At 37.2% G+C, this 576,716-nt stretch overlaps 2 protein-coding genes and 1 long non-coding RNA gene across 4 annotated transcripts; 1 reads left to right on the forward strand and 2 right to left on the reverse strand.

The window, feature by feature from the left end:
- The first annotated feature begins 757 nt into the window (after positions 1-757).
- On the forward strand, positions 758-482,962 carry HMCN1 (hemicentin 1). Of its 2 annotated transcripts, XM_064594231.1 has the most exons (107): positions 758-1,519; positions 117,399-117,469; positions 135,488-135,646; positions 137,053-137,175; positions 182,278-182,449; positions 185,030-185,136; positions 198,938-199,058; positions 199,960-200,223; positions 201,478-201,622; positions 205,144-205,265; positions 218,431-218,706; positions 236,388-236,529; positions 237,674-237,801; positions 240,061-240,174; positions 246,342-246,500; positions 253,456-253,650; positions 256,230-256,325; positions 257,698-257,825; positions 259,144-259,288; positions 262,625-262,737; positions 264,467-264,626; positions 265,214-265,382; positions 268,131-268,258; positions 269,786-270,058; positions 270,626-270,721; positions 273,235-273,429; positions 274,699-274,829; positions 274,995-275,142; positions 277,106-277,232; positions 280,045-280,199; positions 288,251-288,529; positions 289,029-289,310; positions 290,036-290,144; positions 291,101-291,270; positions 292,451-292,605; positions 301,172-301,295; positions 321,770-321,871; positions 322,688-322,864; positions 323,553-323,704; positions 324,866-324,989; positions 329,239-329,414; positions 337,654-337,750; positions 339,687-339,809; positions 341,176-341,337; positions 342,968-343,249; positions 345,240-345,407; positions 350,939-351,052; positions 351,631-351,717; positions 361,716-361,907; positions 363,488-363,661; positions 364,939-365,052; positions 365,965-366,110; positions 370,036-370,186; positions 371,568-371,762; positions 373,493-373,606; positions 378,257-378,444; positions 380,345-380,441; positions 386,877-387,038; positions 387,740-387,853; positions 387,972-388,174; positions 388,473-388,554; positions 388,662-388,793; positions 389,333-389,482; positions 392,221-392,380; positions 394,609-394,733; positions 394,962-395,145; positions 395,744-395,841; positions 396,978-397,256; positions 401,543-401,739; positions 404,927-405,008; positions 406,391-406,527; positions 411,472-411,613; positions 412,646-412,790; positions 413,173-413,300; positions 413,601-413,757; positions 416,097-416,218; positions 416,413-416,577; positions 418,194-418,301; positions 418,719-418,856; positions 418,987-419,121; positions 422,610-422,879; positions 425,484-425,674; positions 429,107-429,320; positions 431,132-431,266; positions 431,667-431,857; positions 433,650-433,731; positions 437,827-438,096; positions 439,034-439,204; positions 439,338-439,508; positions 444,666-444,836; positions 444,994-445,164; positions 446,016-446,186; positions 446,358-446,528; positions 449,931-450,080; positions 450,372-450,509; positions 451,687-451,808; positions 453,188-453,425; positions 459,014-459,076; positions 460,125-460,244; positions 462,234-462,368; positions 465,205-465,318; positions 466,057-466,182; positions 467,642-467,770; positions 469,690-470,040; positions 473,659-473,778; positions 479,659-479,785; positions 481,496-482,962. In XM_064594231.1, exons 1-107 carry the CDS (start codon positions 1,252-1,254, stop codon positions 481,860-481,862), a joined length of 16,908 nt encoding a protein of 5,635 aa, XP_064450301.1. In that variant the 5' UTR covers positions 758-1,251; the 3' UTR covers positions 481,863-482,962. The 2 variants fall into 2 exon arrangements, with proteins under 2 accessions (XP_064450301.1, XP_064450302.1); XM_064594232.1 differs by lacking the exon at positions 469,690-470,040 and having other exon boundaries at positions 759-1,519.
- LOC135364728 (uncharacterized) lies at positions 446,066-481,176 on the reverse strand. The gene is made up of 3 exons (XR_010412322.1): positions 481,038-481,176; positions 480,684-480,739; positions 446,066-446,202 (listed from the first exon to the last, which is right to left on the reverse strand). It is a non-coding gene; the product is annotated as an uncharacterized LOC135364728 (long non-coding RNA).
- Positions 482,963-531,477: 48,515 nt separating the features above from the next.
- LOC123845388 (large ribosomal subunit protein eL39-like) lies at positions 531,478-531,725 on the reverse strand. The gene has a single exon (XM_045876158.3). The coding sequence runs from the start codon at positions 531,717-531,719 to the stop codon at positions 531,564-531,566; it is 156 nt and encodes a 51-aa protein (XP_045732114.1). The 5' UTR covers positions 531,720-531,725; the 3' UTR covers positions 531,478-531,563.
- Between the last annotated feature and the right edge of the window lie 44,991 nt (positions 531,726-576,716).

Raw genomic sequence — 576,716 nt, forward strand, 5'->3', positions numbered from 1 at the left:
GGGGAACACCTTTTTAATGGATCTTTGGCTGAGACTTGGCACATGGTTGTTCTATGGGAGGAAATGTGAAATGGGGATATTATTCTGCCTCACCATGCTAAGAGGAGGATTCAAACTGCTCAGGAGCATGAATTTTGATGATGGAATTAAAAAAAAAATCAGTTTTCTCTTCAGTATGCACTCTTTCTCCTCATCCATTCCACTGGACCCTCATCCAGTCTTCACATCCAGCTGCCTTCCCTTCTATCTTTCCTAACTACAATCAGTGGCTCCCCAGTTCCTGCTGTCCCTCTCATTTCCCTCAACAGCCCCTTTCCTTTTCCTCCCGCGACTGGCCCATCCAGCTCTCTCCTCCCTCCCTCCGCAGTCCCTGAGGAGATCAAAGAGTGACAGTGAGGCTGCCTCCGGGAGACACGTTTCCAGCTCCCCCTCCCGGCTGGGCTGAGTTGTGGGCTGCGAGACCGGAGGCTGGGCCGGGGCGTCTTGGCTTCGGGGGGGGAGGGGGGGCGGATTAGGAAAGCGGTGTCTGCAGCAGGACTGCATCCAAGAGAAAAGTAAAATCCCTTTGTCCTAGTTAGCGTGGTGTCCCCTCAAGTTTGGGACTTGGCCGCACATTCTTGAGAGCCATTGTTCGCCCTGAAGTTCTTAGGTCAGGAGCAGCGCCGGCGGGAGCGGAGCGGACACTGGGAGCGCGTCCCTGGTACCGAACTGACCCTAGCGTCGGCGGAGAGAGAAGTCGCCCTCCGGGAGGGGGGCTCCAGCGCCTAGGGTGGGGGGCAGCCGCTGGCCAATCAGGAGGCGAGGCCGCGCCGGGCTTCCCCTCCGCGCTCGCGAGCGAGCGGCGCACAGTGGAGAGTTGGGAGCCTGAGTGGCCGGCCGCGGCGGAGAGCGGCGGCGAGGGCGGCGGGACTCGGCGCGGCGCCGCAGGGCTCGGAGCGGCCCCCGGGGCATGGGCCGGGCGCGCTGCCCGCTCTCCGCGACACGCCGCGCGCGCCCGCGGGCACCTAGCCGGCCCGGAGGAAGCTGCGTCCAGACAAAAGCTGCCGCATCTCCGCCCGCTCAGCCCCTGCAGGGCTGCGGGGTTGGTGCCCGTCCCCCTCGGATTGTCGCCTCCAAACTTTTGCTAGTTCAGAGAGCTTTCGAGAGCCTAATGAGTTGCTCTGAGAGGAAGCCCCCCGCGTGTTGTTAAGGAGGGCTAAGCACCGTGCTAAGGCGACCAGGAGGAAAAAAAAAAAGGGGGAAGACAAGACAATGATTTCCTGGGACATTGTCCACACCGTATTCCTGTTTGCTCTTCTTTATTCTTCCCTAGCTCAAGATGCAAGCCCCCGGTCAGAGACAGGGGCTGCGGAAATTCCCGAGGGGGCCTCCACCTTGGCTTTTGTGTTTGATGTGACTGGTTCCATGTATGATGATTTAGTTCAGGTGATCGAAGGGGCTTCCAAAATCCTGGAGACGTCTTTGAAAAGACCTAAGAGACCACTTTTCAACTTCGCTTTGGTGCCTTTCCATGATCCAGGTAAGGGAAATATTTATTCTTTGTGTTTGTTATTTCTCATGATTCCCTTATGTCTTATGCTCCGAAATTATTTCAGTGTTAGGAAGTTTCCAAACCTGTTTTTTTTTTTTTTTTTTTTTTTCTTTTAATGTGTAGCCGAAAACCATTGTAACAAAGACTTGCTCTTTGGCATCTGGCTTGGCTCCCCGGCTCCTCCTCAGGTCTTGTAGGTGCTTGGGCAGTGACCCCCAAACCTGGAAATGTGGAATTGCAGTAAAAAACCAGACCCCAGAGTCCTGAGCAAGGACGTGGAAACTGGAGTTCATTGACTTTTTAATTTCAGAGCTAAAGAATGCTTAATTATGAAGGCAGATTTGGACCTGGGTATCCAGCAGCGCTGCTCTGAGAGCTCCCATCCCGGTCGAGAGCACTCAGGACAACTCTCACATGAGAGGGGGAGGAAAAAACCTGTTGTGTGAGACGCAAGGAAGCTTGTAATTACTGGTGGAACCGAAGGGATGAAAATAAGAGAGAGGCCATTCATTTCTTAACTGAATCTATTCATCTTTGCCCCCAAGTCATCATTACTTCGGTTCTCAGATGGGTAGAAACATTCTGTCCACGTCTCATCCAATAGAAATGCATGTAATTTGGTTGTCGGTGCTCTTTTAAAGGTAGTTGAAGCAAATTAACTGTACTTTTCCCCCCAAAGCCATGGCTTTCAGCTGCTCTGAGGTAATATGATCCTATTTACTTTTTTCAGTTGCTATTTCAAGTGGCACCTTTCTGTGAGGCTCAGAGGAGCCCTCCATGTCATTGCCAAGGGCAGCATTGCCGGGGGGGCGGGGGGGCGCCCTGGGGCTCGCTGTCTGACAGCCACCTGAGTTTCATTAGCACAAGTCCCTGCCCGGTTGAAGAAATACAGCAGTGGTTTCTTAAAAGTCCTCCCCCACTGTTCTCCCACATTTTTCCTGCTTTGAAAGTCTCTCTCTTCACTTAGAAGACCTTGCTTGACACAACCTCTTCACAATGGGAGCTTGATATTGAGAACCTCAAATTCTTTCCTTGTGCATTTTGACAAACATATGAGTTCACATTATTGCTAGGTCTTAAATGTGGCAGGTTCCAGCTTTCTAAAAAAAAAAAAAAAAAAAGCATGGGGAGAAATTTAGAGGGAAAAGGAACTTTCTGGGATTGTTTTGTTGTTGTTGTTCTTCAAATGATGAAAATAAGAACCTAACATACTTTTCTGGGGCATATAGAAGAGTAGGGTAGGTATTTCTACATTGATTAAGCACGAAATGGTTTGCATATTTGAATAAAGAATTAAATGGTCCTTTACTGTTTTTACTGTCTTAGTAAGACACCTCATGTGTTATGTTTTGATTTATTAAATGTCAAGATGCCAGTTGTGATGCGGTTCAAGACTTTCGCTGTTTTGGAATAGCTTAAATATGTTTTTTCTATGGGGCTATAGCTGAAGTTGGCTAAAAAATAAAGTAAAAATTGTTTTCTCTAATTAACATCACAGTTTACTCCAAAAGACTCTTACAAAATGATGTTGGTGCAAACAACACAAAAATCACCTCCAGTCATAAGTGGAAACTGGATCACCATGATATTTTGATGTGATATGAAAAATCATTGGAATAAATTGTATTGTGGTGTGCCACTTTCCAGTTGTTACCAAATGGGAAGTATGCTGTAGTTGACTTTCCTGTGGTACTTGGCATGCTATAGCTTTTAGAAGTAATATGAGAAAATGATTAAATTGGTCCCATAAAATTAATTGCATGTATAATTCCGCAAAATTAGCTTTATTGTGATTCAAAGTACAGAGAAGTGGCCAAGTGTTTATGTTGTCTAAGACTATTTAAACTATTTTTGAAGATAAAGAGGGAGATAGAAATTAAAACATACTAATAACCTTTAATTTAGTTTGCTAATTCACTTTACTGGATTATGATATTATCTTTGTGTGACATTTGCGTGTTTGTGTGTGTATGGTGTGTGTAATCATTTAAGAGTTTTTGATTCTCTTGTTCTTTTGATTGGTGATCAGCCTGGAATGGCAGAAAGAGCCTTGAATGGGGATTGGCTGTTTTACTAAGTGACGTTAGAAAAGTCAATTTAGGGCGCCTGGGTGGCTCAGTCGTTAAGCGTCTGCCTTCGGCTCAGGTCATGATCCCAGGGTCCTGGGACCGAGCCCCACATCGGGCTCCCTGCTCGGCGGGAAGCCTGCTCCTCCCTCTCCCACTCCCCTTGCTTGTGTTCCCTCTCTCACTGTGTCTCTCTCTGTCAAATAAATAAATAAAATCTTTAAAAAAAAAAAATAGAAAAGTCAATTTACTTGTTTCCTTGACTATAAAATGAGAGAATCGGATATGAGCAGCTCTAAGTTCACTTCTTTTTTTTTTTTTTTTTTAAAGATTTTATTTATTTATTTGACAGAGAGAGACACAGTGAGAGAGGGAACACAAGCAAGGGGAGTGGGAGAGGGAGGAGCAGGCTTCCCGCAGAGGAGAGAGCCCGATATGGGACTCGATCCCAGGACCCTGGGACCATGACCTGAGCCGAAGGCAGACGCTTAACAACTGAGCCACCCAGGCGCCCCTAAGTTCACTTCTGACTATGACATTTTATGGCTGTCTGTTTTACTTGTGGTTGTTTTTCATAGCTCCTAACACATATCCTTACCGTTGGGTGCTACAACTGACGAGAGAAATAATGGGTGGACTTTAATACAATAATTATAACCTTGACTACTTACAGCTTTTCAAAGCTGGGTAAGATCCGAGGTATACTCTAAGGCATTTGACAAAAATCTTTAGGCCTTTGTACACGATTGCTTTGGGCTTCTGCATTACGGTTTGGCTCAAGGTGTGTGTGTGTGGGTACAGGTAAAAATTAAAATACATAGAAAACACAGGCATACGTGAGGCAGAAGTGAAACAGTTTAACAAGGAAGTGATAAAAGTCATTCAGAAAATGTGCATGTAAAGAAGCCGGTGTCAGGAGGACCCAGAACACACCCATGGTAGGAGGAAGTACCAGAGAGGACGAGGATCATGAAAAGTCAAGCCAACCTTTTGATGCTGACTGTGGTTAAGATGGGTTTTTCACTTCCGTAATAACATTTAGTGTATTAATTTTTAACAGCTTCACTGAGATATAATTCCCTTATTATATAATCATTCATTTAAAATGTGTAATTCAGTGGTTTTTAGTTTATTCACAGGTACATGCAACCATCACCACGGTCTGGAACATCCTCATCACCTCCAAGAGAAACCCTGTGCCTTTTACTTATCAGTCCCTTAGCTCCCTATCATCACCCTCCCAGTGCTAAGCAAGCACTAATTTACTTTCTGTCTGTAGATTTTCCTGTTCCGGCCTTGCATCTGAATGCAGTCATATAATATGTGGTCTTTTTTGACTGGCTTCTTTCACTTAAACATAATGTTTTCAAGATTCATTCATGTTATAGCATGTGTCAGGATTTTATTCCTTTTAATGGCTAAATGATATTCTATTGTGTGGGTATACCACATTTTGCTTATCTATTAATCCATAATGGCTACTTAGGGTTTTGGCTATTATGAATAGTGCTTCTATCAACATTTATGTACTAGTTTCTGTGTGGATATATGTGATGTTGTAATTTATTAATAAATATATATTTGGTCTTCATTCCCATTTCTTGCATAGAGCTCCTAAAACCCTTGTAATATCCTAAGTGATGAGAGCCATAAAATTGCCTTTTGTTATGTTAATAGAGTAACTTTTTAGATCCCACCTAAGGATAGAGGCTGGTTGCCAGGAGATTCAACCATGTGATTAGAGGGTTGGAATTTTCAGTCCCACCCCAGACTTCTGGGGAGGAGTGAGGGGTGGAGGTTGAATCACTTGCCAGTGGCCAGTGATTTAATCAGTCATGACTATGTAATGAAGCCTCCATAAAAACCCAGTAGGACAGGGTTTGTATTGCTTTGGGGCCATTCACATGAGATTTGGGGAGAATGGCACTCTCAAAGAAGACATGGAAGCTTCACACCCCTTTCCGCATACCTTTCCTCATGCATCTTCTCCATCTGGTTGTTTCTGAGTTATATCCTTTTATAAAAAACTGATAATCTAGAGAGTCAGTGGGTTCCCTGAGTTTTTTGAGCCACTCTAGCAAATTCATCAAATTAAGAAGGGGGTCGTGGGAGCCTCTGATTTATAGCCAGTTGGTTGGAGGTACAGGTAACAATCTGGACTTGTAGCTGGCCTGGGGGTGGGGTGGGCAGTCTTGTAGAACTGAACCATTACCCTGTGGAATCTGGTGGTGTCTGAGAATAGCTTGTTGTGATGTGAGGAAACCTCCCCATCCCCACATTGACATTGAGTGCTCACAATACAGAAGAACGTATGTTTTCATTTCTATTGGGTACGTACCTAGGAGTGGAATTCCTGGATCATAGTAACTCTATGTTGAATTGTTTGAGGAACTGCCAGACTGTTTTCCAGAGCATTTATACCATGTTCCATTCCCACCAGCAGTGTGTGAGGGTTCTGATTCCTTCACATCTCATCACCACTAGTTTATTATTGAACTTGTTGATTCTTACATTTTAATTTTTGCTGTGCTTTTTACGACACTCAAAATTTGTTTCTTTCTTAGCACACAACTTTCTGAGGAGGGCTGATGGTTTTCCTCTAATAACAGCTCCTTTTATCATCAGTCTTCCAATTCTCTCTGTAAGACAGGTACTAGAGACAGAAGAAAGAGAATGGGGCAGTGTGGATAAATGAGTCTCTTCATGTAAAGAAAAATTCTCTTTCATTATGTCTCTGGTTTTTCCCCAGGGTATCTTTTATCTGTCTTCATTCATTCATTCATTCATTCATTCATTCATTCATTCACTCACTCACCTATTATGTCTCAGTCTCATCGCTTCAGACACTGGGCATACAGTTGTCTGAATAAAACAGACAAATGCTTCTGCTCTCATAGAGCTTATATTCTACTGGCAGAGGCCACCGGCAATGAGGAAAATAATTAAAATATATATGATATGTTTGTTGGTGGTAATTGGTCTGGAGAAAATAAAAAGCAGAAAAAGAGCATGAGGAGTTTGAAGTGAGTTGAGTGTGTTGATATTTAAAATGTGGTGGTCAGAGAAGCTCCCCATTGAAGAGGTCACATTTGAACAAAGACTTGAAGGAGACGAGGGAGGAAGCAATGAGGATATCTGAGGAAAGACTTTTGCAGGTAGAGGAACAATAAATGAAGTGTTCTGAACATGGCAAGAGCATCCTGACATGTTCAAGGAACCACGAAAAGACCAGTGTATCCAGAGCACAGTGGGGGATAGGGAGAAGTTAGGAGGTGAGATGAGAAACATGGTGGGGCACACCATGAAAGGGCTCATAAGCCACTGTGACTTTGGCTTTTCTCTAAGTGAGATGCAGAGCCATTTTAGAGTTTTGAACAGAGTAGTGACAGGATGTGACTTATGCATACATGTAAATCATTCTACTGTTTGAAAATAAAGGAGAGCAAGGGCAGAAACAGGGAAGATAGGAGACTATCATTCAGGCACAAGAGGATGGTATATCGTGGGTGAATTTGGTAGCTGTGGAAGTTTGGGGAGAGAGTTGGATTCTGTATATATTTTGAAGATTAAACCATAAAGATTTAATGATGTGTGAGGAAAAAGAAGACAAGGCTGATGCTAAGGATTTGTCTTGATTAAATGGAAGCATAGCATAGCCATTTACTGAGATGGAGAAGAATGAGCAAGAAGCAGGTTTGAGAAAATGTTTGGGAGGATGAGGCTTTAATTTTTGGATATGGTTAAGTTTGAGATGTTTTTTGGTACCCAAGTGGAGATATTAAGAAGGCAGTTGGACATATGAAATTAAGGTTCAAGAGAAGAGGTCTGGGTCAGAGATATAAATTTGGGATCCAAAGGTATACATATAGATATTCAGGGCCGTGAGTCTAGATGAGCCACTGAGGGACTGATTACTTGAAGAATAGTAAAGGTCTGAGGACCCAGCCCTGGGACAGCAATTGTTAGCAGTCAGAGAGATGAGGATGAACCAGCAAAGTAGCCTAAGAAATTGAAGTCAGGGAGGGAAAAGAAGAGTACATTATCCTAAAAGTCAAGAGAGGAAAGTATTTTCAGGAAGAAGCACTAATTGGTTAATTAAGAGGAGGCTAGAGAATTGGCTAGTCAATTTAGCAATATGGGAGTCATTGGTGACTCAACAACCATAGTGAAGTGTAGTGATGGGAGTGAAAGGCTGTTTGGAGAGAATTCAGAAGAGAATGGGAGAAAAATAATTGGAAATCTTTGGAATTATATTGTTTCCAACTACTGGAATGGTTACTTTGTTCATGAAGCGAAAATTGAAATTAGTTTTGATAAATGATTCAACCAGTATTTTACAAAGTGCAAATTCAACGTATTAGAAAGAACATCCAATTTGGAACTGAAGATTTGTGTTATTTTCCTTATTCTGTCATTTGAGCAAATCATTCAACCTCGACAGACTTCTGTTTCTCTATTTATAAAATTAGTGCCTTGGTAGGTTATTAAAGTTTGTGATTTTTAATGACTGTAATATGGTGAAAGATAAGTGACTGCAAAGGAATTCAGAGTAGCAAGGACTTGATTCATTGGGAGAAATATCAGCTTACTTTCTCTGTACTTAAAGAGTTTCATTGTAATAAAACCTGTGAGCCCTCAGTGACTTTGTATGTTTCTTTCTGCAAGACCTACAAGGTGTTAAGAAAGCACTCTAGGACTTTTATGAAAAGATTCTCTTAGAATATTTTTCTGAGCAATAACAAAATCACTGGAAGCCATAATGAATAGAAAGATTTTTACAAAGAAAATATTGCACATTTAGACTTTGAAAACAAATTTATATGAACTAAACTTCAAATTGAAATATTTTGAGTTCCAGTATGTAGAGGAAAAAGAACTACAAAGCTATTAGTCTCCTTTTGCTTCTAGCATATTCTACAGGAAGAAGGATTTTCATGAGGAAAAGGATTGGTCTTTAAAGTCCAAGAGAAATCCAACCAAAGGCAATGAACTAACATTTAAGAGTGAGAGATTTTGTTTGGACAATGATAACTCTCTTTCCTAGGATGATAGAATATTTTAACCCGAGAGAGTACAACTATGTCACTGGATGTTTTCTGAGGGTATCTAGAGGTGTTTTTCTATGTACAATGAAAACTTTCTCCCAAAATATTAGGACCAAATTTTGATAAATCAAATATGTTAAATGTGTTAGGGATGTTTCTATTTAACCAAATCCTCCTGACTCCCACAGAATGGTGGGGTTTTTGTTTTCGTTTTTGTTGTTGCTGTTAAGTTGAAGAGCACCCTTCTGATTGATTGTTGGTAAGTCAGAATTTGGTTTTGCTTATGGTTTGTCTCTGGTCAAGCAAACAGTACCCATTCTCAGTGGTCTTTATAATTCTGCTTACCTACCTTTTTCTTTGACTAGACATTAATCTCCTTGGGCAGGGACTGCCCCACTTATCTCACAGGCCTGGAACACAGTAGACACATAAAAAAATGTTTCATGAGTGATGAATGAATGAATGAATGAATGAATGCTGGAAACAAGAACCAGTGATTTCTCTGGGCATTTTAATCTTTGCCTTTCATTTCTGTGACTTTACTTTCTATTTTTTAAAGATTTTATTTATTTATGGAGATTCCTCAAAAAGTTAAAAATAGAGCTACCCTATGACCCAGCAATTGCACTACTAGGTATTTATCCAAAGGACATAAACATAGTGATTCAAAGGGGCATATGCACCCCAGTGTTTATAGCAGCAATGTCCACAGTTGCCAAAGTACAGAAAGAACCCAGATGCCCATTGACAGATGAATGGATAAAGAAGATAAGAAGATGTGGTGTGTGTGTGTATATACACACATTTTATGTATATAAATAATGGAATATTACTCAGCCATCAAAAAGAATGAGAGCTTGCTATTTGCAATGAAGTGGATGGAACTAGAGGGTATTATGCTAAACGAAATAAGTCCGTCAGAGAAAGACAAATATATGATTTCACTTATATGTGGAATTTAAGAAACAAAACAGATAAACATAGGGGAAGGGAAGGAAAAATAAAATAAGATGTAATCAGAGAGGGCGACAAACCATGAGACTCAACTATGGGAAACAAATTGAGGGTTGCTGGAGGGGAGGTGGGTGGGGGGATGGGGTAACTGGATGATGGGCATTAAGGAGGGCACTTGATGAAATGAGCACTGGGTGTTATATGCAACTGGTGAATCACTAAAATCTACCTCTGAAAATAATAAAACACTATATGTTATTAAAGTGATTTTAAATTAAAAAAAGATTTTATTTATTTATTTGACACAGAGAGAGAGAGTGCATGAGCAGGGGGTGGGGCAGAAAGAGAGGGAGAAGCAGAATCCCTGCTGAGAAGGGAGCCTGATGTGGGGCTTGATTCTAGGACCCTGGGATCATGACCTGAGCCGAAGGCAGACGCTTAACCAACTGAGCCACCCAGGCACCCCATGCAACTTTTCTTTTTAAATCATAACAATCAGAAGAACAAAAATAAACAACATAATGATTTACTAATTCAGCCTTTTTGGTGATACATACGTCCCATCTAACAATGAGTATGATTTGGAGGTATCATTGTGATCCAGGTAGTGCCTGAGTCTTTGGGTAGTCATTGAATGTTTGTATAGCAGGTGAATTTGGGGAAGGGTGGATTTCTATGCAGTCTGGAATGGCTCAGCTGAATTACCTTCTATTTTTTACTAAACTGGCTGCAAAAGTGTCACAACAAATAAATTAATTTCTAAGGATCACTGTAAATAAAAGATTCACATTATAGGTAGTTCTCAGAAGTCTACAGGGATTTTCACTCAACCTTGGTTTTATTTTTTCTGATAAATCTCCATGAGGATTCCCATCTCTATGGAGAATAGGAAAAATTTAAAACTGGACTTATGTCAAATGTAAGGTGAAATCATATCAACTTTCCCTACTTGAGTGATACTACAGTTAAATAAGACAGTATATATGAAAATCCCTTAAAAGTGGTATAGAATCAGTGGTGTTGCTCTTACTGAATGACTCACATTTGTCAATAAAGATTGAATGGGTGCTGCAGAGGAGCCAATTATTAAGAAAAATAGTAGAATATTTATACAATAAGACTAAAAAATTAAATAGAAAAATATCCCCTTGATAATGTGGCTATTAACCTCTGGGCAAAGGGCAATTCAAACAAGTTCAAATGTAGTACTATTCTAATAACATTCACTGCTTGAGAAGCATGAGCTCTTTGCTGCACTGGTCCCTTGAGCCCTTGACCACTGCTTTATAATTGGGAAACCAGCAAGAGAATTTAAAAATCCAAAGATAAGGCATCATATTCATTGATTCATTCATTTATTCACTTACTCATCGGTCAATAATAGACTTCTTACTATTTGTCAAGTACTGTGGTAGGTACTTTTGATCCAAAAATAATGAGGCATAACTTAGAAGAAGTTAATAGTCTCTGGGGAGAAGAGCAAGAGTAATAGCAATATTATATACTACAATACATTTTATAGTGGAAAGAAACACAGGGGGCTGTGTGAGCCCAGAGCAGTGCCCCTGATTCAGAATTCAAAAGGTGATGGACCCTAAAGTGTTTCTGGAAGTATAGCCTGAGCTAAAACCTGAACATAGTGCATGAGTAAAAGTAGTTTAATCAAAATATTAAGGAGTTTGGATTTCATCCTGAAAGCCATCAGGAGCTTGGAAGGATTATAAGTGAGGAGTGACATAATTGGGTTTTCATTTTAGATCTCTGTCTCTTGGATGGATTGGAGCAAGGCATCCTGAGAGCTGAGAGCTGAGAGCTGAAATCTGAGGCAATCACAGTAATTCAGGGGGGAAATATTGAGGTGACTTGGATTAAGGAAGAAGGTTATAGATTTCTGAGCTATTAGCAAAGTCCAACGGACTGGACTTGGCCCTTAGAATATGTGAAAAAGGGAAATATGAATTCCTGCTTAGGTTAAAATATGAAATTGGCAACAATTGAAGAGAAAATGTATGTAAAGTTAACTTTAAGAGATACCATTACTCTCAGGCCAGTAGTCTTGATAATAAGCTCCTTATACATTAAGTTGACTAAAATAAAGTATCAACCAAAAGTATGGGGGGGTCAACAATGAAAATGAGAGTCACAGAAACAGCTAAGTCATTGTACAACCAAGTTCTTTATTTTAATTGAGGTATAATTGACATGTAACATATTGAATTCAGGTGTACAACATAATGATTTGTTATTTGTGTATATTGTGAAATGATCACCACAATAAATCTAGTGAACATCTGTCACCATACATAGTTATAAAAATTTGTTTTCTTGTGATGAGTACTTTTAAGATTTACTTCTCAGCAACTTTTAAATATGCAATACAGTGTTGACTCTAGTCACCATGCTGTACACTATATTCTCATGATTGACTTATTTTATTACTGGAAGTTTGTACTTTTTGACCCCTTCACCCATTTGACACCCTCCGCAACCCCCATTTGGCAACCACCAATTTGTTTTCTATATCTATGAGCTTGGTTTTGTTTTCCACATATAAGTGAGATCATACAGTATTTGTCTTTCTTTGTCTGACCAATTTCACTTAACATCATACCCTCTAGGTCTAACCATGTTGTCGCAACTGGCAGGATTTCCTTCTTTCTTATGGCTGAATAATGTTTCATTGTATATATACCACATTATCTACTCATCCATTGATGGATATTTAGGTTGTTTACATATCTTGATTATTACAAATAATGCTGCAATGAACATGGGTGTCCATGTATCTTTTTGAAGTAGTGTTTTTGTTTTCTTCAGATAGATACCCTTGTGGTATTGCCGAATATTATGGTTGCTCTATTTTTAATTTTTTGAGGAACCTCCATACTGTTTTCCTTAGGGGCTGCACCGATTTACATTCCTATCAACAGTGCACAAGGGTTCCCTTTTCTCCACATCTTTGCCAACATTTGATATTTCTTGTCTTTTTGATAATAGCCATTCTAACAGGTGTGAGATGATATCTCATGTGGTTTTGGTTTGCCTTTTCCTGATTACTATGATGTTGAGCATATTTTCATATACCTGTTGGTCATCTGTATGTCTTCTTTGGAAAGATGTCTATTCAGATCCTCTGCCCAGCTTTTAATTGGATTGTTTGGGTTTTTTGCCAAGTTCTATCTAGGGTTCAGGATGTTAGTTCATTCTACACTTAAATAACCAGTCCACCCATCAGTAACATTCTAACTGTGGCAATAGACTGTTTATCTTTATAAATATGTAATGATGTCATTACATATTTGGATCATACTATTAACTCTCCTTGTTTTGATTGCATGCTCACTGAACAGCCTCCTGTTAATTTAACCTAATGCACTTTCCTTATGGGGAGAGAATGCTCTGGTCAGACTTGCACATACATCAGATTCTCTAGATAGTTGTATTCTTCGCTGGTAACTCATATTTTGGCATACCAGTTTTATGCATCAGTTTTTATTGTTTAAAATATTCTGACAGTGTCAAGTTCAAGTTTTTGAGTTTGTAAGTCTGAGGAGCCAGACCTTGGTTGGTAGTGAATTTAACAAAGTAAATGTCTCCCTGTGTGGGTCTGTTTGGGTGGCCTGTCTGTCTCCAGGTATCATTCCTCAAGCATCTCCAAGTGTCAGTATTAGTATGAATAGTGCCAAGTAGCTGTTCTGTCCACTTGAAACTTATATAGATGACAGCTGAAGCCATTGGAATAAATGAGATCATCCAAGGAGAGTATGTACACTGAGAAAAGAAAGAAGACAGGGTAGAACAATGGAGAACACAAACATTTAAAAGACAGAAGAAGGCAAGTTCATAAAGGATTCTGGAAAAGAGAGTCCAGGAAAATAGGAAGAGAAACTTGAGTGGACAGCATTTGGAAATCTAAGAGGTAATTAGTTTTAAGCAGGAGAGGTTGCTAATTCTGTCCATTTATAAGGTTACAGAAAATAAAGGCTAAACTGACAGGCTGAAGTGGACAGTTCATTGGGGTTATGGAGCCATGAGGCTGAAATGGGTAAGAAAATGGTGCTAGCAAATGCAGTCTATTTCGTGAAAACTAACATTGTGGTTAAAAGCATGGGCTGTGGAATCTGATGCTTGGCTCCATCAATTACTTGTTGTATGATTTTAACTTCTTGGTGCTTCAGTTTCAGTAACTAGGAATTGTGAGAATGTGAGGATTGAAATAATAGATGTCTCAAACTTAGCACAACCCTTTGCACACAGTAAATTCTCAGTAAACATTAGTTATTGGGGCTTAGCTTTGAAAAATAACTTTTTTTTTTTTTTTTAGAGGGGAGAAAGGAGAAAATGCTTAAGTACTGCTGGAAAAGAGTCAATAGAGTAGAAGAGATGGAAAATGTCAGAGAGAACAGGTAACTTATGAAACCAGGACTTTGAGGAAGCAAGAGGAGATGGGATTCAAAGTAGTGGGATTGGTTGTTGGTAGGAGAAGACCTTCAGTTCTTTAGTGTGATAGAAGAGAAACAGATCACAGACAGGCATGGTCATGGATGCGCTGGTAGGTACGGATGCAGGATCTTAGGTCACTTCTTGTCCGATGGACTCTTCACTCAAAGAAATAGAACAGATAGTCATTTGATGAGAGGAGGGAAATGGCAGAGGATAAATAAAGGATTTTAGAAGAATAATGGAATTTTGGAGGTAGAAGGTGACTATAGGGACATATAGATTGTTTCTCAGGATGAGTTGTGGTTCAGAAGATGAATTTATAATGCTTGTACACTGCCTAGCTATGTGATTTCTTTAGCAGCTCTCAGCAGTTTGGGCATAACTGCTGAGGTTGACCACTGGTTGATCCAGGACTGGGATTTTGTTGAGCAGATGTCACTAAAGAAATAGGATATGGTTGAGAAGGATATTGATAAGAGAAAGACTGAAGTGACAGAGCATAGAGTCAGATCTGGATATATTGGACTGACAAAAGTTGAGATTATGCTGTGAAGGACAATATGACAAGGAAGCTGAGGTCATTGCTAAGAATAGCCAGAGTGATTGATCATAGCTTGCATAGCAAAGGAAGTTTGACTAGAATGAAGACTGTGGGACTGAGATCAAAGAACTTGAGTCTGCAGAGTTGAAGGTGGTTGTTAAAGTAACCCAGATAATAATAGCGCTTAAAATGGTGAGGATGATAGTAAGTCAGGCATCAAATTTTTGTTTAATAAGAATTATTGAGTAGTCTCCAGGTTAGAGGAGGGTTAGAGGGTGTCATAGGTGGTATGCACCCCAAAATGGCAGGTGTTTTCTCTGAAAGTAGAGAAATAATGGATTGGGAATGGGTCTGCACCCATCTCCTGTCCCTGGTGTATCTGAGGTTTCGGAGAATGAGCAGACCCCGCTAGGGAGGACTGTCGGGGAGGTGGTGCCATCCAAAGACAACTCTGTTTCAGCTAAAGTGGGAGGTAGATGGAGAGCTGTGTGGGAAGATGAGTTGGGAGGTTATGGGATTTGTGAAGGCATAGGATAGTGAATGAATGGGTCAAGAGAGGAAACAGAGTAAGTGAGAAGAATTGTTTGCATTTGGGGCAGAAACCACAGACAATTGTGACATAAAGCAGGGTGGATACGCTAGTTGCAAAGTCTAACCAAGGCTTGTATATAAATTTAAGATACCAGGTCAGGGCCTGGGAGAGTCGGAGCCTAATGAAGTTAGCTGTTGGCAACTCTGAGGGCAGTGTGGCTGGTAGGGACTCCTGATGAAACATCTCATCTCACACGTCTTATTGACACAGGCATAGTAGCATAACTTTTATTTCTTTTTTTTTATTATGAAAAGATTTTATTTATTTATTTAATTGACACAGAGAGAGATAGCGTGAGAGGGAACACAAGCAGGGGGAATGGGAGAGGGAGAAGCAGGCTTCCGGCGGAGCAGGGAGCCCGATGCAGGGTTTGATCCCAGGACCCCGGGATCATGACCTGAGCTGAAAGCAGACGCTTAACCAACTGAGCCACCCAGGCGCCCCATAACTTTTATTTCTAATAAGAACAGCCACCATTTTATTTTTTTGAGTCATGACTATGGACCAGACACCGAACTAGATACATTGCATGCTTTATCTCATTTAAGGCTCACAAAAACTCTTGAGTGATAGATGTTATCTTTATTTTACATATGAGACAACTGAGGCTTATGTGATATGAACTCTCACAAATGTACAAAATCTCCTGAAAAAGAATAGCTTTCGATAAATTATTTTTTTGCCACCTTCTTTTATTTTGAGAAATGTATGAGATTGAGGGAGTTTGCCCAAGAAAGCGTGGCAAAGGGACACTGTGTTAGTCTGCTAAGGCTGCAATAACAAAGTACCACAAATTGGGTGGCTAAAACAACAGAAATTTATTGTCTCAAGGTTCTGGAGGCTGAAAGTCTGAAATCAAGGTGTTGGCAGGGTTGTTTCCTTCTGAGGGCTGTGAGAGAGAATCTGTTCCATGCCTCCCTAGCTTCTGGTGCTTTGCTGGCAATCTTTGGTGTTCCTTGGCTTATAGATGCACTGATCTCTGCCTTCATGTTCACAGGGTGGTCTCCCTGTGTGAAATTTCCCTTTTTTATAAGGACATCATATTGGATTATTGGCCCACCCTACTCCTATATGATCTCATCTTAACTAACTACATCTTTTATAACCTTATTTCCAAATAAGGTCACATTCTGAGGTGCTAGGGAATAGGACTTTAACATGAATTTTGCTGGGACACAACTCAACCCATACTGAGACAACTCAGTAATTAACATTAAGAAAACAAAAGTCCTTAACTCATACGAGTCAGTTTGTTCTAGAAATTTCTGATAAGTGTTTGTATCAGGGAGTATCATGGATTCTAAGCTCTGATCTCTTTTTGGATAGGAATGGGGTTCTCCTTGGGAATTATGGAGAGGGGCATTAATATGTTGGGGTGCTGTTTAAATCCTTAAAATAATTTGAATTTTTTAAAAAAAAGTCTCTGCAATTTACTCTTAAATCATTTAATACTTGAGATCATTTACTCTGAAAACATTTAATTAAGTTTTATTGGGTTTTTTTTGGAGATGTTGAGACATTTAATTTTGAAACGGGGAAAATTATATAGGAGCTAGGAATTCTGAGGATTATGTGTGGGTTCCAAAGTATTTTAAGTTTGTATACCTCTAGGTTTCTTTTCTTGGAAACTTCAAAGGCACTAATTGGAGCAATTTTTCCACAGCACCAGATCTCTAAGAGCTTACCTTTAAGCACTGTTTTATAGCCGGTGGGAGGAGTTCCTTGAAGTTCTCTGGCTGGAAGGACTGATTACCACTGAAAATGCCTCAGGGCAGTGGTAGCTGTTCTTGCCAAGATCTGACCGGGGGAGGCTGGTTAAATGAGACTTATGGGTGATGGAAAGAAATAAATTTATGAGATGGCTCTTGTTCTTTAATTTTTTTAACCAGGTAGAAGGTCGAGACAACACGTTATTTCATGAAGCAGTAGAGAACAAAATTCTAAAAGATATTGTAGCATCTGGAATATCAATTTTTAAGATTCAAAGTGAAATCTGTTTTGTTTTTTGTTGAATTCTTATTTTTACTTCAAAGCCCTTTGCCAGAGCACACAGAAAACCTCATTTCTATTGTTTCGTATTCCCCAGAGGGTCTTCTCTGCTCTTCTTAGGTGAACGTGTTCAACACCCCCTGGATCAGATGATCACACTTTTGCCTTTAAGTTTTCTCCTAAGCCACACCCTATGTTGGAATGTCTCCCTGTGTGCCAAACATTTCCGTTTGTCTAATTAAAAGATTCTTCAAAATTTTACCTCTTCCAAGGAATTTTCCTGGATTACTGGAAAAGTGTCATTCAATATTGACGTCCCCTTTTACATTTATTGTATGTTTTATGGACTTAATTTATGCCTTTGATAACTTCACTGCTTTTCTTCTTCTTCTACATTATAAAAGAAATTAACAATTGACTTATCTTTTTTTTTTAAAGATTTTATTTATTTGTTTGACAGAGAGACACAGCGAGAGAGGGAACACAGCAGGGAGAGTGGGAGAGGGAGAAGCAGGCCTCCTGTAGACCAGGGAGCCCGATGCAGGGCTCGATCCCAGGACCCTGGGATCATGACCTGAGCCGAAGGCAGATGCTTAACGACTGAGCCACCCAGGCACCCCAACTATTGACTTGATTTATCTTGACAAAGTAAAATCTGGTAGAGTTAGACAGAATTTATAGCTTTTGAGTGAATGGATTCTAAAATCAAATAGACCAGTGTTTGATTATTAGTTAAGTTACTAAGTTCTCAAAGCCTTAGTCTCCTTACCATTAAAGTGAGAGTAACAGTCATACTTCCTTGTCAAGTTGTGAGAATTAGAGAGGAAAATGCACTAAAACATTTGGTATGAAGCCTGACATAAAGTCAGGACTCAAGAGGAGTTTTCAAAGGAAGTAACACTTGACATAGAGTCAAAACACCTGGGTGCTGGCTTTGTAACTGGACAGGTCCTTTGACCTCTTAGAACCTGTTTCCTTCTGTCTAAAATAAGGATGTAATCACTAGTGTGCTGTTAAATGGTAAACCACTGGCTCTGGCTCTGGGAGTGGGGAGGGGTCCTTATTTGTAGCATTTGACAATTTCCATGGTGTAAATATTCTGCCAGGGCCAATTTCAAACTACCACATGTTGTCATTGGATGTGGAGCTGTGAATAGATGTGCACGATTGTCTCACCCACCGTAACACAAAGGGGAATATTTATGTTTAAATGAGATGGTATTTGTGAAAGGACTTAGTAATAGGTATTCACCAAATGTTAGCTTAACTTTCCTTGGAAAAGTCCTTTAGATGGGTAGAATTATTGAGTGTAGAATTAATTCTATGACAGGAAGCAGATTGAGCATTTTCTTCTCCATGACAATTTGAGAAATTGCAACAGTAAATACCCGGAGATGCCAGGCAGACAACACTAATGCAGAATTGGAACAGGAGGAACCTACTGCCTTCTTAAATGTTCACTGGGGCATCTCCCAGGGGTATCTCACATTTATTAGCACCCCCTTCCCACACCACATGCATCTTTTCCTGTGTTCCCCAACTCAGCAAGGGTGCTACCATTTTCTCACAGCTGTTTCAGACAACACCCTTGGAGTCATCCTGGACTCATCTCTTTTAAACCCCACATCCAGTCACTCTGCAAATTCTTTTGGCTCTGTCTTCAAGTCTTAGTTTGACCACTACTTATCCCCTCTACCTCGAGTTGCTGGGAATGGCCAGCAATCCCTGTACCAATGGATGAAAGATGACTCCAAACTTTGCTGTGAAAGAGAGGAGAAGGCAAGGGGGTCAATTTGACGCTCAGAGAGGAAGACCCTTTGCTGTTCTTTACTCTCGCCTTTATTGGTTCTTCAGGATAATCATAAATTTTGATCACTCTTTCTCAAGCATGGGATGTGTGACAAGGGGTCTTAGTGGCACTAGGAGGATCTGTTTGGAAAGACAGGATATGCTAATCTGCTTGTTCTACTAGCCGCTAAACATAGCCTAGGGGACAAGGCATACATCTCTTAGATCACAGGGCGGTGGCTGTTTGGGCTAAGAAAGCTTTGGGGAAGGCAATTCCCCTGGCAGAGTGGTCTCGCAAGCCTCGGCATTCCAGGGGCCTATGCCCTTCTCCAAAACCTTCCCTGCCCCCAGCGGCCTCCGTGTTACATTTTAGCAAGCCAGGTATTATGGATGATTTCATGTTCTACATTAACCCCAAACACTGAGTCACTTTAACTGGTCTCCTTGTTATTCTCTCCAGAGCTGCCAGAGGAGCTTTTAAAATGAAAGCAGCTTGTATTATTCCCTACTCCCCTTTCTGACCTACTCCTTATTCACTTCATTTTTAGCATATTGGCATCTTTATTAATTCTTACAAGCCAGGCACACACCCTCTCTAGAACCATTGCTCTTGCTGTTCCTTCTTTCCCCAAAATCTTGATTGACTTATATCATGACTTCATAAAGCTCTTGGCTCAAGGTTTCCCCCTCAGAGAGGCCTTCCCTGTCCACCAATCTAACATAGCTCCCCATATGACTCTGTCCTGTCAACCTGCTTTATTTTTCTTTTTATAGACTTAGTCCTGCTTGACGTCAGAGATGATGTGAATCCATTTATTTGAGGTCTAGCTCCTCCACTCAGTATAAACTCCATGAGGCCAGACTTAATTTTCATGACTGAATTCCCCAGAGCCTAACAAAGAAGGCTCCCTGACATATAGAAGGCACTTAATACGTAGTTATTTAATGAAAGGATGAATTTTTGTAAATGTTCCATGTGTACTTGAAAAGAAATTCTTTAATTGTTGAGTGCAAACCTTCAATATTTGTCCATAAGATCAGGCTTAATTATGTTATTCACAAATCCTATCTCTTTATTAGTTATTGCCCAATTGATCTATCAGTTTTTGAATAAGTTATATTAAAGTTTTCCATTGTGATTGTGGTTTTGTTAATTCTCCTTGTAACTCCAGTTAGTTTTTGTTTTTAAGAACATGTTGTTAGGTGTAAACTGGCTCAGGATTGTTCTGTTCTTAGTGAATTGTCCATTTTAACATTAAATATATGGTCATCTTTATCTCTAATACTTTTGCCTGTAAATACATTTTGCTTGGTATTAATAATGCTGTTCCATATTTGGTTGGTATTTTTGATATGTATCTTTTATACTTCTCTTATTTTTAAACTATTTTAATAGTCAAGTTTAATCCTATACTTTTATTGTGATTATTTATATATTTTGACTTATTTTTATTATCTTATTTTGTGTTTTCCATTTACTGTGATTTTTGTTAATCCTGCCCCCCCTTTCCCTGCTATTAAATTGAATTATTATGCTATTAGTTTGGTAACTATAGATTATATTTCTCTCTTTTCACCACTACTCTTAATTTAGTTGACTTAATGAAGTTAATCAGTGTCTATGTTCCTGTTAATACAAAAGCCTTGAAATGTTTTATTCTGATCATCTTCTGCCTACCCTCCATAGTATTAACTGGTTTATTAGATCCATCCTGTTTTTAAACCCCAATGAGTCATTTTTGTTTATATAGTCAGTGTTTATATAGGTTTGACTTGTTTACTAATTTCTTTATTCCTTGTTACTTCTAGCTTCCCACTCCATTTTGGATTCTTACATGTTTTTTTCCATTCTTTCTTACTTTCTTTACATTCTTTAGTAGTTGTTTTCAGGAATTGTATATATAAGTGGGTGTTGGTTTGCAGCCTCAGGAGTTTCCGGAGTAAAATTCTGAACTAGCCCCCATACACAGCAAGCAAGGAAAGACCAAAGAAAGAGTCAGGCTACTCCAGATTGGTAGGTGGCAGGTTTAATAAGCCAAGGGAACTTATGATACTTGTCTTGGGCAGCAGCATGTTTAGTTCTCTACACCTGGCCCCCAGATTCTTAAGAGTTTATGTAGAAGCCTTAATGGGGTTCAGTCATGTATACAGTTCGGATGGTCTCAATAACACATTATTCTCTCAAGGCTTCATCTTTGAAGTAGCTCTTCATGCAGGAACAGTGGGCCAAATGTACATTACCAGGACAGGGAAAAGGTGAAAAGCCTCCACCTTGCATTTCAACCTGTAGTCACCTGCTCTCCATGACTTCCTTCAACAGTAGGAAATCCTTTAGGTCTTTTTTTTTTTTTTTTAGAATTTATGTATAGCATCTTAATTTGTGATTACTAGGTCAGTTAGTATAGAATTTTGTATCTAACTTAGCCCATTGAAGATATTCTTTTATTGTTTTCTGACTTCTTTTGTTGTTGATGAGAAGTCTTCTGTCAGTTTTTCATTCCTTTTTAGTTAAGCTGTCTTTTCTTTCTGGTTATTTTAAGATGATCTCTTTGCTTTTCTGTTTCTGCAGTTCCTTATTTAGTGTCTAAGCATGGATTTGATTTTGTTTTTTCTGCTTGAAACCTGGTTTGCCTTTCTAACCTGAGGACTTAAGTTTATATCCAATTTTGGATAATTCTATCTTTCCAATATTTCCTCTCTTTATTCTGTAATGTCCTCTTTATAAAATCCTATTGAGTGTACTTTTGATCTTTTCATTCTATTCACCAAGGCTCTTTATCTTTCTTTCATATTTTCCATTTCTTTTTCTCTCTTTGGTGCATTCTTGGTGATTTCCTCAAATTTTGTGTACAGTTCACTTCAGCTCTATTTAATCCACTCTTGAAGTCATCCATTGAGTTTTCATTTTCAATAACCATAGTTTTTTATTTCCAGAAGTTTCATTTGGTTCTTTTTCAAATCTGCCTATTTTATTTTGTATCATATGCTCTTCAATATTATAGTCTCTTTAATATTGTTGTATTATTTCTACCTCTTAGAGTGGCACAAGTTCTCCCAAGTATTTGGTGTACTTGACTCTCCCTCATTGTGGTTTGTTTCCTTGTGTGGTTGCTAATTGTTGACTGTGAATGCATCTTTAGCAGGGAGTCTAGTGTACCCTGGATTGTGCACTACTGGTGTTTACAGAGAGGTTTTCATTGGCTTTTGTTGCGGTCCTAAAGTTAGTTTGTGGGCTAATTTTTTTTGGCTTTGGATTCTTGTACCATAGATCTAGTACAACTCCTACTAGCCCTTATATGTTTCTGGTTTAGGATTTAAGTTTCTCTCAGGAGATTTATTCTCCCCCATTAGAGACCTGGATAGATGGCAAGTTTTCTTGCCAATTTTCTAGATAAGTGGGAGGAATTTCCTGATCTCTGTTTCACTGATAGGGCTGAGCTTTAAGCAGGGTACTCTGTTGTAATTCTCTGATCCAAAAGAGGCTGATACCAAGAAAACTGTACCTACATGACATTAAAATTTTGGCAGCCAAGCCCTATATCAGGATCTGATACCCTCTTTTGCTGCCATGTAACAATAGAAGTTTAATTTTGGTTTGAGTTTCCTTTTTATTTTAGGTAACTGGAAGATATCTCATTATTTTTATCATTTGAGTTTGGCTCTTATATTAAAAAGGAAACTTTGTATTTTATCCAGCATTCCTGTTTTGTAGGGGGAATGCCTTCCATGTCAGCTTAGTCTGCCACTTCTCATATCTTAATGCTTTTCCTTGACTCTCTATTTTTTCCCATGTACAGATTTCTCCCACTTAAAAAAAAAAAAGATTTTCTTCATAGTAAAATATTTGCCTACAAAGAAAACTCTAGGCCTAGATGATTTCTCAGGAGAGCTTTACTAAGTATTCAAGGAAAAATAACAATTTTACAGAACTACTTCCTGGCAATAGGAAAAAAGGGAACACTTTTCATGAGGCTGGATAACCCTTGTACCAAATAACTAATATTAATAATACAAGAAAGAAAAATTGTAGGTCAACTTCCCTCATAAGTCTAGATGCAAAAATTCCAAATGGATATTAACAAATCAATCTAGCAATATGTAAAAAGAAACTTATGTAATGACCAGGTTGTTTTTATGCCAAGATGAAAAAGATTAGTTTAACACTAGAAAGTAAATCATTATAACTTATTATATTAGTATGTAAAAGGAGAAGAATCATATGATCATCTCAATAGATTCATTTGATAAATATCAAATGTTATATATGCATTCATTTTCTTTTTTTTTTTTTAAAGATTTTATTTATTTATTTGGGAGAGAGAGAATGAGAGAGAGAGAACACATGAGAGGGGATAGGGTCAGAGGACGAAGCAGACTCCCTGCCGAGCAGGGAGCCCGATGCGGGACTCGATCCAGGGACTCCAGGATCATGACCTGAGCTGAAGGCAGTCGCTTAACCAACTGAGCCACCCAGGCGCCCATATGCATTCATTTTCAAACAAGGAAACAAATAGCTCTTAGAAAACTAGGATATACAATAACTTTTTTAATCTAAAAAAACCTCATTAAAAAACCCTCTAAAATAATTATCATATTTGATTGTTAAGCTAATTTTTTTCCATTGAAATTATAATCAAGATAAAGATGAAATAAAGTTTAACTACATTATACTGTATGTATACCAATGACTCAGTTTTCATTTCCAGTATTATTTATTATGACTTCTCTATTCCTCATGATCAGTTTAGATCAGTTTTTCTATTTCAAGGAAACAGCCTCTGGTTTTTTGATCATCTCTAATTTTTTTGTTTTTGTTTTGTTAATTTGTGGTCCTATCTTAATTACTTCTTAGCTTCTACTTTCCTTAGTTTTGTTCTGTTGTCCCTTTTAATTTCTAAACTTAAATGTTTATTTTTACCTCTCTTATTTATAATAGAGATATTTAAGGCTTTTAACTTGAATTCGTACATTTGCTTCTTTTGTTGAAGATTAATTGACTGTGTAATCATGGATTTGTTTCTGGGCTTTCTATCCTATTCCATTGATCTGTGTTCTATTTTTGTACCAGTACTATGCTGTTTTGATTACTACAGCTTTGGTAGTATAACTTGAAATCTGGAATTGTGATATCTCTAACTTTGTTTTGATTTGTTTCAAGACTGTTTTGGCTCTTTGGGGGTCTTTTGCAGTTCCCTGCAAATTTTAGGATTATTTGCTCTAATTCTGTGAAAAATGCTGTTGGTATTTTGATAGGGTTTGCATTAAATTTATAGATTGCTTTGGGTAGTATGGACATTTTAACAGTATTTGTTCTTCTGGTTCATGAGCATGGAATGAATATCTTTCCATTTGTTTATGTCATCTCTAATTTCTTTTATCAGTGTCTTCTAGTTTTCAGAATACAGGTCTTTTACTTTCTTGGTTAAGTTTATTCCTAGGTATTTTATTGTTTTTGGTGCATAACCATCTCTTATTTAAGAGTGTGGTTTTTAGTTTTTCTGAACATTTTTTTTTCTTTTTTTTCTATTTAAAAAGTTGTTGAGACTTCTTTTGTGAAACTGTTTGGTCAGTTATTATATTTGAATATGTTTGAAAATCAAGAGTATTCTCTGTTTTTTGGATATATGATTTTTTAAAAAGATTTCTATTTATTTATTTTAGAGAGAGAGAGCTGGGTGAGGGAGAGGGAGAACCTCAAGCTGACTCCATGCTAAGCATGGAACCTGATGCTGGGCTCGATCCCACAACCCTGAGATCATGACCTGAGCTGAAATCAAGAGTCGGATGCTCAACCGACTGAGCCACCCAGGCACCACATGGTGGATATGTGATTTTTTACATATATTTTAGATAAACTTATTGTTGCATAGAGTCAATATAACATGGTGGTTAGGACACAGGTTCTGGAGTAGACTTCCTGGATTTCAGTCCTGCCTCTGCCACTTACTAGCTCTGTGCAACTGGGTTGTGGATAATGGGGGTTCTGGTCAGGGTTAAATCGATTAATATATAAAACGTTTAGGACAGTGCCTGGCACATATTAAGTGCTACAGAATATGGCTAAAATGCTGTTGTTCAAATCTATATTTCCAATTACTTTTATGTGCTTGCCCTATCCGTTTAAGATAGAGGTATGTTGAAATCCCTCATAGGATCTGTGTTTTTCTCCTGGTACTTTGACCAGTCTTTACTGTCTTTGTTGTAATGCTATGATGTGTGCATATAAAATTATTATAATATTTAATTGCTGGACTTACTAGTTTTTAGTATTCCTTTTAATGTAGGGCCTCTACCTAATCCATGTACCTTTGTGGAGAGTAGAAAAAGGCACATCCTGTGCGTCAGGCAGCTTGACCTAAGGCCAACTCAGGAGGTTGTTCAGGAGTGTCTCTGCCAAAGAGCGTCACAACTGGCCAAAACCTATCTCAGGCTGTATTTCATTGGTTTTCCACTGGGGGGTGCTGCCAAGCTTCAGGGTACAGTGCTGGGGTAAGAACTCAACCTTTGCCACTGTGAGACCATCATGTGCTACTTGGACATTCCTGGATGAGGCTGGGAAACCTAGGGTGTAAAGCCGCAAGTATTGCCTTATCAGCTGGCAGAGGAAATCATAGCTGCTCTGACGACCACACCTGGAGTTCAGGAATAGTCTGAGGACTGTGGCAGGCCAGGGTAGCCATACCTGATGAGAACTGGAGGAGATGGGGAACGCCATTATTCTCTGGGGCTGGTGGGGTTCCAGGGAGATAGGAATGGGAATGAAGGGGCTACCCATGAGCAAAGCAAACGCAGACCAAAATTGTTATCTCCTGTTCAGCAGCCTCCGAAAGCACGGCACTTCTAGAATATCAGATCCATCAGCTGGACAGGAAATGCTGTCCAAATGAAGGTTTGTCAGTGGAAGTTAACAAGACAGTGTGAGTGGCTTTGGGAGATGGAGCCTGGAGAGATACTTTTTTTTAAAGATTTTATTTTATTTATTTATTCATGAGAGACAGAGAGAGAGAGAGAGGCAGAGGGAGAAGCAGGCTCCTCGCTGAGCAGGGAGCCCGATGCGGGACTCGATCCCAGGACCCTGGGATCATGACTTGAGCCAAAGGCAGACTCTCAACCATCTGAGCCACCCAGGCGCCCTGGAGAGATACTTTAAGCTAGGATTTTTATAGGGCATCCAGTGGTGAAATTCTGGGAGAGGAGAGAATTGTGAAGGGCAATAGACATTTTAGTTTCTTACTGTTCCCTTTTAAACATTCATTCTTCAGTCAGAGACCTCCGGTTTCCTGTGCAAACCTTTTCTGCCATTGTGTCTTTACGCCTGCCTTTCTCATAACCCTACAGAGATACTGGGTCATAAATGACACTTTTTTATCTCAGAAAAAAACAAAACAAAACAAGGAAGGTGTGATACCAATATTTACTTCTGCAATTATTGTGAGGATTCAATTTAAAAAATTAAGATTAAAGTACCTAGATGTAGCAGGGGACCAAGACATGTGAATTTCTTTCTACTTTTCTCTCTTTTGGTTGTCCTTTTTTTGCTGCCAGTATTTTATTTTATTTTATTTTATTTTATTTTATTTTATTTTATTTTATTTTTTAAGATTTTATTTATTCATCTGAGAATGAGAGAGAGAACACGAGAGGAGAGAGGGTCAGAAGCAGAAGCAGACTCCCCGCTGAGCAGGGAGCCCGATGCGGGACTTGATCCTGGGACTCCAGGATCATGACCTGAGCCGAAGGCAGTCGCTTAACCAACTGAGCCACCCAGGCGCCCTTGCTGTCAGTATTTTAAATGGTTAGGTGAAACAGTGTTATACACCCACCCACCCACACTCACCCACTCACACACTTTAATTGAACATGTTTTATTCTGATTCCAAAATACAGTCTGGATCTGCCCCCTATAGTTGCCACTCCCAGCGTTCTCTCTCTCAACTTCTGCGGGAGCTTTCTTGCTGCTGATCTTGCCTCTGTCCACACAATAGCCATGGTCATCTTTTAAAAATGGAAATAAATAACATTAGAAACCTTTCTGCAGCTTCCCCTAGATTTTATTTTAGTTCCCCTTTTCCCCCATAGATTTTAAATAAAATGTGAATTTCTTTCTGTCATCTGTGAGGCCCTATGCGATCTGGCCCCTGAGTATCTCTCTCTGCATTCTTCTACCCTTCCCCTCTCCATTTATTCCAGCTTTTTACGAACCTTCTGTTATCCTCAGCTCATTCTCATTTCAAGGCTTTTGCGCTTCCTAATTTCTATGCCAAGAATGTTTTCAGTTCTCAGCTCAAATGCTAGAAACAGAGGGGTCTTTCTTGCCCACTTTATCTGAAGTTGCTTCTTCCTGTCCCAATTTGTCCTCCATCAGATTTCCCTATTTTAATTTGTTTGAAACCAATTGTCGTTATCCAAAATTATCATCTATGTCTACATGTATATGCTTATTTGTTGTTTTCTTGCTCTAGAGTGTAAGTTTCATCTATCCTGATCATGGATATGTTTCTGAGTCCTTAAGTAGTATCTGGTATAAGGGATAATGACAAAGTACATTTGCTTAATGTGTGAGTGAATGAATCAATATTATTTTCTTCATGAAGTCTTTTCAGAGTACTCCCGCTGAAGTAATTCTTTTCTCCTTGGAGTCCCTTTTGTATTTCATTTGCATTACTCACTATATGCATCACATTATTCTTTGCATTTGTTTACTTATGGATATTGTAATGTATCCTCTACTAGACTGTACAGTGCTGGAAGGCAGATTTGGAGGGCGAATGTTTAATAAATAGTTGAACTGATGAATCAGTTACAAACAATAAATTCATCCTTATTTAAAACACTGATAGAAGAGGAATCCTGAATATGGCTATGGTCTGGCTCACTGTCACTTCTCAGCACCCTTTGATAGTTGGGGCTTTCAGACTGTATCTAGGCTTGTTGGAAGATATATACATTCTCTAGGGATGCTCTCCACATACCACACTCTTTCTCAGCCCTGTTAGGTTTGTAAAATTAATTCATTCTTTATTCATCTATACATAGCATCTCAAGCAGATTACCAGTTCATAGCTTGATTTTATTCTTTGAATGTTAATAGCTGTTCTACTTTTGAAACCAGAGAGTTATAATTTCCATGCTTGACAACATTCGTGATTTAAAAAACCTTTCCATTGTATTCCTCTTCCTTCTTCTCCTTTTTTAAAAATTAATTTTTGACTCAGTAGAGAATAAAATTTGGTAGGCATCTTCATGTAGTTTAAAAAAAAAAATCCTTGTATCAGATCTGTGAAGTAGCTGTTACTTCTGCCATTTTGTAGATGAAGATCACAGCTTGTCCACTCCACAGGTGGTGGAGGTGGGATTCAAACTCACGTTTCCTCCTTCTGAAGCCACAACTCCAGACTAACTCAGAAGTGTTTTTTGGAACTATATCAGTAGACAAAACAGCAGAGACATTACTGAGGGCCATGGTTAGAGATTTAGTAGCACAAATTACATCTATTCCTTACAGGGTATAGCTATATTGGAAGAAAAATGTAGACATGTAAGCATAACTTACCAGGACCTTTTTTTTTTGTACTGTCTATGTAGGATTATAAACACTTGAGAATGTTGTCCTTTCCCCTAGTTCCTTCTTGCCCTATGAACACACTTTCACTGTTTTAGCTATAGCAGTAATGTGAGTGCACTGTACAGATGAGAATTGTGGAAGGATCGGTTCCGTGCATGTTGAACTTTGCTTTCGTTCCTTCCTTTCCTGGGATGTTTCCTGGAATGTTAAGACTAGGGTATTATAATAAATTGGTTATTATATTAGACTCAATCCTGACCTAAAAATGAAGGGTCATCAGGAAAGAAAGTTCTTTTGAATATGTTGTATATATATTTAGGGAGATTTAACAAAAACAATATACTTCAAAAGAGATGATTTGAACAGCTATCCTTCAAGTCATGACAGCACCATTTTTTGGGTGATGAGCAAAATTGGAAAACAATGGTTTTATTTCAAATGCTAAGGATTACTTTTACTGAAATTTAAATCCACTAACTTGTGAGCTTTTGAAGGCATGGAATATTCATCTTTATATATTTATCCTTTATTTTAAGACATGGAAATATAGTAGGAATTCAATGCATGTTTTTCAATGACAAGATGAAATAACACTGTTTTAGTACCCTTGATATGGACTTGTATATAACCCACCAGTATCATCCCATGATTTTGTTAGTATGAAACACTTTCTGTTGTATGTCATGGGGTTATGAATATGGAAGATTTTTAAACATTGCAAGTAATAAAACGCAGAGGAGTAGACTGATACTGAATGTATTTAATTAAAGCATTATTAATAAAACCAGTTGTCACTGTACCATAATAATGTGAAAGTAACAAATAATATAATTCTAGTTGATACAGAACAGATAATTCTCTTCTTTAGAGCTACCTAGTTGGTGAACAAAGTCATATTTTGGGGTGCTGTATTATCAATTTCCTCAGTTACAGGTGGGAATAAGATAGAGATTAGATGTGAGGAAATGGTTACCCATGGCAGATATTTCATATGTACAGCTAGAATTCAAAGTCTGATAAACAGTCCAGGAAACAAGCAAGTCCAGATATCTGGTAAGTCTAAGAATTAAGTAGTTTAATCCAGGAGCGAGATCAGCAAGTTAGATAGAATATTCCAATAGCCAACTCAAGTCCAAAACCTGGAAGATAATACACAGTGGAACTGAGTGTGAGAGAAGCCAGGGCTTCTAGACAGGCAAGCCCCTGAGTTGTTAGCAGAGGACTTGGGTTTCTAGGGATACAGTGACAATCCCCTAAAATGGAGGATGGTACTCATGGTTTGGAGGCAGATTCGTTTTCTGACAATAATTCACTTATTCATTGATTCCTAAATGCTTGTTGAGTGAGTATTCTATGCCTTGTACAAATATGTGGTGCTTAGAATGCAACAGTTAACAAGCCAGACAGGATCCTTTTCCTTAAAGGGCTGATAAAGTTTGGAGTGTCATGTTAAGAAAATAAGAATTATAGTATGACAATAATATAAAATACCATATAATAGTTTGTAGGAAATCCAGATTTTGTGGAAATAATACTAATAACTAACGCTTATTGAATAGTTACTGTGCATCAGGCACTATTCTTAGACTTTATATGCATTAACAGGTTTAATCCTCACAACAACTCTATAAAATAAGTATTAATATTATTTATATTTTATGTATGAGGAATTGGAGCTTCAGAAAGGTGAAGTTTTCCTGCTCAGGACCTCACAGCTAGTAAATGGTAGATGTAAGTTTTGAAATCCATGTTTCATTTCCAGAATCCATGGTCCTAGTCATTACATCCTCCCACTGCCCTACTGTCTATTAATTTATCAGATCTTCAGTGGAAGGTGGGTGTGGGTCTGGGACAAGGAGCCAGGAACATTTCCCCAAGTGGGGACATTGCTTTAAGACCTGGGTGAGGGAGGGGAGTAGTTGGGGAGAAAGGTAGGTAGCACAGGGCACAGGGGAAGGCGGGGAGAGAAAACATGTTCAAGACTCAAAGGCAAAAAGGAGATGGTAAAATTGGGGAGCAGTTAGATAGGTAAGGTTGAGTGGTCGAGCTGTTTTTGTTGGCTGATATGTGAGTTTCAACATGAAGTTAGTAGGTTCATGGAGAGAGAGGCTTTTGACTGTGGACACATAAAAACTAAAGAACATGATCAGGAGAATGAAGTGGGCAGGTGGAGTCTTAGGAGAGAAATACTTTACTATTAATAAGACCATAAATCCTATATAATTAATCTCAGAAAAAGAATGCTCAATTTAAGTGTTTTAGCATGAGAGGAAGAATTAGCGGTAAATCTGAAGGCATGTCTTAAAACAGTTTCCACCTTTAAAATTGTGTGCAAAGGATAATTTCCTGGCCCGTTACCCTGTACAGACAGGCTGGCAGCAGGCATTTCAGTTCTACCAGCTGTATGGGACCAGAATTTCCACGTAGAATACTTTGTGTGATTTGTGCCCTAGGGAGAAAAGAAGGGAGGAGTATTTTACAATGATTTCCTCTGTTTCTAGGGGAAGACTTAAACCTTACCCAGCGTTTCAGTTCTGTCTGGAAGGGTATAACTGACACTAATAAAGGGTTTTTGTTTTTTTGTTTTTTTTTTCTGAGAAGTTTTAGATGTCTCTACACTTAAAAGAAAAAAAAAAACTGCAGTAATTTGCTTTAATCATGTTCTAGTTTCAGCAGGAAAAGGTTTGCAGATGTTACGTAGGACTTTCGTTTAGAGACGCCTGAGTGTATATGGCATGTTTTGAGCACACATCATCTGGGTATTTGTAACTTGTGGCAAGGTGCTCCGATTTTGCGTGGACACTGATGTGATTAAAGTGAATGAAATTTGTGCTTGTGTTTTTTTAATCCTAAAACTTTAGTTGTCATAGTCGTGGTTCCGAGTAAACAAGAAAAGTAGGGAAACTAGTTGCTGCCATGCTATCAGTCTATCGGTAACTAAGCAGAGGAAACAGAAATTTCACCCGTCCTAGTGATGAATTCAGAGAGTCTAACAAGACAAGCTGAATAGATTTCAGCAATACTGACATAAGCGTAAGATATGCCTTAAGTGAATCCATTTTAACACTGGTTTGGATAATAAAAGTGTTAACAATATCCTAAAGGAAAAAATACACGAGGAGCCTGAATTGAAAGCTTTTAGTGTAGAAGAGATTTAGATGTTGGCTAAAACCACAAGATCCCAGATGTTTTAATACCTAGGATGTTTATGTAAAACGTTTTAGACTTTTAAAGTGATTTTGTTCTTTCCTCTAATGGTATTGTCCATCTCCTTCTTATCTTCTTCAAATGATACAAGTTTCTCCCTTGGTTAACTTACCCTTTATTTGCACTCACGGTATCATAGCCCAAAGGTTAAGGAACAGAGTTAAGAGAACAGAGGAGATCTGTCCCCATGTGGGAGGTTGTTTGGGAAAAGGTCAGCATTGAGTGAGGAGTACCTGGGCCCCCAAACCCAGGGATACTGGTGAATTGATCAGGCCTGGAGAGATTCCATTTTCTACAACAAAATGTGAGGGAGAGCTGCTACCAGATATGGTATCAGATGCCTGAGAACTAGCACTGGGGCCGCCAGAGATAGACTGATGACCACAAAGATGAATACAGGCCGAAGGGAAAATTCCAAGGGTGCCAAGTGTGGGGTCAAGAGCTGGCAGGAATTACAGAGGAACAAAGGCAGATTCCAAAAATTTAGTTGCTGAGAGAGAGAGACAGAAGGAGAGAGAGGGAGAAGAAAAAGCAAGTAAGTAATAGGAAGCAAAATTGGACGTATACAAAGAGCTAAAAGGAGAACAAATACTGAAATATGATTTATTTAAAATAGGTGAGTGACCAGAAATAACAACAATAGCTGCTGTTTCCAAGCACTTGCCAAATACTGGCACTATTCTAGGCATTCTACATCTTTTTATTTCATTTAATCTGCTCAACAAACTCTTTGAGGCAGGTGCTACCAGTTTACCTATTTTACAGGTAAGGAATCTGAGTCACTGAGCCAGGAAAGGGAGGTACGGGGAGGAAAGAGACCACGTCTAGCTTCACACATGGAGTAGATGGGGAGCTAGGATTGAGATGTCAGCAGTGAAAACTCAGAGCCTTCGTTCTTCAGCGATGATGCAGTCCAGCAGTGGTTCTCAAAGGGTGGTCCAGAGACCTGCAGCAGCCCAGCACCTGGGAATTTGGTAGAAATGCACATTCGCAGGCCCTACTTCACAAACTGCTGGTGGGAGGCAGCAATCTGTGTTTCAGCAGTCCCCCAGGCGATCGTGATTCTCTCTGAAGTTTGAGAACCCCCGAGGTCGAGCGTAGGCCCACAGTATCCTGTGGTTTTCTAGTTCTTCCTGGCTCTATGTGGCCCATCGTAAAAAGCTCCTCCTCTTTCTGTGGTTTGGATTGTTTAATTGCTTCTGGGTCCTGTACACCCATACCCTTGTAACTACCCTCAGTTATTTGAAGTAGCTTGAGCTGTGTTTGTTACCTGCAATTAAAAGATATAATTAAAGCAGACACTTCACACACCTGGAACAAGTTTGCTTTAATGAGACTTATTAAAGCTGGGTTAGATTCTCTTTCTGGAAACATAGTGGGATAGGATACTCAGACCAGTCATGTCACTGAAAACAGCTAAAAACCTGAGATGAACACATATAGAGTCTTAAAAGCGTCCAAAAAGCTAAAAACTAATAAGGAAACTCCAGCCAAAATCTCAGAGGTAAAGGAGAACCCAGAAGGGTCGCTGGAGCATTGAAGGCATTCTGCTGGAGGACATTGGCCAGGTATTATTCTAGGTTGCAAAACCTGGTCATCTTGAGTTCAGGGCCCACCCATGGTTGGGAGTTTAAGAGGGAACATTCTCCCTGCATAAAGCTGAGTCCCCAAGGGCTGTATCCTCAGGACAAGGGTGAAAACTCCCTGCCCTCGAATTCCAAGGGGACTGCAAGAGGACTCACTTTAGTGCTGGATAAAAGAGGGCACAGAAACCAAACCAAGGTGAAATAAACAAATCATTGAGAAGTTATAGCCAAACACTGATGTTTTCAAGGCAGTGCTGTTTAAATACATCTCAGCGAGGCAGTTCCAAGAATGCTAGGTGTGAATTTAGTTTAAGGTGGTCATGAACTGGTAGTGCCCCTGTGTGTGCCTAGTAAAAGCAAACGCAAATCCTAGGCCTCCAGGAGTGCCCACAGTAGTTCCATAAGGAAAATAGGTTAATCACAGTAAAATTTAGCCAGGCACCAAGGACAAGAAGCAGCAGAAACAACCAACTGCCAAAACAGACCCGTAAAAAAGGTAAGGTTTTAGATTTGTCAGATCGTAAAGCACAGTCCTCTCTTTAAAGAAATAAGATAAGCTTGAAAATATTTTTTGAGCGAATAGGGAAATAAAATGCTAGCAGATTTGAGAAAAAAATAGAATTTAAAGAAAAGAAAAAAATAAACCAAGGGACTGATGATAAAACATGAATGTACACTATTTTCTACTCTGAATATAACTTTCTGTATTTTTTTGCTAAGAGCATGTTTTGTGAGATTTTACACAATTAACTTTCAACTTAAATTTATTTGAAAATGAATAAATTGCATGCTTAGATTAATATTTAAATTCTAGGGGCGCCTGGGTGGCTCAGTCGTTAAGCGTCTGCCTTCGGCTTAGGTCGTGATCCTGGGGTCTTGGGATCGAGCCCCACGTCAGGCTCCCTGCTCAGCAGAGACCCTGCTTCTCCCTCTCCCTCTCCCTCTGCCTGCCACTCTGCCTACTTGTGCTCTCTATCTCTCTGTCAAATAAATAAATAAAATCTTTTAAAAAATTTTAAATTCTGAATTGTCTAAATGTAAAGATAAAGTGCATTGTACTTACATTAAATCTGTGTTTCTGTTTCCACATCCAACTGACATATTAATATTGATATAGATGTATGAGCAAGCGCTCCAGAAGATTAAGCAATGTCCTAATTATTGGTCTTGATTATCTGAATGTATCGCAAATACTTGTGGATTTTGAAACTGACTATTTCTGTTAAATAGTGTCAGTTCTCCATTTTATTATCAACTTTAAAGTGTTTTAAAGAGTATAAATAACTTTGGAAGAGATGCAGAGATATAACCATAGAGTCAGTTTTATAAACTTGCAAGTGGAAAGTTTCTGGACTCCACTAGCATGCTGGTCACTCATCAGTAACACAATCTGTGTTCCCCAGAGAATAATCTCAATTTTTAGGACTGGTAGAACTTACAGCTGAGGCTTACTGTGTGGAAAGGATCACTGTTTTCTAATTGTGAGTAAATGTATCTGCAAACATTGGATATGTAATATCCAATTCAGCCCTAGAGATGCTAATTATTCTTTAAGAATGTGGTAATGAGATGAAAGATACTGTGTACCAGCAGGCAGAATAGATCATATTTCATATCATTCATTTAAATCACGGCATTCATTTTCATTACAAGATAGAGTTAGCGATAGAAACGGAGGCAAACTATGGGGAAAGTAAAGTTTAGCAAGTACGGACAGTAAGCCACACAATAGTTGGCTCTTGAAGTGCTGATCTCATTTACTTGCAGCCAGACTTGTTGAAAGATGACTATCAGAAGAAAAACAAAAATCCCCTCTGTGGTGCAATATTAATGTTAATAGCCGCTAGCAAGGAAAAAACATAAAGTTCAAGTTAAAGGTCATAAAAGTTAATTCTTTTGAATGCAACATAAAGCCAGGGTGAGGGGGTGAGCTATGATTTCCACTTTTGTATTACTATTCCTCAACATTCATTTACTGAATAGCCATCATGTCAAAATATAAAGGAAGAAGCAGACCTTGTCCAGAAAGCTTGCAATATGTGTAACCAAGGGCCAGGGGATGAATCTCCCAGGCAAGAGTAAGTTGGCATCTTACCGTTAATGAATGTTTTCATGTCTTGATTTGCATTCCATCTTCCTTCTCCTCTGTTTACTTCAGTCACAGATTAGAAGGCAGGCTGGGAAAAGTAAGAACTTTTAGAGAAGATGGCAGATTTGTTCCATAGGAAAGCGCACATAGAAAGGAGTAGGAAAAGGTGGCATGGCCTATTGTCACAACCTCTGAGAAGAGGAAAAAAGCAGGAAAGTACACAGGTAAACCCTGAGATTTGGTGCTTAAGAGCATGGTGGAATCCAAAGAATGTGTATTTTTATGCTACATCTGCCACTTGAATGAGCGAGTAAACAAGTTTAAGGATTTTGGTTTAAGTTCCACAAGTTGATGTATACAAATGTTAGAATATCTAAGTCTTTTAAGAAATTAGGGCATTCGTCACATACTCTCAAAGTGAAAAGAGCCAGTAGGATTTCATGGACGAAGCATAGACTCTGAAATGAAACATATGAAGAAATGAATTAACCTTTTTTTCTCATAGAAAAGATGAAAGGAGGGGCACCTGGCTTGTTCAATAGAGCATGTGACTCTCGATCTCAGGATTGTGAGTTCAAGCCCCATGTTGGGCGTGGAGCCTACTGAAAAAAAAAAAGATGAAAGGAGATATAATTTGTACAATATCTGACACAGAGCAGATTATAATCCTAAAAGGAATAGAAAAAGATTTGAAAATTGTATGAATTAATATAATCTTAAATGCTTGATTCTTGAGGGAAATTTTATATTATACCTCCTTTGATATCACTGTGGCTAAGAACACCCTTTCCAGATACTTTGGGAATGAAGAAAATTTTTACATTGAACTATAAAAATTTATAATATGTGCTTAGGTGAAAGAGTAATCTACCTGATGAGAAATATTTAGCCTATCATGTAAGAAGAAAAGTAGCAGGGTAGAGAAGAGACTTGATTGTTAAGGAATGTGTATGAGCCCCTATATTAGTTAGCTTTTGCTGTGTAACAAATTATCCCAAAACTTAGTGGCATAAAACAACAACCATTTACTAAAGTTCACAGTTCTGTGGGTCAACAGTTTCGGCTGAGCTGGGCTGGTAGTTCTTTTGATCTTGGCTGGTCTCACTGATGCTTCTGTGATAAGCTCCTAAGTCAGCGAGGGTCTGGCTACTCTACGATGACCTCAGCTGGAATGGCTTGGACTGCTAGTGGTGGTGTTCCATCATTCAGGATCTAGTTGAGGCTTCATCCAAGAGATATGAGGGGTTCCAAGAGAGCGAGGAGAAGTGTGCAAATCCTCTTGGAATTGGCATACTTTCACTTCCACTGACAGCCTTAATAGCACCAGTTCATATTCAAGGTGGGGGAGATAGATTCTGCTTCTTAGTGGGAGGCAAAGTCATATTGCAAAGGGTGTGCATATAGGTCGTTGTGGCCATTTTTGCAAACTGCTATAGCAGGGAAGTGAGTTCTAGTAGATTTTATGATGAGACAAAAGAATTTGAGAAGGAATGACAAGAGACTGATTCCCAAACCTAACCATTTTCTGAATAGAGGTGGTTAGAAAGGCCTGTAAGGGTGATAGGGAGCTTGAGAGGAGCTGTGTTTGCAAAATATACTGAAGAGAGGAGCAAGCAGGGATCTAAATTTTTCAGAGAGATTATATATTAGAGTTATTCCACAGAAAGAAGAAAATTATTAAATTTTATTTTATTTTATTTTTTAAAAGATTTTATTTATTTATTTGACAGAGAGATAGGGAGCACAAGTAGGCAGAGCTGCAGGCAGAGGGAGAGGGAGAAGCAGGCTCTCCGCCGAGCAGGGAGCCCGACTTGGGACTCGATCCCAGGACCCTGGGATCATGACCTGAGCCGAAGGCAGACGCTTAACTGACTGAGCCACCCAGGCGCCCTGAAAATTATTAAATTTTAAAGAAAAAAACCCAAATTATTTAGCTTTAACCTATAAAGTAGAGAAAAATACATCATTTAGCTTTAAAGTTTAAATTCGATGAAAATTAGTCAAGTGGACTGTATAAATCTTAAAAGAGAGAGAGAGAGAGAGAAAAGGGCCACATAAAGAAAAAGAAATTCAGATTCTGTTGAGAAACATAATTATAATTTTTTTCCCTTGTAGAAATGTAGTGCTTTTGTTCAATAAGGCCTATTTTAGATTACCTACATGCAAGCAGGACTTTCTGAGAAGTCTGATCTTTTGTACTCGTAAACAGGATGGGATGTGGGGGAGGAGTAGAGTCTTGCAGCCCTACAAAGCACCTCCAGTTCCACAGTGTGGGAATACGCTTTACTCTTTTTCAGGTTTTATACTCTTTACATGCTCATAACTGATATTCAGTTGCTTCCTCTGTAGAGCAGTCATTTAGCAGCAACTCTCATTCTATTCCAGCTGATTGAGCAGGAAATGAAAATAAAAGGGACATTTTAAGTGCATGACCTTATTAAGGCCATATTTGTGGTCACCAGACTGTTAAAGGCAATAGAATCACACCACACCCAGCTCAGCTCAGGCCCTCTGATTACCTCTTGCCCCTTTTCTTGGTGCCTGCAGCAGTTTTGGGTCATTAGAGATGAGAGCTAGATCCTGGGTTGTTCCTGGCAAATGGGGCTAGGTAGAAATCTAAGGGACAGAGAGGACAAGAGCCACATTATAGCACTATTGTACAAAATTTGCTTTGGATATGAGATTTAGTAATGTGCTCTTGGGGCACTAATTATATCTCTTTAAATAGACTTAAGAGATTGATTTTATGTGTGCACAAAAAGAGGAAGCCGTTGGGACAGCCGCATTCCAGAATCGTGATTCCCTTGCACCATGGCCAATAGTCTAATGCTGTTAAGGTCCTTTATAAAGGACGGGAGGGTCAGCAAGTTTTGGCAGATAACCATAGGTGCTTGTTCACCCTGACCAGACAAGGTAAATGTCCAGATGGAGGGCTTCCTTCAGGGTGCCAGAAGCAGCTAATTATAGATTTTTTTTTTTCCCCGGAGTGAAAGAAACTTCATCAACTGCTATTAGCTAATCCATATTCTTTTGGACAATGCCGATGAAGCTAATGACTGCAGTTCTGAGTCAATTCCAAGCGCCTAATACTTTCTAAGAAGTGAGATCAAACTGGGCCAGTGCCTCCAACAAGCTATATAGACCTTCCTCAGTGGCAGTCCATCCACACACTGGCCTTTCCTGAAGATGGGTGCTTTGTGCTTCCTGTGCTTGAAAGCACATACATGGACGATATCTAATTGTGACATAGCCTCTGTGGTTGAAATTAAACTTTTAAAAAGTAATATAACCACAGTATAGAAGATAATGAAATTATAAAGTTTAGAAATTGCTTATGTTTTGGCATAGCCATTATCTTTTTTTTTTTTGGTATATTTAGGTAGAACATTTCCACATATGATTTTTTTATAATAATTGTGACTGGAACATAGGTATCAAGTGTCACAAACATCTCTTAATGTTTTCACATAGATGTTACATGGTCTTCTGAGCTAATTTCATTGAGTGAATGTAAAAAGAGGTAATCAGTCTTTTATGCTGGATCTGTAGATCACTTCCATTTTTTTCTTGTTTATAAAGAATGATATAGACACATCTTTGTGCTTACAGACTTCCTTCTGGAATTTTGATTATTTGCCTGGCAGATTCCCAAAGTAGGGCCTCTGTGACAAAGAGAACATACATCTTTATGATTCAACATATATTGGCACATTGCTTTTCCAATTTACAGGTTTTCTAAATTCTGTACTTGATATTTATCTTCTACTCAGGCATCCTGTGTAGTAAGGAATATAACAGCAGACTAAAAGCAATTATGCCTGTTAGTGACTCTCTCCGGCTAGTCTCCATTTACCATGACTTCTGTGCTTTGTACTCAGTTTCTACCTTGGTTTGGCTTAAAAAACAACACAACACAACACAGCGCAACACAAAACAAAAGTTCCCTCTTGCCTTCTAGAAATGTGGCTTTTCCTTAGTTTCTCAGACCTGGTTGCTTTTCTAGTTCGGCATCTCTTGGGATCTAAGGATACCCCACTCTAGCCCCTGTTCTTAGAGATCCCGTCCATATTCTGTTCATCATTGGAGGTGAAGTGGAGGAGGGATTTGGTCTCCAGGAATGCACATGGGTGGTGGTCTCTGAATCATGCAGAGAAGTGGAAACCACTATCCCTCTTAACATTTTAATGATTTTATAGGTGATATTGTATTTTTATTTGTCACACTGATCTTCACTCTTTTGACTTATTTGACCATGAAACAAATATTTATTAACATTTTATATGGTATATTAATTTTTCAGAGGATTTACTATTAGTAGAGATAGTGTTAAGTAATGAAATTCAGCCAAGTAAATTTGAAGATCTAATTGGCTTTATTAAAGATTGATGAATTGAGCAGCATCCCATCTAGCAAGTAGAGAGGCACGCCACCGAGGAGTTGTATAGAATGGAAAGTTTTTATAGATGGAGGGTGGGGGCAAGAAAATTATTAGCAAAAGAAAAGGATTGTTCCAGACCATGCTGTTCACTAGGGGGAAAAGTAACTGTCTTATCATGCAGATTACTTCATCTTTCTTTGGGGGATGGAGAGGACCCAGGTAACAGACTCATTGGTGCTGATGGAAAAAAAAAAATCCTGACTGACTGGTTAAGGCCAAACTTCTTGGGGAGGCTGAAACTGCAGTTAGATTGGGTATTGAGTCCAGGGTTTAGGAACTCAGTCTAATTTGGGGCCTGTGGTTTTATTTTTTTTAGCAATATTTTTAACTGAGTGATTAGACTTAGTCCCTGGGACTTAATAATAATTTTGGGTACATATACTGAAATCAGTTCAATTCAATTCCTTTATTTCGGTAGCCCTTCATTTAGAGCTGTCCTGTTATGTTCTAAGCACTGTGCCAGAAACTGTTGATAAAGACAGATAATACCTCATCTTTAATAGCCCATGATCTAGCTGTGCAGACTGAATAAAGCTGTAATATGATACATTAAGGGCCTCAGTGAGAATTACATTTTTTTTCTTAGTGCTTTTTTTCTTATGCTATATATTCCCATAGGAATACAGTTGTTGGAGTAATTAATTTTCTCGTGAGGAGAATGGAAGTCACTAATAATGCCTAGGAAGTGGAAGGATTCAAAGTGACTGGTGTATCAAATGGTGTGTCTGGTTTGAGGAACAGTAATACTCTGGAGTAGCTAAAGAATAAGATGAGGGAAGGGGCTGGAGTTGAGGTTGCTGCAGTGGGCAAGGGATAAATCAGTAAGGACCTTGAATGATGGCTGAAGATGTTCAGTTCAGTTCTGTGGATGATGAGTCATCCAATGGTGTTAAGTTGGAGATTGATTTGATCAGATTTGTTATTTAAAAGATAACTCTCCAAATTTAGGAAAGCCGATGAGGCAGGAAACATAGTGAGGAGGTGACCATTGAGGTATTTAGGTGACAGTGGAAATGAGAGAAGAGAACAGATCTATGAGATGCTTCATCATCCATATTGATAGGAACTGTTGGCGACTGGACATGGGCAATAAGGGAAGTATCAAGATAACTCCAAGCTTCTTAGTTTGGACCACCAAGTGTCTAGACAGTGATATGTTAATCAATAATGGAAATTCAAGAGAGGAAATATATTTTGGAGGTGGGAAGTAGAAAACAAGTTTGGTTTTGGACATTGTATTGGTTACTACCGATTGCCTAGTCAACATTTATTTCCTACCTTCTTTCTTAGGAGAAGATAACCCTTATTTGTGTTCTAAGGATATATCATGGTTCATCTAACTCAACAGTTCTCAACCAGGGGTGATTTTGCCCCTGCAGGGGACATTTGGCAATGTCTGGAGACATTTTCAGTTGTCGCAAGTGGGGAATGCTACTGACACATGGTAGGTGGAGGCCAGGAATGCTGCTGAACTTTCTCCAATGCATGGAACCGCCCCTTAGAGCACAGAATTATCTGACCCTGAATGTCAATAGTTCCAAGGTTTAGAAACCTTGTTAATATCGTAATCTCATTCCATTTGCCAGTGATTGGTTTAGGAATAAGCATGGACCTCATCCAACGGGACTTCTATATAGTTTTTCTCTTAAGGAGGTGAAACACTTCTCTTTATGGATGATCTTATGTTTGAATGTAACACCTAGGATTGTTGCATCCACCAGCTACCAGCCTGAGGATGAAGCCCACATGCAGAAGAGGGCAGAGCCAAGAAAAATGCGAAAAAGAAGATCCAGAGTCTTGATGGACATCTAACAGTGCCTGTAGCCTGCTCTATCTCTTGTTCCATGGGGCTGTAAATTTACTTATAGTCTAAGATAGAATAAGTAGACGTTTCCTATTACTTGTAACTAAAAGCATCCTGATACCACCATGTTGAATTGCTTATGGATAACTCAAAATGGTAGTAATTAAAGTGTTGAAAACATGATATTGGAGTTTTGCAAAAGGTTAAGTCTGGAGTTAGAGCAGGGAGAGTTCAAATAGAGGGGATAGGTCCAGTCATGGAACTGATGACCTAAACCAAGCAGGTCTTAGAGAGCAAGAAAAAGACAATGAGAGTAGAATCTTAGAACACAGCTCTTAAATTGTGAGTCTGAGAAGAGAAAGATTAGTAAGACCTGTTGAAAGGAGTCAGAAAAGCTATGGAAGCACTGAAACTAGTGAGAGATGTGGTATGATAGAGACAACCTGCTGTCTACTGAGAAGTTGTGCTTTTTTGTTCCATGCCATGGAATCATCACTGGGATGTAGGTGCTCAACTAGAAACTATATTTCCCAGATCCCCGCTAACCCTTAGAAAGTCGAATGGAAGAGAATTTGTTCTTTAAATTTTGGACGAGTTTTGAGCACATATCCCAAGCATAAGGGAAAAAAAGGCTCTGGAGTGGAAGAGAAACATTGATAAAAAGAAGGTGTGAGTGATAGATGGCTTTGGAAAAGATGTGGAGAGCTGCGTTTGAATTCACTGAAGGATGGTATAGGTTTGGAAAAGAAGCAACATTAACATAGTTTGTCTACTACAGTGGGGCAAATGGAAACAATATAAATGAAGAAAAGGGCAGTTGAAGGAGTTCTTGGCTAAAGTCTTTTTTCCCAGACAATTGTCTGCTGAGAAGGAGGCAGAAGCTGGGAGTATAGTGCTTGCAGTGAGTGATAAAGGTTTGGAATACCTACTTTTCGGCAATGGAAAGGGAAGCAGAGGAGAAATAAATTAATGGATTGCTGAGCAGCTGGAGTTGAATCTCATAAATTTGTGATGGCTCCAATTAGCATATTTATGTGATTCCCCAGGCGATGCTCAATGACCTTTGAAAGAAAATAGTTATGCTAATCTAAGATTGGGGATTGGTAAGAGGAGTGGAATAGAAGGTAAACTGGCAAAGGAATGATTGAAAATGCTGGTAGAATTGTTGAAATTATTGAACATCACATTGTCAATAGAAACACTTCCAGATAAATCTGCAACTTGGGGTGTTGAAGAAAACATTAGGAATGATGAATGGTTAGAATGGATCATTTAGCCATCAGTCTTTCAGGGATGAGGCTTATGGGGTGGGTGGGGGGCTTGAACACTTAAAAATAAGAGTGGGATAAAGTGTAATTGAAAGTGAACAGATCACTTCTTGGATGTCCTCTGTTTCACAAATTAACAACATTTTGAAACATAATTCCGTTTCAAAATTCACTCACTTTATAGGTAAAGAGCTTCAGAGATGCCAAGGGCTGATACCCAAGGCAAGGTAGCTTTTAATGACTAGACTGATACTATAACCTGGATATCTGTTCTCAGCTAAAAGGAGCAGTTCTGGAGTATATGAAAGAAAGATACATGACAAGGCCTATATGAAAAATACAAGAAAGGGAATAAGTAAGCTTCTTCAATTAAACAAATATTACAAATTCCTCATTTGCCTTAGGGAATTATTTCAAAAATATATAATTTTTTAATCTGCCATATTATAGAAGTTCTGGTAGGCTAGTCACATCTATACAGGCTGGCTCCCATGGCCTGGGAGGGGCGTGCTTTGCAGGGAATCTGGATGAAAGCCAGGTGAGGCATTTGTTTAGGAGTCAAGTAACAGGGTGGCAAAAAGTCACTGGAGGGAAACAAAAGGGGATTTGATGTAACTAATTGATTGTGAATGTAGCCCGAAGCATGCGAATTGGGGGGAACTTCACAGTCCACTGGCTAAGTATGTGCTTTCTAATCAAGAGGTTAGTGTTCTTGTGAGTCCTGTTTCTCTTTTGAATGGGGCTTATTCATTGGGGGAATTATTGGGAACATGTGTTTATTAGGCTGGGATGGTGAAAGCTTTAACATTGTTGAAAGAGGTCAGCTGTGTTACTCAACTGCTGCTGTAGACTAGAGTAATTGACAATGGCGCTGATCGCAGTGGACTGTATAGAGTAGTTGTGTTTTTCCCTTCAGGTTTTATTGACTGTTCTATATGTTGAAATGTAATGCTGCGAAGTCTGGGTTTGTTTTTATACGTGAACCAAATCATGGCTCAGAGCATACGGTTTACTAGGTGATAAGCCGTTGGTATTTCCTGTTTATATTGATTAGTAGGTCTAGTTTATTGTTTTCATATTTAAATTCCTTGTAAGCTCACTCTAGTTTTCTTCTTAGAGTTGTTTATGAACCTTTAAATTGTCTGTCTTGTGTATTTTAATAGCTGGAGAGCAGAGCTGTCTTTCTGCATTCTGATTAGTTTGTTTTTAGGGGCCATGTGCTTTCTTCACTCTTTGGGTGGAACGTTGGTTGCTGTCATTGACTTTTCCCCTCCGTACACGGGCAAGTGATGAACAAGCCCTTCAGGTGGCAATTAACTTTCAGTATCAATAATTGTATAGGTTTTTTTTCTTTTTCTTTTTTCAGTCTTCACTCAATGAAAATAGCCATACAGTAATGTGGAATAAATACAAGAAAATAAAAATCTATTTTTTAGCAACTATATTCTCATGTCTTTCTTTTTATGTAATTAAAAAAAAAAAAATCTCCCTAAGGATGAAGCTTGATTCATTAGGCCTCTGCTGGAGGTAAATTGTTTTGAAAGCTTGGTAAAATAAATAGGGTTATTATGGAAAAAATATATAAGCTTTTACCATCAACAGATGCTGTACTTATTCTAAAATAACAGAAAGCATGAGTCCATAAAAATTGCATAATATAAATGGCACGTATTCTGGTTGCCTGTTTAGGATGCTTGCTTTTCTTTTATCTCCTTCCTGGCAGAATACTCACTTTTTATAAGACTACAGATTTACTTTCAATAATTGCTGCTTTTATTTGGTGAACTCCACTTTTTGTATTACTGTTAAGAATAGGGTCTGCATTGCCTTTGAAAGTATGGTTTGCTCAGAGCCAATTAAAAATCAGTGCAAGAGAGAGTACAGTCATGGAACATGTCTTACTCTTTTGACTTACTCTTAAAGTATAAAACTGAAATCAGTAGATCAATACAGGAAAATACTTATTATTACAGTCTTAATTTGCATAATTTCCAATACTTGGAAGCTGCTGTAAGTTTCAGTGCTTTTTCCCATCCTTCATTTCTGCTTTTTCTGTTTGGCTGGTTGTCTGATAAATATAAGGACATAGAGAAGTGGGAATGAAGAGAAGAGTAGAGATGTGGATTTCTTGCTCTCTCTCCATCTCCCTCTGTTCAAAGACATTAATACAGAGCACTTCATCTTCTGAATCCTCTATCAGGCATTTATTGGTTGCATTCAATAACTCACTCTCCATAATCTTACAGTTGTGTTACAAAAGGTTCTGCAATTTCAGATGTTTGACACAATGTTAAAGTAGGATTTTTGGGATCCCACTATACACAATTCTGGTGCACCATGCCATTTCTTCACATCTTATTCATGTTAGATGCAGGCAGCTTCATCACCTTCTGATATGTGATGTGGTCTTGATGAATTATCCTTGCCTTCACCTTATCTGAGGTTTATTTATCATGTCTTTAACTGCTCTTCCAGGACTGGATATACTGAGTCTTCAGTAAGCTTTTCTTTGACCTGATAGTGGGGGCAGGGGGTGGAGGAGGAGAAATAAAATTTGAAAGGAACTGTGGCTGGGATGATGATTGGTGGACCAATCTCTGTTTGCCTAAAGGCTATTGAGAACACAGAGGCTAGGGTTTCCTCTACCTCTTTGGGAACTTACTCATTCCTGTGGGTTTCCAATCCTTTCCCAGATTTAAGGTGAACTTCCGGAACCTTCACAGCACTCAAAGGTAATTAACCCTACATGTCCGCTTGCCTTGATTTGCCCCAGGGGCTCTTATTCCTTTCAGTCAGTGAAGGAGAAACTCTGGGTTTTGGTCACAGCCTGTTAGTTCACAGAGGGGTGGGGACTTCCATAGGGACCCTCTGTGTGTTCCTCTCTAAAGGGTCTCCCGTTCCTTCAGAAAATCATCTTATCTTCCCTTTTGTTTTTCCTCCTGGCAGATCCCTCTTTATTGCTGGAGATTTTGTGGTTGGTTTTCATAGTTCTGTTTTCTTACCCATCTTTCTTTCTAGGCAGGAAAAAATGAGTTGGTCGAACTCAGTGGAAATTTCTGAGCCTGTGATACAATGTGGGGTAGGGAGTCCTTATTTGTGTGTGTGAGGGGGTTCCAGATCCTTTTCCTGGGCTGTCCATTTATCTCCTCAGCTGCTTCTTTTATTCATTTATTTTAGATTTAAAATAGTATAATTTACATGCAGTAAAATGTACAGATTTTAACTATATGGTTTGATGAATTTGACAAATGGATGTATGTTGCCATGTTATCCATAATGCAATCAAGACAGAGAACATTTCCATTTCCCCAGAATGTTCCCATAATTACGCCCCTTCTCTGCCATTCCTCCCACCGTACAGGCAACCATTTTTTCTAATAACTGTCATTACGGATTAGGTTTGCATATAAGTGGAATCATAGAGTATAAACTCATTTGTGTCTGACTTCTCTCACTCAGTTCAATGTTTTGTATATATCAATTCTTTTTCATTATTAAGTAATATTCAATTGTGTGACTATACCACAATTTGTTTATCCATTATTCTGTTGATGGACATTTAAATTGCTTGTTGGTTTTGGCTATTATAAATATTCCTACACAAGTCCTTTTGTGGACATCTGTTTTCATTTCTTTTGAATAAATATCCGGAATTGCTTGGTCATAGAATCAATATATGTTACTCAGGCTACTTCTTTAAAAAAATAATTGGGAATATTAGTGGAAAACATGGGAATGTTGTCCACTCACCTCTCTTCCTCATTGCTCTGGTGTACACAGGATGTGTTTTGGGATGACTGAGCCACTTTCTAGAATCTTCACTTTCTCTCTCCTCTGGCCACATTTCTTAAAAAGAAAATGGCATTAAGATTGTGCCTCCTACTTAGTTTGATTGCTATGGTATATTTCTCGGTCAGTTTTAATAATTTTCTTTTTTTCCTCATTTGTTAGGTTGATGGGGGAAGGAAGGTTCTGAGATCTGACTTTAAACTGCTAGTTTTCCTTCAAAGTCCAATTTATAGTAGAGGAAATATTGAAAATTACTCAACTCATTCAGAGTCCTTTTCCCTTTCATGTTATATATATTTTTCTCAAAGCAGATATATGTTTTAAAACCAAATTTGGCTTTGTTCTGCCATCTTGCCCCAGGAGTCCAATAATTCTGTTTTGAAGGCCAAATAGGGAAATTTTTCTGCGGCATGACAAATAACATCATGTGTGTGACTGATAGGAGACTCCTTATCCTTCAAAATCAAATACTTCATTAACATGAACAAATCCTAGGACAATTCTGAGAAAGATTCCTCTTCTTTAGCGGGATGTTTTAAAAACACATGGATCATCTCCTCACTTATGGGATTTTAAGTGATTCTACTGTGAATATACTTGACTTTAAAACAACATTGCCTACTGGATAGATGTCTATAATTATAAATTGGGTGACCTGATGCCTAATCCCATCTGCACTTATCAGCTGTTGTTGGCAAGTCATTACTTTTTCTGTGATTGAAATCCTCAATCAGAAAAATGCTGCCTGTGTCCTCAGGGAATCCCACGTGGATTAACACAAAGATGTCTGGAAGACACTTTGAGATATTTTAAAAGAATGCATTGTGATTTTATAACATCATGGCAATGTTGTTATTTATCTGGCTCCAAAGAGGCCTCTTTTAGTTTCCAAATCGAAGGCCCAGAAATCATTTTCCCTAACATGAGGTTTTCCATGGAAATGCAGAAAACAGTGTTTGGAACTTTGCGTTTATGCATATTCTTCTGTGTTTTCTCGTCATGCCCATTATTTTGTATTTAGCCATATTTTTTTTTCCTATTAATGATCACCCTTATTCTTCTGTCATTTATTTCTTTGTGGAGGGCTATGTGGCCAGTAAGAAACAACCTTAATTTTGGTTTAGTATGAAATGCACATGGGCAAAGGGAGGCTGGGCTTTGTATTAAAAATGGCGTCTTGGCTCTCTTTGCCTCATCTGGGGTTCTCTTGTATCTTGGCTTTCTTTGACTTCCTTGGAAATCTGTTCTATGGCTCAGTCTGGTTCCAGCAGTTGCAATGTATCATTGTGCAAACCTTTGCTAGCTGCAAGTACCCTCTTAAAAATGTATTTAACCACAGATTTCAATCTGCAAATTATTAATGTTAAAACTATTTGAAGGACACATTTCCAGATACCAAGCCAACATGAAGCTTTTACATAAATCAAATATGGCAGAACCAAATTAATACTATTGAGTTTTCCCAGCCTCTAGGTTTGGGCAATAGCGATGGCCTAATTACCCGTTTGTGGTTAGCATCATCATATCCTATACCATGTGTCACCCCAATGCTGCATTTGCCAACATTGCATATGGAGCCTTTTCGCCTTCAGGCTTGTTAAAAGTTAAATGTGGAATGAAGGGATGTGCTTTTTTGACTTGCCTCTGGCAATGTGAGATGACTTTGTTTTTCAGTGCTTTCTTTTTCTCTTCCTCAGTTTCAATGTAATGTCACAAGTTAAAATATGTTCCTTTAAATTTGAACCTATGAGGTGTATGTGTGCCTGTGTGTGGTAGAGTAGGAGAGAGAAAAAGGCATGGGAGGACCATGTTATATGTAAGTTTTCTTGATGAAAAATCAGCCTAAAAGGCCGATTGAAAAGATCTACCTTCTGGTACTCCCTCTGTCACATAGGAGAGGAATGACGTGAAGACTGGGCTTGAAGGTGGCAGAGAATGCCCTTCTCAGAAGCTGCTTTAAACTCCAGCGGGGCTTGCTCTCTTACTGTGGCTAGGGAGAGTGGGAATCGGCAGTGACACACTGCGTTGGAGTCTGGAGAGATTGGCAGGAGTACACCCAGGGCCCAGGGATGCCACTTGACCAAAGCACATGGTGTGCTAACATTGGAAAATCAACTGCCGTGATTTTGAGAGTTCATGGGGAAGTGTGCTGGGGAGAGAGTCACCACTGTGGGTACGAGGAATACAGAAAACCATAAGAATCCGCAACACGTCTGTTGTCGTTTCTCAGATCTCCTTGGCAAGTCCTTATTCTCTCTGTGCCTAAAATCCTCCGTTAGCAAAATGCTAGAGTATGTTTTACCTGTGTATCTCGGGGTAGAAGGAACAAATGCTGGGAAAGAGGGAAGGAAGTGAACATTCCTTGTGCTTATATACATTTTCTCTTTTAGTCCTGTGTGATAGTGTTTGTTTATACCACATTGCAGATAATAAAGTAAAGCTCTGAGAGGTCAGGTAACTTACAGAAGGCCAAACAGCAGCAAAGTGGAAGCTGGAATGCTGGCCCAAGTGTTTGGATCAATATATACTAAGCCTTTCTCTCCCATTCACTCTCCAATACTGATATCTAAAGTAGAGGTCTGTCTATATTGAAAATCACCTTAGCTTGCTCTCTTCTGCAAGCCATAACTCAGAGAATTCCATTGAATTGATTTTAGGCTAATGGTTTAATGAGTTTGAAATGTATGATATTGTCTTCTATTTTGATTTTTGTTTTTAAAAGCCTCCAAGGCTTATTGCAAAGTTTTGACATTTCCCTAATGCCAACACAGCAGACAGAAATAGAACATAGTTTCATTTTTGCATTTGAGTGACGTTATAAAATACTCAATTCACATCTCTATACACATATGTAAGGCATTGTGCCCAGCCTTCCCCTCTCCTCACTCCGTCTCCAAAAAAAAAAGAAATAGTGAAAATTAATATTACATTAGAATACATGGTGGTTTCTTTTTTCTTTGTGGAATATGTAAAACATGTAGAACCTGAAATAGAATTTACTGTTGACAGATAAATGCACAGATCAGCCTTTAAATAATAGATGTTTTAATCTATACTAGAGGTTTGGTTGGAGTTTTGCTATATTGTTTAAATTAGCCCCACAGTTTAGAGGGGGCTTTTGTAGGAAGCCATTGTAATTTTCATCCTTTAGAGGGGCTTTTGTAGGAAGCCATTGTAATTTTCATCCTTTAGAAACTGGTATTTTCATGAGCTGAAGTTAAGTGTCTCAAGGGAGAGTGGAATATCACTAAAACATTTCCTGAGCTTGCTTGGGCCGTACATTGGTATGCCCAAATCTGCTCTTCGAAGAACAGAGCTTTTGTTTTGTTTTGTGAGGAAATGATCTTGCCCCGAAATGCAATTTTTCTTTTTAATGGAGATTAAAAAAAAATGTATTCAGAATAAATCGTTCAAGTAATTTATTCAGTAAAGATGTTTCATATCAGATCATGGGGATTTTATTATTTTTATTTGCCTTTTAATACATATGTAATATAGCAACAAATTCAAAATATTTGGTTAACCCAAGATTTTCTGAAAAATTATGAAATAAAACTTCATAGGCATTTTGAGATAGAGAAGTAAAAATACTTTAACTACACTTGTTTTTATTAGAAATTCAGAGCCTTCTAAGTTATTTTTATAAAATTAAAATTCACATACAATATTCTTTACAATTTTTCCACCAGTGGTATCTATCAAGCAATAAAAAGCAGTCATAAACAGGGCACCTTATTGGATATTAATGTAACTTGACAGACATTTATTTTATGTTCCTAGCTTCGGCAGCTGGGTGAATGAGTTTTTTGTTAGTTAAGGGAAGGAACAGAGTGTGTGAGAAAATAGCCAGCTGTTTGGGTCTTGCTAATTTAGTAGTTTTTGTAATCACACAAACTAGTAATCACAGAGACACTGGCAAATAGGTTTAGCATGATATGGTGTTCAGACCTCAATATGTTTGGGTAACATTTTGAAATCATTATAATTTCACTATGATATAATAAAGAATGCTTGATTACATTAATTATATAGCATGTCATATACACTGATTACTTTGTGATTTTGTGAAATATCATTGTAATTGTTACACAACAGAAATATCATTGTAACTTTTAACTGAATTATGCCACCAATTGCAGCAATTGGATGACATATGAGGTGGCTGTTTTCTCTACCATGTTTCTAAGTGGTGGCCGTGTATGTGATTGTGGCCCTGTGATTACACTAGATGTACCTTGTGGTGACCTTTCAATCGTTTCAGGGACCTACCCTGGCCGTTGGCAGAGGCAATTTTATTCGGTATCTCTTGGGTCCTGTGGGCTTAGGCAAAAAGCCTGTGTTCCAGGGTCAGAGACATTCTCTGAATTTGCTGCTTTACTGGTACACTCATTAGCTCTATGCTTTTTTCTTCTTTCTTTTTTTTGGTCCCATTTCTGGGCTTTACCTGCTAAGAACTATGGAATCTGCCCGAGTCTTTCTGTTTTAAAGACCTTCAGTACTTGAGTATTTGTCAGATCCTTAAAAATATCTGTTCTGGTTCCATTCCTCTGAGACACTCTTCTTCATTCAGTTCTGATTGGCTCTTCCAAACAGTTCCTCCTATCATTCATGAAACACACACACACACACACACACACACACACACCCTAGTCTCCTGATCAAAACAAAAGCAATAAGAACAAAAACTTGCTGTTCCAACCTACCAGCTCCTTCAAACTGCTATTTTAATATCATGCATTCCTTCATTGTCAAATTTATTGAAAGCACATTTTAAACCTACTCGAAATTTCCACTTCCTAATCACCCCTTCCTGTATTCTTTGTAATAAAGCTACTCTTCTCCAGTGGTCGCCAACATCATGCTTGTTGCCAAAGCAAACAATGATTTGGTCAGTTTCATTCTCCTTCCCTTTTTTGTAGACTGTGATGCTGACTCTTTCCAGAACACTGTCTTTATGCTTGATTTTCACACCACTGTTTTATCCTGCCTTGTGGAAGGAGCTTCGTGATCAGACAAATTTGATGGGAATCTCAAACTCTCAGTGTGATCCTTATTGTCTGCAAATGGGCACCTTTTTTAATTGCCAGGCCTCTAGATCAGGAGGCACAGAAGGAAGAGTGGAGAGGAAGTGCTGTTTGATGTTTGATGACCTGATGAAGGCCTAGATCAGTGCTTTTCAGTGGGGCCTCATCAGCCTTTGGGGTGGGACAGTTCTTCCTTGTGAGGGACTCTCCCAAGCTTTGTAGGATGTTTGGCATTCCTGACCTCCATGCACCAATGCTGGTTGTACTCCCCACTGTGCCAATCAAAAAGTACTCCACACATTGCCAAATGTCCTCTGCAGAGGTGACACTGTGCTGGGTGAGGGGAAGTGGGAGGTTATGGTCAGCTTTTTCCTCTGAGAGTCCTTAGCATCCCATATAAACTCTTCCTCACTTCTTTTGAGAGGCTAATGTAGTGTGTAAGGTCCAGCATCATTTATTTCTATTACCCCTGCCATAAAATGTACACCTCCCATATTATCCTATTCCTACTCTTCCCCCAATTTTTTTTTTTTTTTTTTAGTTCCAAGTCTCTGTTGATGTGGAAATGTTGTGCTTGAGAAGCTCCTGCTCATATTTTGGATTTGACTTAGACTTAAACTCCTTGACCCCCAGATATAGGAGCTGCTCCTGTGAGCTCCCTTACCACCTGCAGAGCATTTATCATATTGGAATCCACAGTCCATTTTCATATCTGTCTCTCTCAATATGCTGAAGGACAGACACTCCATCTTGTTCATGCCTATTATAGTGTCTGGTGCATAGTAGGTCCTCAATAAATATTTGCTGTTAATGTGAATAAAACAAAAAGGAAGGAAAATATGGTAAGAATCAGAAAAATGATTAGGTAGAAAGGAAGTGGAAAGAGCTTATGTTAACTGGCCACAGGTATTGGGGTGATGTGGGTTATGTTAAGAAGTTGAAGTGTGGAGGGAAATTTCCCTGCTCTGTTACCTGGACAGAGCCAACAAGGAATAAATGGGTGATGAAGGAGCACATGCTCCCATTTGAGCTTAGAAAGACACTCTTGTAGTACATTTAACTTTTTTCAAAAAATTTATTTATTTGAAAGAGTAAGAGTGAGCACGAGGCGGGGGAGGGGCAGAGGGAGAGGGAGGGACAGACTTGCCGCTGAGCAGGCAGCCCAGTGCAGGGTTCTGTCCCAGGAACCCAGGATCACAAGCTGAGCCGAAGGCAGACCCTTAACTGACTGAGCCAGGTACCCCTAAACTTAACTTTTTATGCAAGTAATTTTCAAAAAACCCCAGAGCAAGATTGAAGAAAAGAAATGTAAAGTTGAATTCAGAAATATGGGGAAATTGTGATTCTTCAGAAAGATTTCCAAAGATCAGGATTGGGCAAGAAGGAAGAGTTAAGGTTTCTCATAACAAAAGTAAAAAAAAAAAAAAAAAAAAAAGGCAATGAGCTGTACGTCTTTAATGCAGAGATTTAGATGGATTTTGAGAATTTGATTTTTCATAATCTCTGAACCGCTTACCTTATCATATCTTTATATTTTAAAAATAAACCCTTATTTTAAAATTTAGCTTTTCTAGTTGCCAGATTACATTCTCAAAATTCTATTCCATTTTCTCTTATGAGCATGTCTTCAGTTCTCTAACCATTTGCTTTTTGTAGCTATCATTGGTTGGCATAGCTGGTTTGTGTAGAAGCCTTTTTTCCCTTAGCCCATAGATAGATATTAAGTGCTATATTCAGTGCACACAGGCACATCTGCTGGGATTTCTCTGGCCTTAACTTTATTGATGCATGTAAGATTTTATGTGGCTCAAGAGACTGGATACCAGTTTGCTTTCCTCGTAGTATTCTAATTTTGTCAGTACAAACTTTGTTCTGTAGCTAATAAACCAAATCATTGGCCGAGGGTCTTTGTATTTTTCTTATTCTGTAGTCAGGAAAGCTAGAAAAGAGACCTTTGCCTTAGGACATTACAGTTAATTGTTCTTATATCTCTTGTTTGGACATAAAAATTTAGTGAATGCCTAAAACCAGATGAATTTCTATTTTTTTCTGAATACTTTTTTTTGCTGATTTTATTTAGTAATTTATGAACCATTAACTGCCAGAGTATATTTATGTCTTTGTATAAGAAGAAAAAATTGGAGTACTCAGGACTGAATTATCCATGATTGGTTCATATATTCAGATTGAATGATATAATTTTTAACACATCATAAATGTGCAGAATAGTCCTAAATATCTCAAGCAAACCCGTGTAAATCCTGAGCTTACAACAGGTGATTTGCTGTCTTTTGCTCTGGGATATGCTACCCAGGGATAGGCCAAGATGAGATAGATAGATGGATAGATGGATAGATGGATTGACTGACTGAATAAACATTTATAAAATGCATTGTATAAAATGGAATGTATGTTCCAGGCAATGAAGTGTAAAGATGAGTAAATAGACATGAAAATATGTCAGTAATAACAATTCAAAATACATGCAGTAGAAATATAGAGGTCATTTTATTTTATATTTTTTAAATTTTTTTTTAAAGATTTTATTTATTTATTTGACAGAGAGAGACACAGCAAGAGAGGGAACACAAGCAAGGGGAGTGGGAGAGCAGGGAGCCCGATGCGGGGCCCGATCCCAGGACCCTGGGATCATGACCTGAGCTTCAGACGCTTAACGACTGAGCACCCAGGCGCCCCTAGAGGTCATTTTAGAAGGACAACTCTGAAGATAGTGGTAACATTGGTTGGCTCTCTTGGTAAGGGGTCATCACCATGCTAATAAGAGCAATTATTTGTGCTTGCATGGACCATGTAGTCTAAATCATTGAGAATTACTTAAACTAACATTTTAAATGCTGATTGATATCAAAAGAAGACTGAAATCAAATATTGAAACTAATAATTTTTTAAAGAGGGGAAAAGGAAACATTTTAAAAATCATCCAGGTTTTAGAGTGGCATTTTTCAAATATGTGCTTCCGTGAAGATTCTGGTATATTCCAACTGGGGGTTAAGGGTTGCATTCCCTTTTCCTCCCATCAGTTGAGAATCACTGCTTGTAATGTGAGGTATTACTAATTGTCATATTACTAATTGAAGTGTCTTGTGCAGATGGACCAAAAGAATGGTTCAGAACTGGTAAGTTAAGTTTTAGTTGAGAACGATCAGAAGGTTGAGCCATAGGCCCATGTGTTCCAAATGCTAATAATTTTGGACTCTAATGGCATTAATTTACCACTGCCAGTGTTGTTTCTTGATTTCTTTAAAACTTCCTGATAAAATTCAGCAGTTCTGGGAAATGTTACTATTTGCCTCAATTATCCCATGTTTTGTTTTTATTTGATATGTTCTATTGCCACTTTTGTCCCCCACCTCCCAAAAGGAGAAAACTTTTTCAAACACTAGTTGAAAATAGCATGGCACTCAAATAAGTCTGTAATGCAACCACATTCCCAGGCCCAAATGATGTATTTAGCCATGTCTTTTTTTTTTTTTTAAAGATTTTATTTATTTATTTGACAGAGAGATAGCGAGAGCAGGAACACAAGCAGGGGGAGTGGGAGAGGGAGAAGCAGGCTTCCCGCCGAGCAGGGAGCCCGATGTGGGGCTTGATCCCAGGACCCTGGGATCACGACCCAAGCCGAAGGCAGACGCCTAACGACTGAGCCACCCAGGCGCCCCTGTATTTAGCCATGTCTTATTGGATGTATGCAGGACATTGATTTAAAAGAAGTGTTATAATAACGTTGCCAAAATATGACTTTTGTAAAGAAAATTAAAGCAATACCACTGTATTTAGAATTCTTAGATTAAAACCTTGGTAGGAGTTCTTAGATTAGAACCTTAACTTTTGGAATATTTGTATCAGTCTGACATTGTTTCCATTTCCCATTAAAATCCACTCTGTATTTCTGGGAGCAGCTAGAAGTCTTGACTTTCTGTTGAAGGAACAATGTTGTATATGCTGCATTGGAAAGAAGTAAGCACACCTTAATGAGCATACTCCACATTGGACTTGATACAAAACATCCCACAACCGAGTGTCAAATAAATAGGCTTTGGAAGGTAGGAGTAGTCATAGTTGAGATTGTGAAGTTTCTTTCCCATGGTAATTGGCCACTCTCTGACAGAAGCTCTAGTGCCTTTGACTTATAACTTTCTGTTGCCAACCCAAATATTTCAGTTTCCTCGGTGTCCAAGAAATATACATTTTTATCTTGTTACTTCATAGAATCACGGAATCCTAAAAAAATAAAGAGTCATTTCAGAATCTTTTCTCAAAAAAACACTTTTTTTTTCCCCACGAGGAGCTGCATGTTGAGTTGGTTGTATTACAAATCATCAGTTTCTTACTGTTGAAGTGACCTAGTAGTAACATACTAAATTTGGTGCCCTCATGCCAAGGACGCAACTCAAGAAGTCATGATGAGCATTTGGGTGCCAAATTCTACTTTACACTTCCTCATAGGAATGTCTTGAGTGCGGGGTTGTCTCCTCATTGCCTAAAGTTCTCAGAAAAAGATGTGATCTCTGTTTATATTGATAGGTCATAAAGAGGAGCATGTCCACCATATGAAACATAAGCATTTTCTCACCTCTGCAATCCTAGAAAAAGAACTAAGAACTACTTAAGATAAAGTACTGCTTAAAGAACCAAGGTTTTGGGGTTTCCCTTTTAAATTGCAACATTGATTTCTTCCTCTTATAGGTTTTAAAAGCCACATTAAGTAGCTTCAATGAAGGTCAAGGACTGTGTCTGTCTTGTTCCCTACTGTATTCCAAGGTCTAGCATATAATAAGTATTCATTAAATATTTGGTGATTGACTAAATGAATAATAATGAATGATGTTAGTGATGCCTGCCATAGTTAGGTCACCTTATTTTTAACTACGTATTGTAAATCATCCAGTCATCTGTTTAGTCTTTAACAGTTCCAACCTTTGATTTCCTCCTCTGTAAGTATGACTAATTTATATTATATTATGATATGATATGATATGATATGATATAATATGGTATTATATTAGTTGTTTTGAAGATTAGTGATAAGTACCTATTACATAGTGGATACTTAAATGGTAGGAAATCTTATGAATAATTATAAATGGAACAATTACAATTTTAGTTATTTCATGTTTGTATTGTTTTACAAATGAATTAGATCTTTCATTATTTATTTATTTATTTTTAAAGATTTTATTTATTTGTTTGACAGAGAGATAGCACAAGCAGGGGGGAATGGCAGGCAGAGGGAGAGGCTGAGCAAGGAGCCCGATGTGGGGCTCGATCCCAGGATCCTAGGATCATGTTCTGAGCTAAAGGCAGGCATTTAACTGACTGATCCACCCAGGCGCCCCGAATTAGATCTGTAAGTAAAATTTTGTGTGTCAAAGTATTTGAATTAACCATATCCAATTTGTGAAATGTTTTACTATTTACAAATGGTTTATGTTAAAGAGAAAGTGTCTACTACTGAAAATATGTTAGGCCATGAATGAGACATGAATATTTGAAAATATCTCTTCTATTTTATTTTTGTGGAAAATACAGCTTTTAAAAAATATAGATTCATATGGCTGTGGAAAATAAACTACATTGCACAAAGTAAAAAATGAGCTGCTTTGGGAACATTTAAAAATAAAAGAACTACATCAAAACAGAAAGGCACAGAAGCATAGCACCTGTTACAATACTTGGTACACAGGAGACAATATTCGTTTCAGTTGAATTGAGTAGAACGACTCCTTACTGAATGAAAATCATGTACTGCTACTATGAAAGACTTGCCTGGTTAGAGTTTGGTCACTAATTCAGAATGATTCGTGTTACTGATGAGTGCCAAAACAGAAAAAGTCAATTGGCTAAGATATTATCACTTGCGTGCTAAGGAAAAAAAAATGTTCTAGAGAAATAACAGCCAAACGACTGGATACATTATTCTTCCATTTCTTAGTTGAGTTTTCCAACAACTGCGGTTGTTCTGATGGTTCAATGCTCTGAGTTTCTAGTTTGGTCATTTACTCTTATTCAACAAATATTGCTTCCATAATGTGCTAGGCACTCACTTGGCATGGGATGGTTGAAAAGCAAAAACAGATGCAGTCCCTTCCCCCTTTGGCTAACAGTCTTGTGGAGTGACCGATATTGATTAAATAGTCAAATTAAACAGTTGAAAATGTAAAATGCAACTTAAAGTATGATGTAGTTGAGGGATTCAGGCAAGACTTTCCCAAGGTAGTGAAGACAGAATTAAATGCCAAGGAGGAATAGGACTTAACCAGAGAAGAGGGTAGAGGGAAAAACCCTTCAGAGTAAGGACACAAAGGCTAGGTCCTGTGGAATAAAGGTGTGTAAGAGAAACTGAAAGGTATGGAGATAATAAGGGATTGGGAGAGAAGGTAGAAGCCAGACCATGGAGGGGGGGGGCATTGTATGTAGTCTGTGTTTAAGAGCTTCATCTTTACCCTAAGAACAGTAGGAAATCACTAGAAGGGTTTAATTGGTAGATGATGTAATCAGACTTATGTTTCAGAAAAATAGTCTTGGCTGCCTGTGGGAGTGTATTTGAGAGGAGTTCATAGTGGTTGATGGAAGAACTGTGAGTAACTGTTGCCATAGTCTAGGTCCTCTAAGAGATAAAAGATGGTAGAGCTAGGGACTAAGATTGTGGTTGATGAGATAGGGAAAAGTGATAAGATTCAAGAGCTGTTTTGTGGGCAAAATGGATAGTGTTTGGTGATGGTTTAGGTGATGGAAGAGTCAGGCTGGAGGTGCTGAAAAATAACCCCTAAGTTTTTGTGTTGTGCAATTGGCTGAATGTAGGTACTTCATAAGAGACAGGGAAGAGAACCAGATTGGAGAGGAGAGGTAAAATCATAAATTTTTCTTTTACATATTGAACTCCATTGTAACATAGAGACATTTTAGTAAAAGTGTAGACTAGAGATGTACATTTCTGAGTCACCATTGCATAGGTTTGAACTGAAGTCATCGGCATGGATGAGATCAGCTAGGGAAAGTATAAATAAAGTGGTCTAGAGATGAGCCTTTAGGAATTGCAGAATCTTTACTGGCCAAGTAAGGAAGAATGAACATGCAAAGGAGAGACCCAGAATCAATGATAAAAGAGGAGGGAAAAAACCAGGACAATATTATGTCAAGGTCACCAGGGAGAGAGGGTGCTTCAAGATAGAGGGAGTCATGCCAAATGCTGTTGAGAGATCTTGCAAGATGTAGACTGAGAAGTGCTTATTTGATTGATGGTGATGAAGGTCACTGGTGACTTGACCCAGAGCTGTTTTGGTGAAGTGTTGGAGGAAGAAGCCAGATTTGACTCAAGTTGAGCTTCAAGTGGAGATGAGGGAATGGTGAGCGTAGACAAATATTTTGACAAGTCTGTCTATGGAGGAGAAGAGAAAGATAGGATGGTGGTGGAGGAGAATAAGGGGAACAGTCTTTTTGTTTAAATTGGAGAAATTTGAAAGCTTAAAAGTTAATGGCCACTATAGTTAATAATACTGTATTGCATGTTTGAAAGTTGCTAGGAGAGTAGACCTTACAAGTTCTCAAAATGAGAAAAAAATTCTTTAACTGTGTATGGGGATGGATGTTAACTAGACTTATTGTGGTGATCATTTCACGAAATATACAAATATTGAATCATTTTGTTGTACCCTTGAAACTAATAGAATACTGTATGTCAATTATGCCTCATTTAAAAACAAAAACAAAAGAGCAAGTAGCAGGAAATAAAAAGGTAATGGGAAGGAGAGAGAGCTCTTAGATATATATAGTAGAGAGACTGAATAATCCAGAAAATAAGGCTCCTACTACATGTTTGGAATTCATTCTTTGTCTTTGGTTCCTAGAATCTGATTGCTTATTTGCAGCAACCTTTAGGGAGAGGAGTGTCAGAATTCTCTGTGAACTTATAAACACCCCAAAGTGACCTTTACACAAAAGAAGTGTCCTTTATATTAAGTGCCTCCACTAAAATTAGCAGAACCAAGCAAACGAGGAGGAAATTATTTTGGGGAGTAAAAATGATAAGAAATAAAAGGAAAGATAAATTCCTGTAAATGAATTTTAACTTTCATAAACCCCTTCAAATATGTATGTGTGTGTGTGTGTATATATATATATAACTATATAGGAATTTCATTATAAACACTCACTGTTGTAACTTAAGTCTATAGAAGCAAAGTTGAATATTTACCTGTGGAATTGAGGCAACATCTGGTCATTTAAGTGAAAGATCCATTATTTTTTTTCAATAGCAATTTTTTTTTCCAGTCAGATTTACCTTCCAAAAGAATTTGTGGTGGAAAAAAGAAAAGGAGTTGAAAAGCAAATTTCTAACAGCACATGTCCTCCCAGCATTTAACGAATAAGGTAGAGAGGTACAGTGTAGGGAAGATAGTTGCGGTGTTGTATTACAGTGTTGTGTGGCAACACGTGGTAGCTACACTTGTCGTGAGCGTGGCAAAACATACAGAGATGTCAAATCACTATGTTCACACCTAAAACTAATGTCAACTACACTAAAAAATATTTTAAAAATAAAATAAGTGAGTAAAAAGAATGAGACAGAAAGGATGAGGCAGAAAAGGTACTTTTGAATAGCCAATTCAAAGAAAGAGGGAAGTAGAATTAAGTAGAATTCCAGTTGTTTTTAAGTTTTCTTATACTACAGATACTGCTTTTTATGCCCATTTTTTTTTCATTTATGTTGTAAGCTTCTTACCCTCTCCTGTAATGCCCACTAGTTGTGAAAACTTAGGTAGTAAATCCACCCTTCAGTTTTGTCATCTATAAAACAAAGGGATTGGAAGAGACGACATCCAAGTTTCCTTCTGATCCAAGGTTCCGGGATTCAGCAAACTTTAGTCATTGCTTCTTTTTTTTAAATTTAATTTAATTTTATTTATTTTTTATTCTTATGTTAATCCCCATACATTACATCATTAGTTCTAGATGAAGTGTTCCATGATTCATTGTTTGTGCATAACACCCAGTGCTCCATGCAGAATGTGCCCTCCTCAATACCCACCACCAGGCTAACCCATCCTCCCACCCCCCTCCCCTCTAGAACCCTCAGTTTGTTTTTCAGAGTCTATCGTCTCTCATGGTTCGTCTACCCCTCCGATTCCCCCCCCTTCATTCTTCCCCTCCCCCTACCTTCTTCTTCTTCTTCTTTTTTTTTCTTAACATATATTGCATTATTTGTTTCAGAGGTACAGATCTGAGATTCAACAGTCTTGCACAATTCACAGCGCTTACCAGAGCACATACCCTCCCCAGTGTCTATCACCCAGTCACCCCTTAATTATTGTCCTCAGAATGTGTCTTCTTGGATCCTTAAGTTATCTGTCAACAAAAATAAATTTTTTGTCTTTATTTCTGAAATACCTCTCTTAGAGCCCCAGATGTATGAATTGATACAGAGAAGAGAGTAATTTTTACTTATCTCTTCCCACACCTCCTAAATCAGCTGGGTCAAAATGAATTTGCAAGTCAGTGTACTTTTTTTTTTTTTTTTTGAGGGACAGAGAGAGAGAACGAGAGCACATGTTCCTATGCTCCTGACAGTGCAGGGTGGGGTGAGGCAGAGGGAGAGGGAGAGAGAGAATCTCAAGTAGGCTCCATGCCCAGCTCCTGAGGCAGGGCTTGATCTCACGACCCTGAGAACGTGACCTGAGCCCAAACCAAGAGTCGGCCACTTAATCGACTGAGCCACCAAGGTGCCTCTAGTCAGTGTATTTTTTATGTTCATTTGAAAACTAAATTGCTAAAGAATGCACATATCATATACTCTATGCTTTCAAAATCAATTTTGAGTAGTCAAAGTATGATATTATGTATTATGTGGTAATTCCAAAAGTAAGACTAATTATTAGCTATTGAGTACCACAAAAATAGCACTAGCACCACCCTTATTTGGTATAATGTCTGCTTACTGAAACATTGACATCTTTGTGCATTATAACTGCACTCACCACAATTCTGATGTTTATTGAGTTGTCAGTTTGTTTGTTTGACAGTCTGCTGGAATAGTTATTACCTAAATTTAATGTCTAGATCTTTTTCTTCTAAATACCATGAGAAGGCTTCACCGACTAAAAACAAAGAAAGGCTGATTGACATAACAGTCATGGTACATCTTCACCTCCTACAAGATTTCAGGAGTGGCCATGGAACCCCACAACCCAAGGTCCTCATGAAATTTTGTTATACTTGTAGATGTTTAAAAACACTTTTATGACTTTCAACTCAAAGCTTTCATGTGCTTGAAAATGGGTTATTTTAGCACCAAACAGACCTCCTATTACCTCATTATTCATCTGTTAGTCTCACCTTTTGGACGTTTCTTAAATGTGTCCTAACTTTGACCTGATTCTGCGGAAATTTTTATTTATGTCTTAATTGTTTCCTGTCCTGTCTGCAGCAATTCCTCTTTTTATTGTCTTTCTAAGTCTTTGCTCTCTCAACTTCAGAGGGGTCTTAGGAGTGTTATGGTGAGTGTACGGATTCCTGCTCTTGGAAAGAATGTGCATTGTATTGAAGTAATGTCTATTGACCTAGTGGTTTTTTTTTTTTTTTTTTTTTTTTTAACTATACTATTTCCCTGTTGGCTTGTTATGATCGGTTAGAAACCCACGAGCCTAGCATTTGGAAAGAATAGTACATCTGACAGATTCAACTGGAAACTGTATCCTGAATCAATTAGATTTTCAGTGGGGAAAAATTTTTATGGTGGCAGATTTTCCTCAAGTTTATGGTAGACTTTTATTTGAGTTTCACTTACCTAGCTTTAGATTGAGGTGTAAGAAAAGTATGTGAAATGTAATCACATTTCTCTTATTCTAAAGATACTAAAATACTTTTCATAGTTATGATTAGAGTAGGATTTATAATATTTTGTATATTTCCAAAGTATTTTTTAATTAGTAATGCAACCCCACCCCCAAATATACTTATGAAGTGAACAGCTAACAGTTTTGTACTCCCCATTCTGCAGTTATCCAGTGGAGAGGCTCAAGTTCAAATATTTTACCTCTGCATTAGTAAAAATGTCATTGTTACCTAATAACATTTAGGTAGAACTGTCAATTTTTTTGGTGCATGAGTTGAAAGTAACTGATTATCAGATAAAATTTGATTGACACTTCCAAACTTTATGGGAAGTATTGTTGACTTTTTGTCACATCTTGTTATTAATAACAAAAAAAGGAACATGTGTATTTTATCTCCTTCAAAAAATCTTTAGGGAGGGGGGCCTGGGTGGCTCAGTAGGTCAAGCATCTGCCTTTGGCTCACGTCATGATCCCAGGGTCCTGGGATGGAGCCCTGCATAGGGCTCCCTGCTCAGGGGAGAGCCTGCTTCTCCCTCTGCTGCTCCCCCTGCTTGTGCTCTGTCGCTATCTCTGTCAAATAAATAAATTCTTAGAAAAAGTATTTAGGGGAACATCTTATTTTTGTGAGAAAAAATATTTTAACCATTTGATCTTCTTGTGAATTTATTCTGAGAAAACAGGATTTTGCTGTACTATACATGCTATTTTTCTCTCTCTCACTGTCTCAATCTCTGTCTCTGTCTAACTCTGACCTATGGTTAGAAGTTCAAAAAGTACCTCTGATGAGTGTGTGAGCAGCACGGCATGCCAGGCCTGTGTTCTTCCTGAGATACTCGAGTATTAGTAGAGCCAATAGTCGAGCTGATCCTGGCGCAGGCAAAATATGTACTTTAACCATTACTGTTCAGTGCAACATTCATGATTGTGGCATGACTCATTTTCTGTTAAAAAAAATGGGGCTTACAAAAGAGAATCTTGTCATTTTTATTCGTGGGAACAATATTCCCCCATTGCAGAAGAGTTATTCTAGCTGAAGAAGTTAAGAGCTGACTATGGAGCGAATCCAAGCACAGCAAACTTGACATCATCATCATCATCATCATGGGTAACTTTTATTGAGACTAATTGAGACTTCTTACATACCAGTCATCACTGTTTTAACTCATTTAAATGCACAATAACTCTACGATGTGGTTCTCTTATTTTGTAGATGAGGGAACTGGCAGTAAGAGGTGAAATGCTTGAACAGGGAGAGAAATGGGATTTGAATGCAGTCTAACTCTGGAGCGCACATTCTTTTTTTTTTTTTAAAGATTTTATTTATTTGACAGAGAGCGACACAGCGAGAGAGGGAACACAAGCAGGGGGAGTGGGAGAGGGAGAAGCAGGCTTCCCGCCGAGCTGGGAGCTCGATCCCAGGACCCTGGGATCATGACCTGAGCCGAAGGCAGACGCTTAACGACTGAGCCACCCAGGTGCCCCTGGAGCGCACGTTCTTAACCAGTACACTTTCTGCCTCTGGTATCTTGGGAGTGCTTTTCTCAGATTTACGCTGTGTTAAACCTTTAGCAGGTTGAACAAGAGGAGTTTCATTCAGCAGTATTTACCAAATGTCTCTCACATATGTTGTCATTGTTTCTTGCTTCATTTATCTTTTACAAACCATCTTCTTAGAAAGAGCTTTTTATGTTTCAGAGTTTGAAAATTAAATGTAACCCACAATGAAGATTTGTACTGATGTAGTATTATGAATACATACATAAAATGTCCACTGTGTTCTGGTTATATTTACCTTATTTGATGTGGCTTAATGTAGGCAATATATTGACAGGGTCGAATTAGCCTTGTTAGGAGAGACTTCTCATTCTTATTTTCTGTCTTATGATTTTTTTCTTAACGTGTCATCAGTGAAACAGTTGGGTTTTTTCCTCACTGATTGAAAATACTTAAAATTATGCATTGATTACAATAGTAATTAGTAAAAGGATGAATGTTTAAGGTTTGAGCTACTTGGATGTTGAAGATTGTAATATAAGTAAGACCAGTTTTCTGTTAGAAGAAAGTCCTTGTCTGGACTAGTTCGGAACATTCAAAAACCTTGAATAACATGAAAATTTTTAACACTTCAGTGTGATTGTTTCCTGTTGGAGATTACATAGTCCTTGCAAAATAGTTACATTTTGATACCAAAGAGTTAATATTCAGACTTTTTCATCCTGCCACTCCTCTACCCAATAGTTCCATGTAATATTTTGGCTCCATTTAGCTGTTATACATTCATACAGTTTACAAATAAGAAAATAGATTACTTCTTGGAACATGAAGAATAAATCTAATTGAGGAAAGTGAACTAGCACATTCATACATGTACTCACATGTACCCACACAAAACACATTCATACACACGCACACATGCTCACGTACACTTACATACATATATACAAATTCACACAAGTGCTCATACACACACTAACCTACAAATACCTACATGTGTGCTCACACCGTTTATGTTTACACACATGCTCATACACATACATACACAGTAAAAAACAAATATACACATGAGCACACAGATACATAAACACATGTGCACACATGCTTATACACCCATATATTTGCAAGTAAGACTAGTTTGGGCCAAAAGGCTATTCTTGGGTGACTGTTTTGGTGTTAGGATATTCAAAATCTCCTTTAAATAAGCCTTCCAATGTTATTTATAATTTGTGAGAACCTTGCATTCCTGTCTTAAGATCACTTTTTTTTTCATGTTTATGAGCTTTATATCTTTACATTAGGTCCTTTCTGCAAAAATTCTTTTATGACAAGAAGACTTTTTTTCCCCTTGCAGTCTGAAAGATAAGAGATAACAAATTAAGTGTATAACTTTACTAGTTTTCTAAAAAGTAAATATCTTGGAAACATTATTATGTTCAGAAAAACAAGTGACAAATTTTCTTCTTTAAAACGTTTAAGGAATGGAACTTTCTGATCCGATTTTTGGATGTTGAGAGACAGTTCTGGTTTGTATTGAAATTTCCAAATAATTTTGAAAATAATTGAAAAATCACTTAAAACCCAACAATTTATTTCTGTTTTTATTATTGTTTGTGTTATGGAAACTTATCAAATTTTTGAATAAGTTGTGGTGCTTCCTACAAAATTATTTTTGGGGGGAATAAAGCTACAGCTGTTCAATCCCTGTGACTTGATAAACGATGTGAAATGAGGGAATCCTTCAACATTTGACTTTCTCTACTCTTCAGGCATCTGAATGACATGAGAGGTTACTGTTCCATTTTTCTTGGTGGATCTATATTTCTTTCTTTGACTCTTAAAGATGTGATGGCATCCAAAATGGATCTTTGGGCAACTCGTACAAGAGTCAAAAGTATTCAGAAGGGAAATAGCAATAGGCAGTATGTAATGGATTAGCTCTTTGGAATGGATAGTTATTAATTTATACCAGACACTTGTTCAAGGTTACTTTACCCACCCTCCTTTTCTGTGATTCAGAGCCAAAGGATTTGAATGGGTAATTACCTTTTGTCAGATTATATTTGACTTACCTTATGATACCACTTGGTATGGAATTTTTCTCCCAAAGGACATATAAGCACTTTATTAACATCTCTTTCATTCCTAACATATGTCTAAGAATAAGATAGAGGCCAAGTATTTGCCTTCACCATAGTAAAAACCCCATTTTACAGACAGGGTTGGAGACTAAGGACATTTTCTGGGAAACAGATTTTGGCAGTTTTCCCCAAGAATTTTAATTTTGAAATAGTCTCTTTTATTAAGCTTTGTTAGTAAGAATCTTTAAGATACTCATGATTAATAAAATGTGTTCTCTTTCTTCTCTACTCCATTAACAATTATATATATGTGTATGTATAATTATATACATACGTATATACATACACACACATGGGATTATATATATCACTGAAAATTCATAGACATTATATATATGTATGTGTCATAGCTTCAGGCATTCCTGAAATGTGTAGTATGCATTTTGTATTCAGTTGGGTGAAGATAGGAGGATAATGTTGCTAAAATGGTGATTCTTAGCCTTGCACAGTTAGCATTTCTGGAAATAACATTAAGTAGGATCTTAACATACTTTCTGATATATGGATGTTGGGATTAGCTGGTATTTAGATTTGTCTACACTTAGAAGATTTAGTAAATTATTTTCAGTCACTACTCACTACCCTGAAAGGTTTAAGATACTTTCTGAAGCACTTCAAAGTCCTCCTGCTACCCACTAGAAACTTCAAAATATTTGTTGAGGAATTTAGGTCATCCTTATAGTATTCTTTTTGTCTTTGGTATCAATTTTTATTCTGTAATCTGGAATTCATTTGGCCTTACTTATTGTAACTTTTATCTAGTGAGGAGATTAAAGGTGAGGAAATAAACTCTTGAAAAGGTAAGCTCATCATTGAAGCTCTTTTCAGGGATCATTAATAATTGAAAAATAATCTTTTGACACTTCGGATGTAGCCCTGAAAACACAAGAGGATTAGACTAATTTGAGTCTTCATCACCCTGTTAAAGGGAATGAGGAGGAAGAGATAGTCTGCAGTTATATTTTCCAACCTGGTCCTCTTTCCTCTGTCAATGTTTCCATTTAGCATCCATGAACTCTTAGTATGTTGATAGGGTAGCTGTGTTATAATTGAATTTAGAAAGTTGTCCTTATGGATTGAGACAATTCTGCATTCTGCACACAGAGTGTGGGACGAGATAGAAGTGAAACTTATCAAATATCAACAAACATTTTAAGTTTAAAAGGAAAAAAATTATTTAGCCCAATAAAAAGATTCAGAGTTAGCACAGTAATGACTGAAAGTGAAACTCAAATATAAGAAAACTTGCATCAGTGTTTTACTTGTTGAATATTTTTTTCTGATTTGACAGTGAATATTTAAATATGGGTAGTTCTGTACATTACATAAAGATGGATCCAAACCGCTGTGTATAGTAAAATGAAATATTTCATCCCATAATCTATTTATGGGCAACTTTAAATATGTTCCTAGAGTGACAATTGAATAAATCCCAACTTAGTGTGTTTGTGTGTGTGTGTGTGCGCGCGTGTGCGCAGAATGGCAAGACCATGAATTTTTCTCAAGATTATTAAAATGTATAAAGTACATGGAAAATAAGTTAAAGTTGAACAAAGAAATATTGATCGGAAAATATCAAATATATAAACTCATGAACAGTAAACTGGTAAATTCCAGTTTTCAAAGTTCAGCTGGGTGGTGGTTTAAGAAAAAATATTCAGACATTTCAACATTGTTTGCTTATGGAAAACATTTGCAATTTTGTTAGAAAGAACAGTGTCAAAAAACTAAACATTTTTCCTTCAACATCTGCATTTGCTTATTAAAAAATACCCCACACCCCCAATCTCTCAAACAAGTTAAGTTTGTCACGAAATGTTTTTCAAGTGTCATGAAATTCAGTCTCAATTTTTTTGTGCATCTATGAGTTTTAGTTTATTCGTTGATTTCATTTCTACATGTCCTTACATTTAGGACTTAAGATAGGAATAGTTTTTAAAAGAATTTTGAAAAAAATGCTTTTGGGTTCTCAATCTGAGCAGGGGCTTCTGGAGGGACAGAGTAGATTCTTTTTTTTAGGCTCCTCAAAGAAATATGTGTGTCCTGCCCTCAATGGGTGCTTTTTCTATTAAAATTCATGTATCTATTTCGGGCTATGATATATGCCATTCTCCACATATCAGGCTGCTCGAAATAGGGAAATATGATTTGGTAGAAAAGTGTGAGGGTCTCTTGGTGTAACCTGTTTTTCCCATGGATCTGGTGTTTGGGAGATCTCTGAAGTGAAGTCTGTATACTAGAAAGAAAGGGCAATGTGATCTCTCTCCTGTTCTGAAAAGATAAATGTATATATAAACACATAAGCATAAACCTTCACTGGATTGTTTTAATAAAAAGATTGAATGATAATGCTGAATATACCGAACTAACCTAACTACAAGACCTTCCTTCATGGCATGATTTTTGCATGCCTTCTTGGCATGATATTTCTCCCTAATACTTGTTAGATATTTTAAGATTGTCTCGATTAATGAGATGAACTAATTTCTAGGGCATTTCTGTACAAATTGTGATGTTAGAGAAAACTGGAGACAGATTTAATAATGTTCATGAAGGTCATTTATTTTCAATTTAAAGCAGACCCTATCAATTAGAGCTAGAGTACCCAGCTTTTAGTAACCCGATCAGCTAATATCTAGGTAGTATATAGTTGTTTCAGATGGTCAACTTCAAAAAATTTTCATCTGCTTAGTAATATATTGTTATTTTTAGGGCAAGATACAAGTGATGATAATAAGGAAGGAAAGGAATGAGAGATTGGTGAATGGGCTGATTGCTGCTGTGTCCTGTCTAAATTACTTGGCTAATTTCCTCTCAATATATTTCTGCTGAAATATTAATTTTATTATTATATTTGACAAGTTTGAAAAACATACACACACTCAAACCAATAGAAAACACATATAGAAGAGACTGGACCATCTTAAGAGCTAACTGACATGAAAAAATGAGTATAATTTTGGCTTAATGGGATTGTTTCTTAAATAAAAGATGTGTTGCCATATGCATTTCCAAGAAAAATTAAAGTGATTTCTTATTATAAAAAGCCTTTTAGCTTTTTCACATTCTCTGCTTATCTATTGGTTATACAACACATAACATTTGAGATCTATGAAGTGAAGTCTGTATTTATGATCTGTTTCCCATTATAGAGCCCACTTTGTGAATTTTTAAAGGTAAATATTTAGTGCAGATTTTAGGCTTTTCAAACAGTTCATATATTTGTACATAAAGTAAGAATAATTGAATAATTAAGGGAAAGTATTGAAAATGTTTTTGACGATTTAGTTATCCACTATCTCTTAATTATCACAATATTGACACTTGCTTGTAATATATGAATATATATTGAATATATAAATATATCATAGACCTATATACACTTATTCCTTCATTGATATGCATCATGCTCAGTGGGTTGGGAATGAGTGCTAACTCCTTTTTTATGTAATAAAGAAAATATATAGCATAAAATTTCCAAATTTACAATACTGTAGTTTCACAGAGGTAACTATTGTGAGTTTTCTTTACACAGTGTACTTGGGCACACTGTTCACATGATTTCCTCATGAAAGCATTTCCTGATGATTTCCTTACTGCATCTGATTGAAATGATAGTGATAATCTGAATAAGGATTTGTTTAATTATTGTGCCTCAACGACACTCTAAGTCCATGTCTGCTTTGCTCAGTTCTGCTTCCTAGAAGAACTAGGGACTTGGGACTATAAAAGGTAGGAGCTTAATAATATTTGTGAATGAATGAATCAGTGAATAAATGGATATATACTTAATTATATAATTTTTGTTCATTTATTAAAATTGAAACATGGGTACATGGGAACAGGCTAAATTAATTACCAAGTTTTTATTTGACTGCCTAGTTAAAATGAGAAAATATGAGCCAGAATAGAAACTTAGTACGCTAGCAGAATAATTTCTATTTAATTTTACTTTGGGGCAGGCACATTTTAAACAAGATCAAATTCTAATTACTCTTGCAGGATATATGTAGCTTTGGGTCAGCTTTGAGTAAATGTAAATTTAATAAGCCTAACCTACAAAAGGTTTTTAACATGGATCTGCAATTACCAGTAGGTGGCGCTGTATTCCAGTGCTGAATAACAAATGGACTTCCAGAGGGTTGACTCGTGGTAGGACCACAATCCTGGGGAATAATTTTGTAAGGAATTTTGTGTATTATGGTATGAAGCACACATCTTAAAAATCTGTATATAATAAAGCCATAATTTGGAGTTTAGTAGAAAAAAATTTTTATTCTTTTGCATTATTTTTGGATTTGGACCTTGAGTTTGATGTTTGGTAAATTGTTGTAATTTTGCTATGTTACATTTGATTTACTTTGAATGTACAGTAACAAAATGCACACACCAGAAACTGAGACAGAAGTGGCTGCACAACCAAGCTTAGATGCATCCTGGTGAACTAGTGAAGAATTGATGAGTAGATGAATAGGATAAGGAGTTCACTCAAAGTGATGGAGAAACCGTAGTGGAGTTTTAGATGTTGTAAGTTCATGTAAGCATGTTTGGCTCACATGTGACTTCTCCATTTATAGCATTTTGCTATTCATTGCTGAAGATACTGAATATCGTTCTGAGTGATAAACTGGAATTCTAAAAAAGTAAAAAAAGAAATTTTAGATGTGTACAATCAAGTTTAACCTCTGTTTTGAAGAGAGATAGATGTAGAACCTGACAAATTGAAAATGGAAGAGACCTTCAAGTTTGTGTCTTGTCTTCTCTTCTTAAACCAGTAATCAATAGGGTATTCTTCTGAAACAATTGCTGATGACCATAGTTTCTGATTTAAATGGTTTATTTTCTTGCCCTTTATTATTTATTTATTTTTTTAGAGAGGGGGAGATGGGAAGGAGTAGAGGAAGAGAGAATCATAAGCAGGCTCCATGCCCAGTGAGGAGCCCAACGCGGGGCTCGATCTCAAGACCCTGAGATCATGACCTGAGCTGAAATCAAGAGTTGGATGCTTAACCAACTGAGCCACCCAGATGCCCCATTATTCTCTTGCCTTTTAAATAGATTATGTTTCTCTGAAACATCTATGTGCTATACAGTTGAAAATTAGTGCTAGAAACAGGGTGGGAGAAAACTTCCCAATATACTGGTTTTCATAATACAATAAATATTAGTAATAGACAAACAATTAAAGCTGAGTTCTTTCGAGAAATCACCCCCAGTCCTTCCTAGATATAGTTGAAGTTCATGCTTCTTGTTTAACAGTAATGTAATCTAGTTAGTAGAAGGCAAATTTGGTGTTTAGTGATAATCAGTTAGCCACTGAGGACTCACCTGGCAACAAATGCTTCTATTTTATCTTTCCTACTTATTATATCTTAGGAGGTTATCTTTTAATTATAGTGTTTTACTTAGTATTTATTGAATATTATAAAACTAGAGGGGTGCCTGGGTGGCTCAGTTGTTAAGCGTCTGCCTTCAGCTCAGGTCATGATCCTGGGGTCCTGGGATCGAGCCCCAAGTCTAGTAGGGGCTCCCTGCTCAGCGGGGAGCCTGCTTCTCCCTCTCCCATTCCCCCTGCTTGTGTTCCCTCTATCACTGTCTCTCTCTCTCTGTCAAATAAATATCTTAAAAAAATTAGAATAATTTAAGGGTTGTGGAAGGGAAAAAAAAGAGGATTTCTTGCTAAACAAAGAGAAAGTGAACATTCTTATTGGTTAGACAAGAAAAAAACAGGCTTGAAACCAATGGCAAATAAAAGAGCTTTCTATCAGTAATTTTACATTTATCATGATAGATGGATCACTCAAAAACGCTTACTAGATAATTTTGAAGAGCAGTATCCTAAGAATGGTCTAATTAATATTAACATATTGTTTGACATAGACCTTGAGGAAATGGGGGATGAGAAATGACTTGTCAAGTCCTAAGTTTTGGGTTTTGTATTTATTTATTTTTATTTATTTTTTCAAAAGATTTTATTTATTTATTTGACAGAAAGAGACACAACGAGAGAGGGAACACAAGCAAGGGGAGTGGGAGAGGGAGAAGCAGGCTTCCCACAGAGCAGGGAGCCCGATGCGGGGCTCGGTCCCAGGACCCTGGGATCATGACCTGAGCCGAAGGCAGACGCTTAATGACTGAGCCACCCAGTCGCCCCAATTTTGGGTTTTTCAATATAAAAAGTGGGTGTATCAATTGTTTACAAATTGAACAGTTGTTCTTATTTTCTTTTTCTTGATAGATAAGTGCCTACAGTCATTTAGTATTCTTCTAAGTGGATACTATGTTTTATCATCCACACTACCTGGAACTATGCTCACTTGTAGAAGGGCACTCCAGGGAGATATGTAAATGAAGGAGTGAATTTCTTTTGAATAGGAGTTTCAAATTTCTACTTCCATTATTTAGATTATTTGCTGTGGGGGTAATTTTGCTAGTGTTAAAAGCATAAGAACAAGAGGTCTAGATCTTACTACCAGCTTTAACATGTTAGGTATGTGACTTAGGAAAAAAAATGACTTTAGTGTGCCCAGTACAAGTCAGTGGGAATGTTATGCAATTATTTGTTTTCTCCAATTTTAAAAATGCACCTACACTAACCCATGAAAGTGTAACTGACAGAAATGCTTTACCAACCTGTTTATCTGTGAAAACAACCCTTCAGTTTTGAGGCTATTGCTTTTCTTATAGATTGACACTTCTCACAACTTGGCCACCTAAGACTTGCAGATGTCTGGAATTCTTTGCTAAAATATTTGCTATTTTAGGGGCGCCTGGGTGGCTCAGTCGTTAAGTGTCTGCCTTCGGCTCGGGTTGTGATCTCAGGGTCCTGGGATCGAGCCCCACATCGGGCTCCCTGCTCGGCGGGAAGCCTGCTTCTCCCTCTCCACTCCCCCTGCTTGTGTTCCCTCTCTCGCCAGGCCTCTCTCTGTCAAATAAATAAATAAAATCTTTAAAAAAAATTAAAAAAAATAAAATATTTGCTATTTATTTATTTATTTTATTTTAATTTTTTTGTAGTTTTTAATTTTATTATGTTATGTTAGTCACCATACAATACATCATTAGTTTTTGGTGTAGTGATCCACGATCCATTGTTTTCGTATAACACCCAGTGCTCCATGCGGTACGTGCCCTCCTTAATACCCATCCCTGGGCTAACCAATCCCCCCTCCCCCCTCCCCTCTAAAACCCTGTTTGTTTCTCAGAGTCCATAGTCTCTCATGGTTCATCTCTCCCTCCAATTCCCCCCCCTCATTTTTCCCTTCCTTCTCCTAATGTCCTCCATGCTATTCCTTATGTTCCACAAATAAGTGAAACCATATGATAATTGACTTTCTCTGCTTGATTTCTTCCACTTAGCATAATCTCCTCCAGTCCCATCCATGTTGATGCAAAAGTTGGGTATTCATCCTTTCTGATGGCTGAGTAATATTCCATTGTATATACGGACCACATCTTCTTTATCCATTTATCTGTTGAAGGGCATCTCGGCTCTTTCCACAGTTTGGCTATTGCGGACATTGCTGCTATGAACATTGGGGTGCATATGGCCCTTCTTTTCATTACATCTGTGTTTTTGGGGTAAATACCCAGTAGTGCAATTGCTGGGTCATAGGGTAGCTCTATTTTTAAATTTTTGAGGAACCTCCACACTGTTTTCCAACGTGGCTGTACCAACTTGCATTCCCACCAACAGTGTAAGAGGGTTCCCCTTTCTCCACAACCTCTCCAACATTAAATATTTGCTATTTTATATTGCAGAACACCACTTTGATTTATTTATTATAATTTCAAATACTACTGTGTATTCCATAACTTGGTGATAATGCTATTTTTCTTAAGCAATATTGAACCCATGAGACTGTGTAATGAATGTATCTGGGAGTCAGAATCCAGGCATAAATTCATGGACTAAGTTTAGCATAAGGGAAAATTGGGACCAGTTGAGTGAAAAAGTCTTTTGCCATGACCAGAAAAATTCCATTTTGTTCCCTTTTAAAGGAAGGGCACCTAGCATGATCATGGATTGTGTCACTATCTGTACAGATGGAAGGTTGAGGGACCTGAAAGAAGGACAAATTATAGGCAGTTACTAACTCAGATTTGTCAATCTATATGCTAAGCTGACTTTGTGAAGTGGTCCATGATACCTCCTTCTACCATGTTAATGCTTGAAAAGTAGTCACTATATATCAAAGGATGCTTGTAATATTTTAATTGGAGAGGAGGTTCCCAGAATTTTATAACCATAGCTCGATCCCATCCCACTCATCCCATTGTGACTTCCCAATACCTATTCAATTTATTGGTTATACGAAAACAGATTAAAATTATTTACTTATCTACACTTTGCCATTAACAGAATAAATTTTAGATGATGATGGATGACTTCTATGTCCTAATGTCAGCTGCATCTGGTTAGTAATAAAGATAAATTGGAACATAATATGGAAAAACCAGTGGTCAATATTGGGTAACATCCTAACAGCAAGAATGACTCAGTACGTTTGCTGCAATGTGGGTGCTGAGGCATTAAGTACGTCTTGTCTTAGAATTTTGTGAATTTGGAAACTCCATTAAGGTAAGCCCCTGGAATTGAATACATCCATGGGTCTCACTGAGGGGAAGCTGAGAGACAGAAAGAAGTAGAAAGTGACAGGGGCTTCATTGTTGACTACCACATATGGTTTAATGGCCAGCTACAGGGCTTTCTTGATGCTGTGGCCTGGACTTCTTTCTTGTCTATGGTTAGACCTCCCTCCACCTCCCAGTGGGGAAATTCCATGAGGGCAAGGGATTGCTAGTTGCTGTTTTTTCCACCTATATTCAGTGTCTAGAACAGTTCCCAGGACATAGTAGGAGCTCAGTAAGTGTGAGTAAATTGAATAAATGAGTTTGCTGAGAGATGTTCTGTGCAAGGTGCTTTTCTAGGTGTGACAGGAGAAACAAAGATGAATGAAAACTTCTTTCTTCAGCCAACTCTGAGCCCAGCAGGGAAGACATGTTGTGTATACAAAAGATAATGCAGAATATCCTTGAGGTTACACAGTGGACAATGAAGTTACTGTGCCTGGGAGGTAGGAGTAGAACTGCAGAGCCCCCCTGTGGTAAGGGATGTTCAGCTTGGCCCTCAAGGAGGAGTGGGCAGCAATAGGCAGTGGTGGAAGGGCTGCACCCAGGCTAATGGGACAGTGGGAACAAAGACAGGGGTGGAAATTTCAGAGTTATACACAGAGAGGTTGGGCCCTGGTTGGGGTATGCAAGGACACAAAGTAGGAGAGAAGGCTGAAGGTGAAGGCTGGGGCCAGATTCTGGAGGGCTGGCAAAGCCATGATAAAGTAGTTCATGTTTTAGGCAGTGAAGATTTTACTTACAATTAAAGGTCTGTACGTGTTTGAGAGTCATGATAATGGTCGGTTCTACAATCCCAAAGGTACGTCACTGTCCACAGTTTATGCTTCTTAGCATATTATATAGTTTCAAAAAATTGTTCATTTGTTCCAGCCTTAAATTCATTAAAGCCTATGCCATATATTTAATCTATTTATCATAAGGTGACCCAGGAAAGGCCCAGCCTTTCATTAGTCAGTGTGTGGATTTTGAAACATAGGAAAGGAAGACAGAAAAGCCTAAAAGTCGTCATTCTGTGTGCAGCACAAAGAGCTGTTTTGGCTCAGAGAAGCATGGGAGTTGGAAGGCAAATGAATCAGGCTTAAATACTTTTAGTCTCTTACAGCTACTATTTTCTCTCTGATGATGGTGGCTTTACCTGTATTGTTTTCCCCTGTGAGTCTCCTGCATTTGGCTAAATCTAACTCTTCCTTCAAAATTCAGATCATTTTTATCTCTTCTCAGTTTCTTCAGGAACCTTCTTTTAACTTCCCCACCTCTGTGAGGAGGGTCTACCTCCATCTGTACATATCCTCTCTTCATATTTCTTTCATTGTTCGTAATTATCTTTGATTTCAGGAATTGATCAATCAATCCAGCATTCCAAGCCTTGAAATTGATCGTTTAAACTGCCCTTAAATACTTTGAGCGGCAGAATGTCTCATACCAGATTTAATTATTAGAAAAAATCCTCATCATATTGAGCTAAGTCTATTTATCTGTTTCTTTTACTGATCATTTTAAGTTCTTTTCCTTCTAAACGACATGAGTGTAAGTGTTTAGAGATGGTTATCCGTTTCTAAATATTCCTATGAAATGGTTTCCAGATTAAGATATCTTGCAACCTCTACTGGGGGTATTTACCCCAAAGATACAAATGTAGGGATCCGAAGGGGTGCGTGCACCCCGATGTTTATAGCAGCAATGTCCACAATAGCCAAACTGTGGAAAGAGTCAAGATGTCCATCGACAGATGAATGGATAAAGAAGAGGTGGTATATATATACAATGGAATATTATGCAGCCATCAAAAGGAATGAGATCTTGCCATTTGCAACGATGTGGATGGAACTGGAGGGTATTATGCTGAGCGAAATAAGTCAAACAGAGAAAGACATGTATCATATGACCTCACTGATATGAGGAATCAGGAAACAAACTGAGGGTTGTTGGAGTGGGGGTGGGGTGGGAGGGATGGGGTGGCTGGGTGATAGACATTGGGGAGGGTATGTGCTATGGTGAGTGCTGTGAATTGTGCAAGACTGTTGAATCATAGATCTGTACCTCTGAAACAAATAATGCATTGTATGTTAAAAAAAAAAAAAAGAAGAAGATAGCAGGAGGGGAAGAATGAAGGGGGGGAAATCGGAGGGGGAGATGAACTATGAGAGACTATGGACTCTGAAAAACAAACTGAGGGTTCTAGAGGGGAGGGGGATGGGGATGGGTTAGCCTGGTGGTGGGTATTAAAGAGGGCACGTACTGCATGGAGCACTGGGTGTTATACGCAAACAATGAATCATGGAACTAATGATGTAATGTATGGTGATTAACATAACATAATAATAAGAAAAAAAGAAAAAAAAAGATATCTTGCAACCTGATAGCCCTTCTCTGGATACATTAATTGGTCACCTTCCTCCCTCTCTTAAAATGGGTAATTGTATACAGTTGTCCTGTTGTGAATCAAATAGAACTGAATATAGTTCTATTTACTTTCTTTGCTGTAATACAATATTTTTGTTAACCCTAAGATTTTTAGCTTTCTTTGTTAGTGATCTCATATTATTGACTGATACAAAGCTTGCAATTGGCTAAATTCTGAATATATTTTTTATAAGAATTGAAATGGTATGTGCCCAATAACTATGGTTTTAGGTGAGTAAATGAATGGCAGCAGTTTAACACCATTTCGTATTTTTGAAAACATGTAGAATGTAAGACTTATCCTAACTAAATTCCTTTTTTTTTTACAGATTTATTTATTTATTTTAGAGAGAGAGAGTGAGCACGAGGAGGGGGGAGGGGCAAAAGAAGAGGGAGAGAGAGAATCCTTGAGCAGACTCCCCTTTGAGCACAGAGCCTGACTTGGGGCTTGATCCCAGGACCCTGAGACCTGACCTGAGCTGAAATCAGGAGGTGGCTGCTTAACCTACTGAGCCAGGCACCCCCTACCTAAATCCCATTTTATTTTTTTCTTAAACATTTAAGATGTTTTTTTAAAATTTTTTTATTTTGTTATGTTAATCACCATACATTACATCATTAGTTTTTGATGTAGTGTTCCATGATTCATTGTTTGTGTATAGCACCCAGTGCTCCATTCAGTAATGTGCCCTCTTTAATACCCATCACCAGGCTAACCCATCCCCCCACCACCCTCCCCTCTAGAACCCTCAGTTTGTTTTTCAGAGTCCATAGTCTCTCATGGTTCGTCTCCCCCACCGATTTCGCCCCCTTCATTTTTTCCTTCCTACTATCTTCTTTTTTTTTTTTTTTTAACATATAATGTATTATTTGTTTCAGAGGTACGGGTCTATGATTCAACAGTCTTACACAATTCACAGTGCTCACCATAGCACATACCCTCCCCAATGTCTATCACCCAGACGTCCCATCCCTCCCACCCCCACCACTCCAGCAACCCTCAGTTTGTTTCCTGAGATTAAGAATTCTTCATATCAGTGAGATCATATGATACATGTCTTTCTCTGATTGACTTATTTTGCTCAGCATAATACCCTCCAGTTCCATCCACGTTGCAAATGGCAAGATCTCATTCCTTTTGATGGCTGCATAATATTCCATTGTATATATATATACACACCACATCTTCTTTATGAACTCATCTGTCAATGGACATCTTGGCTCTTTCCATAGTTTGGCTATTGTGGACATTGCTGCCATAAACATTGGGGTGCACGTACCCGTTTGGATCACTACATTTGTATCTTTGGGGTAAATACCCAGGAGTGTAATTGCTGGGTCATAGGGTAGCTCTATTTTCAACTTTTTGAGGAACCTCCATACTGTTTTCCGGAGTGGCTGCTTCAGCTTCCATTCCCACCAACAGTGTAGGAGGGTTCCCCTTTCTCCGCATCCTCGCCAACATCTGTCATTTCCTGACTTGTTAATTTTAGCCATTCTGACTGGTGTGGGGTGGTATCTCATTGAGGTTTTGATTTGGATTTCCCTGATGCTGAGTGATGTTGAGCACTTTTTCATATGTCTGTTGGTCATTTGGATGTCTTCTTTGGAAAAATGTCTGTTCATGTCTTCTGCCCATTTCTTGATTGGATTCTTTGTTCTTTGGGTGTTGAGTTTGGTAGTTCTTTATAGATTTTGGATACTAGCCCTTTATCTGATATGTCATTTGCAAATATCTTCTCCCATTCTGTCGGTTGTCTTTTAGTTTTGTTGACTGTTTCTTTTGCTGTGCAAAAGATTTTTATCTTAATGAAGTTCCAGTAGTTCACTTTTCCTTGCTTCCCTTGCCTTTGGTGATGTGTCTAGGAAGAATTTGCTTCGGCTGAGGTCAAAGAGGTTGCTGCCTGTGTTCTCCTTTAGGATTTTGATGGACTCCTGTCTCACACTGAGGTCTTTCAACCATTTGGAGTCTATTTTTGTATGTGGTGTAAGGAAATGGTCCAGTTACATTCTTCTTCATGTGGCTGTCCAATTTTCCCAACACCATTCGTTGAAGAGACTGTCTTTGTTCCATTGGACATTCTTTCCTGCTTTGTCGAAGATTAGTTGACCATAGAGTTGAGGGTCCATTTCTGGTCTCTCTATTCTGTTCCATTGATCTATGTGTCTGTTTTTGTGCCAGTACCACACAGTCTTGATGATGACAGCTTTGTAATAGAGCTGGAAGTCCGGAATTGTGATGCCGCCAGCTTTGCTTTTCTTTTTCAACATTCCTCTGGCTATTCGGGGTCTTTTCTGGTTCCATACAAATTTTAGGATTATTTTTTCCATTTCTTTGAAAAAAGTGGATGGTATTTTGATAGGGATTGCATTGAATGTGTAGACTGCTCTAGGTAATTGACATCTTCACAATATTTGTTCTTCCAATCCATGACATGGAACGTTTTTCCATTTCTTTGTGTCTTCCTCAATTTCTTTCATGAGTGTTCTATAGTTTTCTGAGTACAGATTCTTTGCCTCTTTGGTTAGATTTATTCCTAGGTATTTTATGGTTGTGGATGCAATTGTAAATGGGATTGACTCCTTAATTTCTCTTTCTTCTGTCTTGTTTTTGGTGTATAGGAATGCCACTGACTTCTGTGCATTGATTTTATATCCTGCCACTTTACTGAATTCCTGTATGAGTTCTAGCAGTTTTGGGGTGGAGTCTTTTGGGTTTTCCACATAAAGTATCATATCATCTGCAAAGAGTGAGAGTTTGACTTCTTCTTTACCAATTCGGATGCCTTTTATTTCTCTTTGTTGTCTGCTTGCTGTGGCTAGGACTTCTAATACTATGTTGAATAGCAGTGGTGATAGTGGACATCCTTGCCATGTTCCTGACCTTAGGGGGAAAGCTCTCAGTTTTTCCGCATTGAGAATGATAATTGCTGTGGGTTTTTCATGGATGGCTTTTATGATATTGAGGTATGTACCCTCTATCCCTACACTCTGAAGAGTTTTGATCAAGAAAGGATGCTGTACTTTGTCAAATGCTTTTTCTGCATCTATTGAGAGGATCATATGGTTCTTGTTCTTTCTTTTGTTAAAGTATCACATTGATTGATTTGTGGATGTTGAACCAACCTTGAAGCCCAGGGATACATCCCACTTGGTCATGGTGAAGAATCCTTTTAATGTACTGTTGGATCCTATTGGCTAGTATTTTGATGAGAATTTTTCATCCATTTTCATCAAGGATATTGGTCTGTAATTCTCCTTTTTGATGGGGTCTTTATTGGGTTTGGGAATCAAGGTAATGGTGGCCTCATAAAATGAGTTTGGAAGTTTTCCTTCCATTTCTATTTTTTGGAACAGTTTCAGAAGAATAGGTATTAATTCTTCTTGAAATGTTTGGTAGAATTCCCCTGGGAAGCCATCTGGCCCTGGGCTTTTGTTTTTTGGGAGATTTTTGATGACTGCTTCAATTTCCTTGCTGGTTATGGGTCTGTTCAGGTTTTCTATTTCTTCCTGGTTCAGTTTTGGTAGTTGAAACATCTCTAGGAATGCATCCATTTCTTCCAGGTTATCTAATTTGCTAGCATATAGTTGCTCATAATATGTTCTTATAATTGTTTGTATTTCTTTGGTGTTGGTTGTGATCTCTCCTTTCATTCATGATTTTGTTGATTTGGGTCATTTCTCTTTTCTTTTTGATAAGTCTGGCCAGGGCTTATCAATCTTGTTAATTCTTTCAAAGAACCAGCTCCTCGTTTCTTTGATCTGCTCTACTGTTCTTTTGGTTTCTATTTCATTGATTTCTGCTCTGATCTTTATTATTTCTCTTCTCCTGCTGGGTTTAGGCTTTATTTGCTGTTTTTTCCTCTAGCTCCTTTAGGTGTAGGGTTAGGTTGTGTACTTGAGACCTTTCTTGTTTCTTGAGAAAGGCTTGTATTGCTATATACTTTCCTCTTAGGACTGCCTTTGCTGCATCCCAAAGATTTTGAACAGTTGTGTTTTCATTTTCATTTGTTTCCCTGAGTTTTTTTTAATTCTTCTTTAATTTCCTGGTTGACCATTCCTTCTTTAGTAGGATGATCTTTACCCTCCATGTATTTGAGTTCTTTCTGACTTTCCTCTTGTGATTGAATTCCAGTTTCAAAGCATTGTGGTCTGAAAATATGCAGGGAATGATCCCAGTGTTTTGGTACTGGTTGAGACCTGATTTGTGACCTAGGATGTGATCTATTCTGCAGAATGTTCCATGGGCACTAGAGAAGAATGTGTATTCTGTTGCTTTGGGATGGAACGTTCTGAATATGTCTGTGAAGTCCATTTGGTCCAGTGTGTCATTTAAAGTCTTTATTTCCTTGTTGATCTTTTGCTTAGATGATCTGTCCATTTCAGTGAGGGGGGAGTTAAAGTCCCCCACTATTATTGTATTGTTGTCGATGTGTTTCTTTGCTTTTGTTATTAATTGCCTTATATAATTGGCCGCTTCCGCGTTAGGGGCATAGATATTTACAATTGTTAGATCTTCTTGTTGGATAGATCCTTTAAGTAGGTTATAGTGTACTTCCTCATCTCTTATAACAGTCTTTAGTTTAAAATCTAATTTGTCTGATATCAGGATTGCCACCCCAGCTTTCTTTTGGTGTCCATGAGCATGGTAAATGGTTTTCCACCCCCTCACTTTCAATCTGGGGGTGTCTTTGGTTCTAAAATGAGTCTCTTGCAGACAGCATATCAATGGGTCTTGTTTTTTAATCCAATCTGATAGCGTGTATTTTTTGATTGGGGCATTTAGCCCATTTACATTCAGGGTAACTATTGAAAGATATGAATTTAGTGCCATTGTATTATTGTAAGGTGACTGTTACTGTATACTGTCTGTCTTCCTTTCTGGTCTATGTTGCTTTTAGGCTCTCTCTTTGCTTAGAGGACCCCTTTCAATATTTCTTGTAGGGCTGGTTTTGTGTTTGCAAATTCCTTTAGTTTTTGTTTGTCCTGGAAGCTTTTTATCTCTCCTTCTATTTTCAGTGACAGCCTAGCTGGATATAGTATTCTTGGCTGCATATTTTTCTCATTTAGTGCTCTGAATATATCCTGCCAGTCCTTTCTGGCCTGCCAGGTCTCTGTGGATAGGTCTGTTGCCAATGTAATGTTTCTACCATTTTAGGTTACAGATCTCTTGTCCCGAGCTGCTTTCAGGATTTTCTCTTTGTCTCTGAGACTCGTAAGTTTTACTGTTAGATGTCGGGGTGTTGACCTATTTTTATTGATTTTGAGAGGGGTTCTCTGTGCCTCCTGGATTTTGTTGCCTGTTTCCTTCCCCAAATTAGGAAGTTCTCTGCTATAATTTGCTCCAATATACCTACTGCCCCTCTCTCTCTTTCTTCTTTTTCTGGGATCCCAATTATTCTAATGTTGTTTCGTCTTATGGTATCACTTATCTCTCGAATTCTGCCCTCCTGATCCAGTAGTTGTTTATCTCTCTTTTTCTCAGCTTCTTTATTTTCCATCATTTGGTCTTCTATATCACTGATTCTCTCTTCTGCCTCATTTATCCTAGCAGTTAGAGCCTCCATTTTTGTTTGCACCTCATTAATAGCCTTTTTGATTTCGACTTGTTTAGATTTTAGTTCTTTTATTTCTCCAGAAGGGATTTCTCTAATATTTTCCATGCTTTTTTCAAGCCCAGCTAGTATCTTTAAAAACGTCATTCTGAACTCTAGTTCTGACATCTTACTAATGTCCGTATTGATTAGGTCCCTGGCAGTTGGTACTGCCTTTTGTTCTTTTTTCTGAGGTGATTTTTTCTGTCTTGTCATTTTGTCCAGAGGAGAATAGATGAATGAGAGAACAAAATGCTAACAGGTTAACAATGACCTCAGAAAAATATACACTAAACAAATCAGAAGAGACCTGAAACTAGGGGAAAAGAAAGAGAAAGAAAGAAAAAAAAGAAAAAGGAAAAAGTAGAAGATTAATAAAAAAAAAAGAATATGATCAGATATGATCAGGCTGGTGCATAGATCAGTGCCATACACTAGATTTTGGGTGTATTTTGGTCTGTTAGAAGAAAGTGCCTCCCCAATTTTTTTTTTTTTTTAAGATTTTATTTATTTATTTGACAGACACAGCAAGAGAGGGAACACAAGCAGGCGGAGCGGGAGAGGGAGAAGCAGTCTTCCCGCTGAGCTCCCAAATTTTAAAGAAAGAAAAACTTATATATGTACAAAAATAAGGGTAAATATGAAGAAGGGTTGGGATATGAATGTAAAAATGAAAATTATAAAAGATTTTATAAAAGGAATTGGTAAGATAAGAAGTTGGTTGAAAAAAGAAAGAAGAGGAATTTAAAAAAAAAGGGGAGAGAATGTGATCAGGCAGGAGAGTAGAACAAAGCCATACACTAGAGATTTAGGGTATATTTTGGTCTCTTAGAAGAAACTGTATCCCCAAATTTTAAAGAGAGAACAACTTTATATATATATATATATAAATACACCAAAAATAAGGTTAACTATATATATATATATTTATATATATATAAATACACCAAAAATAAGGTTAACTACTATGAAGGGATAGAATATGAGTCTAAAAATGAAAAATAAAAAGATTTTTTAAAAAAGGTATTGATAAGATGTTGGTTGAAAAAAGGAAAAAAAATTTAAAAAAAAGAAAAAGGAAAAGAAAAAAAGAAAATTAAAAAAATTAACTTTGAAAGACTAAAGAATCAGGGGGAGAAAAAGCCCTGAATTCTATGTGCAGTATTCCCCTAGCACTAGAGTTATGCTGTTCTCATTGATCAGTAAAATTGGTCTTGGCTGGCTGTTCTTGCTGATCTTCTGGGGGAGGGGGCTGTTGCTGTGGTTCCCAAATGTTTGTCGGAGGCAGAATTGCCCTGCCCTTGCCAGTCTGGGTTAAGTAATCTGCTTGGGCTTGCTCTCTGGAGCTTTTGTTCCTTGCAAGCTTTCCGTACAGTTTTGGAGGCCGCGAGTGAAAATGGTGGCCTCCCAATCTCCGCCCAGGAGGAGCTGAGAACTCAGGGCCCCACTCCTCTGTGCTCCCCGAGAAAAGCAGTCAGTCACTCCTGTCTCCCCCGGTCTCCGGCAGCACTCCGTGCTCCCCCAGCCTGTGACCAAGCGTTTCTATTTCTGGCACCTGACTTGGTGTGGAGTCTCCAAACCCGTGCCGCTCCTCCTGGGGGAGGAAGGTGAGTCTCCCTGGATCTGCCGCTTGTTGGGTCCCTGCTGGAGGAGCAGTGGCCTGACTGTGTGGGGGATCATGGTTTATGGCAACCCCGAGCTGAGAGCCCACGCCTTGGCTCCGTCTCTGCAGCTGGCTTCCCTGCTCCAATACCTGGGAGCTCTGCCGCACTCAGGCACTCCTGGTCTTTCTGTGACGTCGAGAGTCCTGAGACCACACTGTCCCAGCTAGGGTTCCACTCCCTGCTTAGCCAGTGGAGTGACGTCCCTAAGTGGAGCGGACTTCTAAAAGTTCCGATTTTGTGTCCCGCAGCTCTATCACTTGCCAGTAGCGGCTGACAGAGGCTCCCTCCCCCGTGGTCTATCTTCCCGTATATCGCCTCAGATTCACTTCTCCACACGTCCTACTTCCAGAAAGTGGTCGCTTTTCTGTTCAGAGAGTTGCTGCTATTCTTTTCTTCGATCTCCTGTTGAGTTCGCTAAATCCCATTTTAAATTTTCATGTCATTGAATCTGAATAACTTAAGAAATATTGCCAACTTTTTTCTGAAATCAAGATATGTTATGCAGTTTCTTGATCTATCACTGTAGAAGCCATGTTTAAAAAAGGAAGTGCAACTAGTTTGATATATTTTGTTTTTTATTTGTATGTAACTACATCTTTTTCTATGTATTCATGGCCATTTTAGACATTTTCTTGAATTTATTTTTTTAATTTTTAATTTTTTGACATTTTGTTGAATTTAAGATTAAGTTTACCAGTTTATATATTCTTTCTGGTACTTATCACTTTTTCCTTCTGTTTTGAAAATAACATTTTTCTCTATTTGACATTATCTATTATATTTTCTCATTGTCCATGAATTCTCAGATATTACATAAATCTGTATCCTTGGTTGTGTTCTTTCGAAAACTGAAACAGTTTAGTCAGAAATTGGAGAAAAATATCTCATTTGAATTGATGGATTGTTTTTCCTGTCTTTCCAAAGATTTTGCACTAACTTCTCTGATTATAATTTTTTATAACTCCTTATAATCTTTTTAAATATTTTGCTTTAAAAGATACTCTTATTTTGTTTGGAAAGAATTGGAGAAAGAAGCACTCATAAAAATTTGTCCCAAATATTTAAAAACAAGCAAAATCCAAAACAAATGAAAGAATTATATTGAACCACTGGGTGTTTTCACAGTGGAAATAGTCAATAAAACAATTCAGTAATATGAACCCTAACCAAGACTCTGAAGTGTAGTTTAATTTTCCTTTTAGCTAACAATTATTTTGCCATACAGCCTGTTTATCATGACCTCTTAAAGGTGTCACAAGACACAGGAGAAGAAAATAAAAACCTGGAGAAGGAGCAGGAAGTAGATGAAGTAGCAGAAAGGAAAAAAACACAATGAAGTGTGATAAAGGGGGCCAAAATATACTGGAACCCCTGCCAATGGGCTGACAAATATGTACATGCTATTTGCTTTTGATTTGAAACTGTTAGCAGAGGAAAGTGTTGATGTCATCTCTGAGGTTACTTTGTTTTTATATTCCAAGAAACAAAATTATCTTGGGGCATGGATGGATCCCAAGTGAGATTAGCCTTCTCTTTCATCTCACCTGGACCACCTCACTGGACGGTAGCTCCATTTTTATTACACAGGGGTGGTTAAAGTTTTTGAGCCATGCAAGTAAGTATGTGGGATTGAATTTTACTCTATTCATTTTATTACCCAAGGCATTCTTCATTCATGTCCTTTGAACTGGAATTTAAAATTATGACGCTAGACAGCCCTCCAAAATAGATATACTTAGTTGGTAGAACAGATCATCAACAAATCTAGATCAAACTAGTCAGAAGAGAAATCTAGATCAAATTCAAAATGACTTGAATTTCAGAGTCACCTTTCTCTCCCTCTGAAATTGAAATTCTTTTCTTTAGTACAAATAGGGCTACAAATAGTCTATTTTAAAACATAGTCTGGGGGCACTTGGGTGACTCAGTCAGTTAAGCTTCTGCCTTCGGCTCAGGTCATGATCCTGGAGTCCTGGCATCGGGCTTCCTGCTCGTCAGGGGGACTGTTTCTCCCTCTGACCCTCCTCCTTCTTTTTTTTTTTTTTTTATTCTTATGTTAATCCCCATACATTACATCATTAGTTTTAGATGAAGTGTTCCATGATTCATTGTTTGTGCATAACACCCAGTGCTCCATGCAGAATGTGCCCTCCTCAATACCCACCACCAGGCTAACCCATCCTCCCACCCCCCTCCCTTTTAGAACCCTCAGTTTGTTTTTCAGAGTCCATCGTCTCACATGGTTCGTCTACCCCTCCGATTTCCCCCGCTTTATTCTTCCCCTCCCGCTACCTTCTTCTTCTTCTTTTTTTTTCTTAACATATATTGCATTATTTGTTTCAGAGGTACAGATCTGAGATTCAACAGTCTTGCACAATTCACAGCGCTTACCAGAGCACATACCCTCCCCAGTGTCTATCACCCAGTCACCCCATCCCTCCCACCCCACCCCCCCCACTCCAGCAACCCTCAGTTTGTTTCCTGTAATTAAGAATTCCTCATATCAGTGAGATCATATGATACATGTCTTTCTCTGTTTGACTTATTTGGCTCAACATAATACCCTCCAGTTCCATCCACGTTGTTGCAAATGGCAAGATCTCATTCCTTTTGATGGCTGCATATTATTCCATTGTATATATATACCACATCTTCTTTATCCATTCATCTGTCGATGGACATCTTGGCTCTTTCCACAGTTTGGCTATTGTGGACATTGTTGCTATAAAGGGGTGCACGTACCCTTTCGGATCCCTACTTTTGTATCTTTGGGGTAAATACCCAGTAGTGCAATTGCTGGATCATATGGTAGCTCTATTTTCAACTTTTTGAGGAACCTCCATACTGTTTTCCAGAGTGACTGCACCAGCTTGCATTCCCACCAACAGTGTAGGAGGGTTCCCCTTTCTCCGCATCCCCGCCAACATCTGTCGTTTCCTGACTTGTTAATTTTAGCCATTCTGACTGGTGTGGGGTGGTATCTCATTGAGGTTTTGATTTGGATTTCCCTGATGCCGAGCGATATTGAGCACTTTTTCATGTGTCTGTTGGCCATTTGGATGTCTTCTTTGGAAAAATGTCTGTTCATGTCTTCTGCCCATTTCTTGATTGGATTCTTTGTTCTTTGGGTGTTGAGTTTGATGAGTTCTTTATAGATTTTGGATACTAGCCCTTTATCTGATATGTCATTTGCAAATATCTTCTCCCATTCTGTCGGTTATCTTTTGGTTTTGTTGACTGTTTCCTTTGCTTTGCAAAAGCTTTTTATTTTGATGAAGTCCCAATAGTTCATTTTTGCCCTTGCTTCCCTTGCCTTTGGCGATGTGTCTAGGAAGAAGTTGCTTCGGCTGAGGTCAAAGAGGTTGCTGCCTGTGTTCTCCTTTAGGATTTTGATGGACTCCTGTCTCACACTGAGGTCTTTCAACCATTTGGAGTCTATTTTTGTGTGTGGTGTAAGGAAATGGTCCAGTTTCATTCTTCTGCATGTGGCTATCCAATTTTCCCAACACCATTTGTTGAAGAGACTGTCTTTGTTCCATTGGACATTCTTTCCTGCTTTGTCAAAGATGAGTTGACCATAGAGTTGAGGTCCATTTCTGGGCTCTCTATTCTGTTCCATTGATCTATGTGTCTGTTTTTGTGCCAGTACCATGCTGTCTTGATGATGACAGCTTTGTAATACAGCTGGAAGTCCGGAATTGTGATGCCGCCGGCTTTGCTTTTCTTTTTCAACACTCCTCTGGCTATTCGGGGTCTTTTCTGGTTCCATAAATCCAATTTTAGGATTATTTGTTCCATTTCTTTGAAAAAAGTGGATGGTATTTTGATGGGGATTGCATTGAATGTGTAGATTGACATCTTCACAATATTTGTTCTTCCAATCCATGACATGGAACGTTTTTCCATTTCTTTGTGTCTTCCTCAATTTCTTTCATGAGTATTTTATAATTTTCTGAGTACAGATCCTTTGTCTCTTTGGTTAGATTTATTCCTTGGTATCTTATGGTTTTGGGTGCAATTGTAAATGGGATCGACTCCTTAATTGCTCTTTCTTCTGTCTTGTTGTTGGTGTATAGGAATGCCACTGACTTCTGTGCATTGATTTTATATCCTGCCACTTTACTGAATTCCTGTATGAGTTCTAGCAGTTTTGGGGTGGAGTCTTTTGGGTTTTCCACATAAAGTATCATATCATCTGCAAAGAGTGAGAGTTTGACTTCTTCTTTGCCAATTTGGATGCCTGACCCTCCCCCTTCTTGTGCTTTCTCTCTCTGACACTTTCTCTCTCAAATAAATGAGTAAAATCTTAAAAAAAAAAATAAAACATAGTCTGTAAGTATATATTTAAGTTTGTGGTACATGTTTTTTGTGGATTTGGGATTTAAGGGATTAATACAATTAAACTTAAGCTGAAGGCCATTAGCCAAAAGCATCTGAGACATCAGAGAATACTTTATGGGAAATAGTATTGACAGAATATGTAGTATTTTCTGGCTGTGAAGTGCTTACAATAAGATACATGTGAAATGGACCATTCACTGCCTTCAGCTGGGTAAAGTTACATGCTCAAGTAGATATCAGCACACTGATTTTTATATATGCAGTATTTATATAGATATTTTTCTTTGTCAGTTCTGATAGTCAGATTTCAAACTTTTAAAATCAAACACTACTGATAAAAATATTGAGTATATATCTGTAATATATATATATTAACTTACAAGTCACATGCAAGTACCATTGTTCTAATAAATTATGTTAACTATAAAACACAAAAACTTATACATGGTTGAGATAAATATGAACAGAAATTTCTTACATATGCATGTTTTTGTTCACCCTTTGGAATATATGTACCTTACAATAGAGATTAACAATATAAAGGATTGTATTCTCTGCCATAATCTCACTAAAGGTACATATATTGAGAGGAATTCTGAAGAAGTTAGCTCCAAGTTTTGTTTTCTCTCTTTTTAAAATTCATAGTAACTCTAAGTCATTAGGTATTTGCCATATGTTTGATCTAAGGGAAATGAATTGTCTTATTGGTAGAAAGGTTTAGAAAACTCATATTCTGTCATATATTAGTAAAACTAATAATAACCAAGTTTATTGGAATCCCTACTGAGTTGCAGACAGCAGTAGACAGTTTGATTTCCCAGAATCTAACTCTTGCAACCAAACCAACTTTCTAGAATATAGTCCATTTATAATACGTATGAGAATTTGATGACAGTTATATTCTGTGTATATGTGTGTATGCATGTGACGACTAGATTGCAGCCCTGGCTTGGCTCAGAATTTTCAGCCTTGCTGAGGTTGTGGGGTCAGTCTGATTGTACGTTACATTTTAAATTTTTTTAAGATTTATTTATTTATTTGAAAGAGAGAGAGAGAGAACACGAGCACGCAGGCCTGAGTGCTCGGGAGAGGGACAGAGGGAGTCTTAAGCAGACTCTGCACTGAGCACGGAGCCAGACAGTGGGCTCTAGCTCACCTCCCATCCCTGAGATCACAACCTAAGCCAAAACCAAGAGTTGGATGCCCAACTGACTGCACCATCCAGGTGTCCCTGATTATATCTTACTTTTTGAGCTGAGGAAGATGCTTAACAGAAGGGCCTGTCTGTGGTCCCTTTCTGCGTGGCTAGCTTGAGGAGGGCTCAGGAAAGCCAAGGAAAAGACTGGGCATTGGGGAAGTGCTGGGCAGGCAGAGTGGATTCTGTAGGGATGAGAGTATGCCCTGCCCTGGGATGTGTAGCTCTTACCTGTTAATTGCTTTGCTGTATTTTAAGCTTTATGTTCTCCATGGTGCCAGGAGCCCCAAGCATATTAAAACTAGGTGTTCTAGCTCCTGCCTGCCTGGTCAATATTCTCATTAACCTGAAGGATTTGAAAAAATGTTCAGTGTAAATTAAACCCTTCCTCGCACAGCTACATTAAGGTACTTAATTTCCGTTAGAATATCCAAGAGTGTATTCTTGACTGCTAATAGAGTTTTAACTAAAGGGTCAAATTAAAAAAGAAATTTTACTTTAGGCTAGCCATTAGGGATTATTCTGTTGTTGAATCTGTTTCAGTGAGATTCAGCGGCCCATTGGTTGCTTAAGAGGAGGTAATGCATCCAAAATAAATAATATTTTAGCTGAAGATATGGGCTTCCTCATTTATGATTTCATAGTTTTAAAAATTGGTCATGTTTTTCTTGATGGAAAACATCCATGTAGTGGGCAAGAAGTATCCCATTTGACAGAGAATACTTCAGATTCAGACTTTTTTGTTTGCTTTTGAAAGCAACTCATGTTTCTTGTAGAAAACTTGGAAAATAAATATAAACAACAACAAAATCAGTAGAATTCTAACAGTCATTGGTAAAATTTGGTATATTTCATTTGTCAACTCTCTCTCCCCTCCTTTCACTCTTTTCTTTTCATTTCAAATGGAAGTTGTATGGGATATTTTATTTTATATTTCACCCCCCATGCCCAGCATTATATTGTGAGTATTTGCACAAGGAATTAACCTTATTCTGAAACATTTTTTAAAATATTACATACGGACCATCTTTTATTTCATTATTACCTATTGGGCATTAAAGGGGATTTTTTTTCCCTCCAAAAGAGAATATTTGATTAGATATGATCGTTTCTTCAGAATAATGTGTTCTTATCTTGAGGCATATTATTTTATGGGAAAAGGTAGTTCATTTTTTTCCCCTTACAACAAAATTTTAAATCTTTATACTGACATTTTCACAGGTTTCCTGTCATATCCAGGGCACATGGAAAACAAGTATGAAACAGTGGGCAACATATAAAATAATTGCTCTTAGGAATTTAAAGTGCAAATGATATTTAATGGCAATTTCATAGCTATAAGTATCAACTGATATTTTTTGTTGTTCTTGTTGCTTCAATCGACTACGAATTTGATGTTGCCTGAAATAACTACAGATTTCTGGCAAAGATGCTTATTTTTAGGATGGAAGTTAGTCATGGTCTTCCCAGGTGCCATTTCTTGGCTTTGTGGTTTCAGCAAAATCCAGGTCAGGTCTATTGAGCAGTTTGCGTGACGGAGTGCCAGAAAATAGGACCAAAGTAAAATACCCTATTCTGGAAAAATAAACCACCCAAAGGACTTGCTTGTCTTTCCTTATTTCTTTTTATTTCTAAATTAAGAACTAACATTTAAGCAAGAAACATTTTCAACTTAGAATTAAAACAATCCAGACTTCTAGAAACAAGTACTGAAATTTCCTAGATTGATAGTGCAGTCCAGTGTGTTATTATATTTTTATTGCTTTACTAAAATGCTACTCTTTCCATTTTTTTTTCTCCCAAACATATGTGGGCACTTTGGAACTAATAGCAAGTAGCTACTTGTTTGTTTGATCACCTTCATCAACATTTGGTGGTGGGATTGACAGCATGTCTTTGATAGAGATGGGGGTGGATGTGGAAATATACTCACTGTGAGACTTAGTAGCAATATTATCATTAACTCACATATCGTGGGTGCTGGGCTTTACATTTTAATTCTCTTAACAACCCTGGGAAAGTCTATTCTAAAGATGAGGAATCTGAGGCTAAAGGAATTGTTCAGTGGGTTGCCCAAAGTCATGCAGTAAGTGGTTGAGCAGGTTTGGAGCAGGCAGTCCCTTTCAAACTCCATGTGTGTAACCACTACACATATTGTCCCAGATGAAAGAGATCTTGTCTCTTCCTGTCCAGTGGCTTTGTTTGCACCACACTTACCTCACACAGTCTTGTTTGCACTTATTTGGTTCATTTTTATCTTCCTACTAAATTGTATGCTTTTGGGATCAGGGATTGAAAAAAATGGGCATTCTCAAATTTGTAACCCAGTAAAATACACCCTGTCTGCAAGCTGTGCAATATCTTCTAATAGCAAAGTAATAAACACTTATGTATTAACACTTATTGTGGGCTGAGCTCTGGCTAGATCCTAGGGGTAAATGGACACATACATTAGGTGTAAGCACATTTGGAACTGTAAAGACTTCTGGAATTTTTCAAAGGAGAAGAGCTCACCTTTATTGAATGCCTATTTCCTACATTGTTTTATATGCCTTATCCCATTCAGTTCTAACCAATCTGTCAGAATCTTTCAGATAAGGAAACTGAGACTCTGAGATATTAAATAGCTTGTTATAGCTAGTAAGCAGCAAAGCCAGAATTGGTATTCATGTTTGTTTTATTCCACAGCCTACATTTTTTCCAAGCCTTTTAATTCATCAGAGCAATAGATCTATTTTGTTAAAAAAAATAGTACAGAAAACTTTCTGAGTCCTTGCCAAAGTTAGGTCTTGCTTCTACATTGTGGCCAAAAATAGAGGAAGAAATAAGTGGAACATTAATATCTATTTAAAGCTAATTATTTTATTTTGTTTTATTTTATTTTATTTTATTTTTTTAAAGAGAAGGATGTGCACATATGTGCGGGCAGAGTGGGGGTGGGTTGGTGGTGGGGGGAAGGCAGAGGGAGAGAAAGAATCTTAAGCAGACTCCATGCCCAGCACAGAGCTTGAGGCAGGGCTGGATCTCACAACCCTCAGATCATAAAAATCAGGAGTCCGAGGCTTAACTGATTGAGCCACTCAGGTGCCCCTACTTAAAGTTAATTTTAACAGTTGATATATCCTTGAGAAAAACTGAGTAGAGTTTTATTAATGATTATATTAGCTCTAAATGCAACAGAAGAAACAAGAACTAGTTCTTGATGTCATTCAGAGTCAATAAATACTTACTAATAATCTACTATGTATTATGAACTATGCTAGCTGTTTACATAGGTGTTACCCACACAGAAACACTGAGGAAAGGTTATTTCCAAGTCTATTTTATGCACAAAGGCACTGAAGCTAGAGAATTGAATAACTTACCCAAATTCACACCACTAATAATGTAAGAACTGGCATAGAAACACAGGTCTTCACTTGAAATACTGTGTTCTATTATTGTGATTCTCTTTAATGCCATCTTTAGAGGATATCCATTGAAAATTTTTAATAAAACTTTATTTTGAAAGAACAAAAGATTTATACAGTGCCTTGTTTTGAATGGCAAGAAAGATATGGTAGCAATTGTTAATTTCTGTCTGTAACTGTGTTTGAAATATTGGACCAGGAATTTTTATACATGTTGCAAGTTTAAAACATCCATGAAATTATGTCAGTTCTGTCCAAAGTGAAACATTTGTAATCTCGCTCTCAGATTGTCATTTGAATGTTCCTGTTTGTTATTTATGTTACGTTTATTCAAAGTTTATTTCTTAGGTAGGAGGTGTATCAACATTCTTAATCTTTGTCAAATCCATTGGCAGGCACCTGCATAGTAGTGTTTGGTCAGTTGCTTAGAGGACAAAACCAAACAGCATATTGGTTGTGTTATGATGGGCTTTGTGGTTTTACAGTTTAGGAAGTCCAGTCCTCATTTGACAACATGCAACCATTTCTGTCCTAAAATTTTTCCTCCTATATGTAACGAGTGGTTTAGAAAAAGCATTTGGAGGAGACTAAAGAAATTTAGATTCCAAAACAAAGAAATAATGCCACAATTGAATCAAGCAGGAATTATTTGGTTTCCACAACAATTAAACATTTTAAAATTATCTTTGGAGAATAGAACTAGTTTGAGTGTGGTTTGGAGGAAAGAACATGGGCTATTACATCAGATAGATCCAGGTTAAAATCTCTGCTCTTCATTTGTAAAATGGAGATAATAATACCTAGATGCAGGGCTGTTTGCAGGAGAGCACAAGAAAATAAATGTATGTGTATGAACAGTGCCAGACATGAAGCAGATGGCTATCATTATTTCTGAGTACTTCCAACTAAGTTCCTAAACATATAAAACATGTGGATTTTGAGAATATTCAATATTTAAGACTAAAAACTAAAGAATTTAGAATAGGACCTCTGATTTGAATGTGGTGGTTTAAAGTCACATTATCTTATCTTCTTCATGGAAAGTATCCAAAACAACAAGGTGAATGAGAAACAAACATGTAACCTTTTTTGGTGAAACTAGGAGACTGCTAAAACCCCAGATCCCCCCCCTCCAAAAAAAGGAATTTCTGCCCAAAGCTGTGGACACTGTGCAGTAGGCTGGAGAAATGGGCAAGAGTGGAAGACAGAATGCAGCTGCTGCATTAAAGAGGGTTATTTTTGAAGACGAGGGACACACACTGAGGTTCAATGTCTGAGCTCCATTTTTGTACCAGGATGCATTGGTGCATTGGGTGCACCAGCAGAGGGTAGGGGCTTTCTCAGACCCAGTTTGGTTGTCAGCAGTCAAGTGAATGGGCTAAGCACATGAAAACATAGCCATAGGGGCGCCTGGGTGGCTCAGTTGGTTAAGCGACTGCCTTCGGCTCAGGTCATGATCCCGGAGTCCCTGGATCGAGTCCCGCATCGGGCTCCCTGCTCGGCAGGGAGTCTGCTTCTCCCTCTGACCCTCCCCCCTCTCATGCTCTCTCTCTCTCTCATTCTCTCTCTCAAATAAATAAATAAAATCTTTAAAAAAAAAAAAAAGAAAACATAGCCATAGTTTCTGCAAACAGCTCTTCTCTATTGCAGCAGAGAAGAGGATATTTAAGAAGACTGCCACAGCTGCTATGTTCATTGGCTGAGGAAATGTAAAAGGCAAATAAATATACAAACTAAATCCTTTATCATGAGAAAAAGTGCTATTATCCTGGAACATGTCCCTGGACTCCTCCCCTCCCCACATGAACCTCCAGCAAACTGTGGCATAGAAAAAAACATATCAGTTTCAGTACTACAATATAAAAGTAGAACTAGCCCAAGATCTCTTAAAAAAAAAAAAATTACAGGGAAAAATATGAGGAAATGAGGGGAAAACCATTTTAAGAAAACCATTTTTAAGAAAAGTTTATGAGAAAAAATATAGCAATTTGGCTGTAAAAGAGACAAAAATTATTGATCTTTGTGCCATAAATTTAAAAATAAAACAAAACCTTAAAGAAATAAATGTCTCTGAAGGATTAGTGCAAATCAAAAATACAAGAACTCAGAAAAGAGATGGTAGGTAACAATGGAGAGGCTCGAGAAAGAAATGGAAGACAAAAATAAAACCATCATAGAAGTAAAGGTTTAGTTGGCAGGAAAATAAGAAAAAATAAACATTACTGAAAACAGCAAAGATCTAGAGGATGGATGTGAAAAAATTGAGCAAAATGAAATAAATTTTCAAAGTTTAAAAGGATTAAAAATAGTAGCTATAGAAGAAAGGCAAAGAAAATCAAGCATGCACATTACTGGAGTCACTAAAAAAGAAAAACAAAACAGAAATTATGTAATGAAGGAAATATTGAAAGATACAAATTAAGTGCACTTCTATAAAGAAGGCTTGAGTTTACATGTTGGAAAAGCATATCAAGCCCAGTGGGAATTGCCCCAAAGCCATCAACATGGAAACATACCCAAGTTAAATGGCTTAACATCAGAGGTAGTGAAAGAATTCTTTGGGTGACCAAGAAAGAAGTCACATGTAGAAGAAAAAGATTAATGTGACTTTAAACTGCTCTGTAACATATTCAATGCTAGAAGATAGTGGAACAACATCTACAAAATCTCGAGGAAGAGTGTGACTTAAGAATTTTATAACCAGCAAAAATGTTAAAGTACAAAAGCAGTAGTAAACAGTTTTGAACATGGATAACTTAGGGAATATTGTTCCCCTGAAACATCTTCAGGAATTTTTTAGAAGCTGATCTGTAGTCCTCCAGGAGATGTATGAAAACACTACAGCAAGAGTACTAGCCATGAGCCCTGGATCCATGTAACTCTTTGACTAAGAGTAAAACAAATGTGGGCATGAGGGCAACAGAAGAGACTATAATGTTAGTTGTGCTGACAGTAGAAATAATAAAACTTACAAAACTGGGACAATGGAAGGCAAGAAAATGGCAGTTAAAATAAGTACATTTATTTCAAATGCACGTTAAAAGCAAGCTAAAGTTGTGCCTGCATGGCTCAGTTGGTTAAGCTTCCGACTCTTGGTTTCAACTCAGGTCATGGGTCGTGAGACTGAGCCTCGTGTCAGGCTCTGCGCTGAGCATGGAGCCTGCTTAAGATTCTCTCTCTCCCTGTCCCTCTGCCCCCTCCTCCACCTCCTAAAAATATAAATAAATAAATAAATAAATAAATAAATAAATAAATAAATAAATAAATAAAATTTTTTAAAAAGCAAGCTAAGGTCATGGTCTTGATGATATAAGGCAGTATTTGTTATAAGTCAAATTAACTTTAAATGAGTCAAAAAGAACACTTTATAATGTCATTCGAGATAAAATAATACTTTATAAGGGACTGAAACATTCACAATGAAAATGTAACAGAGAAATATATCTCCATACCACTGAGAGAACAAAAGAGTATAAGCAGAAGAAATAGAAGCCACTTAGAGTGAGGAATCTTAATTTTCTTCCATAGTTCTTGACAGATCAAGCAGACAAAAATATGTAAATCTGTAAGACCTAGACAACATAATTAATAAGGTGGATCTAATTGATATTTAAAACTGAAAACAGAGAATACATCTTCTTAAGTGACCATGGAATGTTAACAGAAACCAAACATTTACAGTACCACAAAGAAAACTGCACTAATCACAATGCAACAAAACTAACGCAATAAAAATAATAAGGGAAGAAAATTTAAAACCACACTTCATCAAATTTAAAAATCTCTTAAAGTCATGTCTGAGAGGAAACCTAAATAGAATGGTTAAAATCTAAAATAAATATAATGGAAGCACAGGATACTAGAATCTGTAGTATGCAGATAAAAAAAATCCCAGAAGGAAAAGTATAGATTTACTACTTTTAGTAGTATGTTAGGAAGTTAGAAAACAACAACAACAGCAACAGCAAAATCAATCCATGGAAAGCAAAATGAAATAATCAATACACATGAAAGCAGAAATAAATGAATTAGATAAGAGATGAATGGAAGTACTTCTTTGGGAAAAGTAAAATGTCAGCTAATGAAATAAAAAATGTAGAGTGTACAAATATATAGAAAGGATAATAGGGAAAATCACTTCAAAATGCTGGAAATTGAAGCCATGAGAGATTTTGTTTTCCAAACTCTAGGTGAATAATTTTTAAAAAGTGAATAAAGTAGTTAAATTTCTAGAGAGAGATAATTATCTAAAAGACTCTAAATGTACAAAAAACAAAAACAGACAAATTAACTGGGAATGGGGGTCGTTGGGGTAGAGAGATCTACGCCCCACATGCATCATCAACTAGCTCTGATGGTTTCACAAAAGAATTCTACCAGACCCTTAAAAACCCTATAATGTTAATGGTATTTAAAGTGTTCCAAAGAACAGGAAAAGAAAACTTAACAATATTTAAAATGGTGCTAGCATGATACTGACATCAAAATTTAATACAGATTATACTTAAAAGAAAACTTTAGATCATTCATATTCATGTTCATGCAAATAACTATGTGAAAATCCTAAATAAAATGTTGACAAACAGAATGTAGCAGACATTAAAAGAATAAAACCTCCTGATTAGGGGCGTCTGGGTGGCTCAGTCGGTTAGGTGTTTGACTCTTGGTTTAGGCTCAGGTCGCAATCTAAGGGTTGTGAGATGGAGCCCTCCCTCCGCCTCAGTACTCATCATGGAGTCCGCTTCAGATTCTCTCCCTTTCCCTCTCCTTTCTCCTCTGCTACTCTCTGCTCTTTCTCTGTCTCTCTCTAAAATAAACAAACTTTTTCTTAAAAAAAACCCATCCTGATTAAAGAGGTTTATTTCAGGGAGATAATGATTCAGTAAATAAAAGGAAATCTGATGTGGAGAACAAAGGCAAAAGAAAAAACAAACTTCTTTACAACTTAAAGCCCATTGACAAGTATTTGAGACAGGCAGAGTGACCTTCCTCAAGGAGCTTAGCTGCCTGAATGTTAATACTTAGCTAGAGGCAAAAGGCAACCTTAGCTTGACATTATCCCAACCTCCAGGATCCTATAAAAATCCCTTTGGAAACTTCCTTTATCTCTACCTCCCCAACAGATATGTTAGCAGTCATCCTCCAAGCATATGGCCCACTGATAAACACATGAAGGGTCTCATGACTCAGGTTCTGCACTGACCATTTGCACCTGAACCCCAACATTTCACATCAAATCTATTAACATTACATTTAAGGAGCAAAGCACATGTTTATATTCATACTTGTGAAAAGGCAACAAAATTTAATGTTCAGACTTAACAAAAAGGAAAACCTCTAGTACAATTGGAAATAGGTATTTTTCTTTATCTGGTAAAATGTATCTATTTCAGTCCCAAATCCAGTATGATCCTTAATGGGGAAACATTAGAAGCATTGTTGTTAATCTCAGAAATAGACAATGATGTCCATTATTACCACTATTATTTAACATTGTTCTGGAGTACTAATACAATTAGACAAGAGAAAAAAATCAGAGATATAAAAATGAGAAAATGTTTGCAGCTTATATGTTTGTGTACCTACAAAACCAAAGGAATCAGGTGAAAATTCTTTTTTTTTAAATTTTTTTAAAAGATTTATTTATTTATCTGACAGAGAGACATAGCGAGAGAGGGAACACGGGGGGAGTGGGAGAGGGAGAAGCAGGCTTCCCGCCGAGCACGGAGCCTGATGCGGGACTTGATCCCAGGACCCTGGGATCATGACCTGAGCCGAAGGCAGATGCTTAATGACTGAGCCACCCAAGCACCTCTTAGCTGAAAATTCTTACAAAGAGTTAAAAAATTGCAAACAGCAGTGAAAGAAAAAATTAATACACAAAATCAATGACTTCCTATATACAGAATTACAGCCATTAGGAGACCCAATGAAAGAAAAATGATATTCAACATAAAAAAATATATAAAATAGCATTAAGCTTAACACAAAATGTGCAACCTTCTATATAGAAAAAAGAAAAAAAAAACTTTTTAAAGGCTTCTAATGTTCCCAAAAGAATACTTTAATATTTAGAATAATATACCATGGGAAGCCTTAGCATCTTGTCAGTTTCTCCTGATTCATTTTATAAATTTTTTAAAAATTGTATTGTTATGTTAGTCCTCATACATTACATCATTAATTTTTGATGTAGTGTTCCATTATTCATTGTTTGCATATAACACCCAGTGCTCCATTCTATACGTGTCCTCCTTAATACCCATCACCAAGCTAACCCATTGCCCCACCCCCCTCCCCTCTAAAACCCTCACTTTGTTTCTCAGAGTCCATAGTCTCTCATGGTTCGTCTCCCCCTCCGATTCCCCCCCTTCATTTTTCCCTTCCTACTACCTTCTTTTTTTTTTTTTTTTTTTTTTAACATATAGTGTATTATTTGTTTCAGAGGTACAGGTCTGTGATTCATCAGTCTTACACAATTCACAGTGCTCACCATAGCACATACCCTCCCCAATGTCCATCACCCAGCCACTCCCTCCCTCTCACTTCCCACCACTCTAGCAACCCTCAGTTTGTTTCCTGATTAAGAATTCCTCCTGTCAGTGAGATCATATGATACTTATCTTTCTCTGATTGACTTATTTCGCTTAGCATAATACCCTCTAGTTCCATCCACATTGTTGCAAATGGCAAGATTTAAAAAAATTTTTTTTGATGGCTGCGTAATATTCCAATATATATATATATATATATATATATATATATATATATATATATATATATATATCTCACATCTTCTTTATGAATTCATCTGCCGATGGACTTCTTGGCTCTTTCCATAGTTTGGCTATTGTGGACATTGCTGCCATAAACATCGGGGTGCATGTACCCATTTGGATCACTACATTTGCATCTTTGGGGTAAATACCCAGTAGTGCAATTGCTGGGTCATAGGGTAGCTCTATTTTCAACTTTTTGAGGAACCTCCATACTGTTTTCCAGAGTGGCTGCACCAGCTTGCATTCCCACCAACAGTGTAGGAGGGTTCCCCTTTCTCTGCATCCTTGCCAACACCTGTCATTTCCTGACTTGTTAATTTTAGCCATTCTGACTGGTGTGGGGTGGTATCTCATTGAGGTTTTGATTTGGATTTCCCTGATGCCGAGTGATGTTGAGCACTTTTTCATGTGTCTGTTGGCCATTTGGATGTCTTCTTTGGAAAAATGTCTGTTCATGTCTTCTGCCCATTTCTTGATTGGATTCTTTGTTCTTTGGGTGTTGAGTTTGATGAGTTCTTTATAGATTTTGGATACTAGCCCTTTATCTGATATGTCATTTGCAAATATCTTCTCCCATTCTGTCAGGTTGTCTTTTGGTTTTGTTGACTTTTTCCTTTGCTGTGCAAAAGCTTTTTATCTTGATGAAGTCCCAATAGTTTATTTTTGCCCTTGCTTCCCTTGCCTTTGGTGATGTGTCTAGGAAGAAGTTGCTGTGACTGAGGTTGAAGAGGTTGCTGCCCGTGTTCTTTAGGATTTTGATGGATTCCTGTCTCACATTTAGGTCTTTCAACCATGTTGAGTCTATTTTTGTGTGTGGTGTAAGGAAATGGTCATTCTTCTGCATGTGGCTGTCCAATTTTCCCAACACCATTTGTTGAAGAGACTGTCTTTTTTCCATTGGACATTCTTTCCTGCTTTGTCGAAGATTAGTTGACCATAGAGGTGAGGGTCCATTTCCGGGCTCTCTGTTCTGTTCCATTGATCTATGTGTCTGTTTTTGTGCTAGTACCATACTGTCTTGATGATGACAGCTTTGTAATAGAGCTTGAAGTCCGGAATTGTGATGCCGCCAACTTTGCTTTTCTTTTTCAATATTCCTCTGGCTATTCGGGGTCTTTTCTGGTTCCATACAAATTTTAGGATTATTTGTTCCATTTCTTTGAAAAAAGTGGATGGTATTTTGATAGGGATTGCATTAAATGTGTAGATTGCTCTAGGTAGCACTGATATCTTCACAATATTTGTTCTTCCAATCCATGAGCATGGAACGTTTTCCATTTCTTTGTGTCTTCCTCAATTTCTTTCATGAGTGTTCTATAGTTTTCTGAGTACAGATTCTTTGCCTCTTTGGTTAGATTTATTCCTAGGTGTCTTAAGGTTGTGGATGCAATTGTAAATGGGATCAACTCCTTAATTTCCCTTTCTTCTGTCCTGTTGTTGGTGTATAGAAATGCCACTGATTTGCATTGATTTTATATTCTGCCACTTTACTCATTTTATAAATTTATGTGACAATCACAAAAACACAGGATATTTTGGGACCTAGATAGACTGATCTAGAGTTGATAATGGAAAAATATAGAAGCACAAATAGCCAGAAAATTCAGCAAAAGGGGAGCAATGATGCAGAATTAGCTCCACCAGAGATTAAAACTTATTAGACCTCAATTATTAAGACAGTTTGGTTCTGGGCATGGAGGGAAAAATCAATGGAAAAAATATAGAGTACATATGTGAATTGCAGTGCATATATCACTGGGGAAAAATAGATTTTTCAATAAATAATGATGAGCCAACAGGGTAGCCATCTGGAAAAAAATGGATCCATACCTCTAGCTCATACCAGAAGAAACTTCAAATGGATCGTGGATGTAAATATAAAAACATAAACCATAAAAGTAATAGAAGACATCATGGGAGAATTCTATATAACTTCAACATGAAAAAGCTTTCCCAACTATGATAAAAACCAGGAACCATAAGAAAAGGAGTAATAAATTTTACTTACTACATAAAAGAAAACTTTCTACGTGGTCAAAATTGCTTATAAGAAACATCAAACTAGAAAAAAACATAATTTAATTAACATATAAAGAGTTCTGCAGATTGACACAAAAATGCCAACAGCTCAATATAAAAATGGATGGAGTGTATGGACATTTGTTTTATACAACGAAAATGAGAGTTCTTCCCTAGGTAATGTAATGTTAAGCAGCTGCTCTCCCCATTATTTGTCTCAGTAGCTTGCTTATTTCCATCTTTGTACTTATTCTAACCTATTGCCATTTTTTCTGTTTGCTTGTTTGTTTTATTCTCCTTTTTCTCTCTAAGATTGTGAATTCCATGGGGAAAGGAATCATGTCTGTCTCCTCTACAGTTGGTTCCCTTGTGCCAAGCACAGTGCTGTCAGATATTAGGTGCTTAATAATCCGTTCTGTTCAATTTCAGTCTATTTGTTCTTTAGAAAATTGCCTTCTACACATTCTTCCTTATGACCTGTACCAAACATATTCAGCTGGTTTTTTTTTTTTATCTTAAACTCAGTAGATGGGTTGAAATTTATAGAATTCGAAATAAGTTACATAAATTCACCTTGTACAGCTACATATTAGGCTTTCAATGGTTAGCTTCAAGCACAGGGCATGGTTACCTAGTAGGGACTTAAAAATTATTTGTTGAATTAAAAAATGTTAGAGGAATAGTATTTCCCAGAAGAGATCTTAAATTTTTGTCAGGTTATTCTTTGGCAGAGTGTATTTTTCATTGATAACTTCTTTAGAGTATTAATTCAACTTTAGTTGCTTTGAATGTTCTTCAATTAATTCATTGCTTTGACATTATTGATTTCATTATCATGATGAGATTCATATGCATCATTAGAGATAATGTATGTATGACTTCAGAGTTTTATCAATATTCACTATATCCCTAGTGGTTTTTTTTAGGACTAAGTGCCACAATTGTTTTATTTTAAGAGATTTTGTAATATTTAGTATTTTCTTTTTCTTACATATTTTTCAGATACTCCATACTAATATTTTCCAATTTGTCCAGACATCACACTTCCTTTTCATTTGCTTTTATTACTTAATTACTTAAATGATAATTGCTTAAATATTCACCCCTTCTAAAATTGGTCATTTCTTTTTTTTTTTAATTTTTTATTCTTATGTTAATCCCCATACATTACATCATTAGTTTTAGATGAAGTGTTCCATGATTCATTGTTTGTGCATAACACCCAGTGCTCCATGCAGAATGTGCCCTCCTCAATACCCACCACCAGGCTAACCCATCCTCCCACCCCCCTCCCCTCTAGAACCCTGTTTGTTTTTCAGAGTCCATCGTCTCTCATGGTTCGTCTACCCCTCCGATTTCCCCCGCTTCATTCTTCCCCTCCCGCTACCTTCTTCTTCTTCTTTTTTTTTTTTCTTAACATATATTGCATTATTTGTTTCAGAGGTACAGATCTGAGATTCAACAGTCTTTTTTTTTTTTTTTAAGATTTTTTTTATTTATTTGATAGAGAGAGAGACAGCGAGAGAGGGAACACAAGCAGGGGGAGTGGGAGAGGGAGAAGCAGGTCTCCCGCTGAGCAGGGAGCCCGATGCGGGGCTCGATCCCAGGACTCTGGGATCATGACCTGAGCCGAAGGTAGACGCTCAACGACTGAGCCACCCAGGCGCCCCTGAGATTCAACAGTCTTGCACAATTCACAGCACTTACCAGAGCACATACCCTCCCCAGTGTCTATCACCCAGTCACCCCATCCCTCCCACCCCACCCCCCACTCCAGCAACCCTCAGTTTGTTTCCTACAGTTAAGAATTCCTCATATCAGTGAGATCATATGATACATGTCTTTCTCTGTTTGACTTATTTCACTCAACATAATACCCTCCAGTTCCATCCACATCGTTGCAAATGGCAAGATCTCATTCCTTTTGATGGCTGCATAATATTCCATTGTATATATGCCACATCTTCTTTATCCATTCATCTGTCGATGGACATCTTGGCTCTTTCCACAGTTTGGCTATTGTGGACATTGCTGCTATAAACATCGGGGTGCACATACCCCTTCGGATCCCTACTTTTGTATCTTTGGGGTAAGTACCCAGTAGTGCAATTGCTGGATCATATGGTAGCTCTATTTTCAACTTTTTGAGGAACCTCCATACTGTTTTCCAGAGTGGCTGCACCAGCTTGCATTCCCACCAACAGTGTAGGAGGGTTCTCCTTTCTCCGCATCCCCGCCAACATCTGTCGTTTCCTGACTTGTTAATTTTAGCCATTCTGACTGGTGTGAGGTGGTATCTCATTGAGGTTTTGATTTGGATTTCCCTGATGCCGAGCGATATTGAGCACTTTTTCATGTGTCTGTTGGCCTAAAATTGGTCATTTCTACGATATCTGTGTGTTTCTGTTTGGACATTTATTATAAACACAAGTATACATACAAATGTTTATATTTTTTTCTCTCTTGCACATTAAACTACAGATTCTTGAAGATAGACTGTAATTCCTCTATATTTGCTATAGCACCTATTTTAAGGTAATGATTTGTATATACTGTTCAAAATCATTGTCTGTGTATTTCTGTAATATCACCATTATCAAACAGTGAGGGTCACTGTTCAAGGGATGGAGATTCAAAATGTCACAATTACTGTCATCAGAGCAGTTATAATCTAGCTGGAGGAGACAATATGCATTATTGTCTATAGATATATACATTAATTAAATTAATGTAGCTATCTACTGCTGCCCAGAAATTTATTCCAAAACTTAGTGTTGTAACAGAACCAACATTTTTTATATCACACTTTGTTGAGTTGGAATCCCAGCACGCCTTAGCTAGGTCCTCTGACTCAGGGTCTCTTGCAAGTCTGCCATTAAGGTACTGGTTTGCTTGTAGTCATTGTATGGCTTGACTGGAGAAGGGTCCACTTAGTTACTGACATGGTTTTTGGATTGAGTTCCTCCTGAGCTGTTGGACAGAGAAGGCCTTCAGGTCCTTCATGGCTGTTGGCCAGAGGCTGCCCTCAGTTCCTTGCCATGTGAGCCTCCCTCTGGGAAAATAGGGTAGTGCACATGGGTAATTTCCATCAAAGAGCAAGAGAGGGCATGCAAGACAGAAGCCATAGTCTCGTTGTAACCTAATTTTGATAGTGATAGCCCATCACTTTTGCACTATTCTCTTCATTAGAAGAAAGTCATTAGGTTCAGCCCATACTCAAAGAGAGGGGATTGATTACACAAGGGTGTGAATATCAGCTGGTGGGGATCATTGTAGGCCATTTTAGAAAATGCCTACCACATCTGGTAAGTAAGCAGTTAAGACATGTCATTAAAAGAATTCAGAGGAATGATCTCTAAGGGTTCAGACATTCAAGAAGGTGTTCCTAAAAAAGTTGAGACCTGAGTTAAATCTTGAAGAAAAGTTTGACAAGGGGGGAAACAGAGTTTTATATAGAAAAAACATAAACTAAGGTATAGAGGTGGAAATTTTTCTAGATTACTTTGGGAACAGAGAATAGGTAGTATAACTTGACAGTAGTATTTTTATGTAAAACATTAGTGATCCTAAATCAGAAAACTATTTTCTCTTTTTGGTAAATGCTGCTTTTATCTCAACTTTGTTTGGGGGTATTAATGGTTTTAAGTATCAGAGAAGTAGAAATTAAAGATCAAGCATATTTCTGAAACACTTTTTATCATGAAATTTTAAATTCTGAAATGTATTTAATGACAGATATGGTAAATGATGTTCTACTGTCTCCAAAGGCAAGAAAGTAGAGGTTTAGTCACCTAAAAACTCATTTAAACACAATAAAAGTTTGACTTTTCATCTTATGAAAAGGAAAAACAAAATTTTGTAGGAGGCATGGCTTCTAATAAGAATGTACTTTACTAAAAATAAAATCTTAAAAAGAATGTACTTTACTTACTAATCTTTTTTTGAGATGGAAATGCAAATTCATTAAATCAGCTTAAAGTGATAGGCACAAGAAAAGTATCATTTTTTTTTTCTAAACTCCCAGATTGAAGTTGCTCTTTGTATTATAGTAGATGTTTACTTAACCCGTCATGGTACCTAGCATAATGTCTTTGATGTTGTCACAGAAGTTACAGGTAGTAGTGGCAGTAGCCACAGCAGAGTTAGCCTGTTTAGTCCATTCCAGGCATTGCACCATGCATGCTGTCCTCATTAGACTCTCACGACAGCTCTGGTGTAAGTATGATTATTATTCTCATTTTATAGATGAGGAAACTGAAAGCCACTGAGATTAAGGAGCTTGACAAAAACCAGACCAAACCAGGCCAAAAACAAATATATGGCAGAGCCTTGATTCTAACCCAACTAGTTTTGATTCTAGTGCTAGAACTCTTAACCAAAGCAGTCTATGCCTCTTAAGACCAACATTTAGTAAATATGGGCCATGTAAATGAACAATTTCAAATCAAAGGACACTTTCATCTAGTCTATGTAGCTTTCTGGTGGGATCTGGATCAGCACCAATCTAAGCACTATTAATCATTGTGGTTGGGGATTTTTGTTGGACAAATCTCCCTTTCAGTGTCTCTGCTAATTGTTATTAATGGATGCCTGTAAAACACATGTTAATTATTACATTTTGGTTTGAGTACAGACTGTACAACAAAGAAACAACCCCTGCCTTTTGGAGTTCAGGTTTTAAAGAGAAGGCTTGATATAATCAGTTAACAGGAATGCTCTTCAAAGTGAAGTAGAGAAGCATGGGAACTTGGAGCATAGGTATTGAAACCCTGTGGTGATAAGAAAAGACTGATCACCATGATACCAGAAAAATGCAACAGAATGTCTCTTGTTCCTTGTCTGTAGTTTTTGGAAAGTATTGGATATGTGACACAGCCTTTTGGTATCTGTAGGGACACTTATGCCTGGCCTTGCAATTGCAGCACTGTGTTGGTGACCTGGGAAGAGAGGGAGTGGGATGGCTGCTATGCAGAAGCCTTCCCAATACCAAGCATGGGCACCAGGTGCAGGTTTGTTTTGGGTTGAAAATACATTTGGAGAAGATTCACACTGGAACAAAGTAATTAACTTCATCGACCTTAATGAGACTGTGGTAGCTTTCAAATAGAGGAAACTTTTAGCCACCGACTAAGGTAAATACTTTGAACTTCATATTAGGAGAAGTATTTACATTTAAACTGGATACTCACATTGATGATTCAGTTTCACATTCAACATTTATAATTATACTGAAAGGCGCCTGGGTGGCTCAGTCGTTAAACGTCTGCCTTCGGCTCAGGTCATGATCCCAGGGTCCTGGGATCGGGGCCCGTATCGGGCTCCCTGCTCCGCAGGAAGCCTGCTTCTCCCTCTCCCACTCCCCCTGCTTGTGTTCCCTCTCTCGCTGTGTATCTCTCTGTCAAATAAATAAAATCTTAAAAAAAATAATTATACTGAATATTTTGTATTTTTGATATTTCTCCTCTGAAGCAAAAAAAGCAAGACAGATACACATGGGTGTATGAATAGACACACATCATTGCAAGAGTGTGTAGAGCAAATAAAAATCAATAATAATAATAATAGAACCAAAATATGACTGTGGTTGAATTTCAGTGTTACAAGTTTGTAGAGTGTCTTATTTCATTCAATCAAAAGGAATTCTTTGTATATTCAATAAAGACTGACAGTAGGAAGATGACATTGCCAAGAGTTGTGCATTTAAAAGAAAGATGGAAGTTTGAAGTGAGAGAATTGAAAAAGAATACTGGATCCAGACAATGACTGTTTTGATTAAATTCTAAATATTTCACCTTCAAATATTTCACTTCACAACAGTAACAGATAATGTCCCAAATCAGTGCTTTCCTTGTTACCTTGCCTAATGCCAAAAGATATTTTTGTGCCTTTTCCAGAGACCATTATAAACCAATTAAGATCCACAAATTCATGAATACGACCAAAATTCATGAGTATAACCTCAAGCTTGTATGTGCTGGAGTGAAATTTTTCTCTCTTTAAATAATGGGTACACTAATTTGAAAATTTTCTGATGAAAGAAAATAGTTCTCATTATTCCACTTATTCTGAATGTCAATTTTTACTCTGGTGTGACCTTTCAGAATTTGTCCTTATGCATAGCTGTTTATATAGTTGCAATCCAAGTATATATATTTTATGTTTTACCTCTCTTTATTTAGTGTTAACATGATAAGCTGTTACTTGTGTTTCTACATAGAACAATAGTTAATTGCTACCCGATATTATTTAGAGATTTATATGTTTCTAAACATTTTTCTATTTTGACATTATTTGTTGATATCTTACTTAGGTCTGTGTCTTTTTATTCTCAGGGAATTACAACAAAAAGGGAAATGACTTTATCAGAAGATACTTTTAGGACTTATACCTAAAATGCGTATAACTATAGTACATTTCACAAAAGTGGTAACCACTTATAATCTTACCAAATGTATACATATTCCAGGTTGTGTTACACTTTGAGTGATAATCTTAAAAAAAAATCCTTTTCTTTCTTACAAGGTACTTTAAATTGGTTCAAGTTTATCTCTTTCACTATAACTAAATATGAACATTTGCTTATGGTCTAATTTCTTTGTTTTTCTTCTCTTAATGAATTTCCTTTTTATGTAGTGATTGGTACCTTTTTGGTGCAAATTTGAGTGATCTCTTCAGATAGTATAGATTTTAATCTATTTTAATTGATGACATAAATGTTGCCAAATCTGGCTTTATTTATTTATTTTTTTTAGATTTTAATATTCATTTGATTTTTTTTGTTTTTGTTTTTATTGACGTATAGTTAACACACAGCATATGTTAGTTTTGGATGTACATAGTGATTTAACCACTCTATATGTTATTCTGTGCTCACCGCAAGTATAATTAATTTTCATTTGATTTCTATATATTCATATCTGTCAGTATTTCCCCTTGTGATTTCTTCTGTTTCTTTGAAAAGGAGAATATTATTCTTCTGTATATCACATTTATATTCTAATTTGGATTCAGTTAAAATAATTATAATGGTCATATTGAACCATTTAAGCCTATTGGAGCTTACTTTACTATATACTATAAAATAAGAATTAAAGTTAAATATTTTTAAAATAATCCTATTTTATGTATCTTGTCTTCAGATACTAGCTTGTATGTATATTATTAATTCTTTTCCAGTTATTATATACTCATTTATATACCAGCAGTTCTGTCTTCTTAGTTATTGATGCTTGTGATGTCCTTTATTTTATTATCAATTTTCATTAATATAATTGCCCATGTGCTGTTCAAAATAAATTTAAGAATATTGTTGCTAAGTATTCTAAAACACATAAACAAAAAAACTTTTTTGAGATTTTTTAAATGTATTTAATCCATAAATTCTCAGAATGCATATATTTAAGCATTTAGCTTTCTTTTATATAACAATGGTCTTTTTTCATAAAAAAATCTTTTATATTCTTCAATAAGGAGTACTACCTAATTCAATGTCTTTTTTTTTTAAGATTTTATTTATTTATTTAACAGAGAGAGACACATTGAGAGGGGGAACAAAAGCAGGGGGAGTGGGAGAGGGAGAAGCAGGCTACTTGCTGAGCAGGGAGCCCGATGCGGGCCTCGATCCCAGGAACCTGGGATCGTGACCTGAGCCGAAGACAGATGCCTAACGACTGAGCCACCCAGGCACCCCTCAATGTCTTGATAAACCTGGAACACTTATAATGTTGCTGGGATTGTAAATGAATAGTTCCTCATTTAACCTTCCTAAGTCTGGCTTGTGTGTGTCTCTTCTAGCCAGTTGGAGGCACCATTATACGAATTGTATAATTTGGTTCCGTCCATGCACAAGTTAAATGCTCTGGTATTTGCATTTGAAACTGGCATTGTACAAAATAAGCGTGGATGGTAAAATCTATGCTAATAGTTTAAACCAGACTTCAGAGAATTGCGGGGAGGAGATGAAGATCCTTCAGGCATGCCACCAGGAGGGATCACCCCCAGGCACCAGGATACCTGTGAGCCAAGTGCAGACTCATGCTGGCCCTTGAGGTCCTGCCTTGGGCTGCAAGCTGAGCTCAGCATCTGGCCAGATGGGCTGTGGGATTGCTCTTCCCACCAGATGTGGGACAAACACTGTGCTTCAGCCTGGGGGCGGGGTCTGGTCACTTGAACCAGACAGCTCTTCTCATGGCCCCAATCTTTGGCAGACAGGTGGCCCCCAGGGATCTTTAAACCTTGGCACTGAGACATGCTTGGTACCTGGGTTGGGAGTATATAGAAGGTTTGCCCCTGCTGAGACATGGCTTTCGGTGGCCAGGGCTCCCAACCCTCCCCATCCTCACATCCAGGTCCCTGCTGGGGTGGATGGTAGACAGTGACAGCTGTAGAAGCAGGACCAGGGTAGGGCCTGCAGGGGTGGGAGGTGGCCGTGAACCTGTCCTCAGAAGTAGTGGCAAGCAGGACCACACATGAGCCAAGGCTCCAAGTGCAAACTGCATGTTCCATTGTCCCACTGAGCTTCACTTACAAAACACAAATTCAGAGATAAAATTATTTTAAGACAGTTGAATGCAAAGCATTCTCAACGGAGCAGGGGCCTCTGAGAGCAGGGCCATGTACAACTGCACTGGTCTTAAGTCCATGCAGTCAGCCCTTTAATTTGAAAGACACACCCAGACATTTCTGATTCTGCTATGTCTTTCTCTCTCTTTTTTTTTTTAATTTTTTTAAAGATTTCATTTATTTATTTGTCAGAGAGAGCGAGCGAGCGCACAAGCAGGGGGAGTAGCAGGCAGAGACAGAGGGAGAAGCAGGCTCCCTGCTGAGCAGGGAGCCCGATTCGGGGCTCAATGTGGGACTCAATCCCAGGACCCCAAGATCATGACCTGAGCTGAAGGCAGACACTTAACCGACTGAGCCACCCAGGTGCCCCTCTGCTATGTCTCTTTAAATGTATTTGCTTGCTTGTGCTTTTTCCTGCCAATTTGAACTATTTGTTAAATGAATGAATGCAACTATTTAGGGGAAACCATATAAGTTAATATCACATATATATAGACACATAAATGCATCTATCATATTTTTATCAATGTCTCTGATTTCCATATTTTTGCCAATAAACTACTGCTTCATAAACATGATTTTGGATCTCTGAATTATATTTTCCCTGAAAACATGATCAAAGGACTGCATACATTTGTTTAGTTGTGGAAACAATCACGGCTGAAGTTAAGTCTCTTCTCTTAACATGTGGAAATTTTCACAATATTAGTGATTCATTTCTAAGGACTAGTAAATGTATTGTTTCCTTCAACAACATTTTACTCCTTTTATAATTTTTCTTTATCCCTTACTGATGTCTAGATTTATTTGAAAAAGACCATTAATGCTAAAGAATTGTCTAAGAGAACAATTAAAACTTTGAAATGAATTCTAATTTTATCTTAAAATTAAAAACACATTTCCTTATAAGAATTATCATTTTTAAAATTTTAAAATGTTATTGTACATAGTATTCATTTTCTTCTTGTTTGCTTTCAGAGTACCATGATCACACTGGAAAGCTTGTTAAATAAATTTTATTATTATATTAATTAAATTTTATTAAATAGCATGACAAAATATTATATGTTTTCTTATTTGAGTATACCTTATCAATGCATGGATATATTTTGGGGTTAAAATGCCATTTTTTTAAATTTAGGATTTCAGGTAAAACTAAGAGTTTGAACTTTGTTGTCCATTAAAATTCCCATGGCTGTTTTTGTAAGAGTGCTTGCTGCAGCTTGGGCTAAGGTCCAGTGTAAGCAATGATATCCTTCCTACTTAATATACCTCAAAGTCCTGTGTCGATTATTACGGCATTCTTCTTTGCTTCCTGTTCTAAACAGCTGTGTAACATTGCTGAATTCATGTTCACGATTTTTTCTGTATCCTGTTCAGCAGCAGGCCAAGTGAAATGACCCTTGCATTTTACAAATATTAGCTGCCATTTCGTTAAGTACATATATTTAAGGTTATTGTACAACTCATTGTTAAAGGAATAATCTCTTTGGATAGTGGAGCAGAATGCTATTTAATCAATATGAGATAACATGCTAGGAATGAATTCACCATTGGCCTGGATTTTATAAAACACACCAAATACATCACTTCATGTCAAAACAATCATTAAGGGCCTTTAAGTGGTCTTGAAAATTACCTATTCTCGTGTGAGTAGGAATGTACTCAGTTAAACGAGTCCTGAAATATACTTGGCATTAGCTTAGTTCAAAGTCAGGAAACAGTTCTGTTTTCATGGATTAGATGCAGATCATTTAAAAATGGTGCTGGACAGCAACATTATAATTGAATGAGGATAGGGAAATCTGGAAAGAGTGTATTGTGGATTAAAGTGAAAACAGTAAAAGTAAATATAGTTAATAATCTGCTTTTCTGTAGCATCCCAAAGCAGGAAACAGAATTTATTAGTTTTCATTTAGACAACTTTAATGCTTTGAATATGTCTGTTTGCTAGCAACTTTGCACATAGAAGACATCATAATTGATTTGTGTTTAATTGACCAAGAGTAGAATTTTTAGAGTGTGGAACATGTTGAGATTCAGTTCACGGAGGGGATTTTGAGCAGCCCATGTCCCAATGCCTGGAATTTCTCTGCTCTAATGCCAGGCTCTGTTAATCTGGTGCTCTTTTCAAGTCCCACCTCCTTCCTTATCTCCTCCTTGATGCCTTTCTTGTGTGTTTCCCTAGAGTTCAGGGGTCTCTATTCTCTCTGGACACTGAGAAAGTTGGCTATCCCTTTCTGTATTACTTGGCTCTTTTCAGGCACTATATAGACTTTCTAATTTTTCATAGCTTGCTATCAACAATTTCCATTGTGACAAGCCCTGTGATTTATATATATGTTTGATTCTTCTATAATGCTCTGCAAATATTGTTTAGTTTATAATGCAGCAAGGGGTTCTCATTTTAAGTTTCCATGTATTTACGTGTAACTATAAATATAAAGCCAAGAACTATATATTTTTTAAAACCAAAGAAATTGTGAACACCATTATCAAATCATGCACAGATGGTGTTTAAATCCCAGCAAGAACACTTTCTATTCCTCATATTATCAAGAAGCACTTTGAGGAAAGAAAAATTGTAAGGAGCAGAAATCTGTTCATGGAAAGGAAAAAGGAAGTGAGAAACTGGATATCGATCTTGCCAAGTGAAGCAGTGAAAGAAAATATTACATTGTGAACTTCTTTCCATTATTTTCTCAAATACAACCCAAAACTGAGATTAAGAGAACAATGGCTGAGATGCTGGAAATAAATCCAACCCATCTGATAATTCCCTAGGAAATGAGAAATAACAAAATGAAAAGAGGAGACTGCTTTGGAGTTTTGGACACTTTTTTCTTTTTTTAAATCAAAAGTGGTCTTCATGTATTTGTAACAATACATGTTGCCCTAATGTTTCTTTTTTCTTAATATTTTATTTATTTATTTATTGAGAGAAGGAGTGCATGTGCAAGCAGGGGGAGGGGCGGAGGGAGAGGGAGAGAAAATCTCAAGCAGACTCCATGCTGAGCATGGAGCCCGATGCGGGTCTGGATCTCAGGACCCTGAGATCATGTCCTGAGCTGAAACCAAGAGTCCAATGCTCAACTAACTGAGCCACCTAGACACCTTGTTTCTTCCTTTTTTTTTTTTTAAGTTAAGCTATATGTGGAAAATGATACCTATTGATTATGCATTAATAACTTGGTTGAAGTAATGAACAAAACATTTGGTTAATAGGGAAAACTGAAAACTTTCTTGGTTGGCTAATCAGTGTCATATTGATCATGTCACATGGTGTTTAGCTATAGCATGGAGGCTCCATGATGTAATGAAAAGAGCAAGTAATAGAGGATCCAAAGGCCTGGGTTTAACCTTTAACCTTTATTCTTTTTTTCTTTATCGTTCCTTGTTCTAGTAAAGATAATATCCAGGCATGCAACAATAAAGAATTCTGGATATTGTGTGCATCAGATTAGGCATTTGAACATAGCCTATCTTGCCTGTGGTCCAGAGGAAAGGAGGAGAAAGTCAGTAGTAATATAATCATCAACAGACTGGAGATCTTGGAAAAGAAGAAGTATTAGCGACTGCCCATGTTGCTCTGTGTAGAAAATATTTTCAAATAGCTTAACTTTTTTTTTTTCCACCATCAAAGTTTTCAATTTCATTTTCACTGGACCTCAAGTTTTCTTGTCTGTGGATAAAGAAATTGAACCAAATAGTCTTTAATGTCCTTCTAGCTCAGTGCTTCTATTTGGAGATTGATGGTTAATTGATTGATTTTTTGTTGTTGTTGGGTTTTCTTTGTAAGAAATAAGATAGAATTGGGTGCCTGGGTGGCTCAGTCGTTAAGCGTCTGCCTTCGGCTCAGGTCATGATCTCAGGGTCCTGGGATCGAGCCCCACATCGGGCTCCCTGCTTGGCAGGAAGCCTGCTTCTCCCTCTCCCACTCCCCCTGCTTGTGTTCCCTCTCTCGCTGTGCCTCTCTCTGTCAAATAAATAAATAAAATCTTTAAAAAAAGAAAAAGAAAGAAGATAGAATTAACTGAATAAGGTAGAGATGATCTCTGCATTCTATTGAATGCTGTGCATCTTCATTTTTCCCATGTCTTTATTGTACAAATATTATCAATAAAAACAACATTAAAGCAAATTGGAGAAAAGTCAAAACATCCAAGGAGTAGGACTTAAGTCAGGCTTTTTAGGATGAGCAGCATATGGGCAAATGAAAGACAGTGGGGATGGCCATGGGGGTAGTGAGGAAGCACAGTAGCCTCATGCTAAGGGATGTTGACAAAGTTAGAAAATTGGATTAATGGAAGAGAGACTTGGAATGCCTTGGAGAGTTCCCATTTAATTCTGTAAGCAATAGAGGACCATGTTCAGGCAAGAAGAGAGGACAAAGTTGTACCTGCTGAATGTCATCAAAGGCTTGGCAGAGGATGAAACCAACATGAGCAAAAAGGAAGAGAAATGGAAATTGCTCATAAAACAACTGGCACAGGGCTGTATTAAGTGAAGAGAAAGACTGGAATGGAAGCAAGTCCTGAAAGGGAGGAGGGCTGATTTTGCCAAATAGTCATATCATTCAATTCAAAAGAATTGGAAAGGATGCTTGCAGCTGGAGGGATATGGCAGTTCAGCAAGCCCTCACCTCTCCTGAGTATTTCTCATAACTGATAAAAAGATTTATCTCAGCTGTCCAATGTAGTTTACAAAAATGCTTATTAATGAGCTTCAGGAGGGATTTCCTATCTTTGTTGAAAACAAATGGGTATTTGAGTCTATGGATATAAATGAAGTCTAATCGGTTCTTTTATTTTAATAGCAGTCCTTGATCTCCACTCTTGAAGAACAGGCATATATCCAGGGCTATTTTTAAAATTCTTATTATAGGGAATATTCTTCTATGTGTGTCCTTTTTAGTCTTATGTAATTGCTTTCCTCTAGTATTCTTTGTATTTCTTTCTAATTCTTGAGCTTTGAATTATAGAATTATTTCAGTATTATGCCATGTAGGAACATAGAAGCATTGACAATGCTGCTGACAATTTATATGTCAGGATGTAACTGTCTGGCATATTCTTTGCTATTTTGCATTGCTTTGCAAAGTATGCCTTTGTTTAGTCTTGAGGGAGTAGGCTTCTCTGATTTTCCATATACTTGGGACAAGACTTTCACATAACTAATAACTGTTCTGCTTGGTATGGAATGCAGATGTTTGCATTTTCACACAGTTCTTCCAATTGCCTCTCCATTCCTTTTGCATACTGCAAGGTGTCTAATCTGTGATGAAGGATGCAGACATAGTTTTCATGTGATTTTTAAGAAAAATTACATGGGTTGTGGCAGACAAATTGTGCTTCCTTTCCAATTTACCTCATTTATTTCTAAAATCCTACAGTCTGTTTTGGTATTATATTTAGCACGTTATAGAAGGCCTGACTAATTATTATCCTTTGAAGTCATAAAGTCTTTTGTCTAGCAGTGTGCCTTTGAAGCTAGAAAATGTCTTATAAAAACTCAATGTTAAATATTTTTATAATTTTGTATTGTAGTTGCATATTATCATTTTGAATGCAGCCTGTATCTTCATTAGATAAAGTAGAAAACTTTTCATCCGCCCTGGGAATTTAAGATGATATGTCTATGCACATGATACTCTGATGAATTTTAATACTATATTCCTTAAATATATGAATGTTTCTTAAGGAAGTAATTGATTCCTGTAAAGGCCACTTTCCACTTGTCTATTTTAAAGGTTGATTTTTTTTTTTTAAGAAAATGATCTTTGTGGATTAAAATGTTTACCATAGACATACTGTATCCTATAAAAATAATATTGCCAACTTTACCCACCCTGGTATCTGGGCTCTTTCTCTTCACCTGACTTATTAAGGTCCTGATTTTCCGAGGAATGCAGTGTTCCCACTTGTTCCCATTTGGAGTGGTGGTTTGTGCAGTACATCAGGATAGTCAGGTAATTATGGTGGTCAAAGTCAGCTAAGGAGAATGGTGATAGTGATGGACAGCAACCCCAGCTGGGGGAAGGAAGAGATAGGGACTATTTCCTGAACTTTTAATGTCCTCATTTCAGTGCTTCTGCAAGTTCTTAAAAACACTGTGGCATTGATGTTCATTTGTTTTTATGTTGTTTAATGTTAATTTTTTTTTCAACTAATTTGGACTTACAGAAAAGTTGCAAACAAATTTACAATGTATAGTTGAGAAAACAGAATTATAGGCTGGGTAAGTGATTAATTTAGAGTCCAGCAACAAAGTAGGTATTCAATAAATATTCACTGACCAGTGAGAGTAAAAAGGGACCAAACCTGAGGTCTCCTGACTCTGTCTTATGACATTTTTGACTGCCCCTTTGCATTTACCAAGGCTAAACATTCACTCTGCATAAGCATGATTTCCAGCAAATTTTAAGTTATCCTTTGGTAGCTATAAACTGAGAAACTGTTGTTTTGCTGGCTATATATTTCTTATTAATAAATAACCATGTAGTGCCAAATGAAAAGACATTTGCAAACACAATAAAGTCTTTAATGCTGTTGATTACAATTTATTCACCTGTGTCATTTTTATCTTCATAGAAATTGGCCCAGTGACAATTACCACAGATCCCAAGAAATTTCAGTATGAACTCAGAGAACTGTATGTTCAGGTAAGTGCTTGCTTTCAGTTTTTCAGTTTGTTTTAGGGGAAAGGAAAATCGTGAGCTTTTGTCCGATTGCCTTTATTTTTAAATCTGATAGAAATAATTGTTGGGTTTTAAATTCCAGTACCACCTCTTTTTCTCACTTTTCACTTTCTCACTGCCACTTCTCTTGAGTGTTGAATAAATTGAACAATAGATATGGGAGTGGGGCAGATTGGGTTCATCTTCATTTATGCATCATCTATGGTTGCTTTCATGTAACAATAGCAGATAAAAGTAGTTTTGACAGACTATTTGGCCCTCATAGCCTAAGATATTTCCTATATGACCCTCTACAGAAAAAATTTACTGAACCCGGCCCTCAGTGAGTCCCTTCATTGAGAATCATAAGGAACAGTTAATTCTTTCCCCATAACAGAAATGGTATAATTAAAATAATTTTGATATTCTATGCTTTAAATCAACTGTATAAAATTTTTGACCATAAGTATAATTTGGTTATTAGAGAAGAAGAATAACATTGGTTTAACTGTTATTCTGAAAAACAGGACTTGGAGATAGGGTTAGTATGTACTTTCTCCTTAGTGCTGCTTTGAAATTATTATTGCTAAATCCATTAAAACAAAAAAACTTGCTCTCTGAGGCTGCTTCACTATGCTGTCATCCATAGATGGTCTCTGCTGTAGTCATTTCCAGAACTTTTGACCACTCCTCATCATTCAACTAAGCTATTGGTACCTGGATATTTGGCTACCTTTCCCCTTCAGGGCTGCCACTATCCCAGGTACTTCAGTATTTATGGGAATGACCTGTCAGAACCTTCTCCCCTCAGTTCCTTGACCTGCTAGTCATCTTCAATAACCTGTTCTTTACTTTATCTCAGTCTTCCATTCCCACACACACCCTCTGGACCTTATCCTCACCAATCCATTCTACCACTCAAATCACTAATTCAAGCATTTGAACCTCGAACAGCAACCGTCTGTCTACCAAGCTTGTTGATGCAATTGCTTACAACTGCTCCTTCACCCTCATTAACCCCTATCCTGTCTCCCAGGCATTCAGATCTCTTCTTTTTTTACTTTCCTCCAATCTAGCCCAGAGTCCTATCATTTCAAAAACATATCTTTTTTTTTTTCTTGTCCATTGCTTTTCTGTTCTGTTTCCTCTCTGACCCCAGTTATCTGCATTATTCATGCCTATCCACCAGTGGTCAAGTGCTGTTGAAGTCTCACAACAGGGCAGGTTGATCCCACTGTAAATACAAACCCACCTATCTCCACTGGACTCTCAATACTCTCATAACCTTACTGTATTTCTTTGGTCAATTAGATTTCCCATTTCAGGACACCTGGGTGCCTCAGTTCATTAAGTGTCTGCCTTCGGCTCAGGTCATGATCCCAGGGTCCTGGGCTCCTTGCTCAGCGGGGAGCCTGTTTCTCCCTCTGCCTCTGCCCCTCCCCCTGCTTATGATCGCTCTCTCTCTCTGTCAAAATAAATAAAATCTTTAAAAAAAATAAATAAATCTCCTATTTCTCCCAATGACAATTATAGATCTTGTCTACTCTCTTTAAATCTCCATCCCCTCACCCTTTTATTACTGGTTATTTCAGTGAGTTATCTACTCCGAGCAAGTGACCTCACTTACTGTTTCAAACACAGGCACATAAAAATGGCAGCCCTCTCTTCCTCATACCTCAAATCCATTGACATCCAGTACCCATCCTATTCTCATTCTTTACTTGATCTCAACTCTTGGGCTTTCTCAGGAACCTAGCACTCTCAAGCTGTTTCCCTCAGCTGCTTAAAAGTTCCCATTTATTCTTAAGTATGTTCTAGTCTCTCCAAAAAACAAACAAATCCCAACAAACCAAACCATATAAAGCAAAACAAAATAAACAGTAAATCTCTATTTTTCTCAAATCCTCTTATAAATAACAACTTTTATCCTTCTTAGTTCCTTCAATGTCAAGAAAGTTGTCTGTATTCACCACCATCATTTCCTCACACCCACCTCCCCTGTTCACTCCTCCATCTATGTCACTCTAGTCCCCACAGCCCCACACCATCAAAGTAGCTCTAGCTGGTGACATGTGATCTCTGTCTTGTTAAATGCAGTGGAAACATTTCAGTCATCAGCATATTAGATGAACATCTTTGTTGTCTTTGACAAATACACCCTTCCCTACATTCTCATTTTCTTCCCACTTTTCCTCAGCTTCCTAGGCAGCTCATTTCTCTCCACATGCCCTTTCCATTGCTCCATCCTTGGTCCTAAATCCTTGCTCTTTGTCCTCTATTTGTTATCTTTGTGAATGATGCCTATAATATTTTGGTTATACTACCAAAAAATCTGAATCATCCTTAATATACTTCTCCCTTTTCCCCCAGCATCCAAACCATCAAGTCTTGGTTTTTAACTTTCTAAATATTTTTTATATCAGTTGACTTCTCTCCATTTCTGTTGGTACTACCCTAGCCCCAATTACTATATCTTTAGTCTAAACAAATCAAAAAAGCTTCTAAATGATTTTCCTGCATTTACTCTTGTTTTTATTTTCCAGGCTATTCTCTATTCTGCAAACAAAATGATCTCAAAATACATCTCTGAACATTTCCCCCTAATATCCTCTGTAGTCATCCCCACCTCATCAAATTCTTCCCAAGATTTTGAGTGACCTGAGATCTGTCTCTGTTTCAGCCCTGTATAGAGCCACTCTCTCCTCTGGGCTTGGGCTCTGTCTTAGGGCCTTACAGAGAGCCTCCCCATATGTGTATCCTCACCCATCTCCTGGTGGCATTTTTGCACATGCTCTTCTCCTTGGATAGGAAGTTGCTGTCCTTCATCCTGTCTTCACTTCCATGTTCCCTTAACCTAGTTTGAAATCCTGTATTCAGAGTCTAATCTTAAATACCACTTCCTCAGAGATCCTGCCCTGTCCTCCTGCCCTGTCCTCCAGGCTTGGTCGTATCTCACTACCTCTTTCCATCGTTGGGATTTCACATTGAAGAATCATGTCTGATTTAGTTCATCATTACCCTAGTAAAATGCATGGCATATAAAACATGCTCACTCTTTGATGAATGAAAGAAAGATTGAATATACCACTATATACAAATCAACAGAGTCCAAATTAGAGTTGAAGTTTAATACTTTGGTTTCACTATTGGGTGAATGACTTGATTTGTAACTTGCATGGTATGAGCATAATTGGGGCATAGGGTGAAAAAGCTAAAGCTTGGCATTCCAAATATGTATTCAGTCATGATTTTTTTATTGTGTCTATCTCTATAGTTTTTAAATTATACACTAAAATAAACTGTATTTCATAAGAAATATAAATAGATTTTTATAGTTATCCCTTGGCTATTTTTCTCTTTTACTAAGCTTATTCTGATGATTTTTTCCACTAATAATCCTCCGTTTCCTTTCTCTTATACCATCTCATTCTTTTTTAGTCATTTCTTGATACTTACTGAGAATTTACTTTTCTGTCTCTCCATCTAGCAAATTCTTTGCCACTTTAGATGTCCAGATCCTCTGAAAAAAATCTTTTCCGTAAAAATTTCTATCCTTTACATGGATCATAGGAATTAGAAATTGTATTGCCCTGGTTGTTAAAATTTTTATGTTGCCTTATTCTGCCATGCATGAGCTCCTGTGACCAAGAGCCTTGTAGCTCTCATTGAGCCTCTGATCCACCTGTGGGATGAACTGATATATGCACTAGAGTGGACTTAAATAGCTGTTGAATAAATGGATGTTATATGAGGGTAGCCTCTTTTAAAAATATATATTTAACAGTAAAAACTATATCAAATATAATTTAAGCTTTACTTGATGGTACAAAGGGTAACTTAAAAACCTAATTATCAGTTTTCATTACATAGAGATTCAGAAGGGCCAAGGAATGGAGATTTCTAGCTGATAGAATATTAAGAAAGGATTTACTGTATTCACTTTTTTTTTCTATGCAGAAATACAGCTGAACTGTATTCTTTAATATCTGGCTAGAATGAAAATCCCTACATTCTCAGTGAGACCTGGCATGGGCACTTCCTGATTTCCTGCCTCTCCCTTTCTTTTGTTCTGATGGATCTTCAAGGAGTGTACTTATCCTCTATGCTCCATTTGCCTCTAGGGTGAAGGATCATGATTCCTGACTTATACTCCATTGATTCCCTCCCCAGAGCCCTGGTGCATCACCTTCTGGAATTGAGCCTGATACGGCACTCCATAGGGTTGTATCATATCTCTGTTCAAGAAAATAATCTTTCTTTTCTTTTCTCCTGGAATGAAAGCTGTTGTACATTTCTCTGGAGGTTTTCTCTGGACTGGCTACATCTTATGGGGTTTATTTTTGCATTGTCTTGGGATCCAAGAGGATGCTTTAGTAGAACAACCAGTTTGGGAAGAAACCAAATATTTACTTTTGCCCTTTATTCAACATTGGACATTGTTAAAGGCACTGGGGATACCATGGGAGGTTATTTTTTTTCCCTACTTTCAAAGATTCGAAGTTTCTAGTGAATTATTTCTTTTTAAATGAATGGCAAAAAGTTTCTTTGAGTAAGGATCAAATATGAAAAGACTCTAGGCTACATCATCACTTAATACCTAAAGACTGTATTTTGTTTTCTCTTCAGTGTTTGCTTAGAGAATATTGTATTATTTCATAAATCAGTCTAGAAACTAAACGTTACAAATTTCATAAAATTTTAGTATGAGATACTAAATTTTGTTTTGTATATAATTTCCAGACCCCTCTTCAGGTCCCCCTCTACCATTTTTAGTGCCTCCCCGCAAATCACTGGTATCATGAGCAACAAGAATTGCATCCTACTAAAACTAACTTAGCTTTTAAAAAATCTTTTTAAAGTTAATAATTTTTTGCATTTGTAATAATTTTGAAAACAAGAAAAGTAAATTTAGTTTTAAGTAAATTAAATAATTGACCGTTAACATTACACTAGGCTTAGCTATTTTTCTTATAGAGATATAGGTAACTTAAAAAGCAATTTAAAATTTTCCAAGAAAAACTTAGAAAAAAAAATCACTAAACTTAAATCATTAAATTTATAATATTAATTTCATTTTCCTTTATCATCTTTCATCTGGAATACAAGGAAGTAACTTGAAAAGTATCTGAGCTTTCTCTCTGGGGAAAAGAAGGGAAGACAAATGTCAACAAATGGTATTCAAATCACACAGAGCTTTGTAAATATGCAGTGCAAAGTCCTGTCTCAGGTCACATTCTTTATAGGAAACTATAAAACTTTCTGATTTTTAGAAAATGGTATAGCAGTGATATGCTTTTAAGCCTTTTATCTATATGTTCTTTTTTTAAAGATTTATTTATGAGAGAGAGAGAGGGTGTGAGCACGCAGGAGCAGTGCTGGGGGGAGAGGCAGAGAGAGAGAGGGAGAAGCAGACTCCTTACAGAGCAGGAAGCCTGACCCCGTGGCTTGATTCCAGGACCCTTAGGATATGACCTGAGCCAAAGGCAGATACTTCACCGACTAGCCACCCAGGCGTCCCCTATCTATATGTTTTTGTTTTAAAGAACAAAAAGCAGTTAGTCAAACATTTGAAATGTAAAGAAAAAGGAAGTTTTACAATAATAGGATTATTGTAAAAAAATACATTTTTTTCATATAGATAGTTGGTCCCTAAAACTGAAAAGCTTTACACACAATTTAATTTCCCTTTGCAAAGTCTATTAGTAAAATTGACCTTAAAAAAAGCAGGAATAAGAGTAAAAATATTAGAAAAGCATCATCACATAGCAACAAGATAGTTATGAAGAAGATGGGGGTAAGGTCCAATTATTGCAATTCTTTAACAGAAATAGAAGGGTAAATAGGCAAACTGCAGCAGGCTGAGGTTAAGGGAAAAAAATGTTTTGCTGTAGTGTAGGAACAGCTGATGTTAGGATTAACTGCCAAAGGAGAGTATGAGAAACCATGGCCAGACAGGCCAAGATGGTTAAAAAGAGGAGGACAAGATAGTGCTGATTTTTTTTTTTTAAAGATTTTATTTACTTATTTGACAGAGAGAGACACAGCGAGAGAGGGAACACAAGCCGGGGGAGTGGGAGAGGGAGAAGCAGGCTTCCCGCCGAGGAGGGAGCCCAATGCGGGGCTTGATCCCAGGACCCTGAGATCATGACCTGAGCCGAAGGCAGATGCTTAATGACTAAGCCACCCAGGCACCCCAAGATAGTGCTGATTTTAGAAGAGCAATTTATGATGACAATTTTGTATACACTTTATCTAATTTCTCATATTCTAAATCATGTTACTATGTAAAAGTATGTTTTTTATTTCTAGATTTATAGGACAATCTATATGAATTTTAAAAACCAAACTGATGTATAACAGAAAGAAATTAAGAAAAAGCAAAAAAAAAAAAGACTAGAAAAGAAAAGGGAAGGGATTATATATAAACTGCAAATATAGAAACACTGAAACTCTGAAAGATGTGATTTACATTTTTGGTATTGGACATGATTCAACTGAAGACAGCCGCTTTTATTTCTATTTAAGTTTTCTTTCTTACAAATGCATATATATAGAAGTGTATAAATTCACTTTTACAGGAGGAATGGCTTATATTTAATTAAGGGAAGAAGGTGAGATACGGAGTCCATTACATGTAACTCATAATACATGTAAAAGCTCCAAGAATAGTAGAACCAGTGTTTGACCCAAAGTAAGGGCTTGAGGAATGTTAGCGATTATTACTACCTGTAGTACCCCAGAGTTTTTTTAAGGGAAACAATCACCAGGTAATCCTGCCATAAATGACCAGCAATTGTGGAATATGTGCCTTGTGATTTTGCATGTATTTTAAAGTTATTCTCTCAATTCACACCCACACAAATAGTAATATTCCTTTTTACAAATGAGGATACTCAAGCTTTGGGGTATTATTAGGTAACAAGACTTCATCAGGTCACCAAACTGGCAAGGACCAAAGCTGGTCTCAAAACTGGAGGTTTTTAATGCCAGAGCTGGTGTCCTTTTTATCATTCTGCTACTTTCTTTCTAAATATTGATTTAAATAACCTAATTAATCTAATCAAATTTACATTTATTTATAGAATTTGTCTTTGTATTTTATTTCAAAGTAGGGGTGTAGAGAATTAAAGACAGATGTACTAGGGCTGATCTCATCCTCAATGAAATGAATTTATTCCTTGAAAATTTTGGCTTTCACTGCTACCTCTGATCACTTTGAGTAATTGGCTCACCTAAATTTACTGAGTAGCAAATGACGAAGTTAATTATAAATAAAAATTGTTCCTATTGCTCTGCATATGTTCTCACTACTTACTCTGGTAAGCTTATTTAAGTGTCACCTCACAAACACCTTGGAGAGATATAAGGACAAGATGCCTTTTAGGGGATTGAAAAGTAGTGTTCATACTGTAGTTGTATTTGTAGGTGGTGTTTTGATTATTTTTATTGTTAAAGTTGAAACTTCTTGGAGTTTGAACGAAGCACCATTTAAAATTTTGATTTGCTGCTGGAGTTTTCTGCTAGACCATTTGAATTCTCTGAGGGACATTTAATCCTAAATCCTCAGGGAGTAAAGAGAATGGATGGCCCTGTGTAGAAATGCTTGGCTCTTTTCTAGCTATCCACCCTGATACCCTATCCAGAAGCAAAAAGCTAGATGATTTCTTAACAATCTTTCATATGTGTACTTCAAAGGAAAGAAAGTATAGAAGAGTATTCTATTAGATTACTTTTTCAAAGCAGAATATAGACCAGAAAGAGGTGGGTATGGATTATGATGATAGAAGTCTTAATTTTCTTTTCAAAGTGTGCATGTGTGGGAATGTTCCAAAGGGTAAACACAGGAGTCATTGCAGAGTAAATAATGCAGTTACATGTGACAAAATAACATTTAAGAAGAGGAATTCATTGACCCGTGATGCCTGGATTCACCTCATACATGCTCATTACCCAACCAAAGGATAACTATTCCCCATAATAAATACTGCATCTGATTCTGTCAGTTTTTAGGTGATGGTAAGGATGGAGGTCAAAATGTTTTCCTTGGGAGAATGTTTCTTGATATAAAACCAGAACTCCTAGAGAAAACTATCAACCTCATGTTGAGCAAAATGAATGTATGGGAAATTAAGAGTTTCTTCTCAATCCAAATTGATCAAGAGCAGTTCTCAAGAAGCTGCCTTTATTCTTAGGCCTTGAAAAAGTGTCAGGAAGAATTGTGGAGTCTTGGTATTGGTATTAACTTTGTTATTTGTCCAATTATTCCATCAGATGTCAGAATCTGAAATGAACTAAGCCCAGTTAGGGATTTGATAGCACTGGTCTTCATCACCAGATTATACATGGGGTCCTCCTCTGGAGCCGTGTCCTGGAGCCTGTCTTGGTGTTTGAGGCTGATCCCGGGCTTTGGCAGTCGTATCATATTATTGAATTCAGGTGCAGTCACCAGCTCAGTAGGTCAGATTTCCTCATATAAACTTTAAACCAGGTCTCTATCCTTCTATATTCATGTTGATTTTTGAAAACCCTCATTTATCTAGTCTGTTGATACATATGAGTCTCCTCCTGTGAGATAATCTAGATCTTCGTTCACAAGTTTTGTTTAATGACTATTAGCTCTAAAACAACCCATACAATTCATCTATCTCAAACTTCCCTGTAAAATTATAATGTTCATAAATTATAATGATTTTATTGGTAAAAAATGCATCGTGTTGATATTTTTTTTTTGCCAAGACCTAAAATTACATAAGTAGTATAAATACATTTTTAACACATAAAATAAAATACACATTACACAATCACAACATTATAATCTCCTTCAAGTACCCAATAACAAAGATAATACGAAATGTGCTGGGGAGTATATAAAATCCATTATGTGAGTGTTAGAGTGGAAAGGAAGACAGAGATTTTAATGGCCAGGCTGAATCTGAGGAGTACTAAGGAAAGACAGAGAAGGGTCATAGCCCAAGGAAAACAAGGAGAAAGAAAGCCTGCCTAATCCTTGAATAAGCAGATGATGAGTGGCTGGCCGCAAGGCCCACAACCCTGCCCTCTTCTGGCTCTTTCTCTCTGGGCAAACAAGGAAGTCATGTTAGGAGAGATCAGGAATCCCAGCCAGGGACCAGGGCAATGCCTTAATTTGGTGGGAAAAGAAAAGGTCGCAATAAAAAGGTACAGAATCCTTGAAGGACAAAGGAAGGAATTCTCTAAGTAGTGTGAAGGCATATCATTTTCTGATTTATTAATCAAGATATTGAATGGCTGGTATATAGTGTATCCTTTATGATTATTTAAAATTGAAGTGAACTAATCTCCTCCTAAGACCAAACATGAAAGTTCTAACAAATTGAAAGATCAGTTGTTGAAGAGTTAGACTCTTACTACTGACAGGTGATAATCTGAAAGCCTGGAAATGGTTGTAATTGTTAGCTTTTAATGCATCTGAAAGCAAGGTCAACCGTTTTTTGATGCCTTGATTTGGATTCCACCTTCTCCAAACTAGTAAAGGGCAGCATGGTGGACTGCCTGGAATGTAATATCTTTTATTTTGATTATAGAGATTTGAAATTTGGGCTCTGAAATACTGCGATTGGGTACCTGGGTGGCTCAGCTGGGTAAGCATCTGCCTTCAGCTCAGGTCATGATCTCAGGGTCCTGGGATCCAGCCCTGCATGGGGCTCCCTGCTCAGCAGGGAGCTTGCTTCTTCTTCTCCCTCTGCCCTTCCCCCTTGCTCGTTCTCTCTCAAATAAATAAATAAAATCTTTTTTTAAAAAAAAGAAATACTCCGATTATCCCTCAGTATATCCCTGCCATATTTTCTACAAGTGATGAAGACCAAATGTCACTAATGCATTAGGATTCTACAGTCATTCTGATTTATTTTATACTTGCTTGGATGCAACTTTAGTTTAGGTTCAATGCAATGTAATGATTTCCACATGTACCTTCTGTTTTCCTGGTCATAGAATCATACAACTGTGTTTTAAGAAAGAGAACTGAGGGTGGGGCGCCTGGGTGGCTCAGTCGTTAAGCGTCTGCCTTCGGCTCAGGTCGTGATCCCAGGGTCCTGGGATCGAGTCCCACATCGGGCTCCCTGCTCAGTGGGAAGCCTGCTTCTCCCTCTCCCACCCCCCCTGCTTGTGTTCCTGTTCTCGCTGTCTCTCTCTGTCATATAAATAAATAAAATCTTTAAAAAAAAAAAAAGAAAGAGAACTGAGGGTTATAAACTTTTGTTCAGCTTAAGACTGAGTTTCATTCCTAAATTTTATAGGTAAAGGATGAATGACACAAATAAGACATTTGAGCAGTGGGTGTTCACACAAAGAAAAAATACAGTCTGGCTTTGAAGCAAGGCTTAGTAGGTTATAGTTACATTAGAATAAGGGTAAGTATTATAAGGCCACTAATACTTATTTTGGACTTAGGCATGAGCCTACCAGAAAAGTTTCATTTTTTCATTGCTTGGAGTTAGGCTTATCTGGGAAACAACTGGTATAAACAGTAGTTCAGTGAAAATGGATGATGAGACTAGAATTGTATGAATTGACTAGGAAAGAAATAATAAGGGATGGGTGAGGGCCTGCTCTGAGATTAGCCTTCATAGTCCTCTGAGCCCTTGTTTGATGAGCATTTTCCCATTAGGTTTTGGATAGGGACCTCATTTTTCTCCAACTCCTCTCAGGGTTTAAAGGTTCAGTTTATTTCAGTGCCACTCCCACATTGTCTTGTATTTAGAAAAGACAGCATGATAATCTCTGTTTTATTACTCCCTTGACTGATAAGATTTCTGTTCATTCTTATTTTATCTTGCTTTTCAGGAATTTATTTTTTTTAACACAATTATCACTGTAACTCTGAGGTTACAGTTTTTTTTTTCTTTCTTTCTTTAATTCCAGGAGCAACATTTACTGTAAAAGTTCACATGCTTCTGTTTTTCCAGTACACATTTTTTTCTATCTGAAGTGTCTTTGGCAGCTTAGTAAATTGTAACCATCAGTCAAATTATAAAGATAAAGTGAATATCAAAATACTGAGCAAGAATATGCCTACTGATATAAATAAGTTCTATTTCAGAGTTCAAGTAAAAACACAAAATTATGTCAGGCCCTTCTCACTTTACATTTTCGTATGTGTGCAGGTTTATGTGGTTTTAGGAGATATATTTCCATAGCCATGTTTGTTTTCTTTTTTATTAAGTATTAAAGCTGACAGCATGCCAGGATTGAGAAAGAGAGGGAGACCAAGAGACAAAGAGACAGAGAGAGGTACAGAGATATAAGAACTGGAGGGAGTTAGTTTTATATACCACTAAGAATATACATATATAAGCACTTGTACTTTTAGGAGACTTAGCTCTGGAATTGTATTACTTGAAAGGAGATGGGCTAGGCTTGAGTAAAGCTCAGGCTAACACAGAAAGCATGCCTAGATTGTGTCAAGATTGCTTTGCAGTCTCATTCACCCATTTACTCACTATCCATTCATTTATCCCTTCATTAACCAAACTACAATGGAACACTTACTGAGTTCCTCAAGGAACAAAGATCTAGTGGGAGGAAACATAAATTACAACACAACTCAACAAATGCTACAATAGAAGAATGAACAATATTCTGTGGACATCTTGAAGAATGAGAACCTTTTTTCCTCTGACAGGCTACTTGCTTGCAGTCACAGAAATTGATGAAGGTAATAAAATGCCTCACTGGAGTTTGCATGAACTCTCAGGCCAAGCAGAATTGAGTTGCAGTCTCTGCTCCTTCACTTAGTCGTCATGTGACCTTAGGAAAGTGGTTTTCATGATTTAGTGCTCTGGCAAGGTAATGTGCTAAAAACGATACCTACCTCCTCAACTGATGTGAAGAGTAGATAACATAGTGTATGTGACAATACTGTCTTAGTGCTTGACTTAGAGTAGATATCCACTGAGTTAATACAAGTAATGTGTCTTATTACCAATAAAAGTGTCGAATTAATGAGGCTTTTCATAGATTCAAGTTAATCAATTCTAAATTTCTCCATTATAGATGTTTTATGGAATATTATTTTACTTTTTTTTCCATTTGGTATTCAAGTCAAAACATAAAATGTTAAGACTTTTTTTTTAAAGGGCTACTTTTTTAAAGTTTGGAACTATGGAGAATAGTTTGTTTTTAGTGTTTTGGTCCAAATCCCATTGCCCCCAATTTAAAAATCGGTGCATGAGTTTTACACAAATCAACCTAAAGTATCTGATTTTGTGAGGTTTATTTTTAAATATGGACATTTTGACAATGATTCTCTTTAGTCCTCTTCTGCCAAAACTAGTTTAAGAATCAGATAATCAGTCAGTGATTTGAGAAAGACTATTAGCAAACCTGTGGGACAAGTTTCTAATATATATATCTCAATATATTTATACAGATGTGCAAAAACTTTGTTTATAAACTTTGTGTATATATATATTTGAACAAAGACAATAATTTATAGATTTTTGGAGTAGATTTTCATTTGATTCCTGATCCTTAGTAAATTAAAGCAACTTGAATTTTGTTTTTAATAACTTCTGCCAGGAAGCAAAGTTCATGGAAGACCTTTAGAACAAAGTCACAATCTTACAAATAACAGTCTAGAATGAAGCCTACATAACAAAACCAAGTATCATTCTAAAGCAGAGCTGTCCAACAAAAATATGATGTATGTAATTTTTAAAAAATTTAAAATTAATTTTAATATTTAATTCAGTTATGTCCAAAATATTATCATATCAACTTGTCATTGGTATGAAAAATTAGTACTTCTTTAGTTTTTCAATTTAAATTTTAATTCATTAAAGTAAAATAAAATATTTACTTCCTTAGTTTCACTAGCCACATTTCAAATGCTCAATAACTTCTTGAGGCTTGTTAGTGGCCATTGTCTTAGTTCATATCTAATGTATTCCTTTTCTAGATAATTTTAGTGATTACTTAAGATTTAAAATGATTAGAAATTCAAACTCAAGTATCACATAGAGAGCTTTTATAAAGATATAACATTATATGTTAACTTCTTTTGGAAAAAAGAAACATTTTTCTTTTCCAGAACATACATCCCCAATGAGATAGACAAACAGTTTCACTAAGATATAAATTACTGGTCAATATTTATTTTAAATTTTCAGTTATCCACTAACCTAGCTAAGCAAAAAGGTAATAATTTAAAGATATTGTACTATTGTGGAAAGAGAAGAGTTATTCCTGAGAACAACATCGAATTGCTATGTAGTCAATATGATTATAATGTAATCTGTTTCTTCAAATGTGAAATTCAGGGCAGTATAATCATTTTTATTGTAAAGAATACACTGATTTCCACAGCAGGAAAAAAACTAAGCTACACAAATCACTCTTAAGGGATGTATAAGTACATCCAGTATGGGTTTCTTACATACATGGATCAAAATGTTTCCTTTTGACTTGACATTCCCCAATTTTCTGGCTGCTTTGAGACTTTATGTTAATATCTCCATAAAAGTTCAAAGACTTTGTTTTGAGAGTACTATATAAAAGAGTTCAAGAAATAAAAGGAATGCCTTTCATTTGCAATTATATTTGTGAAATTCTCTGGAGTTACAGCTATGTCAGCTCATCGCACTCTTTCCTTTGGGTATTCTTAATTTTTTTCTTAATTAAAAAAAAATTTTTTTATTATGTTATGTTAATCCCCATACATTACATCATTAGTTTTTGATGTAGTGTTCCATGATTCATTATTTGCGTATAACACACAGTGCTCCATGCAGTACGTGCCCTCTTTAATACCCATTACCAGGCTAACCCATCCCCCCTCAGTTTGTTTTTCAGAGTCCATAGTCTCTCATTGGGATGAATTCATTTGGAGTAACTTCCAAGGATTCTAATGGTCTCTAGACTCTATTCCTGGGTAATGTTTTGATATGAACTAAGGCATCCCTAGGTCCTCTTAGAGTTAATTTGAACACAAGTCAAGTGGCTCAAAGACTGTCCTTTACTAACTGGACAAGGTTTATCATTCTTGTCATTCCTAGTGTATATCCCTGGAGATTTCTTAGCTGTTCTGATTTTTGTTCCATAGAAAGAAGACTTGTGGAATGGGTAAATTTTATATTGTGATTCACATTCAGGTGCATGATGTCAGGCACAGTTGAGGAATGTTTTTGTTTAAGCTTCTGAAAATACAATAGGAATGTAGTTTTTTGAGCAGTCCAGAATATTCATTACAGATGTGCAAAGTTGGCTTCCAGTAAGAATTATTCCTATGTAATATATTAAAGTTATTAATGTGCCCAGTAGCTATTTCCCACCTTCCTAGCACAAAAATGCTTATTTAAGCATTTTAGCTTAATTTTTAGCACATGACAATCCCCCTAAATATTATGCAGAGGAAAACATACTATATCATTGAAATGTAAAGCATGTTAAAGTAAATCTGAAGAGTGAAGAAGTTTTTTTGACTGGAAGAAAAGAGAAAATTTTAAAGAGGGGAAGGCATATCATCTCAACCTTAGAAGGAAAATAGTTCAATTTGTCAAATATTTACTCAGTGATTACTATATGCCAGCAAATGTTATGAACTCAGGACTTAAGGACTCGGCAAAACACAGTAACTGCCATCAATGAGCTTATAGAAAATGGGAGAATTTAGCCATGCATATATATATTTTTAAGATTTTATTTATTAATTTGAGAGAGAGAAAGAGCATGAGCAGTGGGAGGGGGAGAGGGAGAAGAAGACTCCCTGCAGAGCCGGGAGCCCAGTGCGGGGCTCGATACCAGGATCATGACCTGAGCTGAAGGCAGAGGCTTAACCGACTGAGCCACCTGGGCACCCCTAGCCATGCACATATTGATGAGGAGTTTTGATTGTGGAAATGGAGCAGTGGAAAGATGAATGAAAGTACTAAAGGCATTACAGTGTAAAGAAAGGGGCATATTTAAAGAACAGGAAGTAGTCTTAGCCTAAAGGAAGCATTTTATGAAGAGGGAGCAGTAGGAGATAAGAAACTAGAAAGAGAATTTGATCCAACACAAGTAGTGAAAGATTTTAAGTAGGAACATGATACAGACAGCTCTTTATTGCAGGAAAAATAAAGTTTGGTGGTAGGCAGAGCGGGAGGTTAGATTGGAGACTATACTTGTAACAAAATCAATGATAAGAAGAGTGAATTGTAGGAAGTAAGGAGGAAGGAAGGGGACTGATTCATGATGAAAGTAGTTTGACCACTGATTAGGTGAAGGAAGAGGGAGGAGTCAAGATGACTTAGGTTTTAACCTGAATATGGAGGCAGGTAGTTCGATTAACAAAAATAGGGAAGACATGGTTGGGGAAAATGAGTTCTATTTTAGACCCGTGGAATTGTGGAGACCCATAGAATATCTAGGAGATTTTTTTTTTTAAGATTTTATTTATTTATTTGAGAGAGAGAGAGAGAGCGAGAGAGCACATGTGTAGGGGGGAAGGGGCAGAGTCAGAGGGAGAAGCAGACTCCCCATTGAGTAGGGAGCCCAACATGGGGCTCGATCCCAGAACCCTGGGATCATGACCTGAGCTGAAGGCAGACACTTAACTGACTGAGCCACCCAGGTGCCATAGCAGTGGATGTTTAACAAGCAATTGAAAATGTAAAATTGGGGGTGCCTGGGTGGCTCAGTCGGTTGAACATCTGGCTCTTGGTTTTGGCTCAGGTCATGATCTCATGGGTTGTGGGCTCAAGCCCCAAATGGGGCCCTGCACATTGCCCCCCCAAATAAATCTTTAAAAGATGTAAAATTAGAATTTGGAAGATAAGTACAGTCTGAAGATAGAAGTATACAAGTTTTTGAGAACAGTATTATCTGCTAAACTAAATGTCACGAACATACACATAAGTAATGCTGGATAGGTGATAAGTTCTGCAAAGATAGAAAGGACTTTAAGTGAGTAAACTTTCTGGGAGTCTTCAGCTGACATCTTCTCAGAAGTGAAGATCAGATTACTACAGTGTTCATTCAGTCCCCTACCATTAAGAAAGTGACATAATATTTCATGGGTGTCTCAATTTTAGAAGCATTTTATAACAACTGGGGCTCTGTTCCAACTCATTTAATAAATGGTACTCCCAGCCTGTAAGTTTTGAGTGAGATCCAAAGCAAGAAAAGATTCTCCAGTTTGTCCAAACTGCAGTTCAAATGCCTGGCTCTTTTGACTCTGATTATATCTATGGTGTTCAGGATATTGTATCACAATCTGAGACTGTTTGAAGCCTGGGAAAAGCCCCAGTAGGAGAATCAAGTAGAATCTCCAGAGTTTAAAGAAAAAACCTTATCCCTTTCATCAAGTAATTATTTTCTTTTTGAAAAAGAGCTCTTACTGAATTCTGGTGGACTATAGAACCATAAGGCCCCCCTATAACCCCAAGCTCTCTTGCTTTTTATTTGATTGTCTTTTCTAGACCATGAATTCCTTAAGGACAAGATACTTTAGCTTATTATTCATCTTTGTATGTCTAAATCCTAGCAGGGTGTTTAGTGGTTATTGATTGCTCAAAACATACTGGTTGAAAGTCCATTTCCTTGGCCCTGTAGTTATTGACATCTATGCTAAAGAAGTAATCAGACATTTTATATAAATATATATATATATATATTTGTATTTATATATTTAATAGTAGAAGAAAATTTGAAAGAGCATAATCAATAGTAGAGAAATGGTTAACTAAATTATGGGATATAGGCAGAATATTATGCAATCATTAGAACCTGTGATTTTGAAGAACATTGATGACATGGAACAGAAGGATGATATAATCCTAAATTTAAAATATATAAAACTGTAAATACAGCATACTTATACTTTTATCTATAAATCCATATAATTTTGAAAGAAATAAATATGAGAAGAATTCTTAGGATGCAGACTATTATTGTTTAGGAAAATATATTGAGCCTATTCAAGTAGGAAATAAAACACAGAGATCATGTCTTAGTAGGAAAAATGAAGCAGAATGAAAAGAGTGACAGAGAGTGTGTATTTTATATAAGGTGGTCATGGGAGGCTTCTCTGATAGGTAACATTTGAGCAAAAACTTGAGGTTTGAGATATATACCAGTATGTTTGTTTGCAGGTGGGAATGATCCAGTAAAAGAGGAATGTTGGCAATGGAGTAGAGAGAGGGAATAGCTACAGGAGCTGTGTTTTTGATTAGGTACATGTGAGTAGTTAGCCTTAGCTATGCCCAAATGATCCCTTCACTGTAAAGGCAGGGCATGTGGCTAGGTTAATAGATATCGTGGTGGGAGTTCATGGAAGTTCTCTTCTGATTGCTACTCTCAGTACAGTAAAAAGAAGGTCATCAAATAAGGGATGAGAAAAGAGGGATGTATGAAATAGTTGTGTGAGGGAATGGGATAGTGAATCAACATTTAATTAGGTGAAAAGTATGTAACAATTTCTATTATTTTGTGTATTTGGGGTGAATTTATAATTTATCTATAAATACACATTTTTCTTTTTTTTAAATTTTATTTTATTATGTTAATCACCATACATTACATCATTAGTTTTTGATGTAGTGTTCCATGATACATTGTTTGCATATAACACCCAGTGCTCCATGCAGAACGTGCCCTCTTTAATATCCATCACCAAGGTAACCCATCCCCCCACCCCCCTCCCCTCTAGAACCCTCAGTTTGTTTCTCAGAGTCCATAGTCTCTCATGGTTCATCTCCCCCTCCGATTCCCCCCCTTCATTTTTCCCTTCCTACCATCTTCTTTTTTTTTTTTTTTTTTAACATATAATGTATTATTTGTTTCAGAGGTACAGGTCTGAATACACGTTTTTCTATCTTCCATCTCCTGATAAGCAAAGTGATGAATTCAGTGGCAAACTGATAGAAAATAAATGTGAAGAGAACTTGTTTAGTTCTAGAGCTTCTAAAGCAACTTGTCATAACTAAAATATTCCTTTCTTTTCTGTTGATGAAATAATTGCATTCTTTTTTCTCTGCTCCTCAACAGGGTGGTGGTGATTGTCCAGAAATGAGTATTGGAGCTATAAAAATTGCTTTGGAAATTTCTCTTCCTGGCTCTTTCATCTATGTTTTCACTGATGCACGGTCCAAGGATTATCAGCTCACTCATGAGGTGCTCCAGCTTATCCAACAGAAACAGTCACAAGTGAGTAGGAATCAGCCCCCAGATTTTCTATCTGAATACAGCTGGAAGGAATTTAGGCATACCTTGGAGATATTGTGGGTGCAGTTCTGACCACCACAATAAAGCAGATATCACACTAAAATCAAATGAATTTTTTGGCTTCCCAGTGTACATACAAGTTATGTTTATACTATACTGTACTCTCTTAAGGGTGAAGTATTATCATGTCTTACAAAACCAATATATACACCTTACTTAAAAAATACTTTATTGCTAAACAATGCTAACCATCATCTGAGCTTTCAGCAAGTCATTCTCACTGATCACAAATCACCATAGCAAATATACAGATAATGAAAAAGTTTGAAATATTGCAAAAATTACCAGAATGTGACACAGAGACATGAAATGAGCAAATACTGTTGGAAAAATGGTGCTGATAGATTTGTTCAATTCAGGGTTGCCACAAACCTCTAATTTATAAAGAACACAGTATCTGTGAAGCACAATAAAGCAAAGTGCTATAAAACAAGGTATACCTATATGGCATGTGAGAGGTTGCCTCTCTTCTTTAACTATACTTTGTGTAGCAAATGTCAATAATTACAACTATTGATCTATATATATGTATTCCAATATGTATGTGACATTTAATTTAAACATACTAAATCTATATGTAACATTTGTACATATTAATACCTTATTTTTTAATACAGAGAGAAAATGGGGATTAATGAAGGTTCTTCTTACCATCTTATCTTTTTAACTGACAAAAACATAGACCTGTGTCTCAAATGTCACCTCCTATGTGGAATCTTGTTTTGAGTCAGAGTTATTTATTGTATCAGTTAGCTATTGCTATATACTAAACAGTTCTACCTCTCAATGGCTTAAAACTATAAGCATTTATTTCTCACATATTTACAGGGCTCTGATGATCTAGGTGAGACTTGCTCACTTGTGTGTCTGGGTAGAGTTTGAGTTTGACTTATCTAGGCTGATCTCTAGGGTGACTTGGCTCTGCCTTACAGGCTTCTCACCCTTTTTTGAGACCAGTAGGCTAGTTAGACATGTTCTTTTCAAAATCTTTTGCAAAGTGCATGGATATAGGGAGAAATATATATATGTATATATAATATACATAAACATATACATTTATAAATGTATATAATACCCTACATACATCATATATATATGACTGTATATATATATATATATATATACACACACACACAGTATGTGTATGTGTATGATGTATGTAGGGTATTATATACATTTATAAATGTATATGTTTATGTATATTATATATGTATGATGTATATATTCCACTTTACTAGTAGCATATTAACATGTAATAGGTACTCAATAAATACATATTGATTTCTGAAAACCCTTTAAATTGTCTTCTTTTTTTAAAAAAATCGTAGGTGGTATTTGTGCTCACTGGAGATTGTGATGACAGGGGGCATATTGGATATAAAGTCTATGAAGAAATTGCTTCTACAAGTTCTGGCCAAGTGTTCCACCTGGACAAAAAACAAGTTAATGAGGTCAGTTTGATAATGTGGGTCTACTTTATTACTAACTACCTTACTAAGGTATTAGTTAGGCCAACCTAATTGTGACAGATTTGATTTCAAGAACAGTTTGCAAAGAGGTTTTGTTTTTTTGTTTTCTTTTTCCCTAGTCCACAGGTCAATAAAGGCATTAAAGCAATGTGGGGAAGCATAGATTTATATAGTATTAGTTTATTAGTTTCTGGATTATATTATTCTATACTGACATGTTATTTAGATTTAAGCATAAATGTACTTAAAATTCATTCAGTGGGAATTGGAAATTTTTGTAGTTCTTGTTGTTTAGGAAGGTCAATTTGTATTTCTTTTTTTTTTAATTTAATTTTATTATGTTAGTCACCATACAGTACATCATTAGTTTTTTTTCTTTAAAGATTTTATTTATTTATTTATTTATTTATTTGAGAGAGAGAGAGAGAGAAACAGCATGAGAGGGGAGAGGTTCAGAGGGAGAAGCAGGCTCCCCGTCGAGCCGGGAGCCTGATGAGGAACTCAATCCCAGGACTCCGGGCTCATGACCTGAGCCGAAGGCAGTTGCTCAACCAACTGAGCCACCCAGGCACCCACATCATTAGTTTTTGATGTAGTGATCCACGATTCATTGTATTTCTGATGCACAACTTTTGGATAACTGGTAACACAAGGTGTGATAGTTCACTGAAGTAGAATATGAAAAGGTTATTGAGCAAAATTCTAATGACATTTGATATCTAAGATTAAAAGTAAAAAGCTGTGGGTGCCTGGGGGCTCAGTCAGTTAAGCATCTGCCTTTGGCTCAGGTCATGATGGGATCAAGTCCCACATCGGGCTCCCTGCTCATGGGGAGTCTGCTTCTCTCTTTGCCCTTCCTCCCACTAGTTCTCTTAATCAATCTCTCTCTCTCTCTTTCTCTCTCAAATAAATAAATAATCTTAAAAAAAATAAAAGTAAAAACTGTAAGTAAGTAACTATATAGTTAACTGAAAACTTTTATGGTAATAAAATCAATAACTTATATACTAAGAAAATATTGATATTTTCTAAAACAGTGTTTGAGACATGTCTGCCACAATTCTTTCTCCTTTTTGGTACTTTTATTTAGCTTAAGTAGAATTTAGCTTAAGTAGAATTTAGCTTAAGTAGACTAGGACTAGAGAGAAGCATTCCTGAAATTGTCCATTTTTAGAAATTGGAGTTCAATGCCAGCAGGAATGAGCTTTAATTTAGCTGTCAATTATGGCAATTCCAACCCCTTCACCATTTGGTTCAAGAAAGGTCATCTTTGGGCCACTGAGACTCAAGAGGAATTTAACTAGGGGCAACTTGGAAGAATGCTCTTCTAGGTATTATCCTGTATTGATGTGAATCCCAGACCTGATGCAGCCATCTTCATACAGTTCTGAGGAGTAAATAAATATAAGGGGAATTTGGATTAAGTTGGATTAAGTCCCATCCTACTGCTAAGCCTCCAGAATTAAGGAAATGATGTTTTTCCCTACACCAATTAGAGTTGAGCATTTAGTTACCTAAAGATAAATGCATCCTATCTGATAAGAATTCCTTTGTGACATGGTTTTTGTTAGCTCCAGTTTCCTAATTTGTAAAATGGGGATAATAGAATTATCCATTTTGGAAAGTCTTTAGAAGATTAAATGAGATAATGCATGTAAAATGTTTCAAGTGAGGTCTGGTACAGGGTAAATGCCCAATAAATGTTAACTAGTATTTTTATAATCGTCATTATGTTGTTATTTTGCTTTCAAAGTGGAGAAATTGTGCCACTATGTTTGTTAGAAACCAGATGGCTAGCTGTTTCTAGGAAATAAATGTACTCAAATGGGAAAAGGATGGAGAGATGATTTTCTTGTTTCCTGTGTGAGAAAGAATATTTTAAGGGGTTACTGGAAACAGTATAAGCCAATGTTTCTCTTAAAGAAAGCTATGATGGTGGAAGATTTTATTAACAGAAACCAGAATGACAGTGTTAAAATTGGATTTGCAAAATTTTTAGCATATAGTTTAGCGATTTCTCTTTTCTCATTGCTCAAAATTCTCCTATTATATAAACATTATAAACTCTAGGAAAAATAGATGCTATAGTGAGAGCTACACTCTTAACAGAGATGAGAACTGCAGGGAAGCCACACATGAGCTGAGTCCTTTCATTTTACTCAAGAGTGATTTTTCATCTATTTCTAAAGGTAATTGCATCTTATCCTCTTAACCTAGTTCATCAGTTTCCTAGTGGGGTATATTTTGTATCAGTTCTCTCTTGAGATAACTTGAGGTTTCCTCTTTCTTCCCGCTTTTTAAAAAAATAATAATTGAGTATCTTTCATCTTTATTTAACATAAAAGAAACCAAAGTGAAGAAATTATTTGGCTGGGCATCAGTGGTCTATAAATCATTGTATGGTATTACATTTTGGAAACACAAGTTAATGACACATCTCAAGGATGTACTTAAACAATTCACCTTTGAAGTTGGAAAAGGAACTAAAAGCCTTACTCCTCCATTTCTTTGTAAACTGAGTGTTGTTAATGGGTCTAGTTAATGCTTCCTTAGGTATAAGAAAAATCCAACTTTGAAATATCAAAGTTACCCACAGATGTTGTATTTTTGCATCAAAGAAGCTAACACAAAAGATGCATTGTTAATTGGATAATTTACTTGTTCTGAGTTTCCACATTCTTTCTCCCTACCTCTCCCAACTCATGTCTTCAAACATTCCCCTTCCATCTCCTCTGTTCCCCCCCCAAAAAACTTTCTACCTGGATATCCTAGCCCTATGGATTGGTGTTATTCCCCACTTGTAAGTAATGCTACATAGTGGACTGTATTATATCAGAAGGAAGTTTTATTAAATAAAGGAATAATTGTCAAATAACTTTTTTTAAAGGAGCTAAATGATATTTAGAAGTCTCTCAAAAATCTTTTTTTAAAAATTTTATTTATTTATTTGACTCAAAGAGAGAGAGAGTGCACAAGCATGGGGAGTGGCAGGCAGAGGGAGAGGGAGATGCAGACCACCACAGAGCAGGGGAGCCCGATGCGCAGGACTCGATCCCAGGACCCTGGGATCATGTCCTGAGCCAAAGGCAGTTGCTTAGCCAACTGAGCCACCCAGGCGCCCTCTCAATAAATCTTAATGACTGTCTTATCATGTAACTTGCAAGTCTGTGGTGTAGGATGTTTTAATGCCAGTGTTCCTTATGAACACTTAGTGCTTTCCTTGGGAGCGGTCTCTGTGTTGCTCTGTTTGGCAGAGGCACATTCTGTTCTACCCTCGTTCTGTATTAAACATGGAAGGCTCCCACAATTCTTTCCTTCTCTCAGCAATCACCCTGTCATTAAGAAAATAATACTAGTATCAACTGAGAATGATCGAGTGCTTGATATGGCCATTCGACAAGACTTTAATTTTGGGGCACCTGAGTATCTCAGTCGGTTAAGCGACTGCCTTTGGCTCAGGTCATGGTCCCAGGGTTCTGGGATCGAGCCCTGTGTTCAGCTCCCTGCTCAGCGGGGAGTCTGCTTCTCCCTCTCCTTCTGCCTGCCACTCCCTTGCTTGTGCTCACTCTTTTTCTCTCTCTCAAATAAATAAATAAAATCTTTAAAAAAAAAAGACTTTAATTTTATTTCATTTAATCCTTATCATAGCCTGTAAGGAAGACAGCATGATCATAAGCCCCATTTCACAGATTAGGGAACTGAAGCATAGGGAGGCAGAGCATCTTGCTAGAGGTTAAATTGCTGCTAAGTGTTTAAATTTAGGTGACATATTCAGTCTTTCTCCTGAGATAGTCCTCTTAGCCACCATAAGTCCCTGCCTGTGATTTCCACTTCTGTTTTCATCAGAGGATGGATTTTTTTTTTTTAAATTTAAGTAAAATTAGCATACAATGTTATATTAGTTTCAGGTTACAACATAGTGATTTGACAATTCTGTGCATTATTCAGTGCTCACCACGATGAGTGTAGTTATCATCTATAACCATGCAATATTATTGCAGTATTATTGACTATATTCTCTATGCTGTGCTTTTCTTCTCTGTGACTTATTTATTTTATACCTGGAAGTTTGAACCTCTTAATTCCCTTTATCTATTTTACCCATTCCCTCCACCCACCTCCCATCTGGCAACTATCAGTTTGTTCTCTGTGTTTAAGAGTCTGGTTTTGTTTGTTTATTCATTTGTTTTGTTTTTTTAGATTCTCTATATAAGTGAAATCATGTGGTATTTGTTTTTCTCTGACTTACTTCACTTAGTATTATACCCTCAAGATCCATTCATGTTGTTGCAAATGACAAGATCTCATTCTTTTTTTATGGCTGGGAAAATATATATGTATATTTTATACATATAAAAAATATATAATATATATATATGATAGACACCTGGGTTGTTTCTATATCTCGGCTATTGTAAATAATGTTGCAATAAACATAGGGGTACATATATTTTTTGAGTTAGTGTTTTTATTTTCTTTGGGTCCAGTAGTGGGATTACTGGATCATATGGTATTTCTGTTTTTAATTTTTTGAGGAACCTCCATACTGGTTTCCATAGTGGCTGCACCAGTTTGCATTCCCACCAACAGTGTAGGAGGGTTCTTTTTTCTTCACATCTTTCCCAACACTTGTTATTTCTTGTCTTTTGGGTACTAGCCATTCTGACTGGTATGAAGTGATAACTTACTGTGGTTTTGATTTGCTTTTCCCTGATGATTAGTGATGTTGACACTTTTTTTATGTACCCCTTGGCCATCTGTATATCTTCTTTGGAAAATTTTCTGTTCTGGTCCTCTGCCCATTCTTTAATTAGGTTATTTGTTGTTTTAGTGTTAAGTCATATAAGTTCTTTATATATTTTGGATATTAACCCCTTAAGGGGTTGTAGTTTTGTCAGGAAAGTTAGAAATTTCAGCCTCCTTAATTTGTTCAATGAATATTCGCTGTATTTGATGCCAGTCACCACACTAATCAGTGGTGACAGCAAAGGCCAACAAGATCCTGTCCCTGTCTTCACGGAGCCTAGAGGTAGGAGAGGGGATATAATGACAGTATAAGGTCATAGTAGCTCAATGAAGGCAACCCCAGCAACTCAAACAGTCAGAGACTTCACTCAAGGAGGACCATGGAGCTCATTGGAGACCAGAGTACACCCCGTGTTCCTCAGGATCCTAACTGCTGCCATGGCTGGTGAGAGTAGACAGGGGGTGTCTAATGCCAGACTCTCTGAGTCTGAACACAGTTCCACCACTCACTAGATTCATGACCCTGGGTAAGTTATTTACCTCCCCTCTGCTTTAGTCTCTTCATTGATAAGACAGGATAAATAATAGCACAAACCACAGAAGATTGAGCAAATTGGGAAGTTTCAGTAGTACAACTAGCACATAATAAGACTTTGAAAAAATATTACCTGTTTGTTTTTTTAATGTATATTTTTTCAAGTAATGAAACTGCAGATCCCATTTCCCCCTGCCCTTTCTATCTCTTAGCAATAGACTTGGGCATTTGATGTAAATTTACTATCCTTGGGGCACCTGGGTGGCACCTGGGTTAGGCCTCTGACTCTTGGTTTTGCTCAGGTCATGATCTCAGGGTCATGAGATTGAGCCCCCTGTTGGCTCTAAACTGGATGTGGAGCCTGTTTGGGATTTTCACTCTCCCCCTGCCCCTCCTCTCTTTCTTTCTCTCTAAAATATATACACATAAATCTTTTTAAAAAAATAAATTTACTGCCCTCTACTTTATCAGGGGCTGAAAAGACACTGAAATACCTTTTTCTTTCTTTGAATAAGTGGCAGAGAGGTGAAAGTCCAGGACATTAGGAACCTTGGGTCCAAACCCTCCTCCCTCCTGGGCAAAACTGTCCCAACACCTGCTAAGGTCTGCATGCTCTGGGATCTTATTATCAATTTTCTTACAACATCAAGGGAAGAGGGGAGGTCATTCCAGAATTTTTGCTCTAAGGAATAATACAAGAATGATGCCATCTATTATAGAGGCAGGGTGTTAGCAGTCATCTGGGCAGAAAATGGTTAGATAACTCACTCAACAGGGGCAAAGAGAGTTTAATGAATTACAGTTTAGCAAGATGTGGGTAGGGCTAAGGGCAGCCAACAGAGGATGCTGAAGCACCAAGAGTCCAGCAACAATGGAAGAGAGAGCTTGGGCCAACACCCAGGGAGACCAAGGGTGAGGGCTCATGAGTAGTGATGGCATGTGGTAGGCAAATTGCAGCCCAGAGGGATGGAGCCAGAGGAACAAATATCTATCCCCACTTTCTTCATCCCTTTCAATTCCTTATGATTTTCATGTCCAGGTGCCTTTTAATATTCCTCAATCTAACTGGAAGCTGAGAGACCAAGGAGCCCTATTGAAGTAGTTCATAAAGGTCAGTGAACCAGGGCACACAGCCTAACGGATAAGGGTAGAGAATGGATCTGGAGGGGCAAAATGAAACTATCCAGCACAAGCAGTATTGTGTGGTAGGTAGTCAAGGCTCTAGGCTCTAGGAACATGGCTGATATCCCAGCCATGCAACCTTGACAAGTTACCTGGTTTTTCTGTCTCTGTTTCCTCATCTGTAAAATGGAAAGAGTGATAGTTACCTCAGATGGCTGTTGTGTTTAGAACATATCAATAAATATTAACTGCTAATATTTTTATTTACTGATACGTTAGTCAAAATATTCCATCAGCCTCTTTTAGAATTTTCCCTAAAACAAAGAAATAGATATTAAGGGTCCATCTGTGACAAGATGGCCAAAGGCAGTATACTATAGTGGGAAATTCTGGGGCTTTAAAAATAGGGAGACCAGGGTTTGAATGACCTCTCTGTCTTTAGCTTTATGTAGCTTTGTATAAGTTCTCTGAGACTGTTTCTTCATGTGAAATCAGGCACATTAATTACTTCACAGGACTGTCACGAGGTTTAAATAAAATAAGGAATACCTATAGTATGCTGAATAGAGACCCAGGAGAATAGAAATCATCCAGCCTGAAGGTTCTTAGGAGAGGAATGGCTCCTTTGCCAAAGAGGGCACCTGTAGTTTTCCTTTGATTGTAGGTCCTGGGTGTACCCTTACCCTACAGAGTGCTCAGAAGGACAAAGGTATTTTGGTGAGCCCCAACTTTACAAATAAATGTCTGAAGGAGAATGGACTCAGGACTACTGTTGACTTTTGTATGATTCTCAGACTTTTACAATTTCCTTATATTTGTCATTTTTCTTATCTTCACATCACAATAAAATGTTAAAAGGTAAAGGGTTTAACTGCTTATTTTGTGAATATACTAACGTCAATACTAATCTTAATAATATAGGTAGCCTTACAGAATGCTTATTATGTTCCAGGTGCTAGGCTGAGTACATTTCTCTAAGCCTCACAGGCCTATGGGCAATAGAAATTTTTTAAACAATAAGTTAAGTATGTATTTTTTGTTTTAACTAAACAAATGGAAACATAGAGTACACATGGCTTCATTTAACCATATTAGTGACCAATAAAGCAGTACTACAACTACTATAATAAGCACACTATGCAAAGGCCCAAAGAGAAAAAAATCTGTTCTCCTGCCAGTCATTCTAGAGTCAAATTGTGTAATTGCAGCTATAGAGAGGAGACAAAAGCAGACAGTATCCTTAGGTGACACTAGGTGACACTTTTTCCCTGCAGAGAAAAAGAAGGGAGGTGATTTGGGTCTGAGAAGCATCCTAGAGTTGAGAAATAGTCAAGTTCCAGAAGTTCTTCTGGAGGAAAACAGAACACACAATCCTCTCTTCTGTCTGTAACAGTAATTGAGACTCTAAGATAAAGAAAACACCTTTATTTTTTTTCCACTAAGGAATTTCCAGTGAGAAGTAGGAGTTGAATTCACTAGATGGCTTCAGTAGAAGTAGGTAAAGCCCAGGAAAATGAAGTGACAGTTTATTTAAATTTTGTTGAGGCATAATTGGCATAGAATACACTGAACATGTTTAAAGCATACCCATCTGATAAGTTATGACATCTGTAATCATCACCACAGTCAAGGTAAGAACATATCTGTCACCCTCAAAGGTTTTCTTGTATCTCTTGTCACTCCATCCTGCCCCTACTGTACCACCCATCCCTAGGCAACCACTGATCTTTTTATCACTATAGATTAGTTTGCATTTTAAAAAATGTTATATAAATGAAATCATACGGTATGTACCTCTTTTTGGTCTGGCTTATGCACTCAGAATAATTATTTTAAAGTTTGTCTATATTTTATTTTATTTTTAATTTATTTTTAAAGATCTTATTTATTTATTTGAGAGAGAGTGAGCACATGAATTGGGGGGAGGGGCATAGGAAGAGGGACAAGCAGACTTCCCCGCTCAGCGGGGAGCCCAATGCGGGGTTCAATCCCAGGACCCCAGGATCATGACCTGAACCAAAGGCAGATGCGTAACTGACTGAGCCACCCAGGCGCCCCAAGATTTACCTATATTTTAGTATTCAACAGTTCATTCTTGTTATTGCTGGGTAGTATTCTAATGTATGGATATAGCAAAGTTTGTTTATTCATTCACCTGGTAGTGGACATTTATATTGTTTCTAGCATTTGGCTATTACAAATAAAGCTGCTATAAATGTTCATGTACAAGTCTTTGCAAGGACATATGCTTTCATTTCTTTTGTATAAATTCCAAAGGGGAATGATTGGATCAGATAATAGTATGTGAAGTAACAGTCTTACACCCAATCCATAAAAAATTCTAACATCCTGGCAACAAAGAGCCTCATAGATGAGAGATTACTGGATATATTTCTCTTGCTAGTTTTATACTTATTTTCACTGGTTAATACTGATATTAGAAAGATTATAAACTTTGCTAGAGTGTGAAATCAGCAAAGCCCTTTCCTGCTGCTTTGGCCAAAGACCCCTTGTGACTAGAATTCAGACAAAGAGCTTTGTATATACAAGCTCAGTGATGAGACTCTGAAACCCAGAGTTTTGAACAATGAATACTCTGGAATGAAGTATCTGCCATTTTGTTTTTTCATCTTCTGAGTTTCACTCCAGACGTTATTTCAAAAACATAACCTTAGTGCTGACCTTGAAAATAAGTAGAAACGGGTGTTTCCTCTGAAATTTGAAAATGTATCAGAGACAAATATAACATTCTAGAAAGCTACAGGAAATGTTTGAAAACAATGCATAAATGTTTCCACTTATTCGTTCTTTGAATTCACCTAATTAAATGTTCAAAATGAAGTGGAGAACTCAGAGCTCGAACTTTAAAAAATGTGAAGTCTTTACATCCACAAACACATGAGAAATGAAATACTTATCTTAGTTCTAGTAGAATGCTTTCTTTCTTTATTATGCTAAGATTGACATGTTATCCTCATGAATGTGTGCTGGTAACTCTAATATTCCAGTCACATAGTTTACCGTATCACTCACACCTGGCAGTCACTAATTAGATCACTGAAACGGTGGAATGAAACCGTGTGTATTTTTTGTTTAGAATAAATAAAACAGAACATAATTATTGTTTAAAAATTATTTATCGCTCACAGACCTCTGAGCATTGAACAGTATTTTAAAATATCATTTACAGTGTGGATAGCGTGTAATATTCTTTGCAAGTGGAGAAAAAAAGATCACTCTTCTCAATAGCATCTTATTTAGGCAGAAATTACCAAGAGTCAAGCAGAGCCCTCCTGTCGTGTGAAAAAGTGGGGAATGGGAAGTGGGGAATGTTTTGTTTAAAAGGATAAGCCTGTAAAAAATGAGAATGGCCATCTTCCATTTCGTGGTCTCATGTATTGGCTTGGGAACCTATTTGAAGGACTAATTACTAACTGTGACAGTATATTCTACGAAGGCAGTGGGAGTCACATCTATAAAACAAAACTCATTGTCTATGTAGGTTTCAATGTGAGAGTGTTGTCCCACAGTCCTTCATAAGATAATCATAATATTTGACCCCTGGTATCACTTGTCTATAAAATTTAGGAAACAGAATGGATATCACTTACTAAACCTTCTCCCTAATATACCAAAAAGGAGAAAGAGGTTTATATAAATGCCTGAAAGAATATTTCTGAAAATTAAATAAAGAAATGTTATTTAAGGGCAAATGGTAGCCATTAAGTTTCATGCAGTAAATAGAACCAGAACAACAGAAAAAGAAATAAACCTCTTTTCTTAGCTAACTCTATTTTGATTAGCTGAAAAAAGTTGATTTTGACTATGAGATGTCAGCTTTAATGGAGTCAGTCAATTACAAAAGTCTTAACTATCAAACCATTATAATGTCAATCTCAAAGTCTTTGAAAAATTTATTCAAATCCACACTGGCTTGAAATATGATTCATTTGAGCCATTTCAAGGGCTTGGTCTTTATTTTTGCTGGAGTTATGGTAGAAATTAAGGATCTGAATTGAAAGGAAAATGACCCAGGTGTTTGATATTTAAAACTGAAACAACTTCGTAGTCGCTGAAGTCACTGATTGTAATCTCTTTAATAGTTCACCTGTTGCGATCCACAAAGGAACACAAAAGAATGAAGAACATCTGCAGTGTTGAAGCAAATAAAATTCTATTGAATTTTTATTTTCACAGAGCCTCAACAATTTGGATATTTCCTTTCATATTTTATCAATTTAAATTTTAAAGTTTTCTTTTAAAACTTTTTATTTAGGGGCGCCTGGGTGGCTCAGTTGGTTAAGCGACTGCCTTCGGCTCAGGTCATGATCCTGGAGTCCCGGGATCGAGTCCCGCATCCGGCTCCCTGCTCGGCGGGGAGCCTGCTTCTCCCTCTGACCCTCCCCCCTCTTATGTACTCTCTCTCATTCTCGCTCTCTCAAATGAATAAATAAATCGTTAAAAAAAAAACCAAAAAACTTTTTATGTAGAGAAGATATGTGTCTATGGTGAAATAAGCATGCCTTCCTCTCTCTCTCTCTCTCTACACACACACAACACACGCGCGTGCACACACACACACACGCCAGAGTATATTTGATTTTCTAGGAATTCAGAAAGAACAAGAGAACTAACACATTTAAGATGTTATATACCTGTTGTTTCAAACAATATTGTATTTTGTAAAGATTTTGTTTTATTTTATTTTTTTAAAGATTTTATTTATTTATTTGACAGAGACACAGCAAGAGAGGGAATACAAGCAGGCAGTGGGAGAGGGAGAACAGGCCTCCTGCCGAGCAGGGAGCCCAATGTGGGGCTCAATCCCAGGACCCTTGGATCATGACCTGAGCCGAAGGCAGATGCTTAATGACTGAGCCACCCAAGTGCCCCAATATTTTAAATCATTAGGAAAGCAATTCTATTTCACTACCTAATCTAGAAATTATTAAAGACATATATAACAAGAATATTTGGTTTGTAAAAATCAAGTGAGATCATGTGTCCAAAGCATTTTTAAAGGACCTAATTTTGAATCATGCGAAGAAGAATTTTGGAATCATAGTTTCTTCTTTCCCCAAAGACTTCTAAACATCTAGGCCAACTGGTCTAACCAACCAAGAGATTTGTGTACCCAGACGACCAAAGGTAGTCTTTTGTCTATCACAGAAGGGGGAAATATAAAAAGGTCTGACTACTACATCTTTTCTCCAGATCAAGAGGTCCCTACTAGTATTTTCATTTAATTATGATAATCTGGTTCAAGGTTAATTGTCTGCTGTTAATTTCTAGACATAGAAGAGCTTATATAATTTTAAAATTTTCTTTTCTCAATTGCCTATCCAGGAATTCTATATAATTACTATTATTCTGAAAGAAAAAGTCATAATTTTTGTACTAAACAGTAGATTCATATTATTTTAATGTTGCAAGAATGTACCTGCTTAATACCTTTGACAAAAATACTTATAACAATTAAAGTGGCTTAATACCTTTGGAGAACACATATGATTTGCTTTTTGAAAAGCAGTATCATATGACCTCACTGATATGAGGAATTCTTAATCTCAGGAAATAAACTGAGGGTTGCTGGAGTGGTGGGGGGTGGGAGGGATGGGGTGGCTGGGTGATAGACATTGGGGAGGGTATGTGCTATGGTGAGCGCTGTGAATTGTGTAAGACTGTTGAATCACAGACCTGTACCTCTGAAACAAATAATACATTATATGTTAAAAAAAAAAAAAAAAGAAGAAGAAGGTAGCAGGAGGGGAAGAATGAAGGGGGGGAAATCGGTGGGGGAGATGAACCATGAGATAGGATGGACTCTGAAAAACAAACTGAGGGTTCTAGAGGGGAGGGGGGCTGGGAGGATGGGTTAGCCTTGTGATGGGTATTAAAGAGGGCACATTCTGCATGGAGCACTGGGTGTTATATGCAAACAATGATGGAACACTACATCAAAAACTAATGATGTAATGTATGGTGATTAACATAACAATAAAAAATAAAAAAATACTAATGTAATGTGTGGTCATTAACATAACATAATAATAATAATAATAAAAAGAAAAGCAATTTAAGGGATTTCATATACAAAGAATGACAAAACTCAAGACCTTATTTTCGATATTTCTGTATAATACAAATCAACAGAGAACTTTGAAAACAGTAGGCATATCTAATGAAGTCGTAAGCAGTTCCATGAAGATATTAGGTTGTAAATGCCAAATACAAGTCATGATTTATCCTTATTTGTACTTGGTAAAAACATTCATTAGGGACAGCCTAACTTTTGCTTTTTATTCTGCAGTAGCAAAGAGGAGATGGAAGAGTTAAGAGTCAAAGTAAGGGAAGTTTTATTTAAGAAATTTATGACCTAGGGTAAATACATGAAAATGAGTGTCCATGCTTCCTATATTTTCCAAGTTTCTTTAGACATTCCTAAAATTAACCAACTGTAATATGGTGATAAATGGAAAATCTTTTGAGAGATGGTATGAGCTACTTTTGAGAGCTCCCTTGTAACATTTTGGTCATGATTTGGCTTTGTGACAAAAATTACAAATGGCTTTTCTCTTTCTTGCTAAAGGCCCCAGGGAAAAAAGTGCCTTGAGGTCATTTACCATATAATTTAAACAGTTTAGGTGTAAGTGAATGAATAAAGAAAACCTGGAGAAAAAAATCTTTCCAAATTCTTAATTATAATTTTAAATAGGCACAAATAATGTATTTACATAAAAATATTGTTGGGTTATTTTATCATCTTTTTAAATTACGAACTTCAAAAAAAAGACATGGTAGGGTTAAATCATTTAAAATTTGGAAATTAGTTTCTGTGAATAGGAAGAAAGTTCAGGAATTAGTGAACCCGTTTATGAAAAGTTGGCCATTGTTCATTCAAATAATATTTACGAAATTAATAAATTAACTCAATAATATGATAAAGTTTAAATAATAAATTAATAAAAGCAAATAAAATTATTATTGCAAATGATGTTTATTAAAATTATGTATCTGGCAAGATATTTATTTACATATATATGCATATTTTAGAAAAAATGAAAGGTCATACCCAGATATGTTGATGGCAATCATTGAATAGTATAATTCTAGGTAATTTTAATATTTTTTTGTTTTATGTGCTTTATTTTTAAAATAATGTGTGTGTATTATTTTTTAAATAAAGGAAGAGTGAAGGCATTTTCACTAAAAAAAGAAAATTTCATTTGTTTTGTTTCTTAAATTCCACATATGAGTGAAATCATACGGTATTTGTCTTTCTCTGACTGACTTATTTTGCTTAGCATAATCTTTTCTAGTTCCATCCATGTCGCTGCAAATGGCAAGATTTCATTGTTTTTTATGGCTGAGTAATATTCCGTTGTATATATTTATCATATCTTCTGTATCCATTCATCAGTCAGTGGTCACTTGGGCTGTTTCCATAATTTGGCTATTGTAGATAATGCTGTTATAAACAAATGAGCTAAGTGGGAAAAGAAAAAGAGAAAGGCAAATCAAGAAACAGACTCTTAAGTATAGAGAACAATTGATGGTCTTTTCTTCCTTTCTCTGCTTGGATCCTTTTCTCAATTCACTGGGATCTCTAATTTAATGTTTTTTCCTCCTGATAGCATTATTTAAATAACATTCCTCATTCTCTGTTCTATTTCCCATTATCCTATTTCATTTCTGATAACATTTCTCTCTGCCTAATATTATATTACATAGCTGTTGTATGCACATAATACACATATATGTACTCAATTAATAGTTATTAAATAAATGTTTGAATGAATCTCACTGATTTTCTTTTTACTCTGTCCAGATGATGTCCAAATCTCCAATCCAGACTGCCTCCCCAGCTTTTGTTCTATATTACAGCTCTCCTTAGTCATCTTAACCTTACTACATGGCCCATTTTAAGTCAGAATATTTCCACTAGATATGTTCATCTTTAGAGTTACCCTTTTCTCTTGATGTTACCACCTTTGTTGTAGTTACCTCAGGTTAAATGGCCTGAGTCAGTCGTCTTTAACACCTTCCCTTCTTTTGCTGTTCACATTCAGTTGGCTATTAAAATATTTTCCATTCTATTTTCATACTAGCCTCTCAGCCAACCTATCCTTTCCTCACCTAATGTCTCATTTAGTCTTTGGCCATATGGCATTTTTACTTGTCTCTCCACCATTCTCTCATTTATTTCTTTGTTTGTTGCTTTACTCACTCATTTATTCATTCAACAAACATTATTGAGGCCTACTATGATGTATTAGGCTTTAATGATTCAATATTGAGCAAAAATAGATAAGGAGCATGTTTTCATGATGCAGAAGGGTTGTAGAGGGAGCAACTGAGTAAGGACTAGAGGACTTGGAGTTTGTGGTAAGAAAATGAGATGTCCAGGGCGCCTGGGTGGCTCAGTTGGTTAAGCGACTGCCTTCGACTCAGGTCATGATCCTGGAGTCCCGGGATCGAGTCCCGCATCGGGCTCCCTGCTCGGCAGGGAGCCTGCTTCTCCCTCTGACCCTCCCCTTTCTCATGTGCTCTCTGTCTCTCTCATTCTCTCTGTCTCAAATAAATAAATAAAATCTTCAAAAAAAAAAAAGAAAAGAAAAAAGAAAATGAGATGTCCAGACCAGACCTGGTTGATGGCAAGTTCCATAATGTGGCCATGGAAGGTTGTGACTGAAATGAAGCAATTATTAGGATTACAGGAGGTGAGAAGGTCAGGGTATTCAGAGGTTGGCAAATTGGATTAGTTGTCTGTGTGCAGGTGGAAATCACGGAGGAGACAATGAAACTTGGGATGGAGAGAAAGATAGTGGCCTGGGTACCATACATAATCTTCAGTAAATAAGGAACAGCAGCAACATAGCAAAAAAGATGGATGCTACAAATCTCAATGGAGCAGGGTTTTATTCAGGGTGGGGCAAGCAGTAGTGAGGCAAGAGAGGGCTGTCCCCCGTCCAATATCTAAGATATATGGGGTCACGAGAATGGGCAGCTTTCATTAAAGAGAGTTGTTGAAGAGACTAGCCCACATGAGAGACATATTTCCTTTGAGGCTAGGAAGTATCTTGAATTTTTGGTGAAACTGGGAGTAAGGGAGCCCAACAACAGAATGAAGATTTTAGAAATCACAGTGAAGAACTTTGGGCTAGAAAGATCAGTAAAAAATTAGGTTAATGGAGAGAAAGCACAGAACAGAATGGAGAAGAAAGTGCAAAAAAGAGATTGATAATTGCAGGTACTTTCATCCTAGAGGATCATCCAAGAGGATCATCCTAGTGTTTAATGTAGTTGTGAGTCATGATGAGTTCAGTTATAATGTACTTTTCTTAGTTTCTCTGGTGCATAGTGTTTTCTCCTCTGAGACTTTGGGTTGGCTGTTCCTTCCTCCCAGAAAACTTTCCAGACTCTGCACCAGTAACCAACCACCAACCCTCATCTTCATTTATCTGGCTAATTTCCACTCATCCTTTAATGTCAGGTTAGATGTGATTTTCCTCAGGACCCTCTCTGAATCCCCAAATCTGTGCCTGCCCTTTGTCCTTTTCTAATTGTATTATCATGTTGTATTATAGTAAGAGTAGATCTACCACAATAAGCTGTAAACTTCATATAAGCAAGAACTGCTTTTGTTTTTATATCTCTGCTACCTACTGGAGTGCCAAGCTTATAGTAAATTAATAGATCCTTAGTATCTGTTGAATGAATGAATGAATGAAAATTGAATATTAGAAAGAAGTTGGGATTTGGACTAGGAGAACTCAGCATTGATTTCCACATTCACATAAAATCTCAGGTCTGCTATTATTTGTTAATTATGGTAATCATAGAAAATTGAGAAAGAAAGGAATGGTCTTGCTAACAGTTTTACTATGCACAGGGAGGTCCTATATCAAAGTTTAGTGATGTCCTATGTAACCTGGGATGCTGATTCTAAATCAGAGTATGACCTAGAATTCAGGTACCCTGACTCAGGGTCCAGGGCTCCTTCTATTATTTCTTTTTGCCAAGAACGTGGAACTTTCTTTAATGGAATCTTGGGAGTGTGGGCAGGAAAAATAATATTTCCTCTATCCTTCTAAATCTAGGCTGGGAACAGGCAGACAAACAAGAGAAAAACAAACAAGTGTATGGGGCAACCCTCTCGGGTCCCCTCCCTCTTCGGGAGCTCTGTACTATGGCTCAATAAACTTTATACTGCTGCCCACCAAAAAAAAAAAAAAAACAAGCGTATGAACATGTATACCTTATGTATACATGAGAGATAACCAGAGGAAAAATTAGTAACTTAAAGGGTGGCTTAGAACTCAGGTTTAAATGCCATCTTTAGTTTAAGAAAAAGAAAAAAAGGTGTATATATAGGGGAGGCCAGTTTTGGAAGATGATCAGGAAAAGCAGGGTTACCAAGGGTAAAATTTGTTATGCAGATTTAAGTCAGAGCCTTCTTCATTATAAAGATTCTCTTGTGATTCTTCCTGGTACAAGGAAGGGAGATACCCTCATAAATGGAGATTTCCTTTATAAATATAAATTTCCCTTATGAAAAGGTAGCTTCTACTCTGTTTTCAGAGCCTCTCTTGTATCTGCTGTCACAAAATAATCAGTGCAAAATAATCCTTATGGCAAAGAAGCTTATTTGTGCTGGGGAGCATATTCTCCCATTCTTCAGAAACCCTTCTGGACCCTTTCTTGATTCCTTTGAATTAGCCTGTTCATTGCCTGACATTGTCTTCTTTTTACATACACAGATTCAGTTGTTCAGATTGTTTTTGCCACTGAATATACTTTTCCCTCTGTTTTGGTATTCTTTGTTTCCTAAAGACTAATTTTTTTAAAAGTAAATATGCAGAGATATTTTAATGCTATTAGAAATCTGTTACATGGATTTAATTTTTACATAGTAATATTTATATAGCAAAGGTGGACCTTTTGTAGTGATATCTACATTAGCATATCTACATTAGCATAGTAATATCTACATTAGGAGACTACTACATAGCATAATAATATCTACATAGCATAGTTGTAGTAGGGGAAGTCATTGGATCAACTAGGAATGTCTAATACTTTACTCTTTTATGAAATAATACTGTCTTACACAATATATTTAAGTAAGCAAATAATGCCTAGGACCAATTTGATTTGCTAATAAATTTAATTCACTTTCATATCTTCTTTAGGAAATAAGTAACTTGTCTTGAATTTCAGGTATTTTGTAGAAGTAGAAATGTCACATGAATAGGTATTCTGATCCTGGCTTCTTTGATTTTTGATTTTTGTTTGTTTTACAATGTTCTCCATTTTTATTAGAAGTGTAGACTAGGATATAGTGCTCAGTACATGAATTTAGACAAATGTCATTTATGAATTCAGCCTACAGTATCAAACAGAATAATGTTTATTTGCAGATGAGGTTTCCAAAGTAAACACAATAGGAATAGCCAGGTTTTACAAAATAAAAACCAATTTGTACTTTTCCCCAAAACTTACCCTGAATATTTTTGCAGCTTCAAAAATATTTGGATAAGTCTTTTAGTATTTTTTCATTTCACTCACTCCTTATACTTCCTCTTTTAAATGAGGCCTGGAAGTTAAATTCAGAATTTCACAAGAGAACTGTTCTTTTAGAAATTTCTAGCCTAAACAGATGCAGAAAAGACTTGGAGCCTAGTCTTTTATTACATATTTGAAGGTTCGTCAGACGCAATGACTTTTTACTGAGAAGTTTAAACTTATTTTTGTTTTAGAAGATTAGTATTTAAATGTTATTTTAAAGGGCACATAAATTTACTTGGCTAGCTATATTGAACATAGAAGACTTTCCAAATATACATTGATTTATGCAACTGTGGAATGAAGCAAAGCTTACTCCCACCTGGAGAGACCCTATGAGCCTAGCTTCATTGTAATAAACTCTAATGGAAAATTTACAGTTTATTATTCCCCACCTGGAAGAACAATAAGCAACTAATGTATTGTCCTTGTGCCAAATTCAAAGAAATGAATCAGTTGTTTTTTGGTTATAATATTTTTTGATTATGCAGCTAAGTGACTTTAAACTGTGCCTCATGGAGCTCATTTGGGATAGGTCTTGGGGGCTCCGAGGAGGACTCCATTTCTACTACTTTCTTCCTATTTTCTAAATTTATTTCTGCCTAAGATTTGATTTGACAAAAGTGTCCAGTTAAAAAAAAGACATTTGAAGAGCAATGATATGGGTTTTTATTTTCTAGTTTTACTGACATGTAATTGACATAATAACATTGTATTATCTTATGGTATATGACATTATTGTTTGATAAGTCTATATTGTAAAATGATCACCACAGTAAATTTACTTAACATCTATCACCTCACATAGTCACAATTTATTTTTCTTGTGATGAAAACCTTCCAGATCTCCTTTCTTAGCAACTTTCAAATATACAGTATGGTATAATTAACTATAATCAACCTGGTGTACATTACATTCCCAGAACTTATTTAATGATATATGTTGTTAATTGCCGCTGAAAAATGAAATTGTTTGGGATGTATTTATGTAAAGCCACAACTCTGGAAGTCACTACTTTCCCACTTCAGGAATTAGAGTATAAAGAATGATAAAAATAATATTTAGTTTTGGGGTTGAAATATTAACTGAAGTTTATTTTATGAATGTTTTATCTTTTCTGATGCCAATGTTAGCATCAGCTTGAGTCTTCAACCATAAGAAATAATTATTTATAATGTCAACTCTTCAAAGGTTATCAGAAGAAAATCTGTGCCCATATTTGGCAAAAATCAGGGGCTTAAAAAAAGAATGCTCTATTTATAGCTGGTGAAAGAGAGCATTTACAAAGATGTCGAAAGGTTGAGTCCTCCTTCTGCATAGCTGCCTCTTGAATCCTTGGGCCCACTTGAATTAATCGTTCTTTCCTTGATTTGATATTTTCCTGCTTCTCTGATCCTATTATATTGTTAGCCATGAGCTCTTAGGGGCAAGGGTTTTGTCTTAAACACTTAGCATCTTATCTTACTGTGATGTTCAATATGATTCTTTTTGAACAATGAATAAATGAGTGAATCACAGTGTATGTATATATATATATATGTGTATACACACTTTTATATACATATAAATGCATATATATTCACAATTTTACCCCATATGAACACAAAAAAGCATGCTTATGACATATTTTTTTTGTATTCTTATGATACCAACCATATTTCTATACATATTATATATTCACATAATACTTTTTAACCAATATTGTTGATTTGGAGTTTGCATGAACTAAAATGCATCTATATTTAATGTATATTTTGATGAGTTTTTACAAATGTGTGCACCTCCACAATCATGATCTAGAACATTTCCACCACCCTTAAGCCTTTCCTATGTCCTATCCCAGTCAGTTCTTTTCCTTGCCTTTTAGCCTGTCAACTTTCCACCACTTGATTAGTCTAAAACTTCACATATGTGGAAACTTTTGTGTCTAGCTTTTTTCACTCAATTTAATGTTTTTTAGATTCATCCATGTTATGTGTATCATTAGTTCATCCCATTTTGTTTAGTGCATTTGATTTTATGGCTCTTCCACCATTTATTTAACCATTTCCCTGTTGTCAGGCAATTGGATATTTTCCAATGTTTGCTTACTTTGGTTAGCGCTGCTTTGAACATTGCTTTATGGTTCTTTGTGCAGACATATGTTTTCATTTCAAATAGCTGGGTCATATGCAAGTATACATTTTACTTTATAAAAAACTACTGGGCTATTTTCCAAATGATTGTACCATTTCACATTTACACTAGCAATGCATGAGTTCCAATTGATCCCCATTGTTGCTAACACTTGGTATTGTCAATCTCTTTAATTTTAGCCATTTTAATAGTAGTATTTTTATCTCATTGTGGTTTTAATTTTCATTCCCCTAACTAATGATGTTGAACATTTTTTTCATGAGATTATTAGCCACTTGTATTTATTCTTTTGTGACATGTCTGTTCAAATTTGTTGCCTATAATTTATCAGGCTGTCTTCCTTATTGATTTTTTAAAATTTTGTTAAGGGTTTTTCTACTTCATAAGGGGTATTATTCTTGTAAATTTTTTTTGCTGACTTTGAAATTAGGGTCTCAAAAAATAAGTTAGGAAGTACTTCCACTCCTATTTTCTTTCTTTTCTTTTTTTTAAGATTTTGTTTATAAGCAATCTCTACACATAACATGGGGCTTGAACTTACAATCCCGAGATCAGGAGTTGCACTCTCCCCTGACTGAGCCAGTCAGGTGCTCCTCCACTCTTATTTTCTAAGAGTTTGTAAAAAATTGATATATAGTTTTTTCTTATTTATTTAATAGTCATAACTGAAGCAAACTAGGCTTGGAGTTTTTGTGGGGGGAGTTGTTTTTTTTTTTTAAGAGAGTGAGTGTGCGCATGAGTGGGGTGGGGAGGGGCAGAGGGGGAGAGAGAATGTTAAGCAGGCGCCACGCCCAGTGTGGAGCCTGAGGTGGGGCTCTATCTCATGACCCTGAGATCATGACCAGAGCCCAAATCAAGAGTCAGATGCTTAACCAACTGAGCCATCTGGGCGTCCCATGATTTTTAATTATGAATTCAGTTTCTTTAATAGACATGGGCCTATTCAGAGTTTTCATTTTTTCTTGAGTAAGTTTTGGTAATTATCTTTCAAAGACTGTCCATTTCACCTTAGTTATTAAATTTATTGATAAAGTTTTTTAATAATATTTCCTTATTATTCTTTTGTCTGGAGAATCAGTAAGGATGCCAGTTCTTTTATTTCTGATATTGGTTATGTTTGTCTTCTCTCTTGTCTGATCAGTCTGGCAAAAGGCTATCAAATTTTAAAATTAATTTTAAGGAAACAGTTGTGGGTTTTATTGATATCTTTGTCTCTCTTTCTCCCTTTCTCTTTTGTCTGTTTTATTGTTTTGTGTTTAACTTAACCTTCAATTTTCTGAAGGTAGGAATCTAGATCATTATTTTGTTTTGAGACTTTTAAATTTTTTTTAAAGATTTTATTTATTTATTTGACAGAGAGAAACACAGCAAGTGAGGGAACACAAGCAGGGGGAGTGGGAGAGGGAGAAGCAGGCTTCCCATGGAGCAGGGAGCCCGATGCGGGGCTCGATCCCAGGACCCTGGGATCATGACCTGAGCCGAAGGCAGATGCTTAATGACTGAGCCACCCAGGCGCCCCTCTTTTTAAGTTTTTTGACGTACTCATTTAATGCTATGAATTTTCCTGTAAGCACTGCTTTTGCTACACTTCAGGAATTAGAATCTATTGTGTTTTCATTTTTATTCAGTTTAAAATATTTTCTAATTTCTTTTGTGCTTTCTTCTTTGATCCATGAGGTATTTAGTATCATGTTGTTTCATTTCCAAGTACTTGGAAATATACTTTTCTCTTATGAATATCTAATATAATTCCATTATAGTCAAAGAACATGCTTTGTATGACTTTACTTTAAAATTGCTGAGACTTGTTTTATGGCTAAGCATAGATCCACATGCACTTGAGAATGTGTGTTTTTCTTTTGTCGGTTGAAGTGTTCTACAAATGTCAGTAGGTCTAATTTTTTCATAGTGTTTTTCAGATTTATATGCTTACTAATTTTGTGTCTATTTGTTCTAATCAAAAGAGAAATGCTAAAATTTAATTGTATGTAAATTTACCTACTGTCTTTTTAGTTATGTTATATCTTGCATCATGTATTTTGAGGTTCTATTATTGGGTGCATACATATGTAGAATTGTTATGTGTTTTTGTTGAATTGACCCTTTATCATTTTGAACTCTCTTTTTTATTTCTGGTAATATTCTTGTTCTGAAATCTAGTGTTTTTTTTTAATCTTAATAAAACAAATCCAGGTCATTCTTTTCCTCATCATCTATCTGCACCTTTATATTTAAAGTGTGTTTCTTGTAGACAGCATATGATTGGGTCTTCCTTTTTGTATCCTGAGTGATACTCTCTTTTTAAAAAAATTGGAGTATTTAGACCATAATGCTTAATGTAATTATCAATGCAAATGGGCTTAAATAGATCATTTTACTGTTTTTCTTCCATGTGTTCTTTGCTAAAATTTTTTCCTATTTTTTTCTGTTCACCTTTGCATTAATTGAACATATTTTGTCTCTCCTTTAATTTCCACTTACCAACTATAGCTCAGTGTTTTATGTTTATAGTGGTTGATTTAAGCCTTAATATCAATTTTAACTTATCACAATATACCTGCAGTAATATTTCACATATTATAAAAATAACTTTTACAACAGTATATTTTCATTTCCCTTTTATCCACTGAGCTATTGTCATCATTAATTTTTTCTGCATGCATTATGAAACTCATAGTACATTGCTATTCATGTATAATGTTTTAGATGGTCAATTATCTTTTAGATAAATTTTTAAAATAACATTTTATAATTATCCTTATGTTAAAGTTCTAGTTGCTTCAGCCTCTCCAAATTCAGATATCTGTTTCCTCAGCTCAATTTGATGTCCAGGCTGGAAATTGCCTCCAGCTGGAAGTCCTGGGCTCCTCTCATTTGTTTGTAATATCTTAAGGCTCACAATCTTTTTATTATTGGATTATGTTTTTTAAGAAGCTATTTTCTGTATTGTTTTAGTTGTTTTGGGGACGGTAATTCCCATCTTGGTACTCCCTCATGAAGCAAAATTGATTTGAAAGTGTCTGAAACAGGTTACTAAGCCAATCAATTAAACATTGTGTCTGTTTTGGAAAGCAGGTAGTGCTTTGCAGAGAATGTTTTATAGAGGACCCATGGGAGACCAAATGGAGGAAACTGCCAAGGGCATGATACCTCAGAATCAGAGCTGTTTAACTTTATCATATCATATAATGGTCATTCTGCAATGAACAGCATTCATTATTTTAAAGGATTCAACAATACTGAGACAAATGCAAATCATTATGTATGAAGTGGTAAAATAGGCTAGTTATAAATAACAGAAAACCTAAAATCTTAAAATGTTATAAAGTTGTGCATTATGATTAAGAAGTAATATTATACTAATATGTCTTTAGAAATGGTTTATAATAATCAGTGGAAAAATACTGTCCTTGGACAAGCCTTTATTTTGTATTTTGTCTGGTAGTCATCCTTGTTTGACGCAAGAACTGTGAAAAACTTGAATTGCAGAGGAGCAAAAGTTATTAAAGAAATTACCAATTCATTATGTTAGACAAAATTTTTTTCATTATTAAGAGTGAAGATATATTACTAAGTGACTTTATAAATATAGAGATAATATATAGAAAAGGACAACAAACTCCTATAAGGAAGAATAAGAATTACCATCTTTTGCTTACATAATGACAGATAGACATAAAGACCATGATTATATGGTTTTTGAAAACCATTTAACAGCATTTACCACCATCTCTGTTGAGTTATAGACATGATCAAAGCAGAAAACTAGGTAATCGGATTCCATCTTTTTCTGAAATTATTATGCTCTATAAGTAAATAGTAAGTTTTTCATTGTTAGCTATGTTAAAAACTACCTTTTTACTTTTAAGTTGTGACCAAAGTTTTTCTTTTTTCTAAACTATCAGCATGATTAGACTACATGTCACTATATTAAAGGACTATGTTCCTATATTCAGTCCTCTAAATTAGGTCTCTTAAGGTTACAGGTTTAGCTTCTATTGCTCTGTTTCTAAGATTTATAAACACAAGTATATGTCTATAACTAGATGAACCAGAAGATTTTGAATGAGTAACACATTATTATCCCCTTTAATTATATCTACTCTGAGTACAGGAAGGGCAACAGCTAATCTTCTGTTGTTGGGGATATTTATTTCTCAGTGTAACTCTTTTTTATTCATCTTTATTATTTGCACAAAATATATTTTTAGAACAGACATGTGTTCAAGTTTCCAATCTTAAGTCAGATGTTTCATAAAAAAGAAGAGCATGCAGTTTCTTTTTAGGTAGCTGTACTCACTGTAACATCAAGTTTAATTTTACATATGGAATGCATCATAAATTTACATTGTGGAAATTTTTATTTAATGCACTTTGTTATATCAGCACGCCAGCCCAAATCTTCATCACCTCACACCTGTATTACTGCAGTAATTTCTTCTTTCTCTACTTCTAGTTTCCCCAATCCAGTCTAGTAAGATAAGCTTCCTCAAACATCACTGCAATCACTTCTGGCTCATGTTCTAAAACCCAACCCTTGCTGCCAGCTGAATGGTATCCAAATTGTTTTCATTGGAATCCCAACCCCTCTATAATCTGGTCTCACCTTGCCATCCAAATATGTCTCCAGATATTTCTTAATACTCCATTCCCCACTCTAATTAGGCTATCTCCCTTCTGCCTCCATACAGCATAGAGTACTTTGCTGCGTCTGCACTTCTGCTTCTAAAGCTTCTTGAACTTGAAATAACTTGACCTTCTAGCTTTTAACTTCTTTCCTTTCCACCTTTCAAGGACCCTCTTCTATCCCACCTAACACATGAATCCTTCCTGGAGTATACCTGCCATGTGGATGCTTTCCTGTTCTGACCGTCTGTAATACTTACCATCTGTTTTGGCACATTTCTCATCCATTATAAGAGGCACTTTAAAAAAAAAAAAAGCACCTTATATGTTTTAAATGGAATTTGTTTTGCAATCAGTGGCATGTCAAAGATTGATTAGAAGTGGTTTTTTTTTATTATTTCTAATTAGCACACAAAATAATAGTGAATCTTATATGGTATCTTAAGAGCTGGAAAAAATCAGTGTATATATTATTACTTATTGTTTTTAATGGTTTCCTTTGTGTCTAGTGTATTGCCCAGCATTATTATAAATTTTGCTACTATGGGAATCTTTTATTTATTTATTTCTATCTTATGTCTTTTGAATACCCTATAATTCTAGGTGTATAGTTGGCTTCTTGAATTTAATTAGTGAAATTTTATTTCAGTTAAGGTTTACCTAATAAATATAATGAATATGCTTGGTTAGGAAAGTGCTTTTATGAGTAATTATTAATTTTTCTTTTAATTTAAACTTTTTATTGAAGTATTATATACATACGGAAAAGTGCACATAAGCATGCATTTTCACAAACTCAGTACACCCGGGATAACCAACACCAAGATTGAGAAACAAAACATTACCAGGCCCCCAAGAAACCTTTCTTCAGCCCACCTTCCAGTTACAGGTGTTACCCTTATTCTGTCCTCAAAAAGCATAGGTTAGTTTGGCAAATTTTGTCCTTTATATAAATGCAGTCAAACAGCGTGTGCACTTTAGTGTCTGTCTTCTTTTTTTCAAAAGTGTATTTGTGAGATTCTGCCACATCAGTGCCTGTAGATTATTCATTCTCATTCATATATTGAATTCCATTTTATGAATATACCACATTCTATTTATCCTTTCCATTGTTGATACATAGTTGGATAATTTCCAGTTTTCCAGTTTAATTTCCAGACATAGTGCTGCTCTGAACATTCTAGGATGTATCATTTGTTGTACGTATGTATTAATTTCTCTTGGTTAAATACCTAGGAGTGAGAATGCTGGGTTGCAGAATGTAAGTTCACCTTCAGTAGATGCCACCTGTTTCCATAGTTGGTTCAGTTTATACCCAACAATAATATATAAGAAAACAGTTGGTGTTTTCTGTCTTTTTCATTTTAGCCATTCTGGTAGATGTGTATGGTATCATTTTTTATTTTTTCGTAGCAATAAAAAAAGTGCTTCCAGCAAAATCTTTGGAGTTTCCTTCAGAAATATGGTGACAATTGAATATAAGCATGTTAGGTTTAAATATAAAGATTCACATGAAAACAATTACTGAAACTATAAACATTACTCATTTTGGATATTTACCTATCATCCAATGTCTGTAAGACTAATAGACATCATTTGGGGCTGTTTCTGGTGATACATTTCTGACATTTAACTATAATTATCTTTGTCCTTGTGGAAATTTCTTGACCATTTCATTTAGTCTCCAGAATTATCTGTTTGGTTCTCCTAACTTCTGAGTCAAGGATTAGTTACTCTAATTCCTGGGCATTGGGGACAATTTAATTAACATTTTGTTGATTACCTCCTTGGATTAATATAATCTGTTTTTTTTTGTTTGTTTACATATGTGTCTGATTAATACCAGCATTATTTATTGGGTAGATAAAGTTAGAAATAAAATGTTTGAGCTCCACTGATGCTATAACTGTTACTTATTATGAATATATGTTGCAAGTGAAAGCCGCCGTTTGAAATCTGTGCGTTAAATTTCTAATGAATTAATACTGCTTATTGATTTTTCATCTGTTACAAGGTATTTTGTGTGCTTAAAGTATTAGATAATTAGCCTGTAATTCCATTTCTCTACCCTGTGATTGCTGAGAGAAACACTGTGGTCATTTTTCTTGCCAATATTCTTTCCTATTCATGTTCAGGCCAAGACATTCGGTTTCTTACTGAATCATAAAGCCATATTTTTTATTTGCACTAAAATCAAAGATGCTGACTTCAGTATATTTACTAGAAGTTTGTACAGATTGTGTGGCTAATTACCATAAAAATCAATTATGACTTAGGAATGAGAAAGGTGTTCTCCCTCTATCGCAATGTTCCATTTGTAAACCAAGGCCTTAGAAAATAACCAAGGAATCAATGCAATAGTTTTTTGAAACCATGGTGAATTTCCAAGTATTTCTTTTTGTGGTATGGAAACTCAAAGTGCTGAGTTCAACCAGTCCATGACGGATTACATGTCAAGAGCCTCTTACTAAAAGAGCACATGTAAGACATTTCTTACATTGTCACTGAGTAACAAATATCTAGTCTTGGGATTTGCCTCTTTCCCTGGGAGGCTGGACATGGATTAGTTCATTACCTATAAATTGCTTCATTTAATCTGTCTCCTAACCCCAACCTTAAGTATTTATGATAATCTCATTTAATAATCAAAAAATGTGTTTCAGGACATGAAATCTAATTTCTTTTGTATTTTCAAATGTCTATTAGATACGTGAGTGTATAATAAGTTCTCATAATATATATTGAAATAAGAAGTGTATAAAATTAGGGCGCCTGGGTGGCTCAGTTGGTTAAGCGACTGCCTTCGGCTCAGGTCATGATCCTGGAGTCCCGGGATCGAGTCCCGCACCGGGCTCCCCACTCAGTGGGGAGTCTGCTTCTCCCTCTGACCCTCCCCCCTCATGTGCTCTCTCTCTCTCTCTCATTCTCCCTCTCAAATAAATAAAATCTTAAAAAAAAAAAAGAAGTGTATAAAATTATATGTGGAGGGGCATGTGGGTGGCTCAGTCATTAAGCATCTGCCTTGGGCTCAGGTCATGATCCCAGGGTCCTGGGATCAAGCCCCGCATTGGGCTCCCTGCTCTGCGGGAACCTGCTTCTCCCCCTCCTACTCCCCCTGGTTGTGTTCCCTCTCTCGCTGTGTCCCTGTCAAATAAATAAATAAAATCTTTAAAAAAAACTATATGTGGAGTATAATCCTAATTATGTAAATAATAAATAAGCCTATGTGTAAGTGCACGCACACACACATACATACAAATATGGAAAGAAATACCAAAATACTGAGTCATTATTTAAAGGCAGTACAATAGTGGGTGTTATTTATTTTCTTCTTATATGATTGACTCTTTTCCAATAGCATATGTTACTGTATGATAAGAAAAAGTTTCAATATAAAACTTGAAAACAAGAATGTAATATAAAATTATTTATGTTAGATACAGAAACAGCAAGACTTTTAGAACTGATCCCTCAAGACTTTTGGTCAAATTGAATTTCAGTATTATGCAATTGATAGAGACCAGGTTTATTCTAATTGTTCAATACATAAATCACTTTAATAGTCATGAACAGAACAGTTTTATAGTCATTCTGTTCTAGTAAAGGGATCCAAAACTAATTAGCTTACCTACTCTTTGAATTGATAAGTACACTATAACTTAAGAGTTTTTTCTCATTCTTTATAATAAAAAGTAATCTTTTATAATTGATATAACATTTTGTCTTTGTAGTAAATTTTAAATATACTTTCATGTTGTTTTAGTTTTCCTTTTTCCTTTTACTAGTTGAAGTATTCACCTTTTGATGTGATGCCTCTTGAACCATACTTTCCTTTAAAATTTCTGATCATAGTTAAAGAACATCATCATTCTTGTTTCTCAAGCCAGAAATCTGAGTCATTCCAGACCTTCCTTCTTTTTCATGTCTCACATTAAATTGCCACTTAGGTAATGTTGAACCTACGTTATCTTTGGCACCTATTTCCTCTCCTTCCTTCCCACTATCTATTGGTTGTTCATTATTTTTTGACTAGTCTATTTTAACTGCCACATTGCTGATCCCTCTGTTTCCAGTATTCCCTGACCCTCCCAATTCATACTCCATATTTTTCCAGTAAAATCCATCTTACATATAAACTTAATTGTGGGGGCGCCTGGGTGGCTCAGATGGTTAAGCGTCTGCCTTCGGCTCAGGTCATGATCCCAGGGTCCTGGAATCGAGTCTCGCGTCGGGCTCCCTGCTCCTTGGGAGCCTGCTTCTCCCTCTGCCTCTCTCTCTCTGTCTCTCATGAATAAACAAATAAAATCTTAAAAAAAAACAAAAATAAAAACAAAACAAAACAAAAAAAACTTAATTGTGATCCTCTGGGGGCGCCTGGGTGGCTCAGTCATTAAGCGTCTGCCTTTGGCTCAGGTCATGATCCCAGGGTCCTGGGATCGAGCCCCACATCGGGCTCCTTGCTCCGCAGGAGGCCTGCTTCTCCCTCTCCCACTCCCCCTGCTTGTGTTCCCTCTCTCGTTGTGTCTCTCTGTCAAATAAATAAATAAAATCTTAAAAAAATTGTGATCCTCTGTTCTAACTTCCTTCTGTGATTTCCACAGATCTTCAGGGTAAGGTCTGGCATCTAGCATGGCATGTAAGGACTTCTATGTTCTTCTCGGTCCTCCCCCCCTTTCTCTCTTACCACTTTGTATGCACACCAGCCACCACACACTTTTATATCTCTCAGATATGTCATGTTGTATCTTACCTCTGTGCCTTCAAACTTGTTTTTCCTTCTGTCCCGAATGCTCTCCTTCTGCTTGTTCATTTGATTCCTGCTCATCCTTCAAAACCCATCTCAAGTATGGGTGGCCACCTTTCCAGACAAACCCAGTTAATCATCGGTGTAATCATACCTGACATACACTTTTATTATTGTACCTCTTAGAGTCCTGTTATTATTTATTCACATGTTTATTTTCTCCACTAGACTATGAATCCCCCCATCAAGAGTATATTCATTCTTGACCGCTGGTGACTCTCTATACCATGGGATCATGCCTCTGTTTTCTGCCTGGCTTTTAAAAGATAAGGTCCCCATTTTTATATTTAACTAATTTCCTCTCCTCCAAGGTATATGCATTCACTTTTCCTTTTTATAGGTGTTGAAGATTGCAGAACAGTACTCATTCACCCTCCCTACCTACTCCTCAGTTAATTCTGTAACCTGGGAAAAATATGCAGTTTTTGTTCAATAAGGATCATAATAGTATTATTTATGGGAAAACTGAATGAGAAATGAGAAAAGAGCCTTCTACTCTCGTTTCATATTTACTCCACACCCAGTCACAGACCCAGTTGACTGGTCTTCAAGCAGAAAGAAATCTGACATTGATGACTGCCATTTGATTGGTGTGGTAAGTGGGCAGGGACATTGCAATTAATGTGCCCCTCAAAGAATGGGAGTGGAGGCAAGATTACAGTGAAGGTAACATAACTTAAGTCTAAGGGACTTTGTTTTGTATGAACCCCTTCCAAGGCTCTGGAAAATGAGCTGAAATGCTTTCACAGAGTTAAAAAGGTGTGCGGAACAGAGTTGCAAAAATAAGGTACTTAAACTGTGATTGGTTAAGACTGCCATATCCTTCAACCCTGACTTCCCCTTTGACACATGTGCCCTTGTTTGCACTGACATTGGGGTGATCTTGACTATTTTTTTAGATCCATAGCTCTAGCAATGCTACAAGAACCAAGTGTGTCAGTGTATCAAGTTGAATTTTTAAAGCATGCCAGCTAAGAATTTAAAAATGCCTTTCGATAAACAGTGTTAGAGAAAAGATTGAATTATCATTCTGTTCTCTTTATAGAAAATACTACACATTTTTTTGTTATGGGAATAGACATTCAAAGAATATCAGTCAAAAATGCAGGGGACAAAATATCATAGACTCTTGTTAGTTAACAGTAACAAAATTGTTATTAATTTCTAGATTTGTCAGGTTTTAATAATTTGAAAAGTGTATGTCTTATTTTTTATTGCAGGTAACTATTTTTGTTCCAACTTTTATAGTTGTGACTTTGTATTTTTTTTTCTTAAGTGGGGCCCCCAAACTGAATAAGCTTTAGGCCAAATTTGTCCCTAAATAGGAGGTTTTTGGGGAAACATCAGTGTTCTGTTATCTTTTGCTGAAGGTTCTTTCCATTGCTCCTCAGTCAGAAACTCAGAACTGTACCCCCAGCTCAAAAACATGAATTTACTAGGGGTGAAACAGAGAGGATGTTACCCTAGTTTATGATAGTAAATGCCAAATATGTGTGTTCTCTAGTTGCTTAAACTCTGGCCTTGTAGAACTAACATAGGCAGGAAGCATACTTTCACCCTTGTGTATCTAGTATAGAACTACTATTTGGTAGCATGATTGTACTTAAATGTTTATTGACTTAATATAAAATCCCTTTTCAGGCCATAAGTCAGTTTTATTCTTTCTTCAGTTGTTAATATACTGTGATAATTAGGTTTAAAATAAACAAGAGATAGTATTTAGTCCAAAGACCCTAATAGCCTATGGGTTGGATGCTTTTTCTTTTTCCCTTTCTCCCCCTTCCCATTATTTCCTACCCACACCCCAGAGTGTTGAAATTGTTCTCCTGCCTCTGTTTTGCCTTTATTCCTTTACTTTGTAATCTATTCTTTTTCAGACTAGAGTACCTCTTGGTATCCTGATGGGTCTTTCTCTGACTTAATCCATTGCTTTCATTTACTTCCCAAATTCGATTCTTGCTTTACTTTTCTCTTTTACACTTAGGACCTCCTAAGATTTGTACAGTTGTTTCCAATGGCCATCTCTGGAGTGATGATTTTGTTGTAAGAGCTAATAAAGTTTTACTGTAATTTAAAAGGGAGACTGAAGATGTTTGGCAAGTGCTGAATATCCACCTATATTATTGCTAACGTTACCAGGAAAATCTAGGCTATCTTGTAAATTGAAGGGTCCTTGCTAAAGATTAGAGGGAATCTGGAAGGAGTTAGTGTTACTGAAGTTTTCATGCATGGTGCCAGATTTAAAAAGCTGTATAATGTTGAAGTTTTACCATGTCTATAAAGCATTTCCCAATAATTTTAGTCCACATTGATGGCTCCTCTTCCTGACTGCTTAAAGCACACATTGTTACTAGTATTTATGCCCTGTGAAACTTTGAGTAATTGGACCTTTAAAATCCCAGTTTATCTCCTCATTGTATGTACGTAAAGCTCTACTGTATGACATTTGAATGTATAAACTTCCTAAAGCTTTGTTTTTGAGTTTGTTATTAATTCTTAGGAGGGTGTTTGGGAATATGGAAAATATGATGAGATCTTGAGAACTTTAGTTTAAAATCAACACATAAATAGAGCAGAGATATGCAAAAGGCCTCTTTTAGTGACATATGGCCTGGGGTCAATGAAGCTTGCCTATAACTTGACTGAATGCTAAAATATCTAAATAATATATAAATCAGGATGGGTGCTAATCAACATGGCAGCATAGAGACAGTTAAGTCACTGAGGGAAATGTTTACAGTGTTCACCCAAGTTCTGTCAAAAAATGAGGGATCTTCAGCCAGCTGAGTTAGGATCTATTTGGTCCAAGGTAGTTGTGATTAAGGAAGAAAAGAACTGTAGTCTATGGCCTATAAGCTTTTTCTATCTCACTGAGAAGAGCATTGGTATTGTGAGATTAATCAGCCAAGTGCTATTAAATGTTTAATACATCTAAATCACTTCCCCTGTCTTTTTCCCCAAACTCAACAAGCACATGACAGTATGGTGGATTTACAATTTAAGTGTGTGTGGAGGATGTCATTTTAAACCAGGGCATAATTTGAAAATTGCATAGAGTCAAAATTATGCTTGAAATCCATTCAGTCACTTCTAAATTACTAGGACATAGACCCTTAGAAGCTCAAAATCTAATTTATTTTTTTTCCTCTCTCCCCTTCTCTCTCCTTTCCTCTTTCCTTTTCTCCCTCCCTCCCTCCCTTCCTTTCCTTTCTCCTTCCTCCCTCCCCCTCTCTCTTTTCTTACCTGGGTCATTTGGAATCTAAGATTTCTTTCAAAGGTAGGAATATGAGGGGGTGATGGGCACCTAAAGAACTTCATCCTATATTATAATCTTACATTGGTTAGTAGTATGAGATTTAGGGTTCTTTGCCTTTTTTGGGAATCTTATATCTTATATTTACTGGCAATGTGTTACATGGTATAAAATGTAAATATTTAGAGGTTATGGAAAACATTTGAAGTAAAATTTGTAAAGTTCTTAGTATAGGGCTTCGCATGTAAGTGCTTTTTAAATGGTAGCCATCACAAAATACGTACATACATGCTTCCATACATACATACATACATACATACATACATAAAATGGTAGCAATCAAAACAAGCATACAGGTATGATTTGGAGCCCAGAATAAGTCTGCCTCTAGAAGCCAGTAGAGAAGTCATGTGGTCATAAAGTGTTCTGATTCCTCCTTGTAAATATGTGAGTTGGCATTATCAGTCTTGGGGGTTCAATATATGTATGTCTGCCCCAAAGAAGTAAGTTCTCTACCCCAAAGTGGTTTAGTCCCAGTTGAAATTAGGTTCCTGAATTTAAGAACCAGATCTTAGATCCTAGTAAATTCTTCTTGGGAATAAATTCTATATTTTGAAGTTTTCTGGAAAAGATCTTGCTAATTTTCATTAGGTGTTTGTTGTAAGGGACTAATAGGATTTTTACATGTCAAGTAGAAACCAGACGATCTTGTATTTTAGCTTTCTTCCAGTAAAATGGAGGTGGGGGGTAGATCAGGGCACGTAAATACCTACTGTTCTTAGTTGTTATAAATTAAAATTTGCTCTAGTACTTGGAAATACTTTAGCTCATAGTCTCTTCTCTTAGTTATTTAATGACTATTAAAATAAAACACTTGAAAAGAGCTTATAGCCCATTTATGAAATACAGAATTTCTTTGTAGTGTGAATTATTTCATACACTAATTTATCTATTTTAAGTAAGATGTTCAGATACTTCAAAAAAATTTTTTTTGTTTAGTAATGTAAAAAAGACTGTTCTGTAGAAGAGACCATACCTCTGTAAAGTTGTTTTTAAAACTCTCCTCCTATCTCCCTTTGAGAATCTGGTTAAATTATGAATCTTCCTCCCATGTATTATGTCCACATACTTATATAATTCTGCATATCTATTCAAGTAAAATGCTAACTTTAATAGTACTCAAGTATCTCTTTAATTAGGGTGTTTTTGTTACTCAGAAAGAGCTTGGAGTAAGTTTGGACTTTTTCCTGCTTTGGTGTAGCCAGGAGTGAGACCACAACTAGTCTATGTATATAGGCATACATACATTTATGTATGTATGTACAGATACAGCATGTATGTCTGTACACAAAGACATGTATTTATGTACTTATGTATTTTTATAATATCTTTAGCTTTAATAACTAGGAAGAGTTTTAATGAGAGACTTGAATTCACTGAGGTTTTTCCATTCTAAAATAGATAGGTATTTAGTAGAGGAAAAAAATGAAACAAACAAACCAAAAGACCCAGGCAAACATAAAATGATTCAAAGGGAGACATGAATGAAAAAATCAATCTTTTATTTATTTTTTTAGCTTTATTGCGGTATAATTGAGAAATAAAACTGTAGGATATGTAAAGTGTAAATTGTGATGACATGATATACATAAACATTGTGAAAAGACATTCATCAACTCACAAATTTATCTTTTTAAAAATTATTATTATTATTATTATATATTATTATTTGGTGAGAACATTTAAGTTCTACTCTTTTAGTAAATTTCAATTATATAATATAGTGTTATCAGCATGGTATAAGTCCTATGTGGAATCCAAAAAAAAAGAAGAAGAAGAAAAGTCACACTCATAGAGACAGAGAGTAGAAGAGTGGTTTCCAGGGCTGGAGAGTGTGGGAAATAGGGAGAGGTTGGTAAATGGATACACATCTTCAGCTAGAAGATGAATAAGGTCTGTGGATCTAATGTATAAAAGTCTATCTTTTGTATTTTTATTATTTTAAAGTGTATTTTCTGGCAAACTAAATTTCCTCAGTCATTTGTAACACATTGAAGTTGTGACAGATAAGAATTTTATGAAGATAAACTAATGAAATATACTTTGACACTTTAAAATAACCAGCAGGAATGATTTCACCCTTCAAAAATGTCTGAAGTGTGCTCTTATTTTTTCAGCTGTTGCACATTAGAGAACTTGCATCATGTTGAAGGTGTGGTAGTTTTACAAATACTTTTGGTGTTCATAGAGTTGAAAGTTGAGGGTCGCTTTTGTCATCAGTTCTTTGTAGTGTCCCCACTGAACCCAAACTTCCTAGTACTGTTCCCATTTTGAACCCTTCCCCCAACCAATACTCTCTGTATGACTTGGGTAAAATTTTCATTCCACCAGAAATTCTTTAAAAAAAAACAACCTTATAAAACAAATTATTCCTTATTTTGCATACCTTTAGCACGAGCGTTGTAGAGACCTGTCCTATGAATCACCAATCACACTTGTTTATGAGCCCTTACTGTTAGAAAAGCTCACTGTACAATTTTCCAAATTAAGTAAGTATTAGGTACACAAAAAGTAATACAAATGGATATTATCAACAAAAGACCTTTTCAGGAAAACTCAAAGTGTGACATCTCAAAGTGATTTGCTAAAATTTGCAAACTGTGAAATTGGGTTTGTCAGCACTCTGTGAGTGGACCCGTCCTCAGGAAGAGACTCACATTAACCAAACTCATAGCGGTTTTGTATAAAATCAGAATGCCAACTCATTCATCTGTGATGAGAAATCTAATTGCCATAAGTCTAGAACACTTGTATTGACGTGGCTAGTGCATTCACTCCCTGCAGGCACATATACAAGGGGGGCAGATTATCATCTGAAGGTTTCCTAGAATCAGAACAAGGGGAAATTTGTTCCAAGGCTCTATTCCAAGCCATTATGCATGGATATCTAAGCTTCTTATCACAGGATGATGTATTTCCTCCTTTGTTTAAGTTCTTGGTGGGAAGGAGCTGCAAGGGAAATGTCATGACTTTAAATTCCATGATATCTCCTATCTGAATCTCTCAAGTGAACTCCAATTCCATATATCCAACCACCTCCTTCATACTTCCACCTGGATATCTAATAAATAGATGTCTTAAATTTAGCATGCCCAAGCTTAGAGCTTTCATCTCATGGTCATTCCACCACCCCATTAAATCAACTCTCTCTGCAGTCTTCTCAGTCTCAGTGTTCAGGAAACTTTGTCAAGCCTGACCTCAGTAAACATCCAGAACTGGTCACTTCTCATTGCGCCACTGCCAAAACCCTGGTCTGGGTCAGTCTGGGTCATCTCCCACCCAAATTATTGCAGTGTTCATATCTGATCTCCTTGCTTCTGTCCTTGCATCCCCTAGAGTCTTATTTCAACACAGAGGCTGGAGAGATCTTTTTTTTTTTTTTTAAGGTTTTATTTATTTATTTGAGAGAGAGAGACACAGTGAGAGAGGAAACACAAGCAGGGGGAGTGGGAGAGGGAGAAGCAGGCTCCCCGCAGAGCAGGGAGCCCGATGCAGGACTCGATCCCAGGACCCTGGGATCATGACCTGAGCTGAAGGCAGTCGCTTAACCAACTGAGCCACCCAGGCGCCCTGGAGAGATCTTTTTAACACATGTCCTATCACGTAACTCCTGAGCTATCAAGGCTTAGCTCAAATCTGCTGTCCAAACACAGGAATATGTAGGCTCACAGTACTATATACTTACTCTTGAAATGAGAGTGAGCAGCATAGTTTACATGACCACATACCTGTTGTATAATTGGGAGTTCTCTGAATTAATGTCTGTGTAGAATACAACATTTCTTAAAGGGAAAGTAATAAAATGTGCTATTTTGAAGCTTATGTGTATTATTAATACTCAACAATAAGAAGGGCAGTTGTTTAGATTTCAGACCAACAAAGATTTTTTTCAAGGAGGAATCTTTGACATTGTTTACTATGACTCAGAGATATTAAAAAAATAGACCAACTTTTAGTAAGTTTTATTATTGTTTTCTCACAGACCGTACACCTCTTTATTGCCTGCATCCAGGGTGACTGCTGACATTGCCAGTCTTTAGTATACTCTTGGCTTGGGCTTTATCCTGGATGTAACTGGGAATCATTAAAACTTTTTGAGTAGACAAGTGCATCACAGTAAGAGCTAGTTAATTTGTTTTTAATGTCTGTCCCATTTCTCCAACTAGATTGTCATGTCTTAGAAGGCAGGAAATGTGTTTCTATTTCTTTGGTATTCTTTATAATATCCTGTACTACCCTTTATATTCAGTAGGTGCTCAATAACTACTTGTTGACTCTAAGAATATTCTGAATTATGGGCTCCATGCTATACTGCAGAGTAGAAATGTACTTGGACTTTGGGGTGGGGGGGAGAGGCTCTCCTGGTTATCCAGAGGATCATCTCTCTCTTAGCCAGAGCAGAGTTGAATGAAACCTGCCTCTGCCATTACGTAGGGTCTACCACAAAAATATAGCAAGTCTTTCTCACATAAAATACAATATAGATTTAAAGACTTTACTATTTTGATATAATTTAATTCTTGATAATTTGTTGCCCAGTGATGATAAAAACATACAGCTAATCAGATCACTGATTTGCTTGCCACTTCTCATTAAAAACACTTGCATTGATTTTTGTTTTTCACTAGCTTTATTTCTGATTTATTCTTGAAAACTGCCTTTTTTTTCTTTATTATACTTTAGAAATGTACAAGATTACTGGGATCAAAAGGCCAGCCCTGCTTCTTTCTAGTTGTGTGACTTAGAAACTTTGGGATGTATGCTTCCATTTTTTTTTTCATCTATAAAATGGAGATAACCATAGCTGTGTCAAAGAGTTGTTACAAAGTTGTTGCATCTGGCATGTAATAAGCACTGTAAAAGTGCTTGCTATTATTAGTAGTAATGTTACACAAATCTTTTTTAGAATAGGTTCTGATTATTAGATGGGTACATTTACACGTAACTCAGCCTTTTACATTGCTCTTGCTTTATTGAATTCATCTTCTGACTAATTTTCTACCATTACTGAACGTGACAATCTGCATCCAGTGCTACTGAGAAGCATACATCTGGGCATTTAAATAGGAAAAAACTAACTTAGTTTTAGAGATTTCTCCATTGCATTTTTAAACCCCAAGCTAACTACCCAAATAAAGAAATAAAAACTAAATAAAGCCTGGTGCTCACATTTACGACCACACATGCAAGTTGTACCCTATTCAACTTCAATATTGAAAATTCAGTGCTGAGAGAGGGTTTGTCACAAATGAATACAGAGCCCAAATGCTACCTTTTCACACACTCTTAACTCTAAATGGAAAGATCTGACATACAATTAATTTCTTCTTCACTTTCTACCTCCCTCTTTCCCCCTTTCCCTCTTTCTCATGAATTATTTATTAGGAATTGACTACATCGCATGCACTATATTAGCTTCAAGAGATATAGTAGTGAACATGTCTGCCATGGTCAGTGTTCTCTCTCATGGGACTTAGAGTTTAGTAGGTAAGAAAATTATAAACAACAACAACATTACAAATATATGCATAATTTAATTACAAACTGTGTCTAACACTTTACCATATTTCCATTTTTCCAATGAATGGAGAAAAGATATTCTGGGGAAATCCATTTGGATGTAATTCATTACATTAAAAATATCCTTCCAAATTGAGTCAGAATTGAAAAAGAATAAAATACCTAGGAATAAATTTAACCAAGGAGGTAAAAGAACTGTACACTAAAAACTGTAAGACTTTGATGAAATTACAAATAAATGGAAAGATATTTCCTGCTCATAGGTTGGAAGAATTAATATTATTAAAATGTCCATACTGCCCAAAGCAATCTACAGATTAAAAGCAATTCCTGTCAAAATTCCAATGGTATTTTTCACAGAAATAGAATAAATAATCCTAAGATTTGTATAGAATCACAAAAGACCCCAACTAGCCAAAGTGATCTTGAGAAAGAAGAACAAGCCTGATTTCCTGATTTCAAACTATATTACAAAGCTATAGTAATCAAAGCAGTATGGTATTGGCACAAAACAGATACTTAGATAAATGGAACAGAATAGAGAGCCCAGAAATAAATAAATAAATAAATATATATATATATATATATATATATATATATATATATATATATATATACACACACCATTAATTTACGATAAAGGAGCCAAGAATATACAATGGGGAAAAGATAGGCTCTTCAATAAATGATGTTGGGAAAATTGGACAGTCACATATAAAAGAACGAAACTGGACCACTATCTTATACCATACACAAAAACTAACTTAAAATGGAGTAAAAACTCAGATGTGAGACATGAAACCATATGACCCCTAGAAGAAAACATAGGTAGTATGCTCCTTGACATTGGCCCTGGTGATGATTTTTTGGATTTGACAGCCAAAGCAAAGGCAACAAAAGCAAAAAATAGGCTGCTGGGACTATATCAAAATAAAAAGCTTCTGCACAACAAAGGGAACCAACAGCAAAATGAAAAGGCAAACCTATGAAATGGGAAAAGATAGTTGCAAATCATATATCTGGTAAAGGACTAATATCCAAAATATATAAATAACTAATGCAATTCAATTGAAAAAAACCAAACAACTTACTAAAAATGGGCACAGGATCTGAATAGACATTTTTCCAAGGAAAACATACAGATGGTCAACAGGTATATAGAAAGATGTTCAACATCACTAATCATCAGGAAAGTGCAAATCAAAACCACTATAAGATTCTATCTCACACTTGTTAGAATGGCTCTTACCAAAAAGACAAGAAATAACAAGTATTGGCAATGATGTGGAGAAAAGGGAACCATTGTGCACTGTTGGGGGGGAATGTAAATTGATGCAGCCCCTATGGAAAATAGTATGGAGGTTCCTCAAAAAATGCAAAATAGAACTATCATATGATCTATTGATTCCACTTCTAAGTTTTTATCCAAAGAAAATGAAAACAATAACTTGAAAAGATATATGCACCTCCATGTTCATTGCAATATTATTTGCAATAGCCAAGACATGGAAGTAACGTGAGTTTTCATTGACAGATGAATGAATAAAGAAGATGTGGTATGGGGCGCCTGGGTGGCTCAGATGGTTAAGCGTCTGCCTTCGGCTCAGGTCATGATCTCAGGGTCCTGGGATCGAGTCCCGCATCGGGCTCCCTGCTCCTTGGGAGCCTGCTTCTCCCTCTGCCTCTCTCTCTCTGTCTCTCATGAATAAATAAATAAAATTAAAAAAAAAAAAAAAGATGTGGTATGTATGTACTTGGGAATATTATTCAGCCATAAAAAGAAGGAAATCTTGCCATTTGTGACAACATGAATAGACCTTGAGGGCCATATTTCATTATGCTAAATGAACAAGTCAGACAGAAGAAGACAAACACTGCATGATCTCATTTATATGAGAAATCTAAAACATAACCAACAACAAAACAAAAACTTTACCCCTAGCTACAGAGAACAGATTGGTGGTTGCCAGATGTGCAGGGTGGTAGAGGGGTGAGAGACATGGGTGAAGGAGGTCAAAAGGTACAAACTTTTAGTTAAAAAATAAGTAAATCTTAGGGATGTAAAGTACAGCATGGTAGCTATCATTAATAATACTGTAGTGTATGTTTGAGAGTTGCTAAAACAGTAAATCTTAAAAGTTCTCATCACAAGAGAAAAAAATTGGGGCACCTGGGTGGCTCAGTTAGTTAAGCATCTGCCTTCAGCTCAGGTCATGATCCGAGGGTCCTGGGATCAAGCCCCATGTCAGGCTCCCTGCTCAGCCAGGAGTCTGCTCCTCCCTCTCCCTCTGCCCCTCCCCCTGCTTGTGCTCTCTCTCACTCATAAATAAATAAAATCTTAAAAAAAAAAAAAACGAGAAAAAATTGTAACTGTGTGACAATGGATATTAACTAGACTTATTGTGATGATTATTTTGCAATGTATTTAAATAATGAATTAAACTAATATAACATTATTACATGTCAGTTATATTTCAGTACAGAAGGAAAAAAATGTTCTTGCAAACAGCTAAACAAAGCTTTTCAAATTTTGTTCTTGAAGGCTATGCAAAATGATTTTACTTCCATTTCTGCTTAATACTATTATATTTCATAATACATAACAATGTATCCTGGTTTTGTGCCTTGAAACAATACTTGCATCTCATTCCAGAGTGGAATAGACATGAACTTACTTTTAAATACTGATCATTACATAGGATGCAAAATATTTAAAGTAAGAGTATCTTCAGGAACAGGGGCTTATATAAAATATAATTATTGAGCTAGAATCAGTCTGGTTAGTGTTTAAATGGTACAAGAACTCTCAAATATCAGTTGCCTCATATGTAAAATAAAGGAGCTGTATTAGATGGTCTCAAACCCCCTTTGAGATATAAACTGGGACAAATTATTAGAGAAACATTTTTGCATTAAAATTTTTAATGTATAACTAATGGATCCCTAGTGGTTTGAAACTGTTTTTATGTTAGTAAAAATGCACCAATGCAAAGATTCTCACATTATTCTAGTTCTGTTCCATTTGTCATTAAAACAGAAGATCATTTCCCCATGTATCATATGATCTCACTGATATGAGGAATTCTTAATTGCAGGAAACAAACTGAGGGTTGCTGGAGTGGGGGGTGGGGTGGGAGGGATGGGGTGACTGGGTGATAGACACTGGGGAGGGTATGTGCTCTGGTAAGCGCTGTGAATTGTGCAAGACTGTTGAATCTCAGATCTGTACCTCTGAAACAAATAATGCAATATATGTTAAGAAAAAAAAAAGAAGAAGGTAGCAGGAGGGGAAGAATAAAGCGGGGGAAATCGGAGGGGTAGACGAACCATGAGAGACGATGGACTCTGAAAAACAAACAGGGTTCTAGAGGGGAGGGGGGTGGGAGGATGGGTTGGCCTGGTAGTGGGTATTAAGGAGGGCACATTCTGCATGGAGCACTGGGTGTTATGCACAAACAATGAATCATGGAACACTTCATCTAAAACTAATGATGTAATGTATGGGGATTAACATAAGAATAAACAACAACAACAACAACAACAAAACACAGAAGATCATTTCCCATCTCAGGAGGACATTTCTCATGGTTAGACAAAGATTTTTTCTTATATATGACAATATAAGAGTCCAGAAACCTCACTAATGGTGATTCTATAGCTTGCAGTGATCTACTTTTATTCATATGATGGTAAAATCTATATTTTCTAACAAAATGGATTGCATCTGTTTTTTATTTGATTTTTTCTTATAGGAGGATAAAAAAGTGACTTTTCAGAAGTCTGTACTGTATCTTTCACAAGTAATGTTATGATACATAGTAATCCCTTTGTGAAAGCCTCATAAATGTTGATGAATTGGAAATGGTATTGAGTAAACCCAAAAGTGCTTATATTCCATACCGTTTGAACACACTTGCCATATGAAAATGCAACTAAATTAGAAATTCTTCCATTTTTATAAGAATGCCTAAGACTTAGTGATTTCTATGCATACCTAATAGACAATGGATAGATATCCAGCGATACATTATAACTTCTCTGCACTGAGTTTGAAGGAAAGATATATTTGAGGAGCCACCCAGAGATACACTATACATTTAAAGAAGGATGTGTAAAAAATTTCTTCCATTTCTTGCATTTCATAGTTAAACTTGAGGTATTATGCAATTCCTGTTTTCTAATTCTTTTTCTCCTTTTCAATTGAGAATTATTTATAGCCACATTATGTGTCTTGCCCTTAAAACAAGTCTTCTGTTCATTTATCCATTTTTTTCTTGTCCTCTTCCCTCTTTTGTCTCTATGCCAGACATTATCCTCAAAGTTATTTATTATCAGTCAAATTTATCAATTGCTTTCTGAGACAATAAGCCAGTCTTTTCCATTTCCTTGAGTTAGGCAACCATGTTCTATGTATAAGAAATAAAAATGTCAACATTCTGATTATTAAAATGTGTTTTATTTGTGGTGAAATATTACAAGTCTGATTTCTGTAGCCATATGGACAAATTTGATGAGCATTTCTATTCAAGCATGAACACTGAGAGCCCATTTTTCAAATAGGACATCTGCTTCTTCAGACAATTTTGTTGATATATGCTTCATTTCATATGTAAAATTCCATGTGCCTTATAAGGTTAAAATTTGAGGGAATATATAATTTCATTTTAGGGGTAATTAATTTTAATGAATTTGGTTTTTCTATTCAATTTGTCTATAGCACCACTATATGGTGTTTTTTGGTAAAATACCACTTTCAGTATATTAGTCCTCTGCTTACACCCCTTCAGTAATTTTTCACTGGGGTGTTTAGGATAAAATCCAAAGATCATATCCTGACTTGGTGACAATACATCGTCTGCCCTTAACACGAGCTTCCAACTTCATCTTCTGCTTCTCCTTCTTCTGAACACTTAATTAGCTGCTTGGCTTCAATCATGTTCCCAACATATTTGGAATACTTCTGTCTTCGTGTATTTTTTCAGGTCCTGTCTTCTATCTGGAATGACTTTGCCTTTCTTTTTTCATTTAAAGAAATATTATTTGACTTTCATGCATGATTTTTTTTTCACTTGGCCTATGAAGCCATTTGTTGAAATATTCTTTTGGGGGAAGAGAAAGGAATTGAGATATAGTGGGAAAGAAATATGAATATGTACTATATGGCAACTATATGATGGGCACTTTACATACGTTATTTCAACAGGGGGTCCCTGTTTCATGAATTCCCATAATATTCTTTTATTTAAGAAGACATCATTATGATCATCATCATGAGCAACCTCATGCACATTAGTGCATATCCCACTTTTATCATGTGTAGAGCATGCCACTTGGCATTGGGTATACCAAGATGAAAGAGTTGTGGATGGTTCTTGACACTAAAGAAAAGACAGAAAGATTTATTAAAAATGAAATAATGTATAAAACATGCAAAAAACTTAGTGAGTACTAGTTTAGAGAAGAAGAGTGTTTACTAAATATTGACTAAAATAATTGCTCAGTACCTGGAAAAGTACCTTGAACCATAAACATTTGTTTTATGAATGAATGTAATTGCCTTACCATTGTTACTTGTATAATAATATGTATTAGCCACTTTCTTCATCCTTGGGAACAAACATCAAGGGATAGTTTTTATGGAAAGTGAAGTTATTGCACAGTATTTGTTGTTTGATTAATTGATTTGTAACTACCATTATTGTAATTTAAAAAATGTTTTTATTTTGAATAGTTAGGCTGTAGCTTAATATTCAGGTCTGTTTAGTGTTTTATGAATAATTACAAGGGAAATTATTCATAAAAGAATATAATCTTGAAAGATGTATCAGAGCAAGATCAGAGGTAGATTAAAGATTATGATTTTGAATTAATTGTAGTAAGTTCAATACAGACATGCACTGTTTGTTTAGTGAGAAATTGCATTTGCTGTTGCAGAACACTTCTGAGAATTGGAAGTCCTTTTCTTTGTTCACCCTGAGGCATTAACACATTTTTATAACCCAATTTCTTAATATTTTCCCTAAGACTAGTTTTCAAAATACACTACTTAAATTGGTTCTAATCTGAAATATTTTTCTATGATTTAAAAGACGCAGTGGTCATTTTTTCCATTGTTTTTGGTACTTATTTATTTTATCATAAAAATGAATATTTTGCTGGCATTGCAATTATTTTTCAATATTTAATATACTACAATATATATTACAATATTCTATATACTATATTCCAATAATTCAGAGACCCAATATATAGAAATTGGATTAGATAATTTGCTAATTATCTTTTAAAATTGGATATTGAAAGAAATCCAGAAAGAGAGAATGGAAGGAAAAGGGATCTCACAATATTGGCAATACCATGTTTTTTTTTATAGGTTCTTTTCATTTTTTTTGAAAAATACAAAGCTGTCTGTAATATCTCTGCATATTTCACTTAACTGGCTTTTGGACACCACAATCTGATTTTGAATATATTATTTCAAGTAGAAAACTTGACATTTGAGCATGGGTTAAAGTGGCATTTTATTCTGAATCTACCACAATAACTGGATGTAGGAGAAGGTTGCTCTTCACTGTGATGAAAATAAACCTCACACCAGTACAGGAAGTGCCTGATTCATGTGATTCACCAAAGCAAAATACTGCTTCTAGGAGTCGTGGCTGTATAAAACTATAAATGTTTCTGATATCACTCACACTTCTTCTTTTCTCTTATAGGTGTTAAAATGGGTAGAGGAGGCAGTGCAGTCCTCTAAAGTCCACCTCTTATCAACAGATCATTTGGAACAAGCTGTAAACACTTGGAAAATTCCTTTTGATCCCAGCCTAAAAGAGGTTACTGTGTCTCTCAGTGGCCCTTCTCCAGGGATTGAAATTCGCAATCCTTTAGGTGAGATATATCAAACATCACATAATAAAATACAAAAACCATGAAAGGTAAAAGGTTTTTGTACACTTATTTATGTCAGGTTAATGCTAACTTTATGAATAATTCAGTAAATTCAGAAGAGACTAGGAAAGATGTTTAAAAAAATAAAACTGTTTTAGTCATAATTATTAATTGAATTAACATGAGATTCAAACAACTGAAACTCCTAATAATTTAAACAGATATTTAGTAACTTAATTGTAGCTAAACTACTCAAAAGAAAAAAAATTTAATTTGAGCCTGAAATTATATTTTCCTAATTTATATATGAGGAAATATTTCACAGTAACGTAGTCTGTAAAATTCAGTATTTTATGTATTTATTTTAAATATGACACTTTTTTTTTTTAGATTTTATTTATTTATTTGACAGAGACAGAGATAGCGAGAGCAGGAACACAAGCAGCAGGAGTGGGAGAGGGAGAAGCAGGCTTCCCCTCGAGGAGGGAGCCTGATGTGGGACTCGATCCCAGGACCCTGGGATCATGACCTGAGCCGAAGGCAGCCGCTTAACGACTGGGCCACCCAGACGCCCTATTTTATGTATTTTTAATGAATAACATGAAAAGCCTCCTTTTAAAACAACTGCCTAGTTTTTTTTTTTTTTTAAGATTTTATTTATTTATTTGACAGAGAGAGAGAAAGCAAGTGAGATAGAGAGCACAAACAGGGGGAGGGGCAGAGGGAGAGGAGAAGCAGGCTCCCTGGGAGCCAGACATGGGGCTCAGTCCCAGGACCCTGAGATCATGACCTGAGCTGAAGACAGCCACTTAACCCACTGAGCCACCCAGGTGCCCACACTGCCTAGTTTTTTACCGTATCATATTCTTGATAAGATCTAATTTTACAGAACACAGTTAAAGACCACATTCGTGTTCTTATTAGAATAATGTTTTGGGGTGCCTGGGTGGCTCAGATGGTTAAGCATCCGCCTTCAGTTCAGGTCATGATCTCCAGGTCCTGGGATGGAGCCCCACATCGGGCTCCCTGCTCGGCAGAGAGTCTGCTTCTTCCTCTCCCACAGCCTCTCCCCACTGCTCATGTTCTCTCTCTCTCTCAAATGAATAAAATCTTAAAAAAAATAATGTTTTAATTTACTTTGTTTCCTTGGGGCACCTGGGTGGCTCAGTCGGTTAAGCGTCTGCCTTTGGCTCAGGCCATGATCCCAGGGTCCTGGGATAGAGCCCTGCATTGGGCTCCCGGCGCTCCTCCTGCTTGGTCTCTCTCTTTTTCTCTGTCAGATAAATAAATAAAGTCTTTTAAAAAAATGTACTTTGTTTTACCAATCATATATTACAACCCTAAGAACTGGCCTGATTCCATTGCTAGTTGAGTATTATAAGACTTATATCGAAAAGTAATCTAGTAAAGACAGAAACCTCATTTTCCCTACTGTTTGCATTTAGAAATATTTTTTTTACCTGTTGATGTTTGCAAAATATTATTATTTCCATTGTGGCTTTAGTGTGTTACCTTTTTTTTTTTTAACCTATTTGTGAGGATTTATAAATGGAAAGAGAGTAACTAGCTTTCTTATTTATTCAGTTTGAATCTTAGAGAATAGTTAATCCCTAAAAGAATACAGCATAGGAAATTGTCCTTGAAGGCCACATTCATACTACCAATCAAATTGAAATGTACAAAACAAGCAAACCTATTTTTCAAGACTCCTACAGATAAATGAATTTGTCCATTGAAGTAGCATTCCCTTCTAATATCCATGCTACCCAGGAAAGATTTGTAGTTTTCACCACCTGGATAATTAAAAATACCCATATCCATTGCATGATGGTTCTACTACTTTAAAAAGTCATTGACAGTAACATCGGTATTTTAAAAGTTATTTACAGTGAGTGTAAAGCTTTTGATGCAAACATGGGATTCTTATAATTGATTTGTTTTTTAACTGCAGAAGTAGTCCATAGGAGAGCCAAGAGTGAAGTCAATAACTAAACTATGGCTTACTTCTGAATTTGCTTTTCTTCTTCTCTAGGTTCCAACTGTTAGATACTTTAGATAAACCTCAGGTCAGTAGGAGATGGTATCATGCTACTTCATTCCACTGCTTCCTTTAAATATGACCACAAAATCCTCCTGTGCTTCATGGAAAACAGCTTAACATTTTGTGTTTCATGCACAAATATGCCCAACGCTCTCATGTTAGTAATACCTTGAGTGATCTCCAAAAAGGCATTTATTCCGGTTTACTGTTCTTGCCATCTATTAAATCTAAATGTCTCTAGTGACTGCATGGAACTTCTCAGTAGCCATAATAATTGTTACCTAGTTTGGCTTTGGATATATGATTACAGTCTGCCAATTGTTATTCTTATTTTTAGACCAAATCCACATGGCAAATGGGAATCTGATACTTCAGTTCCAATGTCCAGAAACCATAAAATTAAACCTATATTAGATATAAATAATATTTTCAGCTAAAGGTACAATAGTCCATCAGGTAATTTATACTGGAAGTGTATACAGCTGATGCACGATGCTGAAATAAAGTTTGTGCTTGTTACCTTTATGTCTGTCTTTTAGGGAAGCTGATAAAAAAAGGATTTGGCCTGAATGAGCTATTAAATATCCATAACTCTGCCAAGGTGGTGAATGTTAAAGAGCCAGAGGCTGGAATGTGGACAGTGAAGGTATGATTATTTTACAAAGTCTGTGTATTTTACTTTGTTGTTGGCATGTTTTATAAAGTGTATACAGGTTTATTTGTATCTTCTCTTGCAATCATGGAGAATGCTTTTATCAAAAAGCAGTATATGTAGTGCATTTGTAAAGGTGTCTTGATCATGTGAATTTGGTAGTATTAAGTTTTGGTGACTGTGAAAGGCATTGATGTCACCACAGAATACGTTCAAATTTCTCAGATAGTTTTCCAATAATCAAACCTGTAGGTTGATTTTATTATCCACTCCTGCCTCTAAAACAGTCAGAGAGGAGCCTGTAGAGAATAATGGTTAGGGGCATAGGCTTTAGTATGGGGGTGCTTGGGTTGTATTCTCAGCCCTGCCACTTAAAAGCCGTATTTCCTTGACACTGTAAGTTCTCTGTGCCTTGCTTTCCTCCTCACAATGTAGAGAAGGCAGTAATATTTCTTTACTTTGTAGAATTGTGCTGAGAATAAAATTAAGATGATACAAATGAAATACTTAGCATAGTTCCTGTTACAAAGTAAGCACTCAAGTTCTGTTGGCTATTGTCATTTGGTGGATCTGCATTCGTTGTTTAACACCAAATGGTATTTGGATCCTAGAATTACATCAAGTAGTGTATGTTCGCTCTAAGCATTATGTTATGGTGATACAGGGGAGCGAACATAGACCCAGAATTCAGGATACCATACATTGAAATCCAGTTCTACTGCATATTATATATGTGACCCCCTGTAGTGGATGTTCTGAGTGACTTGTCCATATTTCCCAGGGTTTTCAGAGTGCTTTGGCCTAATTCCAACTCCCGTATCTGCATTACTGTGCCCAAGAGGGTTTTTTTCCCCCAGAACAGAAGAAGGCTGTTCTGCCAGAGAATGAAACCCCTTAGGAGCAGCTTTCAGCCTCTGCAGGAATAAGCTCCAGTTGTCCACATGGGAGCAGGATTAAAAGCCCACACTTTTGGGGCTGCATTTCTTTTCCTGTATCACTTCCCCTCTTCCTATTAGCGTCCTTTGTACCTCCCAAATAAACAACTTGCTCTAGAATCCTTCTGGGATAACTCAAATGAAGATACCCCTTGCATCATTTACTCTTGCTGTCTCAGCTTCTCTATATTAAAAAAAAAAATGGGATTCATGGGCTCCTGGTTGAAGGGGTAGAGCTGCTGTGAAAGTGCATGGAGGTGTTTTTACCATAGCAATTTGAGGCGCCATTTTGGAATGCCAGTTTTTGTTTTTTTTTTCTTTTTAAAAGAATACCTATATTAACTTTCCCAGCTTAAAGAATGAAAGTTTCCATTGTAATTCCATTCAAGCTCTAGAATATCAGTTCTTTATTCTCAGAACTCTCAGCCTCATAGGAAAAGTAGAAACTGTAATATGGATTTTTTTTTTTTTGAAGGTGGATAATATGAGGTAAGGGTGTAGGTGAAAAGGCAGTGTGAAAAGTAACGGTCCTATCTGCCTGTTTTATTCACCCACTTCCCTGCCCATATTAGTTGCTCAGTATTTATTGGGTGCAGTAGATTGATAATGTTGAAGAGTTTTACTGCTATATTTTAAATAAATATGGCCAAATTTGATGTTATAGTTATTTTAACCAACTTACCCAATATATGATTAGTGTTGAGTCTGACTTTCTGTGACCACAGTAGGAAGGAGTATAGGAGGTTCTGAGGCTCTTCTTTCCTCAAATACTTTAAGCATGCCCTAAGCCAGCAGTGTCTTGAGCTAGCAAGTTCACTGAGGCAATTTGTTCTTGCTTTCTGAATACGACATTAGTTATTGATTGTGAAATATGTACAAGTAATGACATTTCTTTTGCATTATTGGCAACTTATTGTGGAGTATTTGAACCACTTCTACAGGTGATTTCGATTGCTACCAGTGGTATTTCCTCTTGCCTAGAAGAAGAGGAATATTGCATGGCTGTTGCTTTATCTCGTGCCTAACGCACCTACCTATTCAGTCATCTATTCAATAAACATTTATGGAGTTTCTGCCCTTGGCCATATTCCCCAATACTTAATGGGCACTAAGCACGTTTTAATTGATAATTAAGAACAGAGAAGCACTGAGGATTACTCTGTGAGTGAGGAGGGAGACGCTAAGGGGATGAGGTGATGCAGACTCTGTTTAGACAAGTCTCTAAGCTCAGTCTTCTATAATTAAGAATACAGTAAAAAGACACAGTTTCTATTATCATATTATCTTAAGTTTATATCTAGTTCTCACCCAAAAAGCCTCTGGTTCTGCTAGTACACTGTTTCTAGAGTACATTTAGTGGCAGCTAAACAAAGGACACACACTGCAATGCATTTTAAAGATAATAAACTTATTTTGCTCCTATGTGAAATGCCAAAATAAAGTGTCAGGTTGATGCAAAGGAAATTGAGCTGAACCTACTGATACAAATATCACTGCTGACTTTGGATCTCCCTTTCAGATGGCTAATGAGTGATAATGTTTTACATGTGCACTTTCTCCCGAAGAAATATGTCTGAGATTAGATAGTATATCCCTGGTGCTATCTCTCATGCTCTCTGCTATCTGGAAAATGTCTGCTCTATCAGTAGAATTAATAATGGCTCTTTGAGTGTTTTCCATAGCAGTTTTTATCCCAAGTATGGAGAACAGACAATCTATTATTTGACCTTAGCATGGTAGTCAAAGGCCACCAACTGAGCCTCAACCAACCCTTCTAGCTCTTGTCCATCACTTGCCTTTACACTGTAGTCAAATATAACCTTTTTTTTTTTTTTAAGATTTTATTTATTTATTTGACAGAGAGAGACCCAGCGAGAGAGGGAACACAAGCAGGGGGAGGGGGAGAGGGAGATGCAGGCTTCCCGCAGAGCAGGGAGCCCGATGTGGGACTCGATCCCGGGACTCCAGGATCATGACCTGAGCCGAAGGCAGTCGCTTAACTGACTGAGCCACCCAGGCGCCCTAGTCAAATATAACTTTATACTGTCCCTCACCCCATCTCCTATCACATTCTCTTGCCTCATATTTTCTCTTAAGTTGTTCCTTCTCCTAGAATGCCCTTGCTTTCTATCTGACTTATAACTTTCATGGCAAAAGACAACACTTTCATCAAGCTTTTTCTGATTTTTTCTATCTAAAAGACTCTCTTTTCCCTCTGGCTTTCTACTGCAATTTTTCTGCACCTCCCTTTTTGATGATTTTCCCCCTTATATATTTTTTAAAGATTATTTATTTGAGAGAGAGAGAGAGAGAGAGAGAGAGCGCACCAGCGGGGGGAGGGGCAGAGGGAGAGAATCTTTTTTTTTTTTTTTTTAATTTTTTATTTATTTGACAGAGAGAGACACAGCGAGAGAGGGAACACAAGCAGGGGGAGTGGGAGAGGGAGAAGCAGGCTTCCTGCTGAGCAGGGAGCCCGATGCGGGGCTCGATCCCAGACGCTTAACGACTGAGCCACCCAGGCGCCCCAGAGGGAGAGAATCTTAAGCAGACTCTGCGCTGAGCATGGAGCCCAATGAGGTGCTCAACCCCATGACTCATGAGATCATGACCTGAGTGGAAATCACGAGTCAGACGCTTAACTGACCGAGTCACTCAGATGCCCTGTGATTTTCCCCCTTATATTTATTTCTGTACAGATTTTCTCTTTCTATTTTACTCTAGACCAGATTTTATCACTTGGCATATGCATATACAATGCCTGGGAAAGAACTGTATAAAAATTCATGAATAAAAATTAATGCATTTATTCTGATAATACCCAAGGAAGCAGGCAGAGGAGTTGATTTAGTTAGCCTATAGTTGATGTGCTGGCATGGAACACTTTAATTTGTCTGTGATTTAATTAAAATGCTGTGAGAGTGGTAGTTTCTTTTCTTCTGTGGTTTTCCTCTAAAACCTTGGTAATTACTTTTCTGTAACTTATTAGGACACTCTTACCAAACAGAGACAATGAGTCAACTCATCCATATAGTTCATATAAATGACTCAAATGTTTTAGGCTGCCTCATATGCAGGTAAAAACATGTCAAAAAGAGATAAGTAAAAAGAATGTAAAGTTTTATTAAAAGCAAAAGAGAAGGTTGTTTTATGTACCTAAATTTCCATTGTAAGGAAACTACAAATCCTGGATCTTATTTCTGAGCAATACAAAATTTCCATTCAGGCAGCTCTATCTATATATAGATAACCACAGAAACTCTCAGGCCAAATTTTGTCCTCTGTTCCTTAAGGAAAACTTCCTACAAAGACATTAAATAATTGTCAGCAACCTTTGGGTTTTTACATGGCACAGACTGTTTCTATTAGTCTAGGATTATCAATGTGATCATGTAATCTAACACACCCTCTGAGGCACGTTTCCATTAAGTAGATTTGGATAAACTGTTCTTATGTAATCTTCCAAATAGAGAAAGGAGTGTATGCAACCACATGATCATATTGGGATTCTGAGACTAGTAGAAAATATTTTGGTTTTAGATAGCTATGCTGGTTGCCAGAGACTACTAATGGATTTTCTAAAGATAAGACTATTTTAGAAATCATACTCAAGTGGCATAAACTTGTTTAGGAATCATAATTAAATAAACTTCAAACCTACAAAGGACCTCACAAGAAGATTATTATTCTGGCTTCCAATTATTCTCACCTGGTGACTCTTTTGAATAAACCTGAAGACTTAAATGGATTAGGTGCAGCCTTATTCAGATGTTTTGGGTCAATGGAATGCTTTATAGTAGATTTTTCTTGGAAAATTTCCCAGTTATTTTAGTGTGCTAATATCAGATTATCAACCAAATGGAATGTTTCCTTTAAAAAAGAAATCTGTATACTTGTGTTATATATAAATGCATGTGTATATCTATATATATGTATTTAAATAGAATTTATTATGTGCTTTGGGTACATTTCTCTCCTTGTTTCACATTTCTCTAAACATACAATGCCTAATAAAATGATAGTATTTAAACCTAGCTAGCATTATTATGTCTGTGCCTGGCATGATACCTAGCCCATAGTAGGTTCTCAATAAATATTTGAGTGCTCGCTTCGGCAGTGCATATACTAAAATAAATATTTGAAACCACCATATTTCTTTTTTTTTTTAAGATTTTATTTATTTATTTATTTGTCAGAGAGAGAGAGAGCACAAGCAGGCGGTGTGGCAGGCAGAGAAGGCAGAGGGAGAAGCAGGCTCCCCGCTGAGCAGGGAGCCCGATGTGGGACTCGATCTCAGGACCCTGGGATCATGACCTGAGCCGAAGGCAGTCATTTAACCAACTGAGCCACCAGACATCCTATGAAACCACCAGATTTCTTTAATTTCTAAAGAATAGTATGTCATTCAGGAACAAATACCTTGAAAAGAGTTGGGTATCTTTTTTTATTATTATTATTATGTTATGTTAATCACCATACATTACATCATTAGTTTTTGATGTAGTGTTCCATGATTCATTGTTTGGAGATGAACCATGAGAGTTGGGTATCTTTTTTAATTCAAGATGCACTACTTAATATCTTTTGACCTTAAAGAAATTACCTAATTTCATGAGTCTGAGAAAAATGGGGAAAATAATACTTACTTACTAACATATTAATGGTAAAATTAGTTTTTCTTATACTCTTGAATATGTGTTAATTGAAAATTATCTCTATACTTTCTATTAATGCAAATTACATACGAAGTTTTTTTCTACTTTGGGCTTTTTTTTTTTTTTAATAAAACACTGAAACTCTTTAGGAAAGAGAAATCAAGGCCAGCTCTATCAATCAGATTTTAATTCAACTTAGGACAGGTTTCACATTTAGTAGTAGTAGGAATTCTCACTGGCTTAATACAAGAAAGCTAATTCTTTACTAATGTTACATGCCCTTTCAGTGTTGACAAGATGTTCTGCTTTACACAGACACTCAAGAACCCAAGCTGATGGAGGCTCCACCATAATTTAGAACATTCAGCCTCTTCAGTTGTTATAGTGGGGGAAAAGACTGGAGGATGTGCATTGAATTTTTAGAAAAAGGAATTTGTATCACTTCTGGGATGACACAGACATCTCTGTGAGTGATAGACACACTTTATTCCCTATTATCAAGGCCTAGTGGTATACTGGATCTAGCTCGTAATGGCTCATAGAGAGGAAATTACACACTTTCTCTTTCCACCTCTCTATTCAGTAACGTCATGTGAGGAGCTTGAAATCAGCCATGGTGGTAGTATTTATACCACAGAAATTGGCAAATGCCAAAAATTAAAGCTTTTTCTCCCCAGAAAGGAGTTTACTAAACACTCCACTAACTGACCTCTCCTAAATGAAAACATATTTAGAAATGTAACAGTGGTAAATGAATAGTTGAAGGGTATTATTGTCTACTACACTATAGTGTCGAGATCAACCCAGAGATTGTTATCCTAAAATGCTGTGCATAGACTTAGGTCCTATGGAAATAACACTGAACTTCAAATGGTTGCCATTGAACTTGCTATCTAAACCTAGGCAAGTAATCATTTATTTGAACATCAGTTTCTTTTTTTTTTCTTTTTGAAAATTTAAATTCAATTAGCCAACATATAGTTTTGATGTAGCGTTCAATGATTCATTAGTTGTGTATAACACCCAGTGTTCATCACATCACATGCCCTCCTTAATGCCCATCACACAGTTACCTCATCCCCCCACCCGCCTCCCTTTCTGCAACCCTCAATTTCTTTATGGTGCTTTAAAATCATCTTTGGATGCAGTAGGATTATATGAAATAACGTGTGAACCTACTAAACACAATGCTTCTAGAAAAATTCGATAGGTTCTTGATGAATCTGGCATTCACTGGTTCTTAAGGAATCTAAGGAAAAGTACCAACATTAGGCATTTAGAGGGCTTTAATATCATTTGTTAAACCTACACTTGTTAAGTACCTATTGAGTAATATTTTGTAGATGATGAATATGATGTAGTTATTCCCTTAAGGGACTTTCCATAAAGAGAGGTATTTAATAGGCCTTCATGCTTAAACTAAGAAGTAGATCCATCTGCAATAGAGCTGACCGGGAAGAGATCAGAGGAGTAACTCATTTTTCCTGGAGCTCTCCATGGTGCTTGTTTCACGGTACTTGAGTCTGTCTTTGACTCCTCATAGACTCACTCCAATTCAGAAACCTAGACTCGGGTCTACTCTGCTCCTTCTTTTCTCTTACTCCTTTGTGGATCATGGTTACCTGTTGACCGATTTTAGGATGCCAGTAGATACCTAGTATAATTTTATCTTTGCCTCTGCTCTGCTCACACTTAATATTCCTGACTCAGACCCTTCCACAACTTAACAAGCATGACGTTTGCAATTCAGAGTAATAATGAATTCAGAGTAATTTTGAAATCATGACATTGAATTCAGACGGTAATTCAGTGTAATTCAGAATAAAGTTCATAATAATCTATTATGAATTGCATGAATAAATGTACTGTATGAAATACAGTTCTCAGAGTTTCTAGCCCATACAAATCCCATGTAGTGTCTAGTGTCTAGAAATTTTCCTGTTATGGTTGGAGCTGTCGTGCTGCTGCTAGATTTCCCTCTTCTTAACTGCAGAAGCCATGAGGTTAGGGTGGCTCTGTGCAGAAATGATACTTCAAGATATTCTGTGGTGGATAGATGCTTTTTGGAGTCAAATTCAAATAACCCACATGATATAAATCTACATGATGTAAAGACCACATAGAAAAACATTAAATCAGTAATTATGGTCTTACTGATTTTATTATATATAAATAAAAATGATACTAAAATGGCTAGACTAATTTGAAGGGGAAAAGAAAGGGAAGGAATATACAGCTGGACTACCTCTCTGACTCAATTGCAGAATTAGCTGAATATTTTTTGTCCCTCCAAGACCTTCATGCGATTGGTTCTCCTCCAACCCCACTATGTCCATAACATGTGAGAGTCCAGAGCCTTCTCCCAACATTTCTGGAGTTTCCTGAAAGCTTACTTTCTTATGGTCTCCTTGTCTCCTGATTATTTGTGTGTTGATTATAACTTCTGTACTTTAATGCAGGGCAAAGCTCAGCCTCATCAAAAATATCACAGGAAGTCCACTAATAATAAGACTTTTGTGCGTTTAGTAGATTTAACTATATGTAGGTTTGGTGTTATGTCTTGAAGCACCTTGTCTCCTTCTGCTCTCTTCTTGCCCCCATCCTTCCTCTTCTCCCATTATGCCTCTGCTTCTCTCCTCTGAATAGTCTCGGAAGCTCCACATTACTCTCCTATTAGGTAGAGCAGTTCAGCCTATTTTAGTGTATTCCCTGAAACCAGCATAATCAAATCCACTGCAATAATCATGAGAAAGCATGGGGTGGCTACTGAAATTGGTTCCTGGAGCCTCACTGAGTTCATAACACAGCTCTGCCACCTGCTGTATCTATGACTTTGAGCAAATTACTTAATCTCTCTGATCTATGAAATTAGGATAATATACTCCCATACAGGGGCTTTTGTAAAGATCAAAAGTGATTATTTATATAAAAGATAGCCTGTTGTACAGTATGCATTTGGTATATGTTAATATTTCTTTCTTCCCCTTTGTCCATTTCCTTGTTCATTTTACCATCATTAATAGGACCTTTCTGTTCTTATTAACACTAATATTTGAAAAAGGGAGCTCAGCTAAGAAACAGACTAAAATAATAGTTTACCTTAAGAAAACAGACTAAAGTTATAAAGTAAACTATGGCACTTTCTTTTTTTTTTTTTAAGATTTATTCATTTATTTTAGAGAAAGAGAGAGAGAAAACTTGTGATTCGGGGGAAGAGGAAGAGGCAGAGGGAGAGGGAAAGAAGCAGATTCCGCGCTCAGCGCAGTGCCCCATGTGGGGCTGATCCAAAGACCCTGAGGTCACGGACCTGAGCTGAAATCAAGAGTCGGCTGCTTAACCAACTGAGCCACTCAGGTGCCCCTATGGCACTTTCTTATAAAGACATTTTAATGTGATGTTTTGTGTTCCCAAAATACTATCCAAGTATTATTGTAATTCTTTTAAGAGAATGATTAAAAATGATAAATGCATGCATGAGTGTCAGAGGCCATTTTTAACTAATAGTTTAAATTTCTTATTTTTATTATTTTTTTTAAACCATAATTTTGGTTTATTTGTGATGTTCTTTGCTCACATTACCCTGATTAATACAGAGTTGGATATAATTTTGCATGAAAACTTACTTACTTGGAAATATCTTTTATTTACAAACCCTTTTAAATTCTATGCAGATATTCCTACTGTTTATAGTATAATATAAAAACATGAAGTTAAAATATTTTACCCTTCATATTTTTGGCATTGCTCAGAGAATAGGAAAACTACATCCTTATTTCAACATACTTTGTTAATTAGTATATTTTAAATATCAAAATTAATTTATTTTACAATAATTTTATAGAGGTTATAAGGAGCTCCCTATTCATTAACTCTGCTTTATTTTTAGTGTATTGGTTAGTAATGGAAAATGTGATATTTTCAAGCATGGGTAATTTCTAATTTTCTCACTTAGATGATTTTTTTTTAAGATTTTATTTTATTTTTTTTTAATTTTTTTTAAAGATTTATTTATTTATTTGAGAGAGCGAGAATGAGAGAGAGTACATGAGAGGGGGGAGGGTCAGAGGGAGAAGCAGGCTCCTCGCCGAGCAGGGAGCCCGATGCGGGACTCGATCTCGGGACTCCAGGATCATGACCTGAGCCGAAGGCAGTCGCTTAACCAACTGAGCCACCCAGGCGCCCTAAGATTTTATTATTTATTTGACAGAGAGAGCACAAGCAGAGGGAAAGAGAGGGAGAAGCAAGCTCCCTGCTGAGCAAGGAGCCCAATATGGGACTCGATCCCAGGACCCTGGGATCATGACCCGGGCCGAAGGCAGCCGCTTAACCAACTGAGCCACCCAGGTGTCCCTCTCACTTAACTATTAAGCACCACTCTTAAAACAGACTCTTTGTCAGTTGATATATGCACAGAACATTTGCCAGATAAATTAACACTTGATGGCAGTCATTTGGCAAATTATGGGTCATATGTACCCTTGGTAACCTCAACAGCCATTTTACCATAGAGACTTTCTGAGCAGCAAGGCAAGTAATGATATTATATGATGTCAGTGAACAAATATAAATCAAGTCATCATAATATTGACCCTTCTGATTGTCTTCACATGAAATCAGTAGGCAATAGTGTCTTCAATAAAGCACTATGTGATCTAAAACAGTTGAAATTAGACTTAGTAAGGTTTCATATAACCCTTAGGAAATCCTGATTTTAAAATTGGATCATGGGGGGCACCTGGGTGGCTCAGTTGGTTGAGCATTTGACTCTTGGTCTCAGCTCAGGTCTTGATCTCAGAGTTGTGAATTCAAGTCCCACATTGGGCACGGAGTCTAGTTAAAAAAAAAAAAAAGATAAAATTGGATCATGGTCCATATCCCCTCCCCATCCCTTTTTTTGCTTTATTATATGGAATGCATGACACGTTTTCCTTTAGAAATAATAGAATAAGTGGTGGTACTGAGACCCCTACACTTGCACATACAGTCCTTTGTAACCCTTAGGAAAGTGGGCTGTAGTAATTAGCAGCATCCTTTACAAGAAGAATACAACAAACCTATTTTTATGGAGATATGGGTCTTTTCTTTTCCTTCACTTTCCTTTTCCTTTTTTTTTTCTTTTGGGGTTTTTGCATGTTCTGTTTTTTTTTTTTTAAGATTTTATTTATTTATATGACAGAGAGAGACACAGCGAGAGAGGGAACACAAGCAGGGGGAGTGGGAGAGGTAGAAGCAGGCTTCCCGCCGAGCAGGGAGCCCGATGCGGGGCTCGATCCCAGGATCCTGGGATCATGACCAGAGCCGAAGGCAGACGCTTAACGACTGAGCCACCCAGGTGCCCCTGCATGTTCTGTTTAATGAGAAAAAAATTTGGTAGCAAAAGGGACATATCTCCTCATCACAAAATAACAAGGAACCACAGTGATTTCGGGAAAGCTGTGTAGTTTGGAGAACCCTGGAGGTGGCATGTTTTTAATCATGGTGTGGCTTCATCTGGCTGTTCACCAGATTAAAATTTCATGTATAATTATATATAATATAGGCACATATATTTCTAATGCATTCTATTAATGCTACTATCATGTGGTCATTTTATTTTGAGAGAAAATCTTGGTGATAAATGTAATAAAATAATGGTGAACTCTTGTTCATAAATGTTGGGCGGGTTTTTGAAATGTAGATGCCACTCAACAAAGATTCTGATCCAGTAAATCTGGACTGGAGCTCAGAAGTCTACATTTTCAAGAGAAAACCTGAGTGATTTTGTGTAGCTGTAGATGTAGTTGCTCAGGTCATATTTTGAAAGATACTGAGGTAGAGGCTAACTCTGAGTTAACTATGACTTATCTTTTTTTTTTTTTAAGAGATTTTATCTATTTATTTGTCAGAGGGAAAGAGAGAGAGAGCACAAGCAGGGGGAGCGGCAGGCAGAGGAAGCAGGCTCCCCACTGAGCAAGGAGCCCAATGCGGGGCTCGATCCCAGGACCCTGGGATCCTGACCTGAACCAAAGGCAGACCCTTAACCAACTGAGCCACCCAGGCATCCCTAACTCTGACTTATCTTGCCCTTGAAAGACAATGTAGCACAGTGGTGAAGACCCTGGAGCCTGATCTTTCCATTAAAACCCCACCTCTGTAGTTAGGAAGCCTCCTGAACTTGGGAAGCTACTTCCTTATCTGTGCAATGGTGATAATGATGATATATATCTGATAGGATTGTAATGAGAATTAAATAAGCCAATATATTTAAAGAGTCTGGACATACAGGAAGTGCCCAATAAATATTAGTGTTATTATTTTATCCTGTGGCCCTCATCCAAATTATTTATTATTTATGCACATGTGAGTCACTTCAGTGCTGAGTTATCATTCAATATTTAGTTCAGTCATCATCCTAGTAACTATAGGCTAGTTTGTTCCTTTTATGTATTTCTGTGTATCTTTTATGTATTTCTAATACTGCATCATATTAAAGATTTCTATTTCTCCATGTCTTCCTCACCAGCCATGAGCTCTTAGAGGAGAGGGACCATGTTTCATTCACATTTGTGTCTCGAGCACCCAGTGCCTTGGCAAGGAGACTGCTGAGCTGGGGATGCTGGTTGGCTCAAATCTGGATAGTGGTCAACTCTTGTGCTTGTCCTAGCTGTATCTTCCCAGAGGCAAAGAAAAAGGAAATATTTTCCAGAATCAAACCTGGATGGTGTTTAGGGGAGAAGATTTAGTCATTTGTTCATTTCATCGATATTGCTAAACATCTACTATGTAAATCACTGTGAACAAAACAAAGATCTGTATCCCCGTGGAGCTTTTACAGATTAACTTCAGGGCTATTCACTGGTGACTAAACACCTATTATCTTTTTTTTTCAATTTTTTTATTGTTATGTTAATCACCATACATCATTAGTTTTTGATGTAGTGTTCCATGATTCGTTGTTTGTGCATAACACCCAGTGCTCCGTGCAGAACGTGCCCTCTTTAATACCCATCACCAGGCTAACCCATTCTCCCACCCTCCTCCCCTCTAGAACCCTCAGTTTGTTTTTCAGAGTCCATCATCTCTCATAGTTCATCTCCCCCTCTGATTCCCCCCCTTCATTCTTCGCCTCCTGCTATCTTCTTCTTCTTTTTTTTTTCTTAACATATAATGTATTATTTGTTTCAGAGGTACATATCTGTGATTCAACAGTCTTGCACAATTCACAGCGCTCACCATAGCACATACCCTCCCCAGTGTCTATCACCCAGCCATCCCATCCCTCTCACCCCAACCCCCACTCCAGCAACCCTCAGTTTGTTTCCTGAGATTAAGAATTCCTCATATCAGTGAGGTCATATGATACATGTCTTTCTCTGATTGACTTATTTCACTCAGCATAGCACCCTCCAGTTCCATCCACGTCGTTGCAAATGGCAAGATCTCATTCCTTTTGATGGCTGCATAATATTCCATTGTATATATATACCACCTCTTCTTTATCCATTCATCTGTCGATGGACATCTTGGCTCTTTCCACAGTTTGGCTATTGTGGACATTGCTGCTATAAACATCGGGGGGCACATACCCCTTCGGATCCCTACATTTGTATCTTTGGGGTAAATACCCAGTAGTGCAATTGCTGGATCATATGGTAGCTCTATTTTCAACTTTTTGAGGAACCTCCATCCTGTTTTCCAGAGTGGCTGCACCAGTTTGCATTCCCACCAACAGTGTAGGAGGGTTCCCCTTTCTCCGCATCCCCGCCAACATCTGTCGTTTCCTGACTTGTTAATTTTAGCCATTCTGATGGTGTGAGGTGGTATATCTCATTGAGGTTTTGATTTGTATTTCCCTGATGCCGAGTGATGTTGAGCACTTTTTCATGTGTCTGTTGGCCATTTGGATGTCTTCTTTGGAAAAATGTCTGTTCATGTCTTCTGCCCATTTCTTGATTGGATTATTTGTTCTTTGGGTAAACACCTATTATCTTTTAACATTGGCTTGCAGTGTATTACTGAATTTTATTTTAGGGCAGTCCCTTGGGATATGTATTATAAAACTTGCATTTAAGATGTAGAATCCCAGTTAAGTTTAGAACACCCAGATCAGAGCTTCAATTATTGGACATCAGTCCTAATTAAACACTCTGTAGTTTCCCGTACTGGTTAGTGTTTATTGTACTGGTAACCTGGATCAACTGATGGGATTTCTCTTTAAACATTTTTCAGACTTCTAGCAGTGGAAGGCACTCTGTTCGCATCACTGGCCTTAGTACTATTGATTTCCGAGCTGGTTTTTCTAGAAAACCCACCCTGGACTTCAAAAAAACAGTCAGCAGACCGGTGCAAGGTTTGTATGTACATATTACCAAAATGGACATGGTAGATATCCAAGTGCAAAATATTTCTCGAACTCTCTGTAATTTTATAATTTTGTAGTATTTAACAAAATTGGGAAACATAGCATCTTTACTTTAAACATGATTGTATTCTTGGCCTAGTCATTTTTTCTCAATGTCTAGTTCCAAGACCAGTGATATTGAAATTAATCAGAGAGCTTGTTAAAAATTAGGATTCCCAGGACCCACCCCAGATCTCCTGAATTAGAACTGAATTAGGTTAGACCCAGGAATATGCACTATAGCAAGCACCCCAGTTGATTCCTAAACTTACTGAACTTTTGAAACTACTGACCTAGATATTGAGGCTTTTTACTAACATCTATAATTTGCCTTGTTGTTAAAGTGAAAATGTGGATTTTATGTGTGTAATAGCTAAAAAAATTAGACATCATGTATTATTGTATGTTCAAAGATAAAATTATTGCCACTTCTTATAGCTTGTTTTTCTTATTTTATTCGTGCAAGATTATAGTTTTATAGTGAAAACATGCTTAATCTTACTGTGACTCTTCAAATTTCTTTTTTTTTATTGTTCATTTATTTTATTGCTGCTGTTACTAGAAAGCTACAAATAGTGAGTCTTTAAAAATTAAATATTCATGTTATTAAACATCATGTAACACAGTATTCACAATTTTAGTTTTTCCATGTATACATATTGTTAAAATACCATACAAATAATTATTAGGATTTCCAAAGTTTCTGTAAATGTTTAAGCCACAATTTGTAAGACAGTTTGTAGTACTCATACTTATGATACTTATCTGTTATTATAATGCAAAAATTTATTTGATATATGACCTCAATTCCATGTTACTTGTAAATAATAACAAAGCCTTTCTCTCGTAGGAATACCTACCTATGTGCTGCTGAATACTTCTGGAATTTCCATCCCAGCCAGAGTAGATCGTCTTGAACTTCTGAGTATCTCAGGCAGTTCTCTTAAGACTATTCCTGTTAAATACTACCCAGACCGAAAACCTTATGGCTTGTGGAATATTTCTGACTTTATACCACCAAATGAAGCTTTCTTTCTCAAAGTAACAGGCTATGATAAGGATGATTATCTTTTCCAGAGGGTATCAAGTGTTTCCTTCTCTAATATCATCCCAGGTGAGACATCATTTTATTGAACACTGGAGTATTGATAATTTAAGGGAGTGATGTGGTCCTAACAGAATGAAATATAAAGTAAAAAAATAATATCTTCACATTATTACTGGGTTATTGAATTGATGGGCATTTATATTAGGTAACACAATTTTTCTTAATCATAAAAAGCACATTCAAAGTTTCATAAGTCTCACTGATTGCAGATCTGAAAATTTTGATTGCTTCACTCAGTGTGAGAACTGGAACTGGGAAATTCTGGTGCTCTTACTCCCCCACCCCCCAAAAAAAGCCTGGCACACATGTGTAATGTTTGATCAAGCTACCTAAATGGGCCAAATGGGTTAAATATTTATATGTGATTGTCAGAAACCTACTTCATGAACAGTAATTCATTGTAAACAACTGGTGATGATTCTATCTTTATGTGATAAGTTGGCAGTTAGTTAATTGGTAAGCTAGTTACTCCTATATTTGCTATGATATAGAGATAAGATCAGAGATTAGGGATTATTTAGAGATATGAGATAGCATTTCAATTTTTATATTTGTGCTATTTCTCAAGGCTAATGACAACTCTGATCAAAATTTAGAACTATAGCTAGAGTTGTGGATAGACAAATCTTTATTGTTTCTAATATTGTAGTATTGGATTGAGGGACAACAATTTATCATTTATACATAAGATTGTAATTTGGGAAATTCAGAAACAACTGTGTAGCTAGTCTTTAATCATTGTCAAATGGTGAGAATAGAACTGTCAGTATTTCTTCATATACAGTATTCAAAGTTTAGTTGTCTTAGCCCCTAAACTGAATACTATAAAACCTATTGGATTCTTAAAAATCAACTTTTCCCATTATTTTGGGGAAAACAATTACCTTTTGCATTCAATTCTAAGGCATGTGGGTTCTTTTCATATATTTACATTTTTGAAATAAAAATAGGTTCTACAATTGATGAAGTATGGTAACTAATTTGTTAGCTTTTTCTTTTCTATCTTGATGGCCCCCAAAATAATGTGTCTTAAAAATAGAGTCTTAGATTTAATGAATACTTTAGTAAGGGGTCCATGGAGAGATCCAGAAATTAATAAGGTTTGAACAAAGAAAGATAATTAAAGTGGGTTTTAGTGATTTAGATTAATTGGAATGAAGAGGATTTACTGGAATAATTAAAGTATGAAGCTTTTGAATGCATTAACAGGAAGTACCCAATAACATTGTGATCTTGTTGCCTATGTTCTTTTCTTCCTAGATGCTCCCAAAGTTACAATGCCCAAGAAAACCCCAGGATACTATCTGCAGCCAGGCCGAATTCCCTGCTCTGTTGAGAGTCTTTTACCCTTTACCCTGAGCTTTGTCAGAAATGGACTTACGCTTGGAGTAGACCAGTATTTAAAGTGCGTACATGTTTTTATTAGCAATTATAGACAAAATTAAACATCTAAATACAAATAGATACTTAATGTGCTTTTTCATTGGAAATTCTCATTTGTTTCATAGTCTTAGAATATGGCAGCAAACAAAACAGACACAAGTCTGTGCCCTTATGGAGCTTACATTGTAATGGAGAAAGACAGAAAACATATAATATGTTAATTTAATAAATGCTAGAATTCATTCAAGGGTTGATTCAGGTTTTATAGGATATTGAATTTTATATAACTTGAGGGTCTCTTGTTTGTTTTTTTTAAAAATTTATTTGACAGAGAGAGAGTATAAGCAAGGGGAGTAGCAGCAGTGGGAGAGGGAGAAGCAGACTCCCCGCTCAGCAGGGAGCCCATGCAGGATTGATCCCAGAACCCTGGAATCATGTTCTGAGCCAAAGGCAGACGCTTAACTGACTGAGCTACCCAGGTGCCCCTTGAGGATCTCTTGTTAAGATGAACAATACAAAATTATGAATAAAAAGTTAAGTACCAAATCTTGGAAGGGTCCTTGCAAAAGAGAAAAGTTTAAGCTTTGTTGGCCTTGGGGCAAGCAAGTCTCTGAATATAATTTAAAGTGTTCTGGTAAGTGAATCTGATTAAGTGCTGTAGCAAAATATAGAGCAGATTAATTGAGATTAGATTAATTCTGGTAGTTGGGGTGCATGTGGTTTTGGCTTAGTTGCAATTTGGAAATTCACCTAAACATGGTGAGAGATGGTCATGCAGATATCTAGGGAAAAGCATTTGCACAACAGGAACAGTAAATGCAGATGCTCACTGGCATGTGGGAAAGAAAGATAGGAAGGAAGCCAGCGACGCTGGAGGAGCAGGGAAGGGGAGAGGGTTAGGGGAGGGGAGTGTACTGGGGGGAAACAGGTGGAGTGGGAGTATGTGTGGCTACTGCATTTAGCAATCAATGGGAGTGGACAAGAAGGCACTGACTTTCTTGTGAAGATGGGTGATTGTTTTTAGATAAATATAATCTATGATAAAATTAAGTAGACCTTGAAAACTGGAAGATGATTTCTGGAAAATGTTTGTTTTTTTTAACTTACTAATGAAACAAACTGCATTTGGCAAAAACTGTAGGAATTATTTTACAAAACTTATATGCTGTTAATTCAATATTAATATAAATAACTTCCATAAGATGCTAAATATTTGACAGTATTAACCTATTTTATCTCTTTATGGGTCATTTTAAATAAAAACTATGGCAGGAATCTTCAGTAAAGCCTTAGAAAAAAATTCCACTACTTAAAGATTGAACTGTATTATTTCTTGCTATTTTTTTATATAGTATATCTTGATGATTCCCTTAGCTCCATGTTTAATAACCAGCAATGTAACTGACCAGGGTATCAAATGTTGAAGCTACATAATTTCCTGATGAAATCAAATCCATTCTGCTTCATGTTTAAATAGTAACATATTTCAGAGACACTTGAGATTCTTTATAAACATTAATTCATTAATTCCACACAATTCCTGGGAGGTAAGCCACAAGAATTCTTTCTCTCATTTTTCCAGCTCTGTGGCTCAGAGATCTGACAAGCCTTGCTGACATATATTAAGCTCTTTGGTTGTGAGAGGCTAAAGACAGAATTTGGCATGGGTGGTGATGGATTGATACTCTCACCCTGATTCACTCACACGTCTCTGCCCTAGATTTCCTAACAGCTTGGGACATGTGACTTAATCTTTGTTATGTGAGTCGCTATGGTCACTAGGGGATGTAAGAAGAGAATTAGTTTGCATGAGCAACAGGACACATTTGTATTTGACATGTTCTTTCCTTATTCCAAAGGCAATGCCTTCAAAACTTCTTATGGTGGCCATATAATTTTAATGTTAACTGAGAAGATGATATGGTACAAGAGAATTATTTTCATGTAATATTTCATAAATAAGAGAGGAGCAAGTATCACTGTAAAGAATATTCTTCAAGCAATCCAACACTGGCTGTGTGCCTTTGAATAAATCACTTATCCTTCTTCCTGAATCTCAACTTAGTTGTTTCTAAAACAGAGGACTTGGGACTGGAAGAACTGCCACTATCTGTTCTAAAATTTCCATGTGTCTAAGTTTTTGATGAATCCTAATATATGCTTGGCTGTGAAGTAGGCATTGCAGAAAACACAAATGACTGCATGTATTTCAAACTCCTGCCTTCCCGGAACTTACCAGTACCTCCTAGACAATGACAGTTATAAACCTGGACTCAGTTTACTGCTATTAAGCACAAAAGATATAGCTTAGGTGATCACTAGGGGTTAGAGTCAACTCATAATCCCTTTCTTTCTGAATGTCACAGGACCACTGACATCTAATGCATACACAGCTGAAAAGAAACTAACTAAAATGAATATTCTCAGTTACTAAAGTATATGGAACAATGACTTTGCTCATTCTCCCACTTTTCTGATGACAGGAACCTATGACTTCGCTTTCTCTTACAAAGTCTAATGTGCTAAATACACATTAAGAGCTCAGTAAGTTCTTCATGGTTTTTTGATGACAGGTATGGTTTGTCTGGAAAGCAAGAGATCTGGAGTCATTACTGATATTATATCTCACACCACTTTCAGACTCCAGTGGAAGGTGTCTTGACTGCAATGGGCTTTTCATCTCATCTGTCTTGAATGTTTAAGGTTATAAATAGCTATGGGTGAATGTAAGAAAAAAATTATGAAAATCGTTATGATTTTCAATTATATTTTAAAATAAGATAATGCCTGTTTTGTAGATTACTAGAATCTTATAAATATTTTTATCTATTAATTAGATATTAAATATCTATTAGGATTAAATATATCTATTACTAAGACACCTCCAGAGAATGAGAAACAATTTGAAGAGTGTTAAAGGACAAAGAATAGTATTTATTAAATGAATGGATAAATATTATAGCAAAGGGATTTTTTTTTAACCTAAATGACAGTTTGATAATAAAACTGATAATTTTCTTTTCTTTTCTCAATGTATACACAGGTTGAACCGATAGTTTCTGTAACCTTATGTGGAGCTTACACATAAGAAAGTTAAAGAGAACTTATCTTTTTGGAATCCAAAAGTCTATTTTCTACTTTTAAACTTACGAATTACCTGGTTGAATTCATTTTGGCTAAGAACCTCCACCGAACATGATCCAAAACTGGAAATAATATGGAGGGAGAGAGGATTTAAGGAGTGTTTCTCTATTAACTCATTATCTTGTATTTTGACACAACCAGAAAATGTTTCCCTAAAGAAATTCACAAACTCTATATCTTATTGCCTTTGTTGTGCCTTTTGCTCAGAGAGCTTAATGTTCTAATTAAAAGGTGTGTCCTAAGCTATAAAGAACTCTGCAGTTTAATCCATTTATTTTTACATTGTTCTTCATGTTAATGTGTTAATAATGAATATTTCAAAAAAAATAGTGGAGTCACCACTTTCAGCTTTGCCTTGTTTTTGTTATAACTGAAAAGATCTCTATTTTGTTACCCCAGAGAATCTGCCAGTGTGAACTGGGAGATTGAAAATGTCACTTTGTCTGATGAAGGCGCCTACGAATGCATTGCTCTCAGCAGTGCAGGGACCGGACGGGCGCAGACATTTTTTGATGTGTCAGGTAATTATTACTAATTGCTTTGCCGTTGCCTGCATATTAACGCATCTGTGGAAATGGGATGTTTGCTAAGCCTGGTTTCACCACCTCTTAGCTGTGTGACCTTCTTGGGCCAATCACTGAAGGACTCAGGGCCTTGGGTTCCCAAACTGTTAAATGAGGATATCTGTAACAGTCTCTATCTCATGGAGAAACTACGAGGATAAACGAGAGAGTATATGTAAAGCACATAGAAGAGAGCCTGGCACATGGAAACACTTGATAGACCTTAGGTATTATTGTGGTGGTTGTTGTACTATTATCATTATTATTGTAGGGACCCAATAAATATTTTTGGAAATGACCATATAGCATTTTTATTAAAATTTAAAGAAATTTAGAGAAAGGAAGGGATAGAATTTAAGAAAAGGAAGAGTTCTATTCTGAGAATAACAGGGTTAAAACTTTCCCTTTTCCTCCCCCATGTTAATAATAAGCAGAGTGCTTTTATGAGTGGATTCTGACATTAAATTGAAGACAATAATGAAAGTGATCATGTTCAAGAAACACAGGGCCTCAGTGGCTACAATATTGGTATTAAGAAGAGTGGAAGAAATGCTAATTATTTTGCTTTTAGATAGTATGTTTCCGATGAATAAATGAGAGGCAAAACTCATTGCTTTATAAGGCAGAATATATTTTAGTGAAAAAAATCACTTTTTCCTCTAATCTCGCAGAATTCACAGGACACAAAAGGACTGTCATTTTAAACCAATGATCATGATTTAAGCCACTTACTCAGCATAAATCTAGAATTTATTGGAAAGTTTGTTTCAATTGATTTATTTTCTACCTGCCTTGTAGATCAGTGTTGCTATGTGTTTAATAGTAACCCTATTCTGACCTAAATGTAGCTGCTGAGTTTTATAACAATGTCTGTATCTGCTTTTAGTAACAATGTGCATTTTCTTGAGACAAAGACAAAAGAAACTATAGAATTGTAGGACTGCTTAGAAGTCTAGGATTTATGTTTGTTATCAATAAGTCCAAGCTGAACTTTAAAACAGAGGCATGCAAGCATGTTCTTCTTGGAGTAAATTTATTTGTATTCTCTTATTCTTAGAAAAATAAAGTTTGTCTCCTGAAACAATTTTGTTGACATGCATCATAAACTATTCATTTTTTCATCTCCAGTAATTATGAAAGGCATTGGAATTGTGTCAACGTTCCTCAGCTTCTGGGAAAACAAACACTTGAGCACTTGAGATTTTCTGGGCCTTTTTTTTTAACACCCCCCCCCCCCCCCCCCGCCCCAGCAATATTAATTAAGGGAAAGACAACAGGGAAAGAAATTTGAGTGAGTGGATTTAAACATCTTGCATAAACAACTGGGAAGTGCCAGTACAAATTTGTGAACTGGTAAGAATTTGGCTCTGGGTGTCAGTAACTTCCATATGCATGTTGTACACATGCCCCTCTACTTTAATATTTACTAGCCAGGCAGTGGTATCAGGAAATTACACTGTACTCAAGCCAGATTTCAGGAATCGTGTCCCATTTGGTCAATTAGGAAAGAAGGAGCAGAAACACTGATGGTAATGGCAATGATTACAACCACAGAAGTAACAAGCAAGTGCCCCTTTGGACTTGGAAGAGTAGATAGTTCTTTCTGGGCTCACCATTGCCTGAAACCTCCACCCACTTCTGAATCTCTCTTAGCCTAGGCTGAGATCCCAGCAGTTACCTGACCAGCCCACTGGGATCAGGTGCAAATTCACAGGATAATTAGATCTTATATTTTGGAAAGGAGTGTTAATAATGAAGGCATTATGGGATAGTGATGTTCTTGTGTCACTATGGACACTAATTTATTTTGTAAAGTCAAAGGGCACCCAAGAGCAGTTTAAAGAAAAGCTAAAGTTCTACTAATAGGTTACCTCAATTTTTCCAGCATGTTTAAGGATTTTTGGTTCATGTGAAATGTTGATTATTGAATGTCTTAAATGCAAAATGGGTGTAAAAAGCATCGTACTTTTATTGAATATAAACACATAGAAACAAATGAATAGGGTTGCAGAAGCATGAAAAACTCATTCTTTTCAAGTGACATTTAGTAATTTAGTTTAGTACTGTTACAAATTACATTAATTTACTGAATTTCTTTATTAACACAATGCCTTTCCCCCAATGCACACACATAGAGTACTATAATTTTGGGTTTAAGTAAAATACCAAGAATAAAGAAGTCTTGTCAGGGGCATGTCAGTGACAGGGAATCTTAAATTATAATTATAGGATATTGTTTTAGAACGGGATAAGACTTGGAAATAATCTTGCACTACCTCATCATTTTGTAGGTAAAGAAACTGAAGCCCAGAGCAGGCAAGTGGCCCATTATGGTTACAAGGATAAGGAGTGAGACGATCCCTGTACTCTCTTCCAGCAGTCTTTTTTTTTTTTTTTTTTTAAGATTTTATTTATTTATTCATGAGAGACAGAGAGAGAGAGGCAGAGGGAGAAGCAGGCTCCCAAGGAGCAGAGAGCCCAATGCGGGACTCAATCCCAGGACCCTGGGATCATGACCTGAGCCAAAGGCAGACGCTTAACCATCTGAGCCACCCAGGTGCCCTCTTCCAGCAGTCTTTACCTAATGCCACAGGCCTATACTTGTCATTCTTCTTTCAGTTTTGAGGCTTTGAGTTTCCATCTCTGGTTCCCTTATTCTAGCCTCAGTTGTTGTTTCACTTAGGAAGAGCTAACTTCCAGCACCAGGCTAGGTATTCCATTATCTCGGCTTCCCTCATCATTTCCTCCAACCTCGGCAAATTTATTTATGTATGAATAAATATTTCTATGTGTATTATATTTATTATCTCTAGTTATTTATGCAGCAATGATATTGTATGTCATTTCAAATCTTACCGGTTATGTTATTAGAAAGTTGGCATTTTACATATTTGAATTTATGTCTGCAGAGGGAATAAACTCTGAGGCAGGGTTTGTATGCAAGAGGGTTATTGGGGAGTTTTCTAGGAAAAAGCACCTATAAGGAAGTAACATAAGTGGAAGAAGTTAAATTGTTGTGTAGTCACTACTAGGACCTTAGCTGATCCCACAGGAAATTCTGGAGCTGTCATGGTCCTGAATTGAGGCAAGAGAGCTGGTCCTTTGCTTCCTCATGAAGTGGTCACTGGATGTGGGCTACCCTGGACAAGGGGTCTTACCCTGAGCAGGTTAACACCCTTGGCTATGAGCTATATGTAGCCAGCAAGCATAGCAGCTAGGGAAATGAGTGACTTGGTCCTTAAGAGGGATCTAGGCATGTGCCCAGCATTCCCTACATACCTAATTGAGATTTCCCATTTTCTAAAAAATCTCAAAAAAATACCTAGTCTAGTTGAAGAAGTTTGTTTCAAAAGAACAAAGAAAAGAAAGCCATACAAAATGTCATATGGCCTTCAGAAAATCTTGATAAGATGTGAACACAAGCATGTACTATCACTTTCAGGTCTTTGGTGGTCTATGCCATCTTGTATGTTAGAGTCATAAAACATTAGAACTAGAAAGGGTCTTTAAGATAACCTCATTTAATTGGGTGCCTAGGTGACTCAGTTAAGCGTCCCAACTTTTGATTTTGGCTCAGGTCATGATCTCAGGGTTGTGAGACTGAGCCCCTCATCGAGGCCTGCATTGGGCTCTGCGCTGGGTGTGGAGCCTGTTTAGGATTTTCTCTCTGCCCCACCTGCCCACCCCGGCTCTCTCTCTCCCTTTAAAAAAAAAAAAAAGATAACCTAAATTAATCGTTGACTTCTCTAAGGTCACACACCTAGGGATAGAACTAGGCAGCATATAGTTGCCAGATTCAGCAAATAAAAACATAGAATGCCCAGTTAAATTTGAATTTCATATAAGTGTGTCTGAAATAATTTCATGAGACATATGTATACTAAAATATTATTTGATGTTTATCTGAAATTCAAATTTAACAAAGCATCTCGTATTTTGTGTGTCAAGCCTAGCCAGACTCCAGAACTTTCTTTGTCATGTACTCTTTCTACTTGATTCACTAGGCATTTTCATAAGAGATTTTTTTTTAAAGATTTTATTTATTTATTTGAGCCAGAGAAAATGAGAGAGAGAGAGAGCATGAGGGGGGGGGAGGGTTAGAGGGAGAAGCAGACTCCTCGCTGAGCAAGGAGCCCGATGCGGGACTCGATCCCAGGACTCCAGGATCATGACCTGAGCCGAAGGCAGTTGCTTAACCAACTGAGCCACCCAGGCGCCCATTCATAAGAGATTTAAAAAAAAACATAGCAAAATGATAAAATTTTGTTTTTTAAATAATTTAAAATAGCATCTATTCTTCTAAAAATCTTTGGAAAACTAGGATAAATATGAAGAAAAATACGGAAAATATACACATTTCTATCCCTCGGAGATTACCACTATGGTTTTGGCATATTGCTTCCAGGTTTTCTCTAGGCTTATGATTCATCTGCACTTATAAATGGTTTTGAATAAAGAAGAATAAAATTTGATCTTGAATATCTTATACTCTTTCATATTTAAACTAAAACAGGCACATGGATTTCTAGCTAGCATAACTCACCACAGTTTTTATTGCTGTATTATTGCTGAATAATGGCTTGCTACAGAAGGTCATTTTAAAGCACTTGGGCAGAGTGTACTTTAGAGGGGCATTTGTATTTATTCTCAAATTAACTAGAGTAATATGTGATTCTCTCTAGAATGTTGGCTAAATATTTAACTAGTAAGTGGCTTTTAACCACATCTGAAATGTGTATGCATTACTCAATACCTTTTGTGTGCATGGCTTTCTATGTACAATTTTATTAAAGGTCTGCGCCTACTCTTAACTTAACCTTCTTAAATCAAAACATTCCTCATGCCTCTGGGGGAACATTTGTCATGCACTGCTATTGTACTGTGTCTTCTTAATGAGATTGTAACTCTCCTTAAAGCTGATACTGTCATACTTAGTATACTATTGTCTACCATACTTTGTGTCCTCTTTTCTTTTATTTATTTATTTTTTATTCTTATGTTAATCCCCATACATTACATCATTAGTTTTAGATGAAGTGTTCCATGATTCATTGTTTGTGCATAACACCCAGTGCTCCATGCAGAATGTGCCCTCCTCAATACCCACTACCAGGCTAACCCATCCTCCCACCCCCCTCCCCTTTAGAACCCTGTTTGTTTTTCAGAGTCCATCATCTCTCATGGTTAGTCTACCCCTCCGATTTCCCCCGCTTCATTCTTCCCCTCCCACTACCTTCTTCTTCTTCTTTTTTTTTTTTTTAACATATATTGCATTATTTGTTTCAGAGGTACAGATCTGAGATTCAACAGTCTTGCACAATTCACAGCGCTTACCAGGGCACATACCCTCCCCAGTGTCTATCACCCAGTCACCCTATCCCTCCCACCCCACCCCCCACTCCAGCAACCCTCAGTTTGTTTCCTGTGATTAAGAATTCCTCATATCAGTGAGATCATATGATACATGTCTTTCTCTGTTTGACTTATTTCACTCAACATAATTCCCTCCAGTTCCATCCACGTCGTTGCAAATGGCAAGATCTCATTCCTTTTGATGGCTGCATAATATTCCATTGTATATATATATATATACACCACATCTTTATCCATTCATCTGTCGATGGACATCTTGGCTCTTTCCACAGTTTGGCTATTGTGGACATTGCTGCTATAAACATCAGGGTGCACGTACCCCTTTGGATCCCTACTTTTGTATCTTTGGGGTAAATACCCAGTAGTGCAATTGCTGGATCATATGGTAGCTCTATTTTCAACTTTTTGAGGGCCCTCCATCCTGTTTTCCAGAGTGGCTGCACCAGTTTGCATTCCCACCAACAGTGTAGGAGGGTTCCCCTTTCTCCACATCCCCACCAACATCTGTCGTTTCCTGACTTGTTAATTTTAGCCATTCTGACTGGTGTGAGGTGGTATCTCATTGAGGTTTTGATTTGGATTTCCCTGATGCCAAGCGATATTGAGCACTTTTTCATGTGTCTGTTGGCCATTTGGATGTCTTCTTTGGAAAAATGTCTGTTCATGTCTTCTGCCCATTTCTTGATTGGATTCTTTGTTCTTTGGGTGTTGAGTTTGATGAGTTCTTTATAGATTTTGGATACTAGCCCTTTATCTGATATGTCATTTGCAAATATCTTCTCCCATTCTGTCGGTTGTCTTTTGGTTTTGTTGACTGTTTCCTTTGCTTTGCAAAAGCTTTTTATCTTGATGAAGTCCCAATAGTTCATTTTTGCCCTTGCTTCCCTTGCCTTTGGCGATGTTTCTAGAAGAAGTTGCTTCGGCTGAGGTCAAAGAGGTTGCTGCCTGTGTTCTCCTTTAGGATTTTGACGGACTCCTGTCTCACATTGAGGTCTTTCAACCATTTGGAGTCTATTTTTGTGTGTGGTGTAAGGAAATGGTCCAGTTTCATTCTTCTGCATGTGGCTTTCCAATTTTCCCAACACCATTTGTTGAAGAGACTGTCTTTTTTCCATTGGACATTCTTTCCTGCTTTGTCAAAGATGAGTTGACCATAGAGTTGAGGGTCCATTTCTGAGCTCTCTATTCTGTTCTATTGATCTATGTGTCTGTTTTTGTGCCAGTACCATGCTGTCTTGATGATGACAGCTTTGTAATAGAGCTGGAAGTCCGGAATTGTGATGCCGCCGGCTTTGCTTTTCTTTTTCAACATTCCTCTGGCTATGCGGGGTCTTTTCTGGTTCCATACAGATTTTAGGATGATTTGTTCCATTTCTTTGAAAAAAGTGGATGGTATTTTGATGGGGATTGCATTGAATGTATAGATTGCTCTAGGTAGCATTGACATCTTCACAATATTTGTTCTTCCAATCCATGAGCATGGAACGTTTTTCCATTTCTTTGTGTCTTCCTCAATTTCTTTCATGAGTATTTTATAGTTTTCTGAGTACAGATCCTTTGTCTCTTTGGTTAGATTTATTCCTAGGTATCTTATGGTTTTGGGTGCAATTGTAAATGGGATTGACTCCTTAATTTCTCTTTCTTCTGTCTTGTTGTTGGTGTATAGGAATGCCACTGACTTCTGTGCATTGATTTTATATCCTGCCACTTGACTGAATTCCTGTATGAGTTCTAGCAGTTTTGGGGTGGAGTCTTTTGGGTTTTCCACATAAAGTATCATATCATCTGCAAAGAATGAGAGTTTGACTTCTTCTTTGCCAATTTGGATGCCTTTGATTTCTTTTTGTTGTCTGATTGCTGTGGCTAGGACTTCCAATACTGTGTTGAATAGCAGTGGTGATAGTGGACATCCCTGCCGCGTTCCTGACCTTAGGGGGAAAGCTATCAGTTTTTCCCCATTGAGAATGATATTCGCTGTAGGTTTTTCATAGATGGCTTTTATGATATTGAGGTATGTACCCTCTATGCCTGTACTCTGAAGAGTTTTGATCAAGAAAGGATGCTGTACTTTGTCAAAAGCTTTTTCTGCATCTATTGAGAGGATCATATGATTCTTGTTCTTTCTTTTGTTAATGTATTGTATCACATTGATTGATTTGCGGATGTTGAACCAACCTTGCAGTCCAGGGATACATCCCACTTGGTCATGGTGAAGAATCCTTTTAATGTACTGTTGGATCCTATTGGCTAGTATTTTGGTGAGAATTTTTGCATCCATGTTCATCAGGGATATTGGTCTGTAATTCTCCTTTTTGATGGGATCTTTGTCTGGTTTTGGGATCAAGGCAATGCTGGCCTCATAAAATGAGTTTGGAAGTTTTCCTTCCATTTCTATTTTTTGGAACAGTTTCAGAAGAATAGGTATTAATTCTTCTTGAAATGTTTGGTAGAATTCCCCTGGGAAGCCATCTGGCCCTGGGCTTTTGTTTTTTGGGAGATTTTTGATGACTGCTTCTATTTCCTTAGTGGTTATAGGTCTGTTCAGGTTTTCTATTTCATCCTGGTTCAGCTTGGTAGTTGATACATCTCTAGGAATGCATCCATTTCTTCCAGGTTATCTAATTTGCTGGCATAGAGTTGCTCATAATATGTTCTTATAATTGTTTGTATTTCTTTGGTGTTGGTTGTGATCTCTCCTCTTTCATTCATGATTTTGTTGATTTGGGTCATTTCTCTTCTCTTTTTGATAAGTCTGGCCAGGGGTTTATCAATCTTGTTAATTCTTTCAAAGAACCAGCTCCTAGTTTCGTTGATCTGTTCTACTGTTCTTTTAGTTTCTATTTCATTGATTTCTGCTCTGATCTTTATTATTTCTCTCTCCTGCTGGGTTTCGGCTTTATTTGTTGTTCTTTCTCCAGCTCCTTTAGGTGTAGGGTTAGGTTGTGTACTTGAGACCTTTCTTGTTTCTTGAGAAAGGCTTGTATTGCTATATACTTTCCTCTTAGGACTGCCTTTGCTGCATCCCAAAGATTTTGAATAGTTGTGTTTTCATTTTCACTGGTTTCCATGTATTTTTTTAATTCTTCTTTAATTTCCTGGTTGACCCATTCATTCTTCAGAGGATGCTCTTTAGCCTCCATGTATTTGAGTTCCTTCCGACTTTCCTCTTGTGACTGAATTCTAGTTTCAAAGCATTGTGCTCTGAAAATAGGCAGGGAATGATCCCAATCTTTTGGTACCGGTTGAGACCTGATTTATGACCTAGGATGTGATCGATTCTGGAGAATGTTCCATGGGCACTAGAGAAGAATGTGTATTCCGTTGCTTTGGGGTGGAATGTTCTGAATATGTCTGTGAAGTCCATTTGGTCCAGTGTGTCATTTAAAGTCTTTATTTCCTTGTTGATCTTTTGCTTAGGCGATCTGTCCATTTCAGTGAGGGCGGTGTTCAAGTCCCCCACTATTATTGTATTGTTGTCGATGTGTTTCTTTGCTTTTGTTATTAATTGCCTTATATAATTGGCTGCTCCCATGTTAGGGGCATAGATACTTACAATTGTTAGATCTTCTTGTTGGATAGATCCTTTAAGTAGGATATAATGTCCTTCCTCATCTCTTATTACAGTCTTTGGTTTAAAATCTAATTTGTCTGATATAAGGATTGCCACCCCAGCTTTCTTTTGGTGTCCATTAGCATGGTAAATGGTTTCCACCCCCTCACTTTCAATCTGGGGGTGTCTTTGGTTCTAAAATGAGTCTCTTGCAGACAGCATATCAATGGGTCTTGTTTATTAACCCAGTCTGATAGCCTGTGTCTTTTGATTGGGGCATTGAGCCCATTTACATTCAGGGTAACTATTGAAAGATAGGAATTTAGTGCCATTGTATTGCCTGTAAGGTGACTGTTACCGTATATTGTCTGTGTTCCTTTCTGGTCTATGTTGCTTTTAGGCTCTCTCTTTGCTTAGAGGACCCCTTTCAAGATTTCCTGTAGGGCTGGTTTTGTGTTTGCAAATTCCTTTAGTTTTTGTTTTTCCTGGAAGCTTTTTATCTCTCCTTCAATTTTCAATGACAGCCTAGCTGGATAGAGTATTCTTGGCTGCATATTTTTCTCATTTAATGCTCTGAATATATCCTGCCAGTCCTTTCTGGCCTGCCAGGTCTCTGTGGATAGGTCTGTTGCCAATCTAATGTTTCTACCATTGTATGTTACATATCTCTTCTCCTGAGCTGCTTTCAGGATTTTCTCTTTGTCTATGAGACTCGTAAGTTTTACTATTAGATGTCGGGGTGTTGACCTATTTTTATTGATTTTGAGAGGGGTTCTCTGTGCTTCCTGGATTGTCATGCCTGTTTCTTTCCCCAAATTAGGGAAGTTCTCTGCTATAATTTGCTCCATTATACCTTCTGCCCCTCTCTCTCGTTCTTCTTCTTCTGGGATCCCAATTATTCTAATGTTGTTTCGTCTTATGGTATTGCTTATCTCTCGAATTCTGCCCTCGTGATCCAGTAGTTGTTTATCTCTCTTTTTCTCAGCTTCTTTATTTTCCATCATTTCATCTTCTATATTACTGATTCTCTCTTCTGCCTCATTTATTCTAGCACTTAGCGCCCCCATTTTTGATTGCACCTCATTAATAGCCTTTTTGATTTCTACTTGGTTGGATTTTAGCTCTTTTACTTCTCCAGAAAGGGTTTCTCTAATAACTTCCATATTTTTTTCAAGCCCAGCTAGTATCTTTAAAGTGATGATTCTGAACTCTAGATCTGACATCGTACTAATGTCCGTATTGAGTAGGTCCCTGGCAGTCGGTACTACCTCTTGTTCTTTTTGTTGAGGTGATTTTTTCCGTCTTGTCATTTTGTGCAGAGGAGAATAGATTAATGAGAGAACAAAATGCTAGCAGAGTAACCACGTCCCCAGAAAATACACTCTAAACAAATCAGAAAAGACCTGAAGCAGTGGGATAAGAAAGGGAAAGAGAGAAAAAAGAAAAAGATAAAGATAAAAACAAAGACTAACAAAACAAAACAACAAAAAAACCAGAATGTGATCAAATATGATCAGGCTGGTATATAGATCAGTGCCACACACTAGATTTGGGGTGTATTTGGTCTGTTAGAAGAAAGTGCCTCCCAAAATTTTAAAGAAAGAAAAACTTATATATGTACAAAAATAAGGGTTGATATGATGAGGGATGGAATATGACTGTAAAAATGGAAATTATAAAAAATTTTATAAAAGGAATTGATAAGAAGTTGTTTGAAAAAAGAAAGAAGAGGATTTAAAAAAAGAAAAAAGATAAAAAAAAAGGGAGAGGATGTGATCAGGCAGGGGAATAGAAAACACCATATACTAGAGATTTAGGGTATATTTTAATCTGTTAGAAGAAACTATCTCAAAATTTTAAAGAGAGAACAACTTATATATATAAGCCAAAAATATGGGTAACTACTATGAAGGGAGAGAATATGACTCTAAAAATGAAAAATAAAAATGTTTTTTTTTTAAAAAAAGGGATTGATAAGATGTTGGTTGAAAAAGGGAAAAAGAAAAATTCAAAAAGAAAAAAAAAGAAAAAAGACAGTTAAAAAAAAAAATTAACTTTGAAAGACTAAAGCATCATCGTAAAAAAGCCATGAATTCTATGTGCAGTATTCCCCTAGCGCTGGAGTTCTGCAGTTCTCTTTGATCGGTAAACTTGGTTTTGGCCTCCTGTTCTCGCTGATCATCTGGGGGAGGGGCCTGTTGCCGTGGTTCCCAAATGTCTCTGCCAGAGGCGGAATTGCCCCGCCCTTGCCCCCTCCCGGCTAAGTAACCTGCTCGGGTTTGGTCTCCGGGGCTTTTGTTCCCTGCGAGCTTTCCGTACAGCTTTGGAGGCGGAGAGTGAAAATGGCGGCCTCCCAATCTCTGCCCCGGAGGAGCTGAGAACTCGGGGCCCCGCTCCTCAGTGAGCCCCCAGAGAAAAGCCGTCAGTCACTCCCGTCTCCCCGGTCTCTGGCCGCACTCCGTGCTCACCCAGCCTGTGACCGTGCGTTTCTATCTCTGGCACCCGATCCCGGGTGGAGTCTCCAAACCCAGTAGATCCCTGCGGTGCACTCCCGCGTGGCTCCTCCCGGGGGAGGAAGGTGAGTCTCCCCGGATCTGCCGCTTGTTGGGTCCCTGCTGGAGGAGCAGGGGCCTGACTGTGCCGCGGATCACGGTTTATGGCCACCCCGAGCTGAGAGCCCGCGCCTGGGCTCCGCCTCTGCAGCTGGCTTCCCTGCTCCGTTACCTGGGAGCTCTGCCGCCCTCAGGCACCCCTGGTCTTTCTGTGACCCCGAGGGTCCGGAGACCACACTGTCCCGGAGGGTTCCACCCCCCGCTTAGCCACCAGAGTGACGTTCCTCAGCGGAGCAGACTTTTAAAAGTTCCGATTTTGTGCTCCGTGGTTCTATCACTTGCCAGAAGCGGCTGACGGAGGCCCCTCCCCCGCCGTCTATCCTCCCGAATATCGCCTGGTATTCACTTCTCCGCACGTCCTACCTTCCAGAAAGTGGTCGCTTTTCTGATGAGAGAGTTTTTGCTCTTCTTTTCTTCAATCTCCTGTTGAGTTTGTAGGTGTTCAGAATGGTTTGATCCCTATCCAGCTGAATTCCTGAGAGGAGACGAAATCCAGGTCTCCTACTCCTCCGCCATCTTGCTCCGCCCCCCCTCTTTTCTTTTAAACACTAAATAAGTATTTTTAAATTAAAAAAATCCATAATTGCTACTTTCTTCAAAACTCAAATAAAAATTTGCTTCACTCCACAATCCTAAATTAGTCTAATCATATCCTTTTGCCACGCCTTTTTGATTCTCACATCTATAATTTATAAATTTATACTTGTATGTGTATGCTTTGGTATGTAAACAAGCACTACTTTTTTTTTTTTTTTACATTGAGGATTAAAGGAACTAAAAACACATTCTTTGCGTGGTGTCTTCAGGTTACAAGTACCCTGTGCTATTATTCACTTTTACAGTAAGATGTTTTAAAATTTAATTTAAAATTTAAAATTTAAATTAGAGAACATTCAAATCTTCAATTAAAGACATACATTTAAAACTACAGTGTTTGGCAAAATCTGATAAAAATTAGATGGTTTTTTTTTTTTTTTAAGAATATGCACTACTTTGGTTTTTTTTAAAGATTTTATTTATTTATTTATTTATGAGAGACAGAGAGAGAGGCAGAGGGAGAAGCAGGCTCCCAAGGAGCAGGGAGCCCGATGTGGGACTCGATCCCAGGACCCTGGGATCATGACCTGAGCCGAAGGCAGACGCTTAACCATCTGAGCCACCCAGGTGCCCGAATATGCACTACTTTGTAAGAATCTTTTAATTAAATGATAATTTTCTTCAGGTCATAGACATATGTATTAATGAATAAATTCTCTTGTACTGCATCTTCCCTGCAAGATTTTCTTTTTTTTTTTTTTTTAAAGATTCTATTTATTTATTTGAGAGAGAGAGAGAAACAGCATGACAGGGGAGAGGGTCAGAGGGAGAAGCAGGCTTCCCAGTGAGCAGGGAGCCCAATGCGGCACTCGATCCCAGGACTCTGGGATCATGACCTGAGCCGAAGGCAGTTGATTAACCAACTGAGCCACCCAGGTGCCCCTTCCCTACAAGATTTTCAATACATACTCATTAAATATTTAAACCACATCAGTAAGTGAGCAAAATGGCTGTTAGGTCTCTTTGATTTGAATATTTTCATTTTACACAGAGCCCCCTCCAGTCATCCAAGTGCCTGATAATGTTACAGTCACTCCTGGAGAAAGAGCAGTTTTGACATGTCTCGTCATCAGTGCAGTGGATTACAATCTAACCTGGCAGAGGAATGACCGAGATGCCAGACAGGCAGACCCAGCAAGAATGAGGATCTTGGCTAACCTATCACTGGAGCTAAGGAGTGTGAAGTTCAACGATGCTGGGGAGTATCACTGTGTGGTTTCCAATGAAGGAGGATCATCAGCTGCTTCAGTTTTCCTCACAGTGCAAGGTATGTGCATATGGTAACTTCAGAGTTATGATGTCTTCCTCTCTTCTTTCTTTGAACTTTATTCCCTTAAATTAGCTATGTGAGAATGACAGTATCTACCCAAACAATTACTGTTTTGAATGATAAAGGCCTTATGGATCTTAAGTAGTGTAAAGCTGACTAACCTGGAAACTAAAACATCACTAACAAATAGGTGACTTATTTTTTTTTTAAATTTTATTATGTTATGGTAGTCACCATACAATACATCATTAGTTTTTGATGTAGTGATCCATGATCCATTGTTTTCGTATAACACCCAGTGCTCCATGCAGGAGCACTTAATACCCATCACCAGGCTAACCAATCCCCCCTCCCACCTCCCCTCTAAAACCCTGTTTGTTTCTCAGAGTCCATAGTCTCTCATGGTTCATCTCTCCCTCCAATTCCCCCCACCCATTTTCCCCTTCCTTCTCTTAATGTCCTCCATGTTATTCCTTATGTTCCACAAATAAGTGAAACCATATGATAATTGACTTTCTCTGCTTGACTTATTTCACTTAGCATAATCTCCTCCAGTCCCATCCATGTTGATGTAAAAGTTGGGTATTCATCTTTTCTGATGGCTGAGTAATATTCCATTGTATATATGGACCACATCTTCTTTATCCATTCATCCGTTGAAGGGCATCTCGGCTCTTTCCACAGTTTGGCTATTGCGGACATTGCTGCTATGAACATTGGGGTGCATATGGCCCTTCTTTTCACTACATCTGTGTCTTTGGGGTAAATACCCAGCAGTGCAATTGCTGGGTCATAGGGTAGCTCTATTTTTAAATTTTTGAGGAAACTCCACACTGTTTTCCTAAGTGGCTGTACCGACTTGCATTCCCACCAACAGTGTAAGAGGGTTCCCCTTTCTCCACAACCTCTCCAACATTTGTTGTTTCTTTCCCTGTCCATTTTTGCCATTCTAACTGGTGTAAGGTGGTATCTCAGTATGGTTTTGATTTGGATTTCCCTGATGGCTAATGATGATGAACATTTTTCATGTGTCTGTTAGCCATTTGTATGTCTTCTTCATAGAAGTATCTGATCATCTCTTCTGCCCACTTTTTTACTTGATTATTTGTTTTTTGGGTGTTGAGTTTGAGAAGTTCTTTATAGATTTTGGATACCAGCCCTTTATCTGTAGTGTCATTTGCAAATATCTTCTCCCATTCTGTGGGTGGCAAATAGGTGACTTTTTAAGATAAACACAGCTAGTCCTTTTAAGAGACTTTTATTTTGAGACTATAAATAGAAATTGTCTCTGGGTGATTTACTAGTTTTAAATTCTCTAGTCTATCATGTGGATTTTTTAAAAGTTCTATTTGTTTTTTTATTTTATTTTATTATGTTATGTTAATCACCATACATTACATCATTAGTTTTTGGTGTAGTGTTCCATGATTCATTGTTTGCGTATAACACCCAGTGCTCCATGCAGAACATGCCCTCTTTAATACCCATCACCAGGCTAACCCATCCCCCACCCCCTCCCCTCTAGAACCCTCAGTTTGTTTTAATAATTTGCTTAAAAATCCTTCCCAATTTGAGTTTTATATTATTTCCAATGTAACTAATTTACTTCTACTTATTTATTTGCTTAAAGATCTTATTTATTTATTTTAGAGAGAGGGTGCCAGCAAGTGGGGGAGGAGCAGAGGGAGAGAGAATCTTAAGCAGACTCCTCACTGAGCACAGAGCCCAATGCAAGGCTCGATTTCACAACCCTGAGATCATGACCCGAGCCAAAATCAAGAGTGGGACGCTTAACTGACTGAGTCACCCAGGCGCCCCCTACTTTTATTTTTTTAATTAAAGTTTAAGATGTTTCTCATCTTGGTGAAATTTTATTAAATTTTAGCAGGGTTGTTTTTATCTTTTTCATCTTAGACACAAAAGTTCTTACTGACAGTAAACTAATGGTAAGCCCACCTTTAATTATGTCTTTATAGACTATGTCTAGATAGCCGCAAACAGTGTGTTAACAATGTGGTTTGCTGGCTACAAATGTATATATTCTTCAGGATGATTAAATGTAGATCAGAAAGTGTTCCAGAGTATCTCTTTCAGTAGAATCACATTTGGCTTCTAAATGTCTATAGACCAGCTGAGAGCCTTAATGTAATGAACAAATTACTCTTGGCGGTTTTCAACTCAAGCTGGAAGATTCGGTTGCTGCTTCAACGGGGTATTTCATTTCAAATCCTTGATGTGGGAGACTGATTGCACCAGGATTGTGTCTGGCTCTTTGGTTATAGTCTTAGAAACAATTTTATAACATGCCCGAAGCAACACTCTCGGATGATTTTTTAACAAGGTTATCCAACAGAATGAACATTGCATCTCAGTGCTAGTGCTGAGATTGTTATTAATGGCAGAAAAGTGAAACTACCATGAGAATTAACAAAATGGTTGACATCTGATTCTAGTTTTCTCACTGGTAGTTGAGATATGTTCTGTAATCCGAATGTGTGTCTTTTGTTAGTTGCTCTGGTGAATCCTCTAGGGAAACATGGCTTTTGTAAATGGCTAACTGCATTTCCACATGGTAAACTGCCTAGATAATTAGAGTCTATCCAAGTGGTAACTTGAGTTACCAGAATTTTGAGACTGTTTTTACAGATAGAATAAAATGCTAATGGACTTCTGGTATTTGATCTTGGTTCTTTACTTGAAGTCCCTTAGAATGGGATTGTAAAATAAAATCAGAGTCTTCCTAGTTTCCCCAGGTTAACTTTTCAGTGCATTAGTATTCAATTTAGTCAATTTGAGCAGTGATTCTCAAACTCTCAAACTTTCCTGGATAAGGAATTATCCAAGGAACTTATTTTTTTTAAAAAGCAGATTTCCAACCCCATATCTAGAGATTCTGATTCCCTAGGCCTGGTGTTCTGGCCTGAGAATATGCATTTATAAAAGACCTCTGAGATATTTTCATGGATAATATATTTTTTTTCTTCATACACTGCTGTGTTTTTATTCCAAAATAGTAAGACAAATAGGATATGGATAAAATAATAACAATGTAGACTGGCCTAGGGGTTTGAAGGAGAACATTAAACTCCCTAGAATTTTCCTGGCATCCCAAAGAACAGAAGCTCCAGGGGTACCACTTTGAATTTCTGGATCGTTTCTAAAGTGGCCCCTCTACCTCATTTGGAAAATCCTGTGAGGATGGACTGAAAATATATAGCTGTTTGTTTAACCCAGTATGGAGCTATTTCAATGCATTTCGCCTCTTGAACAGAGATATTGCATGCTCCGAAATAAAAGGAAAGCCCTGCTTATTCAGAGGTGGAGCAGGGAGAGACTTAAAAACTCTCCAGAAAGCCTTCAGCACTGTAACTAAATGTTAATGTTTAAAGATATACCAATATTTCAGGAAGCCATTGGTAGTGCCACACTAAAGCTCATTCTAGTTTTATTTATTTATTTTTTAATTTTTATTTATTTATTTATTATTATGTTATGTTAATCACCATACATTACATCATTAGTTTTTGATGTAGTTGTTCCATGATTCATTGTTTGCGTATGACACCCAGTGCTCCATGCAGAACGTGCCCTCCTTAAAACCCATCACCAGGCTAACCCATCCCCCCACCCCCCTCCCCTCTAGAACCCTCAGTTTGTTTCTCAGAGTCCATAGTCTCTCATGGTTCATCTCCCCCTCCGATTTCCCCCCCTTCATTCTTCCTCTCCTGCTATCTTCTTCTTTTTTTTTTTTTTTTTTATAAGATATGATGTATTATTTGTTTCAGAGGTACAGGTCTGTGATTCAACAGTCTTACACAAATCACAGCGCTCACCATAGCACATACCCTCCCCAATGTCTATCATCCAGCCGCCCCATCTCTCCCACCCCACCCCCCACTCCAGCAACCCTCAGTTTGTTTCCCGAGATTAAGAATGCCTCATATCAGTGAGGTCATATGATACATGTCTTTCTCTGATTGACTTATTTCGCTCAGCATAATACCCTCCAGTTCCATCCACGTCATTGCAAATGTCAAGATCTCATTCCTTTTGATGGCTGCATAATATTCCATTGTATATGTATATAACACATCTTTTTTATCATGGATAACATTTTATGAAATAGCATTTGAATCTATTCTACAGAATGAACCCTATGATTTAGAAAGGTATATCTTTAAAAGAAGCCCTTGACTCTTTTCTTTCTGGCAAAATAGAGTCATTATTAGCCAATGATTTAAATAAGTGCTGAGGTAAGATATTTTATAATACACAAAACATAAATACAAAAGACATACAATATTACCTGATTACTGGCTAGTATGTATCATCTCAAGTGGTATAAATCTGTTTAGAGTTGTTAATTTATGGCTTATCTAGTTGGTCTTGAGTTTGAGGGATGAAATGTGATGAAAAAAGATATTTTAAAAATCTAACAAAACTATAGACTAGTGTTAATGACACTTGTTTAATAAGAAATGAGAACTCTAGCTAATTGTAGCTATCTGAATGCATTATTTTACTATTGAATGTACTATTGCAAAGCTATGGATATTTGATGAAATAAACTATTGTACCCAGAGTTATAATTTATTTATAAGAATAAAAGATGCTTGTCAACTACTGACATTGGATCTAAAATTATAAATTAATTTCATTTATATGCAGTAAAATGTTTTTAAAAGCAGAAATAGAAAAGAGTTTCAGAAAACGTAAAGGTATAATAGTTACTTGTTTTGAATACATACTTTACAAATAATTTTCTTGCTTATATGGGAATCAGTAGCTTAATTCATAGCCTCATTTACATTTCTTTACCTCCACATGTCTGTTCGGAAACTGCTGCTATCGGGAATAATCTTAAGAGTTACACATACAGGGCGCCTGGGTGGCTCAGTTGGTTAAGCGACTGCCTTCGGCTCAGGTCACGATCCTGGAGTCCTGGGATCGAGTCCCGCATCGGGCTCCCTGCTCGGCGGGGAGTCTGCTTCTCCCTCTGACCCTCCTCCCTCTCATGTGCTCTCTGTCTCTCTCATTCTCTCTGGCTCAAATAAATAAATAAAATCTTTAAAAAAAAAAAAAAAGAGTTACACATACATACTTTACAAAGTTTGGGTAGTAGTTTTAAAATATATTATTAGAAAGAATTTTTTGGTTTTAAATAGCATATCTGTAGCTGCTGCAGCCTCTCCTCATCTAACAGTAAAATAACAATAAAGACCTCAAAAAGACAAAACTGAAGAATACCAAAACCCAGTGGCAATGGATAGTAGCAAAAATTCTGGGAGGAATTTTATAGCTATTATATATAAAGATTTTTATTTATATACATATGTATATATAATGTAAATATGCATATGTAATGTTCATATTTTAAGGTCAGTGGAATGAAAATCTCAACCAACGGTCCATCCTTTTTATGTTCACATGAAAGCTGGGAGGATGTATCTTTTTCCTTCTGTTTCGTACTTTGCTCCAAAAAGAAAATATTACAGCCATAATCCTGTCTCCTCACACATATTAATAGCGATAACCATCCAGTAAGGAAAATGTAGGACAAGAAGTAGACAGGCTAATTGAACAAAATAATTAAAATAAAATAAAATAAAATGTAAATACAGAGAGAGAGAAAAAAAAAGTAGACAGGCAAGCTGGGGCCCACGTAGAGAATTGTAACTTGGATATATGTTTCTCTCCAAATGAAAATATTTGGAAACATGAGAAACATTGATAGGGGTGTCTGTCAATTATGGATTTTAGAGAGAGCTGGTAGCAGAGGGGAGTATCCCAATCTCAGCCCAAAGAGCATAATAGATGAGAATTGTGCAAGGAGCTATGCATATCAGACTAACTCAGCTGCAGAGCTGCAAAGGCAGTTCAACTAGAACAGAAGTAGCCAAATAATCAAGCTATGTCTATCCAAACACTTTGTTGATAGACACTGGGTCTGGATTTGATGTCACCTAATTTGAGGATGAATAAACAGAAAATTATCAAAACAAAACAAAACAACAGGAAAAAAAAATAAAGCGTTGGGCCTAAGAAAAAGATACTGGGGAACAAAATAAGGGGGGATAGCCTTAGAAGAAATGGATGCTTCTGAAGGCAGTTTATTCTAAAGACGAAAAAAATGTTTAGTGTCACCAATGTCTTTCTAAAAGACCTATCCTCCTTTGAGCAGGAGTAGATATTGATAAAGGAGGAACTGGCTGAGGTGATAGGACAACTACAGGTGTGATGGAATAAGAAAGGATTTCTTGTTGGAATAATACAATGCAAATTTGAATTAGCGGCACTAAACAGAATTTATATTACATAAAAATAAAATCAGGGATGTGGTGCATGAATTTGAGAAGTTCTTTCAGAACGTTGAGGAAAAGAATTAAGAGTGAATAATATGTTTTGTTTTGTTTTGTTTTAAGGAGAAATAAAAACCAGAGACAGGAACTTGGAATTTCAAGATTTCTAGGTATATGGCATATATACGTATATAACAAAGACAAGTGAAACAAAAGAAATAGAAAAAGATACAGTTGAAGAAAATTATCCTAGGGAGGAAAACAAAAATAGTCCTGGGTGAGCAAATCAAGCAAGGTCAATGAAGAGAGAACTTCATCTAGACACATCCTGGCTGCAATTTCAAATTATTAGTATAAGAGAAAAAGCTCCACAAGCATATGTTCAGACTAAACCAATATGTTGTAAGCTGAGGGATAAAATCAGACTGGTGTCAGACTATGTTAAAGGCTAGAACATAATTGCAATGAATATTTGTCATATTTTGGTTCTTAGGGTCTGAATGTGTCCTCTAATTTAGGAAGAAATTCTCTATTATCTTAGTGGGAAGCAGAAAGGCAGATGAAATCAGATAATTCCTTTCCCCATCCTAGAATCAGCCATTCCAGTGCTCCCAGTGGGACTTTAACTCTTGCTTAGACCATGGGCACTTAAAAGACTTCAATTTTGGCAGTATCATGAAATTTTGAGCACAGCAGTAGCAGAAGCAAATGTCCTACTGGCCCTTTTCCATCATTCTCATTTCCCTTAGTGACATTAGACTCATTATCAATTTACCAGAAGAGCCTTGAGAAGAAACACTGATCCTAGAAACTATGGCTGTTTGAATCAGTCACATAATGAGCATGAGAGAATGTGAACGGATTGATGCGCTTCTTTCATTATGAGAATTCCTCACTGTGGAGATAATGGTATAATTAGACACAGGAAATTCTTCGGAAAAGGGATTCCCTCAAGTGGGGTTTACAAGACTCAGAAGTCCAGCTAGTCAAACATATAAACAAACAAACTGAAGCCACCCACAGTTAAGCCAGGAAGGGGGGAAAAACCCAGTTAGATTGATATAGACAAAAATGTGAATATGAGATTGACCACTGCTTGTTTGGAGGCAATGGAATTATAAATGACTTACTTACTTCCGTTTTTCTGTACTTAAAAAAAGGTATTTAATAGGAATACATTATTTTAAAACTTTGTGTAAATAGGATTTAAAAATTTTTGAGAGTGCTCACATTACTTTTATTGGGAGTTTGAATTATGTATGGGTAATGTATTTTCTTTCTTTGCTAAATTTTCCATAAATTTTCTTTATCACTTTTATATTTAAAATATTAAGATATAATTAAGAAAGTTAATGAGAGTGTAAAAGTAAAGAATCATTAAAATAAATTAAAATAAATTAAGAAACAATGCCTCTCAAAGTGTCATGTTAAGACTTCTGTCATGAAAATTCATATGTGAAAGCTTAAGGGTCTGGAATTTTATAGAACTATATTACAGAATAAGCTGTTTTAAATCCTTTCTGAAGCAGGGGCACCTGGGTGGCTCAGTGGCTTAAGCATCTGACTCGATTTCAGCTCAGGTCATGATCTCAGGATCGTGAGATCAAGCCCCATGTCAGGCTTGGGGCTGGGTGTGGAGCCTGTCTCTCTCCCTCTCTGTCTGCTGCCCCCCCCCCCTTCATGCATATTTGCCAGTAGTATTTCCTCGCTAAAATGGAATTTAACCTAAATTTATTATTGTCTATCTCTGACATTATTGCAGTTCTTTTATTAACTGAATATCCTAAGCATATTGGTTTGTAGGTGTGGGATTTTTTACAGATCCAGCATATAACTCTCAAAATTTAGTCCTTGCCTGTGTGTTTTATTGCCAATGCACCACCTACTGGTAAATCAATGAATAAATGACCTCTCAGATTTAACAGACCTTCTGTCTAGTCTAGCACTGTCTAGTAGAAATTTCTACAATGATAGAAGTGTTGTATATCAGTGCTGTTCCATGTGTATGTGGCACTTGAGCACTTGAATTATGGCTAATGCTCCTAAAGGAACTTGTTTTGAAATTTGATCTAGTTTTAGGCAATTTAAATAGACATGTGGAGGGGTGTCTGGGTGGCTCAGTCGGTTAAGTGTCCAACTCTTGATTTTGGCTTAGATCATGATCTCAGGGTCATGTGGAGCCTGCTTAAGATTCTCTCTCTCCCTTTCTCTCTGCCCCTCCCCCTCCCTCTCTAAAAAAAAAATAAAGTAAAAATAAAAATAAATAAACATATGGCTAGTGGCTACCCTATTGGACAGCACAACTCTAGTCTTTTCCAGAGAAAAAAGAAAAGCAGAAATATCAAGAGCAGAAGTCTTAGGAAACTTATTGCTGATGCCATGTAGATTAACCACTGTCATAATTCATTGGGATTATTGCCATTCAGTAATAATTCTGCTTTGGAAAAGTTGTAGCCATTTCTTCATATTTCCACTGATGAGATATCATTTGGAAATGTGCATTTGATTCCAAATCTTTGGGATTTCAGTGGTCTGTGCCTCTTTCTCCAGGCAGTTGATCTCTGTTTTTGTTGTTTTTGTTTGGTTGATTGGTTCACTTTTAGTTTTCATCCTTTGCTCTTTGGAAGGAATCCCTGGCCATTTTTATGTGAGCTTTCTAGTAGGCCTGGAAAAGCTTTAAAAATATTAAAATGTATTCCGTTAACATTTCCACTCATTGAAAATTAAGGAAAAGTTAAATGAGCAAACACATCTGTCTATTGTAAATCATTCTTAGTGAAATTCTGTTAATCTCTTTGTGCAAGCCTCATGTTTAACAGTTGGTTACCACCAGAACTAGCTAGGGTCACCTCCCTAATCGGAAATGGAAGTAATGCATTTTCAAACAATGTCAGTATGTTTTAAATACACTGATTGAGCTAAATCACTAGGTACACATCTTTTGGGATAGGACATGGCTACTAAGTACAATTCTAAGCAGGCTCAATGATAGTCATTATGTAACTTTTTGAAGTTAGCTTTTTCTACAGTAAACACAGATATTTAGAAGAATCAGAGATCCTGTAAAATATGTTTTACAGTCTGAACAATTCAATAGAAATTAGGTTTGGTAATTAAAGACTAATTATTTCCCAATTTCTCATGTAGCATTGCTTGATGTCAGATCATTCAATATATTATCCACAATGACAAAAAAAAGTATTGGGAACAGTTGTAAACTTGTTCTGTTATGTTTTCAAAAATATGAATCAATTAAGTGGTTGGGCTGAATGTAGGTTTTTAACTATCCCCAAAACAAGGATATTTACTTAGATTTTACTGTAAGAACTGAAGTAAAAAAAAGAAACTTAATACTAAAATCTCCTTACTGGAGTATCTTCTCATCAGGGTTAGTTCCTCGTTACACGAAATTATCACTAGGAACATTTAGAAGCTTGGGAATCTTCCGTCACAGGGATCAATTGACAGCCCTGAAATACTTTTTTTTTTTTCCAAAATGTAATTCAATGCCTTTTTAAACAACAATTGGCAATTGGTTGCTCCACTAGGTCACTTTTGGACACATACCCTTTTGGGGGAGGTAAGAAAAGCTTCTAAAACTTTTTAACCCTATTTCTTTTGGACACTGAACGTTACTGAGCTAAAAATCCTTTCTTGCCTGCGTCTGTTAATCTAATTGCTTTCTGGGGTAGTGAAAGCACTAGACCAGGAGTCATGGTACTTGGGATCTATTTTAAGGAATCATGCCTGACCTCTTTCTCTCTTTCACTCTTTGCGCTCCTTCCCCCAGACCACACAAACACAGTGTACCCGTTTTTAAAATTGAATTTCAAATGCCCTTTTTATTTATGGACATATTGGGACACATTTTCTATGGGAGGATGCTAGAATCAGTGGATGCTTGGGAATGCTGATTGGGATCAGTGTGAATGAGCTAATGTGAAATTTAGAGTTCAGATGGAATTATCCTAGGTATAGTGATATGTTTAGGCCTATGTACTTCCCACTTTCCCTATGGTTAGTTCAGTCTTCCCTGTTTCTTAAATCGCTCCCTCTCTTATTTCCAATGGTATCACCCTCACCCATCTCAAATGTCACATGCTTAAACTATTAAAATCCTCATTTTGTGGACTTCCTTCCTTTCAGTTTTGTTCCCTCACTTTAATCCATAGTATAACCAGGCAAACTTTCCCTAAATTTTGCTTTAAATGTCCATGCATTCAGAACCTTTGTGTTTTTTCCTAATTACCCCAGGATAAAATTTACAAACATCAGCCCTCCACAAACTGACTCCTCCATAATACTTTTAACACTTTATCTTCAACCTTTATCCCTCATAAAACACTGTAGGGTGCAAAAGAAATGTTTCCTTTCAATATATGGATACTATTTAAGGGAATCAGATATTCATATGTCTATTCCTTTATTCCTATTTCTTTAATCTGGGTAACTAAATATTTGAACTTGTTATTAAGATTCATCTCTAATTATGAATTGAAAGTAGAGGAACTTTCAGATTTATTATTTCCTGCCATAAAATATTACTGATGCTGCCAGATTTTATATGTCAGAGCAGTATCAGGCAGATAATTTTTAGAGTCTGTGTATGAGTTTTGAATTTTCTTGGTATTGAATTTCTCAAAAGGATGGGTAGGTACTACTCTTGTCTCATCTTCAGTCTCCAGAACTGATTTTTCTGGTGGCCACTGACTGTTTCCTCTGCCAGGCTCCACGTCTATTATACTTTCAGTGGATTCCTGTTTTCTACTGCTTTGGCCCAAGCCTCTGCTCCATTACTTCCCTATTTCCATGGTTCGCCTGATTCCACTTCCCATTGCTTGAGTCACAGAAGCATCCCAACTACTTTCAAATTATATCATTCTCATTCTGGTTCTATGAACTAGCTCACAGAGCTGTTTTGACTTTGATGTTTCCTATCTAAATCCTACCTGTGATATGAATTTCCTCTCATAAACCACCTTCTTTCTCCCATCCAAGTACTAATGAGGCCTGAGCCTACTTAGCTTCCGAGATCAGATGAGATCAGGCATGTTCAGGGTGATCTAGGCATAGACTAAATCACCTTTCTGAATATTGGTTGGTCTCTTTGTTCTGGTTTCTGTAGAACTTTTTTTTTTTTTTATGCCACGCAGTTTTGCACTTAATCACCATCAACTCTATGTGTCTAGTTTTTCCCCAGTATTATTACTGAGGTACTTCTTGACTCCTCCTTTTTATCCATAGTGCCTTGCACAAAGGGAAAAACACAATTGCACCCAATAGGTGTTTGTTCCTTAATTGCTAAATGGACCTCAAAGTAATAATAACACTACAGGGAAGATTTGGGTCACTAACCTTATGTTTCATGTTTCCGTGTTAACTTCAATGGCTTATTTGGGTCACATCAACAATTTTATTTATTTATTTTTGAGAGAGAGAGAGAGCAAGAGTGAACAGGGCGAGAGAGGGGCAAAAGGAGAGGAAGAGAGAGAATTCTAAGCAGGCTCCATGCTCCGCGTTGAGCTGGACGTGGGGCTTGATCCCAGGACCCTGAGATCCTGACCTGAGCCGAGATCAAGAGTTGGATGCTTAACCAACTGAGCCACCCAGATGCCCCAACAATTTTAGATTTCATTATATAAATACTTTCTTTTCCAGTTGTAGCACCTGCCAGCATATTACTGCTTACATTTAAAACCATGTTTTATAACAGTCTGAGAATTATCTTATGAAAAATTTATGGAGTTTTTTTTTTAAGTATTGCTTAGTTAACCCTATTTAAAGATTATATCATGGGTGAGTTTGGCAAAATTTTTTGAAACAGGCTAAAGCAATATATCAATTTTAAGTTGACAGTGGCTGATAAATTTCCAAATTCTTGTACTAGCCAGGCTTAGGAGTAGAAGTTAGGATAAGTGGGGTGATATTTATTACACAGTATGAGTTTAAAGTTTTGTTTAAAACATACTACCTTCCTGTTTATCAGGGGACAAGACACAAATCTATTGATTTTATTAGCTGCTCCTTTATGAGGAGGACTTTTAAAGCTGAAGATGAATATGAATGTCCTGGTTAAATATTTTAGCATATTCCATGTATAACTGACATTTTCTCTGCAATTTCATGCTGCCACATGGAAATCAAAGGGCCAGACAAGGTTTCCTTTTCTTTGCCATGTTGTGTCTGTATGAACATAAGAAGTATTAATTTGTTTTCTATGGTGTCAGGAAAGGGTGGATGTCTGTCACTAATTAGTTCATGTCACCAGGGAGAGTATTGCAGTAAAAAAGGAAATATTTTTCAAGATGATTGATGAAGTTAAGTCCCTAATGACCAGAATTACTTCACTAAGTGTGAAATTGATATTATCATAACCATATGCTCATTACATCATCACAACTACTTTTTAACAAGTGCCAGGTGACATAGGTATTAGCATGGTTTTTTTTTAATCAGTCATATGTGGAAAAACTAAATTTATCTATTTTTATTGAAATTTCTGATAAATTTTGAGTATCTAGAAACATCTCAAATTTCAGAAGAATCAAATAAGATATATTTAGTATTATTTATTAGTAGGATGTGTAATTTAAATATGCAAGTATGAGAATTGTGATCAAGTTTCATTTGTAAATGCCTAGATAATACATATATAGCTAATCTGCAATAATCCTGTGAGTTATCATCCCTATTAAGGTATAGACCAGACACCATCGATTATTTAACTATTTTAAGGCTTATTAAGTGCTTTCTCTGTAAAATGGCAGTGACATTTCGTAGAGTTTTTTGTGGGAAATAAATGGTAGATCTAGAGTTAGATACCTAGCATATATCAGGCACTCAATAATTTTACCTACCTTCCTATTTTAAGAACTAACTACCAGAAAGAGATTTAGTCCCTAATTGTACATAGTTTGGTTTTGTATACAACATTCTTTGAGTTCTTTGTGGTTATAAAGTATCTGAAAATCTTAGGTACTCAATAAATGTTTGTTATGAGAAAGGATGAAAACACAAATTTGCCCAAGTACTGTAAATATAGCAGTGGCGAAAAATATTTTAAATTGTTGCTTAGGTAATTCAAAGCATTACCATTATCTGATTAATTTATTGATAATAATTAAATCATCTTGAAGAGAAAGTCCTTTAGGTCTTTTTGAGACTGTCCTACTAGAGGCATAATAGCAACAAATCAGACCCAGCTGACTACCAACAGGAAATATGCCTTTGAGTATGAAGATGACATTTGCAAGATTTGCAAGAGTTAGGCAAGATTTTATCTTCTATAGTCTTTGCAGACAGAGCAATGGCTGTTTTCATGGCCACTTAAAATTCATTTTGCCAGCCTTACCATTCATAATGTGTTAATAAGACACCTAAATTTTAAAGTAGTGTTTATTTTTTATTTTTAGTATCATAATCTATATGTAACTCGAGAGAAATTATAAAAACTCACATATTTTGCTTTTCTTATGATTAAAATATAGAGAATTAATTAATGCCTTAACACTAATGGAGTGCCATGTTTCCATTGCTTTGGCTAATGAAAAGCAACTTGTTATTTATGATTATGATGATGGTTGATGATGGTGGTGGTGATGATAATGGTGATGATGGTGATAATAATAGTGATGGGTCGTGGTGGTAAAATGAGATTAAAAACCAACTAAGAATGGATTACTTCTCCCCAAATCCTAAAATTTGACTCTAGACTTTGATGGAGTTGAACTAGGTTTTTAAACTTGTTCTTGCTCCATTAAAACGACTTTATCAAAACAAAAGGAGCTTTTTTCTAGGAAATTGAAAATTCTAACCCTTGAGAAAATTATAGTGAGGTCAATTGCATCCTTATTTAACCAAATCAAGTGAAGCCCGAATCATTCTGACCATCTTTATTCAACTGTTATTTGGCAGAAATCTAATTTTGCTTCCATATTTGTTCATGTCCTTTCTGATTTTCTTATTGTCAGTGGAAATATTCTTTCCAGAACAATGGTAAATTTCTCACTTTCTGTGAGATGATGTCATCCCATCTGTGTGTATGTACACAGACTGATTTCATGACCCTGAGCAGCACCCTATATCCAGGCTTTATTAGAGAAATGACCTCTTAGCTCTCTGCATCCTGGTTAGAGTAACTGCCATTTATTTTTACATTGATACATAAACTACAGAGCCTACCAGTGGAATTCTTGCTGGGCAAGATGCCAGGCCAATTCTGTCAGACTTCATTGGAAAGCACCATGTTTAGACAAAAATCCCAAGAGCTACTGAATCTTTGCAGCAATCCTGGGTTAAAATGAGCTACACATAAGAAACATTTTATTTTCAGAAAGTGGGACTGAATAAATGTGGGTATTCAATAAATTCCAAAGAGAAAAAGTGTTCCTTTTTTCCTCATCCCCTGAAGATTATCTGCACCACTCCCACAGCATATGTAGTCCTCTGGCATTTCAGAATTGATGGACTCCAGATGCAATCACAATTTGAACTGTTGGCCATGGCCAGTCTGCCCTTGACCCCCTGCATTTCTGTACCCCTGTGTTCACCAAGAAGAATCCATGGAATAGTGAAACTATCAACCAAGTCCACAGGCAGGAAAAACCCTTTAAACATTAACTTCAAAGACAATCATAATTTGAAAAACACAATGTAAACAGGAAAAAAGGGGAGGTGATCGTTAAGCTGCTAGCAATTAGGCATTAATTAGTTTTGTTCAGTTGTTTAGCTGCCCGGTCCAGTAGTACCACTTGTATCTCCTTCAAATATATCAGGATTCCTCAGACTAATTTTTCTTAGTGAAATTAAGCCACAATTTGGAGACTAACATAGTAAAGATATATCATAAATATATACAGATCTAACTAACTGAATTTCTGGATTTCATTTATATATATATATTTTTTAAAGATTTTATTTATTTATTCATTAGAGACAGAGAGAGAGAGGGGCAGAGGGAGAAGCAGGCTTCCCGCCCAGCAGGGAACCCGATGCGGGACTCCATCCCAGGACCCTGAGATCATGACCTGAGCCGAAGGCAGACGCTTAACGACTGAGCCACCCAGGCGCCCTGGATTTCATTTATATTAAAAACCCAGTTAGATGGAAAGTTGACACTATGTCTGTTTGGCTCATCATTGTATCCCTACAGGTTAGCACTGAGCCTGGAACATCATAATTGTGCAAGAACCACATTATTAAATTTATTTATTTTTGTTAATACTTATAACATCTATTTCAAACACTGTGAAAGTGAATTTATTTTCATTTATCTTTTTGAGTGGGGAATATTTACACTAAGAAAATTATTTCTTTGATAGTACTTTCTTTGAAGATTAATACTTACTCTGTAGTGATCTAGATGTAAAATGTGGAATTGATAAGACCAGATATATCAACATTCCAGTTATCCCAGGGAATTTTTGTATCCTTTTTGACAATAACTTCCTGATTTAATATTTCATTTTCAAAAGTCTATTTTTTTACCATAGAAGTGGAATGCATGCAATAGGAACTTTGAATAATTGATATTTCCTGTTAAGTTCTGTGAATCCATGGGCTGAGACAAATGATCAATATAGCAAGACCTTGAGTGGTGCCAGGATAAAAATTCTTAGAGCCAAGTTACAGTTTAGGAATGAACTGTATTCCATCAACAGTTTTAAGTGTCTATTGTTACAAGTCACAAGAAAGAAAGGAAAGAAAGAAAGAAAGAAAGAAAGAAAGAAAGAAAGAAAGAAAGAAAGAAAGAAAGAAAGAGAAGGAAGGAAGGGAGGGAGGGAGGGAGGGAGGGAGGAAGGAAGGAAAGAAAGAAAGAAGAAAAAGAAAGAAAGAAAAGAAAGAAAGAAAGAAAGAGAAAGAGAATGAAAGAAAGAAAGATGTAATTTGAGCAAGAGAAAGCAAGCAAGCAAGCAAGCAAGAAAGAAAGAAAGAAAGAAAGAAAGAAAGAAAGAAAGAACAAACTAAAAAGAAAAGAAAAGAAAGAGCAGTTCAAACAAAGCAGGCAGCAGTCAGGACAAGTTGAGGCTCCAAACCTGTGTTCACTGTATAGAAAGACTCAAAAGGCCCTATATATAGACTTTTCTGGAAAACAGTTTTATACTGGAGTCCCAGCTTAGCAGACAGAAGCCACTGGTCAGTTGGTGGGAGCAAAATAGGAAGGGGTTACCTGGTAACCAGTGGAGCACAGAAACATGACATTAGGATCAAATTCATTTTACTCTCAAAGAGGAGTTATTTCCCCTGCTTTAAAATTTCTTTGGATCCAAAGAAAACCAAAGTTGGTGGCATCACAATTCCAGACTTCAAGCTCTGTTACAAAGTTGTCATCATCAAGACAGTATGGTACTGGCACAAAAACAGACACATTGATCAATGGAACAGAATAGAGAACCCCAAGATGGACCCTCAACTCCATGGTCAACTAGTCTTTGACAAAGCAGGAAAGAATATCCAATGGAAAAAGGCAGTCTCTTCAACAAATAGTGTTGGGAAAATTGGACAGCCACATGCAGAAGAATGAAACCGGACCATCTTCTTACACCATACACAAAAATAGTCTCAAAATCACTATGACTGATGTCCCCAGGCTGTGAGGACCACCTTCTTCCACATGTCCAAGACACTCCAGGAGAATGGAGTTACTGCAAGGCCAGTCTTGTAACCAAGGCCATGGGGCAGAGCAGGACTGTGGGGCTGGATGGCTGGGAGGCAGGACCTGGCTAGAGAATGGACAGAGGAAACCCCTTCCCCCATTCCCCTGCCCCAGCTGCCAAATATCACTGTGTCTTGCTCCTGTAGCTCCCCTGGCTTTCATTCAGGCCCCTCCTGGCACTGGCCTCAGATCCAGTCCCCTGATGTCCCCCAGAGGAGAGTTAGCCAGACCCTTCCCAAGCCCTGAGGGCAGGGCCTCATCCACTCTCATGCATCCAAGTTCTGGAAGTAGGAGTAGGCCTGGGGCTCAGATGGTCTGACAGGGCTGGTCTGAGCTGCAAGGTATCGGGGTAAATGGCCAGAAGTAAGGCCCTCCACCCTGAACCTGCAGGGTAGAGGCAGGCTCCTGGGTCCTGGCCACAGCATGCATCAGGCTCTCAGGGAAAAGAGGGGCTCTGGAGGGACCAAGACTCCCAGTCTTGTGCAGCCTGGGCCATAGGGAACAGGGGAGCAGAGTCTGCAACTCCTGTCAGCTTTGGGGAAGAAATCTCCTGAGCCCTACTGCAACTTGGTTGTTTTTATAAATGAATTCTCGGAAGTATAAAATAAAATAATAATAAAATAAAATAATGGTGTGGTGAGAAGCCTACAAATCTGCTAACACAGAAAGCTCCTAACATCAAGGTAAGTTGCCGCTTCACTATATATGTTTCTTTCTATTTGCAGAACCACCCAAAGTCACTGTGATGCCCAAGAATCAGTCATTCACAGGAGGATATGAGGTCTCCATCAGGTGTTCTGCAACAGGTTATCCCAAACCAAAGATCACCTGGACCATTAATGATATGTTTATCATGGGTTCACACAGGTACTGGGTTTGTATCATGTTCTTTGTTTTTACTGAGTGAAGTGTTGATGAAAAACCAATCAAAAGTTGGACAAAACTAATGTGACTAAATCCCTAAGGTTAAGGGAGCTTTGACCAAAATCTACAGCTTTAGATTTTCTAAATAGGCCAGGAAATGGCCATAAAATAATAAATGATGAATTGACAGAGTTTGATGTTCTTCAATCTTGCATTTAATAGCTGGGCCTAAGAGCTTCACAATACTTGGCATCGCAAACATGACACCATAACACTTGGTTTACCTTGAATAATTGAAATGAGGATAGTAAACTTTCTGTGGGGTAATGTGTAGTTTTCATGAATCTATTAAAAATATGGTCCTGGGATTTAACAGGAGAGAGAAGAGGCAAAGGACAGAACAGTAGCTCTAATTAAAATGTGTGCAGACATTTCTTTGCAATTCCTATTCACTTTTGCCGTACTAGATTGAGATGTATTTTATCTGCTGGATGACTTCAAAAGACAGTGAATCCTCTCATGCGCAAAGAGTGTAATGAACATGTGGAACACAAACAAGGAAGTTTCCAGCTATTGAACTTCCATTGCTCTGGGTTTTGAGGAGGACAAGGGCTTAGGGCCAGATTCTATTCCTAGACTCACCACTGACTTTCTGCGTGACAGGAGGTATTGCCATCTCTCAGGTTTGCATTTGGTGGAACTTTTAGCATAACAATTCACACAAAGTGTGATTGCCTGGTTGCAAATTCCACTTCTTCCATTTACTAACTGCCTTTGGGCAAGTTACATAATCCCTTTGCTCATCCGTACAACGGAGATGATAATAATATGTAACTCATTGGGTTGTTATGAGTATTTAAAATATTATGTAAAATTTCTGGAGCAGTCCTTGGCACAGAGCAAGTACTGGATACATGGGATCTATTATTACTACTACTACTATTACTATTATTATTACTACTACTACTACTATTACTATTATTACTACTGCTACTACTACATTTCTGTTTATAAAATGACAACATTAATAATTTCTACAGTCAGCACCAAAAATATGTCTAAGATATTTGAAGATATTTGTAAGGAAGATCCTATAGTTTCTTCATACTATTATTGGGGTATTTTCAATTTTTCTTTTCATCCCTAGGTATAGGATGACCTCAGAAGGTACCTTAATTATCAAAAATGCAGTTCCCAAAGATGCAGGGATCTATGGTTGCCTGGCAAGTAATTCAGCTGGAACAGACAAACAGACTTCTACCCTCAGATACATTGGCAAGTATAATCAGTTTAAAAGGCAGTGAAAATAGGATGAGTATCATATCAAGCAATTTAAAAGTACTTTTCTAAAAAATAAATAAATAAATAAATAAAAGTACTTTTCTGAAAATTAATATTAGGAATGAGTTTTACCCAGTCTTATAATTTATTATTCATTTCACACATTGATTAAAGGAAATACTGTAACTAATTTAAGTTAAAAGTTCAGGGAGTAGATAGCTTCATTAGTCAACAAAACTCCAGGAGGCTTACAGATTGTGGTAGAGTCCCAGATGGTCCACAGAGTTCTATCCTTCCATGGTTTTTCTGTTGTTTGCAATATTTTGCTTACATATTAATAAATTCTATATCCTTTCTAGTTTACCTCAACTTCCATTTTATATTTTTCACTTATATTCAAAACTTTATAATATTTCTATTATGATTAAATGTTTGTAACATTTCTGTCATTTATCCTATCTACATATTATTTTCACTTTTCATCTTTAGTTTTTCACCTCTAAACGTAAACATTTATTGAAGATGCATTTCATGATAATCATTCTATAATATTCCATAACATAATGATTATAATAGATTCTAAAACAGGATTGTAATCTAATATAATGTATTCCATATATTCCAATATAATAGAATATTTCTTTTAATTTTTTTTTTAAACAAATAAAGGACAAGGACATTACATGCTCAATGTTAGTTTGTAAATTGTGAATAATTAATGGCTAACGATCCACCCTGCCATTCATGGTAAGGTAGTGAAACTGGAAGTGGAAGAGAGGAAGAAAGCTAAAATAAAAATTGAGAATTGTAGTTGGTATGTACATATGAGGGAGGTAGCAAAAGTGTCATAAATATTGACTTTGAAAGCCTGGAAAGAAATGGTCTCATTGACAGAAATGAAAGCACATGGCGAGTAAGTTTGGAAGATTGGAGAGGAAATAGGCAGTGGGAATGCAGAAAGGGGGGTAGAAAGAGATTCTGAATTGTAAAATGAATTTTGGTTCATTCACAAGCCAAAATAGTTGACCCACTTATTTACCTTATTAATCACCCAGAGTATCTAAAAATACTAAAGATTGTGGAATATAAAATAAAAAATGTATGTTATGAAGTCCTTACTTTTTGAGAACTTGTGTAATGGGAGTGGCTATACATAAAGAAATGTAAGACAGCAGACAGACAAGTACTACAGTGAGGGTTGGCAGAGAGGAAGATTAATTCTGACTGGGGAATTTGTAAAGATTTCTCAGAGGAGACAGGATTTATCAGTCTGGAGGAATGAGTAGGATTCAAAGAACTAGGGCAAAGGGCATTTCAGGTTTTTGCAAAAGCAGGAAGATAGGAGAGAGTAGGGGTTGTTTTGGACTACCAGCATAGCTTCGTACCTTGTGATAGGAAAGGAAACGTTATGGAGGATAAGTTAAAAAAGAAAGCTCTGCACCAGTTTATGATTTTTGAAAGCCAAACTAGAGAATCATGAAATAAAATCACCAGAGCTTTTCTAGCAGAGGATTAACATGATCTTTGAGAAGTTAACTCTTAGCTTTGTTTAAAACTACCTCAATTAAAATTAGAAAGTCCTAACATGCCCAGTTCAGAGAAAAATGTATTTATGAGTGAATGAAAGCATTAAGCAAGGGAGGAAAGAAACTTAGAGAATGTTTGTATTTAGCATCAAAGGGAAAAAGGGAATGGAGACTCTACTTTTTATAGATAAAACTTTTAGTCTTAGACTTCAACTCTCTCTGTAGTTAAACATGAATATCCTTAAAATCATGCAGAAAATGTTACAACAAATTAACCTGTAATTACATTATCCTCAAGTCTTAATCTAGCCAAATCAGTCTTACCATCATAGCTCTTTTGATATTTTTATTACTATCAGTCTTCTCTCTGTTCCTTTATATTACTTGTTATTTCTATAAGATGTGTTCAGATTTCTAAGATTTTTCTTTCTTTATATATCTTTTTTATAAGGACCTTTCTGTTAATATCCTAAATTTTTGACTCTTTTATCAATTATTTTTGCCTAATATATATATATATATTTGACCTTGATAAATAATCTTCTCATCACACACATCCATGTACACGTGCATTAGAAGAGTCTCTTTCTGTTTATAAACATTGAAATAGCTACAAGCACATAAACACTAGTGGATTTTGTTAAACTGGTTCATTTAGTGTAATTATAAACAAGGTGCATGTCGCATTGGGCCAGACATTAACCATTTGCTTGTTTGTTTTTTTCAGAAGCCCCAAAGTTGATCGTAGTTCAGAGTGAGCTCTTGGTTGCTCTTGGGGATACAACAGTTATGGAATGTAAAACCTCTGGTATTCCTCCGCCTCAAGTTAAATGGTTCAAAGGTACATTTCTTAAGTATGTTCATGTCTGGTTCACTTAGTTTTGTTTTCTCTTTTAAAACGATGATTTGTTAAAATTTTGTTTTGATGTGTGACTTAGCAGCCCCATAAAATGTGTTTATGATCTCACTAGAGACAATAGTTCAAAATTCTGAACTCTAAATTTCAGGATTTGACATCTGGTGTGGATTATAGGACCATGAAAATCAAAGCAGGAAAAGTTTGCCTTTGCTAATCCAGCTGAACATTCTCTTTGTTAGTTTAGGATTGTTTCCTGTAGAAAATGGTCCAAGAATACGCTGTTAATGTTTAAGATGACTTTCCTGATTTCGGTTCACTTTTCTTAGAGATAATGGCTGTCACTATTAGAAAGTTTTCTAGATTCTCAAGGACACTTTGTACAAAGTCCTCAAAAAAGACATCACATTCAAACTTACAGGTAAATGAAAGACAAATGTGTTGTGTGGTTGGCTTCATCGCACATGGTAGATGCTTTTATCAAGCGTGGAAATTGTCTGCTTGCATTTGTAACATAAAGATTACACCTTTGTGATTCTATAATAAAATAACAGTAATTACTGTGCTGTTTGTCTTAGTGAGAATACACTTGGGTCCTGGTCCAGGCTCAGATGGTGACAGTAGGTATCTGTGTAAAACATCCCGCTTCTGTTTCTGTCTCAGTTCTTCCAATCTATGAGCAAGAAAAATTCCCGCAAACACTCTAAAAGGGACGTTGCTAGGATTATTGAGATGCTGTTTGCAAAATACTTTTTAATCTTCAGATGAAAAATGCTAAACAGTACAAAGAACTATTGTTATGATTCTGTTTGTTAAATCACAGACATCCCCATAGCAACGGGTTGATGTCATAATCACAAAATTATGAATTCACCTCGGGTTCAAACTCTTGGGGAACATGAGGTGAAAAAGAAAGGCTTTATGTAGAAAACAAACACTTTTAAATAATACAAATCAAAAACAGGAAAACTAGGAAATAATGCCATTTTCATGGTTTTCCATGTTAAATGATTTTAAGTCTTCATGTTTTCTGTGATAAGAAAAGCATTTCTGGATTTGCTTCTTAATTAGGTTTATTTCAGGTAACATACACTAATTTTACTTGTTTAAAATACTTAAATCTTTGAATTACAAATGAAATAATCAATGTCAAACTCACATCATAAATAAATCCAGAAAAAATGTGTTTTAGAAGCAGTATTTCTCTTTTTTAAAAGTCAGTAGTTTATGTTAAAAATAAAAATTAAAAAAAGTAATATAACCTGCTGACTTCTCTGCGCATAGATAGCAGAGTCACACAGAAAGTCTTTTATTTTTAAAATTGAGGCTACTTTTCTGAATTAAATGTAGTCTTCATGTTAGCCTGGGTCTCATAAATGGCTTGGAAGGTAAGGAGGAGTTAGGGAGCCATGTAGCCATCATATGGAAGATTCTAGAATTGACTACCTATTAGTTCTCTCAAACATAGATGTTGGGGTTCAACAGACCCAGTAAATAATATCCCATTTCTCTGTCCAAGTTATGAAGCCACAGAGCTAGAATGTGGGCATTAAACACCGACAGACCATATTGGAGGACATGCTCCAATGTTCATCAACAATATGCAGAGCAGTCATAAACCCCACAATCAGGCCAACCTACTGCCCTACCTATCCCAGGCAAGCAACTTATTGCATATGCAGAGTCTGGATCATCAAGAACAGAACTAGAGGATAATCTCTTCTACATGCAGATTGGCTCCAGAAAGAAAGGGGGAGGAGGCAGCTGGTTTTTCCTTTACACCTCTGTTAGGGATGAGACAATAGGAAGGTTATGAAAATTCTACCTATGGAAACCAAGGGGTAAAGAAGAGACCTCACCTTAACCAGAAGAATAACTTTTTCCTCATACCCTTTTTTTTTGACAATTCTGATTAAATGAAGTAGATGGTGATTGATTGATTGATTGATTGATTGTAAGAACACATGGAATCTATCTTCTTTTTTTTTTTTTTTAAGATTTTATTTATTTTTATTTGACACAGAGCCAGAGAGCACAAGCACAAGCAGGGGCAGAGGCAGGCAGAGGGAGAGGGAGAAGCAGACTCCCCGCCGAGCAGGGAGCCCGACGTGGGACTCGATCCCAGGACCCCAGGATCATGACCCGAGTTGAAGGCAGCCACTTAACCAACTGAGCCACCCAGGCGCCCTGGAATCTATCTTCTTAACAAATGTTTAAGGGTGCCTGGGTGGCTCAGTTGGTTGGGCAGCTGTCTTCGGCTCGGGTCATGATCCTGGAGTCCCTGGATTGAGTCCCACGTCGGGCTCCCTGCTCGGCAGGGAGTCTGCTTCTCCCTCTGACCATCCCCCCTCTCATGTGCTTTCTCTGTCTCTCATTCTCTCTCTGTCAAATAAATAAACAAAATCTTAAAAAAAAAATGTTTCAGTGTACAATACAGTATTGTTAACTATGGGCACTTTGTTGCACAGCAGATCTCTAGGACTTATCTTGTGCAATTTAAACAACACTTCCTCATTTCCTTTGCTCCAAACCCCAGGCAACCACTATCCATTAATAAATTGTATTCCATTCAGATCATCAGAGAAAAGGAATTCCATAAGTACAAATACCCATCAAAATTTTGGATTTTTCATTTTTAGAAATAAGCAACATACAGTGGGTTCAAAAAAGAATCGGGGACACTATTAAAATGTTGCATAGAGGATATTTCTGGTAAAATAAATTGGATTTTTAAATTTAGATTGGTATTTCTTAAAGTGTAGTCAGGAATCCCTGGGGGTTCTTCATAATTCTTTTCAGGGAATCCAGATCAAAATTATTTTCCTAATTATACCAAGATATTATTTGTCTTTATCACATTCATTGTCTCATGGGTATATAGTGGAGTTTTTGGAGGCTACATAATGCGGAAGCAAAGATGAGCACTCAGCTGTCTTCTATTAAGCTAGACATTCTAGAAATTTGCAAAAATGTGAAACGCCACTCTTCTCACTAAATTTCTCTTGTTTTTGGAAATATAATTATTTCCTCATAAAATATGTTCATTATGTTAAAATATTATGAGTTTGTTATTATAAAATAAATGCATACATTTAAAATTTTTTCAGTTTCATTTCTAAAATGCTAAATACAAATAAATATAGTTCATATAAACAAAACCTCATTAAAGTCCCCAGTAATTTCTAAAAGTATAAAAGGGTCTCGAGACAAACATTTTTGAGAACCACTAATTACCATCAGCTATTTGAAAGGATCTCATGCCAGGGATAATGACCTCTCTGTTCATCTTACATCCACAGAGACCAGAATTGAATTTAAACTACAGCATAAAGAGAACCCTCTTCAGTGGTAATGATGTTAAATCCTAGCATAGATTGTCAGGGAAGTTTGTATATTTTACTATTTATACCATTCTTTTAATCTTATCTAATATTAAAACTAAACAATCCCTATTCCACTTCCATCTCAAAATTCTATATTTCTCGGGGCGCCTGGGTGGCTCAGTTGGTTAAGCGACTGCCTTCGGCTCAGGTCATGATCCTGGAGTCCTGGGATCGAGTCCCGCATCGGGCTCCCGGCTCAGCGGGGAGTCTGCTTCTCCCTCTGACCCTCCTCCCTCTCATGCTCTCTGTCTCTCATTCTCTCTCTCTCAAATAAATAAATAAAATCTTTAAAAAAAAAAAATTCTATATTTCTCTATGGTTTCTAAATAATTTGGTGACTAATTTTTTAGTCGAAATGAAGAAAGGAGAGATTATCAAAATGTGTTCAGAATGCAAACTTGACTAAACCAATGTTTTCCAATTTATATTTTGTTTCATTGCTGCTCTTCTTTAAACATTTTTATTTTGATAAAAGCTACTAGCTAAAAGGTTTTGATTTTATCCTCTTGTGTCCTTTGACATACACAAAAGAAATAGGAGAGAAGTAAATTCCAAAATTCTAAATGCATTTTAGTCCAAACATTCTAATACTTGATGAACAGCTAGGTCACATCGCATTCTCCCTTAGTGGGAGGAAAGTTTATGTCAACATCATCTGCTTTTATTTATGAAAATTTCCCAGAGGCACATAGACACAGCTTTGGTTGTTTCTCTTATTCTCACTTGGTATGTAGTAGCAAGCTTAAAAGGATGATTTGGGTTTTAAATATTGGAATACTGAAAAATACTTTATTTTTGGCACTGACGGTTGCTAATGTAATTTTTTTGTTTTGTTTTCAAATTTATGGCTCCTTTGACCCCTTCTGCTCCCAAAATTATAAAAACGAAAAGAGAATTGTCTGTTTGTTGCCCTGAGTCTGTTGATTGGTGATTTTTATAGTATACTAGAGAATTACTAGTTCCGGAGTTTTCTCTCTCTCTCTCTTTTTTTTTTTTTTTTTGTTAGAAGCTAAGAGAATTACTACTGTGGTCTTCAGGGCACATGGCTAGGCTAGTACGTGACATTTTGGAGAGCAGTTTTTTAAGACTTGACATCTGGGCATGCTATGAACCCCTTAGAGCAATGGCCTTCAAACTTCCAGGAAGATTTTAGGACCCCCACAAAAAGTTCAATATTACCCTTTAACAAAAACAAAAAAGCTATGGACACCAACTATTAAACATCCAGTACTGGGTATTTTTTTTATGAAATTGGCCATCATGGTTAATTTCATTCTTAAGAGAGGTGTCACCCTGAAGGAGGAGAAACATAAGGAGAGACTAACTGCTTAACTTACAGATTAGTTGAGGCATTGCCTGCCTTCAGAAAGAAATGGTTCCCAGGAGATTTGAGGTGCTGCGGGAACACACAGCATACACAGGTAACTCAGACACTAATTTTTCTAGCGTCATTCTAGCCTCACAATGAGGTCAAACTCAGTGCATGGTTTCATCCTCCACCCATTTATTTCCTACCTGCCTCTTCCAGAAACTCATAACTCAACTTAAAGAACTTGGATGAATAATACAGATTAGTAAAGGTATCCTGAGAGATTGATACAAAACACTTCTCTCTGGCCATTGTCAAGAAATTTCTCATCCATTTTTCCCCTGCTACCAACAAGCTCTTCCGCATCCTCTCCAGATAGCTGCAGTTGCTTCTTTGCTAGACATCCTCAGAAGCCTCGCAGGTAGCCTGTACCTCTCCCAAGATACCATCTAACTGATAGCATTCAGCAAACCAAAACACTGGTCATTGACCGAACTAAGAACACCATAGTCTCCTAAAGCACTTCCTGGATAACTGGAATTCATCCTGCCACAAAGATGGTAGAAACCTTTCTTCAAAGTTCATCTTCCCATTCCCATCTTACCTAACACAGCCATGGTGGCAGCTACCATCCTTTCCCAGCCCCCTGGCGCATCTTTGAAGAGTTCATTCTTTTTTTTTTTTCTTTCACTAACATTTTTTTTTATTCTTATGTTAATCCCCATACATTACATCATTAGTTTTAGATGTAGTGTTCCATGATTCATTGTTTGTGCATAACACCCAGTGCTCCATGCAGAACGTGCCCTCCTCAATACCCACCACCAGGCCAACCCATCCTCCCACCCCCCTCCCCTCTAGAACCCTGTTTGTTTTTCAGAGTCCATCATCTCTCATGGTTCGTCTACCCCTCCGATTTCCCCCGCTTCATTCTTCCCCTCCCGCTACCTTCTTCTTCTTCTTTTTTTTTTTCTTAACATATATTGCATTATTTGTTTCAGAGGTACAGATCTGAGATTCAACAGTCTTGCACAATTCACAGCGCTTACCAGAGCACATACCCTCCCCAGTGTCTATCACCCAGTCACCCCATCCCTCCCACCCCACCCCCACTCCAGCAACCCTCAGTTTGTTTCCTGCGATTAAGAATTCCTCATATCAGTGAGGTCATATGATACATGTCTTTCTTGAAGAGTTCATTCTTATTTAGGTACATACAGTAGAAAATATTTGGGGCCAGATTTTTGGCTCTCGGTCAGCCCATAGATTTATACAGACTAATAAATCAGCTTAGTGCCAAGAAACACTTCATTCTTTCTTTGCATAAACATTGTTTAAGTGTCTATGTTGTATTTTAAGAACTTCACAGTCCGTTTTCTTCAGCAGTTTAGAAATCAAACCAGTACCGGAGTAAACTATGTAAATACTTTAGTTAATGTTCTCTCTTTGTTTTGACGTAGGGGATCTTGAGCTGAGGCCCTCAACATTCCTCCTTATTGACCCTCTCTTGGGGCTTTTGAAGATTCAAGAAACTCAAGACCTGGATGCTGGTGATTATATGTGTGTAGCTGTCAATGATGCTGGAAGAGCTGCTGGCAAGATAACTCTGGATGTTGGCTGTAAGCATCCCAGCTCTGATAGACACGTTCGTTTTTTTTCCATGCTAAGAACTTTGAAACAACTGAGTGGAAATATCTGTCAGAATGGACAAATTAGAGTTAGCGTTTCAGATTATTAATATAATAACGGTAATAAGTATTTACCAAGTGCTTTCTATGTGCCATGCACTATGATAAAACCTTGTATGTGCATTATCTCATTAAACTCTCAGAGCAATCCTAAGAGGAAGATATTATAATGATCTCCACTAGATAAATAATGAAATGGAGGTGTAGCAAATCTAAGTAACTTGACCAGGATCACAGATCTATGGAGGGGCCGAGCCTGGATATTTGAACACAGGTTATCTGACGTCAGAGACTATAGGCTTCACTGGTATATCATCTATTGCCAAACATTTTCCTAACGGGAGTTGGATGACACAAAATTCCTAAGTATTAACATCTGGAGGCCAGAAATTAGACTTTGGCCCTAGACCATAATTTGGAGATGTTGATGATAGCAAAGGTAGCAGATTGTGCTTTTGCTTTAAAAAAAAAAAAATTTACTAGCAATGACTCCTCAGTGTATAAAATAAAGTACTAGTTACAAATCAATGTCAATCACATCATGAAGGATACAGCATGTGCATAGCAACTATCGTCAGATTACTCAAGAAGTTTGGTTCTCCCTCCTTCTTTGTCTCTCCATCTCCTGTTTCTTAAAAAAAAAAAAAAAAATTTTTTTCTACATAGTGTGGTAACACATGATATAAAACAGAGCTTGTTTTGTATGAAAAGGAACCTGGCAGCTTAATTTTAACAGATAATTCAAACATTTACATCAGTTAAACTTATAAAATATGACATTTTGTTAAATTGCATTTTCATTTATGTATGATGATTTTCATGCCTCAGCTGTTTTTTTTAAACAAAAGTTAAGAACTATAAGAAAATGCATTTTTTTTAGAATAAAGTAATATAAAACATTTTAGCTCTATCTTAATTCTTTAAATGAATATAATTGCCCTGTAAGCTTAATATTTTATTTCATATAAACTAATTTTTTTCCTCTTAGGATCTTTTTATGATCCCCTTGCCCTTGGGCTGTCTGAACACTGTGCGTTCTTGGTGATTATGCCCTTGGGGTAGAATCGACAAAGCTGGAAATGGCCACAAAGACCACAGTAGAATCTGGCTAGGGCAGAGCAAAATGTGTTTGACCATGACTAAACTCTGGGGTTATTAAGAGAAGTGCCTTGGAAATAAGATTGGAATCTCTGGGTGGAGGATATCTGAATCTACCAGCAGAGTTAAAACACAAGGAAACCTTTTAGAAAAGTAGGGCCCAAATGAAAAGGATCACTTGATACATAATTCTTGTTTCTAAGAAATATACAAGTACAGTGTTTCAAATTCCCAACATTTTCTAGCTCTGCTTCTCCCTCTTCCCTGCCCAGATATTTTATATTTACCCAACATTCTTCTAGAGTTGTCTAGCTCTAGAGGAAGAATGAATTAGTCTGAGTAATTTTTCCCAGCAAAAATGGAATGACACCCTCACCCCTCTCCAAGACTGTAAGAAAATCTAAACAGTGTACACATTCCTTTGCTTATTTACTGCCTTCTTGATAATCTTTTTAGCTTCTGGATTTTCCAGGTTATCTCTTTTGACTAGTGAAAAACCATGTAAAGTTTAGGGCTCTCTGTCCTGGAGTGACTTGCATTGGAATAGGAAACATCCTAACAAAAGTTTTGTATTTAATCCTTCATTCCTTGAACTGAATTTTGTTTTATCTTCACTCCTATTCAAGATCTTCACTCTCTGTGACCTTTTCTAAAACAATGGCTCTCTCAGCTTTTATCCTGGTCATAATTCTGATGGAGCCATTAACATAAACTCAATTGTTTCCTTACTGTAACCTTGATCATTAAGTTGCCAAATAACTTAATACTAACATTAGTGCCGTGCATGCGTCTGTTATGCCTTAACAATCTCCTTATTCACCGTTAGAATTCTGATTACCTTAGCTCACAAAGTTTGGTTAGACCTTGTCTGTCCACATAAAACGGTTATATATCCTAGCAGATACAGAGTGTAACTGCCAAAAGCCCATGGAAATCACAGTTGCAGTGATGGTTGTAGTTGTCACTATTAAGATTAAAAGCCAACAAACAAACAAAAACCCGAAAATTTTCCTCAGAATTTACACAATGGTTAAGAGAATGGGCTTTGGAGAGAGACTGGGTTTTCTGCCTGACTTAATAGTACCTACCTGTTAAGTTAGTTGTAAAGATGAAATGAGACATCATTACCTACCCACATGCGTTCAGCATGTCAGTGGTTGCTGCTCTCCCATCTGCCTCACGAATGGCACACGTATCAAATACATGAACTTCACAAATTGAATTGTCATTTTGATTCTTGGAGTCCTGAAAAATAATATAGAAACACACATATAATAATGGCGTAGTATTTAAGATTAAGCATTGGGCTTTTAATATGAAAGTCACTGTTTCAAGTTGATTTTTTTTTAAAAAAAGGGCCTGAGATAATTCAAGTACTACTTTTAGTAGTAGTGCATAAAATTAATCATTTGCATTCCAAAACTATTGGGCATAAATTTAAGTAGCTTATGACTGAAAAAGAAAAACATGCCTTTATCCCTATCATGTAGCTGTTGGGAGTTCAGATCGTTTTTGTGGGCCTATTACCTTACATCAATACTAGATCAAAAAAACAATGATAAAAAAGCTGTTCAATATTATTGTGGAGTTACAGTTTCTTGTAGTGAGTCTCCTCTTTCCTGTTTCTCATTATCGTGGCTCTGAGTTATAGACATTTCAGGTCAGCAGGGAAAGTTACCAGTGCTTTTCATCCTTTTTTAAAAAGAGGTAGTGAATTGTGAAGTCATTTGGAAGAGAAGAAGATTGGCTACATCAAACAAAAAGTTGGCCTGGCAGCGATTTTATTTGCAGTATTCCACACCACTCAGGATTTGAGTCTTAGACTGTGGTTTTGTGTTTTGTGCTTTGGTAGACCAAAACAGTGTGTTCAGCCATTTTAGGAAAGAAAATCTCCGTTTGACTAATATAATGCAAGAGTTGCCTTAGTGGATATATATTTAATTATCACTAAAGGAACTAGAATAATTTTATGGAATAGCTTTTAGAGCAGAAAAGTTTGTAACTTTTCTATTTTCAGAGTGAAAATATCTGTCGGTGACAACAAAGCCATACCCTGTGTTAATTCTGCAGTTCTTAAAGGATTTGCACACAAATATTTAGGGGATCCCAGTGAGTCCATCATAATCCTGACAGACTGTATGCACAAACTGAAATTGAAATTAATAATAGATATATTAAATTTCGGAGCTAAGATTTAATAAATTAACTCAACAATATTTATAACCAATGATAGTTAATATTTGGATGATTACTACATGCCTAAATGATTAATGAAGACTACCTCTTTTAACAATGTGAGATAGGAAATATTATCACCTCCTTTTGTTCATGGAGAGATTTAGACTGGGGGAGGCAAAATAATTTTCCAATTTTACAGACTAAGAAATAATGGAACTGCCATTCAAAACCACCAAATGGACTGTAATGTCTCTAAGCAACACAGCCTCCCCTGTACAAGTCCCGTGTTTTGTACTACAATCACTGCTGCCCCTTCCCTGGTCCCTTTAATCTGTTTACCATCCACCCAATGTAATTCACTTGGAGTCCGGATTGGCCACACTCAGGAGTAGGAAGTATTTAAAAGGTGTCTTGGCCTGAGTTAGGAGTTGCTTCATTTTTGAGGTTTGCTTGTCATTGATGCTATCTTGGCTGCTTACCTAGTGCCTGGTACTCTCATTTGCCTTGTTTTCTGGTACAAGTATGTATATTCCCTAACCTTCTGCTTGTCTTGTGCCTGACGCTGTTCCCAAAGCTTCTTCACCACAGATGACTTCTTCTGTCTTAATTGAGTTTTATGGGCACAATCTGAACTCTGCTTATCCTTTTTTAGTCCAGTTTGTTCTTGGCTTTCTTACTTCTGAAAATTCTAATTTTCTCCATTTTCACTGATGGCTATGTTCTGTTGTGTCAGTAAGCTTGGGTTCTTCCCAAATACTTGGTCAATCCCAGGCTTCTGCATATCTTTTTGTTTTTCTGGAATTTATTTTCTGCCCCATTTTCACATCCATCTGCCCACACTCTGCACCTAATACATCCTGAGACTTTTATACTTAACGTCTATTTTTCAGAAAAGCAACTGGCTCTGGAATAAATGATTACTAATCACTCTAGAGAAAAGTAACTAGTCCTTTACACCTAAGATAGGCAAACAATGAGCTGCTTTATAAATTATTTTCTAAATATACTTATTTTGCCTATTATTTTTATAAGCCAAATTCCCATAGAGGTGGATTAAGAGAAATCTAAACACGGCCTCACTACTTCTTTTTAAAAACATGTTACTCAATTGTGGGTTTAATTTAATTTAATTTAATTTAGGTTCAATAAACAAATAATAGGGCTTCTGAAATTGCCATGTTTTCTTCAAAAGTGCAAGTTCAAATGTGTGGGATCAAGGTTGTTATCATCACCATACACTTACACACATATACAAATGCACACACTAGATTATTGTTGAAATGTTATAATATTGATTCAATCATTCACAGATATCTAGCCGCCTTGAATAATGCACAAAGTACTATGTTAGTTGCCAAAAAAGATAAAATATGGTTGCAAACATGAACTCTCTAAGGAAAATCAAACATTAGTCTAATAAAAGGCAGCATGTGGGCCATTGCCATGAGAGTGATAAAGAGTGAGTTCTCTGAAACCTCACATAGGGAAGAAATCATGTCTATCTGGGAGGATGAGAGATGGCATTGAGGAGGGACCTTTTGAACTGGATTAAAGAATTGTCAGTATTTCAATAGCCAGAGATCAGCAGCCAACATTGCGTTTGAAAGGGATGGCAATAACATGCGGATACTGATATGAAAATGGTCAATCCTTGTTTGGAGAAGAATGAAGAGTTCGAATTGTCCAGAAAATAAGATTTCTGTAGGGGAATAATGGGAGATGAGGCTGCAAAGTTAGAGGATGTCCTTTAGCCCAGGCTAATAAAGCACTAAGGCTGCTCGGGAGACAACTGTACATCCGAGTCCCAGGATTCCCAATGAGAAGGAAAGAAGTGATCTCTGCACCTATTTTTATTAGCCTGCTAAACAACTTGACTTTGAGCAGTTGTAAGAACCTATAGAAAAGGGGAGGCTGATAAAATGACAAAGAATTGTTATCAGGATCAATCTAGTTTTCAATCCTACCTTCACCCTTCAATTCCATGTGACACTTAGCAAATTGACTATCTTGTCTCAGTTTCTTCATCTATAAAATTGGAGTAATGATAGTACTTACCCCATAAGGATATTGTGAAGATTAAATGAGAAAATTAATGGAAAGCACTTAACAACAGTCCTTGTCTTTGTAAGTGATAGTTGAATTTCTAAGCAAGACTTAACCTTGACATTATCAAGGAGCCCTCTCTTGGCTCCTCCTCTTAGAATCCTATATAAGCAGGGGGCACCTGGGTAGCTCAATTGGCTAAGCGACCAACTCTTGGTTTTGGCTCAGGTCATGATCTCGGGATTGTGAGATCAAGCCCCGCACTCAGCCTGAGTCTGTTTGTCCCTCTCCCTCTGCTCCTCCCCTCACTCCCATACATGCTCTTTCTGTCTTTCTTTCTCTCTCAAATAAATAAATAAAATTAAAAAAAAAAAAAAGAATCCGACATGAGCAGGTTTCATGAATCACCTCCAATAGCATCCTATCTATTTCTCCTTGTCTTATATCTCATACCTCATTACTTTTAAGTTCTGGGGGATAGACATATTGATAGCCTCATCTATTAGGTCTTGCTGACAGTTTTCTCCTATGTTGCCTTCCCATGTTTTCCAAGTTGTGCCTATGACATATTTCTAATTCTTCCTCCTGGCTTCTGTGTTTATCTAAATTATGTAGATAACTGTAGCCTTTTGATCTATAATTTTGTAATTTCTGAATCAGATTTTAACTCTAAAATATTAAGGTCTCATTATTCTCTTTTTATCAGATACTATATTCTGTTACTTAATTTTATTATTGATTCTCAAGCTCATATTTCTTTAACTCAAAAATGTAACAAAAAAAGGTGAAAGGTATTGAGAAGCAAGAATGTGATCTAGAACAAGGATATAATTTAAGATTAATTACTGTTAGCTGGTTATACAGTGATTCATTAAAGAATGAGCTCTGGTATAGGGGTGCCTGGGTGGCTCAGTCGGTTAGGCGTCTGCCTTCGGCTTGGGTCATGATCCCAGGGTCCTGGGATCCAGCCCCGCATCGGGCTCCCTGCTCTACCAGAAGCCTGCTTCTCCCTCTCCCACTCCCCCTGCTTGTTTTCCCTCTCTCGCTGTGTCTCTCTCTGTCAAATGAATAAATAAAATCTTTAAAAAAAAAAATGAGCTCTGGTATAAATTAAGTTCTTTAAAAATTTGACCAAAAGGAGTTAAGTTTTGGAAAGTGTAAAAAATATTTCATTACAAGGCAAACTTATTTATAAGAAAGTTCAAAGATTTGAGCAGTATGACATAAACTAAAATTTAAAACAAATTTCTAAAATGAAAGCTTCTCTTTATTTGAAGTAATCTTGATGTAAATTCCCACTCTTAAATTCCATTCTCTTCATCATTTATCACTTTAAGGAAGTAGTTGAACTACTTTGTGCCTCTATTCATTTATAAAGCAAAAAAGAAATACCTGCTATTTCAGTGGCAGCCAGGAATACTTAAAGGGTAAACTTACAATATTATGTGAACAATACCTTGATTCAGATTCAATCTGCTGACAGTTTAATAATGACGTTTATATTTTAATGTGCCTATATACTATCCCAATGACCTTTTTTTGTTTGTTTGCTTTAAATATCTTCTAGCACCTCCAGTTTTCATACAAGAACCTGCTGATGTTTCTGTGGAAATTGGCTCAAATGTGACATTACCTTGCTATGTTCAGGGTTATCCAGAACCAAAGATTAAATGGCAGAGATCAGACATCATGCCGATCTTCTCAAGACCCTTTTCAGTGAGTTCCATCAGCCAACTAAGAACAGGAGCTCTCTTTATTTCAAGTAGGTTAAAGGAAATATATTTTATACAAGTATATACATATATATTATACATTCATGTTCTATACATAGGGATTAGTCTGTGAATTGATCTTGCCAACATTTTGTGTTTTTTTGCGTTTCCTTTCAAAAGAGTATTGAATTCTTATATTTTGGAATTGTCATAAATAAGTTATATTTTATTCAGATGTCATATGTCATATCATAAAGGCTTATGAAGCAATGTGACTTCTTCATTTCTTATTGCACCATTTCTTATTGCAAATAGAGTCACCTGGGCCTCTAGGTGGATAAGTGATCACATTTTATTGACTCTTGTACCAACTGCTATATTGAAAGGTAAAATATTACTAGTAGTTAGTTAACTTTAATGAAAATTTTTTTGACCAACAATACATAACCATACAGATAGGGACTCTATACCCTATCGAAGCTCCTTGATTAAAACTGATCTCAACCTGGAGCAGAATATTGGGAAAAAAAAGTCAAACACTCCAGCATCCAAAAATTTTGCCTGTAAGCTCTTAAGCATTCAGATATTTGTAAACACTTCGTACTTTTTAAAGATAATGTTTAGAATGTTTGAATAATGGCACTAGGGTGATAAAATCATTTAGCCGATTAACTGGTTTTTAAAGAGTAATTGCATCTTTGGGGTTATTTTGTAGCAAGTCTCCAATAACTGATTTCCATGTTTACTAAATATTAAACATCCATTAGCCACTTAAACTTCCAAATACAAATTAAAGTAATTATAAGTGCTTTAGCATTCAGCTCTGGGCCAGACTCTGTGGTGAAGACAGAAGTCATACATGGGGTCCCTCACTCGGGCATTTTACAACCTACCATCTAAGGGGTGGCCACAAAAGTACCTACTGGGTCAGATTGTGCAGGACCTGGAATGTGCAGGTGAAGAAATGCTTTTGATGAGGTAGAAAATAACCCTCCAAGCTTCACTGCAGGGAAAAGGCACATGAAATACTATTTCAGAACAACCCCTCTGCAAGATGGGAGAGATGAGAAGGAAAATGAGGAGGCTCACAGAGTTATGCAGGTGGGGTGATAGTAGTGATGAGAAAAGCCCAACAGGAAATTGGGCCTGAAACAAATCAGATGTAAAAAGGGAAGACTAAAAGAGCGCGATGTATTGACAAGTGGTTGCCCAAGTGTCTGAATTAAACTCTCCAGAAGGCAAATAGTGATAAGAAACAGTTCTCCGTTGTGTTATGTACGTCTACACAAATTAGTCCAAGAGTTGATAATATGAAAAATATCTTGGATAGAAACAGTGTGTGCCTTATTAACCAGATGATTTGCTGAATTTTCCTTTGCAAGTGTTTGCTGTCGTTGAGAGTGGACACTGCCTGAGTTTACCAGATGCAGTCCTGCAGTTACATGCAAAAGGTTAACAGGTGTAGAAGCTTTGTCACTGCTCTTTATCTGAGAGAATATGGAACTGTTTAAAATGGAAAGCTACGTTTTTCTCTGTCAGATCTTTTCAGTAGATAACACTGTGCTCATTTAGTTAAGATATTTGCAAAGATTACAGTCATTTCCCTATTTAAAATCTTCTGTTGCCTCCCTTATTGCTCACAAGAGAAACCACACTCTTTACAAGGCACCAAACTATGTCTTTAGCTTGTCTCCCGACTGTATCCACACAACCTTTAACCTAGTAGTCTTCGACCTGATCCCCCTAATGCCCTCCTTAATTAAAAATGTTTTGTAATATCCTTTTTACTATCCTGAAACAAAGTCTATATTTTTGATCTACCTACATAGTAAAAACTATTTTAATACCTAAAATGTAGTACAAAGGAAAATAAAGTAATTTTTATTGAAACAATAGGTATTTCAATAGGTAAATACCCTGGCAATGTCTACATAATGTACATACGTGTTTATGTACATCCCCATGAATTTGACAGCTCAAATGTAGGCTGATAAATATAATTATCATATAATTATAAACAAGGTCATCAAATCCATGAATTTCCAGTGGGGTCTTCAAAAGTCTTACTGGACTTGGGATAATTGTTCTTTTCATGAATCTGCCCCCTGCATGGCCTCCCCAGTTTTTGCCCACTGAGTGCAGATATACTCCCCCAGTCACTGGGCCAACTAAAAAAAAAATCTCTCTTGCAAACCTTCAAAATGCCCCCAGGGTGGTGCTGCAGATACATTGGTAGTGCAGCTTTCCATTCTTTGAACAGACCTTGATTTTTCAAGTTACGCTTTTGTCTTTGCAGTCCGTTGGGCTTGGACTGCCCTTCCCCTATTCTACCTGCTATTTAAGGTACAGCTTGTATCCTACCTGCTCTGCGACTCCTCCCCTAAGTCCTCTACAATGCCATCAGTCTCTTCTGTCTCTGTGCTCCCACAGTTTTGTTTGAAATGCATATTACAGCATTTATCACACTGTGGTATGATTGTTGGTTTTTATATATGTCTCCTCCCGTAGAATGGGAACTACCAGAAGACAGTACCCACATATTTTCCACCCCCAAATCTCAGCACTGTGCCTGGCACGTAGTTAAGCTTCATCGATGGTGTTAAATGAGTAAACGATCTCTTCTGTTTAGATTTATGGGCAAATGATAAAGGAACCTATATTTGTGAAGCTGAAAACCAGTTTGGAAAGATCCAGTCCCAGGCAACAATAACAGTGACAGGACTTGGTAAGATCAATTAGGTGCTTAGATATCACACTCTTCCAAGTCATCAGACTTCTTTTACTACATCATCTCTTGGCTTTGCCACTTTAAACAAAAAAACAACAGGTAAATATTTGACTACTAAATTAGCCTTCCATCCCCCACTCTATTTCATATTTCATGGGATATTAGAACTGGAAATAACCTAACAGATCATCTGCTCTAAGTTCCTTATCTTCCATTTGAAGAAATGAAGGTCAATTTGAATAAATTGATTTAAATCTAAATCTAAGTACATACATACACATATTAGAGTCACGGCACATGAAATTGTTTTTGGATATAATAAGAGGTAGGAATACAGTATGATTTATTTCCAAGTGGTAGGACATATGTTTCAATATCTTTTATTGAATATTCTCTTCCCACTTATTAAAATACCCATTTGGTCACATGTTAAATTTATATTCCTATGTCTATTACTTGGAATTCTCTTCATGCACTAGTACTACGTTGTCTGAATTATTACAGCATTTAATGTGATTTTTAGATCTGTCAGTGCCTGTTTCTCATTAATATGCATTTATAAAATTTTCTTTCTATATCTCCCTTTATTCATCTACATATATTTAAATTTTCCAAACAGAATACCTAGGGATTTTGCCTTGATTTGTGTTAAATTTATTAATTAATTCCTAGAAAGGAACATTTTTCCATCTAAGAGAGTACACCTCATTTTATTTGCTTGAGCTGTTCTTTTTTTTTTTTAAGATTTTATTTATTTATTTGAGAGAGAGAGAATGAGAGAGAGCACATGAGGGGGGGAGGGTCAGAGGGAGAAGCAGGCTCCCTGCAGAGCAGGGAGCCCGATGTGGGACTCGATCCAGGGACTCCAGGATCGTGACCTGAGCCGAAGGCAGTCGCTTAACCAACTGAGCCACCCAGGCGCCCTGCTTGAGCTGTTCTGATAGCCTCCTAATTGATCTTATCCCTTCCAGTTTTTCCCTTCTCCAGTAAGTCTTAGTCACAGTTTTCAGATTAATATTTCCTGAGAATGGTTCTGATGATCCCACTTTTTAAATTTATAAGTGCTCTCAGTCCCTTTCCATTTGTCCATTGCATACATTGCACATCTCTTGGCTTGATATTTCTGGCCTTCTATGCCATAGACGAATTCTTTTTTACTTTCTCTACTCCAAACTATTATCTGCCCTCTTGCCATTCCCTCTGCTTAGAAGGATCTTTTATCTCTGTCTTCCAATTCAAACCCATTTATATTTAAAAATCTTGTTCTTGAAAATTCAGTTTTTTAAAGAGCATAATCTTGGCCTATAAGGATGTTTGTCTTCCTTTTGGGTAAGATAGAGTTGATAATACCTGTTTCTCTCTGACTTAGTTGCTCCACTCATTGGAATCAGCCCTTCAGTGACCAGTGTCATTGAAGGACAGCAGCTTACTTTGCCTTGTGCTCTGTTGGCTGGAAATCCCATTCCAGAACGTCGGTGGCTTAAAAATTCAGCCATGGTAAGAACTTTTTAAATCCATGCATTCACATTTCTAATTTTCTTGCATAAGAGGCAATTTATTCCAACCATTAAAATTTCAATTTAATAAATATACAAAAATACAAAAGAAAAACTTTTTTTCAGTATTAACATGTTTATGCTGTTTATATTATTTCAGAATTAATAAGATGGAGAAATAGGGAATGGTGTGATTTTTATAGTTTTGCATTAAATTCAATGCAACTAATAAACTCTTCAGAATATGTAAAAACTGAAGCAAATAGAAAATTATTTTTATAGCATTTATATATTTTTATATCCTCTTTGTAGGATGTAATAAATATTATTTCATAAAATTCTTCCATTTATTAATCTTTATTATTAATTTCAAACATTGTATCTTTTATCATGAGCTATTTAAAAATGTGGATCATTTTGTGTCATTGTTTTTCAGTATATAACTTTGGATTATGAAAGGATGTGAAAAAATTTTCACAGTTCTATGGAATTTTTTGCAAACATGCTATCTCTGGCAATAAATTTTCATCTAGTTAAGAGCACTTTTCCTTCCATTTTCCAGGGTAGTTAGACTTGCTCTCTTTTTGAAGTGCCAATTAGAAGTGAATTGACTCCATGGAATAAGGTGTAAAATTGTTCATATTTGCATAAAACCCTGAGGAAAATTAGTAGACCTCACTCAATAATTAAATGCCCTTATAACAAAGGATGATACTGTTTGAGCACTAAGGTATTCTGTGATTGAAAAAAATGCATAAATGGCACAATTAGAGTATCATTTTTAACAGAAAATATTGCCAACCTTCCCTGACACAGTTCCTGTATCATACATTGCCTCTAATATTTGCATCTTTCACTGAAAAGGGTGAGTGTTGAGATGAATCACATTCTCTCAACTTGAATGACTGCCTATTTGCCAAAATAAAAATATCAAATAGCTTGCAAGTGGTGATATAGTCTTCTTGGAAAATAACAAATTAGTAACAAGTAAAAATGACTAGTGGAATTTGGGTCCTGAGTGATAACAAAAAGCACAGAGACACGAAATAGAGACATCACTTGACATGAAACATCCTTTTTCCAGCATGTGCGTAACTCCAACAGATGTTAGTAGGTGTAATTTTTGGTGGTATATCAGGATGACATATAATTGATTCTACTCTTGGTAACATTTTATGTTCACCATTTTTCCCTTAAGGTTGTTAAAATATTTTGTTATAAGACATTTAATAACCCAGTTGGGGAAAAAAAAAACCAAATCTGGTTTTGGCTTAGGAAAGTTTACCTTTTAAATTAAATATGACTTTTTTTTCTTTAAGTTGGTCCAAAATCCTTACATCACTGTACGCAGTGACGGGAGTCTCCATATTGAAAGAGTTCGCCTTCAGGATGGAGGCCAATATACTTGTGTGGCCAGTAATGTTGCTGGAACCATTAATAAAACTACCACTCTGGATGTGCATGGTAAGAGACACACCCATTGTAATTCTTTCCAAACCATGTTCAAAGCTAGGTTTATGTCTCTAAGTCAAACAACTCTGTCTTCTAGTTGTAAGAAGTAGATTTTTTTCCTAATTGTTATTCTTAACAAAAAGCCTTATTTCTTGAACACTATTTACATTGTTAAGGCTGTTTCCAGAATTCCCTTTCCTACATACACAAAAAGGCTTTATTGGGAGTCACCAGCTGAGTCTGGCCAAGGGCTTTTGTAAGTGGTTTCTTAATTGATAAAAGTGAACTCAGTTCTCAAAGAGTTAGGTTTAAAAATACATTTTAATTTCAGGCAAGCTGAACTTATGATTCCATCCAAATTGCCTTTTCTTTTTGGATTGTGCAACAAGCATGTCCTTACTAATGACCCCTTTGTGTGTTAGCTAGAAATGACCTAAACTTTTCTAAAGGCCACCTCATGTGCTCCGAACAATCTTTTTGCATGTTAGATAAGTTAAAAGGTCACAAATAAGAAAATCCAAAAGCTATCTTTTTCCATTAGTGACTAACAGTCACGAACTTTTTACATCTCAATAAATAAGTGACAACTTCGTAGTTTAAGAAATTGTCACAAGTTTTTTTTGTATATTTTCTTTAAAGACTTTGCAACATTGTTTTAAGTGTGGTTTTAAAAAATAGTTCTGTGTACAGAGATGAAAGTAACACAGAACATATGTTTTTAGTAAATTCATCCTTTTTTTAGGACATGAGTTGGAGAATCCAGTAATTTCCACATTTTGCTTGGTCTATTGAAATTGTCAGTGGATGCAGACCATCTTCTTTTTTTTTAATTTCTGTGTCTCATTGTAAATAGCCTCTTCTGCCTCTCTCAATCTTATACCAGGCCCCCCAATATCGCATGAGATATTCTTGAAGAAATACTATTTTAAAGATATATTAAAGTAACACTAAATTATTGTCTAAAAGAATAAATGCATAATGCCAGATTGAATACAATTGTGTTTATTTTTAGAAAAAATCAGTCCATCAATTTCCTGGAGGGTGCTTATGGACTGGCTTGAGAATCTAGTATAGAAATATAATCATGTCACCTCCATAGAATATTGTGTTGAGAAAGTTTTTGAGGCTAATTTTTACTTGAGTGAAAGGGTGATGTGATTAGCTGGGGTGTTAGCCAGATCAGAGGAGCGAGGAGATGAACTGGTGATGTGGTTTATCATGATGCACTAAATGTTGACAATTAAAAGCTAAAAAGACATCGTTTCCTCCATCTTAGTCCAAAATGAGTAACTGATTTAGTTACTAAGGTTAAAAAAAATCAACCCAGACGTTTGACGGGAACTAAACCCAGCAACCATTCAGCCAACAGATGAGTTTTTGAGTTGGATATGATATGATGTGGTATCACAGGTTTTCTGTACCTCCGTACGCATGTTAATTAGCACTGCCATTCCTTCATGACTCTGCCTTGCCACTTTTTTTTTTTTTTAAGATTTTATTTATTTGAGAGTGAGAAACACAGCGAGAGAGGGAATACAAGCAGGGAGAGTGGGAGAGGGAGAAGCAGGCCTCCTGCGGAGCAGGGAGCCCAGTGTGGGGCTCGATCCCAGGACCCTGAGATCATGACCTGAGCCAAAGGCAGACGCTTAAGGACTGAGCCACCCAGGTGCCCCTCTGCCTCGCCACTTTTAAGGATACTCATTAAAAGCTGTCAGTGAACCCTCAGTTTGTTTTTCAGAGTCCATAATCTAGAGGGGAAGGGGGTGGGAGGATGGATTAGCCTGGTGATGGGTATTAAAGAGGGCACGTTCTGCATGGAGCACTGGGTGTTATATGCAAACAATGAATCATGGAACACTACATCAAAAACTAATGTGTAATGTATGGTGATTAACATAATAAAAAAATGGGGAAAAAAAGCTCTCAATGACCAGTTTTTAAAAGGATGAATTAATGCATGTAAATAAAAATGTAAATTAAAATGGCAAACCACTCACTTGTCATCTTGATTTATGTAGGTGGATAATCTGGAAAGAAACAGCTTTTCCACAGACAGATGTCATCAGATTTGAAAATGCCTAAACTTGCCACTTTCCCGAATAGCTGTCAAACTCAATATGCATTTAAGAAAATGGCTTATTGAATGTAGCCACAAAATTACAGTAGAGTTGAGAGTTGACTCTTCCATGATGATTCTGGAAATTAAATATGTTGCTTTAGAGAGTAGCCTGACGTAGAGTATCTGGGATTTTTGGCCTTTTTTTTTTTTTTTAAGAAAAACTTATCTAAAGAATAAACCTAGCCTTAGGAAAATACCAGGGTGTAGCAAAGCTAAGCTTTCCAGGGAAGCTTATGAATGGAAGTCTCTGGTATCTCTTGTTCTGGCAAACTTCTCCTCCCGGGTAGCTGTGATAATTCTAGAGAAATTTGTCTCCAAAGCAAGAGACTCAGTGAGTGCATGAGCCCTAGGAAGCCGTTGCAGTCATCTTTCCAGGGGAGGGAAAAGAAACGCCTGGTATATATCGGGCTTGTATTGTGTTCCTTGCACTATGTGAAGAACTTTCATGTATGGGAACTTTGTTAATCAAATTCATTATTTTGAGAACACTGAGTATTGATAATTTTTCATATGCTAGTTGCCTGTGATTCATTGAGATATGCACAGAATGGAATCATTAACAGTCTTCCTTTTCCTTTTGCTTCTGCTCATGTAATGTTAATTCTTCAGTTGCTTTCTAAAGTCAAAAGGTATGTTATTCTTCTTAGTGAAAACTACTGACTTAGATTCTGGTATTTTAGTCTTTTAAATGTAAACGCCTAAGGCCTTGCAAATTTTATTGTTGAATTTCTTTTAAGAAAACATATCCTTCTTTCTAGGTTAAATTTAGTAGCTTGTTAAGTAGTTCTTGTGAATAGGCAGATATTAAATGTGTAGTGTTTAAACAGTCCATTTCTGTGACAGTGGGCTTACGTCAGCTCACTGCAGCTTAATGGGTAATGGACGATGATGAAAGGTCTGGTTAAATGTGTAACTGTCAGGATGTAATTCTACCTCGAGTTTCCAGGAAAACATGGATTTTCTTCAGTCTTATTTTTGTTAGGAAAGTTAACTTGCTATGCATAATGTACTACTTGACTTAAAGTTTTTATTAAATTCTTCAGATTACAGATACTGTATTTACTTTATTACAGTTACTTACACGTTACCCTACATTTCTATAAGAAAATATTGTCTTAGCTAGTTTTTACAAATAATGTAGTCTATCCTAAAAACGTGCAACTTTAAAACATACGAGGCTAAATGGAACAACAGATGCTCAGATTCTGCGTATTGCGTCCTTTTTTTAGTTCTGCCAACCATTCAGCATGGGCAGCAGGTACTCAGCACAATTGAAGGCATTCCAGTAACTCTACCATGCAAAGCAAGTGGAATTCCCAAGCCATCTATCATCTGGTCCAAGGTAAATGACCTACCTAGTGGTGTTTGTTAATGTTATGTGTTATCACAACAATGTTTGAGTATTTTTCATCCTATGTGGGACTTGTGACTGTACCGTAGAATTTTATAAAAAGGAAAACCCATGCAAGTCATACCACGTGGAAGGGACCTTAAAATGTTCTTAGTGCAGTCACCTACTTGATGCTGGAGTAACATTAGCAACACAACATAGCACCTTCTGCACACCAGGAGCTTGTCTAAACACTTTGCATGTTTGTAGCAGATCCTTCTTTACCCTTGCCACATCCCGGCAGCCCTTGTGATTTCAGCGCAGCTCTGGTGGACAGCTCCATGCACTCTGCCAGAGTCACTCCCACTTCATGCGTGTGCCTCTCTGGTTTTTGGACTCAGGGCTTTGTCTCCAAAGTCCCATAAGACCACTCAGCCTGTTCTTGGGTAGCCAGGAAGTGTAGGGGCAGTAACGCCTGTGGGGGGCAGGTGTCTTATGTAAATGACCTGCTTCTCATCCATCAGAAGAATATGTCTTTCTGAGTTGCTTCTACATAGTTTCTCAAAGGATCCCCAGCAAATGGAAGCTTATCAGCCCAGCCACAGAGGAAACAAGAGCACTGAAATCCTTTTTAACTTTCCTTCCTTCTGTGCCTCACTCTCCCACCCACCTGCTTGAGCCTCTGGGGATACTTTCCCCACTAAACTTCTTGCCCCCAAATCTTTGTTTCAGACCCTGTTCTCTTAGGAAGCCAAAATAAGACATACACCCAACTCATTTATTCCCCTCTGTGTCCCTCTCGTGAAGTTGTCCGGCTTTTACTTGTATTCTTGCACTGAGGAAAAACCCATTTCCTAAGGAAGTCCTTTTCATCTTTGAACAGTCATGAAGACAGCATATATTTTCTGTAAATTAATTTAAATCTGGCAGCTGTAAGTAATATGAAATGATGGCATAATAACAAAATACGGCATTTGTATAATTAGTACTACAACCCAAGTATGTATGGTAAATACATGTATGTATGTATGTATGTATGGTAACTACCATCTAATTTTTTATATATCTAAAAAGCTCTGAAATATAAAGTTGGTGCTGACATCTGTAAATTAAATAAAAAGGTTAAGATTTCTGCATTCTGGACACAAAAATCCAGTGCTGTAGCTGATCCCCAAACTGTACAGCATCTAGTACTGTGTAGAAGTTTAATGCATTTTAGGAAAATGTAAAAATGAAAAGCCAGAGTGGCCTCTGTGCTGTGATAAAGCACAGAGGTTAAGAATTTGGGGTCCAGAGCCTGACTGCCAGGGTTCAAGTCCCAGCTCTACCACAGACTGACTGTTACTCCACATCATCCCCAAGCTTTAATATTTTCATCTATAAAATGGTGATTATGGTAGTTCCTACTCATATAATTGTTTTGAATGCGAAAATAGTTCATTCATGTGAAGCACTCAAAACAACAGTGCGTGGCTAATATAAGCACTGTCCCATTCATCACTATTACCATTATTCCCTCCATTTTAAGTAGCTCTGGAACAAAGGGGACATGGTTCAGTATGAAGAAATACCGCCTTTGCTTTATTTGCTTAATTTTTTGTGTAAATAACTTACTTCAGATTAGCATTTTTTTAATCTAGTATTTTACCCCCGTGGAGATCTTTTTCTTCCTCTCTTCCTTTTCCAGACATGAAGTCACTCCTTTATTATCTTAAAAAACACTCTTTGTTGTGTTTTCCAGAAAGGGGAGCTGATTTCCACCAGCAGTGCTAAGTTTTCCGCAGGGCCTGACGGAAGTTTGTATGTGGTGTCACCTGGGGGTGAAGAGAGCGGGGAGTATGTCTGCACCGCCACCAATGCGGCTGGCTACGCCAAAAGGAAAGTGCAGCTGACCGTCTATGGTGAGAATCCCCGGAGGGATGTTGTTCTTTGACGCTGTCTGCCGGGGCCAAAACTCACATTTCTCTCCCAAATCATATTACCAGGGACTGTTCTCCTAATGTGAACTGCATTTTTGCTGCCAACCAACATCTCCTCTACTGAGATTCTTATTTAAAGGGAGAGTAATTGTATAGCCATTAGGAAAAATTTTATGGTGTTTTTCTGAGAAGTATGCTTATTGCACCCAGCCAGCTTCAGAAACACCAGTTAGTTAAAACCCCTAGCAAAGCCAAACCTCAGCTATGTCTTGGTGAGCACTCTGCCTTGAGGGGTTCTTTGTACAAATGGCAGACTCTGAAAGGGCATTTCAGCTGACCTCTTCATTATGTTCTGAAAGGAAGAACTAAAAAGGGAAACTTTCTGGTCATTTTCCTTTCAGCTCTCGCTATAAATGTATTCATGGAAAGTTTTAGATATGCCCTGAAGCTTTGGAATAGACAGCAGCATCTTTTTGTACATTTTTAAAGAATATTAATAGTCCACATTTGAATGTAAGTTAAATGTTTTCAATGTACTATTTCCCTTCCAAAACATGTGTTTATTTTAGTAAGGCCCAGAGTGTTTGGAGATCAACGAGGACTGTCCCAGGATAAGCCTGTTGAGATCTCCGTCCTTGCAGGGGAAGAGGTGACACTCCCATGTGAAGTAAAGAGCTTACCCCCACCCATCATTACCTGGGCCAAAGAGACCCAACTCATCTCTCCATTCTCTCCAAGGTAGGGGATCTGGGATGAACTGCGACATGCAAAAACAGAATCTCTTAGGGCAGGTGGGTGTACCTATTCAGGTTTTCAGACGTTTCAAAAAATAACTTTTAAATTTGGGATAATTCACACACATATCTGAGCCTACAGAAAATATATGTATACTTTCTAAATCACTCTTTAATATCAGAAATGCCAGCACCCAGCTTTGACATAAATTCCTACAGGTGCACATACAAGGTAGTTATTGAAATGGAGCATATTTGTGTGTATAGGACACATAGAATCTCATTAATCCCACAGGAGCAGTAGAACACAGTAAGTACTCTAATGTTTAAGACTTGACTTTCGTTAGATGGTTTTGTAAAAATTTTCTTGATTAAACCCTTAGACTTTTAAAGGCCCACTGAGACAATATATTTGATAGGCTAAGTGACACGGAAAGCAGAATGCCAGAGCCTTTAAGGTATCACCTTTGTTGCCATGCAGGTACAAGGTTAAATTTACCTCCACCACTTAAAGTTTGCCTGAAACTTTTGGCAATTTTTTTCAGTGGCCCTCTGAACCTTAGATTTCTTATTTATAAAATGGAGTTAGTATTTGCACAAAAGGATTATATAAGATAATGTATATTTCACACCCCCGTCTTTAGTTCTCAAGGAATAGTAGCAATTACTATTTTAACTCAACATCATGCCAGAAGTTACTGGTGGAATAAGAATTATAGCCTCCAGCTTTGTCTGTTAAACTTACTGATGTATAGTTATGAAGCTACCCCTGGTGGGGGTAACAAAGACAGTTAAGAACTACTTTACATAAGCTTACTATTTCTTTGACAAATATTTGCTTTGGATATTTTTGAATGAAAGAAATACCATATTACAGATACAGTTGAAGTTTCCTTGTTTTCTTCCCCATTCTCTTTTTTCCCTTCCCAGGGGCAAATACTGCCACAGGATTCATGTGCTTTCTATGCATCCATTCTAAAACTGTAGAGGATCTTGTTTTCTGTGTTTTTACTTTTGCTTTTTCTGTCTGCTTTCAATTTGCCGTGTAACATATTAAGTATTCTTATTCTGCTTGTTTTTTTAAGTCCACATTTTTTTCATTTATTCATTTTTAACTACCATATACATATTCTACATTTTGTGTGTACATTTCCCAGTGTATGGACATTCAGGGTTTTGTTTGTTTTTCTTTGGTTTGGTTTTGGATTTTTGGTTTTACAAACAAGGCTTTTTAGTGAATATCGTTATGTATGTCTCTCTATATACACATGCATGAATTTCTTTAGGAGTGGTACCTAGAGCTACAGTTTCTGGTCAGGATGAATTCCTACTTTCAGCTTTGTAGACAACGCTAAATTGCTGTCCAAAGAGGCACTACTGGTTTACCTTTCTCCCATTAGAATATAGGTGTACCTACTTCCCCATTATCATCAATGCATGGTGTTGATGGACTTAAACATTTTTGTTGTTCAGATGGGTGTGAAATGGTATCTTGCAACTATCTGAGTTTTCATGTGACTGACTTCCAGGGAGCCCAGAATGCCTTTACTTGTTTGTTGGCATTCGTGTCATCTGTGACTTGCCTCTCTTTAAACCTGCTGCACAGATTTCTGGTGACTTGCTTGTCTTTTTCTAGTTGAATATAGAAATTGGGTCTGTATTCTTAATAACAGTCCTTTGTTGTATGTGTTGAAAATATCTTTTCTCAGACCACTGCAAGGCTTTTAATGTGTGATGTCTGATTATACAGAATTTTACATTTTTTTTGTAGCTCAGTGTATTAATCTGTTTTTAAAACTTGTACTTTATGAAGGATATTAACATGGCCACCAGTATTCTATTCTATTTTAAGCTTGTTTTTCACATTACGGACCTTAATCCATCTGAATTTTTATGTTGTGTCTAGTATGGGTAGTACTTTATTTTTAGTTATTTATTTATATTTTTCCCATGTGGAGAACCTGTTGCGCAACATCATTTTCGGAAAAATCAGCCCTTTCCTTGCTCTTTGTAATATCACCTCTGTTATTGCGTATTATATGTTGGATTTTCCTATATGCTTATTTCTTTCGGGGGGAATTCTGTCCTCAACTATTTATTCATTTTTCTGTCTCAGGGCCAGTAGAACAACTTTCTTTTTCCTAGGCTTATAAGAAATCTCGGTATTAAACAGGTCTATCTGGCCCTCTCCCCCTTAAAGCTATTTCAATACAATTAACATAATAACATTTTTATATGTAGATCTAGCTCACTCAACTATATTATTGTCCTGTAGGAAGAATATATTCAATAAATTTTTGAGAATTACGTATGTACCTTCTTTTGCCTTTATTTTAACACACTAAATTTTTTAACGAAGCATTGCAGAAAAAACAATACAGTATTCAAAATATGTTCAAAACTTACTAAAATATATATTTGCTTTGTGGAATCACAACTTAACAAAGCAGAGAAATGTATAATTTTTGGATAATTTCAGGTCATTAGGTTAGATCTAAAAGTAAAAGAAAACTGATTTTGTATTTGGTCAGAACATCATACAGAATATATACACAATATAATATGAAATATATACACATATGTAATATAATTATGAAAATTCCTGACTTTTAAAGTGTATATAAGTAATATAGATGGGAGAATAGTTTCAAAAACTGCTTGCAGAGTAGTAATTTCACACTGAAGTGCAGCTGCATTGGAGATATTTAAATTCTCATGTTCTATGGTCTACTATGTGGTTTCTTTCTTTTAGATACACATTCCTCCCTTCTGGTTCAATGAAGATCATTGAGACCCGTGTTTCAGATAGTGGGATGTATCTTTGCGTTGCCACAAATATAGCTGGGAACGTGACTCAGTCTGTTAAATTAAATGTCCATGGTGAGTTTTGAAATGAAAGCATATGATATCTGTGTACTGGCCACAGGAAAATCCGTCATACCAGTTTCTTTGATAGTTAATCTCTAAATTGTATATAGAGTAATTAGAGAAAAATTTTCTAAAGATGGAGACTTGGGATTTTTCTTTCATTTGCTCTGGAAAGTTTATTTGCCACCTATAGACAACTTTTCCCCTTTTCCTCAAATGAACAGTATTAAAATTTTGGCTCTCCATTTTACTAAATGTCCACAGTCACTTATGACAACTGTTGATACAACGTAAAAAAAGAAAATATGTTTAGACTCATGGCTTTTTGTGGAAGTGAATGTGAGTTCTCAAAGAAGAATTTACTAGTATTTGAATGGTCATTTTCAATATTCAGAGAATTCAGCAACTGAAAACATCCTGCTTCCTGGAACTCTTTAACTTTTTAAAAACTTTCTAGTTAATCTGTTTTATTCCCTCAATTTTACCATAGTCTGTCCAAATATTTATTTATTCAACACATGCTTAGTGAGTACATACTCTGTCAGGCATTGTGTGGGTGCCAGATACTCAAATTTCAGGAAAAGATTTTCTCAGATAACATTGACCTGATTTCACTCTCAGATCAATCACTATAATAGTGTCCTATTAACCATGGGATTTGAGATCCAATGAGAGTTCCATCATTTCCTAGCTCTAGGGTATCGTGGATTACCTAATATTACCTAATCTCTCTTACCTTTAGTTTTCTCTTTCATAAAATGATAATAACAATCCTCTCAAAATTATAAAGTTGTTACAACCTTTAGAATGTATTGGTTAAATATTAAGTTTTAAAAAATGGACAGAGGGATGGGGCTTTTTAGCAATGTAAGGTACATAAATTCTAATGATATCCTTATGAGTCAAATTGATTCTCTAGTGTATAATGCTTGTATGTGGAAATGAATAATACTTACTAATGTTTTGATAAATTATCTCATTTAAATTTCTAAAGGAAGGTAGATAAAGAGAAGTAATAGAGACTTGATTTTGATTTTCTTCTCTGAAATTAGCAAAGGTTTTTATGAGAAACTTTTCTTACTGTCTGGCTAAACCTTCTACAAAGAGAACAAAAACTAGGAGTACCTGAAGAGAAATGCTTTTTCTTTTACTCCCTTGTATTATAGAAATCATTGCCTTTTAAGAGGGTTTTAAACTTTAAAATTATTTATAACTTAAAGGAAACCTAACATTTTTAAACACTTGCCTTTTCCTCAAGTTTGGCATGAGGGATTTTATATTTATTATTGCCCATAATCCTTGCAGTGTACTGATATTGAAGAGGTTATTTTTGCCTGGAGTATCAAGGAAACAGGCCTCAGGAAATTTACCGACTTGCCCTAGATCGATCACACAGCTGGTAGGTGGCCTGAGCCTGGGTCCAAATCCTGAGATCGTTCCACTTTCTCATGCTGCCTCTTGGTAAGGAGTTCGCATTAAAAGTGAGAAGAGAAAGGAATTTTTTTTAATTGGATTATTAATACTCAAAATTGTGTCTAGTTCCTCCAAAGATACAGCGTGGCCCTAAACTTACGAAAGTCCAAGTTGGTCAAAGAGTGGACATTCCGTGCGACGCTCAAGGGACGCCTCTTCCTGTAATCACGTGGTTTAAGGGCAGAAGTGCCTTGCCGGTTGACGGAGTGCAGCATGTTAGCAATTTGGATGGAACGTTAAGCATCGACCAAGCCATGCTCTCTGATGCCGGCCTATACACATGTGTCGCTACTAACATAGCAGGCAGTGATGGGACGGAAATAACACTACAAGTCCAAGGTGATTTTTGGCACAGAAAAATACGTGTATGGTGGGGGTATATCATACAACCTGCTGGCATAAGCTGTTCTACTGTGAGTCGGCAGAAAGCAAGCAAATAAGTAAGAAATACAGGTCATGAGAGGTACTATGTAGAAAATTAAAATCGAGTGATGCTCCCTGCAGTTGTCTACTTCAAAGATTTTATTTACTTGAGAGAGAGAGAGAGAGAGGAGAGAGGGAGAGAATCCCAAACAGACTCTGAGCTGAGCACAGAGCCCAAGGCAGGGCTTGATCTCATGACCCTGAGATCATGACTTGAGCCCAGATCAAGAGTCGGTCACTTAACTGACTGCGCCACCCAGGCGCCCTGTAACTTGTCTTTTCTAGCGAAATATTTGACCAGATATTTTTAGCAGTTTGATAAATGTACTACAGTAAAGTGTCTGGCAGCTATAAGTGTGTGTCATATTTAGGAGAAGAATCAGGAAAGATAGCAGTTCACCAGTGTAGCTGGTTGATGATGCTTCAGGAGAGTTTGATATTGCTTAAGGAAAGCCTGTGATAATGCATTTATTTTTCTAATAGAACCACCTACACTGGAAGACCTAGAACCTCCATATAACACTCCATTCCAAGAAAGAGTGGCCAATGAACGCATTGCATTTCCATGTCGTGCAAAAGGTGTGTAGTCCTTGGACATATGGGAATTAGCATAATGTTATATTATTTCAGAATTCTCTGTTGAACCCAAAACATCTTTTTGAAAAGATCCGCTTGTTAGTCCTTGTTATAACATTTGGGCATTAATCCCTCTTTTAAATAACAGCTCTTGGAATAGGTGTTTTTCCCTCACAGGTATTTTATTTACTTCAATGGAAAAGCCTTCTGTTCTTCCAAGCTTGCCTTATCTACTATGTTTCCCATGTAGTTCAGGCTCCTTCCTGTCACTTCTTAGTTCATTCGGTTTTGATAGGATTTCTCTTTAAAATGTGACAACTATTCAGAATTTTCTGCATTTATCTCACTCAGAACTATGATTTAGGACTAACCCCCCTGTTTGTTCTGGATACTGCTCTTCTAGAAACCCTTTTTCTTAGATTTACCCTCTACTGGTAATCCTAAAGCCAGGTTCTAACTTGGCACTCTGGGGCTTATCCAAACCCCTTTTACCTCCCTGAATTTCTGGGCTTTCTATCCCCCCATGTTTCTGGGCAGGAAACTGTTACTGTTTTCCCTCAGGGGATGTGAAAGAGGCATTGTCACTATCAGCCTTATTCTGGATGCCAGTAGGTGGTTTAGAACGTCCTTTCTTTCATGTTTGCTTTCATCCACAGTGACTCAAACAGGTTTACAGCCGTTCTGGCAAATTCCAGACAGTATTCTTTCCGTCACCTCCATGCATCTGGTACCATCAGTGCTCCCACAAAGGCCTCTTAGAGATTGTTCCTGGAGGCAGCAGCAGATGAAGGGCCTCATGGCTGTTCCTGCTTCTGTAGCAAGATTTTGCATCTCTCCACAGTGGCTCTCACCAATGGGTTTTTTTCGGTAGAAAAAAAGCATTACAAGAGAACTTAAACAAGCTTTTCACATATCAAGATAATTATCAGTAACTATCCCCATAGCAGTGAGGGGGGAGGCAAGGCCTGGAGAGGAGACCCTTCGAGGGTTTAAGTTCAGGTATTTGCAGTGAATATTGGATGCCTCTGGATCGCTACCAATAGCCCTGTTCTTTGCTCTCTATTGGATCCCAGACTCCAGTGCTGGCTTGGACTTCCCTTTTCCCAGCTGTTTTGACTTGCCTTTTCCACTCTGAAAAACCACCTCTTGGGTTCCCCATTTTCACCTGGGATATAATTCTTAGGTTCATTTAAAGTAGCTACATGCCTTTTCATTGTCTTGTGCAACAAATTTCATCTTGTACATGATGGTTCCACCATTTATAAGTTAAAGATAATACAACTTCTTTTGCTCGTTTGTTTAATTTTTCATTTACTCACTCAACAAGCATTCATTGAGAAATCTGATTGAAATGCATAAAGGAATGAGTGGGATGTGAAGAAATGAGGCAATGATTATACCCCTTTTTTCTTTGAAAACATAGAAAACTGCAGTCATCTGTTCACCTTCTCTTTCTCATCAGTCAGCTTTTTACTGTTAGCACAATGAAATAGGCCAATCTTCTTGTTTTATTTTTTTTCTCGCAAATGCAACTTTCATAGTCACTTTCATAAGTCCTTAACTCAACTTGAGTTTAGCCTTAGAGACATGTTTTATATATTCTGCCATTTTTTTATAATTTTCTCGGATTTATGCCAGTACTTTAATATTTTTTATCATCCTTTAATATAAGATTATTAACAATGTCAGGCAACCACATTAATTTAATATCCTTTTTTTATTTTTATAGATATTAATTAAATTTTGAAAGTACTTAGACTAGTGTCTGACACATTGTTTGCTAAATAAATTCTTTCTTAATATAGAATTAATGTTTGTCTATTTCCAGTATGTGCTTTTGGCTCTATTACATACTTCAAGATGGATTTATCACTTCCACTCATCAGCACATCATTTCCAGTTATTCATAAATAAATCTAGGAAATCAGTCTTGCTCTCTGCTTTCCCAATTTTCTTTTCATTATAAAAAGTCAAGAATTGTTCCTATTGTCCTTCGTGTAACAGCATGAGATCACCAGATGTGTTAGTAGTAAACGTTCCTCATCTCTACTATATAAAGCATCACTTCTGCACTTATGACTCTACTTGGTTGGGCAATCTTTATGTTGTATTCCTGTGATAGCCTCTTGCTTTTTGTTCTTCATTTATTTTTACCCCCCAAACTCTCTTCATTTGATCAATATAGTTTTTTCCCCCACTAATTACCATCAACTCACACAAGAAAATGCTTTGGTTTGCTTACTGTCTTCTGAAAGTCTTGATAAAGACAACTCGCTCAAACTCTACAGTAGAGACAGGTCTCTTGAGACTGATCAGAAATTAGAGGCATTAAATACCATAATCTCTTTGAAATTTCATGCCAGCAGAAATATCTTGAAAGTACCTTAATTAATTAATTAATTTGTACCTTAGGGTACAAATTATAGTCATAACAAAATTTTGTTTCTTCTCAATGTATTTAATAATCATTCCTAATTTTATTATAAAATACCACAAAACTCTGATTTCTTGTTTAGGGACCCCCAAACCAACCATCAGATGGATATGGAATGGTAGGGAGCTGACAGGCAGAGAGCCTGGTATTTCTATTTTGGAAGATGGCACATTGTTGGTTATTGCTTCTGTTACACCCTCTGACAATGGGGAGTACATCTGTGTCGCAGTCAATGAAGCTGGAACCACAGAAAAAAAATATAACCTCAAAGTCCATGGTAAACATAGATAAAATACCAAAATCATATACTTGAATATGTGACATTTTCTAATTCTCATATATGTAAGTTATTCTTTCATTGTAGGCTTATTTAATATTAATGTGAATAGAATGTTATCAAAAGGAAATTGATAATCTGATTGCATTGGTTAATTGATTGATTTAAAATTTCATGTAATTTTTTATTGTGACTTTATTTAAAATTCAGTAGTAGAATAGTCAAAAAGTTTCATGAGCTAAGCTAAGCTATCTACTTATCCTACCTAACAGCAAAGAAATTTATTAACTTCGTGTGTGTGTGTGTGTGTGTGTACGTGTATTTTCCCAGAGATATTTTATATGTAACAAGGAAATATGAATATATATTTTATCTCTTTTTGTGTATAAAAAGGTACATATATATAGAAGAACATTGTATCCATTACTCTACACCTTGTCTATTTTACTAAAATATCTATCTTGGGGATTATTCATTATTCCTAACTCTTATTTATACCTATATAGCATCCCACTGTATGGCTATGCCTTGATTTCCTTAACCTTCATCTATTAATGATGAACATTTAGGTGTTACCAGTTATTTGTTATTATAAGTAACACTTTATTTTTTTATTTATTTATTTTTTTTAAAGACTTTATTTATTTATTTGAGACAGAGAGAATGAGAGACAGAGAGCATGAGAGGGAGGAGGGTCAGAGGGAGAAGCAGACTCCCTGCCGAGCAGGGAGCCCAATGCGGGACTCGATCCCGGGACTCCAGGATCATGACCTGAGCCGAAGGCAGTCGCTTAACCAACTGAGCCACCCAGGCGCCCTATAAGTAACACTTTAATGAAATATTTGTACATTGGTCATTTTGCATCAGTCACAGGTTATGTTCATTTTAAAATTTCATGGATATTGGCTTCCATAGACACTGGGAAATATGCACGTCCATCAGCAAAGTAGTGAGTCCCTCTCGTGACTTCATTAAGACCCTAGCAGTTTACATTTTGAGTGGTATGCGGAAACTAGTTTCTCCCTTAAATTTATCCTAAGTTTTATCCTCACTTCAAAACTCTGAACTGATAAAGTAAAACTTTAATAAGAGTTATTTATAAATATATTGGTCAAGATTTTTCATATTACGTTAAGGCATGTGCTTAAATATGACCAGCCTTTCTAGTTATCAGATATCTTAGAATTTGCTTTCTAAAGGCCTGTGTAAAGAAACGTCATAAGTAACATTTATTACAAAATTATCTAGCCATGACTCCTCTTTTTGCAGTTCCTCCAGTAATTAAAGATAAAGAACAAATAACAAACGTATCTGTGTTGGTCAATCAGCTGACCAATCTCTTTTGTGAAGTTGAAGGTACTCCTTCTCCCATCATTATGTGGTACAAAGATGACATCCAGGTAAATGAAGACATTAGAATATGCATAATTCCTTGCCTCTGCCTCTGAAATAAATCATTCAAATGTGACTTTCTTATTAATAATGATACAAAACTTCTGTGTCAATTCCTAATTGTGCATTTGTATTGGGATTGGAAATAACACTGACCATTTTGGCCTTTGAAGGTGACTGAAAGCAGCACTATTCAGATTGTGAACAATGGAAAGATATTAAAGCTCTTCAAAGTCACTCCAGAGGATGCAGGAAGATATTCCTGCAAAGCAGTTAATATTGCAGGCACTTCTCAGAAGTATTTTAACATCGATGTGTTAGGTAAGGGAAACAGTCTTTTAAAAACGCTACAATTATCAGATGCATTTCTTGTAATAGAATGGAGCTGACAGTTATGAAAGAGCAAAGAGATTAAAAAATTGAAAAGAGAAATATCATTTGTTTCACTCTTTCATTATTTTGGTCTTTAATATTGGTTAACTGGAATCATATGATATAGAATATTTTAAGTTTTTTATTATTTATCATAGAAATGTCTGTGAATATTTGGTACTATCTTATGCATAAAATAATAAATAACTACTCTTGTTGATTTCTCCTATTAGGTGGGCAGTAAATTCTCTGGGGAGTAACTATACAGGATGATGCAGAGTAAAACTCATTAATGCTCTTGACACATGAAGCTGCTAGGTTGTAACTTGAACTGGAGAAAAGTAGCAAATGCACCTTTCCCTGCATTCTAATTAACTCATAACTAAATCACCTCTGCCCTGATCCTAATTAAGAGGGGAAAATTCTGAGTGTGGGTAGAGGAATTGAAATATAAGACATTTAGAAAATTTTAATGGTACTCATAAATTTAAAGTTTTATAATTTTAGTTTATGAAATTATATTTGCCAATTAAAGTTTACTTTGTGATAAAATGACTTCCTCCCTTTTCAATATTTTGTTCATCCATATGGGCATATGTTTCTAAGTCTGGGAATGATGCTGCATTCAAATAACCATTTTTAAGCTGCTTCAGCATAAAAATAATCCCTCTCATTAGTCTTCTCAGAGCCTGAAATACTTTGCATTTCCTCTACCAAAATTATTCTTATAATATTTAAGTACAGGCTATAAAAAACAAACTAAGTAATCATTTTCTATCATTAGTCACATTGGCATTATTTCTCTTGGCATTCATTTACTTTGAATTCTGTGTGCTGATGACTCCCAAATTTTTATTTCCAGCTCAGACTTCTCCTCTGAGCTCTAAGAATATATATCTCATCTTTTCCACAGTGTCTTAACTTGATGTCTTAGGGGCATATCAAACAGAAAGGTATCAATGAACATCTGTTCATCTGGGGTCATCTTCAGTGATCCCCATCACAGTGCCAAACATGTCCATCCACCCACTTGCTTCTGCTAGAACCTAGCACTCATTCTTTCCACCTACCTCTCCCCAACTCCTTAAATATATCTACATCCTGTCAAGTCTACTTCCTAATCCAATGTTAAACTATCTACTTTCTTTCATTTCTAACTGTGAAAGTATCATCATTTATAAGCCGAATTAATGTAGTAACCTCTGAATTGCTCCCCTTCATCCATTCTTTGCCACTCAAATCCATTCTTAATCCCCCAGCCAATGTGGTCTTAAAACACAAATCTGATCACACCCCTCCTCTACTGAGGGAGCTACTTTGGTGGTTGGTCATTGCCCTGAAGATGAAGACCAAACATCTTAACATGATATGAAGGGAGAGGATTTCAAAGTCAGGGAAGCGTACAGGAATTCTTCAATATTTTGGTAATTCTGAGAATAAAAACTAGCATAGTCATTTTCATAGGTCTCCCATCCGATCATAGCATAGAGGCCCTTTAAAAGAAATAAGGGTAATATACTTCAAACAGCACTATGTTGTAATATGTGGAATTTGAACATTATAAAATTAATATTGATGTCATTTGTTATCTAAAATGTATAACAGTAATAAATTGCATTATATGAGCTTCACTGCTCACTTGTATTCTCAACTCCTTTTGCACTTCTCAAAATGAGTTAGTTTTTGCAGGTAATTGTCCTGCTAGTGAATCTTTCATGAATGTGTTCATATATTTAAATTTAGCATTTGGGTGGGTCCACAGATGCAATATGAAAAGGTATTATTGTGTGGTATTTTATTTGTAATATTAAAATCTTATTGAAATACTGTAGAAGTCAATAATAATCTGCTCTTCCTACCCTCCACTTTTTTGTGAAGTCATAGATATTCATGATAAAATGTTTTGTTCAAGTCCCACCCACCATAATAGGTGCCAACTCCCCAAATGAAGTCTCTGTTGTCTTCAGCCATGACATCACCCTCGAATGCCAAGTCAAAGGCACCCCTTTCCCTGTTATTCACTGGTTCAAAGATGGCAAGTGAGTACCCTTTCTCTATTTGTTGCAAGGGTCCAATTGATAGGAAATAGATGTGTAAATGCTTATGGATTTTCTCCCTTTCAATTATTTTAAACACAGATATTATTAAATGAACATGAAGGAAAAACGATATTATTCAAAAACTGGTCTCAAAGTCTTGTAATACCTTTTATTCTTGTGAATTATAAGAACTTTTTAAATGCCAGGAATTTATTTTAGAAACATAGAGGCACTCAAATTTACTGTACACTAAATATTCTGCCCAAAGGCTTAGAATAAAAAATGAAAAATGCAAGCTTCAAATGCAGAGATAATTTTGCCTTTACATGGAACTATTTGACTTATGAAAAAAGAAAATTTTTATGACAAGATGAATACTTAAGCTAGTGCTATAAATGTAAAAAAGGAACAGTCACAGAAGAGCAACAGATATTTCCCAGACTTCATGTTCAAGGGCTACTGAGGTTTGCCCACACGGATATGGCTGCAGTGATTCGTATTGTTCTTGAGAGCTTATTTTTCACAGCATGGTCACAGTTCGAGTATTATTATCGTTTTTGAGGCAGGTGTCTAAGACTTAAGAGTAAAGATTTGCATTGTATAGAATAAATAAGTAAAGTATGCAAACTTTTTTTATAAATCAATAAAAAAGACAACAGAAAAATGAATGGAGGATATAAACAGGCAATTTAAAAATTTGTAGTTAAGCAATAAATGTATTAAAAGATGCTCTAGAGAGTATTATGCTAATGAAATAAGTCAGTCAGAGAAAGACAAATACTATATGATTTCACTCATATGTAGAACTTAGGAAACAAAACTGATGAACATAGAGGGGGAAGAAAAGAGAGGCTAACAATAAAGCTGACTCTTAACTATAGAGAACAAACAAGGTTGCTGGAGGGGAGGTGGGCAGGGAGATGGGTTAAATGGATGATGGGTATTAAGGGGGGCACTTGTTATGATGAGGACTGGGTGTTGTATGTAAGTGATAAATCACTTAATCTTACATGTGACACAAATATTATACTGTATGTTAACTAACTGGGATTTAAATAAAACTTGGAAGAAAAAAGAAAAAGAGGCTCACTCTCAATAATTTGGAGAATATAAACAAAAATCAGGTCAGATTGGCAAATAAATAAGTATATAAATAAATATATAAAGGTTTGAACAATGTCAAGTGTTGGCTAGAATGTGGGAAATCAGGATGTAATACTATGTTGCAGAGAATGTAAATTAGTACTCTGTAAGGCAATTTGTTGATATCTATTAAAATTTGAATGCCCTTATGCTGTAATGTAGCAAATACACTTTCAGGATTTAGGAGAGAGAAGTAAGAATTCATGCGGATCCACAGGAGGGCTTGTACCACAGTAGGTAATATTCCCAAAAAACTGTGGTGTCAGAAAAGTGAAAACTGCCTAATACCCAACATTAGGAGATGGGTAGAAAACTTACAGCATAGTCATATTGTGAAATACTGTGCAGCAATTAAAAAAAGTAAGATCAAGCTATAGGCACCAAAAATATCTCTACAGCTATTGCTAAGTGAAAAGAGAAGTAGAACAAAGCAATACCATTTACAAACTAGATTCTTTTGGAAAGACATTTAAGAGTGAAAATGTCTAGAAAAAAACATGTGGAAGAATACAAACCAAACTTAGAATGGTGAGATGTCTAGAGAGAAGACTCACATTAGGGGTAATAAATCAAGAGAACCTTTTCTTATTATAATACTTTTTTGTTTAAATTTTTATGTTACTTGCATAATTAACAATCAATACAAGTTTTAAAGTTACTTAAATTTGAGTAATATTATCAAGTATTCACTTCCTTTAAACAGTTAAGATGCAATAAATTAAGGTACTTTATTCTCTTAGCTTTTGAGAACTTTCTACAAAGTGTCATTCCAAGAAATAGTGAAGGGTGCTTCTGTAGACGATTAAATGTGCTTCCATTTAATCGTGTAGTCTGACTCATGGCTTTTAATAGAGCAGTGCATCTAATTATTTATCATGGCTAAGTCACTGCAAATTTTTAAAAACTAGCTATGGGTCTTCCTGAAAGAAGATCAGTGGATTTTAAAGGTATGAACCGTAGGATATTGTAGACTTTAATAACCATGTTTCAAGTATCTCATAAAGCTGCTGCCAATTATGTAAAGTGAGTCAATAAATGACTCTACATAGTAGAAAAAGACTTCCTTGACAACTAGAGAGGAGCAGCTTTTGGCATAAATATCTTTGAGTATTTATGATTATATATGAAAGCATTCATATTTGTTAAAATATCCGCTTTTTAGAAAAGTTGGCATGATCATTGCCTTTAGGAAGTAGTAACTATTCATTCTACTGTGAATACTTTTCCAGGTACATAATGATATTGGCTTAAAAATAATATTGCTTTGCCTCAAGCTTCTGTACTCTTAGTTTTACTTTACTAAATGATGATAGAAATTTTAGCTATGCAAACAAAAAAAGAAGGAAAATAAGCAGGAGAAGGAAGACTGAAACAAATAATGACACTACCAGGTTTCTATTAATATTCAACAATTAAGTTTGACATGAAGGGAATTTTCATCTCAAAGTAATAGTTATCTAACTTTCATTAGTAAAGTGCTTTAATAATTCCATTTTTCTGAATAGGAGTACTGATCACATCATTGCATTTCTTTTAGAGTCATACAGAAAAAAACAACTTTGATTCATATTTTTAAACTCCTATGATTAACGATTTTTGCTGTGCTCAATAAGAGAGGAAACATAGGAAAATAAAAATGGACCCACAGAATAAAATTTATTTTTTCTAGGCCTTTATTTTTAGAGGATCCTAACATTGAACTTCTAGACAGGGGACAAGTTCTGCATTTAAAGGATGCACGACGAAGTGACAAGGGGCGCTACCAGTGCGCTGTGTCTAATGCAGTTGGCAAACAAGCCAAGGACATAAAACTGACTATCTACAGTAAGTGTGATTTTCTTATGCTTTTTGTTATTATCAATCATCACTATAAATTGAAAAGAAGGGACGCATGGGTGGCTCAGTCGCTTAAGCATCTGATTCTTGATTTCAGCTCAGATCATGATCTCAGGTTCGTGAGATTGTATGTACGCATGTGCTCTCTTGCTCCCCCCCCCAAAAAAAACAAAACAAAACTTGAAAAGAAGGGTTTAATATTAACTGTTCTTTTATTCAATACTGAATAATTTGGAATGCTACTTATTTTATTTATTTATTTATTTATTTTTAAAGATTTTATTTATTTGCCAGAGAGAGACACAGCGAGAGGGGGAACACAGCAGGGGGAGTGGGAGAGGGAGAAGCAGGCTTCCCGTGGAGCAGGAAGCCGATGCGGAGCTTGATCCCAGGACCCTGGGATCATGACCTGAGCCAAAGGTGGACACTCCATGACTGAGCCACCCAGGCTCCCCTGGAATGCTACTTATTTTTGAAGCAAGAGCCTATCTTCTGTGTTTTAGACCAGGACATTGCATCCAGTTTTAATGCATTTTGTCATGAAGTAAGGATTTCTTTGAGAGTTGTAATGATTTTCAGTTAATGTCACTCAAGAGGGCAGGTGTTTCCTATTTGATTAGTATATAATAAATCCAATGTCTGTCTCCTTAAAAGGGTTAAAAAAAATCCTCTAAAAAGAGTTGAAATGCATGAATTGAATGAAGTCAGTGGCATGCAGACGTTTCAGTTTTTCTCTTTTCATACCATCTTGGCCTTTATTCTGCCCACATGGTGATATTTTAAATGCCTTATGTTTGTGCCACCCTTCTCTCCCAGCTAAGTCCCCACCAGAGGAGTTAGCCATCATTTCACTAAAAGTCTCAATATCCCCTGAGGAAGGTGAATTCCAAAGTCATTTTTTTTTAATACTCAGAGTCATAGGAAGGCGCATGAACATTACGTTGCAGGCACAAAGAATTACCCAATAGAAAGGAACAGAACTCAATAGGCCAGTCATGCTTACTGTGGTTCTACTTACTGTACTAATTTCGGTCCCTCCACTGTGTATGATACTCAAGAAATTTTAGATACTTCAGGAATATCACCTTTTGACAGGATCTTCCCAATCCAAGCCGTCACCCAGTCACTATTGCATTGTCTGAGTTTATTTTCTTCATAACACATATCACTGTCTGATAAGTTATTGCTCAATTATGGGTTTATTTTCCTATTTGCTATTTGTCTCCAAGGAAGCTAAACTTCACAAGAGCAGGGCCTTGTTTTGCTGGTTCCCTACTTTGATACACAGTAGCTCTCAAGAAATGTTTGCTAAATGAATGAATGGTCTATTGATACACTGTCCAGTACTGTAACCACTAGTCACAGGAGGCTGGAGAGCACTGGAAATGTGGCTAGTCCACACTGACACAAGCTGTAAGTATAAAATATAGACCAGATATCAAAGACTTAATATGAAAATATAATATATCTAATTAATAATTTTACATTGAATAAAACTGGAAATGATGGTAAATAAAATATATTATGAAAACTTATTTCCTCTGTTTATTTTCAAATTTTTTAACATGGCTACTCGAAAAATTTGTATTATATATATGGTTAGCATTGTGTTTCTACTGGACAGCACTGGTCTAGTCATTTATAAGAACTTGTGCTTCTGAGACAGGTAGATGAGCTGAGATCCAGCTTTTGCCACTCACTAGCTTTGTGACTTTGGACACATTTCCCAACCCTTTGATCTTCAGTCTCCTCATCTGTAAAATGGGATAATAATAGCACCTACTTAATAGTGTTATTGTGATGGGCGCCTGGGTGGCTCACATGGTTAAGCATCTGCCTTCGGCTCAGGTCATGATGCCAGGGTCCTGGGATCGAGCCCGGCATCGGGCTCCCTGCTCAGCGGGAAGCCTGCTTCTCCCTCTGCCTCTCCCCTGCTCATGCGCTCTCTCTCTATATATATCTTTCTGTCTCAAATGAATAAATAAAAAATCTTAAAAAAAAAATAGTGTCATTGTGAGGATCAAAAGCTAGATACTTACTGGGTTACCTGGCTTAAAGTAAGAGTTTAATAAATGTTATTCGTTTTTCATTATTTACTTGGTGATTGCATTGTCTTACTAGCTTGATTTCTATATAACTTCACTGGATTTGAAATTTCCCTTTTTTAATGTTAGTGTCTTTATATAAAATTTGAATAGCTCTCTTGAATCAAAGAGATTTTATTTAATGCATGCTTTTGAATCATTTCTATCTATAAATAGAAGCCTTGGAAGAATTTAGTCATGAAAAGACATGTCCTCCAAAAAAGAGTAACATTACTGAAAGATTGGCAATCATGAATCCAAGTTAAACAAAAGTGTTATTGCTACCATTGGCTTCCTACCAGAACCAGACATTTAAATAATAGGTGCAAATTTTCCCCTAAGCTTTTGAGTAGTCTTCTTTACATTGTTGTATTGTTGCCAGGGTCTATGATGAATACATTTTGGTGGTTCAGTAAGACACCTATTTCCATAGAACTTGGGTTCTTTTATTTCAGATCCTCTTGTTCATTCTGTATGATGCCCTAAGGCACCCAGAAGAGAGGGATCTATAGTGATTAAATTTTCTAGGATTGTCTGAGATGAAACGCATTACAACATTGTGAAGTTTTGAGTATTATAATTCAGGAAATACTGCATTTCCTTTCTAGCAAGCTTGTCTGCGCTTCCAAGTGGGTAATCTTAAGCTTATTTTATTTCACTTATGAAAATGCTTTTATTCCTAAGAATGAATGAAACAGATGCCATATTTGGGCTAACTGTGAGGAATATTTATGTAGATTTCAGATTGATAATGTGTTTCACACCACAGTTAATTCATTTGTTTTCCTTATTTACATACTAACACAAGGACAAAACAGGTGATGCCCTTGAAAGGCAGAAATGCACGTTGTACCTGAATAAGGAAAGAAATGGAGACAAAGTAAGAGTGAAAAAATAAGAGATGGGGGAAGGGGGAGGGGAAAGATGTGAAAGAAGGAAGGAAATAAAAGAGCTTTTAATATCCTATGGGGAGATCGTGTAAACTGACAGCTATTAGTTCTGAGGCAAAGATTTTTAATGTGAGGTTTGTGTTTGAGTTTAGGAAGTCTGAGAGCCTCCCCAGAGTGTACAGAAGTCTTTGAGTATATATGTGCGGTGCATATTAATGTGCAGTGTGTTCATAACCTTTATCTGTAACAATGTCCCTCAAATAGAAGTAAGGTCTCAGAAAAGTATCTATGAATTAAACTGAAATAGGAAGTGACATTTATTTATTGGCAAATTAAGCAGTAGATGTCAATCAGAAATGTTCTTTGAGTAATTTTTGTCAAATTCATAAATGCAAAATTTTTAAATAGCTTCTTTTCAGTGCAAATGATATGCCTTTGTAAAACATTCATGAAGAATAGGGACTTATTTGAACCTATGTTCTTGCTGTCATTAATGTATCATCTAATTGCCAGCTGATTTAGGCAATTTGAACCAGAAGTTTGATATGCATTTGTAGATTAACATATGGCATAAATAGCCTTAAAACAAAATTAAAATTTTAAATCTGAATTAAATGCTCTTCCTTAAGATTTCAAAATGGTAGCTTGAATTTGTATTAATTACTTATCTTGGACTTGGCAAACCTTTTTTTATAAAGGGCAAGATAGTAAGTATTTTGGATTTTGCAGACCATGAGACAAAATCAAGGATATTATGTAGGTACTTATATATCAAAGTAGAAATAAATTTCTACCAATTGTCTATTGATGAAATTCTTTTTTCTAGTAATTTTAAAAATTATAATTTTTTTTATAATTACAAATCTACTAATGAGAAGAATGAAATTCTTTTGGGGGGATAAAATTTTAATTAATTGAAGGTCAAAGTTAGTGATCCCTCTCACCAAAATTGAATGCAAATGTTCATCTGTTAATGCTGATCTATAATGAGATCTTATGTATTTCATCTTGGAAAATGTCTTTTCATGCAGATGTGTACTGTCAAATACCAATATCAGTTTGTGAACATGTTATTTTAATTGACCATATTCATTGCTTAGAAAGCATTTATAGAATTCCCTTATATTCTTTTGATAAACTGACTTTTAGCATGCCATGCCACAGATTAAACATTTCCAATTGAAAGTTGGATGGAAGGTCCTCATTCTCAGAGATAACTGAACTTCGAATGTAGAAATTTCCTTTGTATTTGTATCAAGGTCTGACAAACATTGCTGAAACTGAAATTTGAGCTCAGAAAATATATCCACAGCAAATCTGTAGGGAATGGAGATCTCAATTTTGTTTGACAGCATGGGAAATTTATAAAGCAGTTTGACATTAATTGTGATTCAAACAAAATGACTACCATAGTATAAGTTTTGCATTTAAGTGCTGTTTGGTCTGGTAATTTTAGGTTGAATTCATTAAGAAACATTATCATGTTTATAGCAAAACTAGTTTCCAAAATCACTCAGTGGTATTCAGTAATAGTGTTTGAGGACAATTCTTTTCATTCAGAAAAAATAGTCTCAGCCCTGAGCTCAAAAAATTAAAATTTAACTTTACCACCATTAAGGCACTGAACTGCTCTATGGTAGGACAAGTCTTTATACTCAGTTTCTACATGTAGCAAAAATTCATGGAACTGATGATTTTCAAGTCCATAAGGGCAGATAAAAGATACCATGGACACTTCTGGTTGTTAACATATGAATACTTTACACCAAGGGCTTGCTGGTAAATAATGCAAGGAATATAGACTTTTAAAACCTTACATTTTAATAGGCTTTGTGAATTTGTCTAAGCCTTTTCCTGCCCCACATATATTTTTACCACCATCACTTGCACTGTATCTTAGCAGATTCCACTTTAGGTTGTAATGAATTCGTGTTTTTTGTTTTGTTTTGTTTTTTAACTTCTTTGAAAATATTTTTGTCTCTAGTCGTTCCATGCAGACTATTCTTAGAGGCTAATTCTTCAGTTTCTTCAAATTTGGCATTGATTCCTCAAACAAAAAGCAGTATCAGTAACATCTGTTAATTTGTCAGGGGCCAAGAATACTATTCAGAAAAGCTGCCTTTAAAAAAAATTAACTATTAATGTTGCTCCCAGCGTTCCCTACTCTTCAAGCAATTGTTCTCATGGAAAGGCTCATCATCTTAAACAAAAATTTAAGATTTCTCTGGACACATTTCTGTGACTACTGACTAATCATCCCTGATTTTAATTAAATTACTGTTGGTAAATGGCTTTTATTGCTTGGCGAACATATGACCACTGAGAAACTTATTTTGATTGTAGCCTCATTTTGACTTTTTATTTTTGTGAAGAAGTTCTGTTATGAGTCAGTCCATTTTACATTTTCTAATTTTTCCAACTGTTGTTTTGAATTGGAAGTAATGTGACAAGTGCTTAGTCTAGTAGTATTAGTGTATATTGTAATCTTTCAGAACAGCTATAGAATTATTTAAAAAAAAAAACAATGCTTTGCCATTTGATTTATAACAAAATAATCCACACTGTGTTGTGCTTTAAAAATGTGAATTTTAAAGTCTTCTTTTCTTTTCTTGTTTTGATGTGAGAGGTACTCACTGATAATAAAAATAAAATATCATGGTATGGTGATATGCATGGCAACTTGAAATGCTATTGAATTATAACTATGTCACTTAAATTTATGGTGAGCTGAGCAGCAGTGAGAAGCAATGAGAATATGTATTTGCTATTTTTTGTAACTACCTAATTCAGTTATTAGAGAAAGTAACCATAGACAATATGTAAACAAATGGATGTGACTATATCCCAATAAAATTTTATGGACACCCAAGTTTGAATTTCATATAATTTTTACATGTCACAAAATATTGTTAGTATTATTTTGATTTTTTTCCACCCATTTAAAGATGTAAAAACTATTCTTAACTCAGCATCTCCATGCCTGGCCTGTGAACCATAGTTGGTTTCCCTGAGCTATATATTAAGCCACTTGATAAGAAAATTACTCTACCACCACATTTACCTCACAGTGTAGTAGATCTTTCCTTAAATTATGTGTGACAAAAAAATGTGTAGGTGAATGTTTGTCACTGTGAGCTGGTTCTAAGAATGATTATTAGAAAATATTAGGGTACTCTATTCAGCACCCAGCTCTTGTTTTCTAAAATCCTTTTCCACTAAAAGAAGACAGAGCTTTCCTAGGGAAATGGTTAATTCTAAGGCTGGGGCAGGGAATATATAAGATGAGCCTGCAGCATGTAGTGAGCCAGAAAGTAAGAAAGTATCAAAATAATAAAATGACATGGATATGTCAGAGAAACATAGGAACCAAATGAAATAGCTTCCAGTGGTCAAAACTGGAACAGTTTGAATACTATAGTATTAGATTATAACCCAAAGTATAAAATAAGTTTCCATGAATTCATACTGATAAAAATAAATTGTTAAATAAGTGAACAAATTGGGGAGGAGAAACAAAATTATAGAGAATAATTCCAAATAGATTATGTAGGTATTCTTCTCTCAAGAAGTCGAACATAACTCCACACCCCGTACGTATGGGCTGGAAAGAGTGATTCCTTTCCCAAAAAAGGGGGAAAAGGAGAGCAACTTTACAGTGGAGAAACCTAGCAAAAGCTACTGTAACCAGATTATTGAAGTTAACATGATCATGATGTCATGCTGATAATTTGTACCTTTGATATGATCTGATGAGAAAGTTATTTTACCTCTGGGATCTTCCTCCTAAAACAAATAATCCTACTCCAGCCATAAGAAAAACATTCTATAACATATCCTATTCTAAAATAAAAGTTTAATAAAATAATATTAAGGCACTCCCAATTCAGGCACATGCCATTTGATTTCTTTTAACTTGTTGCATTTATAGCGCAATCCTGGAATGACCACAGTCAAAAGATGTAGCGGGGATTGAGCCACTTGAGTTGTTTTTCCAACAACAGAGTTCTCATGTGGTGTGAGTGGCCAGGAATGTGGTTGCTGAATTATGGAAGATACACATGTAGCCAATTAGATGAGTAGAGTTGAGTGAATGAACTCTTGGCAGCTAAAACAAATAAACAAACAAACAAACAAAACCCGAAAAACCCATCAACAACTAAACAAAAACCTGTAAGAAGCAGAAGTTAAAGCTTCCACGGCTATTTCCAGTAGCTGGTTCTTTTTTTTTTTTTTTTTTGACAGAGAGAGAGACAGCGAGAGGGAATACAAGCAGGGGGAGTGGAAGAGGGAGAAGCAGGCTTCCAGGCGAGCAGGGAGCCCAATGTGGGGCTCGATCCCAGTACCCTGGGATCATGACCTGAGATGAAGGCAGACGCTCAATGACTGAGCCACCCAGGTGCCCCCCAGTAGCTGGTTCTGAAGGCACTTAGACCTTTAGTATTTTGCGGGGAGAGGGCATGCAGTCGTACCACATCTGACATTTTTGTTCCCTTGGCCTGATGTCAAATGTATTCTATCTACTTTAAGTGGGGTTTTATTTTGTTTTGCTTTGTTTGTTAAACATAACTTTCTTAGTTACTGTAATATGATCTATTGGACTTAAATGAACCCCTGAAACTGAAACTGTGACTGTTTGCTTTTACTGAAATCTGAAACCCAAGAGGAGGGTGATAAAGATTAAAAAGACAGGCAATTTATTATCAGTAGATAAATCATAGACTTCCTAATTGTCTTTAATTCCTAAATCCTTTATTTTTTAAAATATATTTTTTAAAGGTTTTATTTATTTATTTGACAGAGACAGAGACAGCGAGAGAGGGAACACAAGCAGGGGGAGTGGGAGAGGGAGAAGCAGTCTCCCCGCTGAGCAGGGAGCCCAATGTAGGGCTCGATCCCAGGACCCTGGGATCATGACCTGAGCCAAAGGCAGACGCTTAATGACTGAGCCACCCAGGCGCCTCTTCTAAATACTTTAAATGCATTATTTAAACTTCTACAACATTTAAGAATTTGATGCAGATGCTAAAGCTTAGAAAACTTGTTTCTGTTCTGAAATCCTTTATAGTTCCACCTACCATTAAAGGAGGGAATGTCACCACAAAAGTAACAGCATTGATCAACAGCATAATTAAGCTGGAATGTGAAACACGGGGACTGCCGATGCCTGCTATTACTTGGTATAAGGATGGCCAACCAGTCATATCCAGCTCACAAGCACTTTATATTAATAAAGGACAATTTCTTCATATCCCTCGAGCACAGGTTTCTGATTCAGCAACATATACATGTCATGCAACCAATGTTGCTGGAACTGCTGAAAAGTCATTTCATGTGGACGTCTATGGTAAGGAAAAAATACGTGCTTTAATCACATACCTTTCTTTCTATGCTTTTTAATATGCCAACATCTAATTCATTCACTAATAAATTCCTGGTGGGTTTGATCATTTTCAAAATGCATGGATAGGAACTGGCAGAATTGCCCTGTGATTTAAAAAAACATTTTTAAAAGCTACAGTTAGTAAAAGTGGTCCATTCATCTGCCCAACCATTTGCCCATTTCACATGGGGCATCTAGACCATTCGGTTTTTATGAAGAAGGTAAAGTAGTTGTTAGGACTAAGATCATTCTCTACTATTTACCCTTTATAAACGAGACACAGTACAAAGTATCCCACAATATTTAGGATAGCTGCGGATCAGCTAACCCAAGAAATTCTTTCCTTAATAGCTTAGAGAGAGACAGACATGTAGGTAGTTTCTGTGGTCAGACTACGTGAAAACAAAATCCTTATTTCATTAGAATTTCAAAGATGCCTGAAATATTACTTTTTTCTGCCTAGTTCCTCCAGTGATTGAAGGTGACTTGGCTGTACCTCTGAATAAGCAAGTGGTTATCGCTCATTCGCTGACACTAGAGTGTAAAGCTACTGGCAACCCTCCTCCAGTTCTCACCTGGTTAAAAGATGGTGTACCTATGAAAGCCAGTGACAACATCCGTACAGAAGCTGGTGGGAAGAAACTAGAAATCATGAGTGCCCTAGAAGTTGATCGGGGACAGTATGTATGTGTGGCTACGAGTGTGGCTGGAGAAAAGGAAATCAAATACGAAGTTGATGTCTTAGGTAAATAAGGATGCCACCATCTGGATTCCAGATTCATAGCACAACCTGATCATTTTATGAAATGCTTTATTGGTCATAGAACAATAAAACAGTTTTAGAGAAGGTTCAGTTATCTGTTCAACTCTGGACTGCACATTACTAAGTGGTGGATTTATTACCAGAGTCCCAAGATCTAAGAACCCACATAAATCTTGCACTGATCTTGATAGGTACGCTTTGTATTTGTAAGTGCATTGATGCATTTTACATCTATGACAATATCGGATTGCAGTGAGTGATATCATGGTCCTCTGTCATGAGCACTATGCTATGTCTAATGCAGGAAACAGTCTCTGGGCCTTGGAAAGTCATCTTGCAATGTTTTTGGTCTCTATTTCTCTATAAATTGAAGGCTTTTTGAGCAGAGGTCCAATTTTTGAGGTTCCCTTCTCTTATTATTATGAAAATAAGCAACATAAAATATGAACCAACTTTACATTCAGATGGCATCAGCAGCACCAGAGTGCTCGATTAATTGAGAAAAATCCACAGCATGTCAAAAATACATTCATTGATCCTAGCAAGTGTGTATGATAAAATATATTTTACATTTCAAATCCCCTTCATGTATCAAATTTCTATGATACTTGTCAGCCTTCTGAACTGCAACTTAGTATTCCTTAAAATGGTGGTGTATTTTTTCTGGTGTACATTTCTTTGTATGTTACATCTCTGTTGTTTTCTAGTGCCACCAGCTATAGAAGGAGGAGATGAAACATCTTACTTCATTGTGATGGTTAATAACTTACTGGAGCTAGATTGCCAAGTGACAGGCTCTCCCACGCCAACTATCATGTAAGGGTTTTGGTATGTCTTCTAAATACCTCCCACTTCTTTATTTGAGTGTTTTAAGGCTATCTTGAAAAAATTTGTGTCATTAAAATGTGGCCATATAAAATTATATTATTTATGTTCCTCTTTTAAAAGACATACTCTATATACAAGGCAACTTTTGCTTAATAATCACACGGACCTCAAATCTGTTCAATTAGAGGAATTCCATTTATGCTCCTAGAAATGACATTTTCAGTTCATAGAGACAGACTACTAAGCAGTATCTGTCAGATCTTCTTGAGGCACTGAAATGTTTAATGAATGACTAAATAAAAAGAAATGTACTGGACATATTAGGGAAATAGTTACCGTGCATATATGTTTACCAATTCTTTTTTCTCATTCCTTCATTCACAAAGCATTTCGTGAATACTTAACCTTCATTTCCAAGGTGCAGGATATGCAAAGGAACAGTCAGTCAACTAAGAGAATAAAATATGTTCACATATGATTACAAAGTAAAATGGAAAATGATAACTCATAAGAAATGAAAAAATATAATGCTGTATCAGGGTTTTATTTTTCAGATATTTTAGGAATGTATTCACTTTGCTGGTTAATGTTATTTAAACATTTGAAGTGAATGCTATTTAGGGGCACTTGCCTCTTTGTTTCCTCAACGTAAAGAGAAGAATGAAGAAACCGCATAGCTACTGGGGTTCCAACACTGTGCCAACTTCTGTGTTGGGCCAGGTTTACTTTTTCCTTTTCCCCATTATAGTTCATTTTACAGAATGGGCAAATAGGGAATTAGGCAAATATGCAATTGAGAATTTACATATGTATGTATGTGTAGAAACATTTAATATATAGATAAATCTAGTTCCTCTAAGATATATATACACACGCACATATCTTTTAGGAACTAAGTTATTTAAAAATACATCTCCAGACTTCTTTTTGCCTTGTTTCTATAGGTGGCTAAAGGATGGCCAGCTAACTGATGAAAGGGATGGATTCAAGATTTTACTAAATGGACGCAAATTGGTTATTGCCCAAGCTCAAGTGTCAGATACAGGCCTTTATCGCTGTGTGGCAACAAACATTGCTGGTGACCACGAGAAGGAATTTGAAGTTACTGTTCATGGTATGCTGAAGAAGGGACATGAGCATTATATTTAAAATTAATTTATGCATTGTGTCATTATTTAATTCAGATGGTAGCTCAGTAATCTGGATAAATCTTGAGTTGTGGAAAGTAATATAAAGGATGTGAATTTGAGTTAAAAAATGGCAGATTAATCTTAAGGCACTTTACTAACACAGAGACTTAACCAAGAGGCCTATGTAAATTAAAATAAACACTTCAGATGTTAGGAAGTGTATTCTACATAGAATGCCAGGGCCTGAGGAATAAGACCAAATAAGATAGAATAGGCAGGCAGCAAATTCCAAGTAAAAACGTTGTGTCAGCTCTTCAGGGTTTAACCAGAACAGGAGGGAGTGTGAATAAAGTCATTTCCAGAAATGGAGGCTAAGGATGTTATGCAGGATCCAGGGTAGATAGAGGTATTCACAGAACTAGCACAGAAGAATCAGAACCTTTAGTGTAATGACAGAGACAACCCTTGGCCAGGGTATTATTTGTCTCACTTGCCTGCCAACCTTGGGAAGTGAGGGACTGCAGGGAGAATCTGGGGAGCCATTTAGAAGCTCTAGTGGAGGTTTCTATGAACATCAACATTTTTCCATCTGTCCATGCAGACTTTTTTCCCCCTGCTTTTTCAATCCTGTGATGAAATGTAGCTAACCCTGTTTCTCAGTCTCAATTCCAACTCCTGAGGGAGGGAATCTGGCAGGCCCAGCTTAAATCAAGTTCCCATTCTGTATTCAGTCAGCCTTGCTGGGGTCAGAGTCATGCAGTATAAATACAGGTAGAGGAAACCCACCCTGATTTAACGAGATTGTTCTGGAGAAAGGGAGGATCATAATAGATTGGGAAAACATACCAGCAGGTGTAAGCCAAACATGCATGTGGATTGTAGTTGCTATAAACACATTTTATTCTTTGGAGAACTAGAGATCCATACTTAAGAAATAAGTCATCTAAAATTGCTGAAAACTATAAATTAAATGCATGGGATAAAATTATTTCATTGTTTCTTAAAATAAGAATTTTCCCTTTTCTAAATTTTAAAGTTTCAGGTTCTTACATCCAGATTTTTAAGTACTTGACCCCACTGATTATGGTTTGTGTTCCCTCCCTCCCTTACTCTGTCTTTCCATCCCTTCCTGCTTTCCTTCCTTCCTTCCTTTCTTAAATCTAGTTCCTCCAACAATCAAATCCTCAGGCCTTTCTGAGAGAGCCATAGTGAAGCACAAGCCTATCACCTTGCAGTGCATTGCCAATGGCATTCCAAATCCATCTATTACATGGTTAAAAGATGGCCAACCTGTAAATACTGCCCGAGGAAACCTTAAAGTAAGTATAAATATTGCTGAGCCCCAAATGTGAAATCTACATTGATCTTCCCAGAGCTATCGTGTTCTTCTTTCCTAATTGTAGATTTTCCTGTTGGACAGATTTTACAGAAAATTTATCAAAATAATATGTGTTTTCCTTAGAGTTTTTGGAATTTATCTTAATATTTTGATTTGAAGAATAGAATTAAAGACTAATAACCTTAACAATGATAATTTTAACATATTGGTTGGTATTTTTATTATTTCAGTTTATGCCTGTTTTAACTATTGAAAAACTGGTGTCTCATGGATGAATGAACTGTGTTCATCATTACTGACTCACAGTATCCCCAATATACCATAGACTAAGATTAAGGTAAAATCATATCTACATAAACCTAAGTGCAATAAGTCTTGAAAAAAATATTTTAACTAGTTATAAGCTTCTAGATGGCAGAGACCCAGTCTTGAATAAATTCACTTCTATATCCTTCAATCTGAGTATAATCCCTGCCATATAAATGTACCTCATTACATATTTCTGGATAGATAGATTGATTGATTTCAAACTTAGATAATCTAAATGATTCATTTAAAAATCTGAATCAATAGATTTTTTTACTAGGATCAAGTTAGTTGACTGATGTGGGCTTGAACTTTGCTTGTATTAAGTTTTCAGTAATGAAGGATGTATTGAGTTCTTTTCCCAGTACAAATGATCGGTATCTGCTCATTTATTATTCCTATTCCAAATCCAATGGAACTAATCTTATACATTTATGCTAGTGAGAGGTTCATTATGAAGCCTTAAAACATACTTCAGGGAGATAGGCATTTATCACATAATCATATAAAAGTTTAATTGTAAACTGTAATGAGTAACTTTAAGAGAAAATATGGAGAAGTATAAGAACAGATAATGTGGAAAGGTTTTAGGCATTAGGTAATTCATAGAGAAAGCCTTTGAGCAGAGATATGAAGAATACATAGGAGTTAAATGAGTGAATTAATGGAAGAGAACAGAGTAGAGTATTTCAGAGAAGATGTGTGTGCCAACAACTTAAAGTAAAGGCGCATGACACCTCCTGAGGACCTGATAGCAAGCCAGTAGACTGAAGAACACAAAGCAAGATGAGGTGGTATTAGAGGAGACCAGGGAGTAGAAGGCATTTAAGTAATATTAGTGATTTCATTTTTACTTTCAATCAAAGGGAGATCTTTGAAGAGTTTTAAGAGAGTAGTGACATAATCAGATTTTCATTTTAAATAATTACTGGCCCCTATAAGATAATGAATTGAAGGAGTTTAAAATAGATATGTGGGCAGAGGTGGTCCAAAACAGTAGTATAGGAAGATCCTGAACTCACCTCCCCCCACAGACACACCAAATCTACTGCCACATACAGAACAATCCCCTCTGAAAAAGATTTGAAAACTAGCTGAACAGCTCCTCTACAACAAAGGATAAAAGGGCAACATCAAGATGGGTAGGAGAGGCAGAGACACAATCTTGCCAAAACCATAGCATACCAACTCACAATAGGGAGGGATCTCACAAGTCTGCAGCTTCTCCCTGAGGAGTATGGGATTTGTGCCCTACATTGGGCATTCCAACCCTTGGGACCTGTACTGAAGAGACAAGCCATAAAATGTCTGGCTTTGAAAACCAATGAAGCTTACATCCAAGAGGCCCAAAGTACTGTAGGGATTTGAGATACTTCTTTTAAATGACTCACATTCAGACTTACTTGCCCTGGGGCCTAGTGCAAAAATTTGAAAAGTGCCTAAACTAAACTATATGTGAAGGAGATTCATTTGCTAATTTTAAAGCATCTGCCGGAAGGACAAGGACCTGTAGGGACTTTCTCCAGGGACAGAGCTGCTATCAGGCACCAGTTTTGCACTCTCCCTCCAGCTTGCTAGTAAAAGCAGGTGTGTGCAGACACAGCAATCTCCCACTGCCTTGCTGAAGTGGAGGTGGGGTGGGGGGTGCTCTGTCCCCGAGCACTCTTCACCTGCCTTGCTAAAGCTGCAGGCATGCCCCACCCCAAGTTCTCCCACTGCCCCATTAAGGCTGAAGGGCAAGCCCAGTCCACACAAAGGATACCCCTTGAATGCCTGGACCCAGTGGTCAGAGGGGCTTGTGTTCCAGGGCCCTATGGGACTATAACAATAATCAGAAAAGCCATTCTTGGCAGGCTACCACACCCAAGGCATTGCACACAGTGAACTGGAATACACTCCTGGTCTGCTGGTGAAAAAGGCCCACCCACTGGTCCTGGAGCTTCAACATGAGGGACAGGCTTCAGGTTTGCCACACACGTAGGGGCTATGAAGGCACTCTCAGGGAACATAGGCAGGGAGACACCACCTTTGTGTTCTCCCTTGGCCTTGCTGTAGCTCCTGGTGCCTCCCAGCAAGGAGCATATACACACACCTGAAGCCCTGATTTTTGCAGCTGTCACCCAGGGGACACCTCCAGATCCCCTGGTTGAAGGCCACCAGGGTTTACAACTGCAGTCCTGTGGGACTGTATATCGTTGTGTACTTTAAAACTGCTGCCTAAGGATCTGGCTTCTAGTCAGCCTGAAACCAGGTGCTGACTGAGATCCCTCTCTTTGGAACACTGATAGGTCTTGGAATACCCTTAATAACTGGGATCTATCAAGAATAAATCAGGCTACTGAGGCAGTCACAAGGTCTGAGAGATAACCAAGAGCTAGGGCAGGGTTGAACGATGAGGTTAATCTACACAAGGCCACTCCTGTAAGACTGGGAAGATAGCTATTTTGCCTAATACTTAGAAACAAACAGAAACTCAAGCAAAATGAGGAAATAGAGGAGTATGTTTCAAATGGAAGAACAGAACAAAACCTCAGAAAACGGCCTTCATGAAATGGAAATAAGTAATCTACCTGATAAAGAGTTCAAAGTAATGGTCATAAAGATGCTCACTAAACTCAGGAAAAGAATGGATGAACACAGTGAGAACTCCAACAAAAGATAGAAAATATAAGAAGGTACCAAACAGAAGTCACAGAGCTGAAGAATACAATAATTAAACTGAAAAATACACTATGGTGTTCAACAGCTGATTAGATGAAGCAGAAAGACAGATCAGTAACCTGGAAGACAGCAGTGGAATTCACCCAAACAGAACAGCAAAAAGAAAAAAGAATTTTTAAAAAATGAAGATAGCTTAAGGGACCTATGGGGCAACATGAAGTGGAATAGCTTTCATATTATATGGATTCCAGAAGGGGAAGAGAGAGAGAAAGGGGCAGAAAACACATTTCAAGAAATAATGGGTGGAAACCTCCCTAAACTGGGGAAGGAAACAGACATCCAGGTCCAGGAAGCATTTGAGAATTCTAAATAAGATGAACCCAAAGAGATCCACAGGAAGAGACATTATAATTAAAATATAAAAAGTTAAAGATAAGAAGAAAATCTTAAAAGCAGCAAGAGAAAAGCCATTTGTTAGGTGCAAGGGAAGCCCGCTCCCATAAGACTGTCAGCTGATTTTTCAGCAGAAATCTTGAAAGCCAGAAGAAGTGGCATGATATATTTGAAGTGCTGAAAGGAAAATAAAACTTCCAACCAAGAATACACTACCCAGCAAGGTTATTATTCAGAATTAAAGGAGAATAAAGAGATTTTTAGACAAACAAAAGGTAGAAGAATTCATCACTAAACTGGCCCTACAAGAAATGTTAAAGGGACTTCTTTAAACTGAAAAAAAAAAAAAAAAAAAAGGCACTAACTAGTAACAAGAAAATATATGAAAGTAAAAATGTCACTAGTAAAGGTAAATATATAGTAAAGGTAGTGGGTTAATTACTTATAAAGCCAGTATGAAGATAAAAATCAAAAGTAGTAAAATTAACTATAACCACAATAAACAGTTAAGGGAAACACAAAATAAAAGAATGTAAAATGTGACATCAAAAACATAAAACATTGTGGGGGAGTAAAAATGTAGAATTTTAGAATGCATCCAAACTTAAGTTGCTATCAACATTAAAATGGTCATCCACCATGATTAAGTGGAATTTACTCCAGGGATGTAAGCATGTTTCAACATTCACAAATCAACCAACATAATACACCACATTAATGAAATGAAAGATAAAAATTATATGATCGTCTCAATGGAAAAAGCATTTGACAAAAGTCAACATCCACTTATGGTAAAAACCCTCAACAAAGTGGATATAGAGGAAACATACCTCAACATAATTAAGGTCATATATGACAAACCCACAGCTAACATCATATTCAGTGGTGAAAAGCTGAAAGTTTTTTCTCTAAGATCAAGTGCAAGACAAGTGTTCCCACTCTCACCACTTTTATTGAACATAGTATTGGAAGTCCTATCAAGAGCAACTAGGCAAGAAAAAGAAATAAAAGGCATCCAAATTGAAAAATATATATTAAAAAATCCTATAGACTTCACCAAAAAAGTGTTAGAACCAATAAATGAAGTCAGCAAAATTGCAGGGTACAAAATCGATATACAAAAATTGGTTTCATTTCTATACACTAACAAACTATCAGAGAGAGAAATTAAGAAAACAGTCCCATTTAAAATTGCATAAAAAAGAATAAAAAGAAATTTAACCAAGGAGGTGAAAGGAAGTGAAAGTCCTGTGCACTAGAAGATATAAGACAGTGATGAAAGAAATTGAAGACACAAATAAATGGAAAGGTATCCCATGCCCATGGATTGGAAGAATTAATCTTGTTATAATGTTCCTACTACCCAAAGCAATCTGTAGGTTCAATGCAATTCCTATCAAAATTCCAATGGCATTTTTCACAGAAATGGAACAAACAATCCTAAAATTTGTATGGAACCACAAAAGACCCCAAGTAGCCAAAGTGATCTTGAGAAAGAAAAACAAATCTGGAGACATCATGCTGTTTTCAAACTATACTACAAAGCTGTAGTCATCAAAAACAGTTTGGTATTGGCATAAAAACCAACACATGGATCAATGGAACAGAACAGAGAGCCAAGAAATAAACCTACACATATATGGTTGGTTAATTTATGACAAAGAAGTCAAGAATATACAATGAGGAAAGGATGTTCTCTTCAATAAATGATGTTGGAAATATTGGACAGTCACATGCAAAAGAATGAAACCAGAATGCTATCTTAAACCATACACAAAAATCAGCTCCAAATGGATTAAAGACTTGAATGTAGAACCTGAAAGCACAAAACTCCTAGAAGAAAACGCAGGTAGTAAGCTTCCTGACATAGTCCTGGCATTGAATTTTTAGATCTGACTCCCAAATCAAAGGCAACAAAGGCAAAAATAAACAAGCGGGACTACATCAATCCAAAAAGCTTCTGTATGGTTGGAGGCACTGAAATATAAATTAAATGAGGGAAAAATTGTAAATCATATATCCGATAACAGTTAATACCCAAAGTATATAAAGAGCTCAACTCAATAGCAAAAAAACAAGCAATCTGATTAAAAAATGGGCACAAGATATAACTAGACATTTTCCAAAGTCATGTATATGTCCAACAGGCACATGGAAAAATGTTTAACATCAGTAATTATCAGGGATATGCATATCAAAACCATAAGGTATCACATCACACCTGTTTAAGGCTATTATCAAAAAGACAAGAAATAAGCATTGTTGAGGTGTGAGAAAAGGGAACCCTTGTGCATTGTTGGTGGGAATGTACCCTATTGCAACCACTATGGAAGACAGTATGGAGATGCCTCAAAAAATAAAAATCAGAGCCACCATATGATTCAGCAATTCCATTTCTGGGTATTTATCCAAAGAATACGAAAACCCTAACTCGAAAAGATATATGCACCCACATGCTCACTACAGCATTATTTATAATAGTCAGGACATGGAAACAACTAAAGTGTTCATCAGTAGATGAATGGATAAAGAAGATGTGATACACACACACACACACACACACAATGGAATACTATTCAATTATAAAAAAGAAGAATGAAGTCTTGCCATTTGTGACAACATGGATAGACCTTAAGGGCATTATGCTAATTGATATAAGTCAGACAGAGAAAGATAAATACCATGTGATTTCAATTATATCTGGAATCTAAAAAATAAAAGAAACAAAACTCATAGATACACATAGAACAGTTTGGTGGTTGCCAGAGGTGAAGGGGGTTGAGAAGTGTGCAAAATAGGTGAAGGTGGTCAAGAGGTACAAACTCCCAGATATTAAGTAAATAAGTCATGGTGATGTAAATACAACATAGTGACTGTACTCAATAATATTGTATTGCATACTTGAAAGTTAACAGGAGAGTAAATCTTAAAAGTTCTCATCACAAGAAAAAAATCTGTAACTTCGTATGAAGACTAGACTTGTGATGATCACTTTGCAGTGTGTACAGAAATTGAATTATTATGTTGTACACTTGAAACTAATATAATATATGCCAATTGTACCTCCAAAAATAAATTGAAAAAGATAAAGAGTAGATGTGTGGAAATCAATTAGGACTTATTCATCTAGGAGGGAGAGAAGATTGAAATTTGAACTCACATTCTGGCCATGAAGATGAGGATATATGGATGTATTTGAGAATTATTGTGTCGATCATTAGGACTCAGTGATAAATTGCATATGAAAGTTGAGGGAGCAGGAAATATCAAGGAAAACTTGGGGAATCTAACCTACACAGATGCATATCTTATGATGCCATCCAGTAAGACAGGAGACTTTGGAGGACAACCCATTTAGGGGCAAAAAACTGGATGTAAGTTTTATATTTTGGGAGGTTAAGTTGACTTTGAAATAAAGTGGAGATCAGGTAGACCATGGAATATATGCTCCTGGAGCTCAAAGGAGAGTTCTGGCATCACATAGATGATATTTGAAAGCATAGACATGAATGAGGTAATCTAAGGGGAGAGTAAAGAGTATGAAAAAATAGAAGAGAGAACTGACCTTGTTCGGAGTCTTAAAAAATTATGGCATTTAAAGGCCATGTGCAGAAGTCTAGAAGTGAATTTAATGTATGAATATGCTGCTTAGTGAGTTTAGTACACTCTGGCTGAAGAATAAGTCAAGTGGGAGTTTACTTGGGAGTGTATGGAGAGCAGATCATTTGGGGTCAGAATGTGGTAAGCCTGGAGGGCTATGCTGAGTTCAGATTTCATTCTGGGCAAAGTGGGGAGCTGAGTGAGCTTTGAAGGGGGACTGGTAAAAGGATCAAATTTGCATTTTAGACAAATTATTCTGGCAACGGTATATAAGATAGATTAACAGTTTGGGAGGTTGGAGACACTGGAATATAAATTAAGAAACTATTATAATCCCACAGTGGTTGTGAGAATGGAAAGTAGAGATCTGAAAAACAGAGTTGTATAACTAGTAGGAGAGTCAGAGTGGGCCCTGAAATCAAGATGCCTTGGAGAATAGTAGTGCCATTAAACAAGATTGGAAACATGCAATGAAAAGTAGGTCTGGAGATACAAGGAAACAGTTATAAGCTTTGTTTTGGATGTGTTAAATTTCATGTGCTAACCCATCCAGCAGATTAGCTGGAACAGCAAGCGTGAAGCTCAGGAGAGAAATTGAGGCCAGTACTATAAATTTCAGAGTCTGCACAGAATTCTTCGCTGAAGCCATGAAAACTATCAGAAAGCTGAACTTTATGTTTATGGGACAGGAGGAAGAAGCAGGTTCTGTAATCTCCTAAGAAAGTCAGAGATTGAGAACTGAGGACATTTTTGTATCTTCAACACCCAGAGAGTAGAGTGATTCAGGAGTAGGTGGTCAGTAATGCCAAATGCTGTAGATGGTAAAAGAGAATATGAGCTTACTATGTAAGCTGCTGGATATTGTGACTAGAAGTTACTGATAACCTCCTTAATACTGCATGGAGCACTGGGTGTTATATGAAAACAATGAATCGTGGATCACTACATCAAAAACTAATGATGTATGGTGACTAACATAATAAAATTAAATTAAAAAAGAAAAAAAAAAGAGAAGTTACTGATAACCTCTGAATGATAAGTTTCAAAGAATAACCACTGAATCACTAGTTCCAAAATGGTGGAGGCTAGTTGCAATAGGTTTAACAGAGAAATGAGGAAAAACGGGAAGAAATTTATCTGCATTTCCATTACTCATATTTTATAATTTTTATTGTTTTTCTGGCCCCCATGACCATTTAATCAAAAAAGATTGTTGCCTTAAAAGTATTTATGAAGTGTTACATAAATGTGACTGTATTTTTTTTAAGTAGCTTAAATTTTCATCACATACCTCATCGTTCAGTGCTAAAGTCTTTTGTTCAGCAAGGCTTTATGACTGTACCAGCAGGCCTTAGGTTATTTTATTTTGTGTTTTCCAATGAAGAAGAAAAGTTTTTCAATCAAATCAGTCTTTTTTGTGTGTGATGAAGTGAGATCTGGTTCTAATCTATCAAGAGATAATTAAGATATTGGCATAAAACTATAATTAAATAGCATAAATTTAAATGAGTTTGGCTATCTCAGCAAATGCTTTCAAGTCCCAGTGTAAAGTACAAAATGCTGCCATGCTTTCTGCTCCCAATTAGATACAGTCTTCTGGTCGAGTTTTACAAATTGCCAAAGCCCTGATGGAAGATGCTGGCAGATACACATGTGTGGCAACCAATGCAGCTGGAGAAACCCAGCAGCACCTTCAGCTACATGTGCATGGTAATGTCATTCCCCTGTCTTAACAAAAGAACATTTCTGTGGCCTTTTTGAACATGATGACTCATTTTTATTGAATTACAGTGTAAAAGAAACAAGTGTTTATTTTTGTCTATATGAAAAAAACTAGTTTTTTTTTTTACGTTATTTGTAATTATAATTGCTCATATTAAGGTATTGGTTTGTCAAGATATCCATTAAGATATTCAGGTTGTCAAATAGGATGTGCTAGAGCTCATAAATAAATAAACATACTACCTTATGTTTTTAATTATTTGAATTCTGTTAACTAATAACTTTGTACAGATAACTTTTGTTGTCAAGACAGAGTTGGAGGATTGTTCCTTAACATTTTCTGTCATGTTCTTTGCTGGTTATAAGAGGGATTTTGTAAGTAGAAGCTATCCTTGACTCAGGATCTTCTCTCATGTGCTTTAATAAAAAGTCTGGGTGGCCATGGAATAGCTCATGAATATTACAGCTTCACAAAAAACTTAAAAGAAGATTTGACCTTGAATGTGAGACTTCAGATCTCTGGAGTCTCATCAGAAAGGGTCAAGAATTGTAGGCTTGGGGGCGCTGGGTGGCTCAGTTGGTTAAGCGACTGCCTTCGGCTCAGGTCATGATCCTGGAGTCCCTGGATCAAGTCCCGCATCAGGCGCCCTGCTCAGCGGGGAGTCTGCTTCTCCCTCTGACCCTCCCCACTTTCATGTGCTCTCTCTCATTCTCTCTCTCTCAAATAAATAAATAAAATCTTTAAAAAAAAAAAAAAGAATTGTAGGCTTGGCCTTTCCTGATTCAGCCAAATATATTTGCAGAGAGCTCTCCAAGATTTCCATGTGATACCTTCTTCATTTTCTCTAATCCTTGTGATTGCTTGTTAAACCCTTTATTCATTTACTTCATTTATTCTTTATTCATTTATTCATATATTCACTCTACATTTACTGAACAATTTAACCTAGAAGGATGCTCCAGCATCTACCTTGATTCCAGTTACATTATCAGTAGGCAATCAATAAATATTAACAAATGAAAAAGTAAATAGTAAGTGAATGAAAATATTTAAATTGGGCATTGAATTCTTCTCATCTGCTTCTTTACATATTTTATTTTATTTAAATCAACTAGTTAAAAGATTCAGATTATCAGTTCCCTAAATGTTTTTAATAAAATAACTTATTTTCCCCCTTTCCCCAAATATGTACACCTAATTTATGTATGTTATACACACAAACCATGTTCCTTAAGAGGACTTCTACTTTTTCATTTAGTAATTAACTTAAAGACCAATATCTGATTATAATGATCTTGAAAGTGACTTGATTGCCTTGACTTTACCTAGTGCTTTTTGGCAGCTGTCTCCAGCACATACTGAGATCTCCACTTCCATTTAAGAGCATGCTGTGGGTGATGCTTGCTCTCCTTTCCCCCTTTCCCTATGCTGAGGCTCCTTTTCTCCTCATTGTACAGGCTATTTATCTTTTCCTTTACGATAATTTCAGTCCTTATCTAGTCTCCATTGTTGTCTAAAAGGAAACAGTTAAGGGCGCCTGGGTGGCTCAGTTGGTTAAGCGACTGCCTTCGGCTCAGGTCATGATCCTGGAGTCCCAGGATCGAGTCCCACATCGGGCTCCCTGCTCAGCAGGGGGTCTGCTTCTCCCTCTGCCCTCTTCCCTCTCGTGTTCTCTGTCTCTCATTCTCTCTCAAATAAATAAATAAATAAATAAATAAATAAATAAAAAATAAAAGGAAACAGTTAAGAGGGATAGTATGATATGCTGCAATCATCTCAGGCACCAGAGTCAGACCAATTGTGGTTTAAGTTCTATGCTAACCACCATCTATGTAACCTTGACCAAACTATTTAATTTCTTTGAGTATCTGACTTGCAGAGTGCTTTTGAGGTTTTGAGGTATTAGATGTAAAATATCTCCCACTTTTACTCTCTCAGGTCTTATCAAAAAGAAAGGTGTTTTTATTCTCTAGACTGGATTAAAATATTAAATGAAGATTGTATCTTGAAGAACAGAATGTAGGTCTCTAGAGCTGGGAAGAACCAAACTTCAGTGTTTGGGGCTCCCAAACTTGAGTGTTCATAAAAATCATATGTATTAAACATGTTAAAAATACAGCTTCCTGGGCCAGTTCCAGATCTCCTGAAACAGTTTCTCTGATGCAAATGGTCTGTATGTCATTACTCAGAGGAACATTGGCCCAGACTCTAAAACCTGGCTTAGAAACTTACTAATGGAGTCAAGAATGATTGAAAACCAGAGTTCGTGAAAGAAATTAAGGATCCCATCAAATACAAAGCAACAACAGAAACAAACAAACAAAAAAACAGAGTCGAGACCTGAGAAAACATAAGTCTATAAACCTATGATCTGAATATGGTAACAAAATATATGTTAGCAGGGATTGAATTAGGGTACACACCTACACGGAAAATCATCAGAGAGTGGGGCAACAAGCTGGAAGACATCTGAGTTAATGTAAGAAGAAAGAAACAGAAGGTTAGTCATTGTGAGGATTTATTAAATGCTACTAAATTGGCTGGGGAATATAAAACAATCTTCTTGATACAAATCACAAATAGAATAGAGGTAAAATACATTATAGTACCTGAAAATGTTTTACTAATATGACCTTGACTTGTCCAGATAACAGTTCATCAGTCTGAAAGGAGGATAAATGATGAAGTGAACTTCTAATCTAATTATGATCAACCTGAAAGGAAGTGATTGGCTACTGTACAGGAATCTAGACTGAAAGTACTCCTGACAAGCGATGTCACATTGGATGTAAATGGCTCCCAACTTGATTCTGTCTCCTTCAGTACTTCTATTAATAATTTCAGTGAGAATTGGAGATGTTAACAAAAAGTATAGGAATTTCTAAAGGATTAGTTGACCATAGATTTCAAAAAGACTTCAGAAGTTAAAATGACAGGTTAACCTGATGTGAACCACTAGGTAAGAATAGGGTTGGAGAAGAGTGACTTAAAGACACCACACATTGAAATACTGGAGATATCAATGGCTTTCTGCAATTATATAGATACAATCATTCAATATCATAATAAAGCTAATTCGCCTTAGAAGTCAGTAATAGAAACTTACAGTATAAACAACAAGAAAGGAATTAGCCCTGTTATAGTCTCACTCTCTGAATGCCTCTGAAGTATTGTATCCAATCCTGGTGCTACATATTGAGAGGGACATTGAAAAATCTATAGAGAAGCAACTATCATTTAATTTAGTTTTTTTATTAATTTATTTGACCAATCTTATGGTTGCTTTCTGAGGGTTTAATCCCAGTCTTTATTGATGGGGTAACACATTTGGCAAATGAGCATTTACTATAATTGGCATCCAATGTATTCAATCCTAAGAAATTCAGCTTTCCAATTGTTTGATATTTTCCTTTCTTATAAAAAAAGATTGTAGATGCTTCCATTCTTCTCAAGTGTGGAAAAAAAGTGTTTTCAAAAGGCTAAGTAAGGGTGGATTGTCTCTCCTGGAAGACATAGAAGACTAAGTCATGATCCTGAGGAGAGGAACATTCTTGTGATCCCCTAGGTTTCTTAGGGGGAGTTCTGTCCATTATAGAAGGCAGAGACTCTCAGTAGGTGGTCCTTTTTGATCATCAAAGTTTCATAATTCTGAAAGTTCTAATTCTCTAGACCAAACTATGAAATTTTATCTAAACCTCGGATATTTGCCAAGTAAGACAGATGTTTCCACAAACAAATGATTACTTGGGGTCTAATGGCTCAAGCATTCATTACATCTGCTCTTAATTATATCCTAGGAAAGATTCACCAAGGTGAAGCACCCAGAAGTGGCATGTTGTGGTTAAAAGCATAGGCTTTGAATTTGTGTCCCTGTACTGCCAAGTTATAGCATGAGGACAATAGGCTTAGATGTTAACTTTTTAAATGTTTTTTCATCTGTAAAATGGGAAGGATAATGATAATATAATCAGAAGGTTTTTGTGAGGATTGAATGTAAGACTACGTATGCTTACAACTATAAGCTTAGCCTGATGCCTGGGTTCTAGTTATCATCTGTAAATGGTAGCTTGACAACTGTTTTAGCCAAATGCATACTTGGCTTTTGGCCCTCCTCACAGCACCAACATTTTAACAAATGTATCTGAAGTTCTGGTGCCTTTACTGTTGGCTAGGAACTATCTTGAGTCTGTATTAGTCGTCTGGTGAAAACATTAGTAGAGCACCCCTTAATTTAATTTTATTATTCTGAAGTATTTGCTTGGCTAACATCTGCTAACACCCACTTAAAAAAGGTTCCTCTATCATTTCTGTGTTTTGCTTAATAGCTCACTTGTGACCTAAAGCAGACTTGGGAATGTTGTGGGGAACTTTTTTTTTTTTTTTTAATGGATAACTTCAGTTCAGGACTCTAGTATTGGCTTAGTATAAATAAATTTATTACTCATTATATCATAGTTTTGGTGGTTGGGTGGGATTAACTCACTTTTAGATCAGTTATGTATTGAATTGAATTTAACCAGAATTTGAAAAAGTCAACTTACTCCTGTGAATAATTAAATTCATAGGTGAAGTCTAGCCCATGTTATGTTCAGAAGCAGGTATTGTGGTTTTGGAGTGGTAATGCTCATGTAGCTTTTGGAAGGAGAACAGAGAAAAAAAACCAACAAGTTGAATGGAATCCAACCTCTTTCTTGGAGTATGTAGACATTTATTGTTAACATAAGATATTGTTACCTTACTAATGTTTCTGTCTAAAACAGTGCTCATCTAAATTCAAAATTGCAAGATGATTCTTTTAAATGCTAGAAGGGAATTTTATATATATATATATAATCTCACAACTTCTTTATCCACTCATCTGTTGTTGGACACTTAGATTGTTTCCATATCTTGGCTATTGTGAATAATGCTCTAGTGAACATGGGAGTAGATATGTCTCTTTGAGATACTATTTCATTTCCTTCAATTATATGCCCAGAAGTGGGAATGCTGGATCATATGGTAGTTCTATTTGTAATTTTTTGAAGAGCCTCCATACTGTTTTCCATAATGGCTATACCAATTTACATTCCCACCAACAGTGTACAAGGGATCCTTTTTCTCCACATCCTCACCAACACTCATTGTCTCTTGTGTTTTTTATAATAATCATTCTAACACATGTGAGGTGATATCTTATTGTGGGTTTGATTTGCATTTCTCTGATGATAAGTGATGTTAAGCACCTTTTCGTGAATCTCTTGGTCACTTCTTAGTCTTTTTTGGAAAAATGCCTATTCACGTCCTTTGTCCATTATTTAATTTATTTGTTTTTTTACTATTGAGTTTATAAGTTTCTTCTGTATTTCCGATATATGGTTTGCTAATTTTTCTTCCATTTAGTGCATTGCCGTTTTCATTTTGTCTATTTTTTTCTTTGCTATACAGAAGGTTTTTAGTTTGCTATAGTCCCACTTGTTTATTTTGCTTTTGTTGTTTGTGCCTTTGGTGACATAGCCCAAACTGCTAAACTATTAGATACCTTTCCCCCTATGTTTTCTTCTAGGAGTTTTGTGGTTTCAGGTCTTACATTTAAGGCTTTAATCCATTTCAAGTTAATTTTTGAGTACCACACTCTCTTGATTACACTGATTGATTCTCATATGTTAAACCAACCCTGCCTTCCTAGGATTAGACCCTCTTGGTCTTGGTGCTTAATTTGTTTTATATGTTGTTGGATTCACCTTATTAGAATTTTCTTGATTATTTTTGTGTCTGTCCTCATAAGGGATATTGGACTATAGTGTCCTTTTATTAAGGCTGTCTCTGTCTGGTTTTATTATCATGGTAAAACTAGCCTCTTAGAGTGCTGCTCTATTTTGAAAGAGGTTTGTGAAGGATTCACATTAATTTTTCTTTAATGTTTTATAGAATTCCCAGTAAAGCTATTTGAGCCTCGGATTTTCTTTGTGGGATGTTTTTTATTACTAATGTAATTTTAAAATTTTTATACATCTATTCAGACTTTCCATTTTTTCTTGAGTCAGTTTTAGTAATTTATGACTTTCTGGAAACTGTCTATTTCATCTAGATTATCTAATTTATTGGCACACACTTGTTTATAATATTCCCTCATAGCCCTTTTTAATTCTGTAAGGTTGATAGTAATGACTGCTCTTTCATTTCTAATTGTAGTAATTTGGTCTTCTCTCTTTTGTTTTGTCTTGGTCTGTTTATCTAAAATTTTGTCCATTTTGATCTTTTCAAAATATCAGGTTTTGGTCTTATTGATTTTCTCTTTCATTTTTCTATTGTCTGTTTAATTTATTTATGCTCTAATGTTTATTATTTCCTTCCTTCTGCTTGTCTTGGATTTACTTTACTCTTTTCTGGCTTCTTAAGGTGGAATGTTAGATTATTGATTCGAGATTTATTTTTAATATAGCTGTTTATAATTACACATTTTACTCTAATCATTGCTTTATGTGTATCCCGTAAGTTTTAGTATGTTGTCTTTTTATTTTAATTTATCTCAGAGTATTATCTAATATCTCATGTGATATCTTTGACCACTTAGTTACTTAAGAGTGTGTTACTTAATTTCCACATATTTGTGAATTTCCCAAATCTTCTCTTGTCATTGATTCATAATTTTATTCCACTGTGGTTAGAGAACACACTCTGTATGATTTTAATCCTTTTAAACATATTGAGACTTGTTTTATGCCTAACTTATAGTCTGTCCTTGAGAATGTTACATGTGCATTTGAGAAGAATCTGCATTCTGCTGTTTTTGGATGGAGTTTTATGTGTACGTGTGGTTTATACTGTTGTTCAAGTCTTCTTGTTGATTTTCTGTTTAGTTGTTCTACCCTTTATTGAAACTGGAATATTGATGTCTTCAAATATTATTGTTGAATTATCTATTTCTCTTTTTGATTCTGTCAGTTTTTATTCCATGTATCTTGAGACTCTGTTATTATGTAAATGTATGATTATAGTTGTTATATCTTTTATGTGTTGAGAGTATCATTTAAAATTGCCCTACTTTGTTGCTAGTAATTTTTGTTTTAAAGTCTATTTTGTTTGGTATTGGTGTAGCCTCTCTGGTTTTTGTTTGGTTACTATTTGTATGGTATATCTTTTTATAACCTTTCACTTTCAACCTATTCCTGTCTTTGACTCTGGAGTGTGTCTCTTGTAGACAACATATAATTGGGTCATGTTTTTATTTTTTATTTTTTAAATCTATTTGCTAGTCTGTGCCTTTGAGTAGTGTTTAATCCATTTACATTTAATGTAGTTACTGACATGATAGAGTTTATGGTCTACTGTGCTATGTTTTTTTAAAATTTTTTTTATATGTTATTATGTCATTTTGGTTTTTATGTTTCTCCATTACTGACTTTTTATATTAAATAGCTATTTTCTTGTATACCATTTTATTTCTCTTGTTTCTTTTACTATATTTTTTTAGTTTATTTTTTGTGGTTGCCTTGAGGATCACAATTAGCATCTTAACAATATTATACTTTGGATTAATAATTTAATTTCAATAGTATAAAGAGCTTTGTTCCTTTACAACTCTCTTCCCTTTCCCCTTCTTTGTCCTATTATTGCCATACAAATTACACCTTTATTCATCATGATCCCATCAGTATAGACTTGTAATTACTGATTTATGCTGTTGTCTTTTTTTTTTAATTTTATTATGTTATGTTAGTCACCATACAATACATCATTAGTTTTTGATGTAGTGATCCACGATCCATTGTTTTCGTATAACACCCAGTGCTCCATGCAGTACGTGCTCTCCTTAATACCCATCACTGGGCTAACCAATCCCCCCTCCCTCCTCCCCTCTAAAACCCTGTTTGTTTCTCAGGTCCACAGTCTCTCATGGTTCATCTCTCCCTCCAATTCCCCCTGCCCATTCTTCCCTTCCTTCTCCTAATGTCCTCCATGTTATTCCTTATGTTCCACAAATAAGTGAAACCATATGATAATTGACTTTCTCTGCTTGACTTATTTCACTTAGCATAATCTCCTCCAGTCCCAACCATGTTGATGTAAAAGTTGGGTATTCATCTTTTCTGATGGCTGATTAATAGTCCATTGTATATATGGACCACATCTTCTTTATCCATTCATCTGTTGAAGGGCATCTCGGCTCTTTCCACAGTTTGGCTATTGCGGACATTGCTGCTATGAACATTGGGGTGCATATGGCCCTTCTTTTCACTACATCTATGTCTTTGGGGTAAATACCCAGCAGTGCAATTGCTGGGTCATAGGGTAGCTCTATTTTTAAATTTTTGAGGAACCTCCACACTGTTTTCCAAAGTGACTGTACCAACTTGCATTCCCACCAGCAGTGTAAGATGGTTCCCCTTTCTCCACAACCTCTCCAACATTTGTTGTTTCTTTCCCGTCCATTTTTGCCATTCTAACTGGTGTAAGGTGGTATCTCAGTGTGGTTTTGATTTGGATTTCCCTGATGGCTAATGATGATGAACATTTTTTCATGTGTCTGTTAGCCATTTGTATGTCTTCTTTAGAGAAGTGTCTTTTCATATCTTCTGCCCACTTTTTGACTTGATTATTTGTTTTTTGGGTGTTGAGTTAGAAGTTCTTTATAGATCTTGGATACCAGCCCTTTATCTGTAGTGTCATTTGCAAATACCTTCTCCCATTCTGTGGGTTGCCTCTTTGTTTTGTTGACTGTTTGCTTTGCTGTGCAGAAGCTTTTTATCTTGATGAAGTCCCAAAAGTTCATTTTTGCTTTTGTTTCACTAGCTTTTGGAGATGTATCTTGAAAGAAGTTGCTGTGGGTGATGTCAAAGAGGTTACTGCCTATGTTCTCCTCTAGGATTTTGATGGATTCCTGTCACACATTGAGGTCTTTCATCCACTTTGAATTTATCTTTGTGAATGCTGTTAGAGAATGGTCGAGTTTCATTCTTCTGCATGTGGCTGTCCAATTTTCCCAGCACCATTTATTGAAGAGACTGTCTTTTTTCCATTGCAGGTTTTTTCCTGCTTTGTCAAAGATTATTTGACCATAAAGTTGAGGGTCCATATCTGGGTTCTCTATTCTGTTCCATTGGTCTATATGTCTGTTTTTGTGCCAGTACCATGCTGTCTTGGTGATCACAGCTTTGTAATATAGCTTGAAATCGGGCAATGTGATGCCCCCAGCTTTGTTTCTCTTTTTCAACATCTCCTTGGTGATTCGGGGTCTTTTCTGATTCCATACAAATTTTAGGATTGTTTGTTCCAGCACTTTGAAAAATGTCATTGGAATTTTGATCGGGATGGCATTGAAGGTCTAGATTGCTCTGGGGAGCATAGACATTTTAACAATGTTTATTCTTCCGATCCATGAGCCTGGAATCTTTTTCCATCTTTTTGTGTCTTCTTCAATTTCTTTCATGAGTGTTTTGTAGTTCCTAGAGTATAGATCCTTTACCTCTTTGGTTAGGTTTATTCCGAGGTATCTTATGGTTTTTGGTGCTATTGTAAATGGAATTGTTTCTTTAATTTCTCTTTCTACAGTTGCGTTGTTAGTGTATAAGAAAGCAACTGATTTCTGTGCGTTGATTTTGTATCCTGCCACATTACTGAATTGCTGGATGAGTTCTAGTAATTTGGGGGTGGAGTCTTTTGGGTTTTCCACATAAAGTATCATGTCGTCTGCGAAAAGAGAGAGCTTGAGTTCTTCTTTGCCAATTTGAATACCTTTTATTTCTTTTTGTTGTCTGATTGCTGTTGCTAGGACTTCTAGTACAATGTTGAACCACAGTGGTGAGAATGAGCACCCTTGACGTGTTCCTGATCTTAAAGGAAAGGCTCTCAGCTTTTCCCCATTGAGAATGATATTTGCTGTGGGTTTTTCATAGATGGATTTTATGAGCTTGAGGAATGTTCCCTCTATCCTATACTCTGGAGAGTTTTAATCAGGAAAGGATGTTGTATTTTGTCAAATGCTTTTTCTGCATCAATTGAGAGGACCATGTGGTTCTTCTCCCTCCTCTTATTAATGTGTTCTATCACACTGATTGACTTGCGAATGTTGAACCACCCTTGCATCCCGGGGATAAATCCCACTTGGTTGTGGTGGATGATCCTTTTAATGTATTGTTGGATCCTATTAGCTAGGATTTTGTTGAGAATTTTGGAATCCATATTCATCAGGGATATCGGTCTGAAATTCTCCTTTTTGATGGGTTCTTTGCCTGGTTTGGGGATTAAGGTAATGCTGGCCTCATAGAATGAGTTTGGAAGTTTTCCTTCTGTTTCTATTTTTTGAAACAGCTTCAGTAGAATAGGTATCATTTCTTCTTTGAATGTTTGGTAGAATTCCCCAGGGAATCCATCAGGCCATGGACTCTTGTTTTTTGGGAGGTTTTTGATCACTGCTTCAATCTCGTTATGGTTATTGGCCTATTCAGGTTGTCAATTTCTTCCTGTTTCAGTCTTGGCAGCTTATAGGTTTCCAGGAAGGCCTCCATTTCATCCAGATTGCTCAGTTTATTGGCAAATAGTTGTTGATAATAATTTCTAATAATTGTTTCTATTTCCTTGGTGTTAGTCGTGACCTCTCCCCTTTCATTCATAATTTTATTAATTTGGGTCCTTTTTCTTTTCTTTTGAATAAGTCTGGCCAGTGGTTTATCGATCTTATTAATTCTTTCAAAGAACCAACTTCTAGTTTCATTGATCTGATCTACTGTGTTGCTGGTTTCTAATTCATTGATCTCTGCTCTAATTTTAATTATTTCTCTTCTAATGCGTGGCGTAGGCGTCATTTGTTGCTTTTTCTCTAGTTCTTTAAGGTGTAGAGTTAGTTGGTGAATTCGGGATTTTTCTATTTTTTTGAGTGAGGCTTGGATGGCTATGTATTTCCCCCTTAGGACCGCCTTTGCAGTATCCCATAGGTTTTGGACCGATGTGTTTTTTTTTCTCATTGATTTCCATGAATTGTTTAAGTTCTTCTTTGATTTCCTGGTTGACGCAAACATTCTTGAGCAGAGTGGTCTTTAGCTTCCCAGTGTTTGAATTTCTGCCAAATTTTTTCTTGTGATTGAGTTCCAGTTTTAGAGCATTGTGGTCTGAGAATATGCAGGGAATAATCTCAGTCTTTTGGTATCGGTTGAGACCTGATTTGTGACCCAGTATATGGTCTATTCTGGAGAAAGTTCCATGTGCACTCAAGAAGAATGAGTATTCTGTTGTTTTAGGGTGGAATGTTCTGTAAATATCTATGAGGTCCATCTGGTCCAATGTATCATTCAAAGCTCTTGTTTCCTTGTTGATTTTCTGCTTAGATGATCTGTCCATTGTTGAGAGTGGAGTATTGAGGTCTCCTACAATTAGCGTATTGTTATCAATATGACTCTTTATTTTGGTTAACAGTTGGCTTATGTAGATGGCTGCTCCCATGTTGGGGGTGTAGATATTTACAATTGTTAGATATTCTTGTTGGATAGACCCTTTAAGAATGACATAGTGTCCCGCATTTTAATTGGGCAGTTTGAGAAATTTTGACAAAGGTGTATATACACCCACATAACCATCTCTCCAGTCAATGACATTTCCATCACCCCAGAAAGTTTCTTCAGTCCCTTCCCAGCCAATCCCTCTATCTCCTCCCAAGCATCCAAGAATCTGATTTTTGTCACTATGAATTAGCTTTGTCTTTCCTAGAGCTTCATATAAATTGAATCATATGGTATGAACTTTTCAGTACCTGACTTCTTTAGCTCTGCAAGGTGTTTCTGAGATTAACCTATGTTTTTTGGGGGTAGTAGCAGTTTCTTTCTTCTTATTGTTGAATAATATCTTATGGTATGGGAATACCACAATAGTTGATCCAGTTATTTATTGATGGGCATTTGGGTGTTTTCAGTTTTTGACAGTTGTGAATAAAGTAGATATAAATGTTAAAAAAAAAAAAAAAAAGAATGACATAGTGTCCTTCTGTGTCTCTTATTACAGACTTTAGTTTAAAATCTAATTTGTCTGATATAAGAATTGCTACCCCAGCTTTCTTTTGAGGTCTGCTGGCATGGAAGATAGATCTCCATCCCTTCACTTTCAGTCTGGATGGATCTTTAGGTTCAAAATGAGTCTCTTGTAGACAGCATATGGATGGGTCCTGTCTTTTTATCCAGTCTGCAACCCTGTGCCATTTTATGGGAGCGTTTAAGCCATTCACATTGCGAGTGATTATTGAAAGATATGAATTAATTGTCATCATGTTGCCTGTGAAGACGTTGTTTTTATAGATTGTCCCTGTAAATTTCTGTTGTAGATCACTCTTGGGGACTTTCTCCTTTTATAGAACCCCCCTTAATATTTCTTGCAGGGCCAGCTTAGTGGTCACATATTCTTTCAGTTTCTGCTGGTCGTGGAAGCTCTGCATCTCTCCATCCATTCTAAATGAAAGCCTTGCTGGATAAAGTATTCTTGGCTGCATGTTCTTCTCATTTAGTACCCTGAATATGTCTTGCCAGGCCTTTCTGGCTTGCCAGGTCTCTGTGGATAGGTCTGACGTTATTCTGATGTTCCTCCCTCTGTACATAAGGAATCTCTTCCCCCTAACTGCCCTTAAGATGGTTTCCTTGGTTCTAAGATTTGCAAGTTTTACTATTACATGCCGGGGTGTTGGCCTGTTTTCCTTGATCTTAGGAGGGGTCCTCTCTGCCTCTAGGACTGGAATGTTTGTTTCATTCCCCAGATTAGGGAAGTTCTCAGCTATGATTTGCTCAAATACATCTTCTAGTCCTCTCTCTCTCTCCACTCCCTCCGGGATTCCAATTATTCTGATATTGGAACACTTCATGGTGTCACTTATTTCTCTGATTCTATTTTTATGGATTCTGAGTTGTTTTCTCCTGGCCTCGTCTTTTCCCTTTTTATCTATTATATTATCTTCCAGGTCACTTATTCTCTCTTCTGTCTCAGTTACCCTAGCTGTTAGATTATCTAGATTGGATTGGATCTCATTGATAGCATTTTTAAGTTCTGCCAATTCACCTTTTATTTCTGCCCTTAGAGACTCTATGTTGCCATTAATTGATTTCTCCATTCTAGCCATTGTCTTCACAATTGCTAGCCTGAATTCTGCGGTTCGAGTGCACACGACCCCACCGGTCTGGTTTTCCACCCTGCAGGCTGCCCTAAAGTCCTTTCCTGACACTACCCATCTGCGAGTCTGTGCCCCGTCCACAGTGTGCGAGGCTGTCGCTCACCAGCGGTGTAGGATCCTCACGGCCAGGCACCCTCCCGCTGCCGTTTATCCTCCAATATCTGCCCGCAGAATCACGGCTCTCCGCTTCGTACCTCAAAACCAACCGCCTGCGATATTCTGTTTGTAGAGATCCAGATCTTCTTACATCTCAGGCTGGTTTCATGGGTGCTCAGAGTTGTCTGGTAGATATCCAGCTCAATTCCAGGACCAGTTGAAATAGGGTCCCCTACTCCTCTGCCATCTTTACCCCCTCTGATAGTCCACTTTGAGCCTATGCTGTTGTCTTTTAAATCAGAGAGGAGAAAAAAAGTTATGCTTGAAATATAGTTTTACTGTCTCTACTATTAGTTACTTATACTAGTGCTCTTTATTCCTTCATGTGTATTAGAGTTACTATTTCTTTGCAGCCTGAAGGACCTTTAGTATTATGTGTAAGGCCGGAGACTAGTGATGAATTTTCTGGGTTTTTTAAATTTTATTTTCCATGAATGTTTTAATTTCTCCTTCTAAAGGATAGTTTTGCTAGAGATAGAATCCTTTGTTGATAGTCTTTTTCTTTCAGCACTCTTAATAAGTCTCCCAATGCCTTGTGGCCTCCATGGTTTTTGATGAAAAATCAACTATTAGACTTATTGAGGATTCCTGTACATGATAAGTCACTTCTTTTCCTTGCTGCTTTTAAGATTCTGTCTTTTTCATGATATATCTACATGTGGGTTTCTTTGAGTTTACCCAAGTTGGAGTTTGTTAAACTTCTTAAATGTGTGCATTAATGTTTTCCCTCATCTTTGGGAAGTTTTCAACCATATATCTTCAAGTATTCTCTCTACACTTTTCTCTCTCTCCTCTCCTTTGGAACTTTCATTATGCCTAGTGCTTGATGGTGTCCCACAAGCCTCAGAGTCTCTGTTCTGTTAATTTTTCTTTGTTCTTTTTCTTTCTGCTCCTAAACTTGGATTATTTCAAGTAACCGATCTTTAAATTACTGATTCTTTCTTCTTCCAACTCACATATGGCACTTTTAAATTTCAGACTTTCTATTTGGTTCTTTCTACAATTTCCAGTTCTTGATCAATATCTCTATTTAGTGAAACATCATTCTCCTGCTTTCTTTTAGATATTTAGACATGGTTTCTTTTAACTCTTGGAATGTAATAAAATAGCTGATTTATTTTATTTTATTTTTTAAAATTTTTTAAAAAGATTTTTATTTATTTATTTGACACAGAGAGAGAGAGCACAAATAGGCAGAGCAGTAGGCAGAGGGAGAGGGAGAAGCAGGCTCTCCGCTGAGCAGGGAGCCTGATGTGGCACTCGATCCCAGGATCCTAGGATCATGCCCCGAGCCAAAGGCAGACGCTTAACCTACAGCCACCCAGGCGCCCCGATTATTTTATTTTATTTTGTTTTTAGAGACAGAGGGGGAGAGAGAGAGAGAATATCTTAAGCAGGCTCCACACGCAGCAGGGAGCCTGACAGGAGGCTCAATCTTATGACCCTGAGGTCATGACCTGAGCTGAAATCAAGAGTTGGACACTTGACTGACTGAGACACCCAAGTGTCCCTTAAAATAGCTGATTTAAAGTCTTTGTCTAATAAGTTCAATATCTGGGTTTCCTCGTGGACATTTTCTCTTGACTGCTTCTTTTCCTGTGCATGGACCATGCTTTACTATTTCTTTGCATGTTTCATAACTCTTGTTGAAAAGTAGATATTTTAAATAATATAATATGGCATGAAATGATGCTCAACATCAAGAATCAGCAGACGATTGCAAATCAAAACTACAAGGAGATATCACCTCACACATGTCAGAATGGCTAAAATGAAAAACACAAGAAACAACAAATATTGGCAAAGATGTGGGGGAAAAGGAACACTCATGCACTGTTGGTGGGAATGCAAACTGGTGCAACCACTGTGGAAAACAGTATAGAGGTTCCTCAAAAAAATAAAAATAGAATTACCTTATGATACAGTAATTTCACTATTGGGTATTTACCCAAAGAACACAAAAACACTAATTCAAAAAGATATATGCACCCCTATATTTATTACAGCATTACTTACAATAGCCAAATTATGGAAGCAACCCAAGTGTCCATCAATAGATGAGTGGATAAAGATGTGATATTGTGAGATAGATAGATGATAGATATAGATAGATAGGTAGACAGATATAATGGAATATTACTTAGCCATAAAAAAGAATGAAATCTTTCCATCTGCAACAACATGGCTGCATCTTGAGAGTATAATGCTAAGTGAAATAAGTCAGTCAGAGAAAGACAAATATCATATGATTTCACTCACATGTGGAATTTAAGAAACAAAACAAAAGAACAAAGAAAAAGAGACAAGCCAAAAAAACAGACTCTTAGCTATGGAGAACAAACTGATGGTTACCACCAGAAGGGAGGTGGCTGAGGGGATGGATGAAATAGGTGAAGGAGATTAAGAGTACATTACCATAATGACCACTGAGTGAGGTACATAATTGTTGAATCACTGTATTTTACACCTGAAACTGATATAACACTGTAACTATACTAGAATTAAAAAATAAAAATTCAAAAATAATAATATAATGTGGCCATTCTGGAAACCATATTTTCTTCTTTCCATTGTTATTGTTGTGGTAGTAGTCACTACTATTGATGGGGTTTTTGGTTTTTGTCTTCTGTTTATTTATTTAATGAGTAGGTAGAATACTGTTACTCCCCAAAATGTTCACATCCTATTTCTAGAATCTGTGACTATATTAGATTACATGTCAAAGAGGAATTAAGAATACAGACGGGATTAAGGTTGTTAATCAACTGACCTTAAAACAGGGAGATTACCCAGGATTATCCAGGTAGACCCAGTGTAATCATAAGGACATTAAAAGTGGAAGAAGGAGGCAGGACTTCAGAGTGATAGGACGTGAGAAGGTCTTATGAGTCCTCCACACATCTCCATTGCTGGTTTTGAAGATGGAGGAAGGGAGGCCACAAGCTAAGAAATATAAGTGACCTCTGTAAATTGGAAAATGCAAGGAAATAGATTCTCCTCTGCAGCCTACAGAAAGGAACTGAGCCCTTCTGAGACATTTATGAGACATTTATTTTAACCCAGTGAGACTGTGTTGGACTTCTTTCCCATAGAACTGTAAGATAATAAATTTGTATTGTTTAAACTGTCAAGTTTGAGGCAATTTGTTGTGAAAGCAAGAGGAAACTAATATGGTGAGGTTTCTGAACAATTTCTGTGAAGTCTGTCTTTACAGATTTTTTAACATGCCCCTGGGGAAAAGGCTGTTTGCACTAAGCAAACTCTGAATCCGATTAAATAAAGACAAGTCCTTTGAGTGTGGATTTCCAGGGAAGGGCCAGACAGGTCAAATAGTGACAGTTTTCTAGGAATGATGCTCTTAGGTAGCTCCAAACCCATTCTGCTTCTTTCAATGTCTGCTAGGCTGCTTTTTTCACTGTGGTTGCTAGGCTATCTGTTTTCAAAGTTACTGCTGATCCGTGGAGAGAGTGGTGGGAATAGAGGGAGATAAAATGCCATAAAACTCACTGTTCTTAGTGAGATTTAGCTGTTTTTCTTGAATAAGCACTTCTTGGATTGTTGCAAGTCTTTGGTTAATTTCCAGAGTTCTGAAAAAGTTGATTTTGACAAATTTTCCAGTGTTCTTGTTTCTTTTATGGAGGAATGGATTTTTGGAGTTCTTACTCTGCCATTCTTGCTGACGTCTAATCTTTTTTTCTTTAAGTTCTCTAGAGGAATGAAAAATAGCGAACCCACTCCATAGCTCCTGCATTTCTTATTCTTACCATAATGTTTTATTGCAGCAGTTACATAGTCTGTCAAAGCCTTCAGTGATCACTTCAGTCCAGAAGGCTTCAAGTGAGTATTTAAATAACTGTTTAGAAGGAATGTGCCATGGACTAATTATTTTTCCTTTTCAGTTTGAAAAGTCAGATAGCCATATTTAAAGGTCTTTTGTGTTTAAATGCCATATCATTCATCTGAATTCAGTGCACAAAACAGAAACATTCTAGTCTTTTCAAGCAGGAAGGGTTAACACACTGAATTAAATGGACACAGATATGAAGGAGGATTAGGTTCTAGGCTTTGTCTTCAGGAACAACCTCCAGACATACAGAGAGCTGACCCACAAAGACATTTACCCTGAGGACAGATTTTATTTTAAACTTGTTGAAAACCAGCTTTGAGTTTCATTGCCTTTTGTTGTTGTTTATGCTTGTTTGTTTTCTTTGGTATTGTCTTCTGCTTTTATTTTTATTATTTCTTTATTCCTGACTTCTTTTGGTTTATTAATGATCTTTTTCTGGATGCTGAGTTGAATGCCTAGAACACTTACTCTCATTGTTTCTAGTTTTTAATATGTTAATTAGGGCTCTAGGATTTCCTTTGAGTACTATACTCTACAGCTAGGAGACATACTATATGTTTTAATTTTAATCAATCTCATTCTATTTTATTTTTTTCTTTATACTTTTGTCTTGATTTCCTCTTTAATGTTTTCCCCTTGTAAAGAGCTTTATATTTTTGTTTTTGATTTCTACTCATTTTTATTATAGTTTTATTAAATTGTGGCTGTAAATGATTTTGTGGCCTAATATATAGTCAGTTTTGAACATATTCTATTGGCATTTGAAAAAAATGTATATTCCTTGTTAACTATAAATGTACATACACACACATATACACTCACAGTCTGGATGGGTAATTTTATCTTTCAAATTCTTTAAAACCTAATTTTTGTTTCACTATAATCAGTTCCTGAGAAAGGTGCACTAAAATATACTACTTTTATATTTATTATATATTTTATATATACATATATATAATAAATATATAATATTATATATATAATTTTTCAAAATTTTCCTGCTCTTTAACAATTTTGCTTTGTTATTCAATGCATAAAGCATTGCCATTATAATGGATTCTTCATGAATCGTGACATCTTAGGCAATAGAAAGCACGTTGCTTTGGCATGTTTAATGATTTTTGCTTAGTATACCAATTTGTCAGAAATTGATGTCCCCCTGTTGTCCTGGCATATCTTTGCCCAGCTCTTTATTGTCAGTATTTTTGTGAGTTTTTTATTTATGCTCTTTATCCACTTAGACTTTTTTTTTTTTAAGATTTTATTTATTTATTTGAGAGAGAGAGAACGAGAGACAGAGAGCAGGAGAGGGAGGAGGGTCAGAGGGAGGAGAAGCAGACTCCCCGCGGAACAGGGAGCCTGATGCGGGACTCGATCCCGGGACTCCGGGATCATGACCTGAGCCGAAGGCAGACGCTTAACCATCTGAGCCACCCAGGCGCCCCTCCACTTAGACTTTTTTATTAAAGAAAATAGTGTTGGGGGCACCTGAGTGGCTCAGTTTGTTAAGCGTCTGCTTTTAGCTCAGGTCCTGATCCCAGAGTCCTGGGATCAAGCCTTACATCGGGCTCCCTGCTCAGCGGGGAGCCTGCTTCTCCCTCTTCCTCTATCTCCCAGCTTGCGCTCTCACTCTCACTCCCCCTCTATCTCAAAATAAATAGATAAAATCTTAAAAAAATAGTGTTGGGGTGCCTGGGTGGCTCAGTCAGTTAAGTGTCTGACTCTTGATTTCGGTTCAGGTCATGGTCTCTGGGTCAAGGAATAGAGCCTGCATTGGGGTCTTTGCTTAGCAGGGAGTTTGCTCAGGATTCTCTCTCTCCCTCTGCCCCTTCCCCCCAAATAAATAAATCTTTAAAAATAAAAAATAAAAAAATAAAATAGTGTTAACACACAGATGTGTTAGCTCTTTGTCTTTTAAGTAAAAAACTAAGCTCATTCACATTTATGCTCTTGATTTACATAATTGATTTTATTTCTTATTTAGTTCTCCTTTCTCCTTTCCTCTTCTGTTTTTACTAGATTAATGAATAGATTGATTGCTTGATTGTATATGGGTTGGGGTTGAAGGGCTCCACTGCATTAAATGAGTCAAATTTAAAATGTAGTTTTTCTATAAACTTCAAATACTAACTTATATCTACAGCATCTTCTCACAGTATGATAAGGCCTCTAGTTTACTTGTGAGTTTTTCATCCTGGCATTCTTCCTATACTCCTGGAGATAGTGTTAGAAGCATAGCGCATTGCTATTCTATGTTTGTTACTCCTTTTATTCCTGTATGCCTCTCAGACTTTCCAAATTCCTACTTTATTGTATGCACATTAAATAATAGAGTAGCATTATCTGTGATATTTAAAATTAAAAATGTAGTTTTCTATTTTATTTTACTAACAATTTAATTATAACTTTTATATCAAAAGAAAAAAACTGCTAGTAAACAAAAAAAAGATTCTAATTTTTCTGAAATGGTTTAAGATAGTACTATCTGAAGATAAAGTCAGATATTATGAGAAATATTGATTTCCCTTTTACTGGAAGAGTTCAAATGGGATAGCTTACTTCTTCTTGTTAAAGGCAATTCATCATCAGACCAATCAGATTAATTGGAATAAAAAAATAGTCCTTTAACTTTCTTTACTATCCTGCTAATCTATAATTCTGAGGATTTTCCTACTGGGGACAAAAGAACTAATGATCCTGAAAACTTATTAAGATCTTTTTAAAGATAAATTTATATGTATTTATTCTATTTTTTAAGAGATTTTATTTATTTATTTGTGTGTGAGAGAGAGAGAGAATAAGCCGTGGGGTATGGGCAGAAGGAGAGAGAGAGAGAAGTAGATTCCCCGCTGAGCAGGAAACCCGATGCAGGGCTCAGTCCAAGGACCCAGAGATCATGACCTGAGCCAAAGGCAGATGCCCAACAGACTGAGTCACCCAGGTGCCCCAAGATCCTTTTTTTATCCTGTTCTTCAGTTCTACTTAATAGAATACTTTTGGGGGCACCTGGGTGGCTCAGTCGTTAAGCGTCTGCCTTCGGCTCAGGTCATGATCCCAGGGTCCTGGGATCGAGCCCCGCATCGGGCTCTCTGTTCAGCGGGGAGCCTGCTTCTCCCTCTCCCACTCTGCCTGCTTGTGTTCCCTCTTTCACTGTCTCTCTCTGTCAAATAAATAAATAAAATCTTTAAAAAAAAATTAGAATACTTTTGTTCCAAGTATATCAGTGTATATATGTAAAAGACAGAAAGGAATGATAATTTCCACTGAGCATATAGTATCAGTTTAAATATTCTACTTATGTGAATTAATTATGTTTGGGCTTCTTGTAGAACCACCTAGTCTGGAGGATGCAGGGAAGATGCTGAATGAGACCGTGGTGGTGAACAACCCCATTCAGTTGGAGTGTAAGGCAGCTGGAAATCCCTTTCCTGGTAGGTTTACTTGTGGACTCCCTAACTTAGTGACATTTTAAGATTTCTGGAAAAAGCTAAATCTGTTTATGAGCACAATATAGTAATTGCTAATAAAGGAAAGATTATGGAATACATTCCAAGGGTAAAGCAGTGATAAGGATATAATTAGGTGGATGGCATTTTTGAATTTTCATTGCTTCTAGCTGCATGAAATAATTTACCCATTTAAACAAGGTAGAAATATGTGAATAACTAATTGTCTTATGGTCCTTACTGTGGCCACAAAACCCCCAATGGTAGTTTTTTATACACTTATGTTGAAAAACATTTTTTTCTCTAGTTCAAATTGATTATCTTTATAAATCAGTCAATTAACGAGAATATTATTCTTTTTGTTGATTCTCATCACTGGTAAGTTATTAATATGAATCAATAACAATATAATTTTTTAGGCTAATAGTGTGTACAGTCTTTGGTTTTGATCAAATGCATAGACAAAATTTTTATAGATGACAGGAATATATACAACAAAAAGAAATAGAATTGGTTAAAAGTTTGCAATCAAACAATATTGATACATTAGAGATAACATAAAGAATATTTGCTTTATAATTTCATTTTCAGGACTCTTATATTGGCTTGGCTTTTCCTGTTTTTCCTAGGGTTACCTCCTCCTCAAAAATATCCTAAAGAGGTATTTAAACTGATTAAGCTTGAATGATAAGCCTAAGAATAAAGCAGTTCTTATTATTTTAGTTAACCTCCAATTTGGAGGCATCGAGCTTTAAAAGAAAAAATTTAAATAGATGGACTTCTTTCTTCTTCCCCCTGCAGTTATTACATGGTACAAAGATAATCGTCCACTCTCAGGTTCCACCGGTGTGACTTTCTTGAAGAGAGGACAGATCATTGATATCGAAAGTGCCCAGATAACTGATGCTGGCATATATAAATGTGTAGCCATCAACTCAGCTGGAGCTACAGAGTTATTTTATAGTCTGCAGGTCCATGGTTAGTGGCACTTCTCCTAGATTCATGCTGGGGTAAAAATGCATTCAAAATGATTAAGTGCTTCTATAAAATTTTAGTTGTGAATAGTGTGTTTTGTCATCTTTATTTAAAGATGCAGTGTTCTGAAACTGATGACTGTTTTTATTTCCTGATTCCTATTAAAATGCTCTAGTTTCCCATGCTGTTGAACTTCAATTTGCTTTAGATGAACTGTTGAAATAGTTATCAACAATCTTATCAGCTAATGACAATAACCCTCTTTGTAAATATTGTCTATCAAAATCATAGATTTGGTCAAACAAAGATTTTAAGTTATTACCTCTAATGATGCTTTTAAGACAATGTAGTTGTCAGGGATACAGTGGAGGAAGACACACACATACACACCCACACACACACACACCTGGAAATCAAGAAATAAAAGTGCACTCTGGCATTAAAAACTGGATTTCCTAAACAAAGTAGGAAAGCCTCCTTTTCCTCATCTGTAAAATGGAAATTATTGATAATTGGATAGCTGTGATTAGAATCTCAAATAAATGATGTTAAAGAACTCAAAACAAAACCATGAAAAACCCACATGTGGAAACACAACTGTAGACATTATATATACTACTCATTATTTTAGGTGAAATATTCTGTGATATTAATATATCTTACTTTTATTTACCTTTTTATTTCTTTTCAGTGCCCCCATCGATTTCTGGCAGCAATAACATGGTGGCAGTGGTGGTTAATAACTTGGTGAGGTTAGAATGTGAAGCCAGAGGAATCCCTGCCCCAAGTCTGACCTGGTTGAAAGATGGGAGCCCTGTCTCTAGTTTTGCTAACGGGTTACAGGTACTTTCTGTCATGTCTTAAGGGTAGTCTACCACCTGATTATTAAATACAGTATGAACAGGTAAACCTGTTAACAAGATTTGGAGAATAAGAATTAACAAAGGTTATCCAAAAATATACACATTTATATCCATAATTACCATAGCCACACAATTGGGATTTCTAAACAGTTCTTTAAAAGCTCAGTACATCTAAGAAATCTTTTATTTCATATGTAGATACTATATTTTGACCATTTGTTTTACTTTCTACCTACCTCCCCATCCCCATTCCCTGCCACCAGCACAAAAGATACCTTGCACAAAGAAGTGTTCATCAACAACAAAAACAGTAATTTCCTCCTAAAATTTATATTAAAATGTTTGGAAACATTCATGAATTAGAGAACCATATAGGGTATATTTAATTTTACAAAAACATTAAGTAATAAAGTAAGAAAAATTAGAAAGGCAACATTATAGAAATGAAATTTGAATCTGAGAAAGCAGTTTAAGTGCTTCACATTGACTCAAAATTAAAATTATAGAAGCACACATATCTCCTTTAAAGTGTACTTTAATTTTATTTTGCCTAGTAGAGAACTTAGTTTTCCCACCATTCTACTTTAGTTTTTCTCAAAAATCCACTGCTCGAAGAATTTGGGACCATAGAAGATCCAGAGTTAATGTCAGTATTTTAGAAGTACAACTAGACCAATGGGATAAAAGAGCCATGAATGCGACTAATTAATTTATTTGGCTGCTACTTTGCTATTAATTATAACTTCTTACTTATCCTAACCAAGAAAACTAGAAGGAAGATTAGCTGCTCTTATTCCCACTTTTTCTCATCTTTTTCCCCTGGTGGCTTTTTCTCTCTCTGCAGTAAGGATGGATGAGATTGGACCTTCACTTGACTTTGTACATAGGGACTTGTTTTCAGTGGTTATTTCCGAGTTTGGTTCTAGCTTTTCACAGGCTTCTTTCAAAGAGAGGATAAGAAGTAGATTATATGAAGCTTGCCCACTTTAAAATATCCAAGTGGAAAAATAAATAAAATAAAACATCCAAGTGGAAATCTTTCTGGAGGCAAATGTCAATTGATTAACCTCAGAAAATAGGAGAAAAAAGGGCTTTTTCTCAGAGGGGCATGTTGGCTATTTATCTTTCTTATCATTGAAAGGTTCTGTCTGGAGGCCGCATCGTAGCACTGACCAGCGCTCAAATCAGTGATACTGGGAGATATACCTGTGTGGCAGTGAATGCTGCTGGGGAGAAACAAAGGGACATTGACCTCAGAGTATACGGTGAAATATTTTAATAATTATTTCTGTTCTAATATAGATGTATTTAATTCCTAAAATCATTGAAGAAGTTAAAGGGAGTTGTTGACAATAAAGAACCATGAGCAATAGAAATGATTTTATAGTATCAATTCAAATCAAATTCTACCTTTCTGCTTTATATTTGACTTTGTCTGATTTTCCTTTCTCAAAGTTCTGAGAAATTAAAATGCTAGGTGTTGGTTTCATAGAATACTCTAAAGAGCATGACTATGGAGAGCAGTTTAGCAATTTGGAAGATATAATCTTCTCACTGAAAGGAGCATCTGTTCAAGTAGCTCTCTTGATCTATTCTACTCAAAGACTTGATTTTATTACTTTTATATTTATAATCAGCATATTTTGTAGTCAATACGATGTCTATGAATTAAAGGCTATTTGAGAAGCAAAAGTTAAGCATAAATTTAGAGAAAATTCAGGTTTTTTCCTACCTATGATGCAGCCATAAGGTACAAAAGGAAATGTCTAATTTTATCACAGCAGAAGTTCTCCTCAACAAAGTTCAATCCTAATTGACCTCCATTCGTAGGATGTGTTTTTCATTCCACATTTTAGTTTACCTTTGCATTTAGGGCTGTTTTAGGCTTTTTTCAGTGTCTTATTTGCATTATATTCCTTGGTCATGGAATAATGGAATTGTTTCCCCATGGCCCCTCAAAGAGTATCTGGGTTTTTCCTATTTTAATTCCAGTATAATTAACATACAGTGTTATGTTAGTTTCATTCAGGTGTACAATCCTCTCTAAGTCCCACCTCACTTCCAAGTAGTTCACTCCTATTCAAAATATATCTTTTTTTTTTTTACCTCCAGATCATGTCAGTTGACTCCTCTTTATAAGTTTGCCAAAAGTAAATGTAACAATTACAAGTAACTTATAAATCATAGTTTTTTAATTAAAAAAAGAAACCTTGTTACAACATGGCTAAATTACATATCTAATGGATCTTGAAAGTCCCAGTTGGCATTAGTAAACTACCAAAGGGCTCTCTATGCTCTCTCTTTTCTATTGCTTCTGCAGTAGACATGGGTCCACATCCAGCCTCCAGCTTTGCTGGTGCTCTGTGTCACAGATAACAGATGGGACTAAAATGTCTAACCCCAGGGAATCTACTCCTTCCCTTAAATCTAACTGGGTCATTTTTATGTTTTTATGTTTTATGTCATCAGTCAATCTAAGTATGTGATACAAAAGCTCCTTCAATAATTAGCAAGCAAACAGAGGGGTGACATGAGCATTTGCTGGGTTTTAGTCAGGACTGAAAATCTAGGATTGGCTCCTTCTGTTTCTACATGGGTTGGTGTCAAAAGTATACCAGAGAGGTGATAGAGAGTTGGTATTTTCCAGCAGTCATAAAAACTCACTATTTTTTATCATTTGCCAAGCCATTTCCATACCACCCTTTTGGTCTGAAAACTGGGATCTTTCTTCTGTTATAAAAGTCAGATGGTTAGCTAACATTTACATATGCTTAGCATTTGAATATAGGTGCACAGCAAGCAGTTAAAGAAATGTAAAATTTCAGACTCTTAATCTGAAATTAGTTTCCAATCTGTGCTCCCCTATTAGTATTATTTCCATATATTATATTCCTATATTTGTAGCAATAACCTTGACAATCTCGTGTCTCATTGGAGCCTAATGAATGTTCATCTCCAGTGACCAATCTCCCTTAGATTTACATTGTAGAGTATGGGGGTGATAAGAGGAGTAGACAATGGATAAAATAGCTTTCCTTACAATTGCAAGAGTAGTTCATTAAAATATTTCCCCTTGGTATAAATTCAGGGTATATTTTACTATATTCTGAGGTGCTAAAACAAGAGAATTGGGTTTTGAAATGATTGAGATTCCCGTACCTTTACTTAAACCTAAGCTCAGAGAACTTTGTTAGAGATCACACATGCTCCAGCATCTCAACAAGTGTAACCCTACAGCTGTGCTGATTTTGATAATTAAATTTAACAAGTATAATGCATAGGATGAGAAACAGACATGATAACCCCCTTCCTAAGCAATATAACCACAAAGCTAAGTAAGGATAACATCTAAGGAAGCTGAGATCTAAAGGGTAGAGACTCGTTCTCTTCTCAGACTAAACAAAAAGTTGGAAATGAAAGGACAGAAAACATAGAGGCATTTCAGTAATATATATCCTCAGCTATAATTAGATTTGCTTTTATTTATGTTCCTTAAGAAACAAATACTCTATTGTTTTTGCATTTTTCCTCTCAATTTAAAAAAAAAGTCTGGTTTCTTTTTGAACTTGATTCAACTCATTTAGCCATAAAGAAAAATAATTGGAGGAAAAATATTTAGAAATAAATTAACATTCTGCTTTCTTGAATTATTTCTGACTTTTACTTCTACAAGTAGTCGTAAAGAATTCATGCTTTTTTGTAAATTCTATAAATACTCTAAGATAAACATTTTTATGCAGTTACGGTACTTTTTTGTCCACTGAGACCGGACTTTACCTGAAATTACTTTCAAGCTGTTAAATTGGCTCTTTTATTTAGGACTTCCTGTGCTAAGACTGGTGAATGTCTCTGTTTTCATAATATCTTAGAAAATGGCACTAATTGTGCTGATTTTGCTAGTATTATAGCAGTTTTAATCTCAGACTAGTTGTATATCTTTTATCTAATGTCTCACATATTAAAAACAATTCCACTGTTTTCTGGTCCCCATAGATTACTTTAAGCTTATTGAGAGCCAGATGTCTATGTGCTATTAAACTGAGCAGAATCAGGAATCTCTGCACAAAAGCTCCATTAGTCTATTCCAACTATTGTGCATGGCATTTCTTTGCATCATGACATCAGTTCCTTTGGATTTAGCACAGATCCTGCATCCAGAAACAGTACAAGAAAATGGCCTTTAGTTTAATGCCTTTCCCTCTGTAGGAGACATGGTAGCAGAGAAACCTCCTGGTTACAGAACTGCAGTGTTACTCATCAAAACCTATTGCAGTCATTGTCATTTTGCCACATGCTGCAGGATCCAGCCTGAAACAATGGCTAATGAACTATAATAACAATCCTTACCACAAAAATCTTATTTATATCAAAGCATTTGGCAAGTCCCTTAGGATTCATTTCAGTGCAGCTTAACCTTTCTTATTAAAAGAAAAAAATACTAAAAATATGGTACATTTCCTACAATCCTGAGTAGTTATGGGATTTAGTGAGAAGTGGCCAAGGAAATTCCTCTCTGTTTTTTCAGTGGCCCTTTATAACAGGCCTGATTTCATCGTTAGTTTGTGTTTTTTGAATTATTATAAATACAGTCCTGAAAGAGTCCTTGAGAGGTTATGGAGCAAACCCTCTCATTCTTGGCAGGACTGTACCTAAACCATCTGAGACAAATGCTTGTTTACTCTATATTTTAATACACCCAAGGGAAGGAGATTCCTTAGACTTCTCCAAGAACACATTTCAACATCTGACAAGCTTGATAGCCAGGGGATTCTAATTTTAATCTCATTAAAATCTCAACTCATTTCCTCTTTTTATGTAATTATATGTTATACAGCTGGTCACTGCTTTCATTTTGTTCTTTATTGTGTCATTTATCCCACATGGTCTTTATTCCATAGAAAGCTGACAAGGTATCATGGAAAACCAAAAAGAGCTCTAAACTGCAAATCAGAAGACTCAACTCCTAGCTTTACCACAAATTAGTCACATTATTTCAAATAAGCTATTGTCTGTCACCTACTTCGTGTTTTACATACCATGAGGTGGGGCTAGGTGGTCTCTTTCGATTCTATTTTTTAATTTTGCCTCTGTGTCTATAAAATTTATTTTCTTTTGCAAAAGATATAAAGAAATATCAAAAGTATATATGCTTTTAATTATTGTTATTTATTTCCAAAATGCTTCATGAGTAATTTATTACTTTGGAAATCTTAAGCAGTAACATCTAATTCAAAAAGTTTCTGAAATAAGCACTTGGTGAGAACTTCCAGTTCTAAAACTTCTTAAAGTGAAAAGTTAGTGAAAAGTATTTCTGTTCAATAGGAACATATTAATCAGTGATTTCTTAGTATTTGATTCTGAACCAAATGATGCAACGAGGGTATGTTAGAATTATTGTGATCCTACATCTTAAAAGAACTAATAAAGTTATTTGGTATATGTCCTGATGCTTAAAAAAGATAAAACAGTGTGTTGGCCTGTTTTATCCTGAGGGAAAACCCTTCTTTCACTTAGTTCCACCAAATATTATGGGAGAAGAACAGAACATCTCTGTCCTCATTAGCCAAGCTGTGGAGTTACTATGTCAGAGTGATGCTATCCCCCCACCTACTTTGACTTGGTTAAAGGATGGCCGCCCGTTGCTGAAGAAACCAGGCCTCAGTATCTCTGAAAATGGAACTGTGTTAAAGGTAAGCCTAGAGATTCATTTACTTCTTCTTATATTATTCCTAAGCTCATGGCTTTGGTTGTAAACATGCCTGTCTACAAGTGTTCTAATTTCATCTTGTAAAATTATAGGTACCCTTTTATTAATGAGGTTTGTAATATTTTAAAACTTTATGCTTAGTAAGATTTAGATATTTGTCTATCCATATTTGTAGCCAGAAGCCATCCAAAAATGCTTCTGGGAAAATATAGAACTATTTTAACGAGTGCTTCATTTTTAGTCATTCAACTACTCAGCAAATAAATACCCATTCTAGGTGCTCTGCATACGATGTGAAAAATAGACACATTTCCTACCCTGAGTTTCTTCCAAGTTTGCATAAAAAGATGAAAATTAACAGTTCCATTGAAAATGCAGTACGTACTGTAAGTGTGAGTTAATTACTATTTGGATGGTACAGGTAATACATTTTAGGAGGATAGTGAAAGGTGAGGCTGTGGTTACCTGGAAATCTTGGAAGGCTACTTGACTTTTTATGTGTAGATGGGACAAAAGGCCTGATTAAGGAAAGCAAGTAAGCTAGTGTGGCTGAAACAGGGAATTTAACCAAGTGAATATTTGGAAATAATATTGACAACGTTGATTTGAGTGAAATAAGAGCTAACATTGAAAACCAGTTTAAGGAATTGGGATTCAGGGGACATCTGGGTGGCTCAGTAGGTTAAGCGTCTGCGTTCGGCTCAGGTCTTGATCTCAGAGTGCTGGGATCAAGCCCTGAGTCAGGCTCTCTGCTCAGCGGTGAGTCTGCTTCTTCTTCCCCCTGCTCTTATGTTCTCACTTGCTCTCTCTCTCTCTCCCTCCCTCTCAAATAAATAAGTAATCTTAAAAAAAATACAAAGGAATTAGTATTCAGGAAGTAATAAGCTATTGGAATGTTTATAAAGTCCTCATAATAACCCTATTGAGAAATTGAAAGAATGGCTAAGTAATCTGCCCACAGTTACTAAGTGTCAGAAATGGGATTTGAATACAGGGAATTTAGCTTTAAAACGCATGCTACTAACCACTCTGCCACATAGCCTCTTGGTAAAGGAAGGTTATTACTGGCAAACAAAGGGAGTCTTGAGAAATGGATGATGGTATCAGCACATAGGAAGCTGAGAAGCTTATATAAGGAGAGCAGAAACATGGGAGAGAATGAGAGGGAATATGAAGCTGTGTGTTAGAGGCAACCAAGTAGAGATTTTAGGAATTATAATCTGTAATAGTGGAGCTGGGTAAAGAAGGAAAAGCTGGAAAAACTGGTGGAGGAACGTAGGATAAGTCAATTGAGCTATATAGGGGAGAAAAGCAAAAAGCACTGGCCATGCTCAGAGGCAGACCCAGAGCTCTAGAAATCAACTGGTAGTATTCTCAAACCCCTGCACCCCTGCTCTGACCAAATGACAGAGGGAGACAATTGTATGAACACAAGTCCCAGCACTGGGCGGGGAGAGCTATGTGTGATTAGAAATGTCTTGGCACATCTCAGAGTTTAGAAGTTGATTTCTTCAGGGCACAGATCTCAATAAGTTTGGGAAGCCAAAAGAAAGGTGAGGGTGAAGAAATCCTGGGATCTATTGAATTTCTACCACAGAGGCTGGCCAGGCACCCTGAAATGTGCAGGTCCCACTGAGGGGTGTACAGAGAGGACCTCATGGAAATAAAAACTTCTACAGAACTCAGACAAAATTGGTCAGTTAAGACTATCTTACCTGTGCATTTCCCAAAACAATTCATGCACATCCACAACCAGGTAAAGTAATAGATTCTTACCGTGTTATTTTGCCTGGAACACACTAGGAAATCAATACATCTTTTTTATTAAGTTTTTATTTTAATTCCAGTATAGTTAACATACAGTGTTTTATTAGTTTCAGGTGTACAATATAGTGATTCATCACTTACATACAACACCCAGTGCTCATCACAACAAGTGCCCTCCTTAATCCCCTTTACCTATTTCACCCATCCCTCCACCCACCTCTCCTCTGGTGACCATCATTTTGATCTGTATAATTAAGAATCTGTTTCTTGGCTTGTTTCTCTTTCTCTTCTTTTCCCTTTGTTCGTTTGTTTTGTTTTAAAATTTCATATATAAGTGAAATCATTTGGTATTTGTCTTTCTCTGATGGACTTATTTAATTTAATGTTATACCCTCTAGCTACATCCATGTTGTTGCAAATGGCCAGATTTCATTCTTGTTTATGGCTGAATAACATTCCATTCCTACATATATATGATATGTGATCACATATGTCAGATATATATATATCTCATATATGTGTGTGTGTGTGTGTGTGTGTGTGTGTATTATAAAATCTCCATTATCCATTTATCTATCAGTGGGCACTTGGACTGCTTCCATAATTTGGCTATTATAAATAATGCTGCATAAACATAGGGGTGCATGTGTCACTTTGAATTAGTGTTTCTGTATTTTGGGGGTAGGTATCCAGTAGTGTGATGATTGGATCATAGGGTAGTTCTATTTTTAACTTTCTGAGGAAACTCCATACTGTTTTCCAGAATGGCTGCACCAGCTTGCATTCCCACCAACAGTACGAGAGTTTTGCTTTTTCCACAACCTTGCCAACACTTGTTCTTTGTGTTTTTTATTTTAGCCATTCTGACAGGTGTGAGGTGATACCTCATTGTAGTTTTGATTTGTATTTCTCTGATGATAAATGAGTCATGTGTCTATTGGCCATCTGTATGTCTTCTTTGGAGAAATGTCTGTCCATGTCTTCTGCCCATTTTTTAACTGGCTTATTTGTTTTTTGGGTGTTGAGTTGTATCAGTTCTTTATATATTTTGGATACTAACGCTTTATCATATATGTCATTTGCAAATATCTTTTCCCATTCTGTAGGTTGCCTTTTAGTTTTGTTTATTGTTTCTTTTGCTGTGCAGAGCTTTTTATCTTGATGAACGCCCAACAGTTTATTTTTGCTTTTATTTCCCTTGCCTCAGGAGACATATCTAGAAAAACATTGCTATGGCCAAGACTTATCAAAAAGAAAAGAGAAAGGCCCCAAGTAAATAAAATCACAAATGAAAGAGGAGAGAACACAACTAACAACACAGAAATACAAATAATCATAAGAGAATATTATGAAAAATTATGTGCCAACAAACTGGGCAATCTGGAAGAAATGGACAAATTCTTAGATTCCTAGATTGTAAACATACAAACTACCAAAACTGAAACAGGACAAAATAGAAAATTTGCACAGACCCATAACCAGCAAAGAAAATTGAATCAGTATTCAAAAATCTTCCAACAGACAAAAGTCCAAGGCCAATGGCTTCCCCGGGGAATTCTACCAGAAATTTAAAGAAAAATTAATACCTATCCTTCTCAAACTGTTTCAAAAAATAGAAATGGAAAGAAAACTTCCAAACTCCTTCAATGAGGCTAGCATTACTTTGATTCCAAAACTAGACAAAAATCCTACTAAAAAGAATTACATGCTAGACACATCTCCAAAGGCAAGGGAAACAAAAGCAAAAATGAACTGTTGGGACTTCATCAAGATAAAAAGCATTTGCACAGCAAAGGAAACAGTCGACAAAACCAAAAGACAACCCACAGAATGGGAGAAGATATTTGCAAATGACATATCAGATAAAGGGCTAGTATCCAAAATCTATAAAGAACTTATCAAACTCAACACCCAAACAGCAAATAATCTAATGAAGAAATGGGCAGAAGACACGAACAGACATTTCTCCAGAGAAGACATCCAAATGGCCAACAGGCACATGAAAAAATGCTCAACATCACTCAACATCAGGGAAATACAGATCAAAACCTCAATGAGATACCACCTCACACCAGTCAAAATGGCTAAAATTAACAAGTCAGGTAACGACAGATGTTGCCGAGGATGCAGAGAAAGGGGAACCTACTTATACTGTTGGTGGGAATGCAAGCTGGTGCAGCCACTCTGGAAAACTGTATGGAGGTTCCCCAAAAAGTTGAAAATAGAGCTACCCTACAACCCAGCAATTGCACTACTAAGTATTTACCCCAAAGATACAAATGTAGTGATCCGAAGGGGCACATGCATCCCAATGTTTATAGCAGCAATGTCCACAATAGCCAAACTATGGAAAGAGCCCAGATGTCCATTGACAGATGAATGGATAAAGATGTGGGGTGTGAGTGTGTATATATATATATATAATGGAATATTATGCAGCCATCAAAAAATGAAATCTTGCCATTTGCAATGACATGGCTGGAACTAGAGGGTATTATGCTAAGCAAAATGAATCAGTCAGAGAAAGATAAGTATCATATGATCTCACTGATATATGGAATTTAAGAAACAAGGTAGAGGATCATAGGGGAAGAGAGAAAAAAATGAAACAAGATGAAACCAGAGAGGGAGACAAACCATAAGAGACTCTTAATCATAGGAAACAAACTGAGGGTTGCTGGAGGGGTGGGGGATGGAGGGATGGTGTACCTGGGTGATGGACATTGGGGGGGGTATATGTTGTAATGAGCACTGGGTATTGTATAAGACTGATGAATCACAGACCTGTAACCCTGAAACAAATAATATATGTTAAGTAATTGAATTTAAATTTTTTAAAAGAGGAGATTTACAAGCCAATATCCCTGATGAACATAAATGCAAAAATTCTTGATAAAATACTAGCAAATGGAATTCAACAGTACTTTAAAAGAATTATTCACCATGACCAAGTGGGATTTATTTCTGGGCTTCAGAGGTGGTTCAGTATTCACAAACAATCAATGTGATACACCACATCAATAAAAGAAAGGATAATATCCTGTCAATAGATACAGAAAAAGCATTTGACAAAATACAGCATTCTTTTTTTTTTTTTAAAGATTTTATTTATTTATTTGACAGAGAGAGACACAGCGAGAGAGGGAACACAAGCAGGGGGAGTGGGAGGGGGAGAAGCAGACTTCCCACAGAGCAGGGAGCCCGATGCAGGGCTCGATCCCAGGACCCTGAGATCATGACCTGAGCCAAAGGCAGACGCTTAATGACTGAGCCACCCAGGCACCCCAGCATTCTTTCTTGATTAAAGAAAAAAAAAACCCTCAACAAAATAGGGCTAGATGAAACATACCTTAACATCATAGAGGCCATATATAAAAGACCCACAGCTAATATCATCCTCAGTGGGAAAAACTGAGAACCTTTCCCCTATGCTCAGGAGCAAGACAAGGGTGTCCACTCTTGCCATTACTACTTAACATAGTACTGGAAGTCTTAGCCTCAGCAATCAAACAACAAAAAGAAATAAAAGGCATCCAAATAGGCAAGGAAGAAATCAAACTTTCACTATTTACAGATGATGTGATATACTCTATGTAGAAAACCTGAAAGACTCCACGAAAAAATTGCTGGAACTAATGCATGAATTCAACAAAATTGCAAGATATAAAATCAATGTGCAGAAATCTGTTGTGTTTCTATACATCAATAATGAAACAGCACAAAAAGCAATCAGGGAATCAGTCACATTTGCAATTGCACCAAAAATCATAAGATACCTAGGAATATACCTAACCAAAGAGGTAAAAAATCTGTACTCTGAAAAGTATAGAACACTTATGAAGGAAATTGAAGAGGACAGAAAGAAAATGCTCATGCTCCATTCTTGGAGCATTGGATTTGTTCTTCCAATCCATTCCATGTTCATTGATTGGAAGAACAAACATTGTTAAAATGTCTCTACTACCCAAAGCTATCTACACATTTAATGCAATCCCTATCAAAATATCACCAGCATTTTTCACAGAGCTAGAATAAACAATCCTAAAATTTGTATGAAACCACAAAAGACCCTGAGTAACCAAAGTCCTGAAAAAGAAAAGAAAAGCTGGAGGCATCACAATTCTGGACTTCAAGCTGTATTACAAATCTGTAGTCATCAAGACTGAATGGTACTGGCACAAAAATAGACACAGAGATCAGTGGAACAGAGTAGAAAACCCAGAAATGGACCCAGAACTATATGATCAACTAATCTTCAACAAAACAGGACAGAATACTCAATGGGAAAAAGTCTCTTCAACAAATGGTGTTGGGAAACTGGACAGCAACATGAAGAAGAATGAGACTGGGACCATTTTCTTACATCATACACCCAAGTAAATTCAAAATGGATGAAAGACCTAAGTGTGAGACAGGAAACCATCAAAATCCTTGAGGAGAACACAGGCAGCAACCTCTTTGACCTCGGCCATAACAACTTCTTTTTTTTTTTTTCTCAAGATTTATATTTATTTGAGGTGGGGGGAGAGCAGCAGAGGAAGATGGACAGGGAGAGGATCCCAAGCAGACTCCCCACTGAGCACAAAACCCGATTGGGGCTCAATCCCATGACCCTGATATCATGACATGAGCTGAAACCAAGAGTCAGACACTCAACCAATTGAGCCACCCAGGTGCCCCCATAGCAACTTCTTACTAGACAAGTCACTGGAGGCAGGGGAAACAAAAGAAAAATGAACTATTGGGACTTCTTCAAGATAAAAAGCTTCTGCACAGTGAAGGAAACCATCAACAAAATTAAAAGGTAGCCTATGGAATGGGAGAAGATATTTGCAAATGACATATCTGATAAAGGGTTAGTATCCAAAATATATAAAGAACTGATATGACTCAATACCCAGGGATGTCTGGGCGCCTCAGTCAGTTAAATGTATGCCTTCAGCTTGGGTCATGATCCCAGGGTCCTGGGATCAAGTCCCACATCAGGCTCTCTGCTCAGCAGGGAGCCTGCTTCTCCCTCTGCCTGCCGCTCCCCCTGCTTGTGCTTTCTCTCTCTCTGACAGATAAAAAAAAAAAAAAAAAAAAATTTAAAAAAATAACTCAACACCCAAAAAACAAATAATCCAGTTAAGATACAGGCAGAAGACATAAATAGACATTTTTCCAAAGAAGACATCCAGATGGCTAACAGACACATGAAAAAATGCTCAATATCACCAAGGAAATACAATTCAAAACTACAGGGAGGTATCACCTCACACCTGTGAGAATGGCTAAAATTAACAACACAGAAAACAAAAAGTATTGGCAAGGATGTGGAGAAAGGGGAGCCCTCTTATACTGTAGGTGGGAATGCAAACTGATGCAGCCATTCTGGAAAACAGTATGGAGGTTCCCCAAAAAGTTAAAAATAGAACCACCCTATAATCCAGCAGTTACACTACTAGGTATTTACCCAAAGGATACAAAAATATGGATTCAAAGGGGTACATGCACCCCACTGTTTATAGCAGCACTATCAACAAGAGCTAGACTATGGAGAGAGCCCAAATGTCCATCGACTGATGAATGGATAAGGAAGATGTGGTATATATATACATATATATACACAATGAAATATTATTACTCAGCCATCAAAAAAAATGAAGTCTTGCTATTTGCAGCAATGTGGATGGAGCTAGAATGTATTATGCTAAGTGAAACAAGTCAGTCAGAGAGAAGACAAATATCATATTATTTCGCTCATCTGTAGAATTTAAGAAACAAAACAGATGAACATATGAGAGGGGGGGAAAAGAGAGAGAGAAACAAACCACAAGAGACTTTGAAAGAGAATAAACTGAGTGTTGATGGAGGGAAGTGAGTGGGGAATGGGCCAGATGGGTGATGGGTGTTAAGGAGGGCACTTGTTATAATGAGCACTGGGTGTTGTATGTAGGTGATGAATCACTGAATTCTACTCCTAAAACCAATATTGCACTGTACGTTAACTAGAATTTAAATAAAAATTTTAAAAAAAGAAGCTTACAAACCCAGTATAGGGAGAAGACATGTAATAAACCAATAATAAAGGTGTTATTTTACTGAACAATAGCCTAGCTATATAAAGGTTATCTATATTAAAGCCCTAAATAACTTATTCAGAAATTGTGTTTTCTTGTTATTTTATCTGAATTTTATTTAATTATATTTAAGAGGCCGTTCTAGACCTTCAGTCACTAATATTAATTAGATTAAAACAAAGTATGATATAGATGAAAATTGTTGAATTTTGATTTAAGTGTTGAATGTGGATGATGGGCATATAGTCATATGCTTTACTATTCTCTTTCCTTTCTATATGTTTGAAAACCTTTAGAATACTCATGAAAAATAAGAAGTCACAAATAACATTAATAGAAAAACTCCAATTATGAAATAGAAACTGAGGTTTCAAAGCATGGTTTTATTTTTAGATTGAAGAGGCTCAAGTTCAAGACACTGGTCGTTACACTTGTGAGGCAACAAATGTTGCTGGAAAAACTGAGAAAAACTATAATGTCAACATTTGGGGTAAGTGTGATTATATATAATTAACTGAAGATCAGTTATAAATAGGTTACTGTTAAAGGGATTTAAAGAAGGACTGGGATGTTCAGATCTGTATTTGGGGAATAAAACAGATAAACTCTAGTAGTATTTAAGAAACTGAATTAACAGGATTAATTGATTACATGGATAGGTGTGAAAAGAAGAAGAGTAGAGGATGGATGTTGTTGTGGGTTGGCCAGCTGGGCCATGTGGACAGCAGTGTCCTTCCCTCAGAAAAGGAACAAAGGTGCCTGGGTTCAGCTGTGGGCAAGTCAAGTTTGAAAGTGCCTCTGATGTATCCAGGTTGAGATGTTTAGTAGTCAGATACAAAACTCTAGACCTCAGATGGGGTCTGCATTACAGATACAGATTTGTAAGTATTTGTGTCAATGGAAGCCATGGGAGTAGAGGAGGGTAGAATTGAGGTTGGAGATGGTGTACTTATAGTGATGGCAATCTATGTAATTGTCATTTTCTTCTGCAGAACTTTCCATCTGTGGTATGGGAGATGACAGAGTAAACTAACTGTAGGGTTCATCCAGAGGAAGAGTGTTGCAAAACAGGAAGGGCAAGAGGGCATGGCAGTTGAGATTATTGGCAAAGGAGTAGTTGAAATTATTGATCATGAAATCTAAGCTGGATGGAAAAGTCAGTAAACAAGAGTAGGCAGCTGGATTGGGAAGTTTCTGAGAGATGAAAAGACTTGAGATTCAGTTGGGTCGATGAAGTGAGAATTGGGAATAATTGAGTGAAAGCTATAAGGATGGAGCAGTAGGAGAAATATTCTAGATGATGAACATGGTGGAGAAAGGGATGAGCAGATCAAGGAAGTGAGTAGCCACGGTGGTCAGTCTGGATATACATGCAGATGTTGTGTTCATACAGAAGAATGCCAGGTCTCCATGTGAAGGAGAAAGATAAGAACAAGTACCAAATTGCTCAGTGAATAGAAAAAGAATGGCAGGTTCACAGATGATGGTGAGGGAGAAAGAGAAGTAACTTGGTGGCATGAGCCTCAAAGGAGGAGGTTTTCACATGGGGGCAGTTGAAGTTGAACAATGACTGGAAGCTACATTGATGGGGGAGGAGGATTTTCCCTCCTCAACTCGCAGGAGCTTGGGAGAGCAAGCGTCTGCCACCTGATAATATTGCAGCCAGAGAAGCATCTTGAGAGGAGAGTTCAGCCAGCAAAGGCAGACTTGGCCTTCTTGAGAGGAGCGTGGGTAGTCAGGGTTCACATAAATGTTCCAAAGAGAAACTAGAGGACAGTGGGGAGGCAGGCTGTGCATTCTAATAACATATCCATTTCTTGGATCAAACCCCTGTGTCTGTCCTTTACCATAATGTTGTAAGCCTGTTTTCCAGTTCCAGCAGCTAAGACATCAAAACTGGCTGAGGGGCGCCTGGGTGGCTCAGTCATTAAGCATCTGCCTTTGGCTCAGGTCATGATCCCAGGGTCCTGGGATCGAGCCCCGCATCGGACTCCCCGCTCGGCGGGAAGCCTGCTTCTCCCTCTCCCACTCCCCCTGTTTGTGTTCCCTCTCCCGCTGTATCTCTCTCTGTCAAACAAATAAATAAAATCTTTAAATAAAAAAAAAAAACTGGCTGAGCAGAAAAGACAATTAAGTGTAAATTTGGTAGGTGCTTTAGTTTTCTGATGCAAAAAGTCTAATTATCTACACTACATTAGCTTCTGAATATTTTGTTAATTAAGTTTCTATCTGTGAAAACGGGAAGTCTGCTAATAGGTATTTTTCTATGTCTTACGGTTGACTTTTAATGTGGTATCGATATGTCAACCTCAAGGGCTAATTATTTCCTTATGTCATTTGAGTGGGAATCTTTTTTTTAAAATGTAAAGGAAATTTAATGTAAAGTTAATGTAAATATAATATTTTTTCATTTTTTCATCTTTCAGTGCCACCAAATATTTATGGTTCTGATGAACTTGCTCAACTTACAGTCATTGAAGGGAATCTCATTAGTTTATTGTGTGAATCAAGTGGTATTCCGCCCCCAAATCTCATTTGGAAGAAGAAAGGTCAGTTTTCATCCTCAACATTTATAAGATTAAAATAAATGTTAAATGAATCTATATTTTGTTTGACAAACATACCATTTTATTAACAAACTTTTCTGGGGTTTTCATACTAAAATATTAGATAGAATGATTGCTTTATATTAAATGTGTAGCATGTGATAACTTCTACACTATATAGCTGAAAATCTTTAATTTTGAAACTGTTCTCCAGAAAAAAATTAACTTTCTGTATTAGTTGATTACTTTATAATCTAATGCATTATAGGGTGGCTATAATGGTCAAGAATCTACCATTCAAAGAATTCTTTTATCTTCTTTAGAATAAGCTTTAAAAAATATTTTTTATAACATTTTTGCTGTATTTGTGACAGTTTTGCAATGTATGTTAAGACTGAACTCTGTAGTTAAACAAATTTTCAATTTATTCATTAATAAATATTTATTTGTATCCATTAAGTATCAGACCAATAATCTATATTTTTAGTTGATTTTTTTTAAGATTTTATTTATTTATTTGAGAGTGAGAGCAAGAGAGATGGGAGAGGGAGAGGGAGAATCAGACTCGCCACTGAGCAGGGACCCTGACTCGGGGCTCCATCCCAGGTGAAGGCAGACCTTTAACCCACTGACCCACCCAGGAGCCCAATATTTTTAGTTGATTTTTTTTTTTTAAGATTTTATTTATTTATTTGAGACAGAGAATGAGATAGAGCATGAGAGGGTCAGAGGGAGAAGCAGACTCCCCGCCGAGCAGGGAGCCCGATGTGGGACTCGATCCAGGGACTCCAGGATCATGACCTGAGCTGAAGGCAGTCGCTTAACCAACTGAGCCACCCAGGCGCCCTTTTTAGTTGATTTTTAAAATCATTTTGTTTTATTGTTTTAAGATTTTACTTTATTTTTCTAAGTATGCTTTCAAATGTAATACTGATTGAAAAAAAATTTGCAGAAGATAATCTTTTTTTTTTTTTTTTAAGATTTTATTTATTTATTTGACAGAGAGACAGTGAGAGAGGGAACACAAGCAGGGGGAGTGGGAGAGGAAGAAGCAGTATTCCCACGGAGCAGGGAGCCCGATGTGGGGCTCGATCCCAGGACCCTGGGATCATGACCTGAGCCAAAGGCAGACACTTAACGACTGAGCCACCCAGGCACCCCTGCAGTAGATAATCTTGATAAATATCTCCTCTTCCTCCTGCCTCTCCTCTCCTGCCTTCTTCTCCTTCTTTTTGCATAGGATTATTTTACAGTGTCATCTGCCTTTTAGGTTCTTGAAATAAGATGTAAATAAACGTACTTATCAGAGTATGTACACAAAATGTTATATATTTTTGCTTCATATTCTGGCATTTTGTCTTCTTTGTAGGCTCCCCAGTGCTGGCTGATTCTGCAGGGCGAGTCAGAACTTTATCTGGAGGCAGACAGTTACAGATCTCAGTTGCGGAAAAATCCGATGCAGGGCTGTATACGTGTGTGGCATCAAACGTTGCTGGAACTGCAAAGAAAGACTACAGTCTGCAAGTTTATAGTAAGTTATTGATTAGCCAGACTTTCTTTTAATCTCTCTGTCTTTCCTTTTGCTTTTTCTTTATATCTTCTAAGATACATTCAAAGTAGTATGGTTATAATATACCTATCATAAGACTCACAAATTTAAACTGTGCTGACATAAACAAAGAGCAATTGCTTATTTCTGTCTGTTATTCATTTAGCAATACAGCTGTGCACTCTGCATCAGCATGCTAATAGAAGACACATCAATATGGTTGTAATGTATCGGGGGCAGGATAGTGGATGTGTGGAATGGGGAGAGATGGTGTTGTATCATAGGGTATATTTGCAAAATGTAAAACTATCTTAAAGAATATTTAATTTATGTAAGATTTGAAAGTGTTTTAAATATTCACATTATCTCATTTAACCTTTACATGAACTATGATATGAAACAAAATTATTGCCTCCACTTTGCATATGTAGTCATCTAAGCCCGGAGAGGTTTCCATGACTGACCAAGGTCACCTGACTTGATTGTAGTAGGACTGGCACTAGAACCCAAGATTACTAACTAGCCTATGTTTCTTCCCCCACACACCTATGTATTAGAATTGGTCTAGTTTTGGGCGCCTGGGTGGCTCAGTTGGTTAAGCGACTGCCTTCGGCTCAGGTCATGATCCTGGAGTCCCAGGATCGAGTCCCGCTTTGGGCTCCCTGCTCAGCAGGGAGTCTGCTTCTGCCTCTGACCCTCCCCCCGTCTCATGTGCTCTCTCTGTCTCAAATAAATAAATAAAATCTTTAAAAAAAAAAAAAAAAAGAATTGGTCTAGTTTTTCTTCTTAGAATTAGTATCAATTAGGTAAATACAGCTACAAAACTACAGAATAACTGGTGATCAGTGGCTTAACCAATTAGAGACTTATTTTCTCACATAATGAGAAGCCTGAGGTTGGCAGTCCCTGGAGTTGGTCAGAACTTTATTCATATAAAGACAGGAGAGCTAGGATTCTCCTGCTCCTACCTATGTGGTCTCAAGATCATTGCTTCAACTGTGGTATCAAGTCCACATTGAAGGCAAAAATAAGGGTAAGGAGTGGTATGTTTTCCTTTCATTGGGACAGCAAAAAAATTCCCAACCCATTCCCCTCATCCCCCACGCCCACCAGGCAGACCTTTATTTAGATTTTATAGGCCTGAATTGATTCGTGTGGCCACCTCAATTTTCAGAGAAGAATGAAAAACAGTCTCAGCTTTCCATCTCCTGTAGTGGAGTGTAGAAGGAAGAAAGGAATTGATTGTGAGCGAGGCTACCGTATCTATTTTAATGTTAGTAGGAAGGCTTCTGTAAATTAGGGCTATGAAAGATAAGTTCAAGTATTTGTATAACTTGTTAAAAATCAGGGAAATTAACAAACACAGAATTCTTTTCTTACTGTGTTTAAAGCTTTATTCTAAGCATGAACACATTTAGAAACATTGGAGAGGAATTCTACCTCTCAATATAGCAATGCTTTGTCTGTTAGCCCTGGGTCTTTTCTTTAGTAGTTAATATTTCGACATAAAAAATGAGTTTAACTTTGGCTGATACGAATTCTTATGCAAGACTTGAAGCAGACATTTCCTACTTTACTATTTTTTTCTTTTCTTTTTTTTTTTTTTTTTCAGTTCGACCAACTATATCCAATAGTGGCAGCCACCCTACTGAAATCATTGTTACTCGAGGGAAGAGTATTTCCTTGGAGTGTGAGGTGCAGGGTATTCCTCAACCAAAAGTGACCTGGATGAAAGATGGCCACCCTTTGACCAAGGGAAGGGGAATGGAAATATTGGATGAAGGTCACATCCTTCAGCTGAAGAACATTCATGTATCTGACACAGGCCGTTATGTGTGTGTTGCTGTAAATGTAGCAGGAATGACTGACAGAAAATATGACTTAAGTGTACATAGTAAGTATAAAGAAGCTCAATAAGTCTATTCAGTGGCCATTATAATCTATAGCATCCTGGATGGGAAACATAAGCCTTAAGAGTTGCATCTTTTATGTATAGTCTATGATTTTCTGCATATGTACCTTTTCTCTGGACCAGTCGCATCACTTATCCTTTTATGCTTGACCTCCCATTTCTTACCTTGCTGAAACAGGCATATATTGGAAATTCTCTTAGAAAAGTACATAGTAAAGTAGATTTAATTCTCTAATTGTCTTCTTCAAGTACTTTTGAACCAGTGCTATCCTAAGTAATATTCCTTGATTCTCTGTTTTCCAGATTTGCTGTCTTGGTTAGTATAAGCCTTGGTTCCTTAGAATTTACTGACTAAACATCAGTTGCTCATGAGTTGTTCTGAAGTTAGCTTTAATATTCTAATTAATGAGTCATAAATGTCAATAGGAATAGACCAAGCATACATGTACTTAGGGACAGTTATTTGTATACATATAATTTGAATTGCAATTTTAATTTTTTCTTTTTTTTTCAGTTTATTTAAACTAAAAACAAAAATAGTTTGCCCCTCCCCTGACTGTTCTCTGTACCTATGAACTTGGTGTGTTTGTTTTGGTTTTTTTTTAATTTTTTTTATGTATGGTGTAAGATAGTGGTCCGGTTTCATTCTTTTGCATTTGGCTATCCAATTTTTCCCAGCACCATTCAATGAAGAGACTGTCTTTTCCCCCATCAGATATTCCTGGCTTCTTTGTTGTAAAATGATTAACCATATATGAGGGGGTTTATTTCTGGGCTCTCCATTCTGTACCGTTGATTTATGTGTCTGTTTTTATGCCAATACCATACTGTTTTAATTACTATAGCTTTGTAGAATAGTTTGAAATTAGGGAGTGTGATGCCTCCAGCTCTGTTCTTTCTCAAGATTGCTTTGGCTATTTGGGGTCCTTTGTGGTTACATATAAATTTTAGGATTGTTTATTCTATTTCTGTGGAAAATGCCATTGGAATTTTAATAGAGATTGCATTACTTTGGGTAGTATGGACATTTTGACAATATTATTCCTCAGTCCTTTTATCTGTGCCTTCTTCAGTTTCTTTCATTATTGTAGTATTCAACACACAGGTCTTTTTCTTCTATGGTTAATTTATTCCATGTATTTTATTCTTTTTGATGGAATTGTAAATAGGATTGTTTTCTTACTTTCACTTTATATGTTTCATTATTAATGTATAAAAATGCAATAGATTTTATGTATTGATTTTGTATCCTGCAACTTTAATGAATTCATTTATTAGTTCTAACAGTTTTTGGATAGAGTCTCTAGGAATTGCATTTTTTTTTTTTTTTTAACTCACGGGGGCTTGAACTCACAACCCTGAGATCAAGACCTGAGCTGAAATCAAGAGTCAGATGCTTAACTGACTGAGCCACCCAGGTGCCCCTGCAATTTTTAAATCTACAGAAACAATGATAAATTTATAAGACACAATCTTATAACTTCAATTAGGACATGCACAAAGTCCAGTATTAATATCCTGTAGTTTGCAGCAAATATGTTAGCCAAAGCTAACATAATCAGAATGTAAAAGAGAAGAAGTTTTAATATTAAGCATCTTTTTTGTTAGAATATTTTAATTTTTAGGATTAGATTTATTTGTTAGAAAATTCTGCCTATAAGAAGGTCATGAATCCGTATTAGAGATTTACCAGACAAGCTGAGTGACTCATAGAAAATCATTCACCACCAATAGAATAACAATATGAAAGTCCTTTACTGCTATGAGTGGGGAAGAAGCAACGTTTTTACTTCCAAGAATGTCACACTAAAAATATTGCTACTTCTAATAAGCTTATTGTTTTAATTGCTTATTTTGCTTATTGTTGACCAGGAAATGGAAGTCATCTTATTAACCATAGGCTGTTGAGGATTTGGTGTTTGATATATATTAGATAATTTCTTTTCCTTTTCTTATTTGTTCTACCATACAGCCCCTCCAGCCATCACAGGAAACCATGGGATACCGGAAAATATCAGTGTCGTGGAAAAGAACTCAGTATCTCTGACTTGTGAAGCTTCAGGAATCCCCCTGCCTTCGATTACCTGGCTTAAAGATGGCTGGCCTGTCAACCTTAGCAGTTCTGTGAGAATTCTCTCAGGTATTAGAAATTTTCATACACTGATAACCTGGTTAGCTTCATATGGCCACAGTTTCCCCTTAATTTCTCTGTATTTTATTTTTTTCCTTTTGATCTAGTTGCTTACTATAATGCTGATCATGTTAAGAAAAAAATACTTAGAAAGGCATGAAAAGCTACATGAAAAGGAGGGGGGGAATCTTGAGATATCTCTAGATCCTCTTTAAAAAGAAATCTTGGCACTTGCTTTTTACTTAAATCATGGGGATGTCATAATATTCATGCTGCAATGAGTACCAACCCACTTGAAAAGTGAGGATGAAAAGAAGTGCTGAAATTAAAGCCAGAGTCTAGAATGAATCAAGTTATGTAACAAATCTCCATTAACCAAGTATTTCATCTGAGTGAGTTTTGTATTTCCAGGATGGGTTAGTTTCCTGTGAGCTAGGACTTTATCATTATTGTAAAGAGGATATTCAGCTTATTCTTCATCTGATTATGTGAGAAAATCTATGAGCTTGTCAGTTATGGAGCAGTGCAAGCATGAAGAGAGGGTTCTTGGGGCCATGGCACACGAGTCTGGGCTTTGCCCCTTTAGCAATGATTTGGATACAGACCGAGAAAACAATCTTGCCAAGCTGTGGTTAATAAAAGGCTTGGACACTTAGAAGAATATCTAATGTGTTGAGTGAAGGCATCTGAATTCAAACACACCTCACCCTGGAACGTTTGAGTTAAACCTAACAAAATGAAAGTTAAATAAACTGCTGCACTTACATTTAAAAAAAAAAATGATGAGGGGTGCCTGGGTGGCTCAGTGGGCTAAGCCTCCCACTCTTGATTTCCTCTCAGGTCATGATCTCATGGTTGTGAGATCGAGTCCTGCATTGGGCTAGCGCTGAGCAGGGTGTCTGCTTCTCTCTCACTCTGTCTCCCTCTGCCCCTCCCCCTGATTGCACTCTCTCTCTTTCTCTCTCTAAAATAAATAAATCTTTAAAAAATGATGAAAATTTGGGCAACCTATAGCTTCAGAATTCTTCATATAAGAAGATCTCTGAATTGTGTTTGTTATTCAGCATGCATTAACAGTGTAATGTGGTTATCAAGAAAATAAATACAATATTTCACCACATTAATAAAATATATTTTCATGAATAAAAAAAGGAAGAGACCAATTGAGACCAACTTACTCATTAGGAAGACTAGAGGAAGGATTTATTGACAATATTTTCAAAGAAGGATAACCATGATGGTAAATTATTGCAAAATAATTTATATTTCTGATTATATTTAACCTGGAAAAATAAACTCTATGTAACCTTATAACCGGTTACATAGTGAAAATTAAATTTAAATACTTGAAGAACCAGGGCACAGAAAAGGATTACGTTGGTTCTGTCTAGTTCCAGAGGTTAAAAGCAATGCCAGTGTATGAAAGATTCTAGGGACAGACTTGGGTCTCAGTATAAGCAACTTAAAAAATATTTATATTGTTTAAAGTTAAGATGAACTATTTTTAAGAGTAAGTGACCTCCTACCTCTAAATTTGTTCAAACAAAGTTTAAATTCCCACTTTTGAAGGCTTTTTCTGAAAAGATCCTTTCCTAGTGTTTGAATTAGGTCTAAATATCAGAAGGTCCCTCTCTTTTTTCAAGATGTTGGTCTATAAATGATAAGAGCTCGATGAAGAATATATATTGTTTTTTTTTTTTAAGATTTTTATTTATTTATTGAGAGATAGTGATAGAGAGAGAGCATGAGAGGGGGAGAGTCAGAGGGAGAGGTAGACTCCCCGCTGAGCAGGGAGCCCGATGCGGGACTCGATCCCGGGACTCCAGGATCATGACCTGAGCTGAAGGCAGTCGCTTAACCAACTGAGCCACCCAGGCGCCCAAGAATATATATTGTTATACTTATTTCCTATAATTCTCACTAGAGTCATGATCTCAAGCAAGTTACTTAACTTTGCTAACTTGCATCTCTTCACTTATAAAGTGAAAGTGTTAATAGAATTTGCCTCTTAGGGTTTTTGTAAAGATGAAATGGGTCCATGTATGTATGTAAAGCAGTTAACACAGCACCTGCTTATATGGTAAGCATCCAATACATGTTTGCCATTGCCATAGACAACCGGGTAAAAGGTTTAGGTGTCCCTGTCCTGGGAAGTTTTCCTGTTTCCTTACTACATTGTTTTCCTTTGCGCAGGTGTCCCAGTCTCCGTTGATCTTAGGAAATGCATACTAATGGCAAAAGTTGTATTAGTTTGGTTACCAAAGACCTGAACCCATTATCTTCCTGTCTTGAAATTATCCTCGTATTTTTGGCTTTTTTTTTTTATTCTTAATCGCTGAAAAAGTAGGACTCTTTTTAAATATAATAGCTACATCAGGGCTCCTGGAAACGAAAAGGGCAAGATAGTTGTGATGTTCCACTATCACAAAGAGTGATGAACTCTGGCTTATTATAGATCTGCGGGAGTGGTGTGTTGGTTTTATTTAGTTTTGTTTTGCTTGGCTAGCAGCTGGAGATCCCTGAGTGAACACATTCAGAGTATTTGACCTTGTGACGCTGCCAGTTTTACAGTCTGAACATGTGTATTGTGCAATAGATGAATGAGAATCAGATGAATGGCATATGAATTGCTTGGTCATTGGTCTGCTGCACACTTCTCTTCCATTAAGATTAGTTCTCCGGAGACTTTAAGTACAGATTTTCTGAAAGCAGTATTTTTGTGAAGGCCCTGTCATTGTTACAGAGTTATCTGCCAAGAACAGATAGCTGCTGTAAGGATTTAATAGGTACAAGAAACATCTCCATTTAAGTATCACTTACTGTCAGTTCTTTTTTTTTTTTTTGCAGTTTTTTTTTTAATTAACATATAATGTATTATTTGTTTCAGGGGTGCAGGTCTGTGATTCATCAGTCTTACACAATTCACAGTGCTCACCATAGTACATACCCTCCCCAGTGTCTATCACCCAGCCACCCCGTCCCTCCCACCCCCCTCCACTCCAACCACCTTCAGTTTGTTTCCTAAGATTAAGAGTCTTTTACGGTTTGTCTCCTTCTCTGGTTTCATCTTGTTTCATTTTTCTCTCCCTTCCCCTATGATCCTCTGTCTTGTTTCTCAAATTCCTCATATCAGTGAGATCATATGATACTTGTCTTTCTCTGATTGACTTATTTCACTTAGCATAATACCCTCTAGTTCCATCCACATTGTCGCAAATGGCAAGATTTCATTTTTTTTGATGGCTGCATAATATTCCAGTGTACACACACACACACACACCCCCCACATCTTCTTTACCCAGTCATTTGTTGATGGACATCTAGGCTCTTTCCATAGTTTGGCTATTGTGGACATTGCTGCTATAAACATTGGGATGCATGTGCCCCTTTGGATCACTACATTTGTATCTTTGGGGTAAATACCTAGTAGTGCAATTGCTGGGTTGTAGAGTAGCTCTATTTTCAACTTTCTGAGGAACCTCCATACTGTTTTCCAGAGTGGCTGCACCAGCTTGCATTCCCACCAACAGTGTAGGGGGGTTCCCCTTTCTCTGCATCCTTGCCAACATCTGTCATTTCCTGACTTGTTAATTTTAGCCATTCTGACTGGTGTGGGGTGGTATCTCATTGAGGTTTTGATTTGTATTTCCCTGATGCCGAGTGATGTTGAGCACTTTTTCATGTGTCTGTTGGCCATTTGGATGTCTTCTTTCTTTTTGTTTTTGTTTTTCACTGGATTAAGTGAGAGGACCAGGAAACACGAGAAAGATCATGAGGCAGGAGGCTGAGGTTTACAGGGCTAGCAGTAACTCATAACAGCTGTACTGATCTAATATCTCTCAACTGGAATCATAGTGTGGTCTCACTAACCTGAGGTAGCAGTGAGTGCTTGAATCCTTGCCTGATCAACACGAGTTTTTTGACATGTTTAGATAATTTCTGTATTACCTTCCCTTATTTAAATTCAGTTGGGGGGAAAGAAGATTGAATTTTGGTAATCAGCCTTGTTTATGTAAATAAGTTACTACTAAGTTTACCTTTCAACCAGTTGAAGATGGGGAGGTTGCTTCTAGGAAAAGCTCAGTGACAGCTTGTTGTGTTTATAAAAACAGAAAACAGATGGACACTCCTGACGAATCCAGAGCCAGGTGAATATTCACATGAAAATTTCATGTTTAACCATTTCAATTGTTTTAGTTCCAAATTCAGGGTACCAAGCAAAAATACACCAGGTAGAAAAGTATTATGAAATCTAAGACATGATTTCCTTTTTTTTTTTTTTTTTTTCTGAAAATTTACTTCTCAAATGGTTTCAAGGAGTCTCCTCTCTCAGTGGCTGTTCGTCTCTGCAGGCTTTGTTTCAGTCCCAGTTGCTGGCTCCTCTTCCTTTGTCCTTCAGTGGAGTCTCTTTCCAAATTCTACCCTTTTGCATATCAGAGTTGCCCTCTCAGTCTACAAGCATTTCTTGGATGAAGAAGTGTAACCTTTATTACATAGAAGTTCAAAATATAAAAAGTAAAAAGGCAGAGTTGCATGAGCGAATCAAGGGACCCCCCCCCCCCCCATAGACTTTGATTGAAATAATTCTAGGATTCCATGATACTCCATTGAAAACCAGTAGTCGGTCTTCAGGGTTTCTCCCATTCCTTCTCTACTGATGTCATCCCAATCTGGGTTGCTGGTGTAGACCTCTTTCTCACATTCCCATTTCACAAGCCCAGTGGCAAACTGGGAATCTTTTCCTAAACATCCTGTCACAGTTGTCTTTCTAAAGCACAAATCTCCGTTTTGTTTGTTTGTTTGTTTACACACTTCCATAGGTTTAAGTGAACACAATAAAGTCCAGGTTCCTTAGCATAGCATTCAAGGGCCCAGAGAATCTGGCCATCTGCCAGCCATTACTCCAGCTAGCCTCCTCTCTCTATTTGTTCCACCTGCTCTCCTTTAAGTACCAACTCACATCTACTTTCTACTCTATATCCTCATTCATATTCTACCTATAATGGTGTCTCTCAGCCCTTCTCTGTATTAAAATAAACTTACCTTGGGGCACCTGGGTGGAGTAGTCGGTTAAGCATCGGACTCTTAGTTTTGGCCCAGGTCGTGATCTCAGGGTCATTAGATCGAGCCTCATGTCAGGCTCTGCGCTGAGTGCAAAGTCTGCTTGAGATTCTCTCTCTCTCTCCCTGCCCCTTCTGCTCATGTGCTTTCTCTCTCTCTTTCAAATAAATAAATAAATCTTTATATACGCTTGCCTCTTAAGATTATGTTCAAACATCACGTCTCTGAAACTCCATTTCTTGCTTGTTGTCACCTAGCATTGTATTTATTTTTTTAGCCATTGGACCATAAAATTCTTCTGAATTATCTTTTCTGCTTCATATAGGCTTAAAGCATATGATTTTTAAAAAGCTTGATATTAATGAATGTTAAAGGCCTTTGAAGCATATTGACTGAATTTTACCTAAATTGAGCATTACTTGGCCAACTTGCAAAGTTATAGATTTCTTTTTGAGTCATGTGGTGGTTTGCTTCCCCAGGAGGCAGGACTCTGCGGTTGATGCAGACCAGAACAGAAGATGGTGGCCAGTATATTTGCATTGTAAGGAATGCAGCTGGTGAAGAAAGAAAAATCTTTGGACTTTCAGTATTAGGTATTTTTATAATTTTCAATATCTCGAAAAATAATCTAATTGACTTAATACATTCTGGATGTAGTTAAAATTTATCTACAGCTTGATCTCACATTTATATATTCTTTGGCCCCTGGACTGACACTCTTGTCAGTAATTCAATGTTAGAATAATTTGGATGTAATCAGTTGGATTAAAATGGCTGAAATGCTGTGTCTTTTCAGTTCACAATTGTTTAGACTCTGATAGCTTGTTTAACGTGAGTACTTATCAGAGTTACAGTGGGAGAAGTAAATGTCTAATAAATGTTCTTATTAACTTGTTGACATTTTTATCCAGACTTTATAACTTCTGTTATAATAAAATTCATTATAACTGAATCCATGACATATAACTTTATATCTTAAAATTAGAATTGATCAAAATAGTTTTATGACATTATTCTAGTAAACAAATAATGATATTTGGGGGGGGTTGTTTTAAAGGTTATATAGCTTAATAAAAATGTAAACATAGATGTCTTTGGAATAACAACCCCGCTGTGAGAATTGTTGCTTACTTTTTCTGTTTTTTTCTTCATTTAATTTTTTTTTCTTTAGTGCCACCTCACATTGTGGGTGAAAATACATTGGAAGATGTGAAGGTAAAAGAGAAACAGAGTGTTATACTGACTTGTGAAGTGACAGGTAAGGGACTTAGCTCTTGAGCTTCTGCTGTTCTCCACTCACTGATTATTTATTGCCTCCACTATGTATCTTAATTAGTTGAGAAAAAGTCAAACTACTATAATAAGCATTTAAAATTGAATTCTAGTTGAGGAGAGCCAGTGGAAGTGTAGGAGGAAACTTCTCAGATTCTGTGGAAATAAGAATACTCCTACACTGACAAATTTTACCATCCTTACCAGTGATGCAGTGTGTTATTGTAATGAAAGTAAATAAATCTCTAAGAGGACATTTTCAAGTCTGTTTGGCTTTTTTTTTTTTTTTTTAGTTTTTTTTATTTGTTTGTTTTTAGTAAAGATGGTCTTGGAGTTTTAAAATAACAATGGGAGTAGCACATAACATAGAAAGCCAGTGTTTTAGGGAAGATTTGATTAGTTTCTTATTTCATAGTTTACATGCCTTGCATGAGCAATAAATTTAAGTAAGCAAGGAAATGTTTCTATTTTAAGCAAGGCAGATATAAAGATTGTGTTATATACTATTACTTAGCCTGCTATTTTTTTCCCTAGAAATGATATGGTAAGTAACAACTGTTGCATATGGACCAGCTGCCTACATTTTATAGCATCCTCTCCTTGAGGCTTCCAGTTTGTTTGGTTTTTTTACACTGGCATTTGGTTTTCAGTTACTCTTTATTTTTTCTCTTAGTTTTCTTGAGATATAATTGACATACAACATTGTGTAAGTTTAAGGTGTACAACATAATGATTATACATATATATTATATATATAAGTATATAAACTTCAAAATGAGCACCACAATAAGTTTAAACATTCATCATCTCACATAGTTACAATTTTTTTTCTTGTGAAGAGAACTTTTAAGATCAATTCTCTGAGCAGCTTTCAAATATATAATACTGTATTGTTAGCTGTAGTAACCATGCTGTGCATTACAGCCCCAGAGCTTACTTATCTTGTGACTGGAAGTTTGTACCTCTGAGCACCTTCAACCATTCCCCCCACCGCTCTTCTCTCTCTGGCAAGCACCAGTCTTTTCTTGGTTGCTATGAGTTTTGATTTTATCAAGTCGCACATATAAGTGAGACCATACAGTATTTGTTTTCTCTGCCTGACTCTTTCACGTAGCTTAATGCCCTCAAGGTCCATCCTTGCCATTGCAAATGGCAGAATTTCCTTCTTTATGGCTGAATGACATTCCATTGTGTATGTATATATGTGTGTGTATACACACACACACACACATACATACACACACCGCATTTTCTTTATCCATTCACTTGTCAATGGACACTTATTGCTTTCATATTTAAATTATTGTGAATAATGCTGCAGTGAACATGGCAGTGCAGAAATCTTTTCAAGATAATGATTTCAGTATTTTCAAATATATGCCCAGAAGGGGAATCACTGGATCATGTGGTAATTCTATTTTTAATTTTTTGAGATCTCCATACTGTTTTCCATAGGAGCTATGTCAATTTGCATTTCCACTAACTGCGCACAAGGGTTCCCTTTTCTCCACATTTTCAACAACACTTACCATCTCGTCTTTTTGAGAATAGCCATTCTAACAAGTGTGAGGTGATATCTCATTGTAGTTTTTATTTGCATTTCCGAATGATTAGTGATGTTGAGCATCTTTTCCTGTACCTTATTGCCATCTGTATGTCTTCTTTGGAAAAATGTCTATTCTGGTCCTTTGCCAATTTTTAAATTATATTATTTGATTTTTTGCTATTAAGTTCCTTATATATTTTGGATATTAATCCTTTATCAGATATGTGGTATGCAAATATTTTCTCCCCTTCCATAGGCTGTCTTTTTATTTTGTCAATGATTTCTTTTGCTAGGCAGAAGCTTTTTAGTTTCGTGTACTCCCACTTGTTTATTTTTACTATTTTTGCTTGTGCTTTTAGTCACATCCAAGAAATCATTTCTCAGGCTGATGTCAAAGAGTTTTGTCACTATGCTTTCTTCTAGGAGCTTTATGATTCCAGTCTTATGTTTAAGTCTTTAATCCATTTCAAGTTAATTTTTGTGAGTGGTGTAAGACAGGAGTCTAGTTGTATTTTTTTGCATATGAATATCTAATTTTTCCAATGCCATTAATTGAAGAGACTACCTTTTCCATCGACTATTCTTGAATCCCTTATCCAAATATTAGTTGACCATATATGCCTGAGTTTATTTCTTTGCACATAATTCTGACCCATTGGTCTGTTTCTTTTTTAATGCCAATGCCATACTGTTTGGATTACCTTAGCTTTGTATTATAGTTTGGAATCAGGAAGTTTGATGCCTCCAGTTTTGTTCTTTCTCAGATTTGCTTTGGCTGTTTGGGTCTTTTGGGGCCAAATGAATTTTAGGACTGTTTTTTCTATTTCTATAAAAAAGCCATTGGAATCTTCATAGTGAGTGCATTGCATCTATAAATGGCTTTAAGTGGTATGGACATTTTAGCAATACTAGTTCTTCCAATCTTAATATAGGATATATTTGCATTTATTCATGTCTTTTTCAACTTCTTTCATCAGTGTCTTACAGTTTTCAGTGTAGATAACTTTTCACCTCCTTGATTAGATTTATTCCTAATAGATTCTTGTCTAGATGATTTTTCCATTGTTGGGAGTGGGTTTTAAGGTCCCCAACTGCTATTGTATTGCTGTTTATTTCTCCCTTTAGTTCTTTTTTTTTTTTTTTTAATTTTATTATGTTATGTTAGTCACCATAAATACATCATTAGATTTTGATGTAGTGCTCCACGGTCCATTGTTTTCTTATAACACCTAGTGCTCTGTGCAGTACGTGCCCTCTTTAATACCCATCACCGGGCTAACCAATACCCCCTCCCACCTCCCCTCTAAAACCCTGTTTGTTTCTCAGAGTCCATAGTCTCTCATGGTTCATCTCTCCCTCCAGTTCCCTACCCCTCATTTTTCTCTTTCTTCTCCTAATGTCCTCCATGCTATTTCTTATGTTCCACAAATAAGTGAAACCATATGATAATTGACTTTCTCTGCTTGACTTATTTCACTTAGCATAATCCCCTCCAGTCCCATTCATGTTGATGTAAAAAGTTGGGTATTCATCCTTTCTGATGACTGATTAATAGTCCATTGTATATATGGACCACATCTTCTTTATCCATTCATCTGTTGAAGGGCATCTCGGCTCTTTCCACAGTTTGGCTATTGCGGACATTGCTGCTATGAACATTGGGGTGCATATGGCCCTTCTTTTCACTACATCTGTGTCTTTGGGGTAAATACCCAGCAGTGCAATTGCTGGGTCATAGGGTAGTTCTATTTTTAAATTTTTGAGGAACCTCCACACTGTTTTCCAAAGTGGCTGTACCAACTTGCATTCCCACCAGCAGTGTAAGAGGGTTTCCCTTTCTCCACAACCTCTCCAACATTTGTTGTTTCTTTCCCTGTCCATTTTTGCCATTCTAACTGGTGTAATGTGGTATCTCGATGTGGTTTTGATTTGAATTTACCTGATGGCTAATGATGATGAACATTTTTTCATGTGTCTGTTAGCCATTTGTATGTCTTCTTCAGAGAAGTGTCTTTTCATATCTTCTACCCACTTTTTGACTTGATTATTTGTTTTTTGGGTGTTGAGTTTGAGAAGTTCTTTATAGATCTTGGATACAAGCCCTTTATCTGTAGTGTCATTTGCAAATACCTTCTCCCATTCTTTGGGTTGCCTCTTTGTTTTGTTTTGTTGACTGTTTCCTTTGCTGTGCAGAAGCTTTTTATCTTGATGAAGTCCCAAAAGTTCATTTTTGCTTTTGTTTCACTAGCTTTTGGAGATGTATCTTGAAAGGAGTTGCTCTAATTTTAATTATTTCTCTTCTAATGTGTGGCTTAGGCATCGTTTGTTGCTTTTTCTCTAGTTCTTTAAGGTGTAGAGTTAGTTGGTGAATTCGGGATTTTTCTATTTTTTTGAGTGAGGCTTGGATGGCTATGTATTTCCCCCTTAGGACCGCCTTTGCAGTATCCCATAGGTTTTGGACCAATGTGTTTTCATTCTCATTGATTTCCATAAATTGTTTAAGTTCTTCTTTGATTTCCTGGTTGACCCAAACATTCTTGAGCAGAGTGGTCTTTAGCTTCCAAGTGTTTGAATTTCTGCCAAATTTTTTCTTGTGATTGAGTTCCAGTTTTAGAGCATTGTGGTCTGAGAATATGCAGGGAATAATCTCAATCTTTTGGTATCGGTTGAGACCTGATTTGTGACCCAGTATATGGTCTATTCTGGAGAAAGTTCCATGTGAGCTCGAGGAGAATGAGTATTCTGTTGTTTTAGGATGGAATGTTCTGTAAATATCTATGAGGTCCATCTGGTCCAATGTGTCATTCAAAGCTCTTGTTTCCTTGTTGATTTTCTGCTTAGATGATCTGTCCGTTGCTGAGAGTGGAGTATTGAGGTCTCTTACAATTAACGTATTGTTATCAGCATGGCTATTTTGGTTAACAGTTGGCTTATGTAGATGGCTGCTCCCATGTTGGGGGTGTAGATATTTACAATTGTTAGATATTCTTGTTGGATAGACCCTTTAAGAATGATACAGTGTCCTTCTGTGTCTCTAATTACAGACTTTAGTTTAAAATCTAATTTGTCTGATATAAGAATTGCTACCCCAGCTTCCTTTTGAGGTCTGCTGGCATGGAAGATGGATCTCCATCCCTTCACTTTCAGTCTGGATGTATCTTTAGGTTCAAAATGAGTCTCTTGTAGACAGCATATGGATGGGTCCTGTCTTTTTATCCAATCTGCAACCCTGTGCCGTTTTATGGGAGCGTTTAGGCCATTCACGCTGAGAGTGATTATTGAAAGATATGAATTAACTGTCATCATGTTGCCTGTGAAGACGTTGTTTTTATAGATTGTCCCTGTAAATTTCTGTTGTAGATCACTCTTGGGGTCTTTTCTCCTTTTATAGAACCCCCCTTAATTTCTTGCAGGGCCGGCTTAGTGGTCACATATTCTTTCAACTTCTGCTGGTCATGGAAGCTCTGCATCTCTCCATCCATTCTAAATGAGAGCCTTGCCGGATAAAGTATTCTTGGCTGCATGTTCTTCTCATTTAGTACCCTGAATATGTCTTGCCAGGCCTTTCTGGCTTGCCAGGTCTCTGTGGATAGGTCTGATGTTATTCTGATGTTCCTCCCTCTGTACATAAGGAATCTCTTTCCCCTAACTGCCCTTAAGATGGTTTCCTTGGTTCTAAGATGTGCAAGTTTTACTATCACATGCCGAGGTGTTGGCCTGTTTTCCTTGATCTTGGGAGGGGTCCTCTCTGCCTCTAGGACTGGAATGTTTGTTTCATTCCCCAGATTAGGGAAGTTCTCAGCTACGATTTGCTCAAATACATCTTCTAGTCCTCTCTCTCTCTCCACTCCCTCCGGGATTCCAATTATTCTGATATTGGAACACTTCATGGTGTCACTTATTTCTCTGATTCTATTTTTATGGATTCTGAGTTGTTTTTCCCTGGCCTCGTCTTTTCCCTTTTTATCTATTATATTGTCTTCCAGGTCGCTTATTCATTCTTCTGCCTCACTTACCCTAGCTGTTAGATTATCTAGATTGGATTGGATCTCACTGATAGCATTTTTAAGTTCTGCCAATTCACCTTTTATTTCTGCCCTTAGAGACTCTATGTTGCCATTAATTGATTTCTCCATTCTAGCCATTGTCTTCACAATTGCTAGCCTGAATTCCATCTCCAACATCTTGGTTATATCTGCATCCATTTGTAAATCTGCAGCATAAGTCATAATCTCTGAGTCTTTTCTATTTTGGGGGTTCCTCCTCCTAGTCATTCTGTTGATGGGTGTTTGAGGGAATGTATAAAGTCCAAATTATTGACCAGAACCCAAGCAAGATGCACCTGTTTTCTTGGGACCTTAGGGTTGCTGGCCTCTTGTTTTCCTAGCCTGTCTTCTTCGGGAGGGGCCTGCCGCACTGTTACTCAGGCAACCCTGTTTGGGCGGAGTTGCCCTGGGCCCCTGTGGTGGGGGATGGGCTCAGTGGGAATCAGTCTTTGGGGCTTTTGTTCTCTGGCGCCTTTCCCTGGTGGCTTTCTGCGTCTCTTCCGCGAGTCAGAGCAGAAGAGACCTTTTCCAACCCTCTGCCTCAGAGCAGAGAGACCGCAGTCTGTTCTTCAGTGAGCTCTCCAGGCCACACCATCTCCGTTTCTGTCCGTGCTGCTATAAATTGCAGCGTCCTGAGTTGTGCGCCCCTCTGCAGCGCCCCCAGTCCTGCCTCCAGGTCAGAGCACGCCTCTGCCCTTTGTGCTTCTAAAACTGCCAGCCGCTCCCAGTTCGCATGCGTGACCCCCCGCCAGTCCGGGTTTCTGCTCCTGGGGCTGCCCTAAAGTCCTTTCCCCACCGCTACCGGTCTGCGAGCGCTGCGCGAGGCTGTCGCTCACCGGCAGTGTAGGATCCCCACGGCCAGGCTCCCTCCCGCTGCCGTTTATCCTCTGATATCTGCCCGTGGAATCAGGGCTCCCCGCTTCGTACCTCAAAACCAACCACCTGTGATATTCTGTTTGTAGAGATCCAGATCTTCTTCCATCTCAGGCTGGTTTCGTGGGTGCTCAGAGTGGTCTGGTAGATATCCAGCTCAATTCCGGGGACCAGTTGAAATAGGGTCCCCTACTCCTCTGCCATCTTTCCTTCTCCCTCTCCCTTTAGTTCTATTAGTATTTGTTTTATGTATTTAGTTGTTCCAATGTTGGGTGCATAAATATTTACATTTATTGTATCTTCTTGAGAATTGACCCTTTTATCATTGCATAATGACCTTCTTTGTCTCTTATGACCATTTTTAGCTTAAAGTTTATTTTATCTGAAATAAATGCAGCTATTCCTGCTTTTGGGGGGCTGCCATTTGCTTGAAATATCTTTTTAAATCCCTTCACTCTCAGTCTATGTGTATCTTTGAAGCTAAAGTGAGTCTCTTATAGGCCCCATATTCGTGAATCTTGTTTTTTTAAATGCATTCAGTCATTCTCTGTCTTTTGATTGGAGAATTTAATCCATTTATGTTAAAGTAATTATTGATAAGTGAGGACTTACTATTGACATTTGTTCATTGTTTTCTAATTGTTTTGTTGACTCCTTCATCCTAATCTTTTGTGCAACTAGTATAGGTTTTTCTTTACCATGGGGCTTACATAAAATATATTTTATTTTAGGGGCACCTGGGTGGCTCAGATGGTTAATCGTCTGCCTTCGGCTCAGGTCATGATCCCAGGGTCCTGGGATCGAGCCCCACATCGGGCTCCCTGCTCAGCGGGAAGCCTGCTTCTCCCTCTCCCTCTACTGTTCCCCCTGCTTGTGCTCCCTCACTCTCTCTATCAAATAAATAAATAAAATCTTAAAAAAAATATATATATATATATTTTATTTTAGGCTGATAACAACTTTATTTTGATAGTATATATAACCTTTATACTTTTACTTCTCTCCCCCTCACATTTTAGGTTATTGATGTGGCAGTTTTTATATTTTTTACATGTATCCAGTAACAAATTATTGCAGTTATGGTTATTTTAAATACATTCACTTTCTAACTTTTAGAGTTGTAAGTGAATTACATACCACCATTACAATCATAGAGAATATGACTTTAACTACATATTTACCATTACCAGTGAGTTTTATACACACATTCATATGTTTTACAACATTAATTATCATCCTTGTATTTCCACTTGAGAATGTCCTTAGCATTTCCTATAAGGCAGGTCTAGTGAGGATGAACTCCCTCAGCTTTTGTTTGTTCAGGAAAATCTTTATCTTTCCCTCCCACTTTGCCAGCTATAGTATTCCTGATTGACAGGTCCCTTTTCTTTTAATATTTTGAATATATTATCCTGTTCTTTCCTGGCATACAAAGTAGTCCTTATTTTTGAAAAATCAGCCTAAAATCTTAGGGGTTTCCCTTGTATGTAATACACTTTACTCTTGCTGCTTTCAAATTCTGTCTTTGTCTTTGACTTTTGAAAATATGATTATAATGTGTCTCAGTGTAGCCCTTTTCAAGTTCAACCAATTTGGGGTCCTTTGGGCCTCATGAATCTGGATGTCCATTTCTCTCCCTATGTTTGGGAAGTTTTCAGCCATTATTACTCTAAATATACTTTCTGTCCTTTTCCCTATCTCTTGTCCTTCTGGGATTCCCATAACGTATATGTATATTGTTTCTGTTGATAGCCTTCCGTAAGTCTTATAGGCTTTCTTCACTGTTTTTCTCTTTTTCTTTTTTCCCTTCCCTTCTCTTCACTTTTCTTTTATTTGTTTCTTTCTTTTTTTTCTTTTCTTTTTTCTTTTCTTTCTTTCCTTCTTTCTTTCTTTCTTTCTTTCTTTCTTTCTTTCTTTCTTTCTTTCTTTCTTCCTTCCTTCCTTCCTTCCTTCCTTCCTTTCTTCTTCCTTCCTTCCTTCCTTCCTTCCTTCCTTTCTTTCTTTCTTTCTTTCTTTCTTCCTTCCTTCCTTCCTTCCTTCCTTCCTTCCTTCCTTTCTTTCTTTCTTTTTCTTTCTTTTCTTTCTTTTCTTTCTCTTCTGACTGGATAATTTTAATGACCTATCCTCTAGTTCACTAATTTTTTTTCTTCTTGGTTGAGTCTGCTATTAAAGCTCTCTATTGAATTCTTTAGGTCAGTCACTGTATTCTTCAGCTCTAGGAATTCTGTTTGTTTGTTTTGATTGTTTCTATTTCTTTGTTCATGCACCATTTTCTTAATTTTGTTTAGTTGTCTGTGTTCTTGTAGTTCACTAAATTTCTTTGAGAGGATTTTTCTGAATTCTTTGTCAGACAGTTAGTTCAGATTTCCATTTCTTTAGGGTCATTATTGGAATTTAAGTAGTTTCCTTTGATGGTGTCTTTTTTACCTGATTCCTTGCATTGGTATCTGCACATTGGAGTAAGTGGTGTCCTCTTCTAGTCTTTATAGGTTCACTTTGGCAAAAACAGTCATTCACCACTCAGCGCAGCCTGGTGTTCTTCATGGGTCATCTGGTAGCATCCTTGCAGATGGGGCTTGCTCCTAGGGTTTCTATTTGGTTAAGGCCACTGCCTGAGCTCTGAGGTTAGCAGGTAGGGATTAATGTTGACTGGAAACAGTTGGAAAGTACTGCTCATTGGGTTTCTTGACTGAGTGCAGCTATAGGATAGGCTCTGTGGTTGCCTGGATTCTCTGGTTAGGCTTCCTCATCAGGTGGGACTGGGTGCTATATTTCAGCAGTTGGGCAGGCCTGCAAATTTGCTTCCCTGCCAGGGTAGGGCTATAGAACAGACTCCGTTGTTGGTATGGCCAAGCCTTCCAATTTTAATATATTATCCTAGCACTTTTTCCAAACAGAACTTGCTCTTATGGTTTTAAAATTTTTTAATTATTTGGGCAACTTAAAATTAATATTTAACATAAGTCTCATGTTAAAACAAAAGATCTTTCTCCATAGGTGAATTATTCCATTAAGGGAATAATTAATATATTTATATCTCTATCTACTTACTATGTATGTATGCTAGAATCCTGGTATAAACTGAAAATATCTGTTTATTGAATTATTTCATTCAAGGTTTTTCCTTTTTTATAGCTTGCTTTCAAAAATATAAAACCTTTAAAAATTTAATATGAATGCAAAAGTATTTGTGATAACAATTTTAATAAAAATGCATGTCCCATTCTTTCTAAAGTATATTTTACTATTTAATTAAACACAAAGACTAATTTGGAATTATTTTGCTTATAGATCAAACTAATCTTCATTTGAAAATGGCTTGTAATCTGTAAATTTTAAAAAATCATGACATGATTGTTATTATAAAAATTTGTTTACAAATTTATTTTAAATTAATGATTACCACATTGTTTACAAGTGTGATATTTAAAAGGAAAATGAGTGAAAATGCCTTCTTTTCATTGTCAGTTGTAGGCATGTACTTATTAGCCGTCTCTCAGATATGGCTTTTTGTTACAGGGAATCCAGTGCCAGAAATTACATGGCACAAAGATGGACAGCTCCTCCAAGAAGATGACACCCATCACATTATGTCTGGTGGCCGTTTTCTTAAAATTACCAATGCCCAAGTGTCACATACTGGAAGATATGCATGTTTGGCTTCTAATACAGCTGGTGACAAGAGCAGAAGTTTCAGTCTTAACGTGTTGGGTAGGTATAAGCATTGCCTCAAATCTTGAAGAGTCAGACATGACTGTCTGCTGAATTACCTTCTTTTCTTTTTCTTTTTAATGTTTCTGCCATAGAATTTCATTATTTAAGGAGGACTAGTGCTTATGTACATTTGCTGTTTTTCTTTAATTAATACATTTATTTATAAATTTATTCGTTACATTTGGAATACCACCTACATTCCAGGAACTGTGTTTAGTGCTAGAGACACAACTGTGAATAAGACAGATGTTAAAAACCCAGTAGTAAAAGGCAAATGTATGCTGGTCAAAGAGAAACAGGTCAACAGTACAAGGGTTCAATCTGGTGTATTTTATCCTTTCTTTATGGAACAATTATTGGTAATTGTCTATATTATAGTCTTTGTGGACTAGGAATTATGAAATACCTGTACATTCAGTTCTTGCAGCATCAAAGTTATGCTTATGTCTCAGCTATGACATTAAAATAGATTTTTAGTTTCTGCTCATGTCTTGAAATTTAAAATGCACCATCTAAATATATTATATTTGATTACTAATATCAAAATACTTTTCTCCCTCCTTTATGGACTTCTCTGTAATCCATCTCTCAAACATTAGGTACCTTAACATTTGTCCTTACTTCACTGCTCATTTTACTCTAGATACTGTCTTCAAATAATAAGCTTAATTCCCAGAGTTTAATTATTATCTTCTATAGACTGATTTCTTTTTAAATCCCTACCTGCAACCCAGATCTTTCTCCCAAGTTTGGATTTCTATATACAATTGCTCATTGGACATTTCTAGCTGGAAATCTCATGAGCACTTTAAATTCAAGATATTCAGAACTGAATGAACCATCTTCCCTCCAAAATGAGCAAATCTTTCCATATTTTCTATTTATATTGTTTCACTGCAGTTTACCTACATTCCCAAGCAAGAAAGCTAAAAGTCATCTTTGACTTTGGTTTTCTTTAGCCCTCAAATTCTATCATCAAGTGCCACCAATTGACTTTCTAAATTTTTCTGTAGTCACTCCTTCCACTTTATGCCTTCCTTTAATTCAGTCCCTCATTATTTTATGTGGAACAAATGGACCTGTCTCCATTACCCTTGCTTCCAACACTGACCCCCTTGAATCTATCCTCAATATATTCCCTGTTTGCCCCTCATTTTTTATACTGTTCTGCACCCCATATGCTCCTTCTTCTTACTTCCTACTTCCCCCTTCTTTCACTCACTAACCACCACTAATCCTTTAAGGCTCACTTTGAAATCTTTTCCTTTAGGAGGCCTTCCCTGATGACAGTCCTCACAACACACCCCACAGATTGGATTGAATGCTATGCTTCCATATATCCTGCACCAGAATTCTCATTTTTGCCCTACTATGCTGCATTATAATTCTTTTTTGTGTATTGTCTCCTCCATTACTCCATTTTGAAGTTCTCATCCCTTTTATGTAGAATAAGAACCAATTATTTCTGGAATTGTTAGGAAATAGAATTACACAAATAAGTATAGGGAAATTTAGAAATTCACAAATAAGGAAATTTCTAAACATATTTCTTTAATCACATTTTAAATCTATTTCAGTATCTCCTACAATTGCTGGCGTTGATAGTGATGGTGGCCCTGAAGATGTCACTGTTATCCTTAACAGCCCCACATCTTTGGTCTGTGAAGCCTATTCATATCCTCCAGCCACCATCACCTGGTTTAAGGATGGAACACCTTTAGAATCCAACCGAAATATTCGAATTCTTCCAGGTAACTAGTTTACTTTAAATGCACAAAATACATTTGTGCCATCTACTATTGTAGAAAAAGAATCATTGGTTATTTTTTATAAAAGTACTTATGTTTTAGTTATGTTGTTCTACTGCCATTTTAATTTTTTAATTATTTATATATATCTTATAATCTAAAGTAAAATTACTTTTTGAAAGACCAATAAAGTATCTAAATAAAAGGCAAATTAATAAATACCACAATGCTATTAATTGATAAAATACAATATGGAATACCAAAAAGAGTAGAAATTCATTTGTTGAATTGAACCATAAGGAGAATTGGTATTTAGATTGAGAGAGCTTATTTATTTCCCTTTAATACTTGGAAAAATGTATGAAAACAGAAAGAATTAAAAAGTATTATCCCTGGCTTTAAGAAATTTACAGTTTTATGTGGAAGGGAAATAGTGTGTGTAAAAGTTAATAATATGAATTAGGAATAGTCATGGCATTTGGTAAATGAGATAGTGACAAATTTTATAAAAATTCAAAAGATGGAATGACCACTGTGGGCTGAAGTGGTCAGGAAATACTTTGTTGCAGTTGAAACTTGAACCAGCCCTTAAAGAAAGGTATTGAATTTTGTTGGTTGGAAATGAGTGATTTCAGATCCATCAGGATAACTAGTGTGGGAAAGGTACAAAGTGAGAAAGGCACATAGATGTACAAAGGCCTATCTAGTTGCAGGTAATAATATGTAGACCTCCCACTTGAGTGTGTGTGTGTGTGTGTGTGAATGGCAGAGAGGGAGGTGAGTGGGAGAAAAGGTCAGGAAGGAACATTGGAATCATATTTTGAATGCCCGGACTAAAAAGTTTTGACTTTATATTTTATTCAATTGAGAACCAATGAAGATTTTTAAGGAGAAATGTACCATAATACAAACTGAGTTTTAGCGAGATCAATCTCTACTGATAGCCCAAGTAGATGAGAAGAAGAAGATGACTAAGGCAGAAGATCTATTTATGAAGAGAGTGAAATAAAGACCTGAGCCAGAGTGTGTACAGAGGTATGGGAGGGTCACGATGAACATGAAAGTCATTATCATAGAGGATCATTGAGGACTTACTGACTCCTTGCCCACCATGCAGTGCCCATCTATATTATAGTTTGTCTTGTGTCAAATGTCTATTATACAATTGGCACATAGAAAAAGAAATATGTTAATAGTGAGAACTAAAAACCCTGGTGTTTTTTGCATACTCTGTTGCCACTGTGACTTCAGAGATTCTTTGGTGTTCCATGATTTTTCAGGAGGTAGGACTCTGCAGATCCTAAATGCACAGGAGGACAATGCTGGAAGATACTCTTGTATAGCCACTAATGAGGCGGGGGAAATGATAAAGCACTATGAAGTAAAGGTCTACAGTAAGTCCTAAAAGAACACTACATTTCATATTTTCCTCAAGTTTTCTAACTTTTTCAATCTTGTTTTTTATTATAGGTTCATAATTATTTATACTCATCATTTAAGTTCTTTTTAATTTTATTTGATTTTATTATGTTATGGTAGTCACCATACAATACATCATTTAAGTTTGTTGTTTATGCAGCTTGCTTCATTAAAATGGAAGTCATATTAAGCATTGTACCTATGTCCTCAACTGCTTAAAGATGTGAAGAGCCCATTCAATCTGCTCATTAACCTCTTATTGGACAACTTGTCAGTGGCACTTCCTTATATTTCTCTGTTTTTCCTTCTGGAAACCCCCTGAGCTGAGTTAAAATACTTCCATGCACAAAACTGTTCTTTAAGTATATATGTTCTACTGAACAGCCTAAGATGGATTCATCAGTGACTTTGAGCTGATCCACTGTACATTGACTTATAGATAAAAAGCAAAGTGAATACTACCATTAATAGGACCTACATTTCAGGATTTTCGTTTTGGTTTTGTTTTTAAAAAGGAAGAGCATCCTTCTGATTGTCTTTTGTTCTTTGAATCAGTTCCTTTAATGACTGAGAAAATGCATTTTATAGGTCATGCTTGGACTGTTTCTGGGGACCTGGAAAAATGAAAGTAGCTGTTCTGTGAAGGACAATAGCCACGCTGGCAGTATTAAAATGATGAAGGGAGAAAGCTGTTTTCCTTCACATTCTGTATCTGAGCATTACCATTTCACAAGATGCTAACTTGGGTCCATGGTGAAAGGGGAGCATAGCAAATACCTCAGTTATTTCCTTGTTTTCTTAAGTAATCCTTAGTGTGATTTCCATGATATTCCCTGTATTGAAAAGAACCAGTGTTTAACTCTACAAATATTTGTTTTTTTATGCAGTTCCACCCATCATCAATAAAGGGGACCTACTGGGGCCAGGTCTTTCCCCTAAAGAAGTGAAGATCAAAGTCAACAATACTCTGACTTTGGAATGTGAAGCTTATGCCATTCCTTCTGCCTCTCTCAGCTGGTACAAGGATGGACAGGCCAGTCACACATTTTCTCCTTTGCTAATAGTTTCTGAAAAACAAACATGGTCAATTAAATTAAAAAAAGAAAAAAAGAAAAAAACACACACAAGTAACTCAGAGAATCAATGTCGCCTTATAACTAGCACAAAACCATGCTCCTAGAATAGAAAACTGCAAAGAAACTTGAACCATGTTCAACAATCTTAGCATTATTCCATCACTGGAAAGTATGAAGGATTGTTTTTGTGGACATTAGCAATCATGTATGAAAATCCAGCCACCTTCCCCCTGGGGAACAGTTTTTGCATTCTGTGGCTTTATAGAGTAAGCAAACTTTGTAGAGAAGAAGCACAAAACAGTGCTAAGCCAGATTAAAATGGTAGGTATAACATGGGTACTGAGTTTATTCAGAATCTTCTCTAAACACCTTTAATTCTTTTATAAAAGGTAACATGTTTTATATTCCAAGAGGAAGAAAAATAGCTAAATGTGGTGATTAAGTGCCCAATTCAATTAACTGGGGGCAACAAGAAACTTTAAAAGGCACATCCTTCAATTATGTGATCTGAATTTCAGGCTATACATCCTTATTTCTCATCTCAACTTATTTTCTTCCATTCATGTTTTAAAGATATATGTGCTAGTGTTTTTATACCAAAATAGACTTTTTTTTTTTTTTTTTTTTTGGCTGCTGTTAACACTGTGCTTAATACAAATGTGGCATAACTAAGCTGCTATTTGTCCTGTTATACACATAATCAACCAAATGGCTAGTTAAATTCCAGCTGTAGAAGTTCAGGTCAGAGTTATGATTTAAGATGCAGAAAGATATAGCTTTGTTTTTTCAGATCATAGAGATTTTGCAACACTGGCAGCTAGAAAAAAAAATCATCTCTTATAAAGTAAGCATGTTTCATCTGGAAGCCATTGCAAAAGGAAAAATACGGAACCCCCACCATGTTCTGTTTACAGTTCCTTTTCTGACTACAAGTACACTTCACTGTACAGTATCAATTCTATATGGGTTTGCTTGGAAACAGCTAATTCCGTTCTCTTCTGAAATCTTATTATTTTATTTTTAATTTTACCTAGAACCTATTTTATTCCTCTTGGTTACTACACATGCACACACATACACACAAACACATACACACATAAAAATTGGCTAAAGACTAGAATTGTGCTAGGAGTGAGACAGTTTAGTTTTTTTAAATATCATAAGGAATGGTTAAATTACAGTTTCAAATCCAGACTCTGAAATCAATCCAATTATAACGCTTTAGTTAAACTGCTAAATTTTTCAGGGTTTAGGATTGGTTCTCTAAAATGAGTACCAAAAAAAAAAAGAAAAAACAAACTAGTTTTTGTTTATTTTTCATATCCTTTCTTCTGTTATTTCATTCTTCAGATAATCAGCACTACTCCAGAGAAACAGTGTTTTTTGAGAAAATCCACTGAACATATTGGCCATGTTAGCCACAATAAGTTTTAATAGAATCTTTGAGTTTTATTTATTCATGCATGCCCTGAAGTTTTTCTTTTAGCATAGAAAATTTAAATTATATTATTTTTATATAAGTGATATAATGTTAATAACGATTTATTAATTACCAAGTTATTTATTAAGCACATACTATTTGCTGGACACTATTTTAGGTGCAGGGGATACAGCCGTGAAGGAAACAGACAAGTATCTCTCCTTGTGTAAAATTTGGGGAGACAAAAACTAAACAAACCAGTGCAACATATAATGTGCCAGATGGGGTAAATGTTATGGAGAAAACTCAGGAAGAGGAATAGTACGCATGGGAGTATGATCTCTTTTTTATGTAGGGAAGACCTCACTGATAAGGTGATATTTGAGCAGAAACTCAAAGAAAATGAAGAAAGCAGACACAGAATACCTGAGGGGAAGATATTCCAAAGTAGAGAGTATAGCAAGGACAAAGGCTCTGAGGCACTTTGGCTGGTGATCCATGGAACACAGAAGTTGTGAGCAAAAGCTTAATGGGGAGGCAGATCACACTGCCTTGTAGACCAATTGGCCTTTATTCTGATAGGAAGCTACTGGAAATTTTTGAACACATGAGTGATATGATCTGACTTAGGGTTTTCAAAGGATTCTATTAGCTTCTGTATTGAGAGAAGTTAGAGAGGGTCCAGATATGAATTTATTTCAGTGGTCCGGAAAAGAGATGGTAGTTGCTTGGACAAAGGTGGTAGCAGGTTGTGAGGGAAAACTGTCAGACAAAGATGTGTCCAAGATTTTGCATGAGAGCAATAGGAGAGTGAGTTTAGATAAAAAGACAGGTCTGAGGATTAAGCCCTGGGGGACTTCTACATTGAGAGGTTGTGGGGCAGAGAGTGAAGTGTCCCAAAAGATAGGGAGGAAAGTTTTTCAAAATGAAGACAAGTGTTTAATGCCACTGATCAAGTAAAATAAAAACTGAGAATTGACCAGTAAATATAGCAACATGGATATCGCTGGTGTCTTTGACAGTGGCATTTGGTCAAGTAGAGATGGTAAAAGTCTTATTGGAGTAGATTCAAAAAAAAATGGAAGGAAACAGAAACAGCAAATGTAGCAAATATTTTAAAGCCATCAGCTATAAAGGAGAGTAGAAAAATATGGAGGTAGTCTGCATTCTAAAGAGTTTTCTTTTTAGTGGGGAAAATTATAGTATGGTGTATGCAGATTGAAATCATCCAGTGGAAAGAAATCAACTGATGATGATACAGGTGTAAGAGGACATAGTTGCTGGAAGGATGTCCTTGAATAGACCAGAAGATGCTCAGAATGGACAGACTGGTATTAACCAGGGTGGGAGTTTTGCCAGAAGAATAAAATAAAGGGAAAGAGGGCAAGAGGAGTTGAGGGTTTATGCAAGGAGCAATTGTTATAATAGACCTTCTCTGGGTCAGGAGGAGAGTGAGTGGCAGTGAACAGATTGCAGGGTCTGTGGATTATGGGTCCTCCCATAGGACCAAAAAATTACTGGAATTGGGATGCTAGAGGAAGTGTTAGAAAGTTAGGAGGTGGTGGTCAGAGAGTGAGAACTTGAGATTATAAAGAGATGTGGTTCTTGGTAATTATAAAGCCTAGGATGACTGGTTGAGTGGCTGATTGAGGATTGGGGACAAAAAATTAGAGGAGAGGAGGTCAAGGAGCTGAGAGCATACAGCATTGGATGAATGTCCGTGTGGGTGTTGAAATCACCAAGAATTATGAGAGAAGTATCATTAGAAGGAATGACAGTGAGCCAGGAGCTAAAATTAAAATCTTCAAGGAATAAGAGGGAACTTAGTGTAAACAGAAATGTTTAGAAGATGAGAAATGCCCTATTAAGTGAAGGTGATATTATTAATAAAACATCATAATACAAATATCTGTAAGTTAATGTGCCATTAAGTATAGTAATACTTTAAATCAAACATTGTAATATGAATTAATATAAATATAAATATAGGTTAAAATTTTCCATTTATGAAGTAATGATGTTTCTAAATGAACAATAGTGATATTTGGATCAAATCAGACTGTTAATGCCCTCAATCTTTCATTAAGAAACTCTAGTATTTTCTACAGAATGATAGTACACTATGGGATCAGCGGAAAATAATTTTTTCCAACATGGATAAATAGTTATGGTACCTAAGAATGTTTTTTATGATAAAATATGCATTTATATATTTGGTATATAAATGTACCACCCAGAAGTACCTGGCACAGATGTAAAGTATATGAGCCATATTTTCAATAAATAAAAATGTGATTACTCAAAAAAATTTAATCAAAGTAAATTAATTCAATTAATGTTGTCTTGAATATCTCAAATATAATTTTTTTATTTATTAAAAAATCCTAAAAAGTATAAACTGTATGATGTTTTAGAGGATTTATTAGTGTACTTCAAGGTAACATTATTTAATTGAATCACAGCCCCTTAAATCAGATGATCATGTCATTATTGCTGCAAGTGGACATACACTTCAAATAAAGGAGGCTCAGATATCAGATACTGGACGGTATACTTGTGTAGCATCTAATATTGCAGGTGAAGATGAGCTGGACTTTGATGTGAATATACAAGGTAAAATAATATGCTTATTGTGTGTAATTCAGCTTATATGATCTATCAAAACAATAAAAAAGAGATTTGAGTTGGTTTATTTTAAATACCTTTTTTTCTGTTGACAATAATAAAAATTCATTATTGAAAACTTGGGTTTAAGAAATTCACAAGGAAGAACTTGTGTAACTTGGGTTACTTCTGCTATTTTTGTTTCCTTCTGATATATTTTTGTAAAGTATACTTCATTTACAAGTTGGGATCACATGATAGTTTTTTCTATTACATTAGCTTTCCCCATTACATTAGCTTTCCCCGAACATTTTATCTTGAAGATTCTTTTGATATTGTTTACCTGGAAGGTAAAAAGTATAGTAATGTACAGAATTTAAAGTGGTCAGACTTGAAACTAAATGATGATTTAGCTCCTACAAACTTTTTGAGTTGGGCAAGTTACCTAAATATTTTAACCCTTGGTTTCCTTACTTTTAAAATTAATGCCTTGTAAAATTGTGGTAAGTACTAAATAACATAAAGTATGTAAAACTCTTAGCAAACTGTTTAAGAAGTAGTACCTGGTATTAATGTTGATACTGCTGCTTTCGTGCTTTTATATATGCTTTTTAAAACATGCTTTTTAATAACTGTATTTTTTTTATCAATTGAGTATTAAAACATATATTTAACTAGACTCCTATTGTTGAACGTCTAGGTTGTTTCCAAGTACTCATTACTCGTGTAATGCTTCATTGAACATCTTTATATATAAAATTTTCACACATCTGTGGTTTTTCATAAGTTGCTAATAGTGGAAATTTTAGGTCAAGTGTTATGCACTTTTTTAATGTTTTTAATGTGCAGGAAAATTGCCTTTTTGGAAGTTCATGCTTGTCCCTCAGAAATGTTTGAGAATGTCCTATTGTTTTTGTAAATGGAGTTATTAATCCTGATTGCATAACTTCTTTAGCCTTCTTAGAGGCTCAAGACAAGTCATTGGCAGATGCTCTCTGTTGAGCCCGAATTTTTGAAAGGTTCCTCAAAATTTAGTTTTTCCTGCTATGATCATATTTCTTAGCCATGCATATTAGAGTAGGCTCATCCCTGAGAATAGACCCCTTCATCTTCTAAGTGCTAGAGACCTTTAACAGGGAGAGCAAAGCATGAACATGGCATTTTGAGCCCCATATTTCTTGTTCTTCTACATGAAAACCAATGCTGACTTCTGTCTACTACATTGTTTGGCTCAGGGCTAGAGTTAGTAGGTATATAAGTACTTGAAAATATTTTCACAGTGTCTAATTTATTACATTTACTAATCATTCTGTGAAAATACAGCCAAGACCTTTGTTTAATTAATCCTAGCATTTACATGTGTCTGAAACGTCATGTCTTTCCTCCATAGTTCCTCCAAGTTTTCAGAAACTCTGGGAAATGGGAAACATGCTGGATTCTGGCAGGAGTGGTGAAGCTAAGGATGTGATCATCAACAATCCCATTTCTCTTTACTGTGAAACAAATGCTGCACCTCCTCCTACCCTGACATGGTACAAAGATGGCCATCCTCTGACCTCCAGTGATAGGGTGTTGATTCTACCAGGTAAAGATCGCTATGAACAGTGTGAAAACCGGAGCCTCTGCCAAATGTGTTTCTCCCCATTTATTAGATGATTGTTGAATTGATCAGCTTTCTGGCCATGTAATTTAACTGACACAGGCTGCCAAATGCCACTGGTATCTGTGTAGCTTCGAGCCAGAAGAGTCTAGGCTGAGAATTTGACAATTAGGCTGGAATACCTTAGGTAATTTTCAGTTCTACTACAGGATCATTCTATCAGCTTAAGAAGTCCTTTGGTTGGGTGCCTGGGTGGCTCAGTCGGTTAAGCGTCTGCCTTCAGCTCAGCTCATGATCCTGGAGTCCCAGGATTGAGTCCCGCATTGGGCTCCCTGCTCAGCGGGGAGTCTGCTTCTCACCTCTGACCCTCTCCCCTCTCATGCTCTCTCTCAAATAAATAAATAAAATCTTAAAAAAAAAAAAAAAGAAGAAGTCCTTTGGCTTCCATGAGGCTCCATTTCTCTAATAGTGTGATGAGATCATCAGTTTGGTTTCTACACATTATTAATGATAGATTCTAAAATATATTTGCAAATAGTTACTATTCACTTTATTAAATACATTTATCATAAATCAATAGTTATGATTATTAGTTTCAAATATTTTAGTTGTCACATGGTTTATTGGTAGAGAAGGAGATGTTTAAATTATTGTGGAATCATAATCTTTTCAAGGCTTCTACTTAATTTGAACAAATATAAAATGGGCTTGTCAAAATTTACCAAGTTATACGCCTAAGGTCAGCATATTTCATGGTGTATAAATTTGATTTCAATTAAATACAAGATATCTTGAAAAAAATTTTTTTTAAAGTAACCAAATACAAATGACAACTAAATGTTGTGATATGTGATCCAAAATTGGATCTAGACTTGGGGAAAAAAATTTATAAAAGATTGTAACAATAATGAAATTCGAATATGGACTATGAATTCATTAGTAATTTTGTGTTGATTTTAAATTTCCTGATTTTGATCACTGTACTATAGTTATGTAAGGGATTATTTTTGTCCTTACGAAATTACAGATTTATGAATATTTAGGGGTAAAGCGGCACTGTGTTTCCAACTTACTCTCAAATAGTTCAGAAAAAGATTTCATATATAAATAAATAAATATGTAAATTTATATATGAGATAAAACAAGTGAATATATATATAAGAGATAAAACAAGTGGAGTGAAATATAAACAATTGGTAAACATAGGTGAAAATTTTTATACAGTTATTGAAACTCTGAGTTTGAAATTATATCAACGTGAAAAGTTTTAAAAATATTCAGAGTTATTCTTTTAAAATTGTATGTATTAATAATATACTTTATACCTTTTGCATCCCTGGCTATTGCTTTCTCAAACCTATACGTGCATCAAACATTGTAAGCTTCTTTTACATGTATTCAAAACTGTAAAATCAAGAAGTCACTGCATAATAACATTTCCGCATGGAATATGATGAGGGGCATGGAGCAACCTTACCCTCTTGTGAAAAATCTACATGAGCTACTTATCTCTCAGGAGATCTGATTCACATATTGGATTATTTTTCAATAATGCAGTGTTTGTTATACAAATGGTATGTGGGATTAAAACTGAACCATTAGATGAAATAAGAACCCTGAAAGCAAATGTAAGGAAGTCATTAGACCTGAAAAATTAATCTCTGTTTATGACCAGTAGGATTTAGAGAAGTGAACATATGGGGCTATGTTTTCAGGAGGGCGAGTGTTGCAGATTCCCCGGGTCAAAGTAGAAGATGCGGGGAGATACACGTGTGTGGCTGTGAATGAAGCAGGAGAAGATGCTCTTCAGTATGACCTTCGTGTACTCTGTGAGTTCTTCATTTGTTTGTCATGCATTCTTTCATTCAAAGAAATTTTTTTGAGGAACTAATGTTTGCAAGATGTTGCATTAAGCACTTTAAAGCTATAAGGATAATCAGAAAGTGATAGTTCCACTGAGGAATTAATCATCTTATGCAAATTGAGAGCTCATGAGTTAGGTCTCTTGAAATATCAGATAGCAAACTGGCTTAAACTAAAAAAAAAGAGAATCCATTGACTCATGAACCCGAAGAGTCCCACGGTAGAGCTGGCTATAGTCATATCTGACTTCTGTGGCTCAAAGAGGCCAAGCAGACTTAACCTTCCTCTTTCTCTTGGTTTTTTCTCTATTATTAGCAACACTCTCAGGTGGGGGATCCCCTTGAATGACAAGGGGGACCCCAGCGGCTCTAGTCTTACATCCTTATAATTTCATATCCAAATGAAAGCTTTTCTTAGTGTTTACAATTGAAGTCCTAGAATTGGATTTTCATGGCTTTAATTGGCCAAGCATGAACCACAGTTCTATCCCTGAACCAATTATAGAAGCTAAGTGGCCTGTTTAAGGCCTAATTTCTGTGCCTACACTTCGACCACATTGTTCTCCACCTGAATGCATGGACTGAGAGTGGAAGAAGTATTGTACCTTGAAGGGCAAAGAGAGGTGATGTTGCTGGAAGTTGAAACAAATAGTTGCCTCCATTAGAAGAGATTGATCTAGAGAAGTAGCAGTGGGAATGTATAGGAAGCAGTCAGCATGAAAGAGTTTCCAGAGGAAGTTATGAAGTAATATGAAATATTAGGCACTTGTCTCAGAGCATGAGATGACATTGAGATTTTTATTCTGAGTGATTAAGAAAATAGTGGCAAGAATAATAAAAATAGAAGACCTAGGAAAACATTATTTGGGAAAAAAGAAGTCAGTTTTGTTCTGGACATGTTGAATTCGGCATGTTACAAGATACTTAGGAATAATATTGGAGGGGCCATTGAAAATCAGGAACTTCAACACAGGAGAGAGGCTGAACTAAGAATGTAGATTTGAGAGTTATCCACAAATAGGTGATATTCAAGGGCATGAGATTTCCAACAGTAAGGATTATAAAGTAGAACAAAAGTTCATGGTGGGATTGTTAATAAATAGGAGAAAGGGAAAGGAAAACAGAAGAGAAACAATCTGAGAATTTCATGAAAAGCAGTAAACTACATACTATTCTTTGTCACAGAATCCAAAGCACGGAAAAGGCTATCAAGAAGTGGATCTAAAGACTGATGAGTCACAGACCTGTACCTCTGAAACAAATAATACATTATATGTTAAAAAAAAAAAAAAGTAGCGAGGGAAAAATGAAGGGGGGGAAATCGGAGGGGGAGACGAACCATGAGAGACTATGGACTCTGAGAAACAAATTGAGAGTTTTAGAGGGGAGGGGGTGGGGGGATAGACTAGCCCAGTGATGGGTATTAAGGAGGGCACATATTGAATGGAGCACTGGGTGTTATATACAAACAATGAATCATGGAACACTACATCAAAAACTAATGATGTAATGTATGGTGATTAACAAAACATAATAAAATTTAAAAAAATAAAAAGAAAAGAAAATTTGAAGGAGAAGCAATAAAATATTAGCATTTCTTTAAAAAAAAGGAAGTGGATCTAGTTTTGGATGCTAAAGCAAATTTAAGAAAATAAAAACTGAAAAAGTCCATTGGCTTTAAACTGAGAAATCATTGATAAAATTCAAAAGATCAATTTAGATACTGTGGTGTGGTACAAAGCCACAGGACAAAAGGATAAATCTGGAGCAACTAATCAGGTAGAAAAGGAAACCCTTAAGACATTTTGCAGAGGACAGAAGAGATGGAGTAGAGTTTTAGGATAGACAGCTTGAGGAAACATATTTAAGAAAGATTTGAGCTTGCTTACAGACCAAAGGAAATGATCCACCAGAAGGGGACAAATTAAATTTTCAAGTTGGGGAAGGAACAGGGGAGGTGCAGGAATTCATGGATTAAGGTCCTAGAACAGGTGAAAAATGCAATCAAGGAACTAAGAAGGGTAATTAGCCTTTCGTGGCAATGAATTGCCATTCATCAAAATGGTTAGGAGGGAAATGTGGAAATGTATATCAAATGTATCTAGTCCTTTTCATTAAGTATAAGAGCAAGACAAACAGTGATAGGGGTGGTTGGGCCTGTGGAAAACAGGAAAGTTTAGTGATTACCACCATGGAGGATGTGATAAACAGTTAGCTGTTGAAGTTGGAGCCATTTGGCTCAGTTACTCCTTTCTGAAGCCACCCTTCCTTCTACAGCATTCCCAGTAACCAGGAGGCAGAGGTAGAAAAAATAGTGTGCTCTGTCTGGGTGGGGTGGGGGTCGTGCCACAAGGTAACCAGGTATATATTGTGGAAGCGCTGGAGGGTGAAAGACCATAGAATGTGCAGCAAGAAAGAGCGTCACCAAAATGACCCCTGTGAGGTTTGGGCAGGGCAAGAGGAAAAATGATGAAAGAGGCTGATGGGCTGATTATAAGTGGGGAAGGAGTAGAAGGGCTAGAGTTTTCAGTGCAGACAAAGAGCAGCTTATGAAGGAAACCTGAAAAGAGGTAGAAGAAAGAAAACACTAGAGTTCAAAAATCATATATTTGACAAATAATCTATTGATTACTAAAGTATATGCCAGGAACTTGTGCTAGGCACTGAGGATACAGCAGTTAATACAGTGTAGACATCAGTCCTTCTTCAGGGAGCTTATAACTTGCAGAAGAAAGAGATGTTAATGTTGAATGGTTGAATGGTCCAATGGTCCAAGGTCCCTGTCTAGGGCTGACTGACATGGAGTAGAGATGAAACTAATTAGAGTGGGATGGATCATCAACATAGATTTTAAAGTCTATAAGATAGTGATAAGGAAAAGAAAAAGGGAAGAGAAGACGATTAATTAAAATCAGTGCTAACATCACCAAGAACATCCTAGACCATATGACTTAATTTGACTTAAGTTTAGAAAGAGTTTAGTTTAGGACAGAGTAGAAGGATCTAATAAAGAAGCAAGATAATATGGTTTGGGAAGGACTGGGAGTCAATTAAATTGAAATGGGACTTAGGGATTGGGTAGTTAAAGGTAGATTTCATCCCTTCAGGCTATGTTAATTAAGAGGAAGTTGGAAAGCATGTTGGAGATGAGTTTAAAAAGGTGGAACAAAACAAGAAAAATGCACTGGACCCAGAAATCTGTCTACATTAGGGATGTTTCACAGTGTTTGATGCTCACCTCCTATGTGCCACTCCACAGTTCTGTACTGAGAACAATTCTGAGTGGTGTAAGCCAGCTGATGGGGCATGGCAGCTGGAGGGCAGGTCAGACCAAAGAGCTTTGGTAGAGGTCTGTACAGGTCAGACCTTGGACCTGTAGACCACCTCCTGGTCCCTCCTAATGGTTCAGCTCCAGGCAGAAGTTGAGGAAAACATCGAATCTTTATGTCCAAACATTTCATCTTTGATTAGTTTTCATGGTATTGAGGTTAGTGATAGGGCTCATTTAGTCTGAAGTTCAAGTTTATTATTTACTAATCTGCAGGTCAAGTTATATTTTGTGTTACCTAGAGTATAGTAAAAAATCATATAACTTTGTGAAAATTTGCATCCAAAATAACATTGAAATTCTATTATGTACCTTGTAGCCTTGATTGTTTTCTTTACAGACTTCCAGTTTAGTTTTTGAAAGACCCAAATACCACAAGACTGCATCTACATTAAATATATAATCTTTGCTGATTGCTAAAGATATGGTACATTTTAAGAGAGTGAAACAGAATAGCTAAGCTTTCCAAATAAAATAAAATGAATATTCACTTTGAAAATGAATTTCTACATTTATAACAGCAGCCAACACATATGTTTCTAGTTTATATAACATTTCCATTTTAAAAAATTTTATGGGTAACATGATTTTTCCTAACTGACTAGTCTAACAGAAGATAGATATGTACCTGGATTCTATGGTATCATTTTAAATGAAAGTGAACATATGTAGGAAAATCTAGAATGTGATTCCTCAGACTTTAGTGTACATAAGGATCACTTGTTAAAACACAAATTTCTTGGGCCCTCTAGAGATGCCCAATGAGGAGATCCGAGTGGGACCCAAAATTTGCATCTCTAACCAAGCTCCCAGGTGATGCTGATACCACTGATACTGGGGCTGGGGAAACACATTTAAGTAGCGCAGACAATTGCCTTGCAAATGAGACCAAATCTGTACATTCCAAATATACTTTAAAGATGTAAATTATCCGGCTTCTCTAGATGACCGAATAGACTTAAATATTCATGCATGCAGATGCTACTTACATGTATGGTTGAAAACCCAGAAGGCATAGTTCAAACCATGAGAGAGAAACAAGGTCAGATAAATTGGGGAAGGTTTGAGATTGTGGAAGGGGTGAGTCCAGGGAAGGGAAACCCAAGTTCACACAATTTTTATCACCACCCTAATTTATTAGTGTAAAATGTTATTCAATAATCTTGGTTTCTTCTTCAACTTTGCTCTTCTATTATTATCCCATGCTTTTTAAAGCTGTCAGAAAACTAGAATAACTGAGAAAAGACCTTATTTCCTGTCATTATCTCTTTGTTGCAATCATCTATTAGTGCCTCCAGTTATTAAGGGAGCAAATAGTGATCTCCCTGAAGAGGTCACTGTGCTGGTGAATAAGAGCACACTGATGGAGTGTTTATCCAGTGGCAGCCCAGCACCAAGGAATTCCTGGCAAAAGGATGGGCAGCCTTTGCTAGAAGATGGACATCATAAGTTTCTATCTAATGGAAGAATTCTGCAGGTAAAAGTAAAAAATCTTATTTTCAAATAGCTATTTGACTTTGTATTTCCTAAGTCTTTTTTACTTTTAAAAGTAATTTTTATTGGTTTATAAATATTATATTTGTAAAAATAACTAACCATAAGAAGAATAGAAAATAAAATTCTTTATTCTATACCCCCTACCAGAGGTGACCACTGGGTTTTTTTTTTTTAAGTTTTTATTTAAATTCCGGTTGGTTAACAGACAGTGTTATATTAGTTTGGGGCATACAATATAGTGATTCAACACTTCCATACATCACCCAGTGCCCATCTCAAGTGCACGCATCCCCATCATCTGTTTCATCCATCCCCCTACCACCCTTCCTTCTGGTGACCATCAGTTCGTTCTCTATAGTTAGTTAAGTCTGTTTCTTGGTTTGCCTGTCTTTTTTTCCCCTGTGATCATTTGTTTTGTTTCTTAAATTCCACATATGAGTGAAATCATATGGTATTTGTCTTTCAGAGGTGACCACTACTAGCACTTTTGTGTGAATTCTTAACAAAAATTGTACATTCAACACATGCATACTCCTAAATTTGCTACAAGGTGGTCTGTGTGATAAAAGCCACATTATTAGTATAATCCTTGCCACTGCATATTTCTGATGGTAAACTCCTAGGTGGTATTAGGTTCCCTGTAGATTAAAATGTCCCCTGTTTTAGTAAAGAATTGATAATAAATAATGGAAACCACATAAATATCCCAAATTGTTGTTCACTAATGGCCATGTCTATATTTTTCTTTTCAGATGTCTTAAAAGAAGGTTATGTATTTATAGAAATAACACCAACTCTTTTGTTAGGATACAACTTAATATTGACCACATAAATGATATTCTATGGGCCCAAGAATCTAAGCATAACTATCAATGTATCCAACACAGGACATATCTTATGGAGTTCTTGTCTTTAAACACACACACACACACACACACACACACACACACACACAAGAGCCAGATCCAGTGCCTGTAAATGCCCTTGAATTCTCAAAGTATCTTCTAAACATTGTGACTGTATCTATTTGATGTCCTACAACCTCTATCAAAATATTTAAATGTTTCTCTGTCTCAGGCCAAAAGATATATAGATGGATAGAAATTTCATTATTATGAAATGAAATTATGTTATTATGCCTAATAACATAAATATAAATGGTATTATTAGCTAATTATTGCTGCATAAAATAAAGTACTCCAAAACAATAAGCATTTATTTAGTTCATAAGCCTTCTAGCTGGTTGGGTGATTCTTCCAGTCTCAAGTGTCTGGATGCTGTGAATTGAGTAAGTTGTCTGCTGGTCTTGGCTGGGCTCTTAGCATAAATCCAGGGCCTCAGTTGTAATAACTGATTCTGACCCCCTGTGGTTCTCTTACCCTCCAGCAGGCTAGGCCTGGCTTTCTCACATGGTGGTAGCCTAGTTCTGAAAGAGTGAGGAAAGGCACTGGATCTCTTTAGGCCTAGGTTTGAAATGGCACATTGTCACTTTTCATCACACTGTGTTGGTCAAAGCCATTCACAAGGCCAACATAAATTCCGCATCTTACTCCACCTCTTAATGACAGGAACTTCAAAGTTACATTGTCAGGGGTGTGATAGGGAAGAGGAAGAATAATTGGGGGAATTTTTGTAGTCAGCATATAACAAGTATATTTAAAATGTCTTTTCTGATTGGAAGTCTTTATAAATAAATATTTGATTAACACGACTAAAAAAAGCTAGCATCAGCACTATTATATACAAGAGTTTATTTGTCTTGTGTTCATCTGGTATTAACCAGAAAGAATATGTGTTGTTTATTCTGAAATACAATGATCATTATAAAAAGTTGCTTTCTTAAAAATTTCAGTTGGAATTTCTTCTTTTTTTCCCCTTAGATTCTAAACACTCAAATAACAGATATCGGCAGATATGTGTGTATTGCTGAGAACACAGCTGGAAGTGCCAAAAAATATTTTAACCTCAACGTTCATGGTAAGAGCTCAGTTCCAATAACATTTCTTAGAGTATGCTTGAAAAAGCAGGCAAACTGTGTTTTAGATTATAGTAGACTTATTTTGTACTTTTAACTTGAACAATGTGTGGAGACTGCATTTTTTTTAATCTCTGTCTTTCTTCCCATCACATAGTAGGATTATAAAGTACAAATCTTCTAGGAAGCCTGTTTTTATATTATTTCAGTTCCTCAGGAGAAAGTACTTACTGCTACATATTTGAAAGTGAAAAAAAAATCAAAATTTTAAATCCCCAAAATTATGTTTATATACAGTTAGAACCAAATATAGCTCTTTTACTCATAAAAATTTACCCAGTAATCCTGATTGGAACCAGTTTCTGTTCTCAGAGGTAGAATTCATGTTGAGTTACATCCTCCAGTACCATTAGGTATACTCCCTGGAGAAGAAAAAGTCATTTTTGGAGTTTAATAATTCCTAAAAACCATCACTACACCTAATTCATTCTTCAAACTAAGTTCTTGATATATGCTAGACACTGCATGAATACTAATTTTTTGCTAAAATGCTGTTGAGATACTATTTAGGCAAGTGTAGGGGAGAAAAAAAGCCATTGGATGTCTACCACAAATGATGAGTTTTAGTTTTGTGACATACATCTGTTTTGAGAATATTAAATTGGAAATGGTGAACAATCATTATAAAAGATTTCCTTTACATGTGGGATACACATACAAAATTCTAGCTCATTTTGGAAATAGCTGAAATTTGACATTTCATGAAAAATTTCTCCCTTCAAGACTTTTATTTAGCATCATGAATATCCTTTTTTGGTGTGATATGTTAAGGAGTATTGGTGTCCAGCAATGTTTGGTGTTTGTGGAACAGACATTTGAAACGTTTTTATCTTTGTATTCCTAGTGCTTAGCACAATGAGTAACATGTGATAGTAAAAGAGATTTTGCCTTTTTTATGTGTTGCTTTTGTTTTTGATGTTGTTTTAAGACCTCAGTCTTAATATAATCGAGTGTTATATTAATTGCATTCCTTAGTTCATATCTCACTATCATCATTGGCCTGAACAAGACCCATCTTTACTTTTATTTATTAAAATATTCATTCATGTATTCATTCATTTTTATGCCCATTTCTTGCTCCCATTTCCCCTCTCCTTTCATAGGAAACCATTCAAATGGTACATCTTCAAGTTTTTTTTAACGAGTAAGTCTGACCAAAACAGAAACAGTGTTTTATGAATTCTCAGGAAGAAATAAACGAGTATGATGATTGTGAGAGCACACATTCTAATCTGTAAAGTACAGTAGAATAAATGTTGAAAATAAAAGTGTTGATTATTTTTTTCTGATTCCCAAGGCAGACTTAATTTTTTCTGCTTTATGTGATCAAAAGCCCCAATTATAGCAAGTCCGTAAGTTGCCTTGTATTAGTTATCTTTATATGTCTCTATCTTCACCCCCATCCTATAAATTTATTATAGATGTTGTAGGGAAACAGTCATTTCTTATAGATCTTGGTCTCCCTGGACCCATCTATAGTCATGGTAGTCGGTAAATAAATATTTGGTGTTTTTTCGTCAGTTGCTTCTTCCTAATGCACAGCAAAAATACCTCTACCTCTCAAGGTAGAAGCAGCAACCACTAGAGTTTACCCTTAAGGACTGAAGTTCAGAAGGGTGTTTCCTCCAAATAATGCAATATATGTTAAGGAAAAAAAAAAAAAGAAGATGGCAAGAGGGGAAGAATGAAGCGGGGGAAATTGGAGGGGTAGACGAACCATGAGAGACGATGGACTCTGAAAAACAAACTGAGGGTTGTAGAGGGGAGGGGGGTGGGAGGATGGGTTAACCTGGTGATGGGCATTAAGGAGGGCACGTTCTGCATGGAGCACTGGGTGTTATGCACAAACAATGAATCATGGAACACTACATCTAAAACTAATGATATAATGTATGGGGATTAACATAACAATAAAAAAATTAAGCATACTTAGCATATGAAAAAAAAAGAAGGGTGTTTCCTCATTCACAGGTTAATGATACCTTGAACTCCCAATTATGGTCAGGAACCCATACTTACATATTAGAAAATTCATTTTGGGGAGAAATAATTTAAATTGTTTTCACTTAAAACCATACTGTTTGTTATCTCCCACTACAACAGTGCCTGCTTCTTTTGGACTTTGACCTTCAGTCTGCTGACCCATGGGTTTTCAGCTCTCTTGTCTTCACTCTCCTTCACATCCAGCTTTACTTCTCGTGGAACAACATTTCCATCACCTCTCTTAGTCTTCTTATTGCTCTTGCTCAGTAAAAGCTCAACTCTGCGTCTAACAACACAACATATTGTCCACTTGATACCCTAACCCTAGTAGGTATCAAGTTTTTACATATGCAATTTCACTTAATTATCTCAATAACCCCAGGTCTTGGTACCACTTGATACCTCTTTTACAGATGAAAAGGCTGAGGCCTAGTGAGATTAAGTTGCATGCCCAAAGTTACAGATCTCGTAAATACATATCAGGACTATAACTTAGGTAGTCTGATTCTAGAGGTTTTAAACTTAGCTGTTTTGCTCTATTGCTTCTCACTAAATTCCATTTCTGACCATACCTGCACCTAGGTGGCTAACCATGGCTGGGGGAACTCATGGAGTCAGGAATATCAGTATCATTATAAATTCATAGGTACCATCTTGAACTGGGCCTTCCATTCTGCCTGGGGTTCCTCCTCTTGTCTCTGTTCCCTAGAGACTCTCTCACACCTTCATCCCTCTCCTCAGATGTCAGATGACCCTTGGCTTAGTAGGCTCAGGCTGCCATAACAAAATGCCAGAGGGTGCATGACTTAAGCAACAGAAATGTATTTTTTCACTGTCTGGAGGCTGGAAAGTCCAAAATCAAGGTTCCAGCAGGGTCTGGTTTCTGGTGAAGGCTCCTGCTGGCTTGTATTCCAGCTATTTTGTACTCATAAGGCCTTTTCACTGAGCACACATGGCCAGAAAAACAAGGATGCTCTCTTGTTTCTCTTCTTACAAGGACAATGATCCTATAAGATCAGGGCCCTACCCTACAACCTCATTGAGCCTTAATTACTTCCTTAAGGGTGCCATCTCCAAATATAGCCACAGTGGGGGTCAGGGCTTGGGTATACAAATTGGGGAGGGAGAGAAGGAGGGATATTCAGTCCATAACAGCCCTCTCTCACTTTCACTTCCTTCCTATTGTTACAACAGAAGATGGAAGCATTCTTCTACCTTCCAAAGGCCAATAATTTGACTCTAGATCCCTGCTCACTGCCTCCTCAAAAATCTCTTACAATCTCTTCTCTTCCTTTTATATATTTAATATCTGATTTCCTCACTCCCACTCACTCCTTCTGCCACTGTGTTCCAAATTTCACCTCTACAACACCAATGAAACTACTCACTGAATTCACCAAATGGCTTCCTTATGAAGTCCGAGAGGCACTTTCTAGACTTTATCTTTCTTGCTTCTGTGCATTTGACATCTTGGCCATGATAATTTTTAAAAATTCTCTTCCTTTGGCTTTTGTGACACCCACACCCCTTATTTATATCTTGCCTTCCCAGTCTCTCACTTCCGGTTGACTTTGCTGGTTCCTCCTTCTCTACTTGACTATTACATTTTAGTTTTTCAAGCTCTAGACTTTGTTCTGTTACCATGCACATCTTAGGTGATCTTATGCATTTCCAAATTTCAGATACTATCTATGTACAAATAGTTTCCAAGTTTTTATTTTTAGCCAGGGTCCCCCATCAAGAACTCCAGGCCCTTCTATCCAAGTATCTACTTCTTGCTGACACAAATGTCTAGCAGTCACTCTATGACAATGTGTATATAACTGAGTTCATTATCTTTTCCCGAAAATATCTTCCTCCTCCAGTGATCTCTGTCTCAGTAAAAGGAATCACCATCTACCTGTTGTTCAAGTCAGAAAAAATGGATGTCATCCCTGACTCCTTCTCCTCCTCCTTAAGTTTTACTCCCAAAACATCAAGTCCTAAAGATTCTATCTACAAAATGTCCTGGGATCCATTCACTTGATCCTTTTTGACACCATTCCAGGCAGAGTTACCATAATCTGTTATACAGATTACAGCAGTGTCTCACTGGACTTTCTGAATCCCTTCTAACCTTCTAATTATAGTTCTCTCCACTGTAGCCAGATTGAGATCTCGGAAATTAATTTTTGATTAAACCACTCTTCAGCTGAGGCCATATTTCAGCATTCTTAATGTATGGGTCCCAGAGACCTTATAAGATCTTACCTTTGCTGGTCCTTTAATTCTCTGTCCATCTCTCCTAACCTTGTTCTTCAAATTCTGGTCATGCCAGCCTTCTAGCTGCTGTGTTCTTTCTCCATTTGAGACTTTGTATATGTTATGCCTTCTTTCTGGAAGGACACCCATTTTCTGTCTTCCCCTTAACTTATTCCTGCTCATATTTCAGTATCTTCTTCAATGTCACTTCCTCCTTCTGATCCCCAGTTAGGTTGGTTCCCTGTTGATTAATTACGAGGCAGTATAGAACAGTAACTAAGAATAAGGGCTCTAGAGCCAGACAACAGTTTTGGGGTCTCTTCTTTCAGTAACTACTTGTGAAACCTTAGGCAAGATGCCAACTTTTCTATGTCTCAGCTTCCTCATCTATACTATGAGAATAAGAACTGTATTTAACACGTGAGGTTGTATGGGGATTCAATAGTATATGTGAAGTGTATGTGTGATAGTATATGCAAAGTGTTCAGAACATTGCCTGGCACAGCGTACCCATTCAAAAAAAATGTTAACTGTTATTTTTGGTTCAATGTCTGTCATTACTGTCAAACTATTAATTCTATGTCTATTACATTTTCACACTGTATCAGCACTTAGCACAATGTCTAGAATACAGTAAATAATAAATGTTTGATAAATGAGTGAATATTAAAATTAATTAGTGGGTGAAAAATAAATAACCATGTGATAGTAAAAGAAATTTTGCCTTTTTGAAGTTTTGCTTTTGTTTTGATGTTGTTTTAAGACCTCAGTCTTAATATAATCGAGTGTTATATTAATTGCATTCCTTAGTTCATGTCTCACTATCATCATTGGCCTGAACAAGACCCATCTTTACTTTCATTTGTTAAAATATTCATTTGTTCATTTTTTTTTTTAAAGATTTTATTTATTTATTCATGAGAGACAGAGAGAGAGAAGCAGAGGGAGAAACAGGCTCCCAAGGAGCAGGGAGCCCGATGTGGGACCCGATCCCAGGACCCTGGGATCATGACCTGAGCCGAAGGCAGACGCTTAACCATCTGAGCCACCCAGGCGCCCTTCATTTGTTCATTTTTATGCCCATTTCTTGCTCCCATTTCCCCTCTCCTTTCATAGGAAACCATCCAGTTGTGTATGATATTATACCTTCTATGTCTATCTGTTCTTATAAAAATCTGTTGTTCCACATGCATTTTTTAATATATTTTCTTCTTCTTTTTTTTAAAGATTTTATTTATTTATTTGACAGAGAGAGATAGTGAGAGTGGGAACACAAGCAGGGGGAGGGGGAGAGGGAGAAGCAGGCTTCCCGCTGAGCAGGGAGCCCGATACGGGACTCAATCCCAGGACCCTGGGATCATGACCTGAGCCGAAGGCAGACTCTTAACGACTGAGCTACCCAGGCTCCCTCCATGCATATGTTTTAATATGCATAAATGGCATTGCATTGTTAATCTCTTTCTTACTCCACTTTTTCTCTGTACTGCTTTTGCTTTTGGAATTCTTTTTTGTTTTCAACAATAAACCATAGCATTGTTTATTTCTTAAATTTTCTGCTCATTTTGAGTATTATTTTTTTTACATTGTCAAAATAACCAGTATAATTTGTTGATAGACAGATACCCTAAAATTAAATTTCTATTTTACTGTTGCTGTAAGCAATAATATAAAACCTTAAATAAAGATAAAATGTTAAATACAAGAATATTCAAATGTACTATTAACTCTTTAATTTTTGATTAGACCCCTCTTCAGCTGAGGCCATATTTCAGCATTCTTAATGAATGGGTCCCAAAGACCTTGTAAGATCTTACCTTTGCTGGTCCTTTAATTCTCTGTCCATCTCTCCTAACCTTGTGCTATTAAGTCTTTCTTTATACGTTGACAAAACCATCTTAAGAATTGCCAGCTACATTATACAAATAAAATGTACAATAATTCTGTCTTTGAAAATTCTAGTATTCTCTTTCAAGGGAAAAGAACTGATGGAAATGAGTTTGATGAAGGCATTAGGGAATTCTAAGAAAGACAGCTAAATAATTATCATTAACTCAGTGCTTTAGCAGACTATAGTGGTCGAGTTTATATTAACAAATTGGAATATGTATTACTGATAATATCAGATTTTACTTTTAACATATTTGCTATTATAGTTCCTCCAAGTGTCATTGGTCCTAACCCTGAAAATCTCACTGTTGTGGTGAACAATTTCATCTCTTTGACCTGTGAGGTCTCTGGTTTTCCACCTCCGGATCTCAGCTGGCTCAAGAATGAACAGCCTATCAAGCTAAATACAAATGCTCTTATTGTGCCTGGTAAGGAATTTATTACTCTTAACTGTTGGGCAAAACTTTCCCACTTTTCTCAATACAAATGGCATCAACTTAACTCTCTTTCCAAACTTTTGTCTTGCTCCTTTTATTTGTTCACATTAAATGCCTCTCTTTATCCATTTGGGGCCATTAGGATAAGATTGTATAGATTTATTTCAGTGGGAATGTACAGTAACAAGGTCTACTTTCAAGAAATTATGACATTTAGGAACAAACTTCTTAGTAATTCCTTGGGGGTGATAGACTAGCAAACAGTGCTTTCATTGGATAAAATCACTGGTTGTTTTTAATTAATCCTAAAGCTCCTTGAGGATAGATAAATAGACCAATAATCATTTCTACACTGTGAGAGATTTAAACCCAGAAAATACTTATTAACATATTTTGGCTATAGTACAATTACTATTTGCTCACTAGAACCTGTATCAAACAGTTCTACTATCTATGTTTGGTTACTGGAGAGAAAAATTTTATGAATTTCTTCCTTTTAAGGAAGTAGAATAAATACTGAGATCAAAGGAAAAGGAAGGATCAAAGGCACTCAATTTAATTCAGTTCTTTCATTTTGAATAGGAAATTTTACTGTAAGAGAAAGGATACATTTTGCTATTTATCTTATTGATAAAAAAGTTATTAAAACAACCTCTATGCCACTCTTCAATTTGCATTGTATTTGCCCACAGGTGGTCGGACTCTACAAATTATTCGGGCAAAGGTATCTGATGGTGGAGAATACACTTGTATAGCTATCAACCAAGCTGGTGAAAGCAAGAAAAAAGTTTTCCTGACTGTTTATGGTTTGTCTTCACTCTCCTCATAAAATTCTTTCCTTTTTAAATTGGTATTAGATACTTTCTATCTGAGCATCTTAATGAAAAAAAAAAACATCATTTTGTTCTTGTTTCCCTCCCTCAGTGCCCCCAAGCATTAAAGATCATGGCAGTGAATCTCTTTCTGTAGTTAATGTAAGAGAGGGGACCTCAGTGTCATTGGAGTGTGAGTCAAATGCTGTCCCGCCTCCAGTCATCACCTGGTATAAGAATGGGCAGATGATAACAGAGTCTACTCACTTGGAGATTTTAGCAGATGGACAAATGCTGCACATCAAGAAAGCTGAGGTGCATCTTTTATTCTTGTTTGTGTGTCATGACTCGTTGGTGGGATTATGGAAGAAAGAATTGGTAGTTGCATATTCTCTTTACTACAGTGAGAAGTGAGTTTTATTTAAAAACAGCATCATCAATGCTATTGACCTTATTTTTATTTTTTTATATTAAAAAAAGGCAGGATTGTAGAAGGCAATTAGAATGGGGCATTGGAACATAAAGATGACTGATGATTTAATCTACACTGGAACAGTGTGATTGGTCATCTGTAACTTAATGGAGCACATACAATAGTATCTTTTTCTTTTAGGTATCTGACACAGGCCAGTATGTATGTAGAGCTATAAATGTAGCAGGACGGGATGATAAAAATTTCCACCTCAATGTATATGGTGAGCATCTGCCTCTAATACAACTCTTTTTCCCCCAGATATGCAAATGAAAAAGTGTCCTGGATTAGCTTAATGAGGACACATGATTTTCTTCTGTCTTTTCACAGTGCTACCTAGTATCGAAGGGCCTGAAAATGAAGTGGTTGTTGAGACAATCAGCAATCCTGTGACCTTAACATGCGATGCCACTGGAATCCCACCTCCCACAATAGCATGGTTAAAGAACCACAAGCCCATAGGTAATATAGTTGTGCATTTTTCATTTTTGTTTTCTTTTGCTCTTAACTCACTAGATTAATAAACTAGCACATTTTCAGTATTATGCTTATAGCTGTGTTTAATCCAAAAAGCCTAATGGACTGAAATATAAATTTACAGAATAGACACGTAAGATGGTTATTCCTTACATAGAGATTTTTCTTATTTCCTTTTTCAAAGAAGGCTCTCATTTAAAATGAAAGTACAAAGGGCAAACTTTTAAGAAACATATTTATTACATAAAATAAGATATATTGGGGCACCTGGGTGGCTCAGTTGATTGAGTGGCTGACCCTTGATTTAAGCTAAGATCATGATCTCAGGGTCCTGAGACTGAGCCCCATGTGGGGCTCCCTGCTCAGCTCTCCCTCTTCCTCTGCCCCTCCCCCCACTCACAGTGCGTGCTCTCTGTCTCTCAGATAAATGAATCTTTAAAAAAATAATATATATTATGGTGAATTATAGAGATGTTAAAAATAAAAGCTTTTTATGTTTTGTTTCGCTTTGTTTTCACCTCTAGAAAATTCTGACTCACTTGAAGTACATATTTTGTCTGGAGGTAGCAAACTCCAAATTGCTCGGTCTCAGCATTCAGATAGTGGAAACTATACATGCATTGCATCAAATATGGAGGGAAAAGCACAGAAAAATTACATTCTTTCAATTCAAGGTAAGTGGGGTATGGGGTAGACCTGGCTGGCTAAGCCAGTAAAGTATGTATGACTCTTGATATCAGGGTTGTGAGTTCAGCCCCACAATGGGCATAGAGCTTACTTAAAAAAATTTTTAATTTAATTTTTTTTATTATGTTCAGTTAACCAATATATAGTACATCATTAGTTTTTGATATAGTGTTCAACGATTCATTAGTTTTTTAAAACCCAACAAGGTATGTGGGATACACTCTGACCTACCTTCAGTTTCTTTATTATATTCTATCTATAGTACAAAATAAAGCTACATCTAAAGAGATCATTTATAGGGGCGTCTGGGTGGCTCAGTCGGTTAGGCATCTGTCTTCGACTCCAATCATGATCCCAGGGTCCAGGGATCCAGCCCCGTGTCCCTGAGCAGGGAGTCTGCTTCTCTCTCTGTCCCTCTCTCCTGCTCTGCTCTCTCTTGCTATCTCTGTCTCTCTCAAATGAGTAAATAAAATCTTAGGGGAAAAAAAAGAGATCATTTATAATTGATTCAAAATACCTTAGTTTCATATTTTTTGGATATTTTATTTTTTCCAGTTTTGTTGAGATACAAGCACTGTCTAAGCTTAAGGTATACAGCCTAATGATGTGACTTACAAAATACCTTTAGATTCACAAAAAATATTGTCAATTTTCTGTCCTACATTTATCAGTAGATTTGTATTTTCATGAAAATGGTCATAACTGTGGAAAAAAGAATAATAGAAATTTCATAATCTCTATTTTTTCATGTTTACTGAAATGATGACTTTTAATAGTATATATTCTATTGAATTACTTATTTATTTTAATCTGGTATAACTTATTTTGAGCTAAGCCTATAGATCTGTTCACGTTTATGTAGGTAAGTAAGATTTAACTCATGAAGAGATTGTAGTGTTTTCTAACTACAATTCAGGGATTAGGTAAATTTCAAGTAAGCATGAATCTTATATTTTGGGGTAAGAATAAGGAGCATTAGCTCATCCAACACTTAATTAACTTAATTAACACCTACTATGTTCCAGCATTATATTGAGCACTGGAGGGAGAACTTGCATACTTTTGATTTTCAGAAAAACTCTGATTATTTCTTTTCGCCTAATGTTTAAATTGAAATGGAAGTCTAACTTGAAACTAAGTTGAATGCTAGTTTTTTTCTAGTTAAGTTTTTTGCTAGTTTTTCCCTGTTATTAGGGGTACTATGAAAAGAATTTCTCATAAATTGTAGAAGTAACTGTGAATATTTATTATCTCCCTGTTGAACTCTGCTAAAGTTAACTTCAAAAATATTAATTTTTTTAGTTTTATTGAGATGTAATTGACATATAGCATTGTATAAGTTTAAGGTGCATAATGTAATGATTTGATAAATGCATGTATTGCAAAATGAGATTAAAATCCATCATGTAAAAATTAAAATTAAAGAAAAATTGAAATAAGTTTATGAGTATTGGTGGTTTCTCTGACTAGTGATACTTTGAGATTTCAAAAGCAAAAAAGGGAAAAATAACTATGCAGAGATTCAGCGTCAGAAATTATGTTTAATTTTGTTTAATGCATTAATAAATAATAAGTACTAATCATGGAGAATGTGGTATGACCAAACATCTTACCTGACTGTATATTTTATCATGTCTCAGGACTAGAGAGATGTGTATAGGGCCTAGTCCAGTACTTGTCCTATATTAGATACTCATTACAGCATGGCTCATTAAAACTCTCATTGATTTGACTAATGTAGTAACTCTAAATTCTGCAAATTTGGTACAATTATTACTGTCTTCTGGACAACTAAAATGAGATTTGGAGAGGCTGTGAAGTGATGTGCTGGTAAATATTTAACAACTGACTCTGCAGACAAAAAGGTCCTGATTTGTAGCCAATCATTTGCCAGTTTCTATGGTGTAAATATCCCCACTGTGGCCCACCTCAAGTTCCCAACATGACGTCAGTGAACAAGAGGAGTAGGGAGGATGTGTAAAATTGGCTCTCGTGAGCTGGTGTGAGCTACCTCCAGCACACTACCATAATTATTTAGAAGAGGAATTCAAATGTGTTTCTGCTTGAAACCATTGTCAATATTTTTATAATACATTACCTCTCAATCATATAATTAAAGTGAAAAGCAAAGATGGCCAGAAGGAGTATAGAGATGATTGGATCTTGAAATGTACAACAAGCCTATCCATTGTTTAGAATAATTTTTTTATTTTATTATGTTATATTAATCACCATACATTACATCATTAGTTTTTGATGTAGTGTTCCATGATTCATTGTTTGCATATGACACCCAGTGCTCCATTCAGTACGATTTTTAAATTGCATTATGAAGAGAGAAACACCCAACTTAGATGCTTTTCTCAGACGTTGATGGCAAGATTTTGTAAAACGTTCTCCTGAATTATACTAATTCTGAACTATATTGAGGATTTAATCTAAACGTGAGTCATTTGGCCAGGAAGGACACCCATGAGGTAGATTTGTCACTAGCCCATATGGCTAAATAATTGTATCAACTTACAAATACAACAAGAATATTGAAATGATTCCTTGACCTATTCCTCATTTAGAAGTAATTTATGAGGATAATAATAGTTGGATCTTGAACCACAATCTAGGAAAAATATGAAAAAAATGGCATATTGTTCTATGATTCTGTTGTATTTGTTAGACTTTATAACCTTGTGCCTTGTTAATGAAAATCTTTATCATTTCCCCAAAGTTCCTCCAAGTATTGCTGGTGCTGAAATTCCAAGTGAAGTCAGCGTTCTTCAGGGGGAAAACGTTGAGCTGGCCTGCAGTGCAAATGGCATTCCCACCCCACTTACTCAGTGGCTTAAAGATGGAAAGCCCATAAATAACAGTGAAACAGAAAGAATCCGGTATGTGGTTTTTTTGGGTTTTTTTTTAAAGATTTTATTTATTTATTTGAGACAGAGAGAATGAGAGAGAGAGCACATGAGAGGGGGGAGGGTCAGAGGGAGAAGCAGGCTCCCTGCCGAGCAGGGAGCCCGATGCGGGACTCCATCCAGGGACTCCAGGATCATGACCTGAGCCGAAAGCAGTCGCTTAACCGACTGAGCCACCCAGGCGCCCAGAATCCGGTATGTTTTAAAAGAATCTTTGCATCATTAATTATAATGTATTCTACAATGCTTTATGCTTCAAATTTCACATGAATAATACCAAATTCAGTCTCATGGGAACTTGGCTATCATTTTGTATTCAGAAAGAGAAAAGATAACATTTTAAAGCCCTGGACACAGAAATTCTCCTTAGACAGTTGCTCAAAAGTGTGTGCATGTGTGCTGCACACGTGTGTGTAAGTTTTCCGTATCCATCAACATCAATGAGTGAATGAGTGCTTGGCTCATTTTGAAAAAAGAGACAATATCGTCGTAACCTAGTTCATTCCTTGTAGTGATTTGTCCAAATCCCATTTTCCGCTGATACTTGTTACCCATACAACAAATTACATAGAGATGGAATAACAATATGGTAAGGGCTTCCTGTTACTTTCAACAATAAATGCCTTTAGAAGAACAGTCCAGAATTCTACTCTCTGCTAGATTACTTCATCACAAAGCCCCACTGTATACATGTATCAGAGTAATTAAATTATTTGAAGAACCATACATGCATACGTAGGCATTAATTAAATGTATTACAAGCTTTATCATTTTAAACCAATATTTTAAATTTAGGGTTTGGACTGTTTTCTAGTCAATGAATTGAATATACACAATTTAAAGAAAGATAAGTAAGTGTTATTTTCTTTGAAGTCATTGTATATTAAAATTTAGATATTAGTTCCCATTAGAAGATTGGGTAAATTGCCAAATAATATTTTAGAGATATGTTTTAAGTTTTATTTCTTTGGTGTGCACATATCTCAATAGTTAACAAGTATTTAATTATTTTTATTAAATCAGATGGTATCAACCATATTGCAAGCCAAGTACTAGATAGGTGGTGGGACCTAAAGATCTTATATGATAATATTTATACCCAGGAATTTATGATCTGTCATTCTTCCCTTACAATAAGATCCCAAATGCACTTTTTCTGTATCTCACTTACTGATTATTTGTTCACATCTCCGCAATATGTATAGGTTTGCAAATGGGACAATTTGCCAATCAACTTACTACTTTCCTTTGGGTATGGCAACCTCCTTTTTTGTTTATTCATATGATTAACCCATGGAATTTTAAAATTCATATTTTGAAAATGAAAAAATATGATTCATAATAATATTATAATTTTCTTTTTTTGTAGTTTTCAATAATCATATTTAAAAACATTATATGGTAGAAATGGAGTGTTTACTTTTGACATTGGAAGACTCTAACAAAATCACTGTTGTAGGAATAACTATAGAAAGCCATTTAATCTCTTTCTAAAACAGGAAATTTGTTTGATAATTAATGGCTTGTGAAGGGAATCAGTAATGCAATAATATTAACTTAAATATCTTTGATCATCTAACCATACAGTTATTTACCATTATGTAATTCAAGGGTAAAGCTCTAGCAATTTGTGGAAAAATTTTTGCAAAATATACATATACATAATACTGAGTTGTTGTCACAGTTTAAATAAGTTATCCTATTCTCATTAAAAATATTACTAAGTCATTTATAGTTAGTTTTTAGTATATCATTTCTTTTAGTTTCTCATTATAACATTCTTCAGATTTCATACCAGAATTTTTGATAATTTTCATTTAATCCAAACCTTATTTTAGTAACTAAGGAAAATGTATTCTAACTTTGAGAAAAACACATCTTTGATTTGGATAGAGAAGTTCCCAACCTGATTTCATTCAGTTCCCGTTTTTCTCATAAGGAAGTGGTGGATGGAAGACATGAATTTTATCTGGTTCTGTAGAATTTTAGTTGATTGCATGAAATCCCCATCAGTTTTACTAGCTCTGACTTTAACAGACTTCCATGTACTTCGTGAAAAAGATACAAACCATTATATATCTAAGATGAAGATGCATTTTATGGTGGTATTTCTTTAAAGAACACAGTAACCCAGAGTGAGTTTTCCAGCTCTTAGCTTCACATGAATCATCTCAGTGCCTTTACTATGATGTTTCCTATAGGGTGACTACAGACGGCAGTACATTAAACATTTATGGAGCTCTCCCATCTAACGTGGGGAAATACACATGTGTCGCTTCTAACCCTGCTGGAGAAGAAGACCGAATTTTTAACTTGAATGTCTATGGTAAATATGAAATTTCACTCTCTTTTGACTCTGCTACCTTCGGAATCTATCAGTAGAAATGAAGGTCCAGCAGTAGGTGCCTGAAGCATCTAGTTTTAAAATCTGATCACTGCCCTTTGCTTTTGGGATAAAAAGCAGCAGCATGGGCGATTGTAGTTGAACTGATTTGAACTAGTAATGCACACCCCACCCCTTCTCTCTCTCTCTCTCATTTTCTGCATGACATAGTTCCACCTGCAATTAGGGGTAATAAAGAAGAAGCAGAGAAACTAATGACTTTGGTGGATACTTCAATAAATATTGAATGCAGAGCCACAGGGACACCCCCACCACAGATAAACTGGCTAAAGAATGGACTTCCTCTGCCTCTCTCCTCCCATATCCGGTTGCTATCAGGAGGGCAGGTTATCAGGTCAGCTTTTATTATGTGTGATTTGCTAGATGGGTAAAGTCACTATGATTGTAGGCTTTAACTTTATCTAAATGGTGTTAAGAAATTTTTTTCCTAAATTTTTACTATTGTTTGGTTATTTTTCCCTTTCAGTATCTTTTTAGAAGAGGGAGGATAACAACTGTAAAATTAAAATGTTTTTTCATTCTTATTTAAATGCTCGTGTTTTAGTAAATTTGTATAAAATAGCTCTTTCGTATCTATTGCATATGTATTTCCAAGAACTGCTATTTTAGAGAAGACTTTCTGTGGCAAAATAATAGAAAGATGCGTACTACAATCATGTGATTTTCATGTTAGCATCATTCTTTCTTAATGTATATTAGAAAAATATTCACTCTTAAATTATGTTGTATTTTTAATGGCTTACTGTCAGTGCCTAATCAACTTTGTGGAACAAATTGCATTTGAGGCATCTGTATTTTGTGATGGATCGTTATAAGCTTCCTAACTAAAATTTCCCAACATTAGTCATAATCTGTGTATAAATCAGAAATATTTTCTCTGTGTATGTTGAATGGGATTAAATTATGAATTATTGGGTCAAATTGTTTTTCAGGATTGTGAGAGCTCAGTTGTCTGATGTTGCTGTATACACATGTGTGGCCTCCAACAGAGCTGGGGTGGATAATAAACATTATAGTCTTCGAGTTTTGGGTATGTCTCAGAGATGACCCTAGTACTTTACAATATTAAGCAACAGGCTTATATTTAGGTATTGACATATCAGAAAGAATTGGTAAAATAGGATGTTGCTAACTAGGAAACAATGCATTTTCTCCCGAGGGGTCCATATGTATTGGAACATACTGTCTGTCAAAATACTCTTCTAGGGGCACCTGGGTGGCTCAGTCGGTTAAGTGTCTGCCTTCGGCTCAGGTCATGATCCCAGGGTCCTGGGATCGAGCCCCACATCGGGCTCCCTGCTCTGCGGGAAGCCTGCTTCTCCCTCTCCCACTCCCCCTGCTTGTGTTCCCTCTCTCGCTGTGTCTCTCTCTGTCAAATAAATAAATAAAATCTTAAAAAAAAAAAAAAAAACTCTTCTAACCTGGAATTTTGCCTTAAGTCAAATCTAAATTTTTTAAAATAGCATTTCAATCCAGACACAAGGACTCATCTTTTGATACAAAGAGAAAGTTCAGACTGTTTTCTAATAATATTAGTGGCTCATTTTGAGTATTTAAAATATGAATGAATATGTGCAGATATAGGTCTTCATGAGTGTGTGTGTGTGTGTGTGTGTGTGTGTGTGTGTGTGTGTGTAGACAGAGAGAGAACTGAAAACATTCCATTTCTGAAATACTAAGGTTTACTGGTCCAAATTTCTAAATCCCCAAGAATATCTCAGAATAGTTAAGTAACTATTTACTATAGCCTACAAATTAATTTTGTTGGATTATATAAAATTTACTCTAGAAACTGGTATTATTTTATTTATTCCCATACAGCAGTTGAAAATATACTTCTGAAACTGTAATATACATTGTAACAAGTTAAAGAGACAAACCTAAGAAGTTAAAAAATGGCCAAAACTTAAAGCACATTTAAATTTTTTGTGTTCTACAAGAAAACAATCCTGAGGTTTCATTGCTAATATCTTGGAAGGTTAATAATTAGCCTATCTAATACCTGTTTTTATAATAGCGTTATTTATATGCTATCTTAAATTCTATATTTTAATAGATCATAGAAACACTACAGAACTAACTGAACGATTAAAAAAATTTTTTTATCTAAGTTGGTCTCAAATTATAATAGATGTGTAAATTTTACCTGTTTTGTTTTCTGTATAGTGCCACCAAATCTGGACAATGCAATGGGAACAGAGGAGATCACAATAGTCAAGGGTAGTTCTACCTCCATGACATGCTTTACAGATGGAACCCCAACTCCCAGGATGTCCTGGCTTAGAGATGGGCAGCCTCTGGGTCCTAATACCCGTCTGACAGTAAGCACTCAAGGAATGGTTCTTCAGCTCAACAAAGCAGAGACTGAAGATTCGGGAAGGTACATCTGCATTGCCTCAAATGAAGCTGGAGAAGTCAGCAAACACTTTATCCTGAAGGTCCTGGGTATGTAAACATTCAATAATTGGGAAATAAGTGACAATAAAGATTTAGTAAGTAAGTGTAATTCTTAGAATCACTTGCTATGGGGACAAAACTTGTAAAAACTTCATTGTATTTCATATTTCTGTTTTGTAATTTACCTAGGTTTACTCTTACTTGAAGAATGTTAAATTTAAATTATTTTGTTTCTTATTTGTCTAAAAGATGAAAACTCCTACTTATAAAACATTATTCATTAACAAAATCATACAACCAATTGATAAGTAGATTTTTAAGTTTTTTCAAGAATTAAAGCTCTTGATAAATACTAACTTAATGAAAAAGCATGATATTTATACTATTTTATGTTATTTCAAACAATCTTTTCAAATGACCCAATCTCTAGATTATAGTTATAATAGTCATTTCAAATAGTGTAGTTCCATTTGAAATGTGTATTACAATGTTCTATGTGCAAACAAATAATATAAAGAGAAAACACGTCTTTTACTTGAAGTAAAAAATTTTGACTTTGGGAGAGAAATGAAGATGAATGAGATTAACTAGTTCCATAATTAATTATTTTGGGGGAGTTTTGTTTGTTTTCTCACTACAACGTAAGTAAAACCTCAGGCTCTTCCAGAACAAAATATACCTCACAAGGAATGATAAGAATAATTTTGGCATGAGGTTAGCATATGTTTTCAGAATGCTCTGTAATCTTCCTTATAGTACCTATACCAATTTAATCATTTGTGTAACTTTAAAAGTCTGCTTCATCCTTAGCTAAGCTCTGTGAGGGGCAGTACCCACCTTACCTATTGATGTATTCCCAGGATTTAGCATGGTATTTGACATATGATATTTATCCATTGGATTAAATTGAATGGAATTAGAACTTGCTAGCTGGATTAAAGGGAGTTTTAACTGTAGAGAGAGATAGAATGCTATCTAAATAAACAAAGAAGAGACTGTGGTATAGATGAGTGTTCCTTAGAATGAAAGGTGGTAGTGGAGGAGGTATTCCAGGGTATTTAGAGACAAAAGACAGAAGAAAGTGTGTGTTGATAAGGAAGGCTGGAATAATAAATTCCTGTATACCAATTCACAGAGTCTCAGGAATAACAGGAGATGACATAAATGTGCTCTTGTACATTATTCACATATTAAGTATTAACTATTGGCTATACATTATGGGCCAGACATGTTTCCAGTCATCATGTAACAAATAATTGCTGTACACCTACAGTGTATGTGACATATGGCCTGGTCCAACATGTGGCGGTGGGAAAGGGAGAAAGCATGCTCTTCTAGGAATTCAAGAACCCAGTAGCAGAATCACAGTCCAGAGCATTTCTGGATGTAGAAAACTGAGCAAGAAAATAACAACGATATTGTTAGCGTCGTGTACAAAGAACAGCCTTCCTAGCTACAGGGTTTATAAGGATAATATTTTCTTAAAACAGATTTGAAAACTGGCTCAGCAGAAAGATGAGAAGATTCAGCATTTCAGCATCTGTTGAAAGCTAATTCCATTAAAACCTGAAAAAGTCTTCCCTTGGATCAGTGCTACACTCCAAATGTGAAAGTAACCGTCCTAACCTGGGGAACTGCTATTCTTAGCAGTTGGTCAGTGATCATGCACTGTCTGGTCACCCCCAGCATCACTAGATGCAACAACAGAGCAGGAAAAAGAGGAAAGGTGAAGAGTTGCCCCCCCTAGGGACTTTTTAAAAAACCGTACAGAACCTCTTCCATTTACATCTCATTGATCAGAATCTTCACATACCACTCCATCTACCATCTACGGCAGAGGCTAGGAAATGGAGTTTTTAGCACACTGCCAGTCCCAACAAAATTGGGGTCTGTTAATGTGAAAGAAACAAATAGATAATATTGATTGGGTACCTAAAGGCAGGAAATAAGTGATGTTAGTCCAAGTAAATAGTATTGTAGCTCAGATTAGTAATGGAGGTGAGAGGAAAAAATGCATTTAGAAATAATTGCAGGTAGAAGTATTAGGACTTACTTGAGGATTTGGATATATGAGAGTGATGAAGAAGATATCAAGGGTGACTCCAAGTTTCTGGTTTATATGACTGGATGATTGGTAAATCCATCTCATAAATGCAGGAAATGATGGAAAAGGACCAGGTTTTGAGGAATAAGGTAACAGGTTCTTTCTGAATACATGTTTAAATTGAAGTAGTGTCCAAATATTCCACTGGAGATGTTTATCTGATAATTGGATTTGTGGATCTTAAGCTCAGAAGAGAAATGTAAGTTAAAAACATAAGTTCTGGAGTCATCAGAGTATGTATACCTCCTACTCTGTCCAAAGTATAAGACATATGAGAAAGACACAGAATAAAATAGTTGATAGTCACTTAACATCTATCTGTAAGATCTGATGACTGGGGGTTTGAATCAGGGGGAATATGCTGTTTCTATTATTGTTGATGTTGTTTTAAATCTAGTGACTATAAGCTTTGAAGATAAAGGCCATGCCTAATTAATTTTTGTATCCATAATGACTGAAACATAGTAAATAACTAATAAATGAAAGGAATAAAGAATTGACTGTAGTCAAATAGAGAATCAGATAACTGCTTTTGAGTAATATAAACAACATGCTTTGGAAATTTAAAGGGAGAGAAATTTTATTGTTGGTGTTAGAATCAAGAAAGGATTTATGGTTTTTACAAATGAATTTAATGACATTAATGTGACCTTGGTAGTATTTGAACATGCTCAGTTAGTGGATGGGACTATTGGAGGATGTAACAGTAGAAGGAATAGCATTAGTAAAGTCACAGAGCAAGAAAAGACTGGACTTGTTGAGGGAAAAAAGTAGTCAAATTTGAAGCCTAGGTTACATTTAAGTATATTAAAAGTACATAATTTTATAAAGATAAAGACCTATTGCAGAAGCTTTGGAAGCCATGATGAAGTGTTTTTATTTAATTCAGTAAGCAACATGGAAACACTGAAATCCTTAAGCAAGAAATCTTGGATCATTCTAAAATTTACTTAAGAAAATGGATTTTGACAGCAATACATAAGATGAATGAAAGTAAAAAAAGAAGTCATGTGGGTCAGTGGTTAAGAAACTCTGACTTCTTAACTATAGTCTGAAAAGGTATATAGATTTAATATATTGTTTTTCTCCAGAAAGGAAAACGGGGACCATAGGTGGAATTTTTTTTTTTTTTTTAGTAAACAGGTTTTAATAATAATACCAACAGCTGTAGTAGACATTGTAGTAGCAATAACTTTTTAAAAACCTTTAATTATAAAATAAAACATACTCAAACACAAAAGAAATGTGTAGTTTATAGATTATCTCATTGGATGCTCACAATGATCCTACTAGTTAAATAATAGTGCTATTCTTATTTTAGAGGTTTGCCCAAATCCACTAAGCTAATAATTATTGGACCCAGGATTCAAACTCAGGCTCTTTGACTCCAGATGCTCTTCTGTGAACCTCTGTTCTAAACTATGTGCCTGATTTAAAAAAAAAAAAAAAAAAAAGTCTGATCCTTGGAGCTGTCCAACAGCTATTTTGGCTGCCTTGTGAAATAGTAAACTGGAAACGTTCATAGAAAACTTGAATGATCATTCTATGAAAAGACTGTTTTAAAGGGATTTCTAAACTTGAGAATAGTTGGACTTAAGGAACCTTAATGTTTCTTCCAAGCGTTTAGATTTTTAACATCCTCTTGAGAAAGGTAATTTAGAAATATAAATAAAAAAGGAAATTATTTCTGCCCAGACATAACAAATGTGTTCTATGCAGAAATAGTCTCCAAATGTAACTATTTTTTCTTCTGCTTAGTCATTGTTTCCTCTTAAAGTTCTGCAGGGAAAAGATGAGAGCAGAATTCCACAGCATTTGCCTGTTACTTTTGTAGAAACAATAGATATTTAGAAGGTACAAAAACACACTACTCTGTGGAAGTATCTCTCTTTAAAAAATGGTACAAGATGAGTTTCGTTTTTATGGTTCTCCAATCTTTGCAGTTAGGTGAGACTGCTCTATGTATCTGAATCCCAGTTGCTGAGCTGTCATTGCCTTGGACAGGCTTGCCATTTATTTCATGATCTCTGATAGATATGAGCCATCCCTTTTAAAATAGTGCCAGTGACAAATGGTAATAACATCTAGGAATTGTCATTTTGGTATTTAACCAATTTGTAGTATATGAACATAAATTTGAGATGAATTTCCTTTTAAAGTTTTTCTAATCAGCAGTATTTTATCAAACAGCAAGTTTATTTTGTTGTTGTTTTCAATTCCCTTTAAATAGAACCACCTCATATCAATGGATCAGAAGAACCTGTAGAAATATCAGTGATTGTTAATAATCCACTTGAACTTACCTGCTTTGCTTCTGGAATCCCAACTCCTAAAATTACCTGGATGAAGGATGGACGGCCCCTCCCACAGACAGGTCAGGTACAAACACTTGGAGGTGGAGAGATCCTTCAAATACCTAGTGCTCAGGTAAGTGTCAAAGTCAAAAAAATTATTTTATCCTGGACTATACTTCTCACTTGCTAATATAGGTGAAATGGAGAAATTAATGTTTTTGAATCCAAATGGATCACAGATCCCTCTCAGTAACTTTCACAAAGGTAGATTGGTTCTACGGTATGCATGCTTGGGTAGACACAGGGTAACATGACTAAAAAAGAGCAGTAGAAGTATCATATTAAACTTGGAAGAAAGCAAGATACTTTAATTTTTCATGTTTTTTCACAGTGCTGTAAGTGAGTATTACCTGAAGCTCTTAACTTGTGCCATGCGGCCCTTTACAGAACTGGCAAAAAGCAGTTCAACATACGTACATATGAGGCCTCCAAGAGCAATTTTGGTCTCTCAAATGAACTAGCAGACATGAAAATCTGAAGAGACACAATTTTTCAAACAACCAATGCAGTAAAATTGTTCTTTTAGTTTGTGTTTAAGGAAATTCGTCAGAAACATAAATTTATTAAAGAGGAGTATGTCTGGGATGCCTTATCATAACAGTCTTCTGTTTTACTAACAAAGACAAATCTTATATTACAGATATTCTCCATCTGTGCCCTAATACCTCCGTCCGTAACTTTGGGATAAAAGTAGTAATAATACCTAACTCCTACACTTGAGGATTTAAAAGATCACCTAACATGCTTAGCTTAGCGCCACAGGCATGTAGTAATGTTAAATAGAGTTAGATAGAATTGTTTTTCCTGCTGCTACTGTTGTGATAATCATCATCCCTTTAAACATGGAATAAATTATTTAATTATATTCTGTGTGCATTTTTACTGAGGAAAGAGGAAGGAAAGGGAGCTGGAAAAAGAGAGCAAAGGGCTATGAATTGTCTACTGTGTCAGTCCTGAGTTCAGCTCTGGGCTCAATCACACCGGTGACCATCATAACAACTCTGTGAGCAAGTCTTTATCTCCATTCTACACCACCAGAAACAGGCACAGAGAGACCAAGTACTTGCCTGCCAAGTACTCAACGCTGTTCAGTGATAGAGCTGGGTCTCAATCCTATATCCACTTCAAAAGCCTACCCAGTGGAACTCAGCACATTCCTTGTTTCTAATATCAAGGAAAACACGCCTTCCATTCCCCTCTTTTCTCTCCGTCAAACATTGCAATAACTCAGAGAAAACTCGAGTTAAGCTTTCAAACAACTTACTGAATGAAAATCCTTGAATGATATAATTTCAACAGATAAAAAAGGAGCCAAAAGAATTTTGTAACATAAGGAGACAGGGAACTGTGTGGAATAGAATTATAAATACAAAGGAATAATGATAAACAAAGCTTATAAGGAATATTAAGGCCACATCATAGTAGGTCTTAAATGGAAACATTATAGAGTTTGATTTAACAAAAGGAGACAGAGATGATCCCATTGAGTATTAGATGGGACCCACATGAGCTAGCCATTGTGGAGAATACAAACATAATACATAAAACCTGTCTCAGCCTTCAAGAAGTTTCCAGTTGTCTAGGGGATATGAAACCACACACATGATAAAATTAGGAAAAGAAACAGTAAGAAAACCATTCAAGATATTTTAGAAGTAGAAAATTAAATATTATCAAGTCCCAAGACTGATCTTGGTTCCTCTGCTCCTCTGTGTTTTCAGGGCATTTTGTACATTATACATTATATTTCACCTATCACATTATATTTCACTTATCTGAACTTTGTCTTTTCATGTATGTATCTGTAACATACAGTTATGCCTGACACATATTGGAAGCTTTGCAAATTCCAAATTGTGTGGTAAAGACAGGAGTTTCCTAAAATATCTTCCATCAAACACTAGTTCTGTGAGTTATTCCAATGGAGGAAATTCTGTGACCGAATAGAATTGGAAAACTTTATATACTATACCTTCCTCTCCTTTGTGAGCCATACTGCATGTCAACAATCCTGAAAAATACTACTCTAGAGAAATATGATTAACTGTCACTTTTCTGACATCCTATAAACAGAACACAGTTTAGAAAATATAGCTACGAATGATGACTGTAGGCATCCAGAAGGGCACAAATTGTCAGGAAATATTTATTGGAGGAGGTAAGATTTAGGAGTAGACATGAGTGATGGTTCAAGTTTGGGTAAGTCAAAACAAGTGGAGAGGGCACTATTAATTGGGAATAAAGTGAGTTGATAGAGAAAAGTTGAGTTTTAAACGACTTTCAACATATCATGGGAAATGCGAAGTTATTCTCTAGGCCTCGGTACATCATTTTAAATTCTTAATTGAAGGACTATGTGAGTGCCATTCTTAAAGTTGTATTTAAGTATTTTTGCAAGCATACTAGTCTTAAATTTTTTTCGAAGGAGTTTCTGCGGCCTACCAAAAAGTTTTTCCATAACCTATAAAGTCAGTTTTGAATGTAAGAATTTAAAAATTCACAATATTCTAGGAGTGTTCAAGTAGTAAAATAAATGAAAACAGGATTTTTCTGCTTTTCCAAAATACATTTTCCACAGAAGTAAGATCGTCTGTTTTACAGAGTATATTTTATGCGTACGTAAGCATGGGCTGTGTCTACACAATGTCAAACATATGAAGGAAGACTAACACTTCCAGTGGAAACTATGCACGGGGTTTTTAAAGAAATGTTTCTGGTTTTAGTCAGATAATAGTAGATTATGTTGTCAGTCTGACACTGTTTGCAGCCAGATTATATAATATAGCTCTTTTGTTTCACCACGTTTACCAAAGGTACATTCAAAATGCGGAATTAATGTACTTTATTTAAATAACCTGATACTTTATTTGTTTACTTAATAAACTGTATTGCATTTTCTTCAGGAAGATGCCAATTGAACTTTTAAATCTACCATTTAAGTCCATAAATATTTGTTCAGTAAATATTGTGTGTCTCATCTGTGACCTCTGGTGCTAGGTCCTATATATATCTGCCTTTTCTGAGATCACTAAATATACCTAACATGCAAACATGTTGAGATCAGATATTGAAAACCTCTTAAAACATAGTTTTACAGAGAGCTATGTTACAGAGAGCTAATGTTAAAACAGTTTATTAAATTTTATTTGTTGTGCTATCTTGTTTTGTGTGAGACTTTATATTCATTCTAGTGAATGCTTATTCTCATCACGAAAACTGACATGTTAACATTGTGTAATTCACTTATTTGGATTTTGCAGGTGGAGGATACAGGAAGATATACGTGTCTGGCATCCAGTACTTCAGGAGATGATGATAAAGAATATTTAGTGAGAGTGCATGGTAAATTTGGCAAAATGTCCTGCAATCTATCATATACTAATACCTAATTAGAAGCTGTAATTCATGGAACCTGGGGCAACTCTGTAGCACATCATAAGATATGTTTATGTATAAGGAAATATGTATTTTGCAAATCTGATTCTTATATTTGGCTGATCAAGTGCTTTTTGGAAATACTTCAGTGGACTTTTTGACTCATTCATTTTGTTTCTGCACAAATAATTCGTAGTTCTTTATTTAAAATCATAGACTATAAATTACGATAAAGAAAATATGTCATCCAGTCTCACTACACAAAGGCTTTTTTGCATACAGATGTTTTGTCACAGAAATGTACCCTACAACATGCAGTATCAAACTTGTTTTTCATATCTCTTAATGGTTTGATGAACATGTTTTCATGTCAAAAAACATATTTTTATAACAGTTTTTAGTAATGGCATGGTGTCCCATTTTATGAATACACCATTATTTATTTAATTAATAAATTAATAATTTAATTCCCTATTTTTGGATATTTAAGCTGTTCTTGAATTTTCATCAGTATAAGGGATACTGTTATAGACATCTTTGTGCATACATATTAGCCTGTTTCCTTAATTCTTTTATTTTGATAAATTTCTGTAAGTACACTTGCTTGATTACACATACACACATACACATTTAAAGCTCCGAAATTTATTGCCAAATTACCTTCTAGAAAAGTTGGGCCATTTAGACTCAGGTCAATATTATTTCAACACAGAGATAAGAATTACTCTTTATGGAAAGGAACATTTAAAAAACCAAACAGAAGATACTTATTTCATTGTCTTAGTCGGGATGACTAGGCAGTGCAAATTGTCCGTAATTTAGGTGCCCCCCTTCCCCCACCAGCCCTACACACAAATTAGACCTGTCGTTAATTGACATGTAAGTTCTGCATATAAAAGTCACATTAAAAAATATATTTCTGAATATTATGAAAGTATATACATTTCTCTATATTATTATGGAACAGACCCTGATTTAGTAGTTTGGAAATCTGATGTTGAGAGAAAATTCTTACCAAGTGTGAGACCTGGACAAGAAATCCTTTCTTTGTGCCTTAGTTTCTTTACCTGTTAAATGGTAATAATGTGATTATATTACTTATCCTGTCATTCATGTGACTATTGGAAGAATTTCATTACTTTATATATGTGAAAGTACAGAGTAAGACTTAAAAAAAAAAAGTCCACTACTGGTAGTCATTTGTACCACAAATTGAACGAGTAATGTTTTAAGTTTATGCCTCTTATTTTATATAACAGAAGCAAAATTTGTTGAAAACCTAATATAAATTAGATCATTTTTATATCTTGTTTACTGAAAGCCTCTGACATGTTTGTTCTCGCACCCAGTACCCCCTAACATTGCTGGAACTGATGAGTCCCAGGATTTCACTGTGTTACGGAACAGACAGGTGACATTGGAATGCAAATCGGATGCAGTGCCTCCCCCTGTAATCACTTGGCTTAAAAATGGAGAACGGTTACAGGTAAATCTTGCTAAGTTCCACAAATCCATTTTGAGGAAAAAAAAAATCAGCTGTAGCGTCTTTGGTAGGTAGACAAAACCAAACAATATCAGGCTACTATTATTTGACATTGGAGGTGTGGGCACAGGATCTTTTAATCAGCCTTCTTTTCTCAACCTGTGCTTGGGTAGTTATTAACTAGTTATGGGTCAAAACACAGGTATTTTGTTTCAGACACTCTGTAAATTGGTGTAAGTATGTATCTCCTGGAGCCCGTGAATTAAAATTGTATTTGAAACACTCAGCTATTTCTTTACTTGAGAGGTAAGAAGTCATCCGAGTCTCAAAAGAGCTGGCCTGTCCTGTCAAGTGTCATGGGCAAATTTCTTACTGAATTTTTCTGGAATAAACTGGGACCTGAGGAGGGCCCCTCCTTGGATACCAGGAATATAGGACTGGAATCCTTGAAGAACACACTTACTGGCTCTCTAAAGCTTCCCATGCTCACGTGATATCTGTCTGCTCTCAGAGTGTCACAGCCCAGGATCCTAAATAGCCTTTGGGGTTCGTGCAAAGCCTTGACTTTGAATGCTCTGATTGTTCTTATCCTAGTAGTTACTTATGCTTTTTTTCCTCCTTTTGTTTCCCCTCATCCTGTTAATATAACCTACTGTGTTACATTGTGCCTAATTATAAAAGATTAAGTTCCCTAACACTTAAGGCAGAAAGACTTCTACCACCACCAAACCATAACAAAGGACCAAAACCAGACTGGATGCTGAGAGTTACTTACATGCTAAATTATCGTGGGTATCACTTAACCTTCCTGTGTCTCAGTTTCTCTATTTATTGTGCTCCTTCTATAACGGTAGGCACTATAATTGCTACTGAGAGTAGTCGTGACCCTCAAGGAGCTCACAGACTACTTGAAAAGACATAGAATTAAAATCAAAGATTAGAGCATGGGGCGCCTGGGTGGCTCAGTTGGTTAAGCGACTGCCTTTGGCTCAGGTCATGATCCTGGAGTCCCGGGATCGAGTCCCACATTGGGCTCCCTGCTCAGCGGGGAGCCTGCTTCTCCCTCTGACCCTCCCCCCTCTCATGTGCTCTATGTCTCTCTCATTCTCTCTGTCTCAAATAAATAAATAAAATCTTTAAAAAAAAAAAAGATTAGAGCATGGATACGACTCATATGTTAGGGTGATGTATATAGCATTTAATGAAAACAGAGAAGAAGCAAGTAACTCAGACTGCAGGGTAAGGAACAATTCAGGGGAGCCTCTTGGAAAGGGTGAGTTCAGTTTTAAATGATGGGTAGATTCTGGGTGAAAAAGAAGGGTATTCTAATCACAGGTAATGATATCTACAAAGCCATTACAGGAAAAGGAATGCTGCTCTTGCAGGAATTGCAAAGTAACTTGGTGTGGCTGAAGTAGGCCTTGATTAAAATCCTTTGATGAGGGACGCCTGGGTGGCTCAGTCAGTTAAGCGTCTGCCTTCAGCTCAGGTCATGATCCCCGGGTCCTGGGATCGAGTCCCACATCGGGCTCCTTGCTGAGCAAGGAGCCTGCTTCTCCCTCTGCCTGCCTCTGTCTCTCTCTCTCTGATAAATAAATAAAATCTTTAAAAAAAAAAAAAATCCTTTGATGATTCCCCACAGATTTCAGGATTCAGGTTAAACTACCCCACTTAGCTCACAAGACCTTTCATGTTCTGACTTTTTCTCCACAGTTTTATCTCCAATGTGTGCATTTCACTCAAAACTATTTTTGAGTGAAAATAGTGAGGCATTTGCATGGTATAGTCAGTTAAGCATCTGGCTCTTGGTTTTGGCTCAGGTCATGATCTAAGGGTCATGGGACTGAGCGCCATGATGGGCTGCGCACTCATTGCGGAGTCTGCTTAAGATTCTCTCTCTCTCTCCCCCTCCCCGATCCCCACTCTCTCTTAAAAAAAAACAAACAAGCAGCAACTATTAAGTGTTCAGATAGAAACTGAGTGAATGTTGATGATGGAGAAGTTTAGGTTAAGCCCTGCTATGATCAAGTAATGTTAGTACTGGGACAGGGTGAGTTCAAGAGTTATGAAAAAAGAGGTGATTCAGTTTCAGATATTTTGAGTTTGAATTACCAATATATTATCCAAGTGGAGATTCTTAAAAGTACTAAGAAATATGGGTCCCTATTTCATCAAAAACATCTTTGACTTGGTAGTCCTCCATGGTATGACCAGTTGTTAAGCCCATGGGTTTGTATGAAGTTGACCAGAGAGAATAGTGTGAGATAACCTGTAAATGAGAATAGAGTGTAAGGCAACACTAATAATTATAAGGTGAGCAAAGGAAAAAGAAAAGATCAGAACAGAGAAGGAAGGACTCAGAGAGATAGAATTAAGTATAGGATACACTGGTGTACTAAAAGCCACGGAAAAGAGAGGGAGTGGTTGACAGAGTCCATTAAGATAACAAATTAAATTGCATCCATGGTTTTGGCAATAACACAGAAGTGATTAAAGATCAGAACAATGTTTCTTCAATAAAGTGATCAAAGGAAAAGATAGGTTACAGTTGTTGGGAGAGTTAAGGAAGAAGAGGAAATGGAAATAATTTTGGCCTATTCTTGAAATATAAAAGAGATTTTATGTGTTTATTTACCGAAAGAAAGAGACTAAAGGGGCGCCTGGGTGTCTCAGTCATTAAAGGTGTGCCTTCGGCTCAGGTCATGATCCCAGGGGCCTGGGATCGAGCCCCCCATCGGGCTCCCTGCTCGGCAGGAAGACTGCTTCTCCCTCTCCCACTCCCCCTGCTTGTGTTCCTTCTCTTGCTTTGTCTCTCTCTGTCAAATAAATAAATAAAATCTTAAAAAAAAAAAAAGAGAGACTAAAGATATAGGAGAGAGAAAGAGACGTTTATAGGATGACATGTGTTGAACAGAGAAGGAATGGGACCCAGTTCACAGGTGAGGAGATTAGCCTTGGACAAAAGGACTGACCTTTTTCCACAGAGATAGAAAGATAGGAAGGTTGTATTCACATGTAAGGTGGGAGGAGGAGAGAACTGCAGGCACAGGACTTTGGTTTTCTGCATGGAGTAGGAAGCAAGAGCATTGGTTGAGAATGAGATTCTATCTGAAGAAAGAAGTCAGATTTGGAAGAATCACTGGTGGCCAGTGGGAAGAGAACCAGAGAAAACTGTAGTGAGACTTGATGACTTAGCAGAACTTACTGATGTTCATGGAACAAAAACGTAAGAATAAACTCTGAAATTTTTTATTAGCCTACAACCCTGCTATACCCACATAAAAAAATTTACAAATATATGTTTTATAGAACTTAACATATATATTTAAGAAATCACTTATTCTCATCAGCGGTAATAAGATTTTTTCACTAATAGCCCCTATAGCAATGAAAGGCCTAGAGAGGAGTGCCTGAGTAGCTCAGTCGGTTAAGCATCTGCCTTCAGCTCAGGTCATGATCCCGGGGTCCTGGGATCGGGCCCACATGGGGCTCCTTGCTCGGCGGGGGGCCTGCTTCTCCCTCTCCCTCTGCCCTTCCCCCTGCTTGTGCACTCTCTCTCTCAAATAAACAAAATCTTAAAAAAAAAAAAAAAGCCTAGAGAAAATACATGATCTCGTAAAATAAATGGAGCTGAACTGCATATTTTAGTATGAACAACTTTTTTCATTAGAAATAGACAGTTGGCCCTTGAACAACATGGAGGTTAGAGGCACTGGCCCCACACACACACATACAGTCAGAAGTCTACATATAACTTTGGACTCCCCAAAATTTTACTAATAATCTATTGTTGACCCGAAGCCTCACCAATAACGTAAACAGTCTATCAACACATATTTTGTATGTTATATATATTATATACTCTACTTTTACAATAAAGTAAGCTAGAGAAAAGAAAATGTTATTAACAAGATCATAGGAATAGAAAATACAAGCTGCACTGCATTTATTGAAAAAGATCCACATATAAGTGGACCCACACAGTTCGAAGGTCAACTATATATCTATCTGGGAAAGAGCCCATGTGGCAGAAAAATCTTATTTAGGCTCTTCCTGAAGTAGTTCCTTCTTTGGTTCAACCAGAAAATATCAGTCTTTGATGGCTACCTGGCATTTTTTTAATGATTATGAACATCATGCATCTTAATTTGTACAAAACTACTTGTTTACATCTATTTTCCCAATTGGACTTAATAGCAAAGGTTAGGTTTCATTGTCTCTGTATTTTCAAAATTCTTGGTCCCATGCCTGGGCACAAAATAAATGCTTAACAAATATTTGTAGACTAAAATCATTTATTTACTTATTTTTAAAATGTTAAAGGATCATTATTTCCTATAAACAAAGGTAATTTATTAGTCATGGAGCTTTCCATTGTAAGTGACAGAATTCAAACTCAAACCAACTTAAATTTTTTTAAAGGCATTTATTACCTATAGTGATTGGTGAACTTAGGTTTTAGGTATTACTAGATCCAGAGGTTCTCCTCATGTAACCAAGCATTTATGTTTTTTTTCTCTGAATCGCAACTCCGCTTGCTGTGTTTTAGATTTAGAGCTGTCCACACATGGACAGACTGCCACCAGGCTATGTCCTCCTCACTACCAGACACCAGTAAAAAAAATAGCCTGTCTTATTCCCCAACACTTCCAACAAAGTCCTGTAGAGGGCTCTCAGGGGCCCAGCTTGAGTCACTGGCTCATCCTTGAGTATCCGGATCATTGTGGCCAGGAGAACTGGGAATACTGATTGTGCCTTTGCCTTAAGCACACTCATAGAAATAGTTCCTGAGAGGTTTTGATCCCAGAATAATGGTAGGGGGAGCAGAGAAAGCATACTAGAAGACAGGCAATCCACAGCTCACTGTAGTTATTTTTGATGTTATAAAGTAGTATTTTATTCTCTTTTCCTGACATTTTAATGGTAAATTTTACTTGCTGAATCTAGGCAACACCTCGAGTACGAATCCTATCTGGAGGGAGATACTTGCAAATTAATAATGCAGATCTAAGTGATACAGCCAATTATACTTGTGTGGCCAGCAACATTGCAGGAAGGACTACAAGAGGATTTATTCTCACTGTAAATGGTAAGAAAAATTAATAATTGTTTGTGACATTTTAAAAATTTAGCCAAGGGCATTCAAAGAAATGATAACATTTTTTGTTTCTTATGGGCACACTCAATGAATTCTTGTGGTTATCTTATTTTTTGAAAAAGACAACATGTAGTATTTGTATTATGGCTATATTCAAACCATATTTCAAAAAAAAATAATTAAAGATACATGATCTTAGAGGATAATACATGTCCAGTTGTTATTAACATATCCTGACATTTTGTGTCATTCAGATCAGAACCATTGAGAAAGGCACACTAAGGCTTTGGATGACATGTGGTTCATTATTTAGTTCACCTTTATTCATGTTGGTGTTTGAGTATATATGTACTAGACAGAGACTGCCATAGGACTGTGATTCTCTCAAATCTAAAATCTAAACATTAAAATTTGTCAATATTTAGGAAGATAATACAGACTTTTCCCCATCACAGTCTCTTTGGTTTTTTAATGTATGAAATTTTACATGATATTGGGTGACCCATACAACTAATATCTCTAAGAGTAAAATTAAAATTCAAGTTTTCTATTCCCATATGAACTCAATGATTAATAAAATACATGCTCTGAGACTTGCATGATTAATCACAGATGTGCTTTTCATTAGAACAGCCCACTTTCTGTTCCTTATTTAAAGTGAAGTTGTTCCAGTGTTAACATTCTCAGACCATTATTTGGCCAAAGAGAAATAAGAAATATCATCTTTAATTTGCATCAGACCAGAGCTGATTTTTATTCAAGCATCTCCTACAAAGCCAGATTTCACACACCATATCAGGGATTTAAAACCTCCTTCCCCCATCTGTGCTTTATTTTTAAAAACTAAGTATCTTGAGTAAGACTTTAGGAATTAAACCCCAATTCTGTTCATACTAACCTGAATTAGCTGTAGACAAAGCTATACATTTGACTCAAAGCTAACCTTGTATTACCTCTTCAGAGTCTTAGTTCAGGCTATATTATTGATATGAATGAAGTTTTCCATGTGCATCTCTTGTGCAGTTCCTCCAAACATAAAGAGTGGCCCCCAGAGTCTTATCATTCACTTAAATACGTCAACTGTATTGGAATGCCTTGCTGAGGGTGTGCCAACCCCAAGGATAACATGGAGAAAGGATGGTGCTGTTCTATCTGCAAGTCATGCAAGGTAAAAGTTCTGGAAAAGAATGAAAAATACTGCAAGAACTGAAGGATAATTCCCTAAATTTTCTTTTCCAGTGCATTATTTTGGTCTTGTTATATTTAATATTAGTTCTTCATCTTAATATGAGAATCAAAATATATTATTTTAAAAGCATAATCCTAAGGCTTATGGCCAAAACATAATGATTATAATTCATCCAAGATCACAAGTTCATCTGCTATGCACCTTTGTGGAATATCCCTTTTTTTCCTCCAAGGGTATTGCAAATTTCTATAGCAGGAAAAAGACTAAAAATGTAACTAAGTTTTGTAGAATACTCTCAGTCAAAATGTAAATAATCAGAAAACACTGATTCCAGGGACTTCACTTGTGATCTTTCTTGTAGATACTCCATCTTGGAAAATGGATTCCTTCATATCCAATCAGCACACATCACAGATACTGGGCGATATTTGTGTATGGCTACCAATGCTGCTGGAACAGACCGCAGGCGAATAGATTTACAAGTCCATGGTAAATATGAACAGCATCTAATCTTTGGGTTAAGTGTTCTTTGATAGCCTAAACCTATGAGATCATAAAGACCTTGATATCCGGGGCTATGTGAAGGTACCACACTCTACTGTGAACAGTTAAGACCCGTGTTTTCTCCTCATTGTGGCTAGCACCATCACAACACTAAGTTCACAGAGTCTTCTTGTGTTTTAACTATGGAGCAAGTTACCAGTGATTAATTTCAGTCTGGCAGAAATACTTCAGATGGCATACTATTTGCTGAATGTGTTTCCCTCTTATTTGCTGACTTCGTTTTAGTTCCTCCATCCATTGCTCTGGGTCCTACCAACATAACTGTAACAGTAAATGTTCAAACTACTCTGGCTTGTGAGGCTGCTGGGATTCCAAAACCATCAATCAGGTGGAGGAAAAATGGGCATCTTCTTAATGTGGATCAAAATCAGAATTCATACAGGTAAGTAATAATTTAACTGACAAATCCCACCTACTATTTAGAAACATAATTTTAAAAAGAATTAACATTTCATCTCTATCAATGGGAACAGCATATATATAAAGTATGAAGAATTAGCTAGTATGTAGAGAGTATGTATTTTTCTTAATGTGGAATTAGTTTTTCAACCTAAAAGCTTTTTCTGAATTATGGGTTCAATTTTTCTATCCATAAGCCCTGTGGATGGCGATCAGAGAGATCTACAAGATTAGATTCCTATTCTGCTTTATTTTTCTTAGCACCTTTTGGAATTTTATAAAAACAAAGAATGAAAATTTTTGGTATAAGGGAAAAACTATTCTGTAAAAATAATACCACCTTTAGCTATAGAATAAAAATAAAATTCTGAACCTTGAAATACAACTTAGGTATTTGGTAGCATGTGCAGGGAGGAAAAACATGTTTTTTAAAAGCTAACCTTTTAATTACTAGGAATTTCTGATGTTGTAAATGAGCATCATTTCTTATATCTCAATTAAGTTAACAGATAGGTATCTTGTCAAAGGAATTGCCATAATACTAAAAACAAATGTTCTTGTAGATCTACTTTGAAAATGATCAATTCTTATACATTAGGAAATATGAAACAAGGAGTGTTTCACTTGAAATTCTGTTTTTTCTCTCTTTCTCACCCTTTTAATCTTTGGGTACTAGGAGTCTAGTGATTTGAAGATATACACTGTGTAGAAAGTGTGCAATACCATCGAATAAAAAAGCATGTCAAATGTATTCCCATTGAATCCAATCACTTTTATTCTATCAGTGCACACCTTGAAATAAGAAAATAGATATTTTATTTAGATTTACTTTGAATAACGTATGTATATTTACTAGACCTCTTAAACATTTGAAGTGATCCAGATCACTTTAGTTTTGAATTGGTTAAAAGTTAGGGAAAAGACTTATTGATATATGTACTATGCATCGCAAAAGTGTCCAACACATGTAAGGAGACATGTGAACTAGGGCAACACGTAAGACAGACGAACTTGTAATTACCCGTCTGTCGATGGAAATAATCAAATACCAATCTGTAAAGTTATTGTGAGATTTAGAGGTAGTTTATGTGAAGCAGTTGAGAAGGTACCAGAATGTATTCAGTGCTCCATAAACAGCGGCTATCATCAGTGTGCTCATTTCTCTGTATTTCAGTTAGGAGAGCACAGTTGATCCTGATATAAGCAATCAGAAAATGCAAGATTCCCTCTTCAAACAACCCTTCTACCCAATTGCTTCATCTAAATCCCCAAGTTGAGGCTCTATTAACCCATTGCCCATATAAAAAAAAAAATAGTCTGATACTTGAAGTATCAGAGGAATTCCTCATTTTTTTTTGTTTTGTTTTTGTTTTTGTTTTTGTTTTTTTAAATTTTATTCTTATGTTAATCCCCATACATTACATCATTAGTTTTAGATGAAGTGTTCCATGATTCATTGTTTGTGCACAACACCCAGTGCTCCATGCAGAATGTGCCCCCCTCAATACCCACCACCAGGCTAACCCATCCTCCCACCCCCCTCCCCTCTAGAACCCTCAGTTTGTTTTTCAGAGTCTATCGTCTCTCATGGTTCGTCTACCCCTCCGATTTCCCCCGCTTCATTCTTCCCCTCCCGCTACCTTCTTCTTCTTCTTTTTTTTTTTCTTAAGATATATTGCATTATTTGTTTCAGAGGTACAGATCTGAGATTCAACAGTCTTGCACAATTCACAGCGCTTACCAGAGCAGACACCCTCCCCAGTGTCCATCACCCAGTCACCCCATCCCTCCCACCCTACCCCCCACTCCAGCAACCCTCAGTTTGTTTCCTGCAATTAAGAATTCCTCATATCAGTGAGATCATATGATACATGTCTTTCTCTGTTTGACTTATTTCACTCAACATAATACCCTCCAGTTCCATCCACATCGTTGCAAATGGCAAGATCTCATTCCTTTTGATGGCTGCATAATATTCCATTGTATATATATACCACCTCTTCTTTATCCATTCATCTGTCGATGGACATCTTGGCTCTTTCCACAGTTTGGCTATCATGGACATTGCTGCTATAAGCATCGGGGTACATGTACCCCTTCGGATCCCTACTTTTGTATCTTTGGGGTAAATACCCAGTAGTGCAATTGCTGGATCATATGGTAGCTCTATTTTCAACTTTTTGAGGAACCTCCATACAGTTTTCCAGAGTGGCTGCCAGGAAAGAATTCCATTTCCCTCAATTCACAACATAGTGCCATGTTGAACCAGCATTTATGATAACTGATCTACAGTACATCATTGCTTTGAAATCTTTCTTCTAGGCTCCTTTCTTCAGGTTCACTAGTAATTATTTCCCCTTCTGTGGATGACACTGCAACCTATGAGTGCACTGTGACAAATGATGCCGGGGAGGATAAGAGAACCATGGATCTCACTGTCCAAGGTAGAACTGGCTTAGTACATGGATTAATAGTTATTATAATGATATGTTTCATTATCACACTACTTCACAAGAGGACTTCCTTTTCCACTTACTAACATTCACTTTCTGTGTAGAAAGAGAAAGATGTATGATAAGGCTTTGGAAACCTGTAAGGGTTTGAAATGTGTACTTTCTTATTGTTGTTATTGTTTTAGTCCCACCTTCCATAGCTGATGAGCCTACGGACTTTCTAGTAACCAAACGTGCCCCAACAGTTATTACCTGCACTGCTTCAGGAGTTCCATTTCCCTCAATTCACTGGACAAAAAATGGGATAAGACTACTTCCCAGGGGAGACGGTTATAGAATTCTGTCCTCAGGTAAGACCGAGCTAAGTAATTACACACCTAAGATTAGACTAATGATTAATGGGTGGCCTTACCAGGCCTTTTGTTGCACCAAAATAAAAAAATAAAATACATTTTCATTCCTAGACTTATGCATCTGGAAAAAAAATACAGTTGGGCAGGGTAACTCGGCAAAGGGAGAGAAAAAAATCTGGAAACAAAATCACAATAACTGAATATAATGAGCATGATCACTGGATTTTATGTGCATATTTACTAACCCTGAAGCTTCACAAATTCACTGGTTGCCTTTGAGTGAACCACACTCTTTTCATTAGCCAACAAGAATCTCCATTCATTTAACAAAGATTTAGTGCCTAAAATAAGTTATATACTCCACTGAGTTTCTGAGAATATAAAACTAGGAGGGTTCTTGTTTTCAAGGTTTTTATAACTGAGCAGGGAGGGCTAGTGTAAGTGCTAGGATGGATATTTTTGAGAGTGGTAGTAGCCATAATTTATAAAATTTATGTATTGAAAGAGAAAAAAATAATTCACCTAAATGAAAATATAGGTAATTCACATTGGTGTTTTGTATTGGGAAGGTACACTAGAGATAAACTAAAGTAGCAACTAACATCCTGGAGCTTTCTGCATTTGTGCATGTTGTTCTAAGGTAATTTGTTCATTTTTTCAAAGAAGGGAAATGATGGAAGATTGTTCTCAGGGTAAAACTTGGCTTTCAAAGCCAAGTATTTTGGCTATCTCTGAAATGTGTATAGATTGGTAACAATTAAAATCATAAAATAGAAATTAACTACCCTTCAGCACAAGGTATTGTGTTGAGAGAACAGTTTGGAACTTTCTCAAAATATTAAACAAGAGTTACCATATGACCCAGCAGCTCCATTCCTAGGCATCTACCCAGAAAAATGAAAACATATGTCTACACAAAGACTTGTATGCAAATGTTCATACAGCATTATTCACAATAGAGAAAGTAGAAACAATCCAAATGTCCATCAACTGATGAAAGAATAAACAAAATGTGGATAATCCACACAATGAAATTCTATTTATCAATAAAATGGAACAAAAATATTGGCACATGCTACAACAGATGAAACTCAAAAACTGTGCTCACAGTGAAAGAAATCAGACGCAAAGGACAGCTGTATGATTGCATTTGCATGAAATGTTCAGAAAAGGCAAATATACGAAGAAGAAGAAGAAATTAGTAATTGCTTGGGGCTGGGGCTGGGGCTGGGAATGAGAAGTGACTGTAAATGGAATGAGATTTCTTTTTCTTTTTTTTTTTTTTTGGAATGAGATTTCTTTTTAGGGTAATAGAAATGTCCTCAAAATTAGATTGTAAGAGTTGCACAACTCTGTAAAGATACTAAAAATCATAAAATTGTACATTTAAATGGGTGAATTTTATGGCATGTAAATTTTGCCTAAATAAAGCTATTAATAATGATTAAAAGGCACTGTGCTAGGCCCTTCAGGGGATACAAGTATGAGTATAAGCCAAGCACCACTGTGCTATGGGGATGAAGACACAAAATCAGAGAGACATAGTTTATTGAACCAGAGAAATGGTTGCAGAAAAATGGACACCCTATGCATAAAAACTTTTTCCTTTTTAGGAGCCATTGAAATATTTGCCACTGAGTTAAACCATGCTGGAAGATACACTTGTGTCGCCAGGAACGCAGCTGGTTCTGCACATCGACACGTGACCCTTTATGTCCAGGGTATGGAAGCTCATTTAACTCATTAAAAGCTTGTTTTTTCTTCAAGTCATGTTTATTCTTGAAAGGATGTACTGTCTAGAAATACCTTGGGGATATGAAAGACTGACAGATATTTTTCAATAAACTAAGAAAAACATACAAATGAAAAATCACACAGAACAACCCCAAATTATTTTTTTTCTTGAGTTTCTATAATCTGTCCCTGCTTCTAGTCTTCTAACGGAATTCTTCTAATGGAAACTGCCTACAGTAGCAAGACTCAAAAAAAAATGTAATATGGCCAATATTCTCTTTTCCCCTGGACAATCAAATCGCTAATAATGTGGAATATGAATCCAGGCATGTTTAACCTCGTGGCTACTTTTAAACGTTTCTGCCACCAACTGGTGCCATCACTTTTTCTGTTGGTTCTTATAGAGTCTCCAGTCATTCAGCCTCAGCCAAGTGAACTAGATGTCATTGTGAACAATCCCATTTTATTACCATGTGAAGCAACAGGGACACCCAGTCCTTTCATTACTTGGCAAAAAGAAGGCATCAATGTCATCACTGCAGGTACCTACCACTGTTTCTATCAAGAAAATTACAGCAAATCAGTGTTTTATAATTCAGAAGTCAGTATGATTTTTTTAATAAAAAAAAATTAATAAAAATTCTTCCCACTGTGCTTTCATAACCGATGTAGGCAAAAGCCATGCAGTTCTTCCCAGTGGCGGCTTGCAGATCTCCAGAGCTGTCAGAGAAGATGCTGGTACTTACATGTGCGTGGCTCAGAATCCAGCTGGTACAGCCTTAGGCAAAATCAAATTAAATGTTCAAGGTACCTAAAGAGTAAATTTCTAGGTCTTCATTGCAAAGATGCTTGTAACAATGTATATCAAAGTTCATCTATCTAAAATAACCATGCTGCCATAGCTGTCAACATTCTTAGTTTACGTTATACAATGTGTTTTTTCTCTTACCCTTATGAAGAAGAAAATTTAATGGTTGGGGTTTTTTTGGTCATTGTTTATGTAAGAAAACTGAGGCATCTCATGGTATTTTGGATTTCTATGAACTTCCATATGGTATTCTATTTCATTGTAGCACATATTTAAGGTAACTTTTAAAACCTTTCTCCCCATAATACCACATTGGATACATTATGAAACACTAGATTCTAATATCCGCTTAAAAAACAAATCATATATTTTTTAAAATCATAAAACAAAAAATGTAATTGCAGTTAACCAACTTGATGGGAAAAAATTATTCTGTAGACAAAGCAGGGTCTTTTCACATTTAACTGTTATTTTCTTGACATAATATTCATATCTTGCATGCATTGTTTTTGTGACCTGGAAGTAGATTCTGAGCTTCTGAATTTGCATTAGCTGATTTTGAATTTCCTTATAGTGTGATTTTCCTATGGTAAATTACTGACTATAGTAAAGCTTACTTAACTATGTATTATAAATCTCTTTGTATTGTTAATATTTTCTCAACAAATATTTATTGCAATAATAAGTGGAAATACATTGAACATTACAGACATGACCCTCCCTTATGGTGTACAGAAGGAAAAAAACTAAACTACCAAATAAATAATTATAAATTCTGACATATGCTACACAGAAAAAAAGGCTGAGATGGGGAATAATGGGGAAATGTGGGCACCACTTCACATTAGTGGTTAAAGTAGGCTTTAAGAAGTAGGCTTCTCTAAAGGAGTACCATTTAGGCTGAGACCTGAATGATAAGCTAGGATGAGCCATGCAAAAGTGGTAGAGTATCCAAGGGAGAGAGGACAGCACATGCAGTGGCCCCATGGCAGGAAAGAGTAAGGAAAGAAGCATGGCAGTGTGGTAGGGAGTGGTGGCGAAGAAGAAGGCTGGCACAATGTGAAGGAAATCAGAGAAGAAGGTGGGCCAGTGCTTGGAGCGTCAGAAGGACCACACAAAGGTTATATTTTCTTCTCTATGCAGTGGGAGACCTTTTAAGGGTTTAACCAAGATGCTTATTTGGTTTTAGGAAGATCTCGTTTGCTGCTATGTAGGTAATGGTTTAGAGAAGGAGCAAGACTAGAGCTGGAGGAACTATTCAGGTCCTCTAGGCAGGGTGTTACAACCTGGCTGGAAGTGAGAGTGGCTGTGTAAGTTGCAGGGGTAAATGGAAAAAGTGATGGATTTAAGATACTTCTGGAGGTGTAACTGCCAGGATGACTGATAAATCAGATTTGGGAGGTTAGGAAAAAAGAGGAATTAATGATGTTTCCTGGGCTTTGGGCTTGAACTAGTGAGTGGATGATAGTGCCATGGGGGGATGATAGTGCAAGGGGGAGGAACTGGCTTTGGAGGAAAGAAAACATAATTTCTGATTGATCCTATGAGATGTGGGAAACTATTAGAAATCCTAGTGGAGATACCAAATTGAGTTGAATATGGATTCAGAGCTCAAGGGAGAGGTATAGTGTAAGATACAAATTTGGAAGTAATCAGTGTATTTCAGTCCACAAGATTGGATCAGAATTTGGACAGAAAAAGAGCTAAGGACAAAGACCCAGAACTCTACATTGTTTAAAGGCCTGAGAAAAGAGAGGATGCTGGAGAAGAATACAAAGGAGCAGGCAGACATGTTAGAGGAAAGCCGGATGGAGGCTAGGAGAGGAGAGTGTTTCAAGAAGAAGGGAGTGGACGATTTGTTGAATGCAAGTGAGAGATCAGTTGGATAAGGACCAATAAATATCCATTGGCTTTGGCAACATGGAGGTCATGGAAAGAACACTTCCATATAGGAGGGGTTTTTCCTTCACTAATTGATTAAAATTATTGGTATGGGCAATTCTGGGACAAAGAAACACATTAAATGATTAATGGCATTTCAACATTCCAAAAGCAACCAGAGATAACTGCATACTCTAAAGGCATGAAAATTCTGAACCAAATCGCTCTCCTTGCAGATACAGTATGTAATGGAAAGCACAAACCCAACCAAATAATGTTGGCTGATATAAGTAATTTTAACATGGTTATTCATATTTTTTTCACAACTTGTTGATTTTATTTTACTCATCACTATTAGTGTACTTTAAAATTTGGTCTCGGGGTGCCTGGGTGGCTCAGTGAGTTAAGCATCTGACTTCAGCTCAGGGTCCTGGGATCAAGCCCCTTGTCTGTTTCTCCCTCTCCCCCTCCCCCCACTCTTGCACGCGTGCATGCTTTCTCTCTCTCTCAAATAAATAAAATCTTTAAAAATAAATAATAAAATAAAATTTGGTCTCCATGTGGTTGACCATTTCTCCATATCCTTTGAAGACGTGGCAGATAGTTCTAGGTCCCCAGGACTTGCTATGCATAGGGCATTACGTGGATCAGTGGAGCTCTCAGAGATCTCATTTCTGATTCCATTTCTCAGTCTGCATGTGTGGTAACAATGTGAAAACAACGTTTGCCTTGTTTCTCTCTTAAGCTTTTTTGAATGAGTGGTAGTTTTTTTTGTTTTTTGTGGGTTTTGCCGGCACATACTTAAAGGGATTATTTTTACTGTCACTGTTGTCCTCTGCACCTTGTCACTGTCTCTGGACTTGCATTGACACAAGTGGATCATCCTCTCATTTCTTTCCCGTGTGCTTGTGGTCAGTTGTTCCTTGTCCATCCTTGATTGTTCTCTGATAATTATTTAATATTTCTTTGAAGCTCAATAAAATATCCAGGCCAATACCTAAGTGGTAATCAACCTACTGGAAACAATAGGAAGAGAACGCCTTATCGTAAGCCCTTCCACAGCTTTCGGAAGAAGTGGGAAGAGTTTTACATATATAATTCTTTTCCATGATCTATTCATTTATTTACTTAGTCATTCAAACAATACTGTGTTAAATATGGCCACTGTGTTTGAGACACTAAGCACTGTAGGAAACACTTGAGTAAAAGTATCTCTGAGCAGTTGAATAATTTCCAAACCTTGAAGGGGTCTATTCTGAAAGTTTAAGTAGCTGAAATGAATCACATAATACAGTATGTTAAAGAAAATGCCTCTGTTGATACAACCTAAGTTTTCTAGACATGCAGTACCTCAGGAATATATGTTTATGTCCTCATTTAAAATTGAATAGCATTTACATTTGTTAACTATGCAGAGAATAATGTTCTGAAAATGGCTCAAAGAATTTTCTTTTCCAATGAAAACAAAGTATAGTGATCCTTTGATGATAATATGGTAAAGTCAGGATTTCATTTCTTTCCTGTGTGACTTCCGTAGAGTGATACTGTGGTGTGTACATGGTACATTTATGCTTTTAAGATGAAGTTTACACTTTGTATCTTTCAGTTCCTCCAGTCATTAGCCCCCATCCAGAGGAATATATTACTGCTCTAGATAAACCCATCTCCCTACCGTGTGAGGCAGGTGGCTTCCCACCACCTGACATTACCTGGCATAAAGATGGGCATGCAATTGTGGAATCAATCCGCCAGCGCATCCTCAGCTCTGGGGCTCTGCAAATCGCATTTGCTCAACCTGATGATGCCGGCCAGTACACGTGCATGGCAACTAACGTGGCAGGATCAAGCAGCATGAGCACCAAGCTCATTGTCCATGGTAGGTTATTTAACATTAATTATTTCAATCTGCTACATTGCCATGGCAAAGAGAAAAGACCACTGAGAAAAAATATAATGAAAGCCAAAGTCATGCAAAACCAGCAATCCGAAGTGGGATGTGTGTGTGTGTGGTGTGTAGGTATACTTACCCTTCTAATATGTAGGCTCTGATTATTTGTGTGGGCAAAAGTAAGGCTATGATTATGTACGTGTGAGAAAGAAAGAGAGATTTTATAAAGATAGCCAAAATACCTAATGTGTTTCCAATAATCCCCTCATATTGTGAGTATTAGTATTTATACTCTGGCCATAGATCCCATTTATGGGATCCATTTGTGTTTTGTGACTATTCTGCTTACTTCTCAACTTACAAATGATCTTCACTCAAAACTAATCTCCATATGAGCTACATTATACAGTGTGAACCTAATGAGAGTTGGGAATCTATTCGATTTATTATTTTAAAGTAGCAAAATATTTACAAGTATATTTTTATAACAGAAAAAAAATCTTTTTTTCTTTGTATTCAGACAACTAACAAAATATCTAAGGATGAGCATTGTAATATTTTCATTGTTAATGTGTATTTTAAATATAAAATACCCATTAATATCAGTGTGAGAAACACAATAAGTAAGTTAAACTCTTTCCAACTACTGTTTTCAGAGGTAACTCTTGTAATGAGTCTCTGCTTTTTCCTTTTCTACAAAATTTGTGAAAGCCATTTTTTATCCTCCGGTTATGTTTGAATTTCCTATGGCTTCATAGTTAAAGTGATGATTTCAAGCAGACACAATTTTAATTGAATAAAGAAATAATAGCCCAAATTTTAAATCACCATTTATGAGTTTTTAAAATACTTACCCTGGTTTATACCTGCTTTTAGTTCATATAATTGAATTAATCAATACACATTAGTTCTTTAGCTTCAAATAAATAATACTCTTCTTTCTCAAATTTGTATAAAGTTTACCAAAATTAACCATATACTAAACAACAAAATAATCATTAATAAGATTTTAAAATAAGGTCACAATTCCTGCCCACAATGCAATAAAGCTAGAAACATGTAATAAACTTTTAATGCCAAAACCCCAACCCCAAGCAAATTTAAAAATACCATTCTAGTTAACAAGTAGGTCAAAGAATATGTTTTCATTTTCATACTATTTAGAAAATAATAAAAATAATGACACTACATAGCAAAATGTATGATGTGTGGGCCAAAGTTCAAATCAAATGTAAAGTCATAACCTTAAAATTTTCATCTTGAAAAAGAAGGAAAATGTACTAATGTTACAACTTTGTCACCCTAGTAAAATTGAAATATCAATCCCAAAGATAAAGAAAATGATAAAAATACAGTATAAATTAGTTAAAAATGAATCAAATATTTACAGTGTACCATTCAACAAAATAGATTTTTGTGTTTTCCCTAATATCTATGTTTCTGTGTATAATCATTCATATATGGTTTATGTATTTACTTATATAATAAAAAAATAATTTTTGCTGAATACAGCTTTTGTCCTGTCACTTTTCAGAATGTCATTAAAATTGATCTACTTCTTACTGGTATGTTTGAATAATTCCAAAAGTCATAGTTTTTGGAGGGGAGTATATTTTTACTTTTTGAGCCAAGTATTCGTAATGCTTTTCAAGCCTTTCCTTTAGAAGTAAATAGCTTAGTTCCAATCCACTAAGGTATTTGTTAGTATATTAAAATAGTCAGTTGATCTTTCTATATTGCCTAAATTCCAGTCCAAAAAAATTTGAGGCATAGGAAGTATTTGCATAGAGTTCTGAAATCACTATAAAAATTTATTCTGCAGCAGTATAAAAGCTGAATTAAATGTCTTGACCTGGTTTTACTTGCATTTGTTGTAACACATGAAATACTGCAATAAATTTTTTTTTCCATAACACTTTGTGATATTCAATATGGGGTGAGTGTTTTACAGTGTTTTAAACTGGTGACTTTTATCCGTTTGTTCTCACAGTATATCTGTGATAAAAATCCAGTGATTATACAACCACAGAAGCATTTTTGGATTTTGTTGCTCTAGTTTGTTTGTTTGTTTTACTTCACTGCAATAAGCATAAGAAACTTAAGTAAAAGAAAGTTAGGAAGGGTGGCTCAGTTGGTTAAGTTTCTGCCTTCGGCTCAGGTCATGATCCCAGGGTCCTGGGATCAAGCCCTGCGTCAGGGTCCCTGCTCAGTAGGGAGCCTGGTTCTCCTTCTCCCTCTCCCTGCTGCTCTCCCTGCTTGTGCTTTCTCTCGCTGTGTCAAATAAATAAATTTTAAAAATCTTAAAAAAAAAGAGAGAGAGAAAGTTAGGAAGCCAAATAAAATCTAAGGATTTCTAATCTAGTTCTATGTCATTTGCTTAGAAACTGATTGTGAATATATTCAACAAGTTGAAATCCATTGAGGTTCTTGCTATAGGCATCTTTCATGATAACAAATCAATATCTTAATACATTTTATTTTACTATTTCCAGCAAAATTATCCTCAAAAGAGTCTTTTGTGTGTCAGTATTCTGTATGAATAAGGGTATTATTGAACATCCTGAATGACTATCTTTTTTAAACTTTTCTTAGTACCTCCTAGAATCCGAAGTACAGAAATACACTACACGGTCAATGAGAATTCACAAGCCATTCTTCCATGCATGGCTGATGGAATCCCCACACCAGCAATTAACTGGAAAAAAGACAATGTTCTTTTAGCTAACTTGTTAGGAAAATATACCATTGAACCCTATGGAGAACTTACTCTGGAAAATGTTGTGGTAAGTTTAATAGATGTGAATAGGTACTTTAAACCAGATTGGTAATTCACCCTTTTACTTTTAGTAACTTAGCCTGGAAATATGTTCTTTAATAATGAAAGAAAAATACTCTTATAAATTCAGGGCAAAAAATGAATTTCACATATATTTCATTTTATGGCCCAGGTCTAAGAATAATATTTAACAGATGGTAGGAACTCATAAGTGGCCTCCTTCTAAAATTATTTTATTTTTGTGGAAATCTGTTTATCGGGAAAAATTCTAAGTACCTCTGTTATATTCCATGCATGTAACCATGTATGGGAATGATTAGGAGAGTGGAAATAGAAGCATGTCTGATGCATTATTAAGCAGATATGAAAAGCAGTTTTTCTGTTCTTTTCAGGATTTTGAATAACCCTTTCTAGTCATTGACAAGGAAACTAAAGTCTTAGGGATCTACACAGGCTAAGATTTTTTAATAGTCTTAGGTGGTACTTACCCAGTCTACAGAACAGTAGCTATCAGAAGCATCTCAGTTTTTGTGGTAGCCCACTTGAAGAAGAATCTATATATATGCATACTACATGACTTTTAAAAATATTTACCATATGGTTTGAAAATATCAATACTTGGCCCCGAATATGAAACATGATTATAAATGTGAATCACTTTCAGAGCTTTTGTGCATATCTTATTCCTATTCCTTGCCCTTCAAAATACCTAAACTTCATTACAAAATCTTTGTGGAATTAAATTTGAACAGATTAAAATAATAAAATTGATTACATTCACTTTGTAGTATAATTTTGGCCATTAGCCAGACTCCTGGGATTATCATGTAAATAACCCTAGTGATTGGCTGTATCACTGGGCCCTAACTCAACCACATGTGCCAACAAAAATCATATTTATTCAAATCAGTTGTAAAATGTGCCATTATTTTATGTACCACTAAGAAAGAAAAAGTACAGTTAAGTAAACTGGAGAAGGCCATCAAGTTTTAAGTTGCATCGAGGTTTCAGGGATATTAAAAGTTAAAAATATGAATTTTAGAATTGATAAGATAAGGATAAATTTGTTTGTTTAAGCTAGTAAATACCTTTAGTGGGATTACCCCCAGGCTCAGGAATGTTGAATTTGGGCCCTCTATTACACTTACAGACCTGAAGGAATTAAATGAGCAAGAAGAGTTTAGACTTTTAGTGGGACAGTGACTCAGATATGTTAAAAAACATAACAATAAAGTAGTTTATAAATACTAGACGAAGGACTCAAATGATGAGTAGAAATCTACTTGTGAATAGTATGTACAATCCAGATTTTTAAGTGCTTCACTTCCATAAAATCCTTGATTTTAAGCTTAAATTGTTATAAACTGAGAATTTTAAGAACAGCTGAGTGATATGGAAGTGGGGAGACCTTTATAGAGAATATGATTTATTCCTGTTTGCCCTTTAAAAAAAAGTATGCAGCCAACCAAATTTAGATTGTATCTACTATTAGTGATTACAATTTTTATGCTACATTTCCAAGCAACCCTTTAATGTTTCAATGCAAAAAAAAATATTCTTAAACTTTTTAAAGAGAAGGAAAAGTAATGTACTCAGAAGCATTCAATCGTTAATTCAAAAAATATTTATTGAATACCTTCTATGTGACCAGCACTGATTTATGCAGTAGTAATATATGAGGTAACAACTCAAAGATCCTTGCCTTCATGCAGTTTATTTCTAGAGGAGGGAGATAGACAATAAAAAAATAATAATAAATAATGTATACAATAATAATAAACAATGTATACAATACATCAGAAGAAAATAAGTAGTATGAAAAATAAAAGAACAGAGTAAAAGCGATCAGAATTTGGATGGGTACCGGTTACATTTTTTAATAGGATAGTCAGGGTGAGTCTCCTTTGGGAAGGGGACATTTGAGTAAAACTTAAAGGAAGTGAGTTGGCCAAGCAAATATCTGGAGGAAAAGCATGATAGGCAGGTAAAACTGGGTTCCTCTCTCAGATATCTAGAGGAAAGAACTTAAGGTGGGAACATGCCTAATATATTGGAAGAACAGGGGCCCAGTAAAAGCAAAGAAGGAAAAAAAAAGAAGAAGAAGAAGAAAGAAAAGAAAATGAAGGCCAGATCATGTAGCATCTTGTAGATTATAACAATTTTGCTTTTTACTTTAAATAAAATTAGAATACATTGCAGGTTTTGAGCCTGGGATCAATGTTATCTGTCTTACATTTTTGCAATACTGCATTGACCATTGTAATGAGCAGAGGCAAGGGTAGAAGCAGAAAGACCTGTTGGGAAGATGATTTGAAGTCTGAGGAGAGATTATGTTAACAGAGAAGGGGTGGGAAGTGGCTGGATTCTGCATATACTCTGAAGCTAGGATTTCCTAGCTAGATTGCCACTGCAGTATGAGAAAGAGAAGAGTACAGATGACTCAGATGCCTGAGAACAAAAGGCATTAAAAACTGGAAGGACAAAATAGCCATCAACTGATATGGTGAAGGCTATCGATGAAACAGGATGGTGAAAGGGAAATTGGGGGTTCGGTTTTGGACATGAGTTTGAGATGTCTTTTGGGCATACAAGCAGAGAGGTGAAATGGGAAGTTCAGTGTAACTGGAGTTTGGAAGAAAGCTCTGGCCTGCAAATACTGGTCCTTATCAGCATACAGATAGTATTTAAAGCCATGAGACTGGATGACATCACTAAGGACCCAAGTCAGATAGAGAAGAGGACCAGTCAGATAGAGAAGAGGACCGAAGACTGAGCCCTCTCGCATGCCAACATCAAGATGTTAATATTGAAGGGAAGCCAGGAAAAAAGAGATGGTAAATGGAGCAACCAGTGAGGTAGGAAGGAAACTAGGAGAAGGGGGTAGCCTGGAAGCCAAGTGAAGACATGGTTTCACAGAGACAGGGTGTCAAAGGATGCCATTCCAGTACATCTAGTAAGATGAGTGCCAAGACTGGCTGTTGTATTTAGCGAGTGAAACTTAAGAGTTGCAGGTAGTATTGCCCAAACCCTTTCCAGCTCCTTTGATAATTTTGGCGGTGTTTGGTGCCACGTTACCAAGAAAGCCAGCTACCAGCTAAGATGCTACCAAACTTCTTAATTATGTGTTCTTTATCTGTACATCATAGAGCTGCAGTACACTTGATGTTTAGTAAACTTTAGAACTTTTGTAGAGTTTTCTGAGAGCTTATTACTATAAACTGCTATAGTTCTGTAGGGTATGGGCTTTCATTTCAACTCCTGTACATCTTAAGTTACGTTATGCAAAAGCGAGCCAGGTGGCTCCGACTACAAGATGGAAATTTAAACTGTCTTTAAATAAGAGTGCTCCTTTGGGAACCAAGCTATGCAGTTTTGTGTATTTTATGGAAAATGATGTGAGACTGTGTAATTTTAACACTACAATTTTTCTTTGTTTAAGCCGGAGGATTCTGGCACCTATACCTGTGTTGCTAAGAACGCTGCAGGTGAAGACACGCATATGGTCAGCCTGACCGTACATGTTCTCCCCACTTTCACTGAACTTCCTGGAGATATGTCATTAACTAAAGGGGAACAGCTACGATTAAGCTGTAAAGCCACTGGGATTCCATTGCCCAAGTTAACGTGGACCTTCAATAACAATATTATCCCAGGTGGGTCATTTAATTCTTAAGGAGATAAATACACCCATAAAAAACTCTAAGCCAATCCCCATTTCCTTTAGCTGCGGGAATTGATTGAAAAGTTACACGAAGAGATGGGGCACCCGGGTGGCTCATTAGTTGAGCATCTGACTCTCGGTTGCAGCTCAGGTCATGACCTCGGGGTGTGGGATCGAGCCCCACCTCTGGGCTCTGCACACAGCAAGGAGTCTGCTTGAGGGATTCTCTCTTTCCCTCTCCCTTCCCCTCAACCCCTCCCCCTGGGTGCACTCTCTCTCTCTCTCTCAAATAAATAAATAAATAAAATCTAAAAATAAAGGTTCCATGAAGAGTTGATTGCTTTAACTTCTATAAAATACATACCTTTGCCTGGATTTTACCCTATACCCAGTATATATATTCTTTTTTTTTTTCATTCTTTTGAAGGATAAGTTAATCACAGGACCATATGTGACAGGATATTAGTAGACATTTTTAACCTAAGAATAATCTCCCTCCCCCAGGAGAAGACAATATTGTATACACAGGGACCTAAACTTATCCTCCCTGATAAATGGATTAAGGTGGCTACTGTTGAAGTCCTGAAGACTCACCTAATTTGACAGAGGAGAGCTCTGCTTCTCACTGCATGAATTAACATCGATTAACCTCTCTTATAATGTAAATCAATTATGTAGAAAACTTTTGGTCACTATGTGCACTACAAGTTAAAGTAAGTGCCTGGAACCCAGAAGCACTCATCTCTGGGAGGACACGTATCTCCTTATTTGTTAGACCATGTTATCAGCACAAAGATGTTATCAGTTAATAAGAAGTTGTCATACCCAAAATTGAGTTCTGAAATACTGCACTATTAGCATTTAATAAATGTCTTCCTAGAAAAGAAGTAATAAGCTTGAATTCTTCTGTTCTAGAGATTTATGTTAATGACTGAAATTCATCGACTGTATTACCTTAATAATAACAGTATACCTCACTAAGGAAAAATAGTCTAAAAAATCTAATCAGTACTGTTTTCTGACTGTATAATACTAATTCAGCTATTTAAATTTTTAAAGCTCGATTTTCCACTTCATATTCAGCAGTATGAAATCTTTTGAAATAATTTGAATGGGGGAAAGCATACAAGGTAAACATACCAACATAATTAGATATTTGCTGGTCTAATCAGAATCTTATTTTTGTTGTTTGAGGATTAGCATGTTTACCTTATTCTCTATTCCAAATATTATAACTACTTTTATAAATATTTATATCAACAACCATTTATGGAGAAGTTTAAATCATTAAAAATTTAATCATGTTGTCATTATTACCTAACTAGCATATGTTTTCATGATTTCCCCTCTGACCTGCCAAGTCCGTTGAATTACAGCTAAAAAGGTTTTCGTGTTTTTGATGTAAATTGTTTGGGAAGGAAAGGGGTGAGATAAATAAAGTGGAAAATGTCATAGGTCTGAATGAAAGATTTTTGAAACCCAGAGAGACTAGAAGCCAGATTTAGGCAACACTTAAAAGGTGTACTTTAAGTCTAAAATAATTTTAAAAGACGTTTATTTTCATTCTCTTTTCTTGTTCCTTCTGCTGTTTTTCATTCTTCAAGAACAAGTGTCTAGAGACATAGCAAATAGCTCAGGGGAAGAAATTTGTGGAAAAGGCTCTCTTCTCCAATGTCATGATGAGATCTCTAGTTCAATTTCTGACCAACTCATAAATCCAACCTGCAAAATAATTGAGCTGTTGTGATTATTTTCTTAGGTTACTGAGAGGCATTTAGTTGTTTCCTGACTTGTTTCTTTCAGCCCACTTTGACAGTGTTAATGGACATAGTGAACTTGTTATTAAAAGAGTGTCAAAAGAGGATTCAGGTACTTACGTGTGCATTGCAGAGAACAGCGTCGGTTTTGTGAAGGCAATTGGATTTGTTTATGTGAAAGGTAGGTAAACATGCTCTATTTTTAATTTATCATTTATTTATAATGAATAATTTGCATTTTGCTTCCTTATTATGTAGTAATACACTATAACTTCAGTTTATTAATCCATCTAGTCCTGTTTCACAGATGTGCAAATTCATAAGAAATAATACATTATCAACGTTCAACTCAAAAGTAGGTAAGCAAAGAGATCATTTGGTACAAAACGGAATCATCTGCTTAGATTATCGAAACTAACCAAATTATCCGGTTGATTAGCATGAGCAGTGATTCTGAAAATTCATGGGGTTCAAAAGTGGCTTCTCCCTTTTTCACTAAATTATCTCTCTAAATAGGTCAAAATCACAAAGAAATGATCAGAGCTTCCTTTTACTTACAATTATCTGTTGTTATTTCCCAGAACCTCCAGTCTTCAAAGGTGATTACCCTTCTAACTGGATTGAACCACTTGGTGGTAATGCAGTCTTGAATTGTGAAGTGAAAGGAGATCCTGCCCCAACCATCCAATGGAACAGAAAGGGGGTGGATATTGAAATTAACCACAGAATCCGTCAACTGGTCAATGGCTCTCTGGCCATTTATGGCACTGTAGTAAGTCACACTGAAATTGTTGATGGGCACTTTAACTGCCACAATTAATGCCTCTCTATAAGGTGCCATGAATTGGAAAATTTCTCTTGCATTTCTAATTAAATCATAAAATCTTAATCAATGGGTTTTTATAAAAAACTGAAACAATGCTTCAAATTTATTATTTTTAGCCTTTTCAAAGAAATACAAGCAACAAAATAATTCTGCTGCTTTGTTCTCAATCATTGATCTATTATTATTTAGCATCATTCGATAACTTCCTCAAATCTGTATTAGAGCAAGGAAATTGAAGTTTTACAGACAAAATGACAAATAAATTATAGGGTAACTTTCATCACTAAGCTAACTATTTTAGGCTTTCCAAAAGCTTCAGTCATTCAGAAAATGAGTGTTGCTTTAAGTTATTCTAATTTTGGGGTCAAGCGAATGAGCTATTTTATCTAAAAATTTCTTAACTAGACTACCTATGGGTAATTTTTTTTATCACATTGTTGAGTTAATTGAAATAATAATTAAAATACAATACTTAATGACCTAATCCAATGAACCACTCTTAGTCTTTCATTCTCCTGGGTTTTATTTCAACATCGGATGTTGTTCCTTGTCCTTTCAGTTTTGAGATGATTTCTACCTTTAGCTGCTGTAACACTAGTGAGACTTAGATTTCTTTATTACCACGTTCCCCCTTTTCCTCTACACAAGTATTACTACTTCTGAAGTCCTTGGTACTTCTTCTAACACCACCAATGTTAATACTAATTATTTTTACCATACAATTTCAGATTCTTAAATATTTATCTCCAACCCTGCAATTCTTCCAAGTTCCATTCCAAGTTTCTTATTGAAAATTTCTATTTGGATAATACATTGACACCCCCAATTAAACATCTGTCTTTCTTCTCCCACCCTCCTCTACTTCCTGCAATTCAGTTCTCCTTTGTTGACTTGGTGTTTCTATTAACAAATTCTCCTATTCACAAGACTTTTAGCAAAATCTGTGACTCTAATTAGTCACCAAATCTAAACTCATGGAGTACTTATTTTTTATACCATATATCTATAAATTTGTGAATTATATTCTGTGATTTATCATTATCAGTAAGTTAGTTTTTCCTTTCTCTCCTGAAGTTCACGCTCTCTAGATAGAGACCACCCTTAATTTTTTTAAATAACCTCCATTAGAAAGGTCTCAATATTTGTTAATTTGTCCTCATTATTTTAATGCTTTTTAAGGTATCAGAACAAGAGGGGCACCTGGGTGGCTCAGTCAGTTAAGCGTCCGACTCTTGATTTTGTCTCAGGTCATGAGACGGGTTGTGAGATCGAGCCTTACATTGGGCTCCATGCTGACCATGGAGTCTGCTTAAGATTCTCTCTCTCCCTCTGCTCCTCCTTCTCTTTCTCTCTCTCTCCCTAAAAAAAAAAAAAAAAAAAAAGGAAAAAGAAAGAAAAAAGATATGGAAAAATAGTGAGATAATTTTAGATAGAAGATTATAAAAAATATTATTTTTGCCCTCAGTTTCCTAGCAATTATTATTCCCAGAGAGCAATAATCGGCTGTTTTGAAAACATTTAGGCTGGGAATTTTTTTCTCCTTCTTTTTCTCATTTTAAAACCTATTTATGAAAAAAAAAAAAAAACCTATTTATGAAGGTAAATATATGTAGTTTTGTCTACTTCCATGAAAAATCCCTTCTCAAAAATGAAACTTTATAGTAGCCTCATGGTGAAAAAAGTTATTTGCCCTGCTCTGTAGGCTCACATTTTTATAAAGCACTGCTTATTTCCATAGAATGAAGATGCTGGTGATTATACATGCGTAGCTACCAATGATGCTGGGGTGGTGGAGCGCAGCATGAGTCTGACTCTGCAGAGTAAGCTGCTTTATTCAACTCTACGTGAACACCTAATTAGAGGAATGTTGCCTAATAAAGAATGTTCCTGTTTTTTTAACTTCATAGCAAGTATATTATCAGTAGCCTTCAGAGTGTGTGTAATTTAGTTTTCTGCTGCTGATAGAGCAATTTGTTATCAAGCATAAGATTGATACAGTTTTGAATATATATTTTTTCTATTTTATCTAACACATGCAGTTCAAGATTACGGTTGCTTGGCAGCAGAGCTTTCTTTTGGTTTGCAATATATTCAGCCAAGTACCCTTCACATAGTTTACCATGGTTCTGGTAATGTGCTTACAAAATTGTCATTTTGTGGCACTTTAAAATGTGTATTAAAAGTATGGTGGTTAATATAACATAATAATAAAAAAAATTGAAGAAAAGAAGTAAAGACTAATATAAATGAATTCAAAAGTGCTCTAGGTTGATTGCTATCAATCTTCCATGAAATAATTATATATTCTGGGCAGGACTATCATGCTCATCATGAAGCCCTTCAGTGTAAGCCATCAGAAGGACAGTCTCCAGAACCACTTCAGGATTGGCCTGAGGATAGCATCATTGGGTTGAGAATTTAAGTGAAAAACTTATTTTGTGACTAGGCTCAGTATTTAATGGGATAAATTTATGTTTTCTTCATTCACTTTTGAGAGATGCTCTAGGCTAGCATTTACTAACAGTTATTTGCTAAACTACTATTATCTAAGACTTTAACTTTTAATAAATAAAACTATATATTTAAACTGTACAAAGTGAAAATTATATATATATATATACACACACACACACACACACACACTGTGAAATGATTGCACCAATCAAGTTTATTAACACATCCATCACTTCACAGTTACCATTTTTTGGTTTTGATTGTTTTGGTGAGAACACTTAAGGTCTACTCACTTTACAAATTTCAAGGATACAGTGCAGTATTATTTACAGTCACCATGCTATACCTTAGATCCTTAGAACTTATTCATCTTATAAGTGAAAGTTTGTATCCTTTGACCAACATCACCCATTTACCCCAATCTACTCTGTTTCTATGAATTCAGCTTTTGTTTCTTTTTTAGATTCCACATACAAGTGATATACCTTACACTGTTTATCTCTGTCTAACTTAATTAGTTTACCATAATGCCCTCCAGGTCCATCCATGTAGTTGCACATGGCAGGATTTCCTTCTTTTTATTGCTAGATAACATTCCATTATACATATGTATACTCATTTTATTTATCCATTCATCCATCACCAGACACTTAGGTTGTTTTCATATCTTGCTATGACAGTGTTTTATTAAAGTACATATTTATCAAACAATAGCCTTGTGGGATATTATTAGGAAAAAACTAGAGTTCCATGGTCAAACAAGTCTGAGAGAAAATTGATTAAACAAAGTTCATTCATTTATCAAATATATAGAGCGCCCCTCCTATATGCCAAGCCCTGCTTTGTTGCCAGGTTTCTTTACTGCAGGTCTTTCCTGAAATGTTAATATGTTGATGTGTTATAACTCAGCAAGAGAAAGGTATAATATGCCATGTTTCCCAAATAAATGTTATTTCCACGAAACCTTCCTCCCCTCTTTGTTGGGTTAATGTGGGTAGGGTGTCACAATGATTAATCTCTCCTGGAAGAGTGTTCCACTGATCTGGTTTATGAAAGGCAGCATTAGATTAGCTTATTTATGTGTACTGACAATAAGTTGATTTAAGTAAATGAGGCATATAAAAACCAAAATATTTGTTTAAAATTAAAGTACCAGAAGGAATGTTTTCATTTGGATGAAGCATTCATATTTAACTGATCATTATGTGATTGATAGAATTAATTCAACCATGAAAGATGTACATATGGAATTTTATTGTTGAGTTAATTTATAGGCTTATAGGAAATGTTCAAATATGGTATTGAAATTAAGACTCTGAGTTTTATTTGACACTTTCTTTGACCATAGTAGAAGGAGCACATGAGCTCATTTAGTCATTATGTTATCATTTAGTGTTGAATAATTAATCTGAGGCATTTAATTTATTCAGCAGCAGTTTATTGAACACATAATGTAATCTGAACACTGGGAGAGAAATAAAAGCCCCAGCCCTGAAAGCTCCTTGAGTAAAGTTAATATAAACATCAAGTAAGAAGGTATTGTGTAAGATAATGTGGACATATACATGAATAATGCATTAATGATACTGGGAGGTTCAAACCTCATGTGAAATAATTACTTCTGTAAAAGACAACATGTCAGTAAAACCATTACATAAAATCCTGGCATATTTTGTTTTATGTTCTATTATTCCAGATATACTTCTCCATCTAAAATAGAGCCATGACCCTGAATTATCTGATATTCATTACTTCTCATTGAGCAAATCATTCCACCATTCAGTTCAAGCCTACTACATCACAGCTTTCACCTTTCAAGAATATACAGGCTCCTCTTTGCTTACCTATTTAAATGTGAACTCTTCTGATTAAATAAATGTTTAAAACCTTATATTCTGCTGCTGTCCTAAGTGAATCATCCTTTCAAAGCTAAATCCATCTCCATGCTATTTCCTTCTCTCCAAGTAGACTCCCCTCTTCTATGTATAATCAATCTTACCCATTTTTGAAAATCCAGTTCAAGCTTCTTCTTTTCCATGAAATCTCGTATTCTTTCTTGACACTGTAGACCAGTATAAACATTCTGCCGGTAGCTATATACAGCTACTTTGACATTTTTTTCCAACTTCACTTGAGCAGCTATGATCTACTATAGATACTGTCAACCTCTCCCCACTTCTTGAAGCTCCTTCCTTTGATTGCCAGGATACCATTCTCTCTTGATTTTCTTCCTACCTCACTGATCAGTTCTTAGGATCATTGTATGGGCTTGTCTTCTGTTCATCTCTTAAATAACAATGTTGTAATAGTTTCTGTCTTTGGCCCTCTCCCTCACATTTTAGAATCACTTCCAAAGCAATCTTATCCACTCATGAATGACTCACAGATCTATATTTCTAGCCCATATCTCTTCTGAGCTGCAGATAGGAATATTCTCTCATCATCTAGACATCTCTACATGAATGTCCCCACAGATACCTCAAGCTCAGTAGTTCCAAATGGATACAAATCATCATTCCTTACAACCTCCAAACAAATATGTTCTTCCTCCTATGTTCTACTGAACTGCCCAAACCACAGTATATTGTCCAAGCCAAATCCTGTAGTTGTCAGTTCCTCTCAATTCAATGACAAAATTCTGTTATTTCTTTCTTAATGGTTCTTGAATATCTTCCTTTTCCTCTCCATTTTCAGTGAATGCCTCTGATCTCTTAAGTCACTATTGTTATGCTTCTGTATTACCACATATTTACCTATTCTGTACTAAATATTATTCTACCTATTCCATTACTAAATTCTGTAGCTATATTATAGAACAACTAAATAATTATAGTCACTCATCTGTCTTATCAGTGGACTGTGAACTCCTTGAGACTAGAAGTTATATCTGTTATTTCTGAGCATCTAACACAATGCCTGGCAAATAGTAGGCTCTCGATACATGTTTATTGAATACATGAATGGTGACCAGTTATGAAAGAAAAAGTTAATAATGACTCTACCTCAAAAAGTGATGTAAAGGAAAGAAGTGAATGTTCACTATGTAAAACAGACAAAAACAATGATAACAACAATAGTACTAATAATATTATGTGCTTCCCCTGTCAAAGAGCTAGGCTTACATCATCTTAATGGAGTCTTAACAAGAATTCTCTGAAGGATACAAAGGCTCAGAGAGGTCCTAAGGAACAGAAGCAGAGCTGGAACCCAGAAAGTATGACTGTAGAGTCCATGCTATAGGCTAATATGCTTAGGAGTTTAAAATTTTGGACATTTAGTAAGTAAAACAGAGCTATGAAAAGTCTATCAATGGCCATTGCAACCTTAGTAGTTGAGAAACTACAGTGTTTTATAAACAAATCAACCTATTTTTTTTTTCAAAATAATGTTACTCTATAATATTAATAAAAATGTTAATATAACTACAAAAACTAAGAAGCGCTATGTTCTTTTTTCTGTAGGTCCTCCTATTATCACTCTTGAGCCAGTAGAAACTGTTATTAATGCAGGTGACAAAGTCATATTGAATTGTCAGGCAACTGGAGAACCTCATCCGACCATTACATGGTCCCGTCAAGGGCACTCTGTCCCCTGGGATGACCGAGTTAATGTGTTGTCCAACAACTCATTACATATTGCTGCTGCTCAGAAAGAAGATACGTCTGAATATGAATGTGTTGCTCGAAACTTGATGGGTTCTGTCCTTGTCAGAGTGCCGCTCATAGTCCAGGGTGAGTGTGATCAGAGGGATACTTACATTAAATAGCACCAGGAGGTACTATTACCCTGGCTGGCTCAGTTGGAAGAGCATGTGACTCTTGATTTCAAGGCTGTGAGTTTGAGCCCCATGTTGGGTGTAGAGATTATTGAAAAAAATAAACAAACTTTAAAAATAAATATATAGCACCTGGGGCAATCCAAATCATAAAAATTATTAAGCATCTTAGTCTAAGTCTCCTTTTACCCTTAAGATACTTCTAGATTGTGGAGCTAGAACAAAAATCACATAATTTATAGACTGGAGGGAATAAAACAATACAGATTAGAGCAGTAAAATCCCAAGCTCTAATAATTCAAAATCCCACACTGAAGTTTTGACTCAAAACTAAGTCAAATTTATTCTCAGAAATCCATGCATTTATTTTTCTTTAAAGAATGACATATCCAGGGCGCCTGGGTGGCTCAGTCGTTAAGCGTCTGCCTTCGGCTCAGGTCATGGTCCCAGGGTCCTGGGATCGAGTCCCGCATCGGGCTCCCTGCTCCACGGGAAGCCTGCTTCTCCCTCTCCCACTCCCCCTGCTTGTGTTCCCTCTCTCGCTGTCTCTCTCTGTCAAATAAATAAATAAAATCTTTTAAAAAAAAAAATTATTAAAAAAAAAAAAAAAGAATGACATATCCAAAAGGTAAACAGTATTTGAACTTTTTGGTCTCTCACTCTTCTGGCAGCCATGTCCGCATGAGTCAGGATTGGAGCTGAGAACACACTCTAGTTAACTATTTGAAATTCTTCTTTCCCATATGGATTTTAATTTTACCATCAAGGACAGCACCCATAAGCAGTTGTTCAGCAATTATAGATTCAGCTCTAGACCCAGTGCATAAATGAAATTCAATTTATGTTTTGTTGTTTACAAACAGAGAGACAAAAGTACAATGTTTTATTTGCAGTTCATGGTGGATATTCCCAGTGGTCTACATGGAGAGCCTGCAGTGTCACCTGTGGAAAAGGCATCCAAAAGAGAAGTCGTCTTTGCAACAACCCCTCTCCAGCCAATGGTGGGAAGCCTTGCCAAGGGTCAGATTCAGAAATGCGAAACTGTCAGCGTAAGCTGTGTCCAGGTATATCTCTTTATTCAACGGACAGGCACATGTTCAATAGATACTCATCTCTGTTCCCTAACTATGGATTGTCTCAGTGTTAATGCTTTAAATTGCAAACTATCTGACAGTGTAATGTTTCACCTTTGTACAGTGGATGGTAGCTGGTCAGAATGGAGCCCTTGGGAAGAATGCACAAGGAGTTGTGGACGTGGCAACCGAACAAGGACCAGAACTTGCAATAATCCGTCAGCTCAATATGGTGGGCGGCCATGTGAAGGAAATGCAATAGAAATAATCATGTGCAACATTAGGCCCTGCCCAGGTGAGAATCCACTGATGAGCAAAACTTGGCTATTTTTAACTCCAGTAAAGAGGTTATAATTACCTTTTCTTCTTTGTTGTAAAAGGTATTGTAGCCTCTACCCTGAAATATATTTATGTGTTATTAATTCTGTCTCATTAATAAAGTTATGAAAGGTATGACATTAATCAATGTTAAGTAAAATCCCTGATTTAATTGAATACCTTTATGTTATACCAACTGTGGTGTATTTTTAATCATGTAGAGAAAACATAGTATTTACAAAATCATAGAATTTAAAAGTAATGAGGACCTTAACATCTAATACAGCCATTCATTTTCAGATAAGAAAAATGAAGTCTAGGGTATTTAAAGACTTTCCCAGAAACACACAATTAGAGAGGGCTGAGATAATAATAGCAACCATTCACTAAACACCTGTCATGTTGTAGGAACCATGCTAGGTGCTTTATGTACATGTTGTTTTTTACTTTATAAAACAACCCTAGTATTTTAGGGCTCTTTCAGATTAAAGTGACAGAAACCAAACCAAATAAGCTTAAGTAGAAGATTCTTCAGGTATGATTGAATTCAAGGATTTGGCCAGTGTTTTTACTAGCATGTTTTCCATCTCTCGTCTCTGCTTTCTTCTCTGGCTTTATTGTCCATTAAACTCTTTCCAAGCAGTGGAAAAAATGACTGCTGGCAGCTACTGGCTCACAGGGGCCTTATAATCTAAGGCCTCAGAAAAAAAAGAGTCTTGCTCTCTCTCTCTCAGAATTCCTATCAACCTCTGAAAAGGAGCCCTGTTTGATTTTGTTTGGGTCTCATGCTCACCTCTGAACTCAGCTAAGTCCAGATACTTGGATAACTGGCTTGAGCTATCTACCTAGCATGTGTCAAGAGGGTCAGGCTCCTTGTTTGACAGCCAGAAAGAAACCATTTGGGATAGAAGTGTCTGGTCATTCATTAATTCATTCATTTATTCATTCATTTATCCAACAAATATTTATTGAGCACCCACTCTGTGCTCAAGTCATTGTTTTAACTGCTCCAGTTAGAATGGTAAATAGATAATATCATTCAGATATTTATAAGCCTACTGAACAAATGCCAAGAGTTGCAGTGATAGAGCATACCTGGAGAGACACCTTAGCTGAGATGGTTTAAATGAAGGGAGTGGGGGGATGCAGACAAACCAAAATATAATAGATGTTCACTACACTGGGTATTGCATCCTATTGTATAAATGAGGAAACCAAGATTCAGAAAATAGATGATGATAATTCACTAACGTTACATAGCTAGTAAAAAGTGAATCAAGGATTTGAATCCAGGTCTGTCCGATTCCTAAGCCTATTTACTTAGATCCTGGGTATCTTGATTTGCAGTTCAGAACTTACATTGCATTAGTAAATATAAGTAAAATACTGTCATGAAATCTTAAAAAAATAAGCCAAAGCCAAAACTGTTTTAACCTTAAAGAATTAGAAAGCTGATTATAATAGCATAATATATCAAAGTCAAAAGAGCCAGAACACCTGATTATAGCAGTCTTTGTACAGATTGTCAGTTATGATACTGATATAATGAAAAGCAAAATGATATTTGTAGCTGTCCTAAAATAAAAGTCAGGATTTTTTCTCTTCATGTTGAGTAACTATTGGTTTACTGATGTTTGCTCACTGTTCTACTGGCTTACTAATTTTGAGACTTTCTCTGGTTATTTCCCAGTCCTTAAATTAATTGAATTTAACTATTGTTTTGGCATAATGTCAGTGGTACCCTGAGACAAGCAAATGAAAACATGTATCTCTTTCCAGTTGAAAGTTTAGTGACATATTACTAGCTGGGCACAAACCATAGTGGGAGCATTTACACCTTTGGAAGCATTTACACCATGATGCTACAAATCAGTTTCTCTCTCTATTTCCTGAGAGGTGGTTGTTAAATTTATCATTATACCATTGCAAACTGAGCAGGTAGCCTAAGAAAGACTTTCTCATCTGGGGGTCTGTCAGATTCTTAGGGATAGAAGGGATTTTCTTTTTATACATTGTTGTAATCAACTTGCTAATATTTCATTGAGGATTTTTTCATCTATGTTCATGAGAGAAATTGACCCATAGTTTTCTTTTCTTGTAATGTCTTTGTCTGGTTTTGGTATTAGGGAAATGCTGACCTCATAGAATAAGTTAGAATGTAATCCTTCTGCTTCTGTCCTCTGAAAGAGGTAGTAAAGAATTGGTATAATTTCTTCCTTAAATGTTTGGGAAAATTCAGCGGTGAACCCATTAGAACAGTGCTTTCTGTTTTGGAAAGTTATTAATTTTGATTCAGTTTCTTTAATAGATACAGGCTTATTCAGATGTCTATTTCTTCTTGTGCAAGTTTTGGCAAATTGTGTCTTTCAAGAAATTGGTCCATTTCATCTAGGTTATCAAATTTAAGTGTAGAGTAGTCATAGTATCACTTCATTAACCTTTTAATGTTCATAGGATCCATAGTAATGCCCCTCTTTCATTTCTGATACTAGTAATTTGTGTTCTCAATCTCTCTTTTTCTTCCTCTGGCTAGATGCTTATTGACTTTATTGATAATTTCAAAGAACCACCGTTTGGTTTCATTGATTTTATCTAGATTTCCTTTTGTCAATTTCACTGATTTCTGCTCTAATTTTTTTTTTCTTCTGCCTTCTTTGGAATTAACTTTCTCTTCTTCTAGTTTCCTGAGGTGGAAACTTAGATGATTGATTTACATCTTTCTTTCCTAATATATGCATTCAATGCTATAAATTTCCCTCCTAGCACTGCTTTTGCTGCATCCCACAAATTTTGATAAGTTGTGCTTTCATCACCATTTAGTTCAAAATATTTTTAATTTCTCTTGAGATTTCTTCTTTGACCTATGTATCATTTTGAAATGTGTTGTTTAATCTCCACATATATGAGGTTTTCCAGTTATCTTTGTTATTGATTCTCTTAATTCTACTGTGGTCTGACAGCAGATATTATATGATTTCTATTCTTTTAAATTTGTTAAAGATGTATTTTATACCCAGAATATGTCCTGTCTGGGTGAATGTTGCTGGTGAGCTTGAGATGAATGTGTATTCTGCTGTTGTTGGATGGTATAGCCTGTAAATGTTTAATTATATCCATTTGATCAATGGTAATGTTGAATTCAACTATTTCCTTACTGGTTTTCTGCCTGCTACATCTGTGCATTTGTGATAGAGGGGTGTCAGAGTCTCCAACTATGATAGTGGATTCATCTGGTTTTTTCTGTTTTTGTTTTTGTTTTTGGTAATTCTGTTAATTTTTGCTTCACAGAGTTTGACTCTTTTTAGTAAGAATTTATTCTTAATACTGTCAAAATTACAGAAAACTTGCAAGAATAGTATAGTACAATAGTAAGATTCTTGCTTAGGTCCAGAGTCCCTGCACCTAAGCACCATGCTCTATTGCTTTTCCAGAATCAGAACTGCAACTTAGTGTAGCACAAATTCATCTATTATAATTTGGATTTTTCTTACATACTAATTCCTCCATAGCTGTTTTCTTTTGTATTATTTATATACCACAATGTTTTATACTTTATCTGGTTTATATTATCATTCTAAATTTTTTCTTTTCATTCATATAAAAGAAACATTTTAACTCTGCCACATATTATGTCATTAAATTAAATTCTGGTTGGGGTGTTCTGTACTGATTTAAAAAAAATAAAAGGTCTTCAGACAAACACCTCTACTTATATGTAATAGAAACTTCACAGATAATAAATGAATAAGCATCACCCAATTGTAATCCTCCAATAAAAAAAAATGCATCAGTGGCTTTTTGTTAACCAACAGCCTTGAAAATTGGACATATTAAAATAATTGGAATAGCTAAATTTTTTCAATCACACAGTCCATACATCAGTAATCCAAGTTAATAAAGAAGTAGTTTTGAGTAATATCTGCCTTATATTTAAAGGCTTTGTTGTTTCTTTTTTTCTTTTCTTTTTTTTTAGGGTTAGTCAAATACTTTTTAGTCCAAATTCTTAACAGCTAAAATACATGTGTGTGATTATGCTTGTCTGTGTCTACTAAGTACACGGATATGTAATAAACTCAACTAGAAAATAGTTAATTGAAAGAAAATCTAAGGTGTGTTTTAAACTATATTCTAAACAAAGCAGGCAAATGACAATTTAATGTCATTACTTGGTTTTCAACTAATTCTTTTGGTGTCTGATAGGTTGTGTTAAGAGAATATTTAGACACTGACCTTAAGGCCCTATTTTGGTTCATATCTTGGTTCAACTGGGTGACCACAAAAACATATTTTAGGAGCCCTATTTCTAGAAAATTACCCTTAAAACAAAAATATCACTTGATACTGACTTACACATAAGAGAAACCATAATGTTGATTCTTAGCCCATGCACCTGGTAGGAAACACAAGGTTGTTTCAGTCTTGCGGTTAGATGGTATAATATGTTAGTTACCAAAAGGAAGGCCTTAATATCACTCCGTGGAAACTACTGGTCAAATTCTTGGTGTTTAGGAAGCAGGTGAGTACGTTATTCAGAATTTTTAATTCATGAACATTATGTAATGGAGACAATTTTTTAAGGAGTTACAACTGTGCAAATCATCATGTTGTTGAAGGATCTAAGTGTATTTTTAAACATGAAGCTGAATCAGGCTTAAAGATGTGGTCTTGAGTCTAGAGTCCAAGTTATCATTATGAAAATGATTATATTCATTATAATTGCATCTAGATCTGTTATACAGCCTTGCTCCTAAGCTTCTGGTTCCTTCCACTTTTCCCAGAGCATAAAGCACAAACAAATGCTTATCTAGGATTTTTTAAACTTAGATTGTATTTACATATGGTAGTTTGATTACATTCTATTTTAATAAAATAGTCCCTTTGGATAACTGTAAGCATTCATTTTGGCATTAGGTAGCCTTCTGAATTTTCCTATAAACACTAATTCCCATGAAAATCTAACCAGGAGGAGAAAGGAATAACGTTATTTATGTTTCCTTTGGTTCAATTTCAGTTATTTTTGATTCCAGGCTAATTTAAATCATTACTGAGTTAATTTACTTGTATAATTTTGTTTATTTAACAAATGTGGTTCTGTGCCTTGCAACTTGCAACTTGTCTCGTGGGATATTTGTAGTTCATGGAGCATGGGGCACTTGGCAGCCTTGGAGTGCATGCAGCGAAAGTTGTGGTAAAGGTGCCCAGATAAGGACCAGACTGTGCAATAATCCACCACCATCATTTGATGGATCCTATTGTGATGGGGCAGAAACACAGATGCAAGTTTGTAATGAAAGACACTGTCCAGGTAAGAGAAATACAGTGTTTTTACCTGTAATAAATTGACATCTACCTCTTATCTGAGTAGCATGTCAGTAAGAATCAATGTCAATAAGAACATCACCCAACCTAACAATGCTCAGGGTATTGTGGTAACAGAGCACATATGTTTTTCCTTAATCCAGTTGATGGCAAGTGGGCAGCTTGGACCAGTTGGAGTACCTGTACTGTGTCCTGTGGAGGAGGTGCCAGACAGAGAACAAGGGAGTGCTCTGATCCTGTCCCCCTGTATGGAGGAAGCAGATGTGAAGGGAGTGATGTCCAGAGCGATTTTTGCAATAATGACCCTTGTCCAAGTGAGTGTTGGAAATAGTGAGTCAACATTATACTTTCTTAAAGTTTTGTTAGGCCTTAAGTCCTTGAAGTTATAATATACTGGCACACCTGGGTGGCTCAGTTGGTTAAGTGTCTGCCTTCAGCTCAGGTCATGATCCCAAGGTCCTGGGATCAAGTCCCAATGGGGCTCCCTGCTCAGTGGGGAATCTGCTTCTTCCTCTCCCTCTGTCCCTCCCCTCTGCTCATGTGCTTTTTCTCTCAAATAAAATCTTTAAAAATAAAAAAAAATTAAGAATTTTTAAAAAGTCATAATATACTGTTACTGGATTCATCTAGCTTTGGTTTAGAATATCCAAGTGTTGTACAGTTGCTGCTGTGCCTGTATAATACCATAGGTGTAACTGATTTATATAGGCAAGGGCTGTGTCCTATTTCATTTCCTCTCTAGGACAGGCTGCAGAATGCAAGGACAAGGGCACTCTTACGGCGTTGATGATATCTTTACAGAGGCAAGCGGGTGGCTCTTTTCCTTAAATCAGTCACCAACCTAGATTTTAAGACCCTAACAGCATCTGAATCCACTGTATCTGGATTTTATAGTCTTGACTCATCAAGAGCAGAGATCTTGTCTCATTCATATCCTTCAGCTCCTGGAATACTGTAAGACTCAATAGGTGTATATTAAATGGAATTTCTCAATGATGGGAATGTATACCCCGTTTCTAGTCAGAATAACAGCTAAACCATCTGCCTTTGGAAGTTGCCTATTCACCAATTCGTATATTTCTTTTCAGTTCCTGGAGAGAGTCTTACCATACTCTTTGGATGAATGTCATTGTTTAGCACCTGTTCCAATGGTTCTCTGTTGTAGTTCATGGTAACTGGAGTCCTTGGAGTGGCTGGGGAATGTGCAGCCGGACATGCAACGGGGGGCAGATGCGGCGGTTCCGCACATGTGATAACCCTCATCCCTCCAACGGCGGAAGAGCTTGTGGGGGGCCAGACTCCCAGATCCAGAGGTGCAACACTGACATGTGTCCTGGTGAGCCCCCTGACTCCTGGCAGTAAAATAAGGAGAGCATTTCACTTAGTGCTCATTGTAGCTAGCCCCATCATTTCAGATCTTAAAATGAGAGTTGTATAGGTAGGGTCATCTGAACTGTAGATTTTAAAACCCATGGGTTAATATTGGCCATTCCATTCTTGTTCACAGTGGATGGAAGTTGGGGAAACTGGCATAATTGGGGCCAGTGCTCTGCCTCTTGCGGAGGAGGTGAAAAGACTCGAAAACGGCTGTGCAACAATCCAGTGCCATCTAAAAGCGGGCGCCCCTGTCCAGGAGATGCTACTCAGGTGTCCAGATGCAATATGCAAGCATGTCCAGGTAAGCAACTGAGTTAGACTTTGGTGGAACCATTGCTAATTTATCTACAGCCTTCCTGCAGATTAGAAAAGGATATCCCTCTGAGCCCACAAATTGCAAAATGGTGCCAACTCCAGAAGGAAGAATTAGGAAAAATGTATTTTTTTCCCCTTCAAGTTGGTCTACACCAAATCTTATGGCTGGATTTTAGCTGCTGTTCATCCCCATCCAGGCCCCCTTGTAAAAAGATATGGTCTGCACAGCTATAAATAGTAGTCCTAGGCTTGAGGAATACAAAGGTTTGGAAGACTGGAGAAAGCCAGGCTGAGATTCCAGGCTGAAAATGAGAGTGAGACAGAAACTGAATACTTAACAGAAATACACAGTTGGGGGCTATTTTTTCATGGATGGAAATATGGAGAACATGAATGTGGAAAGTAAAATAGGGGCCAGTTCAGTTCTAGGAAAAAGAGTAGGGGGAGTTCAGGTATGATAACCCAAGTCATACAACGTGGCTGGATATTGTAAATGATGTAAAATTTCAGAAGGTGGGACACCTGGGTGGCTCAGTTGGTTAAGCGTCCAACTCTTGATTTTGTCATGATCTCAGGGTTGTGAGATGGAGCCCCCATTGGGCTCTGCGCTCAGTATGGGGTCTGCTTGAGATTCTTTCTCCCTTTCCATCTATCCCTACCCCCGCTGGTATACACTTTGTCTCTTACATAAATAAATAATCTTTAAAAAAATTCAGAAAGAATGAAACCAGAATTCTAAACCTATGGACCTTAGAAAGTTTTTTGGAGTCCCAAGAAATGGTGGATAATATTAAGGTTGCTTGTCTCAGAGGACTTTCTAAGGACTATAAGAAAATTAAAAAGAACAGTTTCACATTGTTAAAGTACTAAGATACCACTGAACTTTCCAAAGCCTTAAGGGTGCTTTAGAAATAAAATGTCCCTGAAAATCAGAAAGGCTCATTTGGCAGTGAGAGAGAGGAGTTACATGAAGAGATTTATAGGAACTAGACAAGCTAAAAGGAAGAGTGTCTTATCAGTCAACTGTTCAATATATCTTGTCAACATATCAACTGATTACCAAGGATTTTGAGGTTCTAACATGTAGGCATGGTGACAGTTCTAGTTTTAATTGAGGCATTTTGTAGCTCCTGGGCCTTGTTACAGGTCACTGTCAAGGGGTATTGTTCATCTAAGGGGTATTACTCTGTCATGGATAAAAGGACCCCAGGAGCAGAAGGAAGTCCAAACAGGTGAACAATTTGGATTACAGAGTCTGGCAGAGAGTTTCAAGGATCCCAATTAGCTACCGGGAAGTAGGAGATATCTGTTGAGTGCTGGGACATAAGATCCTCTGGAGACTAAGGTCAAGGTCAAAATGGTCAAATGACCCAAATCAAATGACCCAGAGAACTAAATGAATTAGTGATCCTTCTATCCCTCTCTCCTGCTTAAGACTAAAGATAAGAACCAAAATAGCCTCCAAGGTCCTGATTGGCCCTGCTGTCTACTTTCCTGTATCATCTTGCAGTATGGTTCCCACCACTCTCCACCCTTTGCTCCTTTTGGTTTCTCAAATATGGCAAGCCACCACCTCTCAAAAGGGTGACACATGCTATTTGCTCTACCCAGAAAGCCCTTGTCCCGCCTTCTCTGGCCTAGTTAACACCTAACTTTCTTCAGATCTCCACTCTATTTTTACTTTCTTCTCAGACTTCCCTAGGTAGTATATATCTCATACATTAGTACATTTCAATTTTACATTTGTTTGTGGAATTCTAATGAATGTCTGTCTCCCTCTTTCAGATATAAGTTCTATGAAGGCAGGCCTCATGCCTTTTTCTTTCTTATTATTATATCCTTGTATATTGTAACCTATGTATAAATGAACAAATGAATGTAATCCAGAACATGAAGGCTGAACCAATGTGAAAAAAAATGTATTCTGTCACAAATAATCAAAGTAATGCAAATTAAAATGGTAAAATACTATATTTACTGATTTTTCTGAAATTAAATACAATTGTATTTCTCCCTGGTATATAATATATAACAATATCTGAAACACCTAGTGACTTTTTAAAAATATATTCAGTTAGAAGTCATCAAGTAATGAATATTTATGAACTTCTCTATCAGCTTCTTCCCAGTATGTTTCCTTCTCTTGCTAAAGCATGCAGTTCACTTAAAAAGCATTCAGATCTGTATCTGTACCTCTGAAACAAATAATGCAATATATGTTAAGAAAAAAAAAGAAGAAGAAGAAGAAGAGGAGGGTAGCAGGACGGGAAGAATGAAGCAGGGGAAGTCGGAGGGGTAGACGAACCATGAGAGACGATGGACTCTGAAAAACAAACTGAGGGTTCTGAGGGGGAGGGGGGTGGGAGGATGGGTTGGCCTGGTGGTGGGTATTGAGGAGGGCACGTTCTGCATGGAGCACTGGGTGTTATGCACAAACAATGAATCATGGAACACTACATCAAAAACTAATGATGTAAAGTATGGTGATTAACATAACAATAAAAAAATTTTTTAAAAAAGCATTCATTAACCACCTATTCTGTGTCAGTAGCTAATAATTTTGTTGAACAATGGAAAGAAGGCATAAAATTACTGTAGAGATGCTTTTTTTAAAAATGTATAGTTGTTTTCAACCTAATTGTATGAATTTTGCAGCACTGTTAAAACACCCTTCTCAATTTTTTCTCAAGTTAACTATTTTCCAGTATATATAGGTATTAAAGAAAACTTGGTAAGCCTTCCATGTTTCCAATGGAAACACAAGACTGAATAATACCTATTAAATACTCCACACCTATGTTGACAGTGACCTGTAACAAGGCTCAGGAACTGTTTTGAGGTGACCCTCCTCACAAAGGAGGCAGTAGATAAAGGAACATGGGTTTTGATGCCAAGCACATCTGTGTTCAGATCTTCATTCCACCACTTATGTCTCTGAACTTTATTTTCCTAGTCTGTAAACTGTGGCCATTTAAAATGACTTTATAGGACTTTTGACTGGATTAAAAGAGTTACCTCATATTAAGTGCTTAGTATGGTGCATGACATGCTCAATAAACTCTCATTATTATCATCATTTCATCACCATCAACAAACACCTTTATTTTGGCTTTGGGACTGGGTACTGATTGTATTCTTTGGATTGTGAAATAATGCCATGATATACATAGGTTGGAAGGACCCTAGATTTATGTGGGAGGATGAGTGTTACATGAAAGTAGAATGTTTTGAAAGCTTATTTATTTCACTCCTAAATTCAGATGTCATATGATATTTTAAATGTTTGAAGGAAGATTTGTAGCATCTTTGAACACTGGCCTTCTTTTCTCCCCTGTAACATTGATGAAATTGTTTCCTTATCCAAGAATGATTTTTCTTCCCCCAATAGGTGGGCCCCAGCGAGCCAGAGGAAGTGTTATTGGAAATATTAATGATGTTGAATTTGGAATTGCTTTCCTTAATGCCACAGTAACAGATAGTCCTACCTTTGATACTAGAATAATACACGCCAAAATTACCAACATACCTCGCAGACTTGGTAAGTCTCTTTGCTTATAAAAGTTGTTAATAGCCTCTTTTTTTTTTAATTTATATGTTATTCTTCACTTATTTCTGCTTAAAACTTCTAGATGATGCTACTACTAAATGATCTGTATGATAGTCCTTAGTTCTATCCCAATGGTAAATTCTTAAAGACAGGTGAGATCCTGATACTTATTTTGCTATTATTCATTATTTAGGATTCATCCTTGTAAGTAACAGGCCCTGAAGATAATAATAATGGATTGTATATCTTTCTTTGTCACCTTATTTATCCTTTCTTCTTTAGGTCCAGCAATGAGAAAAATAGTTTCTATTCTAAATCCCATTTATTGGACAACAGCAAAGGAAATAGGAGAAGCAGTCAATGGCTTTACCCTCACCAATGCAGTCTTCAAGAGAGAAACCCAGGTGGAATTTGCAACTGGTTAGTGTCAGCTGAACTAAGTATTTTATTACTATAAAAAATACGATTGCCTTAAAAGTTGCTGCTTAAGAAAAATACGTTTATATATATTCCCCCAGAGAATAATTTTAAAGTTTTTGATGTAGTCTTATCACAGATGATATAAAAGCAATTTCATATTTCCCTGTAAACTTTTACTGACATGGATCTGTAAGAGGCCATGTGTTTTCAAACAGTATAGTGATTTTTTTATACCCCAAAAGTTTTTTCTCAACTTTTCTGTATCTTTTCTCTTTAAATCCTCAGAGAGGGTTTTAAAGGCCAAAACAGAGCAGGAAAATGAGTCATTGCTATTAAGTAAAGACTTTTGTCTATGAACCTGAGGTTCAATTAGGATACTCTATAGGGATTTTTTATCAAAAAGGTGGAAGTAAAAATAAGCAAATCTATGGGCTTTTCACTTTACTCTTAGTCTTAATGAATATGGATGAGCTATTCATGGCACTTTCCAAGTGCATACATATTTTTATTAACCTCCATTACAAGCCTCTTCAAAGGTGAACAGCCTCTATGGTAGTGCTCTGTAAGGAAGAAGGGCTGAGGAAGGGGCTTTAATCAGCCCGGAAGACAAGTGGGTCTTTTCATCGTCATCCGCTTACTAAGATGCCCCTTTGCTGTTTCTTGAAGCATCGGAAAGAACAAAGCCCTATAGCCAGACTTGTGGTTATTGCCAGTCCACCTGGTGAAGCTGTCTGTCTCTTCTCATACCCTGTTTTTGCAGAACTGTCTTGCTATTGCTTGTGAATTTAAAGTGTGGACTCTGGGTCACCTGGCTGGCTCAATCAGTAGAGCATGTGACTCTTGATCTCAGAGTCATGAGTTTAAGCCCCATATTGAACATGGAGCCCACTTAACAAATAAAATAATAATAAAATAAATAAAGTATAGAGCCTTCACATAACTATATGCCATGTTCTTGCCACAGAAAAAGAAGTTTTAGAACCTACCACTCAATAAGCCTACCTCATTCATTCAGGGACGAAGTGTGAATTTAATAATTTATGGTCTATGCTTATTCAAGTTTGAAGGAAAATAACATATGTATTTGATATGATATGTAAGGTAAATCTGCTCCGTGCTTACACAAACCATATATTTTTTTTTTTCGCTGTTAAAACGAATGAATTGCAATTCCCAGGAGAAATCTTGCGGATGACTCATATTGCCCGGGGCTTGGATTCTGATGGTGCTTTGCTCCTAGATATCATTGTGAGTGGCTATGTCCTGCAGCTTCAGTCACCTGCTGAAGTCACTGTAAAGGTAAAATGTCAGGATAACTTGCCTTCACTGTTTTTTTGGAGTAATGGTAAGAGTAGCAATCAAAGATTCATAGAAAGAGCACGGAGACCTTTTGTAGTTTCCCTTGTTTGCTCAGGGGAATAAATAAACCACTAAGGTTAGAAATGCCTAGCTTGTCTTTGTATAGAAATCTTCAGGAATAAGTCTTTACACACTCTTACTGGTTTTATTACCAGTAATACTTACTGGTTTATTACTGGTCCTGTTTACCAGAACCAAAATCACTGCTATGTAGATTTAAGTCATTTGTTTAATATTCTGCAGATAAGAAGAGTACTGTTATATAAAATGTTTTGTATATCACCCATAAAGTAATTCAGAAACTAAAGAATGATAATCACCCTTTCACATCCTTTCTTTACTCTTTACCTACAACTTTGAGTCTCTTGATTAAACTATAATTTATGACAATAAAATGATGAAATCAGTGTAGTTACAATTAAAAGTTTCAAACTTTTTATTTCCTAAGCACTACTCTACAATTACTCCTTTTTTTTTTAAATTTTTTTTAGATTTTATTTATTTATTTGACAGAGAGAGGGAACACAAGCAGGGGCAGTGGGAGAGGGAGAAGCAGGCTTCCCGCTGAGCAGGGAGCCCGATGTAGGGCTCGATCTCAGGACCCTGGGATCATGACCTGAGCCGAAGGCAGACGCTTAATGACTGAGCCACCCAGGCGCCACCTACAATTACTCTTTTATTTAGAGCTACAGTTAACCCTTGAACAACATGGGGATTGGGGTGCCAACTTCCCTGGGCATTCAAAAATTACATATGACTTTTGACTCCAAAAACTTAACTAGTAATAGCCTACTGTTGACTAGAAGTCTTACCAATAACATAAACAGTCAACACATATTTTATTTGTTATATGTATTATGTACTGTGTTCTTACAATAAAGTAAGCTAGGGAAAAGAAAATGTTAATAAAATCATAAGGAAGAGAAAATACACTTACAGTACTGTACTGTATAAAAAAAATCATATACGGGCGCCTGGGTGGCTCAGTTGGTTGGGCGACTGCCTTCGGCTCAGGTCATGGTCCTGGAGTCCCGGGATCAAGTCCCGCATCAGGCTCCCTGCTGGGTGGGGAGTCTGCTTCTCCCTCTGACCCTCCCCCCTCTTGCGCTCTGTCTCTAAAATAAATAAATAAAATCTTTAAAAAAAAAAAAAAAGTCATATACGATGATCCACACAGCTCGAATCATGTTGATCGGGATCAACTGTATATATGTCTAGCCCCTTAGCCTTTATTTTTCTCATTCTGGATCTCACCATACCCTCAGAAAAAATAATAGGATGAACCATGCTGATCCTCAAATCTATACCGTCTTCCTTAGGATTACACAGAGGACTACATTCAGACAGGTCCCGGGCAGCTGTACGCCTACTCAACCCGGCTGTTCACCATCGATGGCGTCAGCGTCCCATACATGTGGAACCACACCGTTTTCTATGATGAGGCCCAGGGAAGAATGCCTTTCTTGGTAGAAACACTTCATGCTTCCTCTGTGGAATCTGACTACAACCAGTTAGAAGAGACACTGGCGTTTAAAATCCATGCTTCAATTTCCAAAGGTACCTTGGGTAGAGGGAAGTCCAGATCATTTTTCCATCCAGTCCTTTCTAAAAGGGTAAAAGAGGAGTGCCTGGCTGGCTCAGTTGGTACAGCATATGGCTCTTGATCTCAGGGTTGTGAGTTCAAGCCCCACATTGCATGTAGTGATTACTTAAAAATAAAACTTAGGGGGAACAAAGGTATTTAATTCCTAAAAAAAGGGGGGGGGTGAAAGAATTGCATCATTGTCATTCAGAATAAGGATATTAGGGCATAGACTAAACCTAATGATATCAGGTTTTCATGTATGTTGTCTCTGTTTTGTGGGAGGCGATAAACCCAGTCCCATGGGAGTTCTAGTACATTTGGATTACGAACTAATATGCTTCTCTATATAACATGGTGGAGTTATTGTTCTGTTCTAGATATGCAGAAAGGTTTAAAAAATATATCCTTGTCAGAATGATGTTTTCTTTGGGTGCTCAAGCCCATTGTTCTTGTTCTGACTCATATTTGTCAAGGAATTTTTTTAATTCCTGAAACATAATGTAAAGGTATATCTCAACCTAAATCAGTAAAAAAAAAAAAAGAAAGAAAAAAGAAAAAGTTTCCATATTTTAAAAGCAACTTTTAAAAATTGTGCAGCAATAATCAGGATTCCATCTGTCATTTCTTACTCCTGGACATTATAATTTTTCAACTGCTTTTCATTTTCTAAGCATAGTTTTTTTTTTTCTAAATATTTTATTTATTTATTTGACAGAGAGAGAGAGAGACAGTGAGAGAGGGAACACAAGCAGGGGGAGTGGGAGAGGGAGAAGCAGGCTTCCCGCTGAGCAGGGAGCCCAATGTGGGGCTCGATCCCAGGACCCTGGGATCATGACCTGAGCCGAAGGCAGATGCTTAAAGACTGAGCCACCCAGGCGCCCCTGTAAGCATAGTTCTATGACCTTTGATATCAGTGGTTTTTCTGTGCTGCCTAGTTCTTTGACGTGTTTATGCACTGAGATCTCTTTCTGGTCATAATAGGCACCCAAACAATCAGCATCCCATGTTCCATGAAGTTTTGACGCTAGGAGATACTTGCATGTGGTTATGTTATAGACACTAAGTATTTGCATGACTTTAACTCTGAACTCTAGGATCCTATGAGTACAGTTAAAATGATTCATATTGGGCACCTGGGTGGCTCAGTTGGTTAAGCGACTGCCTTTGGCTCAGGTCGTGATCCTGGAGTCCCGGGATCGAGTCCCGCATCGGGCTCCCTGCTCGGCGGGGAGTCTGCTTCTCCCTCTGACCCTCCCCCCTCTCATGCTCTATCTCATCCTCTCTCTCTCAAATAAATAAATAAAATCTTTAAAAAAATATTCATATTGGCCTTTGCTATGAGCTGGCTTTCCTAAAAGAGATCCAGGTAGATTTTAAATATCATTTTGTTATATCATGCTCAGCAGATACACTACTCATTTTCTCAATTTACTCTTGTTTTCATCACTTGTGCACATGACTATTTTCTTCATCAACACCTATCAACTATGTCATTGAATTTGAGATCATAGTAATCTAGGAGAACGTGTTCACATTTTTTTGAGATGATCACAGATTCATGAAGCCTCAGAGCCAGTGAAGCCCCTAGCCCCCCACCACCTCCACTCCCATGTTGCCACCACCACCTCATTTTACTGTTGTCATGCATGTTCAGGTCACTGGGATAAAGGAAAAGAGCCACTGGAATGAAGAGTTGTGTTTCTCTTCCTCAGTAATGCCCACTTTTCAGGTATAACTTCCGTTTCTACTTTTTCCAGTACTCCATATAATTAAAAGAAGACAACTTTGCATAAGACTTTGGTTAAAAATGAATTTACATCATCTGGGACGAGAAGAATTAAAATTATTTTTAAAAATCATGTATACTTTTTACTCAATCATGTAAATTCTCTAAGTCTGAACTGCTTAAAGATCTGTAACGGTGTAGTTGGGGAATCTGGATCCCACAATAGAAGAAAACACACTATAGGACATTTATAACCCCTTACTATTCTTAGATACTATGATTTTATGAATTACATCTGATATCTGTGCACATTTGTTTGTTGAGGTTCCTGTGAATTACAAGAATTGGGTACTTAAAATTTCTTTTTAAGTAACCACCAGGGGGCAAGCTTGCATTCTTGGTTGCTTAACCACCTTGTTTTCTCCTCTGTGTTGGGTCTAGACTAGAGCTATGATTACAATGCAGTTAGAATCACCTAAAAAGCTTGATGAAAGTTCATATTTCTAGGCACAAAGGCTTTGGCTTAGCTAGTCTAAGGTAGGGCCTGAAAGTCTGTATTTTTAACACAGCCCCTAAATGATTCTAATGTATCTGATCTGCACACTGGCATTTGGAAACTGCTGGTCAAGTCAACTCACAAACATAAACCAATATAATTTTTTTTAATTTTATATATTTAAAATAAAATGGATTTACTTTTAAAATATAATTACAAAATATATTTATATTTTACAAATTAATCGGAAGGCATCAGAAACAATGAAAGAAAGATAAATTTAACTACAAATAAGTTTTTTAAAACTTCTTGATGGGAGACAATGACAAAATTGAGAAGCTAAAATATATACCAAGAAAGCATATCTGCTTTACATATTTTTTTTTAAAGATTTTATTTATTTATCTGAGACAGAGAGAATGAGAGAGACAGAGAGCACATGAGAGGGGGGAGGGTCAGAGGGAGAAGCAGGCTCCCTGCCGAGCAGGGAGCCTGATGCGGGACTCGATCCAGGGACTCGATCCAGGGACTCCAGGATCATGACCTGAGCCGAAGGCAGTCGCTTAACCAACTGAGCCACCCAGGCGCCCCTCTGCTTTACATATTATAGACAACTATGATGAACCTTAATATGTACAAGGCTCTTAAAAATCAATAAGAAAAGGCACCTGGCTAGCTCAGTCAGTAGAGCATGTGACTCTTGATCTTGGAGTCATAAGTTCAAGCCCCACATGGGTGTAGATCCTGCTCTAAAAAAATAAAATAAAATTAAAAGCACTGTAAAAAAAATCAATAAGAAAAAGACAACAGGGGCGCCTGGGTGGCTCAGTCGTTAAGCGTCTGCCTTCGGCTCAGGTCATGATCCCCAGGGTCCTGGGATCGAGTCCCACATCGGGCTCCCTGCTCGGCGGGAAGCCTGCTTCTCCCTCTCCCACTCCCCCTGCTTGTGTTCCTGTTCTCGCTGTCTCTCTCTGTCCTATAAATAAATAAAATCTTAAAAAAAAAATATTAAAAAAAAAAAGAAAAAGACAACACCCTAGTAAAAAATACATAAAGGCTGTGAACAGGAAATTCACAAAGGAAGAAATAATAATGACAAAATGAATGTGAAAAACTGTCTAACTTCACCAATAAGCAAAGAAATACAAACTAAAACAATGAAGTACCATTTTCCAATTATCACTGTTAGAGATTTGAAAATAAGATAACCACTCAGCATTGTATTTCAATATGAAAATCTTTAGACATTACTATACTAGAAGATATGAGAGAAGTATTCATAATGGCTGAACCTATATATAGATCTCTGATGTGATTTTTTTTTAACATTTAATAATTCTTGGTAATGTATAGAATAAAACAATGTACAGTCAACCTTCAGTTTATAGGACAGTTGCATTCCTGGAAAATTCATTGTATATTTTAATCACACAAAAAATGTTTAATATGTGGAAGATATGTTCTAGTCTTCAATAATTACATACAACTTTCTCACGTCCATGAAAATCTTTCAAGGCAAGGGACAAATCTTCATCTTGCATCATTATCCCAAACACTGCAGTATTATAAAACCTGCCCCAGGGTCTGCCCACTCATTAAATTTTAATAGGCCTCTCTATCATCAAAACAACCAAAGAATCTCCACAAAACATCCTAAATGTTACCTAATAGAAGATATCCCCCCCATTGAGAACCTAAAATCTAAAGCTACTATCAGATAATAACTTATATGACACATCTTTTCCACAATTATAACTTCCAACACAGTGCCCCACACAATATACTGGTTGTAGTAAGGAATTTATGAATCAGTGAATAAATAAAAATGAAGCATGAATTATAATGACCACCTGGTTGTATTCTTGAGTTCAGTGGTTGAAACAGACTTACATCTAAATCCTTGCTCTTGTTTATATTAGCTCTTTGACTTCAGACAATTTACATAATCTCTGTCTCAAATTCCTCATCTGAGTTGTAAGGTTTGAATGAAATAAAGTACAGGAGCTTGTGTGTCACACACAACACTGTGTGACACAGAGCAACCATTTAATAACCAGATAGCGAGACGCGCTGGACATTTCTGTCTCATCCGTCTTCTTCCCATTTTCCTCCAGATACAGGAAAATAGATGCTGTCAGGGTCGTTTTTATACTCACGGTAGAAATGGATCAGGAACCTCTGCTTTCTCGTCAAGGTTTTAAGCAGTTTGGTTACCTAGAAATAGCAAATTGGACTCTCCTTTTTAGTCAAAGAAATTTTCACTGGAGTAGTGTTTCTTACACTCTCCAGATACACAGATATATAAAACAGTTTTGAACAGTTTCACGTCCTCAGCAAAGCTCAAACAATATTGTTATCAGAAACTCTCCAAAGTAAAATGAATTTGAAAAATTAATGCCTGGACTCCTTCTATGAAAAGCACCTAAAACAATAATAAAAACAAGCACGGTTTTATGCATTTAGAATTGAAAGAAATCAAAGATAATTTCTAAGAGCCTGAAAATGAACTGAATATACGATGTGATTTAAATAAAACTTCCTTCAAAAGAAATTTATTATTTTAATGATTATCTTTTAGTTTGTGTGTGTGTGCTCATATGCACACACATATTACTTCGGTAACTCAAAAGGGGTTTCATTTAAGTTTCTACAGGTCAGTAATGTTTGAAAAATATTAGCTAAATTGCTTAAACCAGTCAAGGCAGAATTACTTTCTAAGGAAAGAGATTCCTATCTAGTTTATTTATTCTTGTTAATATGTTTGTTTCTGACATCTACCTTAAACCTATTCTATCACAATATACCTATTTCCCCTTTCTTGGACTACACGGGAAAGGAAAACACTTGGTCACACATATGGGACTTCGACCCAGATGCTTCACATTGCAAATGGAGAAGATCCACAAAAGGAGAGGGTTTCTTCATTAGAGCTTCTGATTTTCACTGGTATAAATTATTTTAAGTGACTTGAAAATAGTGCTCCTAATTCTAAAACAGACAGAGGAATAGGACTTTGCTGGTGGTTATGCCTGGCATACACATTGATCTTGGATCCTGTTCATTATCACAGAATGGTTTTATTTCATTTTTTTATTAGTGTAAACAAACAGAAAATCTGTTTCCAATGGCTGCTTGCCAACAATCTCTGGACTATGATTCATTTAGTTCTTGGTTGGGGAACAGGAAAAGTTTTCCATTCCTGCTTGTTTTCACCTATTGCATTTGTTGTGTGAAGTATTCCATCTTTGGCATATGTTCCCAGGGAAGAGTGTCCTGGAAACAAACAAGGTGCTAACATTCTAACAAGCCGGTTAATTTGGCTTTTCTCTCTGTGGTAGGAGATCGCAGTAATCAATGCCCCTTGGGATTTGCCTTAGACTCAGTTGGACCCTTTTGTGCTGGTAAGAACGGGAATAATACATTTTTATTTTTATAAAAAATGTTAGTAATGGAATCCATTTAATGGACATCTATTGCCATTTTGCTAGACATTTAATTATCACAACAGTCTTATAAGTGTCCCATTTTACAGGCGAGGGAAGTTGAGATGTGAAGAAGTTAAGGGGGGTGCCTAAGATCACTCAGCTACCAAGTGTCAGAGCTAGATTTGAATTTAAGGTAGCTGCAAAGCATGTACTCTTTCAGTTTGACCACAATCAAGTGTGTCAGGGATCATGATCAAGTACAGAGGTGGAGTGAGCATAGGGACAAAACACTGGACCCTGTCTGGTCATTTGATTGCCTTGGATGTGAAACATAATAATAATCCAACTCTAAGTCACCTAATCCTAGAATTGCTTAGAGGATAGGGCAGGACTATGCAGGACTACTGACTAAGCCAGCCTCATCCAATCCAAGTACCAGTACAAGAGGGTCACAGATAAGTGAACAGCTGTGTAAATGGCTAGAGTAGCTCAAGTTTGCATACACCGTGCCTTTCTTTCACTGGTAGGCGATATAATGTAGTATATAGTGGTAGAAAAGTGGTCTTTAGAAACTATACTGTCCAGGTTCAAATTTCAGCTCTGCCAATAATAACCTGTGTGACCTTGGGCAATTTACTTAACCTCCTTGTTCCTCAATTGTATCATGCAAAATGAGGAGAGTAATAAAAATATCTGTCTCCTAGGAATGTTATGAGGAATGAGTTAAGGTAGGTAAAAAAACATTTAGGTCACAGGAAATGGTCATTGTATCTTAGCTGTCTTCTTGTTGTTTTAGAATTAATCTAAACATCCAGTCACTATCAAAGATAATTTGGGGACCCAAAGTTAATTTTTACTTAGCGTTTCTATTTTGTGGCTCTTAGAGAATTTTCTGTTACATTTGATTCAGTGCATTGTCCTCTGTAAGCAACTGTTTTATGAACAACTCTTTTCATGGACTTTAATAACTCCTAGAAAGCAGGGGGTTTACCTGTGAACGGGGCCTTTTTGTTTCTTGTTTCAGATGAAGATGAATGTGCAGCTGGGAGTCCCTGCTCCCAGATCTGCCACAATACCGTGGGAACCTATTATTGCTCCTGCTCAAAAGGCCTCACCATAGCTGCAGATGGAAGGACTTGTCAAGGTAGTCACAAAGCTAAGTCTACTAGACACAGTCAAGCAATGGTCACAGAAAGCTCTGGCCTGGGAAAAGGGTGGTAGAGCAATGCTCTTCTTTCCTACTCTTTCTGCCGCCATGTTCGCAATAAACAGAGATCTCCGGACAGGTTGAGAAAGGAACAGGGAACACTGCTCCCACGCTGGCTTCACGTGGGGCGCTGCGCAGGCAGGGAAACCTGTAGCCACTCACTTCCTCCGCACAACACCATGAGGAGGGACAGGCAAGACTAGTATCATGTTCATTTTACAGTGACAAAACTAGGAAATAAAGAAATTATAGAGAATTTAAGTAAAGTGCACAACCCCGGTAGCACTCTGGGAACATTAAAAAAAATGCTTTGTTTTTCAATATAGTTGACACATAATGTTACGTTATTTTCAGGTATACAACTTAGGGATTTGACAAGTTTATACACCGTGCTGTGTTCACCACGAGTACAGCTGCCATCTGTCCCAATTCACCACTATTACAATGACATTGATTGTGTTCTTCATGCTGTACCTCTTATTCCCATGTCTTATTCATTCCATAACTGAAAGTCTGTACCTCCCACTCCCTTCCAGCCATTTTGCCCATTCCCTCATCCCAAAAAACCAGTTTTTATCAGACTCTACATATACTTCAAAATTAGAATTGTGTGAGAATCTGGTTTATAAGGAAATTTTAAAATGATGAAGAGGAAAGGATTTCTCCTCTACGTCTGAGGAGACATCCTTCTAAATGCAAAAGAGAGACAGAAAGTAAGGGTTTAGGAGGGGAAAGGAATAACGTTCATGGAATTTCCAGTATGGATTGAGCACCTTGTATACATTATTTCCTTTAATTTTCAAAGCAATGCTGAGAGACAGATATTATCCTCACAAAACAACGCCAAGAGACAGATATTATCCAGATGAGAAAACTGAGATGTCAGATAGGAGAAGTAGCTTTTTTAAAGCCATGTAATTTGGCAGCCAGGCTGGATGTGCATGTGGCGCTGTATTGGGAGAGTTCCTGCATCCCTGTGAAGATGACATAGTTTGTAAATGTACTCCAGATGAAAATAAGGTGCCTTATTTCAATGCTCCAGTTTATTTAGAGAACAAAGAACAAATTGGTAAAGTGGATGAAATATTTGGACAAAGAGATTTTTATTTTTCTGTTAAATTGTCCAAAAATATGAAGGCATCTTCCTTTAAAAAACTGCAGAAGTTTTATATAGACCCATATAAACTGCTTCCACTGCAGAGGTTTTTACCTCGACCTCCAGGTGAGAAGAGACCTCCAAGAGGTGGTGGCAGGGGAGGTTGAGGAGGAGGAAGAGGCGGAGGTGGCCAAGGTGGTAGAAGTGGTGGTTTCAGAGGTGGAAGAGGAGGTGGAGGTGGAGGCTTCAGAGGAGGAAGGGATGGTGGTGGTTTCAGAGGGAGAGGACATTAAGTGTAACAGTTGACAGAGAAACTTCCTGCATGATCTACTTCTATGGATCAGAAACTTGTTTCTTGAGCAAGTCTTGAAGAACTGGTCATTTTCTGACAGTCGGACTAAAATGTCAACGCCATGCAAATATGAGTGCAACAGAATAGAGAGTTTTGCTCTAAAAGAGTATGAACAAATGTTTTAATGTTTTGTACAATGATTGGAACTTTGTGGGTGCTTAATGGGCAGTTTTCATTTGAAGCATACTTGGAATTTTTAAAATAAAATGTTTTATTTAAGTTATAAAAAAATAAAAATAAAGCCACATAATTTGTCAGTGGTTTAATGGATGGGTTAGTCTGCAAAGATACCACACTATGCTCCTATGAGCTTGTCATCAACTTAACCTACCTGAAATGACTCAACCAAATTGTTCAGCATTCTTGCTCTCATATATTTTCAAGTATCATTTATTGCTTTTCTTATCTCCATTTCATAGCAGGTTCTTGGGTTGGTTTTCGTCAACCTGCCTTAGTTGAATGACTCATTTTGTTGCAGATATTGATGAGTGTGCTTTAGGTGGACACACCTGCCATGCTGGTCAGGACTGTGACAATACCATTGGATCCTATCGCTGTGTGGTCCGTTGTGGAATTGGCTTTCGAAGAACCTCCGATGGGCTGAGTTGCCAAGGTATAAAAATGGAGTCCCTTGCTTTATCTTCATTATACTAAGAATTAAAACCCTCTGCCTTTTGAATCATTTAATGTAAACTCCATTTTATAGATGAGCTCCTTGATAAGGTTTTCAGATGTAATATTCCATGGTTATTTTAAATGGATTTATAGCACAGTGGTTTTGAATGATAACATTTGCCTATTATATTTGAGAGAAGAGATTATATAGCACGATCTTAATAGATTCTATTTCATAAAACTTCATTGCATAAGACTACCAGATATTTATTGCAGGATTTTTTTAAAAGACTTTATTTATTCATTTGAGGGAGAAAGAAAGAGAGCGAGCATGAGTGGCAGGGAGAGGCAGAGGGAGAGGGAGAAGCAGACTCCCTGCTGAGCTGGGAGCCCAATATGGGGCTCCATCCCAAGACCCAGAGATCAGGACCTGAGCCACCCAAGTGCCCTATTGCAGGATTTTTAATAGACTTTATTTTTTAGAGAAGTTTTAGGTTCACAGCAAAATGGAGTGGAAGGTAAAGAAATTTCTCATGTACTCTCTGACCCAAATCCTGCATAGCATCTCCTACTATCAACATCCTGCCCCAGAGTGGCAAAATTCTCACCAAGGATGAACCCACAATGACACATCATTATCACCCAAAGTTCATCATTTATATTAGGATGCACTCTTGGTGTTGTACACTGTATGGATTTTGACAAATAATAACATGTATCCTATATTATAGTATCATGAAGAATAGTTTCCCTACCCTAAAAATCCTCTGTGCTTTGTTTATTCATCCCTCACTTCCCCCAACCTCTGGCAACCATTGAGCTTTTCATTGTTTCCATAGTTTTACTTTTTCCAGAATGTCATATAGCATGTAGCCTATTCAGATTGTCTTTTTTTACTTGATAATATGCATTTAAGTTTCCTCCATGTCTTTTCATGGGTTGATAGCTCTTTTCTTTTCAGTGTTGAATAATATTCCATTGTATTAGTGTACTATAGTTTATTAATCCATTCAGCTACTGAAGGATATCCTGGTGCTTCCAAGTTTTAACTTTAATTCTGAATAAAGCTGCTATCAGGGTTTTTTCATGGAGGCAGAAATAGTGGATACAAAACGGAATGCCTATCAATAGTAGAAAGAGTGAGTGAATTATGGTACATCCACACCGTAAGTCATTGTGCAGCCATTATAAAGAATGAAATGCAGCTCAACTGTTTCCGCGTTGAATTGTTGAGTGAGAACACCAAAATGTAGAAAAGTATACGTAACTTGTATAGAAAAGATGATGTGCCTAGAAAACAAACAATAACCAAAGATAAAGGAAATGGATTTATATATTTACATAGAGATATATATGTGTACACAGAAGAGATATGTTCTTATTTATACTAGATTGTCAGTGCAGATTGGCTTTAGTGGACAAGAAGGTAAAAAGGGATAAACGAAGCCAAGAAAAAAGAAAGAAGAAAAAACTACACCAAGAAAATATTTTTGAAGCACATGATCACATTTATGCATTTATATTAACATGCAGATTTTGAAAGATTAAAAGAGCTCATACACCTGAAACTAATATTACGCAGTTTGTTAACTGGAATTTAAATAAAAACTTAAAAAAATTTTTCAAAATAAAAAAATAAATAAAAGAGCTCAAATAGAAAACAAGTACGAAATAAGACACAGGCAACCTTGAGTTTGGGAATGTAAGATGGGGACATAAAGAACTTAAGTATGGCTATTGTTCCTTTGAAGGGTTTGGAATAGAACAGTAGAGAAGTAGAAGGAACTTGAGATTGTAGAATACAGTCCTGAGAGAGGGACTGTATTAGGGTAGAAAAGATTTGATTATGTCCATAGGGTTATGGGAAAGATGACCATAAGGAGGAAGGACTTTAAAAATGCACAAAAGGAGGGAATGATCAATGGACCACAGTCCTCATCTTGGTGAGGAAAGAGGAGATGGACTATAGAGCTCAAACACTCAAATAGAGGGACTTTTCTCACGTGGGAGAAAAGGTCTCTCTTCCTCTGGGACTAGAAGGAGAGTTTTGGAGGGACACCTGGGTGGCTCAGTTGGTTAAGCGGCTGCCTTCAGCTCAGGTCATGATCCCAGGGTCCTGGGATCGAGTCCCACATCGGGCTCCTTGCTCAGCGGGGAACCTGCTTCTCCCTCTCTCTCCCTCTGCTTGTGTTCTCTCTGTCAAATAAATAAAATCTTAAAAAAAAAAAAATAGAAGGAGAGTTTTGGAAAAGGTACATAAAACAGGCAAATGCACATGAATTGGGGGAATTCATGCCTGCATTTTTTTTTTTTTTATTATACCATGCCCCACATGGTGTTGGGAAGATTAATTTGGCAATGACTGTAGACAAGGAAAAATGCTAAAGTTGCTGCCATCAGGCACAAGGTGGTCAAGATCTGCATCAGGCTAACAGCAGCAAAAATGGGGAAGAAAGGCCAATTGCAAAAGATACTGCAGGAGACCTTGGCTTTCCCCCCACCCCCCCATCTTCAGTCTGTCAGAAACATTCCAGGGCTGAAACTTCCTAGAAACAGACATGGGAGCCATCTGGTAGGGTAGTTAAAGTAGAGGAGTCTTGCATCCAAATAGTTCCAAGTCACTGGGAAATGTCTACCTCTGAAGAGAGGTATGGTCTCCAGCAATTAATCCAATCAATTATCTGGCAGATCATATGAGAGCAATTTTATTGGATTCATTTTAGGAAAGATCTTAAACATGATAATGATAAAAGATCATTAAAATGTTAGACATCTGAAATAAATTAACTCAGTTTCCTAACAGCATATAATGAAAGTTTTGTTTTATTTAACAGATATTAATGAATGTCAAGAATCCAGCCCCTGTCACCACCGCTGTTTCAATGCCATAGGAAGTTTTCATTGTGGATGTGAACCTGGGTATCAGCTCAAAGGTAGAAAATGCGTAGGTAAGAAAAGGGCTTTAAATTCAAAGCAATGACATCTTTGTAATTTCTAGGTATTCAATCTAATCCATATGCTGTGTCCTGGGCTGGATTCATACATAGGATACCTCTTTCCATCATGTTTGTAATCCATGCAAAAACGAAGTGGAAGCAAATGCTATCCTTTACAGGTTTCATTTTCTAATTACATAACCATTTTTTAGCATTTCCCTATTGGATTTACCAAATTTTTTCACAGAAGCATAATATATATAGTTACATATATAAAGTTATATATATATATTATTTATTTGTTTATTTTTCTAAGAGGAGGTAGTGGTTGGTATGGCTACCAAGTATGTGGGCTAACTTTTTTTTAAATTTTTATCCTTCTGTTTTAAAGATTTTTATTTATTCATTTGACAGAGATAGACACAGCAAGAGAGGGAACACAGCAGGGGGAGTGGGAGAGGGAGAAGCAGGCCTCCCGCAAAGCTAGTAGCCCGATGTGGGGCTCGATCCCAGGACTCTGAGATCATGACCTGAGCCGAAGGCAGACGCTTAACGACTGAGCCACCCAGGCGCCCCTATCCTTCTGTTTTAAAATAGTCTGTTACTTACCTTGATGGATTTAAACACTTTACCCTTAAACAATAATTATATAATTAACATCTTTATCCTTAAAATCCGAAGGTATGATTTCTATGGAAAAGTAGAAGAAATCGTTTTCTCAATCTTCATTACCTTTTTTCTTTTATCAAGATGTGAATGAATGTCGACAGAATGTATGCAGACCAGATCAACACTGCAAGAACACCCGCGGGGGCTATAAGTGCATTGATCTTTGTCCCAACGGAATGACCAAGGCCAAAAATGGAACCTGCATTGGTGAGTGTATGGCTATTTCAATGACTGAGATCCACTTGCCATTGACACCCCAAGTAAGGCATCTGTTTGTAAGACTAATGATTAAAGTAAATTTAATCTCACAAGGAAATTTTTCTTTTATCACAGGTTTTTTACTCCCACTTCTAGTATGTTTGAACTGTGGGGTCCCGGGCTCATGGCTATACCAAGAAATGGAAGCTCACCATGGAAGCTTATTACCATTTTGAGCTCCCATCGATTACATGTTTGCTTTACACAGTTTAATGTCTACACAAATTAATATTATTTCACATTATGTCTATGAAATTCAGTGTTTGTATGTTTAGAATTTCACAGGTGGTTAAGAAAAGCTTATACAGATTTATTAAAAGTTCATAATATTTTATTTTAGAATTGAATATTCTTTCAATGTCAAATGAATGACCAGACAAATAAATTATATTCTCCCCCTAAGTTTGTTCTTTCTGTGCCAGTCTGCCTTAATTAACACAACTATAAAATAAAAATGAAACAGATAGCATTCCTCCTCTCATGCCCCTACAATCTACTGGAATAGATTGGCTAATTCCACTTTCCTCACCAAAAGGAAAAAAATACTGTAGTACAAGGGAGAATGAAATGTCATAAAAGAGGTACAAATAAAATTGTACGAGAGTACTTGAAAGAGTGATCTATCTAATAGATGTCATGGCAGTGATCACATTTAAATATCGCCTTGAATGGAATGGTAATAATAGGTGGACATGGTGGAAAAAGGAAGGAGAGTCCCATAGAAGGGGAAAAGGGCTGGGCTTGGAGAAAACAGGTTAAAATTCATCCTTCTTGGATGCTTGGGTGGCTCAGTGGGTTAAGTGTTTGCCTTTGGCTCAGGTCATGATCCCAGGGTCCCAGGATCAAGCCTTGCATTGGGCTCCCTGCTCGGCGAGGAGTCTGCTTCTCTCTCTCTCTCCCTCTGCCTCTCCCTGCTCGTTCTTTCTCTTTCTTTCTCTCTCTTTCTCGCTCTGCACTCTCTTTCTCAAATAAATAAATAAAATCTTAAAAAAAAAAAAAAGATACCGAGGACATGTGGGGTTTGAGTACTGGTAAAAGATGGACATGGAGAGGACCAGCCAGCAGCCAGAAATGTGGGGTTGTAGCTAAGACACAATGTAGTGCTATTGCTGTAAGGCTACATCAACAAGCTAACTAGAGTCACTAGTATAAATAAGACAGCCAAAGGTGGAGGGAGTAGAGAGAAGAGGGCTACAAAGCTGAGAACCAAACCCTTTCCACAGTAGGCAGCAAGAGAAGGAAAAGGAGCCAGTTAATAAGTGGCAGAGCTAGAACTTGAACCCAAGTCTCAGCCACGTGGTGAGATATGCAACCGTTGACAATTCTAAAGAGTTTTCATTTTAAATATAATGACTTTAGGCTTTGAAAGAGGAAGTGTTATTACTTTTTATTGCCTCTGTGTCTGTAGATATTGATGAATGTAAAGATGGGACCCATCAGTGCAGATATAACCAGATATGTGAGAATACGAGAGGCAGCTATCGCTGTGTGTGTCCCAGAGGTTTCCGGTCTCAAGGAGTTGGAAGACCCTGTATGGGTAAGTTACCAGGAACTCTTACTGAGTAATAAAGCTCCTAACATAATTTCTTAGCCTTACCAACTTGATCAGGACCACTCTCTAATCTCAAATGTTTTCTTGGGACAATTAGAAAATGTGTTAAGTTGGTGTAAGTAACTTATAACATAATTTGAATTACTTCTTAAAGATTTTTCACTGAGTTCAGTTTGCACTGACATTTAAAGTGATAATAGTCACCATTTACAGAGTGCTTACTATACACTACACATAACAGAGTGAGGTTCCAGTATAGTTACCATGGTGACTTAATTATGAAGGTTATCTCATTGATGATCTCTCTATGCATATGGCGTAAATATTTGCACAGATACATTCTAGTTGAATATGAAGCATAATTGAGTGTAATACGAAGGTTTAGGCATGAGGGATTAAAATGTGAATATACAGTTTTAAGTAAGTTGATAATTATTACTTTACCATATATTTAGTGCTTACTGTGCCATTTCCTGTGCTAAGAATCTCACTCAATTCTCCCAATTGCCTGTTTATTTCTATCTTAGTTATAACTGAATGTAAATAAGTCAGGTAACAGACAATAGAAGAGATCTGTAAGAAGGTAACTATATGCTTCTTTTTAATTAATGCACTTATAATCAAAAACTGGAAACTGACCTATGAAATTATATTCCTCCTGGAATATTTAAGTACAGCAAAAAAAAAAAAGGTGTGTGCTTTAAATACTGGCTTCTGGTTTGCATACTACGCTTTTAAAATTGGTTGCCTTGGTTGTCTACTTAATGATTTATAGCAAATTCTTTCATAAAGACTTAGTTCTGTCTTTATGCAATCCCTAGCCTGGTACTTTGCACAGAGCAAATGTTGAAAGTAATACAGTTACTAGAAACACTTTTAAAATAAACGCTCTCTAATAGCAGAAGTACATAACATATCATTTTAGTCTTCTGTTTAGATACTATAATTTATATATAACTTAACATCTTGATTAGTCATAGCAGTGACCTAGCAGAATGAAATATGTTTATTTGTTCACTAATTTGACCTGAAGTTGAATGTTAGGCCTTGGACTGGGAAATAAATCAATGAAGGCAGAGCCATTGCCTTAAAGAGATTTAAAATGTTAATTTTAACCTTTGCCTACTAAAATAATTTTTAAAGCAAAATTTACTACTTTTATTCTGCTTATTCACGTTGCTGTCTTTCATGCCACTGTGGTAATGAATTAAAGAATTTGGTTTTGTTCTCTCTGGTTTTCATTTGCTTTTCCAATTTACAGGAAAAGTTGGGAGTGTATACTATATGTTGACCTAGGAAGGAAGAAAAATAACTTTTTTTTAATTTTACGTACTTTGTGAGTTTATATCTTAGTAAGAAATAATTCTGTCTTAATTTCCTTCTTTTTAAATTTTTGTAAAAAATGTGCTTGGCTTGATTATTAAATAATATTTATTGATTCAAAAGAAAAGAAAAATGTTAGTAGTTGTACCAATATTACCACATCTGAAGCTTGTAATTGCATGAAAGATTGAAAGTACCAGTGAGAATGTTATAATAAGAAGCAAACTAGAAATGTGATTGAGTCCTTCCCTCCACCAACAGAATTAAGATCTGCATTAGCTTTGAACTCTAGTTTTTCTGGATTCAAGACCACATTTTCCCATATGACCCTTTATGTTTCTACGGTACACATGAAGCAACCTTTAGGAGAAGTCTTAGAATGTTTCTATGTATTCATAAATGAATGATTAAAGCTTTCTCCAAAGTTCACAACAATTGAGAAATTACTGTATCCGTAGCTTTGGAGGGTAATATAATGTCTTCAGTTTGTTCCAGAGACTGATTCTTGATTCCTGTGTTTTGTGTGTGTGTGTGTATGTGTTTTTTTTTTCTCTTTTTTATGTATCATGGCACACGAGCAGACATTAATGAATGTGAACAGGTGCCTAAGCCTTGTGCATATCAGTGCTCAAACACCCCCAGCAGCTTCAAGTGTATCTGTCCACCAGGACAACATTTATTAGGGGACGGGAAATCTTGCGCTGGATTGGAGAGGCTGCCTCATTATGGCACTCAGTACAGTAGCTATAACCTTCCACGGTTCTCCCCTATGAGAAACAACTATCAACTTCAACAGCATTACAGACAGTACTCACATCTCTACAGCTCCTACTCAGAGTATAGAAACAGCAGAACATCTCTCTCCAGGACTAGAAGGACTATTAGGAAAACTTGCCCTGAAGGCTCTGAGGAGAGCCGAGACACATGTGTAGGTAAATGTCAGCCATATTACATTTCCTTTCGGTGGGCTCACTTATGGGCCAGAGTCTAAACATATGCACAGCACCGGTGGTCTTTTGGGTGCAGTGAACTACATCTGATCTCAACTCTGGGATGACTCAAAGTTCCAAGACATTTCCTCTGACACCTAAAACTACTACGAAATTTACTCAAGTAAATGATGTATTTACATGTGTACATTCTGATAATTAATTGTTTTATATCGACAGTTTCTTTCTTTTGACCACTCCTGAAAGTGTAATTAAATTTAATGCTATGTAGAAATAAATTTCAGTGGCATTCAGAATACATTTTTTTAAAAGAGAATATGAGTATTACCACATAATATAATACCATCAGATTATGGCTGTACCTGGCCAATGCCAAAGCAGTGGGTTAAAAGTGAAACGTTCAACGACTCAGTCAACTGCTTGTTCTGTATGACAACCAAAATGGTGTTGACTGTTGACCCACACTCCCCGTGGAATTTCTCAGTTTGATATTTTGTATATATGTAAATCACTGAAAAGATAATGTGAGCCAGGACAAAATTAAGTTGCTTTCATTGCTCTAAAATATGTGCTTTCAATATCTTTATCTAAACTCATCTACAATTTAACTTGTTTGCAAAAGTGAAGTATAATTTCCAACTCAATAATTGAGGCTTTGTTTTCAGTTAGGTTGCAAACATTACCATCTGTCATTCAATTAATTCAGTTTTCTGTGAGTGTCCGCAGTTTGCATGCCATTGAGCTATGTGCCAAGAGAAATTAGCAAACACAAATTAGCCCCACTATTAGTTAGATGACAGAAGAAAGCAAGGAAGATAGAGAGGAAGGCGGGAAGAAAGAAATTTTGTTTAAATTTAAAGACCCCCTATGCCAACTTCATTTTCTTGCATTTTTCTTAAGTATTCTACACTTCACTTATTCTTGCCTAAATATACTTTCTGTTACACATTTCTTATAAACATTTTAAAAATATCTTTTTCTGCCTTCAATTTTCATCATTTTTTTTTCTACCCTTCACCCCAAGCCCTGTTCCTACATCATTATCTTCTCAGACATGCTTCCTTAATTACTCTTCTGTGGACCCAGCCTCCCATATCACCTCTATCAGCTGGACCCCTGACCCACTGGATACTTAAACTTTAAACTTTTCTCTTTAAGTGTGTATTTTCCCAGAACTTTTCTGTCTAGATGTCCTGATGGACCTGAAGGTTAATATGATGCACATGAAACCTCCCTGTGATCAGTGTCTTAAACTGTTGACCATGCTGGTTCTTTTTACTCTTTGAACTTCAAACATTAATGCATTCTTTACCAGTTCTCTACCTTTAGTCCATATGGTCAAATGCTACTTAATTCCTAATCGTGTGGACTCCACAATCCTTGTGAGGGTGTCAAACACCACTCTCAACCTGCTCCAAATCATTCTGAGCATTGGTAATTTTTCATGTCCACGATTTTGACCTCTTTGTTAGTTAAAACTTTTCACCATTTTTTAATTGATAGAATTAAAATTTGACATGTTGTCTTTCAAAGTTTCTTCCAAATAGTCATTCCCACTAAGGGTTTTCATCTCCAGTTATCCTCCCACTCTCTGACTTCATCTTAGACAAGCTCTTCTCTTCTGCCTATACCCTCCTGCCCCAAACCCTTGTTTATGCTGTGACACATGAATTAAATCATATTCCCCACACCGTACACCATCTAGCTAATTTCTTTTAAATCATCTGAATGTCCCAGTCATTTTAAGAAAGCATCCCTGATTAATAACCCCCTTCTCTATTTCTTCATCACTATCTAAACTCTGCAGTTTCACAGTAGAGTCTCATAAATGTTTTCTGTGTCTTTGTGTTTATATTACACTAATATTATGTTTATAAGAATTATCTTCCCAAACCATTGGCTGAGGCAGCTACTATTTCAGAGGACCAGTCTTGGAAAATCTGAAGTAAACTTCCATATCTAGTCAATTACTGTATGTTTGAGTTTTATTTGGGGGCAGTTAATAGACATTTAGAAATATTTCTTAAAATATGGTGACTATTTTATAGTGTTCATACTAATAAAGAAGTTTACACTAAGATTGCAGACAGCTTTGGAATTATGTAACGAGCAACTTGGAATAAACATCAAATGCCTTTAATTAACCATCTGGGATAGATAACTCACAAAAGATTCAAATTAACACTGTGCAATCTTGTTAGACTCAGGCTAAAATTTAGCTTTTTAAGGAAATGATTCCAAAGCTTAACAAGAGAAATGAACATTGTGTTGCCTCTGAATGCAGAAATCACACTCGGAGCCACTTTGAAATTCATACTCTGGGAAGAGTCAACTGACTTCTTGGAATTCCACATCATTGACATTTCTGTGGTGATTTGGGGTGGAAGCAGATTGTAAAGGGAAAAAGTAGAAATAACACACAAGTTGTGGAATAAATGCTTTGGTTCACAGTGGGGCAAAAGCAGTAACAAATATTTGATGAGGTTTCATCATGAACAGATTTTGAATCTTTGCAATTATATTGTGAGCATATGCAAAACATGTACGTTGAACACATCCCTTTGCTCTGAGTCACCCACCAATTTTCACCTTGTCTTCTCTTTACTTCCACCCTACAACACTCCTGCTCCCACTTCACATCATATTCTCGTTTCATTCTTCCACTGGTTGGTGGGACTCTGAACAAATTCTGACATTAGTCTGAGCAAAACACAACTGGGATAAGAAATCTGAGGCACCCCAAATCACATCCCTTATCCTGAAAGCAAATAGCAATGAATTTTTAATTATCACCCATTATCCTCTCCTTGTTATTGCTACTTTCTTGGCTTTGTTTAATAATAGCAGATAGATAGCTCTTTATTATAAAATGCTTCCCCATATATTATGATACATGAACCTTCAAACAAATCTGTGCAATTGAGAGATCGTATCAGTGAGTTCTTTTGATAAAAGAATTGACTGAGATCTTGAGAAATAAAGTGGCCTGCCCAAGGTGTCACAGCAACTATAGATACGTTGTTGCCATTCGTACTTTACAATTAATTGTATGAAGTTTGATGAATATTCTTATCACAGAATTAAAAACACCTCCACTTGATATCTCTTTATGGGAAAGTAATGCATGGATGGTGGGAGCACATGCAGGGAGAAAGAGAGGTGGCTAAAGTTTAAATAAAATAAAATTCCTTGTTCCAATTAACCTCAATAGAAACTTTGTCTTTTCGATAAATTCTACTATTCTGTCAAGAGTTTAGTACTTGGGTGGTTTAGGATCTTGTACAAATCTGTTTCATCTGCCATCCCAGGCTTGCTTAACTAATATAGATATTGGCCAGTTCCCAAACTGGCCAATTCCCTCAGCTCGTATACAGTTCTACACAGAAGAGATATTCATATTTTATGAAATAGTACAGTTGACACTGGATTCCATTAAAAACAGATTCTGATATAAAACAGCTCTGAGCATGTTTAAACACATGAGTGTAAAATCACCAAGAAGTTTTTCTATTGTATATCAACAACTTGCGTGTAATTGGTTCTGTCGTAGTTTCTGGCTTTGCTTTGCATGGTTATACACTCTGCTTTCTTTCTGCACAGATATTGATGAATGTGAAAATAGAGACATTTGCCAGCACGAGTGTAAAAATACCTTTGGGAGCTATCACTGTATCTGTCCGCCTGGCTATCAACTCATGCTCAATGGAAAGGCTTGTCAAGGTGAGAAAATGTTGGGATGTTTATTGCTGCTACTTGACTTAAAACATAGGAGAGTATGAGAAATTAAGTGTCTTCTCTTTTTTTGAATAATTATTCTCCTAGTTGCTTTCTCTTCCTTCTCATTCCCATTGGTCATATTTATCATTGCTTTTGTAAGTAGGAGAACTGGAGAGAAAGCCGTTAGGTAGAGGAAAATAGTCGAGAATCATTTTTGGTGTAGTCTTTCTAAACCAGTTCATGTTATAACTACATATATTTTTTTACTGTGTTCTTTTTTTTATTATGTTATGTTAATCACCATACATTACATCATTAGTCTTTGATATGTTATATATTTTTAAAACTAAGTGGGAATAGACAGACCTCTTCAAGTGTCTTTTCAAAAGTTCAACCAAGATGAAAGACGAAATAGAAAGAGAGCTCAGTAAATTTACTCCAGTATTAAGCATTATTTTATTTTTTGTCTTGGCCAACCATGGGTAATTGATTGATTAAATGATCTATCTTTGAGTCTGCAAATGATGTGGAACAGTCATGAGCTAGCATTGCAGAATGCAAAAGGTTTACACAAATGAATAATATAGTCTCTTCCCTTTGATATCTTAGTCCAATGGAAACAGACATGTAAATAAAAGCATAATATACAGGGTTGTAGGTACTATAACAGAGTTTGGGACAATGTGTAGTGATGGTAGAAAGAAAAAAACCATCAATCTCAATATTACCCTCTTTACACAAAAATGTGAAAAGGACATTTTGCTTTGATAAGGTATATTATGTTGCAATGCATACTTAGATCAAAAAGAAATAAAAACTTATATAAATCTTAAAAATCTTCTAAGAAATCCCCTCAATTTTGTGGTCAAAATTAAAAGTATTATATAAGTATTAACAAACCTCTGAATTTTAATTAATTTCTGTCACATACAACCTGTATCTTTTTCTAAAGCATATCAAATAAAACCTCCAAAAGAGTGCTTTATCAGTAGCAATCGAATTTAGATTAAATTTGCCCTCTCTGGAAGATTCACAGAAGACTTGCTAGGATGCTGGTCATGGAAAGGGTGCTCCAGGAAGCAAGACCTTGGCAGGGCAATAGGGTCACCTGAGTTCCATGAGCTTCCACCTGTCTCACACCCATTTACCCATTCCCTCCCTGAGAGCCCCCACTGGACCATGTGGACTGGAGAAGTAAAGTGAACACCATAATAACCTTCGCTCCCAGCCATCTGTCACAAATGCTTGTTAAGAGCTTACCCTATGCAGAACTTTCTACTGAGACTTGAAGTATGAGAATCACACATTGATATTAAAGTCATGTTTTCCCAAAGCAATTATTAACTCATTTTAATCAACAGTACAGCTATGTCAAGGGCAATAATTTGTACCCATCCTCCAGATAATAAAACTAATTCTCAGAGTGATGATGTGAGCATGAATGTTCTAAAACAATCAAGCACAAGGGTAGGACCTGATTACAGATCTCATAATGTCTATAATGGTCCTTTGTCTCTCCTGTCATGCTGTGAACACCAGGGTCATTGTACTGTGGCAGCAGGGTGAGGTGAGAGGAGAGCATTTACACCGTCCATGCTTTACAACTTTCCCCAGATCGGCATGCCAAGGATCCTCTGAAGAGGTGGCAATACCCAACATTAACACCACACTTCCTGTGAGTGCACCAGGCACCAAGGAAGGAAGCATTTGGAACAACCAACCAAACTACAAAACCCCTTGGCCAGATTTTTAAACGCTATATTATGTCATATCCTCATTAGAGGATTTTTTTTTTCCTAAATTATGCCAGTTTGTTCCTTGATTGCCCTAGCTGCTTATTCGGTTCAAAACATTTTTCAGCTTTCAGCTGTGCTTCAGAGAGTGGAAAATAATGTGAACAAATCAGAAACAGGTGTCACTTGAAATGTTTGCAATTTAAATGGGTTACATATTTTTGTGGTTTTTAAAAAAGACTTGAGAGAAAACAATTACATCTTTTAAAGCAGTCTTTAATCTGAAGAATAACTTGGAGTCTTTTTATAGCTTTAGGAAGTGTTTTGGGCATTTATGAGAGGAAAAAAAAGTTGATTTTCATTTACATGTGCATTTTTGAAGCTTTGTACATTAGTGATTAAAATGTCAGTGACAAAAAGGAAATTAAAGTGAATTTGACACTGAACAAGGACAGAAACTCTAGTCAAAAGTGGAAGTCAGCAGACTACAAAATGAAAAACAAAAAAACATGACTGATCATGATTTGCCCAAGAAGCGGAGAGGAGAAACAAAAGATCTTTCTGCTAATTTTAAGCCCCACTAATCTAATTCTGAACATTTAGAAATACTTTATTGGCATTGCATTTGAAATGAGTGTTCTAATCTATCCAAGTTTTTAAAAAGTAATCCATAATGTTATCAAGAATCTAAATTATTCTTTCTCTAAGATAAATGTTTCAAGTCTGTTTATCCTGAATTATTGTTTAATGTATCCAGAAGCACTTGGTTAAATACATTCACATGTTCTAAAACTATTAATATAAAAGTTTTTCAGCTCATCTTGGTAATCTTTTCTTGTATAATATTTAGATTATAAAATGCCTATCCTTTAATTTCTACCATAGTAATTTTCTTATAATATTTAATAAAAACCAGACATCCTCACATTGTCAGCTAACAGAAGACAGCATGATTTCTCCATCTTTTCTGGCTTCTCTTTTTAGGACCAGGCAGTAGACTAAATGAGTAGAGTGAATGCTTATAGGGTGCTTAAGCCTGAGGAGATAGCTGTAGACAGAAGACAAAGGAAAGCCACCTTCCAGAAGCTCAAATACTTAAGAAAGCTTTTCAGTGGAAAGTGTTCATTGTTATGGAGCTAAAGGCAAACACTTTGAATATTAGATTTTGATATATTTTTGTAGATTCATATTCAACCATTGGAAATCTGTGATAAGATAGCTACTCTTATTATGCATACAGGCATGTGTCCAGATTCTGGTCTCCATGCCACCATTTCCATGGGCCCCTGCAGCTTACCGACCTCCATGTGCCTGCAGGAATTCACCATAAAAATTAGAGCTAAACATTCTGCATGGAGCACTGGGTGTTATGCACAAACAATGAATCATGGAACACTTCATCTAAAACTAATGATGTAATGTATGGGGATTAACATAAGAATAAAAAAATAAATTAAAAAAAATTAGAGCTAAAATGAAATTTGGTGGATAAGTGTGAAGGGAATGTTTTTTATGAGGAAAAAAAAGAGATAAGGCTAATTGAATTTCTTTCACATTTTCCTAAAGGGCTTTTCACTTCATTCTGAGACAATCTCATTTTGCCAAGGAGATAATGCCCTTCTGACAGATAAAATCATAATTAGAACTTGGTTCACAGAGACAATAGGCAAGATTTAACTGAAATATAAATTTGTTTCACACTGTGTTGTATTCCTGTAGGATAATTAGTCCTAATATAAAATTAGTCATAGAAAGCACATTATGTTATTATCAGCACATCTAAGTAACTAAAAGGTCAAGTAAGTGATTACTCCGTATCACTCTAGCTCAGTGTCTTTTTACTTTATGCAAACTATTAGCAGGTCTAAAGTAAATAATTACACTGTCTGTCATTTAGGAAACAGAATATATTTGGAACCAAATCTAAAATGCTCATTTTTGAGACAGAAATGGTAAATAATTCAGAAATAAAATTTAACATTTATTGTCCATAATTAATATACTGTCTCTTGAAACTGCTTCTCTCCTTTCTATTTTTTTGATAGCAATATTTCAGGTTATTTAAGAATTCACAAAATAACTTAAAACTTGAACCAAGTCCAACATACATACCATTATGCAGATACCAAGTCACCTACTACTATGAAATGATTACAATAGTTTCACATGCCCATTTGTCTTGGCACTGATTTCATGATGAAAGTACATTTGACCTTTAGGTCCTACCTCTGCAGAGAACTGATTTGGGCCCAATTAATTGTAATTGTTCCCTCCAGTACCTCAGGATCTATGTTTATTAAAATACTAAAGAAGGAGGAGTATTATAAGTGCCTATATGCAGCCAATTGACTTAAGACTTTAAAATAAGTAGTCTTCAATTTTTTGCTTGCCTACTCCAAAAAAATTTGAAACCTTATACTTCATTCATATGTTTTAAAACTGACTTCTAAAGTTTCTTATCATTTAAATTGTTGTAAAGGATGTGAATTCTGGCTTTGATGTACATGGCTTTAAATATATTTTCATCAATACTTTGGAGCTATAGATAACCCCATTAATGGGGAATGATCACTATATAATTTAGAAGTCTGTAGTCATTGTTAAACCAACCAGCTTGACTGTCAGAAAAAGTCTAAGGTCATTTTTCTGTTCAAGTAAAAGTGTTAGTAGGTGTTCCCATGACAATCAGCTCACTTCTGAAATCTAATTTAAAATAGAGAGCTAAGACCACTGGTTTGTAGCCATGATGAAATAAGGCCTGCCACCATCAATACAAATAACCAGTTTTCTCACCCTTCATACGTGCCTTGAAGCATTTTACACCCGGGTATCATACAGAGACTAGGGATTAGTGGAAACCTTTCTTTTGTAAAGCAGAAGGATATAAAATGGGAATGGGGACAGGAGAATTCCAGGCCGCAGGAAGTTCTCAGGCAGAGTGCTTTTAGAAAGGAGAACTTAGGGAAATAAGTTTCTGGTTGAAAATGATTCCCTGAAATATTTGCCTGCTCTCATACTGCTGGAAAGCTTCCATGCACCACCAGGGCAATGCAAGTACCACCGTTGGAAATGACTGCTGTAAAATATGGTTCTTAACATTAGGTTCTCAAAATCCCTTAAAAATTTTGTAGAACTCTATTCTCTTCCCAGAAAATCCATCAATTGCAATGTTGTACTCTCTGTCTTTCCATCTGTCTTTGTCCCTGTCTCTCTCTCTCTCTCTCACATGCACACACTCATACACCCACACACAAAAAGATTTTCATTCACAAATCCCCTGATGCTCGAATATGGACCCTAAGTTAAAAATTATGGCTCAAAAACATTCATTTTCAGAAAGCTCAGAAAAAGTTTCCTTTAGCTCCATCTTGATGTTTCTTAATTATAGTGATTTAAGTATGTTTTTATTTAACAACTTTGTATAGAAAACAACAAAATAAACAGCATTTCATTTGCATTTTTCCCCACTACCCAAGGGGGAGCTAATACCCTAGAGAGCTCATCCCCTGCCCATAACCCCTGAGGATGGATTCTCCACAATTCAGATTTGATTAAACTTGGATTATGGTTCTTGGGTCATTCATTTGATCCTGGGCTTCTTTTTTTTTTTTTTTTTTTTTTTCTAGATTCTCTCTCTCCACAAGAAATGACTGACTTGAATTTATTAACTTGACTCCTTTAATTTCCACTACCCTACCTCCCACTCAACAATTTGAACTTATAAAACAAAATACCAGGGAGAATCACTCACATTTTAAAGAGGTTCTTCACTTTACAGAAAGGTTCACAAGTGTCCTTTAAATTTTTAGCTTGTTTCTCATGAATTTAAAGTATTATTTGCTTTCCGAAACTCAAATGCACTCTATTTTCCAAATATAAAAAACACCAGAGTTCTTAATAGCTTCCCTTCTACTTTTATAGCTTTTATTTTTTGATGTCCTTTCACAAATGTTAAAAATTATCCTCAAAGCAATATGGGAAATAGCACACCAGGTATCCGGATCCCATTTTGTGGTTGAAGAAGCTTAGGTATGGCTACCAGATTCACTCATGGAGATTTGCCATTACCCTCAAATACCCACACCACCTGCTCTCATGGCCTGCTCTGACCCGAGTTGCTGACGCTGTGTGTTCCTTGTGCTGTTGCTAGATGTTGATGAGTGTCTGGAGCAGAGTGTGCGCTGTGGGCCAAATCGCATGTGCTTCAACATGAGAGGAAGCTACCAGTGCATCGATACCCCCTGTCCAGCCAACTACCAGCGGGATCCTGTTTCAGGGTATGTCTTGCCTTCTCGTCTCAGAAATACTTCTGAAAAGCATTCTCTCCTCAACCAACATACTCTGTCTGTAGTCACGTGTAACTCACAGGAAGTCAGTAACCCCAGGGGTATATGGAGTCAGTGAGTGGGTGTGAAATGAGCTCATCCTGCAGCAGCTACTGTAACCTAAACTATCACTGTTGGCTGCCAGGGTTTTCCCGGATCATCTCCCCAGTATGTAATCCGCCATGCCACATCTAGAATTCTGTCTCAGCGGTAAGCATTTTATGGGGTGATAGAACCTGACCTCCTTTGAAATTTCCTAGTTTCCATTTGTGTTGCCTCAGGGTTTTAAGGGCTCTCAGCACTTAGAGCATTCCAAGAAGTACCTTGACTGTAATCGTGATGACTCACCATGACTCCATGAGAGAATGGAGATGAGCAAGGATGAGTCAACAGTCTGCCCGCTCATAGATGGTCTTGCTTATATTCCCTGCTGTCTGAAACACTATCTTTTCTGGGTTCTGAATAAACTGCTCTTCTATTTTCTCCCTCCTCTTACAGAAATGTCATACTCTGTTCAGGTATCAAGTCAATGAGGTACTTGAAAACAGAGATAATGGTCATCATGAATAGGACCTGCTAATAAGAAGGTGGTTCTGAAACCAAGTGCTGGTTGGAGCTCACGCTTTGTTTTTCCTCTCAGCAGTGACTACCAAGTTACTGTAACATGATCAAGTGTGGACTGCCCCAGATCCGGCAAAAACCTGTTCATAATTGCTGTAGGGGGAATAGGAAGGGGAGGAAGAAAATTAAAAATATTGACTTAAGAAACATCCAAAAATACTGACTGAAGAATCCATATCTGCAGAAAATGGTCCTTTGTGCATTTTTCTAAAATTTTACTCTCCCTTACCAGTGATTTCTGGCAATTTAAAAGTCATGATGCCTCAAAAACAGCCAATGTGGGCTCTGAAAAAAGAAAATACAGTATTTTTAATCTAAAATAATATGGAAAACAAATACAAAAGGAAAAGCTTCCCCCCCCCCCCGCCCAGGAATCTTAGTTGACCTTTTATTATTTTTAGGAAAACAAACCAAATATCAATAAATTCTACTTCAGCTTTCAGTCTTAGGGCAGATGTTAAAATTTAAAAATAGCTTGTATTCCTCTCTTTAAAAACTACTTGTTTCCAGTATATGTACAGATACTTCTATTTCCAAAACTAACTTTTCATTTTAGAGACACTCTTGTGGTACTCATACTTACTTCAGTGGTTCAAAAATTTCTGGGGCATCTGGGTGGCTCAGTTGGTTAAGCGTCTGCCTTCGGCTCAGGTCATGATCCCGGGGTCCTGGGATCGAGCCCCACATCTGGCTCCCTGCTCGGCAGGAAGCCTGCTTCTCCCTCTCCCACTCCCCCTGCTTGTGTTCTCTCTCTCTGTCAAATAAATAAATAAAATCTTAAAAAAAAAAAAAAACAACTTCTGATTTTACTGAAACTGAGAGATAGATATTTGACTCTAGACCAGCATACTCTCATAGGCATCTGACATCTGGTTTGAGTTAGTGGCATAGCACATGGGGTGGGCCAATTGCTCTTGTAGTCAGACTGTCTACAGCCTTTAATGCCTAAAAGTTGTCATGGATCATGGTCACCTGCCGCATGCCCTCTCCTGCTTCCAAGCCAGATGACAATATGCACTTCGTGTGTTTTTTTGTCCTTAGGTTCTGCCTCAAGAACTGTCCACCCAATGATTTGGAATGTGCCTTGAGCCCATATGCCTTGGAATACAAACTTGTCTCTCTCCCATTTGGAATAGCTGCCAATCAAGATTTAATCCGGCTGGTAGCATACACGCAGGATGGAGTGATGCATCCCAGGACAACTTTCCTCATGGTAGATGAGGAAGAGACTGTTCCTTTTGCCTTAAGGGATGAAAACCTGAAAGGAGTGGTGTACACAACGCGACCACTGCGAGAACCAGAGACCTACCGCATGAGGGTTCGAGCCTCATCCTACAGTGCCAATGGGACCATTGAGTATCAGACCACATTCATAGTTTATATAGCTGTGTCTGCCTATCCATACTAAGAAGCTCTCCAGAGCCTAATCCACATATTTAAACTGCATTAATCATGGGAATCCAGTCCCCTTCCAGATTACCATCTCCTGAACAGTTGCAATCTTGGCAACTTGAAAATGGTGCTATGCTCTGTTTTGTGTGCCTTCCTTGGTACTGGTGAGGTATTTTCATGATCCCACCATGGTCATATCTTTTGGTAAGGTCTAGAAAGGTCCCTCATTATTTTTCTTTATTTATTACACTGGAGCAGTTATTTTCCAAAGATTATTCTGAACATCTCACAGGAGGACCTAACAGTGATGTTTTAGAGTAGCATAGTAGCTAAGATCATTTTCCTTAAAAGAAAGAAAAAAGAAAACAAAAATAACTCACTCGAAGCCAAGTGAATTTTTGAGCATTTGGCCATTTTTAGAATAAGAAAACTGGTTGCTATGTGTTTTGATCAAAGCTTATTAAGTAACTTATAAAAATGCTCTTTTTTTTTTTAAGTATTGATACTTTATATTGGGACTTCTACACCTATTTTCACCTTAAGGGAAAAGAGAAACACCACTCATTTTAGAAATATAGTACGGCTTCTAGAATGTTTCTTTGATACCAAATAGTGTTCACGTGGACTGAGCATCCAAAATAAGGATATTATTTTCAGTGATTTTGTGAAATGAGCTGAACCAGATAATAGAAAATAGAAATAGATAATAGAAAAAAAAATATTGCTTCATCCTCAGATAATTGTTCATGGCATGGATCTTTGATATAACCTTCCTTCCAGTTAGCTCCATAACTTGTACATTCCAGCATTTTATTTTCCAGTCAAGTGGAAACAACTTTTACAAATACCAATGGGACAGTTTTCTTTGTTTTTCTTAAAAATCTTATATGTTCAAATTAGCATAAATGTTGAACGTCAATACACTGTACATGGTGGTAACAGACTCTGGAAGCGATTGCCAAGATGTATTCTATTTTTATGAAATGTATATATATTACCTTGGTGTATTTTCTATATGATATCTTGATGGACTCTTTTATAAAATTATTTTGTAAAACAAAAAACAATGTTACAGTCAAACCAGCCTGAATAAAATTTTCACATCCCTTTTCTTAACCTTTTTGAAAGCTTAAAATTTGTTTCCTTATAGCTATCCTAGGTGTTAAGGCTTATAGTCACACATACACACATCTATCTGTGTATCTGATACATAGCCTGACTGAAACAGATTTTAAATGGATTCTCTGAACTGGATCTGAGTTAACTTTAATTGGCTCTGTGACACAGTCACATTTAATGGAATTCATAACCCGTCTCAAGTGGTAAAGTGAACTCTGATTGTTCATGGGATGCGGTGCCAAAACAGTGCTTAAATTCTCACCAGTAGGCATTTCCAATCAAGAAATGGTTGCTTGCTCGTAGGTACACTAGAGAACGTGGAGAAAGAAAATAATGAGTTGAGGGCTTTAAATTCTCAACTGAAGTTCTGCAAAAAGGGTATCAAGTGAATGATGATCTGAAGGAAACCCTTATTTCCTAGAACTGCAGCACCAAGTTTTCTGAAAACCAAACCAAAGGTCTAATTCCAACAGTGGCTGGATTACAATACAAATTTAGTTCCTAATCTCACAGGTTCTCTTGTGTTAAAGTTAGAGCACTGATTGAAAAGGAAGTATGATGGGGCACCTTGGTGGCTCAGTCGGTTAAGCGTCTGCCTTCCGCTCAGGTCATGATCCCAGGGTCCTGGGATCGAGTCCCGCATCCGGCTCCCTGCTCAGCGGGAGTCTGCTTCTCCCTCTGACCCTCCTCCCTCTCATGTGCTCTCTCTCATTCTCTCTCTTTCAAATAAATAAATAAAATCTTAAAAAAAAAAAAGAAAGAAAAGGAAGTATGACCTCACAACTTGGGATAGAGACATAGGAGCAGATTTTGACGAAGCTGGAAACCTTCAACTCCAAATGATATGTTTTCTCTGCCAACAGGAACAGCCCTTCCTCTCTGTCGGAGGAAGTTAGTCTTGTCTAAACAACCTATAACGGCCTCTTCTGAAGCCCTCGCAAGAGATTCTGAGCCTTCTCAGGACCAACCCTTCTTACTTTTCATTGCTTCTAGACCTATGACCAGATTTATGTCTTTAGAATTCAATAACAAAACAAAAAAAAATGAAGATTGTAATTTGGGGTTTTTTATAATTCATATTTACTATATTTTTTAAAGTTATCATCTACAACAGATTTTTTTTAAATCTAGTCCTTTACCACAGTAGTCTGAGAAACACTGCAAGATACCAAGAACAAAAACTATAACCTACTGTTTACAGAGAAAAATGTTGAAGTTCAAAGAAATTAAATAACTCGCTGCAAAGTCAATCACTGGTGGGGAATGGAGAGCTGGGTTTGGATCCAGGTCCACTAACTACAAAGCCATAACACTTGTCAATATTTTCAATAAGGAAACTCCTCTCAGCTTCTTCAGAAACATCTGCTTACATCCAAGCATTATAATTACAGCGTGAACATGAACCACAACTCCCTGGGTTGCTGCTTTGACAAAATATCTTCACATCTACCACTAAACTGGGATCTCGTCTCTGGACATCAGTGTACCTGCAGTTATCATTCATCCTTGAAAATCATCAATGGGAATTCAGCTATTAGCATTCCAGGGTTCTGACTTGACATTTAAGTAATACCAGTTGACCTCCCCCCATGAACCATAAATGAGATTTAATGCCACTTTAAAAATTTAGCACTATACTTTTCCTGCCCTGGAGATTGAGGTTTTAAAATCATGATTAGGTCAACTAAAATCAAAAAGACTGAAAATTCAACTAGTTATTTATCTGAAAGTTCTCAAGAACCGAAATATTTTCTCACAATATACAAGGATGACTGACAGATTGGCTAAATTTATATAAAATAGGCCCAAAGTTTATAATTAAATTCAAAGCTGTCCATAGAAATCATTCATATATTTATTTATTCATGCAAAAGTTATATGTTGCTGGGGCGCCTGGGTGGCTCAGTCAGTTAAGCGTCTGCCTTTGGCTCAGGTCATGATCCCAGGGTCCTGGGATCCAATCCCGCATTGGGCTCCCCACTCAGCGGGAGCCTGCTTTTCCCTCTGCCCCTCCCCTACTCATGCTCTCTCTCTCAAATAAATAAAGTCTTAAAAAAAAACAAAACCCAAAAGGTATATGTCAAATGCTTATTATGTACTGGGCTTGCTGATAAACGTTTGGAATACAGAAAATTCGAAGATACATATAGCCCAGTGAGAATTCACATGTAAAAATGAACTATAATTCAGGGCACCTAGGTGGGGCTCCGTTGTTAAGTGTCTGCCTTCTGCTCAGGTCATGATCCCAGGGTCCTGGGATCGAGCCCTGCATTGTGCTCCCTGCTCCTCGGGAAGCCTGCTTCTCCCTCTCCCACTCCCCCTGCTTGTGTTCCCTCTCTCTCTGTGTCTCTCTCTGTCAAATAAATAAAATCTTAAAAAAAAAAAACCTATAATTCAATATAATAAAATTCTGCCCAAAGTGCAATTGGCCCTAGACAACCAGTCATTTATTTTCTGTCTCTATAGATTTACCTTTTCTAGGTTGTTCATATAAATGGAATTATATAATATGTGGTCTTTTACATTTGGCTCTTTCCACTTAGCAATATCTTCTTGAGGTTCATCCATATTACCAGTATTCCATTCCTCTTTATTGCTGAATAGTATTCCATTGTGTGAATGCACCACTTTTATTTATCTATTCATCAGTTTCCAGTTAGGGACTATTATGAATCATAATGCTGTGAGAATTTACATGTACGCCTTTGTGTGGACATAGGTTTGCATTTCCCTTGCATAGATACCTTGGATTCCCAAGAACCTAGTAATTTTACACCTGGGGGTCTATTCAAGAGATATCCACATAAGACTTAGATGTAAATTTATGTTTAAATTTGAAAGAAATTGTCAGGCTATTTTTCAAAGTGATTGTACTATTTATATTCTCGTTAGTAATATATGAGGATTCTAATTTCTCCATCTCCTCACCAACACACATTATTATCTATTCTAATGAGCATTCTAATTTGCATTTCCCTACTGACTAATGATGTTGAGTTGTTTTTTTTTTTTTTCATGAGCTCATTGACCATCTGGATATCTTTTTTGGCAAGATATCTGTTCAAATATGTTACCCATTTTGAATTGGGTTATTTGCCTTCTTATTGTTGTGTTGTATGAGTTTTTTATATGTTCTAGATACAAGTTCTTTGTCAGATATCTTATTTCCAAATATTTTTCCCAGTCTGTGGCTTATCTTTTCATTTTCTTAATAGTTTCTTTTGAAATACAAAAATTTTGATTTTTATTAAGTCCAATTTATTGATTTTTTAATGGATTATGCATTTGATGTTGTAGCTAAGAAGTCTTTGTCTACTTTAAGGTCACAAAGATTTTCTCCTATATTCTTCTAAAAGCTTTAGAGTTTTAGCTCTTCTATTTAGATTTATGATACATTGATTTAATTTTTGTGTATGATAGGAGATAAAGGTCTAAATTCATTGTGTTGCCTATGGATCAAGTTGTCCTAGCACCATTTTTGAAAAGGCTAACCTTCTCATTGAATTGTCTTGGCATCATTACCAAATATCAATTGACTAAAAAGTGATTACTACAACTTTATAGTAAGTTTTGTAAACTAGCAGTAGACTTCTACTTTCTTTTTTCCTTTTCAAGATTATTTTGACTATGTTGAGTTTCTTATATTTCCACATAAATTTCAGGATCCACTTGTCAATTTCTGCAAAAGAGCCTTGAGATTTCAATAGAGATTGTACTTGAATCTGTAGATCAAGTTGGGGGGATAAAAACTATTCCTGAATCATAGAAAAATCATTGCAAACATAGATTCTGGAGTCAGATGAACAGTCAGTTTCATTTCCTACATCATAATCTTGAAAAGTTAATCTTTAAACCTCAGTTTCCCTATCTTTAAAATGGGGATATTAACTATACCTGCTTCTATTTCTTCAGAACCAAAAGATACATTTTTCTCTGGAGCCCTTAGCACAGTGCTTCTTGTTAGCTGTTGTTACCATACTGTCATTTCTTATTCTGCCAGGAACTATGTAGGCACTAGAGATAAAGAGTTATAAGTTGAAGAAGTCTCTGAAAGAGTGGGATTGCCTTGGGTTCTGTGTTTTTGTTGCTTTGGGTGGATGAGGGATAAGAAGATAGCATTGGTGTTGATGGGGAACAGGGAGGATGAATCTTACTAGGAAGCCGTGTGAAAGGGAAAAAATATGAGCTCCACCAACAGCCTTTAAAAAAGAAAAATGGTTTTACAGTCCCATGGTTTTACATTCATTCAACCAACACAAACCCCTACTCACTATGCACCATGAAAAATTGGTAAAGAAAGCCTTATCCTTTTATCTTCCTCTCCTGTTGAGCTCTGTTTTTCTCTTCCAAGCTTATGTCCATTTTTAATTGATTTCACAGAGTAATGTGCCCATAGGTGTGTGTGTGTGTGTGTGTGTGTGTGTTAGGGGGACAAGTATTATTTGACTCAAGCCCAGGGAGAAGCCCTGTGTTCTAGCTACCCTAAGAATGTTCCTAATGACAATAATGCACTCTGACCCAATGGGACAAACAGAAAGTCTTTAGTTGTTACATGATTTTTCTGGCACTAAGAGGTTGTCCTTGTGCACTGAGCCACATTGTTGTTGTCCTACTGGTTTTCAGGTTCCCAGCATGTCTGATTTCAGACTTGTAATCCACATTGTCCTGATGTTTCCAGTTTCCTCCACCTCTGAGTCAGACAGCAGGATAGAGACCAGCTCATCGTGCTCTGGCCCAGGCTCCCAAATAAAGTGGTTCCATGTGTGGAGGCAGTGCCTGACATGTCCCGTTGGCCACAGGTTGTTCCAGCTCCATAGGGAGACTGAAAGAATGTATCAACAGACTTGCCCAGGTATCTAAAACACATTTTCAAAATGTCAAGTGACCCTTGATGACCAGTCTGCTGATTAACTGCAGTGTCCCAGGGGTCCTCAGAGGGGACAAGCAGAGGCCAAGTTTTCAGTATGTAATCACTTCTCTGCACTGAGTCAGAAAGCTCACCGCCAAGCTGGAGCAGCAGTAGAACATGTAACTGGTCAGAAAGATTGTAGTTTCCCAATCTCCATCCTCTGCCAAGATTCTGTTTCAAATTCTCTACTCTCAGAGGAACCGCCTGGGAATTTGGAAGTTGTTCACAGTGGTTTCTGGATGAGCTCCTCCCTCCCCATTTGCACCACCTCAACCCTCACGCTGGCCATGACGCATCTCGGCTGCATCATCTCCCATCTTTGTCAGTTCTCCCTCATTTCATGTCCACCTGCATTCCTTAGCAGAATCATGTTCTATCAGGATCTGTCTCTCTCTATCTTGGGACCTACAGTAATACTCGCAAGTGAAGTAGAGATGATATTAAGCCAACAACCAAGATCCTCAACCAATCGTCTGCCATCCAATCACAATTGGTTTGCATAGATAGATAAACAAAGTTAAGACAACAATACAGGCTGGTTTGAGCTGGGACGCCTTTGGCTTGTACTATGAGTAGGGCCAAGGACCTCACCAAAATCAGACGAAGGGACATTTTTGGCTTCTTTTTCCTGGGACTTCCATAGTTGCATGAGAGATGGATTATAAAATTCAGGAGAGATTGTGGAACTCAAGGGAGGAAGCTTAAAGAAAGAGAAAACACCAAATAGAATCCCCAGCTTTTAACCCTTCTGTTCATTCCATTAAAGGCTTCATGTCTCAGCACCAACAGGAGGTTCAGAATAATGAGTGACAGTAAGATTGCTGCTTGCCATCAGGCAAAAGAATTGTCTTTGCAGTAAAGAACTTCCACAATGACAAATGAGAAATTGTACATGAAACAGCTTTAATAAACATTCTGTAAAAAAAATGAAATATCAAAAATTTAGATGGACACTTGTATCTCTTAATGTGTCTTGGTCAGCTTCTCCACAAACCTACGTGTGAAAGGGAAAAAATATTAGCTCCACCAGCAGCCTTTAAAAAATAAAAATGGTTTTTTTTTACATATAAACATATAAACCTATGTTTATATACTTTATACTTATTACAGTATACATTTTTTAATGTTAAAAAATTAAACCCTAACTTCTTCACATGGTCATCCTTCTTGGGCACACATGGCTTTGGTGTCCCTTTGTGTGTCCAAAATTCCTCTTCTTACAAGAATACCAATCAGATTGGATTAAGGCCTGCCCTAATGACCTCATTTCAACTTAAACACGTTTTAAAGGCCATCTCTCCAAATCCAGTCATATTCTGAGGTATTAGGGGCTAGTGCTTCAATAGATGAGCTATGGGAGGGGACACAATTCAGCCATAATAACAGGATGTGGTGATTATCTGTTTATATGATTCTTTTTCTAAGTCCATACCAATGCATTTGTTAATAAGCTATCTTTTGCACTTGGCACGGTGTCCAGCATACTGTGGGATTGAGTGAATGTTTGATTAACGTATGGGTGACTACACATATGCTTAACATAGTTGTGGTTAGTGGGGAGGGTCTTATGGACGCGCCTCACTTTAGGTGGAAGGAAAAAGCCTTATCTGTTGAGTATTAACTTTAAGGCCCTTGAAAGTTTCTCAGAAGCTCTTCTTGATGATATCTTTGTCTCCAACATAAAGATCCCTGACGTTATGGCTAATGAGATTTAAAAGTGCCAATTTTCTGCTACGCTGTGTTGTCTTCGGGCAATGCTCAGGCTCACCTGCCTGTGGACCACGGTATCCGAACTATTAAAAGAGTCAACAGTTAAGCGGAACACAGGCAAAAGCTTGGCAGTACAGGATAAGACCAAATGAAAAATTTAGTGAGAGGCTGAGAAGAGTGGTTACTAAACGGATCAGTTGTTTTGATGTCAAGGAGACAAAAGGAGATTAAAGAAATTGGGGGCAATACATAGAAACATCTGGATGGCAAATGAAAAATTCAGTCCATTTTCCCTGATGTTTGGTCCACACATTCCCCAATATCTGAAAGCATTCAGAAGAGTGGCTCAGTGCTTCATCTTCCTCCTGGGATTCTCTTATGTGTTCAGGCAGTCAAGCTTCTCCTACTCTTGACTCCCAGTATGTTCGGGGCCTAAAACACAGCGATTTACTAGCACCAAATGATCATAGCTGGGCAAGATTTTGTGTGTATCCTCTGGCATTCCAGAATGTCGGCAATAGTACTAGAAGCAGTAGTAAAAGATGTGTGGTGAGAAATATGTGCCCATCTGGGCACTGCATACATCTGAATATTTACCACCACATGTGAGGTCGAGCTGGAAGACAGAGGTAGTATTCCTCCATAGCACACTCCACAAGGCATCCTCCTCTCGGGACAGACAAACATGGTAGAAAGAACGTGTAATATGCCCAAGGAAGGAAACAGCTTCCCAGACTCACTGCCCTGAATTAGCATGTGAAAAGAAGTTCTGTGGACCCAGTAGGGAAAGGAGGGATGGTTCACAGACATGGTTTTCATCTTGTCCACCTTTGAAAACTAAACTTTCTCATGTGGTATCTTTGAGGGTCATTGGCTTGGGAATTTAAGGAGCATTCTTTTTTTTTTTTTTTTTTTTTTTTTTTTTTTTTTTTAAAGATTTTTCATTTATTTGACAGAGAGAGAGACAGCGAGAGAGGGAACACAAGCAGGGGGAGTGGGAGAGGTTGAGAAGCAGGCTCCCTGCAGAGCGGGGAGCCCGATGTGGGACTCGATCCCATGACCCTGGGATCATGACCTGAGCCGAAGGCAGTCGCTTAACCGACTGAGCCACCCAGGCGCCCTAAGGAGCATTCTTTAAGTGACTTGAATATTCAATACAGGAGAGAGTGAAAAGAGACAAAGTCTAATCACTCTGTGGTGACAGTATTAAATACCTATAAAAAAGACTGCGGTGGCTCATCTTAGTGTAGACTTCTTTCCAGTGTTACAACACTGCGTGGTAAGTGATATGATAAGGACAAGCACAAGGTACAATTAGGGCACAGGTAGGGTCCCTAAACCAGGACGAAGGGGTCCCCAAGGAATGTCACAGCTAAACTAAAATCTGAATCACAATAATCTTAGTTAACCCTTATTGAGCCAGAAACAGCTCTACACACTTTACATTTATTACCTAAATTCGTTAATGAACACTTCAACAATCCCCTGAGGGAGACACCTTAATTTATTCCTAGCTTATAGTGAAGAAACAGAGGCATAAAAAGTGAGGTAACCTGCCCAAACCTAATAAAGTTAATAAGTGGCAGAGCGAGGATGTAAAACCAGGCTATCTTTGGCTTCTCTGTGCTTCACCGTGCAAGGGATGACCAAGAGGTCCCCAGGTAGCAAGAAAAGAGAAGGACAGGGACAAAGAATCAGTAGATAAAAGCCATTCTCTAAAGAGGTCATCGGTTTTATAGAAGCCAGAGGTGAGTTAGTAGTTCAGTGCGGCTGAGAGGCTGGAGAAGTAAGCCAATGCCAAAGCATGAAGGGTCCCATAAATTCTTTTAAGGAGTTTCGGCTTTATGTCCAGAATAATGTGAAACAGAATTTGTTTTGAGAGACCCATAAGGGCTAGGCTTCATGAGAACAACCCTGGGAAGTTGGTCCTCATCCCAAACTGAGGAATGTTATAGGAAATTTAGGAATGGATTGTTTTGTAGTTTGCTAATGTTCATTTATCTTTCATAAAGCAAAATGATTGAAGGCTCTTATTCTAGATTGTGAAGTCAAATGAGTTTTAGTCTCATCTGTCTTAAATAAGAATGTACCAGACACTTGGCAAAGAGTCCAGGGATTTAGAGGTGGACTTCCTGACACCAGAAAACCAGGACTATCTGTCTCAGAAATGTGATTGCCTCAAAAATTTGAAGTTGCCAACCATTGCTTCTCCCGCAAAGCCCGAGTCTCCATTAAAAGGCAAACAGCACCTTTACTGCCGCTGATACATGGGGTGTTTGGTCTTCGTGTTAATTTTTATTCCTGGGCTGAGGGCAAAGTTACCAACAATCATAGAAGAATTGCAGAAGGAAATAGAGCACCTAGCAGCATTTGGAAAGCCATTACAATAGGGGACAAAATTCCTAACTACTTGTTATCCAGCAAGAGTAAATGCAAGGATGCAATTTACGAAACTGACGTCATCAAGCCATCTTGTTTGCAATTTTGTATTTCCCTTTGAAAGAAACCCCACAGTTCAAATTATCTGATCGCACTCTAGGAAAATGTTCTTTAAGAAAAGAAATATATATTTATATGTTATATATAAAGGAAATATATACATATATAGACACACACAAAGAGAAAGAGAACACGTGTGCTTTTCCCCAGGTAGCAAGCCCCAAAACTAGCTTTCATTCAAACCAGATGAGAATGAATAAGATGTAATGCCCCTATCCATCCTTCAGCTTCCTGTCTTCAGAGTATTATCCCACAGACTAAAGGTTAAAAAAAAAAAAAAAAAATGGAGACACTTTAATCTTTCTCACACCTTCATCCCATAAACTGATTTTTGAGTCCCTGTTGCTACATCTGGATTCCGAACAAATGAAACTGAGCTCTCTTCCCCTCCAGTTAGAACAGACACATGCATCTGTCCTCAGTTGACACACACCCAGTCAAATGCTGAGCATTGGCTGGCCTTTTGTCATTGCTCTCTTGACAGTAAAATAACTATCATCTGGCTCAGTTGGATCAAAGAAGGACATGCATTTGATGTAGGGCTGTTCCTTTACAGCATAACACTTCGTCATGATTACCTCTTTGGCAACATGGTATGGAGATGAAAAATAGGCATCCTTTGATATGCAACAAACAATGACCAGACCTACAGATTGAACTTGACTGTTGGCCTGGTAGCCTCTTTCAAACTGCAGCTTCCAGAGTTCCTCTATTCTTTAGAGGTTTTTTCACATGCTGGGTTGGAGGAAACCTTGAAGTGTGAGCCAAACTCAGAGAGAGAAAGAGATTGTTGGTATGTCTGCTCCAATAGAGAATTGAGGACGCACCACAGTTTATCTGGAGACCCCAGTGTGCCAAACAGTAGGGTTGTTTTAGGCTGTCTTAATCTCTGCCCCTAATCAAAGACCTCTGTTTCAGAAATGCTAGTTTGTTCACACATATTATTAATTTTCAGGCTGAGAAGTTGAAGGTCATTTTACCCATGAGGAAGCTGAGATCCAGAAAGGACGAATGGTATAAGTAAGGTCAAATCAAGTATTTAGGTCCCACCTCAGGCTGGATGCCACTCAATAGAGCATTTCACAATCTTTTCATTTTTCATCACACTTATAAATTTCAAATTTTACCTTGGTCACCTGAGTATGGATAATGGAAATAATCCTAATGAAATAAATATAGGAAAGAATTTGGAGGTGGTGAGAGTGGTGGGTGTGGACATTATGGTATAGAGTGGAATAAGGAATAGACTATAGAATATGAAACAGAATAAGATAATGAAAGGATAAAGAAAAAGAAGAGAGTATTAGTTATAGATAGAATTTTGTCCCCCAAAAGATGTGTTGAAGTCCTAACCCCTAGTAGCTGTGGAAATGACCTTATTTGGAAATAGGGTCTTTGCAAATGCTACGAAGTTAAGATGAGGTCACTAGAGTGGGCCAGTTTTTTACCTAAGATACATCTCTCTGCCTACATGGTGGGGTATCGTGTACTGTTAGTACTGCTGGGCCTCACAGCGCCTTATCTAGTCGGCCCCACACACAACAAAGTAAAGAGAACTCCCCTTTTAGCATCCTCCTGCCTGGGACTCTGCATGTAGCACAAGTGATACAAAGCAACCCGAAGAGGAAGGGGTGCTTGCACTATTCAAGACAACTCTGTACTTACGCCTTGTCAACTGCCACATCCTGGCCACATTGTTCTGCTAAGGGGTGATTACTTCTTTCTTCTTATTTTTCTTCAATATAAACAGTTGTTTATTGTACATACTTCTAAAGTACATCTTTGGGGCGCCTGGGTGGCTCAGTCGTTAAGCATCTGTCTTCGGCTCTGGTCGTGATCCCAGGGTCCTGAGATCGAGCCCCACATCGGGCTCCCTGCTCTGCGGGGAGCCTGCTTCTCCCTCTCCCACTCCCCCTGCTCGTGTTCCTTCTCTCGCTGTGTCTGTCAAATAAACAAATAAATCTTTAAGAAAAAAAAAGAAGTACATCTTTGTCACTTAAGAATGATTTCTAAGGGTGCCTGGGTGACTCAGCTAAGTGGCTAACTCTTGATTTCCACTCAGGTCATGATCTCAGGGTCCTAGGATTCCACTCAGGTCATGATCTCAGGATCCTGGGATTGAGCCCCTTGTTGGCTCCCCTCTCAGCGGGGAGTCTGCTTGAGGATTCTCTCCCTCTTCCTCTGCCCCTCCTCCTGCTTGCACTTGCTCATCCGCTCTCTCTCAAATAAATAAGTAAAAAAAAAAAAAAGGATTTCTAGAAGCAGAATTCCAGGGTCAAAAATTATGATAACTCCTGACATTTCTGAGACAGATCTCTAAATTGCTCTGACAACAGGTTGTATCAATTTGCACTCCCAAGTAGAAAACACTTGATTTTGTCAAGTTCATACTACACTGTACTCTTATAAAATTACAAAATATGCTCATTTTATAGTAAACTTACCTATTTGCAAATCTACCTATAAAGTATAAATCTGTTAAGGACCATTTTGAAGGCGACATGTTTCTTTAATCTTTATTAGAGTCCTCTTTTAAAAACTTATGTTTTTTTTTAATTTTTATTTATTTATTTGAGAGAGAGAGAGCAGAGTGAGAGAGCGGGGGGAAGAGGGTGGTGCATAGAGAAAAGGAGAAGCAGGCTTTCCGCGGAGCAGGGAGCCCGATGGGGGGCTCCATCCCAGGACCCCAGGATCATGACCTGAACCGAAGGCAGACCCTTAACCAGCTGAGCCACCCAGGCGCCCCTAAAAATGTATGCTTTTTTATTTGTCAGTGTACCTCAGCACCTGTTAACAAACAACAGATAGATAGTGCATAATAAAAATGTAAATAAATGAATATGAATTAATGTCCAAATGAGAAACCAATTTGAATGGAAATCAGTAATAGGGAGTATTATCAGGGTTGTTTTTTTTTTTTTTTTTAAATAGAAATTTCTTTAGTCAGTAATAAGACAAACAATTCCAAGAAAGAGGACGCTACCAAGATTTTGCCAAATATTATTTTATTACTCTTTCATCTCTATTAACAAAGTACAAACAAAATCACAAACATCAGATACAAAAATGAAAAGCAAATCTCTTTCCCATTCCTGTGCCTCAATTGCCAAGAGGCAACCACCATTACAGCCAACCATTTTTAAATGATATCAATTCACTGAGAAGCATTCCCCAAATTCCATCAATCAATGAACACCATTCCTATAGATAAAAGCATGCGTTGCAGAACATTCCACAATTCCTCTTTCTACCCTTGGATGAAGATTCAGCTTGCAGGGCTCCAGGATGATGGATGACATCTGGAGACCAACATCACCTCCCACACCCAGGAGAAAGAAACAAACGTTTATCTGCGGAGCGTCTGTCTTGCCTTTCCAAAGAGGGCCCGGGAGCACATTTGCGTGTTCCAAGGGTGACATCCACTGGTGCGCAGTCAAAACTGCATGTGTCGGGCCTCCTACGATCTGCAAACAAGAACTCCTTAACTTAGACGTTAAACCGGGCGTCGTGATTGTCAGACATCCACCCATTTAATACGCCTGAATTTCTAAACATAGTGACCAGTCTTACCTACTTTGAACCTTAGAAAAGAAGATCTAATAAACACCAGGTCTAGATATGCTGCCTCCACAAATATGTGCCTCTGGATATGCATTCACTTGCAGCACAAATAAGATCAAGCGCGAGCTACACGCCCGTTACCGAGAGCCTCACACAGTACCAGGAACCCTGAGCACCGGGTGTTATCCGTAACTAATGAATCATTGAACGCTACATCACAAACTAATGAGGTACTACACGGTGGCTAACTGAACATAATGAAAAAAAATAAAAAAAAATTAAGAAAGAAGGAAAAGAAAAAGACACAGTCATGCCTCAAGGATATTTTCAAGTAAAAAAAGAGATGAGAGGGGCGCCCGGTGGCTCAGTGGGTTAAGCGTCCAACTCTTGATTTCAGCTCAGGTCTTGATCTCAGGGTTGTGAGATCAGCCCCACATCGGGCTCTGGGCTCAGTGGGAAGTCTGTTTGAGATTCTTTCCCTCTGCCCCTTCCCTGCTCATGCGCTCGCTTGCTGTCTCACACTCCCTCTCTCCAAAATAAATAAATCTTTAAAAAAGAGAGAGAGAGAGAGATGAGACACGTGCACCGATAATAGGACATGGCAAATCCTGCTGTCATCTGTGCACTTGCTTGGACTTGATACATTATTTCCTTTAGCTCTCACAACAATTCCAGAATAAGCAGAATGTTACATATAGCAAACCTAAGGCTCTGAGAGGTCAAGTGACCTGCTCCAGTTGCAAAACAATAAATGTTTAATTACAATTCGGCTTGATTCCGAAGTCCAAGCTTCCAACACCACCCAATTCAATCCTTCAGTTTCACTCGTGGATCAAAGTTGATGCATGTTGTTCTCTAGCCTGTGTCTTGTTATCACAGATTCAGTCAAGAATTTCCATTCCTATAGAATTATTCCCCTATGAGCCTACTAGCAGACATAGCAAAATTATAAATATATAGAAAAAGAAATCTTGAAAGTCATCAAAATTGGTAAACCATGTTCTTCTTTATATTCAGCTTCTTGTGAAATTTCCTACCAGCTTCCCTATTAGCAGACTTGTCGCAACAATATAGTTTCTTGTTTGTAACTTCTTGTGACCTAAACTTTCCTAGGAAAACAAATTCTGCCTTGCACACTTGTGGTCACCAACACAAACCCCAACTTTGTCCTGGTTTGATCAGAGAAGCAAAACCACTAGGATGTTATGTATATAATCGGAAATTATCAGAGAGATTTGACCTCACTACTATGGGCATTGGGCAAACTTTCTGCTGTGATTCCACAGCTCTTGCTGGATCTGTGGTCAGCAGGACAGACAGACAGGAAGGAAAGAGAATTGTAAAGTGAGGGAAAGGGAGAACACTGACACATCAGAACCCATAAGAAAAGCTGGGACCCATGTTGATCTTTTCCAGATGTAAAGCCACCAACTTCAATGATGCGAGTGACCCTATAGAAGGAGCCGGCACTCTTCCCTACAGAGCTAAACATGCACTTGGTCCAGGAGTAGATGCTAAAGGATGAGGCTGAGGATGCTTCTGGCAGGAGGTGGAGATGTCCTCAGTGGTCCCATGCAGCGAAGATGAGCCGGCAGATCCAGGAACATGGGTGGAAGCTACACCAATCATCTGAGCGTAACAATAATACACTGTTGTTATTTCCATCTTCCAAATCATGTGCAACATGTGTCTGTGACCCACACTAGCCTGGAACCACGCAGTAAAGGAAATTCTGGGAAACACAGTTCCAGCTTAGATACATCGACATAAGATAAAGCAAAATATGGTACACGAGCAGAATTACTTTGCACGATGTTTTATTTAAATACATGTTATTTATCTCTCTCTAAATCATTGCTAAGGCCAATCTATGGCTTATTTAGCTAAATTCATATGTCAATTCTGATCCAAGGGCCAGATAATAACTAAGAAAATAGGCTCCCCCTCATGAGGAAGAAACAGAATGAATACTTGGTTTCACCTAATGAAGCTGTCTTATAGGGAATAAGGGAAATAGGAAATGGACACAAAAGCTAAATGCCTTCTGAAAAAAAACAAAAATTCTTCAATAATCTCAAATCCACCTGACAGGCACCTGGGCGGTTCAGTCGGTTGAGTGTCCAACTCCCGATTTTGGCTCAGGTCATGATCTCAGGGTCGGGAGATCGAGCCCCGCGCCTCCTCCGAGTTCAGCGGGGAGTCTGCTTCTCTTTCTCTCCCTCTCCTTCTGCCCCTCCCTCCATGCCCATGCTCTCTCTCTCTCTCAAATAAATAAATATTTAATAATAATAATAATCACAGGGCACCTGGGTGGCTCAGTCGTTAAGCGTCTGCCTTCGGCTCAGGTCATGATCCCAGGGTCCTGGGATCCAGTCCCACATGGGGGCTCCCTGCTCATCAGGAAGCCCGCTTCTCCCTCTCCCACTCCCCCTGCTTGTGTTCCTGCTCTCGCTGTCTCTCTGTGTCAAATAAATAAATAAAATCTTTAAAAATAATAATAATAATCACAAAGCCACCTCACTTCCTTCTATGTGTTCATCCCAAGAAGCATGTATGAATTAAGTGGGCCAGCTGGACGCCTAGGCTTTTTGAACACAACCATTTACATCATGAGATTCCATCTGCTCATGACCGTATGAAGCTGGAATCCAAGGCTACACCATCCCATTATGCATAGCATGATTCTGTACACACGGTGGCCACACACAGGCCTTCCCTCCCACCCCTCTTTGGCATTACTGAAGTAGCAACCAGAGCCAGTAATCCTGGAGGCTTCCGAAGTTCTTCAAAGAGACACTCCTCCACAACGTTTCATTTGGGCCAGGACCCCAACAGCAGTGGAATGGATTCTTTCACGTTCAACTATTTCAACTATTTCTAAAAGCTTTTCATAGATATGGCAGATTGAACGGCAACTCATAATTGATCCAGAGCAGTTTAATTATTTTTTAAAAAAATATTTTAAATATTTCAATTATTGATTGATTGATTGATTGATGCATTTGGTGAAGGAGGGAGAATCTCAAGCAGACTCCCCACTGAGAATGGAGCCTGACACAGGGCTCGATTTCACGACCCTAAGATCATGACTTGAGCTGAAATCAAGAGTCGGCCACTTGACCAACTGAGCCACCCAGGTGCCCCCAAAAGCAGCTTAATTCTTATGAAAATAATCCATGTACAATTGGAATGTCGTGTTAGCATAGAATTAACTACTAGCTATAGTTTTCTGGTCTCTCAGTAGACTTTAAAAATCTGGGTTTGCTTAATTCTAGTCTATTCTCTCAATTATATTCCATTTGTCGTATCATCTTTCAGAATAAAGCACATGACAGATCAAAAAATACTGTCTCCATGTGACTATTTAAGGCAGCCAGATATCATACTCTTCAGTAGTCTATACTTAAGTGGATAGGAGACCTATGAGCAGCCATGGAAAAGCTTTACTAAATTTCATCATATATATTGAAACCTGCCCTATGTTGGTGAATCATCATGATTTAATTAGGCTGAGGGTATAGTTGCCTTTTGCATACTCCAAGTTGAGACACTCTGGACATTTAACACTTATGAGCTAATCATGATTACTTTGGGATCTGATCAAAGCATTGACTTTAAATTATTTTTAGACTACAAGTATAGAATATATACACAATGTATGAGGTTAAATAAATCAATATTTTGCATTCCATATTGAAAACCACTACTGGTAGAAAATGAATTCTTAAAAGTAAAATCACTATATAGCATAAGAAGTTGAGTATGAAGGGATTATTAAATACCAAAACGCTGAGCACAAAAATACAAGGCATTGCTGCATTTGGCCAACAGAAATTTCTGTGCAGCCAGTCTGTGCTTGCATGACAAACAAATAGAGCAGCTTTCCAACTGAAATCGGAATAAAAAGAAACCATATTGCATGAATAATGCTAAAGCATCACTCAAAACTCATGCCTCCATGTCTAAAAGGCATTAAAAATGCCGGGACTCAGAGAATAATAAAGGCTTAACACAAATGGGCACCCAATCCCAAAGACTGGGTGATACGAGAGAGAAACTGTGGGAGATTCCACATCAAGAAGAGTCAATGCATGGATGGTGCAGGTGTCCTTGTGGATTCATTTAACTGGTGGGTGTCTTCATCCCCACTTGAAAGACCAAATGCAAAATTGCTCATAGATGACACAGATCTAATAAGGCCTTACTGCGTTTCTCTGCTGAAAAAGATTTATACCAACAGCACTGTCCTATGATATGCTCAGTGGAACACAGTCATGTTCACATTGATTTAAACCACATTTAATATTCTTGAGAGAGGAATGGAAATTCATATTTATTATGTGCCTAGTTTATGCCACACATTAAGTTGTGTATTTTTCTGATAAATCTCCTATAACAACATTACTTTCTTTTTTACCATGATTTCTATTTACCTGTGAAGAAGTTGAAGTTCATAGAGACGAAATAATATTTTAGAGGTGATACGTGGCAAAGCTTCCCTGGAATCCAAGTCATTCTGACTCCAGATCCATATACTCCTTGCAGGGCACCATTTTGTTCTTGACAACAACGCCACACCGCCCGCTGGCCTTGGCTTTGCTCGGGTGCTCCTTTGGCATGAGCCCTTGGGTACCAGCTCTCTGCTGTAGAGCCCAGCTCAGGTACCCTGAGGATTTTGGAATCCCCAAACCTCTATCACCTCTTTCAGGGTCTTTTTTTTTTTTCTTTTGGAGAGTGAGAGAGACAGCAGAGCAAGAGAGAGAGCACAAGCAGGAGGAAGGGGCAGAGGGGGAAGGAGAGGCAGGCTCTCCGCTGAGCAAGGAGCCCAATGTGGGACTTGATCCCAGGACCTTGGGATCGTGACCTGAGCTGAAGGCAGACGCTTAATCACCTGAGCCACCCAGGCGCCCCACTTCTAGAGTCTTTTATTATATTTTCCTTTGTCCAAGGAGGGGGTGGGAGGGGATCCTTCACCAAGTTTTCCTCACAGACACTCCCTCTGTCCTCAAAGCTGCCAGAATATGTCACAGGATCTCTTCTATGGGAGTTTGGAAAAACAAAAACAAAAATACAGGGAGCCATGCCACAAACATCTCCTTACGCCAAGAATCCCAGAGCTACCCCCTTCTTCAAGTGGAGAAAAGGAAAAAATTCTAAGGGGAAAAAACATCTAAATTATACTCACAAAAATTTATACTGCCCCATAGTACTGAGCACAGTACAGTGACCTGCTCGGATTTGCTGTTTAGGACAGTTGCTCTCAGGGCGACCTCGGACTAGAGTGGGGCAAAAACACACGTGAGGGGGTTGGGGAGCAGAGTAACCCGGGCGAGAGCAGCGGCTGCGGAGATGAGGGGTAGCGAACATACTCCGAAGGTCAAACCCAAGGACGTCATTATGGACTGGGGGCGGGAGGGGGGCGGGGGTCAGAGAAGGAAAGTGTCAATGATGCTCCTTGCTTAGATCTTGAATCGTCACAGCAACCTGGGATATAGAGGCTATTGAAGTAACTAAAGAATCCCGGGGCACCTAGGTGGCTCACTCGGTTAAGCGCCAGACTCTTGATTTCGGCTCAGGTCATGATCCCAGGGTCCTGGGATCAAGCCCCATGTGCAGCTCCCTGCTCAGCAGGGAGTCTGCTTCAGGATTCTCTCTCCCTCTGTCCCACCCCCTGCTCGCTTCCTTTCTCAAATAAATAAATAGATCTTTAAAAAAATAAAAATGGTCTGGTGTGGAGACTGGTGGAAGCTGGTATTTAAAAAAAAAAAGTAGCTAAAGAATCTAAAGTGTAAGAGCAGTGTCATAATAAGGCACTATATTGTCTGAGCTAATTTGTGTTTGATCCAAGCCCTTCCCCCCATAGCCCATTATCAAAAAGCAATATTTTTATTCTTCTGTTAAATAACAACAAATCCAGACTCAGTAAGGAGAGACTTCATTCAGAAAGGATTATTGCTGGGGAGGCGGGGGGGGGGGGCACTCTTCCCGAGGGAGAAGGGGAGAATATTGCAATAAGGAGAGCCCTGTGATCCTGAGACCTGTGGAAGTCTCAGTAAGAAGGCTGAGGGGGGCTTTCTGTAGAGAGTCAGAAACAGGGCTGGAAAGAACTGAGTGTGGGAACATGGGATGAAAGGGTGTCAGGATCAAATAGCAGGTCACAGAAAGTTTTCCCCAGAGCCCAGCTGATTCTTGGAAGGATACAATGAGGCGCAAAGCTCAGGCACTTGGGGAAAGGAGAGAAGCACACGATCAAAGTAATAAGTATTTTGTGTCTATTGATCAATGGGGACAAGCTGTTCAGCTAATTATTTATGAGGCCAAGAATGGGAATTTGAAGGGACTGTGTCTGGCCTGTCATGGGTAAACCGGGGGATATCCGTGAGTCTTATCTAAGTCATATGAGGAAGGATGGTTTTGCGGTAAGCCATTTTCCAGAACACAAAGGGAAGGGAGATTTCTGAACCTTCGCTGTTCTCTAGGGTCGGTTAAAATTAAAATTGTCATCTTGTATCATGTTTAGTGTTGACACAGCTAAGCCATTAGCTGCTGCGTAAAGACAAGGGTTAATACCCCTGCTCAAAAACGTCTATTCGACACCGGCTCTGGACTGTAGCATTTAACAGTCATCCTACGGGGTTATGACATTCGACATTGCTTCTTAGACACCCCCTTTGAAATGCACATATGCCTGGAAAACTGCTGAATTAATAACTCTTGCTACTCTTTAATGGGACAGCAGACTGGAAAGAGCTAGTATTTTCACAAGATCTACTTGGAGCTAAGCACGTTCATTTTACTCACTCATTTGTTCATTCATGCAACAATTTTTAATGATGTCTTCCCTGTGCCAGGCGCTGTCCTATGCCAGGGGGATTTAACCGTGAACAACAACTGCAGCAACAACAAAAACACCCTACCCCTTGGAGGTTCCAGCTAATGGGAGAGCTAGCCAAGTTAAGTATATAAATACATAAATTATATAAACTTCTTTTCATGATGACAGTTATGAAGAAAATGAAATTAGGCTAAAGAAAGAGACAGTGGTGAGTGAATGATTCCTATTTTAGATAGTAAAGTCCAAGCAGACTCCTCTAAGGAGAAATTTTTAAAGAGAACTGCATGGTGGGGAAGAGGAAGCTGTGCAAACATAGAGAAGAATATTTCGTGCAAAGTAACAGGCACGTGTAAAGGCCCTGTGGCACCAATGGGCTGAGCAATTTGAGGAAGAGCAGGAAGGCCAGTGTAGGCTGGAGCAGAGAGAGAGAGAGAGGAAGGGAGGGAAATGGGGAAAGGGGTCAGTAGAACAAGAGCTTTTCTTTTCTCTTTTCTTTTTTTGTATTTCTGCCGTATTAGTTTTTGTTTGTTTGTTTGTTTGTTTGTTTGTTTTGAGAGAGAGAGCACGTGCACACGAGCGGGAGTGGGTGGGGCAGAGGGAGAGAGAGAAGCCCAGCACAGGACTCGATCTCATGACCCTGAGATCATGACCTGAGCTGAAATTAAGAGCCGGACCGTTAACCAACTGAGCCACACAGAGGCCCCTCTGCCTTATTTCTTTTAATCCTCACAATTACCTGCTTTATGTGGGGGAAGAAACCTGAGATTCAGAAAGGTTTAGCATATTTCTTAGGGTGACACAGCTTCTGATTGCAAGTCAGCGTTATCAGCACCAGTTAGAAGGAACCCAGAAAGTCACGAAGAGCCTGCTTAAGCGCCAACCTCATGTTCTTGCCCAACGTGAACTGGTGTCAATCTTGTAAATTCTCAGGGTAACCAGCATGCATTGGCATCTAACTATAACTTGGGCTCTTGGTCTCCATTTTTAGACTCTAAGCCCATTTTAAGGAGCCCAACACTTTATAACAGAACTTCCCGCTCCTAACCCTTAGTGCTTCGCAGGACTCAGTTCCTGTCGATTGGGAAGGCTCGTTGGACACACTTGAGGCACAAAGGTGAAGGGAAGAACCTCTCCCCACCTTTTTGAAACGTTCTTCCCACCCCTACCAGGCCTGATCCTTACCCTCTGGGTATCCAAACTTCCAACTCCCGCGTGTCTGTTCTCTGACCAGTTACAGCGGAGGTTCGATCATACCTACTCATCAGCTATAGTGTTTGCTAAATGGTGTGAGAAAATTAAAGAACTACAGTACTGATATTTACCTTCCAAAAGGAAACTCATACAGACAGAATATCCAAAATAGTGTTTCTCTATCCTGTCTCTAAAAGAAGGTCCTTTAAGAATTTCTGACTGCAATCTGACCAATTTCTCCACCAAGATTTATATAGAATGTGTGTTATTAGTAATCACTCTTCTGGCTTTGTGTCCCCCTGCTCCCTCCCCCGTTCTGGCACCAACCTGGGCATGAGTCCCTGACGATTTGCCACTTTATCGCCGTGTGACTATGGGTAAGGCACTCAAGGTGTCAGCCCAGGTCCCCGGGGCAGCAGATACCACCAAAGAACTAAATAAGCAAAGATTAAATCATGGAAACTTCTGCAAGAGAAAGTGGGGAAGACTGGAAGAGCCATTAGACCAGGACGCAAACCTGACCCTCAGTGACCGACAGAAGGAGGGAAGGGTGACAGGGAATGTAAGGAAAGTTCCGCAAGGCCACCAAGCATCCTTAAGGGAAAGCCGCTGTCAGAGGAGCCCTGTGTTCCCCAGGAATGGGTCTGCCTGATGACCCCTGTGGCGCTTGGTCCCGGCTGGGAGCAGCTGCTGAGAAGCCCGGCCTCGGTGCTAGCAAAGGCAGAAGCGGGTTTTAAAGCAAAGCTGGAGTTGGTTGGAGTTCGACCAGACATATTCTTAGGGCTCCCACCTTGAACCTCAATCTCAGTCCCTCATCCTTAACATGGGGCTAAGGTACTACTGAAATCACACGCAGGTGAAATGCCTGGATAGCCGCCTTGCCTACTGAAGATAATTCTACTATAATCACCATTGAGTTTTCACTTGCATAATTTTGCAAGAAAAAAAAAATTTTTTTTCCTAAACCTGAGAGAATATGACAGCCTTTTACACAGTTTAAGTGTAAGAAAATCAGTTGTTATTACAAAATTCGTAAGTAAAGTCAGGGTTCTCTAAAAATGAATATAATTTCTTAATTAAAATGAGTATCATAGACTCAAAGGTCAGGATTATTACAGTTAGAGCAGATGATTCCTACCAGGAGCTTCTTATAAATAAGCCACCTAATTTTATAATGACAAGAGACAGGATTAGTATAGATTTGATGAGAAAATTGTTTCCTTCTCTTCAGGCCCTGTGTTTATATATTTGAACTACCTGACTGGTCAATATTCTTGTCTTCTTTTTATGTTTATCATATGAAAATAAAAGTAGGTAAGATTTTTAGCGCTCTGTATTCTCAAATCCCCGGGTTAACAGCTCCAATGTTCTAACACATTGGCTCCAGTTTCCTTCTGTTGGAGCCTGTGCCCTCTGGATGCATATTTATTTCAATCAAGATGGAAACAAAGATATTTTGAGCCTATAAACATTGATCACCACAGTTCGTTTTCATAATGAAATGAAATCATCCATGTAATGCACTTAGAATAGAGCTCTGTCTGACGCATAGTGAGTGCTGGGTTGCTAGTAGTTGGTATGTCACTGTGATTGTGTTAACCTCTTCATTCTGCATGCATCTGCTTTTGCTGATTCCTTTCCTGGATATCATTAGGCTTCTTTTCTACAAGTTCAAGTGCCACTTAAGGGGCATCTGGGTGGCTCAGTCAGTTAAGCATCTGCCTTAGCTCAGGTCATGATCCCAGGGTCCTGGGATCAAGCCCCACATCGGGCTCCCTGCTCAGCGGAGAGCCTGCTTCTCCCTCTGCCTCTCTGTGCTCTCTCTCAAATGAATAAATAAAATATATTTTTTTTAAATGCCACTTAAGATCAGCACAAACACTGCAGCCCGTATGAAGCCCTTCCCTCTCTCTCTCCCATAGTACTTAAGCAGATTCTTATATTACACGTTTTTTTCCCTCCCTTATATTACAGTTCTGTGTCTTGTACCTTCTTTTGAGCAGTAAGCAGTAAGTGATTTGAAGAGAGGGACTGCATCCTATTTATTTTTATATTCTCTGCAATACCTGCTGAGCGGTTGGGGCATAGGAGTTCAAGGAACATTTGTGAATTCCTCGTGATCAAGAGGTAAAAAATCTGGTGGATGACAAACAGGATCAGCATGGGCAAAGCAAGGCGGAGAAAGTGAAGAGTTCAGTGATTGCTTGGGAGGGAGAAGGCACTTTAGGGAAGAGAAAGAAGCTTCAGTGACTCTAGGCATCGTCTTCCTTCTTCCCTTCTTTCCTTCCTTACGTCCAAAGTTGATTAAAAGGCCAACTACGTGGGGCGCCTGGGTGGCTCAGTTGGTTAAGCGATTGCCTTCGGCTCGGGTCATGGTCCTGGAGTCCCAGGATCGAGTCCTGCATCGGGCTCCCTGCTCGGCGGGGAGTCGGCTTCTCCCTCTGATCCTCCCCGCTCTCATGCTCTCTGTCTCTCATTCTCTCTCTCTCAAATAAATAAATAAAAAATCTTTCCAAAAAATAATAAATAAATAAAAGGCCAACTACATTCTAGATGCCGAGGAGGTAAAAGGAAAACAAATGAGTAGCTACTACTATATATTTTGCATACCAGGCACTCTACATATATTATTTTATTATATCTTCATATTAGCATCCCAAGAAGAGTATTATTAAGCCACAATTGAGAGATCGGGAGATTTTTGAAGTCCAGTCATCTACCTGGGGTGACACTGCTAGTAAGGGACAGTGCTGGGACCGAACCCCAGGGGCGCCTGAGACCACCTGGTGCTGTTTCTGTGTTGATAAGGTGCCGAGGTTCAACCTGCTGTCCCTCGCTGCCTGCAGATGATGCAGCTACTTAGAAAAGAAAACAAAGTCAAGAATGGAAAAGAAATCACTGAGTTTGTTTCTTTTTTTTCTTAAGACTTTTTTATTTATTTGAGAGAGAGAGCAAGAGAAAGCACAAGCCGGGGGGGGGGGCGGGCGAGGACGGGGAGAGGGAGAAGCAGACTCCCCGCTGAGCAGGGAGCCCCACTCAGGGCTCAGTCTCAGGACCCCAGGATCACAGCCTGAGCTGAAGGCAGACGCTTAACCGACTGAGCCACCTAGGCACTGAGTTTGTTTTGAAACACTTCATGTTATTTCTGGGTCATTTGCATCTAAAGGATCCTTCATGTGCCAAACTAGGAGAGCACAGTACCTGGTTCTCCTTCTCTGGATTCTTCAACAGAAACCAATGACTTTGAAAATCTTTAACAAAGAGAATGTCCATAAATGATCTTGAGACCCATCACCTCTTGATAGTCTGTTAGAAGGAAGAACACTGTCCCCAAGAGGAGTCTCTGGGAATCGTTTAGACTGGGTTCGTTTCTCTGTAATAGCTTGTTTTTTTGACAAAGCAGATGTTAGGGAGCTCAGAGAAGACGAAAATCTTTGGGATTTGGGTGTGTTCAGAAAAACATATTTGCAGCAGAGCGAGATTGTCTCAGTTGATGTCATTGGGTTGGGTCTGACCATGGGCCAACGCCTTTCATGTCTCACTGGCGTTCAGGATTTCCAAACCCTGAGTGCCTTAGGACAGTGAAATCCTAGTGGAAAAAAAAGAAAGCTCCCCTGGAGCTTCACTGTACAAAGAACAAAAGAGAAACATGAGGGAGAGCCAGGAATTCATGTCTCTTCCAGAGAAAACCGAAAAAAGCCTTAATATTTACAATGTATTACTTCAGTATAATCTTCTTGTGAAACAGATATTAAGTTATATGGGGAAAAGAGAGGATGGGCTACGAAGAAAATGGAAAACAAGGTGCTTACCCTTCTAGAAAGGGACATAATTATCTTTGTTAAGTAAATGCTATGTGGCTGTTTTCATGTAGCTTAAAGAAATTGGTAAGTGACCAAGGGGACTTTCTCCCAGTTACAACACCCCTAATTGGTGTTTCTTTGTTCCTTTTTTTTTTTTTTTAACTTGAGAGAGCGAGAAAGAGAGAGCATGAGTGGGGGGTGGTGGGAGAGCAGAGGGAGAGGGACAAGCAGACTCCCTGCTGAGCAGGGAGCCCAACATGGGGCTCAACCCAAGACTCTGGGATCATGACCTGAGCCAGAGGCAGACGCTTAATCAACTGAGCCACCAAGGCGCCCCCTTCTTTGCTCCTTTTAACAGCTCTTAAAACAATGTGTGACAACATCCCAGAAACATGACACAGTGGATAAAAGTGGCTTGGGGTATGAACATACCAGCGGCTAAATCTGACTCTGACATTAAGCTTGTTAGCACCCTGGACAAGCAGGCTAATCTCTCTGCTCCTCAGCGTCTGCTTAACTGGTGAATGTACTATCTACCTTGAAAGACAGTTATGAGGACTAAAGAAAATAATGTAGGTGAAATTTATCTGGCATAATACCTATCATATAACAGGGATTTAATAGAACCATATGTGGTCATAATCAGCGATAAAGCAAGAGCAAATAACTTTTTTTTTTTTCTATCTGACACCAGATGATATTGGACGTATTTTCAGCTAGCTGGGGAAACTGTCCAGTTGGTCGAAGGGATCAGATTCCTCAGTTACTTTGGCATCCTTCTGCCACAGCTGCGATGGTTTGGATGTCGGTGTCCCACCCCACCCCACCCAGATTCTTCTGTTGAAATCTTGGTCCCCAGTGTGATGGTATTAGGAGATGGGGCCCATGGGAGGTGAGTAGGTCGTAAGATTGGAGCCCTCATGAATTAGATTGGTGCCTTATAAAAGGGACCTCCCTCCCCCCACCACTGAGCCTTAGCCCCTCCCACCATGTGAGGACACAGTGAGAAGTCTGACACCTAGAAAAGGACCCTCACTCAGTCAAGGTGGCACCCTGATCTTGGACTTCCAGCATCCTGAACAGTGAGAACTAAATGTCTGTTGTTTATAAGCCCCAGTCTGGTATTTTGTTATAGCAGTCCACATGGACTAAGTCACCAGCCTTTTAGTTACTTTATCCACATTCTTCTTTGATGCTTCTTTAGAGAAAAGGTTAAGCAAAACCAAGAGAATTATTCATCAAAATTTCCTTCCAGTAACATCCCTCTGCCTTCTAATGTCATAGCTTTGGCAACATCCAAAAGGGAGCTCCAGGGCATCTTTAAAATAATCTGTTCTCCATCAACCCCACCCCTCATCTCATCCCCTCCATTGTAACTCAAGACCATCCTCTACCCTAGCAGAGTTGGATTTGCTCACTCTCAGCCCAGGAAGAATTGAAGTATGTTACCGCTGTGCTTGCTACTTTATAGATTCCTATCCTAGGGCTGGCAGACAAAACCAATGAAAAATCTCAGAAAACTGGAGAGGGCATATAACACAGGATATAAAAAGTTAGCCTATTGTAGAATTGACATCCATGAGTCTAATATTTTTGGAAAGCTGCTGTTTTAGGCAGAATAATAGCCCTAACGATGCCCATGTCCCAATCCCTGGAATTTGTGAAAATATTGACTTATATGGCAAAAGGAATTTTGCAGATGCAATTAATTTAAGGATCACAAAATGGGGAGATGATCCTGGATTATCCAAGTGGGCTTACCGTAAACACAGAGTCTTTATAAGAGAGAGGCAGAAAAGTCAGAAAAAGAGATGGGAACATGTGACATTGATGATTTTGAAGATGGAGGAAGAGGCTGAAAGCCAAAGAAGGTAAGAAGCTTCTAGAAGCTTGAAAAGACAAGGGAATGAATTCTCCCTTAGCCTCCAGAACCTGTAGGCCTAAAGACACCTTGATTTTAGCCCAGTGAAACCCATTTCATAATTCTGACTTCCAGAACTGTAAGATAATAAATTTGTGTTGTTGTAAGCACTACATTTATGGCGATTTGTTACAGCACCAATAGGAAGCTAATACAGCTACTAGATTTTTTTTTTTAAGATTTTATTTATTCATTCAAGACACAGAGATATGCAGAGAGAGAGAGAGAGAGAGCACGAGCAGGGGGAGAAGCAGAGGGAGAAGCAGGCTCCCCGCTGAGCCAGGAGCCTGGGGGCTCAATCCCAGGACCCTGGGATCATGACCCGAGCTGAAGGCAGACACTTAACCATCTGAGCCACCCAGGTGCCCCTAGATTTTGTATTTTCATCATAAAATGAATGCCTATTATAGGGTTGTCAAATTTAGCAAATAAAAATACAGAACACACCATTAAATTTAAATTTCAGAGGAACCACATGTAATTTTTTAATGTTAAGTATGTCCCGTGCAATATTTGGGACACACTAAAAACATTCATATATTTTTTTAATATCTGAAATTCACTTAACATCCTGTATTTTATCTTTGCAACCCTAGGTCTATAAATTGACAATCTCTGAGGGTAAGAATACTTTTGTCTTTTCATCTTAAGCCTACTTTTTGCAATTTTTGAGGTCTCAGTTCCCCTAGAACTATCATATGGAATTTTGATTAGAAAGTCAAATTTCACCTCATCTAGTTTCATTAAAATACTCTAGGTTTGGGCTATCGGTTTTTCCATATTTTCGTAATGAAGTTCCAATTATGTTCACATGGAAAATTCTGGGTGCCTAACACCTGATCTTTTTGTCATGGCCTGTCTCTAGACCTCCTCAGAAAAGCACATTTTTTTGGTATGAGGTGCATTTCAATTCTTGCCCTTGAATTGAAATATGCCAAGAATTGAAATATGCCAAGTGTGGCTGTGGTTTTGTAACACACGGGAATAATGCACTCTCTTATGTTCTTGTTACTGGGGCTGTCTCCCCTTGGATGTTTCCTAGATACCTCGAATAGGTCAACACCCAAGCTCATCATTTCTATCTCCTTTTCTCCCTATTTTGGGTGAATATCATCACCATCCACCCATTTACCCAAGCTATTCTGGAGCCTTCTCTATCCTTCCATCTCATCGGCACATGTTGGTTATGCTGTCTTCTTCATATTCCTCAGATGTGCACCTTCCATTCCAGTCCCGTCACTGCCCTGGGTTAGGCCCTCGTGTACAATTTCCTAACTGGGCCTTTTACTGCCAGGCCCCCTCTAGAGCGTGAGAGGTCTAGCCTGATCCATTATCCACAGTCTTTCCTGAGTGACCTTTCTGAAACCAGATCTGATCACTTTACTCGCTGACATAAAGCTTTAAATGGCTCCCCAGTACTTTTCTTATAAATTCCAAACCCTAAACATGGGAGGATTGATCTTTCTTGCTCTGACCCCTTCCCTCTTTCCAGCTCTCTCCACCATTTCATTTGCATATATTTGAGTTAAACAGAACTACCTTAGTGACCCCACAGTTTCCCTCTACCACATCTTCCCTTCTTCACATATTCTATCACCCCTGCAGAGAATGCCCTTGCTCTATGTATTTCTTCAGCTAACCGCTGTTCATCCTTAAAGTTCATTCAGGTTTCATCCCTTCCTACTAGCCTTATCTGAGTCTTCTCTCAATTTTGAGTTTAAAACTTCTTTACTCTAAAGTTTAAGATTTCTTCTAAGTCACCCTTGATAAAAGCACCTGGGCAGCCCAGTTGGTTGAGCCTCTGAGTCTTGATTTCAGCTCAGGTCATGATCTCAGGGTTGTGAGACCGAGCCCCAAGTGGGGCTCCATGCTGGGCATGGAGCCTGCTTAAGATTCTCTGTCTCCTTCTGCTCTTCACCCTGCTTGTGTGCACACGCTCTCTCTCCCTCTTTCTCTCTAAAATGAATAAATCCATGTTTTTTAAAAATAAATGAATCACCCTTGATAATCGGTAGTCAGGCATCTCATCAGTGACACTGTTTCCATAGTTTGTGCTCATGATCTCTACTTTATCAGTATATTTAGGAATGACAGTATAAATTTAAGGCTTATCAAAGAACATGTTGTTATGTGCATTTCCTACTGGCTAAATTAATAATTTTCTCTTTTTTTAATGAATTAAATATCACATGAATTTAAAAGTTCCTATTGAAAGTAAGTTGGAAGATTTTGACAAATATGAGCGCCTAAAGGATGGTTCTTCACTATACTATCAGTTGATCACACCAAATCTTCCTAATTTTGTATAATCCATAATATATTCTGGGAGATTTGGCAGTTCCCTCTTTCAATAATTAAATATTTTGGTATGTTATACTTTCTTATCTTAATATTCATCATAGGTAAGTTTTTTTTTTTTTAATTTCAAGTAAAAAACCGGGATTTAAATTAAAATTCACGGAGCACCTGGGTGGCTCAGTCAGTTAAGTGTCTGCCTTTGGCTCGGGTCATGATCCCAGGGTCCTGGGATCAAGACCCACTTCAGGCTCCTTGCTCAGCAAGGGGCCTGCTTCTTCCTCTCCCTCTGCCTGCCATTCACCTTGCTTGTGCTCTCTTTCTGTCAAATAAATAAATAAAAATCTTCTTAAAAATGGTTAAAAAAATTAAAATTCAAACCACAGACTGTGCTACCAATATAAATAATTTAGCCAAGATTACAATGCAATAAACTGATAGCTTTGATAAAAAGCTCTATATACATACACAACATCATACCTTATTGCCTAATGCCAGAAAGTTGCATTGATATCAATTATAAGATGCTTCCATATTTTAGAAACATTAAAATGTGAAAAAATATTCATATTACAGATTGAAGAAACAGTTTTATTTTGTTTTATTTTATTTATATTTCTCTCTCTCCCATTAAACTATATTTTCCTACAGTACAGTTTCTATGTCTTTATATTTTCAGATGTCTGATGAAATGTTTCAAAAAGGAATGAATGGATGAGAATGTTCAGAAAACCCATAACCTTTTAATCTCAGCTACATCCAATATTTCCCTTTGAGGAAATCATCCAAGGACAATTCTTTATACAGACTGTCGTGTATCCTAACTGACAGGGTTAGTGATAGGAGCTCATATCCAAGGAAGTTCAATAAGTCATGAAATGGATGAGGAGGAGACACGGCCTATGTTGCCAATACTGGATGGCAACAATATTGATGACTCAGAGAGACCCCTTCTTTCAGGGCATTCAGAGAAAGCACCACGGACAACAGACACATGCTCATCAGGGGAACAGAAGAGGCCCATTCAGTAGACATGCCATTTTATCTTGCATGGCCATGGGCCATTGTTCCAGTTCTTCCTGAGGCCCGCTGTCTATTCCATCCTTATTATGAAGAAAGAGACACCAAAAGTTTGTGCTGCTTCTGGTGTGGGTTCCCAGGCTTTCTTACTTGATTTTCCTTTAAGTAGTAGATACAATCTTAACTCCAGATAATATACAAACTTTACTTCATTTCTCTGTCATAGATTAAGTTATTAATAAGTAAGTAGTCACTCTTTCCTTTCCCCATCTCCATGGGTGGAGTATACTTCCTTACTCCATGGGTGTTGAGACTGGTCCTATGACTTGCTGTGACCAATGAAATATGAGGGAAATATGAGAGAAGTGACGGTGGGCCAGTTTTGAATTTAGGACTTAAGCAGAATCCTGTGTTTCTGTTTCTGTTTCTCCTTTTGCATTTCTGCCTTTTTCCATGAGGAGAACATGCTGCCAGTCCAAGTAGAATGAGAGACACATGGAGCAGACCTGTGCACACCCCGCAGCATAGGGCCGAGCCCAGCCTAAATCAGATACATTTCAGCCCACCCACCAATGTGTAGTAGAGAAAGCTAGTTGCAGTAAGCCACTGACATTCTGTGGTTGTTTGCTATGAAGCCATAGCTAAAACATCCTTTGAATCCGATTTAATCTTCCTTCTCGGGGCGCCTGGGTGGCTCAGTCGTTAAGCATCTGCCTTCGGCTCAGGTCATGATCCCAGGGTCCTGGGATCGAGCCCCGCATCGGGCTCCCTGCTCAGCGGGGCGTCTGCTTCTCCCTCTCCCACTCCCCCTGCTTGTGTTCCCTCTCTTGCAGTCTCTCTCTCTGTCAAATAAATAAATAAATAAAATCTTTAAAAAAAATAATCTTCCTTCTCCTTGAATAGAGGAAAAGTCAAACAATTCATTATTGATGTTACTTTCACGAAGATCACATAAGGCACAGAGCATTAGGAGAACTCCTCTGGTTATTAGTCCACACAAGTCACTGCTAGTAAATAATTGTCCATGAAAGCATGGTCCCCCAAAGGGAGGTGATTTCTCTGCTCCAATGTCATATTTATGCACCGGGATTTTTATCAAGGTTGAAACCCTGGCTCCTGGGGTCCAGCCTCCTTAGACAAAGATTGGCTAGCTGTTCTCTTTTTTGTCCTGGGAACAACGAATAGCTTATTTTCCTCCTGACCCTGTTAAAATAGCCATATGACCACATCACAGCTAAGTGGAAGTAATACAGATCACCTTCAGGATTCGCTGACGAAACCCATCTCCACATTACCCTCCATGCTGTTTCCCCTCATACTGGCCAGATGTGGATGGCTACGCTACCTTAGAAGCCACATTTTGAAGACAGCAGAGCCAAGGGATGGAAGGACCCTGGAACCCCAAATCTAAGCTTTATGAAGCAACGCTAGGAAGGGAAAGAAGAGTTAACTTCCTGAAGTGTAGCAACTGCTGCATTTTATCCTACAATGGCAAAATTTACTTTCTTGGGAGAGACAGTGAGGAGAACACCATCAGGAAAAACTAACAGACAAAAAAAATTTCAGTGAATTCTCCTGCCACACTGACATCAACCGCCGTCACCCAGATTAATTTTACCATGTCTTTTCCTTAAAACCTGAAAGAACCTAAGTACAATAGAGACTTGGCAGTTTTCCTTTAAAATAATTTGAGTAGCTTACTTTCACTAATCTAAAATATACATCTTTTCATTTTTCTCTCACTGCATTATCTTGAGTTTTGTCCATATTAATTCCATTTTCTACTTTTTATCTAATTATATAATTATATGTCTGTAACATTTTCCTACCATTTGTTTCTACGACTCAGTACTTAGTAATGCAGAAAAAAAGAAAAACACCTTGGTTGAGCTCAGAATCTATAGATTTCATGTTACACGTACTGATTTGTAATATATACAATCTCATATATGCCCCCAATACTAAGCCACCTAATCTACTTACTCTGTGTAATATCCAGAAACGTTCTTAACGATCTCTACTTTTGTTTCATTTCATTCCTGTGTTCAAAGAAGAACAGCTATGTCTAATATAATATCCTAGCACCTCGATAATATTCTCTGTCCTTTGGCATGATACTTATAAGGATCCACAATGATGCGTATATTGTGTAAGTTCCTCACAATAAGCTTTTGGATTAGAGCGTAAATGCCTGACATTTAAGTTTTATATTGTAATGTGAGGGCCTGACATTCAGCTCCTGATTGCTGAGGCACCCATTTCAAAGACACCCATCTGGAATGACGGATTACCAGCTACTTGATACAGCAGCTAGTAAAACAAAGAAATAAAGAGCCAGGCTGCCCCCACCCAGGAAGTTCCCCTTTTGGAAAGGGTCACCACTTGAATGACCCTGTTTTTCCCTTCCCACACCCTAATTCCTGCTCTTATGCTTTAACATTCCCCAAAAAGGGTGAGTCCATGAGACCCAAGGCACCCCACCCTCAATTCAAATAAAGGCAGAGCCTCAAGTCAAAGCTTCCTCCCTTTCTTTTTATCCATTTTTGCGCCCTGTACCTTCCGGGACTCGTAAGTAATAAATCTTGTTCTGCAAAGTTCCTGATGGTTTTGCTGAGGTGCGTCCTGCAATCATAATAGGAACCACAGTGGTCAGTCCAGCCACAACATTGGCCCCAGTGAATGCCTCAGGCATTCCTAGCTGAGGACATCACTATCAGTGGGCTGAGACCTACACGACAATGCACTGTCTTTTAAAAAATAAATCTTTATCTTGGGGCATCTGGGTGGCTCAGTTGGTTAAGGTCTGATTTCAGCTCAGGTCATGATCCCAGGGTCCTGATCTTAATAGTGCCATATACATATATAGTTATTTTTTTTAAAGCATCAAAAGGATTATAATAAGAAACAGTTGTCCCCAGTCCCACCTTCCCTACCTCTTGCACGTCTCCTGTTTGAAATACTTTTAACTCTTGACTAAATGTACAGTAACTAATTCATATAGCTAAGTGATAAGCCTATCTGGCTTTATCCTGATTAATCAATTTAGATATTATCTATATACTCTTTCTGTTATGATAAGATGAGGATATGACCCTTTTTACATCAAACCCAACCTCCTCTTGACACTTATTCTAATGTAATATCATCATTGAAATTATCGATGTTTATATTATCGATGTGTGGTCCATCTAAGAACCAAGAAGCATCTTATGATCACATTTATTTTTTATACAACTTTTTTTTTGAGCTGTTCATTGTCTAATTTTCCTTGTAATATGTTCCTGAGAGTAATCCTCAATTCTTTCAAAAGTTCCATCATCTGTGGTATTCTATTCTGATCTTTTTTCTGAGAGACACCTTCCCAGGGGCATTCCATCTTCCTGTTCTGGTCTGGGTTGAAGGACTAAAGTCTACCCCCTGCTGGAAACTGCCACATATGTCCCCAGAACAGGCTCCCTGACCTTCCTGATGGGGTACCCTCGACAAGTGGAAAGCTACATTACGCTGAATTTTCTCTCTGCCAAGCACTGGGTCAGAACACTACTGCCTAATACAGACTGATTTAAAAAAAAAAAAATTATTTCTGATGGGGCAGACTCAATAAAAGAAACAGAAAAATAAAAGTTTAAATGGGAATAAAGAGAATTCTTAACATCATCCAAGCAAATATTTAAAGGAATGATCAGAGAAAAAATATCTTTGGAGGAAATATATGTTACCACATGACTGGCTGAGATCTATACACATACTTACATACTCATCACAACCTATGTATGCTGACGTGCCAGAGACTGCCAGTTGATTGCTAAATAAGATCTTTCTGGAAAGAGATAGACTCCATTTCCCAGTTGCCCTTATAGTTAGGTATTGTCGCATGACTGAGTCTTGCCAATGGGTTGAGAGCAGAAGATAGGTATGCCACTTCCAGAAATGGCTCACAAAACCTCCCATGGCATCTTTCATGTTCTTTCCCTTTTCTGGCTGGATGGGAATGGAGATAGCGCTCAGGGCAACCTTGGCAGTCAAGTGATGAAGATACAGAAGCCATAACGTGAAGGAAGCCCAGGAACCCTGATCACCTCTTTCAGGAAGAGCTGGTTACCAGTAGGGTGACCAACTTGTTCTGGTTTGCTCAGAACTTGCCCAGTTTTAAGGCTTTCACTTTGACTGGTACCAACATGTCAGGATGGTTGGTGGTGTTCCGTATTTAGTAATTTGGAAGAAAGTGAGGACAAAGACATGTAAAACCCTTATAACTGCTTGGTATGTCTACAATTTTGCTCCACTTTTTGTTTTTTTACTAAATCATGATACTGATTTGTCTATACAAGATGATTTATGAGTTATAGTTTAACTAGTAGTTTGAATTTATCTGCAGGACAGATAGCCATACTGTATTTATAGAAAAAAATCGTATATACACTTTTTAACTTCATCTAGTATTATTTTCCCAGTGATATATATTAATAGCCAAGGTACACGTTCTCCTTCCCTCCCCCGCCTCACGCGTAAATACATACACAGCCACATACATACGTGTGGCTGTAAACATATGATATCTGGGGTGTCCGTTTGTACTAGCTTCTCCTTATATATTCCCAAAATGCCATTACTAGGGCCTGAGGCAATAACAGATTATCTAGAAGTCAAGCCTATCATCCTCTAGTCTCCTACCCCCAGAGATTCTCCTTATGCTTCAAAGGGTCTGGAAAAGAGACCAGTCCATCCCAGACCTCTCTTGAATCGTGAAATTATGGCAGATAGTCTCTGCTTCTGATTCGAAATTAGCCTTAGCAAATCATGTCTTAAAGTTTAGAAAGTTATACACAAGCCCCAATCCTGATAAAAGTCACAGCCAGCAGAAGAGCATAGTTCTCTATACAAGCCAATCTGTTCATGGTAGGCTGCCCACACCCCAGTGCTATGCTCAGTGAAGGAACACCCAGCCAAGATGGCCAGGGTCCCAATGATGGAAGTTTGCTGGTGTGACATTGTGGAAATTTGGGCTGTGGTAGAACCAGGCTACATAATAGTAGTGAAGCCACTTTGGCAGAACACAAGGTAATCCAGAATGAGTCTCAGGAGGGAAGATGATGGGAAGAAAAACATTCTACATGCCCAGATGGCTATTCACACTTTGGATCTAGATCTTAGGGGTAAAGACAAAATCCTCTGCTACAGTTGCTCCTATGGGTAACAACAATGCTTTGGAAAAAGATAATCTCTAATGGGCACCTGGGTGGCACAGTCATTAGAGCATTGGACTCGGTTTCCGCTCAGGTCATGATCTCAGGATCGTGAGATCGAGTCCCACATTGGGCTCCATGCTGGGTGTGGAGTCTGCTTAAGACTCTCTCTCTCCCTCTGCCCCCTCACTCTTTCTCTCTCTCCTTTTCTCTCTCTAAAAATAAATAAATCTTTAAAAAAAAGACAATCTCTAGTATCACAGACTGTCTCTCTATACTGGATCTGAATACCAACTATTGGTATAGCCCCTATCGATAAGTTCACTTAGACAGCTCACCTACGCAGCCATCTCCCCGAACACTTCACTCCAGGAGAACTGCTCGGCATTACATCTAATGTCTGCTACTTTCAAAGTTGAACTGCTAATTTTTTAAGCCCTCATAGTACAACAGGGTTAATTCTGCCCTGTACTCAGAATGAAGAGGGCTATCCTCAACTATTCTAAGTTGAGTTCCGTCCTGCCCTATTCTAGTGGTGGAGACCTCTCTGGTGTCCAGAACCTGCTGCTACACTTGGAGAAATTGAAACATGTACACGGATCTGCCTGGGCTGAAAGCGTGTGGTGAGTACATGGATAATCCATGACAATTATAAGGAGGGGCATGTTTGCTGTATATGTGTGTTATTGGTTTGTAAGAAGTACCTCAGCACTTTATGGAAGTGAATTAAAGAAGATTCAAGGTGGCCAAACCATTCTATTGGGACAAGACAGCCACCCATTTTTGAGTCACTTGAAAGGACAACGGAGCTGAGTCACTCCTGCTGGAGAAACAGGGTTGATGATGAGCAGGCAGACGTGGACAAGAGGAGCTCAGAGGGACAAGGGGGTGTGACTCACTAGGGAGGCATCACATCTCTGATTTCTGACAAACTCTCACTTTAGGGTTGGCTGGGCCATTCCAAATGAGGAGATACACAGGCAACTCATTGAAGGAGCTTCAGGGAAACGACTCCTCAGGCCAGGGGTGCACACAAGAGCAGAAGAATGTATGGATGGTTATTGCCAACAGAAAACCAGGTCCTCATTAAGGGACACTGATGACCTGCAAATGATCTGGAGGATTTCCCAAGGAAGACAAACAGATGAAAAGGCAGAAATGGGCTATTCTCATCTCAGTTGCACAAAACAGCTGGTAACCTGTGATATTGAAATTGTTTAGTTATTTGAGCTGAGTCTGTAAGTGAAAGTCATACTAATTCAAGGGAATGAATTAAAAGTATGAGTTCCAGCACCATACAGCCTGAGTTACCTCCTGAGTTGTGCTGGGCAAGTTACTCGAGCTCCATGGGTCTCAATTCCCTGATTTGTAAAATGGGAATAATCATAGTTCCTAAGGTCATAAGACCAATAGTGAGATCTAAACATTAGTACATCTAAATCACTTCATTGAATACCTGACACAAAGTCCTCATTAGCAATCAGTTAATTATCATCATCATCATCATCATTTTTTAAAAAGATTTTATTTATTTGACAGAGAGAGAGACAGTGAGAGAGGAATACAAGCAGGGGGAATGGGAGTGGGAGAAGCAGACTCCCCACTGAGCAAGGAGCCTGATGTGGGGCTCGATCCCAGGACTCTGGGATCATGACCTGAGCCGAAGGAAGACTCTTAGCTGACTGAGCCACCCAGGCGGCCCCATCATCATTATTGAGCATCTCTGTGCAATGGTAATCTATCTTCCAGGTTCCTGGGTCAGAGATCCCAAATGGCTTAATAAGAAATCAAAAGGGGTAGGAGACCTGGATTTCGTCTGGTCTCAGGAATTCAGCTGGATAGTGATCAAACTATTCTGAACACCTACAAACTCAACAGGAGATCAAAGGGAAGAATAGCAACAACTCTCTGAACAGAAAAGCGACCACTTTCTGGAAGGTAGGATGTGCAGAGAAGTGAAACCGAGGCGATATTCGGGAGGATAGACAGCGGGGGAGGGGGCCTCCGTTGGCCACTTCTGGCAAGTGATAGAGACCCGGAGCACAAAATCGGAACTTTTAGAAGTGGGCTCCGCTGAGGGACGTGGCTCCAGTGGCTAAGCAGGGGGTGGAACCCTCACTGGGACAGTGTGGTCTCAGGACCCTCAGGGCACAGAAAGACCGGGGGTGCCTGAGCTCCCAGGTATCAGAGTGGGAAAGCTGGCTGCAGAGACGGAGCTGAGGTGCGGGCTCTCAGCTCGGAGTTGCCATAAACCGTGATCGGAGACACAGTCAGGCCACTGCCCCTCCAGCAAGGACCCAACAAGCAGCAGATTTGGGGAGACTCCCCTTCCTCGCCCAGGAGGAGCAGTGCAGGAGCGCACCACAGGGATCTGCTGGGTTTGGAGACTCCACACAGGGTCGTGTGCCAGAGATAGAAATGCTCGGTCACAGGCCGGGTGAGCACAGAGTGAGGCTGGAGACGGGGGAGACGGGAGTGATTGACGGCTTTTCTCTGGGGACTCACTGAGGAGCGGGGCCGAGTTCTCAGCTCCTCCGAGGCAGAGATTGGGAGGCTGCCATTTTCACTCTCGGCCTCCAAAACTGTACGGAAAGCTTGCAGGGAACAAAAGCTCCCCAGAGCAAACCCGAGCAGATTACTTAGCCTGGACCAGGCAAGGGCGGGGCAATTCCACCTCCGGCAAAGACATTTGGGAACCATGGCAACAGGCCCCTCCTCCAGAAGATCAGCGAGAACAGCCAGCCAAGACCAACTTTACCCATCAATGAGAACGGCAGAACTCCAGCGCTAGGGGAATACTGCACATAGAATCCATGGCTTTTTTACCATGATTCTTCAGTCTTTCAAAGTTATTTTTTTTTTTTTAGCTGTCTTTTTTCTTTTTTTTTTTTTGAATTTTTCTTTTTCCCTTTTTCAACCAACATCTTATCAATCCCTTTTTTAAAAAAACATTTATATTTTTCATTTTTAGAGTCATATTCAATCCCTTCATAGTAGTTACCCTTATTTTTGGCATATATATATAAGTTGTTCTCTCTTTAAAGTTTTGAGATAGTTTCTTCTAACAGATCAAAATATACGCTAAATCTCTAGTGTATGGTTTTGTTCTACTCTCCTGCCTGATCACATTCTCTCCCTTTTCTTTTTCTTTAAATCCTCTTCTTTCTTTTTTCAAACAACTTCTTATCAATTCCTTTTATAAAATTTTTTAAAATTTTCATCTTTACAGTCATATTCCATCCCTTCATCATATCAATCCTTACTTTTGTACATATGTAAGCTTTCTTTCTTTAAAATTTTGGGAGGCACTTTCTTCTAATAGACCAAAATACACCCAAAATCTAGTGTGTGGCACTGATCTATGTACCAGCCTGATCATATTTGATCATATTCTGTTCTTTTTTTTTTGTTTTGTTCTGTTTTTGTTTGTTATCTTTTTCTTTTTCTTTTTCTTTTTTCTTTCTTTCCCTTTCTTTTCTCCCAGCTTCAGGTCTTTTCTGATTTGTTTAGAGTATATTTTCTGGGGACGTTGTTACCCTGTTAGCATTTTGTTCTCTCATTAATCTATTCTCCTCTGGACAAAATGACAAGATGGAAAAAATCACCTCAACAAAAAGAATAAGAGGTAGTACCGACTGCCAGGGACTTACTCAATACAGACATTAGTATGATGTCAGATCTAGAGTTCAGAATCATCACTTCAAAGACACTAGCTGGGCTTGAAGGAAGCATGGAAGTTATTAGAAAAACCCTTTCTGGAGAAATAAAAGAACTAAAATCTAACCAAGTCGAAATCAAAAAGGCTATTAATGAGGTGCAATCAAAAATGGGGGCGCTGACTGCTAGGACAAATGAGGCGGAAGAGAGAATCAGTGATATAGAAGACCAAATGATGGAAAATAAAGAAGCTGAGAAAAAGAGAGATAAACAACTACTGGATCACGAGGGCAGAATTCGAGAGATAAGCGATACCATAAGATGAAACATTAGAATAATTGGGATCCCAGAAAAAGAAGAAAGAGAGAGGGGGCAGAAGGTATATTGGAGCAAATTATAGCAGAGAACTTCCCTAATTTGGGGAAGGAAACAGGCATCAAAATCCGGGAGGCACAGAAAACCCCTCTCAAAATCAATAAAAATAGGTCAACACCCCGACATCTAATAGTAAAACTTACCAGTCTCAGAGACAAAAAGAAAATCCTGAAAGCAGCTCGGGAGAAGAGATATGTAACCTACAATGGTAGAAACATTAGATTAGCAACAGACCTATCCACAGAGACCCTGGCAGGCCAGAAAGGACTGGCATGATATATTCAGAGCACTAAATGAGAAAAAGATGCAGCCAAGAATACTATATCCAGCTAGGCTGTCATTGAAAATAGAAGGAGAGATAAAAAGCTTCCAGGACAAACAAAAACTAAAGGAATTTGCAAACATGAAACCAGCCCTACAAGAAATATTGAAAGGGGTCCTCTAAGCAAAGAGAAAGCATAAAAGCAACATAGACCAAATAGGAACACAGACAATATACAGTAACAGTCACCTTACAGGCAATACAATGGCACTAAATTCATATCTTTCAATAGTTACCCTGAGTGTAAATGGGCTACATGCCCCAATCAAAAGATACATGCTATCAGATTGGATTAAAAAACAAGACCCATTGATATGCTGTCTGCAAGAGACTCATTTTAGACCCAAAGATACCCCCAGATTGAAAGTGAGGGGGTGGAAAACCATTTACCATGCTAATGGACACCAAAAGAAAGCTGGGTGGCAATCCTTATATCAGACAAATTAGATTTTAAACCAAAGACTGTAATAATAGATGAGGAAGGACACTATATCCTACTTAAAGGGTCTATCCAACAAAAGATCTAACAATTGTAAATATCTATGCCCCTAACGTGGGAGCAGCCAATTATATAAGGCAATTAATAACAAAAGCAGGGCACTTGGGTGGCTCAGTTGGTTGAGCGACTGCCTTCGGCTCAGGTCATGATCCTGGAGTCCCGGGATCGAGTCCCACATCAGGCTCTCTGCTCGGCAGGGAGTCTGCTTCTCCCTCTGACCCTCCTCCCTCTCATGCTCTCTGTCTCTCATTCTCTCTGTCTCAAATAAATAAATAAAATCTTAAAAAAAAAATAACAAAAGCAAAGAAACACATTGACAACAATACATTAATAGTGGGGGACTTTAACTCCCCCCTCACTGAAATGGACAGATCATCTAAGCAAAAGATCAACAAGGAAATACTTTAAATGACACACTGGACCAAATGAACTTCACAGACATATTCAGAACATTCCATCCCAAAGCAACAGAATACACACTCTTCTCTAGTGCCCATGAAACATTCTCCAGAATAGATCACATCCAAAGTCATAAATCAGGTCTCAACTGGTACCAAAAGATTGGGATCATTCCCTGCATATTTTCAGACCACAATGCCTTGAAACTAGAACTCAGTCACAAGAGGAAAGTCGGAAAGAACTCAAATACATGGAGGCTAAGGAGCATCCTACTAAAGAATGAATAGGTGAACCAGGAAATTAAAGAAGAATTTAAAAAATTCATGGAAACCAATGAAAATGAAAACACAACTGTTCAAAATCTTTGGGATGCAACAAAGGCAGTCCTAAGAGGAAAGTATATAGCAATACAAGCCTTTCTCAAGAAACAAGAAAGGTCTCAAGTACACAACCTAACCCTACACCTAAAGGAGCTGGAGAAAGAACAGCAAATAAAGCCTAAACCCAGCAGGAGAAGAGAAATAATAAAGATCAGAGCAGAAATCAATGAAATAAAAACTAAAAGAACAGTAGAACTGATGAACAAAACTAGGAGCTGGTTCTTTGAAAGAATTAACAAGATTGATAAGCCCCTGGCCAGACTTATCAAAAAGAGAAATGACCCAAATCAACAAAATCATGAATGAAAGAGGAGAGATCACAACCAACACCAAAGAAATACAATTATAAGAACATATTATGAGCAACTCTATGCCAACAAATTAGATAACCTGGAAGAAATGGATGCATTCCTAGAGATATATCAACTACTAAAACTGAACCAGGATGAAATAGAAAACCTGAACAGACCGATAACCACTAAGGAAATTGAAGCAGTCATCAAAAATCTCCCAGCAAACAAAAGCCCAGGGCCAGATGGCTTCCCAGGGGAATTCTACCAAACATTTAAAGAAGAATTAATACTTATTCTTCTGAAACTGTTCCAAAAAATAGAAATGGAAGGAAAACTTCCAAACTCGTTTTATGAGGCCACCATTACCTTGATCCCAAAACCAGAAAAAGACTCCATCAAAAAGGAGAATTACAGACCAATATCCTTGATGAACATGGATGCAAAAATTCTCACCAAAATACTAGCCAATAAGATCCAACAGTACATTAAAAGGATTATTCACCACGACCAAGTGGGATTTATCTCTGGGCTGCAAGGTTGGTTCAAGATCCGCAAATCAATCAACGTGATACAATACATTAACAAAAGAAAGAACAAGAATCATATGATCCTCTCAATAGATGCAGAAAAAAACATTTGACAAAGTACAGCATCCTTTCTTGATCAAAACTCTTCAGAGTATAGGCATAGAGGGTATATACCTCAATATCATAAAAGCCATCTAGGAAAAACCTACAGCAAATATCATTCTCAATGGGGAAAAACTGAGAGCTTTCCCCCTAAGGTCAGGAACGCAGCAGGGATGTCCACTATCACCAGTTATTCAACATAATATTAGAAGTCCTAGCCACAGCAATCAGACAACAAAAAGAAATTAAAGGCATCCAAATCGGCAAAGAAGTCAAACTCTCACTCTTTGCAGATGATATGATACTTTATGTGGAAAACCCAAAAGACTCCACCCCAAAACTGCTAGAACTCAGACAGGAATTCAGTAAAGTGGCAGGATATAAAATCAATGCACAGAAATCAGTGGCATTCCTATATACCAACAACAAGACAGAAGAAAGAGAAATTAAGGAGTCGATCCCATTTATAATTGCACCCAAAACCATAAGATACCTAGGAATAAATCTAACCAAAGAGGCAAAGGATCCGTACTCAGAAAACGATAAAATACTCATGAAAGAAATTGAGGAAGACACAAAGAAATGGAAAAACATTCCATGCTCATGGATTGGAAGAACAAATATTGTGAAGATGTCAATGCTACCTAGAGCAATTTACACATTCAATGCAATCCCTATCAAAATACCATCCACTTTTTTCAAAGAAATGGAACAAATAATCCTAAAATTTGTATGGAACCAGAAAAGACCCCAAATAGCCAGAGGAATGTTGAAAAAGAAAAGCAAAGCTGGCAGCATCACAATTCCGGACTTCCAGGTCTGTTACAAAGCTGTCATCATCGAGACAGTATGGTACTGGCACAAAAACAGACACATAGATCAATGGAACAGAATAGAAAGCCCAGAAATGGACCCTCAACTCTATGGTCAACTAATCTTTGACAAAGCAGGAAAGAATGTCCAATGGAAAAAAGACAGTCTCTTCAACAAATGGTGTTGGGAAAATTGGACAGCCACATGCAGAAGAATGAACCTGGACCATATCCTTACACCACACACAAAAATAGACTCCAAATGATTGAAAGACCTCAATGTGAGACAGGAGTCCATCAAAATCCTAAAGGAGAACACAGGCAGCAACCTTTTTGACCTCAGCCACAGCAACTTCTTCCTAGAAACATCACCAAGGGCAAGAATGAACTATTGGGACTTCATCAAGATAAAAAGCTTGTGCACAGCAAAAGAAACGATCAACAAAACCAAAAGACAACCGACAGAATGGGAGAAGATATTTGCAAATGACATATCAGATAAAGGGCTAGTATCCAAAATCTATAAAGAACTTATCAGACTCAACACCCAAAGAACAAAGAATCCAATCAAGAAATGGGCAGAAAACATGAACAGACATTTGTCCAAAGAAGACATCCAAATGGCCAACAGACACATGAAAAAGTGCTTAACATCACTCGGCATCAGGGAAATCCAAATCAAAACCTCAATGAGATACCACCTCACACCCGTCAGAATGGCTAAAATTAACAAGTCAGGAAACGACAGATGTTGGCGGGGATGCGGAGAAAGGGGAACCCTCCTACACTGTTGGTGGGAATGCAGGCTGGTGCAGCCACTCTGGAAAACAGTATGGAGGTTCCTCAAAAAGTTGAAAATAGAGCTACCATACGATCCAGCAATTACACTACTGGGTATTTACCCCAAAGATACAAATGTACAGATCCGAAGGGGTACGTGCCCCCCGATATTTATAGCAGCAATGTCCACAATAGCCAACCTGTGGAAAGAGCCAAGATGTCCATCGACAGATGAATGGATAAGAAGATGTGGTATATATATACAATGGAATATTATTCAGCCATCAAAAGGAATGAGATCTTGCCATTTGCAACAACGTGGATGGAACTGGAGGGTGCTATGCTGAGCGAAATAAGTCAATCAGAGAAAGACATGTATCATATGACCTCACTGATATGAGGAATTCTTAATTTCAGGAAACAAACTGAGGGTTGCTGGAGTGGTGGGGGGTGGGAGAGATGGGGTGGCTGGGTGATAGACACTGGGGAAGGTATGTGCTATGGTGAGTGCTGTGAATTGTGCAAGACTGTTGAATCTCAGATCTGTACCTCTGAAACAAATAATGCAATATATGTTAAGAAAAAAAAAAAGAAGCTAGCAGGAGGGGAAGAATGAAGGGGGGAAATCGGAGGAGGAGACGAACCATGAGAGATGATGGACTCTGAAAAACAAACTGAGGGTTCTAGAGGGGAGGAGGGTGGGAGGATGGGTTAGCCTGGTGATGGGTATTAAAGAGGGCATGTTCTGCATGGAGCACTGGGTGTTGTGCACAAACAATGAATCATGGAACACTACATCAAAAACTAATGATGCAATGCATGGTGATTAACATAACAATAGAAATATTTTTTTTAAAAAAGGAGAAATCAGAAGGGGGCCCCTGGGTGGTGCAATCAGTTAAGCATCTGACTTGATTTTGGCTCAAGTCATAATCTCGGGGTCCATGGGATCAAGCCCTGTGTCATGCTCTGTGCTCAGCGTGGAGTCTGCTAAAGTTTCTCTCTCCCTCTCCCTCTGCCTCTGTGCACACTCGCTCTCCTCTCTCTAAAATAAATAAATAAATTTAAAGAAAAAGAAGAAATCAGAGGAACCGATTAATTCCTAGAAGACAGCGATGTGCTCAGGCATCGTTAGCATGGACTGCATAATCCCAGCTGGAGGAGGATGTGGACACCAGATGAATGAACAGAAGCAGCCCAACCCTGATTCGCATTGAAAGGCTCAGGTGCGTCAATATGTGTGATGGATCGAACAATAAGTGGGTTGCCATCCACATGGAGAAGGTGAAAAGGATGCAGACAAGAAGTAGAAAAGAATACACATAAAAAATCAGTCAGGCTCTTGACTAAACTATGACATTCCACTTACATTTTTAACGCCCTCCTCCTCCACATCCCCTCCTGGGGTCCTGTGTGCATTACTAATTTGTTGCACACTGATCCCAAATACAGGGCCAGTCAGTAAATCTATTCATTCCTTGTGCAGTGTACACATATTAACAGGGAATTCTATTAAAGGAATGAAACTCCTCCGTGACCCAGGCACTTCCCTCGCACCCCTCAATCACACCACGTTCTGTGGGCTCCTGCAGGGTTCTTGCTGTTTGGCAAAAGACATCACAGGGTACAAGTTCATGTGTAATCTTTAAATCATCTTCCTCCTCAGTAATAAAGTACAAGATGTTCCTCAGTGTGCCAAATTCTGCTGGATGACTCTAGAGATCAGGGAGGGAATGAGGGGAGAGATCCTGAATTTTCACAAAACAAGCCATTAAAATTCCAATCTTTAAACTAAGAAACCATATATGAATAAGAAAACCCTTGGTGATCAAAGTCTCCATTCCAAATAGTCAATAAAATCCTGACTTTATATTCCCTATGCTTCATGAAAGAAAAATAGGAGAAGAGAAGAGGAGAGGACAGGAGAGGACAGGAGTGGACAGGAGAAAGAAGAGAAGAAGAAGAGAAGAGAAGAGAAGAGAAGAGAAGAGAAGAGAAGAGAAGAGAAGAGAAGAGAGAGAAGAGAAGAGAAGAGAGAGAAGAGAAGAGAAAGAAGAGAAGAAGAGAAGAGAAGAGAAAGAAGAAAAGAGAAAAGAGAAGAGAAGAGAAAGAAGAGAAGAGAGAGAAGAGAAGAGAAGAGAGAGAAGAGAAGAGAAGAGAAGAGAAGAGAAGAGAAGAGAAGAAGAGAAGAGAAAGAAGAGAAGAAGAGAAGAGAAGAGAAGAGAAGAGAAGAGAAGAGAAGAGAAGAGAAGAGGGAAAAGAAGCATACGGTTTCAAGAATGGGTCAGTAAAAAAAAAAAAAGAATGGGTCCGTAAAGCAACCAAGTATGGTCCAAGGAAATGGCCTTTTCCTTTACGTTCACTTTACCTCCACGAAAAGGTGGCTACATGTTTTTTTATCATCATTCTTTAAGAAGTTAGTTAAATATGTCACTGAGATGTTGCCCTAAAAGAAAAGCAACCTCTAAGTGTAAGACCAAAGACACTAACAGTTTTCACCACCACCACCAACCCAGCCACTGATTTATGTAATATAGTTAAGGCTTCAGTCAACCTATAAGAGCCAAAGAACATTTGCTTTCCTCTAAAAGGCTTCCTCTGTGACCTCAAGAATTCCACACCCCTCCCCAGAAATAAGTCTTCTCTCCATCTCAAAACCTCTTAAAAGAAGATGTGGCTCATGTTTTCAAGATCTGGCCATCTGAGAATACCCTTCCAAACATGAACCAGTGAAACCATGATTTTTCTAGTGAAACAGATTTCCATTCATGTAAGGAAGGGGTAATTTTAATATTCTCAAGTGATATAGGGGCACAAATAAAAATTTCAAAACCTCAAGACATCTGTTTTTAAAATAAAGAAAAGTAGGGGCGCCTGGGTGGCTCAGTCATTAAGCATCTGCCTTCGGCTCAGGTCATGATCCCAGGGTCCTGGGATCGAGCCCTGCATCAGGCTCCCTGCTTGGCAGGAAGCCTGCTTCTCCCTCTCCCACTCCCCCTGCTTGTGTTCCCTCTCTCGTTGTGTCTCTCTCTGTCAAATAAATAAATAAAATCTTTTTAAAAAATAAATTAATTAAATAAAATAAAGAAAAATAAATGTTTCTCTATTATATTTCTGACGGTTCACAGCTGACAAGCTTTCCTCGTGAGCATATTTAGCTGTGACTTCTAATTCAGGACATTTGATTAAAATATGTCAAATTAAATTACTCACCATAATTTTCAAACTAATGTGATTCCCCCAGACACATTTTTATAATTGTCTACATTTGTTTCATATTTTTCCCCTCAGAAAGATTTGTTGTGCAGTCTCCCTGTTTTACACTTCTTCATAAGTGAGGGAGGTATAGTTTATGCCCCCTTCTGTAATTTTGTGTCCTATGTAGCAGAATTACCACAACCTGATTATCATCTTCAGGAATGTGAGTGTCCTCAAAATCAACACTCTTTAAAGTATTTTTCTGCCATACAGCAGGTGAATAATCAGAGTAAATTACTATATATTGTATAAAGTACAGTGCTTACCTTCATATCCAGCACTATACAGTGTTTGATCTGATCTGCACTGTAAATGCTTTACATTTATTAGCTCAGTTGATCCTGAAAACAGCCCTGTTGAAAAAGGTAGTGTAATAATCTCCAATTTAGGGTGCCTGGGTGGCTCAGGTGTTAAGCGTCTGCCTTCGGCTCAGGTCATGATCCCAGGGTCCTGGGATCGAGCCCCGCATCGGGCTCCCTGCTCCACGGGGAGCCTGCTTCTCCCTCTCCCACTCCCCCTGCTTGTGTTCCCTCTCTCGCTGTGTCTCTCTCTGTCAAATAAATAAATAAAATATTTAAAAATAAATAAATAAATAAATAAATAAATAAATAAAATAATCTCCATTTTGCAGATGAGGGGTCTGGAGCAGAGAGAGGCTGCGTAACTGCCCTAGTCACCAGCTCATCACAGCAGAGCTGAATTTCAAGCACAAAAGTAGTTTTTTTTTTTAAGATTTTGTTTATTTATTTGAGAGAGCATGGGAGAGAGCACAAACAGCGGGGAGGGGCAAGGGGAGAGGGAGAAGCAGACTTCCCATGTGGGACTCGATCCCAGAACCCTGGGATCATGACCTGAGCCGAAGGCAGATGCTTAACCGACTGAGCCACCCAGGCGCCCCTCAAGCACGAAAATAGTTTAGCATTTGGGGTTTTTTTTTCTTTACCACCACACCGGGCTGCCTCTCTAAACTTGTATCACTTGACACCACCGTAAAAATTTCAAATATACACGGGTGCCTGGGTGGCTCAGTTGGTTAAGCGACTGCCTTCGGCTCAGGTCATGATCCTGGAGTCCCAGGATCGAGTCCCGCATCGGGCTCCCTGCTCGGCAGGGAGTCTGCTTCGTCCTCTGACCCTATCCCCTCTCAGGTGTTCTCTCTCTCTCATTCTCTCTCTCTCAAATAAATAAATAAAATCTTTAAAAAAAAAAAATTTCAAATATACAGACATGATCTTGACATTTCTCTGGTAACCAACCTCGGATATGTCCCCACTGATCCAAATGTCCGTGTGTTATACATTTACCACCTTCAGCTCCCTGTATGGCATTTACGCTTGGGTAACCCTCACTTAAAAATCATAAATTCTCAAGGACAAAAACCACAATTGGTTACTGTTTAACTTTTTGCCCCCATTTCTAACGCCTTCCTTGACTGTGCTAGGACTTGTGAAATGCAGGGGAAGAAGAGGCCGGCGCTGGGGAGCCCCAAGGCAGGGAGTGGTGGGGGTGAGCAGTTGAGTGTGAACCATCTAAGAGTGTAGGGAGTTCAATTAGGTTCCAGTGAGGAGCAAGTACATTTATTCCAAAGGCCAAAGGGATTGTATGGTTGGAAAAACAAATAGTTAAGAAAATGCGAGAAAGATATGAGACTGGGCATATCATACACTGAGCGGCACCAGTCCTCTCCTACCCCACCAAAGCTGGAAAGAATGTTAGAAATTCAATAACCTAAACTCTCCTTTGACAGATGTAGAAAACTTGGCGCATTGAAGTGAAGAGACTTGTCTAGTTTCACCAACTGGCTAGTGATAAAACCAGGTGTAGAAACCAACCTCCCTGACCTCCCACTAGGGCCGTCCTATTATATCACAAAGCTACTTTCCAGTCTACCTTGCCTATGTGAAACCGGGCAGCTCCTGGTTTCCTGTTTAACATAGGCTAAAGATTTCATTATTTTATTTTGTCACCGATCTACTGCCACCCAGACCATTGAAATTGGAATCTGAAGTAGGATCAGTCATCGGTATTTGTTTTTATACATTTCTTTCTTTTTTTTTTTTTTTAGAGCCGAAAGGTCTCACATTTATTACTGAACCAACCTACTGGTACAGAGGCATAGTCTCAGAGAAAAATCATTTCCATGATAAAACAAGTCTATGGCCAGGTAGGAAGGATGTTTACAGAATGATAGAACACATGATCTTCACGCAGCTTAATTAAATATGTGTGCCAATTAAGTGTGTCATCTCATGATGTGTGACGCCTTATAGACCCAGCTTGGTTCTTCTCCAGTGCCTCCTCTTAGAGTTGTACCTGATTTTATTACCAGTTTTCATCCGAATCCACTGGGGAATGGGACGATTCTGCTTTTGTTTCTTGGCCAGGAATCGCTTGATTCTGAAAGTCTTGTAAGAAGACATGGCGAGAAGCAGTCAGCCACGAAGAGCAGGATGGCGGCGAAAAAGAGTTGTTTTTAAACATTTTTAAAGAACACATCAAGCATATACGAAAGTGGAATCTAGTTTAATTGAAGGAAATCACCCAGTTTCATTAATTAGCGATCTTGCTTCATCTGTATGTGAGCTCCCTTCTTCTATCCCCTCCGGTTGGCTTTGAAGCAAATTCCAAACATCATGTTATTTCAACCATAAATATTTCAGGATGTATCTAAGGACTCTTAAAAAGCTAAACCACAATATCATTATCACATCTAAAAATATTAACCCTAATTCCTCGATACTGGCAGATATCCAGTCAGAGTTAAAATTTTCCCGATTATTTCACTAATGTTTTAAACAGGATCCAGGGGCTCCTGGGTGGCTCAGTCAGTTAAGCGGGGACTCCTGGTTTGGCTTTGGTCATGATTTCAGGGTTGTGAGATAGAGTGCCTACTGGGCTCCCCGCTGGTTCATAGTCTGCTTTGGATTCTTTCCTCCTCCCTCCCTCACCTCCTCTGCCCCTCCCTCCATTTGCACATGCTCTCACTCTCAAATAAATAAATAAATAAATAAACAAATAAACTCTTTAAACAGGATCCAAATAAAATCTATATCTTGTGATCAGTGAACATAATTTTTTAGCCACTCCTAATTTACAGGTTCTTCCTCCATCAATCTCTTCTTTTCATTCTTTATTTGAAGAACCAGGTTGTTTTTTGGTAGATTTTCCCATAGTCTGTATTTTGCTGATTTCATCCCTATAATATCCTCTACCATGTCTCTCTGTCCTTTGTATTTTCTCTTCATCAGAAATTAGGTAAATCATTTTATTTGGCCCCAGCTTCAATTTTTTGCAAGGATGCTTCATAGGGAGTGGTGCATATATAATGTTTGGATGTCTGGTTTGTTTGTTTTTGTTTTTTAAGATTTTATGTATTTATTTGAGAGAGAGTGAGAGCTAGAGAGATCACAGAGGAAGAGGAGAGGGAGAAGCAGTCTCCCCACGGAGCAGGGAACCCTGTGGGGGCCTGATCCCAGGACCCCAGGATCATGACCTGAGCCGAAGGCAGATGCTTAACCATCTGAGCCACCAGACGCCCCTGGTTGTCTCTTTTTGTGATGCTAGCTACTAACACCCATTGCGTAGACCCATTAATTCACTTGGGGTTACAAAATGGTGGTGTGCTAATCTTATCGTTCTCTCCATGATCATTAGCAGAAGTACTTTCATAAAGAAAAGTTTCCCTTCATTTTCTCTGTAGTGAGCTTAAGGAATATTTCAGAAGAAAATGCTTCTTTCCCTTTATTTGCTTCCTTCAAAATAAAGAGTTGTTTCACCAACAACTTCCTAAGGTGACCATTAAGAGTTTTATTTTGTGTTGTCTTTTGGCAACAATATTAGCCTGTGGTGTAAACATATTTGATGTGCTTGGATACATTACTATTATCCTTGTTGAGAGACTGTACCATCTATGGGTTGGTTCATGCTTTTTTTTTTATATATATGAATAGTGTTATCTTGCTTTTCACAGTAAGAATAGGACAGTCTCATTTTGTACAGTTTCTGTCCAGGATTTGGAATGAGCCATTTTTATCAAGAAGCCCCAGTAACTTTTACAGGGACAGAGTATTTAGAAGACTTTTGACACTGTGGGTATTCAATACTACTGGGCTGGCCTTTGTTTCAGGACCTTTTGGTGAACAGAACTAGATAACACTTCTTTTTAAGGTAAAACACACGATGAATTCATACTTTTAACTCCAGTTCAAATTAGGACTATATGATATTTATTTAACTTCATCAACCTTAATTTATATCTTCTTTCTCTTATGAAAAAAAAATCCTTATTCTAAGCAACACCAACATAAGTAACCCATTAAGTTTATCCCACAATTACACACAACTGCATCTATAGCAATACCAACACAGCCAATAATAGTATGATTATTGAATATGTTTTAAAATATTTTTACAATTCTTTTTGTTACTGGGATACATTACACTAGGGATCCACAGACCCATTGCTGTGTTACAAAATCATCTGAAATAGTCCTTCCCTGTTGGTTAGACCACTAACTCAATACATAACACTCAATTTTTTCCTTTGTTTTTATATTAGCGATTGATATTTTAATTTATGTTTACAAGTGTATCAAATATTTACGTGGTTCCAGGGGCAAATCTACACCAAAAAAAATATTCTCATAAGCCTAGATTTTATTTCTGTTCCATCCACCCTATTCCCTCTAGCTCCTTATTGGTAACTACATTTTTTTTAATGTAATGGTTTATCCTACCATATATATAACATTAGCAAATATATATACATACATTTGTATTTCTTCTCTTTCTTGAATAAAAGAAGCAAGTATGAGAAAGCACAAGTAAGGGATGCCTGGGTGGCTCACTCAGTTAAGCATTTGCCTTCAGCTCAGGTCATGATCTCAGGGTCCTGGGATCGAGCCCCACGCCGGGCTCCTTACTCATCAGGGAGCCTGCTTCTCCCTCTCCTCCTGCTTGGGCTCTCTCTCTCTCTGTCAAATAAATAATCTTTTTTTTCTTTTAAAGAAGAAAGCACAAGTAGAAGTAGCTTGAACAAGATACAAAACTGATTTCTCTCTCTCATGTAAAAGTACGTTAGTGATTTGGCACAGTGGCTCTGTTCCAACAGAGTCCTCAGAAATCCAGTTCCTTCCAGCTCATTCCTCTCACATCATGAAGGGGCAGCCTTCATGCTCATGGTCCAAGATGGTATTACCTATGTTCCAAGCAGCAAGGTGGAGGAAAGAGGCAAAGGGTACACATCAACTATCTCTTTATTCTTTTATTTTTTCATGGTTATTTCGTATTTTATTGGACTGATGTACATCTCACCATTTCTGAGACGTAAAGCTAACATAGGACTAAGAATGTAGAATAGGGGGCGCCTGGGTGGCTCAGTTGGTTAAGCGACTGCCTTCGGCTCAGGTCATAAGCCTGGAGTCCCTGGATTGAGTCCCGCATCAGGCCCCTGCTTGGCAGGAAGTCTGCTTCGCCCTCTGACCCTCCCCCCTCTCATGTGCTCTCTCTCTCTCATTCTCTCTCTCTCAAATAAATAAATAAAATCTTAAAAAAAAAAAAAGAATGTAAAATAGGAAAGGGGGAGAAGCCACCCACAAATTTGAGTCGACTAGAAAGGTACATAATTCTTCGGGTTGGAATCAAGGGAAAACCTTGTTCAGAGCTGAAGGGAGGTCCTTGGTTTCTCACAAGAATCTCCTAAAGTCTCTACCAATACAAGCGTCAGTTTATGGAAAAACTCCATATTGCACAAAACCCCATTAGGCAGGAGAAATGGGCAGGATAGAAGGACATGGGCTGTGGGGGCAGCCAGTCTGCAGCTGGACTGGCTGCCACAGCTCAGGCCAGGGACCTGTAGGTAGGAGGAGGCTGGAAGAAGTCTAGAGGCAGAGGTTATATGCTCACCTAAAGCCCTGGCTTTCCAGTCGGTCTCTAGGTTGCAGATACTTTCCTCAGACAAGGTCAACTATCTCTTTAAAAAGACTCCCGTGGAAGTGCTACATGACACTTCAACTTCCATCTTATTTGTCAGACAGAACAAAGTAGCATTGCCACCTCTATTTCGAGTGGCTATGTACCCCAGTTAAAGAAAAAAGAAGAAAGGGAGAAAGGATTTTAGAAAGCAAGTAGCAATTTCCATTACACCTTCTCCTCCTGCCTCAATTGGTTGTATTGTGATTCAAATAAGCAGCAAAATGAAGGTTGTTCATAAACTATAAGACGTTAAATGTGAAATATTAATAACATTAACTATACTCTGCTTCTAATAAACACTAATAAGTTCAGGGAAACTAAAGTTAAGTAAAGTCTTCCTATAATTTCAATAAAGTTCTTCTTGAAAGTATGCCTTTAAAAGAATGACTCCATTGATGAGAATTTCCTAGATTTTGGAATACAGAGGAACTTTCTAAAACCTATAAAGTATATCTACACACACAAAAAAACTATAATAAGTATAATATTCAATGGTGAAACATTAAAATCATTCCCTTCAAATTCAGAAGTATGGTAAGAATGCAACTATCACCAATTATGCTTAACATTGTCCTGTAAGTCCTAACTACCTCAATTAGACAAGAAAAAGCAAACAAACAAACAAAATAAAACAAAAACAAAAAACCAAACTAAGGATTCTTAAAGAAGAAAACAAAGGGTCATTATTCACAAGTAATATAATAGTCAACATAGAAAACCAGAAGAATATACAGATAAATCAGAATTAATAAGGGAGCTTATCAAAGTTTCCAAGTATACCAATAGGCAAAAATTCATGGCAATTCTATGTACTGATAATAATGAGAAAATTCTATATAAAAGTTGCCAAATATAATATCAATAGGCAAAAATTCAAGATAATTCTACGTACCAGTTACAATGAGATTATCCTATCTTTAAAAAAAAAAATACTGTTTTATAGCATGCCTCATCTACCCTTCCTTGTCTTTGTTATTCTAGATCTGAATCCTGTAAACACTTTCTCCCTTGCCAACTGGCACAGTGTTAGGATTTGTCAATAGGGGGCACTAGTGGGACACTATAAAGGATACCAGAAGAAGCGCGTGTCTTCCTGGTTTTGGTGTAGCTTCCTTGCTTCTCTACAGTTTGGACGTTAGTGGTGTGCAAAAGACTCAGTTATGCCCACATTTCAACATGTTCTGCTGGTACTCAAGGGAGCAACTTTTTGCCAAAGATGTGTGGGAGAAGCAGTTTAACATACCCACCACCTGGTTTCTTTGGCACCTCAACAGATAGATTCCTCTTTGCCAGGCACTAGCTCACCTAGCTCAGTCTTTAGCTTCTCTTTGAACTTCTCCACCATTCAGTGAGCCACAGACTCTCTCTCCAATGAGATCTAATCTCAGCCTTGGGAGGGGAGCTCTTCTAAATGTATTCTTCCTTTTGAAGATTTCCCTAAGTGCAAAAGGTAATAACTGCTACTTATATTTGCTATTTTTGTATTGTTTAGAGTTCTCTTTTGCCATTTTTAGAAGTTAACCACCTTTTACTAGTTAATAAATATTTATATTAAATTTTCTTTTTTTACTTACAGTTCTTATTTCTATCTTCAGCATGAATCCTGACTGATACAGATGGCAACACAAATAAAATAAAATCCAGCAACTAATTCAATAGAAGATGTGTAAGATCTTTCTGGAAGGGAAAGAAAACAACTTTATTCAAGGACAACAAAAAAACAAAAAAAATAAATGAAGAGAGACATACCATGCTCATGAATATAAAGATTCGGTATATCATCAATTTTCCCCAAATAATCTATGGATTCAATATAATTACAGGCAAAATATCAATGTATATAAATACATTAGATACAATTAATTAAGTGCAATAGGTAAATATAATTACATAAATATATATAATTAAGTACAATAAGTAAATATAAATTAAATAAGTAAATATTCATGAATACATACTATCCATTATTACATGATTGAATAAATAGATAAATGGAGGCAAAGAGACAAATTTTTCATTCAGAATAAATTCAAAATAATTTACATGGATACACCCCCCTCAAGAAGGTGGAATATAACTTCTCACCCTGTTAGTGCAGGTTCTGCTTAGTGACTTATTTCCATAGAGTATGGAAAAGGAGAAAAAAGTAACTCTACAGTGGAGCAACTTGGCAAACACTACCTTTAGCCAGATGATCAAGGTTGATATTATCAATGATAAGTCATGTTGATAGCATATACTCTTTTTTTTTTTAAAGATTTTATTTATTTATTTGTCAGAGAGAGAAAGAGCACAAGCAGGGGGAAGGGCAGAGGAAGAGGGAGAAATAGGCTCCCTGCTCCCGAAGGCAGACGCTTAACCAACTGAGCCACCCAGGCATCCTGATAGCATATATTCTTGATATGATTTCACCTCTGTGATTTTCCTCCCCAAACCAATAACCCCAATCAAAACATGAGAAAAATATCAAACAAAGCTAAATTAAGAACATTCTATAAAATGCCTGACCAATGCTCTCCAAAACTATCTAGGTCATCAAAATAAGGAAAGTTTGAGAAAATGTCATAGTTAAACCCACAGAGGAATCTAAAACAGATTACTAGGGGTGCCTGGGTGGCTCAGTTGGTTAAGTGTCTGTCTTCGGCTCAGGTCATGATATGGGGTCCTGGGATAGAGCCCCACATCTGGCTCCCTGCTCAGTGGGGAGTCTGCTTCTCCATCTCCTTCTGCCCCTCCCCCCACTTGTGCTCTCTCTGTCTCTCTGTCTCTCTCTCTCACTCTCTCAAATAAATAAATAAAATCTTAAACAAACAAACAAACAAACATGATGACTAAATGTAAAGTATCCTGGAAGGGATCCCACACCAGAAAAAGGATATTAGGAAAAATCTAATAGAATCTGAATAAAATATGGAGTTTACTTAATACTGTATCAATACTGATTCATTGGGCGCCTGGGTGGCTCAGTTGGTTGGGCGACTGCCTTCGGCTCAGGTCATGATCCCGGAGTCCCGGGATCGAGTCCTGCATCGGGCTCCCTGCTTGGCAGGGAGTCTGCTTCTCCCTCTGACCCTCCTCCCTCTCATGCTCTCTGTCTCTCATTCTCTCTCTCTCTCAAATAAATAAATAAAATCTTTAAAAAAAATACTGATTCATTAGTTATGACACAGTAATACAAAATGTTATCAATAAAGGAAACCAGGTATAAGATATAAGGGAGCTATTCCCTACTTGCTTTTTGTGTGGCTTTTAAAATTCAGTTTATTTGGGGCACCTGGGTGGCTCAGTCAGTTAAGCATCTGCCTTCAGCTCAGGTCATGATCCCAGGTTCCCGGGATCAACCCCCACATCTTCTTCTCCATCTGCCTGTCACTCCCCTTGCTTATGCTCTCTCTCTCTCTCTCTCTCTGTCAAATAAATAAAATCTTTAAAAAGTTATTATAAATTCTAATATAAATTCTAACAGGTGTGAAATGATATCTCATTATGGTTTTGATTTGCTCTTGCCTGATGATTAATGATGTAAAGCATCTTTTAATGTACCTATTAGCCAAATGTATGTCTTCTTCGGAGAAATGTATTCAGATCTTCTGCCCATTTTTAATTGGAATTTTTGGGGGGTTTTGCTGAGTTGTAGGAATTCTTTATATGTTTTGGATATTAGTCCCTTATCAGATATATGATTCACAAATATTTTATTTCATTCAATAGGTTGCCTTTTCATTTTGCTGGTGGTTTTCTTTGCTGTCCAGAAGTTTTTTAGTTTGATGAAGTCCCACTGGTTGATTTTTACTTCTATTGCTTTTGCTTTTGGTGTCAGATTCAAAAAATCATTGCCAAAACCGATTACTTTTCTCTGATGTTTTAATTCATCTTTTAGGCATCTATTGCAAAGTGACTGAAAATATTTACTCTTAGATTCTTGGAGGGAATATGTTTGAATATTAATAGTTATTATCTCTGGATACAAAATTACAAGGGCTCCTGTTTTATTCTTTACACTCTTGTGTACCTTTCAAAAATCTCACCTAAGAGAATACATATCTTCTACAAAAAGATGTTATTAATGTTTTTTATTAATTCATTCAATAAATATGCATTTAATATCTGCTCTGTCTAGACACTGATGATTTGTTTATGAACATGACTGACACTATCCCTATTGCCTCAGAGCCTACACTCAAGGAGAGGAGACAGAAAATAAACATGAAAGAAAATCTTGCTGGCTTTGGATGTGGGGTGGGACTGGAAGAGAGGAGTCAAGATGGTCTGAACAACTGACACCGTGGTGTCATTTATGAAGAGAGGAAGAAAATGTTTCAAGCGTGTCAACTCATTGAGAGGTTATTGATCAAGTAATAAATGTGAAATACACACATGAAAGACAAGTGTCATTGGGATTGATACTAGGCTGAGGACATTAAAATATTATTTAATTCCCTATATCTCTCCACATCATGAAAAAAATATGTTTTTATTATAAAAATTTCAGTCTAGGGGTACCTGGGTGGCTCAGTTAGGTAACTGTCTGCCTTTGGCTCAGGTCACCATCTTGGAGTCCTGGGATCAAGCCCCATGTCAGACTCCCTGCTCAGCAGGGAATCTGCATCTCCCTCTCCTTCCACCCCTCCCCCTGCTCCTGCTCTTGGTCTCTCTCTTTTCTCAAATAAAATAAATAAAATCTTAAAAAATTTTTCAGTCTAATGAGTTAAGCACTATTTATCAGAGGAAAAAAATTTTGAAAACTAAAGGATTTCTAAATTTTATAGTTCTTTGCAGCTTTAAATGTTTTAACTTGCCTGAGATGTTGAGAGAATTGGGTGTGGAAGCTTTTGAGAGGCATTTTATATAGGGTCCCTTAACCAAACTCATTTTACTACCTAAATTTTTTCAAAAGTTCCAAGCTTCCTCTAATTGCAATTCTTCTCTGCACCTCAATGATGCAGATTAATCAATCTCCTTTTTGTTTCAAAAGCAAGGGAGTACTTCAATCTAAGAATTATGAGATCATCCCCAAATGTTTTTTTTGTTTTGTTTTGTTTTTAAAGATTTTTATTTATTTACTTGTGAGAGAGAGAGAGAATGAGAGTGAGCACATGAGAGGAGTTAGGGTCAGAGGGAGAAGCAGACTCCCTGCCGAGCAGGGAGCCCGATGCAGGACTCAATCCAAGGACTCCAGGATCATGACCTGAGCCGAAGGCAGTCGCTTAACCAACTGAGCCACCCAGGCGCCCCCCAAATGTTTTAATATCACACACACCTCTGGGGCTCCTGAGTGGCTCAGTCGGTTAAGCGTCTGCCTTCGGCTCAGGTCATGATCCCAGGGTCCTGGGATCGAGCCCCACATCGGGCTCCCTGCTCTGTGGGAAGCCTGCTTCTCCCTCTCCTGCTTCCCTGCTTGTGTTCCCTCTCTCTCTGTCGAATGAATAAATAAAATCTTAAAAAAAAAAAAAAAATCACACACACCTCATACCTTGTCAGTTACTAGTAGATTCATAGGACATTATTAAATGGTAACATACGTGACTATGGCTTATTAAGCATCAAATGATCAAATCATTTTTACACATGGTCACACCTGAGGAAATAACCTGCACTCCTTACATTCAAATAGAGAAACATTTTATATCATTTTATGTGACAACCAAAGTCACAGGAGTGTCTCTACAATTTCATCCACAACATGGTCTCCCTTCATCCCTTGCAATGCCCTTCCCCATCCCCATCTGGTCTATAGCTGTTACTCTGTTACTCTCAACAGCTTGTATTGGCACTCCACTTTCATATACATTTTAGGGGATCCCCTCACCTACTGGCCTTTGTTGACCCCTTTCCTCCCTGACTGAGTCAGGTGCTGCCCTATCCCTAGGTGCTCTCCTTTTCTTCATCTCTTTCCTAGCTACATCAAACTTGTTTACCTCTCTGCAACGATTACTGATTACCAAAGTGCAAGGCACTGCTAGGGGCTTCAGATAAAACCATAAGGAAAATAGTCCCTATGTAGAAAAGTCTTAAGGAAATAAAGCTTTTATAGTTCATACTCACTGTTTTTTAATTACATGAATAAATAAATTAATTTGGAAATGAAAAAATCACTGTTATCACAGAGTTGGTCATAAAAAATTATCCTCCATGACTAGGTCAGCAAAGCATGAAGAAGACTCCAAAAGTTGAGAAAATTTCCATGTCCATTGACCTAGAATCTTGAAGAAATTAACCACATTTTCAAATAAAAGAAACAAAAAGCAATCAGGCTATGAGAAAATGAGCTTTTCATAAAAATTGAATGTGCTTTTCAAAGCACTGAAACATAAATTTTTTATGACTTATGTTTTCAGGACATAAGTATGTTTTGTTTTGTTTTCACTTTTTTGTGTTTGTGTGTGTGCAATGCTTTTAAAGTCTGTGCCATATGGTATAAAAAACTTGTAACTAAGAAATCAAAAACAGGTTTTAGTGTAGTCACCATCATTTAAGACCCTTGAGTGAGGCTCTCAGTATCTCCTGGTTTAAGTTCCCTTATGCAGCAAATGGGTTAAAGATATTTGTCCTTTTGTCTGAAAAGAATGTGATGAAGTTTGGTTGACCAAAAATAGCTATAGAAATCCATCAAAACTTAAAATTGACTAGAGAAACATACTTTGCTGGAGGTAGAGTTCTATCATTGTTATCTGTGGTAGGCAGAATAATGGGGTCCCAAAGATGTCCAAGTCTTAATTCCCAGAACCTGAGAATATGGTATCTTCCAGGGCAAAAGGATTTTTGCAGATCTGATTAAGAATCTTGAGATAGAGAGATTGTCCAGGTGGTGACAAGGATTTTCTTGATCAAACTCTAGCTAGTTTCCTGTGAGCCCTCTTCCCAACTAGGCCTCAACCATGGTCTTTAAAAACTTGAACAAATGTTAACATAGTTTCTAATAGCTTGAGAGTACATCCCTAGGATGCCTCTAACCCCCATTTAAAGTGCCTACCTCAGAAAACTCAAGTCTGTCAAAAGAATTTACTGTTGGTTCCAGCCAACTCTTGAAGATAGAGCCCCTTGTCCCCCAGTCTCGGTGGGAGGGGAGGAGCCTAACTTTGCAGAGTGCCAGTTAACAAAGCCAGATAGATTCACACAGACCATCCCCCACTTCCTGCTTCTTATAATTTTCATTTCCCTGACTGTGCCAAAGCCATTCCCCCACTCTCCTCCCTCATTCTCCCTTGAAAACCCCCAACCATCTCTGCACAGATTGAAATGGAACTCAGCTCTTTCTCCTACCATCAGTAATCACTGAATAAAATCTGGTTTCACTGCTTTAACTAATGTCTGACTGCATTTATCTTTGACAGTGGGCCCAGTATAAAGTCACAAGGGTCCTTATAAGAGGAAGGGGGGGGAAGATCAGAGATCAGAAGTTGAGGCAACCGAACCAGAGGTGGTGATGCAGCTGTGAACCAAGGAGTGTAGTCAGTCTCTACAAACTGGAAAAGGCCAGGAAAGATTTTTCCCCAAGGCCTTGAGAAGGAATACAACCCTGCTGACAGCTCGATTTTAGCCCCATAAGACCCTTCTCAGACCTCTGACCTCCAGAACTGTAAGATAACAAATTTGTATTATTTTAAGACACTAAGTTTGTGGTGATTTATTACGTAACAACAATAGGAAACTAACAAGCCATCCATGCTATAAGATCAGCCCAACAAAAGTGTGTTAATATCATATACCCACCAGAGATAGTATTAAAACAGCCACCTGTATGGATTTTTGTGACCATGGACCATCATGAACTTGTAGCAGGCTGACATCAACACATTTCTAAGGAATATATCTTCAAGTAGATTCAAAATTAAATATCTTTCTTTGGGAACATGCAATACATACTGGATACCAGAGAACTTTCATAAGACTGAGTGGAACTTCTTGCCAAACATACAAGTGTTAAGTCATGATCATTTTCTTCAGCACTTTTAACAAGGCTGATTCATTTTTTTAAAGATTTATTGATTTATTTATTTGAGAGACAGAGTGCGAAAATGAGGGAAGGGGCAGAGGGAAAGAATCTTCAAGCAGATTCCCCACTGAGCACAGAGCCTGACACAGTGCTTGATCCCACAACCCATGAGATCATGACCTGAGCTGAAACCAAGAGTATGACACCCAACAGACCAAGCCATCCAGGCGCCCCAAGGCTGATTCATCTTTACTGAAACTGATTCACTTCACAATTGCTAAGGAAAATTCTAACATATAATGCACTCTTAATTAGCTCAGCTCTTAGGGGCAATATAATAAAATGATATACTGTCGACCCAACACCAGCCTTCTTATAGAACCTTTAAAGGGCTGCTTGTGTTTGCTTGGTGTGCTGACCTATAGAAGGGAAAGAATAATGGACTCTTCTCCCAGAAACTGCATAGACAGACCAGGCAAGCAACAACCAACCAGGAATTGTGTGTTGCCTCAATGCTGGAGGCAAGATGTGATTTCGATTTGATAATTCATTTTCCCCCTCTCTCGAGTTTATTTTTTCTATTTATTTTTTTTTCTAAGATTTTAAAATTTATTTATTTGAGAGAGGGTACGAGCAGCAGAGAGGGGCAGAAGGCTCCCCGCTGAGCAGGGAGTCCGATGTGGGGCTCAATCCCAGGACCCTGGGATCATGACCTGAGCCAAAGGCAAATGCTTAATTGACTGAGCCACCCAGGTGCCCCCCTCTCTTGAGTTTAGAGTGATTAAACTCTTGTTGTATTTTGAGGTGTTTTTGTTTGTGGTTAATCCTGAGAGGCAACTACATTATCAAATGCCAATATCAGTTCCTTTTCTGTTTTCTACTCGCTGATCTGATACATTTCCACAGTGAATGTCTTTCTTAGTTAATATTATTCAGAATAAATATGTGGCCTAAGTTTGCCCAGTCTTTCAGATGGCCATTCACATTCCCACTGATTTCATATTTCTCTAATACTCTTAAATGTATGCTTTACAATCTCTAATACTTCTGGCCTCTCACAAAGCAATTTTCCCAAGATACACTTATAATACAGATTGTGCCCATTTCTATTCTGCTCCACTCTTGCCGGCCACATCTGGGGGAAAATCACTAAAAAATCACTTATTTTCCTGACTCTTCCTGGTGTTAGTCTAAGTTCAGGGATATTAACAATTCAAACTGGATGAACACTTGCAGGAAGGGAAATGGAAATTATATTTTTCTGGGAACTTCTATGTTGTCACCATTAAATCATACCGTGAAATGGTCTCAGATTGGAAAGAATCCATCTCCGCCACATCAGCCCTGTGACTCCAACTGGGCATTTTCCTTCAAACTATAAACTTTCTTTAGCTTATTTTACATTTCAATTAACTTCAGCAAGCGAGTAAAGAAAAATATTATGTTTCAGCTGTAAGTTTGGAAGGGATTCTGTTGTGTGTCCCTTTGAGGATTTTGTAATGGCAAAATTGCATTGACTGCAAACAACCCTTCTTTTAACAGATGTGCATGATACACATGGTTTAGGAAGGAAACCAATTATAGTCTGCAATCCATTTGTAATGAAGTAATGTCTCTAAAATTACCATTGACATCCTACCTTCTTTGGTGGCAAGTTTTGCAAAAGCAACAGCTAAATGAATAAATTGGTTACTTCAACTTGTGCAAGGTTTATAACAGGTACTTCCTCTCATGAGTGCCTTAATGTTTCATTAATTAAGGGCTGCATTCTAAATTAATTAAAGAGGACCCTGTAAGACAAACATCAAGTTGGCGAACTTAATTATGAAGGCTTGGGATGTAACAAGTTTCTAAAAGTAAAATTTCATAAAACTGTCTCTGCCTTTAAATAAATGCAAACTCCTCTTCCAGAAAGTCAAATTAATTCAGTTACCCACCATGTTTGGGAGAGTGAAGCAGTGGACAAAAACTTATTCTTGCTAAGAAAGAGTTTGTAAATATGTCAGAGCTAGTTTGCTAATTTTCTGAAAGGATAATAAAATATAGTTAATTTTTAAAAATTATATGGTATGGACTTGTGCTTCTAGAAATGACAAAGACTTCCACCAAAGACAATTAGGAAATCTGGACAAAATCTTCTTGTAAAAATGACTTGATGGAATCTCAGAGTTAATAAAATAGTGAAGAGTTACTGAGCCAAAAGCCAGTGGAGAACTGGGAAGTCTGGGAAGGGAGCTGGAGTTTGGGGTCACTCTGCCCCTGGGGATGTTTGCCAATCCTGGAGGGCTCATTTACCAGTCTTAGAGAAGGAGGCTGAGGTTGAGGTTGAATGGTGCATTTCACAGCCTCACAGGGCTTGGGAAACAGAGAGTGAGGTCCAGAGTCTACCAGAAGTGTTGCATGAATTTCTTTCTTCATTTTCAGAATGAAAGAGTTGCACCCTAAGATTGGTGAACCAGAAGTAAATGGCCCTTAGAGAAACTGAAGTTCAGCTTTGAATTATCTCAATGCCTAAAATTGGATAATATGAAGGAGCCAGACAGAAACAATGTAGATCTATCCTGGAGGAATATTACATCTTCCTAGGGCTCTTATTATTTCAAGAACTTTGCAGATGCAAAATCTGGCATCATCAAAAGTAACCAGGCACATAAAGACTCATGAAATGAATAAAACTAGAAGCAAAACAAACCAACCAATGGGACCTTCACATAGTGGAGTTAACAGATGTGGACTCCTAAATGCTAGGGAAAAAGAGAAGAAGGACAGGTTTTGATCTCTGGGTTATTCATGAGGAAGGGAAAGGATTTCTGAAATACCAAATTGTTTTTGGTTTTTAGTTTTTGATTTTTTAAAGATTTTATTTATTTATTTGTCAGAAAGAAACAGACACAAGCAGGGGGAGCAGCAGGCAGAGGGAGAAACAGGCTCCCTGCTGAGCAAGGAGCCCGATGTGGGACTCGATCCCAAGACCCCAAGATCATGACCTGAGCTGAAGGCAGATGCTTCACTGACTGAGCCACCCAGGTGTCCCTGAAACACTGAATTGTTAATGCATCTTTGCTTCCAGATTAGCCAATCCAGAACATGTCCCCGCAACCCTAATCCCTCCTCAGAACGAGTCAACGCAAGCCCAAACCTATGGGAAGCTCCTCTCTACTCCTTGCTGGTACACCCCGTGGTTCCTTCCAAGTCGTTCTCCTTGCTGCTGAACTAAATAAATAAACTTAACTTTAAAGGTTTCTTTCTTGTCATCTTTGGCTGGTGGCTTTGACACAATTCAGCAAAAGAGTTAGGATCATCTCCATATATGATAAGAAAGTTGAGATGGTTTTCCAGCAATTGTAGACGCAATAACTTAAGAATAAGAACATGACATCTGATTTTTTTGAGAAGTGTGGGCCATCTAAATGATCCAGGAAAGTTCTAGAAACATAAGGCCTACTTATATATCTGAATAAGCTAATAATAATTGTATAATTCAGGGATTCTTTTTTAAAAGATTTATGTATTTATTTTAGAGAGAGAGAGAGAGAGCATGAGCCAGCGGGGGGAGGGGCAAAGAGAGAGAGAATCCTGAAGCAGACTCCCCACTGAGTGGGGAGCCCAGCACAGGGCTCAATTCCACAACCCTGAGATCATGACCTGAGCGGAAATCAAGAGTCAGCCGCTTAACTGACTGAGCCACCCAGGCGCCCCTATAACTCAGGGATTCTTAAAGCTGTATATGGCAATCAGGTCATGGAAAGAATCAAAATAATATGACATAGACATCATGATCTTAGTGCATCTAACACAAATGATGTGGTCCTTCAAACTATATATAAATCTTTTTTACTTCATGTTTTTAAGTTGTAATTTATCAACTGTAGGTTAAGATAAACTTTGCCTTGGTCATCAGCTTATAGTTATTTACCTATATGAATGCTGAAAGGTAATACTATTTGATTTCCATTTACTTAACTTTTGGGGGCTCGTCCAGTTGAAGGCCAGAGATAACATTCTCATCAGTGTCTGCACCAATGAAAAAAGTCTCTGGGGTGATTTTAAAGTTCTAGGTGATTTTAAGTTCATATGTCTATAACCTAAAACAAAAATAGAAAACCTTGTTTAGGAAAACGAAGAACATTTTTTTCAGGTTAAATTATCCTGTTGTGTGAATTAACCAAATAATTGAAGCAAGGTTTAAGTCACAATGACAATAAAAGTCCTTTTCATAACCAAGAGAAAGGTGCCATGTAGGTCAGACTTTCCACTATTTGTCTTTTCATTCAGCAAAGATTTATTGTGTGCCTACTGTAAGCCAGGCCTTGTGCCATGGAAATAAAAGTAAACAAAATAGACACGTTCTCTCAAGGACCTTATAGTTTAGAGGAAGAGCCAGACATTAACCAAATAGTCATACACGTAAGTATTTAAGAGTGATCTGTGACAAATGCTATAAACAAACAGTACAGGGGGGCGCCTGGGTGGCTCAGTTGGTTAAGCGACTGCCCTCGGCTCAGGTCATGATCCTGGAGTCCTGGGATCGAGTCCCGCATCGGGCTCCCTGCTCAGCAGGGAGTCTGCTTCTCCCTCTGACCCTCCCCCCTCTCATGTGCTCTCTCTCTCATTCTCTCTCTCAAATAAATAAATAAAATCTTTAAAAAAAAAAAAAAAGAAACAGTACAGGGTACTTTGAGGAAACACCTAGGGGGCACTTGTTCTGGGCTGAAATTTCAGGGAAGTTTGAGTTTGAGATAAAATGTTTGAGTTGGGCGCCTGGGTGGCTCAGTTGGTTGGGCGACTGCCTTCAGCTCAGGTCATGATCCTGGAGTCCCGGGATCGAGTCCCACATCGGGCTCCCTGCTTGGCAGGGAGCCTGCTTCTCCCTCTGACCCTCCCCCCTCTCATGTGCTCTCTGTCTCTCTCATTCTGTCTCAAATAAATAAATAAAATCTTTAAAATAAAATAAAATAAAATAAAATAAAATGTTTGAGTTGGAGGATTAATAAAGTGGGCAAGAGTCTCCCAGGAAAAGGAAAAAGCATGTGCAATGTCCCTAAGAAGAGTGTAGGATAATGCTTCTCAAACTTGAATATGCATATGAACTGTCTGGGGCTTCTTATTAAGAGATAACAGGTCTGAAGTGCAGCCTGGTGTTTTTATCCCTCACAGATGCACAGGTGATGCTGATGCAGCTGGTCCACAGTCCACACTCCAAGCGTCAAGAGACGGGCATTCGAGAAGCTGAGTACCTTTGGGGTGACCGGACCACAGAGACTCAGGGAGCAAAGAGGCAAGTGTCGCATCATAGTGCAGGGCCACAAATCTCACTGACTTCTAACAGTTTGCCATTCAATTCCCTTGGGTTTTTTAAGATTCTTTATTTTTTATTTGACAGAGAGACACACAGCGGGAGAGGGAACACAAGCAGGGGGAGTGGGAGAGGGAGAAGCAGGCCTCCCGCTGAGCAGGGAGCCCGATGCGGGACTCGATCCCAGGACCCTGGGATCATGACCTGAGCCGAAGGCAGACGCTTAACGACTGAGCCACCCAGGCGCTCCTATACCACATCTTCTTTATCCATTCATTCATAGATAGATTGTTTCCATATCTTGGTTATTGTGACTAATGCTATGGTGAACATGGGAGTGCAGATACCTCTTTAAGATCCTGATTTCATTTCCTTTAGATGTATACCCAGAACTGGATCATATGAGAGTTCTATTTTTAATTTTTTTTTTAAAGATTTTATGTATTTATTTGAGAGAGAGAGAGAGAGAGTTCGTGCACGCGTGTATGCCCATGTGTGGGGGGAGGGGCAGAGAGAGAAAGGGAGAAGCAGACTCCCTGCTGAGCACAGAGCCTGATGCAGGGCTGGATCCCACGACCCTGAGATCATGACCTGAGCCGAAGTCACACGCTTAAGTGACTGAGCTCCCCAGGTGCCCCCTATTTTTAATTTTTTGAGGAACCTCCATGCTGTTTCCCATAATGGCTGTACCAATTTATATTCCAGTCAACAGTGAGCAGTAGTTCTTTTTTCTTAAAATCAGGAATTTTAACATTGATTCAGTATTGTTGAATCCATGATCCATATTCAAATTTATCATTTATTTTAAAAATCTCCTTCATAGTTCTTTGAAACACTCTGATCCATCATCCAATCCAGCATCATGCACTGTATTTGTTGTCTCTTTAGTCTCCTGTAGTCTGGAACAGTTACTTAGCCTTTTTTTTTCTTACCTGACTGTGATAGTTTTTTGGGTTTTTTTTTTTTTAAAGATTTTATTTATTTATTTGAGAGAGAAAATGACATAGAGAGAGAGAGCATGGGAGGGGAGAGGGTCAGAGGGAGAAGCAGGCTCCCCGCTGAGCAGGGAGTCCGATGTAGGAGCCCCCTCCCTTGGTTTTTCTATACTGATGATCACTGTCTAGAATTAGCAGGTGTTTTTCTCTTCTTTTCCAATCTTTATAATTTATTTTATTGCATTTCTTACAACCTCTGGTGCAATGTTAGTTGAAAAAAGAGTGCCATTATTTTCTTCTCCTCGATTTTAATGGGGGTGCTTCTAAAATTTCACCAGTAAGTATGTTTGCTTAGTCCTTATTTTATACACTTTTTCCAGGTAAGGCAAATTCCTTCTTTTCCTTGTCTTTTAAATGTGTGTGTGTTCTTACTTGTGAATAGGTGTTGGATCTTATTGAACGATTTTCAACATCTATTAAGATAGCAAATGGTTTTCCCCTCTCAATCTAATTTAATAAATTAGAATGATAATTCTTCTAGAACCATCTTTACATTTCTGAGAAAAATCTAAGTAGACCATAAAATACTATTCTTTTAACTCACAGCAGTATTCAAGTTACTCATGCTTTATTTGCATTTGTATTTATAGATAAAATTGGCTCAAAGTTTTCTTGTACCATTCTTGTTCAGTTTGAGGACTGACTTTATCCGAGCTTCACAAAATGAATGGAGTAGCTTCCTGTCTTTACCTAGATTCTGGGGCACTTATAGAAATGGGAATTATTTATTTCTGGAAGATGGGCAAAACTTGCCCATAGTACTGTTGGGATCAGGGCCTTTTAGGGTTACTTCTTTTACTACCATAGATGTTTCTTATATGAATCTTGGTCTGTTCCAGTTTTTTCCTACTTGACAAGCTGATGTTAGTAATTCATATCTTATAAAACTGTTGGCATAACGTTATGTATAATATTCTCATATTTTTAAAGAAATCTATTCAGTGCCCAAGGTAAGTCCCACTTACCATTATTCAGTTCTTTCTTGATGTTCCTTATTTGTGGCTTCTTTTGATTTAATTATCTTGAAACTATTTTCTACTTTTCTGGTCTTCTACTTTTCTGGTCTTAATATTAGATTTGGTTGTTTTGAGAAACTCTTCTTCTTTCTTTAGTTTTTGTTTCCTATTTAATTAATTTCTTTTTCATTTCTTGCTTTCTGCTTTCTTTGGATTTGTTTGTTTTACTTTCATTTCTTGAGTTGAAAGATTTTGGTCTTCACTCTGCAAATAAATGCTCTATGCTACATATTTCCTCTAAACATTAACCATATTCCACAGGTTTTATTATGTAGTGCTTTTTTTAAAATTTATTCATTCAATAAATATTCATTGAGCACCTACAGTGTTCTAAGGACTGTTCTCACTGCCAGGAATATGACAGTAAGTGAAGCAGATAGATAGTTCTTTCCCTCTTGGCACTTACACTCAACTCTTATTGGAGATGAGCTGAACAGCAAATGCCCCTCTCAGGAGGTAAAGTTGAACAAGAATGAGGAAAATAGCCTCATTCTTTTTTTAATCTGGAAGGAGGGGCCCCTGGTTGGCTCAGTTGGTTATGCGACTGTCTTTGGCTCTGGTCATGATCCCAGGGTTCTGGGATCAAGTCCTGCATGGGGCTCCCTCTGCTCAGTGGGGAGTCTGCTTCTCCTTCTCCCTCTGCCTGCAGCTCCCCCCCCTTGTGCTCGCTCTCTCTCTGTCAAATAAATAAATAAATAATCTTAAAAAAAAAAACTGGAAGGAATTCATAGTCAGCACAGAGAATAGTAAGTACAAAGACCTTGAGGCAAAAACTTGCTTGACTTGCCTGTAACAGAAGAGGCGAGTGTGGAAGCAGTGAGTGAAGAGGAAGGACGAAGGAGAGGTAGGACCTGGAAGGCCATGGTTAGAATTTTTACGTTTTATTCTAATAGTGACATGGTTTGAACAGGGAAGTGACAGGATCTGACTCATGTTTTTAAAGTACCTCTCTGGTTACTGTCTGAATAATGGGCAATAGTGAACAAGAGTCTTTCAGTCCTGAGGTATTTTTAATTTACACTCTGGATATTTTTAGCATCAAAGTTGTTTAGCAAATCGTTTCTACTTTCTAAATGTATTCATTTTTTTTTAATTTGCAAATTTCAATATTTATTGCATTGAGAGAAATGAATATACCGCACATCTTTATGTTATCTTTATGTTATGGAGGTTGAGATCGAATTCATGTTCAAATTATTTAATCAGATTCCATAACCTTTTTACTCAAATCGCAGTATCTTTTATATGCTTTGTCTACCTGACTTGAGATTTCTGTGAAAAGTGTGTAAAATTCTCCCTGTGTGACTTGTCAGTATTTCGTTATATTTCTACTGTTCTCATTTAACATGTTTTGAGGTGATGTTGTGATTTATAACATCCTTGGTAGATTATTCCATCTCCTGTTAAGATTCCCTCCCATTATCCCCTTCTTTACTGTACTTAATGTTTCGTTTCCTCTTTAACCCGCCATCATGTTGCTATTATTTTCCTCTTATTCTCTCACTCACTCTCCCTCACCCTTACGCTCTCTTCTCTTTTTTCAGCCTTCCTGTCATTTTTCTTGAGGAGCCAGGCTACATACAGAACATTTATTGCTACATCTTAGCACACTGAATAATGTGAAGACTATCTAGGGAAGACAACAAGGATTGCAAAACAACAAATACCCCATCCTGGCCAAACATGAAAGTCCCACTACCATTTTGTTTTAGGAGAATCTTTATTTAGCACAGAAGGATTGGGCTTGTCTTTTGCTTTTGTTTTTTAACAATCATCTGAGAATCTGTTTTGTAACTGGTAAATGTAATCCATTTATAGCCACTGTTTTTACTGAAGTAATTGGATTTACTCTTGACATTTTAATTTTTGGCTCTCCACTGATTGTATTTTTTTCCACTTTTTTCTGTTTTTCTATTTTTTGTCATTTGTTGAATTGTTCAAATTTTTCTTATTCCATTTTTTTTCTTAAATGGCTTAGCAATTATATGTACTATTCTGATTCTTCCATGAATCACCTTTAAATTCTAACGCAAATATTTATTTATTTATTTATTTTAAAGATTTTATTTATTTATTTGTGAGAGAGAGAATGAGAGAGAGCACATGAGATGGGGGAGGGTCAGAGGGAGAAGCAGACTCCCTGCCGAGCAGGGAGCCCAGTGCGGGACTCGATCCAGGGACTCCGGGATCATGACCTGAGCCGAAGGCAGTCGCTCAACCAACTGAGCCACCCAGGCGCCCAATATTTATTTTTTTTTTAAAGATTTTATTTATTTCTCAGAGAGAGAGAAAGCACAAGTCGGGGGATGCAGAGGGAGAGTCTCCGCTGAGGAAGGAGCCCAATGAGGGACCCGGTCCCAGGACCCTGGGATCATGACCTGAGCCGAAAGCAGAAGCTTAACAGACTGAGCCACCCAGGTGTTCCTCTAATGCAAATATTTAATGCTATTGTATTAGTTTCATATTATAACAAAGTACAAAAAAATAAAACAAAACTTACTTGCTTAAAACAACACAGAGTTATTATCTTACAGTTCTGTAAGCCAGAAGTCCAAATGGGTTGGCAGAGCTATGTTACTTCTGGTGGTTCTTGGGAAGAATTTATTTCCTCACCTTTTTCAACTTCCCAGAGGCTTTCTTACAGTTCTTGGTTCAAGGCCCCACGTCACTCAAAACTCTGCTTCTGTTGGCACATCTCCCTCTCTCTTCCTGATCCTCCTCAATCCCTCTTATATGGACCTTGTGATTACATTTTGCCCCACTGGATCATCTAAAATAATCTATGTCAAGATTCTCAACTTAATCACATCTGCAAAATTCTTCTTGCCATGTAACATCACATGTTTACAGATTGGGGGGATTTGATGCAGATGTCTTTGATGGGGCCATTATTCAGTTGAAAGTTAATATCTAAAGGTAACTATATTCACATCTTGCCCTGAAGCAACTTAAGAACCTTACAAGTCTCCTTCATTCACTCCCACTTCAAAGCCACAAACCTCCCATATTGATACTTCCATTTCCCCCATACTCTTTAAATTTTTACTTATATAATTTGTTTAGAACTAATGTTATGTTTACTGATTTCTTTGCTTATGTTGTTCTTCATATCTTACATATTCTTCTGGAATTTTTGTTATTACTGCATATCTAAGTAGTAATTGATTTAGAGAGGATCTCTGAGATATAAAATGTCTAAGTCTTAGCTTAAATGAAAACCTCTTTATTTTGCACTCACAGTTGTTGGATAATTGGCTAAGGTATAGAATCTTATGTTCAAAGGTCTTTTTCTACAAAATTTTGAGATTATCTATTATGATCTTAGATATTGCTATTTTAACCTTCTTCATTTCTTTATTGATGATGCAGTATGACTGGGTCCGAGGACCCAGAGGGGGTTCCCGCAGGCCCAGCCAAGAGGGTCTTGGCTTCACACAAGATAGAAATCAAATGTGAGCTGAGAGGAAGTGAGAGCAGAGTTTATTAAAGACCAGAGAGAGTGTAGGTCCAGACAGAGCATCCAGGAGACTTGGAAAGGAAAGGAGAGTGAGTCTTGTCTTTTCTTGGGGCCTGGGGCTTTTATTGAGGACAGTGGTCTGGTGGACCATCTTCTCAGTAACGCAGGAACAAAGGCAAATGTTTAGGGGTTTTCCATAAATCACTTATGCCCTGGAGCCAGGGGTCTTGATGAATTAGTGGTCTTGGAAAACATCTACCTGGTTATTCCTCAGGTGTTATCTGTTGTGCTGGAAGACTCCAAAGAAGTCATTAAATCCTTGACCTTTACCAAGAGGACATTAATGGGGAGCCTGGGTGGCTCAGCCATTAAGCGTCTGCCTTCGGCTCAGGTCATGATCCCAGGGTCCTGGGATCGAGCCCCACATCGGCCTCCCTGCTCCAGGGGAAGCCTGCTTCTCCCTCTCCTACTCCCCCTGCTTGTGTTCCCTCTCTCGTTCTGTCGCTCTCTATCAAATAAGTAAAATCTTTTAAAAAAAAAAACAACGAAAAAACAAAGAGGACATTCATTATCTCCTCTATAAGGCTGTGTATAAGGCAGGGGTGCAGGTCCTAGCAAGAATAGAAGCAGGAAGAAAACAAACAAAGAAAAGCAGTTTTTCATGGGATCCCTTTAGTTTCCCTGTCTCATTGGGAATCTCTCAAAAACTTTCAGTAAACTTTTTTCCATATTGTTATGTAAGAGATTTTAATTAATGGACTCTGCTTAGCAGTTAATGGGATAAATCATGTTTTTCTTAAATTCTGGGAATGTTTTTCCCATTATTTAAGAATTATGTCCACTTTAGGGGCGCCTGGATGGCTCAGTCGGTTAAGCATCTGACTCAGGTCATGATCTCAGGGTTGTGAGGAGTTGGGCTCTGCACTCAGCGAGGAGTCTGCTTCCCTCTCCCTCTCCCATTGCCCCTCCCCACCCGCACACTCTCTAAAATAAATAAATAAGTCTTCAAAAAAAAAAAAAGAATTATGTCCATTTCATTATATCTTTTCTTCCCTGTATATCTTTTCTGTCTCTACAGACAATGGAAATTTTGTCTTTCATGACCCTTGCTTTTATATGGTCTATATTTTGTCCTTTTGTATTGTAGTTTAGAGAAATCCTTAATATGAATTATAACATGACAATTTTTTCTCTACTGGGTCCAAAGATGCCACTAATTGACCTTTAGTTTTACCGATCAGATCTTTATTTGTATGAACTCAAGCTGATTTGTTTTTAGAAAAACCACATAACTCCAAAGACATCATTAATTGTATTTGTTCTAAATTCTGTTCTAATTGCCTTATTAACTTATTTATTCAAGTATACTTTCTGCCATTTTTTTTTCATGGTGTGGCTTTTTGTAAGCAGGAAGAGCTAGGGGTCCCCTGAAAAAGAAAAAGAAAGAGGAGACAAAGATTTCAAGACACAGAAGTCATTTCAGGCTCCCAGCTATTTTTGTGATCTATGCCGAACACAATACTTGCAGAACTTCCTAAGAGGGGTTGGGAATTACAAGGGAATGTAAAAACCTCAGTACTTAAGGATTTTTAAGGAAACAAAGAAAATGCAAAAACTAACGGTCTAGAGGCCAGAAACTAGCCTAACTGTATCAGACTGTAAGTCAGTGGTAAAACTCCCAGTGCTTTTTCTTTCTTTCTTTTTTTAATAGTAAAGATGGACTTAACACAAATTCTTGAGTCGTTTTGCAGGATTTAAACCCTGTGAGTACTCCAAGACAGGACTGACTGGAGCCAGAGAATTGATAATACTGACCTTGGCTGGCCCTTGTGACTTTGATCAGCTAGGACCTGTACTCTGTCAGCTTAGAATGACTTTTGCCCCAATTCTGTCCTGAGGTGTCTTTGCCAAGCCCCTTCGTGAATATGCATGCACCCTTAGCTTAAAACTTCCCCAATTTTGTTGTCTGGGAGTCACAGCTTTGGAAGTTATTCCTTGTGATCTCCTTAATATGCTGCAAATAAAAATTACTTTGTGTGACCAATCCCCTTGGGATAGTCTCTATCTGTAACTCACAGAGGAGCAAACTCAAACTAGTCTGATTACATTTTCTCAAATATTTAATGATACGTGTGCTCTTCTTTGCATTTGAGAATCTCTCCTAGACTGTTTGTTGTATCTCCATGGGCAGCCTGCTTAGGAAGAAGTGTGGTTTGCACTCACTTTGCTGGCAGTCCCATCCATCTTCCGACCACAGAGGGGTGGATTTACAATTACATTTCAGATTTTTCCTTTCTCGGTCATTCTTCACAGTTTCTGATTCACCCTATTTCTGATTCCCTTTTTCATTTTTGAGTTTAGTTATCATTAATAACTTATTTGTCATTTTCAGAGATTTTGATAAGAGGGAGATATACCATATATTCCATCTATGACCTTTAAACCAACTTCATAATTATTTGACATTAACATTTTATTTTTGTGTTTCTTAAACAGGGTAACGATACATTGTGTAGGAAAAGTGGTGACTCACCACATGGTACATGGATAAGAATAGATGTATAGACAGATGGAATGGAATTGACAATCCAAAAATAGACATATATATTTATAAACACTTGATTTTTGACAAGGGTTCCAAGATCATTTAATAGGAAAAGAATAGCACAACTTATCGTGCTGAGGCAACTGGACAACCACATGAAAAAAGAAATGAAGTTAGAACCCTACTTTACACAACATACAAAAATTAACTCAAAGTGGATCAGTGACCTAAATATGAGGGCTAAAATCATAAAATTCTTAGAGGAAAATGCAGGAGTAAATCTTAATTAAATTGGATTTAGCTATGGATTTATAGATATGACACCTAAAGCATGAGCAACTGTCAACGTCTAGTGCGTTGGGGTCCCTGGGTAAGGGTCTACGAAATCACCAGGACACAGGGGATGCAGAGCAAAGGCAGCACTTGCAACTGCATACTGCCGTTTATTTCTCACATAGCTATATACTCGCAGAGATCAGATAAACATAACAATGTATCAAGCCAACATCTGTGAAGTGAAATATACACGAAATGCAATAAGAACAAAATACATCCTGCTTATGCTTGCAGAATAAAGAATTCTCTTAGCCATCCTTCCTTTGGAGACAACATGTTCTTTGTCTTTAGAAAGAACACTTCTGATTAGAAAGACACACTTTAAGCGAGGCAAGAGCCACTTCCTGCTGATCCAGGCATTTAGGCCTTGCAACATGAGGTAAGGGGAAGAGAACATTTTCTCCTCCTGGCCTAGGCCTGCCTGGCCGACCTTAACCTCAGTGCAGTCCTCAAATGACCCTGGCCTGCAAGGGGTCTACAAGCCTACACCATCTCAATTCCCTCTTTTTTCTTTTGTTTTAATAAAAGTGCCCTCCAAAGGATGGCCACAGAATTCTGGGAAGGCTTTAGATAGCAAAAATGCAACAGCATAAAGCATAAGATAACAATCAACAATACAAATCCCATTCCTCCAGCAGTATGCCCCAAACTCTGAATAATACCTTTTGGATCTAGTCCCTCAAGTTGCTTAAGAAGCAAACTAGCCAATGTAGCGGCATCTGATACAGTAAGCAAGGCACACATAGCCAAAAATAAATTTTCAGGCGTACAAGCCTTCCCCGTTCGCTGCAGGATTTTTTGCCCCTCCCCACTAAGCTTTTTAATTTGCCCCCAAGTCGGCAAAGCAGTAGCAAATATCTGCCGATGGCGACGTCGTCCTCCCAAATTCAGATGTGCCATGGCCTGTAACAGAAGTTCATCTTGGTCTGGATTCCCCATCCGTCGTCTGGTGGGATATGGTGCCGTTCGAATTGGCCCTCGACCGGATCCATCGCGCGGGGAGCCAGGAACAGGTCCGTCCATCCTCTGTGGAGACATAAGCATAACCCTTCCCTCTATAAAGCAATAGCCCCGGTTGCCATTCTGCATCTGCGGTTGGTCTAAACCATATATATTCCTTTAATGGAGGAGGAGCAACCTCTCCTTCTATAAACTGCTTTTCTGCACGGGAGAGAATATCTCCCTGCGGGAGATTCAAGAAATTTAATGTGAACAGTGCTTGTTGCAAAATGGAACGCGCATTTGATTGAGTGAATGCTAAAATATGGTCCTTTTTCCTCCTTTTTATTAATTTGTAACTTTAAGGTATTATGTGCACGTTCTACAATGGCTTGCCCTTGAGGATTGTATTCAATGCCTGTTTTATGCATGATACCATATTGTTCACAGAAAGTTTGAAATTTTTTACTGCTATATGCAGGTCCATTATCTGTTTTAATAATAGATGGTAAACCCATCACAGCAAAAGTTTCTAGAAGATGGGTGATAACATGTTGTGCAGTTTCGCCACTTTGTGCTGTGGCCCATATAAATTGGGAATATGTATCTATTACCACATGTACATACATACAAAGTTCAGAAAACCACATCTGCCACTGCAGATACTCAGGCTCCTTTAAAAGAGCCCGACAGAGGACCCTCCAGTCCTCAGGAGAAAAATTGCCATAATGTCGAGCTAGACTATTAACTAGCTCCTTAACATAATGTGATTGAGGTCCATATAAAGACACTGCCTTTTTCAAGCGACCAATATCTTCTATGCCTATTCCTTCATAATATGGTGCTTGTGCCACTCCCTGGACCGGGGGAGGCCTAATAACAGGAAAAGCAAAGACAGAATTAGCTGTGCCAGCCTCATCATCGCTATCCTCTAGCGCATCAAGCTCAGCTAAAGCAGCAGAAAGGAAAGGATTTTTAGAAGAAAGAGCTGGTACAGACGGCAAAGGCGGAGCAGAGGGCTTCCTAGAGGGTTTCTTAGACTCTTCCGTCATAGCCATAACCTGCTGAAAAACCTTCCATACACGCTCCACCTCGGGATCCGATTTTACTTTCGGTTTTGGTTCTTCATTACCACACTCGCTAGGCTCACGGGATGGTTTAAGCTTAAAGGTATCTTTCTCTACCGCCCTTTTCTCATCCGTATCTAGAGGGAGGTCTTGTATTGAAGGAGCCATCTCCTTATGGAAATCTTCGACCGTGCGGTCATCCTCCATTGCTTTAAGCACTGTAAAAATAATCGACCAAATAGACCAAAACCGCACGGGAATTTTTTCTCCCTGTCTCATTGCCTTCTCGACATTATGTCGAACTCGCCGCCAATTATCCAAATCTAAAGTTCCCTCCTCTGGAAACCAAGGATTCCATTCCCGAACCACCTTCAAACACAGCTCAATATCATTAGAAGCGACAGTAATACCATAGACAGCAAGTGAATGCTTCAGCATTCGAACATAAGGAGTAGAAGTTTCTTGTCCCATCACCCTGTACTTAATTAAGTTACTCACCCTTCCTGTACGTCCTTCAGGGTCCCTGTTCGGGCGCCAATTGTCAACGTCTAGTGCGTTGGGGTCCCTGGGTAAGGGTCTACGAAATCACCAGGACACAGGGGATGCAGAGCAAAGGCAGCACTTGCAACTGCATACTGCCGTTTATTTCTCACATAGCTATATACTCGCAGAGATCAGATAAACATAACAATGTATCAAGCCAACATCTGTGAAGTGAAATATACACGAAATGCAATAAGAACAAAATACATCCTGCTTATGCTTGCAGAATAAAGAATTCTCTTAGCCATCCTTCCTTTGGAGACAACATGTTCTTTGTCTTTAGAAAGAACACTTCTGATTAGAAAGACACACTTTAAGCGAGGCAAGAGCCACTTCCTGCTGATCCAGGCATTTAGGCCTTGCAACATGAGGTAAGGGGAAGAGAACATTTTCTCCTCCTGGCCTAGGCCTGCCTGGCCGACCTTAACCTCAGTGCAGTCCTCAAATGACCCTGGCCTGCAAGGGGTCTACAAGCCTACACCATCTCAAGCAACAAAATAAGAAATAGATAAATTAGACTTCACCAAAATGGAAGACTTCTGTGCACCGGAAGTCACTATCAAGGAAGTAAAAAGACAATCTTGCACAATGGGAACAATATTTGCAAATCATGTATCTCTTATTATCCAGACTTTATAAAGAACTCCTATAACTCAACAAGAGACAGATAAATAACTCAGTTTAAAAATGGACAAAGGACTTGACTGGTTATTTCTCCATAGAAGATGTACAAATTGTGGGGTTTTCTGATCAGGTGTAGGCTGGAGGTGCAGGCGATGAAAGAATTCACTCAAGGCAAAACAAAAGACATAGAAGTTTATTCAATACACTGCAAGGGAGCGGTGAGCAGGACAGCAGAGGAGAGACTGTCTGCCAGGAGTCAGTGATGGGGGTCTAGCTTTAATGGGGGAAATGTAGAGGTACCAGAAGGTATGGAATTTTCCTTTTTTGGTACCTGTGCCTGGCTATAATAGCCCATTGGTCAGTTAGGGCCCATGGCTATTTTTTTTTTTTAAGATTTTTTTTATTTATTTGAGAGAGAGAGACTGAGATGGCAAGAGAGAGCAGAAGCCAGGAGGAGAGGGAGAAACAAGCTCCTTGCTGAGCAGGGACCCTGACGTGGGGCTCAATCCCAGGACTCTGGGATCATGACCTGAGCTGAAGGCAGATGTTTAACCAACTGAGCCACCCAGGCGCCCCAATTTATTTTTTTTTAATTAATTAATTATGATTTTTTTCTTTTAGAGAGAGAGCATGCAAGCAGAGGAGAGGGGTGCAGAAGGACAGGGAGACAGGGAATCTTAAGCAGGCTCCATGCCCAGCTCCATCTCACAACCCTGAGATCATGACTTGAGCCAAAACCAAGAGTCAGACCCTTAATTGATTAAGCCACCAAGGTGCCCCAAGAGGTTTTATTTTGGACAAATGGGAATGTTTTGAAACTATATAGAAGTGGTAGTTATACAACATTGTGATGATACTAAATAAATGTCACTGAATTTTTCACTTTCAAATGGTTGATTTACATTAAGTGAAATACACCTCAACAAATAACGTTTTTAAAGCAGTGACTGATTTTCCACTTCCATTTCTGGACTAGATGGAGTAGACATACATTCTCCATTCCTCCCACTAAATGCAGTTAAAACCCCTAGATGTTATATAGAAAACAAATATAATGAGACTCTGAAAGGTACAGAGAAAATGCCAGACCATGCAGGGAACTTTGGATTTCAGAAGCAACATGGCAGTATGGTCCTTGAGTTTTCTTTTTGCTTCATATATCTTAAACTAGGCAATGGAGAAGCCAGAAACTTGGAAATCCCAACAGTACAGACAAAACCCCCCAACCAACCAACCAAACAAACAAAAGTCTCTTTCCAGCCAAAGGACCAAGAAAGGGGAGCTTGGATTTCCACCTTCCAGAGAAGCTCCTCCCCCGCTGTTGAGTGGTGTCAGAGGAGGTCTAATGGAGAGTCAGGACTGTCTCTACTGTGTGGTGGTAACATGGTCACCCCCTGCAGCATCAGGAGGTCATGTGGGGAACAGGAATGAGACACTCCTGCCCTTCCCAGGCAAGGTGAGATCAGTGGAAGTCTAAGTAGCAGGAACACCCAGCCACACTCAGCTGTAAAGCAGAGCACTTCCTCACCCTGTATAGCAGTGGAATCTGGACCTCCACATCCACTTAGCAGTAATGGAACAGCACCCTCTTCCCTCACCAGAGCGGTGTCAAAGAAAACCTGCTGAAACAGAAGACGTAAGTAAGATTCAGTCTCATGACAGAATACCAAAATGTCCAGGTTCAAACAAAGATCCCTTGTTATACTAAGAACCAGAAAAATCTCAACTCAAGAATCAACAGACACCAAAACCAAGATGACAGAGATGTTAGAATTCTCTGACAGGAATAGAAAGGCAATTTTAGAACTGAAAAAATACAGTAACTTCAATAAAAAACCTAATGGATACACTCAACAACAGAATCAAGGGGCAGAGGAAAGATTCAGCAAATGTGAAGATAGAACAATAGAAATTATCCAATATGACAACAGAGAAAACAGGTTGACAAAAAGGGAGGAGGGCCTTAGGGGCCTGTGTGCTATAAACTACAAAAGATCTAACATTCATGTCATCACAGTCCCAGAAGAAGAAGACAAAGAGAAGGGGCCAAAAAGGCATTTGAAGAAATACTGGCTGAAAATTCCCCAAATTTGGCAAAAAAACCAGAAACCTACAGTTTCAAGAAACTGAGGGACCCCAAACAAGATAAAAGAAAACATAGTAGAATATCTTCCAGATATAGGCTTGGTAAAGAGTTATTAGACATGATACCAAAAGCATGATCTATAAAAGAAATGATTAATAAATTGAATTTTATCAAAATTTAAAATATTTGCTCAGTGAAAGATCCTGTTTAGAGGATAAAAAGGCAAGCTAACCACTGAGAGAAAATATCTGCAAACCACATATACTACAAAAGACATATCTAGAATGTATAAAAAACTCTCAAAATACAAGAGTGAAAAAAAAAAAGCAATCCATTAGAAAATGGACAAAAGACGTGATGATAATACTGACTCCATCTTTGACCCTCCATCTTGTTCATGTTCACTCAATGACTTCTCTCAGGGCTATTTGTTCTGGGTCTCTGGGAGATTAATACACATGCCTTAGAAATGCCCACCAAGGTGGGGATGGGGTAAGATTGGCCTCCCGTGAATCTGTTAGAGATAGCAGAGATTTTTCCCTTCCTGATGCAGAGCAGATCTAATTAAAGGCTAGTCATCAGTTAGGTGCATGCCAACCCTTTCATGTCATTGCAGTCCCCCTTCTTCTCCACCCCTTGCTCTGTAAAATCTGTGGACTGGACTTTGTGGAAAATAGCTATGCAGCTATATAAGTTACTCTGAATAAATGCTGTGTAAGCTGTATGGAGTCTCCTGCTTGTTTTCTGGTCTCAAAATGCCTTCTAAGTTTGGGGGATACTTTTTTGTCCCTCCCCCACCTTCTAACACATAAAACAATATTTTGTTAAAAAGAATGTATATATGGCAAGTAAGCACATGGAAAGATATCCAATACCATTAGACATTAAAAAAATACAAATTATAGGGTCCCTGGGCGGCTCAGTCCGTTAAGTGTCTACCTTTGGCTCAGGTCATGATCCCAGGGTCCTGGGATTGAGTCCCAAATCAGGCTCCCTGCTCGGCGGGAAGCCTGCTTCTCCCTCTCCACCACATGTGTTCTCTCTCGTGCTCTCTCTCTCTCTCACAAATAAATAAATAAACTCTTTCAAAAAATGTAACCATAAGGGTCACCAGATGTAGAATACACTGTTCTCTCTGTATAATCTTTGCAACTTCCTCTGAATCAATAATTACTTTTTAAAAAAATGGTGACTGTAATTTGACAGCCATTTAATTTGGGGGAGCTTTGCTTAGTCATGTTATCTAACAATTTAGCATAGCCCTCTGGGACATTTGGTGGAAATTTGAATGAATTACCACTAGATGACACCATAGGTTGCATAACCAAACCATCAGAATCTTCCCTAAGGTTTGAAATTTATTTAAGCTCCTATTATTTTTAACTATATAATTATTTTAGAATTTAAAAGATGGGATTCATATTCAGACAAAATTTTACTCTGTTAATCTTTTTTTTTTTAAGATTTTATTTTTAAGTCATCTCCACACCCAACACAAGGCTTAAACTTACAACCCTGAGATCAAGAGTCCCATGGTTCTACTAAGCCAGCCAGATGCCTCCTCTCTGTTGATCTTAAATCTCACTTTAATTATGTATTAAACTTTATAGATGTTTTTCTGTTTTTAGATTTTTGGTCCAACCAAAAAATGTTTTTAGTAATAATAATAAAATTTTTATGCACTTCCTTGGAGGTGCTAGTTATGCTCTGGCTATATTTAAAGATGAGGGATGGCAAAATACCACTAAAGAACTCCAAGAGATGTGAATCCTGTGAGTTAAGTTACAAAACAGCCTTAGATCCAAGGGATCTGCATGGGTCTCCTCAATTTGCTCTAAGAGTCTAGAAGTGCTGTCAGGCCAAGTAACCCCATACCCACCTTTTTCTTGAAGGTACATCTGTTTTCCCTGGTCTTGAAGTACAAGAGGTATTATGTGAGGTGACGAATACATTCCAACCCAGAACTTTGTTCTTGTTACCTTTTTCTCGAATGATCTTTCTTTTTTTTTTTTTTAAAGAATTTATTTATTTATTTGACAGAGAGAGACACAGTGAGAGAGGGAGCACAAGCAGGGGGAGAGGGAGAGGGGGAAGCAGGCTTCTCGCCAATCAGGGAGCCTGACGCGGGGCTCGATCCCAGGACCCTGGGATCATGACCTGAGCCGAAGGCAGACGCTTAATGAATGAGCCCCAGGCACCCCTGGAATGATCTCTTGCCAGATGTCCCATATGGTCCACCCCTTCACTGTACACAAGTCTTTAAAATGTCACCTACTCAGAGATGTCTTCCCCGAGGCACCCTATCATATATAGCATGCCCCCTCGCACACATGCACCATATTTCTCTATCCATGCTATCTGAGTTTTTTAATTACTAGTACTAATACTTTGGCATACTTTTTTCCCAGGGTAGGAATTTTGTCTATTTTATTCACCACTCCTATCTACCTAGATCAGTATAAGCACATGTTAATGAGATAAATGGTAAATTAAGGGAGATACATGTGATATGGGTATATAGTACATACTGAATAAATACTAGTCTACATTCCCAGTAAGCCTCTTCCTGGCATCTTTTTCTGACATTTAAATATCTATCAGCAGGGGCACCTGGGTAGTTTAGTCGGTTGACTGTCCAACCAAACTCTTGGTTTCGACTCAGGTCATGATCTCAGGGTTATGGGATCAAGCCCCATGTTGGGCTCCATGCTCAGTGGGGAGTCTGCTTGAGATTCTTTCCCTCTGTCCCTTCCCCTCTTGTGTGCAGACACTCATGCACACATGCTCTCTCTCAAATAAATATATCTTTTAAAAAATAATAAAATAAAAATCTATCAGCAAAACATGGCTTTTGAAATTCTTAATAGCTTAGTATTTAAAATCAGGCTTTTCAGTGAGTATAATTAAGCCATAGTTTTAAAGGGCAAAGAATATCAAAACAGAGTAACTAGGTGTCAGTGAGACTTATAAATTTATAAAAGAGTTACAACTTTAATTAAATTTTTATATTTACTTTCTGCCAGTAAAAACCAAAACAGTTGGGTCTGGCTTGTTCTTATGAAAAACATACAAGTCTTTCTTAATATAAAATAGGTATAAATCACCACTAATATTGCTCTTTTCTTCTCACACAGGTAATATTATCACAATGATACTCCATAAATATCAACATAAAAATTTAATACTCATGCTTAACTACCACCGCCTCATCAATATTTTCTTACTATATGCAGAGAAAATTATATTTTCTTTTTTTAAAATTAATTAATTAATTAATTAATTTATTTATTTATTTATTTGGCAGAGAGAGACACAGCAAGAGAGAGAACACAAGCAGGGGGAGTGGGAGAGGGAGAAGCAGGCTTCCCACTGAGTGGAGAGCCTGATGCGGGGCTCGATTCCAGGACCCTGGGATCATGACCTGAGCTGAAGGCAGACACTTAACTGACTGAGCCACCCAGGCTCCCCTTCCTCATGACTTTAATGACATCTTCATTTTTGTCACTTAGTATGACAATTCATACATTTTCCTGCAGAAATATTAATGCGCTTCTTTATCAGATGCTATCTGGGACCCTGCTAGAGGTGTTACCTGTTACAAAATGTGGTCACTGTTGACCATTCTAAGGTGCTAGAAATTCTGAACTCTTAATTCTGAAATGCATCAAGTTTCAGAGGTTTTTGAAGAATAACGTGAACCTGGATTATGACTGATAATCATTCACATAATGATAAATACTGAACTTCAAATGTGGTTCCCTTCCGGCAGCTCAGGACCAGGGCAGAGATGTGTGTTTTATAAAGAGGTTAAGATGGCGTTACCTGACCTGGAAGCACTATAGACACCCAGAACCAACAGGGACTAATGGATGATCTATGCAGTTACCTTTATCTGAAGTTGGTTTGCGGGACGCCTGGGTGGCTCCTTTGTTTGAGCATCTGCCTTCGGCTCAGGTCATGATCTCAGGGTCCTGGGATCGAGCCCCGCATCGGGCTCCCTGCTCAGCAGGGAGCCTGCTTCTCCCTCTCCCTCTGCCTGCTTGTGCATTCTCTCTCTCGTTGTGACAAATAAATAAATAAAATCTTTTAAATAAATAAATAAAGAAAGAAAGAAAGAAAGAAAGTTGGTTTGTAAACTAAGTTTGGTGCTTTATTCACAGGAGTCACAGCTCCCGGCTGACACCTCTGTCACCTCCCATCTTTAATCATGACCACAAAGAAACTTTATTGCCTCCAAGAAGTGCTTAGATGTGCTATTTTTTCCTAAGCTTTTTTTTAATGGGATCAAAATTTAAAAGAAAAACAAAAATAAACAAACCCAAATACACACTTGTACAATGAGTATTTTTTGATGCCAAAATCTCCACCATTGCTTGTGAAAAGCTTAAGGTTTCTCTTAAAGAGAAACCAGTGGGATGAAACCTGAAATAATGGGATATCATCATTAAGTCAATTTTTTTTTTCCTGTTAGAAAACAGACATTGTCATATGATTCGTATCAATGCTATCATAAAACAACCTGTGGGTCTCCGGAGACTCTCAAGAGAGTATTAGTAGCTCTTTGTCTTCAATTTTTAAAAATACTACATTGAGAAAAAAAAACCAAAACACTAGATTAAGGTTTAAGGACAATAACAAAAATTTCAACGAGGTGAGACCTATTTTTTAGTTTGCCTCTTATTGGGAGTTGAAAGATACAAAGGACCCCTGAAAATATATTGAAACCAAAATGGTTTGGGTACCATATACTAAGGCCAGTGGTCCCCTGAATGGTCCCTGGACCAGAAGCATCAGCATCACACGCATGCTTGTTAGAAATGCAAATTCTTGGGCCCCATCAGTCTTACTGAATCAGAAGCTCCACTCAGGGTGGGGGAGCATTATGTTTTAAGAAGCCATTCAGGCAATTCTGATGCATGCTGAAGTTTGAAAACTATTGGCTTGTGCAAATGTCCCAGCATATTCAAAGAGACATTGGGAAAATGCTTTTTATAACATTCCCCTTTTAGAAAACCAGGCTGCACATTAACTGCATATTAAAGGTTCTGAGTAGGCCTGCAGTAAAGGAAACAAGCACAAGAACCCAGAGGACTAAAGCAAGGCATTACAGTGCCCTCAGGGGCAGTTTGTTGCTTTCCTGGAGATATAACTTCAGTGTGCAGAGACCAAATCTGTTTTTCCTTTAAGCACTGTAGTAAAAATTATTTTTAATGATAATTTGTGTTCTCTTCTTGCCTTGCTGGGCAGTTACTGGCCTTTATGTAGGGCACATCTGCCTGCCTGCCCTGTAATGGGGTATGGTAAACTGCTCTGGTCCCAAGGGGCCCCACATAGCTTGGCAACCTCTTCCTATGGGAAGGCTTGGTTTTAGACTGCTAATTTCCATAAAAGAAAAGCAGGGATATGAGTCCAACTGGAGACAAGGTGCAAAGACTCAGAAACTGGTATGGATGGGGTTCATTAGCAATATTCAAAAGACATCAAAGAAAGCCAAGAGTGGAACATGCTCCCTCTCCTTCGCTCATTCTTTGTACGATAATCTTTTGTGGTATCTCAAATTCAACTGTTGCCCTTTAAACATATGTTTACAATTAAGGAAGCAATTTATTATTGAAGAATCTGGTAGTCATGCTGCAGTCTCTAAAACAAAACCGAAAAAACCCATACTACTGCTTACGTAGTTAAGTAGTTAAGTAGTTAAGAAGTAAACTATCCCGGCTTCATAAATGTAACCCTACCTGTGCTCTATTAAGCAAAAAAGTTACTTTCCATTCTTAGTGAACGTAGAGAACAAGTTACACATTTGTGCTTTAGCCTCTTCCTTTTTTTTTTTTATTTTTTAAAGATTTTATTTATTTGTCAGAGAGAAAGAGAACAAGCAGGGGGAGAAGCAGGCTCCCTGCTGAGCAAGGAGCCAATGCGAAACCCAATCCCAGGACCTTGGGATCATGACTTCAGCCAAAGGCTGACGCTTAGCGGACTGAGCCACCCAGGCGTCCTGCTCTAACCCCTTTCTTATCTCCAGTGTTTACTCCTACCTTAGCTGTTTCTTTGCACTGACATTCTCTCTCTTCTAACTTACATTATACTTATCATGTGTTTTTACCATGCTGCTTTAAATTTCTAGAAATAATCCATAAGTAAAGGTTAATTTGTATTCTCTTCTTCATTCTTATAGATACAGAATAACCAAGTTCTGGTTTTTCTTTCAACATCCTTTATACCTTAGCAAATATTTTATTGATTGCTTGATTAAGAGAGAGAGAGAGCACAAGCAGGAAGGGCAGAAGGAGAGAGAATCTCACACGGAGCCCAATGTGGGGCTCGACCTCATAACCCCGAGATCATGACCTGAGCTGAAACCAAGAATCAGTCACTTAACCACCCAGGTGCCCTGTAGTTTTGAGAATCCACTGTATCTGCCTTGTGGCAGGCATCAGAGATATACAAAATTATATCACTTTTATCCTAAGTACTAACAGAACAATTAGACAGATAAACTATGCAATTATGGAAAAATTAAAGTAAGACAATGGTGATATGAAGAAAGGAATGTGATGAGCGACATTATCAAAATGATTTGCAATCAGATTTCATAGACAAAGTTTTCATAGAAAGCTGCCTACATTGTTTCTTCTTGACTTAAGATATAAATTGGAAGCAAGATGAAAGATGGAGAGATGCTTTGTTTAAATTTAATATTTAGTGGCTCAAAATTAGTGCCATCCATATGAAGATGTAGTATTTATAATATGTAAGTAGCACTTTAAAATTCAAGGAGAAAAGAATAAAAAACCTGATTGAAAAAAAATTTTAAATACATGAACACATAATTCACACACACACCCACATACACAAAGATATAATAATGGCTTTAAACATAGGGAATGATGTTCAACCTTACTTATAATTAGAGAAATGCAAATTAAACTACACTTAAATACTATTTGTCTTCTATGTACTGGCAAAAAAATTGAAAAGCATGGCAATATATTCTGGTGGCGGGCGGTGAGGAAATAAGCTTTTGTATATTGTTGGTGGAATGTTTTGAGGGAAATTTGGCAAATTCTAACAAAACAACATAAGCACTTAATTTTTTTAATTTAATTTTTATTTTTTTGAGTAGGCTCCACAGCCAACCTGGGGCTTGAACTCACCATCTTGAGATCAAGAGTCTCATGCTCTACCACTGAGCCTGCCAGGTGCCTCAAGCACTTAATTTTTTATCTAGTAATTTGATCTAGTTAATCCCAATTTTGGCAACTTACCCTGAAAATATACATCCAACAATACAAAAGAATTATGCATAAGGTTATTCATGGCAGCATTGCCTGTACTTGAGAAATGCTTATCTAGAGAACAGTGGTTGGATACATCTGTACAATGGACTACCACCCAACTGTAAAAATAAGAAGTAAAATCTCTATGAACATTCCAGACTATTTTCCAAAATAATTGTTAAATAAAAAATCAAAGCGCAGGGACACCTGCGTGGCTCAGTTAAGGGTCTGCCATCTGCTCAGATCATGATCTCAGGGTCCTGGGATCGTGTCCCACATCAGGTTCCCTGCTCAGCGGGGAGTCTGCTTCTCCCTCTGCCTTTGACTCGTTCTCTCTCTCAAGTAAAAAAATAAAAATCTTTAAAAAAGAAATAGAGAATATGCTCCAAAGTTGAAGGTGAAAAGAACTACACAGAAACACAGCATTCAGCTGGGAGATGTGTTTTTTTGTAAGGATGTGGGTGAGCACTTCAAACTACTTTAGGTGTATTCTAAGAGTAAGCTAATAAGCAAATATATTGTGGATAATGAGAGACAAGAGTCTACTGTTGGAGAGAGGGGTGACAAAGAGAGGGTAAAGAATAGAACAAACATTGTGGTGGTGGATTGAAGTTGAAGGTATCAGCATGATCTCTTGGTTGTAACATACATGCAGATGGATAGATAAAGAGACTTTGTGTGTGTGTGTGTGCTTTTTTTCTCTGGTTCTGTCCTCTGAGAGGGCCTAGAAGCAAGGACATCCCAGCACCAAGAGCACACCCAGTGCTCAGACTTTGGTTTCTAAACAACACTCTCCAAAAAAAAAAAAAAGAGGAAACAGAAGAGATGAGAAAAGAAACCAAGTCTCCTTAGAGAAGTGGTTGATTTCAAGGCTGCAGGAAAAATACAATACTGAAACATCTTTTAATGCAGAAAGTAGGAAGTAATCAAAGAAATGATGGGGATAGGTCTAAAGGACATGGGGACCAACTTGGAAGGACCCCCAGTGGCCAAATCGGGAACGATTTGAACAATTATATAATGATGTAATAGATTATAACCCATTTAATCAAATAAGAATCCATGAGTCCATCCTGAATAAATAGGAAAACTCCTCCTTTCAGTAGAATCTCAACTAATAAATGTAGAAGGAATGAAGAAATTGAGCATTACTATTTGCCGAGCACCACTATAATAATTGTTTTAGGCAGAGATCACCAGTGGATGCTAACATAGGTGAATGAAAGTCTAATGAAAAACACAATATGTGGTCTTAAATCATTTCCTCACGAGATATTTATTAATTGCAAAGCTTTTTTAAAAAAGTAATTTTACATTGGAGAAATTTGGCCTTAACCAAATACCCCTTGGTGTGATTAATGGAGAAGACTGTATTACTTCTGTGGTATTCTTGACAAAAATGCATAATCTGAACATAATCATGAGAAAAAATCAAACTGACTCAAATCTAGAGGAATTCAACAAGATAACTGACCAGTACTCTTCAGAATTGTCAATATCACTATATTAAAAATAAGATTGAGGAGCTTTTCCAAAGCAAAGGAGAATATAGATACATGATATCTAAATGCAGTGTATGACACTTGGGTGCCTGGGTGACACAGTGGTTGGGCATCCCACTTGGCTTCAGCTCAGGTCTGATCTCAGAATCATGAAATTGGGACCCCCATGGGGTCTGTGCTGAGCGCAGAGTCTGCTAAAGTTTCTCTCTCCCTCTGCCCCTCCCTGCCTTGCTCTCGTGCGCTCGCTCTCTCTCTCTCTCAAATAGATGATAGATCGATAGAAAGATAGATAGATAAATGCAATGTATGATGCTAGATTGGATCCTGAGCCGGAAAAAGGACATTAGTGGAACAATGAAATAAACGGAAATAAAGTCTGTAAGTTAGATAACAATACAAAATAATAATATTTCTTAATTTTGAAATTGTAGTGGTATAAGATGTTTACATTTAGGAAATCTGAGTGAAAGATATATGGGAAATCTTTGTATTATTTTGCACCTTTTTTTTATAGGTCTGAAATTATTTCCCATGAAAAGTTAAAAATATTTTCAAAGTAGTGCTTTTTTATTGATAATTTTCTTTCAATAATATGTTGGAGTTACATCAATATACACTTCTTTCTTCAATAAAGCTTTTTATTTTATTTTATTTTATTTTATTTTTTATTTTTTAGAGAAAGAGAGCGGGTTGGGTGGAGCAGAGGGAGAAGGGAGAGAGAATCTTAAGCAGACTCCATATCCAGTATGGAGCCCGACATGGGGCTCCATCTCACAACCCTGAGATCATGACCTGAGCTGAAATCAAGAGTCAGATGCTTAACTGACTGAGCCACCCAGGCACCCCTAAAGCTTTTTATAAAAATAAAATTCAAAAATTCAAAAATGCAAGTCATAACCATTTTAATTTTTTCTGAATTGCCCACATTGAAAGAAAGAGAAAGAAAGAAAGAAAGAGAGAGAGAGACAGAGAAAGAAGAAAGAAAGAAAGAAAGAAAGAAAGAAAGAAAGAAAGAAAGAAAGAAAGGAAGGAAGAAAGAAGAAAGAAAGAAAGAAAGAAGAAAGAAAGAAAGAAAAAGAAAGAAAGTTTGTATTGTTAAAGACAATGAGTAATAAATGTAGTGGCCCACAGGCCAGAAGAGAATTCTGTGGATAAAATACAGCGTATATTTCTTTTTCCTTAATGTATTTTAACACAGAAGATATAAATGTTAAGTGACTGTCAGTGACAGTCTCCAAGAGAAAAGAAGCCACAAAAAAAGTAAGATGTAGCTTGGTGTAGGAAAAGTAGAAGGGTGGGGCCATTTCAGCTATTTATTTTGGTGATCGTGGTTGGTGCATTCACCTAATCATTCAACAAATTTCTAGGCACTGAGGCCTAGGAGAGAACCAGGATAGACTAGACATGAGCACTGTTCTCAAGAAGCTCACACATGCGTGGGCACAGGTGTACGAGGGTGTTGGGGGTTGTTGGGAGAAGGGGTAAAGGAGTGAAGTGCAGTCACTAAAAGATGTTGGCATACACAGGGCTATTGGAGGACACAACTAGCCAAATGTCCTGCAGGTGGATAAGACATCTAAGTGGAAACTATAAAGGTCAGAATTCCTAACCCGATTTGAATCTTCTCCGCTTGTCATTTCCTTCATGGTGACCAGTTGCCTCCCTGAGTCTCTGTTCCACTTACCAGTCATGGTGAAGGTAGGATAAATCTTCACCACCCCTGAGAAGGGAAACAACATATCCAAGGAAAAATGGAATTGAGTGAGAACACGGACAATCACAGAAACCAGGAAAGGCTCGGTATGGCCAGTGCAGACTGATAGGAGTGAGTGGGAAGGGATAAGGCTGTAAGGTGAAGAGTTGCTAGAACACAAAGGACATTATATTCCATACTGAGCTGTTGGGCATTATTCTGAGGACACAGGGGCATGGCTCTTTACAAAGAATTATTTTATTTCAGTGTATAAGTCTTCAGTAGTTTGCAGTTTGGTTCATAGACTCTCTCTCTGTCAGAGCAACTTCCTTCTGACTAATGCTGCCTGCCCTCCCCCACCCCACCCATAACAGCGATCCTCCCAATTTGCTGGGCCTTCTGGAAAACTATGATGATTAGATGATATAATCAAACAGGAAGACCAAAGGTGATTGTCTTAGCTAAGGAAGATTCTTCTGCTTAGAACACCAGCACTCAAAGACTCTCCCCAGGCTTCTTCTCTTCTGTGTTAGAAACTGGCTCTACCTCTGAATCCAGAGATAAAATACATAGCAAAGTAAGCAGAGAACTGGAATTTGAAGAAAGAACCAAAAAGAAATGCTTAGATATCGAAAACACGGTAACAGAAATGAAGAATGCCTTGGATGGGCTTATTAGTAGACTGGACATGGCTGAGGAAAAACTCTTTTATGTATCAATATACATATATTGGGGATATCAATAGAATCCTTCAAAATTGTAAAGCAGAGAACAAAGACTGAAAAAAATACAGAATATCCAGAAGTATTGAGTAAGGGACAGGTGGGGCTAGGTAGAGAAAGATAGGTAGGGGCTATGTGATCAGATTCACCAAAAATCCCAGAAATGTTGAGGCGTAATGAAACCAGAGATAAGGGAACACAACCAAACCACCTTGTTTGTCTTATTCAGAGGAGAAGTAATCATGATACTATCAGTGGTGACCGAAAGAAGATTTAAGCCCCTGGTCAGTTTTCTATAAAAGACTGATCATTGGGAACCTGGGTGGCTCAGTCGGTTAAGCCACTGCCTTCGGCTCAGGTCATGATCCCAGGGTCCTGGGATCGAGCCCCGCATCAGGCTCCCTGCTCAGCGGGGAGCCTGCTTCTCCCTCTCCCTCTGCCTACTTGTTCTCTCTCTCTGTCAAATAAATAAATAAAATCTTTGGAAAAAAAAAAAAGACTGATCATAAAAGCCCTCAGTGGCAACCCATTTGGGATCCCGCTCACTCTAGAGAGCTTTCTTTCTGTTCTCACCTTGACTTAATAAATTATCACTTCACCCTTTTGTAACTGCAAGAATCATTCTTTGACCCTGAGAGACAAGAACCCTGCTAACTTGCAACATTTTGGGGCAACAACAAAAGATATAATATACCTATAATCGGAACAGGAGGAGAAGAAAGGCAGAAAGGAACAGAAAAAATATTTGAGATAATAATGTTTGAGAATTACCCCAAATTAATGTCAGAAACTAAATTGCAGATTCAGGAAGTTCAAAGAATACCACGCAAGGATAAATGTCAAAACAAAACAAAACAAAACAAAACAAAACAAACTCACTACACCTAGGCATGTTGTATTTTTAAAAATCCTGAGAGAAGCCAGAGGAGCAGAAAACCTTACCTACGGAGGAACAAAGATAAGAATTCTATCTGACTTCTTAGGAACGACGCAAACAAGAGAGTGGAATGAAAGCGTTTTCGAGGGTGGAGAGACAACAATGTAATGCACTGTGGAATGGTGTAATTTAAACTCCTCACCAGCATATTTCAAGGTTTCCAAACTGGTGAAGTTCAGGGTCAATTCTGAGCGGTTGAACTGAAAAGGCGTAACGCTTCTCACAGCTTGATGCAAGGGGTCTTTCCATTCAGTCTTTTTACCAGTTGCCACAGATACCTCATAAAATTACTCACCAGAGGTGGGAGTGTTTTTCAGTTTTATCTCAAGGGTGTGCTCTACTTCACTGGAAGGAATATCCTTTTACATTTTACCTGCCCGTGGTGTAACAGTAGTCGGGGCTATGCTAACTGCTTGTCACCACCACTGCAACCTCCCAATCTCTCTCACACAATTAAATTGTTTCTCTTGTTAATTGCACAATCCGATGTAGAGACTAGGAAAGGAAGCTCCGATCCACACACAGTCAGGGATTCGGGCTTCTTCCACGTGGCGGCTTGCCATCACCAAGGGCGTTGGAGCCTTCTGCTTTGGGCCAGATGAAAGGGGTACGTATTACTTCAGCCCATGATCCATTACAGTCACATGGCCGCACCTAATGGTAAAGAACGCTAGTGAAGACAATCCAGCTGTATGCCCAGTATCTCTTCCTTAATTTCCATGTGAGGACTTGCCTTAACTGGCCCCACATTTCTGATTTATTCCGGTAATGTTTTCGTGACATGTTGTGAGAGTCTTTGCTTCCCGGCTCTGGTCGTATGTTATCGTCTGATATTGACTGGACATTGTCATGACTTTTACATTCATATCATAAACATTTTAATCTATTGGCTTTCTCATAAAGTCTTTACTGCTTATATTATTTTGATATGGTGGACAAGGAAATGAGTGGTGTCTATTAAAACCTTTCAAAGATATCTCCTATGTCTTTTTTATTTCTTAGCAAAGAATTGATTGTACTGATTTGTTGAAGTGTTTGAGTTACATGCTACTTTATAAGAATACTTATGTGACTCGGGGCGCCTGGGTGGCTCAGATGGTTGGGCGTCTGCCTTCAGCTCAGGTCATGATCCCAGGGTCCTGGGATCCAACCCCGCATCAGGCTCCCTGCTCCTCGGGAGGCCTGCTCCTCCCCCTCCCTCTGCCACTCGCCTTGCTTGTGTTCCCTCTCTCTCTGTGTCTCTCTCTGTCAAATAAATAAATAAAATAAAATCTTAAAAAAAAAAAGAATACTTATGTGACTCAAAAGACTATTGATATTGTTAAGCCATAAATTTAGCCTTAAACTTTCTAGCAACCAATATGAGTAGTTAAATGTTACTTGATCATATACAGATCCTAATTATTTATCATCAAAATCATTTTTTGAATGGCTGTGGAAAATGGAGGAGAGAACTAGTGAGTTGGCAGGAGTTACTGAACACAAAGGAATCTCTTTTCTATTTGTGAAATTGTCACGAAAGTGCACAAACTTATACAAATGTTGTATGCACTGATTACATTTTTTGTGAAAAAAAAATGAAGGAGAGGAGCTTCATATTAAAATTTGACCCAGGTGAGGATTGGATGGGGTTCAGGAATAGAGAGAAGCCCAGTGAGATGCTAAGATGAAATTGTACAAAGTACCAGCGAACTCTTCTGATTCCAACCTACATTTTTCCTTCTTTTCTTGAAACCCATTTTCTCTTGGAAAATGTCATCTTCTTTCACATGATCATCTGTTAAATCTCTGAAGACAGTCTTTTTTACAATGGTATTTGGTATTACATCAAGTAATTCTTGAAAGTCATGCAATAAAAACAACAGTGATAATGAGAAGTGACTTACCCTGAGTGTTCACTATCCAGCTAGTATTATTCAAATGTTCCATATGGATTACTACAACATCCTTCTAAAATAAGTACTATTGGCACAGAGAAGTTAAAAAATTTACCCAAGTTCACACAGCGAGTGATTGGCAGAGCCTAGATTTGAGTTACTTTTTTATAGGAATTTTCATATAATATTCTTCCTATCCACAGGGGCAGTTTTCAACAGCTTTTCAAAAGTTTATTGTAGAGCACCAATTAGATTACAAATTCACATTTCCCTGTTAATTCACAGTGTAACAGAATACCTTTTTAAAACTTATGTGGAACAAAACAAGTACCTTACCTACTTTACCTCGTCTCTGTGTTATCATTTTGCTTACCCAATTCCTACTAAATATGCCTACCTATTAGGTACAGTGTCGTATATTTAAATTTATTTAAATTTACAAAGTGTTCTATCTGGATTTGCCTCCAAACCTCCATTCCTGTGCCCTATTTTATGATTATACAAGTTAACATTCCTAATAGTCAGAAACTTTACTTGGTCTGCTCCTAACTTCCTGCTTGATGTTGAATTGGTCACAAGCGAGCCAGGTTCCT

This window comes from Mirounga angustirostris, unplaced genomic scaffold, assembly GCF_029215605.1.
Source record: "Mirounga angustirostris isolate CCGP_5_RB_7025 unplaced genomic scaffold, mMirAng1.0.hap1 SCAF_6, whole genome shotgun sequence".
Classification (NCBI taxonomy): domain Eukaryota; kingdom Metazoa; phylum Chordata; class Mammalia; order Carnivora; family Phocidae; genus Mirounga; species Mirounga angustirostris.

Excerpts from the sequence above, each read along its gene's own strand:
- HMCN1 (XM_064594231.1), top strand. The coding sequence starts at position 1,252 with ATGATTTCCTGGGACATTGTCCACACCGTATTCCTGTTTGCTCTTCTT. Across the intron at positions 218,707-236,387 it reads AGTTTTCCTCACAGTGCAAG|AACCACCCAAAGTCACTGTG; the intron begins GTATGTGCATAT and ends TTCTATTTGCAG. Across the intron at positions 418,302-418,718 it reads CGTGACCCTTTATGTCCAGG|AGTCTCCAGTCATTCAGCCT; the intron begins GTATGGAAGCTC and ends TGGTTCTTATAG.
- LOC123845388 (XM_045876158.3), bottom strand. The coding sequence starts at position 531,719 with ATGTCTTCTTACAAGACTTTCAGAATCAAGCGATTCCTGGCCAAGAAA.